The 576,716-nt window shown below is 37.1% G+C and overlaps 2 protein-coding genes across 6 annotated transcripts; both read right to left on the reverse strand.

Annotated features, from left to right (window-relative positions):
* Nucleotides 1–105,457: 105,457 nt before the first annotated feature.
* On the reverse strand, nucleotides 105,458–415,549 carry GRM8 (glutamate metabotropic receptor 8; the record flags this gene model as incomplete). The annotated part of the gene is made up of 10 exons (XM_083859657.1): nucleotides 105,458–105,507; nucleotides 110,496–110,742; nucleotides 146,015–146,950; nucleotides 169,504–169,640; nucleotides 225,109–225,309; nucleotides 274,880–275,017; nucleotides 275,948–276,102; nucleotides 276,602–276,737; nucleotides 358,534–358,750; nucleotides 415,040–415,549. 10 exons carry the CDS (start codon nucleotides 415,547–415,549, stop codon nucleotides 105,458–105,460), a joined length of 2,727 nt encoding a protein of 908 aa, XP_083715783.1.
* A 19,850-nt stretch (nucleotides 415,550–435,399) lies between these two features.
* On the reverse strand, nucleotides 435,400–467,196 carry ZNF800 (zinc finger protein 800). 5 transcript variants are annotated; one of them, XR_014589866.1, is made up of 8 exons: nucleotides 467,125–467,191; nucleotides 466,431–466,541; nucleotides 464,092–464,187; nucleotides 461,374–461,517; nucleotides 457,451–459,206; nucleotides 437,758–437,900; nucleotides 437,125–437,167; nucleotides 435,400–435,563 (listed from the first exon to the last, which is right to left on the reverse strand). XR_014589866.1 is itself a non-coding variant. In XM_083859661.1 (6 exons), coding segments are annotated over exons 2-6 (2,058 nt in total). In that variant the 5' UTR covers nucleotides 466,492–466,541; nucleotides 467,125–467,191; the 3' UTR covers nucleotides 454,567–456,070. The 5 variants fall into 5 exon arrangements, 4 of the variants coding, with proteins under 4 accessions (XP_083715787.1, XP_083715786.1, XP_083715784.1 ...); XM_083859661.1 differs by lacking the exons at nucleotides 435,400–435,563; nucleotides 437,125–437,167; nucleotides 437,758–437,900 and adding an exon at nucleotides 454,567–456,071; XM_083859660.1 differs by lacking the exons at nucleotides 435,400–435,563; nucleotides 437,125–437,167; nucleotides 437,758–437,900 and having other exon boundaries at nucleotides 454,567–459,206; nucleotides 466,431–466,538; nucleotides 467,125–467,196.
* Nucleotides 467,197–576,716: the final 109,520 nt, after the last annotated feature.

The following is a 576,716-nucleotide window of genomic DNA, read 5'->3' on the forward strand; positions in this document are numbered from 1 at the left end:
TCAAGTCAAACTTACTTGAATAAAAAAATAACAGTAATTATTTATACTTTCTTGCTTTTTCATTCTTTCACTCTCAATGCATATATTTATATATACACACATAGATACATGAACTTGAAGTTGTTAATTTTTAAAAAAATTATCTTTTTTTTAATATTTTAGAACACTGAACTCAAGGATGTATTACAATAAATTACTTGGTTAAATGCTCTACACTGTAAAAAAAGCACAGTCACAAAGAATTTTTTTTTCACATCGCTAGAAAAAAACACACAAAACTATCACTTTTCATGACTCAGCCGAATACAGACATGTTAGGAAAAATGACTCTCTAATCATAAGTCCCAGTGAGCAGTGGAACCTAGTGCTTCCCTAAAATGCATTGGGAAAATTCAGTGCCCTGTAATCCTCTGAACCTCTAACTGCAGTTCTTGGTCAGAGCACCTGCCTATTAGTGAGAAAATGGTGCAAAGGGAAGAAATGCTGATAAATACTAATTCTTCATTATTTTTATTAAGTATTTCATTTAACCTTAAATGTAAAACATATAAACTCATTTTTATCAAGAATGAGTTGCACTAGGACATCTTTTCCTTTCCTTTTTTTGTGTTGAAACCATTGGTCCACATAGAAACCAAGTTGCTTGATTTAAGTAGATAGAAGTAATAGCTTTTTTACTGAGAGAAAAAGTGTGGAATTAACTGGTGTCTAACATAAATGACATTTCTGTATCTTTCAGATCCTCATACACAACTGTGGTGGTGCTTAAATTCAATTCCAGTTGGGTTTTCACTGCTCCAGTTTGGTTTTATAAGTTGTGTTTTATAATTTTGTAATTATTACTATTGTTTAAGATGGCCTCTCCTTCCCTCTCCTTCTCCCCTTCTCTCCTTCCCCCAGACTTTCCCGCCAAAACCTTGGTTGTCCTGGTAACCCTATCCCATAATAGTTGTTTACCACTTTTCTGTTAAATGTCAATCTTTAAGTTATATAACTTCCCCACCCCCTCATCATGTATTCCTCCTCCCCAAGTTACTTATTATTGGTTCAAAAGTTGTGCATTCCCTCATTATACGTTGGCAAAAGGTTGTGATTGGTCCCACGCAATCCCACCCCTGTAACCCACTCAATAAAGAGCCGTGGCATCCCGAGGTCAGCGTCTCTCTCGGAGCGCTGCCTTGGGGAACACGCATCCCCTTGTTGCACATCCTGAGAGTCCCGCCTTTCTATTCTGCGCACTATCCGCACCGTGGTCGGGTTTGCTCACGCCTCTGGCAAAGTGGCCCCCAGGTTGTAGTGGCGGCAGGGCTGGCCGGAGCTGCACCCATTGGTAAAGCCGAACCACTGCACACAACCAGCTGGAAAAATGGAAGACAAATACTGGGAATACTGGATAAAAACAGTAGTTGATGATCTGTCACAAAATCATTTCCTTTCCTCAATAAGATGTTCTTTAGGAGGCGATATAAGGAGATTAAGATGATGATTGATGTTACTGTCACACTCTGAACAGTACTGGTGTTTCACTGGTCATATGTGTAAGGATGAAAATTACCTGGAACTTCATCAGTTTTTATCTCTGCAGTTTTGATACATTTTATTAAGGCCCAACACAAAAAAAAAAATTAACATAAATTAAAGCATCCATGCACAATAATAATACTGATTCTTTCTTATCTTCCATATCACATCAGAACAGTGCTGACTGAAACACTTTTAACAACTTCTCAATATAAACAAATGGACAAGTAAAGATCCTGCTTCAGAATTATTTGCTACACAGAGAAACATCTCTTTCTTATGAAGGTCCTTCTCTTTTTCAATTTTTCTTTATCTGTGAAAAAAATACTTTTTTAATATATTTTAACATTTTTTATAAAATGTCTTCTTTAATGACTTGGATGATGTGATGGGGTGCTCTCTCAATGAGACTGCAAATTTGACTGAGTGGAGTGGTTTCTGTGCTGTAGGTTCAGAATGGCTTCACCAAGCTGGAGAAATTGGTTGACAGAAAATTCATGAAATTCTACAGAGGCAAGTGTATGTGTGATGAAATTACCACATGAACAGTAGAAACTGGATAGAAAGTAGTGCCAAGGAAAATGAGATGACAAACATGTTGAATGAGTTGAACTCTTCTAGTGAAGAAGCCAAGTCGTTGCCAGTAGCTCCAGGGAGGTGAGCCTTTCCATACGTTCAACCCTTGTGAGACACCATCTGGAGTATTGTGTCCAATTGTGGTCTCTCCCACACAAGAAATATATTATCATATTGGAACAAGCCCAATGGAAAGCCAACGAGATGACTGAAGGTTCATTACTTGGAAGGAAAGGATGAGACAACTGAATTTATTTAATCTTAAGAAAAAAAGAGAACCACTGAGGGGTGAAGAGAAGACAGAGCCAGACTCTGTGCTCCAAGGTGCACAGGGACAGGGAGAGAGGCACTGGATAAAAATTGAAGCAAAGAAATTCTGACTGAATACAAAAGAAAAACTTTTTTCAATGAGGATGGTCAAACACTGGAACAGGTTGCCCAAAGTTGTGGCATCTCAATCACTGAATTAAAAACTGGTCTGTACATGTGCATGAGCAACCTGATGTAACTGAAACTTCTGTGAGGGGAGGCTCAGACTAGGAGATCTCTGGAAATCTCTGTAAAATAGTCTATGACTCTGGAAAAGGAATCTGTTCCTTGTCCTTTAAAAGAAAACAACTTTTTGTTTACCTGTGGTAACACTTAATATCTTTCTACATTTCTGCTTCCTTTTGGTGCTTCCTTACAACTTTTTTACTTCTGCAACATATATTTTTTCCTCTATCATTCCATCAGAGTTGCTATATAGTATGTAAATACTATATAGTTGCTTTATAGTATGTAAATTCTCATTGCTAGTTTTTAATTAGCATGGAACTCTTCTCTTTTCCTCATATTGTATCACTGTCTCCAAGCCTTCTGTGCTCCTAAATAATGAAAATGGAAGAGAAAAAAACTATAACATGACAGCAATATGAGATCTCTGAACCCTGTTGACTGTAAATGTGTATCTCTAGTAAAACTGAAATCTTAGTCACTTGCCGCTGAAATCCTCTGAAACATGAAATTCATTCTTTTTACATTTTAATAGACAAATTTGATTTGTGAAATCACATTGCACTGTCTCTTAACAACATAGCATCACATACACTGTCCACTTTAATAGTGCCCTTATAGACAATCAGGCCTTTGAAAGTTTTTAGATAAGGATCCAGAAACCTCATTAGAATTAATAGGTTTTGATCTTGCCGGTATTGTAGCATCACTGGTTAATTACCTCTAAACTGCTACAGTTGTCTCCTATGGACTCATTATGTACATGGATATCAATGTTAGACATGCCTGCTGATGCACTTTTCTGTCCTTTGTATGACTGGACTTGATGGATTTCAGTCACTAGGTGACTGCTTTTGACTGTGCAGTGCGAATATGAGCAGTTGTTATAGAGAGACGAATGCATGAACACCAAGGACTGTGGTCTCAACTCCCATTAGATACAATGGGAATTTATCATTCTAAAGCAAGAAAATTTGTTTCAGAACTAGGTCCTTAGAGTCCTAAGATTCAGACAAAATGCTTTTCGTCTCATGAAAACTGACAGAATTTCTCCTCAAACAGACAAAACCTGCAAATTATGATTAACAGTAGCTGGACAGAGATGTAATGAAGCCATTCCTCCTGATGTTACAAGGAGCAGAAAAATAAAAGGTGGGATAACACTTTTGCTGTGTTGCTGGTGCCCTATGGGAGAGTAATTGTAAATAATAATAGTGTACTGATAGAAATAATTAACCAGGGCTATCAAGCTGCTGAATGATGTAAAGGAAAAAAAAATTGGGAGAAATAGAAATGAGGAAGCACAATAGGGTAGAAAAAGAGCTGAGGACACAGGCAGAACTGACATGGAACAAATTATTTTTCAGGGACAAGAGCGCTTGAAAAAATTGATCATCTTGAAGGGGAAAATAAACCATTGATTCAAAAGCAAAATAACATGGTAGCAAAATTAGATTGAACATATGTATCCTCATAGAGATGAATGGGAGCAAGATGAAAAATGTGAGAAGAATTAAAAAATTGTCATCTTCAAATTTCCAACTCTGCAGTGATACAGGGACACATAGAAATGGTACAATAATAGTATCTTTTTTTCTTTTTTTTTTCCTTTTTTTTTTTTTTTTTTTTTTTTTTTTTCCAGACATACTAAAATAACTGCAAACCTGGACAGATTTTAACAGCAAAGGCAGAAAACCTCAGAATCAATGGATGGCAGCTCATGCAGTTTTAACTAGTTTCAGTCGCGTAAATGCAGTTCCCTACAGATACGGTTTAGCCTTGTCTGCACCTTTGGGTGTCTAAGCCAAAATTGTATTATAAAATCATATACTGGTTAAATGTAAAGGTTTTGAAGGAACTTTATAAAAGTCATCTACTTCCATTTCCTGCAAAGGGAAGAGACATCTCTCACTTGACCAGGTTGCTCAAGTCCTTGTCCAAACTGGCCTTGAACACTTCCAGGGTTGAGGCATTCACAACCTCCCTGGGCAACCTGTTCCAGTGTCATATCACCCTTACAATGAAAATTTTCATCCAAATAGCCAGCCTGAATTTCCCCTCTTTCAATTTATACCCATTATCCCTTGTCCTATTACCTACAGTGCACAATTATCCTGTTTTGTAATATTCTTTCCAATTGGTAGTCAAGCTGTATTAAATTTTATTTTATTGTGAGAGTTTAATGAGACTAACCATAGTCACATGTGTGTCATTAGCATTTCTCTTACCATTGTTATGATGCAAAAGTCAGAACAACTTGAAGTGGAAAGACTGAAACATAGGGAGATGCAAAGATTTTCTTTCTGACACTGTAATTGAATTACTGGGATAGGCAGGCTCAAATAATACAATATTTTTGTTGCAAAACAATGTGTACTCCTGGGGTTTTATCAGTTTTAGTTTGGCTCCTGTTAAAGGTCAAGGTATGTTTCTCTGAATAGAAAACAGCTGAGGATCCTCAGAATGACACAGCATATTTTTCATAGATCATATTACAATACTATACATGCTCATATTGCTAAAATCTAAAAAGTCTATGGCTGAATTAGAACATGTCCATTTTTAGAAATAATCTTATAAAAAGTGAAAACATGCAAAGTAACAATAATTTTCAATTATCTCTTTTTTAGGTATTTTCTTGTATGATCCCTCAATAACAGACTCAATAGTAAAAATAAATACATATCACATTGGTAGATAGAGAATTGTTTTGTGAAGCACAGCAGCTCAAATTGATACATTAGTGTTTCAGTACTTTGTTTGCTTCACATAGAAATCACAAGTGAAATAATGCAATCTGAATATAAATTATTTTAGATATATGTTAACTCAAAAACATGGATATGAGAATATGATTGGTGGAAAACATTAAGTGCAGGGCAAATCACGCAGAGTCTTAGAAGGGTGGTGGACATGCCTGTGTTGGAACTGGTCACACTTCACAGGAGATAGTCCAGAAGTAGGTCTGGCATGTAAGCAGTATATGTTTAATGAGCAATATTCATCAACTGAGAAAATCACTTCTTACTTAGGCTGGAGTTTTAAAGATAACTTGGCAACCAAAATAGTCTTTGAATTAGATTATGTGTTTTGATTATCAAGTTCCTCAGAAACTCTAGTATCACTCAGGCTGTGTTTTCTGGGGTTCCAATCCTCTCAAAATAATTAAAGAAGGAAATGGAGTTAGAAACATCAGATTATCCATTTATTAAAGTATGGGGTTTGCTCATTTCCCATCCAGATCAGGTCTGGTTCAAAGATTGGTGACTTCTTTTGGGTATTTCACAGTCCAAAAAATAATTATCTGCTACCAGTTTTTCATATAGAAGGTATATAATATTTCATCTCAGATTTTTAATATAAATTTTAATATATAATACTAAGATACTTAATATCTCTCTCATAATTTTGGTAGGAACAGTTTAGTTCTGCTGTTGCTTCATGTTTGATCCTAGTGAACACTGGAGGCAGTACCTTGTGCTAGTACCAATGATTAAAGTGTTCTTTCAGAATGCTATGACCACTCAGTTTACTTGAAACACCAGTATTTATATCGTTGTCTTCGGCAATACAGAGAAATACATTTCAATGATACTTTTCTTTTACTTATGCTTAATTCCCCTGAAAGACTGTATGACCATTGCTAGTATGAAGTACTAGCATTTTCCACTTAATCTGTTTTTTTCTAAGAAATGCAGTAGTGAAGAAAAGAAAGGAGGTGAGGAATTAAAGTTCAATCTATCTCTCATTATCATTGATCACTATCTTGCATATGTCTGCTCTTTTGCAGAGGCATATGTGTGCATATATGTGTATACAGATTATTTGTGGTAGAAGAAAAATTTTATTTATAATAGAAATTCTATGCCATTATCAAATAGCACCTCCCCATCTTAAAAACATATTACCAAATGTATCAAAATACTGTTTTATGTATTTAAGACACAGTTTAGTGATGGAGTTGCTAGTGTTATGTTAATGATTGAACTCAATGATTTTAAGGGTATTTTTCAATTTGCGTGATTCTCTGATTCTATTTCAGTATGTTCCTGAGAGGGCAGTTGAGAGAAGTATTACATGATTTCTCACTGAAACCATAAATGACTAATTTACAGTAGCAAAATCTTGCACAAGCATTTCATAAGCAGCAGGAGCTGTATTTCACAAAGAGTGAGTTTCATCAAGTTAGCGATTTCAGGTTTCAGGTTTTATTATTATTCTCAGTTGAATTTTGTGGACATGATAATGATATATATCAAATTAATACCCTTGCAGCAAAATCTATTTCTTGTTCTTAGGAACTTATTAATCCTTGAAATTGTCTTCAGTATTATAAAGTTTGTTTTTTAGAGATTTGTATTTTCCAACAAATTTTCTTAGTTTATAGCCTTAAAAAAACATATGTACAGAGGATGGTTCTTTTAATAATGAATAAGTAATATTTTCTTATTGATATATGTTGATTATATCTTTGCAATATCTGAGTTTTACTTCTCTCCTTGTCTATAGTATTTAATAAATCCCTCTATTTTTATTAAATCAATGAAGTTAATCAGTTATAGAGTAGGATTCTATTCCAGTAAACAAATATAAAATGCAGGGAAGTATTAATCTATTGAAATATGTATTGATCTAGCTACTATAGAGCATTATCCATCTGATTCAGTTCTATGGTATCAATCACCTTGTCGTGTATAAAAACTGGAGGAAAAACACATGATCAACTTCTAAAAATTCTTGATTTCTTTACCGAGTTGTAGTGTAAAAGATCACACTATATATAATTAGGTAGAAAAATAGAGTGTATGCAGGTGAAAAAGACAATGTTCTTTGTCTGGCAAAGAGAACAGAAGAATTGCTGCAGATAAATAGTGGCATTGATGAGGCATAGCATCCTTAAACCAGAGGCCATGCTAGAGGTATTTATATTTCCTCTCCCTTTTACATTCATCATTTGTTCCCTCACCATTTAACTTCCATGTTATTACCTTTGTTTTGACACCAATTATGACACCCCACTATGTGGGGTAATTTACATTTGCTGGATGTATTTTTTTTTTTGTTCTCTCCATTACTCTATAAACCAGCTCTGCCCGGCTTTTAAGACTGCTTTCCTCTAGTGATCAGATATTGACTGTTTCTGATTTGCAGCTACGTGTCCAGAACCCCAGGTTCCTCTGTGCCTGTATTCTCAAAGCATTTGTTGTTTTCTTGTGCTCATGCAGTTTTGGTACAACCTGTACCCAAGGTTGTATGTTACAGCCTCTGTATCTATCTTGATAAAAAGATAGGCTGCACTTCTGTTTTTGTGAAGTTGCAATTATTGTGGCGTTTTGCCAGTGTTCATTTCGTATTCTACCATTCCCTGCTCTCACAAGAACTTCTGGGTGTAAAACTGAGGCTTGAGAAAAAGAAATCATTAAAAGAGAAATGCTCTGTGGGTTTTGAGTGAGTAGGAGTATAAAAAGAGCTGATCTGCAGCATGTTGAAACAATAAAAACCTGGAGTGTTTGCTGTGGGTATCCTCAGACTACGGAGAAGGCATGCAGGTCAGCATTCCCCTGGAATACTCTGAAGATCCATCAGCCTCTTCCTGCTTATGATTTTCCTTTAGCAAAGAACTGTTTACTGCCATAGAGCTGGCACATGTTAGTGGATCCAATTCCACATCCATGATCACAAGCCAGAAATACTGCTCTGTCTCACTGCATATACAGAGGGTGACTGAGCAGTTGTACTGTCCCAAATTCTGGACTGACTAGAACTCTCTCAGAGAATGAAGATGATTGTATGGTAAATAAAATGCAGAAAACCTTCCCCAGGAGTTCACAAATCCCTATTTTAATGGAGGTTCTGGAGCTATTTCACCACTGACCTGTGTTACACACTTTAGGAGAGTGCACCAGAACCTACTAATGAACGGATACTAATGTTGTAATAGTCCTGTCCACATAAATCTGTAAAATCACCATGGCTTTTTATATGATGGAAACTGAACTGTTAGAAAAGAACTTAAAACATGATTACTTTTCTGGATGTGTTTTATATCTGCAGGAAAGACATCAATCTCACTTTGCCTCACTTTCTTATACTTTTGCAAATTTTGTTAAACAGCAAAATATCAGGTCCAGAAATCACACTGTCTAAAAATCAATTTGGTGTCAATATGGAGAGGTTAAAAAAAAATGCCACAATCCATGTAGAGTTCCAAAAAGTACTTTGGCATTGGTATTGAACATTACAACATATAATTTACTGGCAGGTGGTTTGTAGAGCAGGGTTCACAGCTCACAGATGTCCTCAGGAAGTGTTGACTGCATAAACACCGGACAGGAAATGACTGGCTTGGTTAATAGTTCTTCAGAAAATATTTTAGCTCATGAGTCAACAGTATCATGCTGTTGAGAAATAAAAAAAGCATCACACAAGTGTATATGAACAGGGAAAAAGATAATTTAAAAAAGAAGAAATAAATGAAAAAAAAAAAAGAAATAGAGGAAAGAAAGAGAAAAAGAGAGAGAGACAGAGAGAGAGAGAGACACAGAGAGAGAGACACAGAGAGAGAGAGACAGAGGAAAGAAAGAAAGAAAGAAAGAAAGAAAGAAAGAAAGAAAGAAAGAAAGAAAGAAAGAAAGAAAGAAAGAAAGAAAGAAAGAAAGAAAGAAAGAAAGAAAGAAAGAAAGAAAAAGAAAGAAAGAAAGACTTTATGCAATACACAGAGAGATGTCTTCCAACCCTGAAGATGCTCCAATTTCAAGAACAGGAAATGCTTTCAAAAAGTAATAGAATAATCTCTCATGGAAGATGGGAAGTAAAAAACATCTTAAACTGCAGTGAGACAATTCAATTCTTGCTAATAATAAGGGTGGTAAACATTAAACAGACTGCCTGCAAAGTTATACCTTTGTCACTGAAAATCTGATGGAACAAATTTATAGCTGAGGAGAAAAAAAAAAGCCTGAAAAATACATGGAAAAAGAAATTGAAATTAGAGACTCAAAGAGGCTTTTAGAACATATTAATTTTTGTATATAAACATCTGAATTTTGTTCCAACTTCAAATATGTATATTTCAATACTGTACTCAGTAACACTATAGCCAATGACCATTTCCTAAAGAACATATCACTCTCTGTATTTAGCATTAAACAAAAAGTTTCATGATTTCTAAAATAATGTCCCAAGTATGATAATAGAAAATAATTTATTTTATGTCTATTTCATCTCTGTGGTCAAATGAATCCTTAAAGGTGTTTGCTTAAATAGTGTGCTATGTGTACTTCCTCTCTATAGCCCCAAATCTGGTTGTTAGGATATTCATATGGAGGACAGAGCTTTCATCTTCCTCCTTCTGGCAGAGGAAGATACCAAATATGGTCTCCTGGTATCTGAAGTTTGGTGTATACTTTAGATCAGTTTGAGATACTGAGTTATACAAGTCCCAATTCTTTTATCTTTACTTTCCCATTAATTTATCCTGCTGTTTCAAAAACACACACACACACAAATTAACACTAAAAATCTGATTAAAGTATTGCTATTTTTAATGACATTTGATGATTTTACATTGACATAGTCAGTTTACAACTCCTATTAACAGTTGCTGAAGTTATAGATTTGTCACTCAAAATGGTTTGATGTCATTGTCAATAACTATTTTCACATATGGTTGAAATTAAAATGTCATTTTAAAAAAGTAAAAATTTCAATATTAATTTCCATGAAATGCTGATGTTTGAACAGAATGCCATTTTCAAGAATAACCTTCAACTCAGCTTTGAAAAGAGAAAATCTTTCCTGTTTTCTGTGACAAATGTGAAGAGTTAATGCTTGGGAAGTGCTGAGATAAATGCTTATTGATGACTCAGTTAACATCTTGGAGTGAGAGGAGTATAAACAGGCAAAATATATCCTCTTTTTTTATAGCTCAACAAGCAAGGGAATGCAGTCATAAAAAAAGGAAATGTAATGAAATGAAATCAAAACAAACAAAAGACAAACTCAGACTGCGGTGCTGATGACTCATTTTCAACCTCCTTTTCAAACTGCCACTTTATTTTCTAGATTGGACTCCTCACCTGCCACTGTGACATTTATAAATGAAAATTTGAGACTTAATTGGGTAAACACTCCCAACGTTTCGTGCGCATCTTCCACGAGTTGATTCCATCTTTGGGTGCGGGAGATGAGCAGTTCCCGGCCGGGTGGGGAGCGGGGCGCTAAATCGGGGCCAGGCGGGTGGGGAGCGGGGCGCTCAGTCAGGGCCCGGCGGGGCCCTCAGTCAGTCAGGGCCCGGCGGGGCGCTCAGTCGGGGCCAGGCGGGTGGGGAGCGGGGCGCTCAGTCAGAGCCAGGCGGGGCGCTCAGTCGGGGCCAGGCGGGGCGCTCAGTCAGGGCCAGGCGGGGCGCTCAGTCGGGGCCCGGCGGGGCGCTCAGTCGGGGCGCTCAGTCAGGACCAGGCGGGCAGGCTGCAGAGCGCTCGCCGTGCCCGGGGGACGCGCCTGTCGGGAACTGGCTCCGCTTGGACACGGGCTGAGACACACAGGAGCTGCTAGACCGGTGAGTGAAGGGGAGGATGAGCTCCAGAGCAGCCCAGCGGCAGCCGGCACTGCAGCGGAATTTCAATCAGTCAGGCGACAATCAGCTGCAGTCCCCAAGGAGACAGGGACCACCTCTTCTGCACAGTGCTCTGTCACTGCCACCAAAAACTCAGTTGTGACACCACTTACAACATCAGGTGTAAAAGTAGCTACTTGGAGGCACTTGTCCTCTCTGCATGGTTTAATTTAAAACTGAGATCTTCTGTGTTTGAATATGAATGAGTCAGTCGTAAACAAAGAACAAAAATAGATGAGTCTGTCCTGGAGAGGTAGCTGAGTCATTCTATAACCTCTGTCCTTTAAATGTAAATGGCAGAGGTTTTCTTTTTTGACACAATAATTGCTATTTTAACTCAATAAGCTATGAGGCTTTTGCAGTAGAATGGCTCCTGAAAGTTATTATCCCAGTCAGTGCCTTCACTTTTAAACTTTTCTATCCATGATTTTACTTCTTGACCACTGAAAAGAAACTCGAAATATTTTCTTCTGGAGCTTTCTTTTCATTTTAGCTATTTATTTTAATAAACAGTTTTTAAATTGTGTACCTCTTTATCTTATGCCTCTCTCATTGCACTATGCCCCATATACCATTTAGAAGGGGGACACAGTCAAATGTTGGTATTAAATCTTTAGAGTTTTGATTCAGAGGAAGAGGTTAGCACAGAAGAGGATTGTTTCTAGTTTGGATTAAATAGCTAAAATAGTATTAGAAAACATTACAAGTTTCAGCAAATATATCCACTGTTTGAATGACAAAATCTTTCCACAAAACATGAAATAAAATTTCTTTTCCTTCCTCACTACAACTTTGAAAAGACGCTATATCAATAAAGCAATATTATTCAACAGACACTGATAAAATTTATATTTTAACTTATATACTATATTGTACATATGCTTTAAAATTAAAGAAAAAAAATATTTTCTTAAAATACCTTACCTAGATAGATTTACTGCTTTAAAAGGCTGAAGAAATTGTAATGTCATCTAATGAATACCTGGGGAAAAAATTAATACGGTTTTGGATGCATATTTCCACTAAAAAAATTTATTGCAAGCAAAATTAAAATCTAAATCACAACATGTTCCTCCTGTTACCCCTTGATAACACTAGTAGTAGCCACATAAGACAGGATACTTAAAATCAGCAGAGAATAGGATTTTCCAGAGTAACAGGTTGCAGCATTAGTTGGCAAACACTATTCTTGGGTCCACAACTAGAAATGTTGAGAAGAAAACAGTGATTTTACTGCATTCAGAGCTGATAATCCTTGGCTTTTCAAATGTGGGGCAATGTGAGTTCAAAGGAATGGTTCAAATAAAGAGTTTCTCAGGGAGAGCAGGAGGCTGTTCAAAGGTCTGGAAAAATCAAGCACTGAAAGGAAGATGAAAGCTTTAAGTATATTTAGACTAAGAAAAGGAAAAGACAGTAACAGTGTTCATATATATGAAACATAGCTTTTAAGAAGTTTATTCTTTTCTCAAAACTCATTTCAGATCAGACATTGACAGAAGAGAAGGTCTGTGTTGGGATGTGCAGCAGTGAGGACTCTGCAGTACTATAGCTCTTTCCTGGGAGGCTGTGGCAACTCCCTCAGATCCTCTTCCTCAGAGCAGGTTGTACAGGTGTTCATTCAGAAATGGCACAGATATAGCTGACCCAACATTTGCAAAGGAGGTGGGAGTAAAAACTCTTCTAATTTTGTTCAGTCTCAATTTCTGCTATTTTGATGATTTTATTATCCAGCTTCATTATATGTGTTACTATGCAGAAAATAAAATCATGGAGTAATTAATTCAGAAAGTTGAATTCAAAGCAAAATTTTTCAAAAAACTGAAACATGGAGCTATGTCCTGGAAATTAACAACACTTTCATTTAAAATTTAGAGCAAGTATTTTCAGACTGAAATAATTTTTTTTTCTTCAAATGTTCTAAATTTCCCATAATTATTATATTACTCTATATAATTATTTCATTGCTTGCACACTGGCTTTTTAAACATCATATGTGTAAATACCAGTATTAGAAATAACAACAAGGTTGATAAAAGTAATTTCATGGTGCCAGCTTTGGTTAGGGATGTGTTTAGAAATTTCATGCCAATCCAACTGAATACTACAAAATATAGTTGTGAATTCTGTTTCTTTTTTCCTTAAATATTTTACACTGTTCAATGCAGATGAGACAAATTACAAGTTAATTTTAAGAATTATAATGGATGGCAATTACATCTGTATTATTTCATATTTTCATTATTCTAATTATCCTTACAATAGACGTTCTACCTCATTGTTCTCATGACAGTTTGCCAGAGAAGTGCTGTTTCAGAATGCTAATAACTTGTACATCCCCTCTTTGACAGCTGATAGTAAACCTCAATTATGTAATATTACTGATGTTCAGTATTTTTGTTCAATGGGTTCATATTACTTTAAAGTGATAGTAACCCACATGGAAGAACTAAGAATGAAATAGATATCAAAATACAGAAAAGGCTAGGCCATGCTTTTAAAATGACATATACTATTTTTTTAAAATACTAAATATTGCAATTAAAACCATAAGGTTAAAGATATACTAGCCCATTTTTTAATATAACATTCTCAGCTATAATTTATCTAGGAAATCTATTATTCAACCAGATAAACATCGCATCTGCTTTTAATCAAAATAGATTCATCCTTTGTCAGAAAGGTGCTCCATCCCACTAATCAACTTGGTGGCCTTCCTCTGGACTTGCTCCAACAGTTCAATGTCCTTCCCCTGCTGGAGACCCCAGAAATGGATACAGCTCTGGACTACATACATGTATATAGTGATATTAAACAAACCAAATATATTTTACTACAATACCATATTTCTAAACAGAATTTAGCCAAAGAAAATCGTCTTGATTATTGAGGAAATACATGGCAAGACAAAGACTAAGAGCATTGGATGGTTCAGCCTGTAGAAGAGAAAGCTCCAGGGTGACCTAATTGTGTCCTTCTTGTACCTGAAGAGAGACTACAAGAAAACTTGCCACAAGAGCATATAGAAACAGGATAAAGGGGAATGGCTTCAAACTGAGAGTAGGCTGAGATTCAATATCAGAAAGAAATTCTTTGCTGTGAGAGTGGTGAAGCATTGGTTGCCCAGAGAAGTTTTGGATGCCCCATCTCTGAAAGTGTTCAAGGTCAGGTTGGATGAGGCTCTGAGTAACCTGGTCTAGTGGAAGGTGTCCCTGCTATGTCAGGAGGGTTGGTCCCAGATGACCTTTAGAGGTCTCTCCCAACCCAAATCATTCTATGATTCTATGGTATCAATTGCCCAAAATTGAATTTTGCATATTCATTTAAGCATACACATAAATGAAACTGGTGGATAATCATCCCACTCTCTAAAATATAAATATTCATTTGATTTTAAGTTCACTATCTTAGACATTCTGGCTTCCTTAAATGTGAGGTGTTTAAGTGCTATGCAGTGATGGGGCCCAAAGTATTTAATGAGTCATTTATTCAGTGTGAAAGATAAAATAAGAATCATGTTGCTAATCATCTAACCTTAATTTCTATGATTCTCTCAACTCCCAAGTTCATGAGAAACAAGCTTAACTTTGGAAACAGACTGGAATTAATTGTTGTGGACCAAAAATCGATTCTGTCTTTGGATGAGAATTAATTAACTGATCTTTATAGAGTGGATTACTATGGTTAAAAAGAAAACAGCTGAAGGAAAGGACAAAAAGAAGGATTCAGTTCATCTTGGATTTGACAGAAGTTACTGAAACAATAGAATTGGCACAATAAATAAAACTTCTTTGCTACTTTATCAGCATCTTTCTTTAGCGAAAATTTCAGCATTTCTTATGGGTTTACTAGTACCATAAAACAGAGGAGTTGCATAGCAGTGCTGTGCTGAAGAATTTGAGACAAGATCAAGAGATTAATCTACTTAACTCAGCTCAAGATATTGTTTTTGATGGAGACATCTTATCTGGCTAAATATTTGATGCAAACATTTAATTTTATCAATAACACAAAATGTGTTATCTGACAACAGGAAGTAGTTTGGGGCAAAAGAGGAGATATTTACACTTTTACAGATCTGGATCATAAGCCTGTTGACCTTCTGTTTCATGTTCTAGCATGATATACACTAGAATATAATTCAATAGTACTAAACTCATCCTATTGAAGCACTTCCATCTGTTGAATCCTCGATATCAGATGAAGCCAAATGTCACAGGAGTATGAATTAGTCATGTTTCTCCACTCATGATCATCATGAACCTGGACCTCTTTGAAGCAAAAGTAGTGAAATAATTCATCTCCCTGGTCTCTTTGTCAGTTAATTCAAATGTCAATGGACAATTAGAGCTTCTGCACTCCAAAGTTCTTCACTACATCAATCTTCATGGCTCTTCAACAGCCTCACCTGACTGAGACTCCAAAAACAGACATTTTGTGAATTCTTAATAAAAGAAATTGCCCAAATACTGAGATATTTCACATAACAAAGTTGCATATCAGCCCAACTAAAAGACTATATTTTATAGTCAGTTACCAGATCCATCCTTTTTCTTGAACAATAATGTTAAATCATCTGTCTTCAAAAGTCTATGAAAACATCAGGACACTGTCATCTAGGAATTTTAACTCTGTATGTAAAGCTCCTTGGATCTCAATGATTATCTTTCAGTTTGTTCTTTCACTCTTCTGCATGCATGATGATGTACTTAATAATTTGGAGTAAAACACAGTCCAAATCAAAATATTCAGGATTTTCTAAATTTTATTTCTGCTATGTATCTGTCTGTATAGGTAAGGTGTCTTTGTATATTCTGAAAATGCAAAAATGCTGAGACATTCATGCTACCAAGCTTAATATCTGTGGTCCAACAAAGTCAAAAAGAAATACCTAAACCTCAGAATAAAAAAGCATTATTGATCTCTTGCTTAGATTTGGTTTTGTAAATATCACTTTTTTCCTAAGGTCCTACTTTTAAAATTCATTTGGGAACTTAGCTCAGAGTTTTCTGGAGTTAGAAATTTTATGTAAAATTGTCCCAAGCTGTCTGCAAAATATTTCTTTCTGAAGGTGCTAATGAGTGATGAGTTATTATTATGCATGACAACAGCATTAAAATCAAAGGAAAGTGCAAGCACTGTTTATACATGACTTGATTCTCTAAAACCCAAAAATAAATTGTGCGAGAGTTCAAGCAACAGTAACTGAAAGTTGCAGCACTAAATGCAGATTCCTCTATCAAAAATCCCTTTAATATTTTCAAAAATATATAGTGATATTTTAATATTTCAATATTTTAGATTCAACTTCAGTGCTACTATTTAGACAGCCCAGTGTAAATGTGATGATTTTGTGTATAAATTTCTAGAGAAAAGAGAAGATAGACACATTATACAGTCCTACTCTAAACGTCATTTTTCATCGTTTTATGCTTCATTTCACATAATATGCCAAAGAAAAAATATGCATAGACTGTTATCAGTGGTGCTATTTTCTTTGTTCTGTTTCTGTGTATTTTTGTTCTGTTTCTCCTTTGCAAAACTGACATAACTCTTACTGTAATTATAATTTTTAAAAGATTTCTGAGTATTTTAATTGAATAGTCAGAGTATTCTTACAACCCTACTCATCTTTGTATTATTGATTACTTAATCCACGAGATGCTTTAGGCCATTTATACAAAAAGTCAATTCAGCTATTCTAATGCCTAGATCAAAGGGAGAAATACATTATTTTACATTGTTATTGAAGAAAGTCCTCACATGCATATTCCCATTTTAATTATGAAGGGCACATGCATTCCATTTTATGTTCTATATAGTAGAGAACTGTGAGCAGTAACAGTGGTGAGTCTAGCTAGCAAAAGAAAGTAGGAAACTTTCAATATTTAAGTTAAATATTTTCTTCAGAGTTAGAAGGCTTAAATGACTCTGATCAGGCAGCCGTTTTCACTCCTTGTTATGGCTTCAAGTCTTTAATCCTTATCTGTACAGATCAACACACATTTGGCAATGCTTGTTGTTTTATCTTCGTGTCTAGATATCCTAAGACATACATTAAGGAAAAAATGTCCCCTCAGAATATGCTGGAAAGCCTTCCTGCAGGGCCAATCATTACACAAAACATAATAATCAGTCAGAAAAAAATCTTTAGTGAATTTCAAGGAGACACTTTTGAGGTAAGATCTAACTAGAGCTTAGGAAGCCGGCAATTACTAATGGCATGCTGCAATTGAAGGTAATGCTGAACAGCACTGCCCACTGTGCTATGGCACGATTCCTCTCTGCCATTAAGTAAACTATGTATATTACACAAAAAACCTCTTCTGCAGTATCTACTAATAGTTTAATTAAGGGCAGTGAGAGAATGTTATGAGCACTTATCTGTACACAGTAATTGCAGTAGAACTGGATTTTACCCTGATAGCATGTCCAAAAGTTACTACCTCAGCTGAGAGGCAGACCTTCATTGTTTAGAGCATGATCACAAATCACACTGGATAATGATCATTTAATGCAAAGACAATTTGCATCACAACCTCTCTTTTCATCTGGAAAAATTTACTCAGAAGAGGTATTTTAACAAGGTTTTTAATTCTTCTAGAGTCAGAATCTTGTTCTTATCCTGTTTCCAAATCTCCTTTGTAGAGAAAAAAAGACTTTCAGTTTTCTAGAGATCTGAGACTGAATGCTGAGAAGACATAAATAATGACCATTAGTGCCTCTTGTGGAGTGCAAAGAAATTTATAAATACAATTAATTGGCTTTTATTCCAATCATTTGTGTATTCCTAGGAGGCTTATATTTTTTTCAGAATATCACCTTTCTATTCTGGCTGTACAAACAAGAGTAATCACAAGCATTTAGACTAAAAGACATGACTGATTAATAACACATTTTTGCTATAATATTCTCCTGACTTTAAAAATGTTTTTATTTTATTGAATAAAAAGCCTAATTTTTATTCAATAGAAGCTTCCTTCCTAAGTAATTCCACCAGCAATTTCCTTTAGCACAGCTCTTCTACTAATCACATACCCACAAACCTTGATTTTCAGGAAAGAAAATTTATTAACCTGATTCCAGTTTTCTCTACTTTCTTGGATTTTATTTATTTCTTCTGAAAAGATGTAAAACTCTTGATCCATATTTCCCAGTATACCTGCACCCTACAGCAGTAAACTGCTCTGCCTGAACAAACTGTGCCATAGCTGCACTTTTGAAAGGTACAAGTAACAGAGTGCTAAACTGAAAAAGAAGAAAAAGAAATGCTGACATCTATGAATCACAGTTCACCTAAGAGCAAACATGACAAATTGTTCACAGGAAATAAAGTGGTACTGAGATTCTGTGTGAGATGGCACAGATGAATCATCAGAAAATAGAGAGCTTCTGTGCATGTCTGTTCATCAGAAGGGACAGCTGAGTAGAGCACTCTATGAATGTAAGGCAATGACATATAGACCTACACGTGGAAAAATGAGCTCTGCAATCAAGGTTTAAAGCTCTCTTCGGTGCTTTAAAAGAGCTCTTATTTAGCTTTCTTGTGTTATCTTTAAGTGTTGTAGTACAAAATCTATTTTTTTATTTTTTTTTTTTTTTGGTTTTGGAAGATCACCTACATGATAAGCTCTCAATTATGAAGGACACCATTTATTCAGTTGGTCTTTTCTGATTCTCTGGTATATTTCACATATGTTAATTTTTTGAGACAGGCAGGTTGCCAAAGTATATTTTCCTCAGTAGTTTCACTTTTATAGTGGCAGCTGGAAACCACAGAAATGTTTTATTCTTTGCTCAGTGTATAACACAGGTGTTATAATATGAACAACATTTCCTACTCACTTGAGAGACCTGTTGAAAAGAATATGAAAGGTACATTGACTGAGTAGGAAATGTAATGCAATAGAACTAGCTCCAAGCAGAAAATATAGAGATTTTTCTTTAGTGATTTATGCTTTGAAAAAGAGGGCAGATCAAAAATGTATGGGTTTGTACAAGGACAAATTATACCCAATATACACATATGACTGTCCTTGCAGCAGTTTGTGCTCTCTTGTAACTTTGCTGGTTAACTGGAAATATTTTCAGATTAAAGAATAGATTTTATGTTCCATATGCTTATTACCAAGTATATAGCCTCCCAACAAAAATGGTAAAACATTTTTCTTTCAAAATAATAATTGAAAAGTCTCACTTTAGACACACCCAAGTTAAAGCATTTGTGATTCTTCCCCATATTTTTTTACCCAAACATTGACCAACTCAATGTGGGTGTAGAGATCACTTCAATAAACCAGATCTTTCCATTCTAAAGGACAAAATTGATAGATAAGGCCTTTTTCAGCAGATTATAATAGTTGCTACGTGTCTGCCTTGCTATTAAAACACTTTTAAAGTCTATGCAACTGAAGCTCTCTGCAAGAGCTACATAAGAAATTTCAAAAGAATTAATGATAAAAATACAATTTAGGAATTTAATAGCATAAATTTTTTAAAATAGATTTGTGGAGGAAGGAAAATTTTATATATATAAATTTATAGTTTATATAAATTTATAATTAAAATTTTATTTATTGTCATTAAAGGGATTTGTTTGTTACCGAATGTTCAAGCATGATGATTGAAAAGAGTTGATTGAAAAGAGTTGATGATTATGAGAACTCTCAGCTTTCCAAAAGAGTAAAGAATTTTTCCAATTTTGTTTACCCTCTGAAATGAACTCCTAAAATTTTCATTCAATCTCTAAATAAGAAAAAAAACAATACAAGCAGTATTGCACAGTTTAACTTTACAATTTCCAAACAGATAACAGACTGAAAATAGTTTGTCTGGATTATGAAATCAATGGATGTGAATACTGAGTATACTCATATGGAACATCATGGCATTACGTATTTGTAACAGTATTAGATATTCATGGACTCAAAATTACAAGTTCTAATAAATCTATTTTACTGTTTTTACTTTTAAAATCCACATATAGGCAATGCAAGTTTTACAGTCAACATTAATCCATGGGGTTTAGCATCACAGTGCATCCAGTAATCAAAGTCTACAAAAGCTGGTAAAAAGGATTCTTGCTTTCCAGAAAGTCTTAAATCTAACTCTGTAGAAGAAGCAACATGTTCATGCATGATAGAAACTGAAACTCTTGAAAGTTTAAAAAATGCTCCAATTGTAGTTATTTTATTTTTTCCCTTTCTCAGGTTTATAAATCTACAGCAAATGTTAGTTTTCTAAAATACTTCTTAAGTGTCTATGTTATGATATTTAGTGTTGGATTGTCTCTGGGATCGACTGTAGATAAGTTACTCTAATAAATGATCAGTCTTTAAGTAAAAAACAGATTCAGTTATTAAAACTGAATTCTTGATTTGGTTAAACATTTTTATATTTAATATTATTTATATTAATATTCTCTCTCAGATGTTTGTGTTCTTGGTTTTTATTCCCAGAAGCTACTGTTCATGAGCTTGTAAATGTTTATATTCTTACATCAGCCCAAATGTTTTTCATACTGCCAAATGTTATAGATTAAATGTGCAAACCTAACATTGTAATTTTATAATCGAGTGTGAACTTCAATAAAAACATATTACATAGATTTAAAAAGAGCAAAAATGTCTCTAATATGTTTTTACTTTACAAGCAAATGTAGGTGATTTCTTTTTCCAGTTTATTTTTAAATTGATCTGTGATATGCTTCCTTTGACAGGCTTCTTACTGTCTGTTTTCTGAAGTTGTTTTAAAACAACTCCTGTGTCAGGGATTTTGAACCTTTGTCAGAAGTGAACACCATGTATATCCTTTCATTTTTGATATCTCTCATTAAAGGAGTTAAAAGAATTTTGTGCAAACAGTTCTGTCTTCAGAAGCTGAAAGCAGATTTTCATCATCTTGAGACCTGAAAATCCAAAAGTTGCTCTTTGGATGCTTCCTGAATAAGGACTGATAGTACCAGCAAAGGCTACCAGCATGTCACAATGTGTTTAATAATCAAAATAAGTTTAAAAAAAGTAAGAAGAACAATCAAACTGCTGCACAATATATTTTGGAAGGGCTTGGTATCATCTATTGAAAAAAAAGAAAAATCCTGCTTTTCTTTCCTTATTGTCATTTGAAAAGATAAAGTCAAACAGCTTTTCATGTTTCTACCTTGTCAGCTAAATGCACCTAAGAAGTCTGAGAAAACATCTTGAAATAGGAATTTACAAACTGAGGCAGAAAGAAGTAAAAAAATTAATAAGCCACAAAAAGTAAAAATCTCCAAATAAAAAGTTAGTTCTTTAGGTTTCACCCGAGACATTCATGATAGAGTGAAAATAAATGGAGAATAGATATCTGTATTGGCAAACTTTGCATCACAAAGACATCCCAGGTAGTGACTCAGGATAGAGAGCAATATCACTGTAAACAAATGCATCCATTATTGTAGGTAACTGCCTACATGGAGAGGAATTAAAGCTGATGGTGGAGTAGCAGCAAGCTGTTCAATTTCAGTGAAACATCTTTTAAGAGAAATGAGCTTTCAGAGCAGTCATTTTCCTAAGACAGCCTCAGAAACAGAAAATCGTGCTCTGTCTTCAGTCCCTCTCTGGGTTGCTCTAGCAATTGCAAATTGCGAAGAAGTGCAGAGATTATAATGATGCATCAGTCCTGCATTATATGTTAACTCCAAAAAGAAGTGACATTATTCTGAACTTATAAAAACCCTGGATGCTATTCATCAATGAAGTTGTTGTTGACATTCTTGTTAAACTGTTTTTAGCCCATATAATTGCAAAGATAGAAAAGTAAGAAATATATGTTATCAACTAGACTGTTCTGCTTGTCCAAGAAAAAAAGTCCAGAGGAAGATGGCTAAAAATTACTAGAAAGAGATAACTAAAAATGTATCTTGCAAACAATTAAAACACAAGAGCAGTTCTGTGATGATGAGTTGGGCTTCTTCAGCCTGGAGAAGAGAAAGCTCTGAGAGACCTCATTGCAGTCTTCCAGTAGTTAAAGTGGGCTCTTAAGGAAACAGAGGAGCGATTTTTACATGGGCAGATAGGGGCAGCACAAGGGGCAATGGTCTTAAACTAAAAGAGGCTTGGATTATATGTTAGAACAGATTAATTAGTCAAACGGTAGTGAGGCACAGAAACAGATTGCCCAGAAAACTTGTAGAAGGCCCATCCATGGAAGTGTTCAAGGACAGGCCAGATGGGCCCTGTCCTTGATTTAGTCTGTCCTGGATTTAGTTGGTGGCATCCCTGTCCATGGCAGGGAATTGGAACTAAATGATCTTTAAGGTCCCTTTCAAATCCAGCCTTTCTATAATTCTATGATTCTGTGATTCTCTGAAGCTATTTTTTACCTCAAAGTACAAACAACTTGGTTTTCACTTCCTTCTGGTATCACAACAGGATTGTCTTCCCACATTTACAAATGACATTTAATTTCTCTACACATCTTCCTACACTTACATGCTTTCACATTATCTTCTATTTACTTTGGAAATAAAGCAATACAAAACTTATTAAATATGATATGTATTATCATGATTATTTTCACTAAGTTGTTTTCTTTTTATTTAATCATGTAATTACAGCGCTAATTGGACCACTTGAGGATTAAGATATTCTCAAGGTATTTTTTAACAGTATCTTCTATTTAAATAGGATACTGAATGTCCCTTTGTAGAAATACTTGCTAGTTATTGGATTATGTGGGAATTTTTCAAATTCAGAATGTGATGATAAGTTTTTTTACTAATGAAGTCACTTTGGATACTGTATTTGAAAAAAAAGCTCAATAATTTTTAGTATTTCACATGGTAGGAGATATTAAAATATGTGTTTCGGTGAATGAGCCAATTTATCAAAATTTTAAATATTTTAATCTCTTACTTCTCTTACTTTAGTGTATAAAACACAAATTAAAACAGTCCATTGTAGATCTAACACATTTATTCTCCATTTAGCTTTGTGCCAGTTCTCATTGTTAAATTTCCTTCACCCATAAAAACTGATCTTAAGGAAAATTTTAATAATCTTTATATAAAATGGCTCAAGAAGCATTTCATAGAACAGAATAGTATATTTATTTACAAAAGTCATAAATGGACTAGCAAAGGGTGGTAATAACAAATTTATAAAGTTTAATAATGGCCATGAGAAGCTGTAGAAAGATTTCCTAATAATTATCACTCTAATGCAGATAACATTCAGTGCCAATAAATTACAAATAAAGTGTATGAGTGTGTTAGTTTAGCACAGATGGTGAGGTGCAGTTGGCGATTTCCTTTGAACTGACAACCAAAATAGCCAATTGCATGCAGGGATGCACCTCTGGGACACACAGCCTTAAAAGTTAGAAGGAAGCTGGGATCGCTCTTCTTCCTTCTGCCTTCACAGGAGGTAAGGCAGTCCTGGCTCTCTCCAGTGGAGGGGGCTGGGGCAGCCCCACCCGGGTCTTCACGGGAGCCCCGCCGGGCCCGGTGACTCCCAGGCTGGGACAGGGGATGATGCGCCCCTATCCCATCAGAGAAAATGTACTCTGAAGTAGATATTGGCTCTTTAGGAAAACCAAAAGAGAAAAGTTATAATAATTCCTTGGAGACTGTTCAGTATCAATAAAAACCAAAAAAAGTAACCAAAAAAACCCAAATATTGTGCAGTTAATACAGCAAGATAGAGAATAAAATATGAAGCATCATTAGGACAGTAAATAAATTAATAACATATAAATATTGGACAGTTAATCTCTTAAAGTAAAGAATATTATTGGAAAGGTATAACTGTGGTGGGTTTAACTGGAAGGAAATAGGATAACTTCAGCTATGGTGTGAGTCTCATGCAAATAGAGGTCATACAGATTCTTTGGCCTTGTTTGTCAAAAACAGGATGTATCAAAGTCTGATTTACACAGAGAAGGAGAGAAATTATTTATTCCCAGTTTCTCAAAAAGTAGGCAAGAACCAAACTGTATTTTCCATGGCAGATTGGAAACGAAAGGTGAAATCTAGAGTTCACTAAAACAAGACATGGTAAACATGAAACATTTACATGGGTTCAAAAACTGTGTACAGATTCATTGAGGAATTTCAGAGAAACCTTTGTCTCAAGCACCTCAGACACAAATTTTAAAAAGTTGCGTCAGAAAAATTGTAACTGTCTGCTTGCCTTGTCCTGCACTTTTTCCTAGACATTCACTTATGACTCAGTGTCAGAAATATTGGACACAGTCTGTGATAGAAAAAGTGAAGAAACCTCTTGATACCAGAAATATGTTCTATTTTTATTTGTTTAGCTGTGAATCATCTGCACTGTGATAACTGTTGAGAACTGGCCTTGTGGGCTCTTTTAGACACCACTCAGGACATAAACTTACCTGTTACTTGAGTAAGCACAAACCAGCAGCTGCAGGAGGACAGGTCAAACCCAGCTTGTCCTGTGTCCTCATAAGGATCGCAGTCCCACAGGGTATGGGCACAACAGGCAGTGCCAGATGTTGGTAACTGGTCCATCAACAGATGCAAATATGGCAAGTGAGGACCCAGGTCCAGAGGACATCCAAATCCAGAGCAAAGTAGACGAGGTCTGGGACATAAAAGTGAGGTAATGTGACTCGATGTGACTTAGGGAAAGAACTCGTGCAATGTCAATTTATCTTCCAGTTCAGGTGTGATAGGTGACAACCCATAGCATGGCCTCAAGTGCTGAGTCTAGGTGTTAGCTCAGCCCTTTGCTTGCAAACTTGTGTGTCTCACTCTGTTTATGCAGAGGCCATAAAAGAACAAAAGGCTGGATTTCAGTCTTGCAATGTGCATATGCTAAGTATTTATCTGAACACCATAAGCATACAGAAGTATAAAACCACAGTAGCATTTGGCATTGATATAGGTTTACTCTAAATTTAAAAATTAATCAAAAATTTATTCTGCAACACATGGAGGTATTAGTAAAGCTGACACTTCAAAGACTACTGACAGCTAAAATTTAATTTAGTTTCTATAATGTCAAGAATGAGTTGCCTTACATCTAAATAGACCATAAGAAATGATCTTAAACTTGAAGGAAGCCATAGGTAATCTTTTTGAGAAGAGGAAATGAAAATCAAATTCTCCGTTCTAGTTCAATTGAAACATCCCAGGCAAAGGTGACAGAATAGATAAAACATTTATATTAAAAAATGCCATGTTGCCTGGAGCTTATTGATAAATGCTGCTTTATTAGACTCAGCTATTCCTGAAGATAAACGTGTACAACTTTCATTGATTTCCTTCAGCTTATATTTTGATAATCATTCAGAGTACCAGTATAACGTGACATTTCATGCAACTGAGTCAAATTGGTCTTACTGAATGGTCATAAAAACTGTAGAATCACTGAGTCATTCATACTAGAAGAAGCCTTGACAAGTCAACCAATCCACCTTCCTTCTCAAAACAACAGACAACTTTAAATTCAGACAAGAGATTTAGAACTTTTTTTCAGAAGAGCCTTGAGTTGCTTAATGAACTCAGATTTTATGGGCAACATATACAAAAGCTTATTAAATCTGATAGTGATTTGGTTTTGTTTCAGTTTTCTTGATTTGGTTTGTTTTTTCCTAGCTAGGCTCTCAGAACCTCCTCTGTTTCAATTCACGTCCCCTGTCTCTCATTCTTTCATCCCTTAGTATAAAGCTTGGCTCTATCTCTTTGGCTGCCTACTAATAGGCATCACAAGGCTGCTATTTACTCACCCTCTACATTTTTTTACTTCTTCAGACAAAAAAACCCTCATCAATTCCAAGTAAGGCAGAACCACATTTTTTAATTTGACCTATTGACAAGTCCTGCTAGCTCAGGAGCTGTTGGGCACCTTCTTTGCCAGGCACTACTGCTCCTGCTTATCCTGCAGCCCACCAGCACACCCAGGTTTTCATAACAGTGGTTCAGCCAGCCTGCTGATGTTAAAGTAGCCATTAACATTATTTATGATTATTGTTATACTTATTAAGTATAATAAAATGTGTTCCTCACAGGAAGAAGGGCAGAAAAAGACAGATTGTTGCTTAAAATATCAAGGTATCAGGGAAAAAAAATCCTCAAAATCTCTTGATGAAATGTTATGTCTAGTCAGGAAAATGGTAAAACTCTTATTAACTCTGATGATAGTCATGATTCCACTTCATCCCACCACATAAGGTTTGTGTCAACTCTTTGGCAGAGTAAAATATTATCTTGGGAAGAAGCCAGTAGAGAGTTTTCTTCTTCCTCATGCAGGAGGATTCAATAATCTAACCTAAACAATGTCCTCACATAATGAGAAGCAGCTGGACCTTGTGAAAAGGTGGCTATACTTCAAAAGCAGCCTTCCTTAATGCAGAAGTCATGTCCCTGTACCTGTCCTGAATATGTCTTCTGACAACAGCCAGAACTAAAAGCTCAAGAGAAGGATGAAACATTTTCAGTTTAAAAAAAGAAACTTGACTGCCAGGAAATGACACTAGTTTAAGGTCAAAATTTCCATGTAAAATTTATTTATTTTTGTTAACATATTTTAAAGTATTTTTACAAATATACTTTATTATTACAGGCTTTGGGCATATGTATTTGTTTATATAGATAAAGACATCCATATTAATGCTAGGAGAGGGAAAAATATCAAACTCAAAAGAAAAAAAAAATTAAAAGTTCAGAGAAGTTCAAGATGTAAATCTAACATTTCCCTGTGATGTTTTACCAGATAAGAGGCAGAATTGTAACTTCACTTCCCATTTGGCATCCATATTTCCTGTTAAGCATCTAACCACTTTCACATAACCTCAGAGGTTCATCATTCTTTATGAGTCCTTTTCTCTTTGTCAGCAGTTACCTATTATTGCTGCTACAATCTATATAACTAAAGAGACTCTGATGACACAGCTGCTGCATAAAAGGTGGCTGCAGTGATTATGTTAATGAGATCACTAATTTCTTGCATAAATATGCCTTAAAACTGTTGTACTGGCATGTGTCACTAGCTGGATTGATGAAATATCTTCAACAAAATATAAAAATGTTGTTAACTCAGTTGTTATTTATTTGTATTTCCGTAGCACCTACAAGCCATAGTAAGCTGAGACCTCTGCCAAAAATATCCTGTTTCCCTACTAAAACCAGTATAATCAGACAAGAGGGCTTTAGTCCCTCCCTCTATGTGCTCTTCTACACCTCTACTCCACTCCCATAAAACCTCAGCTGGAATATTGCTTCCATCTAAAGTCTCCAGTCAAAAAAAAAAAAGTATACCTGTTGGAATGGGTTCAGAGGACAGCCAGAAAATTATCAGCAGGCTAGAGCACCTCTCATGTGAAGAAAGGCTGAGAGAGTTGGCATTGTTCATCTTGGAGAAGAGAAAGTTGCATAGAGAGAATTTTGTGAGCTTTCAGTACGTAAAGGGAATTATAAAAAAGGACAAGAAAGACTTTTTACAACGACCTATAGTGATAGAGCAATGTACAATGGATTCGTTCTGAAGGAGGTAGATTAAATATAAGGAAGACACATTTTTTACAATACCAATGGTGATACGCTAGAACAGGTTGCCCAGAAAAGCTACTCCATCTTTGAAATTGTTTAATATGAGGTTTGACAGTACTCTGAACAACCTGGTCTAGTGGAAGGTGTCCCTGTTCATGGCAGGCAGGTTGGAACTAAATGAACTTTAGGATCCCTTTCAAGCCAAAGAGTTCTATGATTCTATGATGCTGTGAAAGAGAGATAAGAAACCACAAGGATATAGAGATGTAATGATCTTATGTACCTAAATACACCATTTAATAGACCATCAATAAAATGTTGGAAGCCTCTTCACTCCTAAATTTATCAAGTAACAGGGAAAAAAAATTGTCTCAACATTAACAAAAAGAAAAATACATTTCAGAATGTAAGGGGGTCAGTTTTCCTGGCTGTAAAAGCTTAATTCCTCAGCCCATGAGATATTTACCATCTGTTCCATCAATCAAGATGCAGGAGAGGTCTAGGATTAGTTCATACGTGTCCTGACTCTGGGAGTTAACAATATCTTTTTTCATTTCTGCAGGTAATATCAACTCTTGTGGTTAATTACCTCCCATAGACAAGGACTCGGGGTTGCCTACCAATCCGTGGGACCACAGGAAATATATACATATGCTTGTGATGTAACTCCTACTTTAAAGACTTTTTTGAGTTGGCCACATAAAGACATAGTTTGTATATTCCTGAGGTACATCTTTTTTGATGACAAGAGTTTATCAGGATTTTTGCCATTGACTGTAAATAGAAGCTCAGTTTGAACTGCTGAAATGTTCCTAAAGCTAGGTGAGATGATATGCATATCTGCATTTTAACACGAGAGTGTTAGGTTTTTTATAAGCTCACTTACCTGTTAGTATTGTTGATATATTCACATTCAAAACACAGACTTAATCTAAGTTCCTTGGAAGATGACAGCAGTTACAGAAACAGACGAAAAACTTATCAGCCTCATCTGTAGACAAGACTTCCAAATCTATAGAACTTTTGCAGTAATATCTCTTCCAAATTACCTCTCCAAAAAATGGACAGGAAGCCAGGATGGTTCAGCCATAGCCTGCCCTCAGCTAGAAATATAACTTAGGTAGAGAGCACTCATGGTGGGTCTTTGCATATTTTGAATATGTACACTGTGATGTATATGGAGAGAACATCAGAAACTTGAGCAAGTGTGACAAGCATGGATAACTGAAGGCAACGTACATATCCAAAGAGGAGCCCAAACAGAGATGAAAACCTTTATTCTGGCAACTGCTGATTCTTGCACTTCTAAAAGTTTTTAGGCTTACACTATAAAATGTACAAACATAAGCATGTGTATAGAGATAATCTAGAGGGTACCATGATCAAAGAATCTCTTCTAATAGTGACTGTTTTCTATGTGCTATCTGCACTTACACTTTGGCTTTTAAATACTTCAGTCTGCCTCTTAAGAGATATGATATTTTAATTGTGTAATACACTGCCACAAAATTTGTGTAGCAGTTTGTAGCACCATTTAAGTGAGGAAGACATAAAGATAATACCCAGTCTCAAAGTAAATATGGAAAAATGAGAAGAAAATTAACAACGTAGTGTGATCTCAAACAGCTGAAAAATATTTTAGTAAAGGAAAAAAAATCCCACTGTAAATTAAAAGAATAAGCAAATTAAAATATTTAGTTTATTTTCAAATTATTTTTTTTCAAGACTGAGGTTGTTCAGAAGTACCCTAGGTACTTCTAAATAAAGTAGTTTGAGTTTTGAAGAGTATCTGTTCTTCATGGAGTTTTTCTAGTTATTTTACCCAATTTCTCATTGATCCCCATGGGAGTACTACCACAGTATTAGTCAACACCCAAACTAAGTCATTTAGAGCTAGGCCAGGCTGTTCTTTTTTTATTATGTACTGGTCTGTGATGATGTCTTTCCTTATGCATTTAATAATTAATTTCTTGGCTACCTTCAGCATTTCAACCATTAGTGAGTCCCCTGGAACTAACTATGTATTAGTATCTCCATCCATGTTGCACTCTTCTTTCGAATTTACCTCAAAATGCTTCAAAATCAATATGCTGAATTGTTTTCAAGCTCCTTTTAGACACAGCTTCTCCAATCTGAAGGACTATCAGCTCTGACTTTACACTGTCTGAGAGTACCTATACAGCCTTCTTGAATAAGCATTTCCATTGTATTTTGAGAATGAAGCAATATTTTTCTGTAAAGTTATTTCTGTAAAGAAATACAAGTTGAATGACAGACTCTCCCACTGGTAAGAAAGCAACTCTACAATATTTCAGTACTTAACTGAACATTTAGTTCTCACAAGATACTAACCTTTCACCCAACTGCTCATTTGGTTTTAGGTTATTCAACCCTTGCAGTGAATTCACATCCACAAGTCCAAAGCACTCCTGTAATGTGAATTGAAAATTACACAGTCAAGATGCATATATATTCTCATAAAATTACACCATTTACTTCTGGAAGCATCTAAAATATAGACCTATAACAAAATATTTAATAGCAGCATATTATTATTATTATTCACTGACTTCAGCAGTTCTGGTTTTGTGAGGCCAGAAAGAAAGGGAGACAGGCTGAAACATAAGTTCTTCAAGTAAAACAACAGTTTGCTTCTTTTACATAAGCCTATTTCCTTTCAACTTACTGGAAATTTTATTCTTTCTGGTTACAGCAGCAGCAGAGCTGACTTTGCAGTGGCAAGGCAATGCGATTTATGAATTTGATGGTGTTGCAGTTGGCTGGTTCATGTTTTCCAAAAGTTGTCGTAATAGCCCAGATCGGTCATTAAAGTCAAAAATTGAAACAAGAGCTGGAGAAATTTCATCTCAATGTGGAAATAAACTGATATGTCCTACAGGTTAAACCATTAAATACTTTGATTACCTCTAAAAAGAAAATGGAAATTTTTGGTTTGGGCTTATATATCTGAAAATTCTGTTTAAAAAACTCCAAATAAACAAACATGGAAAGGCCCATGATTTCTTTAGTGAATCCTTTTGTGCTATGGACCACAGATCCTATGCTCCTACTGGGTGTAGTGGATTGACACTGACTGGCTGCCAGGTGCTCACCAAACCCTGTCTATCACTGATTTCCACAGCTGGACAGGTGAGACAAAATCTAGCAAAAGACTCATTGGTCAAGATAAGGACATGGAGGTCATTCACCAGTTACTGTCATGGGCACCTCTCACAGGATGCAATCCTCCATGGAGTTCCCCAGTGTAGGCCCCTTTCTCTGGCTCCATTTCCTCATGAACTGCTCCAGTGTGGGTCTCCTGCAGGCTCATAAGTCCAGCCAGAACACACACTCACTGTGGTCTCTCTCCATGCATCCACAGGTTCTGCAGCAGCCTGCTCCAGTGTGAGCTTCCCACAGGGTCACAGTCTCCTTTGGGCATCCACCTGCTCTCACCTCTGTGCAGGTGGATCTCTGCTCCCCTGGGGACCTCCCTGGGTTGCACGGTCCATCATGGACCTCCACAGGCTGCAGAGGGATAGCCTGCCTCGCCATGGTTTTCATCACAGATTGCAGCATCTGGAGAACCTCCCCCTCCATCTTAATATTTGGCATTTGTATTTTTATTATTTTAGCTAGAGAGACATGTTTCTTTCAATTTTTTTTTTATTTTTCCACTGACATTTTATCTTGTTAAAGTTTCTAACAAGATCTGTGCAACAAAACATTCAGAGGACTCATTGGGCATCTGGATAGAACCTGCTGCTGTTGTGCCTGAAATAGCCTAAGTTTTGATGCAATGCAAGGTGACATAAAAAAAACCTGCCAGAGCAGAATTCCTCTCTAAGAAAAGCTCAGTGATTGAGCATCTGAATCTATTATATCTGAATCTATTATATCTGTCTAAATGTAGTTCAGGAAACACTAACTGCTATTGGGACATTTTAAATACTGTTAATTATAATCAGTAGTTAATTTTCAAACTTCTCTTTGTTTTCCAGAATTGTTGGAATTGTCTGAAGTCTATTTGTACAATCTCCTCTGGAAACTCTGTCTGCTTCTTTCAGCTCAATTCAAAATCTTTTTTCTGGCTGGGTTCCACTGGAACACCAGATATGAAACTTGATTCTTCTATACTTTCACTAAAGGAACATAGTTTATGTTTTCTCTTCTTTCGACAGAGGACAAGAGAGGCACTTTATCACAAGGATCTTGACTTCAGTAGACCCTAACTCACTTTGATATGAAATTATCTTTTATTTATGCAATTTATAATACTGGCAATTTTCTGACGAAAGCACAGTTAGGAACAGCAATTCAGCAAGCTACAACTATAATTTCTATTTTTACCTATGTATAAAATTCTAGATTTCATATTTTACATTTTAAAATGAGTGGATTGGTAAATTTTTTCACCTTAGACAAATAAACATGAGTTTGATACATATAAAGCTGCCAGCCAACTTGGCCTGCTTTGGAAAATCACATATCAGTCTCAATTAAAACTAGAGTTTGAGTACTTCCTTCTCTTTATTCGGATTTGCCAATGCCTTCTTTTTTTGTCTACATTCATGAACAGAATTTATGTTTTACTGTACAAACATCCTGTTGGTATTTTAGGCACTCTTACAGAGATACACATATACTCATCTACAATTTATCAATGAAGAATGTGAGATTATTGAAGCATACTTTCAATACATATATTTAGAGGTATTGAATGCAACATCTGATCTTAAACAATAGTATTTTAAAATAAGTTTCTGCTTACATTTCCTTCCTTCCTTTCTGCTACTTAAATTTGATTTGTGGGCCCTGAAGATTCTACAGTTTCAGAATCCCTATGGGTTTACATTCCCATGGGAGAGCTCAAGGTCTTTTCCACTCCTTCCTTCCTCCTACTAGCTCAGTCCTGAGCTATATGAGACTTTATTTAGAGGAAACCAAAATAAACAGATTCTGTAATTTAGGATCATAAAATTCCTATTTTGTCCAATCTCTAAAGATAGCTGAATTTAAAAAAAGCAAAAGTTCCAAAGCAATAACTTTACATCTAGACCACAATCTAGACTATTAATTAGCATGATTAGAAATTTTTCCAGCTGAGACTCTTTCCCTCCATATTAAATAATTGAACATTCAATGGGATTGAGAAAGAGGAGAAACTGCAAATCTGATTGTACAGCTTGTTGTTTGGTGTTCTCCTTTGGGATACAGAAAAGTCAGGTTACGAGTTTCTGCTTCAAAATCTGGTTTAATTATTTATACAAAGAGAAATAGGTTCAATTGTATACCGAGAGGAGTTCACACTAGGATATCCAATATCTTGATGATTAGGATACTCCCATGGGATACTGGAAACCTCTCTTTCCATTCCTATGCCACTGAATACTTAATAATTTATACAAAATAAAATTGCTTCAAGACAGGCTCACAAAAGATGATCCAGTGCTACAAAGATTAGAATACTTATTTGCAATTAAAACAGACCTGATTTCAACCCTCTCATCAAATCAGAACCCCAAATCAGCAAGCACAGTCTTAGAAACAGATACTCTTTCCTAATGCTTTGAACTCTGTACTGCAGAGTAAAATAAAAAGTTTTTGTGGAGCAGAGGATTTATGAGACAGATGAACTGGAACTAGATTTTTTTTTTTTTTCCTGAAGAGGATACTTTATTGTGAATATATAATACCAAGTGTTCTTGATGCTGTCTTAAAGTGCTTCCATATCTTGGCAGCCTCATTTTGTGAACAGCTGTTAACTTTTCGTGAATCTTACTTGTAGACACTTTGTTTTCTATACTATGCATAAGAAGTTGGCCTTTAAATTTGGGACCCAAGGTTATAGCGGATTGTAGTGCATTAACACGTGGATCTAACCTAAAGGTTAGAAATGCTAAAATCCAAAACTAGTTGACTTTATTTCCATGCAGAGATGAGAAAATATTCATTTGTATCCAAACTCCTTATACATCTATATTGCAGAAGAAAAAAGGCTTCTTCAAAATGTGTAGCAGCACAGATGAATTCCGGCTGGGTTCCAAAAGAGCATTTTACTCAAATCTATCCCCTTGATATGGAAATGTTTAGCAATTAAAATTTGTTAAAAGATTCTATAAAATAGAAATAACTTATAGAAAAACTATGCTTTCTCTGACTGATTATGGCTCAATCCTTATAGCCTTTATAACATGGATTTATTTATATATTATTTGCATATTTTTATATGCATCGACACCTATTCATTAGCATATAAGGCGAATTAAAGCACCAATAACCTTGTTAAACACTGGAAAACAAAAAAAAAAAACCCAAAAAACTTTCCTCTTGACTAAAGGTGAAATACATTTCTTTCTCTAGAGAATATTAACTTCTAAGTATCAAATTCATATTATTCATGAGTCAACAGGAGTCAGGTAATTGTATAGTCAATAAATATGCTTATTCCCCTTGAATACTTATGTTACTTAAATATACATAAGGTCTATATATTTTTTTATTATCTAAATGAAGCTGTTCAATAAGCACTCAGAGCAAAACAGGAAAAGGAAAACTTTGAGCACTATCAGTGTGAAAAAATGACTACAATTTCATAGCGAAGACCTTGGATTTTACTTCACATTACTGTTACAGAAAAAAATGGAATTGCGCAGCAAACTATTATTCAAAATTATCACTATTGATATAATTGTAAATAAAGAGGAATTATAAAATGTGCATCATATTTTTTTTTTATTTCTACTAGATATATCTGGATCTCCTAAGTGAAAGAGAAACTGCATGGAAGAAACTGCCAATTTTAATACCTCCCCTGAGCAATGAAATTATTTACTCAACAACAATAAAATTTGGAATTTATCACCATGAAACAAAATGTATAATCTACACAGTGAAGGAAAGTAATTGTAGTAGTAATAGTAATAATAGTAATAACATTGCCATCCATAAAATGTATTTTCCCCTTGCAACCACCAAAAAAACCCTGTAACACTCACTTATAGGGAACAAAGGTTCTTTAGTTTAACTTTTTTTCCCCTTTTACATGCCTTTTGTGTTATGTCATAGAAGTGTATAGCTTGTTTGCTTTCCAACTGGTCTGTCACACCATTTTCAAACTGTACATTTATCTCAGGCTTTGATCAGCACAAAGGTAAAAAATTAATTTGGAGTACACAAAAATAATTAAAGGTGGATATGATCCCGGTGCTCACTATTATCACATAAATTTTCAAAGGCTGTATCAGAACATATTTAGAGTGCTCTCATTTAAAGCTCTTACTATGTGACCTCCTCCCCATCCAGGAGCTATTCATTTTATTGTCACCTGCCAGGCAAACATTAATGGAAAACACTTGTTTATGCATCTGACCAATATGGTGCCCAGAACAGCCATCCAAGATTTGTCTGAACTGAACACATTCAGTGTGAAACTGCCTAGAACTAATTGATAAAGGTGAGGGTAAATATTGGCATATTACGGCATTTTATTAGAAGATCCAGGCAGCCAAGCCTATTGCTTTCTGCATTCTTAGGGATATGAAAAATTCCCCTGAAAATGTGTCAATATTTCTTTTAAACTTTTGAATAGAGCTTGAATAGAGTTAAAATATGGTCATTAATTCTTTCTATCCTGACAAAAACCCTTAATCTTATACAAAACTTGAAGGGAGGTTTATATCAAGTAATTGTTAACTCCCTAAAACAAGAATGTACTCAGTATTAGTCAAAAAACTTTTACTAGGTAAGGTCTTAGTGATGCCTTTTGTACAGCTCAAGACTGATGTCAATTATTATTTTACAGGGAAGAAGGTGTTCAATAAGTGATTTGTGTCTTTAAAAAGAGAGAAAGACTATACTAGATCAAAAATTTCAAATACCAAATACCATAGTTTCAAATTAAAATTTGCCACAAACATTGATTTTCCTTTGCTCCTTCTTCCTGCCTTGATCCAATCCCACATAATCCTTCAATGACAAAATTCTTTTTAATATGTTTCTACCTACTTGGTCACCTGTCTCCATGAAAGTCTTGAAACTCTCTGAGATATGAGAGCTCACTGTGCCTGACAGATTTCCTCCAGAGTTCCTCAGTAAAGTTATGGCTATGGCTTACTTTGGTTGGGGAGCACTATTAAACAGCTGTTGAAAGATAAGAATAGCCAGGTGTCTTTCTTGGCAAAAGCAGGTTATAAAATCTTTAGGCTCAGTCAAGTTAGTTGTGGTGAGTGCTGTCTCTGCAATCCTAACAGGCAGAATAGACAAGTAAAGAATAAGACCTAATGACAAACCTGGAAATATACACAGAACGTTTCAATCAAAAATATAAAAAATCGAAACTATTGATTTTTCTTATGACAGAATATTCTGGGTTGAATATTTTGGCATTGGACAAGTAGCTTATATGGAATTCCATTTATCTGAAGTGCAGTTTGGAAAATAAGCATCACTTGGAAATAAAAGCATCCTTCTCTGCTTGTGGCTAATGATGTGAAGCATGGGAGAAAACCAGTCCTGTACTTTCCCAGGTTAAGGAAAGGGCAGATCTTCATCAAGAAAAACTTGCTTAACTCTGTGGTTTGGCAGAGACAGGCTACTAATAGTGTTTAACAATCCTTATCATGTTAATTCTTTAAACTGTCCAATAGAAAATGTACTTAACATCTTGAAGTAAAGTATATGGGAAGCTATTATTCAATAAGAATTGATGTCCGATGCACAGTTCAAAGAGCAGTTTGAGCTTGAGTTTGAGATTTTGATTTTTTACTTGGGAGACCTTTTTTTCCATCAGTAAATTGGTGAAGTCATTAATTTAAAAAGAAAATGAGAGGGGAAAATGGGAATTAAAAAAAGAAAGCTCTGGTCTAAAAGGTAAGATTAAAAAAATAAGGAACCTATAGAGATTTTAGCAAAACTGTTTCCTGTTTTATATGTTTTCTAAATTATTTCCCTAAATAATTCCTCTAAAAATTGTAGAAATTGCACAGCATTGCACTCACACTATGATATATACACACAGACTGAAAGTTGCAAAGATATTGCAATGAAGAATCTTCAGTTCTATGATTAATTTTATTATGAAATTTTACAGGAAATTTATATGGACAGGAGGAATACTAAAGTTAGTGGCTTTTAACTTAATTAATAATTTATTCATTGTGATATGAAAGTTAAGGAGATATGTTTGCTCCAAGAAAGCCTGCATGAAGACATGTTGAAAGATATTTTCAATTGTAATTTCAGAAAGATTCTGAAATTCTTCTCATCGTATGAATGTTTAACTGTTTCTATTGTGCAATCACTCTATTTAGAGATCAGCATACAAAATATCCCACCTTGTGTCTTAAGAGAAATACGATCATTGCAGCTGCTAAACCCCTTTATGCTATCCTGGCAATCTTAGCTGGTTTCCTTCACTATGCTTCAGAAGACCAAATGTTGAACCCGTGTAAACATTGCATATTGATAAGTGAATGCCAACCACAGTTATGTAAGTGCTTAACAGTTAATTTTTTCACAAGACCATCATGTATTTTGAAAAAGTAGAAGTTGGGCATTTTTTTAGATGTGATGGTAATTACTTGTAAATAAGACTGGCAGAATTCACCCAAAAGATCTTCTGAGACATCTTTGCAAATGAGACACGATCATATTGCATCTACCTTGCAGATGGCTACACTGTGACGTGCTAAACCAATGTCTAACAAGGTTAGGACTAGACTACATATCACACAACATTTTATATTGCTGAATACATGTACTATAAAACACCAACTTAAAACTCCCTGTAGAATCAGTGAAGACAAAGAGAATAGGCAATCCTGTCTACTTCCTGCATTTAATTTAGGGTATAAACTATCCTGTAAATCTTCTTTGCTCTCCAGCAACCACTGACGAAGTTTCCACAACTAGATTAGATGAGATTCGCAATATTCAGCAGATAAAGTTGTTTCATGATGCCTATCACAGAATTTTTAAGTTCTTCTTTAATGCAGTAACTAAAATGTAGTACTAGTTTGGCAGTTTATATTTATATTTACTAACAGAATATTGAAAGGAAAATTGTTTAGCACTTAGGATGAAATGAGATTGAAACTATGCATTTCTGTTTTATTTGATAATTCATCTCATGTGTCAGTGATATTTTGTTCTAATGATATTATATAGCTCTATATAAGATAAATATCTGTAGCCTATTTTTTTGTCTCAATCATTTAAGAACCACTGTGAAGAAGGATAGTGGACTACAAAAATACATTTTCATAAGTGTGTTTTCTGTGTCAAAGGAAGGTTTTTGGCGTGTCTTATGTATCCAGTATAAGTGTTATTTCTCAGTGTGAGAACTGAATCAAAATCAGCAGGAAATAGAAAACTTGCAATAAGAAATGCTGTAAGGAACAAAGGAAACCAATAACGATTGACCAGTAGCTAATGAAAATGGATGGAAAAAAAGGAAAAGAAAGAATTGACAAAAGAGATTGCTCATACTAAGGATAAATAATGAAGTAGCATTGTTTATCTTCATTTGGCTACCTATCTTAAAGGATAAACCCCCAATGCTGACACTGTAAAGAAAGAGAAAATATGAATCCTTTCTAAACCTGCTCTGTATTCAACATTGCCTCCTGTCGTGGAATTTTCTACCCTCTCTCTTCTTTTTCCATGTTAAAAGTCATTTTTTCTGTATGTGTTACAGACACCTCCTCAAGGAAAACTCAAAAAAAAAAAAACCTCAAAAAATGAAACCTGAAACAAAATAACTAAGTGAAAATGAAGATTTTCTGGGTTTGTTTTGTACTTCGCAGTTTAAAAAACAAAAAGGTAGTTCAGCTCACGAATAATTTGTAAATTTCCTTTTATTGATTCCATTTTTAAAATTCCTCACTTCTCTTAACTTTCTAAACTTCTTAATGATTATAATAAAGAAAAAATATGTTTTCTTTGTCTTCTAAGCTAAGCATGTTCTTCCAAACATCTAATTTAGCAATTTTTTTTGTTACTTTGGGTGCCAGGATCCACAGAAAAATCTGCAATTTTGCTTTTCCATGGTTTATAATTTTATGGCTGCCAAAGATCAGTAGAAAAGGCAAACAACTGAATCACATACTTTTATAATCTACCAGCTGCTATAGAATTACTCTAGTACCTTTTTGTTATTGCTGTGCTCTTGCTCTTTCCTGATTTTATATGACAATCTGTCATGACAAAAAATTAAGACAGAAACACCATTTGAAATATGTCACCTGTTCCTTAAACATATATAAGGAGAAAAAGTCCACTGTGAACTAATATTCCTGGAGAAACAAGGCATCTTCTTTTAATTACTATAAAAATGTAATCATTCTTGCAATGACACGAAAATGCCACTACCTAGGATTTATGATCCATATCTAAAGACTTGTTAGACAGATCTCAGTGGCTTATGCTAGGTGAAAAACAGGACCAAGAAGTAGATTAATAATGATTTTTTCTCTAAAAACCTTAAGGATCTTGTCCCTTGTGCTGGCTTTTGGCTGGGATAGTGTTAATTCTCTCATAATAGCTGCTGTGGTCTACCAGGGGGAATAAAGTGAATGTCTAGGTGTTTCTTAGTTGTCAGCTGGAGTTAAACTATGACATTCTTGACAACTCAAAAATTGGTCAAGTTTGTCCACTGCCTGTTTTTGAGACCATAATAATCACCATGAAATGCTTCCGCTTAAATACAGGATAGATCTCTATTCCCAGTGGAAATCTGAAATCACAAAATCATTATTTTTGAAATACTGGGAATATGCTATCAGTTATTGTCAAGTCTTGTTTAGAATCACTTTTAAAAAGTAAAAAATAAGCACCTTTTAAAATGACTACTCTTGAGGTATGATTCATCTCACCTTGACTGTGCTGTTAAATTCATACATTTTTTTGTTCCTAATGCTGCAATGTAGGTAATTCCAATCCCTCAAGAAGTTACTTTTAAAATATCATTCATCCTACCAAAGACACATAGGTTAGGAAAGTATGACTCAAGATCTAGAAGTACCTGTACTGCTTTGTCTACTGTTGAAGGAAGACAGATAAGCAACTGACTCGACAATGTGATGGCTAAAGATGAGACATGAGTGCTATTCCAAGTGGCTGCTCTCCCTTCCCATGGGAATCAGAATTTGAAGTGTCTAATATTTTAGATGATATACACATACAGGGGACAACACTTGGAAATTGGTCTTGATTTTAAATCCACTCTGGATGGATTAGTTAATTTAAATTTAATTTATCATTTATGTTAATGCTTGCAGCTACCGACTTTTCAATACATAGATTTCTTCTTTTTAGATTCAAAAATATATGTCCTGATCATTCATGTGCAGTAGCCAATTATGGAATTTTGTCCCACATTTAGGCTTCCAGGTTTAGTGTTTCATTCATTTCTTTATGACTTGCATTATGTTGTATGGTAACTGCTGCTGTTTTTTAAAATACTAATCATTTAAATCACATTACCTAGCATTATTTAAAGAAGATAATACTATTATTGTGGCAAGTAATAGTTTGCTAGCAGTAATTGAATAAAAACTGATTTCTTACATTATTTCCGAAATATAGCTCTAGGGTTTTTATTTATGATGATAAATCAAAACATTTCAAGAAATCCATGAAAAGATTGTACTGTAAAAACTTCATAAAACCCAGCACAAACAGTTTGCAGTTTTTCTAAGTCAATAAAATAGTTTTCTGGTTCTATTCTGATCTACTGTATCAAGACAATAAAATCTCACACAAGAATTCCCTCATTCAGCCACTATCTTCTGCTTAGCTTTAGGGCATAGCTTTATGACATCCAGCTCGGATTTAATGTGGTCTGACTTACAACAAAACAAAACAAAGAAAATCCCCAAAGATACTTAACTTCAGAGTGAACTTTATGGATAAAATCATTAATTCAGTGGAATGAACTGGACTTTTTTGCCACTGATGCCTTTTAGATTAGTATATCTAGAGAGAAGGTTTTGACATAAAACCATGTCCCAAGTCTGGGAATCAAATGATGAAACTATTATGGTGGAATCAAATTGGTTCGAAGACCTGCTTTCTATTTCCTTCTAATTTATATACCAAAGACATACTGATAATTCTTCTGTAGTACCCTCATAATCACTGAAATTTTATTATATCATGAAAATTAATAGTGGCTTTTAAAACTCTGCAGAACATCAGCTTTTACTAAATTTCACAAGAATTTACTATACTAGCTGACTTATACAGTGCTGTGTTTTCAGCTGCTAGTGAAACATACTCAGTATTTTTGAGCTAGATGCTTTGAGACAGATTTTTTCCTTTACCTTTCCTGTGCTTCATTTAGTGAATACTGATTTTCTACTACAGAGTTTCTAATGAACTGGAAGACAACTTATCTTCCTTTATTTACCTTCCTCTTCTATACAGTAAGATAACATTCTCAAATGACATGTAGATATATGTAGTGCAAAATATTTTAATTGGATTCAGAAAGGTTTGGAAACCCTTTTTAGCTAAAAAAAAAAAAAATACACTAACCCTTTTTTTTTACAGACTTATTCTAATCCTATATTAATTGTTAGAATTGGAATGTTCTTGCCTTCCATCCTATTGCCTTTACAATAAATCCTTTAGGATTTCACCTTTTTATTCTGTACAGCAGCCAGCACTGAGGATATCTTTGTACTGTACCACAAACCGTTCTGTAGTGCAGACATATGAGATTATATTGCTAACTCAGATATTATTAGCAAAACATCATAAGTAGTTTAGATCTCAGTGAGGCACAACTGATCAGACAAGCTACATGAGAAATGCTGAATCCTGAGCTGTCACAAAACATAGAGAGATGTATCCCGGCTCACTATTTTAGCTCTTGCTTTATATATTTACTTCAAACAAGCAACATGGCAAGGGCAAATGGGTATAAAGAGATAACAAGAAAGCAAATCTGCTTACTAGTGTAGGATATGTATGAAAATACTTGGTTGTGTTACAGAATCTCAGTAGTATTTTCAGAAGTCAATGCTGTCAAGATAAACAAATTTTGTTTATTATTTAATGTGAAGAAAACACTGAAACTTCCAGAAAATAAAAATTCCAAAACAAATTAAAGTCAAGTTCTTAATGCATTCAAAATTTTATATATTCACTGGCAGAACTTAATCCTAGCCTGAGAATATGGACAGACATTGTTACCTAGATTAATCTAATGGTAAATAAAATCAAAACACTAATAAATCTTAAATGGAGCAAAGAAGCTTCAAGCAGTAATGGAAAACATATTTAAGACTAATCTGCAATTTAATTTTAATAAACTTCAGTATATTATTCATCGCAAAAAAAAACCAAAAAAGTGGAGATTGCAAAGGTAATTGTATATCTGTATTTTTTGTTTCAATATAAAAGAAAGAGAGAAACTTCAAAGTAGAAGAAAAATTCTTGGGGACAAACCTCAAAAAAATGAAAAATATATTGCCAAAGGAAGTCAGAGCCCTGAAGAGAAGTACTGCTGGGTTTGTTTCATATGTACTTCAACTGTCCCAACAGTACCTGATAGAGCATGTCAGTGTAGGAGATCTTCATAAAATTGACACATAAAATTGTAATTTTTAAATAGAAAGTGGATGAAAAGCCCTGAATTTTGAAACAAAGGAAATAGATTTATTTGAGCTTTAGTTTTGGGTGTTTTTTCCTATTTTTCTCTGCCTTGGACAGTAACAGGAATATGAGAGACTGATATTTGAATATCTTGTGCACCTTTAATGCTATTAACTACTCACTTCAAGCAATTTCAGAAAATGACTACTTGAACTTTTGTCCTAATGGGATGTCTTTCTACACTGAAAGAACTATTTGGTTTTAGACAAAAAAAAGGAGATTCCTATTATTGCTAGTGTGAAATCAGTGCTGTGCAAATCCAGAAGAAGAACCCTTTAGCACCTTGAGTATTTAAAATATCACCAATGTTGTGCAGTTTACACACTTCCACAGTTAGGCATTTTTTAAGGCAGCAGGCATTGTCAAGATTACAGGATTAGCCCTAGGTCCCTGAGGTCCCTCTACTTCTTTTGTGAGTCCTAATACTTGAAGAGTTAATTACTAAATTTCCTAAGGAAACAGGTTAAGATATTTAACTTGAATTTTAACTTTCAAGTCATGCATGTAGTTTAGCTTACAGATTTTCTACTTAATTAAAAAATCATCAGTATATAATTTTCATTATGTTGTACTGAGATTTGTTCATCAAAGCTTCAATCAGTCATTTAAAAGTGAAGAGATTAGACAAAAATTCCAGCCTGCAATACATTTAGTGCCAGAAATTCAAAGTATGCCATTACTAGATCCAATGACAACTTTACAAGGCTAAAATACATGAATCATACCCATAGCAGAGATCCCATGTCTATCAGAATTTGTACATGGTAATGATAATTTGGATAAGAATATCTAGTTATAACATTTTGAAAAGACAATTAAAAATATTGGAAATTCCCTTCCTAGAATTCATCAAAACTCCTCATATGTGTTATATGAAGAATAATTCTTCAGAAAAATCACATATTTAATGTTAGTATTCGTATTAGTAGTTCAAAGCTTATAACAATGTAAAATTGCTTTTACCATGAGATGAATAGCTAAGATACTTAGATGAACAACTGCTCTACACATGTATCCATTAATGCAGTTCCCATTGGGCTGCTAAGAAAATAATTAATTGGAATTGACATAAAATAAAAAAATAAGTTTTGTATGTCCATTTTCCAATTAAGAAAACAAGCACTCTTCAAACTTCCTTTTTTTGTTTGAAAATTATCCGAAATCCTTTGCCATAATCTTCTGTGATCTTAGTGATGGATGAAAAGGTATCAAAGATAAAAACAGGCAGAAAGAAACAGATTTGGAAGTCTCCCAATGGTGTTTTCATAGCAGTGTCCATGGGTTTTTTCCACAAAATGAATGAGAGCTGCTTGCAGTATTTCTAAAAGTTTTGCCAGAACAGAGTATAAATGTGCTTATGTTACAGTGAGGCAGACAAGAGGTGAGGTATAAAGAAAAGCCATATGTTTTCTAGGACAACATGATTTATTGACTTCTAGAAAAAATGATAAAAATAAGAAGAGGGAGAAGCAAAAAAGAACAAAAACTCAGAAGCTTGTACAAACGTTCTTTTTCTCCACTGATATAAGAAACTAGTGACTGTCTTGCTATGAAGAGCTTTCCTGTGTGTTTGGGTGAATAATCTGAAATAAATAGTCATTAGACTAACCATTAATAGTTGTTTGGATTTTAAAAAAATTAAATACAAACTTACACATTTTTTATTAGTTATTTGAAAATTTATCAACATCATGTCCATCTGGGAAATATCTCTGAAATCAGGGCAAATTATTTACTCTGTTCTCTTCTTTCTTAACATTTTGTTTTGTGAAAAAATAGACATCACTCTCATATAGTATCACAGACTACACAAACAGCATACCTTGTTCCTCTTCCATTATAACATTTGGTACAATGTATTCTACTACTTTGATATTCAGAATTTCAATTCTAAAAACAATTTCTAACAGTTTTAAGTTCATTCTCTGAACATTATCCAGCAAATAAATAATTGGAAAATTTGTGACCAGAAACACAAAGCAGTTTAAAAATAGCATAATAAAATTTATTAAATAATATAAATTAATTTTTTGTAAGTATGCTATTGCTTTATTATATTGTGTGCACAATGCATTTTGAGAACTACACAGCAGTTATAAGTCAACATTTATTAGCTTTTCTATTTTTTAGTTGTTTCATTGGAAATTTTAGAGACTTTCTTGTGAAGAAAAAACAGTCTTTGTTTAATTTTGGCATAGATGGTTCTTTTTCTAATACTCAGAAACTTCAACTACTAGTAACTAACACAAAAAATTATTATTCTTCTACACAGCAATGAGACCACTTCACTGAAAAGAATACTAGTATTGTGATTTTTTGCCTGTTTTGGGGACAAATTTAGCATTTGTTGTTAGTTTTCTAGTTAAGATTTATTGAATAGCATCCAATGCAAGATGTTTTCAAACACTGAGGCATGAAATTATTTGTATTCGACAATATTGATACAGGTGCAAGAAAAAAGGAAGTGGATATACATAATATTCTCACAGGCTTCTAAGACTATTGGGTAAAATATCCTCCATGAAGCAATAAGAAAACACTTTTTTTTTACGCACGATCCTCGTTGTTCTGTTATTCCCAGAGAAGCTTTGTTAGGTCAGATGCCTTCAGCAATAATCATTGCCTGTTTCAGTGTCAGCAACGGCTGTGCAATTCCTGTGGCCATAAAGGCTTTACAGTATCGTAGTTAACAGGAAAGGTTAACCACAAGGTTTTAACAAGTTTGCTATCTACCATTGTGTTTGCTGTTGTACATCATCGAATACCAAAGAGCTTTCTACCCAAGGCAGTGCTGTCAGCTGATTTGGGATGGCAGACAAGTGACTTAAAGAGTAAAAAATAACATCACTCAACATGAGTGACCTATACACCAGAAATTTAAAATTTGTAAGACAAAAATCTTTTGCTTCACTAGGCTTTGGATTCACTGAAGGACACAATGTAGAGGCTATTGTGGGAAAGCAAAATAGATACATGTTGCCAATAGTGACACTAAACATTACAATATTTACATATTTTTTAACTGCACTGATAGGACACCTGAAAAATATTCAGCTGTCCTAAATATTTTTATTGAATATTTTATTCCCTTTATTGAACGTATCTGCGAAATTTAAAGTATAAATACACAGTAATATTGCATATTTACATTAAAATATTGCATAATTCTATATCAATTGATGCATGAAATTAGTCTGGTTTAATCTTCATCTGTATTTTAATGTCTTACCTCATGAAGCGTCAGACAGAAGTCTGCATGCTACTGACATATTCATTTCAAGGGATCATGTTAGTCCTCTTTAACAGGAAGGAATGCTAATAGAATTAATCATTAACAGCTTTTTAATAGGGTCAACTGCAAGTATGGAACAGAAATGAGAATATTAGCTTGTACTTAGGGGATATCACACTGCAATCAGCCACATATTAGAGCATCAGCAAGAGGCACTTGCAAAAGTGATTGAACAACAGAGTTTTGCTGAAGTGTTCACAATTTCCTCTATGCAGAGGCTTTATGACAAATCCTTAGATCCTTTGACCCTTGACACTTCTCACTTGAAACTACAGTTTATAAGATGAATACTAAACATTTTTTTCTTATCACTTTGCATTTTTTATTTCAGTTGAAGGTGTATTAGTTTAACCCTTGAGATTCAGTATCAAAGTTCTGGCTTTCATACACAGGCATGTACCTTTTCGGACATGCTCAGAGAATGGAAGGATTGTTTTAAAAGCATTTAACACCTTGCATTTTTTCAGAGTTTAAATTTATATTCAAATTGATGAAAATGGGAAGCCATAAAAGGAAAAATGAAAGAAAGGAAGAGTGATAATTCTAAAATCAAACTCAATTATTATTTTCACTTATTTTTCCTCCTTTTCCTTTCATCTTATGAGAAATAATGTATTAGCAAACATCTCCAGTGTGTCCTTGGTTTTGTGGAAAAGTTACTATAAATAGATTGTACTTTGATGTTGTTCCTGCAGTTGAATTCATTGATCATCCTACTGTCTTGCAGGAGAGCAGTGTCTGCAATGACTCTTTTAAAGGCTGTAATGAAGAGTACAATGTCAGTGATGTGCCTTGGGATGTCCATAAGTGCAAAAGCTCAAATCTGCAAGATGTTGTGGAAGGAAGGATCTATTTGTACTATAATAATGCTCAGCACATGTCAAAGAGTACTCAGCACCTTGCTGGATTATCCCAATCCATTTGGAAGATTAGATAGGGTGAAAAAAGGCATCATCGAGCATATACACTGTCTGCAACACTAAGTACTACCCACTTGCTACTACATAGAGAATTTTGCTCTTTTTTTAAAAGAATATATATATATATTATTTTGAATTTTGATTCTTCAAAGTATCTGCTGTGTTTCTTTGATAGAAATAAGGCATTAGCAGTGAAATTCTTCTAGCACTAGTAGCGCTACAACAAATGCAGCAAAATTAATTGTCTGTTCTCTATTTTTTAATGACAGAAAAACTGAGTCTATTTTTGCTTCTATTTTATCCTCTGTCATCTAAAGTATTTGATAAGCATCAAAAAATAACACAATAATTATATTTGGCTACCAGAATCTAGCAATCTATTTTGCAAATTCTGGATAGCCAGTGGCTGGTTAAATAAGGTTATTGAGTACTCCACTACGTTCTTGGGAGACTGCTCTCAAGTTCTGATTTAAATGGTAGTCAGTAAATGTGTTTATCTCTACTACCTTTGCAGTCCTATGCAGTTTACAAGGATTATTCGAGTAATTAAAATGCTATGTGTTCTTAAGTAACATGTAGAGTCTAAATGTAATCTTTGCTTTCAATACTCAAGTGGCTTCTGAAAGAAGATTTTGGGTTTACGTTATTCTAAAAAGTAGTGGCAGCTTTAATCCTTAATTAATCCTGAATCCTAATTAAAAAAAAAAAAAATTACAGGCCCACAATGGTCTTGATATAACTATCCTGAAAAATACCTCTGTGTAAGATACCAGATTCACAGAGCAGTCCATTCTTCTGTTTTATTCTTTTGACTTTGCAGGTGAGGTTAAGCATTCATAATAACTTAATCTGCTCTTGCATTTCCTTTTTCTTTTTTTCATTCTTTGGCTAAGTGAACACTGACTAAAGGAGATTTACAGTTAGGTAGTCTTGGTCTCAAACTGCTGAAAGTTATTAAATATAAACTTACTTTTTCTATCCTCTTTTATGGACCAGTGATCAGAATAATTGAGCTTCATGAACAGAAGGTGTCTGTATTCTTGTCTCCTATATTCACGGATATTCCAGCTAGTAGAACATTATTCATCAGAATATTTTGGACACTAGTAGTAATCAAAGGACAACTGTTGTTTTGAAAATTTATTACCGGAAAAGTGTGTATCCAGAAATTATTGTAGTTTAATACGTAAAGCTGTAAAGGTTGGAAGGCAGAAAGAGTGAAGCATTGGTTTAACTCTGAAGTGCAGTAGCTCTCTACTAAGGAAAGGATTTTCTAGGCATTGGGTCATTAATGTGTTCTAAAAAAAATACATGAGAAGTGAGAATCAGTACTTTTATGTTTCCTAGCTGTGGAAGGATACTTCTTTTTAAAGAAAAACAGGCTGAAGTGTTCGAGTAATCAGAGAAGTGAAAATGCCTGGATTAATTAAATTAGTTAAAAGACAGTGCAATGATTGTGTATGATATCTAAGACAATTGGAAATGACCATTAAAATGCCTGGAATAACAGATGCTTAGGCCTGAAAATGATCAATAACACGACTGTGAGACAGCTGGTTTCATTAATTGAAGAAATTGGCTAACTGGTTAGGAACTTGTTTCAGTTAGATCAATTAGAAACAACTAATTGAATAGAAGGAGAATTGTACTTCATTGGTTCAAATAAAATAAGTTTAGTAAAAGATTTAAGAAATCACAGATGGGTGTCTAATTAATAACGGGAACAATGACAAGAAAGGTCTTCAGTGTTTAAATGAGGAAAAAAGAGTTTGAGCAGACATAAGGGATTGAGTGCATTGAGGGCAGATACCTGAGGGCCTTCGGGCAAGGGTTAGGTTGATTGAAATCTATTGGATCAGACTATAGAGGAAGTGAATGGCTGTCTGATCTTGCAGCCTTTGGGGTAGCTTATTCCTCATCTACTTGTCCAAGAAAACAGGATTTGGGAATATGCATCACAAAAACAATGAGAGGCATGTTTAAAACATCTGCTAGGGTGCAAAAAAAATAAATGTGGACACCATTAGTTTCTAACTGGAAAAATATGATCCACAAAACTTAATACCATGGATTTCCTAGAAGCATCAGAGTTTAGTAACAATTTTCACTTTGGTGTGGAAGATGTTTGAAACACATAACAGCTCCAGTGAGAGCTTAAAGAAGCCTGCCACTACCTAAAGAGGACTACAAGAGAGCTGGAGAGGGATTTTTTTTTTTTTAAGGTTGTGTAACAGCCTGGTCCAGTGAAAGGTGTTACTGCCCAAGGTACAAGGAGTTTGAACTAAACGTACTTTAAAGTCCCTCCCTAGCTAAGCCATTCTATGACTTTTTATAATGTAGCTGCCTATTGCCCTTATGAGTAGATAGTGCCTGTAAGATATGAAAATGTTTTCCAGATATTATTTAGACATATATAAAAAATACAAATAAAATATAGAATATATATAGAATATATTTTAATATAGATTATATTAGTAGTATATAGTACCAATATGTTTTGAAAAATACTAACAATTAATTTTTTCCATTTTCTATGTAAACTGATGAGAAAAAAAATTAAAAGCACCTCTAAAAATGGTACTGTGCAAAAATCTCAAGTAGTTTTCAGTTTGTTATTTGAGACTGGAGGGTGGAAAAAGGTGCACAAGTTTATGAGTCCTCCTACTCTAGAAATAATTATACTAATTAATTTAACAGTTGTGCTATGTTCTTTTGATGGCTCTATAAACAGCTTCCATTTGCATTGATTCTCCTGGTAATTATGCTGATTATAACATCATATATTTACAACATTACAAAAACCCATCTCCTAAGGCCAGTACAATAAAGGTGTAGTGGTTTTAGTTTTGCCACATTGTAAACACTTGACTCCAGACTTGACAAAAAGCATTTTTGTATTCAATTAAGTCTAATGAAGAGCTATGAGACCTGTAAAATGCTGCTATATATGTTACACTACCTAACACAACAGATGAGTCCAAATAATCAGCAATAGTAGGGTCTGATTCAGAAAATTTGTTCTTTATTGGAGCTTAAGTCTGATAATTGTTTTTATACAGAATAAATATGTCCTACTGTGACTTTATGATGCTTGTACCGTCTGTTCTGTTCTGTTTATGTTGAATATTAAGTTCTGCACCTTTAAGACTGATTCCAAGAGCAAAGGAGAGGAGAAGCAGAGTGCAGTTTGTTTGTAGAAACTGCACTCACTCCCCCACATTGCTGCTCCCGGACTGTGCTGTCTGCAGGACAGACAGCAGGAGAAAGCTCTCCTTTGCTTTTAGTTAGTTTGTAGCTAGCTGAGGCAGAGAAGCTCCCCTGACTGTGGTTTTTCTTCTTCTTGGAACTGAACTGCTCTGGTCTGAAAACCCAAAAAAACACCAGGACCTCACACCTGTGACCCACCAGGGCTGGTCCTTGGCACTTTCCAGCACCAGAGGGACTAAGAGGCTGAGTGAGCCGAGCTCAAGGACTTTTTGAATTTGCCATCTCTTCAGAACAGTGAGAGGTTCCATTGTTTAATATTATTCATTTTTTACTCTTGTGAATACTTTGCCTGTTTAATAAACATTTTTTTCTACTTTTCTCCAAGGAAATCTTTTCCCAAAACAGTTGGTGGAGGGGCTGCTTGAATCTGCTTTCAAGAGGGACCCCTTTGGAAGTTTCCTCCCAAATTTGCCCTAAACCAGGACACTCTGTCATGTTCTGTGCAAACACAGCCATATATGAGTATTCCATTTTTAAATTCCAGTCTCACAAAATCATACAAACAACAACACTTTAAAACTCTTAAAATGAGTTCGGCATTTGTATGTCTAAGACAAGACAATAAGCCCTATGACTAACTAGTAAACTTTTTAGGTTCCAATGAGAATGTTCTATATCTTTCAGGTACATCTTCTACAAAAAGCTTGGAAAGTATTCACCTTGAGGAGGATAGAATGTGTCTGCAAAGCAAGAATGGCAAGTCTCTCCTACAAAGAGAACTTTTTTCCCCATTTTGAAGGCAAAGAGATAAAGAAGAACTTCATTCTATTGCTATGACATCATTCTATTGCTATGACACCCCGTCTTTGACATCTGTTTCTGGAACCAATCTGTCCTTGTTCCTATGATAAGGACAATTTTGTATTGATCCCTTTAAAAAAAGTATCAGCAGAAAGAGAGGGAATTAGATGGAGGGTCCACACTCAGAAAGTTGAAGTCTGCACCAATTAAACTCATCAGAAGAGAGTTATTCCACTCTCCTTAGAGGAACTAGAATTTCATTCCACATATTCCACATTTATAAAGTCCTAAAATACTACCTTTGCAATAGTGAACTTCATCACATCAAGTGAATTCTTTTAAACAGACCAGAGACCCCATGAATAGGAAAAAATTATTTATAGCTTTGGAATGTTGCAGCTATTAAAAAAAAGACATTATACAAATAAATAGACATTATTTTCAATGAGATTTGATTTGTGTTTTCTTTGTATCTAGAGATTTCTACTTTCTGTTCATTATCTTTGCCTTTTTTGCCATCTGAAAATAACTTTGGTTTTCCTACTGAATTTTCAGGTTATCCACCTGTTGTTTTAATTGGTAGGGCCAAAAGACTTTTAGTACTGAACTTAATTCCTCCTTTCCATGTATAATGGCTTCTTCACTCTCCTGTTTCTCTTTTGTAAGCCTGAGAATCTTTGAAAAAGTGGAATAACTCTTTTGCCCCAAGTGTTTAATTTATTTTTTTTTCCCTTTTTTTCTTTGGATCTTCTAATCCCAAAGTGGATGAATCACTTAAATTTAAATATGAAGAACATTTTACTTTTTGATTTCATATGTATAATATTAACAGGTTAATATTTTATTTTATCTTCAAAAACAAAGCATTAATTGTTGCTCTAAAGTTAATGTACTTCCCATGTTCTGTCTGCTCTAATACGTGTATTTTAGCTATGTGTCCTCAGACCGCTCTGGATACCAATTTGAAGTGTTGTTCATTAATTAATACAGGGTACTAATTACAATTGTTCCAACCAAGTTTTTCATGTGCAAGCTTAAAATTTTTGCATATTATTTTATGAGAAAGACCAGGTGAGGGATAAAGAACTTATATTACAAAACATTTTCTGTCAAACATGTTCCTATGACACTAAGCATACAAAAACTGGAGCAGTTTAGATCTGCATAACTTCTTTAAAAAGTCATACATTTGTGACCATATGATGCCATTTTGATACACATACATATAGTTCTAAAAATATATTGAACTGTTAGGATTTTGCAATATGAATAGAAAATATATAACCCAGTTTTTCTAAATATCAGTAAAGATCTACTGGTGTCACAGAATGAGGGTAAATAAAATTCCCTTTCTGAAGAACAGATATGTTGCTGATAATGGAGGAAAAGTTCTGGTGGAGGTTCCATAGGTCTCATGCCAAAAATGTCTTAAAAATCTAGTTGGAAAAGTCACAACATGTGTCCTGCTTGCATCTTCTGATTTGAAATTAGAAACTTGAAATTGTTACAGTAATTTAGTAGCGTAAGATTTTTTTAATTCAATAGGTGTAATCTTTTAATGCATTTAAATATCAATAATTTGCACCTTGGAAATTGGTGATGGATTTTCTCTGTTTTCCAGAGAATATTTACTTTGATGTAATTGAAATTAAAAAATATTATTTTGATTTCAGCAATGATTCTGCAAAAGCTCCTTACAATGTGCATATGCCTTCAGTTTTTCCAGTACAAACAGTAGCAGGTACTAATCTGGATTCTACACACGAAATATTAGACCCTTTTATTAGCTCGCACTAGCAACAGAGATATCCTTGGAAAACAGCAAGTGAAGTCCTGCAGAAACTTGCAGATACATGTTCTGAAGCTTTATGATAAAGGAACCAACACAAACCCACTTTCTTTCCTCTGCCCTTCTCACTGATTGCTTAAATGTCAGAATTGCCTAATGTCCTCTAAGCAGGAAATTTTATATGCACTAATAGAATTAGATTCACTTAGGATAACATTTTTAATTAAGGTACTGGGAATTCTACATTGAGAAGATATATTAGAATTGGTTTTCATGGATATCTTTCTGCCTGCTGGAACTATGTGCATGACATTAAGTGTGTATTAAGGTTTAATGACATTATGTGAAAGACGCAATAGGAAAAGCTCTTCAAATATATATTTATTTATAAAGGGTTTTTTAAATTGCTGTATGTCTGTATAAGAATAATAATAGGCATTTCGGCTGGGATTCACATACAAAGTGGAGTAGCATCTAGGCAGGAACTCCAAAGAAGGAAAGATGTAGCCCAAATGCTCATCAGTGCCCTCACAGGAAACTAACTGCATAACAATTTTTCATCACTCCAGATAAATGGGCATATGAGCTCCTCATGGGAATGACTGAAAAAATGTATATCTAACTTTCCTGGTATGTCTGACTATGTAACACATTGCTGCTTAGCCTAAACCTACTTTCTATCTTCCACAGTCCTTTGAAAAGCAACACAAATTTTGTCTGAGTAAGTAAAGAAGAACCAATCTCATAAGTCCTGTAGTCACTTTTATTCTTCCATCTAATGACACCAAAACAAATATATTTTGAATGTGCTGTATTGCATTTAAAATAAAATAAATGAGGGTGATTATTTTTGATAAAGCATTTAACATTTGAATCTGCACCCTCATAGAATGGTATGAAGCTTTTAATTTCTAAATGTGATTCAGAAAAAGGAATTTTAATCTATTCTAAGGATAAAAGAGTAACTAGTTATAAGGATATTTAGTAAAATTTCTCAACAAGTTATACACAGCTACTGTGAAGTAGCTCCAAAAAATCCATTTATGGCAGAAATTATGATTTCAATTACATGAAGAATTAATTACATTGGCTTTCTATATAAACTGATTTAAGCCCTATTGCACTGCAAAATAATTATGTTTAAGTAATGAAACTTTTTTTTTTCCTTCCTTCCCATTCGAAGTATCTCTTTATGTACATTCACTGCTCTCAAAATCCTCATGTGTTTTCATTCTGGTTTTTCTCACTTGAATATTCACTGCTAAGGATCTGCTTTTCATCTCTTTCTACTCCATGTTCTTGGGATGCACAAAAAATTTTGTTCTACCACCAAATACCTGTATTCCAGTGTTCTACAGCAGAACGTGGCCAGCAAGCTTTCAGATGGGTCTAGAGTTCAGTGCAACACTGCTGGACACTTCAGTCAGCTCATCACAGCACAGTGGCCACAGCTGGGAAGATAATTTCACAGATTTGATTTTCTCATTTCAACATCCTAAAATACACTAAATACCCTATCTTGTTTTCCAAATTGTGCAAATGAACTCAGTTAATGTTTTATATATATATATATATATGCTAGTTAATAATTATGGTATGTATCTCCATGAACCAGATAGACAATATGAATTATTATCTGATACCTGTCTACCAGATTGACCTGGTGATCTATCCAATCATCATTAGGTAAGAAAATTTATACATAAAAGACTGGTGTATCTATTCTTCATTTAAGCTTTTGGCTGGTAAAGCAAGACAACATTATTATGGCTAGTGTTCTTAAAATATTTATCAAGTTTACATCTCTATTATAGAGCTGTGCACAAGTCATACTTAGTGAAATTTATAAAGTACTCTGGATTTGGCACTGGAATGCAGAAAACTGAGTATGATTTGTACTGATAGAAGAGTGACCATGCTCTGCAGAAAGAAGTGTGTTATACTTTCATATAGGTGAAATCATGATTTCTGTGACTTATGTATCTCAAAGCACACAGATATCATAACATTTTCCGAACAAAATAGGAAATTAAATTAAGAACAGGTAACAAATACACTATTTCATTTATTGACAGTCATTTAAATCTGAATTTCACCCTTTATTTTTAATTCTTGCTACAGAACTGAGTTAAGCCATAGGATCTAGAAGTTGAATTGAGGGGCCTGTTACGAAAACATTTGATAGCCCTTAGGAATACAAAATAATAGATAGTGTTATAATTATAAAACAAGTCTGAATATAACATTCTTTTTATGTTATAGAACTATATATATATATATATATATATTTGTTTATATTTACTGTCCACATTTATTTTTCATTTTTAGCTTCTACTCCTGGTACAAAGATGTGCTTCTTATAATTTAATTTTTATTCAATTTTTCACAAATTTTATACAATAATTCTGGTTTTAGAGAATAAATTCATTACATCTATAAATACTGGTTTCAGACAATAAATAAATATCAAGAAGGATCTAGGCAGAAAAACCAAATCATATGCAACAGATGGCATAAAACCTCTTGAAGGCACTAAAGTTCTTCAGGAACAGAAAATTATACTAGCAAATATGCTTGAAAAGGTGCCTGAGCAACTTAACATCTTCATGCTGCAAAACATAAACCTTATTGATTTAAAGCATCGTATCAAGCTCTCAGTATTGTGTAACAATATTTTTGATATCAATACATATTTCATCTAAGTGGTTAAATTAAAATATATCAAACCATTTTTTTCTTCAATTATGTTTATTCGTGATATTTAAAAGGTCTGCACTAACATATGTTACACAATGCCCATTTTGTACAGATGTCTCTTTATGTGTTTCTTAGATGTTTCCCTCCACAAAATTTTTGGTACTTGGGTCACCTGTGTTAGAATCATTCAGTACTATACGGAATAAGGTTGACACCACCAGAAATGGGTTCAGATCCTGTGAATCATTCTCTATAGATGTCTTTCTCTTTGAATTTCCTAGTTATACTCGTCAGGGTAACTAGAATCTTAAAAAGACTAGAGTCTTACTGAGCAATTCCTTAATAGCAGTATAGATGTGTTACCTTAGGTGAGAGAGGTTTACCTAGTCTAATTATTACTATAAAGCTTCCTAAGTGTTGATATCTGTTCTAGAAAACCAGAAAAGACCAAACCTATCTTTCTTAAACTCATGATGGCTTTGATTATTGAGCTACATTTTCAGCCTCCAATTTTTTTACAAATCCTAAATTATCTTCAAGACTTAGGAGTGGTATTAGTTACATCATAATTCAAAACAGTTCCCCTGATTTCCCTTTTACCCTTTTTTTCCCTTCTGTTTCTTTTAGCAATAAAATGGCAAATACAGCACTGAAAGTTTTTCAGTGGCAGAATAAAAGTTTTTAGTCATTGGAAAAACAGTATGGGAAAAGCCCACAAGTTGAATGCTGAATGTTGATTTCTGTTTTCAGACAAAAGAGAAAGCATGTATTTATACAATATGCTTATGTAAATAAGGAAGAAGTGATATAGTATTAAGATTTCATCCCATTAAGTCAAAAATCCCTGATATTTTAGTCAGGAATCATAAAGCAATTACCTTGGGAGCTCTTTGCACAGCTCAGTTTTAGCAAGTCTTAGCAAACCAGAACAATGCTAAGGAATAAAAGCCTAGTAACATATGCTTAATCCTATAAAAAGATAAAAAAGGATAAACTGTGGGGGTGCTGGAATAGTATCATAAGTTTCTTAGTTGTAGGTTTGATGTGAATTGGACTTTAACCCTAGCCAGGTAAAGTTACTGTCTTGGAATGTGCTTATCAGAGGTTGATAAGAGTTGCCAAGACAACTCTAATCCTCTGCCCTGGGTTTCGATCGTCCTATTGTGTTTTCCCCCATCCCATTGTACTTCTCCCCCACATGTCCACCATCCCCCAGACCCCAGACCTTCAGGAGAGGTGTCTGACAGGGATTGGTGAGTCTCCCAGGGCCACATCCCAAATCCACCGGATTTGTTAATGTTGTGTATTGCATTTTGACCTTACCCACCTGGCTTTGTGTGATTGGTCTCTGTAACTTGTGTCCACCCCTGAGATGTTGGGGGAACAAAAACCCCCTGTAACCGAGGCCCGGGGTCACTCCCCAGAGGCACAGGCCTGGAACCAGGGGCTGCCCCCTGAGTTACCCGAATAAAACCTTTTCTCCCTGAGCCTCCGGAGTGTCCCCTCTTTCTAACCACGGCCGAGACAGCTAAGGCAAAGGGGCTGCGGAGCCAAAAACCCACGCGAGGGTACTGTTGGGCGTATCACAGCTAGCAGGTGGCTCAGCTGACGCTGAGCTGACCTGAGAGACAGATACGCGAAGCAACAATAAACCAGAGGACAGCAGTTTGGTGTTACTCCTGTGTGAAATAGCCAAATGGTTTTTGCACGGTACTAATAAAGATTTAAAGCCTCCATGGTTTCAGGAAAGGGTGGGTTTGGGGTTTTTTGTAGGTTTGTTGTTTTTTTGCAAAATTGAACATTCATAATTATTTTGCTTTGACACACCATCTCCTCCGAGGCATTTTAATTCTACATAACATTTTTATAAATAAGATTACATTAGGGATTAATCAGTAACACATTAAGAGGGACTGAAAATTATCTCACTGATGTATCTCAAAATATAATTGTAACAGATGAGGTAATTATGAGCAGGGACATTTCTGCTGAGGATCCTTAAGTGACAGATTCGTGGTTAACTCTTTAATAATTCTTGCTTCTATGATCTAAATAAATACAGAAAAATTTACTTGAAAAAGTTTGAAAATTACACACTAAATTACACATAAAATATTGAGAAGGGAAAGTTACTAACACATACTGTGTGGTGATTGGATTCACTGGCATACTCATATCCTTCCTAAAGTCATTGGTCTGTTCTCAATGTATAATCATACTACCTCTCACTGAGTGCATGGAAAGGCACTGGGAATTATTTAAAATTGTATGTATACTTTTTTCCTACCCAAGAAATAGAGAACTCAAGTTTTGAGTTAAAATATTTGTGCACAATTGGGGTGGGAATAGTTCCTATATTCCTTATAGACCTTTCTATCATTCACCACTGTGAATGGATTTCCCTCTAAGTGTCCCCCTTAGTGTTTCTCTACACAGCCCCCAGGGCCATGTGTTGTCAGTTATGTCAAACATAACATACACATGGATATAACCAAAATTTTTGTTTCATTGTTTCAACTTGTTTTTTGTAGGATTTGTAGAAGTATTTTTTCCTTCTTTTCATGCAGAACTGACTTGAAATAACCAGTCTTTCCTTTTCTTTCTCTTTCTTTCTTTCTTTCTTTCTTTCTTTCTTTCTTTCTTTCTTTCTTTCTTTCTTTCTTTCTTTCTTTCTTTCTTTCTTTCTTTCTTTCTTTCTTTTCCTTTCTTTCTTTCTTTCTTTCTTTCTTTCTTTCTTTCTTTCTTTCTTTCTTTCTTTCTTTCTTTCTTTCTTTCTTTCTTTTTCTCTCTTTCTTTCTTTCTTTCTTTCTTTCTTTCTTTCTTTCTTTCTTTCTTTCTTTCTTTTTCTCTCTCTTTCTTTCTTTCTTTCTTTCTTTCTTTCTTTCTTTCTTTCTTTCTTTCTTTCTTTCTTTTTCTCTCTCTCTCTCTCTTTCTTTCTTTCTTTCTTTCTTTCTTTCTTTCTTTCTTTCTTTCTTTCTTTCTTTTCTTATATGTATGGAACATTACAGATTTTATACTAAATAGATTATCCTAAAGTTTACAGAGAGAATAAGCAACAGTGTCTCAAGAATTTCATTCCTTTGACTGAGTCAGGAAGTTATGATTACAATGAAATCCCAATCTGGGAATGAAAATACTTTTTCTTTAAGATTGTCAGAGAAATCGGCTCTTCAGTGACAAAATTTGTATAATTTTCTTAAATTTTTTGGCTGTATCTTATTCCAAACCATGATTTCATGGTCCTTGATTTTCTCTCTCTATGGTGCAATCTAAAATTTGAGCCTAGACAGGCTTTAATCAAAGAAAAAGCTGTAACACCTTTTAGCTAGCAATATACCAGAAATCATTATTAAAATATCCAGATATCCTATGCTTTTCACTCTATGAAGCAGTTAAAATCCTTCTTAGTGCCTAGATCTTGTAAATTACCAGTCTTATGTTTAATTTAAGAAGTTATACTGTTCCAAAGAATGATATTTTAAAAATGGGTTCAAGAACAGTTAATTCTAAATAATTTCTAAAAATTATATGTCTAGTCTTGGTCCTGCAGAATATTAAAGTTTGCCATACAATCACTGGGGAGGGAAATACCCTCTTTGCTTAGCATATCTAAACTAGAAGCCACTCTCTGAATAGCATATGTAATCTGATTTCTACTCCCCACCCATTCTATGACCTTGGCCTCTTTAGAAAATCATGAAACTGCTGTCCACTTTATCTCTATAAATGTTGCGTGAAGGCAGTGGTATTTATTTTCAGAAACGTTATGAATACAAAGGATACCTGTCCTCACCATCTAGAGACCAGTAAGGAATCAACAAATTAGAACCAAATCAGAAAATTCAAGTTAATTTTTTTTTAAACATACATGGAGGTAACTTAAAATTTAATTCAGTATGATGCATAAAATGGATGTCAATGTTAATGGATAGAGAATCCCAAACCCACATTAGACAATGCAGTGATATATTTAAATTTTGGGAGCATCAGAAGGAGCTGAGTCATAAATCTATCTATTTATCTATGTATCTATCTGTCTTTGTCTGAATAAGAGCCTCGGGTTCAAGGTGAAATCAAAGTTCTGTGTAAAGTTTCCTACACATCTGGGTTCTGTGTAAAAAGCAGAAACTCCCTCTCTTCTGATCTTATAATGATAGGATATGTAGCAAAAAAACTGCAAGCCCTGTAGCCCTTTCATTACCTAACATTGATACAGAAATCCAAAAATGCAAAGAAAGCATAAACATAGCAACTTTTAAAGGATGTGAAGCACATGCATTTGTTGCTTTTGGCAATGCAGAGAAATTTTTTATTCTGTTTTGCTGCTGTATGTTTTTTTCCTTATTATCAAACCAATTTCTGGTGACAAAGAACTCTTACGCTTTTTTTTCCTTTTTGACAGTGCTAGATGACAGGAATTGGTTTACTGTAATATTCTAAGAAAGTTAAAAAATAAAGTAGATCTTTTTAAAAATAATATATTTCTCCAACATATTGAGTGCTCATAAAAAATTAGTATGGAAAAATTAATTAACAATATACACAGAAAAAAACCACAACCAAAACCCAAAACTACAAGAACCCCGAATAAACCATGAAACAAACCAACCTAACCGAAAAAGAAATCTCATCTCCCAGGATGAATTCTTGCTGCATCCATGGATGAGTGCCCTGCCCAACACCTCTGAACTGCAGTCCCCAGCCTTTGTCCATCCTGGCAGACACATCACAGCAAACCATCACTCCCTCTCTACTGCCATTCTCTGTTTCCTTTGGAAGAAAATTCAGGGACATCATGATGTGATGCTCAGGACAGTCTCTTCTCATTATGCACTTGGGATATGCTGTATAATGTAGTCACAATTACAGTTCTGAACAGGAAGACTTTGCTTTAGAAACAAGGCATGCCTATTGCTTTTTAATATTATGATCCTTTATACTGTGATTTTAAATATTTATATAATATTGGTTTTGTAACAATACTCCTTGTGTAGGACAGAGGTCAGTTCCCCATATTAAACATGGCCTAATCTGGCTGTATTTTTTCTTCTCCTTTGCCTAGTTCTACCTTAAAAATCACAAAAGTCAGTACTATATATGTGCCTGAAATATATTCAGAAATACGAACTCTTGACCTGTCTATTTTGTGTTTGAAGTAATAACACAACTCCCACAGAATGGATTGGTGGAAAATCAGGCAGCACAGTATCATTAACACGGTGCTACCACAGCTGAGAGTTCTTCTGAACATGCCTTAAACTTCAAGCTATACTCACTTCTAGATAGCACTAAAAATTACTAGAACATAATATTCTACTTTTTTTTTTGGTAACAGCAAGAAGATTTGATTAAGTTTGTAACATATTATTATCTACTGCATGTAATAAATTAAAGCAAATAGGATTTTCTCTTAATTTTGTAGAGGTTTCCTTTGTTTTATCTGATTGGTTTCTCTATAAAGTGATCATCAAATAGTGAAGACCTCTTAATCTCTCAGAAGTGACCTCAGAGTGTTGTAGAGTGAATTTTCCTTTTCTACTTCATATATACTCTTCTAATTGTCAGAAAAAATAGACTCTGTGATGACAAGTGTCTATGCTCAAACTATACCTTAGGCAAAAGGACAGCTTAAAAAAAGTGTCACTAAGTGATTACAAACTAGAATGCCTGCAGTAAAACCTCCTTATTTTTGTTCTTGACCCTCATGAGTCACCTAGCTGCCAGTACTGCAAATCATTTATTGATTTTGTTGTATCCAAGGTTTTCCTTTTCTCCTCTTTCACCTATATCAGAGAGATCTATGACACAGCAACTCTTATTTTGATTAACACTATGAAGGCACATAAAAAGATAATTGCACATCAGGTATGTTTATTACAGTATGAATAAATTAAGTGAAGGCTCAGCAACTGGAGGAAAATGTATTTACTTGAAGAAAATAAATTTCATAAACAGTGAAAAACCTTTAAACACTAGCAATATCAAAGAGCCACAAGCCTCCCTATCCTATTTTAAATGTCTAGTTTCTCAGTGGAAGTAGTACTATATGTTTCATTTATCATTTTCTGATACATAGTTACATATGCAAAGCCCTTATGAGAAATTTTAGATATTGCAGCTTATTGCGCTGTCAGTGCAATAAACATATACATGCATCATGTTACCTAGGCTGTTTCCTATAAGTACGCCCACCTCCAAAGAGTATTAAAACTGTTTATAGCATTTCTTCTTTATAGATTTAATATATTTTTATTTTTACAAAGGCACAGCAGATTTTGCTCAGACTTTTTACTTTAAAAAAAAAATTGTGTGCAGACAAGGCCCACAGTGTTACACTTCAATTCTGAGATATATTTTTTAAAAAGCACTTTTATACAAATGCATTTTAAAAGCCTCTCTATCTGTCTTCTGATTCCACACACAGAAGAAATCTAACACTACATTTTATTGTGGAGCTACTGCAGGCTATTGTTAGCATTTTAATAAAGTCCACACCTGGCCGTCATGATACAGAAATACAGAGAGCTATGCTTTTAATATCTCAAATGAGATCATTACTCTTTTTTTTGTGATAGTGTGAATCTCATACTGCTTGGCTACAAGCACAAAAAAAACCCCTGCTCTCAGGGTGTTTAAATCATTTATTGTCATATCAGTACTATTTTATTGATCTTAGTACTGTAGACTAAAGACCTATAAATTGGCATCTGTCTTCTTTGTTTAATCAAAGTTCCAGTAGTACAATATTCAACTATTTTAAAACTACTTCAAGAGTGAAGAATTTTGCTTTGCATAAAGTAGTAAGGTGTTTTGTGTCATGAGATTGAATATATCCATCACTACTACCCCATATGTATGTGTACTTTAAAAATGAAATTATTTCCTCTTCATGGTGTACATTAATTTCACATCCACTCATGCAATCTGAGTATATATACTAAACAACCATCATTTATATTTTAAACACAAGTAATTTGTCTGCCCTACAGACAAATTTCTGCCTTTAAAAAATTAACTCTTAGCTAGTATTAAGTGCCAACATCAATTCAGTGACAAAGAAACCAAACGTAATTATTTAAATCTTAAATTCTGAAATTTGTTATAATTGGCTTCCTTAATAAAGCAAAAAAACCTGCTTTCAGTAATGTCAGACTAAATTTCAAATTCACAGTGTGCAACAAGGGCTAAGACAATATAGTCACTTTGATGTTGATTTGGACAAACAGATAACAGAAACTTTCCTGGCTATTGCTATAGATAAGTGTAAAAAAACAGTCAGCATTTTAAAGATCTGGTGTAACCAATCTGACACCTTCAAGTCCGTAATAATCCATTGCATCCACAAATGATAGTGAAGTGGTGAATGCCTCTGGGACTGTAGCTTTGCAACAGGGTTTCGATCTGTATCTCTCTACACAGTTCTAAACCAAAGACAAAATAGTTTGGTGTTTAATGAAGGCATATTGTTAGTTGCTGAATAAGTTCAATAGCAATATTATTTTTTTTCAGGTAGAGCCAAATAAATATGAACTTCATAACATTTAAAATACATATGGAGAAATAAAAATGTTATTTCTTTTTGTCAATTCTAGATTGAACTTATTATTATTTTTCATCTAAACTATAATATTTTTTTTCTTTTCCATAAATGCTTAGGAGACTTCTAATCACAGCATCCTGGAAAGAGTTATTGCTGTGGTGCTTCAAAGCTTGTGGTTATCTTTTGGCAAAGATAGTGTTGTGCTTATGCACACCATATTCTGCTGTTTCATACATACAAAATAATATTTCAAAGTGTCAAATGAAACAATTTCTTTTAAGTTTGAAATCAACACACTTAGTCCTTCATTATGCTGTATGGAATACATTTGATTTCTGGCAGAGAAAATAACATGTTACCCTAAATCTTTCAGGCGAGAGCAATATGGATAAAGCACTGATTTAATATTTTGAAATTCAGCAGGAGCTGCAGACTTTCCATGTTCAAGACTCCCACTGATTTAGAAGAGGTTGGAAATACATGGCATGACTGTAGAGTCTTAAGAATGGTCTCTTTTTTTCTTTTGCTGGAATAACATGTTCTGTAGGCAAAAAAACCCAATAGGAAACAAACAAATTTTAGTGTCAAGACTCCTCTGTGTTGTAGAAGATAACAACATAAAGTATTTCTGTTAGTGTCAGCTACCATCTTTCTTTAGCATATGCATTATGATATAAGATAATTGAGCAGACAACGATGTGCTCCCTTTTTCACACCATGAAGTGGGAAAATACAATTTCTTGAATATCAAAACATACTCAAAGCTTAAACAGGGATAAGGAAAATGTTATGTTTGAAGTTATAAGAGAAATTTCCAAGAAAATGAGACAAAACCTGATTTTATTAACAGTAAGAAATTTTAAAAAAAGACTCATCTGAAGCTGTGTAAGAATCTGAGGGAAAGGAAGAAATTATATAGGGTTTATTGGTTTTTTTTCTCAATTGTCTAGACCTTTAGACAAGATCTAGACAATTATCTAGCATATACTCAGTCCTTGCATTACTCAGGCCTTCCATGAAGGCTGTAGCCCAAGTGTCCTCTGGCAAAAGCAGAGGTCAAGTGTTCCCTTCAAATCAAGGCAAAGTGATTTTAGCCAATAGTTCAACAGTTATGAGATTTAGATAGGTAGTTGTACACCTGCCTCCAATTTTTTTCTATTCTTGACAGGAATTAAATTAATGTTTTTGACTCAGTAAGGTCAGTCTAAAACTGTTAAGTTAAATTTTTTTTTAAAAAAAAAGAGAAAAAGCAGTTGTTCATCTTTGCTTGGTATATTAGAGGATTAGCTGAAATCAGAGGAAGAATGAACATTCATAAGTACAATCAATTCTCTGACCCAGTGATAAAAGCTTTTTTTTTTTTTTTTTTCTGAGAATGAACTGTTCTATTCTCCATTTTTAAGAACTATTAGAGCTTTTCATAGCCCCTGTGTCTATTTTTATTTAATAAAAAGTGCATTAACTTTTTATACAGAGAAGCATAATACCTACACATTGAAACACAAATTTGCTACCCATTTTATTTCCTTACTAGGCATATTGGGTGAGCCCTAGCTGACACAAAGGCATGAAAAAAAATATTACTTTAACAAAGTGGCAGTTCATATTATGATTAGAGAGGAGTATGCAAGATTCTTGTAGTAAGAATGTACATTTAGTGGAATAACAAGCCCTTTATTTTGAATCTTGAACCATTTATGTGTGTCCTCTATGGTATTTCTGTGCCACATATTTGTGTTTGATTTCATTTTTGAACTATGCAGATATAGCAGGTCATTTTAAGATTCTATTGTATGTAGTCCCCTCATTGTGGTGAAAATGAGAACAGATACAATGCTTCTAAAATGCAACTGAACATTCTCTCACTCTTAAGTCGATTGTTTGCTGGAAACTGATCAAAATTGAAACTAGAAAACAAAGGACCTCTGAACTAGCTTTTGCTGAAATAATGACACAGAGTAGACATTTCCACACCTTGTCTGATGCAGAAATCTTGAAACATATTAATCTTAAATTTCCTCCTCCCTCATTATTATTTTCAATCTTTACTCCTCATCTCCATCCCCATTTCCTCCAAACGATTTATTGGTAGAAGGCTTAATAGGATAATAGAGGTCTACAGAAATATGCAAACCTGCTCTAAACAGTAATAACTTCACGTTGTTTTGAGTTTAGGAGGAACACAGGAAGGCAAAGAATTTAATTAACAAATCTTTTAATAGTGCTAGCAGAATAAACTGCCTTTAAAAAAAATCCATCACTGATAATTACTTTCCAGCCTAAGCAAAAGCTTTGTACGCCAGAAAAGGTAAAAGAGAATTGTTTATCTACTATCATTATAGAAATAAAAATATTTTCAGTGATTGGACTAATCACTTCTGTACAGATAAAAAGGCAGAATGAATTTAAAAAATAGAAAATACATGGGTTTCCTTACTGAAGTAATTGCAGTGAAGAGCTGACTTTAGCTAATGGGCTATAACACAAGTCATAACTTAAGAGAGAAAAGAAGAAAAAGAAAGGAAAAAAGCCAGAAATCTGCGTGATGTTAGTTGATAACAACAGAATTCAGACACTCAGTTGTCTTACGTATTTTCCCCAAACAATGTGTCAGTTATATAGGACTAAACTGTGCACAAAAAGCAGAGGACTTCTAGGCCTCATTACATCTCAAGCTTCCCAGTTGCAAGGACACATATTCACTAGTCCACCCTTAAAAAAAGAAACATGCTTTTTTTGCACTCTTAATTGGAGCCACTAGCACTTTAAAGATCTCTGTAAGGTGATGGCAGCAGCACAAGTCCTTTGGAATAATTCTTCCAGCAGTTGGCTTCTCAGTGCTCTCTCTGAGCAAGTTACAGAAAACCAGGAGGGTGCCTTTTGAAGCCTCTTTTCTCAGTCTAGTAGATTCTCCAACAGCTACTGGATAATGATATATTGGGAATCTCAATTTCATCTGCTTTTTGAATTCTAGCAATGAAATGATATTTTTGTGAACTTTTTTCCTTTATTAAATCTTGCAGTATTTATTTAATCAGTACTTCTTTCTCCCCTCTGCCTCTATTTTTCAATCAATTAATGAGGAAAAATTGGCTGCTTCTGGAACTTACAGGTGAGCTAGGCAGAAAAATATACCTACCCCTTTTTATCTGCATTACCTACCCAGAAACTATTCTTGTAACTGTATTAGTTAGTATTGCTTCTTCATGCTGTCTAGAGCAATTGGTTGTTCTTCTGAATTCAAGACATATAAGAATTTGATGCATTTAAAGCATGCCTAGAAAAGAATTTGGAGTGAGAGGGTAAATGGAAGGAGTGTCAATTTCCCACCCTTATGTTCAACATAATACAGAAAAGCAGATGACGGCTGAGAGTTTTTGTGGCAATAGATTAACAGTGTAAATAGCCATCCTTAAGTAGCAACATACACATCACCTTTATTTAATGAAAATAAAAATATTGTTTACAATTTTGAATCATACCTCAAATCCTTCTAAATCCTGGTCCTTCTACTATTATTTCTACACAGCAGCAATTTGTTTTGAATTAAATTTGGACAAAGTAAATCTAATATATGCCATTCCTGAACATTTTTCTTGCTATTTGCAGTACCTGCTCTGCCACTCTTAAGATTCTCCCTTTCACCTGAGTGACTGCCTTCCTTCATGCCTGAGTGCCAGCTAAGCTCTGAAAGTTAACCACAAGATGCTGTACTCAAGGAACTGGGCAAGTAGGGGTTTTTTGTTATAGCCACTCTTAAAACACACTTTTAATTTCTCTTGGAGGCAAGTCTGCCTAGTGATACACAACCAGATGATACCTACCTATGTTAGAGTATCAAAACTGGCTCTCCTCCTAAGAACATAAATAAAATCTACTGTTCTGCCACTAATGTTTTGGAGCACAGGCAATAGTAAGCAGTTAGCAAGACAAAAAAAAATTGGTGCAACCCCCTCTTAGAGATAATGAAGGCTTAAGATCTCCCAGAAAAGACAATTAATATCTGGGGGTTTATCACAGTAATTAATTTTTGTAGGCAGTCCGAACTCTTGAGCATGCTTCACGGAGGAGATGACAGATTATTCTTTGGGAAGATAATTGAAAAAATGCTACATAGCTACAGCAACAGGATTAGCATTGTCAGAAACAAAGTAGGGTGAATGGGTGAAGTGCCCAAGATTTACCAAAGTTCTTTACAGAGACTGGAAAGGCTTCTCTTCAGAAAGAGTGTTGTGGGCTTTCCTATTGCTTCACAGTCCAACCTAACTAGCTGTGGTTAAAACCACAAGAACTGATGGGATTTGCTGTATAGCTATCCTTCTGCTGCCTAGCATCTTACAATTTACCACATTGCTTAGGAGGAATCCCCCATGGAGTTCTTTATGGTAACAAACACTAGCCAAAATGTCAAATGAAGGATTGCAGCACATCAAAGAGGTATTTGATTTGCTGTACTGATTTGGTTTTGAATAAAAACAGGCTGGTTTTTATTTTAATGCAAAATATGATGTAAAGTCCCAGAAAAGTGAAAAACTTCATGTTTTCTTTCAATGGGCTTTTGATCTATGTGTGTTATGGGTGCACACCCATTATCACACTGAGCAGGAAATAAATCCTTTCAACCTGTTGCTGTCCCCTTTTTGATCTTTCTCTAATCTTGCTGCTCAAAAATATAATAAAATACTTCATGCTGTCATAGAAAACCCATCTTTGAAATTAAAAATAATATTGAGAAGTTTACACACCTTTGGAGTTTTTTTCTGGCAAAATCTGCAGAAAACATCAATATGGCAGTATAAAAGGAGAACCTTTACAAAGGACTGTTGGACAAAATTGTAGAAGTATTCAGGTACCTAGAAAGTGTTTAGGGATGTAGAAATCATGGATGATACATAGGATTTCCAAGAATTTTCTCATTTTCACTGACTTAAAGGAAAATTCTCTTCACAAGTTCCTTTGAAGGAAGATACTTTTAATTCCAAATGCAGTTAAACACTTTTGAAAATTCTTTTAGATTTTGAAAATCCCTTTAGTATGACACTTTAAGCACTTAATTTATTTTAAATTCTTGGTCTACACCTCTAGCAAATTGCAACGAAAAGGAAGCAGGAAACAAGGAAGAAACAGACACCGTGAAGTCAAGGCTTTTTCCAAAGGTTATTTGACATTTGCTGTATATAGAGCCAGTGTGCTCACATTGGGTGCTGAAATAGGGATAAGCATTGCCAACACTCAGTTTTGGCCATCCAAATTGTCCATTTGCTAAGGCATTCTCTGCAGCCTTTACCATCAGCAGGTTGGAGTAAGTTCCTGCAGAGGGGGGTTCAAGGGATCCTGAGGTGGATTGTTTTCAGTGCTAGGATCCCAGCTGGTTACCTTACCTAGCTAAAGCAGGTAGTGAAAGTTCCACAAGTCAATAGATCCTATAATACATATTTTTAGCTTTTAGGTTACAATACTGGACTGCTATTGTAACAATAAAAACCATTTGAGACTTTCCAATTGTGCGCAAAGAAATTCAGCATAGTGTGGTGATTTTTGATGTGTGATTTTATTATTAAGGAGCACCAGCATTATATTACCCATTAATATAATTGAAAGCATATTTTGACTCTCTCTCAAAGTGGGAAAATTCATTTTCAATTCCATCAACACTAACTTGGTATTCTCTGTTCACATTTAATGTATTTTATATTCATTATAAATTCCCCTGTGCAAAAATTCAGAGTTGACGATAGGGTTACAGTGTTTTATATAAAATACACACAGAAGCCTGTTGTTATTCCATGAATGTAACTATTTTATTTCTTCTTAATCCCAATTATTTCATTACAAATTAAAATATGGACAACATTTTAATTATGAGTTTAAATGCATAATGAACCGAAAACCTAATCTTACTTCTACAGCTTTTGGCATGGAGTCCAATACATCTCTAGAACTTCATTACAGATAGACGTAAACAGCCTACAAGTGACCCTGTGTTTGCCTCTGCTGAATTCCAGTACATTCTTTTAGATTTAGTGTCTTGAAAGCATAACCATTTCAATATAAGTAGAGAACTGAATGAAAATTGAAGATACGTAAGCCTTGAATAAATAAAATGTGTTGCTGAAAGATGGGAAATCAGAATTTATTTAAATGCCAGTAATATATACAAGGGTCCAGCCAGCTTCCTACAGGTATCAGAATGACTATTTAAGTATTTCTCAGAACAGATAAAACTCCATGAAGAGATTATTATGGGTTTTATGTTTCATAATACTCAACCCATTTTACTAGAATATACAGAAGGTAAGAAAAAATATATTCTACTCCTTCTCCTGCATCAGAGGAAGAACAAATTTGAACTTAGATCCTTTGCTCCCAGTGAAAGGCTTGTCTTTCCTTTCAGAAAATTTCAAATTAGTATGTCTCATATGGAGCAGTGAACTAGCTGTTGATTAGAACACACAAGTAGAAAAATTGAGTTTCAATTTTCTACAATCAAATTATTTACAGAAAGCAGAAAAGCATTGCCTCCATAGATTCAACAGAGATGTTGGAGCTATTAACTCAATCCCTGTAAAGGAAAAGAAGAGCAAGGCAAGGTGGGATGCATTTGGGTGAGGTAGGTGCGATTGCTTGAAGCATTGATTAAAACTAATATGTTTTTTATCCTAAATTGAGCAAATGTGCTGAATTTTGAAATGCTTTATGGGAAGCATGAAGCTTCAATCCCAGCAACTTTGAGACAAGCTAAACGCTTTGTTTGATGGGGTATCTTTTGGTGAATTACCATCACTAAGGAAAAACCAATCATTCAACACCACTGAGGCTGCCTACTATCCCAATACTGATTTGCTATTTTCTAGTAGTGGTGAGCTGCCATGTGTCTTGGGATAACTTTCAGTGAGTGATGCAACCGTGAATTATGTAAATACAAGTGCAGTAACAAATGTCTCTTGTTAATGTTGATTGTTTCTTAGTAATTGTATTTATAATTCCTGTAATTATAATGTTATTTATTATGTTAATTTACTACAGAGTTCCCATTAATTATTTCTAAATGTGATTGGACTGCTTGCTATTTCTGACACTTGATGCAGTTAGGAATGACGTGGACCACATTTTAATTACTGTTGCTCTTAATTTTTATGTGCTGTGTACTGTGTGGTGCTTATTTTGCAAATTTTTGTGGTTTTTTCCCTTTTTTTCTGCCTTTCCTTGTGAAGTAGCTTGTTGTAAAGATGCAGCATAGAATAAAGGCATTTGCCAAGGCTTTTTTTAAAAAGCAAGCAAAGAAACAGATAGGGCCTTAAAAATTTGTATATGTGTATATGTATATATGTATATATTTATATATGTATATGTATATAGATCTATTTATCTCAGAAACCAGACAGAAGTTACACATGCAAGGTCTTACTCTTGAGTTTGAAAATGGTGAATTAACCTCTTTGGGGAGGTACTGGAGGGGTTACTGAGCACTCTATTGAAAGGGTAGGGAGGGAGTGCACATCTTGATTGATTCCCAGGTAACTGGGAAAAGAAGTAAAAAAGAGAAACTGCCTAAAGGCATAGCAGTTTTCCATGTCTGATCCTGATTGTTCTTCAGAAAGTTATCTGGACAAGAAATGCATTAAAAGAAATCAAGAAAGAAATTGGCAAGGCTGGACAAGCAAGGATAAGTGCCAGAGGTAAATGACAGCTAAAAGTAATCTGAATGACTACAAATGGAAGTTTTAACTTCAAGGATCTTAAAGTGTCTTACTAAGCACAAAATATTTCTGGCCTCAAAAGCCCCAGAAGACCATCTCCATGGCAGGCCAACCTATTTTAACAGAAAGGTCAGACTGTCAAAGAAACTAAAGTGTCTCACAGAGCTGTAGAGCAGATGATAAACTGGGAGGTAATTTAATGAACTCCAACCTCCCATCCTTCGACATTTCACACTTGGCTCCACTGTTAGCAGTACAACAGATATGGGCTCACTGAGTTCCAGGCACAAGTAATTACCCTGAGAAGTAAAAGGGGGCAAAGCAAGCTTCAGTCCTTTTGTGCCATTAGGAGAACTCTAGTTTCATAAATAGTTGACTTCCAAAAATCTGTTCACCTTTTCAGGGTTGTCTAGCTCTTCCTTTGAAAACAATGACCTTCGATGCTGGAAACTGAGCTTGCTGCTGATACACAGGGAAGAGCAGAGCCCTCGGGGTACAGCCTTCAGCATTTTCTCCCATCCCACAGTTTCCCTGGGCAAGGACTCTATCTGGTCTCTTGGGACAATGAACATTGACCCTGACATTTCCAGATACAGCTTATAAGCAACCATGTTTTTAGCTGACTGCATAGTCCATTTCCTCATAAAAAATGTGCAATGAAAAACACACAAGTAATTTTTTGGGTACAAATACTGAGGCCTGTGACTAATTTTTTTTTTTTTTTTTTTTTTTTAACTCTCTCCTGTGAGCTCTGATGCTTCTTTTCAGGTTAAAAATTTCCATTTCATCAAAATTAAAAATAAAGAAAGTTCAATTAAAATTCAGATTTTTATATGCTGCCACACTTTCTCATTCGATGGGCACAAATATGCTTGCAAAATATGTATAATTATAATAAATTTTTTATCAGTTGCTACTACGAAACTGAGAGTGACTTATATAATCTCACACAAACTAAATACCTGCTAGAATGCAATAGGTAGCTACTGTGATGAAATAAAAAGCATAGTTAGGAACACAAATTCCAAATACTTTCAGCAATCTCAAACAATGTTACAATCTCAAATCCCTGTATAATTTAAAATATTCAAAACTTTTATTGAAACAATTGCAAAAATTTACGTGTTTGTTTTTAAACTGACTCTGTATATCCTCTCCTATTTATTGCTTGTTTGTAGCTTTTAGCCATTGTGTTTGTTTAGGAACTTTATTTTCTAAGTAAAAATGTCATTAGCACTACCCTTCAAAATGTGAACTGGTAAAAAATAATGAAGAAACATGGGATTGATTGTGTTCTAAACCTTCTGACAAGACCTAATCATAGACACTACAAATATTTTGGTACCTTATGAATTTGTGTATAAGCTAGCATTCTGAACAATGAAGAAGCATAGGAAGCTGAAGATTTCTATATTCTTCTCCTAAAATGTATACAATTCATAAAATATGTTAAGAAAATAAAAACAGTTTACATTTTGTTTCGTAAAATAGAGAGAGTCAAAAATGTAAAGGTGACCCAAATTGATAAAGGTCATTATTTTTATTATTTTATGTGTATTGATGTGGGTTGGGACCCTGATCAAAACTGTGTAGCACAGTTTCACACAATCACTCATGGCAGAGCAATTTTCACCATATAAAAAAGGACAAGGGTATCTGAAAAGAAATCGCCTGTAATTAGAAATTGCAGCATTGTCAAGGTCAGAGCCATCAAAAAACCAGTTAAATGTTATATGCTTCAAAGCCAAACTGGCCCTGGAGTACAATGGGATCTCATGCCTTCCAGAAAAGCCCATGAGGGAAACTAGAGCTTCACCTCATGAGACTGAAAGTTTGCTTTCTGAAGACTGAGTGGACTGCAACTCATCTCTGTTCATCCCTCTGTCTGCTGACAGAACTGTTATGAATATTTTGATCAAACAATCAATCAAATAATAAAAATGATTTATGATTATGAGCTATGATTATAAGTAGAAAACTGTGAAGTATCAGGCATAGAAATATCAGGAGTGCTATGTTTGGAATGTGTAAACATAGAAGCCTTACTAGGAAGTTACTGTTGCTTTGTGTTTCTGTTAAGAAACTATGGAGATCATCATGCTCACTGGTTATGCTGCTTGGAAACCCGTTACCCTTCCCATCCTGATTTTTATATCAAGGATTCCTACCCATAGACCTCAGAAGAAAAAGCCAATGATTGTTTTAGGATAAGAATATTGATGAAGTTAATAATTATTGGAACCAATTAGTGTAAAGGTTAAAGAATGGACATAGTATGCATAGTATGTAAAAGTACTTATGTAATGATGAATAAGCAGAAAAAGTCTATAAAAGGGGTGGGTTTTGTTTGTTGAGTAGGACACTTTTCAGAAGAGCTATCCTCTGTGTACCCAGTAAAGAAGTGTCTGCTTATTTGCATCAAATTGGTATTAGATTTCTTTGGTCCTGTTTGTTGACAGAGCTGCCTATGAAACAGATGCCAAGAAGTTTTTAGCCAAGTGTTCTAAAATCAACCAAAATAGGTATGCTGCACTAATCTGGCCTCAAAAATTCCACTTCTTCTAATTGCTAAATCCATGAACAAAATTCCAGTTCACTTAACTGTGGCAGTTCTAAAGCTACTTCAGGTACGTAGCTAAACAGGTAAGGATAGAAACTCTATTATCCACCTCAGGGCAAGCTATTCTCACCTGCAGAAAAAAAGTCTATCGCTATCTGTCTGCATTCTTCTTTTCATACTGCATGTTGGCTATTATAACAATCTGCAGGGAAACAGGATATTCAATCAGCAAATTCAATTTTCCCACCTACGGAGAACAGGGGAGGGAATTAAGCTATGCTTGCCTAAGATGATGTGCTGACTATGAGCTCTAAAGGGGTTTATAGGTCCTGTTGGCCACTCCTGCTGAATGTTTTTATGAAACACTGATTCTGCAACTACACATTCCTCTAAACACGTTAACTTCTGCTCAGTACAACATGTCCATATTGCTAATCATGGAATGCATGTAGACTTGCATTCCCTAAGAGTCTTTGCAGTACATCACAATCCCACCTAATCAGTACGAAATAGTATTATTCAGATTGTGCTGTAGGATCTGAAACAACAGGACACAGAGCAACAAGGCAAAGAAGAGAGAAAAACTTACCGTGAAAAAACACCTCAATTTCATTTATCCATATTATTATATAAACTACACAGGGTGGGGGAAGGCTGAAAGAAGCAGGAAAAATGGAAGAGAAAGTTGGCTGTCCCAGATAGATATGATAAAGCCACCAAATCACAGAAGAATAAGTTTTGCATGTCATCTTCAGTGATGGATGGGAGTTCAGGTGTAGAGAGGAAGACAGAAGATGACTGACTCTGGCACATGATCCACAAACTACAGAATCAATTTGGCTGGGAAAAGCTCTGAGATTATTGAGTCCAATCTATGACCTCACACCACCATGTCAATTAAACAGTGTCACTTTGCCACATCCAACCATTCCTTACACTGTTGTTGGGACACTGATACCACCACCACCGTGGGCAGTCCGTTCCAATGTGTAATTACCATTTCTGTGAGGAATTTCTTTCTAATTTGCAACCTAAACCTCCTCTGGTGGAGCTTTACGACTACATCTTTTGTACTCTTGCTGGTCATCTGGGAAAAGAGGCCAACCCCACCCAGCTACAACCTCCTTTCAGAGAATTGTAGAGAACAATAAGAGCCTTCTCCAGGCTAAACTATTCCAGCCCCTCAGCTACTCCTCATAAGGCTTGTGTCCAAACTTTTCATCAGCTTTGTTGCTCTTTGGACAGGCTCCAGCACCTCCATGTCCTTCTTGCAGTGAGGGGCTGGAACAGGCCACATACTCAAGGTATGGCCTCAGCAGTGCCACAAAGAGTGAGAAAACTCCTTCCCTGGTCCTAGCCACACGATTTCTGATATGGGCCAGGATGCAGTTGGTATACAGGCCATATACAAATAATCACATCAGTGTAGTCCCATATATTTGTCTGTAAAATCAGGTCCCAGGTGATTATTAATTATTAATTAACTTAATTATAACTTAATTAATTAATTAATTATTAATTAACTTAATTATAAGTTCACCTGGGCAGATGTAGGATTAATATGATATGTGCTGTAGTTGCTGATGTGTCACAGTCACACGTCAGTCACACCATAAGTCAGTGACAGTACTATCTGTTGCTCTGTTCTCTCTATTCATTGAAGTGCCAAGGGAAGCTTTAGCTGCCACCATGGGGCTCCCTTGTTACTGATGGTCTATAGGAACTGACTGGTGAGCTGGCAGCACCCTTCTCTCAGCTGGCTGCTCTGACCCATGGGCACTCCCAGTGGTGCTCAGGAAGGGGGAGACTTCTGACAAGGTTTCCAGCTTCTGTAGACCCAGTACTGGCCCACTGACATGAGCTTTCTTGCCTTGCTGTTTGATTAGGATAGGTTTTAGGACAAGATATTTTTGCCAGCATGTCTTTTTGACAGAGGATGAGATTAAATGCTACAATGAGAGAATGTGCAACAGGAAGCCTACTCCCACAGTGCTAGATACATCATAATGTGGTTTATGAGATTTTCTTCCATCTTTGCATCATTAGAGTCTTCATAGAGCTAAGTACCAGCCTCAGCTGTATTGTAAGACAGGTCAATTTAATGACTAATTTATGACAGAAATCTTGTAAACTACAGGTACTAAAAAATAAAATTACTTAAAAATCATATTTCTTCTTCTGTTGCGGTGGTCAGCTTTTGCCCAAGGGAAGCAGCTCCGGCCAGCCCTGCCGCCACCACAACCCGGGGGCCTTTTAGCCAGAGGGCCGAGCAGACCCAGCAAGCAATCACGGGAGACGCGGAGGACAGAAAGGCGGGACTCTCGGAGTACGTAACCAAGGGGTGCAAGGTTCCCAAGGCTGCGTCCCAGAGAGACAGCAACCTGGGATTGCCACGGCTTTTTATTGATGAGCAACAGGGGGTGGGGTAAGGGGTGGTCTCTCTTAGAACGAATCAACAACCATTAACAAACTTCAACAGTGGGGTGATCAAACTTTGAACCAATGGGGAGAAGGTGGTTACATAACTGGGGGTGGAGGGATTATATAACTTGGAGATTGACAGATAACGAAAACTTGGTAAACAACTATTCTGGGATATAAGTAACTATAGCAACGGGGAAAGGCGGGAAAGCATGAGGGAAGGGGAGGCCATCTTGAATAATAAAAATACATGTAATTGATAAAACACAACTTCATAATTTTAAACAATAAACGTCAACTTCTGACTGGAACCGCAACGACACACCACCACATCTCCCCCTTTTTTGTTTTTTTGATGTTCGGACTCAGTACCGCCGAACGGGAGGATAGATTTCGTCAAACCACTCCCTCTGCGTGGGCCACCTATCATCTTCATCTTCTGGGATGAAGTCTTCTGAGTCCAACTCTTCTTCTTCTTCCCAAGGCGGCAGCTCGTGCATTTCGATTTCTTCCGCCGGGGGAGCGGAGGCCCAAACATTGTTGATACTCAGGGAAGATGTGGCTGCGGTAATTGCTCGTTGCGTGAAGCGTCGTATCAACCCAAAGGCGATTCCAATCAGGAAAAGCAGTAGCAAAATTAACAATGCGGTTTTCACGGCCGAGTTGACCCAGCTGGAGAGTCCCCAGTTACCAAATAATTGGTCAAACCAATCCTTAGTCTCTTGCTTTATATTGTGCACCATGTCCTGGATCTTTCTGATGGATTCGCGGACGTTCTCAGCCCTGGAGGACAAATTGAAACAGCAAAGACCCTCAAACTCCTCGCACGTGTGGTGGTGGAGGAGTAAGAGGTAGTCTATTGCCGCCCGATTCTGCAGCGTCGCCTTTCTGGTTATTTCCTCGTCTGCTAGGAGGTCGGCTAAGGCGGAAGACGTAACATTTGCTTGCTTTGCAACCCAGCACTCCAAACGACCTAATTGCCCCATAGATTTTGCTATGGCGATCCAAGGCAGAAAAATGGTTATGGCTGTTGCCTTGGCCTTGGACCAATGAATAACATCCGATTCACAAGCCGGGTCGAGGTCGGTCAGCTCTCTTTTTTGGATTGTGTGACTTGATGAATTTTTGACAATCCAATCCATAATCATCGTTTTATTTGGGGTAAGCAAGCTCAATCTTCCGAGAGTACATGGGCCTCCTAGAAGGCGAGAGGGGATGCCGCTGAAAGCCCTGTCACCACAGATTAGGAACACGCCCTTAGGAAGGGTAAGGGGCTTATAGGAGAGGGTGGAGGCCATTTTCACGTGGGCGATCTGCTTGCACCACGGAGTAGCGTAATACGCTTTCTTGATTTGCAATAAGTTGTAAAACCGTTTGGCCTCTGAGGGGGTGGGAACGTAAACAAACTGAATACAGTTTGGGGCAGGGGAAGACCCCAGGAGTTCCAGCTCCTGGGGCTCGTCGGGAGAAACGGGAAGGACACCGGAGGCTATCCAGTCCCTCCAAAGAATCAACGGGTTGGTGATGGGATGGGGAAGTACGCGGTCAACGCTATACTTGCGGGATTGTGGTGGAAACGGGTTCTTGTTAAACGTGGCTTTCCACTGCAGGAGCTCAGGGGGGAGCTCTGACTCCTGAGACGGGATCCCCACCAGACACGACGCTATCGGGTCCTTGGTCGAGCCTTGGGACAGGCAAATGTGATCCTGTCCCATGGCTCGAGCAAGTGTCCTCCAGACGTTGGCCTTGGGCTGAGGGACGACCCAGGACACAGCCAGACTAAGGATGGCGAGGACGACGACCAGGTGGAGAAGGCGCCGTCCTCCTGGGGCTCTCAGGTGGAACATGGCTGGGCCAACCTGTAACTTAAACAGAGGACAAACAGATTAATCAAAAAGCCACTGAGGAATGGAAAAAACAGGAGCTGACCTCTCCTTCTCTGCCGGGCGAACGGGCCTCTTTCTTTTTCTCCTCAGGGCGACGTTTTTCACCTGCTGGCTAGGCTTTTCGGAGGCCTTGGGAATACAAGGTCGCACCCACTTGGCCGGCACCCATTTAAGCCCGGTGGGTGTCGATACGCAGGCATAGCCGCGTCCCCAAGTGATCAACTCGTGCGGACCTTCTATCCTCATGGTCTCCGGATCCTTAACGAGGACAGGCGGTTTCTTTTTTAATTTTAAATTTGGATTCCCTCCAAAGTGCCGGATGATCGGAGGGTTCATGGATTCGAATGAGCAATTTAGAAAATTGAGGGTGTAGAGTACCCTGTACGAATTTGCGGTGTCTCCAATTTTAAAATTTGGTTCTGTTGGTCGAGGACTCTTTTGATGTTTTGATGAGTCCTTTCCACAATTGCCTGGCCTGTCGGGGAGTAGGGGATGCCGGTTTTGTGTTCTACTCCCCATCGCTGCAGGAAGTCGCGGAATTCCCGTGAAGCATAGCTTGGCCCGTTGTCCGTTTTGATCTCTCGCGGTATGCCCAGAAAGGAGAAGGCCAGGAGGAGGTGTTTGATAACATCCACTGCCTTCTCTCCTGTGTGGGCGGAAGCAAAGACAGCACCGGAAAAGGTGTCCACTGACACATGGATGTACTTCAGCCTCCCAAACTGGGAGACGTGAGTAACGTCCATCTGCCACACTTCGTTGCTGCTCAGCCCTCGGGGATTGACCCTGGCATGCATAGTTGATATGGCATGCTGCTGGCAGCTGGGACAGGTCGCCACTATCGCCCTGGCCTGATCACGGGTCAGGTGAAATCCCCGAACCAGACCTGGTACATTCTGGTGGAAGAGCTGATGGCTGAGCTTGGCCTGTTGAAATATGTCAGGCAGAGGGGCTTTAGCAACAGGGGCAGCGAGAGCGTCGGCTCTCCTGTTTCCCTCCGCTATAAACCCCGGCAGATCCGTGTGCGACCTTGTGTGTACCACGTAAAAAGGTTGCTCTCGGTGGGAGATTAGCTTTATCAGCTTAGAGAGCAAGTTAAACAGGGCAATGTTGGACACCTCTTGCAACACTGAATTTTCAGCCCTGGAAACTATACCTGCTACGTAGCTTGAGTCTGTGACCAGATTGAAAGGTTCAGAGAACCTCTCGAAGGCCCTGACGACTGCGGCCAACTCAGCTATCTGAGGAGATCCCTCTACCTCAGCAATATCACTCTCCCACCGCTGAGTTTGAGGATCCTTCCAAGTTACTACGGACTTGTGAGACCCTCCGGACGCGTCTGTGAAAACAGTCAGGGCATCGAGCGGTCTTTTGCTCTGAACGCTTTTTAAACTTAATTTAAATTGGACATCCGAATTGAAAATTTTGTGGGCAGGCCGAGTTATTGAAATTTGACCAGGGTAGCTATCCAAGGCAAATTGCAAGGCTTCGTTGTCTTGAAGCAGGTGTTCCAACATTGCTTTGGAAATTTGGCCCGTACTTATCTTGATTGGTACATGGATCACTTCAAAGTCGCAGCCGGCTAGGTCTCTAATCCGGACTCTAGCCTTCCGGATTAGCTCCGCCATGAGCTCCTGTGGGCGACTCATTCTTTTGGACCGATGATGGCTAAGGAAGACCCACTCAATGATAATGAGAGGATCCTTCCCGCCGCAGTCCTTCCGGGGCATGCTGGTTACCCCGCTGTCCCACTGGAAAATGACTCCATGGAGGTGCGGCAGATTACCTAAAATGACAAACCGAAATGGCAGGTCAGTTCGACATCGGTTCGCCTGTCTAGTGGACAACAGTTCTTGGACCTTTTCCAGGGCTTTCCGTGCCTCCAGGGTGAGTGACCTAGGGGAACTCAGCCCCTCTCCCCCCTTCAATAAATTGAAAAGAGGCGCCAGGTCCTCGGTCGTCAGACCCAGCCAAGGCCTCACCCAGTTCAAAGCCCCACACAGCTGATGCACATCCGCGAGAGTTTTGATGTTAGTATTAATAGCCAATTTTTGCGGAACAATGGTCCGCTTATTAATTTCGAGGCCAAGATACTTCCACGGCGGCATCTTTTGTATCTTACTTTCCTGCAACTCGAAGCCTGCAGCGACCAGTGCAGTCACTGTCAGGTCAAGCGCTTGTGCCAACAGATCGTCATTGGGGGCGCACACGAGTACATCATCCATATAATGAAAGATGATGGCCTGGTGTGCAGCTGCACGGACGGGGGTCAGCAAAGAAGACACATACCACTGGCAGATGGCGGGAGAATTCTTCATTCCCTGCGGAAGCACCTTCCAGTGGTATCTCTTCCTTGGGGCCTCTCGGTTGATGTTAGGCACCGAGAAAGCAAACCGTGGAGCATCGTCAGGGTGCAGGGGAATTTGGAAGAAACAGTCCTTGATGTCAATCACAGCCAATTGATAATTTTGTGGCAACATGGCGGGGGAAGGCATCCCTGGTTGCAAAGAGCCCATGTCCTCAATTACATTATTAATTTGACGGAGGTCTTGAAGGAGCCTCCACCGGGTCTTATCTGACTTTTGGATGACGAACACCGGGGTGTTCCATGGAGAGGTGGTCTCCTCCAAATGACCCTTGCAGAGCTGCTCCTCCACAAGCTCGTTCAGCGCCTTTAATTTTTCTTTAGACAGCGGCCACTGCTCAACCCAGACTGGAGAATCTGTTAGCCAATTCAGTTTTTGGGTTGGGCGCTGTTCAATGGCCGCAGCATAAATACACTTTGGGGAGTCCGGTAGCTCAATTGTGGCTCCCCATTGGGACAGGACATCTCTACTCCACAGGGGTGTCTTGTATCTCAAAACAAAGGGCTTTACGTTCGCCAATCGCCCCTTGGACCCCTTAATTTGGACCATGTGCTTCGATTGTTTTGCCAATTGGAGACCCCCTACACCTTCCACTTGCTCTGCTACGGTTTGCAGAGGCCACTGTGACGGCCACAGGTGTTCTGGTATGACGGTCACGTCCGCCCCCGTGTCAAGGAGACCCTTGATGGTGGTGGTCTCCTCCCCCACTCTGAGCTTGCACACCTCCTCAGGTCGGCTTTGAGTGATACGCATCACCGGTCTTACCTGGGGGTGGCACTTCTCACAATCGCCCTCTGGACATACTCTCTCCGGCAATGATGGAATCGCTTGGGCGATGATCTGTCCTTTTGACAGATAGGTGGGTGGGGCCGTGCAGCGAAGCCAGAGTTCAAACCACTCGGGATCCGCAGGAGTGGTTTGGGGCACAATCTCGATCTCTGGCGGTGTAAATTTGCAATCCCCAACGACAACATAAGTAGTGCCAATTTTGTGCCAGGTACCTCTAAATTTTCCAACCGCCACGCGGTGCCATTCGTCATCTCGGATCCACATGCCTTCTGTGGTTTGAAGATGGAATGGGACGCCATCGCTCGTGGTCGTTAAGGATCGATCTGTAACGACAGGTACAGTGGTATTGGTCCCAGCAGGTGAAAGGCTCCGCAAATGGGAGTCATCCGTCACGTCCGGTGAAATTTCCTTCGGACACTGCAGAGTGCCACTCTGCTGCCCTTTAGGAGAAAAAGAAGAGTCCGTTAAAATGTCATGTCCGGCAATGCTCAAATCTCGTCTTTCCATTCCCCCTCCCCCGGCTCGGACCGCCCGATTTGGGTCCACGCACTGGGCGGCCCCGCGCTCTCTTTTCAGTTTTTTGATAGAGAGCCTCCTCCCCTCCCGCCTTCCTCTCCTCCCCCTTTTATTTGCTTAAACTGCTGGAATTCCTGCCGCAGCGGGCAGGCTTGCCACCAATGTCCATGCTTCCCGCAAAGGGCACATGTCTGGTCTGCACCGCCCCTCGATGGCTGTCTCCATGGCTTGGGTGTCTTTGGTGTTTTGGGCGCGGTGGCTGTGTTGTTTGGCTGGGTGGGTATTTCTGCTGCGTTGGCGTGTTTTCTTTTTATCTCAGGTTTTTCTGTTTTACTGGGTGTCATCAGTGGGGCAACTTCTGTTACTACTTCTATGTAGTCCTGGAGGGACGGCCTAGGCTTACGAGGCAGCGTTAGCATAGCCTGTTTGCATACATCATTAGCATGCTTAAACGCTAACGAAGTCACCAGCTGTCGCCTAGCCGCTTCGTCCTCTTCTTGTTGTTCAACAGCGATCGTTAATCGTTCCACAAACACCAAGAAGTTTTCTTGTGGCCCCTGAAAAATATCTAGGTACGATTCCATCATACCCATAGGTTTCATTGTAGAGAAAGCTTTCACGGCCAATTGAGCAATCCTTTTCATCAGGGGCTTTGGAAGGCCCTCTGCCTGCTTTTGGGGCATCTCCCAATCCCCTTCACCCAGCAGGTGAAATAACGTAATTAAGTTGCCCTCATTGTCCACGCCTGTGTCCGAGTCTTCTAACAAACCTGGGAGGGCGTCCTGCAAGCATCTCTTCCAGGTGGCATACCAGAGCTGAAATTCAGTTCTGGAATGTAAACACCTGAAGAGATGCTTGATGTCGTGGGGGACGACATCACTCCCGGTGATTTGGCCATCTAACAAACCAAGAAAGTATGGACTGGTACGTCCATACTCCTTGTAGGCCTTCATGAGATCTCGGATCACATTTTGGGACAGCTGTTGCCATTTCTCCTCTTCATGCCCTCCCCTACCCCTCCTATAGGTCACCGGGGCCAGAGAAGGAGTATGAGGGCCTTCATTTCCGGAATCCCACCCCTCCTCTTCCGGACCCGAAGCGTGGGAACCGGAAGAAGGGGCGTGAGATCCGGAGAATTGAGGGCGGGACCGACCGCGCGTTTCCGGGGGGCGTGACTTGGTGGAGGAGGGCGTGTCATGGCGTGGGAAAGACACGCCTTTGTGGGAGTGGTCAGGGACGGGAAGTTGGGAGGAGCAATAACTGGGAGGGTCCTGGGAAAGAGGTGGAGCTTTGCGAGACTTGGGAGGAGAGGTAGGAGGGGTTTCTGAGGGGGAGTGACCTTCCAGGGGAGGGGCCCAAAAGGGATTGTTGGGAGAAAGGCTCCAAGGAAAAGTGGCGGGCAGGGAGGACATAGAGGAGGACCGCGCCACGCGGTCGACGCCATCTTGTCTTTCCCTGGACCGGGCGCCATTTTGAGGGAGATCACCTCCACTAACAGAAAACCGAACTCTTGGCTTATTGGGGTATGAGCGGGGAAGGGAAAGAGCCTCGGGAGCTTGGCCAGAGCTCCTTTGGACATCCCGGGCAGACTGCCTTGTCTGACCCGGGCGGGGGACCGGTTTCCTGAGGGGGCCAGGGCTGTCGGGCTGGGTTTTGCCCGCTGCGCCCCTGAGGATTCCAAGCAAAATTAAAAACAACACACTAAGATATTGTAGCAAGAGCATTGGTGGACAATGAAGAAGACATTTGTTCTGTCAGATAAATATGTTTGGTTACTTCTTAATAAGCACGAGAATTACATTATATAGGGAACAGAGAGCTCTCATACAGAGAATGTGGAAAAGCAGACATAGAATTTTCATTTCACATGTAAATATCACTGGTATACTTCATCTGGATTATAGAGTTTGGACAAGTAGTGGGCAACAGTATATAGCCTATACTGGTCACTTTACAGTAGATTCTTCCTGCAGGCTCTCTCTCGGCTCTGAAGCATCAGTATCCTCATTTCAACAGGTGGAATGGAGACTTGCTCCCTCTTGTGTTACCTTATTACTTTGTATTTAAACTACTTTAAAGCTGGAATGTGGACTAACACTTAAGCTGCTGTATAAACCCCACTTCTAACTCACTAAGAGCTATGCTTGCCCCAAGAAAAGATTTTGTGTGCTGATGGGGATGGAATGGGTCCTGTCTAAACTGCTGAAGCAGAGGAGGCATTTACCCAGATCTTACCCTGTGCCAGTTGTTTCGCTCTGACTGGGTCTCAGCAAGTCACTGATATGCATGCAAACACCATAAATTGCCCTGTGCAGGCACTTGGCACCATGAGGCAGGAGGAGGAGGGAGCCACCTCATTCCTGCATGGCGTGGTGCTGTGACAGTGAGCATCTGGAACTGGCTGGGCTCAAGGACCAGAGCTCAGTCCAGGAGGTACAAAAGGATGGTCTTAACAGGGCATAGTGCCTCATACAGCACTCTGGATTCCTTAGTGGAACGGGTTTTGTTGTATTTTGTCATCCTGAGAATGAAATCTGTAGCCAGGTAAAATGGAGCATTGATCAGTATTTGCACCAACAGACAAGCAGAAATCTATGAAGGGCAGACACAATTGTATCCTTCTTCAAGGCTAAGGGATGTGCTCTGTAAAGGGAAAATGGTGTGAAAAAGTCCTCCGGCAGAGCAAGAAGGAAAGTAAAAGCAAGAAAAACCTTCACTAGGATATATAAATATAAAACCTAAACAAAAAGATATAGAAAATAAAAATAATGACAAAAACACCATCACAGAACCCAAACCTTTTGGTAGTTACCAAGGCTTTGGATAGTCTTTAAACTAAAATAAATAAATTTATCCTCGGAATTTATATATGACTAGGCAAATTTATTTCTAAGCTAGGAAGATTGCAGGGAAGACTTCTGCCAAATGACAGTGAGTGGATTTGTCATAAAACCTTTTATTTAAATAGTCTTACCAAGCAGGGATGAGGTTTTTTCTCCTTAAAACAAAGAAGAAAGTAATGGAAGAATAGATGCTTTTCGTGAAGGGCTGTGTTTTAACAGAGGAATAAGGTAGAGGGAAAAATAGACCCTTTGATACAAGATTTTATGTATATCTAATGTCCATGTGAGACATTTGGATACAAAAATCTGCATGAGGTCAAGTGAGGAATAAAGCATCCATTTTAAAATTGTATGTGACCCTTATTTATGGGTGTATGTACACTTTACGTGTCTTACAGTACATTTAAGGGAAAGAGCTTTCACTCTTCACATAGAAGGACATAATTTATGCAACATAAGTAGTTTGAGAAGAGAAAAAAGAATAAAAGGAATATTAAATTGTATGGAAATAACCCATTCTTACTGTGTGAGCATAGGATCTGCTTTTTGACATATTTTCATCAAAGAGATGACAGTGAACAGCTAATGCTTTGAAATATCAATACTTTCTAGACAAGGGTTCAAAAACAAGAAAATGCCTTTAATATATTCAAATCAAATGCTAAAAACACATAAAATTACTTAAAATTCGGAGTTTAATACCAGAAAGGGGGGAATACTGCAAAGCATTGATTTTTCAAGCCCTGAGGCAAAAAAACCCCACTATTAAATTAGAAGAGATTATCACTAGTAACTAAGGGAAGAAAACTTACTAAACTGATTACATAAAAGTATTTTTCTGTCTTTTATCAACATTAATTAACCAATAATCTGAAATATATGGGTGAAAGGTTTCACTCCTTCAGTAGGCAAATACTTCTGATGCATCGTTTTCTGAGAATTTAACAGTATCACAGCTCTACTGTTCACTTATGGCAAAGCACAGACAGACTGCAAATGGAAAGAGGGCTTGAAGGTCCGAGTTAGAAAATGCAAACAGGGCAAAAAATAGAAATTGTATCTAACTTGGTTTAGTGGTAATTGAACTTACTAGGTGTAGCTCTTTGGGCCTGTGTTACTTTCAAATAACACAAATGACCTACAGAGCAGTACTACAGGAAACAAATCAAACTAGCTGATAGTGCAGAAGTCTTAAAAACTGAGAGCCCAATTTTTTAATAAGCAAAATTAAAAAGCAGAAGTAAACAAGCAGATGGGGCAATTTACACTGAAGTGATGAACATCACATGTAAAAACAAACAAGCAGACATTTGTAAGTAGTCTAAATCCAAATTCAAACCTCAGATATGTGCTTTCATTGCTGTACAGGTAAGGCAATACAAAAAAGCTCCCACAGAAAGAAAAAAATCCTGCTCTAGAAACAGTAGTATTGGAGGTAATTTCATTCTAGATATGCAAAATGATGAAATTCTTTATTTGATGTGAATAGATAGATTTCTTAGAACCCAAAATCCTGCAGCTATGGTAGAGACACATTGATGCCAATTTTTTCTTTGTTTGAGAGACAAGACCTCCTCTGAATGCTTCTCTTCTGAGTTCATCAGATAGGAAGCAGTAGAAGGTTCATCACAAAATTATTTTAGCCTTTGATGAAGCTGAAGGAAAAGCAACTTTCTGACCCCTCGTCAATACAGCTGGATTGTGGCATCCTTGGCATATACATCAGCTCTTGTCACATGAGTTGGCATGCACTTCAATTTTCAAGTGGCTAGAGTATTTTACTGCTGTAAACCAGTATTTTCTGTGTGGTTTCTTTATTTGATATCTCAATGAATTATAGTAGACTCTTATAGCCTTGAGTATTTGACGATTTACCAGAAGACGTAACAACATTACTGAACTGCTTAGAAGATTGAAAATGTCATGCTAAATGACAATAAAGTAAATATAAACATTCTGTGATAAAAGCTGAATAAATATTATTACATACTAGTAAAATATACAGAGCTCAAGGATTTGACTCTCCTTTTAGCATGTTTTACCTTTAAACAGGAAGGCATAAGAATATTAATTCTGAATGAGGTACATAGTTTTCAGCTCAGAAATAACACTCTAGACCCATCCATTAATAACAGCTGGAAAATGTTGTAGGCCAATTTTTCCATTTAAAAAATAGCTATAGGCCTTAACACAGAACAGCAGTTTTCTCAATAGAAGACTGTAAACTGTTCTCTAAGGTCTACCGGCAGTGTGTGAGATCCTGGTTCAAAAAGCAGTAGTATTTTAAACTTTTAGTGGAGCTTCTGTCTGGGCAAACAGACCAATACTATTCTTGCACACACAAGAACTGGCATGAATGAAGGAGATTGGGAACGTGTTTTTTGTGTCAAATGGCTTAGTTCCCAGGGGTCTGATTCCTTGGTCCACTCTATATGTAACTTTGTTCATTCCTGAATTCTCTTTTAGAGCAAACCAACTGGTTGCTTTGAGATACAATCTAGATGTAGAACTCTCATTACTTTGCTCCAGGGACTATTCTGTGCAGGAGAAAAAGGAACGGTACTACACAAAATTCTGCCTACTTCAACCCGCCTTAGCCAATAAGGCCAACTGCGACTCTTTGGATTTCCTTCATGAAAGGAAAATAGATACCTATATTCAACATATGCCTAATGTTATACTTGAAACACAAAAATATCACCTCTGAAATCCAATTAAACAATGCTAATTTTCGAGCATTGGAGTTTCACCCTGAGGCCAAGGGTGTATCACAGGAAATCCAGATGATACTTTAGTCCAGTACAGTGCAGTGTAGCAGCACTCCATGATGAATGGTTCATCACTTATATAGAGACAGGAGAATCTGCAACTCTTGGCTTGGAGGCCTAGAATCACTCCTGGACAGCACATCTTTAGCAGTTCAAGTATAGTCTGTGCATCTGTCACTGAGACAATGACTTCCACAGCTTCTGTTGTATCTGGTGCCTCCATTTAAGAATAGTCAAGACAATACTTTGTTCATGGCAGAATTGCAGGAATGATTAACAGAGTAATTAAAAGACACACTCTGAAAGACTCCAGACTTAAGTCTCACAAGAAGGAGGTTAAAAGGCAACTTCATTACAGCCTTTAAGTAGTTACAAAGAGACCAAAGATGTCGGTGTGCCAGCACATCTAAGCAGAAAGTAAAATATAAATTTATTCATCTTAGGAGAAAAAAAAAATCTTTTTTTTTCTTTTTTTTTTTTTTTTTTTTTTTTTTTAATAGTGAAGATATTAACCTTTGGAACATATTACTGAGAGGAGTGTTAGATTTATCATCACTCAGATTTTTTAAACTGAGATAAGATTTTATTTCATTTTTCCAGAGGACTTGTCTTAGTTCAAACTGGAATTAATTTAGGAAAGTTCTTTCCTTCACAGAAGGTCAGACTACATGACCCTTTCTTGATGGGTAATCCATTAATCTATTAATATAACAGCAAATAATGCTGATGATAGAACTCAACCAACCATTTGTTCTATTGATAGGATCCATGCTCTATAACATTTAGACTTATGGTGATAGAAACATCATTTAATTTTTATCACTAAGATTCTTCTTATTGAGCTGACTAACCATCTCTTATATTGTATAACATACAAAATAGCAGCATCCTAGTTTTGTGGTTCCTACATATAATCCATATTTATTTCCATACTGTTACTGAGACTTGTGATATAATTACAATATTAAATCTGTATTAATACTTTTCTACTTTGTTTTTTTTACCTCAGTTGGATCTACTTATCACCCTCAACTCATCTACTTATCAACCCTCATGCTACCCTGTTTCAATTCAGGTTTCTGGCCTACTCTGTTGAACTAGTTATGTTTTCCATTCAATAGCTCACTTTTAATCACTTCTGTGTAGATATAATCTACCACATTTAGAATATATATTTTCTCTTTCTTTCACATTTTCCTCCCAGCTTGCTAATTTCAGATTGTTCCTCCATGATTGAAACTCATCCTATTACATAGAAACAGAAGAACTGATGTCAGTATCTGATTAATACTTAATCTGGCACATGAGAACAAGATTTTCATATGTATGTATGTATGTATATATGTCTTTATTCATAACTTCTCTCATCTCTCAGGAGAAGTTAAACAGGAAGCACGTCTGAGTTTGCAGTAGAAAAAATTAAAGCATAAAAACTTAAATTTACATGATTTAGAAAGGCATGTGTTGAACTAATAGAGATGCTGTTTTCCTCCAATTTTCTTTCATTACATAACAAAGTGTGACTACAACAAATCAGTTTCAGAAATCTCTTTACATAGCTCTTTGTTTTCATCTTCCATATCTCATAACCCTCTATATAAAGAATATTATGTATGAATTACTATTCTGCACATGGATTTGCTATTTTCTCAAGAAAATATATTAGCTTTGCCATTTACAGGTATCAGAGAAAGCAGAAAGAAGTTCTGTCTGGCTAACTTGAAAATCCCCTTAGGTTTCTTTTATAAATATAGCAGTCAGACTTGACGCTTCAGAAATTGGGATGGAGTGACTTGATTTTGATATTCATTTTTTCCTATTTCACATTGTTCTATTCAAATAGCCATGGAAAGAGGGTTCTAAATTTTTGCAGGAACAGTCCATTTCTGTAGCAGAAATTCAGTGCATATATGTTCTTTGAGTCTCTGATTAGTTTTCAGTGACATTAGTTTTGTCAATTTTTTCAGTATGAAAAAGAAATATAATTTTAAATTGTTTTGATTTTTTGATAGAATTTCTTTTTTTCTCTAAACATATGCAAAGTGCCCACACCACTCAGATTTTTCAGCTATAAGTCTAGCACATTTTGATGAGCATTAGCTAAGATGCTGATTAAAATGATGTATTTTTTTAATTAATATAGTTCTCTGTAATTCTGACTAAGCATAACTTAACAGGATATTACACATTCCATGACCTAACTACCATTTTCACATTAGAATAAATCATTTTTTTTTCCTCAGATGCACATTTTGAATAAATTTCTCTTGTGAGGTTCATGTTCAAAGACTTTGTATTGCATTTCACAAAAAAATATTATCCATATTGTGAACCATATTCTTTCTTTGCCTTGATATATACTTCTCATCAAATGTATTTTGGATCAGTTCATGTCTTGCTTTGATTCCTATATTAGTTTTGGATTGATGCCAGTTCAAATGACTCTGGCTTGGCCTTCATCTGTGTTCCAATTCCAGTTCTGTAAGAAAGAAACAATGAGCTTGTAGGGATTTATGACTTAATAGTATCCATTTCTTTTTGGTATGGAAATAGTACTGAGGGACTGAATCTGAGAGCTAAAATGTTAAGCATGGCTGACACTGGGTGAGTGCAGAAGAAAGATTTTCTATCCCAAAACAGTTAACAAGCTGAATAGGAAGTAGAAAACAACACTGGATATATTGAGAAAATAGTTTGTGAGATGACAAAAATTTATACTTTCAATATTCCTCTGCATGAAATCACTGTTTATCATTGTATAAAACAATTCATTAGTACAAAACAATTATTTATGCCCTAGCACACATACCAGATTACAGAACATGCTGATTTGGAAGGGTCTCAAACGATCATTGTGTCCAGCTTCTGTGCCTGCATGGGACCATCCCCAAGAGTCACAGCATGTGCCTCAGAGATTAAGTGCTGGGTTAGTCATTACTACACTCTCCTGACTCTTTAACCTGACTTTTTACTTATCAGAATGCATTATTTTTGAGCTTGGAGAAAGTGAACTTTATCAAACAATTTATCAATATCAACCAATTCTCTTGGATGTAGCTTTCCTACTCTGCCTCTTCCCATAGGATTCTTCCAAAAAGATCTCTGACTACACCAAAGTTAACTATCCTGAAGTTCATGGTTACATCTTACTTGCTACCTTGCTTCCCCCTTGCCCAGTACTGAACTCCACAATCTCATGGTCCTAGGATTACCTAGGATTACCCCAACCTTTACATCTCAAAGAGGGCTTTCCGTGTTTGTTAGTATGAGGTTGAGCAGTACACCATTACTTGTGGGGTCCTCCACCATCTGTGTGAGAAAGCTGTCATCAATGCTTTCCAGGATCCTCCTGGATGGTTAGTGCTTTGCTGTGTAGATTCTCCAGCAGATGCCAAGGTAGTCAACATGCCCCACAAGAACTCCTACTGTGAGGCTGCCTCAAGCTGCCTGCAGAAGGCCTCGTCCATTTCCTCCTCCTGCTCAGGCAGCCTGTAGAATATACCCATAACAAAGCCACCCTTACTAGTCTGCCCTTTTATCCTAACATGTCAGGTCTCAGCTCATTCATCAGACATCCCAAGACAGAGTTTGATATTTCAAGTGTTGCCTCACATACAAGGCAAGTCCACCACTGTGTGTTCTTTGTCTTTCCCTTCCTAAGAGGCTGTAGCCATTCATGGCAGCATTCCAGGGAGCTATTCTACCATGTGTCTGTAAATGCAATGGGATCCAAGCCCTGTGACTGCACACAGCTCTCTAGCTCCTCCTGCTTGTTCCCCATACTGCACACATTGGTGTACAGGCACTTTATAGGAGCAATTGATCGCCTCAATATCCCAGTAGAGGTGCAAAGAGAGTTGTCTTTTGGTTACATCTGTGGCTGCTTTCGTTCGACCCGAGGCATTCCATAGAGTATTTCCTCTCTGAAACCCAACAAATCTATTATTATTTTCTTCATAGTGAAGCACTTCAGAAGCTTACCATGCTTCCTTCTCTCTCCTCCCTATCCTCATATTCATAGCTCTCCATAGCCTAGGAGTTGTCACACTGTGTGAAGAGGCATTGTGGAATGGAGTGCTTCCAAAGACAGGATCCTGACTTCATTGATATTGTGAGTGCTTCAGCACTGGCATCTTCCTCTCATGTCTCCCAGAAAGATTATTTTTAACTAGATTTCCATATCTTTGATTCCTAAAAACATGTGTCTGATGAGAGATCTGAGGGGTAAATCCCTGACAGCTGAAAGGTCTCACGCTGCCATGATCAGGATTTTGGCGACCCTCTTGTTTTATGCATTTCCTACTAGTTCATGTAATCATGTTGCACCACAGGACCCTGTTTTTTTCTGAGGCCCATTCAATGAAACTCTCCCAGGTCTCTTCTTGAGGAATTTGTGCAGCTGATTTTGGTTTCTAGATTCTTCTGCAGAGACGGAAACCTAAAGTAACTGTTATATATCATTTCATTGCATTGTTAATCAATGCTTACAGAGTTGCATGAATACAGTTCATTGCAAATTATAATGTGGGGTTTTAACCTTTATTTCCTAGCTGTGATTATTATCAAGATTATGTAGTGTCTTACCCATGTAAAAAGATTCTACATGGAATTTTTGTTGATGTTTGATTTGGATAAATTGTCTCCTGTACCCTTTTAGTATCATGCTCTCATTGACAGCTACTTAGGTTTACAAGAAAAAGAAACCCTTTGTATTCCCAGATGTTAAGCTCTTCTGCCAAAATAAGAATTGAATTAGGAACAGAGTAATTAAAAGGTGATATGTTATAGAACAAGCAATTTAAAATTTTATCAACTCAATAGTTTTGATGTCATAGGAAATGACTGGCTCCTTTAATATTTTATACAAGGTTTTATCCTAATAATTTTTAAATAGATGACACACTTATTACTATTTCTCATTTAAATGTATTATATCTTTAATATTCTTAAGTATTTAGTGTAAAAGACATTAAAATGTACAAATTCAACTGTAAGTTGTATGCCCGCTGGACAGGAAATTTGCTGCTTGGGTTTTTTAAATGAATATATTAGTATTTCTTAGTTTCAAAACATCAGCTCTAATATATAACACCTTCTTAAATGTGCACAGAACAAACATTAAAAAGCTTAGAAATAAACCTGACCCACTTCCTATCACCATAGAGAAATCACAAATACTTACCTTCTCAGAAGAGAGGGATTGTTATTCAGTATAGAAATAAAATAAGTAGTATCAGTGCAACCAACATAATAAAGAACCTGCAACAAATAATTTAATTTCTGTCAAGTTCAAGCATTCACATATAATTTGAATGCTCAAGCATTTCTTGTATGGCACTGGAAAACATAATGCAATTTCTCCTGTTTTGGGCAAGCTTGTGACTTCAGCTATTATACCCAATAGAGAAATAATTCTGCTGCCTCTTTTAAGTGAGTTTCCTTGATCAGTCAGAAGCATATTTATATGGCCCCATTTGCTATAGTATTAAAATGTCTTACAGCTGTTGTGGTTTTGCCTTGGTTAAATCCATGTAGAATAAAGAAACATGACTTGTCCATTCTATGGTAAAAAAATCAGCAGATAATTCCACAAGGGTTTCTAGGTCTTTACAACTGATGGAACCTTCAATAAAGAAGAGTTAGCATAAGTCTTTAAGGACTCAAGGTAGTATTCTAATCTCTGTGATATGTCCAAGATGCAGTTGCACTGTGCCTTTCTTCCCTTTGGCACTGTGAACATCTCAAATACATGAGCATGTTTTGATGAGGCATCTGTTTGTGCAGTACAGTAAAATGTACAAGCATACAGGTAAGTGTGCAACTCCTACTGCCTTCAAGGGAACAACTTGCCTTCTTAAAGTTATGTATATATAGATATAACTAGTTGACACTATTCATTTATTTTCCTTAACAGACTGCTTTTCATGGGCACTTTTATCCACCATCAGCCAAATAGCTAAATTCATTCTTAAAGGTTTTTCTTCCACATATGAAAGCTATTCAGATTATGTGCCATCGAGGTTTCTAAAGATTTTATAGTTACTTCAGATGAATAAGTAAATAAATAAATAAAATTATCATGTGAAGAAGAAGAAACAAAGTGTCATTGGGTGCTCCATTTTATTTTGGTAAAATCCCCCAAGATCAAGGTCTGTTACAATCCCAGCTTTTAACCTGAACAATTTGAAGACGGTCTGTTACTGATATTAGCTGTATATAGATAACTGTGCCTCTATGCTTATCAACAGCCAGAAATATTACTGATGTGGATTTTTATTGGTGGGATTTTAATATTGGTCTTAGACATGAATTCCCACAGAATACATGCTACTTTCCTACCTTGTAAGAAAAATTCTCATCCATACTTCAATTTCTACTTTCATCACAACATTCCCTTGCAAAACCTTAAAGTAAAAACTGAGGTAGAGTCCAGAGACTTAAAGCAGTCTTAAGCTGACAGATATTTGTCTTTCTGTTTATATCTTTCAGAGAAAAAAAAATGAGTCTTTAACAGAAAACTTTCCAAAATTTTACAAATATTTTCTAAGCTTAAAGATATTTACAAGATTTTCTTCCAAGAAATAAGCCCCTCAGATTTGTACATGTGAAACTACACTGATTTTTCCCAGTAGCTGTCTACGTAGTCAGTTGTTTGGCTTTTAAAAGGTTGTTTTTGTGTTGAAAGAAGTTTGTAAAAATTTAATGGGTAATATTTCACAGAGTCACAGAGTCACAGAATCACAGAATAGTTGATGTTAGCAGGCACATCTAGAGATGATCTGATTCAGCCCTTTGCTTAAGGAAGGGCACCCTTGGCTAGTTGGGCAGGAACACAGCACTGGAAGATCTCTTCACAGCCTTCCTGGTCAACTTGCACCAGTGCTTGGTCACCCTCCCAGTAAAACAAAAGTGTTTCCTGGCGCTCAGAGGGAGTCTTCTGTGTTTCAGTTTGTTCTCATTGTTGCTTCTTCTTTCCCTGGTCACCACTGAAAAGATCCTGGTTCCATCCTCTTTGCCTTGTGTTCAAATTGGTGCTTTCTAGAACTTCTAGGTGTATGGTTCTTCCGAGCTTGTCTCTCTGGCTAGCTCTGCTCCTCAGATACCATAGAAACAAGTTATTCCTTTGGGTCCAGATTTCAGACAGAGATGTGACCTTGCTTGGAAGAAAAGGAGCAGCTCACACTTGGTGGTAATTAGGAAGGTGTTTATTTAGGGCAAAGCCCTGGTGTTCAGAGTGTGAGAGTGTGAGTGAGGATTTTGGCTCTCCTCTGCCCTTAAGTACAGGGGCATTACTGTTGGAAATGAGGGGGAGTGATTTAGGTACAGGGGATATTGGCATGGCCATTTCAGGGAAAAAGGGGTGGGGGGATACCTGAAGCCTTGGCTGAACCATCTGGCTTTGCCAGGGTACTCAAATACCAGGGTGTGTCTATTGATAAGGTACAATAGAAGATGCAATAGACTGGGACAGGCTATTGAGGGGGTACAATGGGGAGTGAGAGACCTATTGAGGGGGATAAGGACAGGGATTAGGGGAAGGGGGGGTGGGTAGGAATGAACCATTACAGAAATTCAATAACAGAAATCATACAGAACTTTAGAAAACCCAAAATGCACATTGCAACATAGGTCCCCAGTTTTCTGAGATAATTCAGAAAGCGGATTACATGATGTTGGAAATTATATAGAGTATTCCATTTTACCATGAATTTTAATATAATTGAACAGAAAAAAAAAATGCTAAAATGAAGCTTTTAAGAAAATATTTACTAGCAAATATCTCTAAGTGAATGTAGATTACTAACAATTTGTGGCTGTGCTATTATAATTATCATTATTTTATGTGATTGTTTTCATTTTTATTGTTAAAGAAACATTTAGACATAATTTTTATCAACATTTTAAACAAAAGACATTGGTGAAAAGATAGATAATTCATTGTGTAACAGCTGTGAGATTCCAGATCTAATTGCAGATAATCACCTTCATAAAAACCTCTATACACAATGGGTAAGTTTTTTAGTTCATTATGCACTTTTGTAATTTATACATTTTGTGTAACTTCTACGTCCAACAGTACTTTTAGTTTGTCTTATAAACAAAATTGTGATACATTATCACAGATTTTAGACCTGCAAATTGAATCAATTTTTGGATTTTTGTTCTATAATTAAAATTCTTGTCAAATTTAAGACTTTCTTATCTATGTTTCACAAGCTTTATATTCTTAGCCACCATTTTGTCATTCAGCTTAATTATAGTATCATTTTCTTATCTTTAAGCTTCTCTGTTTACTAAAAGAATATTTTATTCTGTTCTAAAGTGTTTTTTTTTTTTCCCAGACAAGTTCTATATAATTAAAGATAACTGTATCCACAATGTAAATGCCTGTCTACACCAGATCTGTTCTCTGGATGCCTTTCAGTCTACAAGGATCTATTTTCACTGAACAAAAGATATTTCAATTTTGTCAGTGTAACTGAAAAAAAATGCAACAGATTGAGATTTGAACACTATTTTACAGTTTCTTGGCAAGATCTGAATTGTTGAATTAGTTAATTTATTACATATTAAAACCACAGGGTTGATAAAGGAACATCCATGCAAATCTTTGCTTATGAGAAAGGTTTTCCTTGAGGAACAGAAGTGCATATACACACAGAGAAAGCATCCAAGCTGTCTGCCCTTGGAATCATCATGTTTTTAGTTGAACTATAGTACTGGAGAAATACTGCAGGTTTAGCTTCAGTTTGTGTTCAGTGAAGAGCTTCACTCCAGTTCAGAGCCATTTAAAAACAAGTTTTAGTCTGGTTTGAACTGGGATTTAGCGGGTTTTAATTTTCTGTGTGATTCTTTGATTGCAGCACTGTAATACCTAAATTGCAAAGCAACAGCAACTCTGTGGCACTGCTACAGGTACCAGGCACTCTGCCCAAGTCATAACCTCCATCACAGCTCCCAGGTACTCATTCTCTTTCTATTTCCCAACTCTCCAGAAAATATCACTTCAGGATCTGGATGTGGCAGGCAAGCTATTGTATCAGCCAATAGACACTAATAATTTAGTGACCTGGAAATTACACCTTTCCTATTAAATTTGTATCCTGGACACTTCAGGGAAAACTAGATGCCCTTGTGTCTCAGGACACACTGGTATCTTACAGAAGGCCTTGGATTAGCTCCACAGAGAGAAGAATTCAGTTGTTCATAAATGATAAACCTAGTTGCTTTCTGGGAAACATGTTTCCATCTATAGAATTCTCAGTAAATCATAATCAAAAAGTGACATATACATAGAATCAAAAGTTTCAATTTTTCTTAGCTTCTAGAAATAAGCTTCTAAAAAAAAGCAAACTCCAAGCATAAACTACAAAGAATTTTTCATGGAAAACATTATAAGTACATGGAGTGTCCTAGCGGGCATTTCTATTAAAGCAAAATCACTGAAGCCATCCAAAAAACAATTACATTGAATGGCTCCCTGAGGGAGACTGGAGTTCTGAATAGGAATAAGTTCCTGAAGGATGAAAAGTCTTCAGTCCCTAAGCCTCCTGTTGCATATTGTAGTTAAAAGTTAGTGGTTTACATTATCAAAATACAGGCTTACTGTGACAAGGTCAGTTAATTAAAGTCTGCTGCAAATAGATCACTGTGGCCTGATAAGCTTAGGTTGTTCTAAAGAAACAAGCAGGCAGGCAGACAGACAGACACCTCCAGCCAGCCCATATAGCATTTCTTTGGAGAAATTCTTTAGTCCTGGGTTGTCTTGGAGTTTTTGATCCCAGACAAGCTAAGCAGATAGCACTGTTACAGAATGGAGCTGATGTTTGCCAATCACTTCTTTCCTGTTTTCTTTGAATCACACACAGGGAGTTTTGCAAATCCATTGTGTCTCAGTTGCAGTCTAGAATGTTTCCATAATCAAGTTAAATCACAGATCAGCCTCAGAAAGTGAATCAAAATTGACACACTACAGCAGTGATAAATAATGGGAAAAGATCTAAGAGACTCAGTACTGCTACAATAATCTTTAGCTGCTTCTCTGGATGCACTTTTGGTAAGCCCAAGTACTTTCTTCAGATACTGGTGATTAAATACAGAATAATGGATAAAAAGTGCTGATGAAATACAGATTAATGTTAATAATGAGTTTGAATAATTAGAATATATCATCCTTCCAAAGTATTCCAAGCATGAGAAGCTACATCAAAAAGTTAAAAGATATGTTTCAATGGTATGAACAGTACATAATCCATTTGAAACTCCTCTTCAACTTCTCAGAGACTGTATTTTCTAGAACAGATTCCATGGATTTATGTGTTTTCTGAGGATGCAGACTCGGTACTTGCTGTCAGAACAAGACATTTGGAAGTGGTGATGGAGACTCTTATACAGAAAGCAAGAACCAGCTTCTGATATCTCTAAACTCATCTTCTCTTGGAGGTCTCTGAGGGCTGACTTGCTCATGCTGATTTTTCTTGATCCTTACATACAGGGAAGTACCTACATGAAATTTTTCAGCTCCATATGGATCCACTTCTGCCTATGCCTATGGGCTTCTGTTAGTGTAAGTACTGCCACTTGCTGATATAAGCTAAAAGTTTGTTAGTAAGGAGTAGAACTATAGTAGAAAAAAAAGTTGCTATGTTATTGCAACTAAAATATTCATGAGGTTCTGTTGTGGTGTGCTCCTGAATCCCCTTTTATTTCCCTCACAATTGGTTTAGCACTCAATATTCCTGCCATCTCTCTTGTCCATCAAGTTAACCCAACCCTTTGTTCCAGACCCTTCCCTGTCAGTCCCTAGACTTGCCTCACCTATCAGTCAAAGGTATTGCCCATACCTTCTGTCCAGAATGTTCCTTGTTCCTCAGTGTCTGATTGGCACTTCAGTTCTGTATCCTCCCCTTTGTGTACCCCATTGGTTACGATTTTCTGTACCTCCCCTTGTATTCCCCACCCACAAGGATCCCATTGGTTGCTGTTGTGTTCCACCCATTGTACCACCCCTTGTTTAAAAGCTGCTGCAAAGGAGTGTCCGTTTGCTCTTTTCTCCGTGACTTCCCTTCAGCAATAGACATGCTGGAACCTGATAGAAAGAACCTCCCTCGCACTCCTTTGCTCGGGTTCTTGTCAGTGTCTCCTCGTCTGGCTCGGGGTAGAACACCCCAAAGGTTCAGCATCAGCACTGCTGGTGCCCGCTGTTCCCCACACCTGCCAGTTTGCTCCTGGCACTGGCCAGAGCCTGGGAAAACCCAAAGGAGCAAACTGACACGGTTCAGCAGTATTTTAAATAAAATATAGAAATTGCCATGTACAAAATACCAACAGCCAGAAATTCTTTGTAGGACATTCTAATAATTTCACAGAATGTTGGATAATTTGTTTTATCTTACTGCAGGAGACTTTATGTCCTTTTTTTTTTTTTTTTTTTCAGGATAGTACCTCTGTAGATTCATGCAATTTTTAAGTGAAGACCTGGCTTACTGAATGCTTTGATGTCTTTGCATGTCAGAACATTGCTAGTTGCATTTTATATCGGAATAGAAAGAAGAGATACCTGGTATGTCAGTCAACCTACATTTTCATATTTTTGCCTTCCTTTATGAAAGTCTGACTCAATCTACCCAACGTAAAATTTGCAGTCCTAGCTGTGTATTACAAATCTGATTGTGTCCAGTTCAGCTTTCATTGGTAAACAGATATGAGTGAAGACATTCCTGAACCATGATAATAACTTAATACCAGTCTCTTCAGTTTAGTGTCTAAAAGAAATTGTGAGCTCATTTATTGTAAAATTAACTTCATAAACTCCCCTGTGAGGTTAGAGGGGCTTATCTATTGGAAATTTCATTATCCCTCCGGAAGAAAATCCATGATCTACCTGTTACTGTCACTTTACCTGATAAGCAGTAACATCTACATGTTGGGTCAGGATGTGCAAGTCCCACGGTATGCAAATGTTTTCAGATGACTTGTGTGGTTTCCCCACACCAGAGAGCTGTGAGTCTCATTTGCATCAGTAGCACACCAGCCCTTTGGCCCTGGCAGCTGGTAGTTCAACTCCACTGTATCAGACAAAAGCTGACACTATACTTTTACTCTCCAGAAAAAAATCTTGCTTTGATCCCTGACTCCATATCTATGGGAAATTCACCCTCATGGGAAATAGCTTCAGTGATGTTTTCCTACCACAAAAAACATTCTGCTGTCATTAGTGCTGCTTAGGGAAAACCCGGCTTTCAAGCAAAATCTCATCAAACACAGGTCGTGAGCTGTGTCAGGTGTCTTGATGCTAAGAGATAGGATACAGTAGGATGCAGTGATGGAAAAAGTGCAACAACCTGCCTCAACAATATTACCCTCAAATGGACACAGAGGCTTGTCTGCATGCAAACATCTGTCCTTTCTTGTTCTTTAAAGGAAAGCATAACGTATTTTAATGAAACTTATTAAAAGGGGATCATGAGCATGATACCTTCAAGAAAAAAAGCCATAGAGGAAGTCATAGGACTTTAAGGATGTGTAGCTCTGCTCTGTGTGTAGAACAAGCAGAAAGCATGGTCATGAGCATATTATATACTCTCTCATTTCTGGTTTTGTGGCAAAGCAATATACAGAACTATAAAATTCACTGAATTATTCAGACTTTGTAAAAAAACAAGTGGTTCCTTTCTTTCACCTGTAATGTTTGTGGTGTTCCCAGTGCTATTGTTTCTCTCTTTTCTGGTTTAATGTGTGGTCTGTCTCTTGAAATAACAGCTCATTTTTCTTAAGTGAAACAACAGGTTCTGAAATAGACATTTGAAACTACCTCTAGAACATAGTTACAGACATCTATCTTAAACTTTCAGTGCTTTAGACAGTAATTTATAAAGTACCCTCAGTCTGGCATTTGAAATAATCACATTATTGTTATTTTATCTTGCAAATTGTGTGCTCCATACCTGTCATTCAGTGAAGAATATCCTGAATTTTGTATAAAAACTAATATTTCTGTCATTCCTTGTTCAGTGTCACACTGCAAACAATGACAAAGGATGGAAGCTCTCACCAGAAATGATAACCTCTATATCAAAATGATTGCAACTTCTTCTGTATTTTCAGGTAAGTGTATGAACCATAGAAATAAAGAAATAAATGACATATTTTTTTCAGAAATGTTTAGCACATCTGATGAAAAACTTTGTGGAGCTAGGACAGAATATATGCATACAGTTATATTTACTACTCTGTATCCTCCCAGAATTATGCACACAGTAAGAACCAAACTTCTGATTTAAAAAGAGTAGACAAGTAATATTGAGGTACTTTGCAGCCTGTAATATGTGAGAGATGTAAAGAAATGGATAGATGAAGAAGTATTGATAGGTTCATCTCTGATTTACTATTTTACTATTTTAATTATTTAATTTTTGGTCTTCTCGTAACAGGTCTTCTCAAAAATTTGGCAGTTCAATCTATCTTAGGAATCTCCAGCATACATTTCACCTGTTCACTATCTTTCTTCTTTTAAATCTTATTTCATTGAAATTCCATCAAAATAATACCATTTAAAGTCTAATCCAGTTGGTAAGATTTTCTAAGCAAAACAGCCACTGAGGAAGACTTCCAGCTGCAGCCTATGGACACTGTCGTTAGATATGGATGGTTATTCTGTTCCTCAAACGAAAGAAATCAGTTGTTGGAAATCAGTTGTCAGTAGTTGTGTTACCTTCTTTAAGCAGTTTTCACCCTCTTACTCCTCCTATTCGTTCTTTCTTTGACATGTATTTACTCTATTGATATGTTTTCTTCCATGACACCAAAGCCAGTACTTGAATAAAAAGCTCTAAATTGAGTAAGGCAGAGACTAGGAGCTATATTGAAAAAAGATTGTGACCAGTCATAAATCAAACCATATCTGTTGAAAAGTTCATCAACTTTCAAGCAAGATTAGGAGAGAATAAAACTTGTAAGTTAAATTAATATATTTTATTTTATTAAAGGTCATACTTCTTTGATATTGATGTGATAGTGATCACAGACAGTAAAGACACTGCAGCTAACTTGGGGAGTACAGTAGGCTTCCAGAAACAGAGCAAATGCTGTATCAGGTAAACAGGAAGGAAAAAAAGGCTTTCAAACTAGCACTGTATATAGGACTTCTTAATGATACCAATGTTGCAGAAAAATTTTGCAAAATAATGCTTAACCTTGGCTTGTCACTTATTCAAAGAATGTCAAAGACACTTGTACATGAAGCAGGAAGTGATACCAGCCATGTAATTTATATTTTCCTTCCTCGGAGATAAGGATGAAAGTAGTGCACTTGCAATGTTTTCAATATATGGTGACCTGGAAATTTAAAGTTAAGTAAAAAAAAATCAGTTTTACGGTGAAAATTTCCCCTTATTTTGGAAAATAAAATCCAGTTCTTTCTCAGGATGGTTATGATGGACCAGGAAATCTCCAGAGTTTTTCTGAAATTCTGGCACTGAGTCATTGACAAAAGTGAATGAGCTAATTCATTGGTGGAAAGACAGTCGCTTGTCTTACTTGTTATGTTGCAACCTTTGACCACAGCTTACGCTTTGTGAAAAAAATGTTAGCATACTTGTATTTGCAGGCCTTTGTAGAAGTTGTGCATATTCCTTGTGCACCATCATAATATTTGCTTGAATTTTAAAGAAAAATGAGTTTATTTTGTTATTTGCTACCTTATCCAACATTAACTCTGATGACTTCCATTGATTATTTTGTCACATTTTTTCACTGCAGTTCTGTGGAGTATGTAAGATGAACACCCACTCTGGGGATGGAGTATGCCCTTTACAGGGGTCAGTGTCTGGAGCTGATAAAGTCCTTCAACAGTGGCACTTTTCAATATTTTGTGCTGCTTATCGAAGAGTTTTATACATTGTGATTTTGTCACTGCTCTTTTTTTTCTTTCCTGTCCATACTCCTCTGCACGTCATATTACTCCACTTCTACCAAGAGACAAAGTATTTGTTTAATACAAACAGGAGCTTAGTTTGTCATTAAGGATACTGTGCATCTTACTGTACTCCCAGTGTTGTTTCAGCTTTGAGGACAATGCTGTTTTCTCTTCCCTGCCTCTGTGCCACCTAAAATATTAAGTCCCTGACTTTTAATACACTCATTAGTAAGGTTTCATATTCCTTTAAGTTATTAGAACTAAAATGTTTCCAGAATAATTTGTCTTTCATGTCAGCTAGCTTATTTTCATTGCACAGATGCAACAAATTATTTCCACCAAAATATTTTGTAGTTCTCATGATCTTACTAGTAAATTTAAGCCAAGAAAGCAGCTAAATTTTAAGCTAAGCAGGAGACAATATAGTTTACATATATTCAGAAGTATAGGATGAAGTCCACAGGTAAGATCTGTTCCTTCTTGTATTTGCTGTAACCCATTAATAATAATAATTTACTTTCCCGGGAGGTAGAATAAGCATTAGTGATACACATACCTCGCGCTCCTATTAGCTACTGAAATTTCAGGACAAAGTCTGAAAGAAATTACTTCTTGCTGAGAAAAAGACCTTTTCACATTTAGACTGCAAGAGGAAATAATCCACAGCAAATGAAACACACATGTAATACGTGTTTTTTGGATGCAAATAATTGTAGCATCACAAGTGATAAAGGTGCTATTAGATTAGATACTACCAAAATTGGGAAAAGTAATGTTCCCCTTTTCTGACATTGAATTTTGCTCTTCAAAACTGAACCAGAGTATGTAATTTCCTAATTATGCCACATGGCACATAAGTTAATTGAAATCATAGTAAGCCATCATTTTATTTAATGGCTGATGCAATGGTGAAATATACTGGACCATTTATGTACATTTTCAAACCAAAGCCTACTGCTCCCCCTGCACAATTTTATATCTTCTGCCTTCACATTCTTCCTTGAAGTAGATGTATAAATGAATAAGTTTTTTTCCAATAAAATAGATTTACAAACTATATCTCTTAGTAATGCTTTACTTTACTTGTTTCCTTGTTTAGTAATAAAAATTACCTATTAATTGGAAGAGAGGTAATGTTATTAGTTAAAAACCCTTCTGTGGAAATTGTTATTTGGGCATTTCTGAAAAGGGGATTTGAGATGCAGTGGCTCATTACTCCTTCTATAGAACCATTAAGGTATTGTCTATTTGTTCTGTTTGATTCCTGGTTCATTGACCTGATACAGAGTCATTCAGATCTCATTGTATCCATCTTGCAGTCACAAAACAACATTAAGGACTTGTTTCTGCTGTCAGTAAAACAAAGTTGTGTGTCCTGATGGAGTTGCTTCAGCATAATCACACACAAATTATCAGTAATAGCAATTGAATAGCCTGCTTCTCCATGAAGAGAACTAATTTCTACTTTTTAAAAGATTTTTTTATAATTTTAGATGGAAAAAAAATTACTGTACCTAAACGAGTGTTTAGTTATTAAACTTTAGGATCACAGCTACTGAATGACTGTGAAATCTGAGTGGACCATTCTGTGCGTTTTCACGAACTGCACATAACCACCCTATTGAAGTGAAACTGGTAGACCAGAGCTGTTCTGTAATTCATACTGTGTGCTCATTTATCTGATTAGTTACATTAATGCCAGTGGGACTTGTAGCCTTAATATACTCCATGTTTCAGACAGAATTACACAGAAAATGCACAAGCTAATTTACATTCCATTTTTAACCTACCATTCCAGCAAAAGAAAATGTATATTGATCCTGGCAAATTTGTTCACAATAACATTTTCTTCAGACTACTGTGAAAGTGGAAGATATTTATGTATCATATACTAATCTTTATGTATATGTAACATATGTTTATGTGTATATGAAATGTGCTTTAAACACAATTCCCATGTACCACTTTTTCAAATGCATATGGTCATTCTTAAGTTAACAGGTGTAGATATTTCAAAGTATTTGAAACATTTTGTTGTTGTGTGTTGAATATTAAACTTTTCAAAGGCTTCTTGAAAAGAAACTCTGTCAAAATATTGCTTTTGAGATAAAACAGATTTTCTTTCTCTTTAAGGAAATCCATCCTAGACAGGAAAGTCTGTCTTGCTAAAAATTGATCTAATCAATCTATTTTCACAAGAAAATTTCAATTTTATGATGTATTGGCAAACAAAATAGAACTAGAACTGTTTTATTTATGATTTTTTTCAGGTTTCACTGCATTCCCTGCACCATCTATATGCTTAAAAGTAAGCATGTGTTATAGTTTTTGCTTTGATGTGCTTGTGGCATAGTCAAAAAAGAAAATTTCACAAAATATCACACATACCAACCCACAATACCATACTATACCAAAGCAATCATCAGATAATACTTCAGACATGCAATTTCTGGGAAACACTAAGTATGTTTTATCAAATACTTTGAAAATGGAAACTCACTGTCATACAGTTGTCAGTTGTGCTGTTTAAATATTGGCATTGTAATAGAAAGAGATTCAGTTTCAGATACTTCCACTTTCATTCATGTAATTTAGGATCCATCACAGTTCCTTTAAGATACGTTATAAAAATACATCTGCTGTGAGGATAAAATCACAAGGACCCATCCAAGCTAAGTCAGGAGACGTAACATTTAATGATCAGCTGCATGTGAAGACCCACTGACTTGATGAATGGTGAATACTGGACAGAGCAGAAAAGTCTTACAGAACATCCATCACAAGTATAGTGACAAAGGGGACAGTCTCTGGTTTTTTTTAAATTATTTGGAGGGGTTCATTAACACAATCGATATAAATGTGATTTTCTCTTTTTGCATAGTTGTTTCTACCCTTACAATGACAGGGATTAGAAGATGAGAAGATTAAATTGTAGATTGGCATTTATTTCTTTGATTTGTAAGTGTTTATAAGGCAATAGTACATATATTCACTAGGCTACTGCTTTTCAAATTCTCCATTGATTTCTCTCCTGTTATTTCAAAGTCACCTTTATTGAGATATGCATCTGCTACATTCTCCTGTCAGAGACAGGATACTAGGCTGAATAGACTTTCAGCTTAATCCAGTCTAGCTGTCATAAAGTTTTACAAACGGTAAGTTCCAGAAATGAAAAGGATCAAAATTATTAGTGGAGACTCAAAAATATAATACAATCATACAAAATAATTGCTATCAGGACGCCTTTACTTTACAAACATATAAAATGAACTTACTTTGAGGGTGAGAAGAGGGAAAAAATCCTTCCATTAGAAAATATAGTCACAAAGCTTTTAACAAATAAATCCACGCACTGCTGAGTACACGCACACACGCATGCAGGCAGGCATGCACGTATGTACACACACAGGTGCACACATACACGCACACATACACACATGCTTAGAGTTTACACTGCATTCTTCTGATGCCATGATTATTATTTTATTTGTACACCCACCTTTACTGCACATTCTAAACAAACAATAGACAACAGTATAAGGACTTTTTCCTTAGAACTGCAACAAAACAAGTCTCAACATTTGCAAAACATTCCTTTATTATTAGAAATAAATTATTTTGTAAAAAAATTAGCATGCATTGACCATTGCATTTATTTTAGCATAACCCGGGACTTAATTCAGTCAGCCGTCACAAGAAACAAACTCATCTTCTTTTACAAGTTGAACAATGTAGGACAGGAAAGGAAATTGTCACAATCACAAAAAAGTACTTACAAATATAACATCAGACATGATTTATTTCAACAGCATTTTTTTTTTCACAAGCTAACATTTGTTTTCCTTTTGTGATTTGCTTCCTTTTGTGAGTTAACAGTTCAGAAGCTTGACACTGTCTCTATGTTAGAAACCTGGACTTTTCCTTCCCCTGTCTTTTTTTGCCTTTTGCTTTTGTTTAATCCTTGTTCTTTAGGAGACTGACTATCGATTTGAATGTAGTCTACTGATATTTTCAAGACTGAATTCTGGTGGTGGTAAAGTCTGTGTTTGCAAGATCCAGTCCTGCAGATCTTCCACTGAATGTCATCCCTGCTCAGTTTGTCTGATTGCTGTAACTGACATAAGTTGTCTTGGTAGAGGAGGCTGTAAATCAGAAAAAAAACCAAAACCAAACAACAACAACAACAAAAAAAGTTCATCATTTTTAGAATCAAGAGAGGAGGAAAAAAACCCATATTTAGCATTTGAACTCAGACAGTGTCCTACTATATTTCCAAACAATATGGTCCATGTTCATGGAATAAAGAATGTTTAAGAATGTATATAAACAGTTTATAAACTGGATCTCAATTTCTCTGTACATGACCACTTATTTTGTTTATGACTTGGGAAAGAAAAAGTCAATAAAAAGGAAAAATGATGAGTGGTTTCAACATACCCACAACAGAATTTCAACAACTGGTATTATTTTGTCTGAATTCCATAAAGATATTTTTTACTTTAGAGATTGGATTTTTCTTTCTCTTCTACTGGTTGAATACAACTTTGCAGCTTGTGGTGTCTTGTCCTTCTAGGAGACTTCGGCTCCTTGAAAGGAACAAAGCCTGACCCTCTCCAAGTTAGAGAAACTGAGCAGATAGTCCCTACAGAACATATTATTTGGAGAAAAAATATGTTGATGGTCAGCTGATCATGCCTTCTTTTGATCAAAGCTGATACTCCTTGTTTAGAATGAGGCAATATATTGAGAGAATTAAGCAGCTCTACCATTGAAAAACTGAACAAGTAGGAATCTTTTATGAAAGTTTTTTAAGGTTCTAGCCTATACATCTTTGCTATTAAGAAATATAAAAAATATGCTATAAAAATATGTCTCAAGTCATATCACTCAAGGTAAATGTAGTGGTTGGAGGAGGAAAGTGGTTACATAAGGTCTCATAGTTAGTTCTCTAATTTTAAATCAATTTGGTGCATGGAAAAAACAGACTGCTGGGGGATTGAGTATCTTTTTTTCTCTATAATAAGGTCTATGTTACACTGCATAAAGAGAAATTTGACTTTCTAAATATGTTTTATATTCCGTCTGCTACAGACATGTACTGCTCTATGACAGTGAAGATTGCAGCTGGTAAGATGAAAATAACGGGATGGCACAAAGGTTGCCTGGTCTATAGATTCAAATTTTCTATTTCCATACCTTTCTTCAATTTCTTTCTTTTTTCTATATAGAGTCTGGTGAGAACAGCTGAGAGAGATAGGAAAAACATTCTTCATGCTAACTCCTAAATTCAGCCCACCAAACTGATGATTGAACAGACTACAGAAACTGAAAAATGACAGTTTCTGTCTTCTGCATCATAGACTAAAGTAAATAAAGGATCACAAAAATTGATGCAAATAATTAGTGGTTAGTATAAATAAGTTTACTTCTGGAATTTTGTCATGTTTTTTTAGATTTTCTGAGCAATTACCATTTTTTAAGATGCAACAGATCCAGAACATTTAAATCAAATCACATATTACTACAATCTTCTTCTTTAAGAATGTAGATATAAGAATGAATAATCAAACAAAAGCTGCAAAATGTAATCTTTCTTACTTTCATTTGCACAGGTAGTTCCAGTATTTTGTGTCTGGAAAAAGCTAATTCTTGAAAGGACTGCTTTTGGCACACAAAGCAAGTCTTTCTCATAGCTGATCACAACATTCAAGCACCAACGTGAAATAGCTTTATTTGCATGTATTGGGACACTTGAAGCAAATATAGCCTCATCTACATCTTTCAGATCTTTCAGATGGGATGTACTGCTCCCGTCTGAACTCTCTCATGCTCCCACAGCTGGATTTCTGAGAGGATTCTATTTTTTCTTTTGGCCTGCTAAGTTCCTACTCAAAATAATGCAGGACTGATGAAATGGCACTGAGATCTTCAAGCATGAAAGATTTTTTTTTTTTTTTCACAGCTAATAAACAACAGATAAATGCACATCTGAAAACTCTGCATACTTGGAAACAAAAGGACAGAAAGATAAGAGCTTATTTTTGCCCCTTTCCCTGAAAGTAGGGTCAGATACATAATCAGTTTAAGTTAGATTACCACATTATCCTGTATGAGCTGAGTTCTGTGAAAACTTTACATGTGCATGTTTTTAGCCCACAGCAATGTAACATAATCAGATTTATCACAACTCAGTAAGCTGAATTATGTGAGGACATTTGCAAGAATACAATACAAAATACAAAAATAGTAGTTACCACACCTCAGCTGATACAGAGTAATTTGTTAAATTGCTGTAACTTTGTTGTGTATCTGAGAATTAAAAAATTTTGATAGAATTAATCTAGAGTTGATCAAGAAACAAAAATTATCCAGCTGAGTTCTGAGTGTTGCTACTTCAAAAAATTATAGTACAGGAATTTAATGTAGAGAATAGTTTGAAATATACTAAAACTAATCTCATCTCCAAATAATGTTTGTGGGTTTTTTTACTTCATAAATATTGCATGTGTCTTTATTGTTCTGTAGAATAAGTCTAGAGTCTATGTTTGGGGACCTGAAAGCTTCAGCAGCTGGTGTCCTGCTCTTTAAGACTGTTAGAATTTCACAATAATAACATGAACCACATTTGGCAAGCCTAGATGCCCAAAAAAAGTAATGGACTTGGCTCAAAATATGTCTGAGAATAAACACTCTTTTACAGCTCCAGTTACTACTTTGCTGTTGGAATGAAACAAAAAGAAGAAAAAAAAAGAGAATCGAAACCAATGTAGAATGGTTGTTATTGTCTGACCTATATTCATTTAATGTACTTCTCATTGCCTTCTGTAACTGCACCTGAATGGGATTTTTTTTATCCTGTTTCCCAGAAACACCCAAATATGGACCTGTTCCCACAAATAAATCCATGAACATATGCATGTGGAAGACAACACAGAATAACGTGTGTTACATGGAACAGGACAAACTAGATAGAGCAGAGTTGTCTCTGGATGGGAAGCAAAAGGGATAATGTGACTATCTCATCCTGTTTCTCACCTAGTTATTAGCATTGCTATCATTACTAGTATTTGTGCTTGGTAAATGGGGGGAAACACTCACTGCCCACTTCTGGTCTACCAGAAGTAGACTGATATTCTGCAATTAGTTTCATATGCTATCACTGAAAAGAAAGATCTATCTCACGTAGAGTCAGTGCAAGAAGAAATTTTGTGGTGTTGAGAAATTGTTAGAAGTGACACAGTGAAAAGGACTTATGCTGCATTGTGCACTTAAAATTCACAGGAACCTTCAAAAGCTTTGACAATAATTATTTCAGGGAAGAGAGAAACCCATCTTGAGGCCTAGAACTCAATTACATAGGGAGAGCTTTCCAGAGTGCAAATGACTTCACTGAATTTTTGCCTATGAAGCATTATGATGGATGAAAACCTAGTCAGGATATACTCCTAGTGAGCTCAGAATTATATAGATATGTTACTGTTAATGTCCTGTTTAGAGGACAGTAAATAAGCATTACCCTGCATACATGCATTACTGGAGAAGCAGACTTGCTTCCAGTAGCATCTGTTTCAATGAATTATGCATAATCATAGTTTATGCATAATCATAGTTTAAGGAATACCAGTCACAGCATTTCTTAATTAGGTACAGTATATAAACATTAGATACCCAAGTCTTTCATATTAGCACTCTTTCTCACCTTACTGTGAAAACCCTGCTTTATCCTCTCCTTGGAAGTTTTGCACACTTTGCAAAATCCATGTCTCTTTTCCTTCTGAGGTTTTCTTTTGGTGACTTCTGAAGAGCTGCAAGATTACTGAGTCTTTTCTATTCCTATTCTATTGTTTGATCCACAAAGAATTTCTATGCCTTTCTTGTTTGTCCTTTGTTACATGTCATAATCTGAAGCTGAATAATCCCATAGCTCACTCTATCAGTTTTACACATTTTGAAGGGTCATGAGTTTTTCCAGTGAAATAGTTTGTACTTAATATGGTCCACGCATCAGCAACTATAGCATGGTAGAGTTATGGACTACTTTTATATAGTCTTCAATCTGGCAAACTCTCATTGATTTCACTGGGGGATTCATTTTTCAGAAATAAGTACAATATTTTAATGCAAACTTGGTACTGCCTTGTCTCAATGTGCTTAACCAAAACAGTACTATTTAAACACCAACATCATCCAGAAGCAATAAAAGTTAAAAAGAAACCATGTCATTTGCAGTAAAATGACTGAAAAACTTAGCTGTCACAGCTGCCCATCTAATGTGACATCTAACTTCTCAATAGAAAACAATTCTCCATTTCTACGGACTGGGTATAAGGTTGATGTCTTTGCTCATATTTGATTATTATTGTTATAACGAAGTCCAGTTTATAAGATGATATGTCATGTGGTGGAATGGGAGCTGTAACCTCTGTTTTCTTCTGTACCAGAGAAACTTACAGATCTAGCAAGATTCAAGGACTTTCCTGATGTGGGAAAGAATTTTTTTCCCATTAAAAACTTACAGTATATCAGAACATGTAATGATTAAACTTCATACAAATCATGATTTTGTACCAAGATGAGTAAGACCAGAACAAAAACCTGGATGGGAAGCATTTTACTGGGAAATGCTACTCGTGAGTTGTGAAAAATGAACAATCCAACAAATATCAAGGTAGGAATGTAAAAAGTATTATTTTCACTTCCATGTCTGACTGCAAAATAAAAACAATGTTAGCTGTTTTCATCATAGATTTTTTTCAACAGCCTTTGACTTTTGAATATACAGTGATGACCATAAATACACCTCATGAACTGTCAGGACATACCACTGGCACAGCAATGTACAACACATCAAAATAGCACTAGCTAAAACAAACAATTTTAAAAAGATGTGGCGTTTCAAAATCTGCTTGTGCTTTATTTTTCCTACTAGCCTCCTGTGAAAATCAATTTCTTTGAAACAACTCTAGACATTCCTGCATCCAGCAGTACATGAATTCTGACACATCTCTGGATTCATGCAGAACAAGCAACAAAAAATAATTAAGTTTATTATTAAAGGAAAGTGCATTCTTGTGAACGTACATCTATTAAGATGTGCTGCCACTCTTGACCAAGTCTACAGATGACTTACTGTTGGTTTCAAGACTTTCACACAGTTCAGTCTTGACTTCTCCATTTGGTCTGTCGTTTCCTTTTTGTGTCAGTTTGCTTTGCATTGTGGCAGCTGTCACCACAGCCTTGAAGCTCCGCTTCCGTTTTTGAACATTCTGCTCTGGATGAAAAATGATAATATAAACCTTGGGCATGTAGAGCATGCCCAGAGACACAGAAGCACTTAAACTCATGGAGATAGTAAGTGTTGTTGTCTGGATGTACATCTGGGGAAGGAAAGAAACAACAACATAAAAATCATTGTTATATTGATTTAGTGTAAGAAGGAAAACAAAGTAGTTATCTTAAAAGAACTAGGTGGAAAGGCAACATCAAAAGGACCCTTGGCTTAGGTTGTTTTTAATTATAGCTGAGTATGCCTGTTTCCTGTTGGGTTTATAACCTTAAGAGTAGGTGGTAGAAACAACACGATATTCAAGAAACTTCATTCTCATAAAAGTAACAAAGATGTTGAAGCAAGAGCACTTTCAGAAAAAAAAACCAGTATGTCTGGACAAGAAAACAGGAATGACAGTAGAGTTAACCTTGTGTCATCTATTGTAACAGACAGAAGCCTCTACACCAATATGCCACATAGTGATTCAACAGTGTGTGCAGCATGGCTCAACTGACAGCAGCATAATACAGAATATAATAGAATCTTTTACATAGTCCGTGAGTTTCAAGCTGAAAAAAAATCAGTTTTCCCTAGTGATGTTTGAATATTCCTGAGTGTGTTGGGGAGTTAGGTTGGTTTGTTTGTTTTCCATCCTACTTTTGAATTGTAATCATAATGCTCTGTTGTCACACAATGAAGTTATTAATATGTCATGGTCCTAACTAAGAAATCAGAAAATTGAGGAACCATGAAATTACCTCACAGAAGACCTCAGTTCCCTATAGATACAACAAAAAAAATCTGGCATTTCAAAGTGAGTCTGTCTATTTTTTGTTATCATCTACAAAAAAAAGGTAATTCTGGTCTTCCATGATACCATAAAAAAAAATGACAATGATCACACCATAAGAACAGCAGACAGAAATTTCTATTTGAAGAAATATTTAGCTAGTATATTAGCAATACTAATTGTAGTTCTGCTCAACGTTTATTTTTCCTTATGGAATTATTTTTTATTAGCAATATTATGAATGAAAAATTACTTTAGGATTTTGTGTTAAGTAGGAAATTTCTCAGTAATCTTTGTTATACTGAAAAAGATACTGATGTAAAACATGCTCAGTGCCTTGGCAGATGATTCAGTGACATTGTTGTCAGGCGTGATTTTAAGCACTGGCTAACACTATCACATTAACCTGAAGATAAGGTGGTAAGTCTGTCTGCAATGTCAGCTTCAGATCATCATTTTTTATGAAGTGCCCTTGGGTGACTTGACCCTTGGCAGAAAAGTAGAGATAAAATAAACTGTTATGCACTATTATAGTCAAACATTTTTAACGTCTTTCAGCCTACGAAGTTTTTCCATTAGATACTTTCTCCTTAGACATCACAAATAAACTGTGCTCTCTCAAAGCAATCTTAGGTAAGAAAAAAACATGGATTCCGAATGACCTTATAAAGCAACTGTATACTTGCAAAGAAATACAAATACTATGCTAAATACTACTATAAAAAGCAGGATAGCCCAATCTACTCTTCAAGGAAACACTAAAATTTCTTCTATATCTGTAAAAAGCTCAACCTGGTTTCAGGGACAGCACTGGCCTGAAAAGACAGTCTGGACTGTCTTTTTGTTGTGCTGAGGAAAGTTACAGAAGCAACACCTTCCTTCATTTCAATCATACAACAGTACAGTACTTGAGGAAATAATATATGATAGGTTCATATTCAGCTAGGCTACGTAAGTGAAACAACTTTGAATCTCATCGTAGATTGAAAAATTAAGATCCCAGGGGTTTCAGCAGAGATATTTTTCACAACATATGTCATTACCTCTAATCTATTTTCTGTGGACTTAACTGATGACTAGCACAATAGCCTATTTTAAAAAATATTTCATATTGCCAATTACAGTTCATATGCAGTGAGGTTTATTTCTAATGATTGCTGTGGTTTTGAACCAGCCACTATAATTATTGAAATATCAACACTAGGGTGAACTCGGAGTTTTCTGACAGGACAGTTTTCAAATATTGAATATAGTCTTTAAAGAGCTTCTTAGGGACTTAGGGATCCTCTTTTTCATGGATCCCCCTTACTACTTACTCTTTAATAAAGCCAGGGAGAAAGAAGGGTTTCAAGACACTTGCTAGACCTCGAGGGAAAGGCTTTGAATATATCTTTACATGTACACATTGTGTGCGTGTGTACATCTATCTGACTTCATAGGCTAATGCAATTGCATACTCAGCTGGCGGCTGACTTGTCCATAACAGTTTGAGTCTAATTTCTTTTCCTACTGTAATCATAGAATAGTTTGGGTTGGAGGTGACTTTTAAAGGTCCTCTAGTTCAGCCCCCCTGCAGTGAGCAGGGAGGATCTTCAGGAGCAGGATCTTCACCTAGATCACGTTGCTCAGAGCACCTAACCTTGAATGTTTACATTCAACTGATTGGGCATTTAGCACCTCTCTGGCTAAACTGTTCCAGTCCTTCATCATAAAAAAAATCCTAACTATTAGTCTGAATCAACCCTCTTTTATTTTAAAACCATTACCCCTTGTCCTATCTCAACAAGCCCTACTACTTTTTTAAGTGGCCATTTGCAGGCTGAGAGTCTGTTTATAGGACAGAAATATCTCTTGCATTTAATTCTGCCTATTTTTGGAATCCCCATTCTTGCAGCCCAATGAAACCCTGTCCTGGGTTGCAGTGTAGGATGTACACAAAGTATTTATTCTATCACAATCTTCATGAACTGTTGAAACCAGGTGGGGCAGTGTTCTTCCCAGGCCCCCCTCCTTTGGGCTGTCTCCTGCTAATGGCCCATCAATGCCTTGCCCATGACTCACAGGTAACGCCCTCCAGGAGTTATCTCTGTTTAATGGGCCATCAAGGACCCACTTCACAACTCATCATCCCATTGTGAGATGCTCTGCCCAGGGGGAGGAGCCAAGCATTCTCACCTGGATATAAGCTGGGATTTGGGACAGTACTTGTAGCCCTTACCCACTGGACTCCCAGAGGACCAGACCTACCAGACTTTTCTACAGGATCACTGCTTCAGGAAGAGCACCTCACCTGGACTACTTCCACCATCCTGCTCAGGTTGTATTCTGACTCTGTCAGTGGTGCTTTGTGTTATTGCATTTATTTTATTTTATTTTATTTTATTTTATTTTATTTTTACCTTTTAACCTTTTTTCTTAATTAATTGTATCTCTGACTTGGAGACTCTCACTTGTTTGCTTTTAAAACCACAACAAACTCAAATCTAGCAAACCCGATACCACACAAACTTGGTTTGACTTTTCTCTGACTCTTACCTTGTTTTATTCCTGACAAGAGGGCAATGATGTTTATGGCTGTGCATTCTGGGTACTTTTATTATTCTGGGAACATAACTACCTGTAACTTTTACAGAATTAGATGCTCTAAAAATCAAGGAGCAACAAAAGTAGTTCAGTTTAATAAGACATGAGGTCTGAATAATTTTTAGTGTGTCTCACAGTGGTAGCTCACTTGAAGTTACAGGACAATAAAGATTCCTTTTTTACAATGATTCATAGCTACACAGAAATGAATTTCAGCACTCCTCACACCAAAATCCCTTCTGAACTACAAACTTTTTGTCCCATAATGCCTTCCACAAATGTAACAAAGGCTGCTATATCTGTTCTTGTTCTTGACAATGGATATATTAGGAAACTAATATCATGGTAGTGCAACGAAAAACACCTTTTAAACTATGGGAAATACTTGAGGCCTAAATACCTTCCTGTCTTTGTCCTCCATCCCAACCCCATCCCAGAACTGATACAAGACTTTTAATGTGTAATTTTAACCTCCACAATTGACAAAAGATTCATCACAATAGAGAGTCCCTTGTGCAAAAGATTTAGATCCCTGCTTAGACATGATTTGTCTATCCCACAAGTGACCTGGACCTTTTCCTCATCAGAAGGGTACTACAATCTTGGTGGTACAGCCTTCAGATTATCCTAACTCAGTAGCTAAAATAGAAAATGGCCATTGATTGTAGGACTATGTGTCTCTTTCTACTTTGAAACATAAAATGTTACATAGGAAACACTGGGCCAATGAAACATGCTATTTTAGTAAAACACATATACTCTAATGAGTTCTCCAGTTTCAAAGTACTTGAAATTTAATTGCCTCCTTGGTAACCTGAAAAAATTTCTATGCATGAAAGCATGTGTGTGCACTGAATTGTCCCAGTGCAGGTAGCTGAATTACTTCTCAGCTACTCTTCACTGCTTTGAAACAAAATAACTCCCAAGTCCCAGTAGTGTCCCATCAGTTTGGTGTTTGCTGAGGCAAAGTTCAACACAAAGCAACTACTTTCACTAAAGCAAAAAGAAGTAGTAATGTCATGATGTTGTCCAGACTGCTTCCTTGAGTTCTCCCTTATTTTACATGTAAAATAATATTCAGAGTCTCTCCAGAATTGTTGATTTTCTCATGCTATTTATTTTCTCTTCTACTCAGTTTTAATAAGTCTAATTGAGAACAGAATCTTACTCAGTCTGTTCCCTAATCTGGTTTTAATAGTATATGCTGGAAAGACAGGACATATGGCTATTTGATATTTTGAGTAAATTTAATCTGTTTTCCACTTTGGCACAAGCTCTCTAACTCCTGGTAGTTGCAGGACAGATGAAAAAGTCCAGCAGTGAGTAAAGTGCTAAACCACTGAGGGAAGTCTTGGTTCATCTCAAACTATGAAGGTGCCTAGCACAGACTCAACTTGGTTACTTGCAGTCCAAAGAGAAGTGGGTGTTTGAAAAGACACAGCTGGTCTAATGTCTCTCATTGGCTAATTCTATACAATTTGCCCTTTAGAAGCCTTCTTCTCCACATGATAGAGCAATAGCCTCGGTATCAAACACTGGAGTTTGAACCATCCTGCTGAGACAGATAAACACAGCCACTCTTGAACATGTCCCACATTGCTAGTAACAGAGCAGAAGATTGACTTATGATTTATCTTTCCTTTAATCTTGTTAGCAAATTCTATTTGTCTCCTATGTGAATCTTCTCAGCTGCTTCAGCCAGTTTCATATTGTATGGGCAGAACTGCAGCAAGCTTTTTTCCCTATAGGTTGTTTGGATCTCATTCCCTCCTTCCACTCTTCCCTTCATTCTCAGTTGCTAGAAACCTTTACCAGATCATTTCTATCCAGGAAATAAATGATACATCATAAATGAAAATACATATCATCTATCTACACGCATCCCTCATATTGGGAAAGACAGAAAAGTGGGCCTTCTTTCTTTGTGGTGGTGACAGAACGAGTCTTTTTATTTACAGGAAAACAGTGAAAGCATTCATGGCCATCTTCCCTGTGCTGCAGAACATAGAAGGCTTAGGAAAAAGATAGTCCTTTTCTTTTAAAGTAATGCCCATGCCATGCACTACAATTGCTTTTATGTGTGTTGCTGCTTGCTGAAGAGTTGACTGGCTGACAAAAATGATGTTTCATAGTCCTGTTCACAAATTAGAAAGAAATGCCATGCAATGTATTCCACACCAAAAAGCAATCAGGAAAAGATTGGATACAGACAAATATATACGAAATAAGTTTGAAAACAGGAGAATGGAAACAGGAGGTGACAATGCTGGCAAAGTGCCAAAAACTAACCAAAGGATTCATGTTTTCTCTGCGGAACCCCATAAGCTGACACCTAGAGGTTTTTATCGCTTTCACTGCAAAACATACTTTTCTATCCTACCTGTGGGAAGAAAATTTTTTGAAGGAAAACATAACAGGTACAAGTCAGTCATTCTTTTGCTCATATAACAAGATTATTTTCCAGGTATAAAATAAACTTCTTCAAACATTTGTTCAGTTAGAAAACATGGGAAGCTACAGTACTTATATATCTTTAGCCTTTTAAAAATAGTCCTTACCAAACTAGTAATTAAAATGAGGCTTAAAGAAGAAAAGTGAAAACCTTCTCACAAACATGAAAGTACAACATTCATAAGATAATTATCTCAAGAGGTAAATGTAGGCTATGATTCTTCACTCAGCAGAGGAAAACAAATCTTGAGAAAACATATTATCTTTATTTTTATTTTTAAATTTTCTGCTGCTTTCAAAAAGTTACAAGAAAGGAAAGATCGAATAACTGATTTCAAATTAAATGTGTGCCACATTTAAAAAGTATGAACTTCCATTAAAGCTTGGATATGAGAGGAACTATAAAAGCTTGGAGGAGTCTTGATGGAAAATGTGTATACTTGCATTTCAGAAACTGAACTATGGTAACTATTTCACTTCAGATTTTCCTCTTAAGTCATGTTTTGACCTTACGTGCAATATTTATAAGGGGAGGGGGAGGGGGGAGAGGAGAGGGAGAGGAGGGTCCAAAGAGATTTTTTTGTAGTTTTTCAATCTGTAAAGGTGGAGTGGGGTGAGGGGGTGGTTGTAAGAGAGACAGAGAGAGACTTTTTACTGAGCCCCGTAGTGACAGGACAAGGAACGTGTCTTATCTGAAAGAAGATAGATTTAGACTGAACATAAGGAAGAGTTTTTTTGCAATGAGGATGAGACACTGGCACGGGTTGCCCAGAGAAGTCGTAATTGTCCCATCCCTGGGATCCCAAGTCTGTCTCATCCCAAGTGTTCAAGACCAGGCTGGATGGGGCCCTGAGCAATCTGGCCCAGTGAAATATGTCCTTGCCCATGGCAAGGGGGCTGGAATTAGATGATCTTTAAAAGTGCCATCCAACCCAAACTTTTCTATGATTCCATGATTCATAGCAACAAGGTACTTTCCTAACATGGCAGACAATAATCTCCATTGTAATTTCTATCAGGAAATGTAATCTCTTAGCATAGCATCCTAGAAAATCAGATTTTTTGATTGGTTAAATTCCTTGTTTTTTCTTCTCTTCCCCCTGCTTGTTTCAATATGCCCGTTTCAGATGCTTTAGTGTCTCCAAAAGTGCTAATTTCAAAAACCTTTGTGTTGATGTGTAACCTCCATAGACAGTTTTAAAGATAAAATCACAGAACACTGGCATCGGAAATTATGCTGGGTTTTGGCAAAAGTTGGAGAAGATTAGACAAACAAGTGTTGCATTATCAAACATTCTGCCCACTGGAAATAAGCAACATTTTTGAAGGGAAAGAAATGTTCACCTTTACTTCACCTACAGCATTCATTACAATGTTATATTAAACTAGTAATAAACTAAAGTCTGATTCTTCATTGTGGTCCATCCTCAGGATATCGATGTCATAGGAAATCATAAGTACTTGCAGACTTTCAAAGTAATTTAAATATCAGTATGTAAATAGTTTTTATTTTTTCTTCTCCTAAGTTCTAATAATATAACTAATTTTTCTTCTCATATATCACACTATCATATAGCTTGCATATACCGCAGCACACAATTTATTGCAGTATTATGATTTTTAAAGTCCATGTGAACCATATCTTTCATCAACCTTACTGCAAATAGAGTCACCGTTTTCAGTAATTGACCAAAGACTAATCTCTATTATGCCTGTTGTAATGTGTATGCCAGTCATGATATTTAGGAAAACTGAGCTCCAAAAGATTAAGTAGAAATTTAGTACTGATGTTTTGTAAAGCTAAGCTAAAAGAACTTCCAAATACAAGTTAAAACAAACAAACAAACAAAAAAACCCACATAAAAACATAATGGAATAAGACTGTGTTTCATGGAAAAACTGAGAAATGAGATTAATTAAATGACTTCTTATTTATATATTAATTATATCTTCAACACAATGCAAAAGTAGGATTTTATGGTATATTGTGTTACACTTAAGATCTTATTGACAAAATGCTAAACAAAGAATTTATTGTTTGTCTATTTAAAATCTTAACAGCCTATTGAAAACCATAGCAAATCTTATTATTAATCCAGTTACAATTATACTAGCTTTTCTTTTGATATTATTTAATTATTACAGGAAAATCTCATTAATAATATAGCCAAATCTGTATACACGTAAACTTTTGAGTATCAATCACTTTTCCCCAGTGATACGCACCTGGTCCCTTCTCCTCTAGTTCCAAAGGCCAACAGATTTAGCCCTCCACAAGATAATTAGAATGGGGAAATTATGTTAAAAAGCCAGTATCCCAAGTCCTTGATGTTGATGTCTGGTATTCCTTCTCCATTAGTCTTGGATTCTGATGAGGTTGTATTCACACATTTTATAATACTGTGTTCTTATTTCCTCTTTTTTAAAATGAGTTCTCCTCTAAACTCAGTCTATCTGCAGCCATTAACTGCTTATTGTTTGAAATTAAGTCCCAGTTACTTTGTTACTGCGTGCTTTTACAGATTTCTTAGATCATTACCAGGTATTCAGAGACCTAAGCTGAAACAAGTTCAGCAGTACTCTCCCTGCTGCTGGACAACTGTTACTACAGCCATCATAAGCTCCAGATACTAAAAAATATGTTTCAAAATCTCACACTGGCAATATAAAGCCTGCAGCTTTTTTCAAGTAACAACACATCTCCCCATACATATTTATTGAGCAATGGCTGGGTGCTTTGTAAAACCTTATTTCCAACTTTATTTGATAAAATCATACTCCTTTATTATAAGATTTCCAAAGACCCTTCAAATTACTTTCATATTACTTTCAAATACATCAAAACTAAAATTCTCTTTTGTCAAATACATTCTAACTTGCACAGCCTATCTAGATAAGATGCAGCAGAATTTAGAGAATAATTTTTCTTTTGAATTTTTTATCACTTTTACAGAAATTAATCTTATATAGGTGATTTATTATTAATTAGGTCTTCAGGTATCAACTTTGAATGCAGACTGAATTTACCCTAAAGCTAAAAACTAGCAAAAGTGGCAGGTAGACTATTTTAAATAAATTCATGTCGATTCAAACATTTTCAATTATAATCCCTTTGAAAACATGAGAGCTGCATTTCAGAACACTTAACACTCAAGGACCCAGTTGGCAACCCCAAATTTGTCACTTTCATATGCATAATTGTATAGTAATGAAAAAGGGAAAGCAAGGAAACTGCCTTATAGTGAACTAAGTAAAGATGTTGCCAATAAAAATAAAAAATATATTGGCTGAATTTAATTGAAATATCAGGATTAAAATAAGAACTAAGTGTTCTGTATAACACAAAGGCCATTGATGTTGATTGACACATTCTTATAACCAGGATATATCACTGAGTAGAAATTTTTTGTTGTCCAGTTTTGAAATAAATAGAGTATTACAATCTCATCTTTTTAAAATTCCCAATGCTTACTGAAGATCTATTACCTATGCTCACAAAGCAAAGAAAAAGGTTAACCCTAAGTGCTGGTTTATTACGCTATTAGCTACATTTAGTTTCTTTTTTTTTTTCTAAAGTCTCTTAAATATGCATAATACCTGAGCTAAAAAGATAACTGTGTCTAGAAATACTGTAAAACAGCCTCTAACTCTGTAATAATTAACTTGCTACCAGGTTTTATTTTAAAATGTGTTTGCTTATTTAGTGCACATAGCTTAAGTGTCAGAGTTTAAGTACCTGATAGAGACAAATATTAAGTGAAATACACTTGCTCGGAAGATAATTTCATTTAGCATCTTCAAGCAGGGCATAATTAAGTTACTCTGTCATACAAAATGACGGAGGCTTAAATAAGTAACAGCTGGTTACCCCAATGGCTGTGCTACTGAAGGGCAGCCTTTGGCAGGAAAAGCTGTGCAAACACAATCAATACATTATGCTAATGGGAACAATGTAATGAGCAAGGAAGCAGCTAAAACGGAATGACAAAAAGAAAAACAAACAATCAAACATGTCCCTGCAGCTCATAGCAAGCATTTCAACTGCAATTTGTGAACAGAAATCTTACAATGGCTGTACTCAGAGTACTAGTCTTATCTAGAAATGTTCACTGTTCATTCCTTATGTCAGAATAAATTTAATGGCAGCCAGATGAATCCACTGATGGCTGCTTCATTGGCTTCATTGAATTTACACCAGAATACTCCAAGTGATTAATTGATCAAAACTTATAAACTAATAAAAATACTTTTTCATTAATTTTCTCTCAGATATTTTAGCAAAAATAAGTTAATTGAACTGCAGTATAAATTAGACTGTGAAATCTGCATACTATAAAACTATTTCCTCTCTGTTGCTACTAATCTCCAAAGGTCTCACTTAGTGTTTACTTGCCTTGGTGTCATTCTGATTTATTTTTGCTCCATAACTGATTGTGACATTACTCCAGTACAGATTTTCTGTTAGATTTATTCACTGCAGATGACCCTTGTGAATTCCCTAACACACTCTGGAGCACGAAAAAAAAAAACCAAACCCTAACGTGAACTGGATTTTAGAAGCAGGCACCAGGTTCTTAGTTTGAGTGCAGAGGGTAGATATGTTGCATGCTAAACATGACACATTCTGTGCTACAACTAACCCACAGCCCTTTCAAAGTCCACTGTAAAAGACTTTGAAAATAAGTATTTTCAAATAAGACTTTTGAATGAACCTGTGTTGCATGCTAAACATGATTTGTTCTGTGCTACTCTGGTAAGTTTTAAATTTCTTCTTTGTCTACCTGGAGGATTCTTAAGGCAAAGCAGGATTCTGCTGACTCCCACAGAAATGAGCAATATTATCTTAGAGGATCTTCTCTGTGCTATCTCAGAAGAGGATCTCAGGAGAGCAACAAGGTAGAGCAGTGATGACACATACACGTTACCCCTTCACCCCTCTGCCCTGCCCATGCAAACTATTTTTCTAACCTTCACCTTCTTTTTGTTATTTGTATGTTCAGGATGAATTGAATATAGGGGTTTTTTGGGTTGGGTTGTTGCGTTTTGGTTTTTTGTTCAGTTTGGGCTGTTTTTGTTTTCTTTTTTTCAATTTAACTGCAGCCTTCTCTGGTGAGGTTTCAATTAGTTTATCCCAGATAATAAATGAGTGAATACAGTGTAATCCTTCCACAATTTTTAAATGTTATTAATATTTATATATTTGAACCCTCAGCAGATACAATCTCAGTTACCTGTTACAATAGGTAATACTGCTTTTCCTCTGTCATTCCTACCTGTCAAAAATATTAACCCTGAAATAAAAACCCTAACATTTTAACTTTTCTGGGAGCAATGCCAGAAGATAGAAACTTATGTCTATAAGGTATGCAGCAGTAAATGTGCATAAATTGCACTGCATAACCAACAACAAGGTGGGCTTGTGACTGATTCAGAGCTGACTCTAGTATGCCTTGGCTGTAGTATACTCAGGGGAAATATGAGTGACCCAAACTCTCACAAATGCAGTTAATTGCACAAGGTGAATCTGGCACACCAGTACATTCAGACATCAATTTGTTCTTGCTATGGTAACACTGGACAAAGAAGACAAGCCAGTGTGTTTCCCTTTAGAGTTCTGAAATACTTCCTGTACAGTCACTGTTACCATCTGCCACAAGACTAGGAGAGATTTGTTGTCAGCCTGAAAAGATGCTGTCTACAAGGGCAGAACAGACCTAGATTCAAGCAGAATGTGAAGTATAGCTACCAAGAGATTTAATTTTCCTGAAATCAGCTTCTAGCTGTTCATATTTGAACTCTAAACATGGGAATATGTTGGCCCGAGCCATGAGAAGTTGGTGTAAAATCCTCCCTTAGCTTTTTAACATCTGCAATACTCTGATCTACTGTGTTATATGATGGTGTCAGCATTACTGCTGGGAGGGAAATGGCTCATCTTTTGTGTGAGACTTCTCAGTGCTAAAAAGAGGCTTTGTACCAAATCAAGGCCTGTTTTTTCCCTTGAGCTAAAAATTCATAAAACCTTACAAGAATCCAAATTAGTTTAACTGAATAACTGGATTGCATTCTTTCCAAAAGAGTTTGTTTCATTTATAAGTATAGTTAGTTCAGGGTGGAAGGGACCTTGTGTCTAGTCCAACATTCTCCTCAAAGCAGGGTCAGCTGTGCAGGCAGACCTGGTATCTCAGGTCTTCATCCAGTCAGGTCTCTCAAACCCCCGGGATGAAGAGAGACTGCACAGCCTCTCTGGGAAGCCACTTGAACCTCATTGCCTTCAGAGGGAAAAATATTTTTTCTTTTAGCCAGACTAAATTACTTTTGTTTCAATTTATATCCATGGATTCCTGCTCTCCTACCACCCGCACTGTGAAGGGACTGGCTCCATTCACTTGGTGACCAAGATACAGGCACAAGGGGCTGTTCAGCCTGTCCAAAGCTATTTCTGCTCCAGGCTGAACAAGCCAAGCTTCATCAGTCTCTCCTCACAGAGCAAGGGCTCCAGCCCCCAACAATCATGATGGTCCTCGTGCTGAACTTGCTCCAGTCTACTGCTATGTGTCTTAGAAGGTACTGGGAGGTCAGTATTTCATATGTCTCCTAATGAGGACCAGGTAGAGAGAGGTAATCCTTTCCCTCAATTTACCTATCTGCTTTTGTTAACAGAGCCCAGGAGGCAGATGGCCTTGTTTATGACCATGGGTCTGTTAAGTCATGCTTGGTTTGATGTCTGTGAGGCTTTTGTGGCCTTTTCTACAGAATTTCTACCCAGTTTTCACCCATTGCAAGGTCTCTAGCTTTCCATGTGCCAACTTCGCATTGTGCCTTGTTAATTTTATGTGGTTTCCTGTTGGTTCATTCCTTCATCCAGTCTAGGTGTCTTTGTATGACAAGCCTTTCCTTTAGCAAATCAGCAATTATACCCCAATTTGTCACCACCTATGATTTGGCCATTGGTGAAGGTGTTAAACAGGTCCCAGAACAGGTCTACTGTGGCCTTCAAATAGAGCACGACATAGATCCATCACCCTCTGATCCCTTTTATCCAAACTGACTCTTATCTATCTGATGCACACCCACCAAGACTATAACATCCTAAATTAAGTACCAAAATATTGCGGGAAACAGTGGAAAAAGTCTTGCTAAAATCAAGGTAAACATCCCCAGCTTTCCCCTCATCCACAAATACCTACATCCCACTGAAGAAGGCAATCAGGTTGGTTGGGTATGTTGACTATTTTCAGTAAATTTCTTTTCCTTCATGAGAGCAGAAATTTGTTCTGAGAGGGTTTGCACAATGATTTTCCCAGGCACCAAAGTGAGACAAATTGACTTGTTTATATAGCTAAATGTTTTTAGCTTTCAAAAGTGTTCTTAAAATTGAGTACTACCTAGTTGCTTATCTGAAAATGGGAAAAGAAAACGTGTCACCACAAATTAGATAATATTAGTAGTTATAATTAGGTATTACTTTACAAATCCTGTAGTAGTAGTAATAATTAACACATGTTGCTGAATTATCTGAAATAAAAAAAAATGAGTGGTGCTACTAAACAATTTAATTACTTTATTAATATACTTTGCTTTCTTTGTCTCTGTGGTATATGCTTGATATTTTGACTTTCCTTCTGTCTTCTTGAACAAATAAAGAAGACTGAGATAAGGACCATATTTTAATTTGCTTTAGTTGTATTCAATTTACTAATTATGGATATTTAAGTAACCTAAATAACAAATATTTCAATAATTGTTATTATAAATTAGTATTCAAAGTAAGATACTGAAATATGGTGAAACCTGTGTAAAGTACATGGGATTCTGATCAGTTTGATTAATTATCTTTTTTTTAATGGTATATCTTAATTGAATACTTTATATAAATTAAGTGTTTCCAGTCCTTAAAGCATTTTAGAAATGTTACTTATTAATATGAAGTCCTATGCTCAGTACTCCATATCCATTGCTCAAAGACAACTCAGAATTCAACAGATTGTATGTTTTAAGATGTTGCCAATGTTTTAAGCAGAAAATCCCTTTGGTTTATATTCCTATATGTTCAGATTGTTGCTGCCCAGCTGCTGTAATGATTAAATAGGACATTCCATCTCTGGAGGAAAACCAACTCAGTTAAGTGAAAGAGCTAAAAGGTAGTTTTCCTTACTCTTCCTTACAACAAATTTTAAAAGGTAGTTCTTGTTTTTTCTACACTTAACTATAATTAATATCTGCCATTGTATAGCAAAATTACAAAGATGAGTTGCACGTCAAAGTGAGCATGACCATGCAATTACCAGTCACTAGATAGTGCTTCTCCGTCATTAAAAAGAACCTGATTTGTTAGTTATGGTTCCAATGCATCTAAATACAGGGATCAACACTCTTTTTTCTTTTAAACTAATGAGATTATCAATTTGCTTTGCTTTCAGTGAACCTGACTCAGTGTTCTGGAATATAGCCTGCAGCCTGCAAAATGGTGGCCAGACAAAAGAGCCAACCTTGTTGGTTCCCTTAACTGCTTCCTTGGACTATTCCAACTTAAATACTTTATCTTGCCAGATCACTCATTTTTCCATGCAAAATTTAATGCTTGTCTAAACTAAAAAGCCTCCATCACTAGCCAGTCTGCTGGGGCTGCGCTGTCAAGTCCCCTCGATGTATGCCAAAAAGAGATACTCTCCTGCCAGCACAGTTACATCACCTCACTGAATGACAGATGCAAAACTAACATTAGCTTTCCTCTTTTGGCATAACCACACACTGGGATTTTGCCAGTGTAACTATATTAGTCAGGTTTGGTATGTGAGTGTGGGTTGGTTAACTTTATTTTCTGCTCTCTGGATACGTTGGCAATTCTTTGTAGACACGGCTTAAGAATACTACTTTTAATGATCAAAACAGCAGCTAAAAACAACTTCGATCTATAAGGTATTTAACTTGCTAATATGTCCTGGAAGATTTAAAAAAGTATGCTCAAGGCCCACAGACTTCTGTTTGATTTGGTCAAAACCAAACAGTTCACTGGAAATGTTTCTTTTAGCTGTTTGATGAGAAATGTCATGGTCTATATCTGAAAATTTTCCTATATTGGACTATTCATAGTTTTTTTTCTGCAGTGGAGTGATAATATCCTATAATATCTTGTCAGGAGTAGCTCACACCACAGCTTGTTTGTCTCTTCCTTAGCTGTCAGTTTAGGAACTCCATTTCTATATAAAAGTTGGCTGAATCAACTTATCTTTGGCAGAAACAAGAAAACTAGGGCTGCTCATATGTAAACTCTAAATATTTTTTTTATATACAACTGCATATACTTTCCATACTTTATTCTATCTGGCAGAACCTCACAAATCCCTATGTTAGATTCACCAATTTTATTGTATTTCCTTCAATCATTGATTTAAATCTGGAGAACCAATTAGTTGTTGCTGTTATTTTATCAATGGTTAGTAAATCCAGCCTGTATTTCAGGCATTTACAATATTAATTTTGCAAAAGGAATGGACTTGTTTTTTCATGCTTTGGAAATCACCATGAATAGCAAACAAAAAATAAACATAGTGCAGTAAGATGTATGCAGTTATTTTATGTATTATTTAGCTTTATAACTGCATATGTAATTTGGCCTGGAGTAAGAACAGTCCAGTCAAATTTAGCACACCATTGTTTTTATGCAGTAGTAGTGTGTATAAATTGTGTTTGTGACAGACTATTATAGTATTAGGCAATATTTTGTATGGAAGTAACAGATGACCCATGACAACTCTAACTAAAATATATTTTTGCTGGTGTTACATAGCCCATCATATTCCATCTACTACTGAGTTTCACTAAGAGATGAAATAATATATAGTGCATGATAAAATATCTATGAAAAGGAAAGCCCTGTTATTTACCAGCTACACAAAAGCACAAGTGATCCTGGCCAGCGTCTCCCTTGTGACCCTTTCAGAATGAACCCTTAGCTCAGGACACTTTCTTTCCCTGTGTTCTACCTTGTAACCTCTTCTGCTTTTATCTCTGAAGGCATTTTTAAATTGTTATTATCGGACGGGTTCCCTGACACAGTATCCTGACTTCACTGCCTTCCCTGGTTGGATGGCCCAATTTTTCTAACAGGAGCTCTGAATGAAGTCGTTATTAATGCCTTGAGACTGTTGAGGTAAAGGCTAAGGGTACTTTAGAATGGAGGACATAATAAGAGACAGAAAGTATGGGAACACTTAGAAGATTAAAAATTATTTCCTGTCCTTCCCCACAGCCTCTCCCCACCACCACTGCAACAACACTATTTTTTTTTTTTCTTCTTTTGTGCTGTAAACAGGAACTTTAGAGTTTATATTAGCAGTGTTCCTACTTTTAAAAGGCAAAAAGGAGAGTGAAATCTAAATCAGATACAATATTTAACAAATTTTGCAGACCCTTTCTCTCGCCATTTTCTTAGGAATCAATTGCTATTTCTGCCACCATTCTCAGCCCTCCTTTGCCAGCGTTGTTCACCCTAATCACTGGCAGCCTCTGGCTTTTACTCCTTAAATATTTCCAAGGCATGTTTAAAGCTAGGCAAAAGTGCCCATGGGTATTTGCACCAAGTGGTGAGCTCTTGCACCATAATATTTTTGGAGGAAAGAGGTAGTATATATTTTTTGTCTTCACAAGTATTTTTTCTATTGCTTATACATAGAGAAGAAACCTTCTTTTATTTGATATTGTGTTTTATATATTTTGCATTAATCTACTTTTTATCCATATTACTCGTAATTTTCCTCCACTCATATGAAAATACAAAATCTACAAAAAAGCAGGAATGCTAAAGAGGGGTTGAAAGCCCATTTAGTTGCCATGTATATATTCCAAGAGAAACTGCAGTTTTTGTAGTTGTAACAGATATGTAAGAAAATAGGGAGAATGCTTACTGAATCACAATCTAAATTGTATAAATGGAACCACAAATATATTATTCCGCTGTTTACTCAGCTCTAAACCTGACACTTAACAAGAAACGTTTAGCCACATGAGACAAGAAATTGAATCCTCTCACTTATCCACATTCACGCTCTGCCTCTTGCATTTGATTTGTGCCAGATTAACAGACGAGAGTGAGGGATGAGGCTAAATTGTTCCTCCCTGTGCAGAGGGAATGCAGAGATCTCCCAACAGCAAGTGGCTTTCCTCACCATATGTGCTTCTTCATCTTGGCCCAACAGGGCAGGAAAATGAATTTGAGGATTTTTAACACAACACATTATGTAAGTTTTAGCTGCAGTGCTTTGCTCCATTTTTGCTTTGAGCGCCTTATTCACATGCATTTCACAGAGAGTGGCTAAAAATGTTGGAAAAGATTTAACAGTGTGGCAAGATCTACGGAATTCAAATTAATTTGTTGCATGAGGGTGAAATTCAGGTTAGTACTTTCCATGTAATCGTGATGTAGCTCAATAAGCAGGGCTCTGTTTTTGTAGACATGCAGCATACTTAGTCATCATTTCCCAAATAGTCCAAAATCAGCCTCACAAAATGGGAGAATTTCATGAACTTGCTGAAGAGGTGAATCCATTAAAAAATAGTTCAGGGAACCTTATCCAAAACAGATAACAATGCCATTGCAAGGAACTAGTCAGTGAGAGACAATTCTTGCTTGAAAGTCTGATCTCCACATGAGCATCACCCTCTGGAACATTTTTCAGCCAGTTAGTGGATTCTTTAGCAAGCATTCTGTCTGTGAAGGTTTGGAACACATGAACCTGACACTCCTGAATTTCTTCAATGATAGATTATCATGTTGTAATCTCACTTTGCCAATATACGACCTGCCCTAATTTCAGATGCAACATTTAAATGTTTCTTTAAATGCTGAATGTTCATGTTCATGCTGTTTACACCACATTTCATGGTGAACAGCTTTGACTGAAGCACAGATCAAGTCATGGTCATCCTCCTTTATTGATGTCATCATATTGATTACTAATGATCCCCATTACAAGGGTATATGTAGTATTGATACCAAAAGGGATGAGAAGAGGAAATGGCTGTAGTTTTGCTGTTACTCGTAAGGTCAATGCAACTCAGTCGATGCCCTTAAAATTACACAATGAGCACTTGTCTTCCAAAAAACCCCCCAAATCACTAGTCGGACAATGTTATGCATTTTGCCTTTGTAGTCTCATTCAGGACAAATCAACCTGCAATAGCAGATGCCGAAGCCTGTAAACTTTATTTCTAATTTTTAAGGAAACTGTAAAGTCATTGCTGCCATTTTTAGGACTGTGTAAGAAAGTTTCTGAGAAGAGAAGAGATCTAAGGAAATCCATAATTTAAAATGTTGTCTCTAGGTATTTTCACATTAATATATATATCTACCACTTCAGTCTTAAAAATAAAAACGTATTTTTTAAGTGGACCAAAAGCTTTCTTTCGTATTTAGCAACACAATTTATAAAGCAATCAAATGTTTGAAAAAGTCTTTGTTCCTAAATCTGTGGGTGGAGTTGATTGAGACATTTCACTTCTTCATAATAGACTCAGGGCTTTATTTCAAAATTATATCATATTATATGAGATGATCTCTATACAGAGATCCATGAAACAGAAACAAAAGGGTAGTTCTGTTCAGAGAAAAGGAATTTACACATTATATTTGTGGGTTTATGTTTTAGGCTACTAATACTTTATAAATGATCCCACAAACAATACCTCCTCCCCCAAAAAAATAATCTAAGTATGTCTACTCATATTTTCCTTCTATTCAGAAAGAGAAAATAAAATTTAGACAAACAAAAGTACAAAGTAAGGGTTAACTAGCTACATATGCCTACATAACTGCTAAGCTAACTACATATATCTTTTTAATTAGGGATTCTAAAGCTCTATATGAACTTTAGAAGAAGATCCTGAAATTTATTATTTGTAATTCTGGAAAACACTAAAGATTTTGATGGCACTGATTACATGACTGAAGGGAGTGTGAATATAAAAGTTTTTATTTGCACCAATTAACTGAACATTGAAATCAATTTAAATAAAGCAATAAAGAAAAAGTTTACCTCAGAACATTCTGAATCTTGAAGTTTCAACAGAATAATGGTGCTATGTTATCATAAAACTCTTTAAAATCTCAATCATGACTCTCAGGGTTCTTTAAAATGACAACTGTCTCCTTTCTTCTCAGTGAAAACCTTTCAAGTTGGCCGTCATTTCAAGTTTTTATTTTCCTATGAGTACCACGCCATGAGGGTTTTCTGACAATGCCTTTGGGGGTGAAAAGTACCCTAATTTTCATTCTTTCAAAACCCTCTGTCTCTGCAGCAGTCAGGCCTTTCTGAGTACACAGATAACAAAACTGGGAGTTTCCTTCCACCATCACCCTCTGACGACAAATAATTTTCCCAGTGTTCTGCCAAAGCTTACTCATATTTCTGCCACAAGAGTTCTTCCATTATTTCATTTTCTTTTTAGTTTTTATTTTTCTTTCTTGTCAGTGCTAAAAAGTCAGATAATTCAGAGCTACAAACTGTCAGAAGTTACAGGTTGTTAAAGGATCTGGCAATAAAAACAGGATCTTAAAGGGACAGATTATACATGTGCAAATATGATTGACTGAAACTGTCTGTGGAATAAACTACCACACAACTTATCTTATCACAGCAAAGTAATACAGAATATCAGAGACATGCAAAGACATAATAATGCCTTCTGGACATCACATCAAATCATATGTCTTCTGATAATCAAAAAAGGAAAAAAATTGAAGTATTCCTTAAAGCTAATTTTTTTCCTGCAAAAAAATTCAACAGCCACAGTAATGTTCTCTGTTAAAAAATAGAAGCTACAGGGTTGATCCTTATGCAAATATTTAAAAATTGACATAGCTAAGATATTTAGTATTTAGCTTACAATTTAGTAAGTGTTTGCTTGTCTAAAGGTCACTGTTCCAGATCACTGAAGTCCTATGAGTGTAAGGACTCTAATTATTATATTTTTTTAAATCCCAGGTAATTACTATGCATTAAACATTTTAGCGGATATAAAAGGGTAGCTTCTGTGCTATTGGAACATTCATTTTAATATTTGAAAGCTTCCACACACTGCATGTTCAGAGACACAATGTTTGATAAATATTAAACTTGTAAATGTAAAAAGATGACAGAAAAGCCAGTGACAGGTGTGGCCATTCCAAATGTAATTTCTAGTAAGAACATGGACTTGGAACTCAGAATATTGACTAGAAGCCTAGGGTCACTGTGTTCACACACCCTGCATATCTGCCTGCTGTAAAAATGAATCCCAGCTTATCTGTCTGGAGAACAAACACTGCCATAAGGAAACTGCATTATCTGGCTCCCCTATAAGGGGGTCACTGTGATCTTGTATTCCTTTATTCATTGAGCTCTACCCACCAATTCTGTACAAATACCATGGGACCATAAACATGGTGGGGGTTATCTCACATACCTTTTCTGCTGAAACACACTGCAAACTGGGTTTCCTATAGTAATTATACATTTTCAGTATTTTTAAAAACTACAGTGCTGTAACAGCTACTGAGAAGGAATTAACTCAACCCTAGCTGAAACCAGGACATAAGGCCTTTAAAAAAAAAAAAAAAAAATAACTCTATGAGACAGACACAGCCAGAAGAAAGGCCAAGTGAGAGAGGCTGACTGTCCCCATTTTACTTCCAAGGCAGCAACTAAGCAGCCTGTCCACAAGCCACACAGCACTTTTCTGTCAGAACAGGCCCCCTGTAGATTAGGAGGATTCTAAAAGAAGAGGTACTTTTTAAACTGTTGGTGCCACAACAATTATGTCAGATTAGGAAATTTCATGGACTGCATAAAACCTAAAAGCTTCCACTAGGATGAAAAGTCATACATTATACATTTGAAAGGTATTAAACACAGTGGTTTGCATTATCAGATGAAAGCATCTTGGAGTAATCACAAATAATTGAGCGTTTGTTGTCTCCACTTAAAAAGTATACTGTTGCTATGCAAGGGGAAAATTACAGCACGTTAACAGATGCATAAATTTTTTTTGCTGCAGAGAATAAAAAATTCAAACTTCAGGATGAAGAAATGAAGAAATGAAGACATGATCCTATAGGAAAGAATAGTTTTTATAACCACAGCTACCTAATGATTGTGGGCGAGGTGGTGGTGTTTAGTTTTAGTGTAATTTTTTTTGTATGGAATGATTGGTTAGATCTCTCAAATAAAGTAGGGCTTCAAAAACAGATGGGGAACAAAAATTCAAAAGCTCATAAAAGCTTTTCAGGAGCTCATAAACACTAGCAACAATGCCATATAATGGGAAATCAGTAAGAAGGAAAAAATGGTGACACAAAAAAACCCCGCAGTTCTATTCTATTAATATATTCTATTTTATCCCTTAATTTTTTCTAGCACTATAAAATGATACTTTGCACTATTTTTATCATTATAATTTTTTTTTAGTATCATTAGATACTTGGTTTCTAACAGATGTGTGAAGCCTTATTTGTATATCTGCTGAATAAATAGTTGTTTTGGGATCTACCTCCACACTTTTATGGGCGTATAATATAACACGGTGATGTGCATTGGCACTCAATTGTTTGGCCTCTTACTCCTCTGCATTCAGGTCCTGTGCTCATTATAAAAGTAAAACACTTATCCATTGGATAGACAAAACTCCTACCACAATAGAATCCCTTCAGAGGTCACTACAGCTAAGTACCCATTCTGTATTTTTATATTCAGGTACATCTGGATTTTTGATCATGAAGCTATATCAAATTGTTGAGGAATGTGGCATTGGAAATGTGCTTGGGATGCAGGCAGAGCTGCAGGCAAACAAGAACTGCCTTGGGTGCCAGCAGACTTAGAGAGGACTGCACTGACCAGTAACAAAGACTATTGTCACACTTCTTAGTGTCACTAACAGATTCAAGGGCAGCAATCATTTCAGTGGAGATATCCTGAGATATTATTTATCTCCTGGGAAAGGAGCTGTGTAATTTTTCTGTGTTAGTCATCAGTTCCCATTTACAAGCAGCTGTAGCTGAAGGCTGTGTTTCCCCTAGGGCTGGTGTAGAATATTGTATACAGCACTCCATGAAGAAAGGATGCAAGATAATGAACTTAAGTCAATGACAATTTTTTACCTCTGATTTGGCAAATAAGCTGTCATTTAAAAATTGGTTGGGACTGAATCAAATGCATTTATTCTGGTTTTGCTCAAAGAAAAAACAAATCAATAATGTTAACCACTTTTAATTAATAAGTATTTTATTTATCATTGCATAATATATTTTCTTTTCAGGCCCTTGAAAGAAAAACAAATTAAATCATATCGAGCTATGAGAGACAGAAGAGGTGGTGGCATCCTTTTATGTCATAAATGTTGTTAAGATTTTATTGTTTTGCTCATAACCATTCTTCATTCTTCGAGAATGGAGGGACTAGGTCTCATATTTCCCAGAACAGTAACTTCATAAACTTGCTACAGAGCATTGTGGCTCTGTACACATAAGCTCTGTCAAACTTATATATTTTTTCATAGAGACTCAAAAAAGTTGCTTAACATACCTTAAACCAACATAGAAAACTATTAATTAAACTGAAATTTTAAAGTATAGCTTCATGCTTTGACTTGTAAGAATACTGGCAATAGAGTTGAAGACCAATAACCTGGCATTCTCATGCTGTAAAAAAATGGGATCTATGTACAAAGCAGCAACATTTTCTGTACAGTGATCATGAGAAAGTCTGGCCAAGTGGCAAACTTTTAGGACAATGACTCCACCAATTGTCCTGCCTACCATAATAAACGTTATAAGTGATCCAAACACCATTTGCTGAGAATTAACTCAATATTCTCGCATGTAATTTTCCACCTACTGACAGCTACTTTCTCCTCATTTGCATAACCATATCAGAACACAGGAATAAAAAAGAAAGCCATTACTAAACATTCCCCCTGCGCAGTCCTAGGAGACCTCTCATAACAATCTTTAGCTACTCACTCATTTGAAAAGTGTCCAGGAAGGTCGTTCAGTGAAAAAAGAAATCTGCTGCCTCCATAAACTTTTCAAAGCAGCTACTGAATACTTTGTTTCCTCTCAAAATTGTTCGGTAATCTTAGAAGACAACTGAATATATCAAAACAAAGGCAAGGAAATATGTCATTTTTGCATACTGAGCACAGGTAAACAAACAATATAAAGGACCTGGACACTCTATGATGTGTATATATCTAGTAGATACAAAACTGTCAGAATTAGGAAATCAAGTGCTAGATGGCTAAATTTATAGCAGAATATCTTGGGCATATTAATATATTCAACTTTTTAGCCTTTCCAAGAGAACGAGCTCCTTTTGTTAAAGTTCCCTCCAACCATAATGGCTCCCCAAGCAGAACCAGTTTGTTAAAATATTTCCTCAACAACTGTTCTGTATCTGTGAAATAGCTACATGTCCTATTAGACAGCTGTTTACTCATCTGAAATAAGCATACATAATATCTGAAACTGCAAACAAGTATATTCTTAATAGACTGCATCAGGGGGAGACTTGTGCTAGTGAAGACACAGGACAACAAGGGCCCACCTTTGGAAATTACATGTACGCTAGTTTCCTTAATGTTCTTTGACAAATCTAAATACTTGAAGCTTCTAGGATGTAACCAAGGGGTTTCGTTCCTTTTTCTCTTTCTTTTTTAACATAGATATTACTCACACACTTAATTAGATTGTGAGCAAAATACAGACGTCACCTGAATAAGAAAACATGCACACTTAAACTTCCTAAGCAAAGAGAGTGTGATTCTTCAAAATAAGTGAAATAGGCCTTGGTTAAGGGAAGAAAAAGGAGAGATGAGCTGTGAATATACTGAAAAAGTGATTTCAACAAGAAGTCAATGAGGCATAGAATTTGGGGCCTTTGAGAAAAATACTTCACCCAAGTGGGTGGCTTTGTAGGAGGAAGAGAGTATTGTTTACCAGTGCTGAAAAGGCTAGAATAAAAACAGAAAAATCACTGAGAAAATAAGTGCTCTGTTGCTCAGAATCACATCACTTCTGGCTAGCCTGACATGCTAGATCTAAGTTGCTTCCTTATATCTGTCATTTTAAACAGCATGGTGTTAACTGCAGTAAAAATAGGTCTCAGCACTGGTTCTCAGGCATTCCATGTGTTGGAGAGGTGCTGATGGTTTCATTGTACAACTGTAGGGGTCTGGTCTTATGTCAACATGTGTGCACAACAACTCCAAGAGGCAAGCCTGTGTTCACACAGGCAAAGAGGCCCAAAGAGCTTGTTTTAGTATTCAAATGGCAATTAAAATCAGGCTTAATCCTTTCATTCAATTGGTAAAAAGTCTAGTATAATTTTACAAAAGCCTTTATTTCACTCATGTAGAGGAGACAGAAATTACTAATTAGATTTATTGTCAAACAGTGCTCTGAAAGGTGTTAGTGCACTCTGGAAGATGAAACTGACAGCACTTAAAAATCTCTTCATCGCAATAAAAATAAATTCTATTGAGTAGATTTTCAGCCTACTGTCACTGTTTTGAAACACAAATAACTTCTTAATGTAGAAACCACATTAACTTGTGTCATACAGAAGAGGCTTGCTAAACTGCAGTTTTGACATTTCCTTGCATATTCTGGTGACCTTGAGAGGAAATGAGTATAGTCAAATCCTGAAATGCCTGGCTCTGAAACACCTTCTCAAAGCAAGTGCAGCTGGAGCAATGCCAGCTGACAGTGCTTCCCTCTAGCCCCCAACCCTCTGGCAAACTACCTGCCAAACTACCACTACAGAGCTACATGGGTACAACGAGAAAGAAAAAAGCCAAAAGAAAACCTCCAAAGAAACAGTCAACCAGATCTGCCTGTTACACCTCTGCCCAGGAGATAGGAGGAAGCACACCACATATTGCTCTCCTCCTTTTATGCCTCTCTTGTGCTTAAAAGCTTCTCTGCTAAAGCAATGTTTAAGGACATAATGTACTTACGTCCTTAACACTTTCTCTGCTTTGGGTACTTAGAAAACCAGAACTGTCTGTAATGTATTTTTTATGCCTTCTTGTATGCAGGAGAATTCAAACACACATGGGCTGTTTATTAAAACTACACAAAAATACAGGATAGTCAGCTCAACTTTAAGCCAAGTCAAATGTCACCTATATTTTAGAAAAAAAAAATGAAAAATAAAATATCAAATTCCACAGCTATATTCTGATATGACACAGATGTATGAAATTCCAAGTTACACAGGTCCCTTTATAAAAGCTTTTAGTAGTTTGAAACACAGATGGGATGCGAACAGACAAAGTATAGAAACAGCACAAGCATCAATGTTTTTTGACATCACTGGCAAAACTCTCACTCACTTGATTGTGGCTTTACCAGAACCTTTCAGAAGTAGAGCACTAAACAAAGGAACTAGAACTTGGACAAATTTGAGAATGTTAGGGGAGAGGAAGGAGGAAATGTCTGTAAAACCATCTAAATTTAGGAGTGGAAGTAGCAAACACCAATTACAAAATGCCATCATCAATGTCAGTGAGGAAGAGGAAGAGATGCAGAGATAAGTTGAGAGTTTAAGTCCTAGGTCACACAGAAAATAACTAGGAATTTGCATATAAGATACTTAGGATATAAGATACTGGGATATAGAAAGAAATGCACCACTGGTTGCAATGACTGCTGTATCTTGGACAAACTATCAAGTAAGCAGGCAGGGAAACAAGAGAGAAATTTAACAGCAAAAATTTGAAGGTTGAAAAGGACAAAGGTTATATCTTTGGTGGTGGTTGGAAACAATGAAATTACAAGCCTCATTGACAAGGCAAATAGTTTGGAGAAATAGCAGAGAAATTTCCAGCTAGGAATCTGGAAGCCTTGATGGAGGTATGCGATCTTTGTAGATCAATAAAATTTTATGCAGTGTGATGGCTCAAAAGGATAAGAGGTGATGTGTTCTGGAGGAAGCTGCTTCAGTTTGTACCATAATCTAAAGCACCCTTTCTGTAGATCAGTTCTTTAGGAAAACATATGGTGCAAACAATTCCCTTACAGAGACTGTTTGTAAAGCAGTTTTGAGCTTTGGGACCAATTTCAGCATCATGCCACATTGGTTTGCCTGTGTCTTTTTGATGACTAGATTTGAAGATAGATGCTTTGCCTGCTGTGAGCTCTTCTGCTATACCTCATTCAATTATGACTTCTAACTTTCTAGAAAAGACATTTGCAACATGTACTGTGCTCCTCAGCATCAGAGCTAAAAACCTTTTCCTTTATTTTCCATTGAACACTGTCTTGTAAGTAGTTCCCCTCCTCTCTTCTAATCTCCTTCTGAACTTGTTGTTTTGTAATTGGGAAGCGTTTTGCAGTGCCTTAATGAATGGCATTCACCCTACCTGTGAATACCTCCTCTTAATCTATTCCATCTAAATTCAGTGGAGTTTAAAAAAAAGAAAATCAAGTACTTTGCCTTTCTTCTCTTCATTGTGCAGTTATTCTTATTGTACAGTTGTAGAAATAAAGATGTTTTCTGCACAAAATAGATATATGCAGGTGCTGTGTCACCAGTTCTATCAGTGAGCCTGATAACACCACTTCAATCCCATCCATAAGCTTCACGATATCAAATGAACATGACCATGGTAATCACTATGAAAACAATGATTTGACCATTCTAGTAGAGTCATGTTTCTGGTAAATTTACTGATTATGAAGTCACTCTCAAGTCTGGAAAGCACCATTTTAGGAAAGGAAAATTTCAAAATCTATGTACACACTGAAAATTAATGTCTGGACTTAAGATATTTCATAATTACTCTATTTTTGTTTCAATTACTGAAAAAAATATTATGTCCTGCTATAGTTAAATTTTGACTCTCTTGGATGAGCTTACATGGGTCTCTCTATGGTCATTTCATTCCTTGTCAAGAAGATGCACTGTAAACTGAAAGATAAGCTTAAATGAATAGGTTTATACAATCAATGAAAGACTTCTTTTGGTTAATAGAAATTTCTTATATATGTATTAAAATTATTGGTTTTGCTGGGCTTTCTATACTAGCTCTTCTCATTTCATGCAAGAAAGAGCTTATAGTTATGTGAAAACACACACATGCATATTCAGTATTAACAGTCTAATGAAATAGTTATCCCATAATAGACTAAGTTTTATGTTTTAAGAGTAAGCATAAAGTTCACTAGTCATGGTGAAATCAGACTTCTATCATTTCTCGTTCCTGGTATTTTGATCTATATGAGACATGAATTTAAAATTCACTGTCCCTTACATGAAATTTTAGAATTTTATTGAATTTATCAATTCTGTTACGAATTTTGCTGGGCTTATTTCTCAATAGATTTTTTTGTCTGAATCTTGTATTTTGATAGGACATCCAATTTACTGTCATCTTCCCAGGTGTACAAATTATGACAATTCTTTAACAGAACGATCACTAGGGGCTGAAACATACATCAACCTACTGTGCTTAGCAAACACTTTAGTTCAGTCACCATAACTGTGCTTCAAAATGTTGTTTGTCTAAAGGGAATATAAGGTAAAATGGCTTTCATTGGGTGCTGATCATCTAATGAGGATCAAGTTTACCAGTGTGGTGGGCAACTGGTGTCAAGTTCAAGATGGGATGAGCTTGCATAAGCATGACAACTTACCAGTCCACAGCATTTTGTCCTATATGGAAGATCAACATATTGATATTGGTATGAATCCTATGCAAAACTGGAATTCTTGCCAGAGGAAGTAAGAAGCGGAATATCTACTCTGAGTCAAGCTAAAAGCCTTCTTAGTTTGTTTCTTCTTTCATACAGGTGTTTACTTGCTTTCAGTAAGGTATAAGCCTTGTTAAAGCTATAACAAAGGCTACTGAGGTACTGTTTTCAACTTGGCAAGAGCTAGCAAGAACATGGAGTTTCCCAAGAGCACCCCAGAAATAGATCCAACACGATTTCTAGGCATTGTTCTATTTAAAGATTTTTTTTATTTGCCTTATCAAGAGTATAAGGGTTAGAAATAGTTCCAATTAACTTTCTCTTACCAACAGCTTTTTTTTTCCCAGGATGTGGGTTTATCAAATCATTCTTAGCTGAAAAAAATCCCCCTTCCTGTCTTCTTACAAACATTTTTCAGCAAGTGATAAATTTGCTTAAAGATGTTTTCCATATGGTTTGTGTTATCACTGCTTTTACCTTACGCAAATTAAACCAGTCCCTACAGTGCCCTAAAAACCTAAGATTTTTTAAATGCTGGAAGGTTTATCTTACACTGCACTTGTTGAACACAACCAGATTTTTGGCACTGAAGAAATCAGAGACAAAAGATCAATATTTTTATGAGGTGAATCTATTAGGTGATTCCTAAAAATACAGTAGCTAAGGTATAATTTTTTCATTATCTTTATGAAAGATTTCTGGTCTATCACAAACTGCTTTCTATGATTATTGATTTTTTTAAACAAAAAAAAACAAACAAAAAAAAACAAAAAAAAAAAAAAAAAAAAAAAAAAACAAACAAAAAAAAAAAAAAAAAAAAAAAAAAAAAAAAAAAAAAAGATGAGTTATTTAGCTATCTGTGCTTCACAAAATTGTTTCTGCTTCTCAGGATTAATTGCTTATCACAGAAGCCAGCAAGTAGCCAAAAGGATATATTTAAAGTTCTTTAGCACACAATTCCATCTTCATCTACATGTAAGCAACTCTCTGACATTCCCCAGGATGGGGTAGGAAGCTGATCACAGGAAAATTTTTCTGGCAGCTCATTTCTGACTTTGGGACAAAAGCCATCAGACATGATGGGGCCAGAAGCAAACATGTCAGACAAGCAAAATGCCAGTGTTTTCCATTATGTGGCAGGTGCACATCTTTTCCATGTATACAACTAGGTATGCCAGCTCAATGCTCATGCTGGAACAGACATGAAGCTATGCAGAAATGAAAAGGGTTTGCAACCCTCAGGTGCACACATTAGTGTCTCACTGGGCTAAAAACTCAAAAATATATTTTACTAAATACTCCACTTTGTTCTTGGAGGAGTTGGTGTTGACTATCTTTGTGATACATCCTAGAAAACTTATCATAGGTTGGACCAGATGATCTTATAAGTCTTTTCCAACCTAGTTCATTCTGTGATTCTGTAATTAAAATCAGTGCTCAGCACACATACTCAAAATCCTTGTAGCTTCATTAAGATAAAAGTAAACAGGGAAATGAAAATGCACTCTAAAGGTAATAGGCATATCTTAAAACAATAAAATCCAGTCTTTAAAATTATATATGGATTAACTTTGTACAGTCAGTCATTCAGCAAAAATACTTGCTGAGACTCAGGTACTCACTGTGCTGAATAACAAAAAAATCTAAACAAGGGCTAGAAATTTTAAAAATTAGTATTTTCTAAAAGAAGTACTTGGCCTGAAAACTCATCAAAAATCTTTTCATTAAGTGGGTCTTTTAAATGAAGACTGGTGTTACAGTCAACAGTCCAGACATTTCTCAGTTTAAGAAATGGAAACTTGTGAAATTACGCTCTTTAAATATCAGAACTGCTCTGCTTCCAAATTTCAGTTTAAACTTACAAGGATAGAAAAGGTTGAAACTGAAAAAAAGCTTTGAAAATGCCTACAATATTTTTAATTACCTAATTCATCAGTTCTGTCTCACTTATCAGCTAATAAACTTGAAAAAAATAAAAACAGAATCACATTCTTTTCCTAAGAAATAACTTTTGGAATGGGTTCCCACAAAGCAGCTTTTGAAAGAAAAGAGGATCTCTATCTTTAACCGGTTTCTCATTACAGGTACCATTTGTAGTTTACGCTGCCACCCAGGAGAGATGTGACTTCTCCTTTGTCCTCCAACGTCAGCTCATGGGAGGCTGGGAGGGAAAACAGATTTGAGGGCTGCTGAAAACAGTTTGTTCAGCCAGTGGGTGGACCCAGCAAAGACCATGGCCTGCAGTGCACTGAGTATCTTCCAGATGGAGGGGAACATGCTGCCTCAGAGATAAACAAGGGACGAGAAACTTCCTCTCAGACAGAAAGGGAGCAGAGGAAGATTGGGCAGTAAATTGTGATTTGGTCACACTCTTGTTGACATCTTTTTTAATACTCTGTTTCTACAGCAGAACAGCAAAAGATTGTTGCCAAGGACTAGGCCAAGTGTTGGAGGAAATTATGAAGCATAGAAATAATTTTGCTCATTAAATTTTACATTTGAAAAAACATGAAATGAGAAGGATGAAAAGTTTCTTCATTCTTAACATGATTTCCAGTGAGAGGGAGGGATATTTCTATCAGATAATTGGTGAATTTTTACTAATTTTCTGTTCCAAGACATAGAATAATACAATTATCTAGGCTGGAAAAAAACCTCTAACATCACCAAAACCTGACCTAACACTGCCAAGTCCACCACCAAACCATGTGCCTAAGTGCCACATCTATCTCTTCTAAATACCTCCAGGGACAGTGACTCTATCACTTACCTTTTCAATACTTGACCACCCTTTTAGGGAAGAAAGTTTTTCTAACATCCAACCAAAACCTGCCCAGCCACAACCTGAGGCAATTTTCTCTTGTTCTATCACTTGCTGCCTGGGAGAAAAAACAACACCCTCCTTGCTGCAGAAAGTTGTAGAAGCAAGCTAAACAAGTCCAGTTTTCTGAGCCGCTCCTTAGGAATCTTGTACTTTAGACATGCAAAAATTCAAGTACTGATAGTTGTGGGGTTTTTTTAAATGTTGCAAGTACTCCCACATTCTAAGGATTCTGAATAAAAAACCATTAGGAGTGAAGAAAGGGAGTTTTGAACAATGATAAATTGCTGACTATGGAATGCATCACTTCAGCAGTCTTCTAACTCCTGCTCCTGTAATAAGGAAAATGAGAAACTGTTTCAAATATCCCTCAGATTAAACCTCATGCTATGCACAGTGTTGGCAGCAGAGATTCTAGTTTAATCAAGCCAAACATTATTCATAAAATGAAAGAAATGCTAAATTTATAAGTTGACTTTCTGGACTTTTTCCTATGATGTGTATTGCATGGACTACCTGCAGAGCTAGATCTCCAAATATGATCAGGATTAGAAAATAATGCTTTGTGCTGAAGAACAAGCTCAGTGCTCTGCCCTTCATTAACACATAAGATGCTGTTTTCTTGCAGTCACAGGAATACATTTAATCAAGAATTCATTACGTAAGCACACACTCACACAAAAAGATGATTTGTATAATTTTTTTAGAAATATGGGAGAATAAAGAAATCTCTACCTGAACTATATTACTACACTGATGGAACTACCTCTTCCTCCCACTGAAAATTGAAGTTCTTTATCTTGACAATTACAGCAGTAATTTACAAGTCAAATTAATAGTGGAATACTTTTAGTATTGTGTCTAACTTCTTTTAATGTTACAAACAAACAGATGGATATAAGCATAAGATCCTCTGAACAATAAATCCAGCATGAAAACAGCTGGAATAGTAAGATCATAATGATAGTAATTTATGAAAAAATTTCTACTATAAAATTGCAATTTGTCTATACTGCAGTTATGGATAGAGAGGTCAGACTTGTCAGAATAATTGCAAATATATTAAAATTTATCTGCCTTGTTAGATTACACCTTGTAATTGCTTTCAGTTGGAGGAGAAGGAAGAAATTATTCAGTGTAATGTTATGGTCTCTCCTTAGTAGAAAGTGAAACATCTCTTCTTTCACAAGTAGGGGGACCAAGTATTCACCTTCTCATTCAAGCAAAGTATTTCCAGATTAATATAATAAATTATGTCTGATAACAATGACGTGTGATAATAATCTGTGAATAAACATGATTTATCCACCTCTCAAAAATGCTAAAGGGAAGGAAATTTACTAAGTTCAGTTTATTAAATAGGGTTGTACTTCAGACAGCCATCTATCCTCAGAAGGTTTTAGTACAATCTGCCATTTTTACCTACTTTTCCCAGGAACTGAAGTACCAGTTTTTACCAATCAGGTATTCAATTTATTTTTCAGCAGCATTCTGGTCATAATGACATTTCAGACATCTCTATCCTAGATGATTCCAGTACTTCCAGTGTTTGCTCTATACATGTGCATGACAGAGGAAAGCTATATTTGCAAAATGCTTTATCACAGAATTTCTCTCCTTTGCCTCTAAAGAACCTTATTGACATTAATGTAAGTGTTAAAAATTAATGGTTTATGTCTTAGGGGGGCATTTGTCATTCAGTTTAATGACATACTGGAATAGTTTAAATTTTTGTAGTAGGTTCCTTTCATAAAGAAGGAGCTGTCAAAACAGGCATGAACATGAATAGACAAAATCATGAGCTAAAAACAAACAAAAACAAAAACAAAAACAAACAAACAAAAAAAAATCACACAGGACCTAAACTCAATGCTCATATTTTCTCTGTAGGACATCTGTAAGAATTACAATCTCAAATAAGGACAGATTATTAAACGTGGAGATCAATACAAGCCACCAAGCTTGAATTATGCCAAGTTATTTTGCATTGGTACTTCAACGTTTCTTTAATTATCCATATATATATATAATTTCCATAATAATAAAAAGCATTTTTAAAAAAAAATGTATTAGTTTAATACTTATATGTAAACTGAGATAATACAAATTAAAAGAAATAGCATTTGTTATAAAGTACTATTAAAAATGTTCCAAATGTCAAGGCTAGAAATCAACATAATGCCATTGCATCTTGTCAGGTTACCTTAACTTTTACTATGTTTTTTTTTCTTATGGATATGTCACTGCATGCAAATTCAGGTATTTAACTCAGCTGCATTCACCAGCCAAAGACCCAAGATTCTTCATGAGCACAGAAGAAAGAGCAGTTTCCCATTCTGTGCTTCACAGCAAGAACGCATCATCAAGATTCCTAATCTGTCTGCAGATAAGTATTTATGCTTATTTAAATTACCTTCATTATGGGTATTTGAAGTTTGATTGATGTCAACACTCAATTTATGGACTTGTGCTGACTCTACAGGTTTACACTCCTCTAGACTTTATATAGAATCTCTTAGGAAACTTATACTTCTGGGAATTGATGCCCAAGGCTAATAAATTTAAAGCTAATTGTTCTAGGGTGAGCTTTGAGTTTTGGATCTAGACATCCATTTTCAGCATTGATGGTACTTTTTTTTTTCAATCAGGGGTATTGACAGCAAAATAAAAGCTGCTCAGTAGGTTTGTTATTCAATTAGTGTTAATTGAATAATTAAGTAAGTACAACCTCTTTTTCAAAAAATGCTTAGTAACTTCTGCTATTAAGCACTATAAGCACTGCTAATGTTTAGGAAAACTGAAGTTCCTCAAAACATTTTGGAGAAGTTTTAACTACTCGTTATTCAAACAGTAGTGTTATCTAAAGTTAGTAATTGGAAGCACCCCTGGCAAGTAATGAGTGTCATGATAAATTTATTACTGTCAACAATTCATAAGGGAAACATTGCTTTAAAACAGCACTTTAAAACCCCCAGCTGTTATTGCTCTGTTCTCTCTGAGTAAACTCAAGACATGAAAAAAAAAAAATCAGGAGTCTAAAATAACTGCAATGTAAGTAAAGACCAAAAAAGTCTGTAACTTCTTCATTTCTTTCATCCTCCAGAAAGATCATAATATCAAATTTCAAATAAAATATTCTAGAATACATTAGCTTGTTTTTAAATTGTTTCTTATGCCTTAACTGAGAAACTATAAGTTTACTCAGACCATGCATATGTGTGCAGTAAGATATTACCTTTTTATCCCACTCAAAGAAGCTTTTTTATTGTATGGAATATGTAAACTGTTATGAAGATGCCTGTAAGACTCTGTGTGGAAGCATGCTTTTTTTTGCAGCAAAAAGAAGCAGCACTTTGAGAAGAATTATTTGAATTACAGAGCTACTGTTATTAGCATTTTTTCCCTCCATAAAGAAGATGGAATAAAACCAAATTATTTAGAAAGAAAAAAGGCAATTAACAAGTAAAATTTAGTGTTAGAAGCTGTGTGATTTAGCATCATTTTTGTGTTCAGTCTTAGGTTTCAAAAGAAAAATGCAAAAGAGATGTTCATTAATCTTGTTTTTAAAGGTTGAAAACAAACCATCCTTTACTATAAGCCAAGGTGAACTGATGGTATAAATCGAAGTCACTGCATGGCTGCCAGCAGAGAAATAGTTCCTGCTTCAAGACTCAATTCTTTTTGGTCCAAGTACTCATCATAAACCTGATTCATGTTAAAAGTACCACACGTTTAGACAGCAAAGCATTTTTGTGACTTAAACCTACAAGTACAAAAAAAGTCAGAATTTAAAAACAATCTACCTAAACATGTTTTCCTATGCCAAATGGGATTTTAACTTTGTCTGTGATATACCATTACCTTGGTATTCACTTCCCTGACTTAATACAAAAAGCCATGGAAATAAGCCTGATCTAATCCAGCAAGTCTGTTTCAATTTTCAGTGAGGAAAATGTTTTTTCTGCCACACTCTCTGCCCCATAGAATCGTTCTGCTTGAAAGTGCTTCATCACAATATACAGACCTGTTCTTTAATTCCACAGACAAGGGTGCCCTCTAAACTAGACATGTCAAACCTTTGCAGTTATAAGTGAACACATGATAACTTTTCCAATCAAATGAAAATGAATGTTTGAAAACATACAAAACACCTGCTAGAAGGAAAGACAAGAATTTATGTGAGTGTCGAATTTAATTTCTTATTTTTAAGATTTTTCACATATCAAATATTTGCAGTTTTGAAGATTGATACTAGTATTATTGCTTTTCCCTGCATAATTTGTCATTTTCACCACTGTATCTCAATAAATACTCACACAGTCAACATTTACCTCTGCCTTCCCATTAAAACTGAGAGAAGGAGAGTAACATGTCTGACATGTTTTGCATCCAAGTACGAATCATTTAATTTCTTATTAAATTATCAGAAAAGTGTTTTCTTTTCGCATTGATATAACAATTAGTGAATTATGCCTTATACGAATTTATACACACTTCATTCACCATTCATTTCCTCCTATTCTATTTTTGGTCCTTTTAAATTTTTTCAAAGTTTAGCATGTCAACCAAAGACAAAAGTAATTCTTTTCATTCTTCCCCGGCATTTTTCTTCATTATTTTTGACAAATGTAAGTTGATCTTCTTAGATTTGTGGAATGTAACCAGTTCTATCAGATCTGTGGATGATAACAAAGATTGATAGTGCTTCATGTAACAGGCCACAGCATCACTGAAGGGCAATAACAAACGTTAGAAGAAACAGTCATTTAAGGTTATATTGAAAAATTGTCAACATTTTTATGCCAGTCACACAACAATCACTTCCTTGTGTTAATATATAGGAAACCTACCTTTTGAAATGTGTACTTTACTGTCTGTGAATTCTGACAGGTTTTTTGCCATTCAGAATTACACATTCATAAGTGTGAAAATGTTTTAGTGCTGCAATTATTGAGAAATGAAAATAAAAAAAGAGTAGTGTTTTGATATGTAAACACATCATCACTTACCTTCTCTGCTGATTGGGCCGTACCAAAAAAGATTGGAATAAAAGCTAACCAAATTATGCAGGTTGTGTACATAGTAAATCCAATGGGTTTTGCTTCATTGAAGGTCTCTGGAACCCCTCTTGTTTTAATAGCATAAACAGTGCATGTGACCATCAAGAGAATACTATATCCAAGGGAACAAATGAGAGAAAGATCTGAAATGTCACATTTGAGAACTCCTCTGGCATTTTCTGGTTCAAGTGTCCTCTGTTCTCCATAGTCTACAATGGTGTGTGGTGGATCGATAGCAAACCAGATGAAGACTCCAATAAGCTGCAAGGATATGAGGCTGAAAGTGATCACCAGCTGAGAAGCCGGACTAATAAATTTGGGAGCTGTGACAGATTTTTTACCTTGTTCAAATATTCTGTGAATCCTGTTTGTTTTGGTAAGCAACGCAGCATAGCTGAAACACATGCCAAGTCCCAGAAAGATCCTTCGAAATGAGCAGACCACTGTATCAGGAGCTGCAATCATTAGAAAAGTAATAGAGTAACAGAGGAAAATCCCAGTCAGGAGCACGTAACTGAGCTCCCGCCCAGACGCCCTGACGATCGGTGTGTCGTTGTAGCGGACAAACGTCACGATCACAAAGGTGGTGGCAATTATACCCAGAATAGCTATGAAGACAGGCACGATGGCCCAAGGAGAATGCCACTCCAGTTTGATTATAGGGATAAGCTGGCAATCCGTACGGTTGGCATTTGGTCTTTTATTAATGGGACAGAGTTCACAGTTGAATTCATCCACCTGGTAGTGGTATCCCTCGCAGCGCTCGCAGTGCCAGCAGCACGGCACTCCCTTCACCGTCTTCTTTCTTTCCCCAGCTTTACAGGGCAGGCTGCAGACAGATGCTGGATGAGTGTGTTCTCTGTTAGCCCACTGCATGTCTTCTACCTGTGGGTATAAAAAATTAATGAGACTTCTACTTTCCTTCATTTATAATATCCTAATCCTGGCCACAGGTTTGTCATAAATCACTGCATGCTGACAGCACAAATACAGTTTACCATAATAAGAAACCTGTTTCTTTCCCTTGCACTGACTTTAAAAAAGTGTTAAATGATTGTGTCCAATAAATCATTCATGCCACAGGCTTGATGAGTGTCATTAGTTTCTATTTACCTCTTTACTGCTGACCAAATTGACATCTGTAAAGATATTTATTGACTCCAGGCTAGTTTAAAAGCAAAAAGCAGTGCTGTAAAAAGTTAATCACATGCAAATATAGGTATCAGTAGTTCTCAAACATTTAATTACAAAATAAGTCTATTTTCAGAGTGTGCTTCAGAGCAATTTTTGGTACAGTAAAGAAACAGATTTAAATCTCCATACATCAGCCCTGGCAGAACAGAGTGCCAGAAAAGAAAGGTCTGTGATGCTACCCCATCCACAAATGCAGACATTTTATACTTTTGCACCTTCAAAGCCTTGAAATGCTCACAAGTGTTGTGTTTACATTTCTAGAAGATTAAAATAAGTATATACTGCTTTCTGAATAATAATAGAAGATTTCATGACTACTGCTTTAGTTCTTCTGATATAATAAGTCCAGGGATCCTTTTGTAGCACAGAACAATGCAATCTTGTTTAAGAAATCCCAGCTTTTTACACAGCAGCACATTAGCAAAATATACTTTATGTATTCTTCCTGCATGCCCTGCAAATGAAATCTGAATAGGGAACTCTTGGATTAAAGAATTTTCTACTTAAAATTATCACTCAGTTTGGTGCCAGCTGCCCTTAGCCCACCCTTATTAAAGCCCTGTTCTGGAGAGGTCACTGTGAGTGAAGCAGAGCTGTGAGCAGAGCCAAGCCCCTTGTGGGCACCAGAACCACTCCTTGTTGCTCCAGGCCCCACCTTTCATTCCTTTGTGAGGTGGTGAGCACTTGAGGACAAAGAACTTTCCTTGTTCTTGCCTATTAAGTACTTAGCACTTTTATTTCATTTGGAGGCTTTATTCCTAAGTGAAACAGCAATAACAAAACTTCAGGCACCAGGAATGTTTTCAGTTCCTGCTGGAGGAGGACAGAATGGGGACAGCTTATAAAAAGGGGTAATTTTGGCCTTTAAAGTTTATTTTTTCAGCAATTTTTCAACAGACTTGAGAGGAAATCACTATGTAGCATTGCTGGCCTTATTTGCGTTCCCCAGAGAGCCAGAGCACCAGCTACAGTACCGTGCAGGGTGTATAAATCAGCAACAGGCAGCCTCCTCCCTTCTGTGCAGGACTTTGATGACTCCAAGAGACCACAGAGTAACAAGGAGACAAACTCTGTGAACCCTCAGAGTCACTCAAGGATTTCAGTGTGAGGGGATCCTGAATACCCAGAAGTCAACCAGATTTTATATCAATGATTGTGATGACTATGCAAAATACATCCTTGGTGACTATGGAAAAGAAAATCATTTAAGCAATTAGCTTTCTAAAAAGCAAAAGGATAACCTAGTGTTGTATGAAACAGTTTTGACAGAGTTCCAGCAGAGCACTGGATACACTAAGAAAAAATTCACCTCTGTTACAATCTCCTGGTTTTAATCACTGAAATCCTAAAAGCCCATATAACCCCTCATTGTTTCATCTACTAGATGTGAGAAAGAACATGCTATGATGAAATCAGCATGATAGTAAAGACAATTCTCCTTCACACTGTTGTTAGGAGCATAAATACAAAGCTTGTGATTTAGTCACATACTACAATAATGGGGGAACAGTAGGCCGTGGTCATTAATCCAGACCTGTGGATAAGTTTGGGATGACTCAGAAAACCACAGTAGTAGATATTGGGTAGATTATAACACACAATGCAGAATCACCAGGAGAGTAGGCAACACCTTATCCAGCATAAACTTAGAATGCCAGGAACAAGCAATATCTCATCCAGCAGAAAGGCTGACAGGATAAAGCTTAGGTGTCCAATTTTTAAACACATTTGAATTAGCGAGTGAGTTTTTACCAGATCAGTATTTAATACCATGGGGCTGCAGTGGTTCTTATCTGGCATTAAGCATCCTAAGGTCACAGGCACTGTATTGTGAATTGATGGCTTAGATACGTACAGTGAGTTCCCTTTTGTTGTTTAGAACCTCTCCTTTACTAAAAAAAAATAATTTTTTTAAAAAATCCTTAATTTTACAGTGATTTATGATTTCACATACTTTTGTCTTGACAATTTTAATTGACTAAAAACACGCTTAAAATCTCTTAGTGATTTGCAAAACATTAAAGGGCCCCAGGTTATACTTCATATTGGCCACAACTAATAATAAATTCCTACTTCTGAAGCTAACTTGTGAAGATTCATATGTTTTTCACTCTGACACAACTGAAACAAACTAAAAAAGATATCTTTTAGCATATAAAGTTATATAAAGTTATGAATGTTGAAAAACTCACTGGATAAAGAAATTTTTTTCCCTAATAAATTAATTATGAATATAAGCACTATTGACTGGTTAACAATAGAAAAAGCCAAATACAAATAGAATCTTAAAGCATGAAAAGCCCTTAATCAATGTAGAAAATAACCAGAATGAATGGCTGGGGCGGGTAGATTTTACAAGGTATAGATCCTATGTTTTAAAATCTGGATTGTCTGGATTAATCTTCTAGGCAAAAAAAAGCACATTTAGAGTGACCTAGATTTATCAAAAAATGTTGAATTCTTGCTCATTAGTTTTGTATTTCATTTTATATTTTTTTAAAAAAAGAGGAGATATAGTCCCAAGAAACATTGGCCAGTGTTTGAAATTGAAAATTCCTTCAAAATACTTGTATATCTGAGAAAATTCTGGCATTGTAGCATGATAACTCTGGAAGTTTGTGGCAAGATGGGATTGTCCCATGAACACAACCATCTGACAACTCAGTTTATAGCTACATTAACAAGCAATGTACACAGTAAGAAGCAATCAGAGGAGCAAAGCTGTTAATTGAGGACTTGATGTTCACATTGGTCTGTATTTGAAATTAGAGTCTGCAGAAGAAGGTTGTACTGACCTAGTTATGACATAGTTCAGTGGACTGAAGAGTAGTAATCTTTAATGAAGATGAACTGCCCTTCTGGAAAGCAAATTCTGTTTTCATTTCAGCCTGAAGCAACCCAGTTCACTTAGCCCAAGACCCGCCCCACAACCAGCCAGTGTGCTAACTGGGAATAATTAGTCATTGTTATTTAATTATTAATTAATTAATCATTTCACAAAACAAGTCTTGATTGAAATCAAAACGCTGATGTGTATATCCTCAGACTGCTATTTAGACAATACTGTAGTAGAAGCAGAGGACAGGGCAGGGGAAATTCTCCCCCAGAGTGAGCACTTGTGCTTTTATTACACTTGAACAAGTCTGTTAAGGGTTTCTATATAGGCAGACCTTAATAACTGAAAAATCATGCTAATTCTGGTCATCTGGTTCACTCCCAGCACTCCACAACCTGCAGTAGTCTTTGCCTGTAATGTATTTTTGGGCTACTATTTTGCATAAGATAAACGTTATAAGTAAATGCAGTACAAAACATAATTACAATAGTCTTAAATCTCTACCAGTTTTTTCACTGATTGTATGTATCAAAGATTCCAGTTTCTTGAACTCGTGTATAAGATTCATTCATATAATTACTTCTTCTATTTATGAGCTGGTACTATTGATGCTACTTCTTCTCTGAGATTAACTTTATACAATAAATGGCAGCAGGAAGTGTTAAGGAACTACAAAACAAAGGAAGATCATTTGGGAACACAGAACAAGGGACAATTATAATTTCCAGAACTACGGAAAACCTGTAATAGTCAAGCTTTAAAGGGAGTTGCCGGATGCTCATCCTTTTCTGAAAATCATATTTTTTTATGTAGACATAAACACTTAGCAGTGGAACTTTCAAAAGTGCCATGGGGAACTTGCTCAATATAGCTAATTAATTTAAATGAGAGTTAAGTGCCTTGTCTGTTTAACTGCTTTTGAAAATCCCACTATGCTTCCATCTGCAGTCTTCACAATATAAATACTTTGAAAAACTTGCCCCAAAGTGATCCAGAAATTTAATTGTTACAAAACTAACTTTAGGGAATCTTAACTTTAGGCACACATTTCTAAAGAAAATTCTCATGGGGGAAAGAAACTGTCAAAGAGGCCAAAGTCAAACAACAGAAACACAAAAAAGAAGGTGCTTTTTGATGTTGAAAAAAGATTAAGTTCTGCATTTCTATAGCTCTTACTGATTAAAATGTCTGCGTCTGCAGCTTTCTTTATACTGCTCAGACCCTCAAGGCTGAGCAGATCTCAGATTGTTAAGTAGCCATGGTTTCTGGAAGACTTATTTTGTCACCTCATTTTCATGTGACATCTTCTAGATCTGGTTCACTACAGTGTATTACAAGGCAAAGTTCATTGCTAAATGTATCTGACATCCTCTAGCTCAGCTGGACTAGGATAACCTAGCTTTGTATCCATTATTAGTAATGGTTTAAACATTATCTCAATTTTATTTGAGTAGCTTCTCTGAATTTGGAAAGCGTCAGATAGGCTGATGTGCTATCATGAAACACCTCCCATTTCCCTAAGATGCAGTTCCGTTTCCTACTATTCCAATATCTACCAGAGTGAAAACATCAGAAATACTTTGACAGCATGTCTGTAAGATGTATATTCATTTTCTATGAAATGCACCATGATACAAAAAGAGAATGGCTTCATTGCTATTTCAATGGACATAAAAAGTCTCTCTACATGAGATAGCTTCCTGATGGGGCTGCAATTTGCTTTAATGTGCAGTATTAAGATTCACAGTTCACTAAACCATTAAAATACAAACGCCATTTCATTCAAGACCAAATAAACACCTCTGTCCTTTATGAACATTACAAACACAATTCCCTCTAATATCTAATAAATAGAGCTAAAAAAATTAATGATGTGAGAACTCGGCTAAAAGAATACAAGATTGACATGATACAGTACAAATGGCACATTCACGTTCCTGGAACCCACATTCTTCCAACAATCAGGCAATTTATTCATTTAGCAATGCCCTCAGCAAAGGGAGGAGACTGATCAAAAACGCTATTTATAGGTTAAATATAATTTTGGAATTATATGTCCAATATGTATGTACAAAAACACTCTGCTTCCTGTTCTTCTTTATCGTGGAGAAACTTAACACTTACTTAATTTAGCAACCCATGAACAGTACAAAGACACCTGGACAACCTCTAGAGGGTTTTTCAAAGTACATCACTAGGGTAATATTTAAATGTTTCTGATGATGCTATATTATAGCTTGCAAGAATTTTCATTTTTCTTTCAAATCTGAGAGCCAGATATTCATTTTAAAAATGAAAAATTAATGTTTAATTGTCTTATTGTAACAAATGGAATTATGTGAGTTCTAGATAGACTAATGCAAGTGGGAATTTTAAGATTGTGGGAGCAGACAGCCATCTTATTTTGTAGTCAGTTAGCCAAGACTTTCAGAAGCATCAGGAGTTTTACATATAAATTCACAGGACTTTTAATAGATATTCAGATTCTTGGCTATCATAAGATATCATGACAAAGAACTGAAATATCACCAGGATTTTTTTCTTTTTTTTTTTTTGTCTCAAGTTCCTGGAAGTATTTACCTTCTGACAAAAAATTCCATCATAGGAGCAGAGCAAGTGAATGAATTAAGGGAGTTTCATCTAGTATTTAGATTTTTAAATTGTCTTATCTATCTATACTCACAGTAAAAGTTAGAGTCTTTAATGTACCTTGTCCAATCAAGTCATCTGAACCATTAAAATCCAAAATTAAACTGAATAAAGGCATTCATTATGAGTCTAAATATAATGATCATTGCATTCCATCTGCCAGACAGATGTATTCCACTAGAGAAAACCTGGGTATGCCTACAGACTGAACTTGCCACTATTTAAGCAGGCATGTGCAGACAGAGAATAAGTCAATGACAAAAAAATACCATTTGTATTAAAATAAAACAAAACAAAACTGAGCATTACTCCAGATTGCCATACCAGTACAAGATCACTATCATTATCAAATCTTCCATAATTGCTATAAATTATTTACATCATCCACCCTATACAGATGTTTTTTCCTAACAACTGAGATGTCATATTTTTGAATTTTAGGCATAGATATTCCAAGAGTTCTGCAAAGAACGTGGAATTATATCTTTGGTTTTACTAGGTAATGGTTGAAAACTAATGCAGTCTAATATCAGTTTGAGAAGGAGTCTGAGAAGCTTGATGAGTATTAAAGGAGCAGTCTGACTACCACAAGACAAATCATTTTTTCTCTTTTTCTTCAGGATCAAAGTATGGGTTGTTGCAAGAATCCAAATGGAAGCTGATTACTCTTAACTGTAAATCCACCTGCCCAAATTTCCTCCTAGGCAAACAAAGAGGAGACCTTACCTCTCTCACAGGTTTCTTAAGGGAAAAACAGTTAAATTTAACATAATTTTTGTTTGAATGTTTACATTTGAATATTTACATACTATTTACATGTATGTATGCACAATTATTTTTATGCAAGTATGATATAAAATTTTCTGGACTACAGGAAAGAAGGAAGGAAATTGATATTATTAGTGGTGCAGCTGTGGTCTCTAAGCCAAGACACAGCCTATATGGCTATGATACAGTCTCAGTCCACAACCTTGACCAAACTATTTAACTTTCTTGAATCTTAACTTTTCAGTCCACTGGAGAGAAGCTGTCATGAATACAGGAGTGAAGACATTTTAGCTGAAAATGTAGGTAAAAAGTTCAAGTGGTGATATAACTTATGTCCATCTCTAAGGTTTAGAAGGTTTTCTGCCCAACAATTAGAGTTTAGAAAATTTGACTAAAACAACTTTTACTTTTAAAACTGAGCGATATATTTTTCAAAGAATCAATACCAAAAACATCATCATAATTCTGTGCTTTCTCAGCATGTCATAATCTTTCTTGTCATCTCCAGTTTTCAGAACCGCAGTACTGGAATTACTAAAATAAAGAGAATGTTTTCATTGCTCAGAACATATTAACAAATCATTCTCAGATACAGAAAAATAATTATAGGGAAGGATGCTCTCAGGTAATACATACAAAAATGAAAAGAATGCTATAAAAATATAAAGATTCTTATGTTCATAAATAGAAAAGTTTAAATACTTGCCTTGCTTTATTAATGCAAATATGTTATTAAGTGATACCGATACAGTAATTTTACCTCAATGAAACCAACCCTACTAATTAAGTCTTATAATTCATGACTGCTGAATACTTACATAGAGGAATGCACTGTGTAAACCTAAAAGGGGGAATAATCATACCACAGTATCACAATATACAGAGAGTGTTTATTAGTGCTATACTGTCCTAAAATGCTAGCCTTTATATGGCTTGTAATCTAGCTTACGTTTTTGGGGTTTTTAGTTGGTTTTAGCTGTTTTGTTTTGTTTTGTTGGGTTTTGCTTTTTTTGTTTGTTTTGTTTGGGTTTATTTAATTTTTTTTTAACTTTTATTTTTCTCCTCCCATAATTTGGTTTCTTTTGATTCTTTCAGAATTGCTGGCCCTAGCAGATACTTGGTACAAAGGTAGGAGGAGCTGCAGTGTAATACCTTCTTCAATTTGCCATAAAAGGAACATTAATGTGGGTTGAATACTTGGGAAACATCAATTTATTCTCAAATGCCTTGGGTAGTAAACAGCACAAAGTGCAATGATTAGCTGGACATCAAATAAACAGCTGCTGGTACTGCACTGTATAATCATCAAAAGGAAATTCACAGAAATCTAGTACGGACTTCTATTCAATATATGCAATTTATTTTTTTTTCTTTACTGAAAGCATGAACTACAATTAATTTTCAAGCACTTGCTTCTGAAGATAGCCTCTTTTTACAAAAGGAGACAAAAAATTAGCTCGAATCAAATCAAAGAATCCAAACAAAACAAAACACACCACCATGGAAATATCCTATTTTAGGTGATATTGGCAGACTTCATATTTTTTGAAAGCTTGTTCAGTGGTCTATTTTAAAAACACATAATTAGTACCAATGTATCAACTGAAAATCTGGTTTCCAAAGTTATTCTTTATGCAGGCCACTTTCACATAGACAATCTCTATCACATATCCTTACCTAGAGGTCCTTGCTGCCCTTACATGTCCCTAACATGCACTTGAAGAGAATTTTATAAGCATTTATAAATTAAATTCATGATGTATACGCAGGGATTAAAGTCATTATATGCTACCAAATGCAGACTGTTTCATAATTTTGTGTATATAATTAAACAGGTGTTTAAGAAAAGACTGGATGTGGCACTAAGTGCCATGGTCTAGTTGACAAGATGGTGTTATGTCATAGGTTGGACTTCATGATCTCAAAGGTCTTTTCCAACTTTCTGTTCACGAGCACTCAAATTACAAACACACCAACTAAATTCCCAAAAAACTTGTCAGATTTAGATGTGAAATAAATGGGCTTTTGAGAGGAAATCTTCCACCATCACACTTTTTGTCAACTGGTTTTGATCAGCTCTAGTACTAAGACCATGTGAACCATAATGCTTGAAGTACTTTTTTTCTTCCTGCAGTTGATCATGCAGAAATAGCCTGCAAGCATACCTTAAAAAATTTAGTGCTTTGAGAAAAGAAAAGGAGCATAGTTCTAGCAAGGAGTATTTTAACATCACTTTCTTTGTGTCTGCAGAATCTTCTTAGTTCTGCCCAAGGACCTAGTTTAATAGCTTAGCTGCATTTCTTGAGGAAAATACCCATAACAAACATGCTCCCTCCCAAATTCTGTTCTTTTAGCTACAGTTACCTGAGTAAGAGCTGGCTTGTCCCAAGCCCAGTGCTCCATAGCTACAGTATTTGCCTCCAATCTGTGCCAGGTGCCTTTCAACCCCAATGGTCCCCAGATTCTTCCCCACTTCACAGCTCAGCACAGACAAGGGAATACAAGGAGTTCAGCACAGTTGCAATTTGAATTTAAAGAAATTTAATATATATATATTTTTAATTTTAAGCCCATATAATTTCATAAATCCCTCTTTTTTTATGAAAATATTAACCATGGCATGCTTTTAATTATTGTATTGGTTAAAGGTGAGTTTATCAAAACAAGAGCTGTTGTCTCCAAACCCCTTCATGATGGGCTGTAAAACAAATGTAATGGGTTAGATCTTCAGCTGATTTAGTTCAGCCCAGTAAGTTTAGTATTGCTACGCTAATGAGTTATTATTTCTTAAGAGGATGACCTGTCACAGTTTTTGTTATCTTTAATATTTAATTATTCTAAAACTAGAAATTAGCCAATCACAAAAAGCCTCAGTTCAATATGAAGGAAAAGATGCTGATAAGTTGGTTTTAGTTTCAATCCTCCCCCACTATTTTAAAATTGTTTAATATTCTTCCTATTTCCTCATCAGAGCAAAAGAAGCTGTGCGCATGGAAATGAAAAATGCTTCTAAATTCCCTGCACAACCCTTCCTACAAATTAATACCAACACAAGATAATATATTCCTTTTATTCCCACACTGTTCAGAGACCAAATTGTCAAGTGCACTAAGGGCTATACAACTGTACAAGAAAAAAATATGGTCTCAGTCCCAAAAAATTCTCAGTCAAACTATAAGATAAAGGAGAGCAGAGTATTGGCAGAATACAGAACAGACCATCCTAAAACTAGTAAGGCAACACAGATCAGTATGATATTCAGCAGCCATCTCATACTATCAAACAGGGGCTTTTTGAGGAAATTTTGCCAAAAAAATATTTTTAACAAAGTAACTGAAAGAAGAAACCAGGGCAATTTTGTATCTATTTACTGAACCTTCCATCCAAGCATAAGCAACAATAGGATAGCACAAAGGAATTTGCTTCATCAATGACCTCTCAAAAAGTAACATAAAACAGAGCTGAAATATCCTGTGCATCTCAGCTTCTAAAAACATGTTTCAGCAAAGTGAAGTACTTCAAATTTTGGGAAAAGTTGCCCTCATCTCAGCAACCTTCATTGACTCTGACAGAGTCAAACTTGGCTGAAATACAGGGATCAAATTTAAATACTTGTCTCAAAAAAAAAAAAAAAAAAAAAGGGGCACTCCACCTAAACTGTTCCTGACATATTTGTCCAACGTGTTTTTAGGAAAGGAAAGCTGTAGTGCATTATACTAGGAAATACATCAAACTCCTAAACACCAGGTCTCTACTTTAAGATGGCTTCCCACTTACATGGCACATATCTTATTTTCCAGCTCTTCTTCATGGAGAGTCAGATCTTTTTATGCTAAAGATTTTGAATTTTCAGCACTACATAAAGAAAAGAAATCACACTAGCCCTTTACACACAGTTCCAGACGGGTAGCAAAACCACACACACAAAAAGCATGAAAGTTTGAACTAATTCAGGCCAGGCAGAAAATAGATGGTATTTTTTACTGAGACTTCCAGCAGCAGGGGAAAATCTTTTGCTGCCAAGTTTGTGCTGTTACTTAGAATGAAGAGTCAATAATCAAATTTAAAATTCTGCCGAGAGACCTAGTGATCTGGAAGGAACAAAAACAAGCATGAGGAAGAAGTCTAAGCTGGAGAAAATGCCACACAACATGTTTAGGGGGAGGAAAAAACCCAAATGAAACCCAAAAAATACTTCTTACTAAAGAAATAAAGGTGAGGGTTTTCAAAATGAGAGAAGGTGAGGGGGTTTCCTATGAGCTGAAAATTGGGATTTATTTTATAATATTTCCAGATCTGAGTAGATAGAAAGCTCTTGAGACTCAATGGGAAGTATGGAGAATTTGCAAATGGAAAACCTAGTGCTTACATTCTGAAAAGGGAAGGAATTAAGAAGCTAGGGAATTATCAATCATTCACTTTAACTTGGATTCCAAGAAAAATCCTGAAAGAAATAAACACACACATTTCAAAAACACAGAGAAAACAAACAAGACAAGTAACAGCCAAAAGGGATCTGTCATCAATGAGCTGTCACATTTCCTTCAGTGAGAGGGTAACAGGCAATGTGGATGAGAGACAAGCAGCCAGGTGTCATTTATCTTAACATTAGAAAGATTTTTGACAACATCTCAAATTACACTCTCAGTCATAAGCAACCTAGTGAAACAGATTTAGCCCCCGAGGGCTGGGTGCAAATTATATCAGAAAGCTGAGGAAAGATAAAATTTGTAGTTGATTTACTGTCAGAAGGGAAGGCATGGCACTAGGTGTGGTCTAGAAAGGTCTATTGTTAGTCTGCTATTTTTCAACATTTGTAATAACCACTCATTTTGTCTGGATCATAAAATAGAGTATATGGTGATCAGATTTGGGCAGTAACACAGGAAAAGGTCAGAAAACTCATTTCAGTCTGAAAAAATGAAGCATACAGTTTAACAGGGACAGCTAGCAATACATTATGGGTCAGGAAGGACAGAGGTAGCCGCTCTCAGGAAGAAAAAAAGATCTCAGGGCTCTAGTAGATTGTGATATAGTGAACCAATGTTGTGCAAAAGGGGCAAATGGCAGTTAAATGCAGATAGATACAACAGTCCCCCTCTGCTTTCCACTCATGACTACATGAAACAATGTTTCTCCTGTACTCTGCACTAACGAGACTGCAGTCAGAACACTTTCTGAAGGTTAGGTCATTGTGTTTTCCTTTGAAGACGAATCAAATGGGGAGTCCAGAGGAAATCTGCAAAGATTACAAGCACGTCTAGAAAACACGATCTATGTGACTAAATTGAACAAATTCCTGTTGTATAGCCTGAAGAAATAACATAACCTAGGAGGTAAAACAACGGTCTTCAAATACATGAAAAGGATGAGGATGTGAATGAAGTACACTGAATAAAATGAGCTATAGGCTTAAATTATAGCAATAAGGAGTAAAGTTCAGTATTTATAAGACACTTCAGAGAGATAAGAGTAGCTAAGAAATTAAAGACAATGCCTTCAGAAGCTGCAAAATCTTCACCCTTAAAACAACATAAGTGTAGAAGATGTTAACTTTATCCAGGGGCTAGAGAGTCTCTTGAGATCCCTTTAGCTGTCTTCTGTAACAGAAAGGCAGATTTCAGGTACTAAATATTTTGAGAACAAATAAAAATATCATAACTAGGCTAAATAAATAGCAAAATAGAAAAATATCAACGTAGTCTCTTGGCAGTTAAATTCTTTAGGCTGTCTTTTGTGATTTTACAGAATACCTATTTAGAAAAAAATATTTACAAGAATAAAGTAAACAAGAAATGGTAATGATCCTACTTTTCCTATGTCTTGTATAATTAATGATTTTCATTTTAAATATTGTATGGTAAATTGCTTTTGTTTACAAGGAGAATGCTTCTTTAAGTGTTAGGGAAAGATGGTCTAAATAAAAGAAATCACCACTGCTGCAATAATAAACTGTTTCCCACATAAGGGAACTTAAATCAGTTTATGATATATTAAGCATATAGTGTGTAAAAAAGAAGTCCAAATTGGAGTCCTATATGTGAATGGAAAACTGGTAGAGAAGTTGTCCTTATCCATTAAGTGATGCACAACCTGAAGCAAAAGAAGATCCTAAATGAGTAACCAGGTTTATAACTCAATAAGTCTTTCATGGCTTTCTTCTAGAGCTCTTGCTAAAGACATAGACAGTCTTGTATTCATTCACAAAACCAAGTATAGGAGTCTAGTTGTTGTATGCTTCCTAGCATTTGCTCAAGGGATACAGGACATTGCCTCTGAGGGGATTATTAGCAGGTCAAACCCACCAAACAAATAATACCCAGAAAACTTTAGAAGTGATGGCCACATATCTGAATCGTTTATACAAAATAAATATTTACAGCTCGCCTGCTCCAACCAGCCCACATGCTGGAGGTTGTCCAGCCTCCCAGGGCAGCCCAATACTTAATTATCCTCATCCTTAGAATATTCCAGCATGTCTGCATTAGATATCTCTCACTGTAGTTCAAATCCACTACTTCTCCTAATAGCTAAATTAACTATGCCTAACAGTTTGTTCTTTTCCTGAATAATCCTTTCTGTACTGGAAGAGATTAACATAACCCCCCTCAGTGCAGTTTGCTTCAGATTAAACAACCCTGGTTTGCTCAATCTTTCCCTAAAGGCATACTTTTAGATGGCTGATCATTATAATTGCTTGCAGCTGGACTTTCTCCAGCTACTTTGCTTTTGAAAGTGAAGTCACAGTTCTGCTAAGGAGCTCACAGCACTGAGGAAGAGAACAGATGAATTACATCACTTGTCTAGGAGTTCCTTGCTGCAATGGCCCCTGGTGATGCAAATCAGTTAACCATTCCAAAGGCATTGCCTAGTTTTAGTGTAAGTTTTCCGTAAAAGGGGAGTTCACTTCAATTCCTGCAGTTACCAGAAAGAGCACTGCAATCCTCCTTCTTTGACCCAGTCATTTCAAGCGTATTTTACTGACATATTCAACAGTAAATCTGAAGTTACAATTAAATCAGCTATGCATTCTTCATTCCCTGTCTTAAGATGTACTAACATCGCCACTAAATCTAGTGATACCATTTTGGATATTCAGAAGATAATTAATTCCCCATCTTTAATTTTTTTTTATTTTAAATAGTGTTTGGGGATTTATCATGATGAAAAGTCCTGGATAAATATTAGATGACTATCCTAAAGTAATTAAAATAATATTAGTGCAAGATTAAGAGAATTGCAGCAAAACAAATAGAAAAAAATAATCATACAGTAATGTTCTGCTAACTGCTGATTATTCTCTTTCATCATAACCATTGAAGGCCTTTTTCATTTTCCATTTAATGATTTTTAATTTAGTGGTAGACTTATGCAACACAAATGAAGAATAATTAATTTAATAATTTGGTTTCCAATTTTTGCTTTTAAGGACTTTTAAATAATTTGCTACAAGTTTTAAAGGGCAGCTCAATTTTCAAATGACAAGACATATATATAAAGTTTGGAGTGGGGCGGAAGGAGAAGGGGAGAAGAGTCTGGGGAAGAAACATGTTCATACTCTGTTTCACACTGGAACCTCACAAAACAATTCACTGCAGAGTTGCTGAAACTACCTGCTATGCCAAGTAGCATTTGTCAATGCTAAAACTCACATTAGCTTGTACCAGGGGAGTAGCTAACCCTGCTCTGAAGTCCCATATATGAATGCAAAACTCTTCAGGAATTCATTTAAAAGCTCCTGAATTTTTATTGTTCTATCACTGCACACTTTTTTTTACTGTGAAAGAGAAAAGACTATTTTAAAACGTAAGTGCTACGCTTGTAATTCCTTTCTGGTTTGTTGAAAAAAACAGGAATACTCTTGGTCCTGTTGGTTATGGCTATTCGAAAAAACAATTCATTCTAATCATACCACTTTTACAAAGGATGAACACAAAAAGCTATAAAATATCTACCACCCACTCAAGATCCTGTGACAAATTCACAGCCAAACATACAGCTGCAACTTCAGGTTTCATTTGAGGAACCTGACTTTCACTCACCCTGACAAGGTGAGAAAAAAGTCACTATTCATCCTAACTCTCAAGCAGACACTGTTGCACCAGCAATTTATTATCTTTCTAATGAAGAAAAAATAGTTATCGGATTTCAGGGTATTTTCTCAGCAGCCGTCTTTTATCCATTTTATTTTTTGTTTATTTGTTTGTTTTTTCTCTAGAGCATCAGTCAAGAAATCTATTTCACTGAGAGGGGAAAAAGACTATTAGGACCAAAGAAGGAAAAAACTTCGGAAGGAAGACAAGTTGTCGTTCTTCTTGGGTTCTTCTAAGGTCATTGGTTCTTGAATTCAGGTTCTATTTTGATTTTCAGTCATGTCTGAAATAGTTTCTGTCTAATATGTGCACTTCTTAAAATCATTTAATGCTCTTTTAACATCTGTATTAAGCCTATTTCCATTACAAAGCTTTTTATATTAATACAACCCGTAACCTTTCAATACCATAAAATCCAATTTTATTCCATGTTTCTTGTATTTTTTGTCTTGTCTCCACTTCTCATCTACTGTAGCCTACTGCTGACATTTCTTTTTAATCTAGAATTGGTCCTTAGTAGGTACAATTTTCATATTGACCTCAGACACTAGCAGTAGGGAAGAACAAATCCTGAGTCATACTACTTGAGCAGTGCTAAGATCAGGACTAGTTTTGTGAAACCTAACTAGTCTAAGACCCATAATAGTTTCTATTTTCAGCCTTGTGTGGAATACAAGAAGATAGCAGTATAATTTTGAGAAGAATAGAAGAACCTAAAACATTTTTGCTTGTCTCATTGAGTTTTACTTTTAACCCAGCATGAACAATTTTCAGTCAGATAACACGGGTTTGTTAGAATGGAAGTTTGAACTCTACTGCCCTATTACATGCAGGCAGAAGAACATTCTGCAGGCCATATGATTGTCATATTTTGTTTATAAATACAACCATATAGAGCACTAAGTGCTTTTGTTGTGTATTTCACTGAACTGTGTTCTTTTGTTAAACACAGGGCTTAGGTTCAGCATTTTAAAAACATCTATCAATTATATAATTGCTACTACAGGAAAAGAGGCTTTCTGAATTCTTTAATGAAATATAGTGGCCTACAGCAAAGCTCAAAATTTATTTAATGCAGTTAGAGAAAACATCAGAAGTTTTTTGAGTCATTTTCTTTTACCATGTCACAAGAAAGAGAACTAATGCATTTTGAACCTGTAACTTCCAAAAATAATTGACTAATTCGTGTGTTGATGGTTTCCTTCAGTATTAGACACAAGACATGAGGCCTAGAAAAGAAGAGAAATCAAATACTGATTCAAATCTCTTTATGATCTGGCTGCCTGAAGGGAAGCTCACTGTCAGTGTGAGGTTCTCAATTTTTACTAGTTCACCAATCACTGTGCTTAAGGCTGATGATGGTTCTGGCTGTCTCTCTGATACTTCATCACATCAGTGTAATTTTAATTTATAGTTTTCATCATAAATCAGGATCATTATGGAAAAAATGGATGCCCCTGAGTCATTTATATCCTCAGTGCATACACTCCATAAATCTGAAATATTATGCATCTTATTATTTCTAAGAGAATGTTGAAAATCTGTTATTGTAAAATCTCTTTTTTATCTTAGCAGAACTCTTGTGCTCTGGTGAAAAACAAAACAAAACAAAACAAAACACACAAAAATCCCAAACCGAACAACAAAACAAATACAAGTGAATTCTGTCTTTAAAATTCACTGTTTTCACTTGAAACACAGAATCATAGAAAGACCTGGGTTCAAAGCAACCTGAAAGATCATCCAGTTCCAACCCCTCTGCTGTGGGCAGGGTCACTTTTCACTAAACCAGGTTGCTCCGAACCCCATCCAACCTGGCCTTGAACAGCTCCAAGGAAACATGCAGGATTTTTATATGCTTTGGAATTTTCTTAGGGAATACTACCACATAAGTTGATATCCAGAGGAGCATTTTAACTGCATCAGCTACATGTATGATTTTGAAATCATCAATAATTGTGTTGGCCTGAAGACTCATTAATGAAAATCACTAACTTGGAAGAATATGGATTTAGATCTACATATTTTTTTTCATATTGAGGTTTTTAAACACAGATTTTGGTAGCCCAAAATAATGCATAAGCTCAAAATGCAACCTGAGATTGTTTCAAACTGTATTGAAAAATATCTGTGTGGTTTTGGTTTTTTTTAAAGTCAAATATTATATTTTTTAAATTCTTTAACATCTCGACTTTTCTTTTTTCAACTGGTATTTAGCTTTAAAAAGAGAACATTTTTAAGAGGAGAAAAAAAGATGTTCAGAATGAACCAGAACAAACTGAATGGGTTTCTAAGGGAAGGAACTCAGGAACTCATTATTAAAACTTCAGGACTGGGACTATTTCCATCTACTGCCACTGACAAAAGCCACCAGTCGATGTCTCTGTCTAGCCCTTATAACAGCACACGCAACACAGAACACAGTTTCTACGGGTGAATTCATTATTAATCATAAAAAGAACTTGAATTCAAATCATAAGTGCAAGCACAAGCAAGCTTGTTTCTAACAACTTTCCTTGTACAGATATTACATGGTTGAGAGCTCAAATTTGCTAAACCCACACATTTATAGAGAACTTTTACGTGTGACCTGGTATGCAAAATACTGTTGCAATATGAATAAAACATATTTTTTTGCAGAAACAGCTACCATTGCCTGGATTTTTACTCATTATAAAAGCCAGAATTTTTTTGGAAGGAAGCATTTTAACTCTCAGATTTCCTTGAAAATTGTTATCTTTTTCTACTGATAAAGAAAACAAAATTATGAAAGTAGACAACAGAAAACACTGACAGTTAATGTATCATTAATGAGCAGAAGTTCTAAAGTAATTATTTCTTCCTTTAAAATTATACTAGAAGTTTTAAAGGTCTGGTTGTTTCCACTACATTAATATCACTTAAAGTCAGGAAATCTTGGAGAGTAAAAGGACTTTACTAAAAAAGTTGTAAATTTACATGGTCAGAATCATCACACAATCAAGTTCTTTGAGATTACTGTTGGATATTTCTAAATATTTGCTTTCAGAGTTTCCTTGTGTCTGTCAAAGACTGAGATACCTTATTCAAACTTAGGAACCATGCAAAAATTTAAATTTGGAAGATCATTATTGTTTCTTAATTTATCTACTGTATCAGCATTTTCATGTGTTTGTTTTATAAGAATTACAAGAGTAGCACTGATCAGTAGCCATCAAGTGCCTGTATCTGGAAGCTGTAATTGCTTCAGAGGAAATTTAAAAGGTCAGTTAACCTAAAGGAGAGCATTAATGTTACTGAAGTCTCCATGAAGAAACCAGAATCAGAGCTGGAAGGCTCTGCAGCTGCTGAAGTCTGCTGAGAAAGCCCCTCAGGGAGCCTGATACAGAAGCTTTATCCAGCCAGAGTCAGAACTTTCTGCCCAAAGGGAGGACCAGAACTGCAAGGAGAAAGGAACAAGTCTGAAGCTTGACAAGGACCCCACAGAGTCAGTGAAACTTTGAGGAGCCAGAGACATCAGCAGAGCAACTCTGAATCCTGGGGTTGGTGAGGAGCCAGAGACACACTGGGGCTGGCTACCAGGGAAGAAGCCACAGCCTGGACAAACCTGCAGCCAAAACCTGATATAAATTAGCAAAGAGCATCTTAAATAAAAGGAAAATGGAAAAGTAAGGGGAATGAGGAGATAAGAAATAGAAAAGGGAAGCCTTTCAATTAAGTTATATAGATGGAAGATACATTCCAGTTTGTCTTACATTAATTGCTCCAAAGGTTGGACTGTACTAAAAATCTGATACTTTCATAATTTATTTTTTGACAGGGAAAATAAAAAGATGAATAAAAACTATGAATTTTCTGAAGTACAATACCAGCTGTATAGATGACCATAACCATAAACACATCATAGTTACAACATGTTACCATACGATTTGAGGAAGAAATATCTGTAAAAACCAAGGTAGAGGTGTCTAAAGAGGCTATCTAGCTTACAAATACTCACTAAAAATCATAGTTACATGTGTCTTCATTAAAAGAAAACTACATGAGAAAGGATACAGGGGTGAAAGTATTACATTTTAAAAGCATCTCCTTTAAAGAGCAGCAGGGTAAAAATTGCTCTGCCATCTTAATGCTGCTTCACTTTCAATAAATATAGATGTTTTCACAGAAACTAATGAAAACATCCACTGTGTTCCCTATGATTCATTGGCAATCAAAAGCACTTCCTAATTTGCAATATGATGATCTGGAGTATTGACAATCATTCAAAAAAATTACTTGGTTTTAATATATTTTGTCTGGTGAGAGGAGGCAACAGCTTTTCCACGGCAGATCATCATCTGTCATAACTGCCATCAACACCTGCTAAGAGTTTAGTGAATGTAGAAACAGGAAGAGAGAGAGCCCTGTGCCTGTTTGCATCCTGGCCCGTGTGAGCAGGGGGTCTGCAGCAGAGCAGGGGCTGGTGGAGCACGAGCAGGACCCTGACACGAGGCTGGGAGCAGAAGGTGGCAATGCAGGTTGCTGTGCCAGCCCACTCTTACCTTCACAACCCCACAGGCCAGACAGAGCTTGCCTGAGAGTTTGAACAACCAGTTGTATCCAGCACATGAGCTCATGGAGGTGATAAAAGAGAGCCAAAGAACATTCTAACACATCCTTAACTAATGAGAGTTAAGGAGAGGCATTCTAAGATAAACCCTTTCCTGTCAGATTTGTGGTCAATGTGGTTAGCACGGTGTGGTTTCAGTAGTATGAATACCCATCAATCTAATCATATTTCAGAGTCCTCTGAGTACATATACATGAGGCAGAAATAATGGGACTGAAAAACTACAGGCTTAATGAAAAATTTAGAAGTCTAGAGGGAGATAGAAAAAGGTAGATCATAATGGAACTAAAATTGAAGCAAATTTTTAGGTAGCTTTTAGATATTACTATATAACTGTTTTGTTAGTACTAGCATTTGTGCAAAACATGTGTATCAGTTTTTGAGTTCATTTGATAAACACTAACTTTTCAGAAAAATGTAGCAATTAACAAAATCTGGCAAGTTTTCCATAGTAGTTATGATAAGAATCTAACTGTAGTGTTTTCTGGAAATTAATGTTTAATATTAAACTTGTTTAACCATTTTTTTTTCCTTTCATGCCTTTCAACAGACCAGGTATCAGGTTAGTGAGGGAAATAACACTGCCACACAATCTGCAGCACACAGCTTCTGTTGGTAGATTTTTTTATTCGGGCAGAATAACTAAATAAATGAGTCCCTGACAAGCAGTTACAGATATTAAATTGTAGATATGCTAAAGTGGTTTAACAGCTGTGGATGAAAATGGGGAGCTATCATATGTGTTACTGCGGATAGCACTCAGGTAATTATTGCAAAATAGTCTGAACAGAAGAATAATTAGTAAATATTTCCTACACTGCTTCTGTTACGCTTCATCAGGGACCTTTCACATGGAAAACCAGAGATATTTGAAACCTTCTTTTGATGGTTTGATTGAATTCACTGCATAGACTCGCTTTGGTGGATTTAATCATCAACTCACACTGATGTCCTTCTCATCACCCTTTAGCAAAACAACACTGGTATTTCACATTTGCCAAGGTACCCAAATAGCTGACACAACACAAGTTTATTGCATACCTAATAAGGAAAGAGATTAACTTCAGATTTTTTTTTTCTCTTTGCATGAAGACACCTTCCAGCAAAAAAAAATGCCTTGGATACAAAAAAATCTCAAATTAAACTTCGATGCCTATCTGTCATACTACTAATAATGTATTACTAATACTAATGTAATACATACTGTAATACTAATACTAATGTAAGATATCCTCTGAATTTTGTTGGGATGGTAATTTTCAACCCAAATATAATTCCATGCACAAGTAGAACTTAACTACCCCAAAACTTGCGAAACACATTAAGACAGCAATGAAAAACATCATCTATGGAGGGGTAAATGGTATGTTTTTATTCCTTCTGCTATGAAGTAATAAGGAACAATACAAATCCTAGTTATTCATATAGAAAAACACCAAAGTCTCCCTTTATGTTCAAGGAATATTTTTATTGCAGTAGTTCATCATCCCAATGTTTTAACTAAATCAGAAGTGGTTAGAATCCAAACTTATCTTTTATGAAATACATTTCCATCCTCTTATAATATTTGAAATCCCTGGGCAATTTACCTGTCCCCATCATTTTGTCTGATACATTTTTTTAAAGGAAGAGTTATTATTTCCCTGCCCAACTTATTAATCACTCTGAGGAAAAACAGATACAAAATTATTTGAAAATATCATCTGAAGGAGCTGATAACTCAACCCATCTGACTTGAAAATATAAAGAATTTGTTTCAGGCAATTGTGCTATCTTTTACTGTCTTCTCAAGAAAAGAGGGGAAGTGCTTTGTTCTGCCAACTGACAGAGAATAAATAATATTTTTAAAGCATTTAACTTAATTTAATAATCAAATTAATAGTCTGCAATGTCAATATCATAATCAAATTGGTAGAACCATAGAATCATTTAGGTTGAAAAGACATGTAAGACCATCAAGTCTAACCATTGGCCTAACATGGCCCAGTACACCACTAAACAATGTCCCTAAAGGCCACATCTACAGATCTTTTAAATACCCCCAGGGATGGTGACCACTGTTGCAACCTGTTCCAATGCTTGATTACCCTTTCAGTGAAGAAATTTTTTCTAATGTCTGATCTAAACGTCTAAATCCTGGTGCAACTTCCAGTAGTTTCCCCTGTCCCATCACTACCTTCTTTCAGGTAGTTGTAGAGACCATTAAGTTCTCCTCTGAGGCTCCTTTTCTACATAAAAAAATAACCAAGCCCAGCTCCCTCAGACACTTCTCACAACACCTGTGCCTCAGACCCTTCACTAGCTTCATTGCCCTTTTCTGGACATGCCCCAGCACCTCAATGACTTGTAGTATTCAAGGGGAACCTTATTGCTCTCTACAACTGCCTGAGAGTAGTTGTAGATGGGTGGAAGTCAGTCTTTTCTCACAGGTAATGAGTGATAGAACAGGAGGAAATGGTTTCAAGTTGTGCCAGGATAGTTTTAGATTTCATAATAGGAAAAAAATTCTTCCTCTGTAAGGGTGGTCAAGCAATGGAATAGGCTGCCCAGGGAAGTGATGGAATCACCATCCCTGAAGATATTTAAAAGACTTGTAGATGTGACCTTAGGGACATGGTTTAGTGCTGGGCCTAGCAGTGTTTGGTTGGGGGTTGGACTCAATGACCTTAGAGGTTTAAAGCAACATTAACAATTCTATGATTCCATCAGCTGCAGCCACTCCACCAAGTACAGAGGGACAATCCCTGCCCTGGCCTCACTATTTCTGATACAGCCAGGATGCCACTGGTATTCTTGGCCACCTGGGCACACTCTTGGCTCCTAATCAGCTGTGTCAACCAACACTCCCAGGACCTTTTCCACTGGGCAGTTTTCCAGCCACTTTCCAGCACTGCCTGGGGTTTTTGTGACCTACGTGCAGGACTTAACACTTCACCTGGTTGAACCTCATGCAAATGGCCATGGCAATTGATCCAGCCTGTCCAGAGCACTCTGGAGAGCCTTCCTACTCTCCAGCAGAGCCTGCTCAACTTGGGTCTCATCTGCAAACTTACTGAAGTAAGTAAGTAAGTAAGTAAGTAAGTAACCTGATCACCTTGTCCAGATCATTGATAAATACATTAAATAGGACTGGCCCCAGTACTGACCCCAGGAGAACACCACTTGTGACCAGCTGCTAACTGGATTCACTGTCATCTCTGGATGGCCTGGCCCTCCAGACAGCTTTTTACCCAGTGAACAGTGTGCCCATCCAAGCCACGAGCAGCCAGTTTCAAGAGGACAATACTAAGGGAAACAGTGTACTTACGTTCAGATGAAGTTGATTACTCCACTGACCAATTACTTTGTATTCTGTACTTTTATTGGTGATTTGATACTGAAAAATATCATAGCGTCCAGGAGCATCTCCATTTTCATTGAAAACAACAGGTGTTCCAGCACTCCCTGAAAAAAATATTAGGACGCAATAAATCCATTTAAAGCAATTTTAAAAATATATATTGAAGAAAAAAAAATAGTTAGAAATTGAACAGGTTCTTCATAATGCAAGTACACTATGATAATAAATTCAAAAACCTCCCAAAGACAAAATGTGTGTTATTAACATCATCAAAAAATCTACCCTATGATTCTATGAAAATAATTTTAAAATATAATCCTTTGCAGTCTTTTTCTCTGGCTGTTTGGTTGTTTGATTCAGGGTGTTCTGTGTGTGTATTATAGAACACTAGGAAATTCTAGGATAAAACAGAAATTAAGAATTTTCTTTTGAAATGAAGAAAGACATAATTTCATTTTAGGATATGTATACTTGGCAGTATATGAATTACACTAAAAATTCCCCCATTACATACGAAAGTATTATTACTATCATCAACTTAGGAGCCAATACTCAAAAAAGACCCCGAGATGCAAATGTTTAAATTGTGTCAGTTAGTATGCTGTTTCTAGCACTGACCAGCTATGCAAAAATATTTTATCAAAATAAATCAAGTACATCAGCTGTACTTGTTGCTCTCTCCTCTATACATGACACTGCCTGACAAAAAAGGCCATTGCTGAAGCTGTCAAAAGCTATAAATTGACACTGTTCTTACTTCGATCAACAAAATGTTCAAAGATTGAAAACTACACATCTACCTTGGCAACCAGACCAGCCAAATTAGAACACATTTTGATGGATTCCCTCAAGGTGACATCAAGGACCTGCAATCCTGCAGAGACTTTTCAAAAACCACATCCCTTCCCCAAATTTTATATACATATATATATATATATATATATATATATATATATATATTCATATTAAAGGTCCATTGAAGAAAAATCAAGTACGCTAATGTTCTATTTCAGTGAACAGAGATTAAATTAATCTTTACTGGGGGAAAAACCCAAACCACCACAAAATGCCCCCACAATGTTTTCATGCTTCTCTATGTGAACAACCATATGAAACATGCGAACATCCATATGAAAAGAATAGCCAGTTCATAGAAAATTTCTATACTATAACACATGTTAATGTATCATCTAGAGGCACTAAATCCACTGTGAGTGGTTTCCATAGAATGGAAAAAAAAAAAAAGAAAAAAAAAAAAAAAAAAAAAAAAAAAAAAAAAAAAAAAAAAAAAAAAAAAAAAAAAGCTTGAAGTTCTGGATACCTATTAAGCAGAAGTAAGCCAGTAGAAGTGGGGGCAGTCTAAACACTCCAGGATTTCAACATAAATTCTTCTCGTATGTCTGTCTCTCTTTCTCCCATAAAGCATTTTTTTTCTCTAAAACATTTTGTTTTGAAGAACAGCTTTCATATAAAATTGATATCCAGTGAAATAAACAGTGTTTTGAGAGTGACAAGTGGCACATTAAATACTGTGCCAATTTCACAGTTCTGCCAGAAAAATTCTGGCTGCAAAAATTGAACGTGAGCAACCATGGAAGAAGAGTATCAAAAATTATGTGTGGTAAAGACTTAAGACCCCATGAAGATAGAAGAGACTCAAGAGAAAATTTTGGAAAGCTCTTCATGCTTTGCTCCCAATTCTTTTGACAGAATAAAGGGCAAGAAAAATCCCAGTCTACAATCTTTCAAGCAATGAAATTATTCTTCACTGCTCACACAGCAGGTTGATGCAATAAATTTCTTCCACACAATAAACACATACTCAGCTGTTGTTGGTACATACTTATGGAGGTAACCTTCAAAACATTTCTCTATAGTAACAACAGAATTTCATCTTTCCACTCAGCAGCATTTGAAGACCTCTTGGAAAAACTGACATTTTTTTATGAACAGATAGGAAATGTCCTTGGTATCCCTTAAGACCAATAGGAACGTAAAATATTATTATGCTCAGCACTAAGAACATGAGCTTATAATATATGACTGGCTTTAGAAATATCTTGTGGTTTTGGTTGGGATAATTTTATTCTTAGTAGATTGTATGGGACTCTGATTTGGATTTGTCCTGAAAGCTGTTGATAACACAGGGATGTTTTAGCTTTTTCTGAGCAGTACTTACAAAGAGCCCAGGTGTTTTCTGCTTTTCATCCCACTGTACCATTGGGGAGGCTGGGGATGCACAAGGAGTTGGGAGGGGACACAACCAGGACAGCTGGCCCCAACTGACCCAAGGGATATTCTCTACCATATTAACATCATGCTCAGCATATAAAGCTGGAGAAGGAGGAGGAGGAAGGGGACATTTGGGGAGATGGCACTAAGTCACTCTTGTGTGTGATGGAGCCTTGCTTTCCTGGGGATGACTGAAAACCTGCCTGCCCACAGCATGCAGTGAATGAAGTCCTTTTGCTTTGCTTATGTGTGCAGCTTTTGCTTCACCTATTAAACTGTCTTCATCTCAACACACCTGTTTTCTCAATTTTACCCTTCCAGTTCTCTCCCTGACCCAACTGGTGGGGGACGGAGTGACTCTGTGTGATGCTCAGCTGCAGGAATCAAATCCCAGCACACAAAGAGACTGACTAGTCCAGATCAGAACCATCTTTCTTTTTTAGTGTAATGCTGCTCTCAGTTACAGCATGACAGCATCTCATGCTGCACACCACGGTCAACAAGGACATAGAAACTTGCTACATTCAGCAGCCTCTCCAAATGAGCCCACCAAGATTTTTCTCATGAGGCAAAAGTCAAACAACCTTTGTCAAGTTAATAAAATCAGGCTTGCTAAAAGTTGGAATAAGTCACAGAAGATGTACATTCCCTAATACTGAGAAAAACCCACTATCCCTTTGTTAAACAGCAGATTTTAGAAAATAAAGTAACAGTCACAGTAACTGCTCTAAAGTATATTTGATTGTGTTTTACCAATGCTTCCATAACTTGTATATTCTGTTAACAAGGACACTATTACTTTAATCTATGTTTTATTATATTCATATTCCATTGTGGAATAAAACATTTAATGAACTATAACTAGGAAGTATGCATGACAGACTTGTGCTAATAAACCGTTAGCTGCATAACCAGGAAAGCAAAATTAAAGGCATTTGAAGAAAACCTGTGGATCAGACCAGTGGCTCCCAAAATAATGAATGCAAGATGGTAGCAGGAGTCTTGAAAGTGTAAGGACAGAATGAAAGTGTAAGACAAACTAGATGCCTCAAGGCTGTAAACAAACTACCAAGAGTTAACTAGTATTAAAAAACAGCGATCCCATCTGAAGAAAAATATGCCCTGGGGAATGATCTAAATGAACAGGGCATCTGAAAATGGACAGTCCTCAAATTGAAAAGATTTTCTAAGAAAATATGCTTTGTTGGATCGTCCATCAAATTAAATAGCATAGCTCTGTGGAAAAACTGATTAACACCATATAGAGATCAGATAATAAACCATGTGGAGAAACACTGTAGGTGACCAAAACAACTAATCTCATGTGAGGAGGCAAACCCGGATTCAGTATACAGTGCTCTAACAAATGCCATCGAAGTACACAGGTGTCTCTTTTTCTGACTACCTGATTTGCAGAAGTGAGCACTCTTGATATCTGGTACTGCCACATATACTCTATCATTACCATTGCAGGGAATTGCATTGTAGTTCAAGTTTAAGACAGAGAGCATTTAAATACTCCTCTTATTGAGCATTGAGGTCTGCCGGCTAAACCGAAATTTAACACACTGTGGAGAGAAAATAACATAGAATACGACAAAGACCTGAGGCAGTGAGCCAGGACTACATAAATTCCAGCTTAGATAAAAAGTACTTTGTGAAACCACAACAAACAGTTCTAGAGTGGGGTATTTATATTAGAGAATGAACTTGGCTAGCTTCATTGGGAACCATTCATTGTGAACAAAAATGTTACTTTTTCTTAGGATAAATGTTCCTATAATGCTAGTGTAGAACACCAGAGAGAATAGAAAGCAGGCTAGTTCTTTTTAAAAAAATAATAATTTGATTTAAATTTTTAAAAATTTTATAAAACTATTTATTTATTTTTATTTAAAAATCATTTAATAAAATAGCTGAAGAGAAACGTGGAAACTATGTCTTTGAGCATTTCCACATTTTATTCTATATCTGGTTATGTTGCCATATGTAATTTTAACTCACGAATGACTCAGGTAATTGTATTCAATCTGTCACCATTTTAACTAAATTTTTAATTTATTCTGGATGTCTAAAAGAGAAGTACCTGGTAAAATTTCCAGACTAATAAGCTTGGCTAACTATGGAAAATCATGTGTGAGCTTTTACATTCTTCATCTCCCCTCCGTGCCAATCTTTTCTGGTTTGGGTTGGGTTGAGTTAGAGTTTTTTAATACTAAGACATAGTTACTAACTTATTTTGAGATCTGTTTTGTAAGTATCTCTTTTCTGAGCAAAGGACATAAATACAATTTTTAGGTGTAAAGAAATGTGCTGGTACTGAAAGAAATTCTCCCTCCTCCTTCCCACTTTACAGCAATCAGCATTAAACAGCCCTAGGTGTTAAACTAGCACCTCAGATAGACATTTCAGAATGTTTCTGTGACCTCGGCTGTTTATGAGGCTCTCAAAATGCAGGTTAAACTAGCCAGAAAAGTTATTTAGAGAGGGGAAAATGGTAAAATGTATGAGGTCTTCAAATCAGATTCAAGGCTGTGATGGACCCTTTTGAATTTTCAATGCCTAACACAAATATCAAGGAGGACTCTTTCTGATAAGCAACTGTTGTAATACAGGTCCTTTGTGCACTGGACTTGAAAACTCACATTCTTCTGAAGAAATCTTTAAACAGGTACCTTGATATTCGGGAGATGCTGCTCAGCAACTACCTAATCCTTCATGTGCCTACTTCATCAAGTTTCATTTCACATGATTCTAAATTATCTCCTCTTGTACTGCAGACTGTAATATTAGACGACTGTGAGGTTACAGTGTGCACTTGGCCAACGCCTTCCAGTGAAATTCTCCTTACATTTCAGGAAGTGGGAAAGAAGTGGATTGACTTGTAAACCACAAGTTTATGTGTAGTACTGGCCAAGTGCATATCAAAGTGATTAACACATAAAGGTTCTTAAATTAAGAACAGTGCTGAGCTTTGTTTAAAAATAAATATTTTAAATCAACACACTTGGATTCTTCTCATATGAATATCGTTAAAAATATTTCTTTATTTTGAGGTTCTGTTACTGCAGTACCATGACAGAAATATATTAAAGTGGTAAGTCTCACAACTGCCATTTACAGAATATTCTAACTCTAGGGGAGCAGATTTCATTATAAAGCTTGATACCAGATACAAATCTTTTATTTCTGAAATCACATTTCTATGGATTGATATTTCTTTTTTTTTAAATCTGAAATTAAAACTACTTAAGCTGAGTCTTCATCCTTTGAGCCGTTCCATATAAACTATTTTATCTGCTATGAATCTAAAGAAGAAAGTCTGGATTGAAGGGTCGGCCTAGAAGAATGGAAGTCAAGCAGTTATGTAATGCACTAAAATATAATTAACTATTATGTACCAAAACTTCAGAATGCACCATATCTTAGCATTCAGCTTTATGGAGAGACTGCTCAGATTTATAGGATCAACTCTCATTTCATTAATTCATGCAAACAGCTTCAAGTACTAGAGTTAAAGGTTTAGATTTTTTTAACGATCATTTAATTCTAAGCTTTTAAATGGAAAAAGTACTACAGAGATGAACATGAATTAAATTGTTCTCAGGAAAGTACAAAGAGGGAAGGTAACTATTTGAACTTTCAATACCAAGAATGCCCAGAGAAGAAAGATGCATTTGTAAAATTAAGCAAGATGTCAATGAGACAAATGAAATAGAAGGTTGAAATGGAATAAATGGAAAGAGTCAATACAGGGTGTTATAACATTTAATACCAAAAAAACCCCAAAAAAAACCCAAACAAACAAACAAAAAAAATAAACAACCCAAAAAACCAAACAAAAGCCAAAACCAAAAAAAAAAAAAAACAAAAAAACAAAAAAAAAAAAAAAAAAAAAAAAAAAAAAAAAAAAAAAAAAAAAAAAAAACACCAAAAAACCAACCAACCAACCAAAAAAAACCCCAAATAATGATTTAAAAAACCCAACACCCACAGAAAATTGTAAACAACTGATCAAAACTAGCAAAAGTTAATTTGTGTATATCAGGCTATGAGAGAAAGAATATACAATGTACCAAGCTATGTGAGGTTTGTGATAAATGAAGCTGTTATCTGCTCAATCTCCACACAGCAGACATTTTCAAAGAATGAGCAACGTGGTTACTAAACTAAAAAACTATGTTTGTCTTACACCTATTCAAAATCTGAAAATACTTCTTTTCATGCTTACTCTACATGTCTCAGTTCAAGAATAGGACAATAAAACAGGATTTCATCCAGTTGCAGTAAACAGAGACCTTTACTGACATTTTAAATATCCTAAGATATTGAATACATCCACGCAGATATGCAGAATATGCATATGAGAGAGAATCTGTGCCTTTCTGAGGCAGCAGCTGGAGGCCAGATGGATACCCTGGGGTATCTTAAATGGCATTTGATGCCCATGTTTAGGCAATTTATCTTACTTACCACAGGGCAAATTCTGGCTGTTCATGTATGAATGCATAAAATAGAATGAAAGAGAAACTAGGAGTGCTACAAGAAATGAATTATGTACAGATTTGGGGCATATGTAATACAGATTATGGTGGTATCCTTTACAAGGCTTATAGAGAAAGTAAAAAAAAAATGGTACTGAAATAAAAGGATATGACAATTCCAGGTGAGACAGTACAACTTTACATTTTTTAAGCTGATGGACAAGAACTTAGCTGTGATTTTGCACAGAAGTGTATAATTTATTTGATGTTGGTCCTCAGCATAGTGAAAAATTAAAATGGTGTATTTCTGTGAAAGGAACAGTTAATTCCACTCATGTATAACATCAGCCAGGGCAAGTACCATAAGCACATGGTATTTAAAGTAACATAACAAGTAGAGCTATCTTCCTTACAGAATCTATTAGAGCTTCTTCCCACATCAAGCACAGAGGCATGCATCATAAAACTTACCCTGAAATGAATAAAATTCAGAGATGAGATTGAACTCTAGCCATCAACAGTATAGGAGTAGTAAAAAGCAAGTTGCCCTATCATTAATTAGTTGGTGTAACAGTGGTTATTAAAAGCAGTGATATAAATGCAAACTCTGGTTTATGCAGTCCTTCAGCTACAACTTCAAGAAGAATATACAGGAGAAAAATTCATCTACATTTTCCTTGTTCCCTACATTCTCTCCTGCAGCGTCTGTTATTGGCCACTCTCAGCAAATATGCCACAGTGGTGAAATTTTGTTCTCTCCCCCTAACAAATAACTCAACCCAAGTATAAAAACACAGAACTCTAGCTCCTCTCCTCACAGCACCTTGAGTCTACTATCAGAAAATATGTATACCTGTAATATGACTGTAACACAGATTAAATTTTGAATTTTGCCAGATAAAGAATTAAAATTGGTAGACACCAGTCTGCCATGATGACATAGAACTGGGAAGGCAGTTTTATATCTCCCAGTCTGGACTCAGCCTGTTCTCTGCTCAACAAGGCTATGCCTTGACCTCTCCTCCCAGTGGTGGGGCAATGCTGTGTGAATGACCTTCCCTGCTCCACTGCTAACAGGGACAGATAGGAGAAGTAGAGGAGCCACTTCACAAGTAGGTGCTACAGCAAGGCAGGAATTATCACTGCAGCCTTGTCAGAAGCATCCATCAATCCTAGGAAAAAATGTGATGAAAGAGGTTCTGATGGGGAAGGAGCTACTGGAGAACAGAAAACGAGCACCTTTGAACCTCCCCTGCCACCTTAGCTTTGTTCCTTTCACCTCTGGAAAAGAGATAGCTCTGTCCACTCATGGGAGGGGGTTTTAAGGAGAAGAGAGGCAGGAGAGAGTGAAACAAAAAGCTTGCTGTTCCATACATGTAGCCAAAGAGCTCAGTGCTACCAGCATATTTGAAAGAATACAGGCTCTTTTCATTCTGTACTCAAAAAATCCATAGAGACAGGTTTCATCTTAAAATCTAAAGCATACAGTGTGCCAGAGAAGATTGATTCAGTTCTACAGCTGAAGAATCCAGCAAGTCAAAAAAGCCGACAGGCTCAGGGAATGGATATTATATGCAATGGGAACAGATCACTCAATCTCCTAAAGATCAACACATGGTATAAAATTCAACTGAGAGATAAATACTACTCTAGTAACATACCAAAATAGTAGCAGGGTGATATGACATTATCTAGAACAAGCTAGCAGCTTGTATCAAAAGAGGAAGTTATAAGAGGGTGGTTAGATTTCTCATATAAAAATGTGTGAATAGATGCATAAAGTTTAGTTTGCACAGTATTGTAGACTGGATAGTATCAAATGCTCTTTGGTAGAAGATGTATCAAGTACGTGTGCATATTTTGGTTTTAAATGTTGTGACTGGGAATTCTTTCCTTTTAAATATATTTTGCAGCACAAGTAGTAGCAAGCACATTTCTTATAGTCTTTTTGAGAAGAGTTCAAGGTTATGATCCACAAAAAAAAAAAAAAAGTAGCTGACACATAGCCTAGGACGTAAGTGGGAGTGAAAGTGTAAGGAATCTTTTCCACAAATACAACCACAAGTAATTTCTTTTAGTATTACGAAAATGAATACACTTTAGGTAGACATGAATTTCTCCATTAAATCAGGATCACCTGCAGACCTCAGCATCACAGCCACGTTATAGGAACAATATATTCCCAGATTAAAAGAGTTTTCATACCATTTATTTATGTTGTCATGATTCTTGAGGCAAAAAACTTTTTTCAAGAAGCTGTAGCTATACAAAGCCAATCAAAGAGATCAGAAGAGATAGAGGGCATTCAGGAGTGTCCAAGATATTCTGCTACTTTTTTACCTAAAACTCTAATTAGCATACTCATAGGAAGCAGAGAATCATTGTCTTCTGACCATAAATCATCAGTTTACCTCAGTGTATACAAGGATGCAGTAAGACATACTTGAAAACTACATGGCATGAAGAGCTTGGTGTACCCTTCACCATTAACTGTTGTGAGATACTGAGGATCATCCCTATCCTGCTTGTTCCATTTTTTGTACTGTGTGGCACTGTTTGGTAAGGGTTTTGTTGTGCTTCAACCCCCCATCCTTTTATTTTTTTGGGGGGGGGGAAGGAAAGGTTGTTGTTTTGATTGGTTTTTGCTGGTTTTATTTTACTAGTCCCAAAAAAATGTACTTATTTCAGCACTGCTGACCTCAGTCACATTTTTTGTCACATTACAGGTAAGAGCCTATCAAGCTGACAACTGACAGAGAGTCTTTCAGATGATACCAGACTTTTCTCATCAGCTTGCACATACTGAATGTGAGAAGGCAGAGATGAGTTACAGCTGTCCCACTTCAGACTCTAGTCTGAGCATTTCCTGCCAGGATGAAAACATGCCAAGCAAATACATACATACCTCTGTGAATTTTAGAAGTCAAAAGACACTAATATAAAGTGTTTCAGATAAGGAAACAACTTAGTTAATACTAGTAACCTACAAGTGCCTGTACAGTCTCAGAAAGAAAGATTTCTGCCCTTTCGAAACACTCCAGAAGAATCCCCCTGCTATGGAACCACAGGAGAAAAAAGGAAATGTGGAGCTCAGTGAAAGTTGTGCCCAAAAGGTAGTGGGGCTCTCACAAGAAAAATGATCAAAGAAAGCCACACACTACTATAGGAATCAATGCTGACTGTGATGTGCAGGAACTAGTTAAGCTGCAAGGGCTGTCTGCAGAAAAAGTGAGCATCTGAAGAGCCATCTATTTTCTAGGTGCTGTTGGACAAATGTTTTTAGAGTTTGTCCAGCCCCTCAAGCAACTCCTCTGTATTAATAGGTTCCTGAGGCCAGTGAAAAGCAAATAAAAGTTCTTTGCTTCAGGAAACAGCTGCCTAGGGAGTGAGGCAGCATCCTGGTGAGTAAAGATAACCATCCTCAGAGTAATTGTAAAAATGTCATCAAAATGGGAAATGGTCCAGCTAACAGGCTTCATCCCCAATACAAGGATTGCTCTTGCAAAACTCCTAGAGAGCTTTTGTGATTTTGCTCCTCTGTCTCCAGGCTCCTGGAAGTCCTAGACCATGGCCACAGTTCTCAGATATCATTACTGACATCTTAAGATTCTGTTGCTTCTTTTCTAAGCCTTCATTATTTTTCCAGATATGATATATTGCTAGAATAAAAATGAACAGAAAACAGGCAAACAAAATCAGTGTCACATAATCATAGTTGAAATAATGGATTGCAGAGAGAAAAAAGGAACTAAACAATTACCTATTTAAGGCTTATATGAAGTGTAGTCAGTTTACCAAAAAAATCCAACACCCAAGGTACAAACCCACAGCCAAAAGCAATTAGCTATAAGAATGTTCTGAAAGCACATGAATAATTTAAGATTTCTCAAACAAGACACATCTGCATCCTTAACATTGTCTCATTGGGATTGTCATTATGTAATAGACATTAGTCCATTAACATTTAGTTAACAGACACCTGAAACATAAATGCCATTTTCTTCTCTGTCTAACCAAGCCTCATATACAGCTTATTATGACCAATGTACTCTCAGTCACTCGTGAGGATTGTTCATCTTGATGAACAAGATCCTATTTGACATTGAGCTATTTCCTGTTTTTCCTGGAGTGTAATCAGCTGTGTGTTAATTAAAATAATTAAACAGGTTAAAAGTATATCAGGGCATTTTCTAATATTGATTTCTATGAGTTGTCAGGGATTAAAACTAACCTTCCTTCCAGTGCTTCAGCTGGGGCTTAAACTCTGACATTTAGTGAGGACAAAGCTCTGAAGAGGAACTTTTAAATTCCATAAACCATTTTGTAGCTCAATTTCTTTTGTGTGGTCTACATCAAAAATGAACCAAGTTATGCGACTGTACACACACACACACAGAGCTGCAGGCCATGCTTCAATTACCACAAAAAATTTGGAGAGAGGTATCAAGCAGAAACATCACTGTCTGAATCACAGTTTTAAATTTTTCAAAGTATACAAGGTAATGTTATTTCAGCCTTATGACCTTGTCATGTCTAATTCTCTGATGCTTCTACAATGCAAAACCACCAAATACAATTCACAACAAATGCTACGTTATTCATTAAAGTATTACCTTGTGCCAGAAGGAGGGAAAGACTACAAAGCAGTTACTGAGAAGCCTGATGTGCAAGGAAAAAATGCTTGATATTCCTGAGTCCTTGAAGTCTACAGCAATAATTAACAAACTGCAATCAAAGGATAAGTAATTTATAGGTTTTTATTATCTTGTTTCTTTGTAATTACAACAACCATTAGTGAGCAACTGATGTCCACTGAAAATTTACTCTGTTGCCATGGTTATTTTAAGGCAATTGTAAAGCTACTAATCTCCAAAGACATGAAACAATATTAATGCTATAAAACATTTAAGAAGTAATTTTAGTTTACAACGCTTTACAATCTGTTTATGGGTCACAGTTTTACTGAAAAACTGACTTAAATTTGGAAGTAATTTAAAACACCTATAACCTATATACTCACTCCCATGCTTCCCACTTTTTAAAAACCCTACTTTAGAGATCATACTGACTATCTGGGAGGTCAGTCCAGGAAATCTTTCAGTATTAAATTTTCAGAAATTTATATACCAATGTCTATACTAATTTTATACCTTTATGGTTGTTGTGAAGGAGTGTAACTGGGCTTTTTCACTGACTCTTGCCTAGGATACAAGGTTATTCACCTGTTTAAATGGATCGTATTTGAAGCTGTTGATATCTGGGCATGTAATTTACTTTTATTGAAGACAAATGAGGACAATTTTTTAACAGGAAAACAAGTCCTTATTAGAAGAACAATATATTCTCTGAACAGCTGATTTCTCCATTCAAGGAGACTGGTGATGAGTGTTCTCCAGTGAGATATTTTTTACAGGTACTGTTCTCTATTAATATTATGGAATATAGACCATATTTTTAATGCAGTAAGACTCGAGGCTACACATCTCAATCTCCTCTACTGGTATGAGAAATTCACTTTCCAAAAACAGTCAGTAGAAATAATAACTACTAAAATTTTTAGTATTACTGAAATGCTATGGCTAATCTCAAAAAAACTTCCTTTTGGATCCCAGATATTAAATTCATGTAATGTCAGAGACTCTTTTTATCTTGGTTTAAAAAATTCTAAATCCTCAAGACCATGGCAAAAAGCCTTCTTTTGCAGCCAAACTCAATAGTCAAAGAAACCCAGATGGTGCAAAAGAAATTCTCCAAGAGTATTTTTAATCTTAAATTTTAAAGGTTTCTTTGGGAGCCTTGCTCAAACCATCTGCACTCATGGCATTGGGACACTTAGTTACAATAAGCATTAGACATCCTTCAAATCTTGGCATTATCTTCCATATATAAAATATGTAATACATATATAAATATGTAATTACAAAAAGCCGTATGCATCAAATGACAACTTTCTTTCTTCAGAATCATAAGGAAGACAGTTAAATTCTATTTAACGAGCTAATTAAATTAGGATTGCAACTGATTTTCACTATGAAAAAAAACCCCACAAAAGTTTAAAAAAATCTCAAACCCAAGAGATATATCTTACAGATGTGCTGTTTGGCTCAAAATTTCCAAAATAAATAAATCTTTCTGGTTTATCACTATATAGTGAGAGTAATATAAAAACATACCTTTTTTTTTTTTTTTTTTTTTTTAAACAGCTATCAAGGTTTTTAATATTTATTGTGCTGGTTTGGTTTGAAGTCCTTAAAAAGATACTATTTTCACATTTGGGCAAACCAGACAGCATTCTCCTTTGAATGCATACTCAACCACAGTGATGACACTGTTCTGATTAGCTGCTTGCCACAAAGGGGTTGTTTTTATCTGACTTAAATGTCAGCCTATCGGAAGCTCATGGAGTGCAAGGACCTGTTGAATTGCCAAGTGATGAAATCACACACCTTGAGCTGGCAAAAGACATGCCTGGCAAGCAGGCTGAACCCAGCAATACTGGGATGAGAAAAAGACTCAAACAGAAGCTAAAAATGTAGGGGGAAAAAAGAGCATCTTGGTTCTGGTGCTATTCAGAATATCAAAAAATCAGCTTCTAGGACTGACTTGAAGGTAGTTTTAATTGGGTTATCAACTTCATTTGATTATGCCTGGGTATCCAGAATCTAAGATCATGGCATTTAAAAATAATACATAATCTAAAATTTAGATTCAATGATAGATTCAATGCAGTTGTTGGAAGTCATGTAGCCAATAGTTTCACAGGTATTTAATATAGGCAGAGTTTTGCCAGCTTGTGAAGCCTCTACTAATAGCCACAGAAAACAGCACTGTGTGCTAACTTACCATCATGCACAAGTCAGATATTTTAAAAGACAGTAAACCTACTGTGCTCATTGGTAACTATGATGCAATATGAAGATCTAACTGCTACCATTACTTCAAAGACGACATAAACCCCCTAATTTGCTAACTGTAGCTCTACCTGCTTAAAATAATTTAATCATTCTTGCAGATGGTGAGAGGAAATGCTGTACTAGTTTGTTATTGCTCTAGGTACCTGGCAAACAGTAACTGGAAAGGACCTAGCCTAGTATAGATTTTCATTTCCTTTTGCTGTTTCCCTGTAAGAAAGTTGGACTTCTGTAGCCCATAAGAATAAAAATCAATATTGCTTCTGCAGTCTTCAGAGCAGAAAAAATCCCCTTACCAAAAATAGAAAAAAAAAAAAAAGCCCAAATCTCGGTATGAATAAAAACACAGGATAAGTAAAGTGTGATAGTGGGAATCTCTGCTTACTATAGCCTGAGCAACTGAGCAATGAGACACAGCCTGTGTTAATTACTACAACTTGAACCAGCTTGCTTCACAGTTATATGTGTCTGTTTATAAGGTAAAGTCCTAAGAAAAGAAGATTTAGTATTTGATGATCCCATTGTGTAAACTACAGCTACCACTCCACATAAGATGCATTTGAGATTTTTAATCCCATTGAATGATTTCATAAAAAGATGATTTACAGACTAATTCCCTCCCAAATACGTACAAAGACAAGACTCTAGATGCTGATCTTACAGAAACTGCCTAAGAGTTACAAAAATTGCTTCAAGGAAGGATCCTAGACAAGAGAAAGAATACTTTGCCATTACCACAGCCTGTCAGTTTTATGCTTCTTTCTCTAAATTCAAAACTCCAACACTTCAGCCCACTCCATTGTTGCTTCCTATGCTCATATCATAACCCCACTGGAACCCCATTGGCTTTATCACCCATCAAAATTCCAATAAAATAAAATAAAATTTAAAAAGTATTATTTTTAATTTAGGAAAATATTACAAAGCCTTTTCAGATTCTTAATTCTATCTCTGCAGTTATCTGGAGCCCTTTAAGATTTGTTTCTTTTGGGGGTAAGTTGACATATGAAACATGTAGTTGCAAACATTAGTTAAATAAAAAAAGTAATGCGCATAAAATCCTGTTTCCTTGACACTCATCTGATTTTTTTCTTTTTCTACAGTCTGAGGAAGTATTAGGTCATTTTGTAGCTGATTGTCCCAACTCATCCAGGCAGGAAAGCCTGGAGGAAGGTATCCCTGAGCTCCTTCAGAGGTGCCAACACACCCACTCAGTACAGTGCATTGTACCTTGGCAGCACAACCTTATAACCAGCAGAGCCTTCGCAGCACCATGTGGAGTCAGGGTGAGGCACCCACATGTCCCAGCGCCGCATTCCCCCCCAGACTCTGCTCTCTGAAAGCATTACGTGCCGTTCTGCTGAATTTACATGTTTGTTTATTTGCAACCAGTGTGAATCCTCCAGGTATACAGGTGCCAGACTGAGAATTTTCACCTTTCTTCACCTTTCTTCTTGCAGTGAGAGTGCATTCACATACCAAGCTTCAGATGGAGTGGTCTCACGTGATGTTAATGCAAGATCATACCTCATACCTGTCTGATGATATTTCACATTTTTGCCTTTTATCACCCTTTTTCCACTTTCTTTCTCACCATGGCATTTTTTGTTTTAATTTTACAAAATCCTGTTGTGGTCATTGCGCTGCTTTTTTGCTCTGCTTTAATCTCTTGTTGCTTGTTTTTTTACAATGAACAAAATCATGTTGTGGGGTAGAGCTAAGCTTCATAAAGAGTTCTTGAATAAATACAAGTATAAATGCAGGTAATCACCAAAATCATGCTGAGCTGGTTTCTTAAGAAATATTCTCCTGAAATCCATCCATCTAAACTGATTTCCACTACCTGATATTCTGATGGACTCATCTGAATGAAAAGAATCATGTTTTTTGAGAAAAGCAAAGACGATAATTTCTGATTGATGACTCATAACCTCTTGAAAAGTCTGTCCAGAAAACAATTTATTCACAGTATCATATTTTATAAATTGTGTCCAGAGGTTAAACTATTAAAGTTAAAAATAAAAGTAAAAAACCCTAAATAAACCAAGCCAAAATAACAACAAAAACAAACAAAATCCAAAACCAAGACAGAACAAAACCAAATAAAACCCAAACCTATTTTGTAAAAAGGCACTTACAAAAGCCTAGTCATTGAGAAGATTTTGTTTATAGATATAATCCAACATATTAAAAAGGCTTCAAACTTTTTTATACAGACTCCCCATAGTTATTGTAAGCTCTATAAAAGAAGATCCTAATGTGCTGCAGTCAAGCTATGCATGGGAGCTAAAATGCACCTGTACACCATCTGTTCCAGGATTGAGAATGTGAAGTAATGAAGAACATTTAGAAGAGCAGGATAATGATTCAAAACACCATGAAGAGAGCATCACAGTATCCATCTCAGTCTATAATGATCATTTCCTAATACAGTGACCTAAATCTAATCAGCGATGCATGGTAATATATGAAAACACAGTCTTTAACACCTGCAGCAATACATCTCACCTGTGATATGCTGCAGGTAGTAGACTCCAAGTCCTATTTAATTAACCACATTCTGCTTATCTAAATATTCCCTCAGTGTTCATATAAACTGTTCATTTCTTTAACATCAAAAATTTTACTGGCAAATAAGGAATTTTTTGCCATTTACTTCTGTTGAACAAATTTCAGCTTTTTTTTTCTGTGAATTGTCGTATAATGTACATGTTAAAGTACAAAATGAAATATTTCTCTGCAGAATTGCTTTATATGATGATGAGAAGAAATACTCTTTAGCAATATATTCTAAGTTTAAAGGTCTGTAAGTTTAATAGCACAATTCAAGCAATAACCATATTTGAACTTAGGATGTTATTGTTCAATTCATATTTTCTAATATTTCCTGATTATTTTTTAATCCCATAATAAATATCTTTAAAGATAAAGGAATACCCATCAAATTACCTTTCATGCCAGAACTTAATAATAGATGTAAAGAGAGTATTTTTATTAAGAAAACTATCAACCAAAACTCTTTTTCAATGAAAATCTTTTTGTGGCTTTTCATTGACTTTTTTTTTTTTTTTGCAGTGAAAAGGTTTATGAATTTAAAAAAAGGTTTTTATTAAGGTAACATAAGTTAAGGTAAAACGACATATATTTAAAGAAAAATAAATCTATTTAAAACTGGATACAACTGAGAAAACAAGCAAATGAACCTCATCCTTACATGCTTGAGATTTCTAGACAAAACCAAAATGCAAAAGGTTGAGCTAATCTTGGGAGTAAGCAGAATAAACTTGGGAAGCTTTCTTAAATACACACATTATCTAACCCTCCAGCTATTTACTTATTACCAATTTTAGAATCATTAGCAACTTGTGTGAAATTTTATCAGAAGTTAGTACACAGAAGAGGCATGAAACTCCATGGAAGCCGTTTTTCTGGCCTTCTCATAGTACTCAAGGAATGTATTACTGAACTGTGAAAGCTGTTTGTTGGGACCTATGACAGTAACCCACTTCATATCAATGTCACATGTACCATAGTCTGCAAAAAGTAAAAAGGAATTAAGGAATTTTCATTCTCCTGGTGTTGTGCAACAGGAGTTATTCAAACAAATCCCTTTTCACCATAAGAAAACACAAAAATTACATGGACCTGTTGGAGCAAAGCAAGTCCAGAGCAGGCCATGAAGATGTTCAGAGGGACAGAGCACCTCTTCTGCTGAGGACAAACTGAGGGAGTTGCTCATCCTGGAGAAGTAAACGCTCCAGGGAGACCCAACTGGAGCCTTACAGAACTTAATTGGCCAACAAGAGACCTGGAGAAGAACATCTAACAAGGGCATGAGACAGCACAAGGGGAATGGCTCTAAACTGAAAGTGGATAGGTTTAGATTAGAGATTAGAAAGAATCTATTCCCTGTGATGCTGGTGAGGAACTGAAAAAGGTTTTACAGAGAAGCTGTGGAGGCCTCATCCCTGGAAGCGTTCATAGTCAGGCTGGATGGGATTCTGAGCAACCTGTTCTAGTGACAAGTTTCCCTGCCCATGGCAAGGGACATGGAACTGGATGATCTCTATGGTCTTCTCTGAGACAGGCCACTCTATGATTCCATGATAAATTCATAATTTTATTCTTAATTGAGAAATCCAAGGGTGTGGTTTTCCTGGTGTTTTAATGTTTGGCTTATATGCAATGAATTATCAAATGTAGAAAATATGTAATAACCATCAAAATAAAAAAAATATAATGTTATCTTTTTCACGTACAATTTTTCAACTGCAAATAAAAAAAAGCATTTCCCTGATATCATTTTTTAATGTCAGCATATTTAATACCAAATTTCAGAAATAGGCACATAAAAATCTCCCAGAAAGGCCAACAAAATATATCCTAGTTAGATAGACTTCAAAATTCAACATAATGATTTGTTAAAATTTAATGCATATTTCCTGCTTGCAAAAGGACACTGCAAGCACAGTGCTACAAAGACGTTCCATTGGTTACTGAGCACAGTTTCAAAGACATCATGTGGAATTTATCTGTGGGTAAAATAAGGGACAAAGCAGAACTCCTTAGACTGTGCTTTCCAGGGATTGCCAAGAGAGTTAATGAGGTTTTTTTTCTGGTAATGTCAACAGCAGGGAAAAGAATAAACATGCTTTCCTGGAGCTTTAAAGAACAAAGAGCTTTATACTGAGACTAGAATGCACTTCATGTTCAGCGCAGAGAAGAGGGAAGTGAATCCATATATACATGGAGATGACTGATATTTATACGCCTATGCTATGCTGACTAACATCCCTGTTCACTGATCTGTACATAGATGAAAGGTGGCTTTAAACCATAGCTGAACCAAAGGCATTGTGAGTAGAAACAGCAAGAATAGACAAACTTATCAAGAAAATGTACTGTGATACAACACATGCATTAGAGTTTGGAATAGGTGTATTTTCCCCAAAATTGTTATAATGGATAAATGAAATTGATAAAGCTATTATCTTCCATCAGAAATTTGTCTGAATACAGAATTTGTGATTAACCAGATTCTAATATGGAGTTGTTTCTCATTTGGCAGCATAGACTCTATCATAACAGGGTAGCAAAATGTGATTTTATAACCAACTCCAGTCTGTGGACAATGCCAAGTTCACTGGAATAGAAAAGTCAAATACAGTTTTTTTTTTTTTGCATCTAGTTCTCCATCTCAAAATTGTTATCAGAAGAAGTTCATCTCGGTGAAATGACTCTCTCTTTTTTTTTTTTTTTTTTTAACCTCCTTTTCTAAGAACAGTTGAATGTCTGCTATTTAAAAATGAAAGCCATGATTTTTGGTGAATATTTTCTGCATACTTCCAGGGGAAGGCAAATTAAAACATATTTGCTATAGATTGAAAAACAAGTAAAGAAACACTGCCTGTTTTACAATAAAGTTTGAAGTAATTACAAAGGGAAAGAGAAGCAGAAGGGTAGAAAATTTCACTGTACACTTAGGATATTATTAATTGCTTAAAGACAAATATTTCAAATTATATTGCATATCTACACATTTTTGTAGTCATTTCATGGAACTAAAGCCAAAAGGTTTTGAGTGAAAGGGAAGAGAGAAGGCTGTAGTAAAGAATATTGCCAATAAAATTATTCTCAGAGTCTTTTAAAGTATTTTTGTCTTCATTTGTTTTATTTTGTTTTCAACTATTTTTTTTACATAGGAAATAGGAAAACTGCTGTTTCACCCCACAAAAAATATGCAGAATTCATAATTTTTATCAAGAAATTTTAAGAAATAAGTTAAAATTAAAAATTTAAAATTAAAAATTTGAAGACAGTGATTTAGGTGTTCTCTTTTATGAAATATTAGCTAAAATGCTGAAAATTTAGCTAATATATCAAAATATTTCTCATACATATTGAACAGATTGATGATGTAGTTTATGAAAATTCATTAAAGACTCTTGCTCAATATCCAGTAAATCAGGATCAGAAGTGTCATGATTCTATTTTAGGTATAAAACCTAAACATCAACATTTTAAAGTAAGGAGTTTTTTTAAGTCCCAAGTTTTTAATCTGTATCCACAATGCATATTCATCATATGAATCAACTTATTAACCTAAAGACTTTTAATAATCCTGAAGTCAACAAGTTAATTTTCTTTTTATTTATCATGACTTTATTTTAAACACAGTCAAACATCTTGGACATATCTAAATTTTGCATTTAGAACAAAGTATAATCTGTTGTACAAAACTGTTGTTGGCATAAGTCGAAGTACACATCAGACACTAACCTGGCAAATCATTAACATACAAAAAATTAGCTAATAGATTTATTTTTGCTGTTAGTACCTGTTAGTACCACAAAAGAAGTATTCATTGTTTGGGGGTTTTTTGCACATACTTGCTCCTTACTTAATCTTCAATTCACCTGGCCAATATTAGAATTTCAGAGGTACAAGACATTTAACTGTGAGGCTTTAATATATTACGGAAAATATATTTTTTTTTTCTCCAGAAAGTACCTATAAAACAGGAAGAGTGAAAGTAGCAGGGGATATATTAGCATATGCTTTCCCTAGTTCTTGCTGAACATATCTGCATATCTCAGCTGTACCATGGTAAGGTACTTTGCTTTCATTTTATGTCTTATATTAAAACAGGTGGCCCACAAATATTACCATGAAAATAGGCACATTTTTGACACACCTAGACTTCTACCCAAGGAAGTTAAGCAGTTGGCAACTTCCCACATTCTTATCATCTCTCTGGCCATTCTGCAAGGTACAGAATCTATGACAGAAGGGGCATTTTAACACTAAAATACCTGTCACTCAGGCTAAATATTCATGAGTATGATATACCATTTTCAGAAGAGATTTAAGTGGCAAAAGGTAAGCCCACTGAAAGGTAGGATTTGGTTTGCTTAACTTAATTAAAACACTCAGGACCCCTAAAGCTGCACTTTGCTATCTCAAGTCAAGATGCAGGAAGACACTTTGTTGGGCTCACATTTTTACTATGTGGAAGTAACTTTTAAGCTCAAACGTTGATTTACCTTTGTTTACCTTAAAAAAACCCACAAATTGAATTGAAGAATAAATGAATAAAATGGCAATGTATTTATCTTATACACAGCAGACTTCCTACAAACTTAATTCAACTGCTGATTAATGGAAATGAACAAATGGATGCCTAAGCCATTCTTAATCTGCTCATAATTGAGTTAATCTAGTTAAGTGAATTCACCTTTAATTTATAGCAATGGAAACCTATTTCCTAGCTGTAATACAGCTATTGTAGTGATTTACAAACTTGAGATGTAATGTTGTAGGATGCACTCCATTCTTCTCTTTTAGCTAAAGATATCCTGATGAAAACATGTTGTTTAAAAACAAAAGGAGTGAAATCGTACCTATTTTCATTATCATTGTCTTCTACTCAAGCAATTTTCCACTGAAAATGTATGCCACTGGGGAACATTCTCTAAGTGTCTTAACAAAAATTCCTTTAGAAATGCACACCACAGAGAGCTGGAAGAGCTGTAAGCATCCACTCAACAGATGAACACAGTGCACTAAAAGAAAGATATTTTGAAAGTGGCCCTGAGTAACAAGTAATAAAAGAGGGGTGACATCCTGCCTGACAAGTACCAGAACACCTGAACATGTGATTCCTGCCTCAAATCAATAATTATTGATTGTGGCATGCTCCTTAGGCAGAAGCCTGATTTTGGTTAAGGAATTCAAGTGGTGGGAAAATGCCCCTGTTCTCCCCACCTTGTCCAACCAAGCAGAGAGATTTTCACTTTCTCTCCTACCAAGCAGGAAAGTCCTTTGTAGTCCACCCATCCTGTCTCCTCATGTCTTATCTACGAGTTCCTGGAAAACTCTGCTGATGCCTCCTCAAGATCAGCTTCCTCCCTCTTCACCTGTGGAGATACTCTCTTTTCTATTTCTGACTCATTTTCAGTTTTTACTTGATTGCTTCCCAGGTTAAGTTTTTTCTCACAATTAGAGACTGATAAGCAATTTGACACTCTAAAAATGCAAGAGCATTTCTAGTGTCAGCTTGTCTAGCTTCAGCATTCAAACTCTGCTATGCTTGCAAGATTACAATAAAATTAGGTTCTTCTTTATTAGGGTTTATTTCTTCATGAGACAACAAAAAATACAAAAGACCTCTTAACTTTTCTTTAGATAAAAGTTCTCAACTTTCTCATTGTACACAGTGCTTGCTAAAATCTTGAAGCACTTTTTTTAATGTCTGCAGTATGCAACCTCCATTTTTAAACAATAAAGGCTAGAAACGGATAATGACTTTTAGTAATAACACTAAAATGCCAGACAGTAATTTTAATTACACTTTTCATTCTGTTATTTATACACTCAGAATTGCATTTGTTTCCTTACCAAAATTCTCTCAAATTAACTGAGATTCAGATGATTACCTGCCCCATGTCCTAAATTGTTTTCTGGTTCCTCACTCCTTAGGACAAATTTTTATGTTCATTAATTATATATTTGTGGGATTTTATTAAAAAACAGGAAAAAAAAAAAAAAGTCCAGAATGAAAAAAATTCACATACAAAACCATCAAAGAAATTGGGGCAATTTGCCTATTTTTAATTTTTTTTTTTCTTAAGCGTACAGAAGCTGATAAATCATTAAGCAATGTTAGCAATGAAGCAAAATTACTAATTGATTAATGCCCTGGTAAAGTGAGAGAAATGGGTCGTTTTATATCAAAAGATGCATAAGCATATTGCAAAAATTCTAATGAACTCATTAGTTTGCTTTCTTGAAAAGTGCTTTAGCCATTCCAAAATGCAGTGTAATGATTCCACTGATGCATAATAGAAGAGCAAATACTGAAAGGGGGCAAATACAGATACACCTGTTCAATGCCCAAGGCGACTGCTGAGATACTTCTGATTCTGTAAGAGCATAACCAAAAATTCCTTCAAGCATGATTAGGTTTGCCCGCACTTATGCATTTTCCTGTGAAATATCAACTAGTTTTGCTTTACATATTTTATCTGTACTTGCAGTAAGGGAGTGCCAATAAAATAAAGTTTTCTTTGACCAGATAATATAAAGCGTACAGAAAATTAAATTAGTAGGAAACATAAAATGCAATCTACTGATTCATTTGAAAGTTGTTCAGAAAAGCAAACAGGATCAATTATCAAATGACTAAAAATGACATATACTTTACAGCCTAGGTAAGAAATTATCAAATGAAAGCCTTTGAAGAAACCTGCCTCACATATGTGTCTGCTGGACAGAAGAAGCATTTTCATCTGTGTGGCATATAATGAATTAGTTAAGGGAGCATGGACTCAATCAGTATAGGTAGGATTCATCACTTCACTTAGCTATTTTTAATTGTTATATGTAAAGTGGAAGGAGATAGCCAGTGTGATTCATGTTATTCTAAAATTGGTTTTAATACAAGTGGACGAATACCACTCTGAAATTTCCTCAATTTTTGATAAGTTGCTGAAAGATTCTAAATGGCTAAATTAAACTGAATGCCACGTTTTGCAGTTTAAGTTAGGTGAAATTAAATTGATGCCTTAAATATTTAGGACATGTAAAATAATTTTTTTAAAAAGCTCAGTAGATGTACATCACAGCTAATTTTCTCTAGGCAAAAAAATCTGACCCGAAAATGATAAAAATTAATCTTAATCCATTTTTGAAATAAAAAGCTAATTTGAGTTATTCAAATTAATTCTCTTTTTTGCAGATGAAAAAGAGATCTTCCATCCAGGAAGATAATGTTCAAGCATACTTTATTTTCTGATTTATTTTTATAGCATTTAATTTCAAGAGGGTATTTTGAACTGAGCAAAGCCCTTATCAGTTAAAGACTTTCCTTCATTATGTATTGCAGTAGTTATCACAATGTGAAAAATTCAAGTCTTTGTAATAATTAATGACAAATCCCAATTTCATGGTTGCAATCCATTTTTCTTTTCCAATTTAGCAGATTCCCCCCAGATATTTACTTTGCTTTTGAAAACCAAAGTTATTTTTCAGTGTAAGAAGAGACATTTGGGGCCCACAAATATTTTTTTTAGTCAAAAGGCAAACTTTCCTTTTAAAAACCTAATAGTAATTAAAGCCAGTTGGTGCTGCAGTATACATATACATATTGCCACTATACCTTGCAAAAATTTGCAGATGCTAAAAGGAGCAGGCAATCAAATTACTGTAACATTGCATCTCCAGACTTTCTTATGAAATTCCATTTTGTACAGGAAATTTATTGTCTGGGCAATGCAACCCTGCCAGCAAATCACCAGCCAGTTGTAAATGCCAAGATAATTGACAGTGGAAGTTATGTCCAGCAGCTGCTTCACTCAGGTCTCTGTATTGGATTTGCATGGCCAAGCTGTGGCAGTGGGGAAGATACAGGGGTGGCCTCTGTGAGAAGCTGTCAGAAGCTTCCCTCATGTCCAGAGCCAATCCCTGGTGACTCCAAAAATGGACATACCACTGGCCAAAGCCCGGGACAGTTGGAAATGGTGGTGAGACCTCTGTGATAGCAGATTTAAGAAGAAGAAGAAGGAAAAAAAAAAAGTTATTGCACAGTTGTAATTGTGGCCAGAGAAGAGCTGAGTGAGAACCTGTGAGAGGGACAACTCTGCACACACCCAGGTCAGTGCAGAAGGAAGGGGAGGAGAAGATCCAGGCCCCAGAGCCAAGATTGTTTTATCACCCATGGTGCAGACAGGGAGATCCAGCTGTGTCCCTGCAGCCCATGGAGATCCATGGGGATGCAGAGATCCATCTGCAGCCCATGGAGGAGACCCATGCTGGAGCAGGTAGATGCCTGAGAGGAGGCTGTGAAGCTGTGGAGGGTCCATGGAAAGAGAAGCCCATGCTGGAGCAGCCTGTCCTTAAAGGATTGCAACCTATGAAAGAGTGACCCATGCCACAGGAGTTGGAGGGGTGCTGCTGCCTGCTGTGATGAACTCAGGTTGCAGCAGTGCACAGGGAGCTGCTGCTCGTGAAATGGACTCACACTGGAGAAGTTCATGGAGCATTTTCTCCCATGGGAGGGACCCTATGGTGCAGCAGGTGAATGATGACTCCTCTCCCTGAGCAGCAGGAAAAACGAAGTGTGATGAAGTGACCATAACTCCCATTCCTATCTCCCTGTGTTGCTGGCAGGGAGGAGATAGAGCTGGGAAGAAGGGAGGAATGGAGGGAAAATGTTTTTAAGGTCTATTTTACTTCTTATTCTCTTGCTCTGATTTAGTTAGCAAAACATTCAACTAATATTTCTAATGCAAGCTTATTTTGCCCATGATGATGTTTGATGAGTGATTTCTTCCAGTCCTTATCCCAACTCATGAGCCCTTTTTATTTTCTCTCCCCTGTCCAGCTGCATTCAGGAGTGAGAGAGGGGCTTTGGTTGGAGCCTGGCATCCAGCCAGTGTTGACCCACTCTCCTAGTTTTGTTGCATTCAACTTGTCTAATAGTCACAGGTCTATTTTTCAGGGCCCATGTATTTCTACTGAACACATCTGTAAATTAGAATTAGATTTCACTTTGAGATTATATAAAAGCAAGCAAGATCTGGTTTAGCCCACCATTTATTAAAATGCCGAATTGCACTCTGCTTTTTTTTTTTTTTTTTTTTTTTTTTTTTTTTTTTTTTCCTTATGGTGATTTTTTACTGTTTTAAGGATTATGGCTTTCCCAGATAAAATGTAGTAATATATATAAAAGTCAGATCCACTGAACATGAAATTCAGAACTGGTGAACTGCTCTAATAGATCTCACTTTATCTGTTTTCTCCAGATGCACTAAAAATGTCTTCCCTAAGAAGGCAATAACTGAAATATTTGTAAAAACTTATTAAGAAGGCACAGCATCCTAATTCCTTTAGGATACAAGCAAAGGTTAGCTCCCAGACTGCTTTTAAAAAGAAACCTTAGATTATGGTATTTCAGGAGTGCAGGTTTTCTGATCTATTTTAACAGCCAATAACTATCCCAACCTCAAAGCTGCCAGTCAGCAAAACGACAGGATACTTTCCCTTGTTGTCTTTTTAAGAAAAAGGTTTGGGGCAATATTCTCACAGAATTTCAAAACTTTAAAAAATAATCTAAAGGTAAGAGGCTAGCAAGGCTAGTTAATGGGATCCAGATTCCCAATCTGTGTGGGAAACTGAAAAGCATTGTTTGATAAAGCTCTTAAATTAGAGACTAGTGAGCCACCATATTTTATGTATATAATAAATTTATATATGTGTGTGTGTATGTATAAGAAATGATTATACTCATTTATAAACTATGTGAGTGGGTGTGTACAGACACAAAGAGATCAGTCTGATCATAAGCTAAGCACAAGTGAGTAAGAGAAGTATGCTCCATTAATTGCTGTAGGAAATATTACACCAACCATGCATTATTTACATCAATTTAACTGGCAAGTGTGATTGCCAAAGAATTTTATGAGATTTTTCTACATTCCAAGTCATTTTTACAAAAAGGAGCTATGAAACTGGGCACTTCATTGAACTCTGATTGTAGGAGGATAACTACATAATTAGGTCTTAAATCATTACAGAACATATGAACACATATTTTATATCAGCCATTTAGCAGACCTGGAAAAATACAAGCATAACATATTAATATATATTTTTTAAACAAGATCTGCTATCAAATTTGTATCTATAAAAACCTCAAATGTTTAAGCAAGCAATGAAATAATGCCAATTGAACTCTATGCTGTTGCTCCCTCTGTTTCTCTCTGCATCATCCAATTCTGTAAAAGTATGTGAAGGCCCTGGCTAAAGCAGCAGAGAGACTGAGCCTCAGCACAGGAGGCTCTTACGATAGAATTCCATCAGCTTTGACATGAGCTTTCCAGAAGGGAGCCAGGGCAGCCTTAAGAAAGAGCAATGCTGTGCTTTTGATACCTCCCCTGTCTATCAGAACATATATTTACTTCTACTTATCTTTTTCTTTCCCTCCAGAATATCTTTTTTTTTTTTTTTGTATTTAATTTTGTAAAACTAGTGGCAGGTAAGAAAATTGTTCTCGCATTTATGCTGAAACTTCAACTGAATTGTTAATGATAAGTACAGCACAATGCAACCTGAATCCCACACAGGAGTGCTGCAGTTTTACCTCTTGACCTCACTTAACTAGGAAAAGGCTAAGTTTCAGTCTAAAATTAAAATTTCAGTTAATTTTAATGACATGTTGAACAGAGTTATGCAAGAAAATAATTCTAGACTGTCCAAAGTTAAAACTTTATTTCAGTTGTCAGCTCTTGATTATTTTTTAAACTTCTATCTTCCCCTTTTTGCTCATTCTGATTAGTATTTTTATATATAAACATCTTGCATAGTTTCTCTGCTTAGGATAAAAGTAAAACTAAACCTGATTCCACCAAAATTTGCCATGCAAAAGCCAATTTTCAAGACCCTGCTTTAAGCAGGCCTTTAAGATGTTTCTCCTAGCTGGTAATAATGAAAGGTTTGACATCCAAATGATAGTAATGGTACAGTGGGTTTGCAAAACAAGTTTAAGGAGTTCATTATTCGATAACACAATTTAACCGTATTTTTCAGGTGAAGCAACCTAAATATGCTTATTAAAAACCCAAAACATGTACTGCCTGTTCAGAGCAATACCTGTGTTTCAGGTATTAATTCTTCTGACTCAAGTAGTAAAAGGTTGTCAAAGCAGGCTGAAAGAAAAGAGGACAATTTATATGTTGTGGTATTTGTTAATTAAAAACAAAACCAAAACCAAAACCAAAAACAAACAAACCCCCCCCAAAACAAACAAACAAACAAAACAAAACCAAAACAAAAAAACACCAACCAAACAAACCTGCTTGGAAAAGATTGCAGGATTGCCAGACTTTTAAACACATTTTTCCTGACAGTACTAGAAGAATAGACTAAAAAACATCACAATATTTAGAACATGATAAAAGAAAAACAGAGTGATAGTAGCATAAACATTATCCGTAAGTTTACAATTACTATTTTATTTCACATTTAGATCATGGAGGAAAATATCCATGCTTAGATACACTACCCACATACATTTTTCTTTTAATAACACTCAAAATTTCATTCCTCTATGTTCAATACTGCCTTAGATATCAATAGATGAAAGAACCATAGCAAAATATATACCCATAAAGAGACTATATCAAAATTGCTAGTGTAAATACCATCTTTTTTAATCCTGTATTCTTTAAAACTTCCCTGAATATTTTATATAATTTTAAGCATTTAAGCAGTGGAGTCCAGCATATACATTGGTTTATTACTGGGAGATAAAATTCAGATAAAGAGATCACTACCTCTAGAAGACAGAAAGAAAACACAACTTCAACTCTTGATTTTAATGTTGTTTAAGGTATTATTTGGGCAAGGAAGCAGCCTTCAGAAATCAAGAGGATTCTTACTAGGAGTCAGAAAGAAACAGGTAAACTGAAATAAGATGACTCATTGCTGTTGTTTAAAGTCACTGTGATGCCCAAAGGAGTGTATCAAACCTTACATTTTCAGGTAAACTGTCAGAACTTCAGAAGAACTAAGATTGGTAAGCAATTTTTCTCATTCTCAAGGAGTCTAAAGCAGTGAAAGAAATTAATCACCTGGCATCTACTTTGTCCAAAGGACTTCCAGAATTTATGCCACTCACTATAAATTCCTTGTTTTGGCAACAAAGTAGGATCTTAGGTCATTGAAGCTGTTGTCACTATGAGCAAAAAAATGCATCTATCAAAATAGCCCTTAATTTACATACCAGAGACCATAGCAAATTTATGCTTATTGCACAACAATTGGGGTATTTCTGTATCCAAGCTGTTTATTGCTATGAAAAAAATATTTGTCTCTTTTCTGAGCTTTGCTGACATCACATAGATGAGGAAAGTAACAGTAATTACGATAGCTTATAATACCTTTCTCCATAGAACTCTGTATCTTGGAGACCTCGGCACTATTTAATAAATTGTAGCCTTATACACAGTATATAAATAGATGTTACAGCAAACAAGTAAATTAGGTTTGTGCAGGCATTGTTCTTATTGAAATCACAGGCAGAAATAGGACAAGGTCAGACCTTACAATCCTTTAACAAGCAGCACTGACACAATGTTGATATAACCATATTGATTTCAATAACTATATTTTTCTTTTATGCTGGTGTCAGCACACAGGTAAGTCTATAGACATTTTCATGTCTGTCTCAGCTTAAACAAAGCCCATTGACAGAGTTTTTGGCACCAGCAGCTATTTCACAACTTCACTGTGGATTGCTAACTGCAAGAGTCATCTCCCTAAGCCACCAGCAAAACTTTGTACTAACATACTATCATACCAACAATATGTCAGTAAAAAGTGGGTGTGGCTTTTCAGCAAGAAGATGCTGAAGTAAAAGACAGTCTCATGCCTGAAAAAAATGCAAGGAAATTGTGATGACTGAATTTTCTTCAGAGATTTCTATTTTGAGGAATTTAGACCTCAGTCCCAGATGATGAATCATTCATAAAATTATCTTCATTGGCATCCTTAACACCAGTTTCTAGTATCTGTTTCTTCATTATTTATGCTATCTATTCAATCAATGGCTATTACATATTTCAGTTTGTTTTTTAAAATGCTTATTAATGGCACTGATGACATCCCTTTTCCTATCTGTGACACCAGGCTTTTACTTTCTGTGTGGTGAATTAATGACAGCAATTAGCTCTGTGCCTTGACAACAAAAAATTCTACCCAAGGGCTTCTTCAAACATAAAGGAGAAGAAGATTGATTAAAGCAAATGCAAGTAATTTAATGTGTCTTGAAGATAAATGGTCAGATGTAATACATATGGCATCTTAAAAATCTAGATCACACTCTGGACTTGAATAATATCACTTCAAGTTTAGATTTTCATGATCAAAATTAGACCAGTTATATGTTTATACGCTCAGGGAAAAAATGGGTGAATTGTACATATTTAGCTTGGAAACAGATCTGTTAAATGAATAATTTAATTTTTTTTTAACTATCAAATCTATTAGCCCTGATAATCCATGATTATGGGACAAATCTCTGGATTTTCTACATTGGAAGTGCAGTCACCCACTTGTTGCTAAAGGCCCCTAAAGGAAATGGATGCTCAAAAATCAGTTTCTATGTTTAAAAGGTCAGATTTCGTGGGATGCACATATGCAAACAAAACGTATTTACAAGCACGTGCAAACTTGAGTGTGTGTCCTCTGAGCAACACACATTGATTTCAAGTCTGAGTTCTGCAAATGCCAAAAACCCAAAAACAGATAAGCATTTCTAAGCAACAACAGGCAGCTTTAGAAAAATAATGAGGAGACAGACCATGAAAATCAAGCCAAAAAAACAAACAAGTAGTAATTTCATAAATTACTACAAAAACTGTGTTCTGTTTGATCTGCAAATACCATTTGCAGCCTGAGAAGCAAATTGTGTCTTCCAAGTATTAACTTCATTGCATAAATGAAGATTTCTAGTACACAAATCATGCACAATGCACAACTCTGTGCAGATGGATGAGAATTTAAATCTAAATGTTCAAACAGACCACAGAAAAAATTAGAAGTATGTTATGAGAAGTGCAGAATTGTGATAGCATAATATCAGTGACACATAACCATTGAAATGTTAAAGGGATGCTTGGGCAATTTGCGTCCCTCATACAAGATCAGAAAAGCTGCTTTCTAAATTGGAGCAAGATAATTGATTCCCCCCCACCCCAAGACTGTTTCAGACATTTCCTGTCATGTTGAATTTCTGAATTTAAGACAGAAATGATACCCAGTTACATTATTGCTGTTCTTTTATGCAGTGTGACATAAATGGTATGAGGCATCTCAACAACATACAGCTGAACACCAGAAAACTTTACCAGGGGCTTCACATGAACCGAGTTTCATCTCCTCAAAACAAAATATATTTTGTTCCTTCTTTCAAAGGTTTTTATATAATGAAGGTTAACTACATTATTGTTACACAAACACAACTGTTGCACCTCTTTAGTAATTAATATTTCATTAGAGCTTGATTTTCTGTAAAACTCAGAAGATAAACAACTGCATTCTGTATTTACTAATTGGGTGAGCGCTCAGGGGATAAGGAATAAAGACTTACCCAGTAATATGACTATTACCACTGTTCAAACTGAACACATAGAGCTTTGATCACCTTCAAAATTGTACTAGGACTTCTAATATAGCATTAACGTTGTGCCACAGTATTTTGAAGAGTAAAAAGAGATTATTCTAAGAGAGAACACCCTTCTGTTGAATACTGAGTAAATGGCTAATTAAATCAAGGTTCTCCTGGAGCTGTACTAACCTGAGCATAGTCTCTGCTATAGCATTGAAGAGTTAAACCCCTGACAGTCAGCTTGGCTAAAACTTTATTAATTGTATGAGAATATTTTATATTCCAGAGTTCACATTTATCACAAAATGGAGTAATTTTAAGGTGTTGTGGATGCTTTTAAAAAAGCAAGATAGAGAGGTTAAGTGTTATGGGATTACAATACATCACCAATTCAAGTCTTTCTCTGAACCAAGGTCTCACACATTCCAGTCTAAGAGTTATTTTTTTATTTGTACATCATGATTTTTTCTCATCCCACTCCCTTCTATTATTTTTACCCATCTGCATTTACTGTGAAGCGACTATACTAAAACATCCTGGGGAAATGGAACTTGCATTTTTTGCAGTAAGGTTAAGCAAGGATTGATGTTATATTGCTAAAAACGGAAAGCTCTTGTAAAAGGAAGAAAAACCCTGTTCCAAAACAGGAGCCTAAGGGCTCATTCATATCTGTCTATTTGAGACTCTTTATTGAACCTGAAATATCTAATTAATGAGCTATTTTTAAAATATGTAAACTGCAATGCTACTTTAATATCCTAACAGCTTTGGCTTCTATAAGCCCCACCTTGTCTCATTATTCTCAGAATAACAGAAAAGCTAGCATGACTGAAAGTTTTTAGGTTGTTTTTTATTCAGATGAAACACTAACCAGAAGCCAAAAAAGAGAGATCAGCAGAAGTATTCAAGTATCAATACATCATTATTTTTGTGGCACATAACTGGTGCATTTGGGTTTATAATTTGTTTTTTTCCTCTCAAAACATACAGCTGTATCAGATAGGTCACAAATGATACAAAGGAGAAGCCTGTTTTGACTAACCAGAAACAGAGAAACATGATGAAATACTGTTTTGGTGAAAATGCATACATTGAATATAAAATTTATTGAGAAATAACTATCATGGCAATGAAAGAACAAAACATGCATCAATGTGAGCAGGATGAAATTGACTTTTAAAAACAGGTGTGATGCTGACTCAGTGTTGAGGGTACTCTTCCTCTGCTTCTATTTACAAGAGTCTGCCATTTGGTATGAATTAGGTAGGAAAAAATACTTTGGTCCTTGGCTTGCCAGGTCGAATCTGACAGGAGCTGCCCTAGAATTAGGAGCATCCTGCAGTGCTAAAACACAAATTGATGCTAATCCCTCCTCATCTCCAGCAGGCTAGCAGGTCTTCTTATTAGTATGCAAAGCCATTTATTATTGGGAAAAATAGGGTTATTCCTCCTCTGGATATATTCCTTCTTGCTTATTTGTTAGCTTTAGCAGAAAGTGGATTTGGCTTTTATTGCTGTTCTTTAAACCTTTAGGGAGATTAAACCTTGGCATGCATACTGACCATGCTCCTAATCCCTCCAAAACATTTTTGATTTTGCACCACTTTTATATGGCCTAAATAGGAATGGAACAAGTAAATTAAACCATTAAAGGATTGAGTTTTATTACTTTGACACATGTAAAAATCTAGCAGGCACATACCTTCGATCCGTGATTTTGGTGATGAGTACAAGTATATGCAAAAACTTACATATTAACTTTTGCTTGAGACAAAAGCATTAAAAATCTCATCTATTTACATTTCCGGCAAACTAGCATTTTTAGGAGTACAAATGCAGAAAATCCTGTGAAAATGCACAGCTTAAAAGACAGTTAAGAAAATTATTAATGGTGATATCACCTCAAAAGTAAAAGTGAACCTGTTATAAAGTGCTTCCTACAGAAATCCAATATGTTACTTTATTTTAATAATCCTGTCAAAAAATCAGACAATATACAAGTAAACTCTCCTAAAACATCCACATAAGAATAATTTGCAGCTCCAAAATCTATCTGAAGCAATTTTCAGCCCAACAAATAAGCCAGGTTTCATTCCTTTCTTTTCACTTCTCCCTTTGCAGAGATAGAAGGTTTATGACTTCTAGAGAAAACTAACAGGCTGAAAATGAGATATAGAAATAAAAAGGTATTTAAAGACAATCTATTGAATATTGCAATGGTCTTTAGTTTCAGTTCCTAGTACATCAGTTATATCAGGGTGACAGCCTAGCAAACATTTCACATGGAACGTTTCACAAAAAACCCACTTACACTAATTCACATCGAAAACTCCAAAAGCTCAGATATTACACACTTACATGAAATACTAGTCAAACATGATCTAGATAAATAGAAATCTTCAGTTATCTTGAATACTGTTAATATGATGAGCTAATGCCACTTTACTTCCCCCACCCCATCCACCCTCATCCCTCCATTCCTTCTCACACATGTACATGCATAAAGGAAGCCAATGAAGATAATTAGGGTCTGATCTCCTATATTAAAATTCCCAAGCCAGAAAGGTCCTGAATATGTAATGTGTGCTTCTGACAAAAGTATTAATTTTAATGATTTTAATCTCACAAATTGATTATAGAAGTTAATAATAATATTAATAATAATCTATAATAATATATGAATCATAATAATATCTCTCTTTTTTCTTTTCCTATTTAATTTTCTATTTTTAAACCACAAGAAATATAAAAAGAATTTATCAGCACAGGACTTTCAATAATGAAGAGCAACTAATAAGGAAATTTAGAATGAAATGAGATTTAGAATAAACAGATATTCATTATGCAGGTCTGGTTGGTTGGTTGTTTAGTTAGTTGGTTGGTTGACTTTTTAAACTAGATCGATTTTTAATGGAATCAATTCATATGATCATTTAGCATTATTAATTTGCCTCAAAATATCATTGAGTATCACTGTTGAAAAGGAGTAAAGTTCCACAGTAAGGAAAGAAAATGGTCGTTGAAATCTTATTTTTCATTCCAACTAAATTCCACTTGAAATGTTGCAGTGAATATGTTTCCAAACAGTACCTGAGAACACAGCAGAGATGCAGTACAACACCACTGGCAGGCTGTCAATCATTTCACTTGTTTGCTAACTCAGGGTACTCTCAGAATGTCTGTTACCAACTGTCCCTTGTTTTCTGTTTTAATTACTGAAGAATAAATATAATATTTTGATTTTATTTTCTAAATGTTAACAAATTATTAATTTTAGACGACTTCCTCCATATAAAATTACAATTTATTCAAGAAATATTATTTACTTTTATTAGATGCCATAAAAAAATACGAGTTCATAGGGACAAGATGGCCATTGCTGGGCCTTTGATTATCCTGTATTATCCACTTATAAGCCTTAAGTATGAATATTCTGGAAGTTCTCTTAGAGAATCTAAAAAGCAAATTAGCACTGAAATTTTCTGGAAAGGAATGAGAAAATAAGTTTTCTCATGGAACAGTTTCAAAACTGTTGGTCACAAAAAGCAACTGATGATAGTTTTATGAGAACAGCAGATGTTTCTGCCTTTTTAAAGATCACACCTTAAATGTCACTCTTAATATTGCAAGTTTTGAGCATTTTGATTTTTTCCCTTTTACTATATCTTCCATGATTCTTAGATTTCTCCTAAATATTATATTGTTCTAAAACAATTCTAGATTTTCCAAATAATTTATCATATATAGCAATGTGCTGTATAGAATAGAGATATTAGTTCATGCCTCCACGTTTTACCCATATTTCTTAAGGGCATGCTTTATACAACTACAAAGGAATGATGAGTTTCAGTGTAATAACATTAGCTTTCACAGATTTTAATGGTCTTAGCAATTCTCAATAAATTACACTTTTCCTCATTAAGAGAATTCTTAATAGGGACAGAGGGCAGATAAAATTCAAGAAAAATGGAATTAGATAAATATAATTCTTATTTTAAAGTGAGAGAATGAGAGAAAAGCCACAAAATTCAAGGCCAATTAGTTCAATTTCAATTCCTAAAAAGTGGTAGAATAAATTATCAAACACTGTTCAAGAACTTACAAGATAAGAAAGTTGTGAAGATGAGTAAGTGACAGTGGATTCATCAAGAACAAGCCATGTCAAAATAGTATTTTTTTTTCATCATGATGGCATAATAGGCCTTTTGGAGAGAGGGAAGGCAGTCATGTCATCGTGCTTCCCTTTAGAAAGCTGCCCCATGCTCTCTCTCATGACCTTTGGATAAGCAAACTAGGGAAACACACTCTGGATGGAATCAGATGGAATCAGATGGAATCAGTGAGTGTTGTTATTAACAGTTCATTGTCAGGCTGGACAAGGGTTTGCAGTACTGTTCCACAGAGGCCTGAGTGCATTCATTATATTCTTTAATAATTTAGATAAAGAAATCAAAAGTAGGGTTATTACATCTAGAAGTTGACAGACACCATGCTGAGAGAGCTGCAAATGCATTGTTTTAAAATAATCTCAAAAGATTGAAGTTGAAGAAAATTAGACACAAATAAGGGCAAGATCTGCATTTCAAAGTAGAAAAATTAACCAGTTCATTGCAGAAGAGAAACAACTGGCAGAGAGCAATAGTATTCCATCATACCAGTGGCTCAGTCATAAGCCAAACACAACAACAGTTTATGTAAAAATGGAATTTTGGTATTTATAAAATTTATTTTTAAACACTCTTCCATCCTATCTAATACTATCAAGACCTTCAGTGGAATATTATATCCAATTTTGAGACCAGCATTTTAGGAAAGATACAGACCAAGAGAAGCTCCAGAGGGGATATTAAGAAAAGAAAACCTTAATTAAGTGGTTAAAGGAAATAGGCTGGTTAGGTCCAGAGAAGAAGAGACTGAGGAGCAATATGATATATCAAAAATGTTAGAAGGTAGAAATAATAAGAGAGCAAAATTTCTTTTTTTTTTTACCCACATGGATCTGAGTTTAAAACGAACTAATAAAATAGGCTTGGCTTGTGGTGAAACTTGACCAGAGCATTTACTCAAGGTCTGAAACTATAAAAATCATGAAATGAGTATCTGAATTTTAAATATAGATGTGAAGAGTAACAATCACACATCATAATCACATATAAAAGGCATTAAAGCAGTTAAAAATGTCATTTTTCCTTAGACTTACATTCCCTACATTACTGCTTAATGTACTGTAATACCAATTCCATTAAAATGAGAGAAACAAACACAACAAATCAAATAAGCAAAAATAAATCTCCAAACCAACTAAAATTTAAAAAGCACCATAACACTAACCACAACCTAAACCCTCTTTTTTCTTTCAGTTTTAAATATTCAGAAACTCACAATATTATGCGGCTGGAAGGGAAACAGAAATATTCCAGTTCTCACATCGTAACCTGCAGAAACCTGTCTGACAAGTTTTAAAAGTGATTCTGAATGAGATTTCAGTCATAACCAGACTGCTAACTCAAACACTTCTATGTCTGTGGTTTGCCCAGGGGAAATATGTAAGTCTGCAGAGAAGTGATTCAGTTTTGCATTAGAACTCAAGGCTGAAAATCATACATCTGAAATCAATAGGAATATTAAATTTAATTATGTCACTTTTTTGGTCATATTTTTATTTTTTTATGGGTTTAAGTTACTCTTTCATAAACATTGTTATTAAGTATTTATATAACCAGAACAAATATTGAGCATTACAAAGATAGCAGTTTGATGTTCTCTCTTTCAACAACAGAGCCCATGTCCTCTTTTCAGAAGATGAACTCCTCGAGCCTGCAGATCACAGTGACTGACAAAATATCCAAGAACATCTGAAACTGTCAAGTCTTCACTGCACTGCCAGTGCCAGATTTGCAGTAGGTAAGGAGCCATTAAGACAGGCTGTTCAAAGCAGCAACAGTGATTTACAGCTGCTGCTTTCCTCCTCCCCCTTTCACCGGGCTCTGTGCTCTTTCTTCATGCTTTTCATGGTTCTGAGTCTGGAAACCTCACCGTCCTTAACAGCAAATGAGCACAATTCTGTTCAGTGATCAGCACCTCTCCTTTCAGAGAACCTCAAGCAAGTTAATGAAAGGGAATAATTTTAACTCTGACTAAAATTCTTTAGCTGTAAATATCGAGCAGATGACACATTGTTTAAAAAGTTTATGTGTTTGTCAGGTGAAATCATATAATGATCTCTACAACTTTTGTGTCATCTCTACTGTTTATGCGTCTCTTTTGTTCTTTAAAACTTCCTGAAAGAAAAGATATTCAGATCATTGCCTCCAGAAAACCTCTTATATTGTCAAATTTATTTCTATTTGGTGTCAAAAGTAGTTATTATCATGCTTATAATGCATCTTAATCACATTTCTGCCAGCTGAGTGCTACTTACAATTCCATTAAGGTGGCCACTAACCACACAGTTAAGACACATGCATAACTTTACAGGGATAATGCCACTAAATTCAGTGAATCAATAGATGGCTTGCTTGTTAACTACAATTTTATGCCTTAAGAATATTCTAAAGTGCTTGCTTAAATGAATGGTTATAACCTGGATTTTTAAATCTGACTATATGTTATTTGGTTTTCCTCAAAAAAAGCTTGAAATTCTTTCTTTTTTCAAGACTGTTAAGAGATTTATGAGGTGAAATAAATTATCTTGATACCATTGTAACACTCAAGGGCTGTACAACAATGCTGTATACCAGCACTGCTGTGTCTCAACATTTCATCAGCAATATATAAGAGGTAAAAATCTGAATATCTTTATGTATATTACCTGGTTGTTCCTGTTGAATATGACTTCTATCCTTGTCAATAAGTGTACTGTTGATAGTAAAGAAGAATGAGTTTGTTTTTTCCATGTAAGTAAAAGTCCATTTATCAATGTTCCTGTAATTTTCAGATGCAATAATTACCATGTTCTCTTCATATACATCCAAAACTCAAATGCTTCATTAACACAGAAGAGTCTTAAACTAGATACAAAACATGATACTACTTTCTTTTTTCATCTATTTTCACAGGAAAAAAAAAAAAAAACAACAAACCAGCCAAGAGAACAAGGAAAACAGAGCCAACAGAGGCAGTCATCAGACACAGAAGGTTGCTCAGTGTTTCTAGGGTTCTGCTTGTATATAGTCTGTGAACTCCTCCTGGGGTAGCCAGGGATTTCTGGGAACTCTTGGAGGAATGTCAGGGCACCTGCTTCATCAGGAAAAAGCAGCCATGGGGCCTGTGACTTCCAGCAGTTTGTAATGAGGCTGTTCATAATCAAAGGGTGCTTTGAGCAAGGAGAGACAAGTAGCCGTTCAGCAGGTGCTGAGAGAGGTGAGTTTAAGGGCCAGCCCAGTGTGAAGCTCCCAGAGAAGCATTTTCTGCAGATGATGTGCAAAGGCCTTCAGGAAACTCTGCTGCTGAGGAGAGTGTTTGTGTGCCAGCAGTGGAGGGGAGTAACACAGCATGTCCACAGCACACATCAGAGCAGCTACCCCAGCAGCTCCCAAGGGATGATGATGCATCTCTGCAGGCCCCTTACCAAGGGGGCATCTACCAAGTAGAAGGGAACCGTGACAAAGCAGGGGCAAGAAAGATCTGTGCTTATTTAGTGCAGAAATGGAGACACGCAGCATGTCCAAGCCAGAGACTTAACAAATTCAGGAAAAACAGTTCCTTCTCTGATGCAAAAGGGTCAGTGTGGTGGTAGCAGATGAGGCACTGAGTCTGAGCAGCATGTTGAGGAGGTGATCCTTCCTGTCTCCTGAGCATTGCTGAGACCACAGCTGGAGCACTGTGTCCAGTTCTGGGCTTGACAGTAAGAGACAAGTACGTACTGGAGTGAGTGCTACAAAAGGTCGCAAAGATAGTAAAGGAGCATCTTTTATTCAAGAAGAAGCTGAGAAAGCTGAGGCTTTTCAGCTAGTAGAGGGGAACACTTGAGAAGGGAATCTTATCAGTGTGTATAAGTATCTTATTGGGTGGAGGCAGACTCTTCTCAGTCATGTCCAAGGAGAGGACAAGAGGCAATGAGCACATACCAAGCCAGAGTAAGTTACGTTTAAGCATAAAAAAACCCCAAAACTTTTCAGTGTGTGAGAAGCCAAACAGTCGAATAAGTTGCTCTGAGAGGTTGAGTAGTTAGTCTCCATCCCTGGAAATATTACAAATTCAACTGGATGCAGACCTGAGCAAGCTGCTGGTGTAGCTCAGTCTACTGAGCAGAGAGGGTTGTCTCCAGAGGACCAGCCTGGTTTTCTGAGCAGTAACTGCTTCTGAGATCTAGTGATCCCAAACTTTCCAGAAGTTGCAAATAATCAATCACAATGACATGATATTGGCAACCATTTGGCTGCACCACCAAGCCAGGAGAGGTGTAAAAGAGCCACAGGCAACACTTTTTCATGACACATTTCCTGCCAGTAAATACCAAATAAAGAGTATCTGAAAAATCAACATAATGTGTTTCATGAACCTCATCCTTAAAAACAAAGGGATATTGTGATTCTATGTGTGTATTTCCTTATGTGTGAATCTGTAATCTGTACAATGCAGACTACACAGTCCTGAATGAGAATTGAAGATGACCCATGAAACATTGTTGTCTGGTGAAAAGGCTTCAGGAGCTCAGCCTTCAATAGCTTTATGTTGGAGGAACGAATAAAGGGTTGGGTATTTAAAAAATTGCACCTGTAGTCAAGGCACTCATGATATGTGTGATTCTTATGTTTATTCTGGCATGGAAATTTATAATACTTTCTATTTAGAAGTAAGAAAGATTGAATAATAAACTAAATAACTGTAGATATGTGTAAATAGAAGCAAATCTTCTGTCTGTAAAAATGCAGCTCTAGATTATAATTAGAAACTAATAAATAATTTTTTTCCGATTTTGAAAGTGTATAAAACATAGATAATACCACAGCCAAATGAAGTTTACAATGACTCTTGCAGTTTCAGTTGAGCCAACAGAGAAAGAAGCAGAGAATACATGTAACAGGTCCAATGAAATTAAGAAAAAAATGCATGTAACACAGAGTGAAACCTTTGTTACAATTTCACAGACCTTGTGTGGTACAGAAGGAGGCCTTTTCTAGGCTTAAGGATTCTATGATTCTATGCTAATGCACAAAATATTCCCAGAAATTAACATACGTAATTTTATTTAAAAGAGGCACATTTTTTCAGAAGTGCTATTTTTTAAAAGACATGCTTCCCAGAATGAGATTGAACAGATAAATGTGAAAAATTGCACAAAAATTATATAACTTTAGGATATACACAGTGGAGTGGGCAGCAAAAATTTTCTGTTAGTCATTTTTCTCATTCCTGTGAACTGCCCTTTTATGATCCATTTAGTAATTAATTGCTGTCCTCACTAGATGCTAATATTGGAACAGAAATCTACAGAAAAAATTGTGCCAGTGCAAATGAGGCAGTGATTGGCAGGCCTTTCTTAATTATGGCAGTAGGTTTAGCACTTGTGTTAATCTGAAATTCATTAACATGTCTCCAGATACCACTAGTTAAATCCAGTTTGCCAACAGGCAGAGTCAGCTCTGAAATTAGCGTTTCAGAAAACCTTGTTTATTGCCTGCTGCACTCTGAAATAAAATCACCGAGGTCAGGTTTCCTGACATATTGTTTGACTGGATTCCCAAAACAATTCCATGATATTCTCAAGAGGCAACTCTGAACACACAAAACCTAGAATGAGGCTTGTGCCAAAATCACTTATCTACAAGTAAATATCTTATTTCTTCAAACAGATTCTTAATTCCTCTTTTTATACTTTATTGATGTGTTTTTCAGGCTACTTTTTCATGATCAATAGTTATTCTACCCATATAGAAATCTCTGCAGACAAAACAGACAGAAATGCAAATAAGGATAAAAGCTACATAAATTTTTCAGAAATGGATCATGCCAAAAATCCTGGTATCTTCCTTTGACAGACGTTATTTACTTATTTACAAGGAAAGTCTGACAGATACAATCTCTCTGGATTTCAGAAATGTATTCCATAGGAGATGACTGATTAAAATTGAAAAGGTGGGGATGAGACCCACACTGTAAAGTGGATCAAAAAGGAGATCAAATGGGTTGTGCTGAAAGTGTCCTGCTACTGGTATGTTCCCTGTGGAGTTCTTCAGGGTCTATTTTGGAAAGTTTTTGTGTTTTCACCATTGATTATGGCCTCAAGGGGCAAAAAAATGTCCTTTTGGGACATATATGCACTAAAGAAATGTAACAATAACATGAATATAGATGGGATACACTGGTAACATGGAATGAGATCAAACACCACATGGCAGAACTTGGGTAATCTTGGGGACTGAGATAAGGTTGTATCAGCATCCTGAGGCATTTACAGGGTAATAACTGGAACTTTGCTAAGAGTACAGAGTGCCGCTGTTTCTGGAAACAAGAGAAGAGAAAATGTGTAACATTTCTCATTGAGTCTTGCCTTCCTCGTCAGCTTCTTTCTTCAGGCAAATTAAGGATTTATAATCTACCTTTGTAATCTCATAAAATTATTTTTATCTCTCATATAATTACACTGGGATACACTTTATTATGCAAATTTTTCTTCAGTCTTATTGTGTAGACCTTCCTTATTACAATGCCAGAGCACTAAATCTTGCAATGATTTTATATAGATCTCCTCAGATCCCTGGATAGACCATCATATAAAGCCATGAAAGACAACTTGTCATTAAACATTTTAATTAATCTCTTCTAAATCTAGCATCCAGCTTTCTGTATACTTTTTCATTCTTATTTCTTTTTCACACCTGTATCAAATGATTTTGCATATATTAGAATACGCTGCATTCTTTCTTGGAAATGCTTGGTCATTTGCACTTTGGTGACAGATGCTGTAAAGATGAAAAGGGTAAATCCTACAGAACAATGAATTATATAATTATTTTTCCCATCTCGTTTCTCCAGCCATTGCTATAAAAGTTCCTCCCTTTCTTAGCAGACTGTTGACAAATGACAACTTAAAAATAACATTATCTCACTGGGCTCCCCAGAGCCTCCAGAATTAAACAGAAGACTCTTCTACCACACTCAGTCCTTTTCCCCAGGTAACTTCTCCAGTTGGCTTAAATTCCAAATAATAAAGAGCTTTGTTGCTCAAATACTGTTGCTTGTTCTCAAGATTTTTTTTGTTTTGTTTAATGTTCAGTTCCACAGCCTTGTCAACCCCTGTCACTTACTGTCAGAATTATTTTTCTAAATGTATTACAGACACACAAATGTCTGTGTTTGCATCTTTTTATCCATCCTTTCTTCCTACCAGTTTTGGTAGGGTTTTTATGACCAATTTTAATTTTATTTTTCCTAAACTGTTTTTTCATCTTCCTTTTCCTTTGTAAGCTTTGCAAATGGCAGATAATTTTCAGTTTTAAAGGTGTTTTCATACTGGTATAATTGAAAATCTTGTTTCACAAGGTGCATTTAAACAATCTTCTTTAAGATTAACAGTTTTGTCTGTAAGGTGATTTTAGCATTTAGTTATGTCTTGGTCTATACAATTTCTGTGCATGCAAGGAAGAATTCCATATGGATTGCTTTTCCTTTGATTGCTTTTAAAGCAGACAGAAAATAATAGCCTAATTTTATTAATAAATAATTTATGGCTATTATTATTGCATTTGTTACTGATAATTAGATCAATATCTCTCTGCAAGGTATTGTTATTGTATGACTTTTGCACATATTCTAAGTTCCTGCCATTTCTTTTCATATTTGTTAGATATCTTTCAGGTGATATACAATAAAAACCTCTTATCTTTATTCCTAGCTTCTCTCCTCCTGCTCATTTTTTCTCCAAAAAAACAGAATAATATTGGAGTCCTCTGACCTGTTTTTGGAAATAGATAACTAAAACTCACAGAGTTTTACAGATTTTCTCTGTTGTCATTGGAGACATCTATACAGAGCAATTCATCTGGCATATTTTAGAGAATTAAATGATGAGGCAAACCATATCCCACTAAATGACTTTCTCACCATTCACTCTAAAAGCTCTGTAATCAACTAGTTCATGTGCAGACAGCTGCACTCATCACATCTAATGTGAAACAAATTGAATTCTATTCCTACACTGTTTGGCTATTTGAATAGCTAAAGTCTCTATGTTTCCTGTATTATTCCATTTCTGTACTTTCCACATTATCTACTTGCATGACACACACAAGATAAGGCAAACTCAATACATCATAGTAGTTTTGCTATGGCCTTTCACAATGCTAAGAAAAACTGCACCTTTGATCACCTATATCATCATGTGTCTGTACTGTTTCTGTTATTTCTCATGGGGGAAAAACAAAAAAAAAGCAATACCATTTAAGTAGTCCTTGTCTCTAATCTATGGACTGTTCAATATTTGTAGTGTGTCAATCTGCTGAAGTTATAAGCCCTTCTGTTTTTCTGTGCCTAACCTTATTACTTTCCATTTCCTAGCAACAAATCTTATAGTTCAGGCACAGGCTTGTGACCCTCTTCTATAGGAGTCATGTTCATTTCTTCTACCCTCAGTGCTTTTTCCACAATCTTCTATTATTGTCAGGTTTCATCATCCTTCAACTTTTCCCTACTCAGAAACCCTCTTGTTACATATTTTTCCAGCAATTCATACCAAGATGTGTGTTCATACCTATTTAATACTCCATTAGAAACCATTATCAAGTCAGGACCATGAAGATAAAAGATTTACATTTTCAGAATTTTTTTTCATTGATCTGGTTGTTATTGATTCTGACAGAGGGATCTCTGAGGGAAGACAAAGAAGCAATTATAGCAGTAGCAAGGAAGAAAATCTAAGAGAATTATAGCCATCTTTACAACTTTAGAAGTGGCAGAAGCACATACAAACTTAAGAAAATAAAGGTAGATAGATCTGTATTAATTTTTCATATATGATCCTTAATAAAAGATCTATGTGTAATCTCTGAAGACACTGAACCCCATGAGAATTATTCCCTTTTTTTGATCACTTCCCATTTAGCCACTGTACATCAACATTTACAAGGTCTGTGTTATCACAGACTCCAAGGACTTCACAATCTGAAAATCATCTATATAAAACAGGATGACATTTTTACAAGACAAAGAACAAGAGGAAGGGCCAGACTCCAAACGACTGGTTTAGTAACCAAGATCTGAGTTGACTTTAATTATCTAAGAATTATCCATGTAGCACCAATTTGCATCTCTAAGTTATTGAAGTACCAGCATTTACATTTCCTTTTCAGAGGCTCCTTGGTCCAACCAGTGAGGCACACAGCTTCTTTTTCACCCACATTGCAGCTTGGATGCAAGAGGGAGAGGCACACTTTTTTTTTGCCTATTTCTCTCATCTGAGTTGTCCCCTCTGGACAGAAATCAAGAGAGATGTGGTGGTGCGCGTGCCGCAATTCCGGTTAAGTTTATGGTTATTTTAAAGTTAAATTTATTGTTCAAGATGGCTTCCCTTCCCCTCAGACTTTCCCGCCTAAACCCCTGTTGTCCTGGAAACCTACACCCCATAATAGTTGTTTACAAGTTTCAGTTACCTGTCAATCTTTGGTTATGTAATTTCCCCTCCTCCCTGTTATGCATCTCTCCTCCCCAAGCTGAATGTTACTGGTTGTAGTTATGATTGAAAGCTGTTATGCCACTCCCCAGTTGATTGTCATTGGTCCAAGTTGTTCCTACCCCTTACAACCCACCCCCAAATAAAAAGCCGTGCACAAAGAGGTTCGGGGTCTCTCCGGAGCCCACCTCTGAGCGTACGCATCAGTTGCTGGTACCTCCCGAGAGTCCCGTCTCTTGCTTGCTACACCTGCGCTAGGGTCTGGGGTTTGCCACTCCTCTGGCAAAGGGAGCCCCTGGGTTGTGGTGGCGGCAGGGCTGGCCGGAGCCGCACCCATTGGAAGCCGACCACTGCAGAGAAATGCAGCTACAAACTCACAGGGATCCTGAATGCTGAGGGAGGCAACTCTCAGCTCTGCTGTCATGGCAGTACCTTGGCACAAGGGAGCCCTGCCCAAGCACAATAGCCAGTTGTGTCTATGTACCACACATACTTCACTAATAGCACTGTACCTAAACCACACCTTATCCCTTCATGTTTGCTGTGCAAATTGATGTATGCATTAGGAACTTGAAGTAAAAACTTGAGTTTAGGAACATCACTTTATTTTACACATTCCTCAGAATTTTCTGTTTCACTATACAAGGTTTAGAAAAACTCACTTATTAAAACAAGAAATTTATTAAAACCATGTGCATTTTATGCCCGGGTAAGAAAGAAACCTTGCCTAAGCACATTGTGCATAAACAATATCCCTTGCTGGTAAGAAATGGGGAAAGTGACAAACAGAAAAAATTATCAATGTTTGAGCTGCAATTAGTCCATGCATAAAGGAGAATCAATACAACAATTTGTAACTATCAAAAGCTGGAGCCTTTAAAAGCCTTCCCACAGTGGTTGTATGTCAATATAAGGGTTATTTTCAAACACCTTTAGTTGTTTTTCTCTAAAATGATAAGCAGTGGACTCTAATATCCTGAGGCTTTCTCTTCAGATCTCTGGGTAGGACTTGGAAGAACCACACCAGAGACTGCACTAAATAAGCATTTCAAGTTTGCACAGTCTGGCATGTTTTGAGGAGTCTAACTGCCCTGTAGCTGCACACCCTGCATACAGATGATGACTTGAGGTTCCATATATCATTTCTGCCTTCCCTTAAAATGCATAATAATCATCTCTAAAAAGTGGGACACAGCTACCATAACCAGCCATATTATGAGTTGTGACTTGATGCTACCTAGGGATATATTTATAAAATGTGATTATGTGTGACACAGGAACACTGCCAATACATTTTTGTCTCTCCAATCAAAATCAAGCTATATTGGGAGCAATTACACAGGAAAACCAGACATTGATCCAGTTGCAATTCAGGGTGAGCAATAATGTGTCTTCTGTGATTGTATCTGTTTCCTTGGCCTTACAGTCAAAAGAAAGAAATCTACTACTTACGTCTCTATAAGATACAGAATTTTCCATTTTTTCTCATCTTAAAGAGTTTGATGAGTATATGTACGGCAAAACTTGAAAAAAAAATCTGAGCAGGCAGCAGAGTACAGTGCATGGGTGATATATAGCTACTTCCTTTCCACCAAGTCTGTACAAACTCTATCCTCTGCCTGCCACAAGTAAGCAAACCTCCCTTGTCTTTCCACTGAAAAACATACAGTTCTCAGGGAAATATTCATGTAGTGAATGTCAAGGACCATCTCTTACTGTGCGTCTTAGTGTGATTTTATGATATTTGTATCCCCAGCTGTCTGTTTTGCTTATGGTAGATATGGAATCCTATGCTTTTAAGATCATATTTGAGAGTAAAAGGGGGGAGAAGGAGAAGCAGTGGAATTTTTTTGCAGAAATTCAAAAACACAGTGATAAGAGCTTCAGCTCTCTCAGTGCTTGTTGGCTGCAGCACAGACAGCAGGAGAGAGCTCATGTTTGCTTTTAGTTAGTTTTTAGCTAGCAGAGGCAGAGAAGTTCCCCCGACTGTGGCTTTTCTTTTTCTTGGAACTGATCAGCCTGCTCTGGACTGAAAACCCATAAAAATACCTGGATCTCACACCTGTGGCCCACCCTGGCCTGGGCCTTGGCATTTGCCAGTGCAGGAGGGGCTGATAAGACTCTGAGCAAGCTGAGCTACATCCCAGACAAGGAATTTCTGAATTTGCCATCTCTTCAGAACAGAAAGTAGTTTCACTTTTTAATATTATTTGTTTCCTCATGTTTTTTGAATACTTTGCTTGTTAAATAAACAGTTTTTCCGACTTCTTTCAAAGGAGATTTACCTCTTGAACCAGTTGGAGGAGGGGCTGCTTGAATCTGGTTCCTAGAGGGACTCCTTTGAAAGTTCCCTCCCTAAATTTGCCCTAAACCAGAACAAATACTTTGTGCTGCTCTTCTACTCTGCAAGTAATATATGTGGCAGAGAGCACATCTCTAATCTCAGGATATTTTGTATTCCTCAGACAGCTCAGATAACCACCATGTTATTAGGATACTTTCCAAGTTCTTAGGAACAATCTTCCAGTATACAGCAAGTGCAACACCCAGATTCAAAACCACATCTAAGTGACTAGATGATACCCATATTAAAAAGAAACAATTTTAAATGCAAACTATTTTTCGATCTATTTGCTTGCCAGTTGACCTGGATTTTGGGTTTTCTTACCTTTATAAAAATCCTTGGAAGCTGTTAAAGGGTTGACTTTTTTATACATGGTATCCAGTATGGTTGATGAATACCAGTATGCCAGACCCAATAAAATAAACACTAAATTTTCTATCGAATATAGTATAGTTGAAACTTTATAAATATAGCGTTTATAAATATAATATTTCTGAAATTTTTCTGGTTAGAATATAGATTTTTGCTTTTTTCAACTAAACAATGAACAGGTAAAATTTAAGATCTACTTTTCAAGAAATATTTGTGCAAACTGATGATGTTGTTCCATTTCAGAATTTGAAATAAAAAGGGTGAGTCAATTCTATTCAGTTAAATACTCACGATCTCACAGTATTCAAGTTGGCTCATTGGGTTTTAATTCTTCCAAGCATGGGAAACTTCTGAATAGTAGTAACTAGAATCAATTTCTGTCTGCTGTGATATTTGAATGTGATTGTGCTTGTAGGACAAGATCACAGATAAAGATAAAATTATTGCAATCATCCTCTAAGAACATTTTTCCTTGACTAATTTAACCTGAATAGATCGATTTTCTACTTCTTTATTATTTGTTATATTGGTAAATTCTAATTACAAATGTCTTGAGCAACTCTGAATCCTTATTTGCTTTAAGTTACAACATGTGGGTAAATGCAGCAAGGAGATATGTAGTTAGCATATACCTACAACTGCAAATACAACAAAGTGCTGCAGGAACAGACATAATATTTTGCGTCCAATCTCTTCAACATGAAACACAATGTGCTATCCAAAATTATTGGATACCTTAATCCTCAGAATTAATAAATACTTCCTTTGCTGGGTTAGAGAAGCTCCTAAGATACACTATCTTCCACATAGTTAATATTTCATACTATTAGATATGCTTTAAGCAGCCATTGAGAAAACTTCTGGCTTGCAGCTGACTGTAGAGAACATGCAGAAGTAGACGAGTGTCTATGGTGCCTAAAAAATGCAGATGAACAGGATCTCTCTGCTGGCCCTGAGAGGTACCAGCCTTCCCCAGTTATATGAGGAACAAAACACTTACATTGGAATTCACCAGTTAGTGAAACATAGAAAAGAATTGGCCTGTAAGGGATGAACTGAATCCTGTCTCTTTCCTCTTGAATACCTTGCTTAGTTTCCTCAGATTCTCCATTTTTGCATAAGGTCACATCTGGTAAGAGGGTCTAACACATCTAACTTGCTCTTGAATCCAGGACTCCTTTGATTTTACACCTGAACTTGGTTGATTACTGCTGAGTACATCACCCTAGAGCAGAAAAACTAAACAGTGCCATCTCACGATGTCAGTAATTTTAAAATTATTCTCTCCTCATTGTAATTCCTATGCTACAGTATTTAGCCTACATGATTTCACTGCCATTGCTTTTAATATAAATTGTTATTTTTCTCTTTGTATTTGAATGTAAGATTTGTCAAGATAATGTCACTGACAGTGACCCTCCTGAAGAATTACTCTATTGAGTTTGTCACTTTACAGGCCATTACTAGATTACTTTTTACATAAATTAATTATAAATGCAGTTTATTTATACTATCAAATGCCATTAACAAAATCTTTTTCTCCTTTTTCCTTATATATTCCCTCTAATGCCTTATTTCATTTTTAAGTAAACTTTATAGGAAAACAAAAAAGGCTGGTGTTATTCAGTTGCAGAGGTATTAAAACCATTCCATTTCCCCTCACATCTGTCCTGATGGTTTGCAGAACACTTGTATTACCAATCAGGTCATAAATCAACAAGTGGGAAAATTAGAAATTTGTACTAACATTAAATGATGTTAGTACAAATCATTTGATTTGATAGATTTAAGCGGAGATTTTAAATCTAAACATTCAAGTTAAGAAGCTTTGTTTTCCTCATAACATGTCTCAGACCTTCTTCCTGTTAATAAAGATAAGGATATCTGAACGGCTTAAAAATGCTACAGAACTGAAACTGATCTTCCTTACACAGACTAAAAGGTAAAAAAACCCGAATTTTTTTTCACTCAGATATTTCTTTTATTGAAATAACAAGGGTTAATTTGTTCTGCCTCTTTGCTACAGCTTGAGTTTTTCACTTGATCATATTAGAAAGGATAAATCTGGATATCCTTACCTATCAAAAGATGCAAATCAATTTTTCATTGAGGAATGAGAGTAAATCCTTTATCACCATCACTTACATATTAATTATTAAAATACCTTATGAATTAGATCTTGTTTCTCAAAACAGAATTGACCTCAGTCAAGTTCTGCATCATGAATTTTGTATGTGGAGCATATATATTGCTCAATTAATCAGTACTTAAGATCTGTACATAAGAAAAAGCACAGCCATAAATTGCACTTGCTTTTAGGTTCTACATTCTAATTTCACACCAGGAATTTTCATAATCACTGATTTTAATCACATGGATTCGTGAAGTACCTCAGAATCACAGCAGCTCCAAGCTCTGCTTGCTGCACCTGCTTACATTATGGTCGTACATTACTTAAATCCATTAAGAGTGATTCAGATCACTCTGCAATCTTAGTTTCTTGTACAGCCACCTGGATTAATTACCTGAAAATAATTAGCCTGCCAAAGCAGAATTTATTTTAAATCATTCCCTGCTAATTCCCAATAATAAGTTAACACTGGTAAAAATTCTTTAATTCATTTAACATAAAGGCTTGGGAAACTAGACATCAGGATTCTTTGTTAAAAGTGGTGTGCCATAGTCCATAATGCATTTGCAAACCAAGCCAGGCACCTGTGAAACTATGATAAAAGTACATGAAAGGAATTTTGAACTGAATTTTATGAATTCAGATCTATCCTTGTTTAAGCTTTAGCCATGTTTTCAAACATTTGCCTGTACCACCAAAATTTCTTAAAAAATGACACAGAATGATGACATGTGATGTAGGTATGATAGAAAAATATCACAGATATTAATAAAACTCCAGCAGATATTCCCCCTGCCACTCCCACTCCTGCAGCTGAAAGCTGTCTCTATTTTTTTAGCAGGGTACAGATTAGTGAATCTAGATTTGCTACCACAGTGAGTCCTAGCAAGATCTGCAGAGTTTAGCCCTTCCCAACTCACTGTTATTTGTCCGTATCTGATCTATTCATCTGCTATTGTCTCATATTATACTTAGTTTTTTGACCCTATCAGAATACAGTACCAGTGGCATCCTATAATTCCAGGTGTTTCTGACAGTAAAAACTTCTAAATTATCAGCTGCCTATAAGAACTCATATCTTGCAAAAAAATGCAAGACGTGCCCAATTTAAACATTTTTTAAAGTTTGGGTTTTTTTTTTCTCTGTGGGTAGTTGTAGACTTGAGAGGAGGAATTTTAAAAACCTGAGTGAGGAGCATAGCACCAGTACATTTTAAGTGGGACATGTGGTTCTATTGTGCTTAATGCCTCAAAAAATGTCAAAACTTATCAGCCTGAAAGTACACCACTTAAAAGCTTCTGTTTTAATGATAAATAATGATTTGAGAATGCAAATTTTGTACTCAGTGAAAGAATAGAGAGGTGTCAGCTTTCTTGAAGAAAACATTTAAAACAGTCTGAGCTGAATATTAAGTCAGGGGAGTTTTGCATAGATTGATGTCTTAGCAACTTCAAAAGATAACAGAAGAAGATTAATTTTGTAAACGGCTGATTCCACAATAATGCTTCTCTGGAGAGTTCAAAATTCTTTATGAGAAATTTCATTCTTCTCGAGTTTCTTTAAATGTTTTGCGTAGATGCTATTTTCTCAGGAAAAAAATATTACAATGTAAGAGTGATCATTAATTTTTATTTTAGATGACACCTTATTTTGAGTTAGCCTCCTAGCTTCTGTTCTTTAATTCTCATTTTCTGGTATTATTCTGCCCTTTCAGGATGAATTTTTTTGATGTTCCCTTTTTAAACGGGGTTAATGCTTCAGTGTGTCTCTGTGTGTTCAGCCAAAATTAATCTTTTCTCAAAGGCATTAAATTAACATATCTAAAAAACAAATAACAGCAAGGCTTTCTCATCCACTCAGACTATGAAATTAGTTCCAGAAGAATAAATTAAAACATTGTAAAGCTGGGTTAGGTGATAATATTTTTCTTTCTTTAAAGTCCAGATAATGTTACAGAATCACAACAGGAGTGAGGTGGGCAGGGAACTCTGGAAACCACCTGGTTCGACCCCTCTTCTTAGGGCAGGCTCAGCTAGATGAGGCTGCCTCTGTCCAGCCAGGTTTTGAGTTTCTCCAAGGATGGAGATTCCACAACTTTTTTTAAACAGCCTGTTCCAGTGTTATAGCAGATTTGTCACAAAATCTGAGAAAGCAACATAGTTGCTGTCCTTTGTCCAAAGACCAAAGAAAAGGCTGCACACTTAGAATATATTTCAAGTCTTTTCTTCGCCAGGAGAGGGAAGTAATGTTGCAGTGACCCCCTGAAGAAGCAGACAACATTTACCTAAGCACTGATGGCAGAGGGGAGTCAGTGCTTACACCAATTCTCTGCTCCATTCTCAATTATCCCTGCTTGCACAAAAAAAGTCAAATTACCAAGTATCCCAATTACTCTCCAGGATAAATCGCCCAGCAAAGCAAATAAGATGTCTCTTTTCAAGTATGTGAGTAGAAGTCAAGTGCTGTCCTTACCTTTATAAGTGTAAAATTCATCTATCTGTAATTACATTTTATCACAGAGTTACATTTATCCCTAAAAGTTCTAAAATATGTAAATGTAAATATAAATACAAATGTATGACTAAAGACAGGCAAAAACCAGCTACCATACACTGCATATAAATAGAACCTTTGGGAGGAGAGAGACACACACACAGAGGAGAGGTGGTGGGAAGAAAGAGAGTTTCATTTCCATACAAGAAATAGCACTGTATCCATGCTGCAATTCTTTCCCTGGAAGGAAGTACAAAGATAAATCTTTTTCTTAAAATCAAAACAAAATCATCTTTGAAACACTTCCATCCACTGCAAACACATGCTCAAGTCCTGTTCCTGTTAACTGATAAGCACTTATGTTGCATTCAACAACTTCTCACGAAGCACTCAGCACATGCCAAGGTAAAAACTCTTATAAAACACCTGCTTGTTTTGTAGACAGAATAATGAAGTTAAATAGAATGAGAACACTAGAGTAATGTGATGGGAAAACATACTGCATTGTGCCACGATTACACCATTGTGCATATCACCATTTATAAACCTAATTAATGGAAAAAATTCTTCTCTTTACAGAACTTTAAATACAAAACACCAGTTTTGCATAAATATCTCATTTGGATACAAAGAGTGATAGGAAAAATATTTCAAAGGTGGCAACTTATTAAAATAAGAACATCTTAAGTGATAATAATCACTTTTTGCCTTGGAAAAACAAAGATAAATAGAACCATGAAACTTTCAATAGGTCTAAATATTCATTGATCAAAAAAACAGATGGGCTGGTTACTAAAAGTAACCATCAAGAACCCAAAATACTAAGTGTGCCATATCTCAGAACACTGCTTTTCTATTTTCATGTAAAAACTCTTTAGATGTACACAGTAATAAGCTGTACTAGTTACATATTAGAAATTTCTTTTCCTGATAAATTAAATTAATTTTAAAATGCCTTTTATAAATGAAAATTAATTGAGTCTAGAAACCATTTTTTCCTAGCTCTCCAATGAAAAACACAGGCAACAATAAAACAGGAATCTACAGTCAGCAGTAACTCACATCTCGTGTACAAATAAAATTTCTATTACCAATCAAGTTCTATCCCATTTAAAATCATGATGAATGATGAGATTTTCTGAATTTAGCATTCCAGGAATGAATATCTAAGCAGAAAGAAATGTCTTATCAATCACATCAGTTCACTGTGTGCTGGTGGTTATGATCAGCCTTCAGTCATGAAGGTATCATGGAATATTACACAGATCAATCCTTCAGGGAAGCAAATCTTCATAATTTGAAAATTAAATAAAGTAAGTAAACAAAAATAAATAATCTTCAAAGTGATTTCTTGCAATCAAAAGTAAATCAGTTGCTCCAATAAACAGAAATGTTTGTGTTTTCTTACCCTTGCAAATACCCTCCACAAGACACACATAGGTCCTTCAGAATACAGACCACACTTTGTGAGGTGAAAACAACTATGTTGAATGTTTGAGTATATTAATTGAACTTGAACCTACTGACTACTACATGAGTGAAGGGATATAGTGAATTAAATGAGGTGAGAAGTTGGGTTAATATGCATAAGGGTAGGAAATCATGTGGGAAAATTAGTATTGAAGAAAAGGAAAAAGTGCCTGTCTCAAAAAATGCCAGTTACTTCTTGATACTATATTTTTTTTTTACTGTGAATATGATTATATATTGTAACTGACTACTCAGAGAGAATTTGGGAGGATTTTCAACTCCTGTAGATACTTAAAACCTGGGGGGTCATGGTCCTAAATAACCTGATTATGCTGACCCTGAACTAGGCAGAGGGTTGGAGCAGGTGACAGCTTCAGATGGGCTGTGATCCTGTGATTGCTAGGGTAGAAAAATGGTATCTTGAATGGCTAAGAAAGCCAGGGTTTTCCTTTCATTTATCTGCTAATTTTTAATATAAGACATTATTAGTGATTGAGGTTAGGATGCCCATCAAAACTGACACACAGCATCACTGTTTATTCCCAGCTCAGGAAGTCTTGTATGTAAAATATCCACCTCTATCAGACACAGCAGCAGTTCTGACCTGCAGAACAAAAATTGTGGATTAACAGGAAAAGGCGAAGTGTTTAAGACCATCCTCTTCCTCTGCCTCTGAATATATGACTAAGAAAATAAAATGTTTGGGCATATAACACACAAAACAAATTAGTACACTCGTACATAATGTGGAATAGCCTACTACAGGGAATATTTAACATATCCCATGGCACAGGAAGTTAACCTCAAACAAATGTTTCTTTTTCTTCCTTCTTTCTTTCCACTCTTTTTCAGTAAATCACTGTTTCAAAATCACATACATTTTTGTTAGTGTCCAGAATACTTTCATCTCTGTTTATTGCCATACTTAGAGTCAGCAACAGAAATTATGACAGATATTGATGAAATATAATATATCTAGGGAGTGGAAGCTTTCATATAAAAATGTATATCTTATCTTATTATGCTAAACTTTCATGCTCACGGAATGAAAATAGATCACCTTGTGCTTTAAAAACACAGACCCAGAAAAACATCTACTGGAAATATAGGTAATTATCACTGCAAACCTTACAATATGCCGCCTACCTTTGTCATCATCACAATGTTTCCCATTTTCCAGCAACATACTATGTTCCATACCAGTGTTCTTTAAAATCACTAAAGAATCATTTAGACTTTTAACTTCATATTCCTGGAGGCAGGGATTCCCTTTTCATGAAAATTGCACAGGAAGAAAAAAACTGTGAACTACAACCAACATTTGTATCAAGCTAATAGTCTGATGAATTACCTAAAGCAAGAAAAAGCTTCCACTCAGAAGTTAAATTCAAAATGACCTTGTGCTTTTTCAAAAGTGCTTGCAGCTGAGGTCATTGGAAAAAAATTTGATAGAGAGTGGTTCTCTCTGCATAGTTAGAAGGCATGTGTAGTGCATGAATTACCACCAAGTAAGGAGAAAACCAACAAAAACAGAGGAAAGTACATTACTCCATTCCTTTGTAAAATAACAGCAAATATTTTCTATAATAATTATGACTTCTAATGAAATAATTTAGGGTTTTAGCAACTTTATTTCACCATGAAGTATGGGCTGCACATTTCAAATCTACATTAATCAATTAATCCTATTTGTTATTGGCCTCCACTGTTAACATCATAAGCACCTGTAACTACATTTCCCCAGCAGGCAGAACCCAGCTCCACAGAATATTATGTAGTGTTGTTTAAAAATATATATTGTAGTTGGGTTAAAGCTTATTAAATTACTGAATCAAAAACAATGAAATGGAAAAGAAGTTGGAACTGCTAGTGAGTGTTTTAGTTGAAATTTAAATATGTAAATTTAAAGTAATTCACTATTTGCTTATGTAAGGAAATTATTAATTAATTTCAGAAGGAGATTTTCAAAAGGTTTGTTTTTTTTTTTAATCCTTTCTCTTCTGAACACATAAGCAACCACTGTCAAATGATTTTACTCTGTCAATAAGACTGTACGAGTCCTCAATTTATTTCCATAATAGCAGCTTTTCACTGGAATATTTTGATCGACAGATTCATATTTTTAACATCTGCCTCTTTTGGGAGCAGCTTGATGTTAGGATGAAAAATGCTAAGATGAAAAATACACTAGAGGTTTCAGAGCAGGTGAAAAAACTCACATTTCTGATTAAATGAGAACTGCTTCTAATCCTGTTTTCCACTGTGCCTAAAAGTATCCCATATAATGAATAAAACCCAACTTGTCACTTATGGAACATTTAAAGAAGAGAGGGGCAAAAAATGAGTACATGAAACTTACCATTAAAATTTACTGCCCGGATGTAGCTAAGTAGTTCTTTCCCATCAGTTGTGCTCATCCTTGGGCACAGACCAATATATCCAGGACAGAGATCCTTATGCATGTTGTGCAGGGCATAGGCCATGGAATACACTGCATCAATGACAAACTGAACTTTTCCTTCTTGTTCATAGGCTGAATCTCTCGCAATTCTTTCTAAGCCTGCAGAAGAAAGAGAAAGGGTTCACCTCTATTTGTGTGTGCACAAGTGTGTACCTGCATGAGCATTTGCACGCAAAAAAATTCACACTGGAAGGTAAATAATTACAGCTGGATTGACAGGTAAAGTCAGCATTCCTCTATCCATCACCTAAATAAACAAGACAAGGGAAAATATGGCCATCTGGTTTTCCCTCTAATCATTGTAAGCTCTGCCAGGTATGTAAACAGTATGTTGATTTCCAGGCTAGGAAAGATGACAGAACATTTCATTACAAGAAAAAGATATGTAGATATATGTGTTTCTACAATCCAGTAGAAAAATTCTCTTTCCACTTTATTGATTTTCATTTAAGAGTTGTTTATTGTTATTTACAGGACAGGTCTAGAGCAGCCTCCCATTCTGTTTTAGATAAATTTAAGGCTATCTTGATTTTTATCCCTGCCTATTGTTTGATAAACCTTATTTAAACGTCTCAGGGAAAAAAGCTGAATGCTTGCCAAGTGATGTGACCATCTGTCTCTATAGTGAAAAGCGCTTATTGTAGGACATTTTCCTATATTTACTAGTGAATTATGCTTCACGTTGAGAACCATGTACTCTTCGCTGTTTCCTACAGGGATATTTATCCTTCAGAGTGAACACAGAGCTAATCAATACATCATATAATTTTTATTCTGCAGTAATTTCCCAAATTCATCATCTATGTCCAAGTACAAGGGAAGTTCTACATTAATAGGTGATATTACTTAATGGAGTTGTTAACAATAAAGCTCAGGAAAATTATACTTTAAATAAATAATAAAACCGTGAAATCCCATGTCCTGTATAGAAGTTCAGATGCTGATTTCAAAAATTCAAATCTTTATTTTCCAGGGAAAAATGATCAGCAAATCTCCATCTGAATTTGCCCTGAAATCTACAGTCAAACTCCTCTTGCCTCAGTGAACGGAAGAATTGACACTTAGGTTATCTACCAGGTTATACACTAATTCAATTTGAAAATAATTCAATCATATTATTTAAGGTTGTTTAGAAATGAGACAAAAAATTATGCATATTTTTTAAAAAATCCCCTCTTTATCTTTTGTTGTTGTTGTTGTTTCTTCTTTATATCTAAGCACAGGATTTTATCAGTTCAAGATATCAGTTTTGCTGAGTCCAATTTTATAAATGTACACTGTGCCTGAATATACCCTGGACACAGGATCTTTCTTTAGACAAAGTATGTAAGCCCCTATGACAACAGAAAAAAGCCAGGGAGCATACTCAGAAACCTTTCTTCTGTTTGTCTGCTGCACTTCAGTACCTCCATCTTGCACTACAGTAATAACATATGAACGAATCTGTAATCTGACAAGCGGTAGTGGTTTGTGCTTTAAACACCCCTGAGCACTGGAAGCGATAGATAGCCTTGAAAAATCATGGTGTGCTGTTATTTCTCCTCAGGGATTACTTAAAAAAATAAAATCACTACTTCTTGAAAAGCTAAAAACCGTTTGAAGAGGAAGACAGAGATCATTTTTATGATTTGTACAAGTAGCTTTACAGACACTTTTTAAGACATGCTCTCTAATGAATGACAAATAATTAGTGAATAATGCAACTGTACTGCAAATAAACAAACAGGAAAAATCTTTCCTTGAACATGCTGAAAATTACACAATTAGTTGCAGTGTATTGCCCAGACATAAAAGAAGACATGAAGGATGGAAAATATGAAGCTTAATTAGTTTACAAATTTACTGACTTATTTCATTTGGGAGCTCCCCTCCAACAGCAAATGATGGAGAGCGCATGCTCTCCACTTTAATTGTTCCTGCCTTGTTAAGGACTGTGGGACAAGTGAAGGGTGGAGTTCACAGAACTGCTGCAGACACAGAGCAGTAACAGTAACCTGGATGCACTCCCAGAGCTTCCATGTTCTCTAAAAAGGATAGTCAGGATAAGAGGAGTTATAAGGAGATCCAGTTTTATTGCCAAGATAAATACAATTCCCATTTCATAAATGGATACATGTGTATGCTGATTGGTGAAAAACAGAGTGGAAATGTTTTCTGTAATATATTCTAAGTCATAAAACACTAAAAGTTGCAAACAGTTATGAAAGTATATTGTACTAAGTGATACAGTGAAAAAAAGATTTTTATTCTTCCCTATGTTCTACTGTAGTTTAAATGCATATAAAACATTTTTGCATAAATTTCTTCCATGGCATAAGATTTTACCTTTACTCTTCACACATATATATGTTACTATAAACCAATTTATCATATAAATTACAGAGGAAAAAGACTACTTTATTCAGACTGAATGTGTTTCTATACATACAAGGGGTAAGGACCATCACAGAATTATCATATTTAAATCAGTCAAACCCAGAAGGCAATAGGCAAGAGGAGCCTCTCTGCTTTGCGTAACTAAAAAACACAGCAAATGGGATTATGTGCTTTTTCTTCTTGACTTTTCTTTTCATTTTCTCTTTCTGTAATTCTCAAACATCTAAACTAACAATTTATAAGGATGACAAGAACTCATCAACTTAAATTACATTGCACTGCTCGAAATAGATGTTAATGTATAGCAATAAAATGATGCATATTGTCTACGCCATAAGTATGGTCAGCTCCTACAGATATAATATTACTTGATAGGAAGACATGATTATAATTTTTCTTCAGACTTGTATGCCAAATAATAATTGTTTCATTTATAGTTTGACTCTCAGCTTTACAAAGCATGTTTCTATACACATTGGTGATTTGAAGGAACATAAAAATTTGTACCTCATAAAATAAATATTTTAATGCTTCCTTAATGATCACTTCAATTTCTTATCCTACAGTTTTTCCTCTAGAAAAATTGCTTAAGCTGTGTCATTATCAAAAACTATGAGAAAGTATTCCCAGTTCTTGAACCTCCAGTTGTCAGACCCATGGTCTGACAGTTTGTCAAGAACTGAGAACTGGCCTCACCAGTTCCTGACCATCTCTTCCTGATCTCCAAAAGAGAAATCCATGGCAAATGTGCCATGGCGTTTTCCAGCAGGTCTCCCAATCTAACTGTTGAAAAGTGTAAACCTGACATCAGCAGGATGTCAAGACTTACTCCAACCAATGAAGAAAGTGTGTAGACATAACTACTGATGCTACCATCTTGAGCTTAAGATCTAGGAGAGCAATGACATTAGCCCAGGAAATGTCAGCCATTCCTAGATCAATCCATTTGAAACCTGTTTTGGGAACACTAAAGCAAGCCACAGGAATGATCCCATAAAGCTTGTAAATGTGAAACAGTTGCTACTGGTACTCTTGCAACTCCTGAGCAAGAGTGACAAGCTGGACTGTTGCTGGAGGTATTGCTTCCATACCTGCACATCATTTCCCCTTTTCATCCTGTACTTCTATGCTGCAGATAAAAGCATGCATCCTCCTCAGGATGCTGTAACTCAGCTATGACAGGGAAAGATAAGGAGCATAACAGCAGGAAGGTGAGACATGGATTAAGTGGCAGCGATGTGACTGGGGCTACTAGTCTGAGGGGGAAGAAGGTGAAGCAGGTGGTATTGTCAATTCCATAGGTATGAACTGGGAATCAAGAGATTTCATGGAATGTAATCAAGATAAATTAGGCCTTTACAACAATAAATTAAAATGTATCTTCATAAAAAACTTAAGATCATGCAGTAAGTAAATAAAGATTAATGTCAGATAGCTGAGGTAATTAATTGATACATGGGAGATGATATCACCTGTGAGAGAGAAATAACTATCTGAAAGAATCAAAACTTAAGTTGCTCATATCAGTTGGGTGATAAATGTTGCATAATTCATCCAAGTTTTAGAAAACTTACTCTTAATGATAATCTTAAAGCTCATGTTGAAACAACTTCTGCACACATGTAAGTCCATGACAATAGGAAAACTTCAGAGCAAAGTTCCCAGCTATTTTTCTCTTAAGAATATAAAAAATTCTAAATAAAGCAAACTTAAGCTGCAACTTGTGACATAGAGGGAAAACAATACTTTTCATTTAACTGCCTCATTTCTGGAAATCAATAGTTCTCCTAACATTTCACAGCCATCCCATTCCTTCTGTCTCACAAATCTGATTCCATTTAGTATTACTGAAAGCAATTTATGTAAAAATGCAGCCTGCATTAACTCTCGTGATTATTTTGATTTTTTTTTATTCCATCCCATACATCTAGTTAAAATCTTAATTTATCCTACTTGAAAACAAAAGGCTGAAGTCAAGGATCTTTTATACAACAGCTGGTTAGAGCTTCAAATTGGAACAATGTTGCAATGGCGTAGGGTTTGAGAAAGGTTTTGGGCACTAGAGAGCTTTGGGACACAGGAGAAGGGCTCCATAGTTTAGAAGAGTAGAGATAGCTGGTATGGGGATGCAGTGTGAGTAGAAAAAGTATCCTAATATTGACAAAATAGTCATCAAATCTTCATGTTAGAAAAATACTGCAAACAAGACAGTATGAACACAAAGGTAGAGCTCCATGTAGGAAATAGGATGCTTCAAGATATCATCTCCTAACCTCCAGTCAATGGCCATTTTTTCTTCATCAATCTCCTTCATTACTCTTTTTTCAATGTTCAGAACTGATTGGAACAAAAGTGCACAGATTACTTTCATTCTAAGTTCAAATAATGTCTCACTGTCAGCTTTCTTCCATTGTTTTTGGGTACTAATGCTCAAAACCTTATAAAACTCAAAGTTAAAACTTCAGAAAACTTCCAGTGTTCCTCTCTGAAAACTCTCGGCTAGAAATTATAGAAATGTACTTTTTAAAAACTTTCACCTGTTGCAACATGTCAGTCTTTCACTTAGAATGGAAACTACTTTTTCATCATCATCTGTTATAGCAAGATCTTTTGTTTTACTAGCCTAAAAATGTTATACTTGAGATTTTCTGGGCAATTATTGATACATCCAGCAATGGGATAATATTAATGGGCTAATAATAAAAAAATAGACATATTCTATCTCTGCCTTACAAATTCAACCGCCAGCTATAGATTAGACTATATGCTATTTTGAACCACTTGTTTTTGTGTTGGCTATTGTTTGATTTATGTATCTTACCCTTATGTTTGGTAACCTTGGACAAAATCAATATTTATCTGGAAAATTAAAATGTTAAAAAAAAGAAACAAACCAGAACAAAACAAAAGACTGGCATGTCTTGTCCTTCAGCCAGTTAAGCAAACTGAGAACAGTTTGCTTAGCAGTGACAAGGAGGGCCAAGAATATCCTAATTTGTCACCAGCAATGAAAGGTCTTTATCCAGAGCCTGTACTCCTCCCTCCTTTCCACAATCCCTCACACTCTTTTGTGGCCTATCTCTTCTCATATGTGCTGGGAAACAAATCTTTTATGGAATGTGATTTGAGTAAGGGGAGAAATCTTTCTGGGATAATGGTGGGAGGACAAGTAATGTGCAAGAGGGGAGAAAAAGTTACAATATTTTCTCATGAACAGACTTTATTCCATTTGCCTCTCTTTACCTGCTTTTTTTAGATACACCTGTGCAGAATTACTGCTCAAAGACTGTTGGACCATCTCTGAACAGTTGGATTATTTTTCCAAACTTCTGTTTTGACAAGTTTGGATTTTGGATATCCAGTAATATATTTTTATTTCATAGTTGCAATTCACATTTTTTACTTACTGCTAAATTATTTATCCCCATTACTTAAGCTGCACTTAGAAGCAAACTAAGTCAAAGAAAAATAATATGTTCAATTGATTGTTTCTGTGGGCCACTCATGATCACAACTAAAACACAGTAATTTGTAAGTGGTCTCCCACTCTTCAGCTCAGGCATGATTATCCTCTATTTGTCAGAATTGTTTGGAACTCCTCACCTTTGCAGCAAGAGTTTTTTCCACGGAAAGCTGGCAGCTGTAACTAAGCCATTTCAGCAGGCTCAGCAGGAAGCACCAGGAGCATATGTTGCTCTGACTGAAGTCTTCCCGATTATTCAGCTGTTTTCCTCACACATTATAGAGTTTGATCTCTCTGAACAAATAATGCAGATCATCATCTTCTGTTATTGAAACTTAAGGGCATGATATATGTTTATGGTGAGGGAGCTGGTTTTTCTAATAGTTGTATGGTAACAGTGATGCATGAGTTAGTTTGCAGAGAGCATCACAAAACCTGAGGCTTCTCTGTAATAGTGTGGTGTCAGTTTAGGAAGCAATTCAGAGAGGAAACCAAGGATTATATCAATTTTCTCAGCCATTCCAAAAAGAAAATTGAGAATGTAGAAGCAGAGACAGTGAAATGAAGCAGTTTAACTGTCTGTTGTTTTTCAGCAACTGATGGATGTGGATTTGTGATTTAGTGAATTCTCTTGATGTAATTTTTTGAGGGTTATGCCCCTTTACATTGACCCACAAAAACAGAACAAAATTTTAAAAAACACCTAGAAGACAGCAAAATCAATTAGAAAAAGTCAGAGAAAAAAAGATTTTCAATTCCTAGAATTAAACAGGTATTTTAAAAAATTTCCTATTCAGAATTGGACTGAAACTTCACATAATTTAAAAACTTTTTAAGTACAAAATAGCAATAAGAACATTTCACATTAAGTGAATGTGCTCCAATAATTTTCATTTTGACACCACCATAAATTAAAAACTAACTTTTCTTTTTGCTTCATCATGTAACTGAAGCAAAAAGAAAATTTTTGGCCCACCCACAAACATTTTTCATTGGAAAGATCATCCTTATGTTCACATTAAATTCGACACTTTTTCAGCAAAACACTTCTAACAAATGCACAGTAACATATACCAAAGTGGAATTAAACCATAATCATAGTTATATTGAAATGTTTTGCTTCTATTACCATACGTGACATTTACTAGTGTTTTCTCTTAGGAAAACAAACTAAGGTTGCATTGCTAAAAGGAGATTCTCTATTTCCTCATTTAGAAAAGAGAGTCCCTAAAAACAGTTTGAATGTTGCTATCAGAGTGAAAAATTTTCCTTATCCTAATTAGTGCCTTAGTATTGCTTAATTATAGCTCCTTGAAACAGCGTAGAGTTAGGGAACATAGGCACTCAGAATTCTCATACATTTTAAAAACAAGTCTGCTACATCTAACAGTGACCATGTTGAGTAAATTATCTTTCTGAGCCAAAAATTGCTATGATGAATATGTTAATCTAAACACTAATGTCTGCATTAAATAAAAAGAAGACACCATATGATATGTTGTCTCAGCCAGCCCCACTAAGAATCACACCATGTATTGAAAATAAAATGTGTATAAAAGAATACAGTGGAATAAGCAATATTTCTTTCTGGCACATACATGCTAGTCAGTATGTATGTAATTGCCCATGTTGGAACATAATGTTTAGTATGAACAGATACTGGATATAACATTTTTAAAAGTTGTATTTCTTTGTTATAGACAGATTGCGGCTTTGAAATTACAAAAATAAAGATCTGTTCACCTATACTGGTTCACTTTCTGACTACCATGTGTCTGACAACCTGAGAGCAGAAAATACCTGCAGAGCAAGACACTGGAAATTTAAATCAGAGGGAGAGAGATTATTTCATTCCTAAGCAAGGATGCAGAGTAATTAGTAAGTCTGACAACACAAAAGGTATCACTAGATTTTGTCTAGGTTTTAAGCCAGAGAGCAAACCACAGTCAACTTTTGCAAAGATTTCTATGTAATTTATGTTTGGTAACGTTGGACAAAATACATTTACATGTATTCTGAAAGTTGCCTAAATATTGCCTAAATACATGGTCATTTAAATATCAGTCATTCCCCTCTTGCTTCCTCTGTTTTTATTTTAGGGAAAAACACTGCAATCAGAGATTTATCAGTTTTGCTCAACTCTTATACTTCTGCAAATTTCATACCACATATCATTTAGAAGTATCCATGATGCACTGCCTCTTCCATTCCTCTATACTTCTAGTGTTAGTACATGTTAATGTTAGGCAGTTGTTTCTATCTTATTATATTATCATACTTTTAAAAATCTTCTAATTAAATCCATTTTTCTTTACTTGTAAAAGTAAAAATTGAATGCACAAGGTCAATGTATATAGTTGTCACATTTTTTATTGTACATATATCAATATATAGTAACACATGAAATTGTTTCAAATCTATAATGATGAGTTTTACCATTAACATTCCTTAAATTCTAAGCAAAACCTCAAAGTTTATCAGCTTGATTTGTGAATATGAAATGTTGCTTTACTGATTTTTCACCAAATGAAAACAGTACACGGAAAATGTTTTAAATATAAAAAGAGATGCATCTTTCATAATGAAAGCACATCAAAAGTTTTGGTTTTGTTATTTCTGAACAAAATAACATGAAGATAAAGGAAAAAACTTGCTTAGTGTTCTCTAACACAAAGACCTAAGGGCTACCTTAGCAAAAACATTTTAAATGTTGTTCAAACTTTATGTGCTTTATTTCTCCATCAAAACGCTGTAATTATTAGTGTTAGCATGAATAGGCAACCAAATATTTTGCTGAATTTCTCAAGTTTGAAACAAATTGTATCTTGAGGTAAGTATGTAGATATGATCTACATTTTCTAACACAAATTACCCATGGGAATTTCTAACTGTGGAAGAAACTGCTTGTGTAACTAGTCCAGGCACATAGGTTAAAATAACTGGTACCATTTTAAAACCCCACAGGCTGTAAGCAATTCTATGCAGACTTCAGCGTATAATTCCAAAGCCTACAGCAAAGGCTATCAGCAAGAGTAAAGATTCAGTACAAGCAACTGAATTTATTCATTTTCTGCTAGCATTTAAACTCAGAGGACCTTCAGCACATACAGCAGTATGCATAAAAATCCTTTCTTCTGCTTGTTGACCATGAGAGCTTTCAAATTTAAGGTTCAGACAAGCAACAGAAGGAACTTTTGTCCTCAGGAGTATTACTTTTAGTTGCAAACTTGATTAAAATTATGCTTAAGACAGGATTTACTTGCAATTAGAAAGCGCTTTTTGGAAGTATATACACAAAAAGAGGTATCCAAACACATCACTTCTGGAAGCACTCGGGGCCGCTATTTGTTATGGGTCTTATTTGGAGACCAAAGAGTAAAGCTGCACCAAAAATATCGTAACATCGAAACTAATCATATTAATTACTACTAAACAGAGGTTAAAGCAATTTTCTTTAGTTTGATGAGAAACTCCAAAAGAGCAGAACAATGCAGGCTGAAAACTCTTTGTTGTCAGCTATTTATCAAAGTAGCAGATTGAGATGATTTTGTGTCCTTTTCCTCACCTATAGATACTGTAGAAATTGAAAGCCTCTTCAGTTGGAGTTCCTTCAATGGAAGGAGCTTTATGTAAGAGTCCTTTTTCTGATATCAGAGTGTTGGGCTGAATTATCATGAAGGTAATGTGGGCTGGATGCCTGTTCTGGCTTGGCTTGAAGTCTGCAAGCTAAGGGGCAGCAACATCCTAACAGGGCCATTTCTGCAATGAATATTTGATAGCTTTTTGATGCAGAGAATTTAAATATGGATTTGGAATGTACTGTGAATTCCCACTCAGACTAAGTGTTTTGATGTCATGATTCACATGAAGTACTGAATAACTTTGGTTGCTCCTGGAAGGGAGCTTTCATCAGCTCTGTGTATTTGCAGTTAGTTGCTGAGGTAGGATGCATCTCATGCAGCTGTAGTGATCTAAGAGCTAATTGTCTAACCTAAAGAAAAGCTTTTTTCTTCCAAAAAAACCACTTACACTCTCCAAAAATAAGCATTTAGAAAAACAAGTTGAAGTGCTTCCCTAAACAGACTTTCTTTTGTAACTACCTTAAACTACATAGTTAACTAGTAGGGAACAAGTGCTGTGCCAGATAAATATGTATGCTATTTTAAAACAGTATTTCACATACTATCTACTGTTCAGTCAGCTGTTATGAGAATAAGAAAAAATTAAGTTGTTCTCTTTTCCTACAATTGTTGCAAGGACTGACAATAGCTATATGTTACATTTAAATTAATTCACAGGGCTCCACGTTACTGCTAAGGAGACAAGTATGTAGCGAATTTCAACACCAATGTAATAAAAACCAATTTAAAATGAAAATAAATGTAATAATAAATCTTAAAATAATTTCACTCTAAGCTGCTGATGGGTTTCACAGTATCAAACTTCCAAGAGGAAATTTTTAGAGTTAGAGAAGATAGAAGTATTCATGACAGAATTTTTATGTGAAAAAAGAGTGGGTTTTTTTCAGGAAGGAGCAGTGGGAGAATTTTTTCAACTGCAACCGAAAAAGGAAGGCAATAAAAGCATACTTTTCACAGCAAAGGAACAACTGTGAATTTAAGCATATAAAAGATCCAATAATAACATTTTTCAATATGAAGAGCTGAAGAAAATGTTGCATTAACTTTCGCGTTTGCCCTATCCACTGTCTCTTCTTTCTCTGTTCCATTTTCATGAACCCATCACACTGCAAGAAGTAGGGCATGATGAGTAAAAGAAATAGTAGATTTCACTTTGTGTAGCCAGTAGGAAAGATACTACATGGTTATATAAAATTAAATAATTTTTTGTTTCATATTTTTCTGTATGACAAGAGGTAATTTTTGACAGTCAAAATGGAAAACATGGGTTCAAAAACTTTGGATTGCTATAGACCATAATTTTATCATGTATTACTGTTAAAGTAAACCTATGTGATTTACTGGAGATGGGGAAACATAATTTTTTTCTACAATATGTGTAGACAACTGCTGAAACACATGATTTTCCACAGGTGAAAATCTCTAATTTCCTCAGTAGTCTAATTAAAGGTGTTTTTTCAGGACCTGATAAAAATAAAAGGACCATCAATTAGAACTAAGCAGCTAGTTAATGGACTGCTTGATGGCATGAACAGGACATGGACGATTGCCTTCTGGAAGGGGATTTCAGTCTAAAACTGGAAGACAGTTTACCCAGCACTCTTCGCACAGCCTAGAAGATAGCTAGTTCTTTAATCACAAACTAATTAGAACTGATTGGCTTCATTGCTAAAATTGCTAAATTAGGGACATTATAGACGCTTGCTCCTTGAGCAGGTTGGCTGTACACACTCCATTGGCAGCACTCTTACAGCTGCATGTATCCCGTCCTCACAGGGGCAAAACAGTGACAATAAGCACCACAAAGGAAAGTTCCCTTATGGGCAGTCCTGTCCCTTTTAGATAGAAAGAATCTATTTGCTCTATTTGCTCCCCCTGGGTGAATCCAGACATTTATCTACAAAGAGCTGAAGAGGGAGAAGAGAGGCTTGTCTGGAGATGGTGTTTTGGATTGGAGGGAAACAGATATGCTGTCAGGGGTTTTGCAGCAAAACTGAGCATTACTTTGGCTGAGACATACTAAAATAGATGGTGCTGAACAAGATGCCTGTGACTAAGCAACAAAGTACACGCAGAAAAGATCCCCACAGTACACTTTGGGCATCTAATTTAAAAAGTAGTCAAAAGTGTGTTTAGCCACATAGTCACCTTCAAAACTCAATACTCTACCAAAACATCTAAAGTATATATTTCACAAAACTAAAACCAAAGTCATCGTGAAAATCTGCAGTGCTTTACCCTCTGCCAAGGGCCATCAAGAATTCATGGTACAAACAAGTTCAATTCCTCAGAGGGGATGAATCCAACAAATAAATCCGAGTCCACGAAATTCACACTTGGTTTAGCACCTGATTGATATTCATCTTCTGCTTAAAAATTCTAGTGATTAAGCACCTTCTCACCAATCAAAGCTCTCCTTTTTAGGTGCTAGTACACTAAAAATAATAGTAATAATAATGGTAATAATAGTAATAATAGTAATATCAAAAAACCTACCACCACCAAAAACAACAACAACAACAACAACAACAACAACAATAATAATAATAATAATAATAATAATAATGTGCAAAGTATTGTTAAAGCACAGTCTTTCTCTTGATAGGAAGTATTGCTGTATTTTGCATACCTAAATTAGCAAGTCCCCTAGTATGAACAGCTACCAGCACAGTAAGGCTTGTAATTCAGTGCACAACCTTTTAACAGTATTCTAAGTCTGCTGGCACCATGTAGCCCCAAAAAGCAAATCTTCAATCAAGTGTGCATGTCACTGTAATACCAAGACAGTGAGGACCTGCTTGGTTGTTTTTATGCATTTGGAAATCAAATGAAAAGGACATGAATTTTTAGGAATTGTGCTACTACAATTCAAAAGAAGACCACCTGTCATCACCATTATATTATCATAAGCTTATATTAGGAACCTAAGGCTGGTCAGAAGGTCAAAGCCAAGGCTGGTCCTGACCAAAACTGAAATGTTTCCATATACTTTCTTACAACATATTTTACAGTTATGGATTTACTTCTGAAGAAAATCAAACTCCTCTGCAGAATGCCAAAATCTTGTGCAGTTCATGGTCCAATTTACAAAGTGTAGTTTGAACTCATTTTACCAAGCCTATTTAATTTCTTCTTATTCTTGTAACTTGTATCATAACCTTTAGTGTGCAGACTAATGGAAAATTTTCCAAAATCATTGAAAAGTTTTGCCAATACATTGGATGTGTAAATGTCTTTTGAGCCCTTCTATATAAGAATACATCAATAAACTGAAGCAAGTTCAGCAGACAGCTATCAAGGTGTTCCCAAGGATAAATCACATGCCCTGTCAGGAAAGGATGAAGGATAAGGGTTTGGCCAGCATAGAGAAGAAATGCTGGGTCAAGTCCCTCAAAGAGCAGATCCAAACAGGGAGACAAACCACAATGGTGTATGATGCAGGACATTATGGGCATAACTTCAAGAAAGAGAGTTACACTGGTAAAAGATTATTTCTGGTAAGATGGCTCAGACCGCAGAACAGGCTTCCCATAGAATATATTCAGTTTCTCCCGATCCTCAGAGGTTTTCAAAATCTGACTGGATAAAGTCCTATCCCACTCAGATCCAACCTCACACTGACCCTGTGTTTTGGCTGAAGCCTGGATGGAAATTATCCTGTTTTGAGCATGAGGTTGGACTAGAGACCTCCTGAAGTTCTTTCCAACGTGAAATAGCCTGTGATCCACTACTAAGATGCCACTTCACCAGAAATGTCTTAGCCAATGCTACTGAACAATTTCAAGTGCCTATGTGCACATACATATATACAGGTGCACATGGTCTTGCAGACAAGCATGTGGAAACTCACAGCTTCCAAGCATGTGGAAACCCAGATGGAGTTCTGGGGACTTTCGTTGATTACTCTCTCAATCCTTAGGTGATAAAGAACAGTTCAAAGCAAAGAGAAAAGCAGATAATTTAATATGTAAAAAATATTGTTATATTTGGCCTCACCAGGTGAGATATCTGCATCTTTAAGGATGCGTTACATAGATAGGGGTACACTACATTTAGTTTTGCTAGTTTGGATGCCTATCATTGTGACTGCCATATCACTTAGTGCAAGAATTGTATGACTGACTTTTATGTTCACTCCCATGAGCCTGGAATTCTGTGACAGAGGAAAAAAGTTTATTGATAGAAAGTGGTGGTGAGAACTCTGGTCTCTTTTTAAATACATTTCAAGCATTCCCACTAGTATAGAGCTCACTCACTGTCACCTCAGTGGATACCAAAGTTTCAAAGAACAGAAAGAAAAAAGCCAGAATGTGCTTTGGTAAGATCCTTTCTAAGCCATCCTAATGATCTGCAAGTGACTTGTTTGATGACTGAAAGCATTCATAGCTCTTGGCACTGACCTCTTCTGCTGGCCTAAATCAGCTCAGTTGCAATGGAAGTCAATTGAATAAGAGTGATTTATGGTCCCTCCAATTTTGTCTCAAAATCTGGTGTAATGTGAGAATGTCAGAGAGGTAAAGAAAAGAAACTTTTTTAAGACAAATTGCACTATTTTCTTTTAGGGTGCATTTATTGCTTCCTTACAGGAGAACAATTCTGATGTTCTCTTAATTTAATCAAAGAGAAGTCACCTGAAGGGATAGAAATTCAAACACATCCTACATCATGCAGCTCAAGGAAGCTGCAGTCAGCCTTTCATTTCAACATTCTCCAGCCTCATGGGTACATGCACAGTTACATTAAGTTAATTAGTTAGTAATATATACTAGCTGATACATAATTCACAAGATGACCATCACTTTAAGGAATGTAAACAATATTTTGAAATTTATATTTCCCCAAAGCCATGTTAAAACCTAAATTAGAGCTGATAACAGTCAGAAAGAGCAAAAGAAAGGGATGGGAGTAAAACACAGTAATTACCATTCAGGATAGAGAGAATCTTTTTTTCTGGCAGTAATCAGTATGTAACTATGGCCCCGCAAACAAGACAAAACATAAACAAACAGATAGAAAGTAGTGCCTTGCTCTATGCTATAAATCTGTGGTCTCTTCAGGCTTTTTTATCTTCATTGCCCTTATGCAATTGGAAATCTGTATTTTTTAGGTTTCAGGTCTCTTCATCAGTGACACAAGTCAGAGGTAATGCTGTGGTGAAGCCAGTTTACTAAAAAAAGCATCTTGGAGAATGACAAATATATATTTTTGTTTGTTTATTTTAAATAAGGCAAGGCATGAGGACAAAGTGATTCCATACTATGCATGAGAAATAATTCAATAGAAAACCAAAAATAAAAAGGTTTTTTTTAACAAAATCCAATAATAAACATACACTACAATTACTTAAGAGGGAAAAGGCATCCAGGTATCTTCTATTATGATTTCAACCTCTTCATGCCTTGACTTTGAGAAAACTTTGTCATAGAAAGAGGGACAGGAACTCTATAAGTAGATCCTTCTGCTTAAAGGAACACTTTCAGAATTCTATTCTCTCCATTGATTTATACCTATTATTTGCTATGACACTGAAGGAAAACAAATGATATGTTACTGTAATCCCAGTGATGCCATTCCACATCTACCAGTGGAAGATGTGGCCAATAATATTTGCAGAAAACAGTGATAGTTGAATGATTATTTGCTTCTTCCAAGTTAATAAACCAATTGATTTTTTTTTATTATTATTGAAGTATTTATTAGTTATCATAATTTTTCAATGTAAAAACAAAAGCAAACAAAATGTACTCTAAATAGAGGGCATTAAAACTAGTTATTTTGGTAATTGGTAAAACAGGATATGGTTGGCCTTCTTACTCATTTTTCCACCACTGCAAAAAAAAAAAATCATTCTTAGAAATGCAAAGATATAAAGATAAAAATGGCACTATCATCTATGATAGACTGATCTCTTCTCAAAAAGGTGAAAATTAAATGTACATTGTATATATTCACACAAATGGACTGAATCATATATACTGATTATTTGTTTACTTTTTCTCTTTTCCTTGCCTGGGAAGAGTAGATTTTATTAAGCTTTTTTTAAGCATAAGAGTCTTTGAACAATATCTTCACTATGCATTTCTTTGTGGAAATTATTTTATGAAACAGATCATCCAACAATAAATGTCTCACAAATCAAAAAGTCAGATTTGCATATGTAGTGACAGAATCTAACCTATATTTATTTCACATTATTCAACTTTCTGGAAATAATTGTTGAGATGTTATTTTCTCATAAAGAAGTATAGCTAGTTGTGATAAGAACGATGACAAGAACCGTGAGTAAGAAGAGTCAGTTCATACTCAAAATACATGTGCCAGCATGACACAGAAAATGTATGAATGTCAGGCTGTGCATAAACTATACTACTGCCATTACAAAATTACTAAATAGGCCTGGCATTGTACTGAACAAGGTGCTTGCATTGAATCAGTGCAGGAGACCAGACATCAGTGACTGAGTGCTTGCTGCTTTTGAAGAGAAATGTTTGAATAGCTGTAACATGTGACATGCCAGTGTGAAAAGCTAGTTCAAGACAACTAAGTGAAACCAAAATACTATTGCCTACTGTGTGGACAAGAACCAATTTTTTCTGCCCCAGGATGAGCCACATTTTACCACAGAAAGTCAGAAAGAGAAGGATCGAAATCTTGTAGAGTTCTAAAACATTAAGCTTGTTCCTAACGCTGTCCCCAACAGATGAAAAGGGATGAAAGTAGCATTTGCCATAACCACAAATGACTTCACACATTTGTCAGCTGAAGCCACTGTCAGCTTGGCTCTCCAGGCTGCTGGGTTGGGGAAGCATGGACAACTCTCCAAACAACACTTAACTTTGCCTAGCTCATATTTAGTGCTATCTTAGTTTAGAAAGTTTGCAGGCAGAAATGCATAAAATCATTTGGGAAGGCTACATTAAGGAAGGCAGCTAAATAGGGACAATGGGTGCACTGTAGTTTAAATCAATTTATTTAAAATAAACTTCCACTATATCTGAAATAACATAAAGTGGACTCGTAAAATTGGTCTGATTTCAGTGAAAGTAACAAAGATCTTCTACTGCAATGCACAAAATGAATATTATGCAAGGATTTGGGTTTAGGTAAAACTCTTCCTGAGTGTTATCAATAAACATACCTAACTAATCCTTTTTCAGGATTTGATCTTTAAAATTGTTTTCTGAACAACCAGTCTGCAGAAAGCACACCGTATTAATCCTCTAGCCAAAAACAAAGGCTATATGTGAATATGCCAGCAAAGGAGAGCTATGGCTGAGGAGGCCTTCTTTGAAACACAGACTTGATGTATAGATGAGAACTGTAGTAAAAAGATTGATGACTCTTCCTAATAGTCTCATCAGTCCCCCCATGCTATTAGGATGTAACTGTATTAGTAGACTCATTGTCATCACTTCTGGCTTCATGGGATTGAGATAAGGCTAATTTTTTTCAAGTCACAGTTCTCAACTGCTAACTCAAAAATAATTATGTCTATCAGTAAATCAACCTGATGATCCTGATGTCACAAGAATATTGATAGCTTTTAATTTCTACACCACTCAGAATCTCCTTTGGCAGCATCAAACACACACTGAAAAAAATGATTCACAAGATTCATCTTTTTTTTTAAGCCTCCACTGCTGATAGTTGTTCCTGAAACAACTCAGTATTTTAGAGAAGGAATACAATCCTTATTAGTACCATCAAAGCATCTTACTATTTTATTTCTCTTTTTTCTAGACTCTCCTTAAAGGACAACTGTAATCTTTCTTTAAAGAGCTTAACTGTTTATTCTTTTACCAAAAAATTTAGTCTAATTTACCATAACATATTCATCCCAGCATTCAACCACAACATGAATGTGCATATAATTATTAATACTGATAATAACATAAATTGTAAATCTGTTGTGCATTGTCCCACTGATGGTAGGAAAATAGTCCATTAGGCAAACTTACCACACTTGCTACCAAGAGACAGAAACAGTTCACCAGGTGAGAGTTTCAGAACACCCCTCTCCTCTACTGCTGTTTAACTGCATTAAGTTCACAGGCAAGCACTGTTCTGACTTGAGCCTTTATAATTCATCAGAGCACAGACTCTCAAAACAGAAAGTGTTTAGTCTATCTCTATCATCATAATGACAGTAGGAACACAAAATAGCCTTTGGCTCTGGGTGACAATTATCTACTTTTTTTTTTTCCCTAGGACACCGTCTTGAAGTACTAACACATTAACCTTGCAGACTGTTCACTTAGACCTTCTGCACAGCATGAGATTACTACTAGTCTCAACTGGTTAATGTCAACTTCCCTGCCCTCTGGGGTCACCAGGTCACTCCTCATTGCCTGGAAGATTAATTTCCCTCTTAGGGACAGAATAAGCTTAAGCATACAAACACTTGGCTTAGGTGATGGAACATATTCTAGAAAGAGGAAAAACTATATTAATCTAATCTCCTCTTTGTTCTGATAAAAATGGAACACTATCAGCAAACGAGGCCTTTTCTTCACTAAAATATATATTCATAGGTATTCTAGATGTGCATGAAAAATACCTATTCTAATGAAAAGAACTGGAACTTTTCAAAAATGTGCTTTATGGTTTTCCAACACCATTAAATGTTATAAAGGTTTTTTTTCTGTATAGATACAATATATTTATATACAACACAAGGGGTGAATCTTCATCCACTGTAAGTTGCCTGTATTTATAATTTCTTTGCAATGCATTATATAACTATTCTTCTTGTAAAACAGTGATTTTTACAATCTGCATTGAATGCAAATGCAGTAAATATTTATCGGAACCTTTTATGCACAGTACAAAGATTTAAAAATAAATATATAATTTCCCAGTTCTGACTGTATGTTTTCATCTAAGCTTTTACTTTTCACTTTTCAGCTACTTTGGACAATGGAAATGGATTCAACTAATTTACATTTTGGTTCTCGGTATAAATACTACACTACTGAGAGAGATATTGATTCATTTAACTGCGGAAGTATTGCTTGGTAGCTTCACAGAAAACAGGAAATCTTTTAGTTCTTTCAATTCCAAAGGATTGCTTGGGTTTGCTTTTTAATATATATTTTCTGATTATATTCTTGTTAGTGAAGTCCTAATAACACTCTAGTTAATTAAGCCATAAGTTTTGTAAGACAGATATAATGTATTACTAATATAAGTATATTTTCTGAGCAGGATAAAGGGATCTTGCAATTAGCTTCATTTCAAAGTCCTCCATTTTTTTAATCTAAGAGCCTGTTTCTTGGTACAAGTGGGGAAACCACTGATAGCTGGTGAGCATGTGAACCAAAAGCCTTTAGATCCCTATGCAGTCTGCTAAATAGTGTCCTTCATCAGAAGCCTAAAACTTTATCAACCCGTCAGAAAAATTTCATCAAGATATCTGACCTTATACCTCAAAAGTGATAAAGTACTTCAAATATGGACAGTGGTTTATATTATGCCCTAATGCATTTACAAATTTTAGAAATTTTGCTTCCAAGTCCTCTCAGTACATATCTATCATACAGTTTTAGGGAAATACAGTAAAACTAATATCACGTCTCCTTAAAGTTTAAGATTTTCAAGTTGCCCAGTGAAACATTTGGTTATGAATATCCATAAGAGGGCAAAAAAATCTCCTAAGGCTGCCTGAAAACTTGATCCCAAAGTTGTCTAGCTGCAGAATGAGCAAAATTTGATCTTTTCTAGGAAGAATTTGTGAAGACAAAATTATGCAAGACTCAGTCATGTCTACGTACTGCAAGACACCTGTGGTGACTTAAAATAAACTTTATCAAGTACACTTCAGTAGACTGCATCAGTAGTAGCATTCCTGAGTTTAGGTGATTTGCTAGCTGTACATTAGCTAGCCTTTGTATGACACCCTTCTGACAAATTCAGTAAAATAAACAGCAAGTGCAGCCATTTAGATGACATATTGTGAATAACACATCCAATCAGCAGGTAGTTCAGCTATTATTGAAATTATTACTGAAATGTCTTCAGCCTTAATTCCCACAAATATTTTGATAATATTTTCGAGGGATAGTATTTCTCCATTTCAAAATGAAATAGGGAAAGATGATTTTCTTTTTCTCTTAAAGTAATTTCTAATTATTAAGCGCTAAGAATAACATTATTAAAATATATTGACAGGTCTCTCATTTCACTCAGTTTTAAAGTAAAATTTCTCACTCATTAAAACCAAGAAGCACCCTATTAGATCATATAAGTCAACCCACTAGTAATAAAATGAGTTTTAAAATAATGAACTGCTGATTTAAGATTAATGCTTGATTATCTTTGTGAAGTTGATAATAGTGACTCTTACACAGACTTGCCAGAATTAATGGGCCATACAAAAGTGACACAGAAAGGGCAGCCATTGCTCAATTATTTTCATTAGAACTTCCTTATTTAATGATGGAGTGTCATGTGAAGCATGCCATGCTTCATTTTCACTTGAGATTTGGAAAATATGATTGTCAAAAGAAAGCATCATGGTTCTTTCTATACCACAATATTAGCTTCTTCTGTGGTTTTTAATGAGGCACATATTTCAGAGATTGTCATGGGTACAGGAAGCAAAAAAGATTAGGAATGATGAGTTAAAAACTGGAAAAAAGCCACAAATTTTACACAGCCATATAAATTTCTCTGTATTTCCCTCTGACTTGATAATGAATCAAAGTTACAACATAAATAAACTAGTGTTTGCCTTTTCAAGACCAGAATGAGCCAAGAATGCATTATAGACATCAAATATAGAGGGCTGAGTATATCCACTGTATCCAATCAGGACACATACACGGGGTGTTCTTCAGGTGGGAGGCCTTTCAATTCACCTGTCTTTACTTCACAAGACTATTACATTTATTACTGGTTTGGATTCATCTCAAGCTCATGGCCAAGAGGAGATTCTTAAGGAAAGCAATTACACCGTCCTCATTTTGTTACTTCCACTTAGACTTAGACTTACTTACAGGTAATATGGAAAATCAGTGAAGAGCAGAGGAAGAGAGACTATTCTGAATTACGGTTGCAGCAGTCATCATAAACCCTCTATGGATCCTACATGTCCTCAAAACAGCCCACCTTCCTCACTAACAAGTTTATTTCTGATTCAGTGAAAGAATCTAGATAGTTCAGCCATGATACTCTGAATGCTGTAGTAAGTATACATATGCATATATTGTATGTATATATTTACACACATTTGCATTCTGTTTCCCTGTGTACTCTCCCAGAGGAATAAGGACTTTTAGCAGAAGGACAGTCTCATTAACCTGCCTTTCTACATAGGATTCTGTGTAATGATTCCAGCCCTGTGAAAGTCATGATATTTGTATCACATTTAGAAACAAGGTGAATGCTAGGCACATAGCTTTTTAGTGTATTGAAGTGCTGATTTTTTTCATTCCTTTCCTCCCTATTCCCATCCTGCATGGCTTATTCAGACAAACTATGGTAAAAAGAAGACAATCAAAAAAAGAAGGCTTAGGTCTCCAGTAGCAGAAGTACTCCCATAAACCCTACAGCTTCTCTGGTCTCCCAAATGCATTGGTCTGGCACAACCAAGAAGTTGCTGTTGTTTTCTCTATGTTTAGGTACCCAGAGAATGAGATGTAACCTATGACCACTCCACCTTCCACAAATCTTCATCTCAAGTAAAATACTGTTGTCTCAGTGGCATCCTACAGGTTCTGTAGGATGAACCCATAAGCAGCCAGTTGAGATGAGCTTATGGCTGCTTTCTACTGCAGACCAGTGATGGTACCTGAGGCAGACAAAAAGCTCTTGCAATAATTCTAGTGCCATCTATTTAGCTCGGATAGAGGGAGAAAGAAGCTCAGCCACACTTGACTAAATTACACTGAACACTGATATGTGAAAATGCTGTCAAAGTTAAATGAAGTGCTATGCAGAGATATTATTCTCCTTCTTTGCAAAGACTCAGAACTAATCAAAACAATTAACTAAGCTATTAACCATACCAAACATACTGACTAGTATTGTTTATTACTCATCTCAAAGGAAATTCTAATTTTTCTATGATTATGGAAGAAGGAAACACATTAAGTGTAGCAACTGAAAATTGTGATGATTCTAGAACCATCTTTGATGAATGTGTAGGAGAGCTAATAGTAAAGGAATTATTGAGAGTAGACATGTTGGTAGCAAATGTGTCAGCCTTACACAGTTCATGGGGGTGAGCTGCAGAGTAGGTTGAGAATTAATCCTTTTCAACATAAAATAACTCAATTTCCACCCCCCTTAAATGTTAAACAAAGTACCCTTCTCCCTAATATTCTGTCTTTTAGTAGTAAGCAGCAAAAAACAACATGGTATCTCTTGTCCTGACTCACTCTAAGATCAGTTAGAGAACCCTGTTTTTACCAAATGTCATTGATTATCATCAATTACTAATTTATTGAAGTTCTGTATGGAGCTTCAAATTCTTAATAAACATGTAGCAATCAAGTTTTGCATATTACAGACCCACCTGCATGCCAAGTCTTTTATTTTAAAGTGATCTTCAGCTTATTCATGACTTGGTGAGGCTCTATGGGGTTCAGCTAACATGCCATTCGAATGGGAAAAGACAGAACCTGGCAGTTTTTTCACATCTCTGCCAGATCACAACTGCACCTGAGACTAGTATCAGAAGTGGAGGCTCTTTGCACTTTTACTATTTATCTTCTCTTGATCTAATGCAAGACTGGATTTTTAAGTGAGAACCTCTCCTTAAGGGAGAATTCTATTTCAATTATATTGTCACTATTGTTCTGATACAAAGCTGTAATATGACATTGTGTTGATTCAAAAGCTGAAGTTATTTTGGGCATATGCTGTATAACGAAAGTACTTCAGCAACACATTACTATAATTCTAGGTACCTTTTAAACAGACCTAAGTTAACAAACCCCACCTCCTTTAATATTTTGTCTCTTTTTTTCTGTCAGAGAAATTACACATCAATGAAGATACTTCATAAACCAAATTTAGATAGAGCCCTTCTCCATCAACCACCTCACTAATCTGTTCAAAGGCATGGTTTAAAGAAAAAAAGTGAAATCAACCTCACAGGGGTGTCTTTCCATTCGAGAACCATGAACTTGCTCTGAAAATTCAGATTTTTTTCATCTTTTCTCATATAGGCTGGCATCTGTAAAACTACAGGTAGTTTTAGAGAAGCCTCATGACCAGTCATTCTACTGGAAATTGGATATTCAGGTCTCAAAGGCAGCTCCAAGAAATTCAGCCACAAAATACAGAGCTATCAAGTATGATTTTAAATGTGTCTGGTCGACCCTCATGAAGAATGAAAATTGTAGTTTCTGCAACAAATGGATGGAAATAAATGTTGAAAAGACTGAGTCACAACAGAGAAGTTGAATTACCAGGTGTATATTTTTAATAAACAGGACAAAAGAAAAGTAATCTTGATAACTTCATGAATCTATCCTGCTCCTCTAAGTATTAGCCTTATCTGTCATTTCACTGATAGTGGCCCTGTAAGACATTATTGTGTCACTTTAATAATAGCATATAATATCATAAGTTCAATCATCAAACTAAAAAGAAACAAAAATAAATATGGAAAAAAAATTTCCAAGGTCCAGGATATTATGGTAGTTTGAAGGAGAAATCAAAAAAAAAAAAAAAAAAAAAAAAAAAAAAAAAAAAAAAAAAAAAAAAAAAAATTGTTTCAGTTAAATCCTGAAAGTTGCAGTATCTGAAGGTCAAACAAGCAGTGCTGCACAGATAGTGTTGGTGATGGATAACAGCAGTACTATTACCAAAGTACTTCATGTTTAGGAAAGCAAAGTGCAAAGACTCAAACTTTAAGAGGGTAGGGGGAGGAGAGAAATGGGCTCTCTCTGCAACTTTCTGTGTTATGGAAAGCTCTGTGCCCCTTCCAAAGCGTGACAGTTACAAAAACTTCTGAAAAAAGGATAAGTGCAATGAAATCAAGTCCAAAGGCATTCAGTTATTAAGAGTGTTTCAGTGAAATCGGCAGATCTCTGAGAATCCTTTGCCTTTTTCTACTCTCTAGTCTATATAAAACATAAAACAAAATGGTATTTTTGCACAGATTACACATTGGCACCCAGCATGCAGTACTTGAGAGCATACTGATGATAGCAGGCTGTGCAGATCAGATTAGTCTGGAGCATTCAAGGAAAAAATCTGCCAGTCACTTCATCAGTAGAGAGACTGCTGGAATGAAGAGAAGCATTAGCAGCATGGTAAAGAGGAGAAGAGAAAAGGAGAAAAGAAGTTAATGTGAGATGGATTGTAGCAGATGTAGTGGAAGAAGGAAGAAATAAAACTGCACTGTGAGACTGAAGAGCAAACAGAATGGCAGCAGGGATAAAGCAGACAGCGGGAGAAACTCTTGAGTACTGTAGTTCTAGATTTTTTTATGGATTTCTGTGCTACTTAAACATTTGAAATTACTGGTTGTAAATCTGAATCAGAGTTTAAATTATATGAATTCTGCCATTCTGATTCACAACTTGTTAGAATTGAGGAGACAATGCCATGTGTTTTACTAAAAGGAATGTTTTAAATCTTAGAACTTCTTTCTACTGATAAACTGGGTTTTTTTCAGATTACATTATTGCTGTGAAGTTCCAGACAACATTAGGACTTTAAACCCAAACAAAATACTAGAGGCACACACACACAAAAAAAAAAAAAATTAAAAAGGAATCTCAGAAAGTTGTATATCCCTTTGAAAATCCTCATATGCCCAACAAAATGTTCAGCCTCCTACTATAACCACATTCATGCCTGGAAAGAGGAATGAGGAATATACATGATCTTAATGTTTAAAAACAGCTCACTTAGCAATCTGCAATAGCTATAAGCACAATCAGCTGCCAAAAGCAGCAGTAGCCAATTACAATGCTGAGTGCAGGAATGAGCCAGAGCTGTCCACTGACATGTTCTTCCATTTTGCTTCATCTTCAAGGTTGAATATCCTAAAAGTGCTCTTTTCTTTCAACACCTGGTGGTGGTGCTGTTGCTCCTTGCTGTACATTGGCTTAATCTCTAGGTTTTCACCTGGGATATGACCTCGAATTTATTAGTTTGTTATCTAGCACACAGTGCTGGAGTCATATTGGTATATTGTCCCCACTTCTTGGTGGGCTGGTAACTCAGGTGTCCCTGCACTTCCATAGGCATATGTTAAAAATCTGAAAAATCTCCTAGAAAACTACCTTCTTTTGAAATAAAATAAACAAACAAACAAAAAAAAAAAAAGGCACAAAAAACTCCCCAGCTTAAAGAAGGAAAATTAGACAGAAGGATAAGAGCAGAAAGAACATGAATTTTTCAAAAGTGTTTGAGCCAGAAAAAGAAGGCAAACATACTGTATTAGGGGCAGTATTATATCTTATCACTCAGGCAGTTTTCCAGAGAGGAATTTCATTCATGTAACTAGTCCTATTTAATTCAGAGAATTAAACTTGCTCATTTAGGTGACTATAGAGATCATAAAAATGCAGAGCTGTAAATATCCCCCAACCTGCTGTGAGTGTGCTTTTAAGCAGGAATTATCATTAAGAAGACAAGCAGCTGCTATGTCTGAAAGACTCTTGCCACTGATAAACACAGTATAATTCCTGCATAAATTTACAGATCAGAATTCCCAGCATTTTATAAGACAACTGAATTCTAAGGGAAAAAAATGTATTCCTTTGACTTACTGTTTATTGTGAGTATCAGGTATACATCACTACAGATGAAAGGCTTCCTTCAAATGTAAAAATAAACATTGCAGGCTGAAAAAAGTTAAGCCATAGCAACAAGAAAATATAAAATGAAAAAGGCAGCAGTTATGTAAATTTTCAAAATCCTGGTAATTATTTAACCTTATTTTAAAATAAGACAAAACAAAACCCAAACAAATCCAACAACAAAGTTCTGCTAAGATAACTCTCATTTTAAAAGTTCTCATATTTATGAGCTAACGGGTACATAATTAAAATTTATGAACAAACACAAATTAAATTGTAGCAATGGCTTTTTCATGCTTTGCAAATCATCTACATGTCAAAATAGAACTATCTTATTGAAGAAAAAAGCAACCACAAAAGACAAAAACAAGACTACGACAAGCAGGACCAGATTAGCTTTTACAGGCTATAGGTTTGAGGTTAAGGCATCAACTTTGGGAATAACGTTATGATTTGAGAGTCTCAATCTTCATTTATAAAGGGACTTTGATTGGTAAAAGCTTAAAACCAGAAATGAGGTTTAATTATTATCCATATATGCAGATAACTCCAATGCATTGAAGCTACAGCACTGAAATCAGTCATCACAGAAAGAGCAGTGACACACAAGGAAAGGGAAGCAAGCAAAGGTGAGGTCTGGTGTCCTGTATTATCTAACACCTTGAATTCTGTTCTTCAATTCTTGCTGACTTACATCACACCTTCCTTCTTTCTATTTCTCAATAACAAAGGCAGGTAGAAATACTATACTGAATGATCTTGATTTTGAAGCACATTTTTCCTTGTACACACACACATACACACAACCCCCATTCTATTTTTTTGCCAATTCACGTTTACTATCTACACAACTTAGAGTGTCCTAAAGCTCTAATAAAATCAGGAAAACAGAAAGTTCAGGCAGGATGAAGGAAATATAAAAATTGAAGGGGTAAGGGCATAAAAAAGCCCATGTAGCTAAAGGAAATAAAACCAGAATAATAATGACTTGTAAGAGGAAATTACTATAGTGATAATATTTTTCAAAACATTCAATGTTGAGAGGAAACACAAAGCAACAAACATGACAGTAGCATCATGAGCAGGAATAGGCAGTGATGATGTGAATGAAATGTTTCTGTACCTGCACAATTGTATGTACATCAGCCAGGAACAAATTCAAGCTCTGAATGTGCCGGTGTTAATTTGAAGAAAGGAACTGCATCCCTCTCCATTAATCACACTCAAATGCATGTTTGTGTAGTAGCTTCCCTCCTTGTTCTGAACATCAAACATGGAAAAAAAATCTTTTCTTATCCATGTGACTATATGTCTATGTCAGGGCAATTCTTTCCTTAAGTGAATCTCTCCTTTGGTAGTGCAGTTGCATAATTTGCACTATAATGTCATTATTTTTTCTTCACCTAAATAAAATGCCCAAAATAGAATGAGAAAATAAAAATGTAATAGTCACTGACACCCTTTCCAAGCATTTTCTCATTCATCAGCAAAATAAACATAGTATTTTTAATGCCAAAAACTCACAGGAAATTTGCTCCAGAATTTTAGATAAACAGAAAATAGAAATGAGTATTGTCCATTCCTAAAGTTTATGATTCTTGTGATTTGACTCATTTGAAATGCAAAGTCCTGCACCTGGAGAAGAAGACTCCCATGAAGTAGGGAGTGCATGAATCATGAGCCATAAAATAAAATACAGAAAATTGAAAAAAAGGATTTTCTTTGTCCAGGGGAGCTGCGTTTGGAGAGTTCCAACATCCCATTTTCCCAGATCAGGCAAAACAGAGGGATGGAGGAAACTTTATAGTTGAAAAGAAGCCATCGAATTCATAAATTAGATTCTGTGATCTAAGAGTCTGCATTTACCAGGAATTTAAATCAGTGACCCATGAGATCTCTTCTGAGCTTTTATCTTACATAGATATTTTTTCAGATTGTTATGAGTAATTGAGGATTGCTGTCATACCACAGAACAGGAACAAGTATAATGTAAGGTCATTGCCTTTGATGTATATTTTTATATTTCTACATAGTAAAAACATTGTAGCTCTTGTGAAGAATGAAATTTAAATGAAAAATACCTTTTGATAATTATCCATAAAGCTTTCAATCTATAAAATGAGAAGATGTTCAACATCAGGCCTCAATGCACAACAAAGTGCATGGAACAGCCTCTTTTAAAGTATAATTTTCTCTTCGTGTGCTTTCTGTCAGCTAGGCTTGCCAAGCATTTCTAATACAAACATTTTTTCACTGTGTGAAATCAGTGTCTGCTTTCCAAATAAAATTATGAAAAATGTCAGATAAACATAGTAAGACAATCATATTTTTGTATTTTGATTAAGCTACCTCAACTAAAATTTCAGTTCAATTACCTCATTTTCTGGAAATCATGTGTAAAATGGATTCTGTAGGCTCCCCCATGATGTGCTGTGGCAATAAAACTGACATGATATGCAGAATCTGCTTATTCATTTAGGAAGATAATGATATTGTCCCATTAGGAATCATATCAGTCTTGGTATTGAGTAAGATACATTGTTTTGTCAGTAGAAAAGGATGTGAGCAACAGGCGACTGAAGTGCATTACCCTAGAGAAGTGTAACTGAAACCTCAAAACAAAACATTTCTGGAGATCAGTACAATGTCATCCTTTTCTCACACACTCCTGCTTGCAGCCATTCTGGATATTTTCATAATTGGAACAGAACATGAATGCACAGCACCAAATCACCTCTGCCTGACCTCCTCCTCTCTTTCTAGGCAGGATCTAGCAAGGGCTGAGACACTGCTCATAAGCATGAGGGGGAGCTGGCAGCAGGTGCTCTGGTGCCTGGAGTCAGGAAAACACTCCCAGCTGCACTCTCTGTTTGCTGATGGACACATAGAGATGATTCATCTGGTCTAGGGAACACAAAGACAATGCTTTGTAAACCTATTATTTAGAAAAATGAAGGTCTCCTCTCTCCTGAGGAAACTGACAAGCAGCTCACAGTACTCAAGGTGCTGTGTCCACCTCTTCAGACACAGGTGCTTAGCATTAAACCAAATCCTGTTCTCCTGCTGGCCCAAGGTGGAACAGGTCTCCCACACAAGCATCGATAAACTGTGAAGGGTTCCTCATGTCTTAAAACGACACATACATGTTTAAATCCTTACCAAACAAAAAATTCACTCAACAGGAGTAACTCACAACAGCTGAAGAGCAGATGCCTTTGAGTGTTCACTGGGGCCAAAGCTGTAGAGATCAGATTCATCGCAAATTCATCCACAATGGCGCTGGGTTTTTTTTTTTTCACAGAACACCTTGCAACTCATGGTTAGATCTGCCCCTTCCAGTGCCAGTTGCCATTCTGACTGGTGTCAATTCTTCTATCAGGGAAGGCAAGTGATCTCATGCTACCAAAGATAATTATTTCAAATTTGTTGCTAAATAACTTCTGGTAAAACCAGTGTGGTGAGCTACTGAACACTCAGTAGCTGTCATCCAGCTTGATATTTCCATCTTTCAAGCAGTATTGCAGAAAATCAAAGATACACAGGGCTGTGCTTCAAAAGCTGCAGAGGTAAGCCATACTGTCTTCAAGAAAAGGGACTGTGAAGGCTATTGCTAATGGGATGGGGAAGATTACAGTAACCCACAGGCAGATAAAAAGTGTTTGAAAATTAATTCTCCATGCACCCTTTAAACACACAGTTACAGAAATAACATTAATAAAACAGAATAACAAGATAATAACAAAACTTAATAATAAAATAAAAACATAATATTCTGGAGACAGAATAAGAAAAGATCTTGGCACACATGACTGGTCTTATGCTGTGGCACTTTAAAAGTCATCCTTTGTAAATACTGTAGTTTGTATCCATGTGACAGTAACTACTTACAGGTGAAAGTAAATAGATGAAAGTAAATGAGTGTTTTTTTGCTCAACCTGTTTAGGACAAAACTCTTATGCAAAAGATAGAATCAATATTCTATAATACATTCTATATGTTACGTTACAATACTTCTTTAATTGCTGTTTACATTACCTACTTTAGTCTTTAAGCCATCAGATATTTGAATCATCCTCTGCAAGGGTTTGTCAACTGGATTCCTACCTTACTGGTACCCTCTGTAAAAACTGAAGAAAGTGTTCTATTTTCTTCCTGTCCTTTTAGTTGAACTAACAAAGTATTTTTTAAAATATTTTTTCATTTCCTAGTTTTATGTGTTCCTTTGGAGATTTCTCTTTGCTGTGGATTTTAAAATCAATACTTCCTTGATCTATTTAAAAAACACAAAATCTACTATAAAATGCTTTAAAATCTTCACATTTTTTAAAACTTTTCCAGTTTTCCTCCAGAAGACAGGTACATAGTATTTGCCAGTGCCTGCTTAAGTGTTAAATTCATCTATTGCTTCCAGTCATCCTACTTACCTCACTTCTTTTGTATTGTCACCTTGTGTACGTGACATGCCAGTGATGACACAGATATCAGTATATTGAAAGAAATGTTTGATGCCTGTGATTTAATCCCTGGATCAGAAATTGTGTTCCTCTGTGCACTGTTTATACTGATCCACTCAGGGCAATTCCTCTCCATCGGTGTTATTAGACTTCAAACTGACTCACACAGCTTTCTAAGAATATAATTGCCAACTCCTGAGACCCTTGAGAAATCACAAGCAGAGCAAGCATACACACTGTGGCACTCTTAAACCTGTGCTGCTCCTTGACTAGGAGAGGTCTCAGTTTTAGATAACTTCTACAACTAGTTAGCCCAGGTCTGCTCAGAACAGACCCTTCTCTAAAGAAATCATCTTTCATCAGAGATCCTCTCTCTTGTCTTTTGACCCATTTGGGTTTTTTATCATCAGCACAAGCAGACAAGATCTATATTAAAAAAAACAGTTGTGAGGAACAAGGCGTGGTGAAATCTCAGTCTACACTGAGTACTCAACTGCTACCCTCAGCATATATGGATCAACCCTTCTACAAATACCATCTTAGCTACTTACATTCTTTGGAAGGGAAAAGGGCTGTATGATTCTAAGACCTCAGGTGAAGAACTGCTTGCCAATAATAGATGTTGGGAAAGATGAGACAGGAAAAGCTTACAGATATGATTGCTTGGCAAGAGATTCTGAAAAAATAAAGCCTGTGAGTGAAATAGAAATGAAACCCAGCTTTGAGATGTAAGCATGGCAGGCAGGAAGACAGTGATTAGCTGGAGGTGGGTTGAGTAATAGCAAACAAAGGAACACCTAAGGGGCCCAGGGGAGGAGCCCTGCCAAGGTATCGGGGAAAAGGTAGATTAGGAAGTAGCTGTAACGTAGCCGTTCTCATAGGCTGCATGCAAAGTCTGTAGGTTTTGTATCTCGCCCTGGTTGGTTACTGTAAATTAGAATATTCAACACAAAAAGAGATATAATGCATTGCAACAAGGACCTAGCTCTCTCTTGGGAGCACCCCTTCAGCTGAAGCTGGTGGCTGAAGGCAAGGCACTTTCATTCACACCTGTGCAATAAACCACATGTTCCAAGAGCCTCTATGGTCTCCAGAGATCTCTCTCTCTGCCGTCACTGGATGCTCTTACAAATAGGCATTTAAATTATAGTCACAGGATCTTCAGATGCAAGCACCATTGTCATTGAAGAACTGTGGCATTTTTAGAGACTAATTTGCTAGCCACTTAGTGTTCCAATGCAGTTAACTGTACTGAACAGAGAGCTCCAGTCTCAGTTTCTCTCCTGCTTCCCTTTGCAGATGGATTATAAAAATGCTGATTCCACAGTCACAGAACATGCTGAGTTGAAAGGGACCCACAGGGATCATGGAGCCTGCACAGGACCATCCCCAGGAATCACACCCTGTGCCTGAGAGCATTGAATGCTGTCAGGCTGGTGCTACAACCTCCTCCTCAGGCAGCTGTTCCAGTGCCCAGCCACCTCTGGGGGAAGAACTTCTTCTAACATCCAACCTAAACCTCCCCTGACACTTCTCTCCCTTGCACTATAAATGAAGCTTCTCCTCCCTCTTTCTAAAAAACCTTGAGGTTTTCTATCTACTGCATAAGTGTGAATGTAGTGCCTGTTTCAGACTTCTTGCAGAAAGGATCACTTTCAGCATAGTACGACCAAGTGACATGTCTGTTATTAGATTCATACATTTGAATTCACTGTGAAATCTTCCAAGAGTCAGCATATGAAATGCTACAGCACAAACGACAGATTTGGGACCCAACATTTTCTTCTCTTCCTCAAATTTTGAAAACATTATAGGTCCTCAATTTAGATTTCAGGAATTGCTAAGATTTTTTTTAATAAAGTAATTTGCTTTTAAATAATTTGATGGATCTGTGATCTAAACCACATTTGTAGATTTTTCACAGGGATGACAGATCAGTGATTCCCTCTGACACTAAAAAGTGGCCATTATCTTTACAGTTTAAACATTTTTAATATTCATCTGCATTCATCTAATTCAAAGAACAGACACATATCAATGAGAATCTCTAAACATTTCCACATTCCTGCTAAGATCTCTTTATGTGACTTTGCATGCAGTTAAGTTTATTCTTATCCATATAAAAGCCTGATGGTTATATTTCTGCACAGTAAAACCCAAATAAATACTGAGAGTCATAAAGAGTTCCTTTCATTTCTTTAGGCAGTGTACTAAAGCAGTGCAGAAGAGGCTAATAGGTTCTGCAAAGCCACTGCTTTTTGCCCTTGTGCAAGTGAGCCGGACAGGAGAGAGAGTGACTGAAAAATTATTGTGACAGGCTCTCAGCTGGCCATAACTCTGAAGTTGGAACAACTGTATTCTTCCCTTAAAAGTGACCAGACTAAAGACACTAAAACAGCTTGCAGCATCAATGATTTATTAAAACACACTCTAAAACAAGTGACTTTTGCATGTCCAGTTAAGCATAACATGGTGAGACAGAGTAAAATAAAAGGGTTTGCAAACAAATCTTTCCCTTATTCAGTGTACCTCACAGAGTAGGTACTTCCATTCTTGTTTTCTAGGTCAACAATTTTTATCAGCCTCCTGGACTTCAGCAAATTTTCTGTGGTCTTCTCAGGGTCCCCATCAAGTTCCCCCTTCCTTTGGGGAAGTTTCTACAAGCCCTCCTCTGTAGATTTTTGCCATCTCCATGCTCCCCTCAGGAATTTTTCAGCCTGTACTCGTGCAGCAGCATCTCTGCTCATGACATTTATTGTTCCCCATCTATCCTATCTCACTCTCCCTTATAACCACGTTCAGTTGTCCCCCCCAAAAAAGTAGTTTTCCCACTTTCTTGCTGGTACCATGATACTGGTGCTGTAGCAGTGTGAGCCCTGGTATCAGGCAGCCTTCTTTCCTGCTGTTCAGCCACATTCCTTCACATACACATACAATACAGTGAGTGGGAGAGGGTATTTATCACAGTTATTTCCAGTGACTGATCTGGCCTCCGTGAAATTAGCACACAGTTGCACGACAACTTATCATACTTATTATTTTGCAAATCAACATATCATTGACTTCTTCAGGGCTGGAGGGATGGGCACTTACATTAAGACTGACTACAGGAACCCAGTCACATCAGCAATCTTGTCCAAAGAGCAATCATCTGTTCTCTGTAAGTTTCCAAGGGTGCTGTAGGGCAAATCAAGTTGGAAATCACTGTTTCTCTGAGGCAAGAAGGCCACTGTTGTTCACTGGTTTTTAACACTTCTGTGTAGCAAGGGAATGACTTTGGACAGCCTCAGAGTTGGACTTCAGCAGCAACAGAAGCTTTTCCTTGGAAGGACAGAAGAATCTCATTTACTTTATGCAAATAGAAGTGCTTCATATTGCAAGCAGCAGGAAATGCTCCCTCACAAAGAGGGAAGGTGCTGTCAGTCACTGGTATCTTCACTCTTAAAGAAGTAGGGTTTCTCTGGGCTCAGAAACATATGAAGGTACTGGGGGAGATGGGGGATGTCACTTGAAGTACTGGATTTTATCAACAAACTGGAGACGCCACGAAAAATTTCAACCAGCAGCAGGTTTTATAGGTTTTTCCAAAGTATGAAAAAGAGAACAAAGACTGTGACCTACAACACTGCTCTCTCCCTAACTGCTTCAGAACAGAACAAGCCATACATTACTGCCAGCTACCCTGCAAAGGAGATGAGTACGACAACATGGTTGGAATGTTCCATGCTGATGCAAAAAATTATCTGTATTTATTTTCCCTTTTAACCAACGGATATTTTGTACTGAAGATTATCTTTCTGGATATTATTTTTAAGGATCTGATAGCTTTCTGCAATTGCTTTGAATTGAAATATTTGTTTTATGATGAGAACCTTTAAGATTAAAAAAATAGCTTTATTCGCTTTTTAAAGCCCAGTTACATTTTTCCCCTTAAGCTGTTGGGCTCTTTTGCTCTCCTTTATAGCTGCAAGGAGTATGTTATTATTTTTGGAAATGTTGCCTTTTATATTCTTTCTTTATTACTTACCCTAGTCTCTTAATCTTTTCTGAATATATTTGGGTGTTCTTTTCATCTGGAAGTTTATTTATTTTTTTCTCTGTACAATATGTTTTGTACTGTCAAACCTGCTAGAAACTAATTTTACTTAATTATCACTCCTTCAATGTTCACTCTCTTACAATTATAGTGTTTTAGGTTCCAGGGTTTTCACAAAATACGTTAAAGCATTCATCAGGTTTTCCCTTTCTTTTCTGTCTCAACATCTAATTGCTTTTAATGGAAAAAAATAAAAAGAAAAAGAAGAGGAAGACTTAATATCTGATTTTTAAATGGAAGGAAATAACATACATTTAATAATGTGTTAATAGAACATATTTTTAATTAAATTATAATATGGAAAAAAGCACAGTATTTTCATAGTACGGATGGAATTGCAAATCTTATTTATGTATCCGTTGCCAGATTTACTGAGCTATTTTAGAAAAAGCTTAAAATTTTAATATAGATGGTATCTTTCATTTTAGTGAATATTTGTGTATGAGATGATTAATTAGACTGATATAGCATAAAAATGAAGTTTAGTGTTTGCAATCAGTCTGACAATGTAGTCTTCATAGGAGAAATTTGCAAAGTGTGAATCAGCCATGTAAATGCCCCTGTACCTTTCAGTTATTTACCTTCTAAATTTCCATGGAGCTATAAAAGTGATGCCCAAAGAACAGTTTAGCTCTGTGGTGGAATCTGGCATTCTGGCTGCATCAGGGGGAGGTCCCACCCACGGGGGTCCCACCCTGGAAATCAAGCTGTCTATGACAGGACCAGGATGAGACACAAGAGATCGTAGCATCCTGGACTGTTTTTGTTCCTGGATAAAACTGACACCTGACAAGGTAGAAACAGCATTTCTGAGGTAGAAATGCATCTTCAGTCCCTTTCCTGCTCCTGGCCTTGCAATACTTGGTGGCATAAACATGGGCTACACTCAAGTTTTTATGGATTACAGTTAAGTTTTTACTGGAGCCCATAAGTTGCATCTCTCCTGAACATGTATTCGTTGTTTGACAGCAATGTAAAGCACCTCCAGACAATGATTTTTGTTAGATTTCTGGAGGCATTTGTCTTTTTCTGTGTATATAAAGGCATCTAGACAGATCAACAGCAGTCTTCTTTCACTTCAGACCTATGCGCACTGTCTTTATGTATATTATGAGTCACACAGAGGTTTGGGTCCTTAAAGTCACTTAAAGACATTACATAGGAGGTCTTGCTTGCAGTCTCTAATCTTTCATGAAAATCAAAGTTATTAAAATTCTTCACCTTCTTTTTATTCACAACTGTCAATATTCCTATCAACATTTAAAACATAACATGAACTGAGAATGAACCATGGACTTTAAAAATGCCAAATATTACAGTCTGTATTCCTAAAGTAATAGATCTTATTTCTTCAAGCGCTCAAGACTAAAATATTTTCTATCAGTAGCATTTGGTTCAGCCTGGACTTGAAATTATCAGTTCCATTCATGGGTCACAGTTTATAATTATCTTTTCTCTCTCAGATCTTATTAATCACACAAACCATCTATAACAGACTTTATAAAAGGCTTTATTTTACCCGATTTTGCACATAAATACTGTGTTTGTATTTACTTCAGATACAAATGGTGCCACCTGCTCCTCTTAGTACCCTGACATTTGGTGCTAATTAGATGGACTTGCATTATCAACAGCACAGAAATACAGCACTGCAGCAGGCTTGGTTACCATGGATCCTAATGCACTCAGCATTCCACAGGAAATTTAACAGAGCATAAGAAATAAATCTATTCCTGTGTGAACCTGCACCAGTTCTGTGACACTATTAGGGTACATCCTCAAAGTCTTCTAAATTCAAGGGTAAACACCATTATTATTTCTAAACTTTTATTAATACATTCTACCACTGAGTCACCATGTAGGTGAAACAAAATTGCAAGTCGATTTGAAACACCCTGACAGTGCTAATGGAAACAAGTCATGCATTCAAGCTGTAAAGGAGAGTAAGTCTCAACTGGGGATCAGTTGGCACAAAAGACTACTGGCATCTCTAAGTGAGAAAAGTCAAAACGATTCTTACACATAGGAGTGTCACACCAAATAGCTGCTGAGAAAACTCATGCTATTTATTCCTTTTCAAGCCTACCTGAATGTACCTAACCATTATACTCTAAGACCTAACAAATGGACTAATCCAAAAGTTGCTTCTGTGGAGTGATTTGACATAGCTCAATAAACTCTGCAGATGAAATTAAATGAAAAGGGGAAGAACGGATTATAGTGCAAGCAGAAGGTGAAGAAAAGATATAAAAAACCCAAAAGTTAAACCAATAAATAAACAGACAATATAAAACCAAAATTCTGTCTCCCTTTCTCACAGTGAAATGCATATAGTCCTCTCCATCTGTTCTCAGGCCCAACTCTATATTTCACAGTTGAGGTAAATTAGCAATTTCTGCTTCAGGTGTCAAACTCTGATGTTGTTTGAGGTTTCTCCTTCATTGTCAGAATTGTCTGCATTTCTGTCTCGTACATATCTTTGAGTGCTATGGTACCAGAATTTCAGTTTCTTTCAGAGTTGTAGCCAAACACTCACATCTCAAAGGAAAAGTTCAGCACCTGAGTTATGAATTGCATATCCTCTGTTCTCCAAATGGGCTTTTCTAACCAACTACAAAAGGCAAGTTTGAATATTATTGCCTTCCCCTTGCAATTAGAATGATTTGAAGTAGTGTGAAGCAACATGTTGCAAATAAGGTAAAACCAGCGATAGATCTATCCCAAAGCTAAAAGCCTACCAGCACAATGATGGTATGATACACAACCACACAAGGCTCAGGCTGTTATCTCCATGCAAGTCGTTTAAGCTTCATCACAACTGAGTTCTAGCAAAAATATTTAACCTTTAAAAGAGGAAATTCATTTCAGAATCACCTCACAAAAAAAAAAAAAAAGGTCAATTTATGTGAGTGACATAGCCCAAGAAAAGCGGAAGAAGATAGTCCAGGAAATACCTACAAGTCTAAAAGGTTTTTATGGTGTAGTACAATTAACAAACCACTGCAAGCAACAGATAAACAATCAAGTGGGTAGGCAACACATTATTTGGGACAGGATAGAAGTAACGCTTCATTTTTTTCTCTCTCCTCCTTTCTCTCTCAACGCCATTTTTTCTCTCTCCTTTTTGAAAGGTATGAATGGACAAAGGATCTAAGTTTGCATAGCATATTTCACACAGCCTATATTACTAATCTGTCTGTATTTTAATTACCAGTTATAAATTGTGAGAACATTTCTGTTCCCTAAATTATCAACTCCAAGTGGCAGTGAAACCTCACAGCATGATTACAATGCATGTTTCAGAAACAAAAAATCTCAAAGTTTGTATGTGGCCTAACAAAAAGTAAAATATTCTCTGATTGACTGAAGACTGCTTTGTTTTGAGCCCTAAAAACCATTCAGCCTCCACAGTCACCAGATGCTTCTCCTCCACCAAAGTCTGCCAGCTCATATAATTTCACAGCTGGAATGGTGTCTGTGTCCACATAGCTGAGTGCGTTCTTACCTCAGTAACCAAGAATTTGTCTGTCCTATGGCATGAATACTGCAGAGTTAAAAAACAGCTGCTTAAACCTGGCCAAGTCTATTGATTAGAAAGGCTTGGTTTTAATAAATGTCAGAAGAACAAGTACCTGGTTTAGTAGTGAACATTGCAATGTCGGGCTAGATGATCCTTAGACGTCTTTTCCAAACTTAGCAATTCTATGAATCTTTGAACACAACAGTCCCCATAAATAGGGGAGGACATTAAGAAATCTGAACTAGGAAAGTTCATGTTAGAGATGGTATTCCCACAATTACCAATGTACTCTGAACTAAAAACAAACCAAGGAAATCACATCTTTCTGAACAATAACTCATCAGGAACCAAATATGTTCCATTTCTGATGTCATCATACTGCCAAAAATTAGTCTCTCAATAAAGCAGAATAATCCATCCCTGTGATACATGTGCAGTAACTCATTAAAGTTTGCATCCTATTTTTTTTCCATGGGATAATAGGCCAGTATAAAAGAAGAGGCATAAATGTTCCAACTTTTTGAAAACAAAAAATTTCTACAAGACCATTAAATTTGCATTCTTCAAACTGTTTCATTCTCTTGTAGGAATTGATATAGCTGGGTTTCAGGAAATACATAACTGTTAAGTAGTGAGTTTAGCCAGCTCCCACCTGACATTCTACTTCTAGAATCATATCTTTGATTTTGAGGAAGAGGTCAAATGCTCAATTTAGATAGTTTCTGTTGGAAAATAGCCCTATAGAAGGATAAATCCATTGTCCAGAGACATGGAAAACTACTAGACATAGATGTCAATGTTATTATCTGTGTGATTCATCATAATCATCATGTCATTCATACACACTATCATTACTGTCTCCATCAACTGTGTGCTAGATAAATATTTGTGTTCAGGCATATACTGTATACAATAAAATATTACACACTGCTCTGACAATGTTTTTTTTTCTTTTCTGGCTCCACATCAGACACTTTTGTCCCAATCTTAAGTTATATACTTATGGGGAGGGTTTGTTACAGAGTTACAATTCAGTATAGAATGTAGTTCCATTATAGTAAATATACCTTCTAAAATATTTAGCAACATTTGGGTTGCAGGGAAAATGGTAGATAAAACCAGGACTATGTTGAAAATGGGACTGTTACATTTTAGGACTGAACCAGTTTGAAACTTTTGGTTACATGCATTTGATTTTTTATGTTAGATAACAAACTATAGTATTTTCATTGGACGGAATAAGGTTTAGTTCCCTTTTCTTTGAATTGTAAAGTGGACTGGTTTAATTTCAATTCCAAATGCCAAAATCCTTTTTAAAATAGAAGATTGATCTTCTTTGCAGTCCTGCTTCTCAAGAGGATTTCCTGAATAATAAATTAAGAATAAAGGTTTCGACCCTAATTACATTTTTTTCCGCTTTCCAAAATAGGCTCTTAATGTGTAACAGCAGTCATTTTAAATGCTTTCCTTCACCTAAGACTGGGAACGAGGGGACTGGGAACAGTTCTCCTGCAGTCTCAGTGCTTGCCAACACAGAGGTCCAGCCCTAAGAACAGCTCCCACAGCATCAGGTTCCCTTTCTCCAGGCTGCCTGCTATGACTTAGTAAGTTCTTGAGTCCTGTATCTCTCACTTTGACTTTCTATCATGAATTGAAGATCAGTAACACAAAGACTGAAGATAGGAGAGGATGTTGGGAAAGGTGAAAGAGTTTGCTCCGAAAGCATCCTCTGAAGACCTGCATAAAGATGGGGATTAAGGGAATGGAGATTTTATACAGGAGACATATGCACATGCATGCTGAAAACCACGTTAATATTTAAAAATTGAATGATCATGAGAGTAGGTCTGTATGAATGTCAAAACCCAAAGAATAGGGTTGTATCACCATCATTTGATCAGGAAGTCAATCACATACAAAGTTGAAGAACATACGACCAATGAAAAAGTTCAATAATGCATTTTGTCCAATAACTCCCTGCTCTCTAGGGAGGTATCAAAAGAACACAAAGTACAAGCACTTAAAAATTACTATCTCCTTGTGGAACTGGCTATGGAACATTTTTACACGGATAGAAAATTTATTTAAGACATTCTTCAGGTAGTCATAATCATTCATAAGATCCTTCAGCTGTGAAATGCTACTGAGTTCAGTGCAGTCCTGCACAGATGCAGAAGTGGTGCCCATACAGCCTACCTTGCATGACTGGAACTGTATTTCTAAATATTGCACAGTGATTTATTTGAATGCATAATTGCACCCAAAATGCTTGATCATAATGTAATTAATTCCTCACAATGAAATAAGAATTAATCTAAACTAGCACTAGAAACTTTTTTTTTTATGAAAAGGAGCACTTTTAGAAAAAAAATAATCATAAACTTGTTGGTAAATAAATCAATAATCTGAGCTATAGCAAAATGTACATAGTCTTATAAAAGAGTTACTAAGGACTTGAACATCATGAAAATATGATCACTTGAAAATTCACATAGTCACATTTCAGGCAAGTAAATATAATAAGGCAGCATCAGCCAGAGATATTGTAAATGACCAAGAAGAACAGAGAACCCCAAGAAGAGAAAGGATGCTGGTCTTGCTATGCATGAATGCTCTAGACACAATTTGAAATATGACAACAAACGAGCACCTTTGTAATTACAAGCAATATATGCTTAGATGCACTTTTCTAAAACTGAATAAAAAATAAATATATATATACCAAGGAAAAGATCGATATAGGATTTTTTAAAATTATTATTTAAGGAGCATTGTAAAAAGGTGAGGAAGGTGGTAAAACCACCATTCATATTCTAAAAACACCGTTCCTTTTTTATAATGTCACATATATTACTGGAAGTAAACATAAAATACTGATATTAAAGGCCCCAAAAGCAAAGGCCAAAATGATTCAATACTATAGTGAATGAATTAAAAAGAAGTTTGTTTTTGTTTTTTTTTCAGATGAGAGATTCATGTTAAATGAAAATAAATAAATATATAAACATATATATATATATATATATATACACATATACACTGTGGAAAACAAAACCACATAACAGCAGCCCAAAAGAATAACATGCATTGTAGTCCACTCTCACAATTTTGCTTTCATTGATACTAGAAAATTTCAGAATATAGTACTGCTGAGATCAAATTCTTGGTTGGTTACTCTTTTCATAGGATGTTCAAACTTCTTGTCTCTGTTTCAAGGCTCTGTTGAACCTGACTACAAAGCTCTGCTTATTTTCACCCTACTTGTAAGATCTAACTCTTGTCTTCTGAAGTGAAAAGCAATGTAGCTTTCCTTCTGATCACTCCTATAAAGCTTTTCTTATCCTACTCAGCATTTGATTACTGACCAATCTGTGATTTCTACAAAAAATCAAGTTATTACTCTCATTTGGGGGGCCATATCCTCTCATATCTCAAAACTCTTCATGTCAATAAAGCACCACTCATGTACAGCACTGAAGATCTGGCCAATACACACTCTGTATTTTATCTCTACAAAACTAAGTTGCAAAATCTTTGGTCTGGTGTTTCAAACCCTGTTTCCTTTATTATCATCATAAATTACATGTAAGATTATTTCGCAGAGGAATGGGTAAAAAAAAAAAAAGGAAAAATTTCAGATAAAATGGAAAGTGACCATAAAAAAATCAAATTTTTAATATGCAATATAAAAGGTCATTTCTGAAATTGAAACAACTGGGCATGGTGGTCTTTGGTCAAAGGTTGGACTCAATGATGTTGGTGGTATTTCCCAACCTTAATGACTCTGTGATTCTAATATATTCTCCACAGTAGTTCCGTGAATTGCAGAGATTATTCTATCACTCTTCAAGCCAGCACTTAGAATGCTCCTAAAACTGCCACTTTTAGAGACCTGTTTTATTTTTCGAAATTTAAAAGTACTAAAAGGAATTTGTTTCTTGTTTTCTGTAGTTTCAAAAGCCACAGTCAATTTAAAAAGTTACCTTGAAGTGTTTCTGGTGATGGAAATTATTTGTTCATTTAAGATGAGAGAAGAATTGTTGATCTACCTGAGACTCTTTGAAAAACTGTTCTTTCTAGAGTACAGCTCAGGAAAAAGTCTACCAATAGTCAGAATCTAGCACTAAGAGCGAAAAAGCACCCATATTTTCTGAGCCAAACAATGCTTATGTGGCACTTAAATTCCAGTGAACTCCTACAAGCAGGTTTATGATGGGCAGATGCCCACTCTCCTTTCTTCTTTGTTTGAAAGAACAGAACAGGAAAGAATGTTCAAAAACAAAATCTGAAAAATTCAATCTCTGGCCCAAATATATTATATATTCAAGCACATGGAAAAGTAAAGAACAGATTGGAAGCAAGGGAACCCTGAAGAGCATGACCTCAGCACACCACCTGCCCCATCACTGCAGAGCTTTAAAGGCATTTGGATCTAATTTTGTGGAGTCAGGTGGAATGTATGTAGTGCATAGACATTACCTTTCACTGCTTTACATTTTAACAAAATAAAAAATCTACCAAGACCATTCTTGGCTGCCAAAACTTCAGTAAATACTGAAGTCAGAGTAGAAAAACCCCAGAGCCTTCAACACCCATTGTCTACTGATATCACAAAAGATACCACTGAAGGAAGTACACCTCATTCCACAGTATTTCTTTAATAAACTGAAAGTAATTTATTTTCCACAGGGTATGCAAGATCACAACACCAGCTTTATTTGTCTGTGTGACAGATCACACACATTATGTACATTCATCAATGACTTTAAATCCTTAATTTCTCTGTCTCCTGGTACCATCTCTTCACAGCATAAAAGGATTTCAGCCAGAATAATTAAATATTTATTTTTTAAGAAAAACCTAAATATAAAACAGAAATGTAAATCTTTTTCAACTAGTCACCCTTAAGTATTTTTGCATAAGTCCACAGGATATTGCATCCTTGAAATCTGTGGTATTAGCAATAAGGAAAAGGTCACATTTTCAGGTTTGAGGAATATTTTCTGATCATCTGGGTACAGAGGACTGTCATGTACTGACTGCCCTTCTGTTTCCATGTGTGAAAGTACCTGTAAGAATGCTAAATCATCTCTAAACATTTAATTAAAACAGTTATACTTAATATAAACAAATATTAGCATTTTCACCAGGATCTTACAGAATCTGGGAAGGAAGATTGCTTTTCAGGAGCCATTTCAGTTGGTTTGAGCAATCTAAAAGTGGGACACCTGATCCAATTTAGTCATCTAGGACTATGTGCAATCTGGAAAGAGAGATGGGCAAACTCACAGGGTAAGTCATACCAGTCTAAGCAGTTTACTGAGACATATGGAGGTGGCCTGCCAGAAGTTGGAGAATTAAGTAAATCCTTTATCATGAGCTCCTTCCAAGTGCAAGCTTGGAAGTCTTAAACATTCATTAGTCCAGAGTCCAAATCATTATGCCCAGCCATGCAGTTGAACCAATGTATGCTCAATATAACAAATATTTTTCCCCTGTACACAAATTAAGGACACTTCTGCTTTTGCCTGACCTTTCATAAGAGCCCTTCATACAAAAACACCTAACTAAATATCAGATACAAATAATATTCTGGAAATACTGAACTATAATTGGTACATTTAATGGCTACACTTGACCATTGAAAGCTAAATTCTGACCTCCTTTCCTACACTGAATTATACTAAAGTTCATTGTGCATGTCTCATTGTTTTTTCAGGGGCTACTTCTGCAATAAAATTCTACTTAGTAGATTTAAAAGCACCTACATCTATTTACAGGTGACCAGTCTGAACTCCCTTCCACAAAAGATGAGCAATCACTTCTAAATCAGGGACATTACATGGGTGAATAATTACTCAATGTATTGAAAATGTTCATGATATAAAAGCAATCCTAGGTATTTCCATTGCTACTTGATGAAATAACTTACTAATTATAATATAAAATTAATATAATTATTAAAATATATAGTTTTGTGTCTAGTATTGGTGGTATCTAAGATCAAAATAAGTTGAAATATATTTTAATATCAAACATAATTAATCAGGAGAAAGATCACAACAGAAAGATAAATAATTTTCTTTGTTTTACCATTTGCTTTGCCCTTTTTCTCATTTTTTTTAATTGCTTATATATTAGTAAATCAAGTACTAACTAATAGAGAAAATACAGTTTTGTGAGAACTTTTGCATCAAAAGTTTATTTTGTAAGTCACTCCCCATTCCCTCAAAGTCTTTTGTGTCCAATGCATGTGATTGGTAGCAAAGATTCAACAGCCTGCTTGGCTACTGCTTAGGCTGCAAATCCAACTAACGTGATTTTTATGTGAGGTTACTGTACTCACACAAAATTGCAATAGAGATTTCAGAAATATAAATAAAATTTCAAAAATTACTTTGCGTTTGTGGAGAAGATACTTTTCAAATGGGAATCAACAAAATGGCAAGCAACAACAAAAGAATAGAAAGAATAAGAATTGCCCTTTCTAACTCTTTTGCCAAAACATCCTAGTTACAACTCACAAATCACAAAGAGGGAGAGCAACAGCTGTGTACCCTAAAATAGTCCCTCCTGAGCCTTAGTAACTCTTGAGAATTGTGCTAAATTCATGTATCTCAACTGCATCTGTGCTGGTTTTCTTAATTTTCTGTAGGTTTCATCAAGAAAAGAAACTACTTTAGGAGTGATTTGATGGTAATGGAACCATTACTTAAACAAAATAGCAACAAAATAGCAAGTAGCTGTACCTCTAAAAGATTCACATTCTGGTTTTCAGTTTGTCCTATAAACTTTTCAGAACGTGATTGAATACACATGAGTAAATTTACTTCTTCCTATTAATATTTTAGGGGCAACTGTAATTTCAAAGAGGTTAGTGAAGAAAATAAGTATTATTTCTGCAAAGTTCCTAGCTATGCATGGTTTTTATTATACTGCACTATGATTTTTTTTTCAGTGAAACAAACAGCTTATTTTAATAGAGCGAATTGACATTAGGCTAATTGACACAGGCCTCTGTACTTTTGGAAACTCTGCCATCTTTATTTTTAGCAGCACATTCAGACATTACAGGCAGTTAAAGGCTGATTAGGTTTGCATAGTAGTTAGAATTCTAACCATATAAAACAGGGGGAAGACTCCTTCTGTGGAGATGTACATGAAGAAAATTTATAATTAACATTTTTGTTCATATTTTTTGAAAGTACCACATTACAGTGGTATTTTATTAAAGAACCCCATTTTGCTTTTCAAAGACCATAATGGATGCCTTGAAGGGATTCTATGGGCAAAATCCAGAACAGATCTCTATGGAATTGTGAATTCTTTTGTCAGATTTGAAGCTGAGGCTATGATTTTTCCTATTAAAACATGATATAGTAAGCAACATCATTTCATGTTACATTTCTATCTGCTTAAGCATACAAAGACAATCATGTATCTACTTGTATAAGCACACATAGACATATACACGCAAATACAAAAAGAGGATTTCAGAATTTTTGTTAGCTTGAAATCAAATATTAGCAGTCTGTGAGGTTAATGAAAGCAAATCTAAGTTGATTTTATTAAGTTCTTCTCTTTACACTTCATCATTAATGCTGCTTTCTTTTACTATTACTGTTTTGCTTTTCTGAAAGAGTGATGTTGTGTATTGTCTCTATTCAATGCAATTATTAAAGAGTATTCTGCAATATCTTTGATTTTTAAATATTTGTATTAATCTTTTTGTAGCTGTCTTAAGAAAGACAAGATATATAAATCTACATTAAGGTGGAACTGACAAGTAATAGCTCAACAACCAAGAGTTGGAGCTAAGAACAAGTCTGGTCAGTCCACAGTATTTCTAAGTAATGCTAAATCTTCAACTACCAAAAACTGGCCCACTGGTAGGGTCAACTGGAAAGCTGAGGGTATGGGAAAATTCCATGAGGATTTCAAATTCAAAGCAGAGCAAGAGGCAAAGTGTCTTTGCCATCTCCTGCAACCACCATGCAAGCCCTTACTCGTAAAGAATCAACAGGAATCAAAGGATGAATGAATATTGTCTGTGTCTTTACAGTTTTCTGCTGTGGCAAAGAGAAAGGGAAAACCTTTCCATCTCCTCACTTCTCCTCCCCACAGAGAACCGACTGCTAGAGAAAGACTACTGAAGATCCCTGAAAGGATCATGTCTCACTAAAGATGTTTTTATTGAATATAGAAAATCCACACCTTGAATAAAGTAAGGCTTCTTGTAACCTCTACATATGGTTTAATCTTGCTAGTGCTCCTTATTTTTCCATTTTGTTGTAGTAAGACAAATGAATTTTCTCTGCAAATGCCTTTCCTCTTCCTCAAGGAAAGTAGTTTAAGGGTAGTCATTGAATTATTGTTTCATGCTTACTAAGTTAATGGCACAATTTGATATTTTTTTAATTCCAGAAAAATCACAACAAGAAATCTTTACTATTTTTCAATGAACTATCCTAATATTGAGGATTTGACCAATGTACACTCACATTCAGAAACACATAGAGTTAGCTGCAAATCAATAGTGGCAAAAAAATTACTTTTTCAAAGTTTAGGTGAATCATTGCTTTCTGTAAAATGGCAAAAATCAGAAAAGAAACAAACAGGCAAATTAAAAAGAAACTTACTACTTTATGTATCTCCAGAGCACAGATTCTTTTAGGAATAAGAAGCAACAGCAACCACAAATAAACAGGATTTTAAAATTCAAATAAACTGTTCAAGTTATTACAACACTAGACTGCAATAGTCATAATGTATAAGAACAGAAGAATGTAAGGCTTATGCCCCTGTGAAATTCTTAACCTTAAAGGAAGATAAATTCCTTTCAGACTTGCAGTGCTTAAATGACTGTTCATTTTACATGGCAAAGAAAAGAGAGAGGTTTTTCACGATTAAGCATTTTCTTCATAGGAAAAAAAAAAAAGGCTTGAAATTGGATTAGATCAGTAGCATCCTCACTGCAGGTAGCAAAAATTTAAAGCTATGAAAAACTTTATAAATAGAGAACAGGGATATCAGTTTTGTTGTTGGGAATTACAAATGTTATATGAGAAAAAGATTCAACTACATCCTAAGTAAGATAAAGAAAGTAAGGAAGGCGTAATAAAATACATCTCAAGCCTGAGAAAACTTTATACCTATCAATTTGCCTTTTAATATCATTGGAGAGAGAGATTTTCAGACTGTGGCAGTATCTTGAGCTTTTGGATTTCTTTCAGTGTACTACTGCCTACTGACATCACAATATCCCAGAATCATCAAGGTTGGAAGAGACCTTCATGATCATCTAGACCAGCTGTCAACCTCGTACCACCATCATCACCTCTAAACCATATCCCAAAGTGCCACATCCAGACACATCTTGAACACTTATACAGACAATGACATGATTTACAAAATGGACTTGTGGGCAAAACACAAAGAGAATCTTATTTTCTGCAGTGCTCAGATAAAAATACAGAAAAATTAGAATAAATGGTGTTTTTACGTTCAGTCTTCAAGTTCTGCACTAGAGATGGGAATACAGAAGCACAGAATCACAGAATGGGAAAGGTTGGAAGGGACCGTAGGGGGTCATTTGGTTCAACCTCCCTGCTCAGGCGGGGTCATCCCAGAGCACGTGGCACAGGATTGTGTCCAGATGGTTCTTGAATATCTCAAGTGAGGGAGACTCAACAGCCTCTCTGGGCAACCTTTTCCTGTGCTTGGCCACCAGTACATGCCTTTCAGGAATTGAGCTGAAAATCAGGACTGAGAAACTACACATAAAATATCAGAGAAAATCCCCTTCAAGGAAAAATGGCAATGGGGCTAGGCCAAGGTTCAAGGATTTCAACATTAAGTTATAAACAACTAAATGTAACAGGTCTTACATTCTTATTGAAATCTGTGGATTCATTCATTTTTTTTACTTACCTCCATTGTTTCAGAGCAGACATAGCCATGAGGTAATGCCTTTGGCCTCTCAAGGAAAAGATAAATTCATAGGTGGGATATTCTTTAATTTTTTGCAGACATAGAAGATCATAGTAGACCCTCAACTGGTTTGAGGGCCGTGGTATGAAGAACCAGTCAGGATTTCATTGCTGCCTCTCTTTTGTGCACGAGAGGCCCTGACAAATGAACTGGGGTATGTCAAGATATCATTTGCAATTCTCTGAGTCCAAACTGGCATCAGTCCAATGGGGGTCATTTCCCCATTCTCCACTTCTCATTTTCCTTAAATCACAGGAGGTTTATTTTGAACTTATTACCAACACCACCATCTCTTCTTGATTCAGTTTACTTAAAATGAACGTATTTTGGGTACTTTTGTTACCCAACCCTTTAAATTTGAGTTAGGTAAGCGTAGGGATTGTGATGAATCACCATTTGTGTCAGATCTGCTTCTGTTTGAATGGGGATTCTTCTATTGTGGCAAGCCACTTTTAAGTGGTTTTAGTGGTTTTAAGTGGTTTTAGTGAAGAGTCCTATCACTCATATCACTTTTGCAGAAGAATTCATGTTTTTTTCCCCTGCTGGTTAAAATGCATGTGCAACTGTCATATGAGACCTCCCATGTCTTTGTCCCATCACCTGGTACCATGTCAACTTTCTGGGCACAGAAAATATGTTTTCTTTCTATTTTCAGGTTCTGAGAACACACCATGATTTTTTCATAAAATATACAGTTATCTGTTTCAAATTAGAAATTATTTTAGATCAAGATGCAGCCTATGCATTTCATACACTACTTTTCACTTGGTAATTCAATTTGACAGATGTGATGAGGCTGAGATAAGTCATACAACCATCTGTGGTAACATTTAGAGCTTCCCAAACTACAACATATACACCAGTCATTCCACCTGAAGAACTTAAAAAAAAATCTGTTTTCCACTTAAAATAGTAATAACAAAATAATCCCTTTCCAGACGTGGGTAACTATCCAGCCGTGATTTATTGCTATATGAATCAAGGCCAAGGAGTAAAGGATTAGAGTAATGAGCTATCATTTAGCTCAGTGAGGAACTGAATATTACCCTTTCTTTGTGAACTATGTGGCAAAAGGCAGAAGACAAGGTACTGCTGAAATGGCAGAGTGAATGCATGGCTCTGATATTTCTGCACGAGTTGTACCTATGACTTGTGAAACCCAGTGCAGTAATGTTTGAATTGATGGCACAATACACATACAATAAATCTGATGGCCCAGAAAGGAATGAATGTTCTTGAAGACTTCACAGTGCTTCTGTCTGACAAGCCCAGGAGAAGTGGGATGCTGGCATACAGAAAGTTTGGAAGGGCAGCCCTATAACAAAGGCTACATGAAAGTGTAATCAAACAGCCAAAAATCTTGGGACAGCAAGTGCAAAAAAGTTCATGATCCATGGAGAAAATATAAATTGGTGAAAGAAAAGACTGCCAGCAAAATCAAGGCACATCACAGACAACTTATATATGTAGTGCAGCAAAATTGTGTACTGCTGCTGGCACTACTCACAGAGATGGTGGTCACAACCAGCAATGCTGGCAGGGGTGGTAGTAATTAAAGAAATGAAAACAAGGAGCCCTAACATTAGGTAAAAGTGTCTACACAAAAAGTAACATAAGCAATCTGCTGTAGCCACAGAAAGTAACACTCGTATTAAACTTTTCAAGTAACAGCAAGAAAACAACATCTCATAGAGAAGATCAAAGTCAGCTGCTGATGCATCTGCTCTATTAGGTGTCATGACAATTGCATCTGGGTATGATGCCTGAGCAAGCAGGTTTGCAAAACCTAGTGACAACTTCAAATTTTTGCTCAAACTTTATAGAGGCATTCAGTTTTATAATATGATATAGGATCCTTCCTTTACACATGGGGACAAATAATAAGAACATATTGATTTGCTTTTTGCTTCATCCTCAAACACAGTTTGTAAAGTAAATAAGGAGTTCAAGACTTGACCTATCATCAGGATCTCAATAGTTTAAAGAGAAATTTAATTTTCACTGTATATACTTCAGGGTTAACATTATGAGAATTACCATGATGCACACACTTGCTAAAAAAAAACATATTGACAACTAGAGATGAGGTGAGAGAGGAGGTCATTGAAAACATAAATGGAATTGAACCACTGTCACTGGTCTTTAATAAAATCTGTACCATCACAGTATTTGTGTAAATTAACTACTAAATTTTTCATACATTGTGCATGCATTTTTCCTTCAGGTTTAAGAAAAAATGTCACACTTTTCTTACAACTCAGCAATATGCATTGGAGAATTGAAGGGAGACAGAAAGGTGATGAAAAGAAAGCAGCTCCTTTCCTGCACTCCTATAAACAATTTACAGATAATTTTTCACTTTCACAGTTACCTGTGCATTTCTTGATATTGCTATTTCTTTTTCCATGTGATCCTAACTTGCATCCAAAATTCTCCTCCCAAAATTCTGCAAACCAGACATTTCTTCGATTGTTAGCAAGTGTTCTGCTCCGAAAATATCTATCAAATCCTACATTGAAGAGAAGTGAAAGAAGCATTAAAATATGATACGGTATAAAAATAGTAATTTAAATACAACATCAGATTTTTTTATAAATATAAGAATAAAAAAAAGCTTTAGGCACAAACTATTTTATGAACATAGTAGCATCTAAGGATTTTATTTCATTTCAAGGCCACATAAAATCATGGGGTACCTCTTTGTTGAACAAGAGAACATCCAGGATGCCTATAATTCTGCTTCTATTTATATAGTTAGTGACACCAGTTGGGAAACTGAAAATTTCTACTTAAACCTGATTGCAGCCTTACCCCTGCAATCCAGCTGTCTTAATGAAACCATGATTAACACATCCCATCTGGATTAGCTCCTTGCAAGTATTTCCCTGTGGCTAAATTCTCTATGTAACATCCATAGTGTTCATTTTTCCTAATCAATTACCAGTTTTTTGTCTTACCCAGACACTAAGAGATGTTACTATATCCAGTACCCTCAAACCAACTCCCACTTCACCCACCAAGTAAGAATCTTTCTTAATACAGCAGCTTCTTAAAGTAAGTTTAGGAGTGGAAAGCAGGGCACAGATCAATCTCCTCCCCAGAGAGTAATTATGTTCATCCAATTATTCATTATCATTCATCCAATATTCTCCTTATTTGTCCCAAAGAGTGACCAGGCTATGGTTAAGAAGCTCTTAACTCGAAGTGCCATCATTATTTGACAATTACAAGATTGCCTAATTGCAGATTTAGTATCTCCTCATCTCAACAGATATGTTAAATTATCGTTGGATCAGGCCAACTCAGGTAACTTGGTTGGAAAGCTTTTCCTGAATTCCCTGTAATCAAGGACAACATGATTTTTTGATTATTTTTAAAGAGACCTAAAGTTCTTGAACTTTGACAGAAAATGAAAGGTTTGTGCCACATGTGTCCTTACCATCTATGGATGTTCTTTTGGGTAGAATGGTTACTGCTCCTTCTGCAATCTCCTCCTGCTGCTGGACTGGTGAAATTTTTGACCCCCAGCTATCTGAGCCAATCCAGAGGAAATGTCCAGACTGGTTAGCTTTTTTGGCTGCTTCCAGTACTCTCCTGCAAATAAACAACACATGACCAATTAAACAAGTTCCATTTACAAAGAACTTGAGAAACCCAGCATTTATTTTGATTATGCATAAGCTTAATATAACCAATTAATCTATAGTTTTCACAGTCTAAGGCATATTCAGCAACAGCTGTAATTTTCAGTAAAATTCAGTAACAGCTGTAACTCAAGATTTAGTAATATACCAGTTAATTTGTTTCATCTTTAGCCATATTTTCCTAGCATTCTTATTAGCTTCTTCCTTTTCAGTCAACAAATAACTATCTATTGGCACTGCACTCCTGGGAGCTAGGAGAAGTCTGGAACTACACAGAATAAAGGACCAGCACACTCTATAATTATGACTCAATTTCTTATCATCAGATTTCCAAGAATTTTTACATAGGACTGAATCTGAAACTTCTTTGTTCGTCTATTTTCCACCAGCCAACCAAGAATCTTTCTTAAGAGGAACATCTTCAAAACTCAAAATTAGGAAACAGGCACCTAATATCATCTTCATTGGCAAACATGATCACTGCTCGAGCATTTGGAGTTTCCAACAAGCGTTTAATGATCTTTTCAAATTCTCCTGGTCTTGGTTCCCGAGGGATTTTGAGTGACTGAGCAATGCAAACACCTCCTAGGAAAAATTAAAAGGATAAAAAAGAATTTTAACACAGTAAATATCCACACTTCAAATAATTCTTAGCTAACCAGGCAAGCAGAGAAAGCAAGGTGCTAATCTGAGATACAACAGCACAGCCAAAAGTTACATTATCTATGTGTTCTGAAACATGTTTTGTACAGGCTTACACACTTGAAGCTGCATTAAGGAGTATAACACAATTACCTGTTACTTTGTATTTTAAGTACATTTTTAAGCAACAGTCTCAGGCCTGTTGTCAAGCACCACACTGGCTCAAGTGGACCAAGTTGCCCAGACCTACCTAATCTATGGCAACTGAGAATCCAGCCTTGCCACAGCATTACATTGAACCATGGATCCACAGTTTTACAGTCACCTTATGTTCATGATGTGGCTCCTCAGTATCAGGAACTGTCACATGCCTCTGCTTTGTCAGCAGAGAGTATGTAGCAGAGAATACATACAGATCACTTTTAATTGTTATTATGACATTCTTAAATCTGAGTTGTCTCAATTATTTAAGAAGCTGTCATTGAATATTCTAAATTACTAATCAGCAAATGAACACAAACTCAGAGATGATATTTATATTTCTTCCTGACAGATGGTGATGATTGAAATCTTTATATTTTACCTGTCAAGTAAAAAGGGCTGATTTCTACAGAAACTTAGTGATTTCTAATAGCTTTCATAGACCAGGATAATCTCTACTCTCCAATTATAACACTATTATCTGTGTTTGAGCATGCAAGAGAAAAATTTCTTGAGCCTGTTTCATGAATCATTGAGTCCATTTTGCTACCAGATTCCAATACCATAGATGATCTTTCTGATAGTTTGCTGATTTGCTTATTTTAATTATTTGTTCTCTAAAAACTATTGCCTGATTCTCATTATACATCTAATGTCCACCAATGTTTGTTCTTGAATGGTGTTATTCCAACCATAAGAGCCTATTGTGGGGAATCCACTCATTAATAAACCCAGAAAATTGAGAAAATGATAAAATATTTAGCTCTGAACAAAAGTGGCAAGTTACTAGTCAAACTCAAGCAAACTGCACATTTTGCATCCCTACATCTAAATGCTTCTACACTCAAGATTATTTTCAGTGTGAATAAGAATGTGTTTTAAAACAGATGCTCTATTTTTAATGAGTTTTAAAAGAAGTATTCTATTTTTAATAAATGCTGGTATTTATCTTCTGATGTATATGATAATTTAAGACACATACATTTCTTTGCATTAAATGCAGTTAGTCAACTGAAGTCACCGTTGGATGGCTGTGTTGTGTTTGGGGAGGCTTTACAACTTTCTCATCTATCCTGTTCCTTCTATCAATATGTTAGAATTCTGGTTTTCCAAAGGTCTTCATAAATTAGGTTGATGCACACCTTCAGTGATAGGATTTGAAAAAGAATAAGGGTCCAGCCAGGTGAAGTTTGGCATGCAAATTTACATGAAGGTATTACCAAGGTCCCTTGTGTAAGCTTTCTTAAGTTTAATGTATTTAATCTTTAAGCAAAAGAAACAAAATAAAGGTATGTCTGAAGGTATTTTTCTTCACTTTACTTACAAAATTAGTAGGTATGATTCAAAGCTGCCCCAATCTGTCAGTAATTAAGAGGCACTGAGACAATGCACTTTACAACCTGCTTTAACTTTTTGGTCAACCTTGATTTGGTTAGGCAGTTGGACTACATGATCATCTGAAATATTCCAACTGAAATATTCTATTCTATTCTATTCTATTCTATTCTATTCTATTCTATTCTATTCTATTCTATATTTAGAAATGCTGGAAATTCATTATCAGATTTTGTGCTGCTTTTGCAGAACCTCATGGACTTCAATAGCTCTCTGAACAGGAAAATCCTAAGTTTGAATCAAGTTTGGACACGGCATAAATGAAGCATGGAGTTATCAACTGTCAGTGTAAAAACAACAACTTTCAAATTACATCATCCAGTTTTATTCAGAGGCAAGCATATCACCTTTTTCAGTTAGGCATCAATTACTTGGGATGTTACATTATTATTATTTTATTCGATTGAGAAATTCATTCTGTAGTGCAGGCTTGTCCTGAATTCTTCTCTGCTCCACATGTAAGAAATAATATTTGCAAGTCAGAATACCTGCCATTTCTAACAAAAAAATGTTTGTATGTAGGTCTTTGCCATCCATAAATAGTGCAACAATATAACATAAATAATTTATTCTTATCTGCTATAAAATGTACTATAGAACCTTTTTATGGCAACAAATTTCTTCACATTTTTACCAATATCCTGTCTTCCCATGATGGACAACTAATTTGCCAATAATAACAAATAAGCCTTTATAGCAGATGATCCTTATATTTACCAGGTATTTTTGAAAATCCAGTAATGAGAAGATGGACGCTTTACTGTGAAAAGCTTTAACCAATTATCTAAGCTGATATTAAGCTACAGCGATAGACACTTCAAAGTCCTTTACTTTCTTTCTTAAGTACCAGGGCTGAAATGTAAGAGAAATATTTAGCAGATATCCTGTAAGTTTAACAACCAGCAATTCACTGTCAAAAAAAGAAATGCTTGAAAAAAATGCCAAGCTCTCAGCCGTCCCCAAAGTCATTCAGCACAAAAAGTAAAACAGATCCTGAAAATGATATAAAGGAATAATTTGGTACCTCATACATTTTGTAACTGCATTTTTCAACTGCTTCCACTCATGCAATGGCCCTTAAGGAAAAAAAAAATCATTCTACGCACATAAAAATCAAATGCAAATATTACAAAATGCATATATATAATAAACTACATACATCCATCTACAGTTTGTGTGAAATGGATATCAAACAGTGAAGAACTGCAGTATCTAAAAAGGCTATTTTCAGTGAAAAGAGTGTAGAAAAAACATCATTCCATCATTGCAGCAGCAAGTTCAGTCATGACTGTACTGTGTATCTTGGCATCTCTGCATTGAAGAATGTGTTAAGTACTACCAGGAACAAAATAAAGTGTACTTCAGCCTTGTTGCTACATTTATAATTGTTTAGGCTCTCTCCAACTCACAAAATACTTTGTATACATCCTTACCTATATATTGCATATACAACTGTTGCTCAAACCCATAGCAGGATGTCACTTTTCAGCTAATGATGAATTGCTGGATCCACAAAGGTATTCACAACATTACAATGTCTAACCTCTTGGCATCCTGCTGCCTTTGAAATCTACAGCCTGGGCTAAATGCCCAGACACAGAGAGATAAGTGCCTAGAAAAAGGATTCCTATGAGCCAGCAAACTAAATAAGGAATAATTATTCCTCCAAAATAGGTTGCAGAGGTACTAAAAGGACAAGTTTAAGGCCAGTAGTAAGGATTAATCCTATGAAGTGTGAACAAAAGAGAGATTTCCCCAAACCAAGAATAAATAGGGCTTGAGAACAGATGTCTCATACGTGATACCAATGGATTTACCATTTGCTGCAGAGATGCCAAAGGGCAGATGGTTCAGACATCTAAGGTCTCAAGAGAATTTATGGCTCTGAATTGTAAGAACAAGTTGTGTTTCACTCCATCAGCATTTCTCACTGATCTGGCGTGACGACTGCTTTTCTCTTTTGCTGGTTTCTAAGATCCTTCACTGTCGGGGGATGTACTTTAAAAAAACACATTGGTCTAGACTTCCCTTGGCTAAAATGATGATAAATCTAACATTTGTATAAGGAAATGAGAGCTAACTTCCCTCTTACTGATAAAAAAATTATATGTTTAAGTCCCGTCAATTAAAAGGACCTATGATGAGGCTTCAGAGAGTGCAGCACTAAAAGTTACTGAGTAGAGTCAGCCAGACAGACTCATTTCAGGTAGCTACTACAAACAGACATCAGTAACTGCACCCACTGATATGGTATCCATTCCATAAGTCATATATGACACAGGAGATGAAATTAAGAGTTTGCATCTATCACACATTTCAAAGACATTTAGAGGGCACTGAAGGAAAGCAGCTTTTTGTCTACTGTGGAGGAAAATAGTCTTACCACCAAATTCTGCTAAGCCTCATTCACCTGTTTTCATATTTGTAAAGCCAAGGTTTTCCTCAGTCAGCCCAGAGGTTGATTGGAGGAATAAAACAGTCAATATGAACTACCTTGTGTCAGTGATGACAAGTATCCATTTGTCTTCTGTCCAGCAGCTATGAAGTGCCATACCCAGCACCTTGGGCAAGGGGATGATAAAGGGAAGGAGAGCAGAGGTGGGAGCTGGAAATCAGGATCATGGCAAGAGCTGCCTTATTCCTGATAAGGCTCAGTCCGGCCACTCCACACCACGGTTACAGTCGGAAATTCATGTGCTTTTAAAACAGACACATGACCAGACCTGGTCTACAACATTTTTTTATCTACACTGAGATGAAAATAACTTAAAATAAATTGTTCTGGGGTAGGCTTGCTTTGTTTTCAGATACTCTGTATAACACAGCTTGTAGGAGCACAGGTTATCACTGTGGAAAAAAAAAAGTAAAATATTTGTATATATTGTCAGTACAGCAAATAAATAACCCTTTTGTGGTGGTCTCACAACAATGAGATAAATGGGAAAAAATGGGTAGGTAATACCCACATCATTTTAGTAGGTAAACATAATCATATTTATAATAAAATAAATACTGATTTTAGCCTGTGTGGTTTTTGAAGTCACAAGATGCCATGCTGATTGTAAACCATTAAACACTCGACTACATGAACTTGTGTGTCAGAAGATATGGAAAAAGTATTTGGAAAATAGCAAGTAAACTTGGTAGAAAACCTGTACAAAAAATTAATTTCCTGAAAAACAGACTGAATGGTGAAGCTCAATGCAAATACAAGGGCTGCATTGTCTCCCACTCCAGCTAGGATTCAGCACTATATTATGGATCAGCTAAGTAGGATATATAAGCATAGTCCCTGGTTTTGTATCAAGAAAGTTGAAGACAGTTTTCAGTTCAAGTGATCACTGCTAGGACTACTTGTACTACTCAGAACCATTTTACCCTCTAAACTATTTCCCCACATAAATATAAATACCCTTACCATTGTAACAGCGAAGGGATCAACCTATGTACTTTGACAATCCATTTGTTAGCAGAAGGAGGTGTACCTCACCTGACTCAGTACACAGCACTGCAAGTTGATTATTTCATAATCACATTGTTCCTGAAAAAGCTCAAGACAAATATTCAAGCCATATCTGGGATCCAATCCTACCTGGCAGGAATTTCTCAGCTGCCTTCAAATACACGTGTCCTTTTTTACTATGGGTTATACGTCACTGGTCATTAGGCCAACAAAATTTTAATGTAGGTCTGTGGAAAGTTTCCAAAAGACATTACAGAAATATGTGAAGGTAGATAAGTTCCTATTCCAACTAGGGGAACAGATGTCAGAGACTCAGAAGAAGCCTTAGCAAGAAACTCCTGTGAGACCCACAGGGTGCTGCTGCAGGCAGACAGAGCCTCTGTCTGACAGAAGACTGCAAGCTTCCGACAATATGACATGACACAGAAGAACATCAGGAAAAACACACAAGTGCATTTCTCCTCCTCTTCCAGTCCTTCCACTGGTTATATTGAAAGTCTAGAAAATCTAGACCCAGTTATTGGAAAGACAGCTCCAACTGCCAGGAACCTAGATCAATATGAAGATTATTGAAGATACTAAAAACTACAAGATGCTCCAAACTCTAGTTCCGTTGAAAAAATCAAAATAGTTTTGTCACTTATTGAATCCATTCAAGACATTCCATTTAAGCAGAAAGTTCATTATTTCTTGAAATTGAATGGTAAGAAATCAGAATGTTAAAGAAAAATAAGTGACTGTTCTGCATGGAGCTTTTACTGGCATTGATAATCAGTCACTTCTAGCAATTATTTAAACTAAAATCAACCTGCCATCCTCTTGCGTGTTCCTAGGTTCCCTTAAGAATAATTTTCTGGAGTATAAGTCAACAGGGAGTGACACCTAGGAAGACATAATTACAAGTTGAAGGTAAAATTACTCAAGCAATAATTCAAAATTAAATGTTTCCTTAATGCCAAAGTGCTGATGCTGGGAGGTCTGAATGAAGCCATGGATTTTGCACAGAGCTACCTTTACCTAACCAAATGATACTCTCACTGATGCGGCTGTGCAGACTTTGGGGTAGCTCAGCTTAATGAGTAAGAAACTGAGCACTCAGCATGCCCTGCGCTTCCACCAAAGACAATGCTGTGGCATCTTACCTGCTATTTATGTCCAAATCTCGTTAAATAAAATCCAATTCCACTGCACCTCTTTTGTTGAAGTCACAAACTATCTGCACTACAAAAATAAACCAAACTCTTGTGGCTTTTCATTTCTCCAGAAGATCACCAAGTACCTCAGCAAAAAATCACTGACTTACTTCTGCAAAGGCAGTGAATTCTTCAGCCAACAGTGGCAGTACTTTTTGATGTAAGGTAATAGAAAAAAAAATTAAATAAGTAATAAAAACAGGACTTTACTCTGAATTGACAAAACTGGCACTTAATATCCAGTACACTTAAATATAAAGGAGGCTGAGAGATTTTGTAATAACCTTTGAACAGACAAAAATATTCTGCATTTCAAACCCATATATTGGTGTCCTATTTCCTTCACTTAAGTAAAACTGCGTCTTCTCAAAATCCCTTAATACTTAAGACAAAGATTTTTTTTATTGCACAAGCCAGTTGGTGCTGTTTTTTCACTAACACGTCAGGTACAATTATGAGCTTTTCTACTCAAAACTAACAGGTGTTAGGAGATCAAAGTCTCTCTTTTTTATTACAGTGTTTTAGAAAAGGTTTTTTTAGCAAAGAGTTTATTATTGGGTCTTACATTTATTAATTCTTGTGCAAAAAAAAAAAAAAATAGAAAGCTTTTAGCAAGTCCATGAATGAACACACAACATTCTGATAAATACAACTCACCCATTCCTCTTGAACCTGTTTTTCACATTCCAACATGTACTCACAGGCACACAGCCATGCCTATTTCACAAGCACATGTGCTCACACAGACCCTTACACTGTGGAGGAAGCAAATGCTAATTCTAAAATAGAAAAGGAATAGAGAGTAATCCAGCTCTGCTGCTGCATGAGACCACTGGCTACTGGCTTCAGTCATCAGAGTCAGTTTCTGAGGTGACAAGAAACAGGAGAGAGCTGCTATTTTGCACTTCCATTCTGAAAAGTAAAACATTTTTTTTTTCCTCCCAGAAGAAACAGATCCAAATGTAGCTGAATCTGTTAACACCAGCATCTGATGGAAAATAACTGCAAAGAATATTCCCCTCATTTCAAGACTGACAGTTTATTTTTTATTTTTTCAGATTTGAAAAAAAAAAAACCAACAAACCTACAAACAGCATTTTTATCCTTCAATTTTTAATGCTATTTGTGTAAATGAAAGCCAACTTTCACAGTCTTGAAAGGCTAAAAGAAAAATTTGTAGTAGAGATGTTTATGAATGAGTAAAAATCACCTAGTCACTCAAAAAAAAAAAAAAAAAAAAAAAAAAAAAAAAAAAAAACACCACACCAACCTGAAAATCATAAATACTGGAAGGTTGTGAGAGATGTTTCCTCTCCACAGTGACTCCCTAGGTAATTACTTCATAAAGGATATGGGATGCTCAGTCAAACTCCAAAACAATGTAACTGAAATAGGCTTCCACTTAAATTTACTGGTCAGTTGTTGCAATGCCTTCATAGCTATGTCTTTTTAACATCACAGTGGATATAAATATTTCCCTCCGGGGAAGCATTGTTCTTGCTACTTGCAGATTCAGAACTCATAGAGGCATAATATGAAAAAATAAATACACTGTGATTTCTGCTTTCTGGCTACATGCCAGGTATATCCTCAACGAGGAATGGAGACACCCTAAATTTTGGGTTTGTTTTTTTTTCTTTTCTAAAGATCTGGGGAACCTAGGTTATGAAAAGAAATTTCATGAATTCAAAAATATTTTCAAATTTTGCTCTTAAAGTAACATCAGTTCTGATTTATATAAAAGTAATAGCATGAACACAAAGCCTGGCATGTGGTTACCTAAAGTATTTTCCTCTTGAAGGAAATTTGCTTAAATAAGCCCCTATTTCTTTCTTCCATTTCTCTACAATTCCCCATATTAATGGGCCTGACTAGTTGCAAAGATTTGGATTTGATATTCTGGGTAGTTGAACTAACTAATAGCCAATTCAAAGAAATTCAAGAGAAGGTTCAGGCATAAAAATCATCAGTTCACCTCCAAGTAGAGGTCCCAAGTCTCAATCCATAATAGTTCACAGAAGATCATGAAGATGACACAGGAGCTTATAGCATTCTTTATAAATATGTGCAGGCAGGAGAAGAAAGTCCACCACAAGAAGGACTGAATTTTGTTAAAACATTTATTTCTAAATAAATATAACCTTTCTTCTTTTAGGATACGATGCTCCCTGCAGGCCTCTTTAGTTATCAATTTTTATTCCATTCCCCACCTTGTTTAAGTATTTTACTGGTGGTATAAAAGCCTGTTTTCACTTAAGTTCTCCTGGGTTGCCTGATTTTAATAGCAGGCTGCTATCCTACTTCTCTCTTGTATGCTTCTTAATGCTGTAATGGTGCTCAGGGATTGCATTCAGTCACCTCCTTTGAACTGAAATTCTGTACAGAGGCAGGGGAACCCAACTTTTAATCATGCCTTTGAAGAAAAATAGCAGCTGTGATTAATGTTCTTCTCGTGAAACTTCTTGGTCTGCTTTGTGAAGACATTCTTCTTCTTTGTGGTCATAAAATAATCCCAGTTTTGTTGTATTAAAAAAGAAAAAATAAAAAATCCTTATGCTTTTTCCTAGCTTCAAGAAGATATGTAGCAAAATCAATTTTTATCTTTCTTCATGTATTTCTGTAGATCTAAAATTCTATATTAGGAAATTATTCTTAAAATTAGGTATGTGTTATTTAGATTAGGTTATCTCTATTAATTCAATATTTATTTTCTCTTAATTTGATCAAAATGGTTTGAACATAAAGAATTACTGAACTTTAATGAAGGTAAGTCAGAGTTTGAGCTTAAGTGTGACATTCAAGAAAACACCTCGACTTAGATATTAAAAAAAAAAGCCTCAAAAATAACTGTCAGCTAATTCTTTTTCTGAAACTGGAAAAAGATAATTCTGTGGCTTTCTCAACATGAAATTATACACACAAAATTGTGAGGAAAATCAAGAAGGGATCACTTCTGAGAGGGAATCTTGGAGGTAAATCTAATGCCAAGAAAGTAAATATTATATAGATTCACAGTCTCCTACAACAAAATGGAATTGCACAGGGATAAAATGGAGTTTACTGTATAAATTTTCTACATAGCTATACTGGAGTTAAGACCTTGCTAACATTATTCAAGTGCCCAGTTCCAACCTGGTGCTCAAGAGGCCTTGCCTGCTTTCATGGAAATTTTCATCAGGAGCCATGATAACTTCAGCATGCACAAGCCGACTGATTATCTTACAGAGATACCATCATATATGAGGAGCTCTGATCATCAATTAGAACTAAAAGAGAAAACATTTTTCAGGCCCAAGGGACAATTGTCACCATCTACCTTGGCCTCTTCCACTTAAGAGTGATCAGAATATTTTTCAAAGGCCTAACTTAGCTTTTGGAAAGGCAGTTTCATTAAATATTTTGCACTTGTCTGAAAATATTTTAAAGTATGAAATTACTTAGTGATTGAATTTCTTATCTTAGCAATATTAAAACATTAACATAAAATGGGATTATTTTTAAGGATATTTCTGAAGGTTCCTTACTTGATTTTTTTTAACTCAGTACAAAATAACATGTCTGCACTGGTGAGACAGAAAAAGTAAATACTTGAGAAATAAATGGTTTACTTTGTGTATTTCTGAAATTTCACAAAACAAATTTCAATTTTTTTAAAATTTCCTTTTAATATCAAAGTTTTCAATATAATGGAAATACAATTTCTGACTAGTTGCATATGTAGTGCGTCAAAGAATGCTACCCTGCAATGTCTGGATCAAGTGATTTCCAAGTGAGCTGAAGTGTACATACTTAAAAAAACAAGCATTTTAAGGCACGATGGGTGTCCCACACTGCTCTAGACATTTCTGAAATTATTGATAATCATCTTTACTGAAAAAAGTCCCTCTTAATCAGTTTAATTTTTAATGTTCCTTACTTCAGCCTGTAAACAACTCTAAACAACTGAGTCTGGTTACACTTTTTTTATCAAAACCAGACATCCACCTCCCTCATTCTTCCAAACACAATAACTTGTATATTATTAAGTTTTGTTATCAAGTCATATTAAAAATTAGGAAGGCTGGCTTTATTTCCTTAAGTATCTAGGCTGCGAGTTACATTTTCAAAATTCATCTCTCTATATATATCTATTTTGATGTTAGCACCTATTTCTCTGACTTCAAAGTTCTTTGAGAGCTGGACACTTGGGTAAAAACACAATTAGGATGTAAAAAATTTAAGGAAGTTTATCTGCTGACTTCTCACCATTGTGGGTAATAAAAAATTGAGAGAATAAAGCTAAATCTTATATATTGCTTCAGGTCTTTACACCAGCTGAAAATGCGGTGATATTAAGAATCAGCAATACTTCTTCTGTAACACAGCAGTAAAGTGGAGTTAGTGAACTCTGCAGCCATCCAGATATATAAACTTACAGAAGTCTACCTTCATTTTAAAAATATAATTGAATTCAAGTTGGCCACAAAGATCCTGTAGATTTAAGAAAGTTTGCTGCACTGTCTCTATGTATTTAATATCAAGAGCCTTCTGCTTCTATGCATTTAACAAAAAGTGGTAAAATGTCTCTTGAGAAGAAGCTCAGGAGTGAGCAGATCAGCTAACTGGTCATTTCCTGAATGTTGGGATGAAGGATTAATTGAATTCATAACGGTCTAGAAAAAAACCCAAAACCTTAGGACAAAAATGACCAACCAGGAGACATCCTCAAACAGCTGCAATAGGCCTGAGAATTTATAGTTAAAGGAAGCCACTGGAGAGTGTTCAGAAGACCTATGCATGGGATCAAAGAGAGATTCTGAACTGAACACAGGCATGTAAGGCATGTAACAACAATGTAGAAACATTGGGACAAGAGTAAAAGCACTGAAATAGTTTTAATTCAAGAGTATAATAAATGCTGTAAAGGTAGTTGCCTGTCCTTGGACAAAAGATGGGATGTACATGCATCAGTGCAGGTGGTTCGGTGAGCAGCTGCAGAGAGAGCGTCAGGTTGAGCTCTGGGGGACAGGAGCCTGAGGCAAGAGGCAGTGAGCTGCTGCCAACCTTCTGCACAACAAAGGGCATGGGGACCTGTGTCACTATCAAGTGACTGGGCACTCAAAAAACAAAAGGTAAGGAATCCTTGTCAGACTGTGGAGCGAGCATAGGGAGCGAAGCAGGGCATCCTGGAGCTGCCCTCTGCGAAGGCGTTTCGGACCTTGCTCAGTGGTCTGACAATGACTGCCAGAGAGGCTCCAGGATGGCCAGTCAGTAAAGCTTCCTTAACATATAAAATAAATTGCAGAAGTACAGCAGTGTTTGCTTTCATTGAATATCTAATTACTCACATCTGTTTTTTGTTTGGGAACACAAATATCAAATTAGTCTTCAGAATTAGTCCTACCTTGTAAATGATACAGCAGACAGGATTCTGGATAGGAGGTTTGATGAGCTACCTGATACAAATCATAATTTCTGTAACAGTGGGGATGCACTTGCCTTATTTGGAAAGGACCAGCAAACAAAATTAGATGTTATGTAGTCTGTCAATAGACTGGTTGTACTACGACAGGATTCAACCCTACCTACCCTTTTTACAGATGCTAGAAACATGGCTTCATTTTCACTGATACTGTGAAAGGAACAAAGTCTCCACATAACATCAGTGTCAGAAGAACATGGCAAGAATGCTGGTACCCATGCAGAGAGAAAGAGAAAAACCTGCTCTTTCCATGCAAGTGCACAACTAATGTAAAATCCCCTGGAAAAAATGGCAGCCACTGGGAAGAGGTTTTGCTCTTCTAGCCCAAACTTGGAAAGTCTCAGCTAGAGTATATGGACCCCACTTAACCCCAGCCAAGTTGCTCGGTGACATCAGACAAATGGATGCAACTCTGTTCAGAATTAACACTACAGTAAAAGGGAAATCTAGATACTTCTACTAATGTAGGTATCGATGGAAGAAAGGCTTAAGACATGGAAAGCAGATCAAACACTAGGAAGGTGGTTGGATCACAGTTTAATCCTTGCCACAGAGCAGCACTCTTTGTTTTACCAGAGATGAAAACTTGCAAGTGCTCTATAGGTTTATTTCCATCTGATTTAATATTAGAATACTCCAGATCTAACTCTTTTCATGCTAGTAATACCTGTACTACAGTAAATCGCCATTAGCTGTGCAAGTAATGGAAAGAAGTGGTTGCTCTGTCATAGTTTATGTATTCATGGTATACAGTAACTGACAAAAGATGTCTGCATTTCACCCCCTTCTAATACAAGGTTTGATAGAGCCACCACAATTTTTAGAGAAGGAGACAAAAACATATGCCAACAATGACACAAAAAAATATAGTCACCAAGTACAAAATTGCTTTTATGAGCATTGCACAACAGTGGACACTATTATGCTGTTAATACAAGATGAAATAAAAGCCTATTTCAGTGTGCATCTAGTCTCCTCCACAAAGACCTCTGATCAACAAACTACCTCATCAAGGGCCTGAAGGATTTTTCTCTGTCCACACTACTCATCTGATGATGTAGTTTCAGCAATTTGAGACAATTCATCACATGTAACGTTTTTAAAAAATTATACCAGACAAAAATCTATTATTCACGGAGCACTTATATCTGAACTATTATAATAGAGAAATACATGATATAAAAATTGATTAATTATGAAATGCAATGCCGATCAAATCTGTCAAAAGATGTAATGGGGAAAATGAAGATACTTAAATGAAATCTGGGTCATATCTTGAATAAAGATATATGATTAGCCCCATGGACTCAAGAGAAAGAAACTCCATCTTGCAGTAACAAAAAATGCATTCTATATTTTTTGACAAAAGTAGAAAGTGAGGATAAAAAATGAAGATAACATAGAAGACAAAGAAAAGATGACAAAGCAAGTAAGGACTGGAGAGAGGTGCTACAATCACTCATTGTTCAGTGTAATGCACAAATCATAGTGCTGATCCTAAAACAAAATCTTTGGCAAATGCCTACTGCTAAAATAATAATACACCTTTGTTTGCAATGCTTTATGATTAATCACTGTCAAGTTTTGAAGTGGAAAAAAAAAGCAATAGGAACAAATCCTTTATTCTCCAGACTTTCAAAGAACTTTCTTGCTCTTCTTATTTAAAGTAGTTTCTCCAGTGAAGTACATACTTCTGCTGTAAGAAAAAGTAAAGGAATAGGCTCTTCCAAACCCTTTATAATAAACCTACAAGAGTTTGCATTGAAATTTTCAATTCAAATGCATATTTTCAAATCCCAGAAGAATTCAGTAAAAGTTACTAGAAATTTAAGTACTAAAATTTTTACTTTTTCCTATTCTGATTTCTGTTAGCAGTCAAGATACTACAACTTTGACAATATTTTTCTCTATACTAGAAAAATCACAATCATCCAAATATGTACAAAGTTCTACTGGATTCAGTGTTTGAAGAGACAGTATCCCTTTCCCACTATTTAGAAAGCTTTCAGTGATGGAAAGATGGAAAAGTAGGAAATCAGTTTCAATTGTATACAGGTTCTGGCTGGAATAGAGTTAAATTTCTTTGTAGCAGACTGTGCAGTGCATGTTTTGGATTTAGGACAAGAATAATGTTGATAACACAGGGATGCTTTCATTATTGCTGAGCAGTGCTTACTCAGAGCCAAGGACTTTTCTGCCTCATACCCCAGTCCCACCAGTGAGGAGCCTGTGGGTCTACAAGGAATTGGGAAGCGACACAGCAGGGATAGCTGACCCCAAGTGACCAAAGGGGTATTTTAGACCATATGGCATCATGCTCAGTATATAGAGCTGAGGGGGAGAAAAATGGGGAGGAACATTTGGAGTGATGGAGTTTGTCTTCCCAAATCACTGTTACATGTGATGGGGCCCTGCCCTCCTGGGGATGTCTGAACACCTGCCTGCCCATGGGAAGTGATGAATAAATTCCTTGCTTTGCTTGTGTGCACAGCTTTTGCTCTACCTTTTAAGCTGTCTTTACCTCATCCCATGAGTTTTCTCACTTTTACCCTTCTGATTCTCTCTCTCATCCTGCTGTGAGACTGAAAGAAAAAGAGGCTGTCCAGAGTTTAGCTGCCAGCTGAGGTTAAACCACAACACACAGCAAAAAGCAAAAGACAGCTCTGAAGAGCACAAATAACTCCTGCCCTCTTTTTTCTCATGCTTGTTTCTTGAAGAGGGACTAACTTATTTTAGAACAGAGTAGCCAAAAAAATGAAAATAAAAGGAATAGGAGAGAAAAAAAAAAGAAGATATTAACTGCAGAATACCATTCCTGATAGCTTGTCTGAAAATGAATTTAATTCCAATGAAGAAAGCAACATTATATGCATATACCAGTTAAGACACCCAAGCCACTGTGTAGAACATCTGTTTACAAGAAGACAAGCCAGGGACAGTGACCTTGCTGTGCTCATGTATTTCCATACAGTGGCAAATGCAGATGAGGTCTACTGGAACCCATACCAGACATTTGTGTTCAATCTGCAAGACAGGCTTCAGATTTGGGCTCCTTGGGAGAATGCATAAGGATCTGTGTCCAAATACAACTCATCTGAGTTTTTGTAAAACTGTAAAATGTTTAGCCTAAGCTAAGCCTTTTCACAATGACAATTTTACTTCTTGATACATAAACTAGTCACTGGCAGGTTTTTATCACCTACATGCATAGCTATCCTAGTAACCAACATCCAGACATTTTCCACTCAGACTTTCACAAGTTTTCTTCTGTGAAACTTCTACTCACTTGACTTACGATTCATCTCTTGCATAGGAAGAAAAACATGAAGCATGAGATTGCAGCTGGTAGGGAGAAGAGGACCAGAAAAGGGACTCTAAGGATTTTCAGCTTCTCTTTTAGTCCCCTATCTCCAAAAAATACATCCACAATACAGTGTTATTCCCTGGAAACTCCCTCTGGATGAGTACATGTACAAAAGAATTACAGTGCTTCAGAGAGCCTATGTCTGTTTCATACCATACCCTACCATACCCTCTCCCATGTGCTGTGACGTGAAATAGAATAGGAATGCTTGGTCTCCTCATCACCATAACTGTAGCCAAGACCAAAAGTACTTACGGAAGGAAATGCATCTGTCATGAACCATGAACTAAGGAGATTCCAGCAGCAAGTCTTTGTTGTAAAATCCTATCTGGAGAAAGGACATTAAAGCACAAAACTATGTGCAACAGAATTAACTATTGATTGGCTTCTTTTGATGCTGATTTTTTAAATTGGAAAATAATATACTAATATCCTAGAAATCACCTTTAACCATCTGTGTAGCTGTTAGATTCAGGTTAGTCCTTTAGAAGCTGAAGGGCAATGCTGCAGATGACAAAAGTCCAGAGGCAATCCCACATGGGACTTCCTAAATTGAATTCCTGCTCTCACAGTGTTGTTATGCTTTCTTCCAAGTTGCATGCCAAGCTCAACTAGGACACAATGAGAGCTTGATTTAAAATCAAAGCCAATAGACTTGTTTTGTTTTTTTTTTTAACTAGACACAGCAAAATGATGCCTATGGCACTGGAGAATTTACAGTCAGTCTAGGTCTCTGAGACAGAGGCAGTGAAATTAAACAGGCAAGGACCTATCAAAAGCTAACACAAGGACATGCACATAGAGCTGGTCTCCGAAGTTTTAAATTCTGAAAAATTATCAAGATCATGTCTTAATAGATAACTTAGATTTTATTCTCAGAGCTAGCTAGGAAGAACCCCAGCTTCTCTCAAGTGCTAAATCTAATGACAAGCAATGGAGGGGATAAGAAAATATTTTAATTATACCCCAGACTCCTGGTATTCTCCCTTTGAGCACCTTCAAACTATTTTCAGAATATTTGTCAAATTCTCTTTTCAGTTCTCCTCAGATACTGCCATCTACAAAGCCAGGGTCATCCTTTCCAAGCATGAACCAGTATACTGGGACTTAAATGACTCAAGCAAAATCAGTTTTCATAGACAGGATACTGGAAAAAAAACTACTTTAATGTAAGTTTGGGTATGCAGAGTTCCACCCCACTAAGAGATAAGAAATAAGCCCTGTTCATTACAGGAAAATAGCATGTTCCTGGGCAGTGAAATTTGAACCCAAGTTCATTCCTCAGCTCATTTCACAGAATCTTCACAAAGAGATGAAAACTTACCATTGCTTCTCAGACCACATATGGGCAGTAATCACCTCTACACACTTTGTTGATAATTAATAATGAAAAAGGAGAAATTCAAAGAAGAAATGATTTGTTGCTTTTTGTCACTGAAGAGACTAGGGAAAAGGCCTATTGTTATAATATTACTATTGATTGAAGTCTAGAACAGACAAAATTGTTTCCTTCCAAAAAAATTGTATATATGACAGGAAAGAATATGTTTTTGAATCTCTGCCAAAGGATTTAGTTCCATATTTTTACTTGGAATAGTCTTTCTTTTTCTTTCCCACATTTGTGGCTGAAAACTCCCTGCCAGCTGTCATTTAATTAAATTTTGATAACTGAGCTCACCGGATTTCCAGTTGCAAGGGAATCTCTACTGGAGAACAGCCGTTATGGGTCTGACCAAAGGTTCAACTTCCCTGATAGTCCTTTTCTGGCTATGACTCACAGTGGAAGAGTGGAAGAATAAACATATGTGCTGACACATTGTTCTAGCCTTCAATAATCTCCAGCTCAAGGGCTTTTTGAGAGAAAATGCCCTTATGCTCATCAAAAGCCCTTGCTTGAATTTTTTTTCATTAGTACACTTAGTCCCCTTCAACACAAGTAAAAGCTATAGTAGAAGGTCCAGGGGTTCCCTCAACATCAATATGCCTAAACTCTACAGTGCCTAATGATCAATCTTTCTTTTACTTTTTTCGTGATTACAATGTTAAGCTCTAAAAAATATAGTTTGATCCTAATGCCATGGCAAAGTCTTCTCAACACTGCATGTACTTTGCAGCTTTGCCTTCTTGTTAAGCTGGTGGTCTTATTCACCGTATATATCCATCACTTTTCCCCTTCTTTTAGGAACAGATCTGCCAAGTATATTTAGATACATTTCTATGCAGCTTCCCAGAATATTCTAGTACCTAAAACAGTAGATATATTTTTATATCCCCATATGTGCGTCTGCAGATTTTTTTCATGAACCCCAGAAAACTGGCCAAGAAAAACAGCATATGCAAGAATCTGAATGTACAGGCATATACGCACATCTCAAAAGGCTGCATGAAAGTCTTTTTGAAGTAACAAGTTCTTTAGTTTCTAGGACAACTGAAATCAAGGACCAGATATATCTGACAAGCAATTCAGTGCTCTAGAAGCAAGACAACTTTATTTTTTTTATGAATGACTCAAAACACTAATTACAGAATAATCCCAGATACATTTTCTTAGTAATTTTTTACAATAGCCTAGCAGTTATCTGGTATGTACTGAACCCCTTCTTGCTATATATTCAAATACAGTGATTTCCTACATCTATTTCTGTTTGTACCTACCCAGTAACTGCAGTGTTTTAAAGTAAAGTTCTCATATTAAATGCTGAAAAAATCTTTTCCCATGCATCTAAAATGATTGTATTTATAACAATAAATTTAACATGACACAATTGTTTACTGATTTGAGTTCACCAATTTCATTAAATTTCCTTCTAGAAGTCCTATTTCATACTGCATAGCTCCCTCTGAAGTCACTGAAAGGGTTTCATTTTTCATAGTTTGGAATGTTCATTAGATATTTATATGAAAAATGAGAACAAACTATGCTACAGTAGATAGAACAAAAACAATTTCATAGGGCAGTAAACTCTCATACTCCAGGGCATAACCCAAGTAGTAATTTATAGGGTTAGGCAGAAGCTTTGCTCACAGACAGATTATTTTGAAGAGAATACAATTAAATGTTAATTACCTTCCATCAAACCATCCGTTCACTTGTAAACTGGACAAAACATGGTATCACAATTTCTTCGCCTGTATCTTTGTGAAACCAGCTCTATGTCTCCCACCCTTGCTTGAGTGACATCCACAGCAATCCTTCTCAGTCCAGACTGCTCTCAGTACAGTTCACATAGTCAGACATCAATTGAACTAGATTATGATATCTTTTAAGATTTAAAATCTTTCCTAGCCTACTTACTTCTTTGTTTTATTTTTATTCTATTTCCTACGCCATTTTTATTTAAGGTATGAAATGACCATCTTGTTTCAAGTGAGCAAGGCAAAGCCTTGTGTATTGCTTTCATACTTTATATACCACCCTGAATTACACCTACATTTGAAAGCATAAATTATCTTCCTCCCTCATTTTCACATGGACTCTTATGTGCAATATCTAAAACTGTATTGATCAAATTTATCCAAGGCTTGCGGTAAATGAAGATAAAGAAAAAATCCTTTTTAAATATAGAAAAGTTAAACATATAAAATCCATACAATTATCTACCTTGTTATTAATACATTTCTAAAAAAATGCTGGAATAAGCAAAACCCTATGCTCATTGCAACCACTGATAAAACAGTTTTTACGAGTCATCAGATTTAACTGTCTTTAAAGAGACCATTATTCTGATTGTCCTTTTAATTCAAAGGTGTTTTGCATTTGATTAAGCACAATTTGCTGTCCAAGTACATTATAATTTAACATCATTACACTTCTGTAACAATTTTTCAGTGAATGTATTTCACAAAACTCATCTATAACTTCCTTCCCCTATGGGTTATATCATACTTCTGTGAAATAGGTTCTACTTCATACAGTGGGAAAGCAATAAAGGAAAGGAGAAAGTGCTGTAAAGTTTCCATGAGACTCCAAAGTAAATTCACACAATAACATAAGGGCCTTCCACTCATTATAATGCAAAACCACAATCCAGACCCAGAGTGCAGCGCAATGAATGGTGAAGGGTGAAGACTTGGCCATAAGAAGTAGAAACATTCGCTCTTCTAGTTTCTTGTTTCTTGGAGAAAAAATTAGTTTTTCCAATTTTAAATGCAATAAAGAAGGCAGGGAATTTGTTCTCATCACTCCCTTCCATCCAATAGCTACGCATTTATTGGTGAGATGGGTGGATCAGGTCTTGTGGATCATTTCATCAACATCAAAATGAGCTGGTGTCAGCTCCTCATGAAGAGACAAGCATGAACTTCCAGCAAGATGGAGCGCAGGGGCAGCCTGAGGTGTCAGCAATGACAGCCATACACTGGCCTCCTCCTTGCCTCCTCAGAAGGCACACACCACAGTGACAGGGGACCTGCCTTGCAGGCATCCCAATCCTATCCAGAGCCAGAAAATCTGCCTTGTCCAGGTGGGTCAAGGTTGGAGACTGTGTCTGCAGCTTTCTACTTACCTCTACTTCCCCTTTCCCCAAAGCTGAGATTCCTCTGAGAGAAGGATAAGAAAAGTTTGGTTTAATAAGTCCATCAGCATAAATGCTTGATAACTTAAATCAGGAAAATCTTCTGTGACAGTACATTAAGCTCTGCCCGATAAGAGAAATAAAACTAAATAGATGCACAGACACAGAATGTATGTTTGATTAACTGTGATTCTTGCATGATATTTAAGAAAACTGTGCTTTCAGAATGAAGCAGCATGATTTGATTTCTGAAATACCATTGTGTTTGAGATATCCACTTACTTTACAAGCAACTACTCTACCTCATTGGTATACAGTGTGCAACTATAGCTCTCTGAAGCTAGGGCAAAATTTTACCATCTGAACTTCAATTAAAAAATCTGGTAAATAATGGAAGAAAGAATTTGTCACAGAGCTGTATTTTAAGGAAAGGAGGTTCAAAGACCCTTCTTTGGGTTCACTGTGGTCTAGAACAATTAATGATAATAGCAAAAAAGAGTTCCTAGTATGATGACAAATTACAAACAAAAGTTATTTGGCTACTTTTTTACTGAAAATTCAATATCAGCCTGCCAGTGGTAAATGAAAGGAAAGCACAAGGAGAGGTATTGACATTTTGTATTTCTGAACTCATCCTTGGGACAGCAAATTCCTTCTTCGGCATTTCTTTCACATTTACTTAGAACACGATAAATATATCTATCCAAGCAACTATATCAACACCAGGAGCTTATTTTACCTAAGGTCAGGCATCTTGTGTTGTTATGTAGGTGGAAAGGCAGATTCGTTTCTCCTTCTTCGAGATGAGTAGGCGTGTGGAAAAATGCCACATGAATCAAATTATCTTTGATTCATCATTATAACATTCATACAAATGATTTGTGCTTAGGAACTCATTTTTTATCCATGCGTTCTTGGCAAGTATACAGTATACAAAAGAAAAGACAAAAACCCAAGGACTCCACTGATACAAAATTCAGTTTATCTCTGCATTTGCTCAACACTGGTTTTTATATTATTCTTTGAGTAACTATTTGTTTAATAATAATTAGTAAAACCCTATTGCAGTCAAATCTTTTCGGAAAATGCCTCTTAAAGGACGTAGAATCCCTTTCTTTGGAATATCTATGCTTAGAGTAAATCACATTAGCTATGGCAGCCAGCTGAGCTCAGTTCAACTGCTAATGTTCTCTTTTAATCCATCCAGTAGAGGATCTCCTCTACTCCTCCCTACACATTTTGTGGGCAAGGAAAACCAAAGGCATTGATTACATAGAATGCCCCACAGTATTTTCTCCCAGAGAATTTAAGCATAACATTAAGGACACGTTGCACCACTCCTGAAGTCTGCAGTACTGGTATTATCATAAATCTCAAACTGACTTCCTTATTTGATCTTTTCCCTGCATGTGAACATGCAGGCACTGAAATCATCTGTGGGATTCTGAATACATCTGAAGTAATGTGCACATCAGTCTCCAGCTGAATGGGTCTTAAATCTACAGCTTTTATTGTTCAGGCCATTGCTTCAAGTTGACTTGCAGTGCAAGAGGATTCCTGCAGAGGCTTTATTGAAGTCCAAATTCTGCAGTCTGACATAAACAAAATGCAAATTCTTGGCTTTTTAAATGCAAAATATATCTGCTAACAACCCTCTCTTTGATTCATGTGACATGCAAAACCAATTGGGAGAGTGATCTGTGGTGGAAGAAATTGTTTTGTCATGTCATTCCAGTCAAAACACTGAGGATGTGTTTCTAGCTGACCCATAAGCAACTCTCAAGAACCATATCCTCTTCCTCCTCTGTAGAAAAAAAGATATTTCCTATTTCACTAGTAGACCAAGCAGACTAAAGTTTTGTTGATTTCTGATGCTACAGAAGTGAAATAGAGTATCTACAATGAAAAATATTAGTAAAATGGGTTCTTCATCTGAATTTTTTTTTTAAAAAAAGCAACAAAAACAAAACCTCAGTTTTCCCAGGCTTATTCCATCCCACCACAGAAACCACTTGAGCATTGCAAAATAGCAGAAAGGTACTGGTGAGCTGGGTTTTGGAATTTCAAAGGGGTTTTGCTTAATTATTCATACAGCAAATTCAGTGAAAGGTATTATTAGTTCTCTTTTTCCTCAGTTCATTTAACACAGGTCTCTCTGCTTCATCACTTAGTGTTATTATTTCTAGGTGTGAATGTCTTTTCTGTCATGTGAAATTGAAATCCAATCTCATTAACATACAATTTCTTTTTAGATTGCATTTTCTCTCTTGTCTATAGTTAGTATTCACTATTTTGCTTTCTGTTTTCTTTTTTGTTGCTGCTCTTCCTCTAGAATATCTTTTGGAATGTAGTTTACATGAAAGATTTTATACAAAAAGCAAAGGATAATCTAATTTCTTTTTACCAAAGAAAACAAAGTCCACTTCACGCAAGGCTTTTATCTATTATTGTTGTTATTCAGGGAGGGTAGATGATGAAATTGTCAGAATAGCTAGTGAGGGCGTATCCTGCACTACTGCTGTTCTGTAAGGACAGAGGGAATGGAACACAAAACATTGTTTTGTTTGCAGTCATTAATTTCTCTGCTGCAGAAAAAGTAACATTGAGCAGATGCACCTTTTTTCTGAACAGAAGTGTTTTCTCTTCCTAATTAATTGGGGACTTATTCAATACTGGCTCAGCAATACAAAATTGACCTTTGAAGATCAAAGTGAAAAGCCATATGGGGCTAAATCTTGTCTCTCTTATGCATGCTAAACTCTCACACATTTCAGATGAGTTTGCATCAGGATTTAGACAAGTGATCATCGTTCACCATGAAAAACAGCTACTGGGACAGTTTAATTGTACATCCAAAACTTTTGTGTTTTACTTTATTTTCTTCACCCTACCCTCTCTTTTTTGGCTTTCTTCTGGGAAAATTTAACCCCCACTCACATCTCTCTCAATCATCCCATTTTGCTTTATCACACTTGGCAACCTTCTTACAACACAAAATCTTGGGAGCAAGAATATTAGCACTGCATAATTTAGGAGAGGCTCCTCATTGCACTGCATCTTCATTTTAATTGTTTGAAATTCTTTTGCATCCACAGGCATATGCAGAAGCCAAACCAGGATCCAAATGTGCTTACTTACATTACTATTTCTTGAATACCAACAGCCAGAGTAGTAATTCAGTAACAAATCTAGTCAACTAGTAAACTAGTAATTCAGAACAAATCAAATATTTTTTCTTTCAAAATACCTTACAAACTATACTGACTATATAGTTTTGAAATGCATAATATAGTTCATATTTAAAATCCTTATTATAATAATACTGTATCTGCTTCCATAAGGATTGTTTCAACATTTTTTCCTCTGAATTACTCTTAAATTTAAAGTCCTGATGGTATCAGAAGGTTAAACTTGTAAGACCTCAAAACTGACAACAATAGCCAAAAATATTTTAGAGATTTATGTATTCAATGTATTATACTCCCTTCTTATTACTAGAGTTGCATTTTATGGTGAGAAACTATCTAGGCACTGAATACAGTCTATGGTCTACAGTCATTCTAGTCTGCTCCACAGTCATTAAAAGAAAGTCTAAACAATTCCAGGGTTCTGACATTGTCAAAATGGCCAAATAACACAGCTTGAAAATGTTTAGAGTGGTCTAATACTTCTTCAAATGCATGATTACTGTATGACAGCCACTCATGGAGGGCTATACTGTACCAATCACAACCTAGGTAAGGGTGAAGTTCTTTAAGTTTCTAGCAAAGTCCTGCACTGGTACTGCTTAGGCAAAATAGGAATAAACCCTGGATGGTGTCAATCAACATAGTTCCTTGATTGTCAATACAGATACATTTGATAATACAATTGTGAATATAACTTTTTTAGACAGGTTGAAGATGGAAATAGTAATGCAATCTCACTGTGTGCCATCTTAGAATCAAATAATAACCTGAAATAATTTGATTATACTCATGAAGATGTTTTTAAATAGGAGATGGAAAGGCAAGACAGATGGTAGTTCACCTGCAGAAGTGAGCAAAGCTTTTTAAGAGTTGTCTAACATCAGGCTCTTCCTATTTTAAGACATATTTATGAACGCTGAAAGTGGAGACAGCAAAAAAAACCCTACCCAAACTCCCAATTAGTGACCTTGGAAGGTCATATACTACAGGAATAAACATAAAATCAGGTACAAGATTATATTCAAATCTCGTACTCTGTTATGCTTCTAGGTTACATATTTAAAAACCCAGCACATTAAAGTCAAAAACAGAAGCCCTCTAAAGGGTTAGACACAAGAATGCTGCATTTGACCACCCTCTACTTTAAAACACTTACCGTTCACCTACCAAAGGGTGAAGCTGACAGGATATCATAATTAATATTTCTGAGGTACCTTGGATCTCTGTCTACACAAATTCTGCATAACAGTTGCAAAAAATACTCAGGATGAAGTTCTGCCCTGAGTTATACTCACATCCAGTCCTACTATGGTAATCTGGTTCTCTCAAAAGTGGCAGAAAAAATATTGCAAGACAAAAGAGCTATTTACATAAATTATAATGTTAAGACATGAAGAAAAGAAGATATGACCATGGTTAGGCTAGAAATTAGAAGCTTCTTAATTAGCTGTGAAAGGTAGAGTATTATTTCAGTAGATTTAGGGAGAGCAATAAAGCCCAGAGGTTTTAAGAGAGATCTAAGACATTTTATGCATGGGATCATACATCCTGATCACTCTAATCAGAGCCCACTATTTCTCCAATGAGGTACATTCACAGAGTTGAGAGATGTTTCCAGAGCTCAAGTCAGCATTATAAACAGTAAGAGAGAACTGTAGTCCTTCACTGCAGGCCCTGGAGGACCTGTGATGCTGCAAGCAAACAAAGGCCATGCTCCCAGCTAGGGAGCTGAGCTGTGACCTGGATTCAGTTCACTGCTCTGCTATTCATCTCTCATGTTTCCTCAGGCACATCACCATCCCAGAAGCTTTTCATCTGTGACAGAAATACATACTTATCACCATCAGAGGTAGGTACAAGGATCAATACTGTATGGATTTAAGATACCAGAGTAGCAGCAAACATTCAAGTACCTTTACAGGGTGCTTTTAATTTCAAAATTTCCATTTTCATGGGCACAGTCTCCTCAGCTCTGTTAGCACACCTATCAGGCATTTGCATTTCAGGCCAGGTGACAGAAGCACTGCTAAGAGGGCAGCTCAGAGAAGAGAGCTGGAGGCAGCCAGGGATGATGCACTGCCTGTGGTCCTGCTGCCTACTGAGACCAGCCTGGAGCCTGGACTGCACTGCGTCTGCTGCACTGAGGGGAAAGGGACTGTGTGTGTCTGTGTGGGGCTGACAGGGGGAAGGGTTAGGATGGAGGGCAGAACTGGACCCCTCTGAGCAGATGGGATTGCTGTCCTCTGCCTCCCACAGCCCCCAGCATGAGAAACACGGCTATTTCTCTGGATCTTTCTCCTCTGCCTCTTGATTCACTTCCATCCTCCTCCACTCCTGCCCATGCCAAGAGAAGCATGACTTTGGCCAGGGCTGTTCTGTCATCTCTGGTGGAACAAAATCAGTTTCACCTGCTCTCCTGGGAGGCACTGAGCTGCTGTTGGCTGCTACATCTAACAATGGCTCTGCCACTGACACCGTCACAGCTGCTTTTTAGTTCAGGTGCTGGCACGCTGCATGTCTGCTGCTTTGTTATTGCCTGGTGGATGCTGTCTGATGACTGCATCCCCAGAAGAAAGCACTGGGATTAGTATGCAGCTTATCTGTATTTAACAGTCAGCCAAAATATCAAAAAAGCTATGTATAAAATTGTATCTCTGTTGCTACTCAAAGCAGTCTATACTCTTCTGTGTTTTTCCCATGAACATTGATTTTATAGTATGTTATTCAATTAAGACTTTTTCATATGTATTTTGCACTTGAAGTCATACATTCAGCTTGTTAGCCTAAAATTCACAGATTGCCTCCAGTATTAAACTTTCATTTTTTAACAGGATACTCAGATTTCTGTTTCTAGAAAGTGAACTTAAATTACAGCTCCCCATGGGGCATTTCAGAGGATGACTCTAAATAAGCCAAAGGCAATATATTAAAGAACAGATCCTTATTACAAAAGCCTATAAATTCACGGTAACTGGCAAGAAAGGAAGGCCACAGAAAATTCAAGAAAATAGACTTAATTCAATAAATATGCTTTATTGATAATTAGTGGAGAGTAGACAGCATTGCAGAAACAGCAGCTTAGAAGACAGTTCACTCTCTGGGCTAATAAGAGTTCACACCCATATCTGGCTGTAATTCTTTTATCCCCATACAGAAATCAGGTCCAACTCAAATAATCAAAATATCAAGGTAGGATTTGGACTCTAAGCCCAAAGTTGCCAAAAGGTCAGGAGTATAGAAGGGCTCAGCTGTAACTAGCAGTAGGGGATCTCATTTACATCTACAGTTTCTGTATGTGCATAACAACACAAACGGAAGGAAGAAAATTTTTTTGCATACTGACTCACTGGATTGTTTATCTTGAAACACATCCTGCTTCAGGGCTTGTTTAAGCAATTCTCACCACAGGGCCTCGTCACCTTTATAGCACTGAAGTTTGAGTCTCTTAAATGCTATGTGATCCCATGGCATCAGTATGTTAAAATCCTTTACCCTCATGTTAAATTAGTAAAGTTTAGTGACTTCATCATGAGACTGGTCATTTGGGGGTCTTGTATCTGGCAAGGCTTTTATGATTTTTTGTGATTTGCTTTTGGTTTTTGAGGAGGTTGGTGAGGATTTCTGGTTAATCACTTGGGCCCCATCAATGTTTTCATTTTGCTTAAGTAAGCAATTTCTTTTGAATACAAAATTCTGACTAAATTCTATAATCAGCTTTTGCTCAGAAACTGTTTATTTCCATCTGCATTACAAATGCAGGATTTAAACAACCTATCAACTCAGCATAAGCAGCAAGTCATCTTGTCAGTCTGTCCTTTCCTCTCAGGGATGCAACTACTGTATTCTGTAGTTCTGAAGAAAGGAAATAATAGGATTAGAAAAACATTGAGGAGAAGGGGATGTCAAACAAAAGAAAAGCATGCTGTGGTTCTAAAGCAGTCTCATCTAGTACTGGGAATTGTAATCCATTTGTGCTAAAGACTTTGCCTCTCCTAATTAAACAAAAAAACCCATGAAAGACCATAGTTTGATACTGTAGTGTGGCCTTCAGGGAAACATAATTAAAACACATTTGAGTGTGTTTGTTTTGGCTTGGATGGAGTTAATTTCTTCCATAGTAGCTACTACAGGCTGTGTTTTCAGTTTCTGCTGAAAGCAGGATTGATAATACAGAGTTATTTTAGCTATTGCAGACTCTATTACATAGACTCCAGGCCTTTTCATACTGTTCTGCCAGCAAGGAGGCATGGGGTGCATAAGAAAGTGGAAAGCAACACAACTGGGACAGCTGTGATCTCAACTGACCCAGGGGATATTCCAAACCATATGGCATCATGCTCAGCAGTAAAACTATCGGGAATTTGGCTGAGGGGCCGCTGCTCAGAGACTGGCTGAGCATCGGTCAGTCAGTGCTGAGCAATTGCTTCCATTTGTATCACTTGTCTTTTGGGGGTTTTATTCCTCTTTATTATTTTTTTTTCATTACTATTACCATTATTATTAAAAGAAAAATAATTAAACTGTTCTTATCCCAACCCAAAACTTTTCTCACTTCTACCTTCCTAATTCACTTTGACCTGTGGTAGGGAGTGAGTGAGTAGAGCTTAGCTGCTGGCTGGAGTTAAACAACAGAGTACATGCAAATTTAGTCATTAATAAGCAATCTGAAGTACGGTCAGTCATCTGAACACACCATTATTTAAGGATTGCAACATGTGAGAAAGCCAGCAAATAACCCTATAGATCCCATACTCAGCATACCAAAAAATAATGTCCAACTACTTTAGAAAAATTATTCTATAGATCTTTGAAGAAAATGCAAAAATGTGATCCAATAGGAATAGCTAATTTCTGTAAGCACTTTCAGCTCTTATGCTTTGCATCACCATTAGGCAGTTTTATTAAAAAAATAAATACTATTTAAATAAGTCAATGTAACATCAGATATACAGTGTAATTTTAAAAGAAAAGCTTTGCAGTCTATTTTCTTCCTCTTCAGAGACACAAATCACAGGTTTTTTTCATATACTCCTGTGTTGGCTCAGCTTCAGGTACTAGGCTAAATAAGCATTCACTTAAGACTTAGTTCTGTTGAGTGAGGATAGCATTGAGAACAGTGACCTTCTCTGCATATTAAAGTTTACATAAGAAAGGTGAAAAACTGTTTTTGACCTTGTAAAAGGCCATTCTTTCCATTTAAACAGAGCTGCAGGCAAGCGAGGAGCATCCTGAATGGTGATAGGGCTGTGTGCTAATCATGCTGAAGTCTGTAACTGTGAGTGAATAGCATCTTAGTATTGGTCAAGAAAACACAGATAATAAAAGCTGAAACCTACCTCTACTGATAATCCATCAGTTTTAAATCAAACACTATTTTGAAACTCAAAGTTAAGGCTTAGGGTATTTCTCCTATCAAGCCCAAACACCAGAAAAATCAAACTAAACCAAAAAACAAACCATACCACACCTCCTCTTTGCCCCCCTCCCACTCCCAACCACAACTGAAAACAGACAAACAGAAAAACGCAAAACACTTTTTGTTCAGAATGTATTTTCCTATTCCTGGAATATGAGCAAGTCTCGGAAAAGAGGACAATTGGGATTTCAAACAGAGAGAGTCCAATGAGACTGTGAGACGCGAGACATCAGTCTGTCTCACACGCAGATCAAGGTAACTCAGATGAGAATTCACTGCTGTGGAGATGAGCTGAACTCAAAGCGGAACGAGACCAATTTGACATTCCCACTTGCTGCAGTTTGCAAAGACAACCGATGTTTACAGAGGTTTGCTTATTGTTCTCACAATGCCTTTTCTTGGCCAATTCTTGTGTGCAAACACCATAACAACACAGTATAATAAGCCCGACCTGCTTTAGCCCCCTGCATTCCCCAGTGCACATTCAAACAAGGCTTATGCAGTTTGGCCCAGATGCATGCACATTTCTGTGTATTGAGGTAAGCAGAGAAAAAGCCAAGATCAAAGCCTCCTCTCTCCCAGGTGAATCACAGAGCTACAGACTCACCCTCCCACCCCACTGAGCTTAGTTATTCATGAGACACAGGATGTTAGTCCTATCAGAAAATACTACTCAAGCAGGGTAAAGCTGCAAGTGAATACTTTGGAAAATGCTGCTGGAAAGTACTGTAAACAAGTATTTGTAAGTGTGCCTTTGCTCTCGACAGAAAACAAGATGGTGAGGTGTGGAGATAACACAAATGTTCACCGAGAAATACAAGTTACTATTTCTGACCCTCTTGGCTGCTAAATAAATACTAGCAAAAATCATGAAGAGTCCATAAGGCTTTACATTTTAGAGCCATTCAAGCTTGCAGCATTTGTCGCTTCACTAGCTGTCTCCATCACTGGTCTGATCAAGCTCTGCTTCATATGACTTCCACCAGATCTGATCAAGTTTTGCTTCATACAATTCCCACCAGACTGCTCTCTCCTCAAGTATTTCCAGGCTTCATCCAGCAGGACTTGCCTGATGACTAATCTCCCCGCTTGTGTCCCTGTGTCCCCTAACATTACAGATTATCCCTCAACTCCACCAGCCAGTTGTCTCCCCACTTTGCATGCCAAAAAGACAGGAGAGCTATTCCTCAACCTAACCATGTCACACTGGAGTTATTCAACACCTAGAGTTAAAAGAAAAACTGTTCTCTATGTAAACATGAAAAATACATTATTCTGGAGATGGGTAAGTCTTCCAAACATGCAGAGCTTCTCATCCTTTTAAGCTGTATCTTAAGTACCTTCATGACATTTCAGTGCATCTTGAGCTACTTCTGAACCCTGAAGCCTTTTCAGTCTAGCTCACCTTAGCAAGACCAACAGCTAAGCCATGTACATACAGTTCCTCTCTTTTTTACCTGCAGTGTTTTGTGACAGTTTTTCCAGGTGATCATGGGAGTTTCTTCATATATAAAATGCTTGGCCTCTTTATTGTGTGTTTAGTCATACTCTAACCTCTTCCTGCAGACTGATAAAGTGTATTCATTTTTGGTCAAGGGACAGTCACTAAAATTTAAGTATTGTCCTGAGGCTGAAGGGTATATGTCGAAAAACTTGTCAGTAAACGTAGATAAATATTTGCCAAGAAATATTCACAATATAGCAATTTTCCTAACTACAGAATAATTCTGTAATATTGATTGGAATTAATGCAACATATGCAAGTTCCCCTAACCATCCTATGTACCCACTGATGTCTCTTTGAGCTGCTGCAAGGACAGAAAGCATCCGCAGCTATTGCAAAATGTGCATTTATATAACAATATAAATGTATCTACTCTAATTTTAGCTCCTGCCGGCAGGGGAAAGCGTTTGCAGCTAAAATACAAAGTTTGAATTTTTCTAAACAATTTATTCCTACTTACTATACCATCAACCATACTCACAAATGAATAAAGTGCAAGGGATTTTCCTGTTAATATTATCAGCATATATTTCAAATCTCAAATATATCCAATTACAGCATAGTTAATTTTCTATATTTCTTCTGATTGTTCTGCCCCTGCACTCTAAATGATGAGAAGCTTTCTGCTGTAACTGCAGCACAGACTCTTTCCTCTCACTATTAATAATCCCACTGAGAAATAGGAAGCTGCCTTGCAAGATTTGTTTAAGCTTTATTATTTTCCTAATTTTCCAAAACTGAGTATTTCTATTGTTACAACAAGCATAGATCATATTGAATATTGCTCCTGTCAATTAAAAAAATATTTTCGCATTCAGAAATATTTCCATTATATACAGTAGCAGAATAAAGTGGCAGAAGACTATCCCTCAAGATAGACACTAAAATCCTTTTTCGTTCCTTTAGTTTATGTTATGTTCAGGTTCGGGATTTTTCTTTTCTTTTGTTTTAACTGGTTGCCATGTGAACTGGCAATAAAGTATGCAGCCTTCTATACCTGTTAATGTCTTCTCATTTTGAGAAAAGAGAGGCAGCTTTTAATGTGTCTCTCTCTGAGAACAGATTGTGTTGCAGACTCAACCTCATGCAAAAGGAGAATTCAAAATATCATAAGGAATTCAGTAAAACTGCAGCTTGCACCCAGAAAATCTGGCAATGTGATTTAATTTGGGAGCAAAACTACTGACTTTATTATTCCAAATAGAAAATCATCACTAACAGGACTAATACCAAGTGCTATCAGTGCAATAGCTCTTGAATATTGGGATTTGGTTATTTATTTCAACTTCCTGAAAACCAAGCATTTATTAATGAAAAACTTTTATAATTAGTATTCAACTTATGCACAAACCACATTATCTTTTAGATCAAGAATAAGTAAAATGCGTAGGAATATAAAATTATTTGTGATGGAGACGGAAGAAGGAAAGAAGCATTCCCTACAGGAAAACAACACTTAGATTAATGCCAAAAAAAATCCCCAGGATTGCTAAATATGATGGGAAGGAACTTGTACATTCCAGCCATATGCTGAGACTAATCTCTTCTAGAAAAAGTGCATTCAATACAAGTGTATCTGGAGAAGAGCTCTTAGCTGGGTACAAACCATAGACACTTGTACTCAATTTGTAAAGGGAGGAAATGGAAGAACAAGAGGGAGAGGAAAAGCTATATTAAGAAGTCAAATTGCAGGAGCCCTTTGACTGCTATTACAAATTGGATCTTCAAAACTGAAAACCTGCCATTAATCTCTTATTTACACGGAAAGCACATGCTTCTTTTTATCTGAAATACTTACAGTAATGACAGGAGCTGAGACTAGACAGATAAACACAATATGTCTGGTTATCAAGACATTTAAATTTCTTATCTAAATTTGGGGTTGAAGCTGATATTTGCTTACTGTGAGCAGATAGCGCATCTGCTCAGTGAAACTTCACATAATTTTTACTGATAATAGCAGTAGTGAAGCAGTACTTTCATGGGGGCCATTTTTTCAGGAAGTAGTCATTGCTGAGGGGGAGGCAGTCCACTTACGGAATCAGTCCCAAAATCAGAGATTATAAAACCCAAAGGTTTACAGTGGTGAAGTCCAACAAGAAGCTAGGCTAATATCTATAACATTCACTCAGAAATTTGTAATGCTAAAATTGTTCTGAGGGAAGAATGAGCTAAACAAACAGACATTTTATGATGCAACTGTTCTGAGGAAATTTCCAGGAAGGACTGTTTTTTTCTTCATTTTTAAATCACATTTGGTAAACACAGCAGCTGTATACATCTGCTTCTCTCTATGCATGTCTGCTCTAAAAATGAGTGACTGTGAGTGGCCATGTTTATTTATCAGTTTATTTAATTTTTAAGAGTTCTGGAAGCATGTGTGATAATTTAACAGAAAATCATGTGGTCCTTTCAGCAGCTGTGCTGCATAAAGAAAAACTGCAATGTTTCTCCTTTACTTAACCAGCTTAGTCAAAGTCAGGGAAAATAAGAGGCCATGTTACTATTCATGCAAAAAAGATACAAAAACATCTCTAGTTGTTCTTTGTTCTGGTTTGGTTTTTTTGGGGGGTTTTTTTTGGTTTTTTTTCATTTTAGTTTGCCATGTAATTTGTTAGCCTTGTTATAGGTTAACATACAAGACACACCTCTACTTTGAACACAGCATTGATTTTGGTGGTTGGCTTGAAGTCTCTGTATGGTGTCCACTTTTGAAAAAAAAAATGCAGAAGATGTGCAAACAGAGCAATTCAACCTTAATCACACAATTCATTTAAAAAATTGGGGTTTTTTTCACACTCTGCTATGTGTCCATCCCAAATTTCTCTTATTTACATGAAACTCCTACTGATTACAGCAATGATGGCAATTACACTAAATCATTCTATGAGAGTGCTGCCAAAGACACATAAACCCAGGTTCTGCTGTACACATGTCATATAATGGGGATGTCAATTACAGTGTCCAAAACTGAGCACAGAGTTTATATTATTTCAACATGCACACATACTCTTACATTTATGAATTATTAGGCCACAGTTTATCTATTGATCTACAAGCAAATTCACTGCAGTGGGGTAGCATTAAGTATGACTGCTAGAGAAGTGTCTAGGCATAGCTCAAGATTTTACTGATCTGTTTTTTAACACCACAGAGTTGTACAACATAAAAAAGAGATAGGTAACATCAACAACATCTTGAAGAGTCAACACATTTCTATTCCTAATACATGAATAGAACACACTGATTCTTGAAATAATTAGTTTTGCTCCTTATTTTGAGAACACATTCTTCACCAACAGTTGAACATCATGAGGCCTATGAAGGTGTGAGTCAGGTTTGACAGGAGGACCGAGGGACTACCTACCCCTCATATTTTGAATGCAAGGCCATTCTTCCAACTGCTCATGTCATCAAGGTGACATTGCACCTCTGAAACGAGTTGGTTTATATTTTAATGGTACCCTATTGCTTGACCCCAAATCTTACATTTGCTGAATCAACACTATCACAAAACAGCGAAGTCTGTCTGGCATAGCAATGTTTTAATACATGATGATTCATCGTGACAGGCATTGAAAGCCCTGTGGCATGTGCAGAAAAGCTTTAAATAGTACATAGTTGTTAACTTATTTTAATTAAAAAGGCAAATGCGCAAGAGAGACCAGAACAATCTTTCTGTATCACATCACTTTTATTTGCTCCACTTACCAGCACAGAATTGTTTTGGTTCCATTAAAAAATTCTATTTAAGAAATTGTCTTCTTCCCTGTTTTCATATTTTCCTTTCTTTTCTCCATGGCATATCTAAAGGCATACAGCTTCTGGCTGCAAATACTACAGAGGATCACTAAATAAAGGACAGCATGAAAATATGTTGAATACATTTGTCAGCACCGTATTAAAACAGCTGCATAGCAGAAAGATTCCCTCATTGTTAATATATACTGGCTTTATCACCTTTCCAAGGTGAGAGCACCCACACAGGTACCATAATAAGTGACATTTTTGCAAAGTGCTTCAGGATATTTTATTTTATTTTTTTCCTCCATAAAATGCATGCTGGAAATGTGCTAATGAAGGTTACACTATTTTTTAATTTTATATTATTAGCACAAATTCAGTATTTCATTTCATACTACAGAGGTCTGAATCTCCCTTGTTTGAAGTGCTGCCAGCACAGCTGCAAAGTGCATCTCAGATTAATGGAAGCCACAACAAACAGAATGAGTTAACCCCGTACAAACTTTCCATCAAATATGCACAGCAGGTAAACAATTGCAAACTTCCATATTTTCTCTGCACTGTGAAGTCATTGCAGATGACATTAAGTTGTTATGTAGCAGGGGACATCAAAGCAGTATGTCACATCAGCAGAAAAACCAGAAATAGCACAAGAAATATCTCCACAAACTATTTTCAGCTTTCTCAGGAAAACTACTGTGAAGCTGCATGGTAGAGCTAAAAAATTACAACAGTTTGCAAAAATTGACCAATGTTTCTTAATGAACAACCTTTCAGCTTCATTACAGCTCTGCAGAACAGAAGTGCTGTAGAATTCTCTATAAAAAAAAATAAAAAAAAATTAAAAAAAAAAAAAAAAAAAAAAAAAAAAAAAAAAAAGGAAAAAATTTTTGCTAATGATACAACCCCTTAACTGATCTTTTATTTTTAAACACAATTGTGAGATCCACAATGCCTCCTGAAAATCTCGCATTAAGAGCAAAAGTGCCAGAAATCATCCCTTCACCAGACTTTAAAATAAACTAGTTATTTTTATTCCTTACAGGTAACAGAAGCTCCACTGTGCAAGCCAAGTTGTGATGAGGCATGTTTTAGCACCATGACTGCAAGGGAAGGCAACTCTTGGAACATACATTTAATCTTCCCTGTGCTATCAATTGCTGTTTCTTTAAAATCTCTTCCAGAGACTGGCAGGGTTCACTGTCTGCCTGCAATGTGTTTTATAGCCCTTGAGCAACTAAGAAGCAGTTTAGGAAATCATCTTACTGATATTTTTGAAACCACTACAAAGGAGTCTGTACATCACCAGTGCCAAATAGCTCAACTATGCTCACACCAGAAATGGCAAATTTTCATTACGATTTTGGTAAAAGTACTTTCACCATTGGAAATACGTAATGAAAGACAGCTTGATCCAGATTATAGTAGAAAAGCTTATGTCTGAATATCTCAATAATCAAATACAGATAAATTAATTTGTTTTCTTAACATTGCCTACTTATTGAAGACAGATATTTAGTGGTTGTAATAACAATAAAAACAAAACAAATGAACAAAAATACAAATTCTCTTTACCTTCATGACTGGATATTTGTATTGACTCTCTCCTGTTCCCAGCAAATTACTTGGGTCAAGTACAAGATATCCTTAATAGCGTTTGTTATCATGCAGACTTCTGTCAAACAGCAGTATCTTACATTTCCACTGGCATTTCTTATCATTAAATGTCCATGTAAGTCTCCTGGTTTTAGCAGATATCTTGCCTACTGTTTTTTCCTTCTGACATTTAAATCAATAATTCTCCAATCAAATTAGTCATACTTAAAAAGCTTGCACCTATCTGCTAATTCACAGTGTTAAATGACAGATGAAATGCAATGTTATACAAAATGTCTTACACAAAAGACAGTATGTTCTCTACACCCATGGTATAAAGGACACGAAGTAATGAGATTAAATTGCAGCAAGAAAGACTCAGGTTAGAAACAGAAAAATCATCCAAAGAACCAGGGAACTTAAAACCCTCAAGCAGGGTGTTTATGGGTGCTGTTATACACCTGTCATTGGAAATACCTAATAGCATAAACAAAAATCTCCCTTAAAATGTTCCAGGACTTGTCAATCTTGCTGTGGTTGAGACAGATTTCTTGTAGTCTTTTCTACCATAGACATTCTAGAATGTGCAAGAAGCATGGAAAATATGAAGATCAAACATTGGGCTAAAAAATTTTTATACTACCATCTAAATTGCTATTTGAACTTATCTCTAGAACCTCCCTCATTCTTTAAGGACTGTTAACAAAAAGCACACCCCTCAGGGACAGATACTTCTTAAGTAGAGAGTGGGACAATGCAGGGGAAAGAAAAAGCATCCAATATAACCACTTGTACAACTAATAAGACATTCACTTTTATTTTTCTTGCCCGATTGGGATTTAAAAACTCATATAAGGCACATGGCTTAGGTGAAAAGAATTATAAAGAAAACATATTATTTTCATTCATAATAGCAAGATCCAATTAAAGTATTAATGAAAATGCCACTGACATATAGCAAAGTGACTTAGACATATCTCCTGTACTCACACGCTTCATTTTCTCCAGGGATTATCTTCATGCCATTAGCTACATATTTTGATATCAGAAACATTTGGAATACAGTTAGACAAAAAGAACCTTAAAAGCACACACATATCCAGGAGGACAAGTAACCAAAAGAAATCTGGATCTATGTTCCAGGGAGCCAAAACACCACAGCAGCAATCACACAGCTTGCTCTCCTCCAGCAAAGAGGATCACCATGTGCAGTCATCCCTACATTCACCCCTTATATCTACACTGCATTTCTGACCTGCCAGTGCAACCTGCACTGCCACCTGCAGTGGCACCAAAATACTCCAGTCCAAAGGCATGATTCAAGCTACAAAAGCTGCTGTAGTCATAACTCCAGTAATGCTATTTACTACTGCCTGCACTAGCTAAGCTCACCCTGCATTCACTATGGTCAGGACATCACACCACGAGCAGCTGAGCTTGTTACACTAACAGATGAAGGTGGAGAATAACCCTGGCTGCAGGGCTTATAACCCTTCCAGCTGGCCCAGCAGCAGCTGAATGAGAACATGCATTCAGGCATCCAAGGAGCAGGGAAAAGTGATTGTGCTCTTCTGTCCTGCTAGCAGAATGCAACCTGGCATGACATTGCTGAGCTTAACAGCACCCCTGTCTTGCAACATTCTTCTCTGGGCAGATAAAAAAGTTCGTCCAAAAAGAAATCCACCCTCTCCCACACTGTAAAGAATGAATGATAGAATTAGAGGAAACTGAGAAGTTACTTTTGCATCCTAACAGAAGTTATAACTGTCTGGAAATTATAGGAAAAAATATAGTTGCTGTTTTCTGGATGGAATGTGGTTCTCATGCTCGAAACCTGTTCCACAATGATTCCCCATATGTGCAACCAGATCCCCAATCTGCAACCAGGAGCACATGCTAAGGGGGATTGAATGGAGGGTGGAGCAGAGTGGAGAAATCATGGCCAGGTACTGTTGAAATCCTTAAATCCTTGCAGGGAGGGGAACTTGACAGTAGCTTGCAGCTGATAAACCATGTAACACTGGTTAGCCAGGAGAGAGAGGGGAAGCTGTCCTGCTGCTGAGCCAACAGCTGTGGTGGAATCACTCTCCTCACATGAACTTATTTCATCAAAGCCTAATGGTAATATTAACACACACATCCATCCCAACATTACCCATCTCCAAGGTACCACCATCCCTCACTGGATATGTGCTCTAGAGCATTTTACACCAATCAGTAACAAAGGTGGGCATGACTAGAGTCACTCAAGACCCACTTAAAACATAAAGAAATAGTATGAAACTGAGTCAAGAATGGAGGAAAGGTCAGGAAAACTCCACGGTAACTGCTGGGATCAGTTGATGGGCTGAACTTGTCTTGTGCCTCACAGGGATGTCTACTGGGTAAGAACCATGCTACGTGTGCTGAATACTTTTTGGGGATCAGAGCTTTCTGTGTACTGTTTTGAATTCATTTTTGCACTCAGTACTATCACCAACAATCCTTGAACCTCAACCTGTCACAATTTTATATTAATAAACAGTGGTATTCCATAAACTATTGGTGTGAGTCACTCACAGGCACTGGCAGTTGCCTACAGCAAGGAATATACCCAATTATAAGGAAGACCTGCTGAGATGTCTCCCTTGTGTTGTTGGTGTTTTTCCCTCAGTCAGTCAAACCACTCAGTCAGTCAATCCAGTAGGACTGCACAGTGAAGGGTACCCATCACACACTGGTCACAAGGGTTCTTTTTCATCTTTCCATCTTTCCTAGGGTGCTGAAACCCCATGACAGACAAGTTAAACACCAAGGATCAGGTAAATCTCCCCACACAAAGAGCGAGGAAAACCTCCCCTTCTCACATGACACATATCCCTTTTACTTTATTCTTTTATCATTTCAGAATATTTTACTGAGAATTATTTGGCAAAGAATAATTTCTTTTAGTCTCTCCTAGCCCTGTCACTTAAAAGCTGCTACAATCAAATTCTAACTCTATTTTCAGGTTACAAAGTAGTCCATAAGATTAAAAAGTTAAGAAAAGACATCTAACCTCTGTGCTTAAAAAAAGATTAATGGACAAATTGCCTGCTTTATGGGGACAAGGAAGCTAAGAAAAGTTCTCTGATGACAGCTACAAAAGAAGCAAGATTTCCAATCTTCAAAGCCACGTATAAAAGATCAGTAAAACGCTCTGGTATTTAATGCTTCAATGTAAGCCTCTATAATTAAATGTTAGATTTTCTATTAGGGAAATGATCAGATTAAAGATGAGTTGATCAAAGATTCAAATTAATTTGGATACTTTAAATATTCTAATAAAGACGTTCTGTTGATTCTCAAACTAGCAGCACTTACATTAAGAGTATTTCAGGGAATGCCTCATCACATTGTGAGATACATTTTGTTCTTCTGTACTAAGCATTAAATTCTGTTCTTTTAGGGGGAAGAAAGAAAAGCACACAAAGATTTTCTGCTGATCTCTGCAGGCTAAAAGTGTAAGAAAACTTATACTCTATCTTTTGAATTTTCTCAGTTTAATTGCGCACTATACCCACAAACTCACTTTCCTAGAAAATGGTATTTTAATAGACTTTAACCCATACCTCTTCAATTGCATTTTTTTATTCATTGCCATGTTAAACATATTTCTCAGCCGAGGATCAAATCTGAATCAGCAATGCAAACTTCACCTTGTTTCTTCACCATGTGTAGTATGTGATGCATAGACCTATCAGGACAATGAGGGCATTCCCTTTTTATGTCAGCTAAAAGGGAAACTCCTTGTACATCATAAACATCTTACTTCATCTTACCCTGTAAAAGAGTAAACTATAAGAAATAACTAAAACACCACAGCTTTCATAAAACAACAATACAATAGGTTGTGTTATATAATTCATCAAAATGCTGAAGGTGGACAGTTTGGCTACGGATAAGAATTAAACAAGTAACACCCTGAAACATTGTTCCTGAACACATTAAAAAGACTTTGTTACAACAAAAAGATTTAAGACAGCTAGGTATGATCCTTAAAACCTAAAAATAGTACTGTGGAAAAGACAGACTCAAAAAATTTTAGAGTTTTCTGGACAGAAAATATCAAAAGCACAAGTAGCTTGAAGAAGAATAGAAACTTCTGGAATTTAAAAAGAAAATAAAGGTGTAAGCAGATGGGGAAAGGAAACTGCGCTGCTTTTTCAAGTTCTGCAAACTATGGCAAGGAGCGATTTCTAATGCTCACAGTAGTATGATTAATGCTGGAAGGTTTTCTTGGGTTTTTGTGGGTTTTTTGTTTTGTTTTTTTTTTTTTTTTTTTTTTTTTTTTTTTTTTTTTTTTTTTTGTCAACTGTTCATCATTCAACTTTGTTACAATTTTGGAGGTGTTTTACTTCAAAATACTTCTATATTTCAATATGTGATTTCTTTTTTCATTTTTTTTTTCCATTACCACTTTGTCTTTGAAATGCTTTTACAATTTCTATCTTTCTTTTTTCCTCCTGTTCTCACTTGCTTGTTTTCTAGACAACTGCTCTAAGTGTGAGCTCTGGAAATGTGAAGAGACAGCCACTGTTCCTTCCTCAGGCAGCGGAGCCTTGGGTGCATCTATCAAGAATTTCTCCATATTTCAGGGATATAAAAATAATTTACATCTCTCAGACTCAAAAAGGCCAGGATCATTAGAATTTAATGTATTATAATTAACTCTATATAGAGAGAAACTCAAAGCAATCAAGTATCACAGCATTAAAAAAAGAGAGTTTTTAAACAAGTCCCCCACCAGCAGGTCTTTGATGTTAGGTTTGACTTCAGTTTGCTCAAGAGCACAGGAAGGGACAGGGAATTGTGCAAAATCCCTGGTGGACTCTCAGAAACCTGTCCCCAGCCCACTGGGGCTGATGCTGCTCCTGATGGCACTCAGCCTTCTGGTAATATCTGGATCATCATCTCCCTTAGTACGCAGGAGTCAGCAGTAACAGACAATTGTGACACCCAGTGAAAGTTGAAAAACACAGAGATTTCCTTATACCTTGCTCTGAACCTTCTTCCAAGAAATTTTTCCTTAAAATTCTATAAATATATTAAATCAATATTTTACTACCTAAGATATGTCACCTATTCAACATTTCCCAATATGTAGTGTCAGTAAAATCAGTATTTTCCACCCACCTATTGACAACCATGTCTGTTATTGCTGATCCACCAATTTATGTCAATCTTTTTTTGTGTCAATTCAGTGATAACTGAAAATGTTATTACTAATCTATTACATAATTAATCACTAATTTAGAAATTTCTCTCTATTTTCTTTATGAAGTTCTATGAATGCATTGAATCCAATAAAGAAAGTGGAACATTTTCTGAGAAATTCAGAAATCATTATATAGTATGGGGTTTTTTTTCCTATTCTCAGTGGTTCATAATAAATGAATAAACCTGATTTCAAGCTTCCTGCTCAGGAGGAATATCCTGTCACTCAGCCAGTGACCTGTTGCAATACCTATTATTAGATGCACTATTTAATTAGGATATACACTCAGGAGATCTGCTTAATCAGGATGTCTCCCAGTGAACACATTTAGGTTCCAGTAACATTTATTGGCAACAACTTTCACAATGGAGATAGTAACTTCCCTTAATTGGGATATCTTAGCGTGAGTTAGTGTGTTAACCTAAGTCTTGTAGTACTTCTCTCTTCTCTGACAAGAGCTTTCAAATTTTCTCATGCTGTGACAGAAAACACATGAAATATGTATTGCCCTGGTTTTGGACTCATGAGAGTCAACTTCTTCCTAGTAGCTGGTACAGTGCTGTATTTTGGCTTTAATGTAACAATAAATGTTGAGGACACACTGATGTTTCAGTTGTTGCTAAGCAGTGCTGACCCTAAGTCAAGGACTTATCAGTTTCTCATGCTCTAGCACAATCCTTCCTTCTTTTTGGAACAGGGGGTCGAGCAGTTGACACTCAGATGGTTTTCCTTCTACCTTGCTGTTTCCTGGGATGATCCTTTTTACCTTCATGGATGGCTATGTGAAGATTTTAAGCCAGCTCACCTAATGCACAGTTATTTGGTTGCCTTTCTCTTCTATACCATTTCAAAATCCTCTTTTCCTGTCTTGAGAATCACTTTAGGGGTCATCAGCAGGGCCCAGTTGTGACAGCTGATGATCAGAACAGACTGAAGGCCAAAAGCCATAATTTCTCACAGGAGGTCAGAGTTTAGAGATGGCTAGAGAAAAACTACTCTTCATCCACATGTTAGAGAAGAAAAAAGCAAGCAGCTGTGTTATGTGCTTTGATTAAACTGCCTCTTTATTCATCACCAATTCTATTAGCCTCAGCTGAAGAAACCCTACCAACAGGCAATTTTAAAATAAAGGAACAAAATCTGCAGCCTTTATGTGCACATATTCAAGTTCCATTTCCAAGATCATCTATTGAAATATTTTGAGCCAGAAATTTGCTGCTCATTGACAACCTAAGATAACCAGGAGCTTATTGATCTCTCCTCCTCCACTAAGAGAAAGGAAGAATGATAAAGAGCTGCTGGTAAGATAAAATACACCATACTTAACATCAAGTGTAATGCACCATACTTAATATTAAGTGTAATGCACAAAAATAAAAAGTTTAGGCATAGCTGAGTTACTGTCAGCACAATAACAATGAATGACTTGGTTTTTTTCCCTGTCCTACCTTTTCCCCCTAAATTCAAGAGATGGAAAGCAAGCAAAAGATATTAACTTCCTGGGAGTGCACAAAATCCTATGTGATTGTACAGGCATACCACAGAAGCAGATGCACTTACTTGTTCACTTTAGGTCTGAGCTGGCTGGATACAGGCCAGCTCCAGCCCCAAACTTACAGAACCATGTTACCTGGTAACCATTTTAGGATCAGTACTATGACAACACATGGTGCTGGCTTGCACTCAGCTGTCTGAGAGCACAGATGGAACAGGAGCACAACTGTCCAAACCTGTACATGTAAACATGGTCTGCATGTCACTGGAGATCTTCATTCAAGGAGTTAGGACAGGAACTCCATGGGCTATACAAAATGAATCCAATCCTCCCTTCCATAACATCCATATAGGAAGTAATGACACAAGAAATTGTTCCCATGAACACAGGTATTAAAGCAATGAGAACCTAGCATACAGCATCTTCAAAGTATACTAATCCTACCCACTTACCTAGTGCCCAATTGTTTCCTTTTCCACTTCCTGAAGGGTTTTTTCTTGCATTTAAGTATGTTCGGGATAGATTCTGCTGCCACAATATGTGACCAAATACAATACTTCATCCCTGGATAGTTAATACCTGGCAGCATATTTAAGCACCACTTCCTTTTCCAAATACCCTTAATAGAAATTATGTCAATAGAAAGAAATTATATTACAAATTTCTTGCCAAGTCACATTGATATTTTGTTTGGAGGTTCCCCACGTTATGCCCCTATCTGGCAGGACACTTGAGGAAATTCTGTATGAAAACATCATTCTGGCCTCTTACTAGTAACTGGAGAGTGGGTGGCAGTTTATTTAGAGAACTTACTTGAACATGAAGTCTTTCATGTTTGATCTCTCTCCACTTTTTCAGCAGTCAGTGTTGAATGTTTTGTAAAATGAAAAGGTTTGTATGACCTTTTTCATTCAGTTCCTAGTCTGAGATGCAATTCTTTTATTTTAAAGAAAATCTAGAACTTATTATTAACACCTGGTACTTTATTAACACATCTCTTGCACAGTATACTCTACATCACCTAAAAGTTTCCAATTTAAACTCCTAACTTAAGGCTGAAATGGTGAATTCTATTTTCTTTTGTTTTCTGCTTTGCTTCTGAATTCCCAGATGCAGAAATTATCTTTTTGCACAACAGTTACCTCACTACTTGCAGTCTACAGCATTCAGTAAAAAAAAAATCCAGATATGGCCGACAGTATTCAGCAGTGGAACTATTTTATATCTACTGTACTTTTCATATCTTAGATAGTAATACTGATTTTAAAAGCCCACCTGAATTTCTGCAGCATTTTTTAGATACTAAATAATGCAAACATTTTTGTTCTACAAAGGATATCTTCACTTCCTGGAAAGAGACACACAGACTAGTTCAAACTGCCTTTTGGCCTTCTCTTCAGTGAGCTCCTTATGTTTCCCATCATAAGATATACTTTCTAGCTCTTAAACATTTTCTTTCTCTGAATCATCTATTTTAACTTCAGGACTCAAAACTGAATACATTATTTCAATATAAGTCTCACTAGCACATACAGAGAAATTATCTGTTTGCTATTCTAATACTTCATTTATATACCTAATGATGCCTTTAACCCAGCTAGCCAAAGCTCCTTACTGGATATTTTTTTTTCTTGTACTACCCTGCATATAAAGGTCTCAAAATCATGTGAGTTAGGTGCATAAATCTTTTCTGTCTGATCAATATTGTTCATTGGTTTAACTTGTTCTGAACATTCTATAATTTCCCTTATTTTACCATTTCATTATCCTTTGCATTACCTATAAATATGAACAGCTTCCCACCCAAGAAGTTCTGCCCACCTCAATCTTAATATTTTATATTTATACATGGGAAATACATCTCTGCTTCTGTCCAAATCATGAATAGGCCCTTCATAACAAGTTTTCAATAGCTTATTCACTGAATTGAATAAGTAGATTATAGTGCTTTCAGTTATACACTGTACACCTTCCATAATGTCTGACTCTACATACCAGTGTAATGCTTTTATCTAGGAGGCTAAATTCTCCATACTGAAGACAGAAAAACTTTCGGAAGACACCAGATTTTTTCCAGACTTCATAGGCCACCTGAACAGATTAGCCTTGCACCTTAATTAAGTAAGATGATGAAAGTTAGACCACAGGATTCTCCTTTCTTCATCCTACCTCCACGTGCATGTGACAAGACATATATAGAGCAGTATCACAGTTCAGTGGCACTGTATGCACTCTTGGTTCTGCAGAGCTAGATGAGAAAGGAGTTTAGGGTTTGTCTGAAAGAGACTCACTGTGAGAGGCAAAAGGCAACATCAAGCATAAAAACAACTAGAACACTAAACTGTCTTGTCAGACCCTTACTCAAATTTGCACAATTTATTAATAAGACAGATTTTCTTAGTACTTTTTCTGACTTGAAAGTCTTTAAATTCATCATTTTGGAACGAAAATTCCAAGTTCAAGCCCTGATTGGTATTTTTAAAGAATGTTCTTGCATATCCACACACTCAAATTTCTTTAAATGCCTATGCTATGTGTATGTGCTTATGTGCACAAACACACACACAAAATGGTAATATCTCTGTGGAATTTGACAATTAAGCTTAAGCAATCACACTGGAGAGCCAAAGTTATCCACTATAAACTTTTTATATACCATATCATATATACCAGATTATATTGCTTTCATATATCAGATTATTAATCTCATCAAAATAATATCAGCACTGCACGAAACATATCTGATCATTTCATCAAGTGAAAACAGTTGAATCAGATTTAGGAAGAGAGGTGGCCTGACAAGTTCTCCCAATTCTAGATTTCTATTTTAATTTTTTTAAGATACAAGTCTACTCATTTTGAAGAACTTTAAGTGTTGCTTAAATGCTGTCCAAGCTAAGAGCTTCAAATAAGAGCTACTACATGTGCACATGCAGGGAGACATGGATTTTCATACATTTTACAAACATGCCTTTCCTCCCAAACCATTTGTTCCATCACAAAACATTTGAAAAGACATAGAAATTGAGAATTTATTAAGCAAATACCATTTTGGTTCTATTCAAAGAAGATAAAAAGTAATGCTAAAACTTCCCAAAAAAGCTATGTTTCTCAACATCTTCCTAGCCTTGCTCACCACAGTGATTCTGACTGGTGACATATAGCATTTTACAGTTTTTCCTGAAGCTGAGAAGCTTCCTGAAGCTGAGAAGATGTCAGTGGGAGTTGATGATGCTGAGTGATCTTACCAGCACCTTAAATAATTGTATGCTGCATTGCAGATCTTAAGTCTGGTGAAGTTACATAAAATTATATGAACAGATTGTGAATAAATTATAAGTAATACAACAGATTGTGAAAAATTGTAAGTAAAATCATCTTCATCTTTTGATATTGCTGCACTGGGTTTGGCTGGGATAGAGTTAACAAGCTTCATAGTAGCCAGTATGGAGCTGTTTGGGAATTGTGATTAAAACACTGGTAATGCAGAGATGCTTCTGTTACCACTGAACAGAGTCAAGGCCTTTTCTGGCCTCACACTACCATGGGAAGGCTGTGGGTGCACAAGAATTTGGGAGAGGAGAGAGCCAGCACAGCTGACCCCACCTGAATTGAGGGATATTTCAGACCATATGGCATCATCCTCATCTCAGATAAAGTTGGGGGAAGAATAAGGAAGTGAGAGGGATGTTTGGAATTAAGTCTTTCCAAGCAACTTTTGCATGGGATAAGTCCCTGCTTTCCTAGAGATGGCTGAATGCTTGCCCATGGGAGCTGGTGAATAAATTCTTTCTTTCGTACAGCCTGTGTGTGCTTTACCTTTTAAACTGTCTTTATTTCAACCCATGAGATAAACCTTGTGTTTTCTCATGCTTACCCTCCTGATTCTGTTCCATATCCCATTGGGGGGAAAGGAATGAGCAGCTCATTGGTGCATAGTTCTTGGCTGGGATTAAACCACGACAATTGTACAGTCTGATTATATAAACAGCTCATGTTGCACATTACAAAATATATAAACATAACAAAACAACTGCTTTTCCAGCTGCTGTCATGTACATGAAAACTTTTTTAATAGAGTAACATTCCATTTTGTTACAAAACCGTTTGCATTTTACAGTTCAGTTGGGCACCTTGTCACAACCGATCATACATCTTGATGCTTTTTTTATGTTTTTTTAAATCAATGTGAATACTTCTTCCTTGCATTAATTCATGTAGTAAAACTGGTAAAGACACTTCTATTTTCATCATAGTTTATTCCCAGTCCTCATCCATGGAAAGATTCATTAGCTGGAAAAGTATTTTTCTGTTAAAGATATTTAGCAGATATGTCTCTTTTTATCCATAGCATACATTTCACTGCTATTTAGTTCAAACAACTTGTATTATAATCATTTGCTTCAAGATTTTCAAGAAAACAAGTTTATACATTGCTAATATTCATTCACTACCTTTCCTTCAGGCACCAAAAAAAAAAAAAAAAAAAAAATCAGGATCAACTTTAATTCTCTTTAAAGAAAAGAGGACCAAACATTTGAGGGTACACTCATATACAGAATTCAAGTGGACATATGTTACATACAGAAGGAGAAAAAAAATGTGTTTCTCAGAAATGAATTCATTTTTCTTTGTTGATGCTATCCTGCTTTTTTTGAAGGGTGTTCCATAAAACCTTTGTTCTTTAATTGACTATCTTACATGGTAGATGGATTGGGAAGAAAAGAAAACAGGTGTCATATTGTCTCTGCACATAAAATTCCTTTCTTTATCACTAAGCTCCTGGTAACACTGTTACAATCTCTAACCTTCTAACACATTGGAGTATTACAGATATGGCAGTAGGTGGCCACTTCCAGTCACCCAGAAATGCTTGTCAAAGAATCAGGGAACAATATTCCAGATTTTTCACAGGTGAAAAACAAGGGCAGCTGTAGATGAGGTGTCTAGCCTCATCTTATCTCTCACTTTGAGCAAGATCCAGACTATCCCACATCATCCTACTTTGAAACACAGAAATTTTAGGCACTTGATATTTCCACTACAAATACCTCAAGAACAACCAAGAAAACCAGTTTGCTTGGTTTCATACACCAAGTCCTGTAAGCATCCAGAGAGATCAAAACTCCTTCCATTTCTAAAATTACATCCCTCTTGAGCATGTGTACACTCAGCACTGGGACATCCCTACTTCAGACCTGTTTATGGCTCCCATGGTCACCTTAAAGCAGTAAATCCACCTTTGAAGTCTGCTCTGGCTGGCATGCTCTAAGCCTATCATAGAAGTATCAAGTGAAACATAAAACAGTCATTTAATTCCAGTATTTCTGCCATGTGATGGCTGAGCAGCCAACATGCAGGGTGATACTCTAGGAAGGTAGGCAATCTCTAAAGCTATCCTAACAGTTATCAAAATCCTTCTCAACTTTTAGACATCGTAAACAACCTTCTTTGATTCTACGTTGCATTCTTTTCTTACTTTCTGCATCCTTATATGATTTTGTTACATTTCTATCACAAATTCTACTTTTTGAAGAGGGCTCTTTTTACCATCTTCTCTAAGAACAAAAATTAAGAAAAAATATGAATAAATTGAAAAATATTGAATAAATTGAAAAATAATGAATAATTAAATTCTTTACGTAGAATTTAATTAAATTCTTTATGTAGAATTTAGTCAACAAAAATGGACATCCAGAGCTGGTTTAGAGGCTGCAAATGCCTCCTGTCCTGTGAGCACAGCAGCACTTGAGGTACTGACTCTGCCCATGTCTTTTGGGAGCCACAGCTGGAGACAAAATGACCTACCCAAAAATATCTAAATATGACTTAGTACCTTTCATTCAGCCACTGAATTCTGCCCTTTTTCTGGTAATAGGAAATCACTGCACAGAATAAGAAATGGTAATTAAAAAAAAAAAAAAAAAAAAAAAAAAAAAAAAAAAAAAAAAAAAAAAACCACACATATCAATGCAATTTTTGTTAATGTAGCAATATTATATATGACTTAAAAATTTAAAGTATAAAGAAGCAATAAATGGAGGAAAATAAAAAATTCCATTTTGATAAAACTAAAGGTTTTGTTATATCAACTTTTTTTCTTAGTATCTATAAAAGTATTCTTGGGGGGCAGGGAAACATCACCAACAGCCACTACAGCCACCACAAATAAAGTCCAAACTTTCCAGTTCCATTAATCAAAAACTAATTTCTGTCTTTAGTGTTCCTTCCCAGGGTAATAGTGTTGGGTTCCTAAAGACCTTGGTGGCTATTCATGTCACTTTCCCGACTTTTTTAGTGTCTTTCTATTCCCAAAGTACCCAGAACTATAACATTTTTTCTAACTGTAGTGTTAGCAGCTCTCAGAAATAGGCATTGTCACCTCCTGTTTTAGCTGAGATACCTCTAAATCTAAACAGCTCCGACTTTTTGCTGCCTTATTTCACAACAAACTTATATCTAATTGTCTATTATTGCCCATGTCTGCTTTTCAACATTATTGATTTCCATCAATATTCTTCTTGTTATTTGGGATTACTTTTTCCCCAGGTATAATCAATCCTACTTCCTGCCCATTCTTTAAATCCTCTGTAGGATCCTGTCAGTACAGTTCTGTGAAACACTTCTTCATTGGTTTTACATGAAAAAGTCCACAGACTATGTTTATGTATAATGACCACTTTCTCATCCTTTCCTGGTCAAATAAAGATTATTCCGTTAGCAAGGAACAGAAAATCATGATTCAAAGGCAAAGAGAAGGATTAGAAAGTCACTTACTGCCAGTGTCACCCTTTTGAATTGCAAAAACCCAATGGGATTGTTGCAGTAGTTTATACACCCAGACGAGTTCAGTCCTAGTGTGAATAGCAGAGTTCAGCCCACACTGAGGCTGCACTGTGACACTGTCCCTCTCACCAGGTCATGTCAGGCACAGCACTGAGTAAACAAGAAGCTGAGAAAGCCACATCAGAAACCCACAGGTTTCTGAAGTAACAGCGGGGAATTAGAGGACCAGCTGCTGAGGCCAGACAGTCCCTTCACCTCTGGAACCATCCTACTTAGAAATTCAGAAGTTACGATAGTATAGGTTTAAACTGATTTCTGAGGTAGCAGGGCCTGAGAGCAGGACGTTGGCTTCACTGCAACCAGGACATTATTTTCATACTATTGCTTTAACCAAATCAAGTATAACTTTGCCGAGGTAATGGGGAGAGGGGGGGATGACTGTGATTCTTAGTAAAATATGTAGACCTTGGGAATAAAAGTTAGATAAGTCAGGTGGATCTGTACCTGTATAATCATCAATATGATAAATAACATTATTTTTAATTGTAACATTAGTTTGATAACTAAATATAATCATTCTCTTAAACCAGAATCTTAAGCCGAATATCAAGAATCAATTGTTACAGGTTTATGCTTGGGTAGAATCAATGGAACAATGGTGTTTAATGATTAACATGTATCCTTATGTAACAAGTGAAGTATAAAACTGTGTCCATTTTTGACTTTGGTGGAGTCGGATTTGGGTACGTCCCCCAATTCCCAGAGCTCTCCAATAAAGCACTGTATACAATCATTCCGTGATTGTGTGTTTTTCCTACATTAACAGTTATACAGAATCCTATTAAATATCACGAAATAGAGAAGATATTTGTTTTTTCATGCTCATTTCCATAAAGATCGGCTGTAGTTGCAATGTAAAATCAGTCAGATTTTTACTGTTCTGAAATAAATTATGAGTATTTTACATTTAGACTGGGAAAACCTTGTATTTTTGGAGACATGCATTCTTATACAATAAGAAAAAAGATCCAAAATCAACCTACTCTAAGAAACAGATTTACCAGATTGGGGTTTTTTTTAAGTTGTTTCTTGATGTGGTGATATTATTATCAAATGTATTACTTTGACAAATCTCTATGGCAAAGCAATTTTGATCTCAAGCTTTACTTCTCTAACTTCTCTGTGACTTGAACAAACAAGATAATCCTTTCTCCTTTATTTACTTGTGATTTCCTTTCTGAACTTGGTGAAAAAAAATTATTTTTTAGTATTAAAGTTTTTTAATTTTCTATAGAAAAACATATATCAATTTTTGTCTTATAATGCAGCATAAAAATCAATCTGAACTAGAGTTTCATTACAGATTACCACTGCAAGATCCTTTTTGCAATTCAGATCATCCTGAGACTTCAGTAATGAGCATAAAAAATGGCAGCATTTTTGCTGGGCAGGTTTGAATTAAGACAGTCTACCTTCTGAAAAAAGGGGCAATGAATATTTTTGAATTTCTCAACTCCAGCATAACATCCAAATTTTGCTCTTCATTTTAAAAAGCCTATTCTAAAAAGAAGTGCTTTTTAGTTTAGTTTAGTTTAGTTTTTTCAGTCAAGTTTTACTATATTTTTTACTTCTACAAAAAGCAAGAAAACAGATAACTTTCTCCCTCTTCCCTGTGGAACATACACTTTTGCTACAACCCCTTTGAAATCATCTGTTGATTATCAGTGTAAATATCACTAGAAAGGATTATCTAGCTATATTTAACTATAATTAAAGAACTGAAATGCAGTGACAGTGATTAAATTTCTCAATATTCATTATCATAATTTATCCAGCCACAATTTATAATAATTCACATCCCGTATCCATATACTATGAAGCCTTTTCTGTTCATCAATACAATGAGCAGTATGTGAGGAACCTTTTGTTGAAACCTTTAGGAGTTAATAGTAGTAAAAAAGAACTAAAACTAGCACATAGAATTAAGACAGAAAAAACCACAAGACTTCATTTTTGTGAAACACAAGAATACCAGCAGTCTGACTACACCTAAAGGTCATAAAAATATATGTAGATCTTTCTTGGGTTTGGATGACTTGGAGGAGGCTCAGAACAGACTGAAGGAAGACAACTGGTAAGTTATGATGCACTTTGCTTCCCAGATGACATTAATCATATCTTCCATCGCTTCTTTTTACACAGTGCATTTTATACCTGGGTTAAATGTGTTAATACGAAATGTGAGATCCCTGACCACACTTGCAAATGGAAGCCAGAAACACTCCAACCAAGTGTATGTCCTAAATACCCTCCAATAGAACTCAGAACAGCAATAAAGTTTGTTAGCCCATGTTTCAATGTGTATTTTATGCATTTTTAAGTTTCTTTTTAACCTCACAGTCCTTGATCCCCATTTTTTTCAGTGTTATCTAGCTATAGATTCTCACACAGATGCTATCAATGCTCCCCAGCATAGAAGCAGAAGGAGAATGAGTGTTTCTCACTTCAAGAGGAGAACTGTGCCAGGCAAAAATCAGAATACAAACCAAGCCATCATGACAAAACCAAAGGAGTTAGAGTAGTGTGAAAAACCGGTTTCATATAAAAAGTTCAGGCTTGGACTGTACAGGTCATTTGATTATCTATGGAACTTCAACACAGACAAATTACAATCAGATATGTTGGTACATTAATGTAAAAAAAATTTCCACTGCTCTACAACAGATACTCACATACATGCTCTGGATACAAGTTACATCACATTAGGAGAGAAGCACACATCCAGGCTGATGCTGTAGTATTATAAGTGATGCATTAAATTTATGTCCCCTCATAATTTGTTACGTGCATTTACCTAAAGTGACATCTCGTAAATGATGAAATTACAAAAATGGAGACACTTTCTGGAAAGCTTGCAACTCTCCCAGGAGGAACTTCATCATTCAAATCTTGAAAAGCAAAATTAAGAAATTTGGACAGATCTGAAGACAGAGCTGAGAAATTTGCAGAAGTAACCTAAGGAAAAGTTGTCAGATGTTTTCAGTTTCCAAATAAAACCCAAGAGTAATGTCCATCATTGTAAGAAAAAGGCTTCTGAGTCACATCAACATCCTGTGGCTTTAAACAGTAGATTATTGATAAAATGTAGACACTGTCCCACATAATGAAAACAGTCCTTTTATAACTATTCTTCAAAAAAATAAACTCTAAAGGAATAAACAAAACTAATGACTGACAGATAAAGGAACTCTGAGAATTTCAGATCTCTGAGGATTTTCAGATATGTTAAGTTCTATCACTATTAAAGGATTCATTTGAAAATTCAGGTTCTCAGAACTGAAAACCAGTCCTGCAAACCCCATTCAAAGATCCCAAACTGCTCTAAAAATGTTACGATTACAGTGAAAGAACAGTATGAAGGTACATAGTCCTTCGTTACAAGAAGTTCGGTCTCTTCCTACACTAGAAGATTGGGAAGTTACACAACATGGTTGACAGTTATCCTAGTACGAAACTGGGACTGATAGGCTTTGCTGCTTGCTAAACAGGACAACTCCTACACAGACCAACTCACAAATAGCTCAGTGACAACTTACCACACTTTACAGTACCACTGTGCTTACCCTTTCTCATTCTTTCTCCGAGATGCTTCACAGATCCTATTTGACAACTTCTGACACTTGGTAAGAACTACACACACCACTTTCTATTGTCCTTTACTAGCTTATTTGACCTCAGTACGATCCTAGTTCCCAAATTTGTAATACAAATAATCTGTGATAACCCATAATGTGATAAAAAGGTGAAATATCAGGTTTTATCCTCAGCTTAAATCCACAAAGAAGAAGATAAAAATCATTGGCATAATTTGGATGCAAGCCTGCCTGTCTGAAATGACAGAGGCATAGGTACCCTCCCAATCAATTTGATCTGTCCCATAGGCAACCCTGCCAATAAGATGACTGTGGTGGCTTTTTAAAACCTCATAACACGGACTCCTTAACAAGGTCTGTTTCTTCATGATTCACACTTTAAATATATTTTAATCCTGCTTTGATGTGCTTACCTTCTGCTCTCTCTAGAGTCCATTAGAGGCCATACTGTGTTTTCCACTAAGTGGTGACAGGTCTATCACCCTGAGAATACACTGCTCAAAGTAGTGTTTACCTCGAATAAACAGGAGACAATTTCTGCATCTAATGAGATCAGCAGAACAGAAGTCTTTAGTTTCATGAAAACATCAAAAATACCATGAAGGATTCTGACAGACATCCTCTAGCAAATCTTGCTGTCGAATTTTAAATATTTTCATATCCACTACACCAGTAGTCGCCAAGATTTTTTGATCATGCCTCTGTATCAGTAAAAGATTTTCAACCACACACTCCAGTTTATAGTCTATTTATACACTATATACATGTACTACTGAACATGTACATTTGTGCTGTGCATATATAATCTATTATTACTACTAATAATATTGTATTATTATTGTAAAAATACCCAGAAATAAAAATTTAAAAGGGTAAGTTAAAGATAAAATACAACACTGCCGTTACATTTGGTGTTTGGGGGTTATTTTTTATATTTTATTAATACTAAAAAAAAAAAAAAAAAAAAAAAAAAAAAAAAAAAATCTTTCTTCTCCCCAGCAGGTTGGTTTGTACATCCTCTGTGGTGTGCAAACCCCACTTTGGAGATCACTGCATTAGACAACCCTTCTTCTCTGCCAGATAACATGTGTTTGTGCTATGGTAGACCACTACAGAGATAAAATAGAAATACTATGCATATTTATCAGAAATTTATTGATATGGTGTCATCGTACCCTAGAGGTTACTGAGACCCTGAAACACAACCCTTTCTACTGCATTTCTTATGGGTACTCTGCTGTACAGCAGTAGGGCTGGGCAGACAGCTGTAGAAAGCAGGAGAGAGCATCCTAAGCAAATGAAAATCAGAATCACTACTGAACATCTGTTAGTGCCAAGAGGCACTCATGTGATTGTTCCATGTAGACCTCATTGCCCTTATTTTCATTGTGCTGTGAAGCAGCATGAGTGGAACGAGACTGTATAGGGAGCAAAAACAAACTGTCAAAATGTTCCACTAGCCTTAGGCCTGAATATTTTGTCTCTTCTCTGAAAAGTATATATAAATCAGATAATCACAAATGACAGCAGCATCACTGAAATTTCAGTGTCTAAAAGTTAGCTAATAGAATACAAAGTAGCCGTTCAGGCTCTGTTTATTATCATTGGGCAGAAACTAGCCCCTACCAGAGTGGTGCTAATCTCATCCCCTTTCAAATACTTAAGCTAAGTTAAATAAATTGGTTTCTGAAACTGCCTTCATCTTTCTAAGCTGAATGTAAGGCAGCTCATGATAACAAACACCATCACAAATACACAGTGTTTGAAACCTTAAATTAGAACAGGTGAATACCACCCTCCCTGCCTACCTGTTCTACTGCATATGCCACATAGACTTATGGCATGTGACGCTTGAAAATGCTTGAGATAAAGTTTCCCTCACTATATATAGAGGCAGCTTCATTTCTTACCCTATGTGCTGATTCTGACTAGGATATAGGGTTTTTTCCATAGTATGAGACTATGTTTTGGATTTTTGCTGAGAACAGTATTGATAACACAGGGATGTTTTTGTTACTCCTGAGCAGACCTTTTCTGCTTCTCACCCCAGCTCACCAGTAAGTAGCCTGGGGATGCATTAAGGGCATGGGAGGAAACACAGGCAGGAAGCTGACCCAAATTTACCCAAAACATATTCCCCACCATATGGTGTCATTCCTAGCATTTAGAGCTGGGTGAAGAGGAAGAAAATGAAGGAAGTTTGGACTGATGACATTTACCTTCCCAAGTCACTGTTACATGTGATGGTGCCCAGCTTTCCTGGGTATGGCTGAACACCTGCCCATTCATAAGAAGTGGTGAATTAATTCATTGTTTTGCTCTGCTTGTGTGCACAGCATTTGTTTTACCTATTAAACTGTCAACCCATGAGTCTTTTCACTTTTATTCTTCCAATTCTCTCCCCCCATCCTGCTTCATGGTGGGGGAGTGAGCAAGGAGCTGTGTAGGGCTTAACTGCAGGTGGGCTTAGACTACAACACCCTTCATTCTCCCGCTAGGAACACCAATGAGACAAAAAATAAGGCTATCCCTATAATTTTGTCACTGTCGTCCTGTTTTCATATTGTTTTCTTTTATAGCTCTTATTTAATTTTGGCATTTAGAACACATTGTATCAGTACCCAGACAGATGTCTTGTGCATTCACAATGATTACAGTTTTCTAACCTTTAGACAAGAACTAGAGGAATTATTATTCAAGTGATTATTTACATTTTGGTAGCATCTACAGGATTGTACCATCTTACAGTATACTTTGGACAAACTATCTGCCTTGTCAATCCCTGGGCCAAAAAAATATCAAAACAACAACATGCAGAATTTATACATCATACAAAAGAGCTAGTGGCATATCAACAGCCTTTGGTATGCTGATCAGGGGGGAAAAGAAAAGTTAAAAGGAGAAAGCCAAAGAGTAGAGAAGGAGGACAATGAGGGAAGGGAAAGAGCAAGAGGAAGGACAGGCAGTGAGAATAACAGGACAAGACAGCCCATGGGAATAAATACAGTCTGTCAAATGAAAACAGCAGTTTTCACTGTTCAGTGCATCCAGAGCAGCCTCTTACCAGCAGTGGAATGAACAGTCAGTGGGCTGAGATACTGGGTTTCTCTGTCACACAAGGACTTTTATCTATAGGCAAGACAAGTTCTGGCACTTCCAGACATCAGGTCTGCTCCAGAAAGATGTGCAGAAGACCTTTCTGTTAATATGCCTGTGATGTGAGTATAAAGAAAAGGGGTGTAAACACAGACGGATCTTCGTCTACTGTCAGCTCAGCCTACTGCTGTTCCTGCCACTCTCAAGCACTCTCCAAATTTCAGGACGGCCATGGGCATGGTACATGCCATTGGAACAGACACAATATGTCCCTTGGGAAACAGACCTGTTTACTACTCATATTATCTAAGGCATCTTTTCCCCTTTTTGCAATATAAAAAAATGCCTTTATCTGATACAGACATTCTTGATACCCACAGCAATTCATTTCTCATTTCACTGCTGCAAGTTCTTTTCAGTTTTATGCAATTTTTTAGTATTATTAACACACTGAAGCAGAAGTAACAAAATTAACAAAATACCCAAACATTAAGGAAGACAGAATAATTTTGTCCTTCTTTCTTTTCTCAGCTTTTAATGGATTTATCACTCTGCTGCCAGTTCACTGCTATGTAAATTACATTACTTGCAGTAGCCATGTACCTGTAAGGTCAGAGTATTCTTTTACCTTAGACCTTTAAAAATAAAAGCTTCCTTTTAACCTTTTTTTTTTTTTTAATTAAAAATCTCTCTCAACCTCAGAAATAACACTATCTATCCTCTTTCAACAGGTAGCTTTTATTTTTTACTTCTGATATATGCTTGAATATATGCTATTAGGTTATCTTTTTAAGAAAAAGTTTGGTCAAATTTTACAATGCCACCTCTCCCATTGCTTCAGGAATTGTTTTCCCATCCCCAAGAGTACATGTTATTTTCACCTCCTAAATCACTGCTTTAGGTGTTGTAATTATTAAAACATGGCAGGTTCCACTCCTGAAGTATCTGCATTCTGGATATGTAAAAATTAGCTCCCACAGGCAAATTTCTACCACTTAAAAAGACTAAAAAGGGAGGCAGCCCTACATATGATCATGAAACATATAATAAATCACAATACCTAAAATATTTAAAGGTCCCTTTTTGAAGAGAAGATATTGTTAAAACAGATTATCAATTGGTTTTGCTACAGGAAACTGAAAAACATTGTCTGTACTTAATTCTCATGTGCCACTTTAAAGATCTACAGCCAGAAGTAACAGTAGGCACTCCAAATGGTAAAACTTCTACCTGAAATAGACAGGTAACCATATGCTTAGATAGCCTCATTTATTTTTTTTTTTGCCTTTTGAAACCATTTACGACTAACTTTTCATGTTCTTCAGTAATTCATATCTTTGTAGCTTCCTGTAACATACTACAACAAATAAAACTGAAATAACAAATCCCTTAGGTTTCAGGCTACATTATTCTGTCAGACAAAATCTTTGTAGCCTTTGTTCATTGTTTACCTGCCTGCTTTAATAGCCCTTTTGTTTAAAATAGTCTTAGCAATAATAAAAAAAAAAATAAAATTATAAAATGAAAATATATCACAGGGCTTGTTTTCTCAAATATATTTTAAGAAATCAAACAAATTAAAAAAAAGGACAAATGAATTTTAGGCTTTCACAAAGACCACTGGATTAAGATTTTGTATTTAGTGAAGTCTTCAGTACATATTTCACCTCTTCACCTGCAGACATTTTAATCTGCACCTCCTAGCAATTTGGTTTTGGAGAGACTATCTTCAAAAGAACAGTTACTCTATCAACAGGTGACATACTGTAAGAACACATGTATGGTCTATTCTTCAGAGAATTTAAAGAATTTTCTTGCAAATATTAGGGCTTTCACCAGTATTTCAATTTCGTCACTTTCAAGTTCCCATTTTCAGTAACTGCAAGAGTGCTTTGTTCTCATTTACAGACTTTTCTCATCTCAAAGAAAGATTATCTGTTCAGTATTACCAAAACCTCACAATATATAAAGTACAGTTTGAAACTCTGGCTTTTGCTTTGCAACCTGGGAAAACATGAATTAACTACAACAGACACAACTTATCTGTGATTAGTTGCAGTTTCTAAAAGCCATATACAACCACAAATATCAAAACCTTCACTATATCCTAAACGCAGGAGTGTTGCTGTTTTTTCCTCTGCGTAAACAGTAGGATTGTAAATATTCTCAGTAAACCAAAGGCTGGAAGCTTCATTTTTTTTATAAGCCAATGGAAGAGACAGAGATGCAAAGGCAAGATGATCAAATGTCTTCTCACAGTCCTAGTCAAAAGGTCCAGATGGATTGTCTCCAGAGGCTAAATATCACCACATCGACCAGGAGTTCTGTAATCAAGAAGTTAAGGGAAGAGAAAACAAAAAAACAAAAACAAACAAACAAACAAACAAACAAACAAACAAAAAGTGGGGCTTTATGGTAAAGTCCATATTTATTACCCTGATACAGGCCAATAATCATCAAAAGATCTAAGATTTTTCTGAATTCAGAAAAAAAAATGTACAAAGTTACTTATTACCCTTATAATGTTTCTGATTTAAGCAAGCAATGGATGAATGGGACCACCCAGTTATTCAAAAAAAGAGAAAATATGAATGTGATCTACATACTGATTCCTCTGTTAAAAAGATATTCTTCAAATTTAGTAGAGGAGAGTTTGGCTCAGTGACCAACACAGAGAACTGCAGCTCAATAAGCCTCTGGGTTATTACTGTGCTCTATGGTCATCCCAGTGGGCCTGACAGATGGGCACCCTGGCTGATTCCTGCAGTAGCAGATATGACCTCAGTTTTATACAGTCCAACAACCTTCAGTATCTCTTAAAATTCACTCCCATGAAGACTTGTAGTTCTTTAACCACAACATAGTCTTTTTTATGGTTCAGTTTAGCTGTCTCAATGCAGATTTAATACATTGTCTCCATTTGTTCTTTATATCTTAATTGCATAATTAAACTGAAAGACTAGGATTTAAAATGTAGAAAATGTAACTTTTTTCATCTTAGTCCATAATCCAACCAGTTCTACTTCTTTACTGAATTGTTCCAGGGACTGCCATAACAGATTATAAAGCTGTAAATCATCTGTATGTAGTATATTCAGAAAGCAATTTCACTTTGGATTAAAAGATACCAACAGGTGCACAATTCCTTCGACTGCCAGAAAGGACTGTCCAAACAGATCCCAGTTTGTATTTTTCCAGATACTCAGCTCCACATTTTCTTTAGTTGCAGTTCATGTTCTACAGTCAGAGGAAAATTTGTTCCCAATGATATTGTGTGACAGCTGCTACACATTGCACTGTCTGTTGTAATCACTAACAACAAAATTTAATGCTACAGTGTGCTACACATTTGAAGTGCATGTAGTTGTTCATTTTTTTTCAAATTACAGTACCGTCAAAGACAGTGAGATATTGGTATCTACGACATTTCTGTTCTGTAAACTTGTACCTGTTGTCAGGGAAGGGCCTTGAGACCCTCCCTGCTCCAATAATGTTATTTTTAAGATAACTGTATGAATTATTTTGTAATGTTGGACACACAATGCTAGTATCTCATAATTCTGCAAAACCCATTTCTTCTCCCATATTCACAAAAATGATAATACCTTCAGCTACATTGCTTTGGTTCTGAAGGCACAAACTCCTCACAGAATTGCAGAAATGTCTCAGGAGGGAATTCAGAAGAACAGGTGGGCACATTAGAAGAAAACAAATAAGGTTAGGTAAGGCAAAAAAGATCATTGACTTCAGAGAATAACTGTGAGATTTAGATTGAAAAAAGGCTAATAACAAACTTCTCACAAAAATAAATGTTCCTACTGCATTGCTGATGAGGCCCGCACCTAATAGTCATGCAATCATCAGGGATACATTCTTTTTCAACAGATGATTTTTGGGCAAAGGTTTGTACATCCTTATCATACTCTGAGTGCCCATGAAATGGCAGTAATTAATGATGAATCATTTACTCATTGAATTTTATCTTTTCTTATGCTTGAATACTTACACAATTAGTGTGCAGTTCTTAGACTCCTGTTTCAAAACTGGTGTATCCAATTATTTTTTATGAATATTTCTTGATAGGCAGATTGAAAGTGAGTAGCTCTTACTGAAAATATCAGAGCATCAGAGATTCAACAGGCAGATGGAACAGATTATTTTCAACAAGCTTTGAGGGAAAATGTCTCCAGTATGGCCCATTTCATTATGTCAGATATCCTAAACTCCAGTGTTGAGTTAGGTCATTCTTGCTGTCATCAAGAGGTCACGATCCCAAAGAAAGCAACAGGTGCTTCTGCACATAATATTATGTGTCTCTGCAGGAAGGAAAATGAATCTCACATGCCTGCTCTTCTGTAGTTATCAAGTCAGGGGATATCATTATTAACATTTGCCATGCTGCCTTTAAGAGGCAGTTACAGGATGTGCCTTTTAACTCAATGCCATGCTTGGATCTCATCACGACAAGCTGAGAATGGCTTTTAGATATCAATTTTCTCCTCTCATTTCAAAAAGGCTCAGAAGGCCCTTTTGATCACACGTTGCTTTCTAGAGAGTAACTATTAGAGGTGCTTGTATTTGGTTTGGAGCTGCATAAGAGTGCATTTTGTCTCTTGTTCTTTACACTACCAGAATAATTAGTCTGAAAAATCACCCAGACAACTGAGCATCAAAAACTATTCTTAATTAAACTAAGCAGCAACTACTTTTATACTGCAGCTCTGTTTTCTACTAGCTTCTTAAAAGAAGGATATACTTGCTGGTCTACACAAACTGAGACAGACATTTCCAAGTTGTCTGGCCAATTTTTTCACTGCTGTCATGCCTTGAGATCTTAATGCAGTCAACAGCAAGAAGTACTTGCAAAGCCTATTCAAGTCTGTCTATGACCCAGACTCCAATTGTAGCCCACAGAATACCATAATGCTACTTCTGAATTGTTTATTCTTCCTCCATCTGTCATCTTATAGTGATCATCAGCCTGTGTCCTTCATGACTTCCATGCATTTTATTAAAAAGAGCTTCTTCTAATGCATCATTTCCATAATTGAACATGAGTGCCTAACACAACACAATGTGCTGAAGTCACTGGGGCAGAATTATAATGGATGTAAATCCAAACCAGCTCTTCCTCTTCTCCTATGGTGTAAAGAATTAAAGATGTTCTTTTCTTTCTAGAACAACTGATTTTGCTATGGGACTAATTCAAGCATTCATTTCATCCATTTCCAGATTTCAGCTTTTTTTTTTTAATGCAGTCAGATGATGTATAATGCAATTAAGAGCTCTGGAAAAGGAGTAATACTATCACTTAAATGTTATGAAAAATCTCATAAAATGCTAACTTGAAAATATGACCAACATAAGTATTTCTTTAGTCACCTCTAACAGACTAATTCTCTTGAGAAATTCTAACAAAGCTGGAAAATCTCTGCTTGCCTAGAAAAGAACAGCTTTGCTATATCTCTCTGTCATTCAGAGGACACTACGCTCGAGTGCACAGGAACATGATATTAGATGGAATTGGATGGGTCCTCAAGCCCATTCCCAGTGACAGCAAACTGTCTGGCAACAGAGTCACTGAACATCACTTTGAGCCCTTATTCAATAACAACCAGAAGTTTAAGGCCTGTCTCCAAACACTTACAAAAAACCAGGAAGCTGAAGAAATAACAGCCAAGCCCTACAGCTATTCATACAATGCAACAGAATATAAAATGCTTACAGAGCAATCTTGCTTCTGGAATTAATACCACCCACTGGCAGGGCTTGAGACGTTACAGGGAAAATTTTTTCAACAGCACAATAGCAAATTTGCTTCCTAAGGCATCTTCGTGCTGAGGTTCGGGTCTGGGGGATTTTTTACATACAGAGCTAACCTGCAGCTCTCTATCTGCGTAACTGGGAGACATATGCAGGGAGAGAAACACCCTTGAGGGAGAAGACCCAGCTCTTTCTCCCTATGTTGTGTCACAGCAAGGAGCAAAACCAACATAACACACTGCTGGTCCATAGCCCAACACTCAGAATCTTGTTTTGGAGAAGCTGAGGCTACATATATGAACTGCTGCCACAGGAACACTGGGCAGCACATTCTGAGCAAATGTGAAGGAGAAGAGGGTTAAGAACTTTAGCCTCTCAATAAACATTTGCAAAAGACAAGATCAGTCCAGAGGAAAACGATTACACTCCCTGGTGATGGAGAATTAAGGAATAGTCAGAGAACGGTGCTGTAAAAACGACTGAGATAAAAGAGGGTTTTCTCATCTAATCTGTGGTGCCAGAGGAAGGAGATAGCACTGAACCTGCTGCAACTCCACCTCAAGCACAGCCCCACAATGAATGCATCTTGGCCATTGATAACTATAGTGGATGAACTAATGTGGAAGCTTGTGCTTAGCACATCACTGAGACCTTTTACCTGCCCTAGTCCAAACCAGCCAGTTCCTCAGGTGTTGGAGTCCAGGGCATCCCTCTGAGCGCCCTGGGAAGTCACAGACCTCGGTAGAGAGGCCTGGGACCCGAAAATGAGGGTCTGGGGTCTGTGCAGGGGGGTTTGCCTGGCACAGAGCCCAGGAAGACACAGTCTTTGATTTTGGTCCATGAGAAAAACATCTAACAGAGAGAAGAATTGCAAGTCACAACGGTGTTACTGAGAGTAGTGTAGTTATCACTGTGCAGAAGATTTTGTAGTTTTGGGTTTTTAGAATGTAGATGCAAAGGGACAAGATAGTGATTTTAGGGCAGTGCCCTGGGTTCTTCTTCTTCTCCCTTGGCATTCATCTTCTGTAGTGACGTGGGCACAAAGTAGTTTCAGTGGATTGGATCAAAGTAGAAATGACCCTGTTAGTATAGGTGATAGACATTGGCATAGAATTGTAAACAATGGGTACGTAGTTATCTGTATAAGAGGTAGCGACCTCCCATCACAAGGGGAGTCGCCTTGTGTCCGAGCTGCAGTGGACATCATGGCCGGACACAGGGGAAGGGGAGTCCCCTCGTGTCCGAGCTGCTGTGAACACCATGGCCGGACACAGGAGGGGAGTCACCTCGTGTCCAGGCTGCTGTGAACATCTTGGCCGGACACAGAGAATTGTAAGATAAGAACTAATAAACAACGCGAGAAACCAGAAAACCAAGACCTTGAGACTCCTCATCATTCTCGCGCCGAACACCGAGCACCGAGCTCAGCACAGAACACAGAGACACAGAGTCAGACAGCAGATCCTAAATCCTTCAGAGGTCAAGAAGGAAAATCACTCCCTTCGTGCCCACACGAACCACCAGCCAGCTTTGGAATCTCGGGTGAGGAAACAACCGGATTAAAACCCCGAGACTCAGGCAGGTCTTTGTGGAGCCCTAGGGGCCTGCCACCAGGATAGTTATGCCTCAACCCTGGAGGGACCCATGCTAACAGGGAGAAACATCCCTCTTTGATTATGGTGAGAAAAGCCTCCTCCCATGGACCTTTGCAGCCACATGATACCTTTTAAATTCTCTTACATTATTGGTTAGTTAGTTGATGTCACCCCTGTTCAGCCCCGTTTACCATTTATGTACCTTTTCCAGAATGTTCTTGTTACCCTTAACCCTCACTGGCCTAATTTTGCCACAGTATTCCACCCCTGTTAACATTCTGGTTCCCCCCCACTCTGTTCCTAGTCACTCCCCTGCACCACCTCCCTTTATCCCTATTGGTCCTTGATCCTCCCCTTTTGTCTCCTGTGCCCTCAGCCCAATCCTCATCCCTGAACCTATTTGAAGCTACTCTCATTCCTGGACCCCCCTCAGCTGTTCCCTGTTTGTGTTCCTGAATAAAGAGTATTCAGATACCCAAATAAGAACGTGTTCCTTCACTCTGTCATCAGCAACTTTACAGCACTGTGCTCCAGGCTCAGAGATGCAGGCTGCTCTCCAGGACCAGTTACAGCTCACACACAGTAACAGGTCTTGGGCTCTCTTCATCTTTGTGAAAAATGACCACAAATATCATAACTGTGAGGGACCAAGTCGGACTTGCACACTAAGAACTAATTTCTGTTCACAGTTGAAGAAAACACTCTTAAAACAGCCGAAAATAGTGCAGAGAGTTAAATTCCTTCACTATTTGTTTCCCTCTGCAGTCTTTGACAATGGCCTCTTTATTTATATCCTGCAAAGGTTACGCAGCACCTAGGCAAAAAACCACATTATGGCACTGACAATTTATTTAACTGTGGTGATATTAAATTGCTGTGTATGTAGGAGAGCCACAGAAACACAATTCTACTCTTTTGTTTTCTCAGGATCTGTTTTTTCCCGAAGCTAAAAAGCTTAAAGCTACACTAACCATTCCACTTTTAGAGCAGCAGCAGGTAAACCACGTTGATGAATCCCTTCATCACGTAATGTCCTGGGGAGATGCTCATTACGTGCTTTCTCCAAAAAAGCAATAAGAAGCCTATGGCTTAGGTGCAATTAAAATCTTGACATTTACCACACACAGTACTTACACTTACTATGATCTTTGCAGTGTGCCACAGTGAGTTCTGAATGTTACAAATACTACATGAAGCTAAATATTGCCATGCCTGAAAGTTGTAAGCACTGATGGTGTCTTATAAACAATGTATAAAATCACCAAAAATAAAAGCCTTTACTTGATGCCATTTTTTTTCTCTTGGGCAGGAGGGGGAGAGCAAGGACGGAGATAATTTTGGAAAGAAACTTTTTTCCTCTTTTTATTTCCAATAATTATTAAGAGGGAAAAAACCTGTATTTACTGCAAGAACCCCCCTTACAGAGGTAAATTAGAGGCCATTCATTTAAAACACCAGTCTGAGTTCTGACTGCATTATCGGTGTGCTTTGCACATTCCAGATATTTTTCTCTTTGTTTCCTAAAGAAACAAAATCTAAACAGTAAGTACAGTAAGGCTATGGTACTCTGTGTGGACCAATGTACCCTCTTTCTGGCATATTGCAAGAGGTCTACCTCTTGCTTTTTTCACAATTTTGCAGATTTGACAGAAAGGTAGAGGTCCAAAAGCTTATTAAGTACATTCATCTTATGTGAAAGCACAAAGGCTGATTAGAGATGAAATTCAGTTAGGTGGTCTCCCTTGGGGAAAGGCTTATCTCAGTTTTTGGTAGACACCAGAGCATTCACACAGGAAAGTCACTTCAAATGCTCTAACAGCAGATAAAACTTTAATCAAAGTTCTCACCCAATTCAACCATAACATATTAAGCCATAGTTAACAAGACTACATTGTGGCCCTGCTCACTGAAACTCAGTTCTTTAATTTTAGAACCAGAGATGTTTGAAGCTTAGAAAATCCCAAAGCCTTTTATATGCTCAGTCTCCTACAAAAAAAATGAATAAATTCAGGAAACATGGACTGATGAAATGGCTATTAAATAAAATGGCCCAACTACACTTCACGGTCTAGGGAATGCCGGTGAATCAGTTTCTATATATATATCTACATATATAAAACCTTAGAGGTTTTTTTCTGTAAAACGCCTTTGCCACAGAGACTTTCTATTAGACCCCATTCAGGTGCATTAAGGCTCTTATGTTTTGTGAATTCTAGATTATTACTTTAATCATAATTAAATTTCACTTACTGCTTTTACATGAAAAATTCAGGTATTTGCTACCACATCCCTTAAATGAAATGGCATTCACATTTCATAATAGTAAATAAGAGATTGTTCAAAACTCCCTGTTTCCTTCCTATAATAGCTCTTCTATTGTCACAGACTATGCATGAGATGAAATACAAGCCTGTTAATGGGATGATCAATTTAGGCAGTGTCTGAATGAAATTTTAAATTTCTGGATCCAAATGGAGTGTTCTCAGTACACTTAAATTGACTCTCTAAAGAGTTTAGGAAGTCAATAGAAAAATGTAGAGAAAGATTTCATTATCCTACCATACCTCCCTCCTTTTGCAGCAGACCACTGATCCCTTTTTGTTAACATGTAAGAATCTAAAATCACTTCATTTGAATCAAATGTCAATTTTTCACATAAGTATGGGGTCTGTTCATAGAAAAATTGAGAAATAAATGGGAAAAAAGAGGTAAAAGAAGAAAGAAAGGAAGGCAAGCAGGTGTCCTAACACCAGGGACCTTGCTTACTTTAACTGCAAAAAAAAGGGAGGTATAATTCCCCTTGTTTTAATCACAGACATTAGAGAAGCTCTTGCTCTCACACAAACCCTATCACACTTTTTCATTCTCTTTTCTTGATGCTCTCAGAGACTTCTACCTTTAGTTAATTGTCAGTTATTGTAAGTTTCTTTAAACTGTAATTGGATGATCTCCCACACTTTGGGTAACTCCTTTGCCACAGGTAATCCTGGAAAACTCCTGTTTGATGAAACTAAGAGCTGCTAAATTACCAAAGGACTGAATATAGATGTGATACTTTGTTTATACTGGAAATCCTTTTTAAACAGCTACTATTTTAAGGCATGCTATGAAAAAATAAGTAAGTTTTAAGGTTCATATTTTTGTATTTTTATTTTCTGCCAAATAAGGTTCTGAATTCACAGAAATTGTTTTTCTGATTGTATATCTGAGATTGTGGGTCTAAGCCTGCATACCTGCTACTCTCAGTCTTAGAGATTCCAAATTAAAAGGCACCACTTGAGCTAATTTCCCAAAATAATTTTTAGGTCTCGCAACTTCTGTATGTGCACATGTGTGCATCCCTAGAAGGAAAGGCACTCTCCTGGACAGGTAGGCTCTGGCTGCAGTTAGCCGAGGAAGGTCATTCACACATCTTCAAATATCAGTATCCACTGGTGCTAGAGCAATGCCACAGATGTTCACAGCATCAAATGATGTAAATCAAACTCCCGATCACAGCCACTGTTTCAGACTTCTCTGAGGAATTTTGAAGTGTTGGGGACACAGCATGCTTGCAACCAGAAGCCCCAAGCAGGAACTTTCAAAGGAATTAAATTTGGATATCTAAGAGTTAAGTTGGGAAAAATGACAGCTGGAGGGCCATCTGGGGCTCTGACCTCATGTCATACTACAGAATTAATTATCTATTATTCATCCTTAATTCTTCTTTATCATCAAGCAACTGCATCTCTTGTTTTCCCTTTCCCTCTCTTAATCTGAAAGGCTGTCATGAGCAAGTTATGAGAATTTAAACATTTTTCCCCCCCACAAAGACCCTGTGGTAGCAAATAGCATTAGTAATGCTTTCATTTCACCTAGTACTCTGCCATCAGCTTTGGGACTTTGATCTGTGTCTCTACTTTTATACAAGGACCACTCAGTCTACTCCCCACTGCCATCATAAATATGTGTATATATTCTAAGTTCTGCAACTCAACAAAATCAATAACAAAACCTGAAAAAGCAGGAACCAGTGACTTATTGAAAAACACAGCACAGGATGTCGCATCTAAAACTAAATCAAAAGTAACTATTTTCTGGCAACTAGTTCAATGTATAAGAATAGAGCAATTCCACAAGATAACTTTATTTCCTTTCTTTTCGTAAGTCTGAAATGGACAAATACAAGGTTTGTTTCTGCCTTCCAAAAGTTTTTTTACTTCAATAATTTTGTTCCTCTTGATGCATAACACAGATCAATAATCAAGAGATTAAACTTAACGTTAAGTTTTATAGCAAACGTACATTAAATGCAAAAGATAAGACGAATACACGCCATGTTAGCATTGTTATATCCATTATCTTATTCCTACAGATTCAGTGGTATTAAAATTACTTTAATACAAAAATTACAGGTTCTTGCCCTCCACTCCCTCACACTGCCTCTGTGATAGAATGATTGCTTTATTTTTTATCAGGTTAGGAGTTAACAATGATTGCAGTAAGAATAAAATGTTGATGAAGCAAATTAACTGAAGAAGGGCTGAGGCTAATCTTGGTGTCTCATCATGCTATATTTTAGCTGTGTCAGTCTCATTTCAATTGCTTAATTGTCTAAAATCTATTTATTCACATGTATGGAAAGGAATGAATTAGAATCGTGGGAAATTCATTGATTGTAGAAGCAAAGAATTAATAATGTTGGGTAAGCTAAAGCAACAGCACTGTGTAAACTCTCTCACCATGCTGTCAACCACACATGGCACAGTCTGCTAAAGGGTGAATCATGAAGATCTCATAATACTGGGATTCCTCTGCTTTGCAGATGACAAAGGAGCTTTTGCACAAGTAACTAAGATTTGAGGTCAGTTGCACAGGTGAATGTTTGGTATTGCATTAAGCTTTTTACTGTTTTATGGAGTTTTTTAATTAATTAATTAACCAGAATTCAAAAAAAAGCAGTCACATCTGATATGCCCAATAATCCATAAAACTGCTTCAAAGGAAACCTTTTCTAATTGAAACCATGATTTAGTATAAAACACACTCTCCAGGCTAAAAGGTACACATTTTTAATTGGATTGGGAAATCATATCTCAAAAATGGAATGAAAAAAATATTTCTGGATGTATTTCATTTCTGTTATTTAAAACAGAGTGAGATAAGATTTTGTGCACCATCAAAAGAAACATTTACTCATGACTTGTGTTTCATTTGAATAAATCCATTTTAAATGGAATCAAATTACATAGTCACCAATCAAAATACCTTCCTATAGAAGTGATAGATTGCTTGAGCAAATTAGGATGATTTGAGGGGGCAGAGGGAACCCAAACCCAACTTTCAAGCTTTGAGCCTGCACAACTTTTCTGTCCCTGAGCCTGAGCAAATTGTAAGACCAAGAGAGTGTGCAAAAGTATCATTTGGGTTTCTGAGTCTGATCCTACTCTGTCTCAAGCAAATGCATTGAACAGTCCTTTTTATAAACTGCTCAGGTCCACTCTTGAATCTTGCTTTGTTTTCCTTCCCTTCCTGTACATAAGTCAAAGCAAAATAGACAGAATTCAGGGGCTCACTTCCCCGTTTAGCAATATATTACACTGCCTAGAATATCACTTCCTAATTAAACATAACTGTATTTTGTGAAGCACTTGATTAGACTGAACATAATGTAAATTCAAATATAACAACAGAAGATATCCATTAGGCATTATTTCTCTTTGTTCATGTTCTTTCTTTCCCTTCTTTCATTTTTCATTTACCCTGTTTTCTTCTGTGTAAACTGTGTAATTGGTCTAGGAGAAAAAAAGCATTTGAACACTATGTATTCCACCATTTAAGCCTGTACATAATCTTTTTCTTACACAAGGTGCTCTGTGCCTGTACAACAACTGAAATAACAAATGAACAGAAAGAGTTATTTAGAAGGAAACAGAAGGTGATTCTCTAGCCAGTACAGAAGTCCTTGAATGTCTTTCACCATTCCTCCTGAGAGGCACCTGACATGTAGGTAGCCCAGAGGGGCTTGTCACAAGCTTTCAATGCCAGTGGCAAGTGTACATATGGGAACTGATGCTCTTCCATTACTAACGCACTTCCTGAACACATCCAAATGTCCTCTTCCAAAAAGCTGTCTCCTTTGAAATTATCACAGAAAGACAAAGAAAGATCAGAAAATCCCAGTTAGACTGATCCTAGTTAACGAAGCTTACAATTTCATGGACATTACTTTGAAAAACTGGCCATTACCATTGCTCTCTCTTTGAAAAGTCATTCTACATCTCAACTGAACATTTGCCATCATATGAAATCTCTTCTCCCCAGCCAACCTGGAGTTTAGATTCTACCAAGGTCCACATAGGAAGAAAAGCATCCTCAAAGCCCCATGGCTTTAAAAGCCTCTGTACAGTCATCACTGCCAACTCATGTACATCTGATTAATTAAAATATCAAAACAATTAAGGGATTTAGCAACAAAATGCACATTTAATGACAATAAAAAGTTCATAATTAAGTCTGTAAAAACTTACGCCACAAATACCATTCTGTAGGTTACTTTTTAATTATTAAATCAAATTATTTGCACTTAACTGGAGGAAAAAAAGAAAAAAAAGCAACACATATTTTGCATGCATTTTAGCAACAGAAAGAATATCTTCAGGTTGGCTCTAAGATTTCACTTTGGTGAAAGGAGCATTATACTTTACAAAGCTAATGATTCTGTGAAAAAAAACCCAAAAACATTAACTAATCAAAGTATTTTAATCAAAGGTTATCAATATTTCTACCTCCTGAATAAGCTTTGAAATCATTTAATCCATAAAATACCACAATATAGTGGAATTAATTATGAGGTTTGACAATTCTTCTAAATTGAACAATATGATTATCTGCACTTTCTTAAGTGTATAACCATATTAGGTAAAATACTAACAATCCTATAACTCAATTTACTGCCCCTAGCAAGTGTTGTAATGCATCTCACAGCAAGTCCAATACACCAGCAGAATGGAAGACAATGCATGTGGCAGAGTGCATGCAGACATACTGCCTTCATCTGGCTCCTGTCTGAACACAGCAGCAAAAAGGGGCTCAGTTTGTGCTTTATTCCCCTTATCCATGGGAACTCTGCAAAGTCACCAAAGACCTCTGATGAATTATACAGCCTCCCATTCTACTGTGAAAGCATGGTTTCATGGTACTCCTACCAAATTTCAGCTTAAAGTTTTATAAAATTAAGGTTATTTATTTCCTGGGACTACACAATACCATCCGCTGTCATCGTTTTGGGGCTTAAGATGTTCCAGGATTTGCATGCTGTATCAAAGGAAGGGATCCATGCAGAAAATAAATACACATCCATCCATCCACCCTCAAAAGAAAGGAAAATGGGTTAAAAGGAAAATAGGAATCACTACAAAAAATAAAGAACTTCACCATAAGTTTAGTTCAGACTTTTTGATCTCATTTTTAAAAGAAAATAGATCTTGACTTGGTACTCCTGCCAACAGGTGTGGTTCATCTTACCTTAGACAGCATTAACATCCTCGGGATAAATAACATCATATAGTTCTCATGGATCACTTAATGACAGTTAAACATTTCCAGCATAAATGTCTGTAGGAATCATCAAAGCACTGAGACATTTTTGTTTTTCTTAGCCCTCCATCTCTCCCCTAACATCTACAAATTACACAGATGCATTTCAATGGACTCGGTCCTCAGTTTTGCAATCTACTTCTCCCTTGTTCCTTGTTTGCAAGGGGGTTGAATTTTGTTCCTCTCTCTGTGCCAACCCAATCACAGCACTTCAGCAAGCATCTCAAGGAGAAGATGACTTATGAAGGAAGGTATGTGAAGGGCAATTGCATTCTTGTATGCTACTGCAGAGTATGATCTGCATGGAGGTGGCAGGAAAATTTTGGGATGCATACAGACACAGCAACGCAGATTTATCTGCATGACACCTGTGCTACTCAAGGGTATTGTTTTGAAATTCATTCTCTTGATTAATTGTCTAGTCAAAATACCCTGCTTTTATGAAGAATATTAAAGACAGACTGGCATTTTTGTTAGAATGTCAGCATTTTTAACCATTAGTTCTCTTTCAGTTTCTTCTAGAAACTGATGGAAAGTCTCAGTCATTATGTATTTAAGAAAGTAGAGGAATAAACAACTCTGTTTTCATCATACAAAACAGTCCTTGAGAGGATCTAAGAAACACTTAGTTTTCTGGCAAGAGGAAAAAAATTATCTTTATCATAAGTTGTGAGTTTTCACAATATGCATATTTCTGCCATCCCAGTTTAAAGTGGTGGCATTCACAGCTTGCAATTTGCATAAAAATCATGAATTTATAACAAAAAGAAAAATCAGTGCAGGAGTCTTTCCAAATGTTAGTGAGGCATACACATATGCCTGTTTTTTCTGAAACAAATAAGAGCAATTTTTGAAATACTATTCTTTGAACAGAATTCTCCAGAACTCTGTGGAAAGTTCATCAGGCAATAGAACTGAGGGAATGACTGAAGGGTTACCCCAGCCTGAACATCCAAGAGAGCTGTTACTGCTAAGCCACGCCATTGCATGTTTAATAGCAAATACATGCTTACTCTGACTCAGGGCTCAATATGGGCCCCTGCCCTTCAACAGAAAGAAAATAAGTAAAATGAAGCCAAGAATACCTTTTTGACATTCACAATCAGACATGCTTTGCATTTAATCTTGCAAGAATACTCTCAGCATTGCAGCATTCAACTCAGTCAACGCTTCTACATCATTCAGAAGAGCAAAGCTCAAGAATCTTGTATTAGCATGGCATATTAAAAACAGCAGCCAGTGACAATACAAACAGTAGAACAAGTAGGGAAAGTCATAAAGAAGCAAAATGATAAGTAAAAATCCCACTGGTAAAGCCCAGAACACATTAAATTTACCATAATATAAAGGAAGAAAGATAGTGAGCATCTCCTACTATCATCTCCCGACTATTGAGGTAGATATATCACAGTACAGTAAATAACAATGAGCATAAAGTCACATATCTATTACATAAACATACAATGATGAATAGGTGTTTTCTCGCTTTGCTTTCTCTTCAGGAAAAACAAAACAAAACAACAACAACAACAAAAAACCAAAAGACCCCAAAAACCAAGCAGTGTCTGCCTTAACAGTTTTCCAGATATCCACAGGACTGCCCAGGAACGTAGACTATATATCACGCACATACACCATTTATTAACAACATTTAGTCTATGGAAGGAAGGAAAGATAATTATTGGGTAGCATTAATGTTTATGATTTTTTTTAATAGATATTACCATTCAGACGAAGTTATTGAAAAATCTTGAAAAGAAAGTCTCAGTTGCATTTGTTCATTTTTTCTTTTTAATATCAGAAGGTATAATTGCAAAGTCATCAGATGAAACATTCATTTTCTGTTTCATTTTATAGCTTTCAAAAATAAAATTATACTGAAATTTGAACAAAATAAGCTTCAGCTGTTATAGAGAAGTTTGTACAAAAATCATAATGCAATTTCCCCCTCTCTCAGTTCATAAACTATCAGTTGTCAAGGGTTCTGAAGAAAAAGAAATTCCAAGTTTCATTTAGGGATAATCTAATATTTGAATGACCATGGGCTATGTGACTGGGTCAGTGGCTAAATGTGCAGCTGGACGATAAAAAAAATTCAACTTAGCAAAGTTACTAACCTTGACCCTCAAACTACCAGCACCACAGGCTCAGTAACAGATATGATCCCACATAGTTTAAAGCATCTTGAAGAATAAATGCATTCAGGAGGGGGATACAGCTGTACAAGGTACATTTATAATGTAAATTCAAATCTCTCAGCATTCTGCTCTTAGTACATAGATAGCATGCAACAGCAGTTACTACCAAAATTGATATATCAGCTTTGCATAAAGAATATTAACATTCACGATGCAGTTTTTAGAAGACTTTTGGATGAACAGTTAGAAATTGGGGAGTGGGGAGAGGGAAGGGACTCCCAAGAATTAAAAACAACGAGTAGAAGGAATAGAAACAGTCAACTGGAAAAGGCTTAATAAACATGTGCTCTAGAAATGCCTATTAGGGTTTGATTTTGATAACACAATTCACTTCAAAAGGAGAGAGACTGCATTGAACAGAAAGATTGGAAATTTTGAAAACTGTATAAAATTATTTGAAATAAACAAGAGCAGAGAGAAGAGACAAAGTGTTCACAAAGATAGATAAACAAGTATGTCATAGAAAAATATTGGCTATTGACAAATACAGTGGAGAACAGGCTGGCAGAAATACCTGGAATTGTTCACACACATCATTGGGTTCTAAATCAGCTGTTACCATTTGTTAATAAACTTTGAGTGTCAGAACAGATTGTTTTTGGAAATAATTTGCTTGATATCCAGCAGCCAACAGAAAAAGCTTACAGTTTGACAGGATGCATAAAGATTGGGGCTGAGAATAAAAATGAGATTACAGTGACACTACATAAATCAACACTAAAGCTTTACTTGGAGTGTTCAGTCATGGCTACACAGCTTAACAGAGATATAAATTAAATAAAGGATCCTGGAAGTGACAACAGAAACCATTAAACTGCAATTACTTCATATCTTATAACCCAGAGTTTAGTAAGAAGGCACACTATGAAGGAGGTTAACTGGATTCTCCTGCATAGCATTTGTAGCATCCAAACAAGAGAACATTTAACAAGTGAGGTTAAAATGGTAACAGAAAGAAATAATAATGGATATAAATTTTCATACTTCAGGAAATCTCAGTATCAACCACTAAATACCTGGGGTTACAGAACACTCCTTGGATAAGTATTTCTGCCAGTGACTAAGTAGTTTTGGTGTCTTTCTGTTCCATGTATTGAGGCAGCCACTGGAGACAAGATATTGACTCGCAGTGTCTGGCTCAATCTGATAGTTCCAGTGCTTCACTGTTTTAACGGCAGCTACAGATCACAAAAAGCTGATACTAAGGGTATATTGCTAGTATCAATCATGAGGCAATACTCACACAATTTTTAAAACTTACAGTTCCCCAGGTAGAAAGCAAAGCCTTCTAAAAAAAATGCTAAATATTTAAAACCAGTAGAAACCATTTCAAGACAAAAAGACATACAGAGAGACCAAAGAAATTTCCTCAAAAAACTCAAGAGACTCAACAATTTTTCTTCATCAGGTGTACCTTCTTAATATGAATAAGACTGATTCTAGACCACAGAAGACTCTGAGATTGGCTCAGCTGGTGAGAGTATGATGCTAATAACACCAAGGTTGTGAAGGTTCAATCCCTGCACGGGCCATTCACTTAAGAAATGGATTTGATGATCCCTGTGGGTCCCTTCCAACTCAGAATATTCTGTGATATCAGAAACAGTTCTTCCTGACAGGGGCACAACCAAGACTATAATTCAAATGCTGTGAACCCTTTGACATGTTAACAAAGGAATTGTGTAAATACAACCCAAGTCCATGCCATCATGGTCCTTCCTGTCAGTTTTTCTCAGACGGTGCCCTTAAATACAGGCTTTCCTTACAAAAGTCTCTGCATGCCAGGAAATCGAAAGCATTAAATGTTGGCAAAGTTCACTCACACAGGCTCTGATCAAGGCTATGCCATAGTCTGCCTGTTTGATCCCTGATTCATTCACACCACTGCAATACAGACGGTGGTTGGCTGAATCTTGTGTGAAAACAAGCCTTCTGCAGAAGTGACAACAACGGAAGTTTATGTAAAAAACAATAAAGGATAAAGGAACTCAGTTCTTGATAAAGGAGGGAGAAAATCTCACTCATAGCAAAATCTTCTGGGACTTATTATTAAGAGTTTTTTTAAATTTTATTTTTAAACCATGGAAGATAAGCTATCAAGTTTTTTCCAATAGTTCTCCTCTGTCTTTTACCACAAAAATCATAACACAAAAAACAAAGCATGGGTAGCTTTATTCATACCACAAATCCTACTGGGCTTCCTTGATGATTATCCTTCTAGTATCCACTTTACGAATACTTTTCCTTAACACAAGAAAATCCACTGGTATTAACTGAGTTAAAATGCCCTTCCTGTTCATAGGACTGTGTGAAATTTGGTCATAAACAACTAGAATGACTGCATTTTGATTTGGAAATTTCCAAACTTTGCTTTCACATGAGTTTTTTAATTATATCTGTATTGTGGGACACCTTCTAGAAAAAAAAAATCACAAAGTTTATGAGGAGCTACAGGCTCAATAGTAATACATACCAATATATGGAAGAGCAACATTTGAGAAATTCTATTCCTGTCATCTGAATGATCAGATGATACATTTAAACCCATATATTTATTTTCCTTTTTATTTCAGAAATTTTAATAACAGTTTATATGGCCAGAAAAGATCCTTCATAATCATAGATGTCTCAAGTATAGTATAGACTACAATTTAAACAATGATTTCTAAATTTGGCCTTTCCTTTTAGAAAGAATTTACCTAGTTATTTAAACCTCAAATAAATATACCAGCATTGCTTAGTACTTTCAAGATGCCTTTTCATATCTAATATTAAAAAGAACACTTTACATCTTATTTTAAATGGCTTCCCTAAAATGACTGACTTCAGTTTATAAACATTAAGACTTTCCAGTCTGCAAAGAGGAAAGTGTTCCTCATTTGAAAAAACAGTTTTCTTCATGAAACAGTATTGGGCATCAAACACTAAATTTCACCAAGCATATTTTTGCTGGATGTAATTTTTAATCTAATAAGACTGTTTGCTTGAAATTAGCATCATCACATTTATAATTTTGTTTGTATTTATACATTTTTAAAAATTGAATTAGATATCAAGATTAAGTTAAAAGATTTGAAATGGCTACAAACAAGTCATAGCACTGATGAAATAAACTTTCCTGGACATCTTAATTATTCTTTAAATTTGTGTTCACAACCAATGCAAACATCTGGTGTTCACATGAAGCAAAAGGAAGAAAAAAGTCCTACTACAGAGACTTCTGTAGTACTTATGGTACTACAGCTGGTGAGATTCCTATAGGACATTTTAAAGTGCCATAACTAATTGACTGAAGAAGCAGAATCTCAAGAGTATTAAAGTCTCTCTTCCTACAATTACTGGAGGGTCAGAGAGCATACACAGAAAGTATGCTTACTGCTCCAAGACATCTCCCTAAAACTATAGAGAAAAAATAATTATAGCTAAAGAGTATCACATTGATTAGCACCACTGAGAGAAATTAAAATATTCCTTCATTTTAAATCCCTAGAAATTATACTGTTCTTTATCAGGTACTAATTGGTACAAATATTAAAAACTGCTGGAGTAATTTTCAAGCTTTTGCAATATTAATACACCTACCATCTGATTTTGTAATTTTTCAACATTACTTTGAAGCTCCTGTAGCCAATTATATAGTGTTATTATTAATTACAGCTTGCAGCTTGAAATACAGTGCTATCAATAGAGTTTTATCTGCATAAATATGAAAATAAAACTTAAAATTGAATTAAACTGTTTACCCATAGCGAGGGTATGCTAGAATATTATTAGTTGTGAAAATTAATTTGTTATGCCTGAAAACAGACTTTAAAGCAGAAATATCTCTGGGGGAAAGGTTACATTTTATGTATTGTATTTCTTTCATCTTCATGTTGCAAGATTTTTTAATCCTCTATTAAACACTGTCTTGGGGGTGTGGGAGAAGTCCATTCATCTTACTTAACAAAATACAAAAAGCTTTAGCTTTATATCAAACATATGCAGAGATTACTGCAGGAAATGTGAACTAATCTTAACAGCAACCCATCTTACTTCTAAATTATCAATCAAAGTTTAACTAGAAAGGAAATGTTACACCCCTTAAGTTTTACTTTCCTTCTCAAAGTTCCCTCCCCAGTTCCCAACAGACTTTCACTTTCTCCACTGAAAATTTGAAGTCCAAAATTTGGGAAGGGTAATTCTGCCTCTCTGGAGACACTCAAAACCCACCTGGACACATTCCTGTGTAACCTGCTGTAGGAGAGAGACCCTGCTTTGGAAGGGGGTTGGACTAGATGATCCTCAGAATCACTTCTAACCCTAACTATTCTGGGATTCTTCTGTGAAAAAGTAGTCCAATAATTTGGATAAAAGCAGAGGTACAATGCACAACTGTAAACACCTTGGAAGAACTAACAAGAGACAAAAATGATTTAAGAACCATGACAAATAAATGCCACAGACCATTCCCTATGTAAACAAAATACAGCTACCTGTGTTGAAGCCTGAAACAAAGCCACTCTAGCATTCATCCAGCACATGCAGTCATCATCATTAATATATAGGTTTCCTTGTCACTGTAATGATACAATATTATGAAAGATCATAAAGTAATTGTAGTCTGTCCTCAGAAAAATGCTGTTAACTGCAATGTACCAGTATAAAAGGAGTAGGTAAAGCTACAGAATCTTGTTCCTGAAAACATGTATTCAAGGTCACACCCTGATATTAAGTGCATCATTCTCTTCTGGAATAAAGCTGCTATGAAGCTGTTATTTTGACCAGTCAAAGATTTAAAAAATGCTCTGTGATTAAATGCTCATTGCTGTCTTCTTTATACCTCTGTCAAGACATGCATAATCAATTTACAAGCAAAAAGGGGCAAGAAGTGCTGAAGTTTCTCACTTAATGATCACCTCCACTACCTGACTATATAATTTTCACCTCCTCTTTTAAGAGTTTCGTAAGTGTTTCATTGCCAGTATCTATCAGCAGTTGGCCAATAGTGGTGAATAAAATGTTACGCAGCATTTCATATATTATTTGTAGATTTGTTACATTTTCCAGTACAAAGATTGCACTGAGCAAGTATTCTGAAATCAAAGAGATTTGTCTGAATCAAGTGCTTTTATACTTCGGGGGAAAAAAAAGGGGAAAAGCATTGCATGACTTTCTCTCTAATGGTAAATTCATTTGGTTTCTAATAACAAGAAAAATAAATCATTAAAAGAAAGTTGGATCAGCTACTTTCCTACATTTATTTGGTCAAAGATAACGAACAGAAAGAAAATAGAAGAGTAATATTTAGCACGACAGTTTAATGGAGACTTGGTAAAATGTGCTTCCTTTTTCCCCCCATTTTAGTTTTTATCAGTGAGTCAAGTTTCAATTTAATGCTTAAACTCTTAAGCAATGAATATGAATTCATTCCTTTGGTCAATGTACCAAAATGATTTGATCATGATGTCAAAATGATTACAGTGGTATCATTAACTTTTTAATGGGGGTAGAAAATTCTATAAATTTAATCATTGTCTTCAAATAATGCATGGAAGAATGAGTTGGAATCATCTCCTTCCAATTGTTGTCATGTAAAATATTTAATTTCCAGTTCTGCTTTGTCCCAGACAAGATCTTTGTCATTAAAATGAGAGCAGATTTTGATATGTAATATATTTGGTGACATGTCAGGGTGGCACCACTTTGACCTTTTCAGTATTCCACATCTCATTTGGGAGCCTGTTTCTTCCTTTTGCTTCTATTACTGATCAAGAAATACAGGTTGAACAGAGGGCAAATCAAACGGGAAATTAGAAACAAAGGGTCAAAATGATATTAAATGAATATATTAATCTGTCTATTAAAATTAGGTAAAAATCCTAGCCCATTTTTAACTCTCCTTTAAAAAACAGTACAAATAATAAACCAAAGAAACAAGCTTTCCTAATTATATTTTCATATCTACTGTCTCACATGTCCTCTCAAACACTTAATTTTTTTCGGAAATTAATATATCAGTATTTTTCACATCCTTTCCTCAATTTTTTTGTTTTTCATTATGCTGATCTTCATATTCATTTTGCTTCCAGTTGTTGACTACTTATCTTAAAGGACATAAAGTATTCAGCAAGTTGAGCTGTCCTGGACATTTGTATGCCAGCTGCACATGAGGCACAGTGTTCCAATTAGGTTCTCTAAACACACAGTTTATTAACACAGACCTGGCAAGTTTTGCTTGTAAAACTTGTGTGCACTCTTATACTATGTGATGATTTTTGTAAACCTCCGTAGACTCTATAGTCTCAGACCTCATAGTTAGATGCTATTCAGTTTCTATTTTAAAAGCATTTCCAGCCCTATGGCTCAGATGAAAAGTCTGGAAGGGACATTAAGAAATCATCCATTCCACCTCCCAGCCCCAAGCAAGAGCTAAGTACACTTATATAATCATTGGGCAGGTATTTTTCTAGTGCATTCTCGAGGATCCTTATCAGTGGAGGTTCCAAAATGTCCCCAAGCAAGCTGGTATAATACTTAATGTCTTATACATTAAAACAGGGCTTTCTCCAAACCTAGACAAAATCATCCTAGAGATTAATTCCATTATTCCTGCTTACACACACTGCATTTGGATGAACAAGTGGTCCTCTACCTTTCTGCAAAAGCCTATATGAAAATATTGTTTTTTATCACCTCTTCTTAGTCAACACTTCTTCAGGTGAACTAAGCCCTCCTGCTCAGCTGTTCTTCAAAGACCACCTTTTTGGGATTTGTCTTTGGTTTTGCTTCTTGAGGAGTTTCACCTTTACTGAAGTGAGGCACAAAAACTGTACTGAGTCAAAATGATGTTCCACAACTGACAGACAAATTGGAGGATCACTCAAATTTTTTTACAGATGGTATGTCCACCTGCCCATTCCGTTAGAATATCAGGAATATAGGTTATAATTCACTGTCATCTCCGCATCATTTTTTAAATAGTATTTTCTGACCAGTCTGTCTGAACTCCTCATTGTACAGATCCCTCTTGCAGAAGCCAAATACTTTGTTGGAATTTTGAATTTTTCCTTTTCCAGACAATGTTTTCAGATTTGGACTCTAAGGATTTCTTCTAGATATTCTCCTAGTCCTAGTCTTAGTCCTTCTGACCTTAAAGTAACCTCCAGATTTTACAGTAATCTTCATTCCAAATCCATCCAGGTTAAACATGAAAATATTGGCTAGTACCTGATCCAGCTTAAACAACCGCCAAATAGCACACAACACATTCTTTCATTTTAACAGAAATAATTGCTAATTTCTCTCTGAGAAAAGTTTTCTAAATAGGTCTGCATCCAGCCTATTTACACCTAGATCACAATTCCCAAATTTGCTCAGGAGAATACTGTATGTGACAATTGAGATAACACCACAAAATTTGAGAGATGTGACACATCAAGTGCTTTTTCTCCAGCTATAAGCTATTATCCTGTCAAGGAAAATTATTAGATGGATTTGATATTATTTGTTCTTGACAATTCTGCACTGGTTATCAATCATGTCCCTGTGGTTACATATGATTTACCTGATTGTTCACCTGAGTATTTTTCTAGGAAATAAAAATTGCTTGTCTGCCTCCCTCTGCTTTCCTTCTTCAGAACCATTAGAGTCCCTGATACCCACAATACCTAGTAAGTTGCTGGGAGCACAGAGGTTGCCAAAAATCAAGTGTTATAATAGAAAACATAAATCACAAGGGGAAAAAAATCAAACCGCTAATCACAATTTCTTGGTGTTACACAGATCTTGTAATGTTTAAGACATCTATTCATGACTTTAACTGCTTTGGATTCACAATCCTGTTAATAATATTTATTTAATTTATCTAATTCATGTTAATTATTTATCAAATTCAATGGTCTTTTTTATTCCAGGATCAATGAAGATCCAACTAACAAAATTCAAGTAATTGTGATTATAAGGTAATTACAGTTTTTGCTTGCACCCATCTGAAGTTCTCTCATATTCCTGGAAATGGGAAACTGTAAAAAAAAAACCACCTCATTTTATTTGTTTGCTTTCAGAACTCAGAACTAGCTGTGTTGCAGATGGTTTCAAGAAAAAAATGATTTTTCAGCCAATGAATTCAGTGAGTGTCTGGGGAAGCCAATTTATTTGTCATAGATGAACCATTTCTTTTAGATATGAACTGTGAAATAATTATACATGCCTTTGCTAACCCCAGAACAAACCAACATACAGCAGACAGGTTTGGCTATCCCATGAAGACACCTAGGAGCTGACAGCAATGATCAGAAGCTAGAAACATTTGTCAGTTAAATGAGTGAGCATATTACATACACTGGTTCCCTAATGTCAAGAATGGCTGTAGTTTCGTCCTACAACCAGGTTCTTACAAGTAATCACTTACCTTTATGGTTCAAGCATAAGCACCTGAAACACACATGTGCCTTCCTATATGACAGAGATGCTCTCGATATTCACATGCAGTTGGTGAAAATGGGAGATACTATCATATTTTCTTACCCAAGCTGATTCATAAGAACTGGAGTTTATATGTACATGCCCTGAAAGTCAAATCTAGTAGATTAACCCAGGCTTTCTGAGGAAGGAGAGAAAAAAATTTTTGGGGGGTGGGGGGCTGTTTGTCATTTAATACTATACTTGGTGAAAAACCAACTCCACCCTCCTTCAAACCATCTGCTACTCATCATCTTATGCCTTCGTGTCCAAAACCTACTGCTCCTGAGAAACAGCCATTTTTTTCAGGGCAGAAAACACTATCAAGGGTGAAAAAAAAAAAAATAAGGATCAAAGGGATTTAAATATACTTCTCATAGTGTATGTCTCTCTGTATTTGTACAGCACATTTTATTATGAAGGAAAAATGGCAAGGTTATGTCTTTTACTTCAGAGTGGAAGGGTTTTGTTGTTTTTAAAATTCATCAAAATTAAAACCTCTAGGTTTATCTGCACTGGAATATGGTAAAAGCTCTCACTAGGCCCTAACTGTCCTAAGCTGAATCAAAAATTGCATTTCCTCAAATCTGTCTGTACTTCAGCATCTGGTTGCTTTTTGCCTCTAAGTCATCAAGGAGCTGCCCCTTTTCGAAAGGGCCAAGAAATATTTTTTGCCTTTCTTCTCAAATTGCTGCCAGAACTGCCACCTTGGCAGACATGCCAGAAGCAAAATTGCCCACTTGAGTCCAGGTAACACACCCACGGGTGTTTGCCCACACTGCACACACCACATCAGAACTCAGCGATGCTCTGCAACTTGGCAGCTGTAAACACCAAACCTGACAAACACACACTCACCAATCTCTCTGGAGATCTGGGTGAACGCCTCCACACCACTCTCTCCATAGTTGCCTTCGGAAGCCAGTGTTGAGACATAGTTCCACCCAAGGGCTGTCACAATGTCAACCATGGCCTGTGCTTGGTAGGAGTCCGGCGGGACCACGCGAGAGAAGTAGTCATACCTGGTGTTATCGCTCAGCTCCGGGGCTGTAGATGCATAGCTGATTTGAGGTATCTGCAAACAGAACCACAAGTCATGCAAGCCAATCTAATAACATTTTACAGTACATACTTGTGCCTTTGAAAGGCTTGTAATAGATTATACACAGGCATTGTGCAGAACCAAGTATCTTGTTTTAATTAAATCAGCTGATCAGAAAGCGTCTCAGATTTTGTATAATGTCAGTCAAGCCTTATTGTGCAACACTCTCACCAAGAAATAATGCATTCAGCTTTGCTCCAGATGTCATGATTCTTGACATGTAAATGTAACAACTTCTTTTTTCTATTCTGGCCCTAATAGAAACAAGTGAAGTAAAAAAAATAGGGGGGAAAACGAAAAAGAAGAATTCTTACTATTACTACAGAAAATGAAAAGGTCATTTATGAAGACTGTGATTCTTCAAATTTGACAAGTAAAATGTGGATTATTTCCATTTCTTTGTTTTATTTATGTACATGAAAATGTGTGTTCCCATTTTATAACTATTTTTCAAGCTTTCTCTGCCATAGGGATTTCATTTTCCAGTTTTAATAGTACATTGTGCATGATTTAAGAACATGAAGGCCATGTATTAAATAAGCAAAAGCTATCTGCCAAAAAAAAATCACACTAAAAAATTACCTATATATGATATCCATACACAGAAAGAGAAAGGTTACAAGGATGGTAAATTTTGTAGAAAACACCTTAACATTCTTAGCAGAAACAAACCTAAATAAGTGGAACACATTTAGAGAAAAAAAACAAGGGTGGCTCTTAATTCTTGTCTTATACAGATGGCTCAGCAATGTCCAGAAGAGACATTGTAAGCAATACTCACTTATTTTGAAAAATATTTTTGGTGCAAGAAAATTTAATTAATATTTATACTAACTTAAAAATGAGAATTATTTTCTTATTTTAAATGGTAGAAGTGATTAAACGGGCATTAGCTTGAAATAAAAGATACTCCAAATATTGCATTGCGCTGTGATCTATATTAATAAGAGGTGCTTAATTCACGTCACAAAACATTTAACAATTTTCAAGAAAGCAATCTGAATGGAGTTCCTAAGTTGATTCTGTGAAGAGCCAAACTGAGGAGCATCAGGCAGGAGGTGTTCTGGTAAATACTCTCTGTCATATCAGATGTTTGAGTAGAAGGTTTCAGTGCACTGTTATGTCCTGTTTGGTGCTTCCTCATCGGTACAAACTAAAAAAGAGATTTGGGGCAAATGGAAGAAATTCAAAGGGTCTGGTCATTAACCAAACAGACAGTGCAGATATATTTGTACAGCCTGAATAAACAGTTAATTGCCTAAAGGTTGGCACAATTGTTTCTCAGTCGGAAACTAAAAAAATAAACTCCTATGTATCTTGGCTGTATTTTCCTTTAACAAATCTTCTACACATGAAAATGCCTCAGAATAAAAATCTGAAATGTTGTTATAATAACAACCGAAGAGAACAGAAAAGAAAAGGAGAGGGAGGATCACAGAAAAAGTTAGAGCTTATATTTCATGGAAATCAATATTACTAACAAAGAAAAAATGCACCAAGTAAAACTAAAAGATAATTTGTTCTTACAAAACTTGCCTTGTATAAATTCCCTTTCTTTCAGAAAGTGTTTGAAACATCTTTACCTCTTTAAAGACAAAATATTTTTGGCCTGTAATAACACAATTATGCATATTTAGAGCACGTATCATTGCCTTCCTAAACTTGTTTTAAAAGTCTTTTTTATTATTATTATAGATGTAAAAAAACAAAGATAACCTTTGTGCTTTTACTCATTTTGTTCCTTGGTGTCCCATTTAAGAAATATTATGTTATTGTTCCTTTGCTGAAAGTTATTTCATCAATAATGTCAACACAATCAACACCAATAAGAAATCTTTTAGACTGATACTTTGGCAGTGAAAATCTTGAAGCCTAGACCACAGACTTATATCCATTAACTCTCTCAATTTGTTTTTTCTTCAGGCATGAGATGAATAACAAATCCTAGATGTGTGTTTGTAGGAGAATTGTTGGTTCAACCACAGCAATGAGACATTTCAAACCAAAAGCGATATTTTATGTGCTATGAATATCACTTCTTTAGAGCTCTGGAAAATGCAGAGAAGAGATGTTCCTTTCCTACTTTTCAGTTTGCAGTTCGACTTCTTCCCTAGAGTTATTTCTAATAACAGTGGAAGAAAACAGGAGGCAAATACAGCACAAACACAATGCTCTGAAATCACTGGGCACACTAGTAAGCTTAAATCACCACTGCTTTGTAACATCTGCCAGCTTTTCACTTGCAGGAAAGAATAATATGCCATGCGAAAGCAGAGAGAAAGACACTCTACATAGCAAACCAACCTTAAGTTTGGAGAAAAACAAAATGGTTCTTGTAATGAAATATAAAATTCTTTTCCTCATTTCTTTTTTCATATATCCCCCATGGTTATAAACAACACCATGTTCAAGAATTTTCTCCCCAAAATTGCAGATCTCCCACCCAGAAATGTTTCATGGACTTCTTTTTTTGAAAGCAGTTTATGCAAAAGTAAATAGTCACTTCCTTCCCTGCCTGCTTTTAAATGCACAATTTTATACAGGGGAGCTCTGAAAAATGTCTTAAATATTTGAGAATTTTGTTTATGTTCCAGTTACACAGGAAGTGAAAAGACTCAGAATGAGACTTAAAGAAATTTTTTGGCATGAGGTCAAATTCTTTGGATTTAGTGGTTCAATAATCCATGAATGAAAAATATATACATTAAAATGTAACAACTCTAGTTATGGACTGTAGGTTTAATAAAGCATTTTACATTTCCCCAAGTACATTTTACAAGATGGAGCATAACGCTGCCTAAGCAAAGGAACTGTTATGCTCTATCAATTCAGTAATGTGTGTTTTTAAAACTCCCTAAATACAGACTGTATTTCTACTTTAAGTTTCACTGGTCTCTTGAGACATAAATTTCCATTTTGAAAGAAACCTGTAAAGAAGAAGCTTTATTTTTCATTCTAGATTTCTCCATTTAATTTTTCAAAATTAAATACAATACCTGTAACATTTACGTTGTATTTAAGTGGTATATATCAGTGTTAATGGAGTATTTCCTTCTCTTTTTGGGGAAAAAATTGATTATATAACCACATTTGAATTGGTTCTTGCACAACATCTGTCACATTCACTGACAGTTGCTAAAAGCATTCACGTTTGACTGTTCATTGATATGATTTTTCTATTCTTTCCTACCCTATGGATTTGCCACTGTCTCCCATTAACCTATAACCTGCTGATGAAGTCAACTTCTAGTGGGTGACAGACTAGAAGTCTGTGAAAGTATTATATAGATTAATTCATAGAAGCCTTTTTTTTTTTTTTAAACCTTAAGCTATCTATTTAATGTTGAAATCCAAAAAAAATCGGTGTAGTTTTTTAAAACAATATCCAGTTTTAGTGTTGTACTGGTTACCTACTGAACTACTGCTGAAACTATTTGTGATCCCTCCGTCCTTTAATCTTAGTCAGTGACGGCTTCATTTCATTCTGTTGTTCAGTCACTGGCATCACAAAACTATTCAGCGTGCTTAAAAAATAAAACAATTTGGAGGAAAACATACAAAAAAAAACCCCAAAACTAAACCCAAACAGATACATTTAAAAAAAAAATTGCTGATAACTAAGCAAAAACCTAATCCTTGAAGATACATTCAAGCCAAAATCAGCAATCCAGAAGAATCTGTTTTTCACCTGTATACATCTCCTAGCTGATTTAAAATCTGTCTCTAAAGATCTCCCCTTCCCAGAGGATTAGAGATGGAGCAGGTACTTTCAGAAATGACCATCCACAGGCACGACTGTGGCAGCTCTTCAAAGGAGGAATGACATCAGTACAAGACAAGCACCATGCTTTAGCACAAAACAGACTTGTACTCCCTTCTGGAGGAAGTGTGGACAACTCCAGGAGTGCCAAAGGCAACAAAGGAACTTTCCAATTATTTCAGCCAAGTGGTAAACTAGTTTCAGCTCTTCATACACTGAAAAGGAAAGCCACACTCTACTCCTGAATCCAGGATTATTCACAGAGGAACACTCCCATGGATCTGTTTGGGGGGTCCAGTGCTGGGGTCCAAACCCTAAAACACAGAAGGGTTGCACTGAGGATGATAGAGGAAACAACATGACCTAGTTGTGCCATTCCAGGAGAGGGTCTTCACCAAAGCAGGCAGGTTTTAGCATGCTTTCTTTTGAATTACATGCTCTCCGAGTTTAAGGCAAAATTTCACTAGAACCTTTTTACTGAGCTTTCAAATCCACTTGCATGCTACATTTGACAATGCAATGCATCAGCTGGCCATTTCATATGCCATCTTCCTTTACACAGTCTTCCAGCTGAAAGCATGATTTGGGAACAAAATAGCAGACAGTGAAATGAGCAAAGCTCATAGGAAAAAGGATTGAGAAAGGAGTCACTATCAATTTTAAAAATTAGACATTATGAGTTACACTCACAGCAGTAACTATGTTGTACAGTCACCCAGAGTAATGGGCTTAAATCACTCACATATTCAGTTTCACTACCCACTCAGTCCTATCACTACTAACTTTAACATAGCAACTGGCATTTTATATCACTGTGCCATCTTTTTTTTTTTTTTTTTTTTTTTTTTTTTTTTTTTTTTTTTTTGAGTGGGGAAAATATTAGCAATAGCACAGAAAAAAGAGTAAAAATTGCAACTGAAAAATTGAAGTCAATAAACTTTAAGTTAATGACTACTCAATATTGACTGGCATTTTACCACCAACTAATACAGCTTACAAAGGAGTTAAAGTACTTAGAATAAAACTTGACTGCGGAAACATGTTTTCAGCTTGATGATTTTTTGAATTTTAAATGTCTATCATTAATCATTAATGGCCCTGTCTCTTCAAGATTTTTATTCCCTCTTCTGTACAGCAAGGAAGAGTTCTTTCTGAGTACAAAAAATTCACAGCAGTGAAATGAATCCACAGGGCCTAGATATTGAACAGTTGCAGGAGGAGAGCCGAGGTCACCACACTTAGGCTATTAGTGACATTTTTAAATTGCCATCAGCCAGAGTACCATCTTAGTTTGCTTTTGCTTCTGAAAAACATCAGCCTGCAACACAGTCATGCCAAAGTCATTCAGGAAGGACATTCAAGATTCAAAAGAGTTTGTTAAAGCTTAATGACATCCTACAGTATACCAAACAATACTGAAAATGTATGTTATTATTACTAACTATAGCAGAAAGTGAAATGCACCCTGGAACATTTCTCTCCATTGACTATAAAAGGAGCCTGGGAGATTAATTCAACTGTTCTACACACTATGTAGAACAATAGCGTAAACAGCTACAGTGTCTTCCACTGAATCTCACAATCCCACTCACTTCGGCTACACATGATTATTGTGATGCCTTACATTCAACTTCCTCCTATGATGTCTTCATCCTTCCCTCTGACAAACTCTGGAGAGGTCACTCATGCCATCATTAGATACCTCACTTCATTCATTTCAGAATAAACCAATACTAAATCACCCTATGAAGACCCAACACATTCAGACTCAGTAAAGCCTTTGAGGATGTGAGATGGCCCATCCAATGCTCAGAGCAGCTGAGCAGGGTGATGCCTTGACAACTCCACCAGATACAAATCAACTCTGCTAGAGCTGATGTTATGGAAAAGTTTCAACATAGAAACTTTTTTGAATCAGCCTTGTTCCATGGATTTTACTGTGAGTAGGAAAGATCTACAACAATATATTTTCCCAGTAGATAAATTCATGTATTCATTTGTATTTATAAATTCAAGCAATTCCAATCTATATTTTTTAGATTAATATATTTTCCCTGTACATTAAGGACCCTCAATGACAATATTTATCATGTAGCAAGCAATGCATTTTGTTCAGGAATTACCACTGACTTCTACCTACCCCCTACCAAAAAAAAAAAAAAGTTGATATTAACTTGAGTAAAAACAAGAAAACAAGTATGTTTTTCACTCAGATGAATACAATTTAAAATGCATTTAGTTCAAAAAGGTTTAGTGGAATTTTAAAACCTTTGGAAATAGAAGAAAAGTATAATCGGAAAGTTGTCATTAGCTGATTTCACTTGGTAGGAAGGATTATTTTTAACCCATTTGAATTATTCCAAGTCATTCTGTTTGCAGTAAATATCATAGCAGTTCCTGTCAAGGGTGCTCATAATTCATACACCTAATGATGAAGAGGTAATGAATAGGTCACTTGAAATACTTTGGAAGTTCCACATACACTTGTACAGGTTTTGTGCAAAGATACGGGGTTTTGTGATAAAATACAACATAGCTATTTATTGTCCCAAACACAGAAATAAAAGGGATCTATCAACCTAAATGCTTCTGAGCTGGAACAGGTAGATTATTTTACTTTTTTTTTCCTTCTATTTGTCTTTCACTGGGTTTACTTCTGCTGCCAGTTACCTTCTGAAGACATATTCCTGAGCAGAATATAACTTCAATGATCAGCACTGATATTTTCATGAAAGCACATAAATGAGGATCAATGCAGCTCCATTTTTTGCCAACAACATTATTTCTGCAATCATCACAAGCTGATCTGGTATGTGAAAAATTGCAGAGACAAATGCAATCACTAGCCCAGTGGAAATATGGGAGTAAAATCAAACATGCAAATCCTCTTTCATTACTGATTTTCTCTTTTTTTTCCTCTCCACTACAAACACAGTAATTATCTATCATACTTATTTCTGAGGATATTGCTGGTGGTCAAATGGACTAACAACTACAGTAGTCTGAATAAACTGAATTACCCTAGCAAAAGTAATTTTTTATGGTTAATACATGTAATTGTATACTGTCAGATAATGGGCTGAAAAACTACTAAAGCTCCATTGCATCACCACCTGCCAGAAAGCATCTTTCACAAAGTCTAACAAGACATATTACAGCAAGTGTATTTCAGCTTATGACCTGTCATTCTGCCCTGGTAGAACAGGATGTGACAAAGAAAGAATATGTATAATATAAAGTACCTAATAAAATGTGTTTGAATTTGATTAGGTTCATTCCAGTGGGTTGAATAAGGTCAGGGACTCAGTAATTAGAAGTAATTACTTTTAATTATAGACAAGGGATACTATAGAAAATAGTAATAATATGATATCCCAATCCCAAATCCCACAATTGATGCAGCATCTGCAAAATATAACCACCACTACAGAAAGTATGGGGTGCACTTTAGGGCAAAATATTAAAAGAATATTTATGCATTAGGAACATTTTTACAACTGAAGTACATCTTGTCACACTGTGCAACACTGTGTAACTCCAGAAGGATAAGAATCCATCTAAGGACAGTTTGAATTGTCATCAATATTCTGTGCAAGGGAGTCTATCGATAAACAATGGCATTTTCTCAGTATGGGAGTTCTGTATTGGTATTTCCACATCATTTTAAATCCTGGTATTTTTCTCTCTGAAAACCAACCGGGTTAAGCAGTTGAACATTAAATTATCCACCATCTTTAGGCAGGCTCTTTCTAAATATTTTAAGCCCAGCTGAAGCCCAGGCACTGAATGATAAACTGAAGAAGCAGCAGATCAAATGAGAAATATTCATACTGAGATCAAATCACAAGGAGGGGGGATGGAGGGGACCTTGAGCTTGGGAATTGCTGGTAGCTCTTCCTTTACAGAACCTTCTGTTCTCCAATCATCAGATCAAACAGAAAGCCAAGGATGGTCAGAGAGCTTTAGGGACTTCTTAAACTATTAAAATTCCCTTTCTACTTGTCAGGGAAACCCACACTTAATTATGTGTATCAATATATTAGACTTGTGTCAGACTCTGCTGAGCACAGAGTGAACTCTGATATTTTAGTTTTTCTAGCTCTACTTTCCTCATTAGAGCTTGTCATGTCAGTGTCTGGAACTCTAATCTCTTTTGATCAGTTTGAGGAAAAATATACAAAAATGTGCTTTCCTTTTAGTCTGAACTAGGAAAGCCAACTTTTTATTATTTAGCAGTAACAAATTTACCTTTGAGATACCTAAGAGTATCCCTTAGCCAAAATCAGGTTTCCTTTACATTCATTTGATAATTCATACCATACAGAGCACAGCAAGCAATTTCAAAGTCTTGCCCATGGGGACATGCATCTGTCCATGGAAATTTTTCTGATTACGGAGACCATCACTATGGAAGAAAGTATGAGATACAGGAAGAAAGGCAAAAGCATTGGAGTCACCATCCCTGGGGTGTTCAAGACACAACAATGTGGCACTTAGTGCCATGCTCTGGTTCACAGGGTGGTGATCAAAGGCTGGACTCAGTGATCTCGGAGGTCTTTTCCAACCTTAATGATTCTGTGAAGGGGAAAGTGCTCTCGACAGGATGCAAGGTGGGATGCTCTTCTGAAGGAACAACTCTGATCTTTGCATTCACCTCCTACTGCTGCAAGGCCACTCCAGCTTACACCACTGCCTGAGCAGCAGTGCCACCCATGCTGCCACCTTAACATCATGAGATACTAGCGATCAAAAAATATCTTGAGGAGGAAAAGTAAATTCTGTATTCTTGACAGCTCTTTCCAACATTGTGGAGAATGTGGAGATCTGTAAACAGGGCTCAGTTGGCCAGACAGACATGTGCAGAGCTTTAGTGAGTGCTTTCACATGTTCTGCAGTACACTGCCCACACTTCAGCTATGGCTCAGAAAGCCCAGCTTTACAGTAACCTCTCTGTCCCATGCTAAGGACTTGGATACGACGTATCAGAATGCATTAAGAAAATCCCTATGAGTCATCATAGCTATGGATTCTTTTCACAGCACATGCAATTCATATGGGATTATAAAGCATCATCTTAAACCCATACACTATGGACGTAGAAAAAGGAAAAATAAAAGTATCACTGCTTTTTTTGTGTCCAGATGAGTTTTCTTTCATTTTTAAAACAATCAGACTTGGCTGATAAACAATTTTACCTTGAGTTTTTAACTTTAAAGTTATAAAGCATCAGCCAGTGCCAAGCAATTTCCAAAAAGTTCAGTATTTCCTGTATTACCACAGTGAAATGCTAAGTCCAGGTGCTACTAGTAGAAAAGTTGAAGAAAAAAGCAAAACATTTATGGAGAAGAATGAGGTGGAGGGAAACAAAGCAAAAATACTGATTACTTTATATTATGTGATAAAAATGATTCAGGTAGAAGGAATAACCTAGTACTCTCTTTCCTTGTACCTAACTAACAGTGTCAGTGTCTTAACCTTTCCAAAGTTCAATCTGGCTGTCAAGGGGCTAATCTTACTTGTCTCTTTTGAAAGTCCTAGGCTTGCAACACAGAAAAGCAAATGTAACTGCATTATCCACCATCTGGGGATTGTTCAAAAGAATAACTATCCAATTTTAGACTAGAAAAAAGAAGCCTTGTAATTTGGGCTCAGAAGTACATTGTACAAAGTACAAAAACATGCCTTGTCCTCTAGCCCCATCAAAAAGCTATGCTGAGCCTGCATGTCCAAGTACATACAGTGACTCAGTACCCACCATTTCCACCAACGCATCCTGCAGACAGACTTTGGGGTCTTGATGGTGGACATGGACACGGTTCTCTGGAGACTGCTCCACAGCCAAAGAGGCACAGCAGCACAAACAGTGCCAAGATTAGCAAAACAATCAACTTTCACAAATACCTGTATTTCATAAATTTTGCCATTCTGGTAGGATAGGTATAGCCTTACAAATCCTACTCAACACACACTAACAGATCACAGCACAAGGAGGCTGTGCCCATGGTCAGAGGTATAAGAGACAGCTTTGAAGTCTGAACTTATCCACCACATGTTTTGGCCCTGTCAGCAGGCATAAGTGAAGTTTCCAAAAAGACAGGAATTCAGAAGAAATTTTTATTTTTTATATAAAAGTACTTTATGTATGTATAATATACATAGACACACATATTCTATATGTTGGGCCCTTTTTCTTTCCTTTTAGAGTAATTAGTGGTTTATACTTCCCCACTGAGGAGGCTACCCATATTTTATTACTAAGCTGATATTGACTCAAGTTGAACAAGATGAGCTTTAAGAAAAGCACAGCCTAAGCAGAGTAAGATCACTTGAAGAAATAGAAACCTTGCAGAGGTTTCTTACCTGTACAGCAATATAGTCTCCATTTAAAGGAGATCATTAGAATATGGAGGAAATATTTTTAAGTGTTATTTCTTATTGAACCTATTTCTCTATATAGGTATATATAACTGACATTTTCTCCTTTTTCCTTATATCTCATTCTTACTTTTTTCCTCAGACATTTCAACAGCCTCAAGTGCCCTCCTCTCCCTTCAGGATGCTCTCTTTCTTTTCTCTACATGAACACCTTCTTCCCAGATATCCCTTTTCCTTCACACCTGCTTTCCCTACCTCTTCTCACTCTCTCTTCCTCAACCACAACTTGACTGAACTCAAAAGGAAAAGTAGGCAGTAGTTGGTTCCTAAAGAGTGATTTAGGATACCCAGTCTGAGCTCTGCTTCTCTTCTTCGGCAGCTCATGTTCAGAGATACTCAGTGCAAAGGGCAAAGGGGAACTCGTCTTCTGTAAAATACGGCTGGACAGGGTCATTCCTCACTCTCATCTACTAAGGCTTCCTTTCCCAGTATAGATATTTCTGCTCTCTGATGGCATTGGGACTGCATGTCCACAAAGTCAGCAAAAGCAGTATTTGATGTAGGAAAAAAGCCTATATTGGATAAGCATTTCACAATTTCTGCAAATTCTCCTTTTCCCTATTTTTATTCATTGCAATTTAACTACAAATCAGTTTACTGTTATCACCACCATACAGCCTTGTTTGAGTGTGTCAGCCTTAGCCTTCCTGGCTAGTGCAATGGAGATTTCCTCCCTAGCTATGACTCTCCAATATCTTAAGTCCAAATACAGAATGATACATAAGTCCTTTTGAAGGTTCTTAAAAGTCCTCCCCCGTTAGCTTGATCCTGTAAGTCTGGCCATACCATCAACATCCTACTTCAGCAGCTCAGCAGGATGATGAAAGAAGAGGGCCTGAGGAGCTTTCAGTAAATTTAAAAACTCCCACACTCAAATATTTTCCCATTTCAGCAATCCCAGTAACAACTCCCAATTCCGACAGCGTGTCACTAGTCAGAGGCAGAGCTTGCTGATAACCACTTTCCAGTGCTGTGAGAAGCTGCTCTCCTGCCTGCCTTCCTACCTGCAGGGATCAGCTCACCTTTGCACTCAGCATGGCCAGGCTGTGTTTCAGTTGGCAGCCAAGTAAACCTTGGCCCTGGGGCTGCACATAAATCCCTTTTTTTTCCACCTAAAATGGTTGAAATACCCGTGTCAGTCCACAATGTATTTCACAGACCTGTGTCTTCTTCAGCAGAATAAGAAACCAATTGGTTCCGTTCTGCCCAAATATTGGGAACCTTAATACTCATCAGCTGTTGAAGATTTATGACTGATACAAAACAACCCTATTTAAACCCAATTTCAGTTCAGATTTTCTGAACACAACCCCATGCTTTCCTGACAGTGCTTCAGTCTGCAGCTACTGTATGTAGTGCATCAGTGTATTTTTGGAAATCTCTTGTATACTGTGAACAAATGAGTTCTATTAGGGACTAGAGTGCCACTGTACCACTTCTGAATACTACAGCAGCTTTTGAAGAGTGAACATCTTTTATTTTGAAATTGTCCTCCCTCAGTCTGTTGCTGCATATGTTAAAAGACCCCATCAAAAGCAAAATCACACTAAACTAGATTTAAAAGTGTCAAGTGCATTGAATAAACATTGGAGACATCAAAAGCCTGAGTGGATGCTCCTGACAACAAGTGGTGTGGGAATGCCAGCCTGTGCTGAGCCTGAAACAATTCCATTTCTATCTACTTACTGAAATTGCTTCACAAATATATTTCTGCATATCAGTGTCACCTATCCAGTTCCAGGCATTGGAAGAATTGGTTTAAAATTGCCAACTGAAAGACACCAACTCTTTTTTTTTTTTTTTTTTTTTTTCCCATGGAATATCAATGTCATCTACATCTCTTTCAAAGAAGGAAAAAAAAAAAAAGGAAAAACAACCCACGCAACTTTGAAGCATTTGTTTTTGATGTTCTTGGTCTGTCTTCTCTTTCACAGTTTGTAGATCTTACTTTTTAATCACAAGGGCTACAAAGCAGTGAGGTTTATTGAAACAAAGAATTTATGGGTTCTGTCAACATGTGGGTTGCCTACATAGCAGAAGTTCACTACCTTGGAATAGGATTCATATGATATTTACTGAGCCAGCCAGTCAAAATACAAAGCAAGAAATGTGTCCAAGATCATATTTCTTTTGTAGCCCAAAATTATCCTCAACACATCGGAGTGGTTCAGGTATCTTTTCTAAAAAGAAGTCTGGAGATGAAGATAATGCTGACAACTCTATTAAGAAATGTTAGTTGCCACAAAGCCCACATTTATATACTTGCATCTTCACTTGAGATGTATTTCTTTTGTGTAGTGCTAGTGGGAGATCATCAATTCCCTTTCTTCTAGGTTAGAAACCAATACAGACAGAGTTTTAGCAAAAGCCAAAATGTGAAACAAGCCTCTTATGTCACCTTTAGCATGCATACTGCCAGAACCAGATCTCCTAAAGGATTGCTCTAACACTGAGACACTGGCCAGGCAGAGGTAGGACAGACTCTCACCTTCCCAAGGTAGCCCTGCATGGATTGGTCAGAAAAAGCTGGAAGACAAGTGCAGAATTGCAGAGCTCCATAGTATATCTGACCTGGTGCAGGTGCCAGGATCTGGCCTGGACTTCTTGAGGCATGTTTGAAATTGAGTAAAATATTTTCCAGATATGTAGGAAATAAGGTAACTGACAAGGCAACAGCCCCCATGGTGAAATACAGTCAGGAATAAGAGAACTTCACTGGCCAAAATCAGACAGCAGAAGTTTCACAGATCCAAGAACATCTTTAGAGATCACAGACTGAGATGCCCGAGTGCCCCTTTAGGCATGTAAGCAGGTTCTGTGGGGTCTTACTTTTTCTATCTGGGCTTGATAGTCCAAATATAACTATTTAGATCTATGAAAACAATTAAGGGATACAGTTGTATTATGCAGTTTCAAAATGAACCTGCAAATCTTCTACCAGATTTTTAAAGAACGGCAATTTCGCTCCCTAGTAGAATCTGAGAATTTCTGTCTGAAAGCATTCCCTGTGAAAGGGGAATAAGTTATTTTCTATATATTAGTCCATCAGTCAGTTTCTTATCCATGAGCATTTTACCTTTTCCATTTTTTGCATTTTATAGCAGATATCCTTTCCACTCACTTGAGGCAGCTGAGCCAATAATTAACAAAATTTCACTTGAGAGAGAAAAATTTTAGCTTTATATATACAGGTGTCACAACAATCAGACTCTAACAAAGAGTGAATTGTTTCAAATGAACTTGTTCATGCACAGAAGAGTGTTTTGTGCAAAATATGCAACAGCAAAAGCAGAGATACTTCCAGTGCTGTGCTGGAAGCTAACAGCTCCAGATCCCCCCTACCACCCTCGCGAGAAAGCAAAGGGCACCTTCAGATCTGATCCTCTGCACAGCCTGGTGGACACATGCCTCAGTGCTGGAGTCTCCAGAGCCTGCTGTGTCCTGCAGCCAGCTGCAGAGCAAAACCTGATTCTCAGACAGCTGCAGAAACCCAGGCCATGGTGCCCTGTGCTCTCCCTGCCAGCCAACAATTGCGCAGCCACAGGTGGGAGCAGCACACGGTCCCACATCGCAGCACAGCCTGGCTGGAGGCAGAGCACAACCACAGTGCCACGGCAGGCTGGAGCTGCACAGCTCACCCCACTAGAGTGAAGACAAAGGCTTTGCATTTTCCTTAGTGCCCTGAGAATGAAACCTCCCTCTGAGCTGCTGCACTTCGGGGAGGGTGCTAGTGCTGTTGCCCCTCCATCCAGCCCTGTGGGATTGCAGGCAAGAGCTGCACACAGGAGAGAGACACTCTGTGGGACACATAGAGCACCTCGTATCTGCAGCAACAGAAGGAAGACAGCATTTCTGGGACATGTTCTTCTAGTCAGGGATGCATCAGTGAGAAAGAGTCACTAAGTGCACAGGCAGCATCATCACCTTAAGGCTTATAGACTGAGTTACAGGGGCACAAAAAAGCTTTGCCAACTACTGGTAGCTGGCTAGACAGGAGGTTACTGGAATCTTTGCATGGGAGGTAGACAAACCCTATTATACCACCACTTTTCCACACAGTGATTTTTATTTCCCCTCTCCCACAAGAGGACTGCTCATTTCAAACTACAAATCTTTGCTATTATTAGTGTTATTTTCACATCTTTTCCTGAAAGAAAAGAAACAAACAGAAAAGCCCTCTTCAAACCTCTGTTTCAGTCTGGATGCATCTGGGTCACATAATAAAAAAGCAGAAGAATCTTTCCTCATGGGAATTACTGGGTTGTCCTCATCCTACCATTTCATCATAGACTGTGGAAGTCTCAGATCTACAGAATAAACTTCCATAACAATAATTAAGAGTCAGGCTTCCATATGATGTAACCATTAACCTCTCCATACTATAGTTTTTTGAAGATATAAAACAAAATAACACAATTTTCCTATATTCTACAGAGAATAAGATGCTTAAGTCTCAAAGTATTTAATTTCATTATTTAAGTGTTTATTAAGGTCAAGGAAGCTTTTTACAGATGTGGAACTTCACCTGAAAGCAGTAGTTAAAAAATCAAAATAAAACAAATTATCAGAAATGCAATTTTCTCACACATCTTTTTTAAAAAAAAAAAAAACTTCGATACCCACACCTACATATTGTAGAGAAATAGGAAGCACTTAATATTCTTCTCACACTACATCAATTTCCACATCTTATCTTACTTCAGCTCATACCTGCTGCAGAAATGAAATCTAGGAAAAAATTAACATGTTCAAACGTACCAGTTAATAATAAATTCTTGATGTATAGTCAGAAGAGATTAATTTATCTGTTTAGATTGCAAAAAGCAGCATGTTAAACACTGAACTCTCCCTCAGAATGTGAAAAAAAATATTCTCCTTTTTATTGACTGCAAATATTAAATCTAAAGAACAGTTGGAAGGTAGAACCTGCAATACCTGCTTTGATTAGTCAACAGATGTTCTATGGAGTCCAAATTTACTGACTCCCTGAGTTTTGATTTTTACTGTTAACTCAAACAATAACAAAATAGAAACCTAAGCTTCCTCCCCCAACTGACTACAGCCACAGCAGCTTTCTAAAACCACCCTGCTCTAATACTTCATTGTATCTGCTTGAGGGAAAGATTCCTATATCTGAGATAATTTGCACCTGCTTGTATGAGTCACCTGTTAGTACAGCTGCTTCTTAATGATAGCGCCTTGCAGCTGAGATAAGAGTGAATTCAACAACTAAAGATCAAGAGGTGATTTGAGAGTCTAATGTATCAGTTTCTTCCACTGAACAGAAAACTTATTTCCTCATAAATAAAAATAAAATCATTACATGATCCAATAGCTAAAATGAGGAAAGAGAAAACATTAGGACTAGAAATAAGTTTAAGATACTTAATATTGAATGTAGCAAATAACTGCAAAGCTTTGCTAGACTGTACTTGGTATCTAGTGTAAACCAGCAGAGTTCAGAGTCCAGACTTCAGGTTAGCAAACTCTTACTCAGGAAACTGTCAGGTGTGGTCTTATAGCAGGCCTGAAAAGTAAAGGAGTTTAAGGAAGTTGGCAGGTCTGTCAGACAGACTCCTACAAATGCAAGAGCAATCCTCAAGAATATTCAGGAAGATCATCAAATTTATCAGAAAATCTACATGATTGAAGAGGGAACTTATGGCATAGAAAGATTAAAAGGCAATACACAGGAGGAGGAGGATGGAGGGACCAAGAACAGGAGTTTAAAAACGAATCATGCCAGACCACCCTGCTATCTCTCTGGAGTATAGTGATGGGGTCTGTAGTTAAGGACAGAGCAGGAGAAATCATTCACTTTGGCTTTAGCTTTTGACTCTGTCTCAGGTGCTATTCTTGTTTCCAAGTTACAACTTTACAGTCTGATGGTGAACAAATGGACAAGTAAAAATCCCAGTCAGACTATCTGGGAAGGGTCACGACTAAGGGGCCATACTCCCATCTGGATGCTGGTTAAAAAGTTGACTACCACAGGAGTTTATTCTGGAACTCCTCCTCAATATTTACCAGTGATCTGCAGGCTTCTGATGCAGCGGAGTGCCCTTTCATACCAAACCAGGTGAAACAGTGGATACGCTGCAGGACAGGGCTGTCATATGAAAGGACCTATACAGGTCTGAGGAACAGGCCAAAAGGATCTTTATGAAGTTTAATAAAGGGAAAAGCAAATCCCTGCATTTAGGAAAGAAATGGTCCTTGCAACAATACAGGCTGGAAACGGATGCATGGGGAGAGGCTCTGAGGAAAAGACCCCCTGGCAGCAAAAAGCACAAGAAATATTCTGAGCTGTAGTAATAGGAGCAGGACACGGCAGGGATTCTCACTCTGCATCCATCACAGTGGAGGATGATGCACACTGGAATACTGTGCCAAGTGTTGGGTCCCTGGGTACAAGACAGAAATGGACAAACCAGAAAAAGTTCAGCAAAAAGCTACCCAAAATGTTTGGAAGCTGAAGTCCTTGTCCTGTGAGGAGAGGTTAGGGGAGCTGAGATTACTCAGCTTAAAGCAGATCTGGCTCAAGAGGAAGTAAACACCAGCCCTTCAACATCAGAAAATAGAGCCAGACTTCCCAGCCATGAGGTGGCAGTGTGAAGGACACCAGATGAAATGCTGAAACAATAAAGGTTCAGATTAGCATTAGGAGAAACTTTTGCACTATAAGAAGACAGTCAGACAGTGCAACACACTGCCCAAGGAGCATCTCTCCATTCTTGAACGTTTTCAAGACCCAACCAGATAAAGACCTGAGCAAGTGGTCTGATCTCATAGCTGACCTTGCTTTGAGCAGGAGCCTGGGCTATCCCACCTTACTGGTGACTGGACTGAGCTTTGAGTTAAGTGCTCTCTGTACACCATGAAGAGAGACAGGAACCTCCATCATGCAATTCACATCTATAGGACTAATCAACCTCCTACCTGGAGACAAACAGGTCTCCAGTAACTGCAGAGATTATATTAGTCACAGCCTCAATAATATTCTGATACATTTCTGTGTACTAAAGAAGCAGCAAATATTTGCCTTGATTCTCATTTAAATATAGAAGTTAAATGGAAGTCAAAGGCATCATCTGACCTAATTTTAGTCGTTTGATATGTCCTGACAGAGCAAAGTAAATATATAACACAGTCACTGAAAACATGAAAGAACCTAAACTAAACCTATGCAGATTTTGTTGCTACCTTAGGAATTGCAGCTGCACAGTCAGATTTTGGGGTTACTTCCTCTAAGACTTCATGTGCAGGAAAGATAGTATATAGAATTTCATGTAGTAAATAATGAAAATCGTAAAGGAGATTTACAAAATATTGCTGAACCTTAAAAATCAAACACACATGGGAAGATCTCATAGTAAATAAAGAGGCTTCCAACTGTATGGCAAGAATAGGGTGCTGTGACAGCACAAAAAGGGAAACTTGCATTGAACCAAGAAATAAACACTCATTATTAAAATATGCATATATGCACATGCACATAGTGTGGAATAGACCAGAACAAAAAACAGGTCCACTTCCTGTTGGTAGGAATGGTAACTGTCTCTGCAGCAGCTCCAGTGGCATTCCTCACTAGCAAAATGCCAAGGAACTTCTTGGCTTCTCATGAATCCTGATTTTGATGCTTATAACATGGGCAGCAAAATAACGTTAGGCACGTGTGCACCTCTCTCTGCTAAGGTCCAGTTCCCAGAGATACCTGGTGTTCTCCCATGAGTGAGGGGCACCACCAGCCCTAAAGACAACTAGGAATGGGAAAGATGACTTCCTTCTCTTTTTCACATACAGAAGCAGTGTCTTACTGAGAATGACAGTCTTCACCATACAGAAAACTCAATATATTTTAGCAACATGCTCTTTATTTATTTAGGAAAAAAAAAATTTAAAAATTCCACCAACTAGCTAAAAAGGTCAATTTCACTGCAGCAAAGGGATGAAAAATCATTCTGTATTTCTGCCCTATTCTCATGATTTTAAAGATGTTCTTTGTAAAAAACATCCATCTCATATAATCAATTTCTTTTTTTAAATACTGCTAGATTAAAAGGCTCTTGAAAAAATTTATTAATTTTCATGAGCATTTACCTCTTCCTCCAGAATACGTAGTGTCAGATTTATTTTGTTTTCTAATGTCATCATATATAGCTACCATTCCAGCACAAGAGCCACTTCATCTCTAGCCTCCTCAGCATGATGAGCCTTCCCTTGTGCTGTGTGTCCTAGACCACAACGAAAGCTCTTTGGCTAAGCCACTGTGAAAATAAGTCAGAGGTCTGATTGCTAAATACTTATGCAGGTAAGAAAGAGCATTTACTTGTTATCATGCTTACCATCTATAAAGCAAGAATAATTTATCTCATTAAGATAAAATGTTCCCTTTGCCCATTATGCATTTTTCAAGAATGAGAGAATTCTGTATTAATAAAATAGTCTCAATTTTTTCCAAAGGAAAATATTTCAAAATACATACTTTAATAAATTCTCACTCTTTGTAAAATTAGAAATCAAACTTCTGTAATTTCTTTAATAAAGCAACATACTAACTATGCTACAAATAAATCAAATAAATTACCATTTTTAATTAGGCATAACAAACAATTAAACAGATGACATTTAAAACTAATTTTCTCTACTGGAGAGAACATGATTTAAATCGGTGCTGAGCTTAGCACTCTCCTTGTGGATATTCCTTCAAATGCGGTGACATTCAAAATCATCATAACATTTTCCGAGACAAGTCTATTTCCATTTTCCAGTATTTGAGGTTTCACTTTTAAGCCAGGCTTTTTCAATTACCAAACTTCCGTAGAAATGCTTCATGTCTTAAAGTTTCTGCTCAGCTCCATAGTATGTAATTGCAGAACAGCTGCACAAGTCATACCAACCACTGATAAAAAGGCATTACAAACTTCTAAGCAAATCATATTTATAATGCATAATATTAAAGGCCAAAGAAAATCAGTAGTACTTCAAGGAAAACTTCAGAAAATAGGGCAAGAGCATCTTGGGAAAGTGGTAAATACTGTGCAGCAATGAAAAGATGCAGCTGTCTAAAACATAACTCCCTAACAGCACACTGAAAAGAGAATTACCTTACTTTTGGCTGTACTTTGTCTCCCAAACCAAAGCATTATCTACAGTTAACTGCTTCAAGGACTGGAGTCAAAAACTCTTAGGAGTCCAGTCCAGGAAAGAGTAGGCACTTGTAGGAGTAACCTGATTCAAAGCACATGGGTCCTCTCCCAGACTTCACATATTTCAATACAGGAAAGATTTGCTCCTCTGAGCTATTTCAGGTGATCCAGGAGCCACAAAAGCAATGGTCTATTTCCTACTCTGAAAGCATTCTGTAATTCTTCATTTGTAATGATGTAAGTGAAGAGTGAGTCTAGGAATCAGTGGATTAAGGCTCTGTAAAGGCAGTCAGCAAGGAAATATAGCAGGTGCACATTTCACTTCCAAGCTTTGCTTAACAATTGTCATCACATGTATACACATTTTTGCAAAGCATCAAATGGTAAAAACACAGCAAAGATGTTTCATATTCACTAAAAGGTGACAGACTAGTTTCTAGAAACTGCAAAATGCAACCAAACATTTCACCCAGATCATTTTCAAGAAAAATCAGAAGCCCAAAATGATACCATGAATTTATTTTTCTTCCTTTTGCCTGAAAGAATTAAATGTAGTATGATCTTCCTGCTTGGACTGTATGTGTGACTCCCATCAGCAGAAATGAGTGCTCTGTGTGTGAATTGAGGGTAGAACAAGTCTGGCTCTCTATATGCCGTCTGGAGTGTGAGAAGGTAGCAGTAAATTTGCTTTAAATGAAAGATGTGGGAAGCTGAAGTGGCCATTTCTGTAGCCAGCATATCACTATTGAAAAGGTAGTTGGAGAAACCTGTTTGTGACATGTATTACATCCATCAGTTTAAGACTATAGCTGGTCTGTTTTATATTGACATATATAAAATACATATTAAGAACACAAAAAATAATAAGTTGTTAAAACATTTGAATTATGACATAAGTAACTCTTTCTGCTTGGGAAAAAGCCTCAGGGGAACAGTTCTAGAGACAAGTCCCTGCAAGGGAAATGCTTCCAGGGAATGCCTCCCTAGACAAATCTCCTGCTAAGCAGAATGCCTCTGGCAAAATGCTTTTGGTAAAACGCTTCTGAAAGGCGATGACTCTCTTGACAAAACCTGTGCTCTCTCTCTCAGAGTGCCCAAAGCCAGGCTTTCATCACAACAAGGCACAGCCCAGCAGTGATATCAACTCACTGCCTCTAACCAACAAAAATAAAAACTGGAACAAATTACTGCCTGTATCCCAATGATTATAAAGCCAGAGATTTCCATAATCACAGTTATTACAAATATTTATACTCTGATTAGGTAATAGTGACAAATCACTGTCAGAACTAAGGGATTTATGTATAATAAAGTTACTGAGAAATAATCATGCTGGAGTTATGCAAATTACTCCTCATCAACCAATCTTACTGTAAGGATTTGCATATGTGATTACAAATGTGGAGTAATACACATGTAACTCTGAGCTCTGCCTGCCTGAGAGACAGGTTCTTCTGAGGAGTATATAGTTATCTGAAAAATCCTGACATTACACTAGTACTGAAATTTGGTCTTGTTTTTCACATTCATCGTGTCATCTGGTACATATCTCTGTAAGTATATCCGTTAAGAAATTCTTGTGCCACACAAATCTGAAATCATATACTCACAACAAACAAGACTACTGTAGTTCCCCTCTTCCTCACTAATCTATTTAATCTCTCACTATCCTCTTTCTGCGGCTACATCTCTTGAGGACAGCCTTTTTAGTCCCTGTGAGTGCTACCTCAGAGTGAAAAAGCAAAAAGTAGGAAGTGACCGTATTTACTAGAGCACAGAATAAGGAGATCAGAGCACACAGACAGATAAACATCCTGTACAGAAATTCAGAAAACGTCTTTTTTTTTTTTTAAATAGGTTGCTCACGTTCCAGGCATTTTGCCATAACTAAAATTAGTAGCCCTGCTTTTTTATTAAACCCTTTAGGGCTAGAAAACTGGCAACTTTTTAGCTATAGGATCAATTTCCTCTGGTTCAGATTCCTTATCTCTTCACAATGATCACTATGATATAAAGAGTGTTGCAACACTAGCTTTTTAGCGTTGCAGTAGAAGGCAGAGTGGAGAAAGGAGTACAATTTTACAAAATATTAGGCTTTTTCACGACTTTTCTACCTAAAGTGCTTGTATATCTGTTTAATGATCAATCTGAATATATTTGATACATAGGATTTTCCGCACATAATATTGAAAATGTTAATATATGCTGACAGCCTGGAATATCTGGTCGCATCATAGTTTAGACCTGAGGCCAGATCCTGTTTCCCGAATTCTGCCAGAATGTAAGTATACAAATTCCCTTATATTTCCAACAGCAATCCAGCTCTTCAACCTGCATGCATAATCTTTTAAGTATTTTTCTGCTTGTCTAAAATTTTCTTTGGCATTTGAAGTATTTCTTCCATAAGAACATATCTATCATGAAATAGTTTGTTAGTATCTGTAATGACCTTGTTTGGGAAAACAGCATTTATTCTCATAATGCAAGGAACTTAGATTCGTAACATCAGCTTTTTACAACACTCATATTTCCTAATGCCACTCCAAAGTATGTTACACTTACATGGTCACTGTCTATCTGTTTTTCTCTATATATTGTGCCATTCTTTTCTGTTGTCAGTGCATAAATACAAGGAAGAAATTATATGCACAGAGATCTCTGCAAATAGAAATATCATCAATGACACTTGAAGGTAATTACAAAAAACCCCTAAGGAAGGCGCTTTGCAATACTAAAGACAATAAATACAGCATTTTCAGATACATGATTATCCAAATAGTTTAGAACTAGGTCCTATCAGAGCTGGGTGGGAAAAGGTTTCTCTACCCCAACAATAATTTCAAGATTTCAAAATATTTTCTGTTCTGCATGCAGATGGAAACACAACATGCCCAGTTTTTCTACCAAAAATAGAACATATCTATATTTTAACATAGGAGATGTTTCTAGAAGGTGTAAAATTAAAATTAAGTACCTATCTAGGAACCAAAAAGTGTTCAGATGGGACTGGGGACTATCTCGGAGTTATATGTGTCTATAAGTACAGAAACTGCTTAACAGATTTGGCAAACTTTCCAGATTAAAGTTTTAGTGGAACTATACGCTTGCATTAAAAATTTTGATTCAACTGTTCATAATTTTCAAAGAAAAAGGAAATGTTTATCACAAAAATCCAGGCAAGGAGTAGTTGCTAGTATCTAAATGTTGATGTAGTACTCACTTTATCCCATTTTATCTGTGTGGAGTTTTTTATTATTTTGTAACAAGTGAATCATTTGTCAATCAAAATAAAATTGCAGTCAATTTCAGGCTGTGGTGCTCACTCAAACCAGGTATCTAATTAGATGTAGTCAACGTTATGACTCATAAACTAATGAGATATCCCCTTTTGATTCTTTCAAAAAGCAATAGGGATTACCTCACTTGAAAAACCTTTTTCACACTTTGAACATTAGACCATAGTAATCATGAGATCAAAAGTAATTTATTTAAAGGGTCTATTCTATATGTATTGTATAAACTTACCACATACTATCCTATTAGGAAATTGTTAGTTCTTATGTAATACTGGAAAAACATTTAAAAAGTCACTTACAAAATTGCTCTTTCATTCATTTCTTACATTCAAAATATTCTTGACAAAGGCTAACTTGTAGACATAGCAAAGCTCTTTCTCACTAGACTGCAAAAATTACAATTCTCATGCTTAAATGCCTAAAAAATAGTGGGGATAACAGCCATATGCCATGGTTTCTTGGCATCACCAATTCCTGAAAACAGATTTTAGTCCATTTTTTCTATAATTAAAAATTATATGAAAAATTCCAGGAATGCATGAGGGTTTCTGTGTTTTCCTTTTTAGAGAAAAGCTTTAAGCATTTAAAATTAAGCATCTAGAATACTAATGCATAGTTAACATTCTGAATCTACTTCTTTACACTGATTTATTTTAATCTGCTCCTTTTTTGTTACAGAATGTAAGCCCACCCCCAGAATGACTAATTTAGGCACTGGTGTACATACATTTCTAGTACCTGCTGAACTCAAGTGTAATCAGCATGACTAGGTTTAAACACACCTTGTACCCTAAAGTGAGTGCCCTTGCCACCCTGCACCAGGGCACTGGCAAAGAGCAGAGGTGGAGTCAGTAGGCTGCCTAGTAGGGTGCAGCTCAGGAAGGTAGCTCTTGCTCCTGGAAACCTACATTCATTTTGCTTTACATTACCATTGATGAAAAAATTCATAAAAACAAATGCAGCATCATCTAGCTCCCCCCAATTAGAATCAAGTTGTCTTTGCAATGGCTCCTTTTGCCTCATGAAACTGCATCTCCATTGCCCAAAGGACCACACTAATGTGTTGAAATGGCTTTGCCCCATAGAATCATAGAATTATTTATGTTGGAAAAGACCTATAAATCGCCAATTCCAATTGTTAACCCAGCACTGCCAAGGCCAGCACTAAAACCATATCCCTAAGCACAACATCTACACATCTCGTAAATAACTCCAGGGATGGCGACTCAACCACTTCCCTGGGCAGCCTGTTCCAATGCTTGACAACCATGCCAGAGGTCTGGCAACCACTAAAGATGAAGAAAATGTGTGGACAGTTCTGACCTGGTTAAGACAGACTTGTGGTGCCCCATTTTTCATGCTTGTAATCCCACCAGGTCCCATCCCCAGGAAAGAGTGAAACAAACCGGGATATTTCAGGAGTTAATTTATCATAATCACTGCTGCCTACAGACCTCTCTGTTCTCTGCCTGCCTCCTTTGCAGCAGACTCTTACCAGGGCACTGGTGTTTAGTTGTCCCAGCATTATGGGATGGACATGAAAGCAGGAAAACAGCTACATTCCTGGAAGAGATTTCCCAGCATTTGGGGATTTCCCTTCAAAATACTTGCAAAGTGTTCATTACTCCTTCATTAACTTCCTGCTGCAAGAGCAAGGCTAGTGCTAGGGGGGAAATTTATGAATGCCACTGCATAAAATTAAGTCAATTGTGCCCTGAGACTGGGCACACAGTCTGGCTGGGGATGATCCAATCAGTCTTATAGAAACTTGAGTCTCAAGGTAACAAAAGCGTTAACAAAGAAGGCTAAAGACTACAAATCTGACATGTCAGCTGCAAACTACTCTGTTTGGTAAGTCTCAAAATCAGTAATAGTCTAAATCCTTAACCTCTTCTTTCTTCTTTAGCAATCTGTTATGCTTCTATGTAACAAACACTCTTCCAAACCCCTTTTGGTATCACTGATGGTTCTTCAGGGATAATACCTACAAAGGGTCTCACAAAGTATGTTAGCTGAGATCAGTACTTCCTAAGTGAAAACTTTTATGGCTTTGAACTCTGGAACAGAAGGTTCATGTGACAGCTCAGCTTGATTTGTAATTAATAAATCCACAGGTCACTCAGCAAGATTTTCTACTGCAAAGGATTGTTCTTTCATATATTAGGACAGGACCCGACTGCAGCAAGGTTGAGGCTGGTGGCCAGCTAATTTGGGTAGCACATGATGCTGAGCATCTGTTCTGAAACAGATGCTAAAGCTTTCTAAAGCTAGACACTCCTCTGTCTAGAGGTCCTAGTAGATGGTGCAAATAGAAACAGCAGGGGTGTACTGGTCCTATTTATATCTATTCCACATATCTCAAGTTCATCATTCCATCAAAATACTAAGGATCTGTATCAAAGGACATCCATATACGTGTTCCACTTCAGACAAGTGGTCTGATTTGTGGAAGCCTGGTCACCACAATGGGACAGCTGACCACGCAGAAACTCTGCAAAACAGTCCTAGAAGAATAAACATTGGTCAAGATGAATCCATCAGTCTTGCATGCTTTGGTTTTCACCCAAAATAACTTAAAAACCTGAAAAGGCTGCAAGTCTGCTGATCCCAGTTATTCAGTGGTATCTCTGTGAGCTTTGTGGCAAAAAATTCAGAAGCCTTCTGGCAGCTCATCTACTAAATCTTCAGTCTGGCATGTTTACAAAACAGAGATAACATCCTTCAATAGTTTTTTTCTGAAAAACTTCTAACTTATTCTGCTGAAATTTTAATCTTAAGCTATGATAATGTCTCAAAAGCCAGTTAGAAAAAATAACTCAATGGCAGCATAATAGGAGTAAATCTTATTCAAACTGATTCACATTAACACATCACAAATGAAAATAATTTTACTACAGTTTTTAGTAAAAATGATAACTATTCAGTCTAAAGACAAAGAGCTTAAATGGTTGTGTGTAGATAAATAAATAAATGGAAGTCCTAGGAATAAAGGAGACTCAAGGAACACGTGCACACACTTTTAATCCTTGAGAGACTATTTTTAATGTTATATTTTGCCTATTTTACCCATCAATGTCTCATTTGATCTTAAATGACCTGCCAGAACAGGGGCCAAATGTCACTTTTATGATGTAGATATCTAAAAAAATGAAAATACTCTAGTTACCTCACATACACTAATTAACTATCACAAGTGAAGAATTTTGAGTCACTACAAACAGAAGCCAGTTTTGAACTTGGAGGTGAAAGTGTGCATACTACAAAGCTCAAAAATGTCAGGGAGTTATATTAACATCTGACTCTCAATCAAAATAGATTGCTTCTGGTGTTGAGGAATGGAAGAAATCATTGCCCTCTGGTGGCCAAAATGGCATTTTTAAAGCACCAAAATTTAAGCAGGGTATATAGGAACAATGATCCGCTATCCTGTATGTACAATGAAAAATCTTAAAGAACACTAATTTTGTTGATATTGATATAAATGGAGAATAGTATGGTCCTATCTTTCATTGTTTCAGGATAGAGGCTCTTATCAAATCCTTAATCTAGATGCCGCTTTTCTTCCCTTACCAGAGTTTTCTCTAGTTCAAATTCAACTTCTATGAACATACACACATGAAATGTACTACCTTCCTTAATTCAGTGTCAGGAGCAAAGCTCATTTTCAGCACCTAATCACCTCTATCAACAGCAGTTTAAACACAGCATTTAAATAAACATAGGAATGCATTATTTTATCTGTGTCTGAGAATGCTGCTTTTTCTAGACAGCCCTACAGATGGATGTGAAGTACAAACTCAAGCAACACAGCCAATCTAACAGTGGTCCTTGTACAGAGAACAACTATGCAGGCTCCCTGCAGTCCACCCACAGGCAAGGGCCAATTACTTTGCGAGTGCCTGGGATGCTGAGGTGAGAAGAGGGATTTGTTGCGCTGCAGGAAGACAGAAATATAACTCCTTCACTCTGCTGAGGGCATATGCACCCTCTGTCCATGTGCCATGTGAGTGGGTTCAGAAAGGACACTGCCTTCTGTCGCACAGGCTGCCCACACGCCTGCTCTGCCTTTGCGTTAGCAAAGACTGGTTCCAACACACAGCACAGCACACTACTGACCACCATCTCATGGTCTAGAAGGCTTCAACCAATCTTTAATATGAGCTCTGTGATGTTCACCCAGCATCTGCTGATGTCGTGGTTGCTCATCATTTGACAGACACTTAAGCAAGACAGGCCCTTTAGGTTGGCTCTTGTTAAATGTCACAACTGTTCTGTAGAAACAGCAAAGATCCTCTCACTGCTTTCACAGCCCACCTGAACAGGTCCCACTGCACTGCACCTGAGTACATCTCTAGGGCTCAGTGGAGAAAGTGGGGCTCCCAACCACCCTTTTTATTCCCCAGATTTTCTAAGCACCGCTCCTTCACCCAGAAACTCCCAGGGAATCTGTATCCAAGAGTGAGTTCAGCAACATACATTCATTCTACCCATGGGAAATTTAAAGGCTCCTGCTTAGAGGCTGGTTTAGCCCACCAATTTTCTCAGCAATTAATACTTTCATTTCACTACTTTTTCTTTTAACTTCATCACTGTAATTACAGATTTTTATCACTATTTTAAGCAAAGAATAGAAATAGCAGTTGAACAAAAAAAAATTTACAAGAAAGGGAGATAAAAGAAGAATAAAGAGGATCCTAGCCAAAACAGAAAATACAGAAAATGGATCATCTAGAAAGCTGTCTATGTTAGAACAAGTCAAATTAAGCAAGACAGAGTAAAGGTTATGGTCTTTCCAATCCATCAGGTGGCTTTATTGAGTTCTTAAAGGAGATAGAAACAGCACAGAGAACTCCTTCGTTAAAGGAAGGGTAAGATCTTTATCCTCCAGTCTTAACGCTTATTCACATAAGCAGTTATTTATGTCAGAAGACGCTTTTTGTGTTGCACAACTGACTTCTGTGTTCACACCACTTGTAAGCTTAAGCTGTACTTCCTACCTATTTAAACATGGTTTTATTAACTAAACCATTCTTGTACCAAAATCTGTCCATTTTACTTCAGCCCAAGTATCAAAGCATTAAATTTTATATACTGCACCATTTATTGGCCTGTGGTTTGGCTTTGTCCAAGTGTTCTAAAATGTGATATACTTAAAATGAATCTCGATTTCTGTAAATGTAATTACCTTTTAAAAGAACAATTACAATGGCTAACAGCAAGCCCACAATTACAGAATCAGATTAAAATTATGAATATTATATTGCCTACAACAAATGAATAATCTTTTTTCCAAGTATATCCTGAACTATAACAATTGTCACCTCATAGTGCTATTCATTTCATTAGAGAATGATAAGCGTATTGCACTTTGGAAAGCACTTTTTAATTTTGCAGCTAAACAACTTAGACGGTTTTCTTCTGTCATTCTCAGCAACCAAATATGCTTTATTCTGGTTATGCCAACAACGTCCTAAGTGCAAGCAACATTCCTATTGATTGCAGTGCATAAAAATAGTAATCAAGCACTTTAGGATGTGATCCAGTATCTGGGTTTCTGGAATATTGACATTGGAGTAGATGTTATGGAATGGTTGTGAAACCACTAGCATTTTAATAAACATCAATGCAGTTATAAAATTGCAATTATTTCCCCTAATTGTCCTGAAATTAAGAAGCGAATGAACAACTATTATTTCAAATTTATGGGGGTGATGATAAAACATAAGCATGTATCTTTCCAAAATAAGAGCAGTGCCTCTTTTTTAAATGTTACTCATAGCAGATATACACAGAGATCATTTTTTGAAACGCTGTCTTTTATCTTTGTTCCAAAATGCAGTTAATTTTTAAATATAAATACAGCTATTTTTGAAATCTTTTCTGCAAGCTTATAAGTAATTGCAATTTTTAAATTTTTTTTTTTTTTTTTTTTAATCTGATCCTGTATGGGCATATTTCTTATAGTAAATAATTACGGGAGCTTAAAATACCCTTAAAATTATGACTGTGATCTCATCCACATCATGTAAGTTTTGCTCTGGGAATTTCTTTGCAAAGCAGTGTTAAATCTTTGCCTTATGGTAACAAAAAGAGTGCCTTCTGCTTTAAAGCTGCATGAGATGCTTGCGCTAGGGAAGACTCAGCAGAACAGAACTGCACACATCAGCAGGACCCCGAGTGTTTCATCAGGAAAATCTCCCAGGGAAACAAGAATTTCATCTGGAACAGCACAGGCAGGATGGGGCTTCGCTAAGGGGCTGTGTGCTGGCGTGGCTGAGCCAGGCAGGGGCTGTGGGGTGCGCGGGTGGCACAGCCAAAGCCTTGGCAGCTGCTGCAGCACCGGCTGCCCGAGTTTATCTCAGGTAACACTCTCTTTCTGAACATATTGCAGCAAAGACAGGGTTTAGCAGGTTCATCAGGCCAGACAGTTTGCCCCTCGGTTTAAATGGATTTTCTTAAATACTGGACATCACAAACAGATGCTCTTACACCCAAAGATATTTTGTTTTGTTCTAAATATAACTCGTAAGGACTCCAAAGGAGTTCTCATAAGATTGTTTTAAAACTTCGAAAGATGAGCCAATTTTCAGAGCAGCCTGGCACCTTTTAACTGGCAGTACTCCTCTTGCAGCAGTGCTGAGTCCATGCCACATCATGTGGCTGTAGATACTCTGGTTACATCACCCATACACTCTCACAAGTAGCTGTTATGTTACTTAGCGTAGAAGAGGTTAGCTGAGGTCCTTGGTTTAGGTTATCTACTTAGAGATGGCATTGCTTCTCTTCAAATTTCCAAGTTCCCTCACAGGCACCTTAAAATGAGCTGCCTTATTTAGCTGGACAGATGAAGTCTCAGTTAAAGACAATCCAGCTGCATGCAGATGGTTTGTCTACGATGGCAACACCATAGAAACACAAGACACAACACCCAACTTGAAAAGTTTATGAAGAGAACACTCTGAGGGAACGAGTGAGTGAGATTTTAGAATCCAAGGCTCAAATGTCATCTGAATATGTCTTTTAAAAGTACTACTGCTTTTGAGCCAAAGGCTATGTAAACTGCTGGGTAAGACTCCTCAAACAACTGAGTTAGGATTTCTTTCCTCCTTTACTAGAATTCGTTGTGATCAATAGAAAGGTTTCTCTTCACATTTTCCTCAGCTTTTTTTCATTATATACAGAGTCCACAGCCACTCTGATTAGGAAACTTAAAAAGCTTAGACGTTAGCTGCTTAAGAATTAACTTCTTAAGATTTAACTTCTTAAGACCATATAAATTTAGATCCTTTCTGCTGTGACATTCATCCAACAATTCAAGCAAATGCATTTCCATTAAAAAAAAAGAAATTAATGCAATTAACGTAATTATACATCTACAAATACTCCGAACTGTACTTTCTAATTTATTTCTTTAATCTCAGGCATATAATACACATTTATTTCCAATAAAAGCTTTACTAGCAAGGTGAACAACCTCAGAGCAAAGCTGATCAGCTCTAAGAGTCTTCCAGACTTTGTGTTTCAACCACACCTCTGTTAGCTGGATCGTTAAACCAAAAGAAGCGCAGAGCCAACAGTTCCTTTCCCTCCCACATCATGACCATGACTCACAACTGTTTTCTCTGACATGAATCTACCTTCTTTAAGAAACAGACATAACTTTTCTAGGAGACTGACAATGAGCAAATATCTGGTGCAGTCTAAAGGGTTAAAAATTTCAAATAAATTAGCCCATGTCACGATGTTTTCAGATACTGAAACATTTTAAAAGTAATTTAGGTTTCATTGTAACACAGATATTTTAACCCACTGCCAAATTTTTGAATGCATTTTAATTTCTTGAAATTGATTCCAAATTGACCACTTCTGAATCTAGTGCTTTCAGAAAATTCCTGTGTCCAGGCTGAGAAGTACATGCCTGAATATGACTGAATTTAAGCACTGAAAACACTGAGACAGGTGCCTAAACTGAACAAAAGAAGCAGGATAGAATAAGAGGGCCTAATTCTGTCCTCGGGATTGCCTGGGCAATCCTCTGTTACTTCAAGAGCTGTATTATATTGAACTGTAAGACTTGGATAAATTAAAAACAAAAAGAGTTATTATCTGTTTTAAGCAGATCATATATCAATAAAAGTATTACTATTATTATCTATCTAGTCCATCCATCTGTCAGGACAGGATTAACTTTTAAAGGGCTTTTTCTGCCACTTTGCTCAGTCCAGGTTAGATGTCACAGGAGATATGACATACTTCTTTCTCAGAAGGCCAGTTGGTCTCAGAAAATATTGCAGACATAAAAAAAGATTGTCAAGGTCAATGATTATTTACTTTATTTCATTTAATTACTTGTAATAAACTCTAAGACCACCCTAAATCACTCAGAATCATTTTTCTGCAAATATATAGTTCATGAAATGTTATCTTCCTTGTTGATAAAGAAAACAGGCCATTCATTCCATGGGATGGATTCAGTCACAAGCCTTCTGGGAATTGCTGCTGCATCCAACCAATTTCAATGCAGCCTGCAATGACTGACTTTTTTGACAGACACGATTCAGGCCTGTAAATTCTTGTAAAATTTAAGTTCAAGTTGATCAGCCTTTTGTTTCTGTGATTTCTCCTGTTTCCTAACTCGGGCTTCCATGTGTGCAAGTCTCCTGTGAAGACAACATGCCTAGAAAGGCTGCCAGCCACACTGCTGAAACAGGACGAGGAAAGGAGACATCATACTCCCCTGAGTTATTTGATGCTGTTTAGTCTCATGTGGAACATGCTGCTTTTGCTCTTTTCCAACACTGCAATCACTCATCAGATCTGCTTTCTGCCCCATACTTGTGTCTTCCAAGGTATTTAATCTTGTAATTCTTTTGCTTTGCATCACAAAGAATACCAGTATATTTCCCCTGAACTGGAATCCATTAAATTTTGAAAACTAGGGGAAAAAGCCTAATTTTCCTCATTTTCATGCTCATTTTCATAATATCTCTGGCCTTCTGTTAGACAATTACCCCTAATTTGTTATGTATATTTATAAAAAATATATGTATTTTAATTATTTATATATTTTATTTATTTTCAAATATTTTTTTATTTATTTATAATTATTTTATAGCTTTTTTATCACTTATTATATTGCTGTTGTTATTATTATTTACCTATATTTATTACTCATATCAAAAGACTATTCAAATTAGCATGAAAATCAGGATTTCATGAGACACCATAAAAAAGCTTACTAATCCCTAGCTTCATTGTATCCGGGTATAGTTGTGCCAAGATCAACAACTGCCTTTGTGAAGCTGTCATTACAAGATCTCTTAAACTTTACAGACCATTAAATAGTTTTTTAGGCATTTAAGCTAGAAATTGCAGATCTGCTGCACAGGAGAGATGCAACATTCTTCACTGAGAGACTCAGTAGGAATGAGAAATCCATCCTTTTGGGAGCGCATATGGATTTCCCAGCAGCTTTCTAAAAGCTGGGAACATGAGCCCCATCCGTATGTGGATCTAGCTGACCTAATCACACACATAACTCCTTTTCTTTCACTCAGAGACACTCACAAATTCTTTTCTTTTGTTCCCCAAGAGTCAAGCAGTTACGTGACACAAAGGGTGCTCAAGCACCATCCAAAGTCTGGATGCTATTTATGCCAGTTCCTCTTACTTAGAAGTCTTTTGCAGCTTTTGGAATAAACATAACAAGGCTAAGGATAGATTTGTCCTGGCATACAATTATCTACACGGTAGAAACCACAGTGAGTCCCAAGGCACAATTTTGGCTTCATTCAACAGCTACCGGCTGTGCTCAGTCTTGGGAATAACCTGGGCTAGCTACCGGCCATCCAGGACACCACACTTTGCTGTAAAGGTGTGAGCTACTGGCACAGAGGACAAAGATAAAAATACAAAGGCTGAAAGACAGAGACAAAATAGTCCAAACCAATTTTGTACATATTTTACAAGGAGCAAGATCATCCAGTTTCATTCACCATCAGGATTTATGCTTAATCCTGATTTCCAGAGGTCTATGATATTATTTGCTGGTTAAGCTGAACTAAATGTTGACAGATCTGACCTACTGAAAGTAGAGGTGGATGAGATTTATAGAATTTCCTTATCTTTTTCTCAGCCAGGACAAAGACCATGGTAATGTTCTGTGACCTTATAAGCTCCTATAAGGTGACATACCTCTGTTCTTCTTTCATCTCGGTGTTTAAATTTTCCAAGTAGCCATTTTTTGCTTCATTTTCTTCTCTCAGTCACTGTGTAACTGCCTTACTACTTTAGCTCTTTAAATCTTTCCTAACAATGATTTCTTCAGACCACAATAATTTCTGTTGTTCACCTCAGAAATGTTGCTCCAATTTGTTCACAGAGTAAAAAAAATATTGGTGAAAAGATCATACAAAATTTTGACATAAACTGTCATCTCTATCCTCCATGTTGTGATCCTTTCAGGAGAGCACAATAAAATCACCCTGTTCTTTTCTATAGCTTTATCACATAACACACTTTATCTATTTGCTGTCCTTACTGGATAGCACTTGCTATTGTCACTCATCATTTTTTTTGTCTGTCCTGTTACTGGGCAATGCCTTTTCTTTTCCTGAGTCTCTGGTGCCATCCCCATTGCTAGTGGTCTTTGTAAGTGGTCAGACATTTAGAGAGTGTCAGTGATTAAGCATCATCTGTAATGATTGATTTGTCTCTGTTTGCATTTTCCAAGTAATCCCAAACCTGTTTTTTTTTTTATCAGTAGTTGTTGTTAAACAATCTCAGATGCCTTCTAATTGGCAAGCCTTCCTTTTCTTTTCACTTCTTGCTAAAGGCAATATTAAGAAAGAACTTCAATCTCTTGAGTGTTTTTAGGTCACATTTAATATTATATGTGTCTTATTTATTTTTTAGCTCCCTTTGTCTCAAAACTATTTTTCAAGTTATCTCAGTTTCTTCTGGAAAGCCTTGTATAACTCTGAATCATTTCTGAGAGTCAAACTGCGTAGCTACCCCTTCCAATTCTCTACTTTTTCCACTTCAGATCATTTCTTAGGATCTCACAGATTTGAAAATTGGAAGCAATTATGATATTTGGAAGGAATACATTTCTTGCTCTACTTTTCATGTGTGAAGGTTCACCTGCTTATCTTTCAATGCCATCCTCAGCTCAAAAGCATTCCCTTCTCCAGCTTGGCAACCGCTACTCCAGACAATACTCTCTTTTTATTTCACCTTTTACTTATTGTTTCTTAGTACTATCTGTCTCCAGTCTGGGGTTTTGTGACAAAGCAATCACAGACACGTTGGCAAGGGTGAAGGTAATAATGATGCTAATGCAATTTAATATAGCTACAAAATAAATGTCAGGGATTTACAGGAATCTAGTAACGTGTCTTATTTGTACAATATCTTAAGTCAAAGAACACTTGCCTACAATCTACCTTTACCTTATTTTTGTCTTTGTATTGGTGTTTCCCAGAAAACATGATTGTCAAAAAAAAGCAAAAAAGTTTTAAAACAACTTCATTTGTGAGACTGGCAGACTCCAGGCACATTAACCGTAGAAAAGCCACTAACTTTTCAAATCACATGCAGTAAGGCAGGTGCAAACCAGTCATTTGACTAATATTGAAGGCTCAAGGTTATCAAGCGATCTTTTATGGAAAGGGTTTCTTAGGGTAGGAAGACTTTTTCATTTGATTAGAGAGAAAAGCATAACAGAAATAAAAGCAGGGAATAACCAGACATTGCACAAAGCAGAGCTTGCAGAATCCCATTGTGCTGCTATTTCAGAGACAAATTCCTTTGACAAGAAGAGGCCTAGACAGTTCAGTGAATAACATTTCTCGATGAAATGATAAACAAGTTACTGTAATAACCTCACAGTATCTCTGAATGCTGTAGGATATTAAATCTGCTTTTCGGCTTTTGCAGAGATAAATCTATTTTCAAAAGGCTATCCTTTAAGGTAAAACTTTACTCATGTCAAAGACATCAGTAACTTTAATTTCTAGGCTATGTCATTTGACACAGTGACACTTCTCCCATTGAAATTGAAGCCATAATATTATCATTTTTATTATTATTATTATCAGACAGGAGTAAACAAAAAAATTGTCCTGTTTTCTAACATGTGCGGATTTAAATTTGTTCCCTCTTCCTTACTGCTACACCAATGTCACCATTTTCATCTTCTCTCGGCCCTCTCTGTGTTTGAAGCTACCTCACCCAGAAAATACAGACCATATCCTTTAGCATGGTCCTGTGATATTCACTGATCTGCCAGCTGCCACCCAGCAAGTGAATGATAACAGCTGGAATTTCAGTCCTGGACACACATGATAGCCAAAATCTCTATTAATAGCCATTCCTTTAAAAGAGGGCAGCATCTTTGGTTTGTACCTTTTCCAAAGCCATCATGGGAACTATAAGGCTGAGAGAAGATAAAACCAAAACCTTTTAAATTCCTTTCACATGTTTGTATACCTGAGGCTCCCACACTACTTCCAGAGCTGCCAACCCCTTTAGCATAGCCCTTGGGGATGACAAAGTAAGCCCAGCCACACCAGATGCCCTCACTGAATCAAGCATAGGGCTGCTCATGAGCAGTGAAACCAGAACCCGAGGATATTGGCAAGGAAAAAGGGGTTTGCTCGTGAAAAGTGTGCAACTCCAAACCTTTCCCATTGACAGTAACCCATGAACTGCAGTACTGCTCAAATGCCACACTTAAAATTTTGTCTTAAGAGTACAGAAACCATCTGTTCAGAAGTACTCACCAGTAAATGACCACCACTATTTTTAAGCCTAGGCACAGTCTTCAAGTAGTTTGTCTCATCCCTTGCCTGTGGCAAATCTGACTTCATTGCTTCATTTTGCAGTGGTTTTGGCCAAATTTGAATTGTAGGTCAAAAGCTGGCAATTGATGATTTCTCAATGTTTGTAATGTTTTCTGTTAAAATCTTTTAACAGCTCAGCCCAAGCAGTTATCATCAGACAATGAAGCACTAACCACCAGATAATATAGCACTCTGGACAAAAAATACCTAAATTAATTTTTGCAGGTACTTAGCAGGTCAGGTAGTCCATCAGATTGGGTAATTCATGAGCTAATTTTATCTTAATGGATCTACTTTAAGTGTGCAAAGCCAAGGTCAGCACATTAAGATAAATTTCTCATGTTCATGGAAGAAGAAAATATTTTTGGAACTTAACTTTTCCCCTAAGACAACTGAAACTAAAGTTCCTCTTTATTAACTAGTATGGGAATAATTGAAAGAGTACAAGGATACCCATCTCCCATCTTGTGATGATGCCCAAGGAATTATTTCAATATATTGTAAGAAAAGACACAGGTATTAGTTGACAAAGTACATAGTTAATTTTACCTGGAGTGTGACTCCAGTAACTACTTGGTCTAACACTTTGGATATAAACTCTCATAAATTCCAGGTTGATACCAAACACAAATCACACACAAAATATCTGCAGTTCCTCTTACAGTAGCATATTGGGACAAACCAGAGGACTTTCTTTGGCAGTGGTCAGCAACAAATACCTCATGAAAGAGCAAGATAATAGCACATCTTCTGCCTTTGCATCTCAGCTTGCTTGTATGGGGAATAAAGGGGTTAAAGTAATACCAAAGGGATGTACTGTATTTTGCTTCACCTCCATTAATGACTTTAAACACCACTTTGGAGGACAGGATGAAGCCAAAAAAAGCAATTAACAATTAACACTTTGCCTTCTTGAGAAAAAAAGTCCTTACAGAGAACAAAATTCACACATATGTAAGAAAAATCACTACCAAAGCTCTACCTAATTATGCAATTAATGTTTCCTTTGGTAAAGTCCTGATCTGTTCTTCTTATACATAGCTCAAGCAATTATTTATTTGGAATACCATAATTGTAGTACCTTCATCACAGAGTGGACATTTACTTGTTTCAATAGAATCACTGTACCCAGTAAGTTAATGTAAGCTCATAACAGAGATGCCATCATTACACAGATTTATGAGAAGAGCACTAAACATAAAATTGAGGTAATTGCCTGTGTGCTGCCAGGCTATTTTGCCAGTTAATATAAATAATATCATTCTCAGCATGAGCCACCAGAAGGACATCATCCTCAAAACTAATTCCTCACCTGCCACTGTCAGAAATTTTCACTATAAACTTGATGAAGAATGTGCTGCTCAGCGCTACTGAAAATCATATATTATCAGGGAAAGGTGGTTACCTCAAGTACCCCAAACAATCTGTTGTTTTGTTATGTTATCACATAAAATTGATTTAATGCTGCAATTTTCCATTTCTCTCTGGACCACAGACTGCTAATTTATTAGTCACGTACATTGAAATTTCTCTTTTCCATTCCTATTTAAATTTCTGTGAGCAAACTAAACAGACAGGTTTTTTTGGTTCATTTTTAAAACTTAAAAAAAAGAAATCACATGTGAGGTTCTGCTACTCAAGCTATCGAAATGGGTCCTATGAAGCAAGCAAACATTAAAAGCCATACAGAAGATCAGAGATAGGAAAGGTTGGTACAGAGGTAATAAAGACTTATGTGTTTCCATAGCTTATGAGAAAAGCTAAACAGCAGAGGTTTTTGTGCTTTCTTAGTAAACAGTTCAAGTGAATTTGAATGGATACAACAGTATGGATTTGATTTTTTAAATTCAAGTTTAATTCCTAGCTTCTTTAATTTTTTGAACTGAAAAGGGAAAAAAATGAACTGCATGTCTGAAACAGCAAGTCTGGACATTTTTGACCCCTGAGATTAGCACAAGAGCAAAAGCTGTTCCCCCAGCACACAGGAATGCTTGTCTGTGACCAATCTCCTCTTTACCTAATAGCCTCAATGTTTATTACCATGAAGTCTAAACATTGTTTTAGCTGAACAAAAGAAATTTAAAAGCCTATCATACACCACTGCCTCTGAGTCTTCTTAAAAACAGGACCATGTTCTGAACACAATCACTGGATCACTGTCATGCTCATGGTCACAGTGCGATTCAAACTGTGGCACACAGAGATGAATCCAGAACTCACATCATGGACTTCTTAAAAGCAATACTGAGGCATAGCTCAGGTGTAGCTGAGAAAGATCTCGAAGAGGCAAAAAAGTAATGAGCCTCGTGGCAAATTACACCATGCTTGATTGCTCTGCAGCCAATTCCAGAGTGGTGCAAAGTGCTTTAAAGCCCAACAGCTTTTAGGAGAACAGCTAAAGAATAATGAGTAGGCCCTGTTAAAGCTAGGGATTCCCAAAGCAAATTTTGTTTGTTCCGATAAGGTTCATGGTACTGGGAAAGGGCTGATATTATTATCTTACAGGGAATGTACTAAGACAGCCACATTAATAGTACTTGTTCTCTTGCAAAAGAAAGTTGCAGAGGGGCTATGATTTTTGCAAACAATCTCCTATCTTCCCATCACCCTGTATGTGCCAGAAACCTCCCAGGTGAAATGAATAATCAAATGAAATGTTAATACCCTTTTCAGGAATAACTCTATCGTTGCAAACATCTAATAAATGTAGAAAATTCCAGAGCAAATAACTTTCTGATACCCAGTACATTTGTTCAAGACTGTAGGTGTGGTGAAGAAAACATTAAGCAAAGGAGTTTGTATCTTGCTACTCCATGACATCCTTTATAATATAATGTTTCATTATAAACAAGCATACTTTCTGTCTGCTTGGGGAAATGGAGGGTTTCCAGCCTGAAAAGACGTTTCAAGTGCAAAGAAGCTTGAGACTTTATCTATCTGAAAGTCAAGCAGCAGAGATAGATTTCAGGTGCCGAATGCTTTCCAGCCAATTAATCTTTTAAATAGTCCTCTGGCTCGGGACCCTGCAGGCCACAATATTGCAGTAGTAAGTTAGTATTGCTCACATGGTGGTTGCAGGCTGAAACAGATGTGTCTTCTGTCCTCAGCCTCCTGCTGCAATAGCAGTGCCCTATGAGCACCATGCCCTGACAATTTTGCCTTCAATCCACTGAATTGCCAGGCTATATTTTGTGATTCTATGAATAATTTTCAAATATTCTTCCAGACTATTCTTTTACAACTTTGCATGTACTACTAATCATTGGGATTAAAGCACAAACTGAGCAGTAGCTGTTCTCCTAATCTCACGATAAATCATCATGATTTTGATAAGACTTGCTACAGGACAGTTTTAGCAACAACTTCTGGATCAAGTCAGTATTTGCTAAATCACTTTTGTTTTCAGTTATAGAGACAGAATTTTATATTGCAGGATACATAACATGAATAATCTTGACCCACAAATTCCATTTCTTTTGTCTCAGTGTGCATACCTTGAAATAGCTCAGGTGACTGAATTAACAGGAAAACAATACATTCAAATTATGCAATTGGTATTATCTTGATAAGCTGATGGCAGGAATATAAGACAGTACAACCAACAGAGAGCAGGTATATTTGCTGTAATTTTCTCTGTAGGTTTCCTTCCTGACACAGTCTCATTTTCTTGCCTTTCACATATTCTCTCCTTCCTCCCGTTCACTCATCTCACTTTAAGGCCATTAGAGACCTTCTGGCTAATACAGAGATTTCAGCTCCCATCAGCATGCTCTGTTTATGTCTCACAGATATTCCTTAAAAACCTTAGAAACAAGCTGGATAAGTAAAATAGTTCAAGGAAAACTGGCTGCAACAACCCTTCAGTTTCTGGATCATAATCAGGAAACGAGTTCCCAGAGTGGCTGTAGAGGAGCACTGGCAACCTGGCAAGAAAATATTTCCTTAACAGAAACAGGCATAAGAGCAGTATCAGCAGTAGATAGCAGAGAAGGACTTTTCCCTATGGACTTTCCCATCCCTAAGCATAAGCTTATCCAGATAAACCCCAAGCTACCTAATTTACTATCAATGTAAAGAAATAAAATTGAAAATATATATAGATATATATAATTATGATGGTCTTATTAAATAAAATATGCTTAAGGTAACTCACAGTGTGACTCATCATTCTGAGATTTACAGAAGTCAATGCTATTATCTTTATAACTCAAAGTCATGCTAAAAAGACACTGAAGTTTATTTGGCAAGACCTATTTTCCATCCCTCCATGTGGGCTGGCATTTGAAGATACTTCACTGTACATTAGTACTGGTTTATATCAGTTATGTTATTTTGCCCCTGGCAGGGACTGGTTGCCAGATTCACCTTCTTTTTCTCTCCTTTTCAAAATATTGGCTTATTCTAGTTCCCTGGAATAGCTCACGGAATAAAGCACCACTTAGCAGGAGGGATAAGGCAGACAAAGACATTGTCTGACAACAGGAAATAAAAATCAATTTTACAATCTACACAATATTAGCAACCCCACTGCCTTCTAAGCACTGCAGTAAGCCAGAGGGTGTTGAAGACCCCAGCTGGGAGTCTGAGTGCCCAACCTGCTCTCATGCTCACACCTGTGAGTATGCCTAATATACACAGCACCAATCTTTTGGGGACATATCACCCAGCACATCCCACTCCTCTTTTTCTGCTTCTTTTCCTAGCAGGATCTCAAGTGAACAAACCACCAGCTCTCTAGGGCTTGAGCCTTTTTTACTCAGTTTTCTAATTTAAATGATAGTGAATTTTAACACACAGCATAAGCAGGTGAAAAGGGCTGCTGCTATGTAAGTCCTGTATATTAATCATCTGTGGGAGATTAATAATAATAGCAATAATAGTGATGATGACGATAATAATAAGGGATAATGATAAGCATGATAAACACCTACATAACTACATGGGCAAAATGTGCAAAATGTAACTGAAAATTAAATGTTAGTTGCATGTGTGTATCTGATCCTTTGCTTTGCAAACATGCAGTAATTGGCAAGTATCTGCAGATGTGCTGTGAGTGCAACTCAGGTACGTTCTGTCGTACTGAAAGAAAGATTTTAATGAAATAAATGTCAAGATGATTTCTTGGATGACTGCTTACACTAGGATTTGATCTCTTGTTTATACTTGCTTAATATCCATAAATTACGGCATATGTTTCACAAGCATGTAATTACACTTGTCATTCTGTGTGTTAAATTCCTAAGCACTGCAGACAAACTGTGCAGTGATAGATGGCCAGTTCAGACATCATTTGCAGCAAGTTAAATCATTTTCCAAAAAACCCCCACATACAGCACTATAAAATCATCAAGGATACATAGAAGTAACGTTACTTTTGGTTTTATCAGCAGAAATTTATTAACTTTGCTTTTCTACTGGTGCTTACTTGATAATCCTTTGCTTAAGAATATATTAAATGCTCTTAAGATTTTCTAAGGCAGGGCTGTAGCTGCATTTTGCAGTATTACTATCAAGGTCTGTTAGAGAGAATTTTAAATCATTCATGTGATCATCATCCACACCAAAGTTCTACACTGGCCCATGTGATGAAAAGATTTAAGTATTCCTTTCATTTTTTGCTAAGGTAACAATAAATGCTACTAAATTTACACCATTCTGTAATGCTTTCCAGCAGTAACCAAAGGAAGAGGAAACTTCACATATCATTTTGCACTAAATTTCAGCGAGTCATTTAATGCCCTTACGTCAGCTTCAGACATTCCCATTGGAATGGAAATTGAGCAGTAGATGGAAATTGAGCCTATACCCACAAGAGAACCCTTGGCCCAGGGTACTGAGATGTGGATCCCGCAAAGCCAGTGCTCAGCTGCCACAGTCTTTCCTGGCACAAAGGACAACCGGCCGCTGTAGGCAGGGTGGATGATTTTTGACTCATTGGCTAAGGGTAGGCTGCTGCAGCAGCATATCAAAGATCACACATGGCTGGTTTTCATAAACCAAAGAAAGGACCCTATTTGATACATTACTAGGTAAAATTTGATGTTGATATTAGCATGTGCATAAGGTGGTTTGAGACATAGGGCAGCTCTATTTGTCCAAATGTATAGCAACTTCAATCTAGTGATACTGCATTTCTCATGTCCTCGGGTGCCCTGGTGCCTGCACTCAGTTCTCAGGCTCCTGCCATCATCTTTTGTTGTCCTTGGCATGTGACGTGGTGCAGGTAGAGCAGAATTTGGCTCATACAAAGTGGGAATAAGTATGTGTATAACGTTTTTTTATGTTTTTCCCCCTTAGTGTTTAGAGCAGAATCTTTTAATAAAATCAGGAAAATTCATGTAGATATCCAACTCCATAACTTCATTATTTTTCAGTCAGTGGATCTGAAAGGTGTCCCAAATAAATTCTGCTGCTGTATTATTTAATTAGGATTTGCAGAAATATTGGGTGAATGCTTCCCTTGCCTACTCCTGACCTCTCCACATCTTGAGACTTCAGTTAAGGAATGCAATCACTGTTTAAAAAGACCAGTATGTTAGATTAAAAAAAAAAAAGAAAAGCTTCCATCATCGTCCAGTTGTTTTCTCTTTCCATTTTGCATAATTGTTATGATTCATTTTCTGTATGGTTTAATATTTTAATGGTCTGTAGTGTATTATAGGGGGGAATCTGGAGCACTGCTGCAAATAGGAACTGTGAAATTAAATGCATTATTTATTGTTATAAATAAGTTTGCCTAAATAAGTGTAGTAACTACAATATTCACAACAGTCTGAAGAATGAAAGAATGACAAATATCACTGTCAACAGCTGCTATGAGAGTGTCCTCCAATGTTCTCTATTCAAAACAAAAATTTCTACACTTATTCTATAAAGTCATACATGTAAAACAAATCAAAAGGAATTACAAGCCTGTATGTCAAGAACAAAAACCATCTACATTTTATGAGAGTAAGTAAATAAGACGGTTCATGGCAAGGGCTTTGCAGTGCAGAGATATTAGCCCTAAATACTGAAGGAGCTGCTTCGTATTTAAACAGTTCCAAACTGCAATGGTGAGGGCTGTGTAGCAGGAGGTGGTTAGAAACTCCCAGACTTTGAAAACCACTGCATCTTCATCCATGACTAGCAAACATACATAGACACGTCCAAAAGTCCACTTCACTTCAGACTGATGTGGGACGATTCAGTCATCCATACGAATACAAGGGTCTGTCCTTGAGATCTATGTTCAACTAGGCAGTGAAAATGGGGGTGAGATGAATTTTGTGTTACTGCTGTGGCCAAGACCTTCAAGCTCAGTCTTTAAGAGAAATCTTGGCAATCCATGGCTAAAGCATATAGAGGAACGTTTCATATTCAAATGTGCTTTACTCTTAGGTCTCCCCATGGCATTTATCAGGACTTCTTAAAAGGTTTTCCTTTGGTTCTGGTCTCTGTCATCATGTATCTGTCATTTTTTGGTACTTCATCCTCTCAGTGCAAAAGTATGTTCCAAAAGGAAAAATCAGGCTGCAGTAGCTGCCTGAATTATACTTAATAGCCTGGTGGTTAAAGTACTCAGCTGGGAACAACTAACTATTGAGTTATAGGGGTTTTGGACATGAAAGTCTCTGCTGCTGAAGCTGTTCATGTTTTCACAAACAATTAAACTTCCATTGGACCCACCTGAGAATAATTCACTGTACAGTCCAGTATTCAGTGAGGAATGGGAATAGCTAAGTTCAAATCATTACTCTAATGAACATTTAATGAATTTTAGCATGGATGAAGTAGAATTTTCCCATTGTGAAAGCTTATCATCAGTGAATAGACAGCATCTGGCAACAGCAACATTCACATGCATCCAGCTGTCTAGAGGTAGAAGAGCAGGCAAGAGCTTTCAAGAAGATGCACCATTAGAGACCTCTTTTAACAAACAGCTCTGAGATTAGAGCTCTCCAGGGAAAGTCCTGCACACAGCAGACTGGTGAGATAAGATCTGTTCTTGCAGAAAGAAAAGTCATTGGATGGAAGTTCATTGCATGCAGAATGTCCAGGCAGCCCTGTTTCTGCAGAGTTCTCATCCTCTGTGTCAAGAACTCATAATTTTACCAGAAAGCAGTCTTGTCTGTGCCTGTGAGGACTGGAGTTGAGCTACTCCATCTCCTAAGTTATATTTTGTTTGCACCAGCACTTAATGGTACTCAAGACTGACATTTCAAACCTATCACTTTTATTTTACATTATAAAATCTCAAAAACAGAAAGAAAACAAACAAAAAAAAAAGAAATGAAAACTCAACCCAAAAAAGAAGCCCCCAAGTTTCACTAAAATATGATCATTTTGGTTCAGAATAAAATGAACATTTATTTTCAGTTCAGCTGTCAAACTAACTAATTATTTGCAGAGCTTTCCTCACAATATTGCATTCGTGCTTTGGGAAGATTAAAAACAACTGAAAAGGTGAAATTTAAAATTAGGAATCACCTTTTCTAAAAGGTGTGAAATCTCCTCTTAGCTCCTGGCATATAGATGAGGCAGTTACACACCACAGAGCTGACAGAAGTTGCCTATTCTTAGGAATTTTTACTCAATTTAGAGAAAAGCAAACAAATTTCTAATGAAATTATCATGAAAAATGAAGGGAAAAAAAGGTTTCTGAGACACCAAGAAACATACTGGCATAATGTCCAGCTAACAAGTCTTTCACAAAACTGTTTTGATTGCTTCTCTTCTCAAAAATTTAAGAACACAAGAAGTCCTCTCAGCTTAGCAGAACATTCATTTGCACACACACCTATCTTAATTTTCCTTAATCCCACACAACTTAATTTCATGCTTTGTCATAAGAATGATGGACAGTCCTTTTTTCCCAATCACTCTAATACAGGTTGCAGATATGAATTTTAACAATTTTAACATTACTGGGCAATAATCCAAATACGTTTTCCTGACTCTGGAGCTCTCTTTCTTTGACTGTCATGGTATCCTAAGGGGGATGTACAGCCTCTGATTACAGGTCAGGCAGGCTTCACCACTTGCACCTGAGACTGATGACTTGCATATTTAAATCATACTGTGAGTTGGATAATCTCCTTTCACAGCAAAACCCAGGGGAGAGAACTGTGTAAGAGGATACAAGGAATCCCTCGTTAAGGACTAGCTATCTGAAGTACTTATATGCCCCCACCCCTTACTCTTATATCTGATTATCAAGAAGCCTTTATGTTCACAAATCCCTTCAGCCACAGAAGTGCTCTAACCAGGAAAGCAGGGGCAGTGAGCCCTGGACATGAGTCCTCCAGAGCCCCTGGGCACTCAGCTCCACAGGCATCATCAGGCTGAAGATTCACTGCCGTGTGCCTTGCCCAAGGTCACAGAGAAAAACTGTACTGAAGCAAGAACAAGGACGTAAGGCTCCAACGAGCACCACCACACAGCAAGGGAAGTCTGTCACACTCACACAAAGCTTTGCAGCTTGCCATTGAGCCAAGTGATTATGTGATCCATACCAAAAATACCCTGCATCCTCATCAACTTTTTACATCTTTACTCTCATTCTTTCCTGCAGGCCAGAATAATTATTTGATGTGCATGCAAAGACACGACAAAATAAGTATAACTAGAATGGTGAATTGTCATTCCCAAAGCACAAGTTCTTTGCTATTCAGCCCAAAAATAGAAATAAGGAGAGAAAAAAAAAACCCATAAGCTTTGAAACTTGGCAGGAATGGCAGGAAATCATACCTTGAGTCACAGGGCACCCTCAGCATCTGTTCCAACTGCAAGATTTGATGTTCCCATATACAGCACCGCTATCTTCCTGTCCTACTCCAGTCACCAAAACTAGCACTAGAAATATTATTTTTTCTTTGCAGTGCCTAATATCCTACACATTCACTTTCTAAAATGTTGTTTAGTTAGTACTGGAGATGTGAACTAGCTCACAGATGATAAGTTTTTGTTGTTCAGATGATATTTGGCAAAGCAGTTCCCAGTGGGTTGAAACAACAGCTCTGACTGCACTTAGGATTTGCAAGTGGAAGTGTTTGCAACATGCACAAAAGAAATGCTAGTTAAAAAGACAAATGTTTACACTTAAAACTTTCTAAGGGTATCATCAAATCCTATCCAACAAAGAAGACATAAACACGTTATTTTTCTCTCATGTTTCATGCTTTTTTAATAGCTTTTACTTTCATTACAAACACTTCAGTTCTGCCTGAACTGAGCACAAAGAGAATCAGCCCTTTAATCCTCAGGACAATACATGTTTTCTTCACACTCTGGAAAGCAAATATAGCAGCTGGTAACTTTTAAATCCTGTCCTTTGTTGTGCAAAAGACAGAAAGCAGAACCATCACATTTAGGAGTGGAAAACACTGGCTATTTTACCTAGATCATTTTCCTACTGGTATTAAAAAATGTTTATTTTTATACTTCTATCCAGCCTAATTTTCAGAAAGCTAGGAAGTAGAAAATTTGGCACTTTACTCATCATGTACAACTGGATTAAACTTTAGACAACATATAAAAGAGTATTTCTTGGCAATATTTTTTTTTCTAATAATCAGCTCATATTTTCATTCCTGAAACAATATCCTAGCTCTAGCTATATGTGTCTGTGCTCTACTACTCCTCTGTAAGAGTGGAATTTGGAGTTTTAGTTTTGTAGTTTATCTATATTATAAAATTATTATTTGGAGAGGCATGTCTGTGGAGATCAAATTGCCAGCTCCCCTGATATCATCACTGTCCCATATTATAAAAAGAAGAATCTCTTTTAATTGAACATATCCCTATCTATTTTCAGACTGTTACCAACAGTACATCAAGATGATCATACCTGAAAAGTACATAAAGCAATAGAGGACCCATGTTCACTTTTTCTGTGTGCCTGCTGGACAAACCCTGCTCAAATACAAAGCCTACTAACGGTGATGACACAGTATTTTAATGGCCATAGGGCATTATTTGCCTCTGGATAAATCGAGTTTAAGAGTGGTATCATTCACTGGCTGTCGCCCTAAGTTCTCTTGCTTTCAAGTGTTTGAATCTCTGCAGTGGAGATTCTCATGCAGTTTTATGTAAACTAGGTATATATTTAGAAGTTATCTATTTGTTTACATATTTCTTCTCTGGGAGGAGAAATATGATTGATGGTGATGTTCACCAATGAGGTCAAAAAGGTGGCAACCTGTGTAGCGAATCTTTTGCTTTCTGATCTAAGTATATATAAGATGGAGTCAGAAAATTAAAACAGAGCTTTCCTGCCTGACTTTCTGCTGCCTGCCTTGTCCTTTGTGTGTCCAAAATAGTGACAACTGGCTTCCCTGGAATTCACTGCTCTCTCAGGGATTCTTCTTCATGTAAGCAAGACTAAAAGTCACACAAAAATCAGACTCTATTTCCCGTTTGAGTAAGCAGAATTCAACAAGTAGGTCCTATCCAGCCAGCTATAGAAAAACATGGCTACTTACAATACTTGTCTGCGTCTCATGAACACAGAAGCCAGAAATTTGAATCCTAGAACAAGTCATGCCCCTGCAGCAAGACATCTACAGTCTTGGGATTCCAAGGCCTTTACACTTTCCATTCAGTGTATGATACCAGCCCTGACAGCCTATTTGTCTCTTTCTGTGGTTTTGGTTTGGTCCCAGACACCATAGCAGTGAGCATAGTCTGAATTCCCCAGGATTTTGATGCTGCTCCTAATGATAAATTTGTTCCTGTCTCAGATTGCCAAAATATATTCTCTTCTCCCACAGCACTGTCTTGAAAGGTTGTTTGGACTATGTGGTCCACAACCAATGAATTTACAGTAATATAACAACACAGCAAACATCCTTTACAAAAGCACACATATCTATGCTATATATTCCCTCCTTTCTATTATTAGCCAATATGTATTGTCTAAATATAGCACTGAATTTCAACATGCTCCACTTTATTTAATAGTCCATTTACATATCATCCAAACAGGCAGGTCAGCCTGGAGACCTCCTCCAACTTCACCTACATTTATACTACACACCTTCTAGACTGGTAAGCTCTTGTCTAGATGGCAGCCCTCAAGGAAGTCAGCTCAGCCAGGACACTTTCTGTATTTCAGTACTACTCATAAAACCAAAGCATACACATGGTACTCAGAGAAGAAAGAATGGCAAGAAAACCAGCCCTTTCTTTAGTTCATTTCCCAGGTTTTGTCTCCAAATTGCCAAGTCAAGAAAATCATTGTAGGATCAATACCTTCTCCAATGAATTACCTAAGTAATACTGTGGTCATAAGTTTTCACTAAGTCCTTAATATTTCACAGCACTTTGCAAGCAAAAAACAAAGAAATTTTATCTGAATAAGAGTAACCATCACTTCAGGGGATCAGTACTTCTGTAATGCAATGGAGTTGCTTAACAAAATTATGCCTCTGGAAGACAATTGCAATGGCATTTTAAATGTAACACAGCCACTCTCAAAGTAATAATCTTACGGATATTGTTAGTCACTTTTCATAGAATGATACTGTAGTGGTGTGTTTTGGGGTTTACCAGTTCTCTATATGTATCTGTTTGTTTTATACTGTTTCACAATGTTTTTTCCCATGTACCCCATGTTTTACCCCAGTTATTCTTATTAATCAATCATCATGTATGTGACACCTGGGTCCTGTCCATCACTCTGCAGCCCACCCTGAAGCCTGGAAAATTCTAGTGAGGCTGTCAAGTGATTTGGCAGGTCTAGGTTCTCCTTCTCCTTTTTTTCCTTGATTCGTTCTATGGGTTGTCATTTTGGTTCAGGGTCACTCCCTTCCCATTCTGGATTGGTTCCAAGCTGTATCCTCCCTACTCCCCACCCCATATTTAAGGTGAAAACCCGGGAGTTCAGTGGGCTTTGGTGGGCTGACTCCTGGGTGAAAGGAAGTAGTGTGGACTTAATAAAACCCAGTTGAAGCTCCCCACTGGAGTTCCATCCCTTTATTTCTCACATTGTTCACCCTTCTGCCAAGGCAAGGACCCACAGGATGGGAACTGCATTCCAGAACACAGGACATTACCTTTTATATGGTGCTGGTGTCAGAGCGAGCCAGGACGTGCAGGTGACAGCCCGAGAGAAGCACCTCACCCCTGCATGATACCCATAATGGGCTATCATACTTTCACTACTTTCCAATTTCTGAAAGAGCCATGTGCAAAATGCACTGGAGAAGAGGGAATAGAGATTCTGCCTCTACAAATACCGTTGCTACATAACCGTAAGTGCTGGAGGTACCTTTAGTGAAAAAACATAAGCCGAAACTCAAAAGATGAATTATTCTAGCTCAGAGAAATCACTTTTGCTCATGTCCCACAGTCTCAAGCTGTAAAAAAAATACAATAGGAAGAGAGATCTCTCAATACCATGGAATATCTCAGCATTGCTACCAGAAATAGTTTACTTCAGAGAAAAGTTAGAGCCCAGTATCTATCTGAAGTGCCAGACAAGAAATCCTACAGGGAGATAAAAATATATAGAGATCCTTGTCCCTTTAGAGTTCAATCTTTCAACAAGCATCTCCCTTTTTTCCTGTTATCCCCACAGACAGATGCCTCTCATAAGTTTCCTAATTTACAGCTCTTCCTCCTGCTGACACACTCATCCTCACAACCTGCAGAAACTGAGACTCAGAGTCTTGCTTAATCAGCATGTCTGAAAAAAAACTTACTTTGAAGACTATGGAATGAAATAGTCACTTGAAAAATACTGGTGACAGCAGTCAAAATGTAGTCCTTCTTAATTAAACTAGAGAAAGAAATAAATGTGTGGGAAAAGAAAGAGAAAAGGAGATGAGTAAAATTCCTTCTATAGGAAAGTGAGGAAGAATTTAAGAAACTGGCATCACCCTTGCAGGTGTTTGAAGTCTTATAAAACCTCCTATCGCTTCCATCAAAGGTTTCCAAGGCCTTCCAGTGAGAAGAGGTTCTATCTGATGCAAGTGCAAGCATGTATCAACCTAGTCCCCTTCTGAAAGCACTTTATTCTCTCTATTGAGGACACAGACAGCCAAGGGCCAACAGCCTCCTAATTTAGGGCCTCACTTAAATGCTTAATTGTCCTGTCAGAGAGACAGGGGACATAATATCTTGCTGGGACTACATATAGATTCCAGCCCAGAGTGTTCTGCTCTTGGCTATTTAATTCATTCCCGTGGAATTAGTGTCCTCCAGTAAGACTTTTGTTCTGATGACTGCTTTTCTCTGATAAATGCTCGGGAGCACAAGGATATACATTTAAGCACTCTAAACCAGTTTAATCCTAAAAGCACAATATGCTTTAGGGAAATAATGAGAATAGAAATAAGCAAACACACAAAATCTGCCACTTGGCTGTAACAAAATAGTGCCTGATTTCTGATGATAGTCAGAATGCAGGACTATTCATATTGCCCAACTCCTACTGTACTGAAACAATTAAACACTGTGGGGAAAAGTCATCTTAATTTGGTTCTCATTGCAGCTAATAAAACTAACATTGCTGTAGGAATGTACTGAAAAAGCATCAATGATCCTTGCGGTGTCTTGGCTTCCCTTCAGTGTGACGTAGGAGCAGAGGAGCTCTGTCCTGAGAAATCAGCAGCAATGTCTGTGCTGGTAAATCACATTATTTCAGAGCACATCTCTTGGCAACAGCTCAGCTGCCTCCACTGTCAGACTGTCAGGACAGTCTATAACTCGGCCGTGACCTGTGCCAGCCAAGTCTCCCAATTTTCTGACAGGCTTCAGAAGTCATCATGGGTCAGGAATCATTCCCATGGTAATTACCATGCAGACCCGTGATTTGGGGAAATAAAGGAGTATGTGATATGGGTGTGGATTGCCTGTGTCACCTGGCCTCAGCCATGAAAGAGTGAAAGCATTTTCTCTGCATATCCAGTTTCCTTCATGTGAGCGAACCGTGTAGATATATAGAGATATATATAGATATATATACAGATATATATTCCCTGCCCTCAGGGAAGTAGAAAGAAAATCAGATTGTTGGTCTTTAAGAGCTCCACTCTCTTTGTGAGGTGCTCAAGTACTGTACTTATGGAATGACATAAAACCCTCAGCATATTAGACACTTTCAACATGACTACAAAAGCAGCGGAGACATCTCAAACATTTAACTAACATTAATAAAGCCTCTGATTGTTCCTGTAAAATGCTTAAATGCAAAAAAATCAAAATTACAAAAAAGAACAAAAAGGTCAGAAGATGCTTCTCAAGCCTTGCAATAAACCAATGACAAACAAATGAAGATAACTCAGAAAAGCAGGTTACCCTTTTGCTCTAACCACAGGTTATAGTTCAGTCTAGTAATGTGTGAAACCAAAATTCTTAAACTCTTGAAGGAATATTTAAGGAACTAATATACTGTAAAATATACTAATATACTGTAAAATAATGAATGAATGCATTGAGTTGGTTTTGTACTCTCTTGCCTCAAGCAGCTTAGCACAAATAAAATTAGATGCTAATCAGTGCTAGCAGTTTTCACAGAATCTGAAAACCTATTATTTCCTCTGGCTGCAAATAAAAAATTGGCAACTGTTTCATTATTGATGCTAGCAAAGTACCTCTTGTACCTATAATTTTATCTTGGTGTTGACCTGGTATTTTCCTCTCTTGACCACACACATTTAACCCAGCACTGACAGAAGCATCATGATTGAGTTAAAAGGGGTTTTCTGCATAATCAAGTGTCTACTGCCACAGAAACATAGAGAGAGATGAATGTTTCTTCTATGCAAAAGAAGTTCAATTATGAAAAAAACCTGTAATTATAATAAAGGTATTTTCCAGCCAATAACAAGACAAGATGCTCAGGCAATAAACAAATATATGCATGTACTAAGCTACAAAAAAGCACTGTGAAAATTAAATGGGATGTTTTGGTTTCTTTCATAATTAAAAATCATTCAGAAAGTGCAAATATCTAGAACAAAATTAAAATAAATATGTTCATCTTAAGACCTATTTCAAAATGTTTTGGTCATCTTCTCCCTACATGTAACAATTTTTCTTCACACTTCACACAAAATTTTCCACATATGTTTTAACCACCAGGAAAAAAAATCACACTATTACACATTTCAAATGGCATGCAGTGGAAAATATTGACACATGTAGCAGGACACAGTGAACAGAAAATGGGTATATTTTAGTCAGTGGAGTACATTTTTTTATTAATGAATACCAATATGTTGGGTAAAATTCTTGAGCCTCTTTACTTTTTAAAGTCTATAATACAGCTTTTCCATTATGGAAAGAGCCCGCAGTCACACATGGAACAGACTGACTCCTGCATCTTCCTAGAGCCTTTGAAGTCCATAATGCTCATGAGGTGCAAATATTTCTGTAGATACAGAGTCTAGACCAGGATCTCTGTATGCCTCAGGTTACCTCACAAAAATGTTTGTGCTCTCTGAAATTAGGTGGTAAAATGTTATCACATTTTATTTACATCATATTCCTTTTATGAGATGCACTCCACTGCCACAATTTAAATTCCAAGCCCAGCATTTATGAAGTTCAGTGAGATAAGCCTCTGTACTGTGGTAATGCCCTCATTTCTGGGAGGCCTGTCTGCTGCTCTATGCAGGTCTAGAACACAAGGCAGCAAAAGTGCCAAATGGCAGCCAAACATAAAAAGACCTGCAACTAAGCATAAAAATAGCATCATCCAAGTATAGCCCAAGTAGCTATGCAAAGCCACCAGGCAAAGATATACACTAAAATCCAAAATGAGGCAATGAAACAATCAAAGTGAATAAGAAAAATACCCTAATATATTCACTTCTAGATTTACTGAAAGGAACTATCCCTTGCATTTTGGATGGTTGCCATAAAGTTGAAAGTGTTACTCCGTAATGTCATTTGTACTTGTACTTCTCTAGAGGTAAACGTGTATGAAATGTATAAGGCAAATGTGCATGAAGTGAATATTACTCCTTCCAGACAGCACCTATTACAGCTCTACAGCAAAAATGAAAATTTGACCAAAAAGAGGAAATAAGTAATTTAGCCTTGGGAAACTGGTGAAAACAGAAGGTGAGACAAGGAAAGGTGAGGCAAGGCAAAGTAAGGAATAAAGCTGTCGATAAATATTTGGCCTTATAGACATGTGCATAAACATATACATAAAAGCTTGAGATCACAATTCACCAAGCATACTGTCCACCCATCTCAATTTGCATGCAAACCATCATCCCCAGGCTGCTCCTAGTGTGACACCAGCTAGAAGATGTGTGAAGGTGACAGATGGAGTGTACCAAGGAGTTCAGAAATAGTATGTGGGGTTTAGCTGTGAGGACACAAGCATAAACAAACGCCTCTCTTTTTACAGCAGATTTTAACCATTGACCTAAGTTATTCAGACATTAAAGAAATAGAAGCCTTGAATAGAGGCTCACATGAAGTGAGCTAAGTCTCTTGTTTCCTCCAGGCCAAGTTTGGGGGGCCTGGGAAACCACCCAGATGCTCATAAGTGTCACACAAAACAGATAAAAGTTCCCATCTAGTCATGCCTAAGCACTCTATAGGAGAACAGAATTTCTGTAATACAAATATAAGGAAGGATGTAACGGTTATATTTTGACAGATTCAGTCAATATAAAGGTATTCTTTGTGACAGTGAGAGTTGCTTAACTGAGAAAGCCAGTTCCTCAATAGGTCCTACCAGTCTGTGGTCCCTTGTCTCAATTCTCTTTGTGAAGCAGCCCTTTCCTGATTGTTTCCTGAAATAAACCACTCAAAATTATGGCAAAAATCAACAGTCTGATGATAATCAAGGAATAACAGGTCCACTTTCACGCAATTAATTCCATGCTCCAATGTTTCCGGTATGTAAAGTGCCTTTGGAAAATCTAAAACCATCAACTGGTGAAATTTAGTCTATCCAAATTTGTACTTCAATGTTTTGGACCTACTAAGGGTAAGATCAATGGAAAATCACCTGTTAAGCAGCAAGGCCCTCAAAATTCACAGAAGGAGAAAGGAGAGAGAAGAATTCAAGGCAAGTCATTTGATCATGAAAGGTTTTAGGTAGAGGTCATTTTCTATGGTGGCCTCTCTCCCCTTTTCTCATGGAAACACTTAGATAAAAGAATACATTTACTATCAGTTTATGCTATCGACCAGATCATCAGATAGAACTATTGACCTGTATGTTTTCTGTTGTAAAATCAATAAAACAAAGAAAAAAAAATGCAATAAAAAGAAAAATAGCAGCATAAAATTTCAGGCTGCTGCGAGTAGCACTTCTTAGGTTATCTTTGTGCATTCAAATTGAGAGATATAATATACTTCTCACAATTTCATTACAAATTAAAATTTCACCAGATAATAATGTTCTTGAAAATATGTAGTCCTGACATTTAGGAACTTCAGAGTAGGTATTAAAGCAACACTGAACTTCAAATTACAGGTTCAACTTTCTAAATAGTACTGTTAAACAGTAATACAGATGAATCACACTCATCCTGGATAAAATAGAAACAGGCATTTGCATGATGGTGATTGCTGACTTCAATGAAAGTACAGAATTTACCCCAGCTGAGTGTCCCACCTTGACATATACCAAGATACAGTAAACATAATTTCATGCTTGGAGCCTCTATGACCACGGACCAAGGTCCAGGTCCTCAGCTACAAAGCTGTGGGGATGGATCAGCTGAGAATTTCAGCCTAAGTCTTTGGTCTGAGTACAACCCAAACTGGATTATACATCTAAGTTTCTGGAAAATTTCCCTAAATTTCCTAATCCTCTTGACTATAACCATTATGAGTGGTTTCTATGGTGCTTCTAACCCAGAGCCTTATTCAGAAGCCTTTACTCATGAAGAGATTCACTTCTGAGAGGAAAGTGTAGAAACAGATTTCACATGCTGGTCCATCATCAGACATTAAAGGCTATAATTTATCATTTTTTTTACATTATTAAGAATATTTGTACAGGATCTATATTTAAAACTAAAAGAGATGTCTCCTCCTTTTGCCAGCAGCTGTGTTACATCAATTAAATGGGTAAATAAGATCTTTCCCCAGAGGGGATATCACATGACCTTCTATTGATTAAGACTGCAGTAGAATGTTATTTGCAATCTTATTGCATAATGTAAATCAGGAGGTAGCTGTCAAGGTTTCAGAAGACAAATTGCTGCTATCTTAGACAATTCATAGGCCTCTTTCCTTCTTGCTGCTCTTAATTCACAGTTAATGCATGTCTTCCCAGGCTTAGTTTCTTAAATCAGTCTATAGAACCCTATTCAACTCAGCTGGGTGTAAGTTGTAGTCTATGCGGCCCTGCATCAAAATGGGTATTAAAGTGACCATTCCACCTACCATTATTTCAGAAATATGTATTATTTAATAGGACAACACAACTTCAAAAAGGATGTGAACTGAAAAATAGACACCTCCTGAAACATGCTTGATGGTTCACAGGACAGATAAACCTCCCCACCAGGCACAACTCCAGAGGTGCTCTCTATATAGAACATTTTTTAAGTCTTAGCTCAGTCTTGTGTACTTGATTTTCACAAGTAAAACATGGCTAGAACTAACTACTACTCTCAAACCTGTGCAGTAACTACAGCTGAGCATCAGTTTTGAGACTGAAAGGAGCACCTCACCACAACCCAGTAGTCACTTTGCTCCTCCAATCCATCATTATTTCCTTCAGAGGAGAACCAAAGGGAAGGGCTAAAATCTCTATTCAAATGACTTTGCTGAGAAACCATAAAAAAGCCAATCTATCTCTACTATTAATCAATCTTAGTTACAAAAATTAGAAAGCAAGTGCAACACTTTTCAAAATACATAACAGCAATATTAAACATTACTAGAATCTTCTGTACCAAAGTCAGAGAGAAATGGTCTTTCAGTTGGTTTTGGTGATTGTAAAGTTGTATGAAATAAGGCAAGGTTTCTGAATGGATGATAGTGGGTGGTAGGACAGTAATAGATTCAGGTGTGTTACAATTGTCCTGCCCATAGAAAAAAGTGCTCAACTTACCATCATCTGTTTGCTGCTGCGAAGGATTAAAAATTAAATCTGCTGCCTGATCCTTTCCATCCAAGTTGATTGATTAGAATGTGTTCATCTTCCTATCTAACTTACCAAATTTAAAAGTGGCAGGTTTAGTTTTCCATTATCTAGAATGTCTGAGCTTCATAAATTATTTGGAAATAAATGCCACCAGAACTGTTGCCTAAATATAATCTCTCACAAAGTGATAACAAAGTCTGGAAAAAATATCACCTTGCAGAAAATATGGAGGAGGTAAAATTTCAAGAAAATCAAAGATATTGCAGTACATTTCATTTGGCTAGACATGCACATCAATAGTACTAGATTGTTACTGGCATCTCTTTCTGTGTAAACAAATCACCTGACCCTCCAAAAAATTTATTTCTGTTAAAATCTTATTTTTCATTCTCCTGGGAATTTGGGAAATCAAGCCAAATCCAGTCTTGATGAACATAAATGCTCAACATGGAGCAAATTTGAGTAGTATAAAAGTAAGGACACAAATCCCTAAAGAGTTAAAATGTGCACAGATTGCTCAGAACTTTAGGAGAAGCGCTTGGCACCTTAAAATAGGGTCTGCAAACACTGCTTTTAGATATTTTTCTCCCCTCTGCTTTGAAAGGGCAAACCAGCCCTTTCAGATTTTTGAATGTGAAAAGTATCCTTTCTTTTTTGAAAGTATGACAACACAACTACTTCACTTATTTCATTGTTCTTGAAAATTAAAAATAAGATAGAAAATGTCACTTACCTTAAAGAGTCTTAAAATATTTGCAACCATAATGGACACAGAACTTGCTGCAGCACCAATCACACCTGATATCTTGTCTGGCTTAGTGAAAATTGGTGGGTCACCATTTGCACACTTCACATCTGAACCATCTTTTTCTATCAATGCTTGCACAAATGTTAAGGACTGCTCCAATGCATAAGTGTCCCTGGAACACGTGTCAAGGATACGGACACCTAAGGTGATATTGGCAAGAAGATCAGGGTCTTTATTAATCTGATCAACTGCATACAGCATTGCCTCTAGTCTGTGGATCCCCTTCTCCTTCTTGAGCTCCCCACAAGGCACCCCTCTATCCCCTTTGGCATGAACGGGGAACAGTCCTCCCAAGATGATGTCCCCATCCAGTCGAATGGAGTGGGCATATTCCTGGCCATGAGTTCTTTGCATCAGAGTGAGTATCCAGTAGAATTTGGCTGTCAACAGGAAGAAACAATGGCAGGAAACCAATCGTTTGCCTTCGTATACCATTTTCTCTGAATACGTCGTTGCTATCCAGTATCCAGGTTTTCTTCTTGCTAAAGGATGAGGCTGACCATTTGAAACTGCACCTTCTGGGGGCTACCATCAGTGCCCAATAAGTAATATAGAACCATGCGGTAGGTAGGTAGGAAGAAAGATCTCAGCAGAAGTACATAAAATGTGTTTTACAAAAGATGTCCACTGGTAGAACAGGTTGACCAACTTTTCTGAGGCGGTTTTTCAATTGCTCTTAACTGGTGGTGAGGAGTAGGGTAGTACGTCTGGTCCTGATGCTAAAAGGAGGTCAGAAGCTTACGTCCTTGTATTTTGCCCTACAGCTGAGGTACTTCTGAAAAAAAAAAAAAATTAAAAAACAGTGAGAAATACCATTTTCTTCAGTAGTTTTATACCTGTCACACAGTTTATTTACTTTTGAATAGCAGTTACATCACCTAGGTTTTACTTTCACTGTTCTTTAAGTTAGCAAATCTTGGCGTTCAGTGAATTTGAACACCTGGCTGCACTATACTATAAGCCAGGAAATTGATGATGCCAGCAGAGCAACAGCCGAATCAGAGGAACTAAACTTAGCTTGGTGTTCAGATTCTGAACAGTAACTCATATTTATCTTAGTGTTGTGTGACACCCACAAACAGATCTGATCCATAACACATTGTATTTTCTGTTTTGCTGCATTATTCGTTCAACTTTATTACTCTGCTCCAGCCTAGGAAGTGCAATAACCGCTTACACTCTCACTCCTGGAGAGGTCTCATTTATGACAATGGAGTAATCAGGGTGCCTGAATTTAAGTACCCCCTTCAGCCAGTGCATACAAGCACATTCAATTCATTTGGATGTTAGACTGATTATTTTTCCAATGGAATTCACTTTGAGGTGGCCTAACTATGTATCTAAATCTCCTTCAAGATCATGTCTAGCACTAAATTGTTTTTATGAAAAGGTAGCTGATTTCTCAGGTAAAAAGAGCACAACATATGTCAGGAAACCAGCTGAACATCCAACATTCCTTTTCCAACATTTGACTTGAGCTGAGGTTTAACATAAACAAGGTCTCTATTTTCTGCTTGCATTTGGACCACATTAAATAGGAACAATGTTGTGCCTGCACTGACATTTGGAGAGATCCCACTGATTTTAACAAGATGAGGATTTCAGCCTACATATCTAAACACCTGACTGACTGTTATAAATATCTCCAAATTGCCCACACTTTAATTCTCAAGTGAAGACATTTATTTATTTCAATTCTTAACAAAATTATACATGCCTGAATAAATTTTTAAACCTCTGAGGAGAAGAAAAGGAGAAGTCATTTTACCTGATATAAGACAGGCACACTGTGGGCAATTGCATCTGAACCAGTTTCTCAATACATCTGTTACAGGCTATGCAGAGCAGTGGACATCCTAGGGCACAATTCACCTTACCCTTTTCTTTATAAGTTTGACTTACTAGGAAATCGAACACCCAAGCATCAGGCTCATCTGTAAATACCTGCTTTGTCCTTAATGATCTGACTGCTTCCTACCAAAAATATGGTCACACTGGAAGACAACTACAGACAAAACTACAAAACTTTTATATATCATGCAGTAATAAAGCCCAATGCACTTTGATAATGCTTTAAATTGATAATCCTCTTCTTATATTAATTTTGTCACGTTTTCCTTACATGAAAACACTAAGCTCACAAAAGTTGAAGTAGAGTGTTTAAATTATGGCTATTTGAAGACCTGAGAAAAAAAATTCACAATGGGAAGTCTTTTACTGAATGCAAAACCATCTCACTGTGATCAGGTATTCGAACCAGTTGAAAATGAAACATTTGATGAGTATGAATAAAATCACTGCAATTGAGAACAGCACACAAGGCTTTCCATGCCTCTTGGCATTTGGTTTTGCTTGAGTTTGGCTCAGGGTTCAATCCAAGTGATACAAAATCTGTGCTGTTTTGTGATAATCCCATAGTTCTCCTTTGGCTCTTTTTAGGCACACTGGTTACAAAGCTGCCTAGGCTTCAGCCCTGTGAGCCAAACTCACAGTCATTCACAAACTGAACAACTCGACTCACACTACAGTGTGATTTGACCCAGGCCCATGGGATGTTTCTCATATGGTTCACGCTATAGAGAAAAGATTGAACTACAAACTAGCCACAATTATCTGTTCTTTTGATTGCCTTAGTAGAAAAAACACAGTTATGAGTTCAAAAGAGTAAAGAGTAGACCTAAAATAGCTATGGAGGCAATTTGCTTTATGGTTCCACAATGAACTCATTAGTCCATGCAGGTATGTACAAACCACGCAGGGAGAAATTCACTAAGGGAATAAAAGACTACTCTTATTTAACACTATATGGAGAACAAGAGAGTACCACTAAAAAAGGGAAAATATTCCTGAAGGAAAAAAACACTGCTTTTCTCTTTCTCAGCTGCAGGTTAATTCCTTACAGTCAAAGAATGCCCAGAAATTAAAGCAAGTGTCAGTGTTCATGCAAACAAATAGTGATGAATTCAACTATTGCAACACAAATTCTAACAATAAAGAAGCTACAGTGAGCCCAAGGTCATCAGTCTAATACTTTATCTGGAACTGACTGAAAATCAAATGAATTGGCAATTAGCATTTTTCAACACTATAAACTTCATAAGCATTAATTGCTTTGCCTCAGCTTGCATGGTTTCCTGAAGAAGTATGTTTCTTAGCTGCAAGTGTCCACTGCTTGTCTATAAAACAGAAATAAAACTTAAAAGTGTTCTTTTTAAAAATTTAAGACCTTTTAGTCTTTTTTTAATGTTACCTAAGAAATAAAAGCTTCTATTATACTGCCTAATTTATTCATGGCACACTGCTTTTTATATATTGATTAACATTACCTTTTACAGAACATTTCAAGTCTGTGTAGCTAAGCAGAAAGCATACGATCTAAATTAATTACATTTTTATCAATGAATTTTAGTGAAAAAGCATAGGCCTCTGGGCTATAAAGCCTGAATGAACTTTTCTCATGTGCAGAGATTTCATTTCAAGCAAAATGCTGTCCTTTTCCAAATGATCATAAAAGTTTGAATTAATGCAAATATATTCTTGATTTACCAGGTCCCCCACTGTAGTAGTTGGTGTTCACTAGAAACTTGAGTTCAGAGAAGAAATTCATATATTTCCCCAGCACAGCTCGAGAGTAAGTGCATCACAAAGCGTTTCTTCCAGTCACCTTGTAATACATGCTTCTCTTGGGTTTATTTCATTAAAAATATCTGGCATTATCAGAACACATTGCTATTTTTAAAGTCAGTATTTCAGCACAAACCTCCACTTGTTCTGCTAGAATATATATTTATTTTTAAACCTAAGGAGGCGGAGTACTGCAAGACAGGGGTGATAGAAACTTCTGCATGTAGTGTCTGGTTCTGAAATTACTTCCTTCATAAAATCATTCAGCTTTATCAGATATTTGGTACTCAAGGTTGTGTATTTTTGTACCACACTGCCAGAACCAGTGCATCAGAATGAACCCAGACCAGTCATTACTCCAACCACAGACCCATTGCACTAAAAGACAGGCTCACTATGGAACCTCTTTATGTTAATGAAAAGGTACAAATAATGAGCTGAGTGACAGACAAATACTTAAATAAACATAGGAAATGTTTCTAATTTGTTAATGAGGTTCCTGAAAGAGCCATCTTTGGCTGGCACTGAAGTTTTCACTGAAAACATCAGAAAAAATGCTAAAATTTTTGTTTGAGCCAAAAAAACCTAATCTGTTATTGTATTTAAGGTGTGGTTGCAACTGCACTAAGATAAAATAAAGCAAATATTCTGTAAATTAGGATACAAGATGTTCTAAGAGTGAAAACCCATTCACAAAATACCAGATTGTCCGGTCAATACAAAACTGATCTAGTTTTACTGAATGAAAACAAAACAATGGCAATTTCCATTATTAAGTTCTCAGGAGGAAAAACAAAAAACAAACAAATTTTATTATTTTGATGTTTTACTACTGACACCTCTGAACTATGAAAGAATTCCCTTGCTAACGTTCATTTCAGTGTTCACAAAAGTAGCTTCTTTCTCCTGGTCAGCATTCTACAACGAGCAAACAGCTGAATTTCCACACGGAACAGGTAAAGTGTTGCCACCTGCACACAGTAGCCCAACACATATAGAAGATTAATGGGTTTTGCTGACAACAAAAGGGAATTTGGAAAACCTTTGGCCTTGACATTGCAACTCCTAACTTGCAAGAGAATTCTTCACTGATGTGAGTAGTCTTATCTACCTTGGCTCCTCTGTAATGGTTTGCTGTGCCCCTGCCACAGAGGTAACCTTTGCACAATAATCAGGACTTCAAGGCGAATCACTCTGAGCATCTCGTTTACAGAACTATTTCTTCTCTGTGCAGTCTGTTATCTACCCCCAGCCTGATGAGGCCCTTTTCAAATGCCCCAGAACACCTGCCTTCACCTCCTACCCCACAAATATCCCTTTACCAAACAAGCTACACTGTGAAAATGCAGCACAGGTCCTTCTGCTGGGGTGAAACTAAGAGGAGTCCACAATTTTTTAAAAGGAAACTACACTGAGTATTTTCTTCTGCCCTTGGCTGGACTCAAAACTTAATGAACCTCATCAGTATTAACACCTTCAGAAAAGGTTTCACCTCTGGACCAGCAAATTATGATCAAATTTTCCCAGACACCCTGGGAGAGCTTTCTCTGTTGTTTCTGCTTTCATTTGACCCTCTTCCCAGTACAGTCCCTCTCCCCCCAGTCCGCACAGCTGTGCTCAGAGCAGGCGCTGCTGGTGCACTCCGGAGCTCTGCAAGAGCGGCTCTGCCCCCGCTGTCACCGTCCCGGGGCACCCTGCAGGAAACTCCCCCGCTGTGCTCACGCCCGACCTCAGCCAGCGGGCGAGTGCCCCGGGCGAGCGCGGCTGCTCACCCCGCTCTCCTCACCCCGCTCTCCTCTCCCCGCTCCCCGTGCCCGGCGCGCCCGTGCGCTCCTCTCCGCACTCGGAGCAGCGCTCCCGACCGCACCCGCGCCCCCCGCGCCGGCCCCGCCGGTAACTCCGCGGAGCCGAGCCTGCCCCGCACCCCGCGCACTGGGGCGGCGCCCCGCGCACCGCACCGCGCCCGGCACCCGCACAGCGCTCCGCTCCGCTCCGCACGCCGCTCTCCGCCCCTCCCCGCCTGCCCCCGCCGCGCACCGCCGGGAGCCGGGAGCCGACCGCCGGGCACGCACCGGCTTTCCGCGCGGCTCCTCCGAGCTCTCCCGGCTCATCGCGGGCTCGGCACCTTTCCCGGGCCGAGGAAGGGCGACCGCAGCCAGGCCGGCCCCGCCCAGCGGAGGGGCCCGGGGAGCGCCCCCGGGCTGGGCGAGCGGCTCTCCCCGCGCAACTCCGCGACCATCGCCCATCGCCGCCGCTTCTCCCTTGAAGGGAGCCCCCTATTGTTCTCCACTTTACTTAGCCGAGAGATTTATTTTTTTTTTGTCTCTTCCCAGGCTCATCCGTACCCCGGCTGGCGTGTGCAGTGGAGGGATTCCGGCACGGCCCCGTAGCCTGGCTCCTTCCAGCGGGCGGCCGCAGGACGGCTTTGAGCGGCCTCTCGGCGCGGCCCTGAGCCCGGGCGGCCCGTGGGCGGGGGGCACATGCGGGTCTCTCGGCTGGAGCCAGGGCTCCGCCAGCCCCCTCCAAACCCCGATCCCCGGCCGGGAGCGCTGCGCCCCCGTCAGCGGCGATGCAAAAACAAGCGTCGCCTTTTATTTCCAGCCGCCGGTGATTCCTTCCTCTCCTTGTATCAACTGGTCAGCTTTAATGCGCTTCTTCTCCCCCCTCGATGCAAACCTAAGTCTCTTCTAATGAATCCCTGGTCCCAGAGGTCGGAAGCTTGCAAACTCCAAAATGCCAACGCCGGATTTCCATGCAGTTTGGGTCACTGATTGATTTTTATTACTTGAGTTGTGTTGTACTGTTTTTGTGTTTGGTTTTCTTATTTCTCCGGGTTTTTGTTGCTGTTGCTCTTGGTTAGCTTGTTTGGTTAGGGTGTTTTAACCGTGTCACACATTCACCTGCCAGCACTTGGCGTTCCTGCAGCAGCACACGCCGGCGCCGGGGATGCTGCTCCACCCGGGCACAGTTAAGCCCTCGCCTGGTGCCGGTGCCGCCTCTCGCCTTCTTCCTCGGGGGAAGAATCCCCCGAAGCTCGGCGGAGATCCTCCTGCCCCTTCTCTCCCCAAGGACGCGGGGACGTCCCCGGCGGCGCCAAGGCAGCCGAGCCCACCCGGCGAGGCACTGGCGGCCCCGCCCCGGGGCACTTGGCGGCGGCGGGCAGGGCTGGCCGTGCCCCCGGCAGAGCCCGCTTCCCTCCCGGCCAGAGAAACGTCAACAAGGGGGGGGAGTGCGGGGGAAATCCCTGTGCCCCCCTCCCCCCGGGGGTGGGAGAAGGGCCGGCTAACACGGCCAGGGGGAGACCTCACTGCTCGGGAGCTCCGAGACTCTCCCCTCTTGCTCTCTGCTGTGACGGCACCGTGTCCGGGATCTCTTTCGTTACATCTGATTGGGGGAGGATATCGACAATAAAAATGATAAATTATTAACGCCAAAAAAATAAAAGCTCGCGGCGCCACGAAGCAGGCGGAGAGGATTGCCCGGGATTCCCAGCCCAAAAATCTTAACTGAGGCAAAACGCGCATTATTTGCCTTCTCCCGTCTGCTTAAAATAACAACTAAAGACGACACACACAAACACAAATACCTTGATCGAAAAGAGTTGCATATCCATGTTACTGTGGAGGTTCCTGGAATTATACTCGGTGTCGATCGGGAATAGCATGAGGTAATTTCTGTACAAGCCCGGTCTCAGACACCTTCCCTCAGCAGCGTCAGCTTAATACGCGAGCGCTCAGCCTGGGACAGGTCTCCAGGAGAGCGGCTTCAGTCGTGCTGCTCCACACTCGCCAACAGCCAAGCCGAACCTGGTCCACTGACTCCTTCCTCACTTCTCCTCCCCTCGCCTAAAACAAAAATATAAATAAATAAATAGATAGATAGATAAACACCTAAGAAAACAATGCACAGTGTAACTTTCTGGGGTCAGTGGCTCAGCCCCCGTGCCAATCCCGACCCTGCGCTGCCGTGCCGCTCGGTGCCAGCGGCGGACACCCGCACGCCCCGGCCCGGCCGAGCCGCTCACAGCCCGGCAGGAAAACACCCCCGCGCCCGCCCCCGGCCCGGCCCGGCCCCCCGCGCTGCCGGAGCGCCCGCGCCTGGAGCCGGGGCTCGGAGCGCCGGCGGGAGCGGCACGGCACGGCGCGGCACGGAGCGGCTCGGAGCGGCACGGAGCGGCTCGGCGCGGCACGGAGCGCCGGCGGGAGCGGCACGGAGCGGCTCGGAGCGGCACGGCGCGGCACGGAGCGGCTCGGAGCGGCTTGGAGCAGCTTGGAGCGGCACGGCACGGAGCGGCTCGGAGCGGCACGGCACGGCGCTGCCGGCGCTTACCGCGGCGCTGGCGGGACGGGCACGGCACGGAACAGCTCAGCCCGGCGGGGCGCGGCAGGGCACGGCTCGGCTCGGCTCGGCGGGGCTGTAGCTGTGGTACTGCAGCTCTACACTTGTAGCTGTTCTTAGTGCTGAAGGAGGAGACGCTTCGCGACAGGACAGGAGAGAGCAGGGCAGGGCAGGGCAGGGCTCCACGCGAGTCCCCAGCCGGTCGCGGCTGCGGCTCCGGGCCCGCCCGCCCGCGGTGGGCGCCGCCCTCCGGCACACCCGCCCCGCCCGGGCGTGCTGCCCGGCAAACGCTGCCGCGGGATTCCTGAGCGGGGGAAACCGGTAAAGGCTGAGCCTGTGGCGGTAGGGGAGCGGGAGCAAGGAGAGGGATAAAGTGGGTGTCACCGGCGGGGGCCGGGTCTGTTTAATGCGGTCTCCCCCAGAGTGCGGAGCTTTCATCCCCATCCCGCCTTTCGCGGGCGACGGAGTCGTGTCCCCGCCACAGGATCGATGACACAGGGTAAGATTCCCGACGCTCTTTGCCCCGTCCCCGGTTCTGGCTCGCAGCTTGGATGCCGGGAGGCGGAGTTCCCATTTATCCCCCGACACCAGGGAGGTTTCGGCAGCGCGGAGCCAGGGCCATCCCGCAGGGTAAGGGACACGGCCGGGAGCACCTCGCCGGAAGTTTGCTCCGCTCCTAAAGGCTCTGCCCACCACACGACCATCGCACAGGGATGCCCACGCCGCCAGGCGGGAGCGCCCGGGCCGGCCCCGGGAGAGCATCCCCGGCGGGGCCGCGCCGCCCGCCCGGAGCGTCCGCTCAGCCTCGGTGAGAAGGTTCCACCTCGAGGGCGCTGCCCGCAACTGCACCCGCGGCGCGGCCCGGCACGGCTCGGCCCCGCACAGCCCGGCCCCGCACGGCCCGGCTCGGCTCGGCTCTGCGCGGCTCAGCCCCGCACGGCTCGGCCCCGGCAGCGGGAAGGGGCTCCAAACCCCGCGGGCGGGATGGCCGGTTCGTCAGGCTCCTGACATCAACCAGATCTTTTCCATCTTCCCATTTCACGCTAGTCTGAACTACTTTCCGTAAAAGGAATAACGTTTTCCTTTGCTTAGCCCAGGGCTGTCTCACTTACCTAGGCCATTATTGCTGGAAGGAGGAATTCCAAGAGTGCTCAGAAATGTCCAGCCAATACTTCTATGATCATCTTTGTTGTGTGTTATTGCTTGTGTTTATGTTAAAGGTTTGCCCCAGGCAAACCACGGGACTCAGACAATGCTCGATGAGTCGTTCAAGCCTGTAACTTCTCTTATGGAAAAGGTCTTTTACAATTGCAAAATGGCACTGGGAAAACAGCCAGGTCTTAGGCAGGATATATTATCTCATGTTTGCGTTTGTTTTGTCTCAAAACCTTCCATGACAGAAGATGGAGGATATGTTGTTTCAATGATCTATCTCAGAAATCAGGAATATAGGCATATAGGTGACTCTATGTCTTGATGTTCAACCATGAACAAAATTCCATTTAAAAGCAGATATCCTTCTTTACTCCCATCAGGTAAATTAGCCATGCATGGGTTATCATCAGTGTTGAATAGACAAATTACCAAATGCATTTATATTTTGCCTCTCCAGTAGCTTAACAGAAAGTTCAGCAAAGCAAAACCAAGTGATGTCCTGAGGGCATAGGTGATGCCTGAACTCTTGTGTGGATCTTGCAGCTGGAGAAGCAGGCTGAGGTGAAAAGACTAGGATACAGAAACCTCCAATGTCTGCCCACCAACCTTAATGTATGTAACCTGATGCCTCTCCCTGTTTCTTCTAGGCACATCTTTTCTATAGCACCATTTTGAGGGCACTGAGGATATATCTTTTACATATATTTACAGTGAGTACCTCAATGACTTTTTGGTGGGAATGTGATAAATAAATGCATAACTGAAGTTTGCTGTGTTTTAACTAAATGCAAACGGAGAAAATTAATTGGGGGTGAGGGAAGATAATAAGAAGCTTGACATGGAAATGGCCATTCCATGAGGACAGATGACACAGGAGAGAGGCAAAACACGTCCATGATTCTCTGAGCAGGATTTGTTCTGATTCAAACCCAACAGCAGCTAATGTCAGTTTGTACAGAAAGCTAATGCCAGGGCTGGTGACAAGTACTACCTGCACAAGTAACTTGGAAGGCAAGAAATCCAGTTCTGGAGACCAAGCTGTCATAAAGGAGATCTTAAATTACCATTTTTTATTTGTGAACTCCTGGCCGTCACAGGCAGCATCTGACATGTTACGAGACTGGCAGGGCCATGCTGAAATGAATCAAAGAGGCACAGCCTGAGAGGCTGCAGGTTTAATTAGTGCCTGGAATAAATGCTTACTGTAAACATCTCTTTAAAGCCAAGCAAAACCAAATGCATCAGTTAATCTCTATGCCTCTTCTTCTCTTCCTCAGAAGATGCTGAACCTCTGTGTATCCAAGCAGTGATTTCGGCAAAGTAACTCATGTTCCAATGGTGCTCTTCCATAACTGCAATCACCAGTACAGTTTTTAATGACATTCAAATGGAGCTGGGATTATTTTAAGTTTGAAACTATGTGAAGTAAGACACTGAGTTCTGGATGAGGTTTTTGTTGTTACTTAGGTGAGAAATGTGACTTTCTGAGTTATTCAAACACGGGAATTAAACCCACAAAGGCGATAAAACTCCTTGAATAATTCACTGTTCAGCAAAAGCCTGCTGATTAATAGCCATTAAAGAATACAGAACCACAAAGTCATTGACTTCCATTAAAGTGATAATGGATACTACTGGGTTCTGAGTTACAAGGTGCTACAGAAAAAATGTGTTTGAATTTTTCAAGAAACATAATCATTAAAGAAAAGAACTTGAAATTTGGGTGCTTTGGGTGCACTTCTTTAAGACTTTTTTTTTAAATTTATTATGTGGAGAAAAAAGAAAAGGTGGAGAAAAGGCATTTCACCTCAGTAACTATTTCAGAAAGCATTATCCAGAGGCCAAGGAATGTGTGCAACCAGCTGTTAAATAGAATACACCTTTAGAAGGCCCCAACTGTGGCTTATTTCAAATAACTGTTTTAGCAGTGAACAGGAGATACAAAAGCTTAAACTTTAAAAACAAAGCCATCATGCAGGAAAAGCAGCCTGGTTTCCAGGCAAGATATTTTCAGAATCAGAATATTTTCAGTTTCTAATTTTCAAATCTGTCTAACAAACTCCAGTATGCTAGAAGATTTTAGCAGCTGGAAACCATTGTTCTGCTGGAAGGAGCAGCACATGAACACTGTTTGGTAAATGGGTTTTTGAAACCTTTGAAACACCACGACACTAAGTCCCACCACAGCCAAACTATGGAGCAGAGCAGAGCAGGTTTGGTGGCAACAACCAAAGCCAGCACATCCCAGAGACTGTTAGACAAGTCACAATCCTGAGGCAAGTCTGAGGTCAAGCCAGGAAGCCAACCTGGAAGATCAGAATCTGCATTAGAGGGGTACATGGCAAGGCACGAGCATGGCTGAAACAGCTCCGAGAAGAGCAAAGAAGGAATATCAGAGCTTAAAAAGCTCTGGGGAGCCCAAAGGAGATTTCTTACAGCTTTTCCAAAAAGCTATTTCCTCAGGAGTCTCACTCAGGGTCACACCATTGCATCATGTCTGAGTTGCCTTGACCACTGGCTGCCAAAGCCATGGGAGCAAAGTAGGGCTCCTGGCCCTTATTTATATACTGGTCAGTCTTGTGTCATATTCTCTTACATCTCCTTTTTCTGCAACAAGCCAGAGGATGACAGTGACACATCTATCCCAAACATGTCATAGAACTTGACAGATTTTCTTAATGTACAGTATAATAATTTGCATCATGATTGAAACGTGAAGGAGACGCATCTGGAAGTCAAAAATGGTGGACACATACTACATTTAAGTGAAGGATATAGTATATTTATGAATCAAATACAGTGTTTCCAAGATATAAGTGGATGATGAGCCTGCAAAATACTCTCCCACACCAGCCAGAGCACTGAAGTCAGCAGTGAGGGTTGTGAAGCAAAACATTTCCTAAAGGGAAGAGACTTGATGCTAATTAACTAAAAATTACAACATCCCCAAAGGGAGTTATCCATTCTTATGCCATTATAATGGGGACAGTCTCCACTAGCATAATGATTGTATGGTTTTACATTGATAAAATGTCTATAGAGGTACTAAGTTCAGCTGCTTCTAAACCCCTAGTCTTTCATTTTGTCCTTCAGTAAAGGAAGCATGAAATCATGTTTAAGAGTGCCTTTCACTGTAAACCACTTTACAAAAACTGATAAAAAGCTATAGATAGTGATTACTTCATCAGCCTGTGAAGTGCTGACATCTTTGAGGTGAGGTACAAAAAAGGTTTATTAATCAGAAAGCCAAGCCACATTACCTTTTCAACATGTGAGCCATAACCTTTCCTCTTAAATGACAGCAGATGGATACAGCTATTTTACATAGCTGTAAAAAATATATATATATTTATATACCCTAAATAAGTTATTTGCATACAATGTCATTTGCCAAAAGGCAAGTGGAGCTGATCAGGCTCTGCCTTGTTCCAACCACCTTGTTGGCTTTTGGCAAAATCCTCTCAGTTAGCAATGCATGGAAATAGCTAATCTTCAATTCTGGTATTTCTATCATTTTTGTGGACAGCAGAATCTGGCAGAAGACTGTTTTCTAAACTAAGCGTGCAAAATCTCTGCGTACTCTCTAGATTAAAAAAAAAAAAAAAAAAAAAAAAAACCCAAAAAAAAAAACACATACTCAAGGCTTGATATAAAATAAACTTTGATTTTACTTTTAATACTGCCTATTAGACAACCAGAAAACAGACCAGTAATCCATTGTCTAGACTTCAAGGTGTTATTTTGCACAGCCATTTCTTTTCATGGCTTGTTGCAGAAGTAACAGAATTGTAGCTCTAGGAATCATCAAAATCATGAAGACTCACTTGAAGCAAAAAAATCTTTTTAAAATGTGATTGTAAGTTTAAATGTTGCAAGACCCACCCTCATGCAGCAGTGAGAGGATTTTTGATGAGGCTCTGAGAATTCCCCTAAAACCACAGCTTCTATACAGTGTCCATACAGGCAGCAGATACGTATCCAGTCCAGCATTTGGCCTGAAGTTATTCTATGAGTGGATACGTAAATTCACAAGGTTGATCGTAGGTACATTATGATGTCGCTTCATGTGCCAAGATCCATCAGAATAATCACATGAGCATGCCCTATTAGCCAATTCCTCTTGAAATTGTTCTGTAAGAATCACATAAATATATTTTTGGGTTCTCAGAAGTGACTTTTCTTGAGCAAAATACACAGGTCTTCAGGAGAGATTCTCAAACATCTAAGATGTAAGCTCCTGTATTTAAAACATTCCTCTAGGCTCCCTGTGTAAAAAAAAATATGGAAATTGAAAGAAATAGCTCCTTTCCAGGCAGTGAGTCACCTGATATTAGCATAGACATCTAAATAGAACACGTAAATCATGCCTCAGAAGTGTCTTTTTCTCTCCATGAACTATAAAGAGAGTATAAACAACTGTCTCAGATGCAAATGTCTGCAGAGTAGATGATCAAAGCAAGGTGAGGAATATCCACCACTGGAGCATGGGAAGGTGCAGACAGTCAGACAACAGGTCATGCTCAGGGTCTTGAGAGCACACACCACCAGTTCATGACTAGCTTCTCATTGTGCCTGTTCTGGTGGTAGCTAATGCTCCAGCATTAATGAGTCCTCCCTCTACCCTTCCCAGAGTGAATTGCTGACAGATACTCAAAACGGTCTTAAGAAGTCAATGAACTCTGTGCCAAGTATTTAAAAGTGGAAAATATTTAGCAAAAATTTGTATTTATTAAGAAGTTATATATTTATAAGGAAACAATTCTGCATTTTTTCCTAAAGCTGAATTGGTACAAAATTAAGCAATCATTTTAATTAATTGCCTGTGAAAAAAAAAGTCAGGTTTCAGTTCTTTGCTGACCTTTACATTAATAAGATGTAGTTAAGCTGCTGTGCAAGGTTCACACATGATGACTTTTTACATCCATATAGTTCTTTGTGAGGGAACAAAGGGAGGGAGTTCATGTTAACATGAACTCTTCATCATGAGCACATTTTTTAAGTAAGCCTTCCAGTTGTCCCTTCTTATGATGTGCTTTGGTTAATGTAACAGGGTACTTCTAAGAGCTCATGGACTGGATTCCTCTCAGTTCCTCTCAGAAGCTGAAGTTGCACTCCAGGACTGCACCCAAAGTGTTACAGTCACTGGCAAACCAAGCTGGAGCTAATCTGAGGTGATCCACGTTTGATGTGGACATCAACTCATCAGCACCCAATATTTTGCACTATAGACCTGTGCTGGCCCATGTGACTTGTTCAGATAAATATAGCCCATGCCAGATTGAGGTTACAGTCTTGAAAACTGTCCCAGTATTGCCCTGAGGGCCAGAGCTGAAAGACTGCACTGAAGCTGTAAGAGAGCTAGGCCTGTTAACTAATTAAAGGCTAGCATGATGCATGGCATGTTTCACGGGGAAGTTTCACACTTCATTTAATAGTTACCAGCTGTAAATAACATACACTATTCTATCTGGTGCTCATAAAGTAGAACTTTTTTAATACACTGGAGGATCAGAAGACTTGTGTGTAACTATATTTGCTGTAGGTTCTGTGCAACTGAAACAACAAACTCCTTATCAATGTTGTTGGGAGGAAAATGAAATGTACAGTGACACAACATTCATCCAGTGTCCTGCTCTGCACTTCTAATTTGGAAATTGCATTCTTTTGTCAATGATCAGGTCATCTTAATAAAACCCTTCATTGTTTAAACTGTAAGTAAAGTACAAAACTGTGAATGCTAGTAGCTCAATCAAGAAAGAACAATTGTAATGTACTCTTACAATAAAGACATTTTCTTTTATTAAAAAAATAACCTAGGATATCTAAAAGCCACTTAATCGTGTAATTGGTATTAAGGTTAATGATTTATTTTCCTGTGCTTCATTGCTTCAACTCTGACCTGAAGACAGGTAACCACTAATGGTATAATTAGGTGAGTATTGTACCAGGCACTGATGATGGTTCTGCAGCAGAAGCACTTCCAGTTCTTAAATGCTATTCATTGGTCTTGTTGGGCAACTTGGGAATGCCACAGAGCTGTTTCAGTGTGAAATATAACTACTACAGCGACTATACTTGTAAAACTTGACAAAAAATTTGTATATCTACTAATGTCTCCAGCTGCTTCTCCCATATTGCCTTGTGTCTCCTCTCCATATTAACTCTCAATGCCCACAAGAGTGTTACTACAAAAATAGGTGTGCACATTGCCCAGTAAAACAGGTAAAATTCAGGAAAAATCTTTTGAATTCAAACTGAAACCCTTTCTCTCAGTAGAAGAATTAATTCAAATATCCAGCCAAGAGCTTTCAAGAAATAAAACATTCCTCTGGGAACATAGTATCTCTGTATTTAGTCTGAGGATGATCTAGTTGGAAAGTCCATAATCTAAATCTTATTTGGCAGACTAAATTAGAAATGCTCGAACATCTGAAGTAGGATGAAATAAGCAATGAATGACATAAACATAAAATAAATGAGGATCAGACAAAAAAATATTTCTTCTTCATTATATTTTTTACCCTAAGTGCTATTACATTGCTTTTAAATTGGTTTTGTTGTTTTGGGTTGTTTGTTATTTTGGTTTTTTAGTTTGTATTCAACACTTTAAAAAAGGAAATTTGCAAATAAAGGGCTAGAGTTATGTAAGAGGAGAAACTAATGGGAGCTCCAGCCCTGTAGCTATGGTATTCATTTGCCTGACAGAAGCAATGAAGGCATCCTTCTCCTGACTCCTTGCACCCAATGATTGAAACCAGCACTCCCTGACATCAAGAAACTACCCTAACTTAAAACATGCTCCAGGATGGGTTTCATTGCACATGTCTATATTTGCATCTTAGCTTAGGACTGTCATTTTGATGCAAGCCTCTTTTCCCCCACTGCTCACACCACCTAGATTGGACCACAGAGCTGTCTTGGACCAAACCAACAGGATCATCCCCTTGGATGAAGTCAAAACGCAAGTGATGCCCCAGCTCCATTGGGCAGCCAGACCTCATCACCAGACCAGTCCTAGTCCAGGTGACACCCCTGGAGCAAGGACAGTGTGGACACAGGGCCCTAGTACCCATCCCAACGATTTGCTCCTGTTGTGCTAAATGACTTGCTCTACACATCTCTTCCCCTCTCGTGCAGTTTCCTGCTTCAGGTCAAAAAAAAAAAAAAAAAAAAAAAAAAAAAAAAAAAAAACCTGTGGCAGAGGTCAAGAAAGAGAGTGTTCAGTGTTCAAGAAAGAGCCCAAACAGATGCGATGACTGAGGACGATATTCTGTCTTCTACTCAAACAGCTCAGGAGGCTGTAGTGGTAATGCCCCAGTTCCTTTCAGTTGCAGAAATGCTACATAAACATTGAGAAAATAATGAAGATTTAAATCAGTTTCAGGCCAAGAGAGATATTTTATCTTGTAATAATTATATATGGAGGTGTCCCTAACATCTCTTTTCATTTTTTTTGCTTCACAGAAAAATTTAAAATCTTGTACTCATTCTAAATCAGAAGAAGAAAAAAAAAATATATATATATATATATGTTTTAAAGTATCAATAATTTTTTTTGTGAGGACAGATCCACATAAGCACTATTGCTGTGTTGGAGAAGAGCCCATAGAAGAAATGGCTGCAAATCACTTCTGCCACTTCTATTTACTAATACCAGGGGGAAACCACGTAAACAGTACATAGCAGCTTATAAAAACACTAGTTTGTTGATCAACAGAAACACTATTAATCATATTATTTCAATGGATTTACAAGTCAACTACTTAAAAATTACTTTTCTTTCCTACAATTGCACTGTATTCCAGTATAAGCTTGAATTGTACTCACTAAAATCTGAAGTTACACTACTACAAAATTAGCACTGCAACATTTTATGATTCATGCTCAATTTAAAATGCAGTAAGGTTGGATTAAACTATGTTAAGCATGTTAATGTATCTTAATTACTTATAAGCTTTTAAAACTTTAGCACAGACTCTTGTTTGAAATTTCAAACACATGAAGCAGTGACCAAAAATAAACTTCAGCAGCTTTAGCACACATTGAAAGAGCTTGTCCATATTACAAAATAACTGTTTTTACAACATCTAACTAGCATGTGTTTGTTACACCAGTGGTTTCCAGGCTGGGGTTTGCAGGTCACAGGTGATGAGATGCTAAACTTATTTATCACTAAGTTGAATAGTGCACCGAGATCTGTCACAAGTTTTGGAGCTTGACAGTGATCCTCCAGGAAGTCCAGGAGCCAAGATTCACATTCCCCATCGGATTAGGCATATAACCCTGAGCTTTTTTTTAAAAAAACCAGCAGCAGAAATAGTCCTCTCCAGAGCAACCTCTTTATCTTGAAATAGGTGACTTAAAAAAGGTGGTAAATGGATTTATAGATGCCACAGTCTCTCTCCATTCACTAACAGAGGGAGTCTCAGGACACTAACAAGGGAGGCATTAGCTTTAGACTAGACCTCACTGCCCTCAATGTCCCCCTACATAACCTCAGAACAGACACCTCAGATGCTCCTGCTCTCTGCCTCCCCATGTGAAAGGGCTGTCTCTCCTCCAGGAGCTTGGGAAGGATGAGGAAAGCAGAGTCTCACACCACCAGCACACGTGGGGCACACCCATTCTCTCAGTGCAGGGAGCACAGCCCAGCAAGAGGGACTCGGCAGTATTGGGGCTGCCACGGCACAGGTGGGCTGTGTGTGCTCTGATTATACAGCCACAAGTGTCTGTGCCAGTGTGGGCAACTTATCTGACCACTTCCACCTAAATCCAGCCTCTGCCTAATCTACACCACTGTCTGCATGGATATACTGCTACTCACACAGCTGAAATAGAGGAGCTCTGCAGCCTCACATACTCTGGAGAAAGGAAATAGCAACACAAAACTTAATTGGAAACAGGGTTTTGCCCTAATTCAGCACATGAGCATTTCTTCCTGCAAGCCCACAGGGGCCATGAAAATCTTGCACAACACCTTCCAGAGAGGAATCTGAAATTGAAGCAAGCTGGTGTACAACACATCCATACTCTTTAGAAGATTTCCAGAAGGGGGTCCATTTGAGTCCAGGTTTCTCAGTGCAATACAGCTGTACCCCATGAACTAGCTACTGGATAAAAAGGATTTTAATTCTTAACACTCATAACTGCAGCCTTGAGGAGAAACGTTTGACCCAAGCACACCTCGCTGGTGTTCTGAAAAGCTTCTGCTTCTGAACTGAAATATATAAAGCTATCACATCAGCCATGAAAAGAGTTTAATTGACTGAAAGGAAGTTAAGACTAAAATATATACACATTTGCTAAAAAAAAAAAAAAAAAATTAATCTGGTATTTGCCAATTAATAATGTGCTTTTACAATTAAATTTAAAATCTCCAGAGAAGTTAATTTGGATAATGTAGGTAATTTTTAAAGCTCATTCTCAGAGGAGCCAATTTTAATTTTGGGATTAAATGAACAGCTAATAGAGACATTCAGATTTTTTCCCCTCATACATTTCATGTTTGCTTAAAGATTTTTTTTTCCTTAACAATCACCCCTTCAAAATAGCACTGCCTTCAATGAGTATTTAGAACACATGCAACTTATTAAAAACTTAAGCCCTAGGTTATTACATTTGCATCCATTAACAACCTTGCCTTGAGAAATGGCTTTGCTAAAAGAACATATTTTAATCAGCTGGTACTACTTGCTTGCATAAAGACTAAAGGGGTTTAACAATTTTTTAAATTTAGAAGTTATGCAGTCATCAGCAGCTATTGAGAACATACTTGGTACTAACAAAACCGACTACTACATCCTGGTGCATTGTATTTGATATCACAGTGCCTGCATGTGCCATGTAACACAATAATTCTTCAGTAGAAAAAAGCATTAAATGAAAATGATGTAAAATAGTGTGAGGAAAAGCAGAAAACTTTTCTGTGGACGTTGACTCCTTGCAAAAATCACACTGAAATATTCTCTTAGAGTTGAAAAAGTTAACAGGTCTTTTAGGCTTGTAATAAAGCCTCATTTAAAAGTTTTCTCGACAGTAGTTTATATATGATTAAGTGATCTGTAATGCCAGGTGAATGAATAATTGATCTATTCTGGAATGACCTGAGAGATTTCTTGTTTTCGAGCCTGATCAGTCCGATACCCACACCATCCATTTACCGCTTCTAATGTTCAGCAGACTGTTCTATAACTCTGCCAGGTGCAGTTCTACAGCTACAATTCAATCAAAAAGTCATGTCAGGGCTCAGAGTTGTATTAGCTGAAATTAGGAATGTTGGTCATTTATTACACTTGGAGTCATATTTATCTTCTGGGCCTCAGCTTTCCAGTGAAGACAAATTCTCAAGGTTTTTATACCAACTAAAGAAAAAAATTTTTTTTTTTTTTTTTAATGAAATCTTAGTGCATCCTGGTTTTCATCCACCTTCCAGGTCTTTACAAATGGTCACATATTTCACAAGACTTATGGTCCAAATCACAAGAGCTGTCAGCAATGACATTTACCCATCAACATTACAGGGTGAACAATTGCAAAGATACGTACGAAATCATTAGAAGTATAGAAGAATGATTTAGGTATATTTTTTTTTCTACCTTTTTGGGTCAGAGCCAATGAAAGATTTAAAGATGCCAACATCCAAATTTTAGGCTGACTTCCAGAACAAAATTCAGAGTCAGATACATGAATTCCTTCCATAACTTGAGATAGGTCACTCAGCAGAAAGAAGACTCCTGAACATCAGTGAAAATCTTACTCTCCCCATTCCACTGCATCCTGCCTCTTCACAGCAAAATCCTTAGGAGGCTGCTGAGCCACACCCTCCTTTCACCAGACTTCATGCTGACCCATGGCTACAGTGCTTTGCTACAGCAGAGGGGCTGTGAACCTGAAGTCCCTTAGATGGAGGAGAGCAGGTCTCTGCCTCCTGGCTGACTGCTACAGATATAAGAGGTCCATTAGAAACACTTCACGTATACTTACCTCTAGGGAGGGCACAGTTTTGGCCATGAGACAGGCAGGCTCATTTGAAGGGATTTTGCATGCTCTTCTGCCTACTTTTGGGATCCACTGAAGCTTTGGTAGGGAGGCAACATTGCAGACTGAGTTGAAGATCTCTGGAGACATTTAGAAACCTTCAAGGTTAAGCAGCCCTTGGGCAGGATGTTTGAATAAAAGGCAGCAAGAGCTCAGTCCAGTTATTCAACTGTAAAAGCTGTCTAGGAATGTTTGTCCTGTCCAAGGGAGGTGCAGATGGGAGATCACCACCAGCCACACGGGAGACATTCACTCCTCTGGAGTGGCAGCAAGAGGCCAGCAGGTACCGCAGCATCTTCAATGGAGAGAGGTGACCAAGTTTTAGCAACTAAAATATGCCAAAAATATAATAACCAAATCTGACATTAGGAAGAGCAAACTTTTACCTTGCTTTTGGATTTGGGCACACTGAGAAGATACTGTTAGCAGCAGTAAATACCAACTAGTTAGAGGTGACAACCAGTTCATGAGTTCACCTATATATTCTACTACATTAATAAAATGCTATGGAACACATTCCATGCCAAAGCACAGACCTAGTTCTGCAGCCGCACATTGTGAAGCCTGTGGGAAGTGGGAATAAAGTTAGATGTGGCTGCCTCCAATTTCACTCTTTTTAACGTCAATCAAATCATACATTACTTTATAGCTATATATGGACAGAAAGACTCTATATGGGTCTTTCTGAGAAAATCCACTGGTTTTAGAGTGAAAGCCCACCCAAAGAGATTTGTAAGCAAAATAAGCATCTAAACAATGACATGACTAAGTGCGTAGCACAGCAGTCTCTTTGTTTTGGACACAGGATGGAGAAGGCTTTTGCCAATTTCTGTTTAGCTTGGCAAACCCCATGGCAAGTGTAGTCACAACAAATATATTCCCAAGCCAGATGACACACACAGTTCCAGAGCTGATACAAAATGGGCTATGGAAGACTAGAGTAAAATAAAACAGGTTGAAATAGTGTGTGGCAATGATAGCTTTGCATACTATTGCCCTCAAAGTATCAAAAAGATCTCAGATTTCTTTCAAAGGTATGTATTAGTGATGTAGTGAAGTCAAAGATGAAATTATATACAATTTTATGCATAGAAAATTGGATTTATTTTTTTAATGTCACAAAAGCTGATATTGCACACATTTGCTAGAACAGACTCTCAGACAAATCAAATTCAATCATAAAATAGAAAGCAAGACATTATTTTTTAGTGACTGCATTATGTAAGCAGGAAGAAGGAGATGATATCAACTTGCCAGCTGGAAATCAATAGGAACTTGGCCAACTATCCTAAGGCTTTTTTTTTGTCTGTTGTCTTCAAGAGGATCAGTTTACTAAAATAATAATTCAATCCCATGTGCTTCAGGAATACTGGACATTTGAAGATCTGAACATTTAAATCCTGGGCATTGTAAAAGCCAACATTTATTCTGAAGTCCAAAGCATAGCATTACATAGTCCAAAGCATAGCATACAATCTTTATCTGGTCAATCATATTTTCTTGTCATGTGCAATAAATGACGCTATGATCAATTCAGATACTTGTGACTAAAAAGGATTTGTTTTACTTAACAGACTTTCTTGTTTGTAGTTTTTACAAGTCACAAGTCCAGTTCCTCAGGCCAGAGGAGATTAAGAAGCTTATACATGTATGGCTCATAAAAACTGTAAGAAAACTGGAAAATCATTGTACATTTCTGCCATGTGCTGACTTTGTGCTGTACATGTTTGGCTTTTACAAATTAACATATCCACTCTGATACTTGAGTCTAATAGGGTCATCAGCTACTTGTCCTTTTAGTGTCATCTTCTTCCCAATCTCAAGTTGCAAGTCACAGTGAGTATATCTTGACTTACCACAGCAAAGGTCCTTGCTGCAGTGGGTCAAACCAAATTCCAGCTGTAAAGTATCAAAAAGTTTATTAAAACTCCAAGTAAAGCAAATTCCTCTCCCCTACTGTCTGCATGCCTTTGTTATGAAAGAATCCTCAACCAGGTTCTCCAAGCATGCACACACATTTCGTGACAGCACGTTTTCCCTATTTTCCTACCATAGCTGAGGTAGTGGGCTGTAGCTCAGAAGCCTGACCATACTGAAGAGGTAGACATACAATTTTACAATTTTTAAACTGTAAAATTGTTTGCAAAATTATTTACAAAATTTTCTGCTATTTGATATACAACAAACGAGCACAGATGCCATCCTTTGTTTTTCAGAAAAGGAAGCAGCAAGTTTGTTACCTGCAAGGTAAACAAAGTCCCACAGGCATGGCAGAGTGAGCTGGGACACAGGACAGTTCTTGGTTCCCAAACTGGAGCCATGCTCAGGGACTTACCACACTTTTCATGCTGCTTTACCCTTCTGATCATGTGCCACCAAACAATGAGAGACAAACGTATAAGGTCTCACCAAGACCACTCTAAGACTTTACAGAGGTTACACTCTAACCTGTTTCTCCAAATTACAGCCAAACAAATATAAAGTTTCACCTGAAACACCTTTCCCCATTCTGAATGTCCAGGTGTAACACAGCTTTAGCTCAAACAGCCTCCCAGCATCTGAGATTAGGAGATGTGAATAGTTCAGACAGCCTCAGCATTTCACAGGAGCTAGAAGAGCCTTGTCCTTGAGTCTATTCAAAAAACAAGAAAGTTGGGGAGAAGATTAACATTGATTTTTAAGAAATATTGGTATAATGTGAAAGAAAGAAAAAAATGGCAAAAAGCTAATTACATATTAAGAAAGTTAAAAAGGATGACCTAAAGGGATAGACTGATATTGATTGCTCACAAAATAATGGAAGGCTAATAGGGATGCCATTTGCCATGAGTATGGTAGCATAATTAAGGTCATTCAGTAAGAATTATATAAAGCAGGCTTTGTCATACAAATACCATTACTGCAAGAAATTAGAAGTTTAGGTGATAAAGTAAATTATACTGACATAACAGGCTTTGACAAAATATTTTACATCATGGTGAAGGACCTTCTGTTTAAAAACAAGAATAGAATTCTAAGAAAAATAAGATGTAAAAACTCTATATGAGTATGTAGTTCATCACCCACTTGCAGATGCTTGAATATAAAGTGTATTTCAACTGAAAATTTGGTTTATACATTTCTAAACAGAAATATATCAAATGGCGTTACACAGAGCTTCTATTCTTGGCTCAACTATAAGAAATACCTTTATTATTGAACTGAATACAAAAGAATCACTGCAACTGGAGTACAAACTCCAGCAGCAGGCCAGAAGTGGTAAGAATGGGTCAGTTCCACATGGAGGCTTTGGTTCTTGAAGTGCTAGTTTCCTTCAAACAAAGAATACAGGTCAAAGAACCAGATCTGGAAGAGCAGTATCCTGTAATTCAATTTCTTAGAGAAGAGCTCTTGTTTAAGGGAAATAGCCAGTGGGAAAAAAAGCTCATAACATGACTGTGTGATTATGAGGGATAGCATGATGTTCAGATGTGTAAATAAGAATGAATCTGTTACAAGTAGGACATTGTATACTGCCCAATTGATATGAGCTAATTTGCAATGTTTTCCTGATATTCTTCATCAGAAAATTCAACATTATCAGAGATTAAGTTTAAATAAGAAAAGAATTTTAGGAAAGAAGATGAAGATGTTTTGATTTTTGTGACACTTCTCATGTGTTTTTAAATATACATGATTTGGTTTTAAATTTAATATGCTTTTTGCATCTTTGGTGACATCACATTATATTAAAAATTTTTAAAATAACACCTATTAAAAGTCAAACTGTAATGAAATGTCTCAAGTTAGCTGTAAGACTGCTTTTGAGCCTATAGTTATAGAAATTGTCAATGTCTTCTTGTTCTATTCTGATTTGGGAGAGAGCATTTCTGAAAATCCATACCTTGTCAGCTGAGATTGTAATTCGGATATTGGAACCTGAGTCCAATGTCAGTATTGAAGAATATAGAAAGCCAATAAATGTTATAAACAAACCACAAGAAGGTTCCAGGGTTGCATTTCTTAAAAATACAGTTTAGAAACAAGGGTTTGGATGCTTTCTTATCTTATTAAACCAACAGAAGCACAACAAAACCTAACATGAAAATCACTAGCCAAAGGAACCCTGATTAAAATTAAGGAAACATTTATTACCCATTGGAACAAGTAAACTGAGATTACTGTAAATCAATAATTTTTTGGAGCTTCTCAGATGACATACTTTCCTAAAGGGCATGCTTGCAGCTCGGTTACAAACATGGGACTCAAAACTGAATTTCTGCAGGGATGTCCTGCAGCTCGGACTGTACAGGAGGTTCTCACAGCTCCTGGGTTTAAGCCTATGAGCACAGGAAAAGAAAAAAAGCAGCACTCAAGTCACTGCTGTGGTCAGACAGCTGCCTTCTGTAACCAATACATGGTTGCAAGAATGAGCACCACTGACCAAAGTGTCTGCGAGGGAGGAAAAGGGCCATGGTCTGCAGTGCGAAGCCCTCACTGGAAACAAGAGATGAGGTGCACAGAAGGAGATATTTTGAAACAAGCACAGCCATACCACCTGCCATACTACAGGCAAAGCACCTAACCTTTCTAGGCAAGTGCTAAAAAAGAAAAAAAAGATTAGCAGATTTTTTTAACAATAATAGATTATAGGAAAGCTTGTCTAAACAGGACCCAATGGGCAAAATTATTTCAGTTCACAACTCAATAATGTTTCTGGGGGTGCAAGCTAAAACCTGAAATAGAGAACTGAAAGGGAAAGAGAATCAAAACACATCCTGCTCTCAAAACACTAAACACCTGACATCACAAGAAAGATCACCCATACAGATCACCAGCATCTTATTTTTCCTTCCTGCCCAGTCTTTCTGCAAGTGTAACTGCAACCTTAGTTTTCTAAAAATATCACAACTGCCTAATAAATTGTTCCTATTAAATCTACAGCAATAATGGTTTTACCTTAGAGCTTCAGATTAAGATACACATTTTTGCACATTGCTAATCTTTGCCTAACTCATATTTCAAGAAATCAGACCTACGAATAAATATAGATCAAACTGTGAAACAGTATTACAATATAAAAAAAATCTTACTTAATCTAAGTAAAAACCCCTCTTCTTAGATCATATGGATCAATCATAAGCAAATTCTTTCCATTAGTATCAAATAAGCAATCATCTTCCTGATTTATTAGGAACTCAACAAATATAGCTAATCTGTATATATTCACCTCTCTCCAGCCTTAGACTAATTTCTCAGGCCAGGCACTGTCTTTTCCTGAATGTATGGAAAGTGGTCAGCTAAATGCGGGCACTAGCATAAATAAATAATGACATCATAGTCACTAGGGACACTTAAATAAAATTATATTCAGATTCAACTGTGAAGTTCCTCTACCAAAATCCCAGATGAATAATGATATTCAGAATCTTGCTTTACATTTATCTTATCAGGAGTTTCCTTCTAACAAAACAATTGTAACCTAACATGTCCTGCTCATCGACTCCTTCCCCGTGCACTCACTAATGCTCAAGACAATCCCTCTTGCTCAAATGCTGTGGGACAGATTCTTTTTAATTTACTGCTTCCAAGTTCTTGCTACTTTCTTTTGAAAATACAGTATCAGCCAGAATTTAAGAGGGAAGAACATCTTTGGAGAGTTGCTTGCTGTGATTATGGGATGCTTAAGGCAACAGATGAAGCAATGAAATCATTGCATGGAAAGAGAACATGCCAAGGAGCACCAAGGAGCCTGCCAGCTCAGGGAAGAACAAAAAGAACTTCCCAGGCACGAGGAGCTTGGATAGAGTTTGTTATAACTCAGGAAGTTACTGAATCAGCTAAAACAAAGAATCACCTGAAAGAACAGAAATTGTTGGGATTTTTTAACTTCCTGTTTGCCTTTCTTTAGAGTTCTAAGTTTGCTCAATTTAGAAACTTAATTTTCTAGCTTTTATTCAAATAAACTTTGCCTTGTTTGAAATTTAATAAAAAGCAAAAATCATCAACTTTAATTAGAATACAACATAATATAAAAAGAGACTGCCTGATGCAGAGTCCTAACAGGGATGGAAAGATGACTGCCCTTAGTGCTGTCCCCACCATGAGGGCAAGGAGGAAGACTTTCACACTGGGAAACTTCACTGCTGTCAGAAGTGGAGCAAGGAGTGTGAAAGAAGGAAAGGAGTGGAAAAATACAAGATATTTTGACTGGTAACAGGCCTCCTCACGTCCCCACACACCAAATGTCCTCCTGCAGGGAAGACAGGTGCAAAAGAGAACAAACAAAAGAGAATGAAGAGGAAAAGCAAAGAGCAGTCAAAAGTGAAATGAAGGATAAAGGAAAGCTGGGAATCATGACATTGCAAAAGAAAAACACAGAGTAACAGAACTACACAAGATGGTCTTTCCTTCCCATCATCCGGGCAACTCCGTCATCCTAAACTGAGTCGAACAAGTTCTCGTGATTCTTGTGGGTCCCAGAGCAATGAGACAGCTATTGCTCTCATGAGATGACATGAGAACACCCAGGACAAGTGACAAAAGATGGAGAAAAATGTTCCACTGCAATTGGAAATGGTAAAAAACACACATCACATATCAGAAGAAGTAGACTTTCTTGAAAAATTGTATTTAAAAAAAATGCCATAAATGCTCAACTCCTTCTTAACCCTCAGCACCTGGAAATGAGAAGTAAAAAAAGTAGTTTCTAATGCCTCTTATCTCCCCACAAAAAAAAAAAAAGCTAGAATGGGCCAATGCTGTAAGGTAAACACAGTTGTTGTTGGTACAATTCTGATTTTAACATTAAAAGAATTAGTTTATACAAAAAAAAGTCACAACTGACTTTTTCTTTAATCACAAAGTCTGTCTTCATTTAAGCTTACAGGCCTGCTGCCAGCTGAGATAAACTGTACCTCAAAAATGACATTATATCTGGGGGGGAGTACAGCATCACAGTCTTTCTTTCCTTTTCTTCCAGTAAATCAGCCAATATTTCCTCTGCAAGCAGACCTGAACAATAGGCAATAGCAAGTCACAGTTTTCAACTTCTGCATTCTTTTAGATGTCCTTACTGTACACACATTTCCCAAAAGTAAGTAGAGAGAATGTCATTAATGCAATACATAAAGCCAGGAGAAAGTAAAAATTACAATCATGTGGCCAAAAATTCTCAAATTAGGAATCTAGGTTTGCATTTTCTCCCAGAGCATTTCCATATATGAGTAAACATCAGAACAGAAGGATGTGTCACATGGGGTTCACCACGAGTCTGTCCTGGCTGCAATTACACTCCAGTATTAACTCCATGATTCAGAAAGTGCATATTAAATTTACAGAAGGAATGAACCTAGAAGGAAATGAACCTATTGCAAAGGAAAAAATACTGTGGACGAAAGAAGAAAATAATGTCTGGGGAAAAGAAAACAGAATGCACCTCAACAGGGACAAGTTCAAGATCGTGTCAGAGCAAATGAACCACATAAATACAGAACAGAAGACAGCCAATAAGAAATCAGTGTAGAAAAGGACCTTGAATGATATAAAAGAGAAGCCAAATAGAAGTCAACATCAAGCTTAAAAGGTTTCTTAAGGTACCAACAGAATTATGCATGAGCCAGAATACAGAATGCAAAATCTGTAAAAGCCCTCTGCCCTGTAAGGCACAGCTGTGATACTGCCTTGTTCTTACAATAAAAAAAAAAAAAAAAAAAAAAAAAAAAAAAAAAAAAAAAAAAAAAAAAAAAAAAAAAAAAAAAAGAAGAAGAAGTAAAAATTCAAGTGAGCCAACTGGAAGGAATGCATAGGAGAGTTGCAAGAACAGTTCCAGGAAATACAACCCTGGAGGAAACACAGAGCAGTGAATTTTTGAGTCCAATTTTGAGTCCAAACAACTTGGGACTAAACCATGACATGCTAACAGCCCTCCAGCACATAAACACTGCTGCAGGGAGAGATTGAGCAGTTAGTTTCCTACATTCATCCAGGAGAAGGAAAAAAGTAACAGGCTTAGATTTTAGCAGTACGGTTTCCACATCAAGCCAAGAGAATTTTCTGTTGGCAAGAATAATGAAATGTAAGAATGAACTGCCTGAAGAGGAAGCCAGACAAACCTTCCTCGAAAAAGACAACTGACCTTGCCACAGAGTGAAGACAGACTCCACATCTTCCTTGCTCCCCCATCATTCTCAGCTTGCCTAAATATTGTCAGAAAAAGAGTTAAACATTCTGCATTCTTAAAAGCAATCTCTTCATCACAGCCAGCTGGCCTCTTTCACAGGTTAAATAACTACACCTTCCCCAGACCAGCACACAGACTGTACCTGGTCTGGAGCAGCTGCCTCCCCTCTCCGGTACCCTGTGCATGTGCCGGGGCTGTCTCTGCTTTCCCTGAGCAATGCTCTAGACAGGACCAAAAGCCTTTATGGATGATTAATAGCTACCTTTCAAGGCTTAATGATTCGGCTAAGAAACTACATCTTATAGATCAGTCAGCTAATCTAGACCTTGGCCAGCTCCCTTCTGCTCTTTCCAAGAGGCAGACTGAATATTCAGCTCAACATCTCTCCTGCTTTCAGTCATTTTTCTCCATTATCAATCACCTATGCAGACAACGATTCCCAAGTTGCACCACTTTACTCAACAGATCATCTCCATCACATTACCAATGGATAAGCAGAGAAAACTTAATCAAAATAAATTGTCTCTAAAGACTCAGAAACAATTCAGGAATTAGTCCTGTTTTACATTTCTGTGTGTTCCATTTTCCAGTTTTCAGCTCTGCAATGATGAGACTGCATTTTATCTAAGGAAGAACACACCATTTTACTACACGATAGGTAATGCATACAATTCCAAATGGCAGAAGTTCTTTCCTTCTGTTGCTGGAAAAAAAGATGAATAATAATGTTAAAATTAGTTACAGCCAGTATGTGATAGATGGACTGTTGCCATATGGTGGTTATGTAAATTAAGTGACAAAATAAGGATCTAGCATTTATAAGCAACTTTTGCACACTTCAAAAACCCAGCCTGCCTGTGAAATACCTACTGGCTCCCACTTATGGGAAAAGATTACATCAAAAACTTGGAGTTTTTTCTGAGACTCTGAACAATTAGTTCAAGGAAAACCTAACCCTCTTATTTTCCTATCATATAAAGAATATCAAGTCTAATCACCACTCCAGTGCATTATACAAAGTAGCCTTGTTCTCCAATTAAACATCTATTTTCACTTGGTAAAATTACGTCTCAACCTCGCATCGCTGTGTTGCCTGTCTGGAAAAGTGCCTGACTGTACTTCGTGGATGACTTAAACGCCCAAACTTAGGACAAAGACAATTTTTCTAAAAGCTGTCAAAGCCATCCACTTTTGCTGACTAGATAGGGAATTTAGGACCACCTTTAGGAATCCTGATACTCTGTGTGCTTGTAACTGAAACATAAAATGAGGGGACAGCTGGACAAGATACTTCCCAAGCATCACAGCTCAGTAAACTTTAAATATGTTCAAGAGGCAGCATTTCAGACTCCATGCATAGCTATCGTGGAGAAAACTGATAATTTAAAATATTTAATTTTTTTATTATTTCATCAGGCAGGGACACTAGGTATCAAGCAGATAATTGGATCAGAAATCAAAACAGTTTCTTCTAAAGCTGAGTCACTATTTTTAAAAACTAGTTCTCATTTCCCAAGTTATAATGAAAGCATAGCTCCTGCTATGAAAAATAAAAGTTGAAATTAATTATGGTATGTAACAGCTTCATGAATCTTTGACATACAGCACAGATTAGATTCCAGACTCCTACTGTCCCACCACATAAAAACATTAGTATTTTTTCTCTAACCATATGCACAGAGGCTAATTAACACAAAATCCTTTTTCCTTACTGAAAAAGGAGTCTTCAGGCTTTATTAGAAGAACAGGAAAGCAATTAACTAAAGATTAAAGGGGCTCCATCTGCATGAAGCATGACAGAAATTTGCCAAAAGGAGCAGGAGACAGGTAACAGAGGATATAACCAAAGGAGGGGAGAGAATAAGCATCAGAAGGTTAATATTAAAATCGCAACTGGAGATCTTTTTCAGTAACCTGTTGGAAGTCAGCCAGAGGGGTTAACTGTAATGTAGGCACAAGCTTAGGCAGAAGTCTATGGATTCTGCTCAGGTCAGATTACCTAATCATAATGGTCCTTTCCATCCTCATAAATCTAAACTACACATGTATGAAGACAAAAGTGAACACTAAGCACAAAATCAAGGAAAGGTTTAAATCTAAGTTGAACTAAAACCCTTATTATCATGATAGCAAAAGGCATATGTAAAAGGCACTAACTTTATTCTTGACATTTCTAGCCAAGTATTTATCCCTCTATCAGTATTCAGAGTAAGTGCTATGTCTCATAGGGAGTAGCTGATTGGCATCTTTCTGAAAAAAGACTACAGGACAACTCTGCCAAAATTATCAACCTCTTTGACTCTCCTATCTTAGGATAACACTGGGTTTGTAACATATGATCTCCTCATACAGATTTCTAGAACTAGAACATTATTTAAAAGACATAAAAGTCACACAGTTCTGACTGAGTGTTTCTAACAAGCTGTATGCCAGCACAATCTGACTGAGTTGGAAGTTTCAACTTATTCATACAACCAGGCTTTTTGCCCTATGACAAATTGCAATGCATCTTAATTGGCTTACTTCTGTCCACACAAAAGTTGGCATGTATCTGAAGTCTTCCCTTGTAGCGGTTACTACAGGTCAGGAAGGGTCAAAAAAGGAGGTAGGAACTCATTAGAAGACCAGTAAGTCTCAGGGGGTCCCAAGATCCTTTGACATGTACTGCTAGAGTTGTCAAAGGTTCTATCACGAGTACTGACATGACATTACACATTAGATCTACTTAAAAGTCCATTTTGACAGAAAAATGCAAATGTGAACCACATCAACGAGCATGTCGTATACCTCCTGAAACACTTTGGGTGGATTTATCTGCCTGTAGCTCCATAACAGACCACATTCAAAACCAGGGGCTGTTGTGCCCCTCACCACAGCTCATATGCTCTCAGTGACTGGAAGGAGAGCTGATACCACAGAGCTTCTCAGGGATCATCAAAACCTAAGAGTTCCTTAAGGATAGTGATTAATCTGGTGGATCAGATGACAATGAAAACATGACAGCCAATCTGGCAGGTGCAGCATCCTGTTAGTTCATCTCCGCTGCAGACAAAAATAGTCTGTATGTTGGATGAACAGCTTCTCCCTAATCATTCTCTCTGGCCATCACTGATACTACAACTGATATCACCAGAATCGCAACAATAGCCCTAAAAGAAGAGCCTATTCTCATATCAATTCTCTTTTCTCTTCAGACAAAACAGAATTTAATGGAATAGTGTCGTCTTTGTTAAAAATTGCAGGGTACCATTATCTGTAAGATAGATAGTCTACTCAAACTGCTGTTTTCAGCTAAAACAGAAAGATCTGCAAATCCCAAGTGAATAGAAGGGACTGAAAGTTCATGGTGCTAGTGATTGCACTTCACTCACCTTAAGAATACACAGACTGCAGTGAGAAAACAATAAACTAATCTAGCATTGATGCAACTCAAACACCTTCCTATGCTGTCAGATGTCTGTTAGAGACATTTGGTTGTTAGGTGTATGCTGTAGTTGGTACAGCTGCACAGGGACAAAGCAGGGATGGATACGAGAATGGAATGATCTAAAATTCTTCAGAGCCTGGAGCATACTCTTTATGGAGCTGATGCTTGAGCCACTTGCATGCCTCCAAGTTTCTAAAGGGCAATAGATATGACCTGGTTGAAAGGGCTGTCTGCAAGCAGATGTAAACAAAAAGCCAAAAGAGGAAAGGCATTCCTGGAAATAGCCAATAACACATCTTTCCTTTTTCTTGGAAAGGGTCACAGTGTCAAGGAACCTAGCTAAGATATTGCCTTAGTTGCAGGTGCTGTGAAGAGCTGGGGTAGAGCAGGAAGACCCCAGGAAGCAGCAGAGGAGAAGGTGGGACCTGGCTTCACGACACAAGTGAGCTAGGCAGCCTCCTCACTGATTCAATGCACTCTCACAGAACCCATGCAGTACTAAGTTTTGTTGTGCAGGTGAGGCATTCAAGACTTCTGGATGTTCAGAATTGCAGATATAATCACTGCAGAGAGCTCATTTGCAGTAAACTCATCATTTCACATAAACATTAAATTGTGCACTGTGTGAATCCAATAAATCTGACACAAAGGGCTACAGAATGCTTGCACATGTAAATGGGTCCACAGACAACAGATTGGCACCTACACATTAAATCGTGTATGTCCTGTAGAGGTCATGTACCACCAGAATAACCAAGTTCACTGCATATGTTTTAATCAGTATACAGACCAATTTCTTTAGAGGCAGAATAAGAAGCTATGAAAAAAAGGGGCTCTGATGTGGCACTACTGGTTTTAGCCATTATCCAAGACACAGTCTATATACATACAGTCACTATACTGTATACCGACCTGTATATGCTTCATTATAGCTCCCAATGTAGTATTGTATCCCCTGCAGTTACTGGTTAGAATGTGAGATATTTTTCCATTTTAAAGAAGAAAAAACAAACAAAAAACCCAGCAGTAACAACAACCACCACCACCTCAAGACAAAATAATATACCAAAACCACACAAATTCTCATTTGGAAAACACACTAACTGCTTTTCAGTTCATATTATTCTCTATCTTTTGGCAGAAGCTGTGTTAACTTGAAATTAGGTGGTCGTCTATACGAAAAGTATAAAAGAGACGGTATCTATCTGTAGACATGACCCATGTTTCTCCTTTCCAACAAGCAAGTCTGGGAATAGAATCAGATTCCAGGTCTGAAAAAAAACAGGTTAGCAGACGCTAAATAACACAACAGTGCAGAAATTTCTATTTACATTTTCTAATGTCTTCCACCATTCCCAAGATAAAGTTTCTGCATTTTAAAAGGTGGAGGTAATTTTGTGTTCAGCATTTTGCTTTTTAAATAGAAAGGTAAGTTAAATGAAGCTTAGAGGAGGTGAAAGACATTAGAAAATTACAATTCCTCTCTTAATATTCAGTAAGGGAGTAAGTAACAAAAAAGGAGCTTAAGTGTTGTTGAGCTGCACAGATTTTTGATGTGCTAATTTTGAGAGAGCATCCTGGTAGATTACACCTAACCTCGATACAGTGCATTGTCCCCAGCTATTCCTCAGCCTTGGGGACAAAGAGCAAGTGCAACCAAGCAAACCTTAAGTCTTTGTCCTTACAATTCGAAAATTTCAAATGTCACAACTAGGAACTGGTTACAGAGATCACATTAATGATGGCTCACTCCTGTGTCAAAGGCCAGCCCTCGGCAGTAACCTGTCTCGGCTTTTGGAGCACCCGCTTGTCCCCAGGCCGCGCTCACAGCCCCGGGCGGTGTGTCAGCCCCAGCCGTGCCCGGCTCGCTGCTGCCCTCTGCCGGCAGCCCAGCCCCGCAGGCCCGGCCCCGCAGGCCCGGCCCCGCAGGCGGACACGGGACGGCAACGGCGGAAAGGCCTCCACTGAAAACAGCTGCGACACAAACTGAGATCACTGATTGCACATGCCAGTCTCCCACAGCCAGAACAGCAGCAGCTCAGGCGGCGCAGGGTGACTTCACCCTTTCCATCCCAGAAAAGGACCGAAGTGTGCTCCAGGCATTGTGGGGTTTCCTCGGCACTGACCTACCAGTGTTCAGCCTCCCCCCTCACCAGCCAGTGCAAACCTGAAAATCCTTATTCCTCACCAACCCTGGGCTGCTCCCACAGAAAGATTTTCCTTCTGCTGCTCCGCTTGCATCCACCACTCCAAAAGTGAGATTTCGTGCAGGCTCATCATCTTCTGACTCCTCTCCCAAAGTCTCCCTGGTCCAGGGAAGAGGATGAGGTGTTACGGCAGTGTACAGTCACAGCCTAATAATAACCATAGCCCTACTGTCCTTCCTGTCCACACACAAAACACTTGCCCAAAGCATTCACTCTTTATACCAAGGCAAACACAAGAATTGTTTTTTAAGGCAGTGAATGCTGTAGGAATTACCCTGTTCCTCTCAGGTGCACCCAGTATAAGACAGTTCAAAACAGAAGCACCAGCCTCACGTCCTTTCATGAGTCTTGCCGTAGTTGCCATAGTTATTAGTTATTAATATAATTTGTTGATTGATTATTTTTTGCTCCAAAGTTAGAAAGGGTAGCTCCAAAGGCAGCAAGCCCCTTAGGAGCAGAGAAACCAGGATCTGGTAATAATTTTAATTTAGTTACATGTTATCTTCAATCTCTCCAAACAACAATTTAATGACTAAGGAGAAAACAATCCAAGAGCACCACACCGCAAATGAAAAAGGGAAAAAAAAAAGTTAAAAACCCACAAGAGAATAATAAACACTTCACTTCTAATTCAGGCACACAGAAATAGTGAGAAAATAGAGCTGGACAGGGCCTAAAGTTCTCAAGCCATTTATCAGGTGCCTAGTGCAGGGAAAGAAATATTACTTCTGGCAGTTGTTTATCTAATCTATTTTTAAAGGCATAAATATAAGAGGATCCACATTGTTCCTGCCTGGATCTCTTCTCATCTTTTTCAAAATCACCCTCTAGAAGACTCCATAACCAAAACTAGAACACCCAAATCAGTGGTGTTTGGATCACCTCATCCTCCAGAAAAAAACCCAAAACACTGACCCAATACTATCCAAATGCAAAGCATTTTTAAAGCAGCTTTCAAAACAGAAACGAACAAAAAATTCTACTTAAAAAAATTAAAGGTTTAAAGAAGCTAACATGATAAGTATATAGATAATTCGAGATAACTCAACCACAGCCAAACAGTAAAATATTAAAAATTGAACTGGGAACTACACGGGTGAGTAATGGAAACATTAAAATGACAGCAAGCACATTCCACAAGGGAAGAGGCTTTTTATGAAAAAATAAGAAAATTGTCTTGTAGCTGTGCTAATGTAGCTATCAAAGTGACATATTTTTATCCTTTCCTTCTTCAACAGAACCTTGCTCACATGTTAAGCTTTACTCCTCAAAAATATTTAAAAATATATTAGGAATTCTACTACTTTGGATTACATTCCTCTGCATTATACTGGTGTAGGCAAACAATCTACTAAGATGAGAATATTAACTCTAAGATATAAAAACATTTTTTTCTGCTCTTCAAGATGCAGAATTATCTTAGTCCGTCACCAGTCTTGTTTTGAAGCCAAGAATGCTAAGAGTTTGCTGGCCATTTCCAACCATTGTGGGTCAGTCCACAGCTGTGCAGGCACTCAGAGTTTCAAAGGCATCCTCCACACTTCTCAGTACGTTTCACCAAGACGAAATTTCTTTCTGAAAGTCTCAGTCAAAACATAACTGAGTACCTGAGTCTGCCTTGCTGTGTTTAGTTACTTGTCTTAACATTTACAGAGGTGAAAACAAGGAAAGAAAACATCCTACCACTGCAACCAGATAACTGTAAACTGAAAGACAGCTTACTGAAAACAAAAATTTGAAAATAGCTCTTCAAAGCGTAATATCTCCAGTATCACCTTGAATAGCAGAAAAGCAAATTCTGGAGTTAAAATCATGAAATAATGATAATTAAACAGTAGCTCAGAATAGCAAATGCCAGATGAAGTATAATTGATGAGGTGTTTGCATATTGTTATACTACAAAAACAGTGACTGGCACAAACTGAACCAATTCCAGCCCAAGCTTCAGGACATTACTGACACTTAAGAAACCAATCCCTCCATGTATTCAGTGTCAAACACCATTTCTACAATGCCTAATTTGTTCACATATGCAAGTATTCCTTGAGGAAGCAAATGGTAATATTTATGTACAGAGATTTAATAAAAAAGACCCAAGTCACAATCTGTTCAGTTCTGAGCAAGGTCAACAAAGTCATGCACCTTGTTTTCCTCGCTTACACTAATGGGAACAAGTACTCTGAAACAGCACAGACACCCGATCCTCAGCCTTGTAAACCCAGCCACCACCTAATCTACTACCAATCCGACACCATGCAGATAAATGTCTCACTGAATTCAGAAACTTTTATACCTGAGGCAAATTATTGATGTCCTTATCTGTCAACATAATGAATATATTTTCGATGGAAAATCCAGCTTTACATATTTAAAAGATGGTGTGCACATTTTAGGCCTGTTCATTCCTAGGTAGCTATTTCTTCAAAGAGTGAGTAGAAATTGAAATTCAGATGTCATGAAGGAAACTGATTACAATTAACATATCTGTCTCAGTCTAAGATTCACCCCACCTGCCTCGTCAGGAGACAGTGACTTCAAACCAGTCACTTTGTCTGCTGCAGGAAGTCACACGCTAACTATAAAACCACAACATCCTGGAGAAGAAAACATCTGAGCAACAGAGTGAAAAAAATGTAAGTACATGTACACTTAAGATCTGCTGCAAACCCCAGACTGTGCTTTCTGGTCTCTGCTCTGCCGGGCACACTCAACCCTTTCAGATAACATCAGCAGCTGTAGAAGATCATCAAAGCAGAATGTTTTGCCCCTAATAATGGAGCTGACTTTCAGGTTCAAGCACATAAGTAATATGAAAGAGCAAATCCAGCTCAGCCAAGAGAGCTGAACCGGCTAGCACTAGAAAGGCTTAAGCTAACACAGACCAGGTACATCCGAGTTGCCTTAGACTGAAATAGCAGGAAAGCATCAAAACAAAAAATACCAGTATTATCAGATGCTAACAAATTTAGTGCAGTGGATTATTGACAGAGAGAACCTCAATCCTATCTATAACTGAGGCAAAACCACCATCAAATCTACTCTCCAAGAGTGATTATTAGAGCAAGATGAAAAAGCCAATTTTTCTCACCCATCCAGACTTTGAAACAACCACGACAGTACTGTTCCTGGCAATGCAGTGAAACAATATATAGTTTCATCTGTTTCGCAGAAAAACGTGTTTGATCTATGTGCTATCAAAGGCTCAGGTAATCTTCATTTTCCACTAAATCTTTCAAGTCAATGATATTGTTTCCTAATTTGAGACATTATTTCAAGTATACAGCATTTCTACTAAGATTACTAATATCTTGATAATACCCAAAGGAATGAATGATCCTAAACAAGTAGCTTTCAAATTACATTCCACCTTGTGTCTATGAAGTTAGTACTTTAAGACTGTAACTGACTGAATACTGTGAAGTAAGCTCCCTAGAAAAGGGAACTAAAGCTTCCCCTCTGATGCCTTTTTCAAGATGAGTAGAGAACCTTTATACCCAGCCAGCAGTCCCTCTTGCATTAGTACAAACACCACAGCTTCTCCATTAATAAAATCATTGAGGGTCCATCATGCTCCAAATAACACATTGTTCTACCTTTGGTTAACCAACTGCTGTATTTCACTGTTCAGCAAAAGGGAATGATGTAAAAAAGGGAAATAAAGATGCCTATCCACAGTCCTTTCAGCCACCACTCAAAACTGACCTCATTTTCTAAGTACTTCAAGGACCCAACCAGTTACATAAATCCTTCACACAGTAGATTTAAATTCATCCCAAGAGAATCCAATAAAAAAACAAATGGTGGTAATGACCATCAACTATCCAAGCTAGATTTCTTTATTCTCCTACAAAACTGAGGAAACCAAGCACTACAAGGACTTCAAGCCTAACATTTCAGACATTTTACACACAAATCTAACATTTCAGACAGAAAAGACATGTAAAACATAAAACCAGAAACCGTTCTAAAAATAAAGACCAAAAAAATAAAACCAGGAAGACCAACAACTTCAGCTGAAAGACAATTAAAGAAAAGATGATTCTGAGACACACATCAGTGTATTAGACTTTAAAAAGCCTGGTGCCACGATAACAATGAGATTCCCTTGTTAGTAAATAAGAGTTCACGTCCCTGAAAGCTAGCTCCACAAGCCTTAGCATTAGAAGACATATACCACTTAAAAAAAATAAAGACAGACTTGCATACAAAATGTTTAGATCATCCCAAAAGTTTTCTGTAAAGTGTCTTGTGGGAACTGACAGTGGTCAGAACATGGATTCAAAGGCTCCAGGCAGAAGCTTGACACCTGTGGGAAAGCCAAGAACAGAACTCTCTGTCTGGCCTAGGAAATCATAAGGTTTCCAAAACAGTCTTGTACATATTCTCCTCCTGACATCTGGTGTTTTTCCAACTTTTTTAGTGGTAGAGATGTTTACAAAAAGGTGGTGGCCTGAAGGACCAATCCTATTCATTGTACATAAACATTGTATAAAAAGAATCTGTCTTTCAATAAACTTTGCTATAAGCCTTCTGAAGAAATTGGAGTTCTACGTGTCGTTACATGAGCCATCCTGAATCGTAACAATAAGTATCTGACATTCACTCTAAATAAAAACTCTTTCAACAAGACTCAACATTAATTCTGAAGGTCCACTAAACGAGACTACATTTGTCTTTGGCTAGCATAAGCGAAATGAGCCAAACCAATGTGCCCCATCAGTGATGCAACACTGCATCTTAATTAAAAACTCATATACAGAGTGCTGGTGAGCAGAAAGCATAACTTTGATATAGGAGTAACTTCATCTTCATGTATTTCAAGATGCAGATTACACACTTACCCGAAACAGACAGCAGAAACCAGAAGGATAAATTGAGAAATGAACAGCTATTCTATCCCTACGTTTTTATTTTAATTTCCCAATCTTAATCTGCAGGCATTCAGTAACATGACTTAAAATGCACTTACATTAATAGCCTAATGTCTTCTTTTATAAAAGAATAAGCAATGGTTATGGCAATTCCTTTTTATATCCAACCATGAAAACAAGAAACCTTCAGCAGCCATCAATGTTCTTTCCAATGGAAAACTAGGTAATCCTATTTTCTCGTTAAACAAAAAAAAAAAAAAAAAAAAAAAAAAAAAAACCACCTCAGCATAGCCTATCTTCTTCAATATTTTGTTCTAAAAGGGTAACAACAACCAGAGTTCTTCAGTTAAGGAAGAGATTCCTTTACAAGCAACAAAAGGCCAGTATGAGCAGTGTTTGCCAAAAATACAGTAAAGGTTGACCACCAGCGTGAAGTGTTCGCTCCACAAGTGCCAGATTTTTAATTAAAAAAAAAAAAACAAAAAACATTTATTACAACAGAATATTACAAACAACTAGCTTCAATAATCAACAAATAAAACTTTACAAAATGCAAACAATGTAATTTCCAATTGTGGAGTGAGATATCCCAAGTTTACAAACACATCTTTTTGCTTATGCCCACTTAAAAATCATTTCCAGTCTGCTTTATTTTCCATCAAATACAGTACATTTATCCAAACAAAAGCATGTACATTCAATATAGAACATTTTGAGCAAAGCTACAATCTTAGTTCCCATTCACAGTATTTTTAGTGCAATGCACTAACAGGGCCAAATAGTTCTCTATCCATAAAAGCATTTTTACTCCTGATCTTGTGATCAACATTTAGATATATTTTATACAAAAAAAGTATATATGAACATGAGGCACCTCCCTAAGTAAGGGAGTGAACCGATATAAAAAACATGGTATTTCTTCCGATGTACAATACCTTTCAAATTGTAGCAATTTGACACAAATCACTAAACAAAATATTTTCTAAAAGGTAAAAAATAAAAAACAAACAAAAAACAAACAAAAAACCCCAAAACAAAACCCATGATTGCATGAAACCTGCCAAGAATTTTATAATGGTAGGCATGCAACTGTTTTACTACAATCTTGATTAAAAGGTTAAAAAAAGGTATCTAAAACATTTTCCAATTACAAAGTCAAGTGCTACCCATAGTGGTCATTTATGATTTTGAGAGAAAATATATTTTGAGTTTCTCCCAAACTATCCTCCCTTTTTTATTAATATTTAATGAAATAAGCTAACATTATAAGTGGTTGTGCACAGATTGTCTATAATACACATCAGCAAATATTCACTACCTTCATATTAACATTAGTGTGTTGATCTTTCAAAAATAAACTGGAAAAATAAACTGCAACTATCATTAAAGTGCTTGTGTATAATTTTTTTTAAAAAAATTAAAGAATAGAGGAATGTGGATATTCTTGTAAACTTCCTAGATGTTTACAAATTTTTCCTATGAACCACATAACGAAATAAAATGGAGGTCTTTGAAGCAACTTCAGCACAGTGAAATTCAGAATGTCCTTGAACTGGGAAATTAGTCAATATGAACAAACTGAATTTATGGCTAATACTAAAAATTAGTAGAATTCAGCCAATAAACATGACATTGTTTGCTCTTATACATTCATTTGTAATAAATTTAAAAGAGTATGTAACACAACATTCACCAAAGTAGGATATCACATCAAAGTTTGAGCTGTCCATCAATTAGTACTACCAGAGAGGACCAATATGCACGATGAGTTTTCTGAAGATTTCCTAAATGTGGAAAAACCACCTTCTTCCAAAGCTGCTGTTCATTAACTTGTCTCTGGTATATTCTTTTTCAGTTTCAGGAAGTTTGTTCTATCCTGGGTCAAGCTACAACTGCATAGAGATAACTGCTGATTTAGAAGTATGTGCATTTCACTTTAACTACTTCAGTGTTTTGGGAAGTGGTACTGTCCTACAAGCAGTCAGAATGATTATTAACATAATAAGAAAAAAAAACAGCTTATGAATGTATTTCCTCCTTATTAGTACCATTATCAAGAATTAGCAGTTCCAACAACAAACTAAATTCTTTTTCATTCAAATGAACTTCAAACTTTCCGAACATCACTTGAACCTATCTGAAGAGAAATGGGAATAAATTAATGCTTTGAGTTTACCCATATAAATCTGTTTTAAACTACACAACATAAATAATTTATAAGGCTAAATTTTTAATTCTTATTCAAAATGCAGAAGTCACTCCCTCTCTAGAATTCAGCATAATTCAGGGTTCGATTCAGTTCATTTTTGAAGTTCTGCCTAATTCGGTCAGGATTTATTAGTGAGTCACAAAAGTACCACATCACAATTTAAAATAACTAGGTGGTTATTCACTGTGAAAGCTGAACTCAAATCAAATCACCTCCTGGAAAATAGCATTTCAGAGTTGAAATACAGAACAAGGCACATATACTTAGTTTTCTTTTTACCAAATATGCTAGAAAGATGATTCTGAATATGGATGTTAAAAACTACAAGTATCACTATAGTCTCTCTTCATCATATTTTTGTACAATCCCCAACCTTCAGCAATCAGTTGGTCACTTTGAAATACAAAGTGACTGCACGGAAATATTTTCTTTTTCAAAAGGTCCTCTAAAAATAGGCCACCTTTAACATGAAGGCTATGGAAAACTGAGTAACTACAAATACAACCCCTCCAAGTGTAAAAAATTCCCAGAGTACCATGTAAGCAGAAGTTTAGAAAATTCTAGGCCAGACTTCAATACATACAGATGCTTAAAGCAAAAAACTTTGATAACATTTGAACAATTAAAAAATCAAAATACCACAAGTCTCCTGGGCTTATATAAATAGGCATTAAAAGAATGAAATTCTAAATTTGATGACTTCGAAATTATTTGCAGGCACCTAACCCACAATGATTTTAAATCAAAGTGAGTAAGCAACCAAATTACATTTAAAAAATCTGTTCTATGCACTTTTGTTGACAGTGTGTAGGCAATACACATTAAAAATGAAATTCACAAATGCTAATTCCAGTAAGTTCATAGAGATTTTTTTCTGTTATCAGCTTTTACTTTAGTGCTTTTAGTACTTCAAGTGGTGACAGCAAAGTTAATTAAATGAGTTAAGTTATTCACATCAAACAAAATTACTGTTAATTTTTAAAAAATACTATTTTAAAAAAGTATGTATATTAGCTTGATTACAAGAGATGCCTTAAGACAATTTAAAGAGTTGACTTAGTACAGTTTAATCTACATTCCCTCTTTCTACAATGACAAATTTAAACTCTTTTCCAAAATGCTAAAAAAAAAAAAAAGAAACAAATTTGACATCTACTTTTGCATTTAAGCCACTAAACCATAAAATCCATAGGAAATATGTTTTTGGCAATAAATCATCAACAGCAAAAGAAATGCAGCGGTATTGTTGGGGTTTTCTTTAAAAAAAAAAAATAAAATAAGACAAAACACTTTTTCTTTTTCCTCACCAGACAACAGCTTTAGATCTTGTACTTCTGCCTTTGGTTTTACTTTCTTCAGGTGAATGAGATACGTTTGCTTTGTGGGTTTTCTTATGATGTTCTAGAAAAGCTTTTCTGGCAAATGCTTTCCCACATTTATTGCATCGGTGCAGAGAAAAGTTTTTTGTTACTTTTACTTCAATGCCAACATCGGCTCCTTCATACTTTTTATTGGGAGAATTAGAGGTGGCATCCTGTTTTGAACCAATCTGTTTTGTTTCATCCTTCTGAGAGCCTCTTTTTGTCACCTTATTTAGAACAAGATCAATTGGCTTCTTTATTGCTCTTATTTCTAAACTTGCAGTTATTTTCCCAAGGTAGCGAGGTGACTTTTTATGAACCACAGTTATGTGTCTGATCACATCACGCTTACGACGCGTTTCGTAAGAGCAGAGTGGACACCTGTAGTATTTAACATAAATATTATTTCCATCTGTGTGTAATTCAATGTGCTTTGTTAAATTCTGTTTAGAAGTAAATTGGCGCTTACAGAGTTTACAGTAAAGCTGCTTGAAGTCAAAGCCAGCTGAAAGTTTTGGCTTCCTGGTTTTTTGCTGGCCACCTGCAGCAGATGCATTGGTTGATTTAGGAGTTGATTTAGTGGTTGATTTGCAGGTTGATTTACTGGTTGATTTAGAAGTTGATTTAGGGTTTTCAGAGTCCTGTTTAACCTTATTTTTCTGTGCTGATGGTGTGTTCTTTTTCTCATTTGAATGATTTGTTCCCTTTAATTCATTCTGTGGAGAAAGCGCAGTGGAAGGGGGTGAAGGTTCTGCAGAATCTGCTGGTTCAACTTTTATTTCTGTGCCATTGGTAGTATTGTTGGGTCCTTTCTCTCTTTTAGAGTTCTTTCCAGAAAGAGTTATCTTGTGAACAATTTGCATATGTCTTTTCAGCATTATTTGTGAACTATATTTTCTCTTGCACAGAAGGCATTTGCATGCACTTAAATTGTATTCAGCCTTTGAAGACGACTTTTGTTTTCTGGTCTTAAAAGATTTTTTAGCAGAAACTGTATCCAAGAACAAAGGTTGCCCAGGCTTTGTAGCTATATCAGGAGTAATGGAATCCCTTCTTAATCCTCTATGAACTTCATCAAAATGCCTTCTTACATTGGCTTTTGTGGCAAATGATTTATAACACACAGGACAACTTCTACCTAATGTTACAAGAACATTCTTATTTCGTCCTTTTGCAGAGCACTGGTTTAGTTTCTTTTTTGTTTCTATGTATTTCTTTAACTCTTCCATCTTTTTTTTGTGTACTTTTCGAATGTGCCGGCGAACACTGCGTCTTGAATGAAATTCCTTCCTACAGAGGCAACAAATCAACTGGTGGCCATAATCAGAATTATCCAGAGAGTCCGAGTCAGGATTTACTGCTGGTGGCTGCTCTTCAGGAGTAGGTATCACCTTGTTTGTAACAGGATCAGCAGGAGGTAATTCTACAGCCTCCCCAGATGGGACTGGGGCTGGAGCTGAAACAGTCTTGGGTTGCTCAGTGCTGGGTTCCTGTATCTGTACTGGAGCTTGATCAGGGGTATGGCTACTTTCTGTGTTCTCATCTGGGCTATCAGTCCTTGACACATATTGAAATACAGCATTTTGATTAGTTTCTATAGGTTCCAATGTAATGATATATTCTTGCTTATCTACCCTTGGATAGATTGCTTCAAGAAGGTCATTTATGGCTTGACTCTGCTTATCTTTTGTATCTGGGAGGTCTGTGAAAAGAGGAAAAGGTATTTTTTAAATGATTTGGTAATTTCCAATTATTTAAATTTCAAAGTAGCTTTTAACCACTATGTGAATTCAGTGTCCAAATTTCACAAATCCTCTTTTGTACTCTCTGAACATTCAAAGGCTTTAGGTAATCATTACAAGTTGCCTTTTTATTAAAAGCCAGCATTGGAAATAACCCTCCTGGAGTGCTAATGTGAAAGCCACCTGAACTAAAAATTTCTATGACTGGAATTAAGCTGGTCTTTAAAAAACTGTATCAATTGCAAAAATAACATCATTTGACTGAGCCTGTTCTGCAGGTGTGCAACTAAGCCTGAAGTATCATTAAAAACCGATTTTCCTACTGTGGGACACAGGCACTCTCAATAAAGGAACCTAATTCTGGAAATAAGCTCTTCTCTGTGAATTCTGAACAATCCTTACTAAAGAATGAAACATCTGTGTAACCTGAGCATTGCATGAAGATATAAGTAGATAATATTTTACAGGTCTCAGAAATACTCTCTTTTGAAATGCCAAATTAGTTCAGTGCTCTAGTTCCCAGTGTGACACTCAAAGCATCTGCAATGGCACAACTAGGAAGCCAGGGTCCTACAGCAAAAAGGTGAGGCACTGAGATGACATAGTTCAAATTATTGTGAATAATTTTAAAGATGTGAGCCCTGGTAACAGTTAGTTAAAAACCCACAGTCAGAGTTATTCCTTCTACACCCAGCAATACATGGAAAGTATCAATACAAAACAGGCTGTTTTGTTGCTCCAAACCCATTTTTAACACCTTTTACAGTCAGTTTCAAATGAGCCTATCTATATAGTTTTTACCAAGAGTAAAAAGCCCTTCCTATTTTATAGGACCTTTTAAGACTACTTCATGACTATACTGAGTGAACAAATTTTTCACCATGGTGTGCTGAACTTTTATTCCTGTCTCTTGTTCACTATCTTTTATTTATTGAAAAAACTCCCACTTAGTTCAATAACTATACTCAATTTTATATAAAGCACAAATATTTAGTCTAATCCACAGTGTGTAGTATTATTCCTTTTATTTGCACCTCTCATAGTGAACAGTGGAAGTTATTTTCATTGTATGTTACTTGCATGTTATTTCATATTAACATATGAAAGTTAATCAGAAAGTTAAATGAAGGCGAGAATGCCAGGTGCTGGACATGAAGTCTTCCTCAGGGGAATCTTACTTTGCTTAGAAACTATTGCATCTAAAGTCACATGCATTTCTAACCTTGCTTTGAAACTACAAATCAACCCCTCCCACAGAGAAGCTCTGTGACTCTCCAACTGGCCAAGCAGGATCATGTAAGGAAGGTGACAGTATAGGCATTTTCACCTTCTCCTTTCAGCTGACGCCAACTTTACTTAGATTAACAAAATGTCATCACTGGAATGAGACTGGAATAAATTTTCCATTAAAAAAATATAGTTCTTGGCTTTTCCCTCACTATTTAAGTTACTTCATTTAATAATAAAGTTTATTTTCTACAACAAAGATGTTGGGCAAGGCATGATCACAGAATATGTTGAAGCAGCACACAGTGAAGTGAAGCAGGTAAAAAGAGACAGCATTATTCAAGCACAGATCCTTAAATAAAAGGGTAATCATTTAGTCTGTGTTTCATACTAAGACCAAAAGATTGCATCCAGGACACAAGCACTGCAAGGGCTTTCTTAGTACAGGAGAATATTGACCCAGGTTGCTTCACAGGAGCAGCCAAAGTCCATCAGAGCTATGATGGCCTAAAACGGAAAGACCCTGTAAGAGCCACTGTTTTCCATGAGATTAGTTTCCCAGTCCTTCGACATGCTTTTGGTATCTTTCACAGTAACGGACAGATTGGGAAAAAAGGGGAAGAAGGAATAGAAAGTGTGACACTTAATTGAAAGGCTACATGTATAAACTAGCTATCTAATTATGATATTGGCATGGCTCTTAGTCGTTAATTCATATAAAGTCACTGCTGTAGCTCCTTGAACAACATAAAAGTGATCTACGTATGTTACTACGGTAATTTAGATCCATCTCTCTTTTTTTTGCATTTCTGTTCCAGGTACGTTTCTGTAAATGGTAAAGAAAGATAAGTTTTTCAACTTCACATAGCTTTATTAAACACTTAAATTAGTAAGACTTACTATCATCCATCTGAAGACTTGGAGGACAATAAAACTTTTTATGAGTAATTAAATTTGGTAATCCTCTGAAGAGACTCCGGCACAATTTACACTCAAAAATGGTGTCCACATCTTTTAACAAGATATGTTTAAGCTGTTTCGTTCCTGTAATAAAAGAAATATTACACTTAAGGAAGGCTTCCTGTTTATCTCTTAATTCACATTATCCCATGAAGGTAGAAAATTTTAGACAATGAATAATTATAACAGCATTTTATCTTTCTTTAATGCTACTTCATTTGTACTGTAAGTTTACGATACATGCTCCAAATTTCACTACAAAGACAAGATTAGGATGAAAAAAAAACCCTCAAGAGTTACACACATTACAGTTCAAAGAAAGTTTTTATTGTAAATCATTGCACTAACACCTAACATTAGGAAAGTTCTTACTACGGTACTTGGTTGCTGGAATACAACTGCCCAAGAGGAAAGAATGAGCACCCAGAGCACTTAAAGTCTGTAGTGTTTTTTCTTTAGGTTTATCCTACAGTGCTAAGAAAACAAGACACATACAGCTTCATACTTCACACAGAAATGGCACCTGGTAAGGCAAAATGCATAAAACAGACCAAAGAGAATAACTAACACCAAGAGCTGTAAAAATAGAACAGGTCAAGAAATCTTACTACACGTAGACCCAAGTCTAAGATGATGACACTTAGACAAGACAGTAGAAATGCAGGCATATTTTCAGCCTGATGAGAGGAAAATCCATGCAACTTAAATCTGAAAGATCTCTATTAAAACATATGGAGTATGATAAAATATGCCAACTTTCCAGACTATTGTGCATTGTATACAAAGATAGTTAGATCTAGCATTGTTGAGGTATTCCAGCTCCTGTCACTTTCTTACACTTCAAACTTACTCCTTCATTTCTCACCTCATGAAAATTATGAATGTAAGGCCTAAAATTAGCAATAGACTACTAAATGATAGTAACCCACCCCAAATTAGAAAGGAGCACTAACTAACCAAATTCAGCTACTTTATCTGTCTTGATTTTTCTTAGAATTTAATTACTCAAAACTAATCAAGCAAAAATATAACAAAACTGGACCATGAATAAATAGTATCAAGCAGCTATGGAACAGGAGCAGCAAGACATTCTTCAAGTTGAACTACAAGGTCAAGTGTTCTGTCATCCCATTACATTTCTCTTAAGAAGTCCTTTCAAAGATCAAACTCAGAGTCACACTGCAGAACTATTTTCTAAATTAAAATCTTTCAAATATTAATAATTTCATAATAGGCATCAGTCATTCAACACAAATGGGTCTTCCCAAGAAAACTTTTTTTTTGTACAATAGCAGTACTACAAAGCTTTTTAAATCTGAGTTTCAGCAAAGCACAGTGTCTTCTTCATTCCCTTTAAAACAGTATCCAAACTTGACCACCTGAGGCTACCACAGTTTCTGCTCCCCCCTCCACGCCTTCCCAAGCCATACCCACCGCTCTTTGAGTGTTACTAACCTCACCTTCATTTGACCTGCATTTTTACAAACAGACTACTGGACAAATATTTATATATAAAAATTGTACAGAGCTCCCTTCAAAAGCAAGTTGTTTACTCACCAATCAATATTTGAATTTATGCATATAAAGAAAATCCAGCTGAACAAAACTGAACATGCTTCATGTAGATAAAATTCCATGCTGTTTATGCATGCCCAAGCCCCAAACTCCAGTCTCAAATAAGAATCAAATACACTTTTTCCATAATGAAATGTTGCTTGTTCAAAACTAGCCAGTAAAATCTTTGTCTAAGTCCTCTTGCCTTCTGTCCAACCTCCCTGATGCAGGTGACTGATGGTATCAAAGTAAGCTATCAATTTAACACCTGCCAGTGAGGACAATCTGGAAGTAGCTCAGAGACAATGTATCTGCAAACTAGCTTGTGCTATTATCAGTAGATATTCCATTGATCTGCTTCAAGCAAAAGAAGCCTGTCACACATATCTGAGGGCTCAAGCAATCTCAAGCAAACTAAAAAAGGTTACTAATGAATAATCTCACATCCTGTTTTTGTATTAAGTTATTGAAACGCTAGTGGACAACTTAAATACTTTTTACAAGACTCAGACCAGACATGCATCTCACTGCACAGCAGCAGTGTTTTTATACATGACATATTTCATATACTTAAAAGCTCTATGTGAAAACATCTAGAAACACATAGGTAGTAGCACTTAAGACCAAGAGCTGTAAAAATAAAATGTTTGGTTTGCCACATTAGAGGTGTAGAAACATTCAAGGTTTCAATCATCCCTGGCCTGCCTCTCCAAATGCTTAGCTGTTCATTGCTATGTATTGCAACTCCCAAAATCAATCAAGGAACACCTTTAAAGTAATTTGATAAAGCAATTTAAGACATTCAATATAAAGTCTTTACTTCACCTCAGGAGTTTTATGATAAACTCATTGATAATAGCAGCAGAAATGACACAAAGCAGAACAACAAACTTAAAAATTAAGGTTTTTGAAGGATGACGATACAGCAATATCTGTATCTTCATTACTTTCTATGAAAACCCTTATTAAAAGAACACCTAATTCCAAAAATCTACAAATATTTTGCAAATATGCATAAAGTAAGGTCCTGGTTATTTTAATACATTGAATAAAGATAACTCTTTTAACAAGGCACTGAACTTCTTAAGGGTCATGGTTTCCTACCTGATCGAAAACACTCAATGATTTGTTGAATACCAGATTTTGATGTTTGCAGAGGTTGCTGCAATAACGGAGGATCACCAGGTTCCAACAGATGCACTGAAATATACAAAAGGATAATAAGCCATTAGAAAACACTCAGGTGATTTCTGTAATTTAGGAATTTTCCATACATACAGTAAACTAGCTTAAAAAAACAGCCAGAACTACATTAAAAGTAGCCTTACTCTAAAATTTTCACTTATGTTGAAGTAAAAAACAGTCAACACTGAATTTTCCAGGCATGATACCTTCTGACAGTTTGCTGCCATTATGACCACTTACAAAAATATGTATTCAAAGCTACATGTAACAAACACAGAAACCTATAAATACATAAAACTGAACTAACTCACTAGAAATGTCTATCAATTAAAGTAATTCCCCAGAGCAATCTACTTGACTCCAATTGTTAAAACCAAACGAGATGGATAAAAGACCATTACAAAATACTTCACAGCACACTACATGACTTAAATGTTGCCACTATGCACCTAAACACTGAAGCCAAATGTAAACTAGCAATGATCAGAAAAAAGCACAAACATAGCAACATAGCATACACCAAAAAAACCCTATCATAGTATTTTAACCACGAAAACTACATTCAATAAACTCTTCAGGTTGAAATAAACTGCTGACAGAATACTTTATTTCTGAGCTTTCATTCCACATCATATTCTTTGCAAAAGCGATTGAAACTAAAACATATCTTAATCAGAATTTTTAGCCATTCCAATATGCAGTATTTATGCACATGAAAATTAATAGCACTCCACTGCTGTATGTAGATATGGCAATTAAGCTGTGCTCAGAAGGAAACCCAAATGTACAGGAATAAGACCATTTCTTGATGCATGTGTTTACAAAATCATTAGTTAGATCTTCTTTTATATTTCTTATTGACTAAACAGCCAGCCTTGCACTTCATAAACTGTCTCCCACTTTAACCATTTGGTTTGATTTTAACCCCATTTTAAGGTTTTCATTTCTAAATGAAGCACTGAGATCTCTATGAAATTTATTTTTAATAAAGGCCAGTTGAGGCATAGTATAAAACTATTTAGAGATAATACATGAAAAAGACTAAACAAATTTTGCCAGGAACATTGAGCTAAAAGATAAAAGGTTATAAATAAATTCTAGCTGAAAAGAACATCAGAAAACAAAGCACTTTTAAAAAGGAAAACAGAATGAACACTCCACCCAACTATCATGGTCCTATAATACACTATTACATATACAAACACATAACAACCATGACAAATCAGCTAATCATTTGGGGATGTCTCACACAATGACATATTGTATCCTAGACTACTCCCTATACTTCAAAACAAAACATTTTGGTTTGTTTACAGCCTCTAATATGCATGTACAACACCTACTGACATCAAGAGGAATAACACAGGTGAGGCAGACCCAACGCATCACTGTTAATTTGTCAGGCAAGAAAAACAGTTCCATTTCTTTAAGGCATTAGAACAACTCAAAACTATTTCATCGTCAACACAAAGAAATGTTTCTACTAACTGAACAATATCTTCTCTCAAATTACGTTTCACTAAAGGGGCATAATTAAAGTCACTATGCTCACGCTTTCATCTGTTAATTCCCCAAACTGATGCCTTTCTTCTCAAAACAAAAGTGAAAGCATCCGAATAGCATCTTTCTTCCAAAAATATAAGTGAAAGCATCCAAAAAAACTCTATAACAAGGCTAAAAGAAACAAAATTGCCTTTAAAAATACCAATTATAACAATAAGCAGAATAATATCAGAAGCATCTAACAGGTTGGCTGAACTTTCAGAATATTCATTACAGTTTCCACTCGTGGCACCTTTCACATCACTCAGTCATGGAATGGTCTTCAATTTCACCAGAGCTCACCAGAGAAGACAGAGTAAAAATATAAACAACAAACACAAATGATTGCCAGAAACACCATTTTACAAAAAAAACCCTGAGAACACTGCACGTTTTGGACACAAAACAGTCAGCTGTTTTATACAACTTCTTACATTCCTCTGCTCACTGCATACAATGCCCATGTGGTGGCCTAAGGATTATCCCACATCCAGCATGCAAAATATTCTCTTCCTGAAATTATTTTAAGGCAACAGTTCAAGGTTACAAAAAAAAAAAAAAAAAAAAAAAAAAAAAAAAAAAAAAACCAACACTTCCAAAATTCAGAAACTTTTTATAGCCAGAGCTGACACTAATGATATACATTCACAACCCTCACAAGAGTTTCTACAAGCTTTTAATGAAGGAGATATGCAAACAGCTGAAGCATCACACACCTGGTTCACAGCATCCATGGTGATGGTGGTCAGTCTGACAACACTTGTCCCTTAGAGGCATTTTCCGTGCGCACGACCTACTTTCCTTCTACATCCAGCAGCTCGTTTCTGCTAAAATAAGCAAATTCGCTGTCACCGCCAAAGCAGAGGCGGCCGAGGAGCGCGCCAACCCCGCACACCCACCTCCTACGGCAGCAAGGCCGGGCAGGCCGGAGGCAGCGGCACCGCTGGCGCAGGAGAAAGTTCCCATTGTTTTCGGCAGGTCTCACGACGCCCCCTGCCAGGGCCGCGTTGAGCACGGCCCCGCTCCCGCCCCGCCGCCACCTGCGCCTGGGCCCGCGGGAGAGCCCGGCCCGCCCGCCCCGCTGAGCCCGGCCCGGCCGCACGGCCCCGCGCCCCCTCCGCGCCCGGCCCGCCGCGCTCCGTCCCCACCTCGCAGCCTCGTCCCGCAGCCGCGCCGATGTCCCCGGGCTCCCGTGGGGAAAGCCGCGTCCCCGGCAGCCCCGGGCTGCAGCGTTCCCGCCGCGGGGCCGGGCGCTCCCTCCGCGCCGCCGGAGCCGCAGCCGCAGCCGGAGCGGGGCGCTCCCGCCGCCCGCCACGCGCAGCCCGGGCGGGAGGGGCGCGCGGCCGCAGGTGACAGCGGGCGCCGCCGACGGGGCGGGCGCGGCGGGCGGGTGCTGCGGGCCGGCCCTACCTGGAGAGGACGGGCGGCCTCCCCCTCCCCGAATTAAACTTTATTCGCCCCTGTCCCGCCAGAGCGGCGGCCGCTGACCCCGGAGCCGGATGGGCACGGGGGCAGGAAGTGACTGCGGTCCTGGCGGCGAGCGCCCGCCCAGTGCGCAGGCGCCGCGCCCGCCGCTGCCCGGCCCGGCCCGGCCGCACAGGTGCCGGGGGGGGGCGGCCGGGCCCGCGGGGCTGCGGCCGGACACGGGAGGAACCCCGGGCGGGCTGAGGCGCGGTGCCCGCCACGGGACCCTCCCGCCGGGCGGGGACCGGCGCCGGCTTTGTCCCGGCGGGGAGAAAGGCCCGCGCTGACCGCCGCGCCCGCCCGCGATGCGCAGCGCTGCCCTGAGGGCGCCGGTGCCCGCACACAAGTGGGAGCAGCCAACATCCCCGCAGCTGGCATTCCTGCCCTCTGCCAGCCTCGTCTGGGCCACTACGGTGTAAAAAAATATGAACCAAACCACCTGTTGTTCTAATAGACGTACCAAGGAAAAGGACAGATTAATGTTTTGAACACTGGAGGAAAAACTCGTGTTTTGAAAGAGAATTGTGTGATCTGTATGGCAAATAGCGGCCCCGGGACGTCGGTGCAGTGCAGAGTTGCAGGGCAGCCGGTGCCTCCAGATACGTTTCCACAGGGTCCTGCTTAGTCCTGTGGGCTCTCAGTGCGCTTCTGTAGCCACCTCGGGTTGTTGAAAAGGTGATAGTTGGCTTTTCCCAAAGGAAAGGGTAAGACTAAGTCTTCATACACTTAAGGAAAAACTTCTGCCGTTGAAGAAAAATCTGTAAGGTAATGTCAGGAATAAACACATCATCATCGGAAAAATGCTGGGTGATGATACCAACACAGAAACAATCTGTCAAGCTCTGGATTGTAATAGCGTCACTTAATGGAGATACGACTGATGGTTTCAGGCAAAGTTCCAAGTCACGAGATAGTCTGTCTGAGAGTGAGATGTCTCACATTTTGTCAAATCGGTCATGGAGAGAGCTTACCGTCTGTGGCCATCAACTTGCACACAATGATATCTTCTGTTACAATATGGATATTGATTTAATCACTATGTCTTCTTTTTCCAAAGCAACATGAGACCAAATTCAAACTCCATAAGCTGCATTTGGATTTTGGTTAATAAACTGGAAGCCCCTTAAGTGTCAGAGAACAGTTTAAACAGCTGGGTGCCAAGTAGCATCTTAACTGAAGTACAGCAGAAGTCAATTGAAACCTTTGTGTCAGATAACCAAACACAGGTCATTGTGTATGTCCAGAGGGGCTCTCACCTTGAGTTTAGCTACATCCTGAGCTCTGCTGTGTTTTAGACACACAGTGGAAGAGGCATGAGCTCCACCAGCCGTGCAGCTGCCTCCAGCCCATGTAGAGAGCACTTGGGTAAAACTGTAAAGCTCATTGGTAACAAAGTGCAAGGAATGCAGCTGTCAGCTCTAGTTCTGCACAACAGCCTACTGACTGTTGTACTTGCCTGGGAAGTATTGAACTTTGAGAATTAACATTCTCCACCTTCAAAGAGATGTGGAAATCAGGGTCAAAGATGATCTTACATTCTCACTGATGGCACTACACTACAAATACTGAAATAATCGGGTTATGGCAGTATAACTTTGCATCTTAGACATTTACTATGAACATGGGTAGCCTTGTCACCAATATAATTTTACTCAGTGATCAAAAAGTAAGAAAGGAAAAATCAACCAGCAAATTATAAACCAGCAATGGGAATTTAGAATCTTTTGGTTGTATTTGTGTTTCTGTGTTTAGCCACTCTCAACAGGATTTTTTTCCTCCTTCTAATCCAATGAAAGTTTCTCTTTTTACAGCTTATGGCCTGTATTGTGCTTGCATGCAAGATTTTGGTAGCGACTGGCCTATAAGAGTGGCTTGTCTGGGAGGCTTCTGGAAGCTTTCCTCATGTTGCAGAGCTAATGCCAGCCAGCTCCAAGACTGACTCACCACTGATCAAGGCTGAGTCAGTCAATGATAGTAGTAAAACCTCTGTGATAACATGTTTAAGAAAAAAAAAAGTTACTGCACAGAAGTAATTGTAGCCAGAGAAGAGAGAAACTGCTCTGCAGACACCAAGGTCAGTGAAGAAGGAGGGGCAGGAAGTGCTCCAGGCACCAGAGCTGAGATCCACCTGCAGCCCCTGGAGGACCCAACACCAAAGCAGCTGGATGACCAAAGGAGGCTGTGACCCTGTGGGAAGCTCACCCTGGAGCAGTTTCCTGGCAGGACCTGTGGCCTGTGGAGAAAGGAGCCCATGCTACAGCAGGTTTGCTGGCAGGACTTGTGATCCCATGGGGGACCCATGCTGGGACAGTTTGTTCCTGAAGGATTTTCCCCACTGTTGAAAAAAAGACCCATGCTAAAGCAGTTCATGAAGAACTACAGCCTGTGGGAAGGACTCCTCTCCCTGAGAATGAGGGAGAAGCAGAAATAATGTGATGAACTGACCATATCAATAACCACCTGTCCCCATGCACCACTGCTGGGGAGGAGGTAAAAATCTGGGAATAAAGTCAATCCCTGGAAGGAGGGAGAAGTGGGGAAAATATGTTTTTAAAATTCATTTTAGTTCTCTTCATCCTTCTCTAATTTTGATTGTGTTCAGTTGATTTCTCCAAGCTGGGTCTGTTTTGCCTGTGACAGTGACAGATCTCTCCCCATCCTTATCTCTACTCATGAGTTTGCATTATATTTTCCCTCCCTTGACAAGTTGAGGGAGGGAAGGGATAGAGCAGCTTTGGAGGGCAGCTTGCATCTGGACAATGTCAATGGCCATTCTTTCTTGTCCTTTTCCTATTCATCTCCAAAAAATGAGAAGTTCCTCCTTCTTAGTAACCCCCCATTCAGTGAAGCATTGGGATTATGTCTTCTCAATGTTCTCTTCAAAATAAAGAATCTCCAACCCCTGGAACCATGTTGATTACCTTCTTCTGGATACTTTCTGTCTTCTAAGTATTCCTTGCATACTTAGGAGCTCAAACTGGACACAGTGTTGGAGATGTGGCCTCTCAAATGGCGAGCAGAGAATAATCATCTTAATTCACCCCCTTTGATGTGGCACAGTATTAAGTTAGTCTTAATTACCCCAAAGTTGCAGTGTTGACCCTCATTTCACTTCTTAACTGGGACCCACAGGTTCTTTTTGCAGAGCTGCTATCTCATTAGTCAGTCCTCAGCCTATATCATTGCTAGAGGGTTTTTACTCTGGGTGCAAGGCTTGTCCTATCAGGATGTTCTCCAGCTTGTTCAAGGTGTCCTCACAGAGCAAACCTGTCCTCCAGTATGTCAGACACTCCCTGGTTTCAGCCACTCATTTCACCATGAAAGACCATGGCGCGGGTTATACCAAATGTGCCTTTCTGCCTTCACCCTCTCCAATTTTAGAAATTCCAAATAAGGTTAAGTTCTCTAGTGCTGTATTTTTTGGGAGGTGGAAATGTGTATTTTTGGAAGATGGCTAAACAGCAACTGAAATCTTATTCTGTCTTAAATACATCTTCTTTGCTTTTGTGTTCCACACTTAAGGAAGACCTTAAATGCTAAATGATGGTACTAACTCTTTTGCTGTTTTTCTAGTGGATAACAAAGGGCTCTAGGAGGGGAGTAAAGCAGCTGCTGGAGGTGTTTTGTCATTTATTTCACTCATTTGCAGGCAGACACACATATAAGCACTTAAGGAAGTCTTGTACCCTATCCCTTTTCCTAAAGGAAACTGAAGATTTTAATCTGTCCTATAGAATTTGGCTGAAAAGACAATAGACAGAGAAAATTATATCACCCCAAAAAGATTCTGCCTTTCATGTCATTGGGATGAGAAAAGCTAAATAACATATTAGGTGGTCTTTAGGAAGTCAAGATTTGATGAGAGTCTCCAAATTGTGACAACACCCATTATGGAAAAAGTGTGAATGAATGAGCACTGTTGCATGCATGTGTGAATCAGAGTAATTTAGCTGACTTTGTAACCTGTTTGTGGGTGGAAGGCCCTAATCTGTATATTGCTGTTTAACTCCTCATGTAGTTTACAATATAACTGATTAGTAACATGGGCAAACAACCACGCCCGAATTTTGACCAGTCAGCCAGTCAAGTGCAAAGCGTCTCTGGAACTGATAAATGCTGCCAGCACAGATCAGGTAGTTCCACCTGACCTAGCAGAAGGTGCCTTCAGGAGGGTGCTTGCAGAGTGGAGTAATTTCAGCCAGTAGCTGGCCATTGGATCCAGGTAGCAAAGATTCCAGTAAAGCTCACTTCACAACATACTGCTGCAGTTGTTCATCCATGAGGTTAAACTGGAACTTGGATCCAATTTGAGTTTCGTTGTGTAAAAAAAGAACAAGCATATGATGTTGCCTGACTTCAAAAAATAGGATATTCCTTTGCAAAATATGTACAATAATTGAAATTTATAATAACTTTCTTTTTTTCTTATATAGATAAGATTCAATGGAAATGAAGAAGACTTTTAGAACAATGCATAATTCTTCATACAATCCATAATTAGCTTGTATCCAGGGAACATGGAAATTCACAGCGAGACCAGATAGAGTGTAAAATGTACACCCTGTGCATTTGGATGCATTTGCATATAACAAAGGTTAGGATAAAAATACTTCTGATCCATTTCATGTAAATTCTAGACATAAAATATATTATAAGGGGAGGGGTTTGAGTTTAGCTTTCATTCTCTGGCTAATGTTCTCCACACAGCCAGCAGAGTTTGAAACAGAGTCTTTATTTATTCATTGTCTTCTAGATGATGGGGAGCTGGTGAGAATTTTTGAACTAAGGCTTCTGTTACAACTTGATGATCAATTTATTTTTTAATTGTTTCTCGATTGTGAGTATGGCTTTGAAAAATGAAAAAATCAGAAAAATTTCTCTTAGTTACTAGATTGAGCTTCCAGAATATATGAAGTATTTTAGCAAGGGAAGTATATTTTTGGTAGAGGATATTGAAGCGTTATCTAAAACAGTTGTGATAGTAGGTTGAGTATGCACTAAGAGTTTTTTTCTTGCCAAAGGGCAGGTAGTAACACCTGCTGAGATGCCTTGCCATCTCTTTATATATCTAAGAGCTGCAAGATTTCATTACTAAACTTTTCCTCATATGCTATGACCACTAACATTTTTTCTTTATCTGGAATGCATTTTGGATGAAGCACCAGGCTTCACAGTCATTTTTCCCAGGAGAAAATATTTTTAAGTTGGAGTGAATTAATGCTGTGATGCTGCACTGAATGGAGTTCATTTTTGCAGAGTTGAAGGTAGAATTGCATTAACCCTGAAGGATCTCATGTGTAATATGTGCTAATCAAGCAGTATCACAAATCATATTGTAGTGTTTCACTGCAAATACAGATATTCACAGTATTCCTTAATATATCACTCAATATATTTACTGGTTTGATGTGACTTCATATAATGTCCTTGCTGAAAGCATCTCATGAATACTGTATATTCAGAAACTCCATATTAAACAAATTTTAGACATAGAAGCCTGAGAGAAGTTCAGACTCCTTCAAGGGCAGAGAGACCCTGCAGAGAGCTCTCAACAAATTAGAGAGATGGACAATTGCCAACTCTATATGAAGCTTAACAAGCACAAGTGCCAGAATCTGCACCTGAGATAGGGCAGTTCTGGTTATGTGCATGGGCTGGGGAACAGGAGGCTGGAGAGCTGTGCCACAGAAAGGGACCTGGGGGTCCTGGTTGATGCAAGTTGGATGAGCCAGCAGTGCCCTGGCAGCCAGGAGAGCCACCTGTGTCTTGGGGTGCATCAGGCACAGCATCGCCAGCCGGGCAAGGGAGGGGATTGTCCCGGTCTGCACTAGGGCAGCCTCACCTCAAGTGCTGGGGGCATTTTGGGCACCACATTTTAAAGAAGATGCTGAGTTATCAGCATCCAAAGGGGGCCACAAGGATGGTGAAGATTCTGAGAGGGGAGCCAGATGAGAAGCTGCTGGGATCTCGGTCTATTCATCCTGGAGGAGACTGAGGGGTGTCCTCATTGTGGCCTTCAAAAACCTCATGAGCAGAAGAGGAGCAGACACTGATCTCTTCACTCTTGTAAATAGTGAACATGACTTGAGAGAATGGCATGAGGCTGAGTTGGAGGAGACTTCAGTTGGATATTGGTTTTCATGAAGTTACAAAGTTTTATGAAGTTTCTCACCAAGAGGATACTTGGGCAGTGGCACAGGCTCCCCAGGGAAGTGGTCACAACACCAAGACTGACAGAGTTCAAGAAGTGTTTGGCCAACACTCTCAGGCAGATGGTGTGATTCTTGGGGTGTCCTATGCAGAGACAGGATTTTTACTCAATTGACCTGATGGATCCCTTCCTACTCAATATATTCTATGATTCTATGATTTAGGCACATTAAGACTCCTCTGGTAGAGTCTCTGACCATGATGGCCAAATGGGTAGAACACTTGCCAAGGAAGTAGAACACCTTGATTTAAAAATCCTAAACTATAATTTAGAGACCCCCTTTAAGCACAAGTCACAGTTAAATCAGGAATCCAAGAGCTGGGGGACTATACTGAAATTAAAAAGACAACCTGATTCTATTGAGAGTGAGCTTAACTTGAGGAAGACAAAAAACAATATTGAGTTCTGGTTGCAATTCCTAATGCTGTTTATTTATTTATATCCAAAAATGTATTAATGGGAAATTAATAAACTAGTCTTTAGAGCACAGATATGTTAACTTTCAGATAAAGGTGACATCACTCAGACAATTCTATGTTATTTTTTCCTGTATCAGTCACCTCAAAAAAGTACATTAAAAGTTTTCTATGTACTACAAATGAAATTATGTGGGCTGGTTATCATTATATGGTTTTATAATCCAATGCAACTTGCTTACAATATTTAAACTGTGTATACTTACATGCCTCATGTTTTTGGTGAAATCTTAAAATAAAATTCAGTTATATTTGCATCAAATCCACATTAGCATAATTGCAATGTTTTCACTATTCTTATACCTTAGCCTTGACAGTATCTTACAGAAAATCCCTGGGCTAGAATAATTCTGAATCTTAGTCAATGTGTATTCCAATCTAACAAGCAGCTGCATCTTCATGCTCAGTTCCCCAATTAACATAAAGCTTCATTACCCTTTTGTGATAAAAAAAACCTTGCTATGTGCATTGTCTTTCCTATAATTCATTTATTTACAAAGTTATTAAAACTCATAATTAATTAGACTTCTCATGAGGTCTAATTCCCTTCTGTGCTTTCTGGTGCACGACTATTAAGTTTAGCAAGGGGAACAATTTGCATTGCATCTCTCCCCTGGAGGTCCTTGTCATCATTTGATCATGGTTTCAACCTATTCTGTTGTTTTCCCTTTTACACCCTTCAGCTTTGATTCCTGGTTGCACAGTGACACAGCTTCACACAGAGGCAGGAAGAATTTTCTGGCCTAAAAGTATTTAGCTTGTGATTACAGCAGTTCTGTGGAAAGTAAGAGCTGGTGGTTCAGTCATCAGCAAGGCTGCTTGGGGACTGGAATCCTGCATGACTTGCCACTTTAAAATAATTTGGCTTGCATACCTTTCCTTAAGAAAAGCATTATTCTGTGTAAATATTCTCACTTTTTTGCTTACCTGCCTGGCTGGGTAAAAAAGAAAAAAAAAAAAAAAAAAGAAAAAAAAAAAAAAAATTAATCCAGTAAAATATATTAGGAAAAATGAAGGACTTGCTTACATTATTATATAATGAATTTGCATCTTCTTACCACATTGTTTTCTTCCAGTCCAGTGATTTTTTTCCTGTACACTCTTCCTGTAGAGCGAACATAAAGTTAATTTAATTCATGTTCTCATCCTTGATTAATCTGATTAATACAAAACACATACAGATATGCAACAAAATCAGCTTCATGCTTTCAAAAATCATTTAATTGAGGCATATATATTCTAAGGCTTTGTGATGTGCACTAGGAAATGGAGGATAATGCATCTGGATAAGCAAATTGAGGCCAAATGCAGACCTGGTCTAGCATGCTGATTCACTAGGTGATCATGTGCTCTACCAAACAATGTATTAAAAACCTATTCCTAATTATGAATCTAGTTAGGTTGAAAATTTTGCCAGCTGTCTCTTTCTTATCTAGGTGGTGGCAGAGGATCTAGACTTGATGACAGAAGAGACAGGTATAAAGAGAAGAGATAAGAATTTCTAAGTCTTTCAGAGGAAAATATAAAGGGCCATGTTCCTAAACCTATCTCAAAATATGCTGGTGAGGGGAAAGTCCTCCAGAATAGTGGACAAAGACTTCTGTTTCTCTGTGTGTACATATGTGGTGTATGTCCACACACATTTGTGTGGATATAGCATGGAGAAGGATGGGAAGCAGTAGAGTGAGAGAGGTGAGAGAAACAGGAGAGTGAGAGAAATATATCTGGAAGGAGGCTTAGACAAAGAAAGGGAGAATGACAGAGATTCATGCAAAGAGGGAAGAAAGAAGGCACAGGAAAGATTCAGAATGAAAGGATGCAGTAAGGTGCAGTAGATTAAAAGTAATTCAGGCAAGACTGACAGCAAGAGGCATAGCAGAAAAGGAGAGGAAGAAATAGGAGGTAAGAAAGAAAGAACAAGCAATAGAGTTCATTGAGCCAGGTTTCCTGGGGTTCTATGACTTGCAATGAGATTATCTCTCGTTTGCTGACCATTTTCTTAGGTTTTGTAGTAAAAGCAAGGAAGTGTAAACATAAACATCCAGGTCCTGGGTGTAATCAGAGCAAAAGTGCTTAGAAAATCCAGAAATAGGAACATCTCTATTCAAAATGAAGCAACTATTTTTGTAAGCTCTTTTATGTATGTGTCTGTATATAAATCAAGTCCTACATTGCAGGGCAATAGGAACCTTTCACATTTTGAGATATTATGATTCCAGCAGCAAACGTGCAAGATATTACTCAACATCAAGGAACATATGGGAATATTTCAAGATGTCTGAGGACAAGCCATGAAAACAAAAACAAACAAACAAAAAATGCAGCAAGCTAAATTCCAGAAATGATACTACGAAAAGTACCAAGAACAAGTATTTATAGAAATGCAATGTACAATTAACCCAATCAGCATAAAATTACTGTTTTATATAAAGAAGGATTACAGATGATAAATCACAGAATAAACTGAAAGAAAAATGGAAGGTTCATAGCCTAGAGAAACTGGTGATAGGCAGCTAATGAGCTACTCTACACTGTCTAAGGCAGAAAATATCCATGTAAATGAATTGTGGTGCAGCTCTGCCCTCAGTGGGAGACTGATTGGGTTTCTGCACTCTGGCTGGCTCTGCTCAGTTTGTGGGAATGTTGTAACACTGAGACCTTGAGCACTGTCAAAATCAGTTGAAATTTTCAAGAAGGTTTCAAAGCTTCTTGCAAGATTTACACTGACAGAATGTGCAACAGAGTAAATTTTGCTTCCTTAGGAAGGGAGGCAAAACCTGTAGAAAAGCAAAATGAGACAGACAGCCTGTTGATTGCTACTACATTAAAGCTAAATGCAGTTTACATTTACGCTGCAAATTAGATTTGCTTCTTGGATGGCAGAACATGACATGCCTAATTTGGACTATAAATCCAAAATAAAGGACACATTCATCAAAATAAAGTCAGTGACAATAACCTAAAGGTAAAAATGAGAAGTCCAATGCACAACACAATTAACTAAAGGTACAAATTGGGAGAGACAAAGCACAACACAATTCTGGGTAAAAGAAAATGTGCAGCAAATGTGACAGACAAGATTGACACAAGGCTGCTCCTATTTCAGTGTTCAAAATCCGCAAATGTGTGAGACTGCACTAAAAGATCAGGAATCGAAAGATTAATAAGTGATTACATAAATATTCAGTATATTATTCAGTATATTCCCATAAATACTATTCAGCAATAACAAAGAGCAGTTATATCGGTGTCAATATATTTCAGCAACCTCCATTCAAGTTGAATATGGATGACAATGACAAATAGTCCCAAGGAATCAAACCTCAAACAGAGAATCAATCCCTGTAATGAGCAGGACAGATCTGCTCTGACACTGACCTACTGGGTTTCTCTTCACATTTTGACAGTACTTGAATGAATGAAATTTTTGCTAATGAAACTGAACTGAACTGAGGTTGGCAGAGGATATTTTGGCACAGGATATTTTGTCAATCATGACTCTTGTTAGAACTTCTTATCCCGCAACTTCTACTAATTGTATTTTTTAATGTGTTAAAGAAAAAGTTGGTGAGCAGACCATCATTTTTTATTCATCAGCTTGGCAAGCTTTTCTGTTATTTCCTTCAAGCTAACTTAGTATGTGATATTTACTTGGCCACTCAAAATATATTGTCCAAGCACCTTGCCAGCTGCCTCTGAGGTGAATTAATTCTGTCATTTACTTTGCTTATAACATATCTCCTTCCACTACTGCAGAAATAGTAATCATATAGTATTAAGCAGTATAGTTATTAGAGAATGGTTCTGAAAACCATGTGAATTTGGTCTTATCACTAGTCTGGTAAACATTTTTGTCTTATAGTTTTTACTGTTGCATAGATTATGTAGCACAGACTTCATCCTAGACAGCTAGTGAGTTCAGTTTGTTATGTGCAAAGGAATAAGCTACAGCCCATAGAGGATTGTGGTAGCCCTGGGCTATTGCACAGCAAAAGAATAGTTGGATTCTGTTAATTCATTATTGATGTTAATTCATTCTGTATTATAAGATATGAGCATTGAAACAGGGTAAACTCACTATTTATATTTTTTAAAAGAGGAAAAAGACAAGAGAAGAATTTAACAAACCTGACAGTTTATCTTTGGTCCCCCCAGATAATGAAGCAAGTAGTAAAAGACACTATTATTAAGCATTTAGAAGTAAGAGGAGATATGTAAAAGCCAACTTATACCTGCCAAGTACTAATCTTAACAGGTCACCTAATTTCCTTCTTAATGAATAATAGGCCTCAAGAAACCAAGATGTGGAATCTAGCAGGATTTCAGGAAGGCTTTTGATGTTTCCTTATGTGGGATTTTCATTCATAGGCAAACTAATATGATTAGAAAACCACATGCAAAGAGAATTTATCAATTGTTTGCTATCAAACTAGAAATGCATTTTTAAACTCTGTCTTGGTTGAATACCATTAAATATGTTTATTCATAACTGTGTGTGTTTGTTCAATTTATAGATGATTTCAAGTTGAAGGATCTGCAAGCATGCAGAAGGTCAGCATGAGAATTGAAAATTATTTTGATTTATTCAAAGAGCAGTTCACAAACAGAACCACAGAATCACAGAATGGGTCACATTGGAAGGGACCACAGTGGTTCTTCCGGTCCAATCTCCGTGCTCAAGGAGCTCATCCCAGAATGGCTTGTGGATGGATTGGATGATAGAATCACACAGGATTGTCTCTTCTTGAATATATCCAGTGAGGGACACTCCACAACCTCTCTGGGAAGAGAGGTCAATCTATTCCAGTGGTCAATCACTCACCCAGTAGATAAGTTTCTCCTCATGTTCAGGTGGAACTTACTCTGCAGAAGTTTGTGCCCCTTGCCTGTTTAATTGCTTGGCAGCATTGAGAAGAACCTGGCTCCATCCTCATGACACTAGGCATATTTCAAGTTTGGAAATATGAAATTCCACTCTCAGGTAAGAGTAGACACTGTGTGGGTGGCATGCAGGCATTAAAAAATAATGCTGAGGAATTAGGTAAGGATGCTACAGAGTATGTGTGCACATGAACCTCTGTGAATTATACTCCCGAAAGGAAGTACATTATTAGTGCTGCAGTGTATCATATTACCAGAATGGTAACAATTCCCACCAACTGGTGAAGAAATTAGTGAGGTCAAAAATTATAATAATGACAGTCTTCAATTATCTGCTGTCATGCTGTTAAAATTTCCAGCAATCAGGAGTGAATAGCCCATTGTAAAGGCTATGGAGAAAATGAGACAAGATTTCTCCAACAGTAACATTCTAATTTTTAGAAGTAAAGAAAAATGTGAAGGAAGGTGTTTAAAAAAGTTTACATTGGATTGGAGACTATAAAAATATCATGCTATCCACCAAATGTCAATAAATACCCTCTACTAGGAAAACATCAAAAGCATCAAAAGCATTTAAAACCAAAATAACATTGCTGTGATTCAACTACAAAGATACTAAAATACAGAAATAACTTTTTAAAAAATGTAGTCATGTCCAAAACAGGGAGGAAAAAACAAGAAGAATCTCTATGATGCTAAAGGTATAATCACAGAAAACTAAAAAAATACAATTTTGAAGCCCTAGATAAATGTTCACAGTCATCTTAACCACATTGAAAAGAAGCAGCTGACCAAACCATTAATGTAAAAGAGCTGTGATCACAAGCAGACTCAACATAAACAATATCAGAAAAACCTAAACTAATTCTTTGCATCAGTTTTCAGTGAAGAGGTCACATCAATTCTTAGCATCCCTCTTTGAGTGATTAATTTGAGGAACTGTCTCAATTCAAATAGTAACAAAAAAAATGTTTAGAACAAACCACTTAAATTAACCATCCTAACTAACAGGGATGAGATGGTTATCAACCCAGAGCTGCAAAGGAATTCAAACATGAAATTGCTGAGCAGTAGTATATAACCTGTGGTTTAAATCAGCCTTTTAGTGCCAGTGGTCTGGACAATTAAAAAAATGTTACACCAACCTTAAAACAGGCTCCAAGAGAAATTCTGGATATTGCTGGCTCATAATTCTGATTTATCTTTTTAATCAGTTTTCTTTTTATTTAATTAAATATTATACAAGTAGATACATAGATAAATGCAATGTACTGACAGACAACCAGCAGAACTTCTGTTTGGGAGTCATGCTTTACCATCTGTTACAGATCTCTGAAGGAAATAAAATACCTGTCATCTGTTTAATATTTTTTGCATAGATATCCAAGGTGCCTAAATAAATTACAGTGTTATACATAAGATATAAAAATACTAATAATAAGGTTAAAAAAACAGATTTTACAGTGAGAAGAAACTATGAGAAGAGATCCTCCTAAGAATCTGAGTTAAAATATTTGGTGTATAAAACAGTCATAACCATATGGAGAAGAAGTGAATTGTGGAAGAACAAAATTTTCAGATGATGAGGTATTATGCATGCTAGACAAACATAAAACTGGCTACAAAGAAATCCACAGAGATCTCAAAATACTGATGGTCTGTTCAGTAAAAACAACCAAATAAAATTGTGACAAGTATAATAACATGCACATGAGGTTAAAATACCATAATTATAAATATATAACAGCTGTCTCGAGGTGTGTTATCTTTCAGATAGAGATCTGAAACCACTGGAGGGTGGGGAAAAAAACAATAAAGAGAATGTTAGAAATTACTAGGTATAGGGAGAACAAAACAGAAAATCCCATTTATCACTGTCAGCTTATCCTGGTCCTCCTTTTGAACACTTCATACCTAGTAAGGTGTTTTGAAAAGAGGTGTTAGAGAATTTTTTAAAAATAAATAAAAATAAAAGAGGGGCAGTTACTGAGAAGAGCAGCAGCTTCTGTATGAGGGACAACAAAAAGTGCCAAGACTTTCCATGTTTGTAGAAGATAGAGAGAGATATGATACAGAATTATAAAATTGTGAATGGTTTCAATAAGATGAATAAGGAGAGTTTATTAATTATTTCTAAGCTCACAAAAACTATCAAGCCCTTAAAGAAATTATCAGGGAGCAATGTAAACATCATAAAATCTTAATACATTACATAACTAAATTGTGAATCTCATTGTCACAGATGGGAAACTAAAAGGACAAATGAGTTCCAAAAGTGATGGATTGATGGATAAATGGATGCAGAAAAGTCTATTCGTAGCTGTAAAATATTATGGCTTTCAGTCCAGGAAGCTCTTTGACTGAGAAGACATAGACATAACAGGTAGGGTCACTGCTATGCTTTTCTTAGCAGTTTTGCATTCTGGCTTCAGTTTTGAATATGGTTCTGTGTTGCACTGCCTTTCAGACAAGCACAGCAGGATACAGGTTCTTATGAAATGCTTGTGATTTTTGATATGGAAGTTCTGCAGAAAAGGTTCTTGGGGATATAGTATATGCCAAGCAGAGCAAGTGTCAAAAATGTCAGAGAGAAAATGGAAAGTATCAAATGGTGAAGTAAAGACATTAATTTGAAGGAATATTTCTCTTCCATTCAACTCTGGTAAATCACTACCTGGAAAACTGGCCAGGTTTTGTCATTTTGTTTCAAGCAAAATTATCCAGAAAAAGAAAATCTATAAGCATAAAAATAGTCTAAGGAATATGACCTATAAGAAACATGAAAAGCATTGTAGACCTTTAACGCATACTGAAAACCTTCAATATGTATTAGTCAGAATCAAAGAAGGAATAAAAATTGTTTACTAGGTCATAAGAATAAAGAATAAAATATAGAAAGCTGTTGCAAAGAAGATTTGAGCTAGACCACAGAGAGGATTTTTTTAACATGACGATCCCAAATACTGACATAGATTGCCTAAGCAATTGTAGAATCTCTATCATCCTTGGGTTTTAAGACATCAGTTAGACCCATACCTTTACAGTTTCAGTGCAGTAGGTGGGCTATATGTGTTCTACATTCATTAGAATCCTATTTTTTTCTGACATTTGAGAAATGGCTTGTCTGAAATGTGTGTGATCAATTCATATTATTTTGACTGCATGCTGGCATGCAGCTATTCATGCTGTCTCTGTATATATTTATTTTCTTTCTCACTCCATCTCTAATCATCTATAATTTTATTTACATGCTCAGCAACTGTTTCTCACAGTCAAATTCCTCTCCATTGGCTTGACACTTACTGTTTAGTGTTATTCCCTGTGTTTTGTCACATTCTCCTAGCTCATTTTTCAAACAGCCAGTGGTAATTTGTTCTCATTTTTATAAGGACAATTTCAAATTTCTTTTTACTTATTTATTTTTAAAAGCATGATATGTAACAATTGAGCATGTTATACTAAGATCAATACCATCCCCTGATTCAATGTATTATCTCAGCAGATATTTATTCCTTTGGTAAAAATCTCAGGTCAAGTTGCCCAAATATTTTGCTTAATCATGCTTGGGGGAGAAATACTTTTTGATTTAAAGCTAGTGCAATGTGTTGGCAGCATTTGTACTCTAAGGTTAGAGTTGAGGATGAGGCAAGGAACTAGGAGCCAAGATGACAAAGATTTATATGTATTTCTTTATCCCTGACACTGGCAGCTGCCGCCTGTGGTTGTACCACAGCAGATCCTGCACTCTCTTGGCATGGTACTTCCACAGGGGCACATTCTTCTCTGGCCAGGGCTGAGCAGGCAAGGAGGTCCTGAGCAGGCATCAGATTTCTTCTTCCAGAAAGCTCTAAAGACTGTGTCCACATTTAACTAAATGCTTGCTTGCAAACAAAATACCTACTGGGTCTTGAGAACACAGCAAGCTAGTATTCACCATGTTCTGTATGTCCACATCTGCACACTGGAACAGGTAGAATTTCTTGTGGATTATGGATCACTGGAGCAGAACACACAGGAGGCTCCAGGAGAGTCTCCTTCCTATTTCTTGTCTCAGTAGACATAAGAGTACAAAAGTCCAGTAGCAGAAGCAAGCCCCATATTTCATCTGAGGAGGGAATGCATCTCCTGCCTTCTTTCACAGAAGAAAACCTGAGATAACCTTTCTAGAACCTTCAATATCAGCCATTTCCTATGGATGCAAGGCCCTTAGAGGAGCTGAGGTTTTCAAAGGTATTTATCCCTGCATTCTGAAAATCTAGCTCTGAGAGACAAAACAAAATTATCCATATATATTACAGTCTTGACTATTATCAAATTAACAAGCATCCATTCACTCACACCTGCCTGCAGAGTAAAGACCTGAATGAGTGGTGTCATTTTTACAAACTGTCATTTAAACCAACAAGGTTGGATTTTTGTGCAGAACTATCATGTGGGTTACAGCTCTGTACTTGTTATATTCTAAAGTGTTTCTAAAGTCACATGATTTCTCTTCATAATTGGACAAAGCCTTCAGATGGCTTGGGACAAAGTCATCTCCTAGAAACAAAGGCAGGGAGACACTTACTCTACTAGCCCATTCAACTACGATAGGATTGTTCAGAGATCTGTATCACTTGATGCTTCCCCATGGAGTAAGCCCAGATGCAGCAAATGAGGAAAAAATAGCTGTGAGGGATAAAGTAGACCAAGAGTAATCCAGGCTAACTGCACTGGTATTAGAAATGAGCCATCAAACTTGAAACGTTTTATCATTCCACCTTGAAGAGTACTATCTCCATACTAGAGAATCAGAAGAACTTATTTTATAGTCATCCCTCTCAATCTACACAATCCTTTGACATCCTTAATGTTCCTTGATTATATATGCTGTTTCTGCCTTTTGGTGATTGGCAGTGATATTGTTGTGCCAGAAGACATGTAAAGTTTTTGTAATTTGTTCCCTTGTTACAGGCATCTGTGATCAAGGTCTTTGACTGTTTTCTCTTTGATTCTCTGAAGTTGGATTTATTTAACCCTAATTTTTTCACCCCTTAAAAAAAAAAAAATTGCTCTCATTTAGAATTCTTGCAGATGTCCCATATGGTCTTATGGCACCCCTTCCTTCCTTGGCTGCACTAACCAACCCTGTAGTCTCTGAAATACAATATTCTTAAAGAGCTCTCCCATGCAGGCCTCTGATCCTTTTCATATACACCCAGGAAAAGTGTATCTGTATACATCTACTCCAAGCAACTGCTTCACATTGACTCTCAAAGGTAACAAATATTTTTATTGTGTTTTCTCCCTGTTAGTCCTGAAATATTTTTAACTATATTTGTTACTGTTTAATTTTATGTGATTTTGACTATAATATAAATATCAGTCTTGGTGTTCTCTGATTCTGCTGTAGAATACAAAGGCTGTAAAAAGGCATCAAATCTTCCCCTGAAGTCTGTATTTGTTATTGGAGCTATGTAAATGGGGATTAGTAAATAACAAAATTAAAAAAGTAAGAGAAACAAATAGAAACAAAAATGCTCTTTTGCTTTGTGACTGTTTAACTTTTTCTCACCTGTTATCATAGTTCCACTTACAAGTCTCTGTAGTTGAAACTAAGAAAAATTTCAGAAATTATTTTTAAAAGAAAGGAATATCTTTGGTTTCCTGCACAGATCACAAAACTCTAAAATATGTATAGACAATAAGAGGGACTTCAGAAATTGGTTTTACAATATAAAATAGCATGTTCCATACAGTGAAACAGATCATGACATTATCTTCCATTATTTCTATAACCTAAAATTATTCTATTCTTGAAAAATTAGATTTTTAATATCATCTTCTAAAGCCCTGAGCTTAGTTCTGCTAGAAGTACTACAGACTATCAGTGAAGATATTAAACATAAAAACTACATTAGTAGAACAGTAAAGTTGCAAAGCTCATGCCTGTAATACACTGAGCTCTTTTAACAACCAATTCCCCAATAAACTGTTTTCTCCTCCTTGTGCAGTGTAGTTTGTGCCCTATTTATTTTACCCAATGCAACTCCTGCTCTGAATTAATAATTTTCTTTCTTCCATAATACCATCAGTATAGCAGTTGAATACTTCCCAAACATTTAGTTTCACAAATGAGATTAAAGATTACTACTCTCCTTCTTTTACCAACTATTAAACACACAGTGACATTAAGGTCACTTATTAATTTTCACTAGTCATTTTGAGACTCTCCTGATGTGATTTTTTTAGTGTAAGCAGCAGAATACTGACTTCATTAATTTTTAAGTACATTTGTTAACTTCAGTTGCTATGGGCACTCTCTCAAATGAAATCACAGTGCTTCAAGTCCAATATCAAGAAAACAAATGCAAAATTGATGATCATGCAAGATAAGAGAAGCCTTGAATAATATTTAATTATATGACAGAGACAGAAAATAAAAGTAACTTCCTAAGACTGTCCCATCAGACCAGTGCAGTTTTTCCTTCTTTCTCTTTCCTGCACTGTTTCCCACTGCTGATTGCTTATTTTCTACCATCTACTGCAAGAATAACCAAACTTTTGGATTCCTTAAACTGAATGCCAAGAGTGGCTGCATAACGATACTTGTAGAACTCCAGGATGACTGACTGGCAAAACATAATAACAGCTCTCTAAGGATCCCATTAGTCATTGCAGAATGGATCTGAATTAAGTTACAGCAATAATTTTCTTGATTTTATTTCTCACCACACCAAGGACTTGAAGAAACTCCTGTAACAAAAGGTTTCTTCCTCTGATAATATAAGATTTTTATTGGTCAGTCTAAGGCAACAAAATATGAGAATCTGAGCCCAAGCAGTTAATATTTGCAACGTGGAGAGAAATAAAACTTGGATGTTTTAAGCTGGAAAACTTTACATAATAATATTGGAGCAATAGGAGGCACTACATTTACCCCACTATTACAGAGGCAGGAACTTCCCTAATCCCATCAGGTTTTGCCTCCTTTTCTTCTTTCACTGAGCTGAAAAATGGTGTTTTCCCAGTGGAAAGCTTTAGGCAAATTCCAGGACTATGCATGAACTTTGAAGTGACCTAGCAAGGAACTGAGGAGGAAGGTGGTATACGAGGGACAAGAACTGGTTGCCTCTGTCTCACAATCAAGGTGTTTCCCTTTGGTCTGCACTAACTTGAACAATTAGAATATGCTCTTATGGCAGGGCTTGGAGGAATGATGAAGGTCAGTTCCCTGAGTCACGTGGTAAATAGCCACCTAATCCCAAACCTTGGAAAATATAAGAGTAAATGGTAAAAATGGCCTTTATTTTGCTTGGCCTTTATTTAAATTTTTATGTGCCTTTTAACTAGACTGTATCTGCATGCAAATGACTGTATCTGCTGCAAAAATCTGCAGGCCCTGATCCACCGAACAGACAGATCTGCTGAGCAGATGTCATTTTACTGAGTGATGCAGTTGACACTCCCAAAGGATGGGATGCCATCCAGAGAAACCTGGACAAGCTCCAGAAGTGAGTCCATGTGAACCTTATGAGATTGAGCAAGGGCAAGTGGAAGGTCCTGCATGTGGGTCAGGGCAAGCCCCAGTATCAATACAAGCTGGGGGTTGAGGGATTGAGAAAAGCCCTGCTGAGAAGAACCTGGAAGTGCTGCTGGATGGGAGGCTGGACATGACCTGGCAATGAGCACTTGCAACACAGAAAGCCAACTGTGTCCTGGGCTGTATCCAAAACAGCATGGCCAGCTGGGCAAGGACAGTGATTCTGTCCCTCTGCTCTGGTGACACCTCACCTGCAGTGCTGCATCCAGCTTTGGGATCCCCAGCACATGAAGATGTGAACTTGTTGGACTGAGTCCAGAGGAGGCCATAAAACCGAACAGAAGGATGGAACACTTCTGCTATAATGAAGGACATCAGGAAGAACATCAGGGCATAGGCTGAACACCTCCTGTATGAAGGAAGGCTGAGGGAATGGGGGTTATTCTGCCTGGAAGGATTCTGAGAAGATCTTATTGCAGCCTTTCAGTACCAAAAGGTGGCTTAAAAGAAGATGGAGACAGACTTCTAAGTATGGCCTATAGCAATTGGACAGGGGGAAATTGTTTTAGACTAAAAGAGGGTTTATTCAGATATTTTATATGATGAAGCACTGGAACAGCTTGTCCAGAGAGGTGGTAAAGGCCCCATTCCTAGAAACATTCAAGGTCAGGTTGGACAGAGCTCTGAACGACTTCACCTAACTGAAGATGTCCTTGGCTTACTGCATGGGGTATTAGACTAGATGACCTTCAAAGGACCCTTCTAACCCAAACTAAAGTATGATTCTATAGTTCTGTGTTTCTTTGATTCTGAATGAACTGAATACTTGTTGGAGGTTAGTAATGGTGATGCTCAGAACTCCAGAGGAATGGAGAGGAATGGAGGCAGAAATCCTACCTCCTATCCACACCAGTGAGTATAACCAAAGAGCTGTGCCTCTAGTATAGGAATATATACTGGGATCAGTAGAAGTAGTGCTGAGTTACTCTGAGTATGTGTACCAGGGGTGGATTTTAGAGCAGATTTTAAAGGAGAAAATCTTTCCTCCTCTCCATCCTCAGTTATGTGACACAGAGGAGGCTATGAAATCCTTGCCTATATTGCATATGCATCCATGCTGTACTAGTAGTCACATAGCAGGAACAGCAAAAAGTCTAAGGATTTACAGGAGCCACTATACCAGAGCTCATATGATGGAGAAGATCTGCACCATTCACATTGCAGGTCAACATGTATGGGCTGTAGCACAAAATGTCTTCACAATTAAAAGACAGCTGATTGTGTATTTGCAAACTACAGATTATTTTTTTCTGCATAAATATGTTAACTGACATTTATGCCAAACATATTACATAGTCATGTCAAGAGAATAGAACCCATCTGTACTGCAGAGATGTAATTAGCATTAATTAATATGTTCGCATTGTCTGGTGCTCATATATTTTGCCCTGAAGTCACAAATGTGGCATGGCATTTAGTAAGGCAGTATTCAGGAGTCTTCATCTAAATTCCAAACATTTTGATTTTGTGATGCTTTAAGTGCCCCTAGTTATTAACTGTTTCTTAGCATCTATGGAAAGGGAGTTTTGTTCATGGCGGTGTTTGAGAAATTGCTGTTCCTGCTAAGAACTTGTTATAGACAAAAAAGTTTCTTCAGCAATCGATACTCTAGCATAAAAGCAAACAGTTACAATTATCTTGTGGCACAGTAACAAAGGAACTTGTTTTTCACAAACATGAAGCAATTAACAACAAATATTTGAACAGGTTATTAACAAGATAAAATATTTTCATCCAAGCCATTCGGTAAACAGCATGTATATATTAATTGAAAGGATGTCAAGTGATCCAGGAGCAAATGCACATCATCTACAATAGCGCTGTTTTTACCATTTCTGATTCAGCAGAGATCCTCAAACTAGTGAGCCCATTTTCATGCCCTAATCATGGCCAATACGCATTTGCAGAAAACATGCTCCTGTTCTTATAAAAAATTTTTATATGCATGTGTGATCCTCTATTTCCACTTTTTTCTGTCTCTGCAAACATCTCCTCTGGTTCTAGTCATTCTGAATGTTGATGCATAAAAACTGAGGGCTTTGGACTGAATTCCTTCATTGGGAATCTTTTAAGTGAGTATCAATGTTTCTTCACAAGTCGTAATATATGGAGTCACGTACTTCCTGCACAGTTTTCTGTAATAGCTCCTTTATCCTTCCATTCCTGAGGGCCTCCTCTCCCCCATTTACTTTTAGCTGCAAGCAATTTTTCCTTTTGTTAGATGCTTATTCATATATTAACAGTAATAGCTGAAATTGTTAGATATGCATTTAATTGCATAGCTTTCACAGAATTACTGGTTGAATGCACTGATAAATGAAAGCACCTGGGCTAGGCTACCTTAACAGTTGTTTAGTATTCTCATAGTGAATGCAGCATCCACAGATCCAGCAGAAGCCATAAACATGTCAACGGGTTAACTAGGATTTTAAGCTGTCCAAGTTTTTAAAAGCCACAATCAAGATTCAACCTCTAGAAGCAATATGACCCTACTCTAGGAGTGACAAATTTACCTTTGGATAAATCAGAGGTGATTTTGTCACATTTTAATTGTATGCCTCCAAATACAGACAGTTTATTTCTCCTGCTTTCAGATGCACAGCTTCATTGTAAGCAGCTGCCACAAGTGTGATTTACTCCATTTTTATACATCAAGCCATCATATATGTGTCTGTTAGTGCGATAACCTTGATGGGATTTGACTGGAAGCTTTTTGATGTTCTTAATGTTCATTTAGAGTTTGACCCCATGCACCTTTTCCTTGCAGCAATGAGGCCTTGCAGAATCATCTTCATCAGCCATAGACACTTATTTACCATCTTCATTGTGCTGACCCAATGTTTTGTAAGGCTGTGTGGAAAACTGGACTGTTTCACTGATATAACTGAAATACAATTTGGCAGGAAGAACAGCTATTCAATGCACTAGTCTGGTTTACCATGAGAACCAAAAAATCCTAATCATGGCAGAAGTGAGAAACCAGCAGAGGATGGGAAATCATTTCATGGATATACTGCAGAGGAATAGGTGCACACTAAGTCCATATGAATTCATTTACTGGAATTGTACCAAAAGGGGCTAGTTGAAATCCATCTGCTAAGATTTTGAGCTGCTAATCAAATGACTCTTTTCAGTTGCATCATCACAAAATGTGGTGACTCTTACTTTAGCAAGGCTGCTGTAGGTCACTGCTCCTTACTCAGAGTAGGTACGCTGCCTGGAGGAAGAAAGTTAACCTAAATTTATCTGAACTGACTCTCAGCAAAAATAAACCTTAAAACAAACCTTCTGAAGCAAACCTTCTGAAATACATCACGTGATTTTTCACCTGTCTTTTAATTTGTGGTACAATATCACATTGAGAGAGTAGTGTGATTTTTGTATTAAAAATAGAGGGGGAAAAGTCAGAAACAAGTTGTACCTTTAGCACAGCTAACTCCTTTTTGTATTGGAAAAGGAATCTTTGCTTCCTTTTATCAGTATCTTTGCCAGCATCCTCAGAATTTAAGAGAGAGAAAGTCCTTCTTAATAAGTCTTTCCTTTCTTCCAGCTTGGACAGAGTCTATATGGGGAGTACAAAAATGAGGACAGTTCAAGTTGTTGGACTGGGGAGACACCTATGGCATAATTTTGTTGCTAAGAGAAGAACAGTACCTCCTACAAGAACTCTACCAGCCAAGCTGCTCAGGCACAGTAATAAGCTTACTGTTTGCCTCTCTGTGCACAGTTTTGACTCTGTCATGCATCTATATGTGGGTATCAGTGCCTGCAGAATCAAAATCTGAAGATATTAGTAGAAAACTACATACTGAGCGTGTGGAATGTGTTAGATGCAGGTACTGGAAACACAGAGTTTGAAGGGGTTTGCCACATCAGTTTAAATTTAGTATACCTCATATTTCAGCTCAGTAATTTTGTTCATGAAAAGTTTGAAGAATTACATTTATCACATTTTTGAGTTACCCAGGAGGAAAAAACAACTGAACAATTTTCTGTAAATATCAAAAACACAGGGTTTTCACGATATTCAGATGATTAAAAATAAACTGAATGTATTTCCTTTTAACTTTGGAGAAATATGCATATCTGAGGGAATAAATGTGAGAATTTTACCTTATATAGTCACATTGTGGAAAAAATTAAATTGCTGAAAGACTAAAATTCCAAGGTGCTTTTATTCAGAGGTTTGTAACTGGAACACAAACTTTGCAATAAATCACATGCAAAAAAAAAAAAAAAAATTGCATGACTGCTAGTTCAAGTGGTTCTGTTTCAGAAAAGGATATGCAAGCTGCTGTACTGAAGTTTATGATAAGATCCTATCAAGTTAGGCTGCTGATACTTCCATATACAAGTGTACATAGGGCACTATGTATTTAAATGGAGATGCAATTCTCTGAAACTCTTCTAAATAACCTCTTAGTTGCACATTAGTACTAATGAAAATAGTAGTTTCCAGAGTAAAACAAAGAAATCACAATGAAAATGACAGCAAATAAAAATTAAATTTTACATGTATCTGTGTGCAAGATGTTTACCAAAATACCTGCAAGTTTTTGTCCTGAAAATCAGCAAATAGGCAGTGTTGTTCAGAAATGTGAGGTTTTTTGTTTCTCTTGCATTGTAAAAGGCCTATATTAGAACTGACATTCAATCTTATCCATTGTAAAAATTATCTGCTATAGGAGAAATTGCTTGTTCCAGGAGTTTTCAGAGCTCTTGTTTGTTGCCTTTAGTGCAGAAACAACAAAAGCTAGCTATTTCTCTTCCGGTGAGGATCAGTAATTTCCTGTATGTTTTAACCTTATCTCTGAAGATCAAAAGATGGGGGGTAATATTAAGAGGCCTAGACTTGGATATTAGGCACGTCCTCCTAATATCTCCTTGAAAAAATGGCTGAAAAAAGCACTAAAAAAATAATTATAAAGGTTTTTGCCGAAAAGTATGCACCTTTTTATTATATTTTCAGGAAGAAAGTGAAGAGGAGATGGTTTCTCAAAAGAAAAGCCTAGCCTCACAATTTTCCTGGATTTTTAGTGGTTTTTTTCTTAAACAGGAAACAGAACTGGTAAGGACAGTAACTGGTGAGGACATCATAGCATTTGAATACAAATGTCTGCTGCCCCTTTGTGGCTGTTTTTAGGGTCTCTTGAGGTTTTCAAACAAATGTAATGAATATCTAATTAAATTTACCTAATGTCAAGAATTAGCACAACATATATGAAACCCATTTGAAATCCATGTAATTTTTTTAAGTCCAGTCTAGATCATAAACAGGTCATGTTAGGACTATTTCAAATGTAAAAGACATTATAGTAGTAAGCATAGAGAGCAAGAAGCAGAAAAAGTAGTTGAGACATCCTAAAGATAAAAAAGAGTCTCTAAAGTGTAGGGTGAAGTGTCATCTTTCTTTGATTTTGAAAAAATGCCTGGGTATTTCCAATCAGTTTGTACAAATTTTTATTTTTTTGATCTAATAAAAGTTGTTATCTTTTGCTGCAACCTGGTATATTAATATATAGCCACAGTTTGAAGGATTTGTTTAGACCCTAGAATTTCCTTAGTCAGAAGAGGGATATTACCACACACACATCTGGTATCCTGATTTGTACAAGGACAGTGGAGAAAACAGTGTCAGCAAGATGTGTAGGGGAGAGGATGCATTGGCCTGGATGGCTCCTGCCAATGGCTTCAATGGAGGAAGAACCTGGAATCCAAGCAAACCTAGAGACAGGCAGAAAGAGACCAGATTAGCCATAGGAGGTACCTGAGAAATATTCTGCATGTTCAATGGCAATATGTTTCCACATTAACTTCTGGTTTACTACTTTCATTTATAAAAATTCTCTTGCAATTTCTCATAACACACTGTGTGAGGTGCTGAGTTCCTTCAATGCTTTCTACTTGTAATGGGAATCAAAAAATGTTTTCCACTCTGCAAGAAAGGGCCTGAAGTTCAAAGACAATCCACTGATTGTTTTTGTCTGCAAGCAGCCTCTTTTCCCCTACCACAATGTGCAATGTGCAGGGCTCAGACAATATGAGACACAACATGACTCCAGGCCAGCTGGCCACATTTTTGTGTATATCCACTGCAGGAGCCAAACTCATTCTCTGGTGGAAGCCAAAAGAACACCTTCCATACGAGTCCATGAATCAGGACTTAAGAAGTTAAGCATAATTTGAAATTTATGGAGCATAAATTCTTACACTTAGCATTGCCAGGAACCAGCTCTTGATGTATTCCAAGGTGGTGTGGTTTAACCCCAGCTGGCAGCTCAGCCCCACACAGCCCCTTGCTCACTCCCCCGTGGGGTGGGGGACTGAATCAGAAGGGTGAAAGTGAGGAAGCTTGTGTGTTGAGATAAAGACAGTTTAATAGGTGAAGCAAAAGCTGTGCAAAAAGCAAAACAAGGAATTCATTCACTACTTCCCATGGGCAGGCAGGTGTTGGGCCATTCCCAGGAAGCATGGCTCCATAACACCTAGTGGTTACTTAGGAACACAAATAGCATCACTTCAAACGTCCTCTCCTTCCTTCTTCTCTCCCCAGCTCTATATGCTGAGCATGACACCATATGGGCTGGAAAATATCTTGAGTCAGTTGAGGTCACCTGGCCTGGCTGTGCCCCCTCAGCTCCTGCATCCCCAGACTCCTTGCTGGTGGGGTTGGGTGAACAGCAGAAAAGGCCTTGACTCTGTGTAAGCACTGCTTAGCAATAAAAAAATTGTAAAAACATCCCTGTGTTATCAACAATGTTTCCAGCACAAATCCAAACCACAGCCTCATATTACCTACTAGAAGAAAATTAACTCTATCCCAGACAAAACCAGCACACATGCCTGCTGCTCTCATCAAGGAAAATACCTCTAGTATCTTTAAAGAGTTTTCTTAGTAGTTCTTTGCTGAAAGGCACTTTACTGATTTTACCTGAGAAAAACCCAAAACTACTGTTCTCAACAGTACAGTCTTTTGACTTACTAGCACCTACATCTCAGGTCTATCTATAGATAGTCGTGTCTAATTTTTAAGATAGGTCTAACATAGAAATGCTATTCTCAGAATGCTGTTTGCATAAACTAAGCATACATAAAGCTCATAAAGCTCTGTGCTTTTATTCTGTGCAAATGGAACAGTAACATTTTGAAAGATGCAGGATATTACAGCTCTTCAAAATTATGTAATGCGTTCTTACACTGAATCCTGGATGAGTTTGTGTTTGCTTCCCATATTTAACTTCCCAGCTGAATTTGAGCCAGTCTTTTTTTTTTTTTTTACAGGATCACACAATTTTTTAAAGATTATTATCTGATTTGGTGCTGTATTTCTGAAAAACATGCATTTCCTGAAAATATTTGTTGTGGTGTATTGTGGACAATACAGATTTCACGGTTGTGTTCCTAGTCTAGTTTAGCCCCTGTTCAACTCCCAGGTAAGAAAGGTTCCATAAAGCCTTAGATGTCCTTGGACTGTGTTATTTTTAATTTTTGAAAAATGTCAACATCTTTTGAAAACCACTATTGCAAGAGATTTCCAGAAATTAATTCTCCACAGTATCCAAATTGCTGTCCCTTATCCTGAATATGAAGAAAAATTCAATTAATTTTTTAAACATATGAGACATGTCTACCATTAAGTTCCATTTGCTCTTGCACTGTGGAACCTCTTTTATGAAAAAAATACAGGGAGAGCTGATAGCTGGAGAGCTGATAGACATAGAGAGCACATTTATAAATACATATACCATAGCTAAGATACTCTGAATCCTGTGTACTTTAGCAATATGAAACTGTACACTACATTCCAGAATTTAAACAGAAAACGGGCCACACAGGGAAGTATCAGGGATTATTAAATGCCATATTTTTATAAATACTTTTCAAACGTGCACTGACAACATCTATAGTGTATAAAACAATGAGTACATATCTCAACATCCTTCTATTTATACAGAACCACAAAGGTGCAGCTACAGCATCACTCAACTGTTTTGCCACAAATTGTCAACATTTTTCATCTCAGTGCTATTGATGATAATTGTTACAAATCTAAGGACTGTGATGCCTCTCAAGAGGCCATCCAGCCTGTTTCCCAAACCTAGCTGACAAGGATGATTTGGTGTTACCATAGAAAGGTGGGGTGGGAGATGATGATTGATTCCCCTTTAAACAATGTAAAACCTTTCTTCCAAAGGATAAGATTTTTTTTTATTATTATTATTATTATTTTAATATTATTCATAGGCTTTACTATTTAGGAGCTTATACACCACTCACAGGAATAAAACCAAATGAAATGCTTTGTCATGGAAAGTTAGACAGTTGGACTAGGAGTTATGTACACCATGCGCGCAATTCTGATCAGTTTCACTAGCTCCAGTAGGATGAGGCAGCAGTTCACCAGAGGTAAGAATTCTTCCTTAATGTATAAATGGCTTTAGTTTAATCTGAGCAAAGCCAGTACTGGAGTTCACAGGCTGAGTGAAAAAGCAGAATTACATTATTTGTAACAGCCTATATCACACCTCTTCAACTAATGAGTTTTTATCAAACTGTAGCATTTTTCGAACCCCAGAGGAAAAGATTCAGTAGTAGTTTGCATTTCTAACAATAAGCTTATACTATATCATAGTATATATTTCTGAATACAGACAATTAGCTTTTTTATAAAGGAAGTCTTTTGTCACATATCCTCCCAGCCCTTTAGTTAATAAACCACACACAGAATCCAGCACCATTTGTAATTCTATCCAAAAAACGGCCTTGGCGCAAAAGAAAAGGAAGGAAGTCAGGTAGGATTTAATTTTTTAATGAAAGATTCCATGTCCAAAACAACAACAAAGTTTTGAAATAGAAGTTTCAAGGCCAATTCTTGCATTATTTATACCTGCAATTATCTACTTATACCAGAGGAATAATAGATCTGTAAAATTGTTGTTAAAATCAGTCTTTGTGAGGACTGCATATTAAATATGTTACATATTACATAAGCTACATATTTCTCTGGTAGCCTTGTACATATTTTAAAAGTCTATGATGTTTCAGAGAGGTCGGTTTGGCCAGTTCATCAAGCTTTTCACTATATGAAGAGAATATCTTAGTAATTGTTGCTTAGTTCATAAATCATATGAAATTACATATTCATATTATATATGTTCAAATCTCCAGCAGGCTCAGGATTTGTCTTCCTCACTTCCCAAATGTGTTTTTCACAGGGCAGTCGTGCATCTCCTTGCTTTCCCATTCCTTTCTTCTTTATTATAAAAGGGATCTAAAATGAGAAACAGAAATAGAAATCAAGAATTACAAACATTAAAAAATAAAATCCCATACAGATTAAAGAATGGACCACCTACCTCATGAATTAGGTCTACAGCTGTTGTTCTTAAAATACCTTGACTCAGTATTCAGAGTTAATGGACCTAATCTCTTGTTCCTGCTTTCTTCTTCTTTCCTGCACCAGGAAAGCAAATCTTTCTTCATAGTTCTTGCTTTTGTTGACATCATAGAGAGATTTTCAATATGGAAATTTTCTTGTCAGTAGAATGCAGAATGCTTCAATGAAGCAACAATATTCAATGAAGAAAAGTCATGTAGATTTTATAGTGGAAAGGCATGCCCTTGTTTGCCAACTGTTTTTTTATATATGAAAGTGGATCTTCAAATAATCATTGACAGAACTGAGGGAGGAAGGAGTCATACAGTAACAATTTGCAAGTCTTTCATAAGTAGCATTATAAATTTGAAGAACTCTGATAAATCAAGAGGGGGAATATAATGGAAAGTGAAAACATGGAAGATCTATCCAATACACAGGAGATCCTAGGGAAATGTAGATTTTTTAATATTTCAAAAATAGCCATCATGATTTTATTTTCAGTGTTACTTATCTAAAAATGCTTATATAATAATAATTGAAAGTTCTCTGGCTTTATGAGGTTACATGGGTGGTGAGTTGACTTTGACTACATAGTAGACACTGATCCACATGCTCTCACCCTCCTCCTTCTCAGCAAGACAAGGGAAAAAAATAAGTGGAAAAAAGAAACCTAATGAGTCTATGGAAGGACAGAGAGGTCGCTTACCAAGTGATATTTGACTTGAGAGAAATTTAGTTTATTGCCAGTTAAGTTAGATTTGAATAGAAAAAAAATTAAAACAGCACCTTCCCCCTCACCCATACCTTTTTCCTAGGTCCAGTTTCATTCCTTTATTCCCAATTCTTCCACCCATCCTAACCTTCAAGCTGGACAGAGAAATGGAGAAATGGGGACTATTTCCAGAACAGCTCCTCTTTGCAGGTCCTTACTCCTCACACTTTTCCTGTTTCAATGTGGGCCCTTCCAAGGGGCTGCATTCCATCAGAAATATTTACTCCCATGTGGGCTCTCCAGAAGATGCAGTCCTTCAGGAAATATCCATCTGCTCCACAGTGGTCCTCCACAAGCTGCAAAGTGCTCCTGAAACACCTGAAGGACTTCCTTCCCTCCTCCTTGTTTGACCATGATGTCACAGGGCTGTTCATCACACTTTTTCCCTCACTCCTCATTCCCACAAAGTGTTTTCCCCTTCTTAAAATATATTTTCCCAGAGGCACTACCAGCATGGCTGAGAGGCTCAGCTGTGCCATGCATGAATCAATTGGAGGCACCTGGAACTGCTTGTGTCCATCACAGCACAGCCACAGCCTCTCCTCACAGACAGCGCTCCACAGCCTCTATGGCCAGGGCCTGGGCACCTGCACCAAGGACAACTTAGAGTTTCCAGAATTAGTAATGTCTTCTACTGCCAACACAAATAGGGTAATATAACTTCCATTCAAATGGTGGCACAATGAAAATAATTGGGAATTAGAGGACAGGAATAATGAACATAAATACCAGGCTTCGGATAATGATGCCAGACAAGATAACTGAGGAGAGTAATGAGAAAACAAGTTGATGTATGTTATCTTGAAATGAGAAGAAAATTATATGGTTATATGATCTAAACATTTATCAACCAGAATGAACACCATTAGGGTGAAATATCAAAGTGTGAAGTGGATTTCTGATGTGATGGAAAATGGCAGAAAGGTGATAGGGCCTACACTAAACTCCATCATTTGGAGTTGGAGCAAATTTACTCCTGCTGACAGACCTAGAACAACAGTCAGGAACCAAAAATGAAACATCTTACACATGGTTCCCTACAGACCAGGTACAAAAGTGGGTCCACATGCACAAGTGTGTTGAGCATGACATCTGGGCCTGAGGATCTCAAAGACTGGACTTATTGCTCATACATCACTTGTGAAAAGAACAAGAACTTCCCATATGCCTGTGCTGAATACATAACATAATTAAAGAATCAAAAAAGGAAGTACAAAAAGATTGCAAGGAGAAGAGCTTTCATAACCTTTGTAATAGTGAAGTGCACACTGTAGAAAGGCCTGATAATCTGTCACTGAACACAGATTGCATTTGTGTTCATGGGCACAAAAAACTGTGCAGCAATAGACATTGCAAACTTGTCTGCACATCTCCATCACAGGCACGACACCTGAGGCCTCAGCCTTGGCTTCAATATTCTGTAGACATTAGGAGATCATAGAATCATAGAGTCATTTAGGTTGGAAAAAGAATCAAAATCATTTAGTTCAACCTTTGGCCAAACACCACATCAGCTAAACCATAGCAATAAATTACATGTCCAGTTGTCACTACTAGGGATAGTGATTCCACCACCTCTCTGGGCAGTCTATTCCAATGCCAGACCGTTGTATTAGTGAAGAAAGTCCTCCTGGTGTCTGATCTGAACCTCCTCTGGCACAGCTTGAGGCTATTTCCTCCTGTCCCATCACTTGTTGCCTGGGAGAAGTGACCGACCCATCCCCTCCTCCTACAATCTCCTTTAGGGCAGTTGTAGAAAGCAATAATGCTTCCCTTCAGCCTCCTTTTTTCTAGGCTCCCTCAGCCACTCCTCACATGACTTACTCTCTAGATCCTTCATTGGGTTTGTTGCTCTTCTCTGGACATGCTAAATATTAGTAGAAGTTTTGGATGAATAAAGTTAGCAGGCAAGGGGCCATTGTTGCAGTGTGCATTTTGGGTTTTCTAAAGTTCTGTATGTTTTTGTTATTAAATCTCTGTAAATGTTCATCCCTAGCAACCCCCCTTTCCCAAATCCCTGTAGTTTCCCCTTACAATAGCCCTCTCCTAGTCCATTTAAACTCTCCCTGATAAGACCCATTACCACACCCTAAAGCTTGAGTCCTCTGGCAAAAGCTGGTGACTCAGCCAGGCTTCAGGTATGCCCACTCCTTTTGCCCCAAAATTGCCATGCCAATGCCCCCTGTTCCCAAGTCACTCCCCTTCATTCCCAAAGGTAACACTCCCTGTACTTAAGGGCATGTAAGCCCCAGAAAGCTTGACTTGCACCTGGGCTTCAGGCCTGAATATAACCTCCTATGTTCCCCAAGTGTGAGCCGCTCCTTCTTCCAGCTGGGAACACATCTCTGTCTGGGGTTTGGATCCCAGATAAAACTCATTTATATGGTTATCTGAATAGCAGGGCTGGCTGGTGGACAGCTTGGAAGTAACCATAGGCCATCATATTACTGGTGATATTATTTGCTTCAGGGAACCTCTGCAGACACCACTTCTATTACAGCTGAACAAATACATTGTGAATAACCGGATGGATCAATCTTGTTTCTATTCAAGAGCTGTTGAAGAGTGGCCTACAGTTTCTATAATTATATTTGTTGCTCAGAATCACACAGTGGATAATTAGATGAATGAGATTTGTTCTGAAGGTTCATGCAAGCAGTTCATACGAACATCTGCAATTTTAAAAGTTTCAATTAGATTTCATTGCTTATGTGGGTAGGGTGTGATTGGATCTGACTCGTGCCAGTATGAGTATTGCTCTTAGAATCCAGGATGTGATGTTAAGAGTTACTTACAAATTCAAAACATGGATTGGTCAGATGTTCTCCAACAACATTTCTGTGAACATTCCTGCCTTTACAAAAGACTACAGAGAATAATCCCAAGGCAACAGCAACAAAAATTTCTTATTTTTTCCACTTTTTAGTTTCACTATATATATATGGACTAGATGTGAGATATTTGTTGACATCAAATGCTAAATTTTAAGTGAAAAAAGGCATAATGTGAAAATATCCAGGCAATGATCTATTTTCCCTGTACTCACTTTCTGTACACTGTAGACACAGTTAAATCCTGAAGCACTCAAATGCAGTGCTTTGACAACTAAAATGATATAGTTTTTCCCTCCTACACATTTTTTTTAAGCTTTCAGGTGCCATTTTCTTCAAGAGTACGTGGTGTACCCTATATTTAGGAATGGAAAATTTGTAAAATTTCTGAAAGTAAGAAAATGTGTATTTTTTAAGGTTGCATTATTTTCAAAGTTAAATATTAAAATTTAAAATGCAAACCCTTCCTTCTTGAAGCAAGACAGATCTTAGGTCTTCACCAAAGAAAATCAGAAATGTAGATGAAGCCTGAGAAAGGAACCAGACTTACTGTGATTATTGTATGATAAGAAAAAAACCCTTATCTATGAGGACATTTTTTTTCTCATTTGTCCTTTCTCTTTTCTCATTTCCTTTTCCAGAATTATCCATGTGTGGTAAGAGTAGGGGCAGTACCTAGGATAATACCATTAGAAAAAGAAAAATATATTCAGCACCAAGTTACCAAGAAATGAACAGTTAGCCTTAGAAGACTAAGAAAAAGTAATACAAAAAGTAGAATCTACCTCACTTCCATACTATTCTCCAGAAAAGTTCTGGAAATGTATTTCAACTAAGTCATCTACCAGTGGCAAGATCATTGCTAAAATGAAACTGTTGGCAGCATCACAGAAAAGGTGAAACTGAGGTTAACACACCTGTAGTGTAATTTCTTTTACTCTATGCAATCACACCACCTGCCCAGGAGGAGTAAATTCACAAGCAGCAAATCTCAGCCTGGAGAAAAGGAAGTCATTGAAATCAAGTAATGTAAAAACTGCTGTAACTTTTATCTTCATTTGCTAAAAAAAATATTCTCAGAGGAAGTAGACAGGAGTTTTAGCTCACTGAACTTTCTGTTCCTCACCATGAGTACTCAAAAGTTCAGAAAAAACCTCAGATGTTCAGCTCTCGAGCTACCAGGCCCCAAGATCTCCAATTTCTCTAAAAGTCATAGCAACAAAAAAGTAAAGCAAAATTTTGATGCTGACAATTTCCATGTTATGAATTACTCTATTTCTTAATAACCAAACATGCATGTTGTGCAGAATGAAAAGTGAGCGACAAAGACCATTTTCTTTCCTACAATGCAAATTCTCAGAGTCAAAGAAATAATGCAGTATAGGCAATTTTGGTAGGTTTAACCTATAATACGTTATAGATTAAGCATATTTTTTTAAAACTCTCCCATATTCTGGTTTACATTTTGCTGAGCTTTCTTGAGTCAAAGACATAGTGCAAAAATATCCCCACTTTGCTTTCATTTAGGGAGACAGGTATTCCCAGGGCCAGTCCTCAGCCTGGAGAGAAGGAGCCCCTGATTATGTCTTGTCCTGGAAGGGCAAGGCACAGGCCTGTCTGGAAGTGTTTTCAACAAATAACTTTAGACTCAAATTGGCCACCTACCCAACCTAGTTCTTTCAGCAGAATGAACTGCATCCAAATAATTTCTTACAGTCATTTTAACCTCATCTTTAAAATTTTGTCTAACTTCTTTAAACCTCTTATTTAGCCCATACTTAAAAATTCCTAAGACCACAAGTGCCTTTGGCCAACTTTCTGAGGGTTTATTTGTTCTGACTGTTACAATTTTCTCCATGTTAAATCCAAATTTCCCTTGCTAGCATTTATGGCTATTTCTTATCTCCAGTGAATATGGACAATGCTTTCTTCCTTTCCTCATCACCTATTTTACAATTTCTCTTTTATGTACTACAAGATTGATTTCCCTTCAGATTCTGTTCTTCAAGCTAAAATACATGCCCAACAAAATTAAAGGGAGAATCCTGTATTCCAATTCTATCAGGAAAAGATATGAAAGTCTCAAGAAAAGCTGTGGTGACATCTTGTAGGCTTGAGCACTTTTTATCTGGGAAATTGTTATGTCTGCCTCCTGGATTTCCTTCTTTTGAAAAATATTTGATTATTGTAGAAAAAAGTTTCTTTTATTTCTTTATAAGTGAAGAAGAGTCTTTTTGGTTCTCAGGTTAATTTAGTTTTCCTATTCTGCACGTTTAATTAGCAGCTCTCTGCTTCAAAGCATACATTTCATCAGATTATGGACATTAATAGACTACATTATCAAGTTTGTTATGTCACAATCTTTAGCCATGAAAAAAAGTTATTGCATGACTTACGGAGGATAATACACTCTAAAAATAGGCAAGATGAAAAGACTTGTCAAGAAAATTATATTAACCAAGATACATAGGAAAGAAAGCATCTTAATTATAACTAGGTTTTAAAAACAGTACTACTGTTTCCTTCTTTCAGGAAGAAAATTAATCTTTAAAATATATCTCACCTGATGAAAGTCTCTTAAGGCTGTGACCTATTCAGGTGACAGTTTAATCTATAAATATTGCATTTAAGTTTAAAATAAAAAAATTTCTTGCCACTGTAATAGACTAAGAGCTCATGGTCAGTGAATTGTGAAGAGAAGTAACTTACTGTAGAATGCACAGTTATTTCTTCAGTTGCATTAACTCTATTTGCTTGAATTTGTGTCAGTACAAATTTCAGTACAGACTGTTCAGAATATAGTTCATTTCCTAGCACCTCGACTTCATGTTTCACATCACTCTTGTTCATATAACACACATCCAATGACCTTTAGCATTCTTGCAATTAGCAGGTGAGCTGTGCTTATTCTGAGAGCTTGTGTAGTATTGCTTTTGGAGGACCACTGCTGACTAACACTGCAGGTTTAGCAGCCTAGCCATTAATAACATTTAGATTCAATGCCAGCGGGTAAGAGAAAAAAAAAGTTGTTGTTGCTGGAGGCTTTAGGGGCTGGAAGGGAGGTAGACTCTGCAACTGATCTGGAGTTAAGCCATGGTTTCTGTGCCCAGTGCTGGAGTTAGAGACACTATCTATGCAACTGCTTTCTGCCCCTCACTAGAAATGATTCTGGATTATTTAAACTGTTATCCTGAAAGACTTTAAAGTCCTTCTTTCAGGGTATTGCACTTGACATTTTAAGTTAATTTCTTGCATTTTCCTTTGTATTTCTCTGCAGCCAGCTCATTTTGCCTTTGGTGTATCGTCTTCACCTCAATGTATCACTTAATTTTTACCTGGTCAAAGTAGCTGATTACAACCTTTTTAAGGTAGCTAAAACAAGAAAGAATAATCAAACCAGTCCACATTAAGAAATTGGTGACCAGAAACAATGATGTCACCTGGCAGTTTTTCAAACAGAACTAGATGAAGGGGACAGATCAGGTTCTCTACTTGTCACAATTCAAGGCCAGCATGCAGATACAACAGAACAGGTGTTAGGAATGTATTGCACTAATTCCAAAGGCAAATGCCCACAGAACCAGTCTCTCATAGGTAGTACCTTGAAGAAGGTGTCTGTGAAAGCATAAAGCTCCTGGCTACTCATGTCCAGAGAGTTCTGGATTCAGGAGACACTGTTTATACACTTGAGAGTTATTGTGAGTGAGGTGATCTCTGCTTTAAGAAGCAGCAGTTCACAGACCTCACTGTAAGTTTGAAACTTCAATGATGTCAGGGACCAGGAACGGACAAGGGACCATCAACTAGCAATTTGCCTTGTGATCGTGTGTCTTCACATGAATTTTAAGTAGTTAATTTAATTGCTAATTTGAGAAAAAAAGGAAAATGTTTTCCAGAATGTGAATTTCAGGGGATCAACTCTGTTTCTGTTTGGAGGATGCATTTTGAAACCTCAGAGAGACATATACCTGGAAGGCCCAGTGATAGACTCTAGGAACAGGGCAAGGCTATGTTGGGTACTGTGCCACCAGGGAAGCCTCAGGTGGCACAGCCAACTCTGAGAAAGGACATTTAGTCCCTCACATTACATTGGCAACAACATCATATTCCATTTCCCAATAGAGTCATCAAAACATAGTCCTAATGTTAAATGCTTATGATATAATTGATTTTCTTGTATTTATATTCAACTGTGTCACTACAGACATGAGGTGTATTATGCCCCAATAGACTGTGCAAAGATTTAGATAGCATTTGGAACCTTAAAATAATTAAAATCCACTACTAAATCATAAAACTTATGCTTTATCATCTTTTATATTAATGTGAATCATCTGTAATAATAATTAATACCATGCCAATCATCTTTTATACTAATATAATAAAGTAACTGATGCATTTTACTTTTGCTGAGCATTTGCAGTTCTGTTTCTGTAACTTCTAGTGACATGAATAAGACTGGGGTTATAGACGGCATTTGATTTTCTTTCATACACCATATAAAGCGTGACACATTGCAAGCACTGTTGCCATCATTTTTATTAAAGTTGAACTCACACTCCTGCTTAATTTGCTTCAGCATGTCCTATGGAATTACTATTCTTCTTCAGAAGAGCTCTGACATGTGATATTGCAGAAAGAATTTAGATGACTGCAAACAGGATGTCTTGTTACAACAAACCAGTACACAAACCTCTGTCACTTTCTGTCAGAGAAGTGTGACAGGTTTTGATGAGGACCATGGGTTTTTTTTCTCCATACTACTACTTTTTTATGCAGCAGACAGTAAGGGGAGGGAGGGGCAGGCAGGGGGAGAAATGACAGCACAAATTTCTAATTAATCCTTCACACCCCACATTTTCTGTCTTAATAATCTATATTGGGTCTGGCTGTCATAGAGTTCTGCCTGTCTTCATAGCAGCCTATATTCTGGTGCATTTTGGATCTCTGACTAAACCAACGTTGTGACAAAACAGTGTCCCACTTTTGGCTGAACACCTAGTGCCCAGTGAATTGTCTACTGGTAGGTGAGAAAGCCAGAGGGGACTAAGCCAGGACAGCCAACCTGAGTTGGCCAAAGGGATACTCCATATCACATGAAAGTGTTTTCAGCAACAAAATCTCAAGGAAAGAAAGAGTAAGGGGTGACGTTTTATTTATGGCATTACACATGCTGAGGTTCTGTTTTCCCAGCATGAAAAGTAATGCATAAAAGCCTTTTTTTTTTTCCTTCCCTTGTATATTCAGCTTTTACTTCAATGATTATATTGCTTTGATCTCAATTCATGAGTATTTTCACTGGCTAATTTCTCCACATACTAGGGGGAGAGGGGAGTGAACAAGCAGGTTAGTGGTTCTCGGTTGCTGACTAGAGTCAACCCACTGCCTAAGCTTTATGATTTTCATCTAAGCCAGAGAAGCTCTGATACTGGGCTTCAGTTCAACCCTGGCTTTGTTTCTATCAACAACATAAAACAGCAACAGCTGCCATTATATAAGCTCAGTAAGACATTTGCGAGTGTGTCACAAATCCAACATTTCTGTGACTGATTTCTTGCTAAACTTAGCAACATGTTAGAATCTCATGAGTTAACTTCTGTAGAATGGCTTCTTTAATGCATACAATGCAAATATGCTCTGCATCAGCAGTAGCAATATAAACCTGCTTATTTCACATATTTCTTCACAGGCATCTACACTGAACAATGCAATAAAAATCCTTTGCTATCAACTTCTGGTCTCAAGTTCAGCTTTTTCACATGTTCTGTAGCACTGAATCAGAGATATATATTCATTTTCTTTACACAAACATGCATCAGGCTGTCTACCTTTCCTTTCCAAGAATCCAACACAATAGAGCACTGTGCACATGTAGCATTTATAAGTTTTGCTACATTTAACTATCAGGTGCTTTTTACTTCCTTATAAGTATTGTATGCAGCACCTAGTCAACACATTGCAGCAGGTAACTCTTGGGCAGTAGTGATTACTTAGTTCCCAAATCCAAACAGTTTTCCTGAAAAAGATAATTTTAACTGGATGTCCACCATCTTACTCTTGTGCGTTTATCCACTTCTGGAGAGAAATAAGTTATTTTTTCTGCTTTGCACTGTGCTGTTTTAATCATATTTTCCAAAAGGAAAAAGAAAAGCTTTAATAAAGGTAGCAAATATAACCCTGTCCTGGCTTCAGCGAGGGTAGATTAATTTCTTGTCATGAACTGTTACATTGCTATGTTTTAGATTTATAATGTGAATGGTGCTGATAACACACTGATATTTTGGGGTTTTGCTAATTCATGTTTATTCTAAGTTGAGCACTTTTTTTTTCCTAGTCTCATGCTCTGCCAGTGAGGAGATATGTAAATAAAAAACCAGCCTGGGAGGAAACAGCTGCACTGCAGGCCAGGTGACCCTAACTGACCAAAGCAATGTTCAACACCCTAGACCATCATGCCCAGAATATAAACCAGGGGAGTTACCCTGTTACCCTCAAGGGCAACCAATCTGGATTCAGGAAGGAGGTCTGGGATCAGTCAGTGGGCCACGAGCAACTGCACCATGCATCCCTTGGATTTTTTTTTTCCTTTTTATTATCATTGTTTTTTACATTTATCATTGTATTTTGCTTTATTTTCAATTGCTAAATCGTTCTTATCACAATATACAAGCTTTATTTTGATTCTCCTCCCCACTCCACCAGGGTAGGAGGAAAAGGAGGAGTGAGTGAGCAGCTGCATGGTGTTTCATCTTCAGCTGGGCTTAAAAGCACAACAAATCCATTATCTTTTAAATCGTGGTTTTAAGACAAGGCTTTGGGAGCTCAGCTTCTAGTATTTGAACAACTGAGAATGACAGTCCTGCATCACACAACTGCATAAATCAGAAAGACTTAGTGACAAATGAATCATTTCTCAGATTATAATCTATTACACATAAACCTTTTTTCCTTTTTCTGAGTCAGACATTTTCTTAGATATAGCTTTCACACTTCCCAGGTTCACAAAATTGTACCACCAAAAACATATTACCATTATGCACAACACTCAGTGAAACTTCCCATTTTTTACCCCCACCAAGGATTTTCCAAAGTCAGTCTTTAATATCTTAAGAAAACCTGTCCCCATGGTTTTTTTCAGAACAGCACCCTCAATAAGTAATAAAACTTGAAAAATGAATAGTACCCTGACTCATCCAGACAGAAGATTGTTAAATGCTTGATAGGTCAGAGCAGATGGAATTAAAAGCAAGGAAAGGTGTCTCAATATGATGCTGAAGTAAGGAGAAAATTCTTTTGTCCCTGAAAATGAAAAAAGATAAAACAGACATCTCTTTGCTCTTGCATAAATGAAATATGTGAAATGGAGATGTCCTTATCTTTTGCTTTCAGTGATGCCACTGTGGGCTAGATGTGCTCAGAACATCCCTGCCAGGTAGGATGACATACAGACACCCAGTGTGTGAATTCTACAGGCCTCTGGACAGAAATAGATTCTGAGCTGTTCTGCTTAGCTAACATGGGAGTTTACCTGCTCTTGTCTATTAGAAATATACATACCAAACCAGGTTTCTGCTACAAATCATAGGCTCTATGGCTTGTATGAAGACTCAGTAAGGCAAATATTTGTGAGGAAGAGATGGAGACTCTTTATAAATTTGTTACCTGTGGACTTAAGTATGAATGCAGATCTTCAGTTTAGACACCACTGTTAAAATATTTTGGCTTTGATGTTTGAAAATGATCCAGCAAATCTTAGTCCTGTCACGTGTAGCCTTAAGTGCACTTAAAACTCTCTATGACTAGATTCTTGTTGCCACTATCAATGAAAGAAAATATATATATATTTACTTGTTGCTGTACAGAAAATAAGGAAATGTTTTCTTTCCATAAACATTTTAAAGTATCTTAAAGCATTTCCATAAACATACTTATCCATTTTCCTTTGATGGATCAGACCAAGAAACTATAGGCAACCGTAACAGTTATTTAAGAAGAGGGTAGCTGCCAGTACTGCAAGTTTCTTTGCATCAGCTAGACTTACAGTGCTTTATATCCTTCCTTTCACTTTCCAAACACTGTCATTATCTATTACTGTATCACTAGATGAGCTTTGTTTAATTTAGCAATCTCCAGTATGAAACATTCTCCAAATAGCCTTCATTACCATGCATGACCAGGAAAAAAGTACTTCTTTTTGTAGCAGTTCTTGAGGACAGGATGTGCCAAAGCCATATGTGCATCAGCATGTGTGGTGTGTTACTGAAGCATCTGAAGCAAAGCTTCTCTGGCAAAGCAGAGCAGGAGCAGACCCCGGGCAATAAAAACACACTACAACACTGACACCTGTTGGTAACAAGTGTGCCAAACTGTGACAGCATCTTTACAGTCCTACATCTTCAGAAGATCCAAGAGTTCAATCTAAATTAATACATCTACATCTCCACCTGGATATGAAGAACCAAATGCAAGACAAAAAGTGAAGATTTGATGTCCAGTCTTTCTGGAAGTAGATATCCATATCTACTGACATCCATGTGCAGCTGATGTCTTACAACAGTTCCAACAAATAAATATACACTAGCACATCTTGCATGTCTAGAGACTGTTTCCTGAGATCTGCATGTCAATTGGAGTTAGCAATGCATCCTGCAAAGCACTGAAAGACTTAGTAATTTAAAGTAGTTTAAAGTAAAGTAATTTAAACACAAAAGCTTTTCCATCTGGATTGCTCTAAGGGTAAGATGGAACCTGGAAATGAAATATCAGTCTTCAGGACAACAGCAGCATCAATGAAAGCTGTCTAAAAACAAACTAGCAGTGTGGCATCTTTTCCATTGCTCCCTTCCTACAAAAAAGTGAGATGAGTGAAGAGCGAAGTTATACTGCGGCATTCCTCCTATCCTAGCAGTGGGCTGAGCTTTGTTTGTGAGGAATCACTTGAAGAGGAAGTAAGCTTTACAGAAAAACAAACAAACAAAGGGGTAACTAGATCTGCTTGCTTTTTAGCATAACAAGCTTCTCTACTGCCCTACTGGTTGCCTTCACAGATAATAAAGACTTACTACTATAATCAGCTACTATAATTACACTCCAGAACAAAGATGTGTGATTAGAGAACTGAGGCTTTCCAACTTCAGCATCTAAAGACAAAGCCAACTTTCATGACCCTGTTTCAGAGTGTATGTAGCAAAGCAAAGCGGCACATTAGTAGCAGCCTTCTAAACTCTTGCAGACCTAAGAAGCAATGTTTCAGTATGTGCCCTGTGTTTTCTACTGCTCCAGCGTTTTTGGAAATAGCAACAGCAGCAACAAATTGAACACTAAACTGAACTGGCAGCAAATCCTGTAGTCATTCAAAGTCACAATAGTCTTGTCTTTACTTGTCTGGTGATTGGTAGACTCCTTTTCAACAGTTAAATAATTATTTCGGCCTTCAGCACATTAAAAAACATTTCCTCTTCCAATGTAAATGAGAGTTCAAAAATCATTCCAGTTCCCAGTTTGTGTCATGTATGGGCTTCAGCACTCTCTCTTGTGACCTGTGTGCCCTTCTTTGCTCAGAGGAATGGTGTCTTGATCAAAGAACATTTCTACATCTCTTCAACACATTAATAACTCCTAGATGTGCTATATGCACTACTGTGATGTATTTCCTATTTACAGGAAAGAAAACAAGGGATAGGATCAGCCTAGATATTCAAATCTGTAGAAAGCAAGTTAGATTGGTGGACTAGGATTAGCCAAACAGAACTTTGTTCAGTGTGAGATCTAAACCTGATTATCTCACAGGGCTCTTCGCCTCCCAGCTGCCATGATCTATTCTGAGATAATTGTCTATGCCAGTCATTTGTATCTGAGATAGGAAGTATAAAATGGCTAAGATTCACCTGAATTCAGGTAATTAAGGTAATTAAATCTTCAAGCAAGATTTTCTTTGTTGTGGTTCAGTCAGTTTCAGAGTTCTGGAGTATAGTATCTATGGATGATACCGGACAAAGAAAATATTGAGTTTTGTTAGACAGAAGGGTGCGAGAGAAATTGCATAAGCACTTTTATTTTTTATTTCTTTACTGGAAGTATATTCTGGTTAATATGGATCCAGCATGATTCTCTGAGTCACAAGGGAACATGGCATTCCTGCACCAAATCACAGGAGTCAGTAACTTTAAACCTATTACTCTCACCTTGCGCATTAAAACAAAAAAGCTTTATTCACAGCATAATAAACATTTCAAATGAAACTGGGGAAAGACTGAAAAAACTCCACCCAACTGGTATCATCTCCCATGAAAAGTACTAGTGGACTATGTGCTGAGAAAACACCCTCACACACACTGACGTTAGCAGAGTTTTACACTCATCAATGCAGAGACCATGTATTCCTACATGTTTGTGAAACAGCTACAACCATAATTTATCTACAGATCTAATCAGACAATCTGGAGATTAAATCAGTGAAAATATTAAGTCCCAGCACTTCTTCAGTTCTTGCACAGCCTGCCAACTCCTCCAATAAACTACAAACAAATTGGTGTAAGTCTTTTGTGTTAAAGCTTTCACCACATTTACTGCCACAGGGTTTTGAATTTGAGGTTATGGGGTTTTAGTAAAGGAATTATGCAAGTACTGTATTAAAGGCAAAATGCACAGTTCATGATGAACTAAAATAATTGAGTTGTGAGTGACAAAATAATTATATATATCCTAGGTATTTAGCTATTTTTATATTATAATTACTAGCTTTGCTGCGTCAGGAAGAATAGAGTGCTCTCAAAGATTAAGAATATTGTGTGAGTTGATGCACAAGAATGCAACTTTCTTGTTGTAGATGCTTCAACAAATTAAAAAGTTGCCTGTCACCAACCAGTAAACTCATGTTTCTGAGCACTTGGTGGTGATGTTATTAACCCTACTTATTTTAAACCTTTGATCAAATTACTAGCTTTCTTCATGATCCATAACTTTTTTTTTTTGTTAGTGGTCACTCCAGCCTTTAAGCTAGAATCATTATTTCAGAATACAATATTTAATGTTAATATTGGTTTGTTATTTCTATAAAGCCTCTTATAGCTGATTTATTGATGAAGCAAGCTGAAGGACTGTAGGTGTTGCTCAGGGATAACAGAGACGCATTTTGCCCTTACACCTGCTGCATCATGCAATATTAAACACTAATTTGATGCAAATACCTATTTTGCACATACTTTGCAGTCATGAATATGGTAGAAATTGAAGCAACGTAATTTCTTAAAAAGCAGGAAAAAACCCCAAAACATTGAAGAGTGATTATCTGAGATTCAGGAGATCAGGTCTGCAATTTGAAGTGCAAGGTAAAAGGATATTAACCAGCTAAAGGCTTGGCTGCAGATGCATTACAAAAGCCATTTAGATGTTTGACTGATTCCTCATTTTTGTTAATTGGTCCTGATATGCGCATAATAGTATCCTACAAACATTTCACCTTTTTCAGAAAAATCAAATTATTTTGTGGATACTCTTATATTAAGATATCCAGAACAATTAGCATCATTAACAGTGTTGATGGAGCCATTGCCTGACTTAAAATAGATGAATAATGTTTACCAAATTGCATTATCATTTAGGTCAACCTAAAGCGCAGTGTTGGATTTCCTCCTGTTCTCAGGCAAAACAACCCCATTCAGAATGTCCTCAAGAAGCTGGTGCCAGGTGCTGCCTTCCCAGAGTTTCTGCACACAGCAGCAGCTTTGCTGGCCAGGGCCTGCTACTTCTCCATGCAACAGAGCACTGATCAGCCAAGCAGCTCATTAGTGGTCTCCTGCTTCTGGAATGGACACTGCCCACTGCTCCTCACCTTTCAGGGTAGAATTTAGCAGAAAATTCTGTTTCTCATATAGGAAACATGCCTCTGTGACTGACAGCACGTTCTGCTTGGGTTTGTTTGTTAGTTCCCTGTGCTTTTTTAGTCTTATTAAGGCTATATTTACTGTGAGGAGGAAATTTTCCCCTCCACTTCTGATAACGGCATTCCTTATCCCTCCCGCTATTCTTTTAATGGATTCTGTAGTGGCTACTCTGTATCTCTCCCACAGAATCACTGTGCTGTTATAATGAAATATTTAGAATATTTATAGCAATAGGATTTGCATTTTCTGATACAAGATTTTTACCAGTCATCATGCTAGTCAAGTGCATTGGCACTTTGTCTTCTCTGGCAAAATTGCAGTCATTTTGCTTGGATGAGGACCTAGGCACAGTTAGCTGTGTCTGTGCTGCTGCCAAATGGGATTATTACAATACATTATACATGTGGCTGGTTCGAAGACCACCTGGAAGCTTCAGCTAGAGCAGTATGTAGTTGTCCATGAGATTAACAGTGTTGGCACAGAGGCACGCAGTACAACAACCTTCCCAACACTGAACTTTCCACCTATTTTCAAACAGCTGCAAAGTGGAAGTGACACTCTCTCAGGTTGTGTGTGAGGCAGGCACAGGCAGCCTGTCTCTGTAGCAGAGGTAGCATTTTAAAGCCACTGAGCTGTTCTAGCTTGGAATCTGACACTGGACACATAGGGCAGTCTCACTGCAATCCTTGAGAGAACAATCCTCACCTATCTGGCAGAGTCCACAGCAGTAGATCAAACAATCAACACAGTGGAATACATGTCAATTTTTCACAAACTACTGCTGTAATAATTGATTTTTAAGTTTTTGGTACAGAGTAACGGCAATCCATGTATAAATCTTGACACAGACTTGTGGAGTTGTATACACTAATGCCCTTAGCAGCAACACTAATAAATTCATTGTTATAAATTTAAAAATCCCATATTTAGAGATCACAGCACAGTCTATTATCCCCAAGAATGATGAAAAAATACTAAATAGCGAACAAGGAAATATAGATTTCTCTGATTTTTCTTTTCTCTATTTTCTTCTATCAGAGATCAAGAAATTGGGCTTCTCTGGTTCTCCTCTTTATGTGTCCCCACCATAGCTTGCACATTATTTTCCTGACAAGCCCCATCCCTCATATCACTGATGGATTTATATTCTGCTGAGCTCAACTGAATAGTTAGATAGTCAAAATCTGATCTCATTACATGTGTGTCAGCAGAACTAACTCCAGGGAAGTCGATGGAACCAAGTTGATTTACAGACTTGGAGCCAAATATTTAATTTACCATCCAACATCTGTCATAATCTCAAATTGAAATTCTCCATGGACATGACCTACATTCCTAAAACTTACAGATGGTATTTTAATATTTCTATAAAAAGAAAAATCTTGTGTGCCAGAGAAGTGTACTCAGTTCTTCTCATCTGAAACATCTGATATACACCCTAATTCCTCAAGGACCATTCATAAGGGCAGCCAGTTGGAGCTAAGACAAAAGGAATAGGAAGAGAAAATAAGGCAACCATGCCAACTGAAATGTCAAGGTGCTGGCTAGCCTAAAGCTCAGTTCCAAAACTAATTGGAAAGGAGAAGTCATATATATATATACACACCGCAATCCACTGATTCCTGTGTATTATAACTTTCAGTGACCTCATCAAAACTACACTTGTCCTGAAAATTCTAGAATTATCAACACTTTCTCAGAATAGCTTCGAAACAATTTTTCAGTCAGTTTTTGACGACAGAGTCTAAAATACATGCTGCTTCAGAGTTAAACACAGAAAGAGTTCTCATGTTTGAACATACTTTCTCCACTTAGGCTTTTTCTCTCTGCATTTTACACTGCAAAGAGCATTGATTAATGTGAATGTTTTAGCTGTAGTTGTTGTTTGTGTATAAACTTTTGTTAAAACAAGTACTGCAGAATAAATGACCTTTACACAGACACCTATTAAAGCGCTAAAAGGCTTGGCTACATTCATCTGAGACGCGTATACATAACGTTCGGAACAATAAAGGGATCAGCAGCTGCAAGGGGTTTGAATTGAATTCTTTAACAATAGAAAAGTTTTTCAGCCCCAAATACCAGCAAAGAGAATTTTTTGCAGATAATCCAGAAGAAAGAAAATAATAATAAAAAAAAGCTAGCCAACTTTGCAGCAGTTAGCATAAGGGTGCCATCTGAAACATGTCAGCTTAAGAGTGTCCCATAGTACCATTCTTTTACACAACCATAGTATTCAGAACTGTTTCCCCAAATAATCCCAGATGGCAAGCCACAAAATTTCAATTCATTTTAAAAGCTTTCTTTGCTGTTATTATGTGATTGAAAGTGCAAAAGCAAGTTGCCATTCTCATGGCACTATTTGCATTGGCTATTATCCCCTAAAATCCCCTTTAAACAGCTACATTGTCAGCCCATAGGCTTCATTTAGAACTACAAAAAAGACCAGATTAATTCGATCAAAGGGAGAGCCAAGTACAAAATGCACTTTTCAAACTGTATCAGAGTAGATTCCCTTTACAGATCGCTGCATGGCCAGAGCAATGCAAAAAACCCTTGCCTGAAATAAAGCACTAACAGAAATAGCTGTGCATGTTTCACATGGAGCTTTTGGGGCTCTTCCAGGCTAAATCTCTCACTACAAATGATTACAGTAAAATGTATTTTAACACAAGTAAATTAAGTAGCCAAGAATCCATTTTTGTCCATTTGGCTTTCCGCCACCATTTTCAGGAGGCGCTGATGTAGTACTTGGATAATTTAGCCAGCTGTAGACATTCCTGAAGTCTCTGTCAATTGGATTTTTTAATTAATTAATTAAACATTGAGCAGTGAAACTTTAAATAGATATAGATAAGTCCTCTCATGGCTATTTTTTTCTAGGGTAAAAAATCATCACTGATGAAGCAAAGAAAATTGAAAAAGCTTTTGGTATCATTTCTGCAAAATATTCTTTTTCTTAATCTAAAGTGAACCATTTTGAGTCAAGCATAATTCAGGTCCATGAAACTACAGCCAAAAAAGGCTCTAGTGGCTTTTCAATCTCACCTGGGGTTCGATGACAGGCAATAATGCTGATATTTTTTGTTTTTCACAGAAGCTCTTTTGGTGTCTCTGCACCGTCTCCTTCTCTCAGTCTCTACTGGACTTGGCTTAGTGATCCTGCCATCAGTTCTCTCACCCTCGGTCTGAAACGGTTTCTTCAGCAGCTGCTTTTGTGTACTGAGAAGAACATTTTACAGAGTAAAGAACTGCAGCACAAAAGTAGAGCAACTGAATACGTGCAGCAATATGTGCCATTGCCTCTTAAAGAACATGTCAGGCTGAGAGAGACATGCTGAAAAGCTGAGCACCTGCAACTAATACCATACTCATCTGCTGTAGGATGGAGCTGACTGGATGCTTTTGTTTGCCACTTCCAATGGGGTTTAGATTTTCGAACAGTGCCCTTTTAATATAGCTGTTGTGTTTGTTTACTTCTCCTCTTTTATGGAGTGTTTGTGTAGTGTCATTAATAAATGCTGTGTAGCAAGAAAGTGTTCCTGTGGATTCAGAAATAGCTCCCACTGAGACAAAAGGCCTTGATAATCTATGTAATAAATGTAGATTTTTAAATATTATTAATTTGCTAGCATACAAACCTTGTTTTAATTCATAATTATGAAAGCCATTATTTGTAATATTAGGAATAAGAAAAAGAGAAAAAGTTAATGTAAAATTAGTTATGTATTTCAAGGGTGCCCATTTTTTTAAAAAGCATGCAGTTAGACTGCAAAATAATACATATGCAATTAGAGACATAGTTTGAGCTTTTAAAAACTGGCAGATGTAAACATTTGCATGTCATTTCACCTATTCAATGGAAATAAATGCCAGAAGTCAAAATCAGTCAAACTTAGGTGTTTGGGACTTTGTACAGGGTAGTTTATAGAAAAGTACTTTAAATAAGCTGCTTTGTCCTCAAAAATAACTTTAATTAATATTTGCCACATATATATCTTTACCATAAGAGATGGATTATTACATTAGGTTTCTAGAATCAGGTACTCGTGACTAGATCCAAAAATACTTTTAGGTTTCCAATTTTCTCTGACAATGCCTATTTTAAATATAAAGATCTTCGAGCACATACTTAGGGTGTTTTTGCCTAGTCCTGAAAATATGTAATCACTCCTTAACTCCCAACAATAAAGTCCCATTAACTGAATCAAGCTGTAAGTATCTCCAGAGGAGGCTGCATTACTTGGAAACAAAATGCAGCTGCCAGTTAGATCACCTGTAGAGATCATTACCTTGGACAACCTCTAAAAACTCCACATTGCAACACCAAGTGTGACCATGCTGAAATCCAGCCTTGGATAGCCTTTACAATGAACCAATGCATCTTCTACAGAAGTGAGTTTTTCTTGCATATTGAAATTGTTTCTACTGTGTGTGCTTAGAACAGACTGAAGTCAACCAGGACTTTACTGATGTCAGCAGTTTCAAGTTTCTACCTAATTCACTCTCATTCATATGAGTTACAGACATTTCTAATCAGTTCAATCCAATTTAAACTGCCCTATTTTCAAACTGAATAACAGAATACTGAAGAATGGATAGTGATAGGCCATGTTCTAGCATTATATGCATGCCAATCTGGAATATCTTCATCAAAATCTATGGAATTAAAATGTCATACTGGAAAAAAAAGTCTCAGATCAAATAGCTTTCACAGTTGTTTCACACTCTTCCAAGATCCAAAGCCTCTAAGCATTAAACTTGGTCTGAGCTTGAGACACTTGATACCTGTTCTACAGATGCACTTTCTTTTTTTCTTTCCTTTACTGTTGTTAGTGTGAGAAATTAGATTTTGAGTTTTCTAAATGCTGTTATTTCCTTAGACTACGGTTTTCATAAGTCACTCATTAGTGAAATCCCTGTCAGTGAAAGATTTGTAACAGCATTATATTTTTCCTTCAGTATTAACAATCAGAAATTTATTCTTCTTCTAGCAGAAATTAAGCCATAAGAAGGCTTTTTTTCCAGATTAACCTGCAGCAGAGAAATAAGGCTTGGTAGCATCTTTCAGTTTGACAAACAAATATTTTGATGTGTAAGAAATCAATCATTGTTGGTAATCTTATTAACAGACACAGTATTTTTATCACTGAACACTCACTTCCAAATCTTGTTTTGATTTTGCCTTTTGTATGTTTACCATATTATTCAGAAGATTTCAGAAAGAAGCTTCCAGCTCAGGACTATAGGAAGGAATATCCAAAGACAACAGAATCACAGGATAGTTGGGTTTGGGAAGGACCTGTGGAGATCACACAGTCCAAGCCCCCTGCTGAAGCAGGTTCATCTAGAGCAGTTTGTACAGGATGACATACAGGTGGGTTTTGAATAACTCCAGAGAAAGAGATTTCATAATCTCTCTGGGCAGCCTCTTCTAGCACTCTGTTGCTTTCAAAGTAAACAAACTTTTCCTCATATTCCAATGGAACTTCCTGCGTTTCAGTCTGTGCCTCTTGTTCCTTGTGCTGTTGCTGAGCGCCACTGAAAAGAGCCTGGTTCCATCCTCTTGACGCCTGCCCCAAAGATATTTGTGTACCTTCATGAGGTTCCCTCTCAGTCATCTCTTCCCCAGGCTAAACAAGCCCAACTCCCCTAGTCTTTCCTCATAAGAGAGGTGCTCCAGTCCCCTAATGTCATGATTTAGGAATGGTATTCTCCAGTTTAGTACTCCCATTAAAAAGAAAACAATAGGCTGTTCCTCTCCCCCTTCCAATGGGAAACACAAATAACAGAGATCACTGGTTGAGACAACAGCTTACTGGAAACAGCAATGAGATAAGAAAATAAACAGTAAGACCACCAGTACTAACTCAAAAAGTGTACAGATAGAGAGTGATTTAAATGCAAAACACTCACCAAGCCAGACCCCATACAGCACGACTCCAAGACAATGAACTATGGCTGATGGTTCTCCAACCCACCATGCTTTGCTCCACTGGAAAGGGATGCCCTTCTTCCTGGAAGTGAGAGTGGGTGCCCACCTCTGGCAATTACGAAATGTGGTAATAACACAATGTATTGGTCACACCTCTTACACTGACCTGGAAAGGAACCAGGACACCTGATCATCTTCATAGCTCTCTGATGGACTCTCTGGTACTTCCTTGCCTTTCTTGACTGCTGTTTTAAAATGGCCTGAGACAAATGTGTTCAGTCAACCTGGGAGTTGGAAGATGCCATATGGAGTTCTCCTGGAAATACATCCTGCAATACACAAGGCAAACTGATAAGGTAAAAAGAGGATGGGCAGAGAATGGACGGTCCTTTGGCAGAATCAAAAAATCACTGCACCAGTTAAGTAGAAAAAGGAATATCAGGAAATATAGCAGAGCTAAAATAAGGTGAGAGATTACAGCTGCACTCTTGCATTATAACAGAGTGCAGAAAAGGATTGTCTTTTCCCTATCCTAATCCTATTATTCTCTACCCCACTATCCGCCCACTACTTAATCCTCCCATGAAGATGTCAAATTTGGAAGCAAAATTGCAAAAAATCCACAGCCTGATAGTACAAAACAGCCCAGCAAAATGAGGCCTGGTAGCACAGTAGCTAATCTGTGAACAGTTCTTGCTTCACAGGTGGTACCAATAAAGTCACTTTGAGTCTTTCTGCCTCAGTCTCTCAGTTGTATTTCCTTTGCAGTGCTGATTGCTTAAATATTTCAAATACTTCTTGAACACATATAATTGCTGAGAATTGTGAGGATCATTTCTGCAGCTTCGAATTTGTTTTTTTTCAATAGTCTTTTTATGGAAACTTATCATAAGTGTATTACAAGTTATAACCTTATTTCTTGACTCTTCTTTAACAAAGGTAGAGATGGCTTTTGACTCCTCTAGCTAAAGGAAGTGATCATATCTGCAAAGTTCCTGCAGTGTACCTAATTTCAGGCACAACTACATGCATTTTACAGCTAGTTCTTGCCCAGGTTCTTATAGGTCAGCACAAAGATTCAAAGCACCAGTTTTATGTAGATGGAAAAATTAAATGAGAATTTTCTATTAGAAAGAAGTAACACACTTCTGCTCTTCATGTCACACATGAAAACCACAGTACAGGTAATTACTAGGACTGGTACTGAACTAAGCATCTGAGAGAATTTCCGTAGTCACTCCTCAGAAAAAACTTCTTCCTATTTCTAGGAGCAAGAACCAAAAGGGAGACTTGCCAGCAATTTGGTCACACAACAGCTTTTGATTTTGGTTCCCCAATCTGGGGCAGTATTTACCTCAATTTCACCTGTCCATTTTACAAGATTTGTGAAAAGTTTGTATGTTCTTCTCATTGACTGAACAGAAAATAAGGCAGTACTTTAAAAGAAAAAAACTCTTTGTTTTTCTGTTTTGGGGGGCTTTTTTTCCCAGTTTGTTTTTTTCTTTCTTTAGCTGAGATTACAAACAGGGCAGTTTAATCTACTAATGATTTAATTAGACGTGGGAATCAGTCAAACATTATTTGGTAGTTATACTTTTTACTACCTATTCTTTGAACTTTACATGTAATAATCTTGGGATCTCTTTACATAGGAAAGTTGGTAGAATTCAAGTGTTGGCGTGAATTTTGTTATATTTGCTACTCTTATTTGCTGTACTGCAACCATCGTCACTGGAGTCAGCTTCTTGGCACATCTGGTTTTCTACACAGAATGAAAGGAAGTCAAATGTCCAGGTATTTCCTGAATATCTTCCCTCACATCATTTCTTACCCAGGAAGTTCTTGTGGACCACAGGATGTTACCAAAGAGGCAAGGTGGAGCCAAAGAAGGATTCAGCTCCCATCTCACTGTGTTGAGGGCAACAGGTGAAGCTCAGCTTTAGCCAGCAGTAGAAATAACACTTCAAGGTGCCCCATAAACCTGGGAAAAGCACATGTTCAGGCATACAAAACTAAGCATTACATGAGAGAGCCCTTGTAAATGCAAAGGGATTGCATTTTATTTTTTTCCCTGGCCTTCACCTAGGGCTCTGGAAATATCCACCATAATTTAAGATTGTGTGTGCTTCCACATAAATAATTTAACTCCTCCATGCCCCTCTCACCTTCAATGAGCAGCAACCTAACCTAAATAATATTTTGGTTTCCAGATCTTTGTCATCTGTAAACCTCCAGCCTATAAAAGCCTCACAGAGGAAACCATTCTTTTAGGCAGGATGAAGTGGATAGCAGCAAAGAGTATCTGTAACACTAGGAAGACACTGGTTTGTGCTTACTCAGAAGATTTAGAGAGCCCATTGGGTTTCCCTACATAAGTTTAAAGACGTCTCAACCATATCTGTTGAGAAGTATATGCAGAACTCTTTCCTGACATGGGTCAGCAATGAGCCATTCCAGTCCCAGTCTGTGTTCATGATGCTGATTCAACCTGCATAGGTACACAAATAGTCAGAAGGTCTAGTGTGTCTACACTGGATGCATATGACTTACCCTTCACACACATTCAGTACCATTTTCTATATGCCAGGGTAACCTGGGAAAAAACACCCAGCTGCTGCAAGCATATAACAAAAATCTGTTCTCCAAGCTTCCTAAAATGGACCAATTTCCAAAGTGAAATTGGATTTCATTGTATAAGATTAGACAACAGATCTTTCCCCAGCTGCAGTTCTGGCTGACAGATCTCAGGCACATGGAAATGATACTCCATGCTTTGTCACTGCACCAATATAGTTTCAGGTGCTCCCATTATTTCTCACTTTTCTTATAGAAACAGCCAGCCCTGTGTGAGCATCGCCTTAATGGTGCAGGACTGACACATGCAGCAAGTACCAAAATATTCATACAGGAATTTCAGAAGCACTTGCACTTGACCTGCCTTTGCTTTCTCTTGAAATCTGTGATAAACCTTTCTTGTGAAAACATTATTTGTTTCTTTTGTTGGGGTTTTGGGGTTGGGGTTTTTTGTTGGTTTTTTTTTTTTTGTTGGTTTTTTTTTGTTTTGTTTTGTTTTGTTTTTTGTTTTTGTTTTTGTTTTGTTTTGTTTTTTGTGGTTTTTCTGATAATTAAATGAAAGAAGTCCTAAACACTTTTTGAAATCTATCTTTAGTTTTTCAAAAGCCAGCCTAAAGCATGAACTCAAACAGACTTTGGAAAGGGAGGTGCAGCCCTGCTCCCCCCAATAAAGCAACGTATTTTAAGAAAGGTAAAGCTGCCGTGAGAGGGTTGTCATTTAATTGAATTTTTTTAACTAGGGGTCTACAAGAAAGGAAAATTTGCCTTTCCTTGTCACTAAAGCTGTTTACTCAGCTGTTTACATACTGTTTAATTTAACCGCCTGATAAAGCATTTATGGGGTAGCAACAGTCTACAGTTCGCACAGAGGCTGATCCCGCCAGGGCACATGGACAGCCCTCGTGACCTGGTCCTGGCCTCCATTTCACAATCTGCTTTACACAAAGGGGCAGCCATCTTCATGCACCTCTGGGAGAGTTGAAATCATGAGAGGTTTGTCCTTTCCTCTCTTTGTGTCTTTCTTACTCTGTCCAAGAGACCAATGTGAACAAAGCCAGCTGCTGCTGCCTCTGTTTGGCCCCACAGAGCCATAGGGGTCTTGGGGGATGCAGCTTCACTGTCCCTTGTTTCTTGACCAAATTTAAGCCCATCAGCAAAGTCAAATGAATTTTAAGTCACAGAATTCTGTGTTATATGATGTATGTTATATGGTTCTGTGTTATATGCTCCTTCTGAGCCCTGTCCAGCAAGATCAGCCTCCAGCTGAAGGAAATAGCCACCAGCAAGTCACACATCTAGAGGAGTGAAACATCAGTGCTGATAAGGGCTCCAATTTCCTGGCACTGTCTTTTGAGGGATTTCTGTTTCTGCAGATGAGAGCTGCAGGTCTGAGCTGGGGCTAAGCAGCCATTTTTCTGAGACTGCTTTTCATCCACACAGGGAGCAAGGGAAAAATCCAATATAACAGAAAGCAAAGGAGAGCTAGAGAAATCTGCTAGGAGCATAAGTAAAGGCTAAACCAGGGGCAACGGCATGAGAAAACATGACAATGGAACCTTTCACTTATTACATAATCTTGATAGCTGTGGTTTGTGGGTTTCATTATTATACTAAACTACACTTATTGTAATTGTAAATTAGTATTCGTACATTTGTAGTTTATCTTCAGAAGAATTTCAGTCCATTTTATAGCAATAGAACTGAAAATCTTTTTAATATAAGGAGAGAAGAAGTCCTGCCCCTCTATTTATATACTTACATTTGGGTATATTTACTTAGCTAGTAATGAAAAGAAACTATGCCAATAAATTGAGAATGCTTTACAATTTTTTGCATATTTTCTATATTTTTTAAATTAAAAAAGCCTCCTCTTCTTTCCAATTATACAATAAGTAAAGACTCTAGACACAGCCAAGTCAAATTAAAATAAAAGTTTGCTGTAGTTGGGTTTTCCCCAGCAATATGCTAAATCACCAATGTCATTGATGCTGCAAATATTTCTGTACAAACTTTGTAGTACATGGAATCATTTCCTCATAAGCTGTAAAACTCAGCATTTATGTAACTGATCAGAGGGTTTTTATTATCCATTACTTATTTGCTGTCTTCATTGCAAAGCCCTGGTCATGAAGGGGTTTAAAGGAAAGGTAGGAAGAGGGTCAGGTGGGATCAAGTCAAGCCTGAAAATGGTTTAGTGATGTGAACAAAAGAAAGCAAATTGATGAAAATGAGCATTTTATGCTCATTAGATTTAAATGAAGAAAATATTTTAATCAAAATTCAGTAATAGAATTATAGGAAAGCTGAAAAAGTTTATGACTGTAAAGAATCTTTACAATTGAAAAGAAACTTCCTCTCTCGGCAACACAGAGGATAACAGCATTCAATTAGTAGAGGGTTACTAGGACTCAGTGGTTTGTCCTAGTAGTTGGGGAATGGATTATAAAAGAAAGGGGAAGCGGGGTTAGGAAGGGTGTGTTCCCTTTCTGCCTCCCTTGGACGCTCTGTGGTTTTTAGTTTGATTGTTTGATTTCCTGAGTGCCCTCTGGACAATAAAGCATTCTCTGAGGGAAAGTCTCTAAAAGAATTTGGACTGCAAGTTTACTTTCTTTCTCTGCAGTAATTCACACAAAGGGTTCTTGATGCCTTGAAATATCTCCTAGCGGCTGCTGCTAGAATTAGATATTGGACGCCAGTAAATTAAAGTGTCTACTATGGAAGTTTATTTGTGCTTAAAGCAGCAAAGGGAATCGTGTCTATATAGGGTGCTGCTGCTGGGAATTTATTTCCATTGTGGTGGCTTCTTTTGAAAATGTGTGAAAATTTAACTGGCTACAGTTTAAGATTGAAAGTGTAAACCATACCATTCGTAAGAGTTGTGTTTTACAATACAGACCTACTACACAACACACGCCGCTGTAGGAATTGCAGATTAAAATTGATGGGGCGTATAAACTCTGTGTTTGGCTAGGGCAGGAAGAGGTTAAAAGTCTGACCTGCAAACAAATCTGGTGCTAGCTCTACCTTACAATTGCAGCTTTTAGTATGGAAAAATATTTAAAGTAATTTAAATGTGCCCTCAAACAAGGGATCCAGTTTAATAAATCACAGACTTTCTGATTAAACAGCCCCACAGTATGTCTTGGGTTTGCTTTAATCATAACATATAATGGAACATAATTTGCTCCAAAAGTAGCCATGAAGTTAGAAAGAGGTCTTTAGAGAAATTTTTGTCATCTAAGTCCATCTAAAAATGACCAAGCATCCACCTAGACTTCAAATAAAAAAATGTACTGCTATATCATAAAATCATGTAATTTCAGATTTCCCATTATCTCATCACAATCTCACATTATCTTCACCTCTATCAGGATTAAGCTTTAGTCTGGCAACATAGTCCAGGCCTTACTATCAATCAGATATTAGATGCAGGAGAAAGTACTCATGCCTGCTCCGGTGTAGAGCTCTAGGGGAAACATGCTAAAAACTGAAATGCTGGTGAAGTAAACCAGGTACCTTTTTGCTCATATTCATTTACATATTAATTATGACTTGCAAAGTTACTAATCAAAATTGGAATACTTCCATTTTTTTCACTGACAGCTTACAAATCATTGTGGAAAAAATATATTTTCATTTTGGGATGTTAAAACATTAGGCAAATATGGAGGTTTCTATGGGTCAGATTCCTAATCTAGTTTTTACAGTGACCAACGTGACTGACACAAATCAATACAGCAGCCAGTTCAGATATGATTAGTCAAAGGCTCTACTCTCTACTCTCTTCTCTACTCTCAAGCCATAAACATCAATTTCATCATTTACCTTGTAGTTCATTCTGATTGCCAAGAAACCTGTAACTGAAAACCCTTGAGCATGTTGAAAATTGTTGGTGAATGCACATACTCCACAAACATTCATAAATGTTTCATTTCAAATCTTGATTAGTGATCCTTAAAGGGAGGAAAAATAAATAATATTTTTAGATCAAAAATTATTCAGTGCCTACATTAGCAGTGAAATATTATGATTTATGCCATCTAAGAGTAACTTCACAGGCATTGAAACTGATTTCTGTTTCTGCAGTCCTATCTAATATGCATTGGACGGGAATGTTGATAAAGTTCCTTATTTGGATGGTTGTTTAATTGCTAATTATGCTTACAGGTCAAAGTAAAATGCCTTGAGATCAATCTGCCCTCAGGCAGCACTGGTCAATAAACTAATCCAGAGTCCACACAAACTCAACACTCCAGTGCCTTTGGGCATGGTATCTATCAGTCTTTGCAAATGTTTTCTCTTGCTACAATGACAAAACAAATATACTGGTGGTAGGCAGAGTTCTATGTGCATGCTACAAAGAACTCGGCAGCACATTTTGATTCTAAATAGTACCTAATCTAATATTATCTTTAGTATTTAATAGTACCTTTAGCAATGTACTATTAATAGGTTTTATTTCTGGGCTCCACAAAGATGTCAGCTCTCTTATAAAACTTGGCATTCATGTTCTTCCTGTCATATATGACTTCCTATACCTTATCCTCTCCACATTTCTTCAACAGAGAATGAGAGCACATATTCTATAAGGTGCTCCAGGGAATTAATAAATATATTTGCTGTAGTTAAAAAGTATTGGCTGACTTGGGTGCTGATAGACTGGCAGTTAATGTTGAATACAGGAGCAGAGTCAAATATCTATGGAGACTTCCTGCCAAGCATCAGCTCCTATCCCTGCCTGATGGCCAAATGTCCCACTCTTAACACATTCCCGTGATGGTTTAATCTGGAAAGGTATTCGCTGAAGTATTTCCATGCTGCCTGACACTGCAACTTGAGATGTCTTCTGACCAGTGGCTTTAAGCTGAAAGAAGGCAGATTTAGATTTGATATTAGGAAAAAAACTTCACTGTGAGGATGGTGAGGTACCAGAACAGACATCTCAGAGAAGTGTTCGTATCGTATCCCTGGACCAGGTCATGACTAGGTGGGATAGGGCTTTGAGCAACATGGTTCAGTGAAAAGTGTCCCTGCTCGTGGCAGTGTTGTTGGACCTAGATGATCTTCAAGGTCTCCTCCAACCCAAACCATTCTACGGTTCTATGATTCCTCAGGCCATCTTGTCTGAAAAAGGTAGGAAGAGAAAAGACCTCTGTGAGAGTATTAAACGGTTCTGTATGCACCAGAACCAAATAGCCTTTTTTATTAAACTTCTGAACAACAGTTCACCTCCACAGTGTGGTTAATGAATGCCATTTTACTTGTCAGCTTGCACTCAAATGCACAACAAATAACAAGGGTAGAACATCCCATTTTGGCAGTAACTTGCAACTAGATTTGTTTGAACCAACGTTGAAGTTACACTCAGCACAACCAGCAGAAGCAGACAAGACCTAGCATTAGACCCTCTAGAAGGAAATGGAGTTTGGTTCAGTGGAAGACAGGGCATCCATAAACATTCAGACACCTGTGTCTGACCTCTGTGCATGTGCAGACCGGGATTGCAACACAAGAACATCTAGTAGACATTGTCCAAGACATCACAGCTGACTGTTTGGGTACCTGTGTGATCTGCTTTAAATCTTTGCTCACTTTTTTATCACCTGATGTGAAAAAATCTTAGGAGGGTGGCAGGGACTTAGTAAAATTATGGATCTTATCATCTGGCAGACTAGACACAGAGAAGAAGCAATTTCCAGTGAGATTTTACAGGACCTGCTGCTCCCAGGAACTGCACATTTTTGAGCATCAGTTAGCAGTGCCCTGATATCTGAGATATCAGCCCTAATTTGAAGTCTTGTCCAGCTGACTGGGCTCGCATTCATGGTAGTGGATTTGTTTAAACGACTTCAAGCCTAAACTGTTCCCTGTCCAGCGGGGTCTGTAGCACATGGGTTGGTCAGTGTGTTAATTGGACGGCAGCCCTGGCCGGGAGGTGAAGGAGTCCTGGGACTCGCAGCACTCAGATCGGTGCTCTGGCTGCAAAGCGCGGGCTGGGGCAGCTCCGGGGCTGCTGCTTCTCGCTGTACAACAGCACCACCAAGTGTCCCTGAGCTACAGCAACAGGCAGGCACGGCAACCCTTCCAAAACGCGAATAGTGTCACTGAGTTTTTCAGGAATCGAATGTCTCTTAAACGTCAGATGAGACTTTATCTTAAGAAATCATTCGTGTTTAGCAGCTTCTCTCCTATGACAAACATCGTTCTTTGATCAAAAACGCCAGCGAGCTTATTTCTCATGTTTGTAAAGGAAGATAACTACTTGCAAGTAATCTAGTTTCATATAAAACTTAATATTTGGGTTGCACATAGCCTAATTAGACAGGTAATTTTTAAAATTATTGTTCTTTTTCACTTCCCCATTATCTATATCCATTTTCTACATCAAAAATTAAAGTTAGAGCATATAAATAAAGAGCAGATAATGGAGTCTCAAATCATGATAACCTGCATTTTCACTACTGACCATTCCATGATTTCCTGCTGAGGATTATGGCTTGAATATTCCTCTACTATTTGTCTACTATTTTCTTCTATGGAAGCCTACCCATTGGTGCCCTGTAGAGAATCATTCCCTTGCTCCCCTCTGTTTGAAGGATTTGGATACTGCTTATTGTGCGGGTTTTGTTAGCTCCATTTTCCTTTTTGCTTGGTAACCTGTGATACTGCTTTTTACTCTTGGAGATGAGCAAAGTACTTCAGAATATTTCAGGCAGCATGTGTTAATGTGACTGCCCTTTCCAAAACTTCCTAGCCTCTGTCTTTCCACGGGGGAAAAATACTATGAAAGAGTCCATGTAGCAGCTTTGTTGGGCCACTTAAGAGTCAATATATGTAAGTAGAAGTCTAGGCCTTGATTTGATCCTACATAGCCTGGCAGTTTTCTTGGGGGTTAGCTGGATTGTGTTTCTCACCAACTCTCAGCAGAGGGGAAATTGACACCACTTTCAGTGTAGATTACACTCCTCCTGATGTTTCACTAATTTGACCTTAATGTTTGGGTTTGAATCTGCAGCACAGGCTGAAGACAGTTATGTAGATCACTTAAATGTACATCTCTAAGCTTCTTATTGAATTGCACCTTCTCCTTTCATTCTAAGGTTCCTTATTGCCAAGGGTCAGCTCTTGCTGGTTGCCAGGTGTCCATCAAAGCTGCTCTATCAGTTGCCTCCTCAGCTGGACAGGGAGAGAAAATATAACAAAATGTTTATGGGTCAAGGTTAGAACAGGAAGAGATCACTCATGAATTACCGTCATGAGCAAAACAGAGAAAATTAATCTATTACCAATCAAATCAGAATAGGATGATAAGAAATAAAACAAAACTTTCTCTCCACCCCTCCCTTCTTCCCAGGTTTATTTTTATTCCTGAGCAGTCTGTCTTTTCTCCTGCAGCAGCACAGGGGAACAAAGTAATGTGAGCTATGGTCAGTTCATCACACGTTCTGTCCCTGCTGCTCCTTCATCTTCTAGGGGAGGACATTTCATCTTCTTTTCCTCCTCCAGGGGGAAACGGACTTTATGATCTCCAATGTGAGTCCTTCCCATGGGCTGCTCGTTTTCCTGATCTGCTCCAGTGTGAGTCCCTTCCCCAAGGTGCAGTCCTTCAGGAGCAAACTGCTCCAGCATGAGCCCCACCATGGGATCACAAATCCTGCAGGCAAACCTGCTCCACTGTGGGCTTCTCCCTCTCCATCGGTCCAGAGATCTTGACAGGAGCCTACTCCATCACAGGCCTTTCTTGGGTGTCAGAACCCACTTTGATCATCCAGCTGCTCTGGTGTTGGGTCCTCCATGGGCTGCAGCAGGGTCACAGCTGCCTCACCAGGGTCTGCACCATGGACTGCAGGGGAATCTCAGCTCTGGTGCCTGGAGAACCCCTGCCCCTCTTTCTTCACTGACCTTGCTGTCTGCAGAGCTGTTTCACATATTACACTCCTTTCTCCAGCTGTAGTTGAGCAGGTGAGGTTTTTCCCTCTTAGTTCTGTTTTCCCTGAGGTGCTGAAGGCCTCAGCCTTGTCCAGCAGGTCTGTCTTGGAGCCAGTTAACATCAATTCTGCTGGACATGTGGGAAGCTTCTAGCAGCTTCTCACACCTACAGCCCACCCCTGCCAAAACCTGCCATGCAAATGCAATGGATTTACATATGGACAACTTTTTATTTTGTCCAAATTTAAATTGCTTAATAGTAAATCAAATGGTCTGAAAATTACTGAGAGTTGAATGTGTCCTCAACTAGACATGACAGAATTAGATAAGAGAAAGGGTTAGGAGGGATACTTTTATCCAGATGTTGGAGATTTCATAGCGTTCTTGGGCTCCTGTGCTTTATTATTCTAATTAGATAGTTGTGTCAGTAGAATAAAAATTATTTTCTTATTTTTATTATCATCTTCTCTACTACAACCTGTTTTACATGGTAGAAGAATATTTTGATAGTCTTCATTTGATCCATTTGATTTTTCTTCCTTGGATTTAACAATACCACTTCCTTCACATTCTGTTTCTAAGCATCTTTATCTTCTTCTTTGGACTCTCATGTATGGGCATTTGAGAGAATTGGTTTACTTTTAAGTAAACTTTTAACAGAAAAAAGTTTAGGGTTAGGGTTAGGGTTAGGGTTAGGGTTGGGGCAAATGAAGTAAAAAGATAGGTGGTTTTGAAATGAAAGGATTAATGACATGAGTATTTGAAGGTGTGCCACAGATTCTGAGGTACAATGAAATATGCCTAAATCTGACCCATCACTGTGAACCTGACACCATATGTTTTTCAGGACAATGCCTGTTATCTTCTTTTGGGAAGTTTCTTAAATGGTCCCCAGTGTACCTGTAATCAAATTATTTTTCTATTCTTTTTTTCTTTTTGGTGATAAGGATATATAAGGGTAAGGATATAACGATATAATCTATCTGTCTCTTCTGCCCACTCAGTCAAGTATTGTCTGATTATATGTGTAAAGTCTAATCATAGTTTTGTGCCTGCCTCAAACACAATCACACGTAAAATAGATGGACAGGAATATAACTTGACTTTTGTGTAGCACTTAAGCAAAGAAAGATTGATGAAGAAAATAATATCTGTTCATCTATTCTCTATTGCAAAGTCAGAATGCCCACAAAAATCACAATCATTCTCTGAAAGCTCTCATTATACTTGACTGGGGAAAAAAAAGGGGAACTTGCCAGATTAAATCTTTTAATCTTTTCAGTGCTAAAATATGGCTTTACCTTGTACACAAGCCTTTCCTTTAATATAGCTAAGTTATTTGAGGTTGTTTTGTTGGTTTTTTTTTTTTCCCTGAAAGGATTATCTGTTTATGAATACTGCTTCTTGAAGGGCAAAAAGCTTTATTAAATCACTATAACCATAGAGAATATAGGCCTTATTCCCATTTTATAGCTGGAAATCTCTGAAGATCTTGATTCATGTATGTCAGGTGATGCACAGCAGCTAGGGCTTTGAGAAATAAGAACTGTAAGCCTTTATGCTTATATATATATATATATATATATATATATATCAATGAACTGCCATTATCATGCTACACTGAAAGAGTCCTTGTAAACACAGGATCAACCACTTCAATGGGCCCTTATGAGCAGCAAGATTCAAATAATAAGCAGGAATTAACTAAGCCACCATCTCAGCCTCCTCAGCCAGCAGTCTGGCTGTCCTGAAGGTAGCATGAGGGCAGAGCAAGTGGTTAAAAGCTTCCTGAGAATCAGGTCATATTAGTCTGAAAATCATGAACCAGTTTGGACAATGGAAGCTAGATATTGTGGGATTAATCCTTAATTCTTGAAGAAAGGGACAGAAAAAGACCAGAACAGAGTGTTAGGTAAAATGTGAAATTGTGAAAATAATGTGGAATGAATGTTCAGTGCTTACCAACCAGGATTCTCTCATCACATTCCTGGAGTTCTGAGACCTACAAAAATATCTTCGTGTTGGAAAAGAAAACAAATGATGCTTAAATACTATATTTCCTGGGTTTTGGTGAAAACAAACACAGCAAACAAACATGTTAATGTCTGGTACCAGTTTCTGTTTGTTCAACATGATGTTTTGGTAGTATTGAACAATCATCACAGATGACCTGGTTACCTATAGTCACTTACATCCCTGTATATAAAGTGCACAGTTGATTTAATTTGGACATATTTGAAACCCACGTTCAAGCATGCAAGATGATGTGTTAAAGGAAGAAAGCAAAGGCCTGGTAGCTTGTGTGCATAATATGTGTAGTTTTAATATTTGTACTCAAGGTGGCAGCATGAAAACATAAAACAAATACTTCAGTGACGACTTTCCAGGGCGCCACTGGCTCTTCCTTATTCATTTCATTGCATTCTGTTCAATAAGTCTGAACAGTTTGAAGCACAGAACGGTGGGCAATGAAGAACACCCAGAGGGTAAATATTCAAGAAGATGAAAAAACATCATTAAAGTTTGTGTTATTAAAAATAGAACAATGGTGAAATAATGAGCCTTCTGACAGACATTCATTAACAGTTAAAAATACCAAATTGGAAAAATATTAGCATAAACTAGATCCTGGTGAATTCCTACCAAATCTTTCAGCTGCAATGAATTTAGTTGTGATGAGTGGCTTCTCCCATCAAAATGACAACTATGATATCTTAAAAGAACATCTTTGTTCTTAATCTGAGTGGTAATATTTTCCTGCATTTAAATGTATTCCCCACCACAGATGTATCCCTTCTATCCCTTTTCTTCTCTGTCTTATGAGTGGTGCATGTATGTACATTTTCCTGTCAATGCACATGCATTATCTAATTGTTTTGTCCCAATAAATATCTAATGTGCTTAGCTACAAACCAGCATAGTGTGTGCTTTGTCTGTTGAGACAAAAAGTACTTAATTTATTACTCATAGATTGTATAGAGTTTGATGCCAAGAAGCTTTGGTGCCATGAGCTCTGATACATTCTTGTCATGTTGTCATGAACTTGAAAAGTTCTTGTCAGGTATCATTATGAAGGTCTGTTACTGTGTTTTATCATGCAGAAGGGATGATTGCACTAGGGTAAAAGAGAAGGGGTAAAATCAGGGTAAACCAGGAACTTTACAGTAAATCACTGACCGACACTAGGAAATATTAATAGAGTGAGCAGACACAATCCATCTGGAGCCAAATAAATCCCAATGAAGAATGTTCCAAAACAAATTAATGCAAAAGCATAGTACTTCCATGAAGGTAGAAACTGAGATTTGTTAACTCTCCGTGACATTGTAGCAATATTAGACTAACAACACTTAAATACTCCAGGCCCCATTTGTATTTAAATCTTCACATCAGCATATTTTCATTGACAGCAAAATAGAACAATGTGTGAGAGACAGAGAAAGATATATGGTGTTATTACAGGTTATGCTAAATCTGTATAATAAGAGAGTTTCCTGTTATGTTTGGAAAAGGGTATGGTGATTTAGAGAGGAATACAGGCTGTATGTCATCTGTTAGTGATGTGAGAGTGTGTCTCTCCCTTTAGGAAACAGAGGGGTGGCTCCTAAATTGGTCTGAGGGAGAGTTCTTAGAAAGGAAATAGCTAGAGCAGATTTTGCTGTATTCTTGAAGATAGCATAATATTTATGGATTTTCATAGTAATTGCAACTTTAAACTGTCCTAAGTTTGGCATTGTAGGATAGATCAAGTAAGTAAACTAGTCATCATTGGAAAATGCCTTAACTCCTGGTCAGCCTTTTTTTTTGCTTTTCGTAAAATGAGAAAACAATCAGCAAATGCCCAAAACATCTGACATTATTTACCAGAGGGGATATAGTATTGTAATATTCTCTCCCTATTAATGGAAGTCATGGAAAAGAGAAGGAGGTATTTGTAAGACTTATTTCAGTTTCTTAGTCCCCGTCTGTAGAAGCATTTCCAAAGAGTCACATGTAGCCATCTGGTTACCATCTGGGTTTTATCAAGCAGCCTGGGACATTTCCAAGCAGTTATGCAGAAAAAAACTGAGCATCAACAGTTCATGTGTAAAAGTACCTGAAAGAAATATGCATACTCTGCCATGGAAGTTCCATCATACAGCGCATATGACTGGCTTTTTATCCAGTATTTTCTTTGAATGTCTATTCATTTTGATGACAGTAACCCTTCTGACTTGTCACAGACTGAGTCTGGCCTTTGCTTTCTGAGCTATAATCAGTCTAGCTGAATTGTACCTTCTGGTATCAATGATGTAAGACTGGATTTTTATAGCACTTACTCATTACAGGGACTTGTACCCCAGTTACAGGCAGTTGTACATGCTGAGCATGTCTCCGTGGATGTTCTGCTGAAGAAAGAAGGCACTTTGCAACTCTCCCATGTTTTTCTTTTGCAACAGTACCTATTCCTTGGGCCTCTTTGGAGCCATAGAATACCCAAAGGAATGTTATACCGCTAAAATCCATTTCCTAGCCATATGCCCAATTTCAGCATAGAATATCTTTAGTTGGAAGGGATTCCCAAGGGTTATCAAGCTCCCCATCCTGGACAGGACAACCCCAACAGCTACATCATCTGTCTGAGGGCATTTAACAGGAATGCAGTAAGCCCAGCACGAATATTTGAGCTTAGAGCCAAATGAATGATTGCATCTCTTTGCAGCTGCCATGACTGGACAACATGAGTAAAGAAAGTAAAAATCTGCAGCATCTTTTTGTAGCACATCTTGGTTGCAAATACTGGTCATTCTGCCCTTCAATTCCTCCTGTTTCTTGCTGGACACACAATTTACAGGGCTCTGGAAACAGCAATATAATGAATCATCTAATCCTCTAAATGGTTTTGCTGAGACTCTACCACATGTAAAAAAATCCCAAACAAAATGAAACAAAGCAAAACAAAACAAAATTAAAACAAACAAAACCCCAAAGCAAAATAAACCAAAGGAGCAATTAATTAAATAAATCAGATGTCATGGCTTTGATACCTCCTGTCCTCTCTCCATTTAATATTTCCAGTTCAATTAAGCCACTATTTGAAAGAGACTCAAATGGACTGATTCTTCCAGTTACCTACACTGGTGTCATTTCATTTAACTAATGAACCCCCAAATTGCACTCAGTTAAAGATTTATTCCTAGGCCTACTATGACTTCTGGTAGTTTTCCTGACAAAACAGTATGTTACTATCTCTTCCTGAGATCAAGATGAAAGTGCCTTTTGAAATGGTTGAACCCATTAATTTGGTTTTGTTATTCATCTTCCTTCATGACATTTGTTGTAGTCATATTACTCCTCTGAGGATTTCATAATCCTAAGCCTGTATTTGTCTTGAGCTGTAAAAAGCAATTCTCTTGGGAGGAAGGAGGAAGGAACACTTCTATTCCTATAAGTAAAAAGTCAACAAGTTGATAAAGATGAAAAGACAAACTGGCAATATCATTTATGGTCATTTTGGGTTTAGCTAAAAACAAAAAGTTGAAAATATGTGAGAACATTTCAGGAGGGCTCAGTATAGAAGAGGGAATTTGTCTGTCCTCTTGCTTCTCAGTTTATATTAAAATCAAAAATTCTCCTGTGTTTTAAGAAATCACATCCATACACAATATTTAAGGTAACTGAAGATAGTAAATGATCTTCCATATAAGAGGAAAATAGGAGACAGGTGGATGGGAGGGTCCTTAGAAAAGCAAAGAGTTCTGGTCTGGAAAAAGAAATCAATTCTGAAGTAAGTATATGGAGATCCTTTTGTTTCCTCTCATGTCAAAGAGGATGGAGGTTGTGGAGAAGCTACAAAAGAGAGGATTAGGGAGTTGGCACATAAAAGGAATTAGAATAATGAAAATGATCCATGTAGTTGTTCAATAGGAGGATACCCAGAGCTCTTTTGATATTATCGTAGCTGAAAAATGATGCAGTTATAAAATCTCTGGAATTCAGAGAAAGGTACATTGCATACATTGGTATGTAACATACTTTTGCCTTTACAAAAATGTATTTGCGTGTTTGCTTACTTAAGGCAAACAGCAGTTATTATAATCCAACCAAAGCTTCAGCTTCCACCTAAAAACTCACTGGTCTACCACAAAAAAAAAAAAAAAAAAAAAAAAAAAAAAAAGGAACTGAAACTTTAAATTTAGTAGCTTAAAAAATAAGAAAAAATATACAAAAAAAAAAAACTTGTGCCAAAAAACCACACTCTACTGTTCTCATTATGGAAGACTATTCACTGTTAGACAGTTTAAGAAATGTTGTTATTGATTTAATAGAATATTTTAGACTATTTTGCTCTTTATTCACTTGCTGGCTTTTGCACCTCTCAGGTAATATGCCTAAAGCTCTCTAAAGCTCTCTTTGCTGTTTTTTTGTTTTGTTTTGTTTTGGTTTTTTTTTTTTTTTTTTGGTTTTTTTTTGTTTTGTTTTTGTTTTTGTTTTTTTTTGGGGTTTTTTTGGGGTTTTTTTGTGGTTTTTTTTGGGTTTTTTTTGTTTTGTTTTTTTTTGTTTTGTTTTGGTTTTTGGGGGGGTTTGTTTGTTTGTTTGTTTGTTTTTTGTTTTGTTTTTTGTTTTGTTTTTTGGATATACCTAGCTTCTCAAATCACAACTTTCTTTCATGAGTTAGAATTAGGCATTGCAGCTGGTGCTAAGAGATCTTCCTGCTTTTGACTGATCACAGCTGAAAAATAGCTAACTGCTGAGTTTCAGTGAGCTGACAGCATTGACCCAGACAAAAGCTTATACAGGCATGAAGATGGAAGCATGAAGGCTAAGTCAGAAGAAATTTCTTTATTTCTTTAAAGCTGTGAACTTGGACAAAAAGACAGTAACGGTGGCTAAGCATTTAGCCACAAAAATTTCAAGTTTTGCTGAGACCATCAAGATTACTGGCTGTGGAGGTTTTAGCATCTACATTGTCCATTAGTGGAACCTTCACCGAGTGTTAACTCCTGAAGTATCAACAGACAGCACTCTGAGAGAAGACCTGAGTGCTGTAATGTAGGCAGCCATCAACACATACGTGAGCTTGACTGTAGGAAGAACCCCAGAAGCACAAACAACTTCAGATTTTCAAACCTATATTTGGCAAAATCTGAAGTACATAAATGAGTGAAGGAGGTAGCAAAAGACCATGGAGACAGAGGGAGATGAGGCAAGAGCAAGAGATTTTGAGACACAGACTTGCTCAATTAGAAAATAAGTAGAAAATGCAAGATGGCAATGGAAAAAGAAAAACTGTTTTCACTAAAATAAAAAAGGCCAGAACTGAGAGGCCAAGAGAAATATAAATGATTTTCAAGATGTTGAGGAGGAGAAGGAAACATGACTCTCAGATAGGAGAGAGAGAATAAAGAACTGAAGCCTCTTAAAATCATAGTGAAGAGACGAGTTTTCATTACTTTAGAGTCCTGGCTAAGAGATTGTAGATTTGTCATCTGAGCAGATCCAGCAGAAAATGTGTTGCTTGTCTGGAAGCATTTAGTAAGAAAATAATTTAGATGAAACTGTAAGCTTATAGAGACTTCTGGTAAAGCCAGAAGGATGAATTAATTATCTTTCATGCTGGAGCAAGTGACACAAATGTCCCATTAGGTGGGTCTCTTGGTTGAACAATATATTCAGTAATTTAAAATTTCATAGTAGTTACTGAAGTTTTCAAGTCCATACAAAAAAAAAGGCAAAAGTATGGCAAGATCAGGAAGCAGAAGGATAACATAAGATAGCAAGTGCTAATGGCAAAGATCAGACGGAAGAGGAGTCCACAAGGAATGCAGAACTGTAGTGACAGAGAGAAAAGTACTAGAGTAAAAAGGTGTCTTCAAACAGAAACATTTAGTGTAAAGTGAGAATGAGGCAAAATAAGTCTTGGCAAATTACAAGAAAAAAAATAAACCATTTATATAAATTGTAATAAACCAAAAATAAACCATGACCATCTCAGTTTCTTAAAAAACTATGAAAACTACATGAAGTATCATCAGTTTTTCATTAATTACAGTAGTTCAGAACACAAAATGAAATGTATAATTTCTTTTAGAAGTTCAAGGAAAGAAAAACACAGGAGCTTTTTTCTAAGAACTTTATTAGTGATGCAAAATTGGGAAGCCTCTGCCATACAGAGAAATATCCTATTTTCATGCAACATCAGACAACCTTGAAGACTTTTTTAAAACAGTAATTGAATAGCAGCTGATGTTTCAAAATGCTGCAGCTACAGACTGATAACAAAATTTTTCTGCTATAAATGGGAAGAACTTTGTGATTGGGAGGAAATGAACTGAGATGCCTAGCTAATCAGCTGAGGCCTCTGATTTGTTAGCATAGAGAAGGCTAAAAACCTAAGACATAACAGGAAGTACTTCCAGAAGAATAAATAGAAAGATCTTAAGGTCACCAAATAAATTTCATAACTTTGAGTACTATGTACAGTACTGATCAACTGTGTTGGAGAAGGCTGCATGGACAGGCTCATAGCGTGAGAGAAATTCTACCAAGTTGCTGCAGATCTTAGAAACAGAGCTATAAATAGAGCTGCAAGAGGGACTTGCATTGGGCAGTAAATACATGTGCATATACGTGTGTTGATGACCTAACTTTCAGAAGATTAGCAAGGGACAAAATAAATCATATTTGGTTTTACATTGCATTTGAATTTAATTACATTATGCAACTATCCAAAAGTGCCTGAGTGAATGAATCCTCCCAAATTCCTTTCCCCTTTCCTCTTCTTTTTTTCCTGACAAAAATATAACTTTGTTTTAAGTGGATTCTAATGGAATTTACAGAACTGACCCTGCAGCTTTCCAATTCTAATAAGTTAGTGGATTTTCAAAGTGTTGAAGTATTCTGATCATTATGAGGGAAATCCCAAAGGAGTACTGATACAGTTTAACACGTGGCCACAGTATTATGACCCTCCTGAAAACATATCAGTGTCTGAGGGCGTCCTGCACTTCTCAGAATGGCTTAAAATAATTGCCAGACAGCTCTTCAGGGGTGTTTTGTAAAGTAAAGGTTTTGATAAAAGCAAAATAACAAATGATACAGAAACAAAAGAAAAGCTGAGCACAGGTGTCAGAGAAACCTCTGATTTCTTGCTAAGACACCCTAAAAAAGTGCAGAGCCACCTCTGTGCTCGTCCTTAAGTATGGAACAGTCTAGGAGGATTCTATTGGCAAAGTGCCAATAGAAACAGCTACAGGTTTTGAGAAGTATCCCAGAGATCCAACCAGTGCCCCTGTGCTGGCATTGGACCAACCCTAGTGAGAGTATCACAGAAGATTCCAGTCCATTTTCCTTTTAAGTTCAAAGATAAACTGAAACTCTTTTCCTTATACAGAAACACCTGCTTGGGTGTGGGAGTGCATTACTACAGAGAAGAAAACAACAACGCATGTAAAAAGCAAAAACAAACAAATTAACAAAATATTTTATACTAGGTTTATTGTACTATCACCATAACCTAAGTGATTCTGCTGAAATACTTCCTTGCTTTGTCATTCATCACTGCAATGTGGTTTCCCTTCTGCAAAGTCCAGTTAGTTGTTTCAGACAATACCTTCAAGATTTGTTTTAATTCACATATCCAATCTACCAGCATCACTCCCAGAATTATGAGGTTTTTTGGTATGTTTATATGGGGTTTTTAAATCTGATATTTCTAGATATTAAGAGCATGACTATATAGAGAAGTGGGCTTTACTGATAGAAGATCTAAGGCTGAGAATCTTGATGTGAAGGATTCTAAGAAATAACTCAATCCTAATTTCAAATCTATGTGTTAAAGAGATTCCTTTTGCTTAGCTTTCTGACCACAAATATAGGAAAAAACTGTATAAAAATAAAAATAGCATAGCCCTTGTGCCACAAAATTTAAGGCATCTGGATACAGCTGTGAAATTTGAAATAATTACAATACTAAATTACATCTTAGTGCTATAAAAATCTCAGTCTATTTAGTACTATGAGAATCTTGACCTATTTTTGCATAGGTCTCTGTCTTCAAATCCATATATAATACCCTTAGTCAAAATATTTCATTTATTATAAGTTTCAATGACTGACTTATTAAAAATAACTTATGACATACTGACAAGCTTCAACAGATGTTTAAAAGTTTCAGTTCAGACAGAAAAAAAAAAGTTCAGATTCTCAAAGCTAAGAAGCTGCTTGACTGTTCTATTTTCCTCTTCTGTTGCCAATAGCTGAAGTCTTCTTATTGCCCTCTTCTTCATTAAAACCATTGCTCAGACACTGTTGTGTTTTTGTTGCTATGCTGCCTCTTCCTGCTTGTACTACAAAGATGACATCTTTGCAAGCCGTGGATCAGAATGATACTCAGGAGGAGAGCTCAGAGCTATAACTTTGGGGGTTTTTGGAGTATGTACTGTAGAACTCTTATGTTTCTCACCTTTCCAGTCTGACCTTGGTTTTGAACTTGTAGATGTGTAATGATGAACCTCTGCACAGGATGAAAGAAAGGCTGCTCACTGCTGTTAGCATTTGCTTGACTGGTAACAGATGTTCATGAAAGAGATAATTTTTTTTAACTGTCTTGTGGTCTAATGTACAAGACATGGAGATTATTAACATTCTGATCAGTTACATACTTGCCATTAATCCATTTTTCTCACTGTTTATGGGAGCCAATGATAACATATTTTCACAAGATGTTATCGATTTAACAGTAGCTTTTATTCAAATAATTTCAAAATTAAGTGTATTCCAAGAATGTAATACTAGAATCAACATTTGATCTATCTTAATTCTTTCTCTGTGGCCTATGTCACTTGATGTGTTACATTCTATTCAGCAGCAAAAAAAGGATAGACCTGTGATTTTTCACTCTCAAGGACACAGCAGTTCCACTGAGAGTCATCTTTCCTCTCTCATCCCTGTAGAAATCCCTGCACCTGTGCTTGAAGTCTTTGAGGTCTCGGCTAATGAAGTAGGTGCTATTTATAACTCTCCAAATCTCCAACAGTTTTTGATGAAAAACAGTCAGTCCTGAAAGCATCTGTGCCACACAAATAGTTCCTCAGACTTGAACTTTAGACCAGCTCAGTTCAGAAAAGACAATCTGTCTTTCCTGCCTTCTCTTCCTCATGTCAGATGTTGTGTACAAGGACAATTTCACATTTTCAGTTTAAAAATTAGAAGGAATCTGAGCCATAATGTCAACTGAAAACTTAGTAATAATTGCACCAAGTTACTCCTGATCAAGTTTCTGTGGCCTAACAACTTCTGCTCAGCTGGCACACAGAGACTGTCAGCCTACCTTGCCAAAGTGTTATGTGAAGTCATACAGCTTCAGCTGCATTCACAGTTACCCCAGCTCACTTCAGCACAGTAAGCTATTGAAACACAGTATTTTGCCTGGATGCCTGAGTCCTAAACTTTTCTGCATTAGTCAGTTCTCCATCTATGCAGGAAATCTGTGTCAAGAGACAAGTTTTTGGAGACTTGAGCAGAATAGTGTAAGTACAAATGTGTGATGCCTTGGCCCACATTCTCTGTAGAGTCATTATGGTTGTGAAGTTTCCCATGTGGTCATACTCATCCTTTTTTTCTTTTGTCAGCCATCAATAATTTCAGTCACATAAATTGGCTAAATGACTCTGCAATCAAAAGTAATATCTTCCAGCTATGGACAGAAGACATTTGACTGATTGCAGAGAAGATGTTGATTGCTGCCATGAAAATTCCCTGAAGAGTCCAGATGCAGGCAGACTAGACCTGATCAATTTTCCTGTGGGCATGCTTACCCTTAATGAAGGAGGGGACAGGGGAAGGAATCAGTGAGGAAGAGCTAGCCTCCAGAACGAGCCACCCTCTTGGTAGTTATCCAACAGCTGGTAGGACTCTAGTCAGTCTCTGAAAGAAATATTCATGGGAACTTTACCTTGCTCTATAAAATGGAGGACTGGGGCTTCCATTCTCTCTACAAAATAGGAAAAGAGTATGGGATCATTTTCTGAGCTTGCATTTAGTACCATTTTCTATGGAATTTTCCTCAAATTAAGCTGACTGAAAACCAAAAAAGGATCTATGCAATTGCTCCAGCTCTAAAGAAACTTGCAGTTGTCTCATTCTTCCCCCCAAATAATCTATTCTATGCATTCACCTCAGCAGCTCTGCTCATAGCACACTGTGGCACCAGCCTGTTACAGCACAGAGGAAGGACTGAAAGGGTCCATTCTAATGAACATAAACTTCAAGACTCAGCCCTGCTGTCATTGAGTCTTTGATTTCAAATGAGAGAGAAAGCACTACTGTGTAGGCATGAAAATGGACAGCCTGAAACAGCCACCTGCTAGGGAAAGAAAGAGAGAGAATATACTCATCATGCATGATATACTAGCAACTATGCTGCCAAGTATATGCCTCACATACAGTGCCAATGGGCAGTCTATGACCCCAGAAATAAATCTGTCCCATATTCTGCAGCTGAAGAGAAGACAGAAGGCTGAGAAGTAAGAAGCTTGTTTAGCTGTTTGGGTTACTAGAACCCAGACAGAATGAGACTTTTTCTGATATAGCAAAATTGAACTTATTTGGCTTATACAAGCAACAAACAGAGAGCAATGAAAAGTGAGAGGAGCCAAGCAGACTATCTCAAGACAATCTGAAATTGCTCATGTTAGCTAACACTGTGTCTTACACTGTTCCATTAAATAAGGACTTTGTTTGGTAGCTCTGTTACCAACTACACTTGTAAAAACTTTCTGTCACAGAAGTGGGGTCTTGGGGTCACCCCAGACTGTGCAACCTGGGCATTAAACAGAGGTATTCTGGTGGCTCTACCCAGGACCAGACCTACCCAGACTATTCACTTGGTACGTGTGAACTCCACTCTCCAGTGCTACTGACTCGGGGAGGGTCTCAACTCAGACATAGCATAACATCAGATTTCCCCTAGCACTATCATGCGTCTGAGTTCACTCTGATAAGCCCTCTCGAAATCTGAGGCTGTAAGGTTTTGCAAAACCACCCTTAGGTGCAGTAGTATCAGCTCTGAACAGGAGCTAAGAATTCCACTTTGACCAAAGCCATCCAGATGGGAATTGGCACTTCACAGAAGATGATAGGAAAAAGAGAGATACCCACACCAAGTCTGCGTGTAGCACATCAGGTTTATGTGAGTTATTGGGATCAGGTCTATACCACATGAAAACCGATTAAATACTTCAACTGCACCTGAGTAATCCAAGCAAAACCAACTAGCTGTGCAGAGAACCAGCTCCGTTTTCTTACATCCATGACATGGTTAATTTGCAACATGGATAAAGAGTCCATGGATAATTGAGAGTGAAGTACACAATATATCAGCATTCTCTTGGCACATTTGAGTACTGACACATCATTTATTTCCCACAGACTGTGCATACAAAGCTGAAAACAGAATGTTCATCTCTCACAGAGAAAATGGGAAGAGTCTCCATTTTTTTACACGTTTATACAATTTTGCCTCTAAGTATCTTTTTTTTTGCCAATGAACCTGCAAATTAAACATCTGATTTCGGGAGAATCCCCGTGTACTCTAGTACTGCTTTTGAGTCCATGCCATTACAATCCTTACCTCAGAATACTCTGTGAGCAAGAAGACAAATACATCATGAGGGTTTGGGTGGTTGGCTAAAACCTTTTGAGGATGGGAGCTCCCCAGTTCTAATTCTGGAACAGTCCTAGAACAACTGGTTTCAGCTGCTTTCTCAAGCCTTATCTTAATTGACTCAGCAAAATCAGTCATTTTGTGTTATTTCATGGAATTCCATGGGTTACCTTACCAGATCTCCCAGCACCAGTATCTGAAATCTCTCTGCAGGTTTGTAATTCCTGGAGCCTTCTTACTGGGTTTGCAGATTCAGCTCAGCTCTACCTTAAAACACACTTTCCTCTAACAGACTTGTAATATAGATCTCCTTCAGCTGATCATCTGTATCCAAAGACTGCTGCTTTATGAGAAGATAGGTAATTGAATCACTGAAAATGAAAATGATATAAGTATCTCTGCCATGGAAATAGCAGGGTCTCCACAGTTCATGAGCTTAAATTCTAAATTCTTGTGTCTAAAATTCCTTATCAATTGGTACTTTGTCTAGCTCTTGTAATACTATGTGAGTGAATTTGAAACATTCCTCTGCTGACAAGACATTTGGATATAGGTAGAATTTAGGCTGTCTAAATATATCCTTAAGTAACAGATGCATGAGGATATTTCGGGACCCAACCTCCCACTGATTTCAACAGATCCGGTATCTGCTTCCTACTTAGAAAGTTAGTCACCTGTGTTTTATGCAGATAGATTTTAAGGGTGTTGTTTTCCCTGTGTCCTCAGCAGACTGACCTGCAGACAAGTCAAAAACACAAGCCAGCCATGCCAGCACGATCCTATTTTGTACTTGCTGATTTGGCTCTCACTTTGCGCTTCCTACTTTCTTTTAAAGCAGAACACAATTGCTTATTTGAGTATAAAAATAACAATCAGAGAAAAATTAATGTAAATTGAATTTAAGAGACAGCAAACTCTAAAAATTCTGTGCAGTATGATGGGAAATCTTTTATCTAGGAAAATGAGGATTTAAATGGGAAAATGGAAAGTATTACTATATTTCTAACAAATTATTACTAGAAACTGCCAGTTACTAGCAGGATTGGGATGGGGGAGCAATATCTGTTGATTCAGCACTTCTGTCATATGAAGCTCTTTTATGGGGGAAGTCAGGCTTCAAAAGATAGAAGCATGCATAAGAAAAATTAAGTAGTGGCATCAAGTCAAAATTAAAAATCCATACCATGAGTCATGTTTACACAGCAATGGACATCACAGTTTTTAAGATCAGATAAGTGGCTAGATAAATACATCTACTGGCAAAGCAACCAAACTGAGTAAAATTAATTCATCTTGAGAGGAGCAGGAGTACAGATATCAGATAAAATCTATTCATATCTTGTTTCCACTAGAGAACATCCTACAATAGTCTTGATATCACTCAGATACATTGCCATTTAGATTATAATGCAACCAAAAAAGAGCAGCAAAGCTGGAGAATGGTCTGGAGCACAAGTCCTATAAGGAGCTGAGGGAGCTGGGGTTGGTTTGAGGTTCAGAGAAGACCTTATGCATTCTCCACAACTACCCAAAAAGAGGATGCAGCCAGGTTGGGGTCAGTCTCTTTTCCCAAGTAATAAGCAATAGAAGAAAAAGAAAAAAAAAAAAAAAAAAAAAATGGGCTCAAGTTGCAAGAGGAGAAGTTTAGATTCAATATTACAAAAATTTTCTGCACAAAATAGTTATTGAGCATAGGAACAGGCTGCCCAGTGAAGTGGTTGAGTTACCATCCCTGGATATATTAAAAGCCATGTAGATGTGGTGTTTAGGGACACAGTCTCATGGTGGACTTGGCAATGTTAGTTCTACAGGTCTACTCAGTGATCTTAAAAGTCTTTTCCAACCTAAATGATTCTAGAATTCTATAATTCCAGGAATAGTTTTGCAGACAAATATGTCAACATGAAAAGCAAAAGCATCTGTTCTAAGAACTCACATGGTCTAAGGTTTAATGCGGTAATGATGATATCACTTTAAAGCCCAGTTTCACAATTCCAATATTCATCACATACTTCCTCCTTATTCACAGGACCCTCCATGTTTGTGCTTTCTGTCAATACTCTCCTTTGATCTGAGAAATCACTATGTTTGTACATAATTTCTAATGCTTCAAGATAGGAAAGAATACCCCAAGTAAAGCCTTAAAAATGAGAGTTTCCAGTTTTCTATTACAAACTAATGAAGTTCTTCTGAACGAAGGCCAGTTATGATCATTCTTTGTATTTCAATTTTCCTGGAATCTTCACTCATCCTTTTTTTTTTTTTTTCTTCTCCATCCCACTATTTTGTGAAATGCTGCCATTTATTTTTGATTTAGTTAGCACAAAAATTGTAAGTAGGCTCAAATGTCTGAAAAAAGATAGCTTTTATTCAGACATTAGTTATAGGCATGTAACAGAACATCAAGATCTTCAATCCATCCTTCTGTCTTCAAAATTAAGCTGTTGCATGTGAAAGTTCCAAATACTACATCTTTACTCCCAGACATAATTGACACTGAACAACTAAAGCACCATTTTGAGTTTGGAACTGTAGGCACCTTACTGGCTTAACATACTAAAACTAATTACTTAATTTCAGGAGTGCATGGTGCTGTTTGGATACTAGGCTCAGGAATCTGTTGTCTAAGCAGATTCACTCACATTGTGCCATCTGAGATTCCCTAAGGCAACCAAGATATGTCAGTGAATCATATGATCATTGAGGCCCTTCCAACTGAAATTATTCTATTCTATTCTATTCTGTCATACTGACAGCATGATGGGTCTAAAATGAGACCTTCACTGGAGGCAGGGCAGGATATACACACACAGCACCATATGCCTAATTTTTGCCAATTGACTCTGTCCCAGGTGCCCACAAATCATGAATGTCTGACCTGGCCGTGTCCTGGTCTATTTGACCTGTCACCTATTACAGTTTGGGGCATAATCAGCTTTATTTCTTCCAGCGCTTTCTGGTGCAAATAAGCAAGGTTAGGCACCTTATCTCCCCTGTTGAGGAAGATAGAGAAGGTATTGACTTAATTTCAGAGGTAGCTCTTTAGAGCCTCAGAAAAACCTCACGACTGCCTGCAGCCACAGACTTCTATCAGAGATGTGCTTGTAACATATTCATAGTACTGTAACAGTTAATCTTTCTGAAAGGAGACAGTTCATCTCTTCAGCTTTTCCTGTCTGCTCTTTTTTCAATGAATCCCAAACACTTCTTACATCATCTTCAAAAGCTGCAAGAATTTTAAATCTTATTTTTATATTAAATACAATACCTGCAAACTGTGGTTCATGGGTTATGAGCCAGCCATACTGAAAATAATAGAGATTAGGGATTACAGGTTGAAATCCAAATATCATACTTATTTACAGTCTTTAATATGTCCAATCTATTAAGTCTGGGAGAGGGAGCATTATTAAGCATAGCTCCTTATCCAGTTATATCTCCTAGTGCAAAGCTACACTTGCACAATAAAAATAGCCGTTTAGGAGGAGTATATGTGATTTAGAATGAGCAGAGTTCTTCCTTGGACAACACAAACAAATAGGTTTCTCCTGAGAGGTTGTTTTTTTCCATGCTGTCAAGAGAGTTCATTCGATTGACCTAGTTTGCTATAGATGACAGGCATTCTTAATTCCTCAGGAATTCTGTTAGTTTCTCAGAAACTTAAGAAGTCAGTATTCACATTCTTCTCCAATTTCATTTAATTGTTGTACCATTGCTTTGAAAACATATTTCTTGTGTTTCAGTTTCATATGGAGGATAGTATTGTCTGTATTTCTGTAAAGGGTCAGAATTAATCTCCTTTGCCTGAGTTAATTAAGAGTTGTCAAGGACATAAAGGGCATTAAAGGCTTCTACTGTGAGAAAAAAGACTACTTTTTATCTGTATTTTTCCCATTACTATGGAATTTTTTTCATATGCATGAAGATGAAAGCTAGGGTGAAACTCTTTTATTCTTCCAGAGAGCTTCCAGTGGTAAAAAAAGAGCCTGTCTAAAGGTCTGTTTGTTCTCATTTTCAGTAAAAATAGTTTTATCTCTTTGAACCATGAAAACAGTAAAGAAAACAAATTCTTTTTCCATTCCAAAAAATTCTGTAATAGACCACATTTGCCATTGCAACAACTGAAGGCAAAACATTCCAATCTGGCTTGTGGCTAGCCCTTGTTGACAAATTATGCTTGAGTATCTCTCTAAATATTGGTATAATATCTGATTATGTTACAAGCTTCTGGTGTTAATATTTTATTAACTCAAATTTATGAAGTGCAGAGCTGTGAGTTTGCTATGGAAGGGTGTGCAGGCTTATGTATGGTTATCCCAGCTGCATTGAGACAAATGGAGTAAAAAAGTATAGGAAATGGGTCACAGGAGCACAATCAATAAACTAGTACTTTTTCTTTTATTTTTCACTCCCAGAGTCCTGTTCTGCAAATACATTAAATTTCTAACTGCCTGACAGAGGATGGTATCAATCTGCATGTTAGTGCTTATTGATTAACTTTGCTAGGATATGTGCTGCTAGCTGTAATAACCAAGAGCATTTCGAATGAAATTGATCACATCAGTCCTAAAAGTTAGAACATTTTCATGGGAAGTCCACATGCAACCATCTGATTTAAAACTTTCTAGTTTCAAAATCAATATTCTCAGACCACAGCTGGAGGAGATTGTTTCTAATGGATTTTTTTAAGTTGTTTGTTACTAAGTACCAATACTAACATAGTACAAGCAAAGTTGAGGCCATGTTGATCATATTTATTTTATTATCTTTCTAAACAGCGCAAGATTTATCTGCATTACCAAATAATTTATAACAATAGAAGATTAGTAGATCAAAGCAGTTAATGCAGTGACCAACACATCTACATGTTACAAGGTTTTAGATAGAGATTACTATATTCATAATGAAATGTTCTAAACACCCCTGTGACTTAAGGCTGTCCTAAGACCTATTAATCAGTTTCAGTCTTTGGGTGCCCATTGCAGTGCTGAGTCCATCAGATACAGATGTCAAGCAGGTTTTCTTGGTTAGTTTTCTCTGAAAGTCCTCTAGCTGATACACACCAGCATGGCTTTGCAAACTAAACCAGTGCAGTCAATGATGGTGACCAGACATTTCCCTTCAGAACAGTTTTACCACAGCAAACCAAAATGTTAATTTAAATGGAGAGATCTTGCCTTTATTTTCTGCTTCAGTTTTTTAATATATAAACATAAAAAGAAAAGAGGAATGGGAAATACATATATTGCCTTAATAAGGGAAAGAATCTGAAGACACTGTAAATAAGACTTTTACAAAGGAAAAGTAAAAAGTCCCCATCTTCCTCTGTCACAGCTACACAAAGAATCTAAATGTTTGCCCAGAGTTATCAAGCTGTGACCATTTACCTACAAAACATGAAGCAGCTCTTGTTCAATGCCACACACCACTGCATCATGAATAGTAAGCATTGTTCTGGTATTGCTGTCTATATTACAAACACAAAAAGGGAAAGAGAGGATGGCAGCTGCTGCATGACTAAATATAGGAAAAATACTTTTGGGAAAGGTTTGATGAGAGAGCACACTATCAGTAAAGGAAAAAAATAATGCCTGAATGCTCTATCAGAAATGCAAAGACAAGGCAGAAGCACAGAGCAAGCCAAAAACTAAATAATGAATAGGCATGGGGCATCAGTGAATATGCCAGCAGGTTACAAAAACTTCCATAGCATTACAGATTTCAAAATTCAACAGCAATCACCAAAGGCTAATTAAAATTATATGCACCATTACTTGGATATTGCAAACGGTAAGCAGAATTTTAAATTCAGTCCAAGATTCTTGAGCCATCCAATGGGCTCTGGAAAAACATGGAGCATTTCTTGTTCTCTTCCCTGAGAAAAGGTGTAGCATTCAGTTGGTAGTAAGTTGGGTTAGAGCCTAAGAGTCATCACAGTGTAAGTAAAGTGAGTCAGTGCTTTTTCACAGAGGTATAAATATCTTGCACAGATTGTCTGAATGTGGCTGTACATTCACCAGAATAGTCCAGGGAAGGGGAAACTGGCAGTTTTCTGATGCAGCTCCCAACGGGAGGTCCCTGTTTGGTCCATCATAGGCCATGGCTACACTGATTTGAGACATCTTACATCAGGGAGATGGAGTCCCAAGGAGAAGAATGCTTAATATTACAGATACAGAAAGCACCACTGAAATAAATTAATTATGAACATATTTAAACTATACGGGGAACAAATAATTCATACACTGGATACATAAAGAAAAGAGAAAATAAATCCTGGCAATATACTGCAGCATTCTTGTAGCAAGTTCCATATGAAGGCCGGGATATCTCTGAACATAATTTGCTTGGAAATAGTTAAAAACAATTCACCAACCATGCTGCTTTCTCATACCTGTCATTCTTATGTGAGGAAAAATATATAGAAATAATGAAATTAGTGGGGAAAGGAAGTATTACTGCTAAACTTGGCTAAACTGCACTTAGTTACACTGCATATTTACATACACTTAAGCATTGTTCTCATGTGCTTTCAGCTAAATTAAACGTGACCTGCCTGCCCTGTACTATTGTTGCCAAAACCAAGAATCAGAGAAGTGAATGGGTACATTGCTTAATATTGCATAGCATTGAGTAGTTATAGACGCTAAGGAGCATGATTAGGAATCAATTTACAAAGGAAGAATATCAGTTTAACCAGCAACAGGGACTGTTAAAATCATGGAAATCCAAATGGATGCATAGCATTCCAGTGTATTAATGTGGAGACAGCTTTGAGGAATTTGCAGCAGATAGCAATGAGACCAAGTGTTATGATCAGCAACACCAGGGAAATAAATAGAAGTCTCTCTGGCTGAATTGCAGTTGACTGCAGTTCTTGGGACACTTGGGAAGAGATTCAGCTTTTCTAACTTCAGGCATTTCTAGAATGCATACACTTGACCTATTTTGGATATCTATATTAGGAAGAAATGAATCATATGTTGGAAAAGTGTTTTTCTTAAAACTGACTTTAAAAGAACCTGGATGAATTACTCCAAGGATTAGGTTAGATGAACTGTACCGCCCTTCCAGGCACTCTGACCTGAAGCAATGAATAAAAGCAACCTGGCAGGTGCTTGCATTACAAAAACACGGGAAGTCCTAAGCAGCCATACATATTTCAGTTTCAGCAAAAAAGAGCAAATTATGCAATAAAAATTGTGAATGCCAGTAGTTTTTTTTTTTTTTTTTTTTTTTTTCTTTTTAGAGGGGCCAGAGAATATACATTAACAGTCTTTGAGAAATGTGGACATAATGGACATACCCAATGTGTACTGGAAAGCAGACTTTCAGATCACAGGTACCAGTGATATTTTCAAGATTTATCTAGAAATGGAAATTCTATGTGGCAAAAACAAATCAGTCATTAAAACTGGTAAGACTGAATTAGGATGCTGCAAAGAAGGAAGAGAAGGAAAAGCTGTGTTTGGGAGGAAAACATCTGTATTCTGGTGATCGAGTCAGCACAGATGCATGTTTGATATCAAGAAATACATTCACTTTAGAGCTTGTTGTCTTAGCTATTTGAATGTATTAATTAGTCATTTTAATTAGTACAGATATCAGTGGTGGAAAATGCAACATGCACAACAAGACCAAAAACCACAGTAAGTATACTTTAACTCGCTCTGCTAATTTTCTTTGAAAAAACTGTGTGTACAGAAGTAAGTCACATGTTTTGAGCAATAATGGAACTTATCAAGGTAGACAAGCATGCATGAAAGCCACAGACACTTTCATTCACGAGGAACACAAGCCATTTACACCTATGTGGAGTTGGATGAAACTTTTATGACACTCAAATTTGATCAGCAGGATGCAAAAGAAACGCTGAATGCTGAGTGGCTGATGCTGAATGGAGCGTGGCAAACTGCTGCAAGGTATACATGAGGCTTATTGTATAATAGAAAGCCTTATGAAAAAGCTCTCCCCAAATCAGAGGAAAATGCCTCACAGCTTTGATTCATTTTCTTTGTCACATTTAGCTTCAGTAGGCTGGAGAGGTGACCTCCTCCCCACAGCTGGAGCAGTAGCTGTCACAGCATAATTCCCCAGGGATCATGAATCAGGTGTTTTAACTGCTGCAGTTCACAGCCAGTGAATAAACTTAAACTGCCATTGACTTTAGGTTATGTACCTAAACCAGATGTGAATTGTAGTAGCTAATGATTAAGCTACCCATTTTCATCATTGCTTCATAGTACCCATTCTGCCCCTTCTGGCAAATCATAAAGGATATTCATCTAGATTCTCTTCAAACGCTGCATCTAAAATCTAGGGAGAGTTGTTGGCTCCTTAGCTGCCAAACAATTTAATAAAATTTGAAAGATACCATTCTTGTTATGCCCAAGATGGTATTGTTTTTATGAGGCGTAATAGAATATTAAGTAAGAAGTTTATTATATTCCTGCTTAATTCTGTTATCTCAAGAAGCACAACAAAAGAGACATTCTCAAGGCATGTTTATGTAATTCTTCTGCAATAAACAGCTAAGCAGGGGAGAGGATTACTTACTGAGAGTCAGGGCATCTCAAAACTTAGGCAAAACCAGCTTCAATTCTCACACACAAACCTAGAAAACAGCCTTGTAGTTTAAAGACTCTTGAACCATATCTGACGTCTCTCACACACTTGATCCAAAGTGTTAAACCACAGAGCTTTATCACAAGGAAAAGGAAAATGTAATAAACACTAGCATGAGAACAGTGGGTAATAAATCAAAAGTAAATGAGACTAGAGAGCCTAATGTGGAAAACAAGGATACATAGTTGTGTGGATACAACTATATCACATTATTCACCTCTGCTGTATTAGACAGTGTTCAAAGAGCTACAGTCTCCTTAATATTTACCTGGCCTGCTTGTTGGCCTGTATCCTTCCAGTACTGGGACCTAGCCTCTAACCAGACCCTGAATGGAGGTAGGCAGCTGTCACAGTCACACTCCTCCCTAAAAAGCAGCCTTAGAAATCTCCAAATGGGGGCCAGACCTTAAAAAACATTGACACTGGGGGAGTTCATATGCCAGCTGAAGTGACTGATAGACATGTTACCAGGCAGGGAAGTCCTCACTTACCTCTCTGCTTTAGACTGCTGTTGTGTGGTCTCATTTTTTTGCCATAACTAAAGGTGTCTAATAATGAAAGGTAAAAGTGTTCCCTTAATGCTCTCATGCTTCATATCTAATCAGGCCTAGGGCTTGTATCGATAGTCACCAATAATTCAGATTGGACATAAATGGACTTCACAGCCCCCTAAACGTCCTACCTTTCTCCAGCAAGTAGGTGAGGTACAAAGAATTCTTCCTCACTTACTAAGCTCTAAGCCAAGAAGGATGAATCAGACCAAAATCAAGATAAACTCTTCACTGCTGCCCTGGACTCCCTATAAAGCATGTTTGCATCACAACTGCTGTGCCCATCCAAGCTGCAACTACAAACTTCCCCAAACTGTGAGCTACACAGTAAAAATTTTAGTAAAGTTTCATACTAAACTTTATCAAAGTACATAAAATACATCACATACATGGAGTAGTCACAATTCCCACTTTTCCACTCCAACCTTCTATCTTCATTTCAGCAGTTCCTTCAAATCTCTTCCTGCCTGAGACAGAGATTACATGAGTATAACCTTTGGTTATGAAATGCATCCCCAGCCTAGGAGTCATACTGGAGCTCTTTGTGAGTCACATGTGGCCCAGAAGGCTGTGTGGCCTTGTGCTATTCTGTAAATGTAACAGCTGTGATTGACATAGAAAAATGAAGTAAAAACACATTTATTATACTTTCTGGGTTTTTTATCTCCCAACTGAGATGGTGGCATCATTGGCTGCAGCCCAACAGCAGTAAAACTATTCAACTTCTAACCTCACTAAAAAGTACTGTCAAAATGGCATTAAGTCAATAGTGAATGCCTGAGCCTGTGAGAGGAAACAAAAAGTAGTTCATAGATACATGAGTGAGTTTATTGACAACTCTGGGACTTGCAATACCCTGACTTCAGAGTCTCAGGAGTGATAAATAGGCTGTCAGAGTGAACTGTTTGGGCATGAAAGAATAAAGAATATGCCAAGACGAGGGGGTGGGGGAGGCTATTTCATGTAACTGAAAGAAGAATCAGATGACCTGCCATAAGCTTTTAAATGTTATATCACTGGGAATCATAAATTGGAATAGGAATTATCAAAACATCTCATAGACTATGTCATCTATCTATATTTCTTTACCACACATCCTTCAGTTTTAAGCCAGGACCTTCATCCCAGTGTTACAATCTTGATCTCATACTTTTCTGCACCTTCTCAGAATCTCTGCCCTTTTTTTCTTCTCTTTCCACCCTTTACCTTCTCAACCCTGTGCTCCTTATCTTTTCAGGCCTGTCCTGCTCCACAACTTTATCTGGAAGCCACATGATAACCAGAGCATGTCAGCTTTCTACTGTTCCAGTGGGCAGGGCAGCAAGAACCTTCAGCAGGCACATGAACAGTGTGTTCCTCACTGTCTGGGGCAATAGAGTGTATGGAAAATCTCTCTGGAAGATAGGGCCAAGAACCAAAACACAAGAAAACTGAAGGCCTCTGAACAAGTACTCTAATCCTCCTATGGATGCAATGAAATATACAGGGAAATACCAAGGGATATGGCATAGACACAGGAAGATTCATGTTTTTCTGTGTTACAGAAAATAGTCCTTAGGGATAAGACCTTCTTTTTCTTTCCTCTAGAGCTTTGCATCTTTAGCTAACACCACTGGAAACTTAGCAATCAAGAACAAATCCATTTTATTAGCCAGATGTGAGACTTTCATTCTTGGCAGCTGACAGCTGAGAACTTGTAAATGTGCATTCACCTACTTAATTTTTAAGCAACATCATTGCCAGTGAGCAAATTTGCCCTGACACTCAGTAATTTATTTTGTCCATCTTCCCCCATCTCTACCTCAACAATGAGGGCAATTTGTTAATTGTTTTTTGTTTTGTTTTTATTTCCTATTCTTTTAACCATCAGGAAGCTGCTTTCAGAAAGCCATCTGCACTTATTCACTGCCAACACTCAACACGATTTTAATAAGCCTTGTGTGGTTTTGACTTTAACACTTGTTTTCCTGTGCATAAAAGCCTATTTCCTTAGCTGTCACAGTTTGTCACTTCAATAAAGTTTCTCAGTTTCCTTCTAAGCAGGACAGTTTCTACTCTTTCTGTCTTAAGCAACAAGTTTAATCTGAGCACAACAGCAACACTGATAATTATCCAAACTAGTAAATATCCATTGTTTTGAGCATGAGTTTCCCTCTGAATAGAATCCTTCATAATAGTTGCAGATATCTATAGAAATACTAAACTTTGAAAAATTACACCAATCATCCTTTGTGGTTTATTGAAAGCATATATGAATTATTTCAGAATCAAACAGGCTCCATTCACAAGGTGATTTAATGATCTTGCATCTCTACAAAGCTCACCTGGAACTGGAAAGTAAAATCTGGTATTTTTCTTGCTCACAACATCACTAGCAGTGACAATTCTTAGCAAGAAGAGGATTTCTGCAAGATTGATGATAGATGTTGGAAAGGACTTCTGGGCGTTCTCATTGCTCCCCTGAGTAGTGGCAATAGCAATCTTCATTAATAATAGTAATACTGGAGAAGTAAAAATTAATTAATGCCATCATTTGGGTGCTATTTGACAGGGAAGACAGAGTTGCTCTAACAGCTTCCAGCTGCCAGTCTGTCTAGGCTCTTCTGCTGAAGGTTTATTTTACTCGCATTTCTTGCACTGTCTCTGCCCCTCAGTGAGGCACCACATTCTCCCTCCTGCCTGGACGGTGTCCATGGAAAACAGAGCTCTGGCCTCCTGGCAGACTGCATTGCTCTCCTGGAAGGTGAGAAGATCCCAAGGGAGTGGGAGACTCTGTGCCTACCAGGTGGACAGGATGTGGGAAGAGGATAGGAAAAGGAAAAGAATAAAAGATTATAGAATACAGCAGGAAAGACTACCCTGAGCAAATTGCTGGTCAATGCATAACAGTGCAGCCTCAATGTTTCCTTCCAGCCTACAAGTTTTTTTCATATTTTGCTTAGATTGTAATTATTTTGGTTAGGGACTATTTCTTGTTGACTAACCTCAGAAGATAATATTTTTCACTGAATGAGTCTTGGAGCTGAGGTCAGATGTTCTGATTGTTATTCCTGCTCTGGCCCTTTTGTCCTCACTTGCCAGACATTAGGAAAAATATTTCATTTTTTATGTTTCTCATTTCCCCAGTCTATATTGTCTAAATCTGAGGTCTCCCAGGCGGAGACTGGAGTCTGATCCTGATCCTTGATTATTAGCACCTAACCAAGGTGCTAATAAGTATATAATAGTTGTAAATAGTACACACAAACACCAACAAAAATTTAAATGACAGAACAATTCCTACATTTAACACGGAATTAATAATAGGGTAAAGGAATGCAAAGAAAACCAAATAACTCCTCTGTACCTGAGAAAGCTTTGTATGCAGCAGAAACAAGAACAAGGCTACAGTGAAAATTCTAAATCTCTAGAGTAAACATCAAACAGGTGCTGTATTTCATTTTCTCATACACACTTTTCAGCCCAGAATCTTACTTTAATCTGAAAGATTTTATAGTCCAGAGCTTCCTGCAAATCTCTGTTTAATGTAAATTTTAATACCTTTGGCATATTTTGGCTGCCAGCCTATTATTCACTTGATGCACCTCAATCAAGTTTTAAATTATGCTGTTAAAACAAAAACTATTTCAGATGTGGTAGACAGTAAAATGATTTTGTAAAACAACATTGTAGGAACCTGCAGTTACTCTCCATCAGTAATTTATCTGCATTCAGTTCTAAGATGTGTTCAGTTTATAGATAAAATGATGGCTGGGTGGGTTTACTAGAAGGACTTTGGCCTTGCTAATTATGGACCTGGAAAATCAGGCTGGACTTAAATAGTTTTATTACAGCAGATGCAGGGTAAGGTTGGAGGGAGAATGGGGTAAATTATGTTTTTAAGATTAATCTTTTCAGAAGTCTATTTTAGAGGGAAATCATGTTTAAAAATGTGCCCAACTGCTAGGGCATCAACTACTAAAAGAAAGAGGACAAAACTGAGAGAAAACAGAAATAGTCCTCTTAAAATTACTTGCCATCAAGAGAGAATATATATATTCTCAGCCCAAAATTTGTTCTTTCTCTGCTTTAGGCTCGGACTCTGGTCTTTCTCTCAGGGGTTAAAACCAGATGATCTTTAAAGGCTCCTGTGAATCCAAAACATTCCATAATTCTATAAATAACTATCTTGAACATTGAATTACTGACAATGAAAGGCAAAAAAAGTATTAATGGAAAAGTAGTCTTCAATGTGTGAGAATGTGAAACAAATATTTAATAATGAGAATTTCCTGGTGTCTCTCTAGTTCTGCAATTAGATTGCTACAGCATGCACCTTATCATATATTTAATTTAGAAATCAGATTAATAAGTCAGCTAAAGGAAGAAGCTTAAAGGAAATGAGCTTCTGTATCTGCCTCACAATACAGATTGTAAGAGAAGAAGCATGAGGCTCATACTGCAGCATAACAACCTTGTACTGCCTCAGATCAGCTGATGGATGGTGCTGGATGAGCAGGGCAGGGAGGGCATTCAGCGGGCAGATATACCTTGCCTGTCTGAACAAGAAAGTGTATCAAAACCCTTCCTGAGGGAGGACAAACAAAAACACACAAGAAAGCGGAAGGTGATTAAATGGACGCTTTATTCCTCCTACAGCAAAACTTTTCTAAGGACACATTGAAATTTACAGGGAGTTTCTGTGTATATATTCCATAATACATGGATATGGGAAGATTCATATTGTTCTGTCTTAAAAATCAGAGTTATTATGGATAAGATTTTTTTTCCTTTTTTTTTTTTTTTTCAGATGTTTTACACCCATAGTTATCACTATTAGAAATACAGTCATTAGAAACTAATGTATATATTAGCCAGATACACCCATTCCAAACCAGGTGTAGTGAGTTGATGCTGGCTGGATGCCAGACACCCACTAAAGCCTCTCTCTCACTCCCCTCTGCAGCTGGAAAGGAGAGAGAAAGTATAACAAAGGGTTCATGGGTTGAGATAGAGATATTAATTGAACACATTACTAACAAAATCCAAGCAGGATAAGGAGAAGTAAAATGATATCTTAAAAACCTTCTCCTCACCCCTCCCTCCTTCCCAGCTCTACTGCCTACCCCAGGGACACAGGGAGATGGGAATGGGGGTTACGGTCAGTTCATCATGCTTTGTTTCTCCTGCTGCTCAGGGAGAGAGGTCATCCTTCACCTGCTCCGCTGTGGGGTCCTTCCCATGAGAGAAAGTTCTCCACGAACTTCTCTGGTGTGGCTCCATCTCATGAGAAGCAGCTCCATGCAAACTGCTGCAATGTGAGTTTATCCCACTGGCAACGGCACCTCTCAGACTGCTGCTGCATGGCTCACTCTCCCACGGGGTGCACTCCTCCAAGAACAGGCTGCTCCAGCATGGGGCATCTCTCCATGGGTGCCCCACAGGACCTTAGCCTCCTCTAGGCACCAACCTACTCCTGTGTGGGGCTCCTCCAGGGGATGCAGGTGGATCTCTGCATCTCCCTGGTCCTCCATGGGCTGCAGGATCACAGCTGCCTCACCATGGCCTGCACCACAGGCTGAAGAGGAATCTCAGCTCTGATGCCTGGAGCACCTCCTGCCCCTCCTTCTTCACTGACATGTGTGCATGGTTGTTCATCTCACATGTTCTCACTCCACTCTTCATTGGCTGCAATTACAACTGTGGAACAACATTTTTTTTAATTCTTAAATATGTTTCCACAGAGGCATTACCACCAATTCTAGTTGGCCCAGCCTTGTCCAGTGGCACGTCCATCTTTGGAGCTGCTGGGCATTGGCTCTGCCAGACATGAAGGAAGCTTCTGGCAGCTTCTCACAGAAACCACTGCTGTAGCCCTCCTGCTGCCAAAACCTGGCCATGAAAACCCAATAACCACACCAGATATTGGCCCTTGGGATCTGCTCTTGAATAACCACTCCATATCACAGGTAACTGTGGTGTAGATTGACCAGATATGTGCATATTGAGCTAAATAAACCTCTGCCTTGTTTGATTGGTTTATCTAGTCAATTATCTTCAATTTCTAAAGGTTTAAAATCCCTGTGTGGGATTAACATCATTGCTCAGTTTCAGGAACAGAAGAGTTCTGTAGCAATGTGGTTTAAGACAGTTCTGGCCTCATAGGCCTCATCACTTGCTAATAAACAGCACTGTTTTGTGGCATCATATGATAACTGGACAGGAAACAAGGCTAGCATTAAAATAAATAAATAAATAAATAATTAAAAAAAAAAAAAAAAAAAAAAAAAAAAAAAAAAAACACCAGAAAGGAAGAGTTTTTTAGTTCTTACTTCAGCCAGCATTCAAATTTCTGTTTAAATTAGATGCCTCAAAGTCTTTTCAGAGTCTATAGAAAGAAAATGGCATTTCTAGGATGCATCCCATCTCATCTCATTGTAATGTAGATGTGATCTAAAATAAAGCAGACAAATCAGCCCCTGGAAGTGCCTATTTCTCTCCACTTACTATAAAAGGAGCACAGGCTGGCTAGCTCAGATGGAGACGCCTACACTCTGGATGTCTAAAGATAGGTGAGATAAATCCTGCCATACATCTGTTGCTGTTTCTCATATGGATTTCCCCTCTTTGTTGCTCTCACACATGAGGTTTCAGCATAATATTGAAATGCCTGTAAATGTGTAGGTGAGGCATACACATAGATATGCAGTCTCTCTTAACTCCATCTGCAAAAACAGTGGCTTGGGATACAAGGACACTTTTTCTGGTGGCATAGTCAGTTTATGAAGTTTGCATCTATTGAATTGAATGCTGACATTTGTCAGTCAAACTATATTTTAGTGTAATTTTGAAATGCTGAAAAACGCTCTTCCAAGAAGGATGATTGAAATATTTTTGGGATATCAGCAGAGCACTCCTGATACTGCCAGACAGAGAGCACATTCTGCTGTAACTGCTGTCTGGCATTTCAAACTGTGTCTAGAGGACCAGCTGGAACACACTCCTTTTTTGAATAATGCTCCTCCAGCTGTCCAGATCAGGGGTTGGGTAAGGAGTTCCCTGCAGTTCCCTGTCAGACATCAATGGCTAACAACATCATTCCCCCAACATGAGGCAGGGATGTGGCTCAAGCCTGGGGAGCTAAGAGTTCCCAAATCTGTAATGATTCCCTTTACCAAGGAATTTTACCAAACTTGTTCCTTCCTGCACTGGATAATGCTGAGACCTTCCTCTTCACCACTTCCCAGAAAACGAGCACTGTTTTTCTTCTCAATGCCTCAAATGTTGTTAGCACCACTTAATGCAAGCATACCTTCCTCTCTTCTTCCTCTCTCTTTGCAAGCTTTAGTGTGGTAGGCACTTCCTACTTTTCTGGAAATCCAGAATATGTTCAAAATTAAATAGAAATGGGGAAGTGGAACCAAGAGGTTTGAAATCACAGAAGCCAATAGCTTTTATTAGAATCTGAAACGTGGTAATGTATTAGAGCATATCTCAGCTTTGTAGCAGAAAAACATATGCACCATCACTACAGGATTTCAGCTTCCTTATAATTTATGTAATTTATCTTCTAATATTAGCAGACTCCCAAAATCTCCTGCTGTTACTTGAATATCTGAGGCTACAGCGCTCTCTCTCTCTCCTCATTTTCATATCCTGGCTCTCCAGACTGATCAAGAACTAAGCCTAAAAGTTCTGTGTCTCTTATAGTTACATTGCCTTGGCTGTTGTACCTGGCTTGTTAGCTGGCCTCAGAAGCAAAACTAGGTAGTCCTAACAGGTTTTCATACTTAGTTCTCCACAAAACTGGAATGTTTCCATGTGTTTCTTCAATAAGTTCCTGCCTGTGATCAATGCCCAACTTTCTATCAATAGCTTTTATTTCTCTTATAAAGCTTTGGTAATGCCTCACACACACGTTGAAAAGGAGCATTCTTTCTTTGTAGAATATCCTACAGATAATATCAATTTCTTTATTTTCCAGACTAGTGAGTGCACAAGAAACATGGGAGTATTTCCGTAGTACTGACACAGCATTTTTTTCATTCCTAGTCTGTAGCAACTCACTCCACAGAGACAACATTTCTTCAGGTCATCACAAATGTTTCTACAAAACACTGATGTTGATCTAATTGGTTTGGGTTTTTTGTTTGTTTGCTCTTATGTTTTTTTAACTTTACTCACATTCAATCATCTGATTAACTGCATGGTTTACAGTCTGGTGTTAGCCTTTTTTAGGTAATAACATATATTATTTTCCATATTTTTCTGCTGATTTCTCTTCTCGTACTGCTGTTTTCTGTTAAGAGGACATGAGTTTATTAACAGAAATGATAACTTAATAAGGTAAAACACTACTTCCCACTGTTGTGACAGCCACCATTATGCCAGCCATTTGGCTATTCTTGGTAAACAGCTTGAAGTTGTCATTCAGTGTTTACTAGAGCATTTGTAAAAGCCAAGAAAGCCTGAAAAAGAAAAATGTTAGTTTCCAGGCTAGCAAAGAGGTAAATAGATGGAAGTGGCAGCCACCCTCCTCGTAAGCATATTTTTTCAGAGTTCTTGTCCATTAAGAGCCATTGCTGACCTATGACCAGTTCTGCAAAGCTCTGAATTCTTTCTGGGTAAAGAATGCATAATTTATTACAAAAACAACACACTTACTTGTCTTCCAGGAAACCTTCTTTCTCCTTATAAAAACTAAATATATTTTGAAACATAAAATCAACTATTTTTTATCTCACACGCTACCATAGGTGTATGCTTAAAACATATGTAACCTATCATTTACATGTTATGTGAAGCTCTTTGCTCTCTGGGGCAAGCAAAACAAAAAGTGATGTCCTAGAAGACATTTCAAGATATGTTTTTGTAACATCTGACCTGCTCTGCAAGCTTGCTTCTGTAGCCTAGGACATGAACTGGTATCTGTCTTTGCTCCTATCACACCAGCAGCCAATGTGGTCTCATCTTCATGACTGCGCTGTAAATACATTCAGACTTCACACACATAACCATGCCAGAGAGATGACATTGTGGAAGTGTTAATTGCCTGGTGGATTCATGGAAATTATTTGTTTTACATTGAGCCTCAGGAGAGTTTGGGAAGGTACACTGTCTCTTCTAATCCAAAATGACCTTACCAGAAGTTACGTATTTTCAAAGCTTACAGTCTTTGCATTTTGTTTCACACTGTTACCTTATCCTTTTTCCCTGGCAATTATCTTCCATTATAGATGCCAGTAAAGCAAAATGAGACTGTATTTCTTTTTTGAATATATGTATATGCAAATACATATGCATGTATGTACATAAAGCTGTATAAATCAGAATGCCTAAACTGAGGACATTGCTCTATGTTTATTGATGTTAAGCTTGAATGTCTTGCAGATCAGATGCAGAGGAATTTCTTACAAATTTTGGTTTCTTGAAGAGGGAAATAATGTTTCATTTTAAAACTTGAAATGTTTTAAGCTTTACTAGATATTGATTTATGGTTCTTATACTGCAGATAATCAACATAACAGAACCACATGCGAAAAATATTCTGCTTTGGAACTATAAATTGTTAGAGTTGACTTTCCCTGCTAGGTCATAAACCAGAATGAGTTATATGTTAGTAGCATCCTTCTATTTACAGAATGAAAAAAACCCAAGAAAAATATAGCAGAGGCAATAGTCAAGTAATGGAAACACACAGGTTACCTTTCTGGTTTAGAAAACCTTTGCGCTCTATATCTGATCCATTGTTGCAGCACTTGAACAATTGCTTTAGATTTTTATTTTTTTATTTATTTATTGGTTATTGTATTGTTTGTTGTTTGTGATTTATTTTAGTGCCCTAGTACACCTTTTGTGGCGATGGATTGGACGAGTATCGTATGGAGCCTTCCAAATGAGACATGGAAGATTGTGTTAGCAGAAGAGTTTATATGATGATGCAGATGACATACCAGAGTCCATCAACCTTACATATCTGTAGAGGAGTACAGGGTCCTTCTTAAAGAACCTACAGACAGAGATAAGGACACAGCCCAGATAATCAAGTTCAAGCTTCTGTATTCTGCATCAGAAAAAGGGGGGATAGATAACTTCTGGCTTTGTCAAAAAAGATAAAAAACTTGACTCCGAAGGGCTGAGTGGTGTGAAATAAGGCTTTATTTATTTACTGTTCTTTTGAAATTAAAGCTCATTTACAAGGTACTTATATTGGAGCTGTTGAAGTGTTTGACAGAAAGCAAGGCCAGCCTATGACTGCTGAGTGAATGCACTGGTTCACGTAGACGCTTCTAGAAAGCTTCCACCACTGGAAAGGTGGAAAAGTACTGGCATGAGGAATGGTACACAATCTACTTGCAAATTGCATTTCCAATGATATTTTTCATTCCTGCCATATCCAGTGTTAATTCTTCCTCTAGCAGTACCTTACATTACTGTAATAAACACAAATTTAAGAGATGTTCCCTTTTTAAATTATTAATTTTGCCTGTTATGCTATGGCTTTGGTGGATCTTTATTTTGTTTCCTGTCTCATGTGTAAGTCTGGATATTACTGTCATACACTGCTTCAGGGAAAAAATACAGTGATTTCTTCAACCCACACAGCTGTGGATATGTGGCAAGCAGGAGTCCAGCAGTGACCTAGTATTTAAAGCACCAGCCTAGCTTCAAACATCTGCCCTAAAATAAACTCCCTGTGGGCCCATGAAGAAGATACTCAGATTCTCTGTAGTTCACTTTTCTTCAGTAAAATAATGACTCCTTCTCCCTCAGAAGTAATCTTATGGAAAATCATATCACTAAAGCATGATACATAGGCATGAAGGTATGAATTATCAGATTTTGGGCAGGTATAAGGTAAGGGGCAGCAGTTTCCATCCCAGGATAGGAGAAGCTTTAGAAGGAGAAGAATAAAAACAGCTAATATATTAGAATCTGCCAAAGCTTTTGCTCCCTTTTGCTCATAACATCTTCTCTGAAGACATTTCTTGATGTCCAGATCTTGCCTTACTAGGTTATGCCATAGATTGGAGTTGATTCAGCCTCTGTGTGTGTACATGATTACCACACTTCGATATTTATGCACACAGCAAAAAAAAAAGCAACATTTCATCTGAAAGAATATAATTCAGCATCTACAGAGAGCTTCCTATAAAGTCTTGCAAAGTAGGTCAGGAAATCAAATTGCTGATAACACGTTGCTTTTCTATGGATTGTTGAAAACAGGCAAAAATAACCTCACCTAATGTATTTGCACTTTTATTCCCTGTTTATGAAATCAGTTTGACAGTCTAATATCATTTCTTGCTGAATCCTTTCTAATCATCTAAGTTTACTAAAAGAAAATTGTACTGTGTGAGATGATGCTTCTCAATGTAACCATAGGCTTGGTTCTCTGTACCCTTAGAAGCATAGGGGAGGGTTATGCTATTTTTGTGTTATTTCCTGTAGGAATTACTAGCGTGTTACAGAGTGGGAAAAGTTTACTATAACACACAAACTAGAAAATCTTGCAAAATCATCAAGTTCTAAATTCATTGCTGTTCTTGGCATCTTTGAAGGTTTTGCTTGAGTTAAAAACAGACTCAGGCTCACAGCTAAGGTGAGAAGAGGCAGCTGTGGAAGACAGAGGTCTCAGAAATACGACACAAGATTGGAAAACAAAGGTTGTGCCATATTTTACTGAGTTCTTTTTTCCATTCACCTACTACAATTGCAGCTTCAAATACATGTAGGAACATGTCAGCTTAAGAGTTCTGGCTTTTGTGAAAAGTTGTCGTTATTAAAATTGAGAATTTCATGAGATAAATATTTGTATGAAATAATCTTCCTCTTTAGTTTAAAATCATTAATTTTTCCTTGGCTGAATAAAAGATTTCAAGTTTTCTCTTTTCCTATAACAGCCTTCACCGAGTATAACATATAATTCAGTGAAAAATTCACTGAATAGTATTTTCTTTTCTTTTTAGCTTATTCAAAAAGTAACTTTTCTAAAACACCCAACATTTTGGGATGGGGTTGTGTGAGGTTGGCAAAACCAAGCAAAAATATTACCTCTAGAAAATGAGACTTTTAAAGACTTTTGCATTTAGATGAGCTTGCTCTAACACGGTATGCAGCCACCTTGTTTATGCATATTTTTCTACTTTTTCTTATTTCCTTGAATTATTACCTCTTCTTAAAGTCTCATCTACTGTAATTTGGTTATGACCATTTAATGTTTGTACAGAGTGCTGCCTAGAGCATGGTGGCTGCATGTACTGTGTATACCATCCAGTCTAGGCAACACAAACAATAAGTAACCAGTAAGTACATCAAACACTCTGTGCTTAACAGAGTCATAAAGCCCAATTAGCCTACTGTCTCTCTGTAACAAGCAGCACTCTTTCTCTGAGGGGTGGATTGGCACTGTAGTGATCATCTAGCAAATAATACCAATGATGACACGTAATTTTCATGACAATTATCGCATTGATGTTTTGGTCTAAACAATATTCCAGTTTCAGATCATTATTCCTAGTAATATATAAGCAGAGGGTAATAAGCAGAGGTAAGAAGGTATATAAAATAGTATAAGAGGGTATATAACCAGAGATAAAGGTCTGAAATTCTATGAGATCTTGAGTGGAAAAAAAATTATAGAATATCTAGGTTGTTCAGATCTGATCTGTTCCTTCAATTATTTGTCTAGTAGAAACATTTTTGAGATCTCTGTTCTGTAACCAGAAACCCATTTAGTGCAAGGAAATCCAAAGAGCAAGAACGTTTTTCATATTATTCAGAAAGAAGTCACAGTGTAAATGGTGGTGCCATTTAACAGCAGGTTCAAGGCCAGGCTGGATGGAGCTTTGGGGAACCTGATTTAGTGGGAGGTGTCCTCTGGCAAGGGGATTGGAACTAAATGATCTTTAAGGTCCCTTCCATTTTATAATTCTATTATTCTATGATTCAGTGTATGATATTTTAACTTTTTTGGGGTGGGAAATTGGTGCATACCTGACAGTTGCTTGCTGTTGATACCTTGTTTTTATCTCTGATGTGGTTTTGCAGTACATGCTAGGGCACCTACTCTGTTCCAGCCCATTCATGTGTTTGTTATTTAATGCATGAATTTAAGGAGGTTCTGAGTTGCAGCTTATGTGAAGTAAAGGAGTAGTCTCAAGCCATTTATTCTTGACAGATGTCCACATTAAAAAAACCCTCCCTATATTTGCCAGCTGGAAATCAGTCAAAAAAGCTTTATGGGGGAATGAATCTGAACTTCCTTTTAAGCCAGGGTCTGTGCAGTTTGGTATGCCAAAACACTCTCATTTTCTGCTATTCTTTCTCAGAGATTAAAAAAAAAATACTAAATTTTTAGAACAACCAGATCTGTATCTTTCACTAAGCATTAACACAGAGATCGACATACCTGTACAGGGCTTTTATTAACGGGGACAAAGAATGCATTGAAATGATATGCAGAAAATTACTAACACAGTATGTGTTAAAATATATATATGTAGTAATAACAAATTTGGAAAGGGATTTAGAGAAATTAGGTTGCAGATAAGTGTGCATTCTTGATGCTATCATGTTTTAATATGATTGTAAACGATGTCAGGAACAATAAGGGAGGTTAAAGATGCATCAGCCTGCACAACACTGAATGTAGTTTGCCTTGAACTCCACTGGTTGTCTCTTTTCAGCATAGTTGTACAATGATTCCTCCTCCATTTCTGACATGTTGTTAACCACTACCCAAGAGAGAAGTAAAAATACCAGAAATTGTTTCTGAATTAACTTTCACTTGAACAAATGATGACTTCTGCATTTTATACCAGCCTTTGTTCATGAGGTAACTTTGTACGTGATTGCTTTCTTTGACACTGTGTTAAGACAGCACAAGGAACAGAAAGTCAATGCTCTTGCAATCCCTATTAAACCAAAACTTTACCTAAAATACTGTCAAAACAAAACCTGAGCCTAATCCAATTTCCTTTTGAATCACTCACTGCGCTCAATTTCTGCATAATCCTGACTTTCATTTCCATTTCCTTTAACTTCAGTTTCAGCCCATCACATGAGTAATGAAGAAGAGAGCAAAATCATTTGCCCAGACTTTTTAATGTTTCAGGGTTTGTAGTTTATGTTATCCTCAGGACAAATATTATTAATAACTGGAGTAAAACCTTTGCATTATAGGGTAATTATTTTCCCAAATCTGAGAAAAAACGGGTGGAGTACTGAAAACATTCAATTCGGCATTAAAGAAAAAAGAGCAGTTCATCTCCATCTTCTCTACTCAGATGGAAACACACCACAGACCAAATCTGGCCTGTAGACCATCAGCTAGAGTGCAATAAATTAACAGTACTCTTCACCTGAATACTAAAAGCAAACTTAATAAACATTTGTAAATTGCATTATAAATCATCTCTTCATGACCATTCTCCTGGTTAAGAAAGTGGGCTTTTATTTAGAAAACCCATGTGAGAAAGAAAGAAAGAATAAACTTGTATTTAATGGCAGAACAGTGTGTATAGAGTGTATACATGTTCTGAGTATCTGCAGCCTTCCAAAACAGAGGTTAGAGTGGGAGATAAACCATGTTGTACAGCTCTGTCGATAGAGATATTATGAGAGTGGTTAATGAAGAATGGGAATGCTGCACAACACCAGATTTGCCTGTAGGGAAAAAGAAAAATCACAGGCAGAAAATGGACGATTTGTACAAAATTATATGGTGATAGAAGGATAGAACCATTATAGTCACACTCAATGTATCTACAAAAGGCCATAATGAAATTGCACAATTATGTAAACATGGTTGGATTTTAAACCCTGCAGCACTGAAAGTTCCCTTGCCTTTCAACCCCTATAAAAGACCATTTGATATATTAGGAATAACATAGTGCTGAGAGTCCTGTGGCCTGATTCAGCTTTTATTGTGTCCAATATTTTGCAATGAGATACACTATTTTGGAAATAAATTAATGTCAGGATGATCAAAGACACAAAACTTCCTTAAACGTTTTTTCCCTGAAGGCATCCCATGTAGGTAACTATGAAGCAGAAGAAAATGTGTCTCCTATCTCTCTGCACATTCCTCTGGTTGTACAGGTCACAGCGGGAAAGCCTCTCCAAGAAGATGAACTTGAATCACACACATGTGGTTTAAGAGTGCTTTTCTCATAAATACCTCTCCTAAGTCGTATGAAGGTACTTTCAATGAAGGAACAGGATTGGGATCAGGAAGTCCAAAATCTACCACATTTTTCTTCCCCTGGGTCAAACAGCCTAGAGATAAGGATAACCCTCAAAACAATTTTCCTCTTACCAGTTCTGGTCTGAAGAAAACTATTCATGCAACTTACTTTAATAATCAGATTTAAATTACTAAGTTTTACATGTGTAGTAAGTAGCCAGAGAGGGCTACTCTAACAGGTGATGTAAATATGTTCCACATTATTTCAGGCACTTAACTAAATCGCCCTCATCAGTGGAGAATTAGGCATCTCTTCTCCAGAAAGCAACTTGGATTGCAGGGTTTCAAAAGCTTTTTCTCAGAAGTGTTCCTCTCCAGCAACTCCTTTTCCTTTCCTCTCCCCCACTCATCCCTCCATTCCGTATCCTCACTTTGATTGCTTAATTGAACAAGGACAGCTCTGATTTAACTAACCCAGCTTAGTTAAATGCTTATGTCAGATGAGACAAAACCAGGTCTAGGCCCCTAACTTAGAGATCTAAATGCAGATGCTGAAAGGAAACGTTGTAAATACCTGCCGAACTAGCATGTGATAACCACTAGCTCCTTATGAAGTAAGGAAATACCATTCTCTTATTGTCTTTGTCCATCTACACAAACAAGCCTTCATAAATATTCTCAATTAATGTATTTATTGCCTACCTAAATTAGCAGCACTTCTGATAATCAGGATGTTTCAAGCAGCAGCTGAGTTCTTTGTACTGTGTGTTCCTTTTTAACAGATAGACTATTGCTTTCTTACTGCTTTAAGCAAATAGAAGGCTCAGTTGTGCTGTAAATATAAACAGAATTAATACCAGCAACACAGATCTTGAAAAACTTTACAATCAGACAGGGTGGGTAGCCGCTGTTACGCAATCCAAGAGGATAGTGGGATATGTGGCAGTGTAAATCAGTAAAGCTCAGCTGTGTGAAGCCCAGTCTTCCCTCAGCCAATACTTTGGGGAGCTACTGTTGTTACCACTCAGACAGCAAATGTGAACTGTGTTGTTTCTCTAACTAATAAAATCAGACATCTGAGTCTGGGTGGTCAAATTTAAGGTTTAGGAGCACAATGCTGCCTGATTATCTGTGAAGGCAACTTGCAGCCAGTGGCAAGCCTTCAGAGATCTACCACAGTAACCAAGACCAGAATCCAACCTTACATAATACCCCATTAAAATAAAAAAGCAGAAGTACTAGAGTTGAAAGCAACACAAGAATGACAGTGTGCTGAGCTGAGTGATAAATTCATAACATACTTTGTCCTTAAAGAAAACAGAGCTAGTTTGTGAAATAGTAATAGAAAATGAAGAAATTCAAGGGGAAAAGGTTATATGTCTATTTTTTTGTTTGTGTGAAAGTATGTATGGTATGTTCTCAGGGTGACTACAAGAATTCAAATGTGTTTTTAGCTGTGTGGCTCCAACATCACAAGCTTGTTCCACAAGATTCAATCCATCTAACTTAGTAAGATTTGCAATAAATACCAATAACTTAGAAAAGCATTTGATTTTTGTCACAAAACTTTAATTATGCTGAGTAGAGTTTCAAGTGCTTCACCTTTACTGAGTTCCAGAGTTTTTTTGAAGCATATCCAGATGCTGAGCCTGAGTGCTACAGGGTTTGCCTCTATACACTCTTCACTCTTTCATATCTTCCCATTAGTTATCCAATCTGCGTATCATGATGTCACTTCATCCATTTCATATTGCCATTTTTACATGCCATGACACTTACGGCAAAATTAGCCCTAGAATATGCCTTGTAGCAGAACAATAATTGAGGTCAGCTCTGAGCAAATCAATCTTTTGTCACTTCTGCCCTGCCTCACTACAAGTATATGCATGTACATTGGTTCATCCTGTGAATTGCTAAAGCTCTCTCCCTCTCTTGCATAAGCCAAAACTAACGGACAAATGAAAGGACAACAAAATTTGAATGCTTCAAAAATCGTGTGAAGCATATTGGTGCAAAAATGGGCAAAACAACAGGAAAACAAAACCTCACTTTCACATTTTTTTCAGAGTTGAAATATTATTTTGGATTGCTGTTCCACAGTTAGCTGCCTTACACAGCTCATTCTTCCTAGAGGTTTACAAGTAGATCTGCAAGACAATGGGAAAATCCTGAGCAAGAAGGTTGTCTACACAGAGCAGCTCACAGCCACCACAGGCTGATCTGCCATGGGAAAATACTCTGTTGAAACAAAAAAGTAATGTCAATCCTACTTTGAAAATTAAATAATTGCTGAAATTGTAGACAATTCCACAGGGTGGAGTCACTCCAGACAAACACTCACACAATTGTCCTTGCCACAGTAATAAATTAGTAGAGGCAAGGCCACTCTGGAGCCACAGGTGAGAACCCAGTAAGCACCAAACAAAAATAGCTAAAAGATACTCCTGCCAACCTTATCATCATTTCCAAGGTAATACAGGGAAAAAATGAAGAGAACAAGTAAGGCCCCACTCTACTGTTGCTTTCTGATAGGAAAAAAAAAAAAAAAAAAAAAAAAAAAAAAAAAAAAAAAGGGTGAGGGAGAGCTTAAATAATTCCCATTATAGGTCCTCAGTGCCGCAGCAGCACAGTTTTTCTTACTCCCATCTTGCACTTACACCATTCAAGCAAGATTCTTTGTTTAAAAACTTCAAAAACGTGGTACTTCAAGTATGTTTATTGGTAGGCAAGCTTCTATTTCACTCTGGTCAAATTCCAAACTGAATAATTACAGCCTGTCTGCTAAAAACTCCTACCATAATTTCATTTGGCTCTAGTGTTCTAAACTACTGTGCAGCATAGCTGCATGCTAAACAGCTTCCCTGTAAAAATGGGCAGAGCAATTATACATGCCAGCAAAAAGGCTCCCCAATCCATTTTAAAGTTTGGAAAGCACTTCAGATTTTACCTGTGTGGAAGAGGAAGTCACCAATCAAAGATGTGCTATATGCTGAAACACATATGCTGGGTTTAAATACACATGTACAGATGTACACATTACCAAATACACTTACAAGGCATAGTCCACAGGAAAGCTATATTTCAGGAAAAAAAGTCCACCACAATGAGTAAATTGTATTTTAATAGAGGAGGGGAAATCAGAAAAACACACACTTTTAACTATTTTCTCATTGTTTTCTCTACACGGATTCATGGATTATGGTCTCTCTAGAAAGCCACTATTCCACCTATACCCTCTCTGTATGTGGTCTGTGAATTTCATACTCCTTACACATTTTCCCAAGAAATTGTCTGTGCTAATCTTTGTTGATAGATGTCAAAATATTTCACAGCAAAAAGCCACAGCATGTGTTGTAAATAGCAAAATGACCCGGTTTTGCAGATATTTTGCTTTTTATAGTGTAGTGGGAATTCAGTCAAATGAAACAGCCTCGCTGCTCCTGTATGGCTTATCAAGCTGAACAAGTGAACTGGATATAAGTATCTCCACTGCTTTTATCAAGATGTGAAATTGAGCAATAAAGTAAATTTTGCTGATGAGAAGGTAGATGGTGGGTGGCGTTTTGGTACAGCACCAGCTGAAGGAAAAGAGCTTCTCAGTTACTCATCCTCAGGAACCTGGGCAGGAAATCTCACCCTCGGATTTCACTCGTGGTTACCTGCTCCCTTGACAATGTCTGTTCACACTGTCCACACAATGCAGTCATTCTCTTTCAGCTGATGAACTCCGGGTATATCTATGTCAAACAACAAAGTATTTTGATTGCAACACAGGCCTTTGAACTAAAGCTTCAGAGGAATGTTGGCACAGAACTAACAATGCCGAGCAATTAGCTTAAGTGCTCTCCCACTGAAATGTAATCACCATCTGAAATAAACCAGCTCCTACTTCAGAGAGCAAAGAGAAGTTGATTTTGGTCAGAAGTCACCTGGCAGGGGTCCTCCACACCGGAGAGGACTGAGGAGGTGCCACATTTGCCCTCTGGTGACTGGGCGTGAACGAGCCCGCCCGGCTGTGGCTGCGGGGGGCTCCTGATGTGCTGGAGGTGCGCTGGGATCTCTCGTGGACCCCCCTCGGAGTAAAAATAGTCCCAGAAATATCGTGTAAAACAGGTTTGCTCAGGCATCCTGCAGGTGTCCTGAGCCTTTAGGCGTTAGAGGCGGAAGCCGGGACTCCAGGGAGCACCCAGCTCCCAGAGTGGCTCCCAAGGGAGCACAGAAAGGAGGGTTCAAAACACCTGGGCATCCATATCTGGGTAACAAACTGGTGAGTAATCAACCAGAGGATCCTTCACCGCATTTTGTTACTCTGCTTCCTTTCCCAGACACTCAAAACACTCTGTTAACCCAAAGCTACACTGGACACCAGCAAAGACAGAACATTATCAGAACATCCTACTAGACATTGGAAATGTACTGATATCTTCCTATACAGTCAGACGAAGTCCTTGGTAAGAAAAAGCACTTGTAAAGGCTTTAGTAACCCAAGCTGACAAGTAAAGAGTAGGATTTTGTTACACTCTTGGCAGTGTGCTTATGTCAGAAACACACACACAAGGATCCTTCTCTAGGCTGCCCAAAACTAAAAGTTATTGGAGCATGCAAAAGACAAGTAAATAGCAAAAATTCCTAAATAATACTACTAATAAAAACATCTTACTTTTCAACTGGAATAGTTTCCCCTGAGAGCAAGATATTACTGATAAAGGCAGAGAGGAATGAAAGCAAGCCCTCCTGCAGCTGCCTTTGCTTTAGAGAAAGAGGCAGTCAGCACCATGCCCATAGCAGATCTGCACAAAGGCTGATGGGCCTGTACCAAATAATCCTCACAAAGGTGAAATGGGGAATATGATAAACTGGACATAAGAGAGCAATAGCAATGCAAAGATCTTGGTAAGCTAGAGTCAAATGTCTAAAAATATCCACTTAACTCTGGAGGAGCTAAATTGTAATCTGTGCACTACATAATACTGCCCCCCCACTTTCTGTGAAGAGACACATTGAGGTGATACAGGTGTTCATCACACTCCAGGCACTCCTGTCTCCAGTCTGTTCCCTTACACTGATGCAGGACTAACAGTAATTTGAACATTCTTGACAGATGACTCTTTAATTCCTTAACAACACCAATTCTACAACCTCCCCATAGCCAGGTCTGGTCTATTGAGAGCATGATGCTAATAAGGCCAGGGCTGTAGATTCAATCCCCTTACTGGCCATTCGCTATAGAGTTGGACTTTATGATCCTTTGAGGTCCCTTCCAACACAGGATATTCTGTAACTTCTGTAACAAAAAAAAAAAAAAAAAAAAAAAAAAAAAAAAAAAAAAAAAAAAAAAAAAAAAAAAAAAAAAAAAAAAGACTGGGAAAAAAAAATCCTTGCTATGTAACTGCGTCTTTCTGACACAAAAGAAGAGAGCTAGTACTTGTGCTCAGCAAAAATCTAAAAATTCTTATTGCTCTTTTGTTTGTGTAATGATCTCCTGGTATCAATATATCATTAGACTCTTAGCATACAATTACATCTTAGCACTTAAAATCTTTGGTCAGTAACAGAAAGCAGTTCTTTCAGAGTTACAACCTTAACAATTTTTTCTAAACTAAGCATTCTTTTAGATCATCTCTGAACTTTTTTTCAATTATTTTCATTTAAAATGTAAGACACAAGCTGAACATGTTCCCTCAGACAAGGCCTCCTGATGTCCAAGAAGAAAACACAACAGCATCAATATCTTTTTGCAATTGCCCCCTTGTCAATTCTGATGCATCTTGCCACCATGTGTTTGTCAACTAATTTTTGCTCCCTAAGCATATCCGTTCATCCTACTCATCACTGAACTTCCTTTTACCATTTTAAACCACTTCTACTGCTCACCAAAGTCATCCTGAATTTTGATCTTGTCTTTCAAAGCCTATATAATATTTGCATCTATATAGATTTTCTCTCTACCTTATCATTCACTGCTGTTGAAACCAGCAGAGGAATAGAACCATTCTTCCTCCCTGTTTTGAGAAGAAACCACTGGCAAATTCTCTAAATGCAGCTTTTTAACCTTCTATATAAGTCCATCTGAATCCTCTTTCTCAGGATTGTCAGTCACATGATTCTCTATCAAAACTTATTCTAAAATCAAGATATAATATATTGCTTCTACTCTTTCCTCTTATCCTCTAAGCTGGTTAGCCTGTCAAGACAGGAAGTCTGATTGATTTGACATTATGCAAGTGTAGATAAATGCATGTTAGCTCTTTCTTACAGACTTAGGGGCCTGAAATTATTAATAATTTGGTTTGATAGCTTTACCTCATAAATACATTTTAATCCTTTCTTTCTCTCTTCACTGTCCCTAACTCTTCTCTTTTTTTTTCATAATTAATAACTTGTGGTCACAGCTAGATTTTTTTCAGCTGTGGAGACAAAGAAAAGCACTGAATATTTCAGTCTTCCCCCTATTTTGTCCATTAGTTGCTTAGTTCCCCATAAATAATGGAACTGCATCTTCTCTAATCATTACCTTACTTCTAACATAAGGTTATTGATTAATAAAGCTGTGGCTGCATAACACTCTTTCCAGGGTGATAAATGTTCTGCATTTCCCAGCATTCTATAAAATTTTAAATTGCTCTAAGCAGAATTTTTCGGCCATTTTTGTATTCATCTTGTAGTTCAGCTGAACTTACTATATTTCTTGAGTTTGCTTATGAGAACGTCATGTGAGGCTGTGTGAAAAGCTAATTTAAAATCAAGCTAGTGTACAGCTTCAGCTGCTCCTTCTTTAAAAAAAACTTTTTCCATCCTGCTCCACAATAAAAATCTACAGTGTTCAATTGCTGGTGCACACATAAAATTAAATGTCCAAAAAAGAGACAGAGTTTTTAAAGTGATCCAGAGAGACCTATGAGGACCCCTATGTGACAGTGCTTCCCATAACTTCTGCCTCTTACTGAATACGCAATACAGGTGCTCAGAGCCTTTGCTTTCCTCAATGCCTGTGAAAATATAATTCTGATTTTTAAGCTGGATGTAATTAGTGGTAAGAAACTCCCATCAAATTAAACAGAGACTATTAGAGAGAGGTGCTGCAAAGCTAGGCTGCAACCTTGTGACTATGCCAATAAACCTACCTGCTAGCAGCTCTGCTGTGCAGATCCAGCATCACCGAATATGGGATTACACATCAAAACATGTCCCATCTGCTCTTGTGCAGTGTCTGATTACATGAGTCTCAGGCATGAATGTATCTGTTCATGCAGATATTTGATGCCAGTCCTGTTCAACATCTCCACTGATGATCTGGATGGGGATACTGAGTGCAGCCTCAGTAAATTTGAAGATAATGCTAAGTTGGGTGGCAATGTTGATTATCAAGAGTAGTGTGGCCAGCAGGACTAGAGAAGTGATCAACTCCTGTACTCAGCACTGGTGAGGCCTCACCTCGAGTGCTGTGCCCAGTTCTGGGCTGCTCACTTTACAAAGGACATTGAGGTCTGGAGTGTGTCCAGTGAAGGGCAACAATGCTCATGAAAGGTCTTGAAACGCATCTTAAGAGGAGCAACTAAGGGAACTGGGTTTGCTTAGTCTTGAGGAGGCTCAGGGAGGAGCTCATCGCTTTCTACAGCTCTCTGAAAGGAGGCTGTGGTGAGGTGGGGACCACTCTCTTCTACTGGGCTTGCAGAGAGAGGATCAGAGAACCAGGCTTTAGGCTGAGACAGGGGAGATTTAGAATGGATAACAGGAGATGTTTTCACTGTCAGAGTGTTCATGCATTGGAATAGGTTGTTTAGGGAGGTGGTGGAGCCACCATCCCTGAAAGAGTTTAAGAGGCACCTGGATGTGGTGCTGGGTAATGGTTTAGTGGTTTAGTGGTTACAATAGTAGTACTGGGTTGATAGATGGTCTGGATGTTCTCAAGGTCTCTTGCAGCCTTGGTGATTCTATGATGATTCTATGCTATTTGTACTCCTCTACTGTAATGTTTTCCACAATGACACTGGGTTAAGGAAGTAGCTGGGAAACTGAGGCAGAAGGGAAAAATGCAGTATGTCCACAGCCTCACTGACTGAGGCCAAGTGAGAAGGCACTGCAGTCTGGCCTCACAGTGCAGTCAGCCAGTGCTTCCCCAAATGGCCCACATAGTTTCAGTACTTGCTTCATTCTGCTATTTGTGTCCAGTGGTTAAGTTTGGGAGGTTACTTGTGCCATGACCAGCTCCTTAACTCCATCAGGCCAGTGTTCACATCTTTCCTCCACAGTCTAAATACTAAGGTCTGGTGTATGAAACTGTCCTTAAAACTAAATACATTGGAAACTGCATACAGTTTTCATTTCCCATTCCTCCTGATTTCTCTGTTCTTCCTAATCATTTTGCTTTATTATTTTTCCAGTCTATATGGGTCCCTGCAATTGAATAATTATCCTGTCTTCATCCTGTGGGTTGTTTTCAAAATCGCACTGAATTTCACCCTGACAAAAAAAAAAAAAACAATTCTCTTCTCTTTCTTGTGCTTCTGTCCTCTACTTTACCTTGTGTTTATTTGCTTTGACTTACTTTCTTTTTACATTTCAAGCTCCACAAGCAAGGACAATGCTGTGGGATGTGTAAAATGTATCATAATTCTATGGAGCCATGTAAGAAATAGGAATCTAAAAAGAAGGTTGTTTTTACAACCAAAATAAGCACATGTTCTTAACTGTTTCCTATGAAAGAGAAAGAATGGATTTATGGCAATACCTTGTGCCAGCACCTAGCTGGTTCATCTTTTCCTTCTCTCAGCTAAGTAGGCAGTAAATAGATATGGGAACTGCATTTTTCAGAGGCAGAGAGAAGGCAATGCCTTTGGGAGGCAGAGATCTGCACGAACTGACATATGACTTGGCTGGAAACCAAGACAAGAGATATGCTGTTTTCAATTATGTTATTTTATTTCACTTCATTGTTATCAGTGCTAATCTTTGGAGGAGCAAGGGAACAGTTGCTGCCTGCTCCACTTTGTTTGCCCAGTCATTCCACACAATCCCCTTGCAGGATATTTTCCATTCAGAGACCCCACAGAACATCTGCTTCCAACATTTTACTGGGAAAAATACTTTTAATACAAAGAGTGTATTAACCACAAGTACATGGGTGGGATTGACAGATTTATTTTGAAGCTGACTATCTTTTGGGAGTGACATTTATTAAGATTAATCCATGGGCCATTTTTCCCAAAATGCACTTTTAAGCTTCAAAACCAAGTGTGGTTGTCTTCTTACCAATAAATTTATGTCAACAGAACAAAGAGGACCTGAAATTCTGGTAAGTGAAAACTTTCTGGTGGACTAGCCACCTGTATATTTTCAGTGCCAGTGCATCTCTGTCATCTCTACAAATATCTGCATAAACAAATCACAATTATTTTCCCTGTAGAATAATTTATTTAATTTTTTTTTAATCAAACAATGCTTCAGCACTTCTTACTTCAATCTAGATGATCCTTAATTTAGCTTCTAGGAGATAGTCCTTGAAATAGTGGTTGTCTGAAGTGGTAGAATTATCACATACTTTAAATGTCAGCTCGGCTGAAATTGTGCAATTAGATCATGACTGATGTGGCTTTCTAAAAACCAAGCCTAAAATTTAACCCTAAAAAAGTCTTAGTCCAAAAATTCCACACTAATAAAGAACACTATGGAAGGACAAATCATTTACTGTATAATGCACATATAATTGAACACTACAAAATTATCTTTAAAGGGACATATGAAGTATCATGTGGAGTTGCAGAAAGTTTTGTTCCAAATTTCACTGTATGGGCTATTCATCTGTTAAGCAAACAAAAATGTCTCCAGGCAGAGAATTCAAGTTCAAGCCCTTGGTATTTCTCAACAACAATCAGATGAAGCAAAACATTAAAGGCAGATCTGCAAATCTTCCTGTGAAATGCACAAGAATTAAAAAGCCTGTTTGCCTGAAGGAATATTAAGTGAAAAAGCAACTGCAAGTCACACTACAAAACAATTGGAGCTGCAATCATGTGCTGCTTAGCTGCCTGTTTGAGAGCCTTGTTCACTCACAAGCCCGTTTTCTGGTATCCTAAGTGCTAGGTCAAAAACACTAAAGCCACAGAATGCAAATGTCTGGATCAGAGTAAAGTTATTCAACAGGCGGCTCAAATCAACTTGGAAAAAACAGTGGCTTTGTACCAGCAGATACTGTAAGCCAGATATTATCTTTTCATGCTTCAGTCTCTGGTTTTCCCAATACTGCCCATAAGCATTTTACCCATTTTTTCTGTCCCTTCCTTCTCACTTCACCAAAAGGCCATTTTTGCCATTTTATTATTGTTTAATTTAAATGGAAATTCAGGATCAGTTTCTTGTCTCCTTAGATAAAGGAGACTAAAACTGAAACATTCAACTTAAATATACACCATGTCACACCTGTAAATTTTGATTTTGCTGTAAAGTCCAGCACCTGATGGGACAACCCAGCTCCGTTAACTTCATTAGGCACAGCCATAGGTTTTTGTCTTCCTATCAGTTATGATATTGCTATTTGCATACAGCTTCTGCCCATCACAGCCCAGTTTGAAGTCAGGTGGGAGTATTGGATCTTACAGATTTCTGGGGAAGAAGGAAATATGATGATGCACAATGGTGGGAATGCACAATGCTGGGAACGCACAACAGTGAAAACGCACTGTGGCCATGGCAAATACAGCAACACATGTTGGTGAGCACATGTAGAGCAGGGCAAAGCAATGAGTGAACCAATAGCATTTCCATCCTTCCTTGCTATGACAGCCTTGACTGAATCCTAGCAGGACAAAGGCTAATTGTAATTTCTGTCATTTTTAATAGTACTGTGCATGTTGCTTGCAGTTTGCCACCAGCAGGAAAGAAGGGGCACCCAGGAGAATTGCTGTGCACTGCAGGAGAGCGTGTACCCGTACAGATGAAGTGGCTTTTCAGTTCAACACCTTTACATTTCAGCAATGCATCTAAGATGACTCCACAAGCAAGAGCCAAAGCAGTCTGGCAACAGTCCTGCTGAGAAGTTCTCAATATGTGCCTTTACACCTTTTTTTTTTTAATCTGTGTTGGGTCTTAAGCACTTT

Source organism: Zosterops lateralis, assembly GCF_965231275.1.
Source record: "Zosterops lateralis genome assembly, chromosome: 4".
NCBI classification, from domain to species: domain Eukaryota; kingdom Metazoa; phylum Chordata; class Aves; order Passeriformes; family Zosteropidae; genus Zosterops; species Zosterops lateralis.

Excerpts from the sequence above, each read along its gene's own strand:
- ZNF800 (XM_083859660.1), bottom strand. The coding sequence starts at position 466,491 with ATGCCTCTAAGGGACAAGTGTTGTCAGACTGACCACCATCACCATGGA. Across the intron at positions 464,188-466,430 it reads CCATGGATGCTGTGAACCAG|TGCATCTGTTGGAACCTGGT; the intron begins GTGTGTGATGCT and ends TGTATATTTCAG. Across the intron at positions 461,518-464,091 it reads CATTGAGTGTTTTCGATCAG|GAACGAAACAGCTTAAACAT; the intron begins GTAGGAAACCAT and ends CTTTTATTACAG.